Consider the following 576,716-nt stretch of genomic DNA (forward strand, 5'->3'; position numbering starts at 1 on the left):
TTTCATTCACAGCCCACACATCATGCCTGGCACTGGTATTCCAGGCATGGCAATTAAGCTAATCTTCCAGAGAGAAGGTTTCCCTCTTAGTGACTTTCAGTCATCTGGTCACCCTTCTCCAGGTGTGTGGCGTCTCATGGCTGTGTCTTGTTTCTCTCTCCTCAGTCTACAAGCTCAGCTAAGGAACGCTGACCAAAGCGTGATGACCCAGAGGCAAGAATTCAGGGAAATCCTAGGGTGAGGCTGCGGGTGTGGAGAGACTTGGGCAGGATTCCTCCTCTGCTCATGCCTGCCTTCACTTTCCTCCAGGGGTCAGGAAGAGAAAGGTGACCCAGCCAGCCAGCAGCTTCTGCTGCCCCGGGGAGTCCTGGCCACAGCCAGGGAGGGAAGAGGAGAAAGGACAGGACTCACGGGTTAGGTATTTGAAGGCAGGGTGGGCACCAGAGCCGGTGACTGCGATCTTGCTGAACATGGGAAAAGAGACACTGTAGGTGTGGCGGGCAAAGTTCTCGATCTCCCTGTTGGTGTCTGGTTCCTGTTGGCCAAACTGGTTGCAAGGGAAGGCAAGCACGTTAAAATGGAAGGGACCCAGGTCCCGCTGCAGCTGCTGGAGGGCTCGGTAGTTCTGGTCTGTGAAGCCACATTCGCTAGCTACGTTTACCACCAGGGAAACCTGCATGGCAAAAAACAAACAAAACAGAAGAAAGCTCAGAACCATATACAATCCAGCAAAGAGGCATGCACTTGTGTCTGCTCTGATATGTCCACGTAGGTGATTCCATCTCACATGCAAGAATGCTACGTATATATGTAAATACGTGTATAATGCTCTCACATAATATACCCGCATATGAAATCAAGCATGTAGGGTCCTATACACATGTACACACATACAGGAGAATCTGTGACTGTAAGCACACAATTCACCTAAATTAATATGCACATGCTCTATGATGCAAACCTACATTAGCACTGGTACACGGATCCACAAATGCATATAGCACATTCACAGAGAGGCATGCACACAGAGAGCACGGATCAATAGGTGATGCTAGGGAGGAGAAAGGCACACTTGGGTTCAGTTTGGTTCGGTCAGCTGGGTACTTCCAGGAATTCAGGCGGGCTCCTTCCCAGAAGTCTCTAAAGAAAAAGGAAGCAGAAGAGAAGTGTGCCTCCCTGTGCCTTCCCCTGGATGGGGCTGCCAGTACATGGGTACATAGACAGAATGACCCCCAGGACAATCCTTTTCATCTCCTCCCTTCCAGCAAACAAATACTTTGATCGCTGAGCCCTAATTATATTAAAGGCTTTAGGCAATAAATACAAAGCTAGCTGATGGAACTGAGTTATAATGTAATTCGAATTTTGGCACCAATGCCACATTTCCAGCTTCTAGCTATGCATTACTGAAAGATTACAATCCTTTGCCTGGGCACCCTCGCCATAGCTCCAGGACTGCTTTTGAAACAAGCTGGGATAATATCATCCGGCCACCTAAAGAAGACCATTTCCCAGGGTCAGTCTGGAACACAGGGCACAGATTGCTGAAGCTAGATGGGATTCTCAAATTCAGCACTACTAAAATTACAGGTCTTCGTTGGGGGCACTGTCCTGTTTATTGTAGACTATTTGGCGTCATCCTAGCCTGTACCCACTAGATGTTTAGGCTTGACCACCAAAAAACGTTTCCCCATGGGTTCTGTGGCGCAGACCTGCGCCACAAATTCCTAAATGGTCTTTTTTTTTGGGGGGGGGGGCGTTTCAAGATAAGGTTTCTCTGTGTAGCCTGGAACTAGCTCTGTAGACCAGGCTGGCCTTGAACTCACAGAGATCCTCCTGCCTCCCGAGTGCTGAGATTAAAGGCATGTACTACCACCCGGCCTAAGTGATCTTGTAATAAAAAATCCAGGACCAGATATTGGGGTAAATGCTGAAAGATCAGAAAGATAAAGGAACAAGCCACTGCCACCTCTTACCTCTAGGACTCCTCAGCATGAGAAGGTTCAGTTCCTGTCTCCTCGTGCCTTATATACCTTTCTCCGCCATATCACTTCCTTCCTAGTGCTGGGATTAAAGACTTGTGACTTCCAAGTACTGGGATTAAAGGTGTGCGCCACCACTGCCTGACTGTTTCTCTCCTGGACTGAATCAATCTCATGTAATCCAGGGTGGCTTTGAACTCACAGAGATCCAGACGGATCTCTGCCTCCCAAGTGCTGGGATTAAACGTGTGTGCCACCACTGCCTGGCTCCTATGTTTAATCTAGTGGCTTGTTCTGTCTCTGATCTTCAGGCACATTTTATTCGGGTACACAATGTATCACCACACACACCTGTAATCCCAGCGCTAAGGAAACTGAGACAGTAGAATTGCAAATTGGAAGCCAACCTAAACCACATAGTGAGACCATCTCTTGGCCAAAAATAAACAAACAAACAAATAAATAAATAAAATGGAAAAATATATAAAAAAAAAAATGCTGCATGCCTTTAATCTCTGCACTTAGGAGGCAGAGACAGAGGCAGGAGGATCTCTGAGTTCAAGGCCAACCTGATCTACATAGCAGTTTCCAGGCTAGCTACTGCACAGTGAGGTACTATGTCTCAAAACAAAACAAACTGGAGAGATAGCACTTTGCTGTCACGCCTGATAATCTGAGTTTAATCCCAGGGCCCCACAAAGTAGAAGGAAAGAAATGACTCCCCCAAGTTGTTCTCTGGCATGCACGCGCGCTCGCACCCCCCCCCCCCCACATAATGTAATAATAAAAAAAGGTTTTCTTCTTCTTCCTTTTTTTTTTTTTTTTTTTTTGGTTTTTTGAGACAGGGTTTCTCTGTATAGCTTTGGAGCCTTTCCTGGAACTCACTCTATAGACCAGGCTGTCCTCAAGCTCACAGAGATCCACCTGCCTCTACTTCCCAAGTGCTGGGATTAAAGGGTGTGCCACCACCACCTGGCCTAAAAAAGAATTTTTTTGTTTTGTTTTTTTTGAGACAGGGTTTCTCTGTGTAGCCTTAGCTGTCCTAGAACTTGCTCTGTCTGTAGACCAGGCTGTCCTCAAACTCACGGAGATCTGCCTGCCTCTAACTCCTGAGTGCTGGGATTATAGGCATGCACCACCATCCAGCTAGCAAAAAATCTTTTTCAAATTTTGCCCCAGCCGAGAATCATTGAGCTAATCTGACCCATTGCATACTCTGCCCGGGATGGTAAGAAATCAGGACTCTAAATTTCCTTCTCCAGGTAAGGGTCTCCTACCTTCTCTCCTGCTGGACCTTATTGAATGCATTTTAAGATGCTTCTTTTTCACCTTATCATGTGTATCTCCCTAGTCTTTGTGAAGGGGGGCCTCTTGCTTCTCATTCCACCCATGAAACCGAATAGCTTCTTCACATACACGCATACACATGCACAGGAACAGACTCAGATGTGTAGATAGAAGCCAGCAGATGAACCACACAACCCCCCTCTCTCTTTCTCTCACTCATGCATTCCACCCAGGAAGTCAGCACATTCCCAAGTGATGACCTCAACACTCATGCTGAACCATGGACTAAATGACTGTCATCCTAGTTATCCTTATGACTGTCACTCAGTATCAGGCATGGAGTAGGAGGCAGGAAAGGTTTTGTAATGAACAAATGAAGGTATGCCCCAAGCAGCAGGCCCAGCTTCAGCTAACCAGCCACCCTGGACTGACTGCTCCTCGGTTTCTTTCTGAGTTTAGCAATTAAGGGCAGAGTCTCTAGAGTTGTACTGCGGGGGTTCAAATTCTAACTCTACCTCTTAAAACAAACAAACAAAACAAACCAGGGGGTAGGGTGATCCTACACAGTGTGGTGTGCAGGTACGGAGACCAGAGAGTAACTTCCAGGAAGTGGTTCTCTCCTTCTACCATCTAAGTCCTGGGAATTGAGCTCAGGCAAGTCCTCAGGCGTGGCACACCCACTGACTGAACAATCCCACTGACCCTCTAACTCTACCTTTTTTAATTTTTTTGAGATGGGATCTCATTACCTAATGTAGCCTTGGCTGGCCTGGAACTTGCTATATTGGCCAGGCTGGCTATGAACTCATAGGTAATCTGCTTGCTTCTGCTACCCAAGTGCTGGGATTAAAAGTGTGCATCACCATTTCAGGCTAACTCTATACACTATTCCTTTTAGTAGTTGAAAACATCTTGTCTATTTTTTTTCTTTCATCTCTTATTGCTATTGGGGTTACCTGGTTCAGTTTTTAGTGCCTCATTTATTGTCTTTTCTCCTTATAAGCTTGATTAAAACATAAACTTCTTCTGCTCATCGCTATTCATCTTTAGGGCTTCGGTTTCTAGCTCGTATACAGTAGGTGCTGAGTAATAAACAATGACTCAGTGACTGGAGGAGCTGCTCAGGGTGTATCTGGGGTCTCTGTCCAGCCATACTAGAGGGGAGGAATGGGCCCTGCTCTTTGCTACTCTTTGTCTGGAGTTTGGATGAGGTCACTGACCGAGACCTACAGTACACACAGCAGCGTAAAGCTTACCAAGTACTTCCACGCTGACCTCTCCCTTTGAAACAGTGCACTGGGCAGAGCAAGGACTCCCAGCATAACTGAGAATTTCAAGGCGATCAAAATTAGTTTTGTCCCCACAGATGGCCCTGCACCCAAGAAAAGCATGCTGATAGCCATTCTTTCATGATCCATCCAAATCTGGATGATGGGCTCACGGGTCCATTTATGTCCAACGCCACACACATCTTCACACCAGGGTCTTCATCTCAAGAGGCAGAAGATTCTTTGGAAGACTTTTAAAATTTAATTAATTATTATTATTTTTTTCGAGATAGAATCTCACTAGGTAGCCCTGGCTGTCTCTACTTGGAGACCAAGTTGCCCTCGAGCCCACAGGGATCAGCTTGTCTCTTCCTCCCTAGAGCAGAGCTGGGATTAAAGGCCTGCAACACCAGACCCCGCTCTTGAGAGGATTCTTCATCACGAACAACGTTAGCAACTCTGAACTAAGTTCAGAGACCCTCTGGGCTCTCCTGGGCCCCATCAGCCTCATCTACCACCATTTAGCCCAGGGGTTTGTATCCTTCAGGTACCACTGTTGAAATCCCTGGTCCTCCCCACCCTTCTTACGGTTTTGCTTGTTTCTGGACTTGGCCAGCTCTCTTTGTCGCAATCTGTCTTGAGTTATTATTATTATTATTATTATTATTATTATTATTATTATTATTATTATTAAAAAGACCCAATCCTGATACACTTCCTTACTGTGATTCAGTCTAGCAAGGAGGAGCCTGTCTGACTGGATGGCCAGCAATTCCATCACAACTGCCTCTAAGGGGTGGGCCTTGAGAGGACCAAGGATGGGAAGGGTGTAGCTGGGGTTCTCTTCCAGCTTTTTACTGTTGTGTGGTCCTTTGCCCACGTCTTCGTTCTCAGGGCCTTAAGTGTGCATTCTAAGACTCAAGCAAGGGTCCATCTTAGATGGTCATTCCCTCCGCTGCACATTTATTTGTCTCTCCGCGTTCTCATTGGACCCACTGTTCTAGGCGCAAAAGTCGGACTGGAGGGGCAAAGGCTAGTGTTACTTTTACTCTTAGGAGAGGCAAAGCCCGGGCGGCCCTAGAGAGCGCAGACAGCGCCTGTGCCACGTAGCCGCGGGCCTGAGTAGGCAAGGGCCTGGGGGCGCCAAATGGATGGATCGCGGGGCTGGGATCCCCAGGGTGGTGTCCGAGCTGTGACACACCCGAGGGGAGCATCCCCCGAAGAGCCCCGGCCCGGGTGCCCCATCAAGCCCTGCTCCCGCCCAGCCAGGCCCGCAGGGGACCGTCACTCACCGAGCCGCGGTACTTCTCCAGCGACACCAGCTTGCCCCGGATGTTGACCGCCTTGAAGTCGTAGAAGTCCTGCTCGGATTGCACGCAGGCCGCGGCCCATAGGAGCAGCCACGCCGCCGCCACGGCTGCAATCATGGCTCGCTTCCGAGGTGGCGGCTTGGCGAGAGAAGAGACCGGGAGGGGAGACCCCGCGTTAGGGGCGGAAGGAGGCGGCCCACTGGGCAGGACGCGCCCCCTTCGCGGTCGCCTCTGCAGGCATGGAGTCCTGCCTCTGGACCTCAGTTTCCCCAGCTGTTCTGCGCCGGTCAGCTAAAGATCCAAGGATCCTGTTTTCTTGAGTCTGAGACCAAAATTCGCCTCTATGAATTTGCTCGCTCATGCTCAGGATGCAGAGACTTAATAGGGAAAGAGAGGAGAAAATCTGTGAGATTAGCTTCTACATAGTGCCTGGCCTGGGGGGATCGCTCTACCACTCTGAGCCTCAGTTTCTTCGCGGGAATACACAGTATAGAATTGGGAGTACCGGACTGCAATAGAAAAACGATGGGAAACACTTTGATAGCCGAACGATGTATGCGAGCTTTAGGTTAACGAATGTAGTGTTTTACCCAATTGGAGAGGTCAGAGGAGACAAAGGAGCCTGAGTCTACAGCGGTTTGGATTCCTGCAGCGCAGGAGGTTTGGGGATAATCTTTTGGTTCACCCAGCAGACTCTGAGATAGCAGACCTTTTACACAGTCCTGTCAATCACTGGAATAGTGTCTCCTGGCAGGAGGCGCATCTCGAGAAGGCTCCTTATCTGGAGCAGCTGACAGCTAAAGGCTTTTTGTGAACTAACATGGCTAGCAGCTGGAATCTCAAGTCTTTAGTGACAGGAGATCTGGACAACACACTACAGTGTTTCCCAGGCTCAGAAAACCTCTATGACAACCACGAAGGGCTGAACATCTGTTGGTGACTAAGTATGAGTTAACATACATTTGGAGGACCTGTTCGTGCCACGTTCAGCTCTAGGCGCCTTTTGTGCCATGGTGATGAACAAGATGTGTGGTCCCTATTCAGAGGGAGATGGAGATAGGGCACTAAGTAGCTCACAGTTAACTCTAAAACTACTGTTAGGGCAAAGGTAAGGGTGAGGTGGGGGAGCGACAGGAGGTTTGAACGGACGACCGCTGACAAACGAGTAGACAATATTGAAGTAAAAGCAGGAAGCATGTCCGAAGGTTGCCAGGGAGAGCGGAACATGATACACTGGGCAAGAAAGGCTAGTTTGGCTGGAGTGGAGAGAACACCCAGGGGGTGGCGATGGGGTGGGGTGGGTGAGGGGTGTCACATATCTTGGTGGGCCACAGTAAAGTTTATGGGTTTGCTGGGCATGGTAGCCAATGACTTTAATTCCAGCATTTGGGAAACAGAGGCAGGGAGATCTCCTAGTCAGAGGTCAACCTGCTCTATATAGTTCCAGGCTAGCTGTTATAAAAAAAAAAAAAATACAGGCTTTAAATCCAGAAATGAAGTTTTATTCTTTGTTTCTGCCAGCTTAAGCATCATGGCAAGTCCTACATATTGCAGATAGATTCCTCTGGCTTCTCTGTGGTGAGTAGACAGGAAAAGGCAAGAGCAGATGCTGGAGGAAAGGAAAATGGTGCTTTAAGGCCCAGAGATGGTGACAGCAGAGCCCAGTATTGAACCAGGAAAGGGGCTGTCAAAGTCGGGAAGGCTGAGCAAAGGTGTCAGAGTAGGGAGCTGTGACTAGGAAGGCACCCAGCATGGGGGGGGGGGCGGGTGAGCCTGGAGGAGTCTCCAGGGGCCAGCTGGAGAAGGCCGCATGTGCCACGTCACTCTGTAGGCTGTAGCTAGCAGATCCGAAACTGAGTACAAGGTACACAGTAAGATTTGAAACCCGGGCACTCAGATTTCAGAGTAAGCTGTCTTTCTGTGCCGTCAAGATAGCCTCTCTCTCCAGGAGCAGACCAGTTTGCCCACAGAGGTGGGATACAGGACGACAGAGGTGTTCCAGGCGAGGTAAAGGCCCAATCAAGTGTCCTAGCCCTTCTGCCTCCTTACCCCCATCTTGTGGGAATCTTGAGGCCTGTGATGGGTCTAATTAGCACGAACAGTTGAGCTGACAGTCACTTTGTGTAGTTGTCCACTTCCATGACTGCCTTGCCCATTAGGCTCGGAGCATCTCCAAGGAAGGCCTGCATCTGGATCATCTTTGTGTCCTCTTTCCATATCCTAAGTACTCAAATAATGTTTACTTTAAAAAAAATCTTCTGGTGACTTCTACTACGTGTCCATGCTAGACTCTGATATGAGATGCTGTTGATTTTAGCCAACAGAGTGTAATCTGTCACTTTCTTTTCAGTCCACTACGTATTTCTGATGTTTTTAAAAGAGCACAGTTATTTCCAGGTGGCACATCTAACAACTAGGAGACTGGAAGACAGAGACAAATCACACTGAATCTCAGCTGAGCATTTGAAAGCGTTGGGGACTCACTCTAGGATCCCTAGTCCTCCTCTTTCCTACAATAAGCTCAAAGGCGTTATTCATTAATATTTAAGATGCTCACAATATTTGTTCATCAGACTGTTGAGTGCCTAATATGAGACTATTTAAAGTTTTTAATATAGTAAAAAATAAAAATAAATGTATTGAATTTATATTCCTGTGGAAGAAATAGCTAAAAACTAAAACATACATAGAAAACCTTTAGCACTTTAGATAAGAAGTAGGGTAGAGGGGTAATACGGGAGGAAGAATGATCGCAATATTGTATGGTACCCTGTTCCTCATAGCTTGGGTCCTTGAACCTCAGCTCAGGGTAGCAAGGGAACGAAGTAGACAGACATACAGACACACATACAATGAAGCTGGATGACGGGGTTTTTGTTTGTTTGTTTGGTGGTGGTGTTTGTTTCTGCTCTTTTGGGGGGCCCACCACCCAGCTCCCAAACAAATTACAGACAGAAGCTTATTCTTAATTATAAATGCCTGGCCTTAGCTTGGCTTGTTTCTTGCTAGCTTTTCTTAACTTTAAATTATCCCTGTCTATCTTTTTCCTCTGGGCTTTTTCCTTTTCTTACTTCTGTAATCTTACTTTCATTCTTACTCCATGGCTGGCTGTGTGGCTGGGTGGTTGGTCCCTGATGTCCTCCTCTCCTTGTTCTCTTGTTCCTTCATCATTCCTCTTCCAGATTTCTCCTTCTGTTAATTCTTTCTGCCTGCCAGCCCCACCTATCCTTTCTCCTGCCTTGCTATTGGCCATTCAGCTCATTATTGGACCATCAGGTGTTTTAGACAGGCAAAGTAACAAAGCTTCACAGAGTTAAACAAATGCAACATAAAAAAGGTAACACACCTTAAAATATTGTACAACAGGCTGGGTTTTTTTTTTATGTTGTTGTTGTTTGTTTGTTTTTCGAGACAGGGTTTCTCTGTGTAGCCCTGGCTGTCCTGGAACTCTCTCTGTAGACCAGGCTGGCCTCAAAAATCACAGAGATCCACCTGTCTCTGCCTCCCAAGTGCTGGAATTAGAGGTGACCGCCACCACCACCCAATGATTTTTTTTTTTTTTATAACACTACTGCTATCACTGAAACCTGAAACCTTAGCATGTTTATTAGGTACAGCACAGGGGGAAGGGCTAGTTTAGTCTTCCTAGGAGGTCTCTGTAGGCGAGCAGTCTAAGGCTGTCAGCACCTGGAGGAGGAAGCTGCAGTTGCTAGTCTTTGCACATACTGGTCAGTCGTTCATAAACACTCATACCCAGTCTCCTGAAGAAAACTCTGCCATCCCTCTAAGCCTGGTCCATAGATAATGGCTTTACCAATTTCCCATGGCCAACAGGACTTGCTCATACCAAAATACACCCTCCCTCAGAATTTCACTTACTCAGGGCTTCCTCCATTCCCTACAGTATGTGTTCTTTTTTCTATTGTTAGTGTATATATGTATTAGTCAGAGTTCTCTAGAGGAACAGAATTGATTGAATGAATGTGTGTGTGTGTGTGTGTGTGTGTGTGTGTGTGTGTGTGTGATTTATTATAATGGCTTATAGGCTATGATCCAGCTAGTCCAACAAAGGATGTCTTCCAATGGAAGGTCCAAGAGTCCAGTAGCCAGTATGTGCTGGAATCCTGAAGTAGGTCCTAATGCTGGTAAAGGAATGGACTTGCCAGTGAAAATGAGAGCAAGCAGGCAAAGGGAACAAGCTTTCTTCCTCCATGTCTTTTAATAGAGGTACCAGCAAAAGGTGTGGCCCAGATTAAAGGTGGATCTTCCCACTTCAAAATGTCTGGATTAGGGCTGGAGAGATGGCTCAGAGGTTAAGAGCACTGACTGCTCTTCCAGAGGTCCTGAGTTCAATTCCCAGCAACCACATGGTGGCTCACAACCATCTGTAGTGAGATCTAGTGCCCTCTTCTGTATACATAATAAATAAATAAATCTTAAAAAAATGTCTGGATTAAAAGAGGGTCTTCCCACTTCAAATGATTTAATTAAGAATTAATCCCTCATAGGTGTACCCAGCTGCTTGGCTTTTAGTTAATTCCAGATATAGTCAAGCTGACAACTAAGAATAGCCATCACAAGTCTATACCTTGTCAACCTGACAATCAGATCTCCTTATGTCATGCTTAATTTCCAAATAAAACAATAAGCAGGTCATAATTATGCCTAACATGATATAACTATTCCTTGTATAACTGAAAATACATTAAAATTTTTAGAAAAGATGACAACATCCCTTGAGGGACATTCTTTTGGTATTTCAAAACTTAAATATGATAACCACTGATATTCTCTTAGTTGATGTTACATTACATGATAAATAGAGGAAAGAAAACCAATATCTGTACAAGCATATTCTTAACAAAATAAGACATAAAACTCTTGTCAATTATAATCCTTATTTCTGCAGCCTGGTCACATGGCTTTAGCTGGTATTTATAACTATCATCCTCTATTACCCATTCGGCATATCCTCGACCCTCAGCACGCACTTCATTGGGTCTTGGCTCTTTTCCTGGAGGAGTGACCCATACTTTCATTCCTGAGAAGTCTGTGCCCTTTGTCTTCCTGCCTGGGTCAGGCTGTTGAAGTTTCCCATTGAGTTCAATCACAGGACATGGTAGCACCAAGAGACACCCTAAAGATTCTCCTGCATTCTAGACATAATCGCTCTTATGTCCATTGTGAAAAGGCAATCCAGTTTCCCCTTGGTAATCTGGATCAATCACCCCTTCTAATGCTTCATTTCTTTTCTCAGCCTATTGGTTTAAAGGCATCAGAAGCCCAAAGTGGCCAGTGGGACATCTCAGCTTCCAGTTTAATGGAGTGTTGTGTCTCCTGACAGGAGCACTCCCTACTCTGGAACCAAAACTTCTAGGCCAGAAGAACTTAACATCACTGGAACAGAAAGCAAGAATTTCCCCGGTGAGTCACTAGGAGTGATAGTGTGTGGTGATATTTTGATTGTGCTCTAACAAATAAAGCTTGTGTGGAGATCAGAGTGAGGAGCTAGCCCCTAGTTAACCATAGAGGCCAGGCACTTTAATCCCAGCACTTGGGATCTCATGCTTTTGATCCCAGTACTTGGGAGGCACATGCTTTTAATCCCAGCACTAGGAAGGAGGAAACAGGAAGTGATATATAAGCTCGGCCCCCTGCTATGGGATGTCTTTCTGTATGCTGTTAATATATGTGGCTCCCATTGGATGCCGTCTAAGGAGCAACATGTAATAGGACACAGGTAAAGCCATGGAACACATGGCAATATGTATATTAATAGAAATAGGTTGAATTAAGTTATGAGCTAGCTAGCAAGAAGCCTGAGCCATAGGCTATACAATTTGTAATTAATATTAAGCCTCTGAGTAATTATTTTATAAGTAGCTGCAGGACTGTGGGTGGAGAGATTCATCTGGACCTGCGGGACAATAGGTGGGACTGAAGAGACTTCCAGCTACAGCCGCCCTTTCAGGCTGAGGAGCTGGTGAGGTAAGAAGTAGCTGTGGCTTGCTTGCTTGTCTCTCTGATCTTTCAGCATTTACCCCTATATCTGGCTTTGGGTTTTTATTATTAAGACCAATTAGAATTCGCATTACAATAGAGAGCAGAATCATTCCCTTTTCCACCCCTTGATTCCTGGACCCGTGGATCCTGGCTATGAGAGAAACCGTACCATAATATTGGATGCTGATTCAAAGCATACGCTGCCTAATGGAGAACTCTGCCCCAGCCCTCCAGGCTGCTGCCATTGGTGCTGTAAGTTTGTCTTCAAAGGCTGTCCCACTTTTCTAACATATCAGCTGCTTCAGGATGATGGGGAACATGGTAAGACCAAGTGGATTCCATGGTCGTGGGTACACTGTCACATTTCTCTGGCTGTGAAGTGAGTTCCTTGGTCAGAAGCAATACCATATGGAATACCATGATGATGGATAACACATTCTGTAAGTCCATGGATGGTGGTTTTGGCAGAAGCATTACATGCAGGAAAGGCAAATCCATAACCAGAATAAAGATCCACTCCAGTAAGAACAAAGCGTTGTCCTTTCCAGGGAGGAAGTGGTTCAGTAGAGTCAATCTGCCACCAGGTCACTGGCTGGTCACCGCGGGGAATGATGCCATATCTGGGACTCAGTGTTGGTTTATGCTGTTGGCAGATATGGCACTCAGCAACAGCTGTAGTCAGGTCAGCCTTGGTGAGTGGAAGCTGAAGTTATCAAGCCCATTCATCACCCCCACCTCTGCTGCTCTGGCCATGTTGTTCAAGGGCCCATTGGGCAATGACAGGGATGGCAGGGGAAAGAGATTGACTATACACAGACTGGGCCAGTCTATCTACTTGATTTTCGGACTCCTCCTCAGCTGAAGTCACCTTTGGATGAGCATTTACTCCGGACACAAGTATCTTCACATCCTTTGTCCATTTGGAGAGGTCCATTGACATACTTTCCCCCAGATGTCCTTCTCACCAGTTTCCTAATCATGCTCTTTCCAAGTCCCTGACCATCCAGTCAATCCATGGGCTACAGCCCATGAGCCAGTGAACAATCACATCTCTAGCCATTTCTCCTTCCAAACAAAATGTATGACCATGTGTACTACCCGAAGCTCTGCCCACCATGAAGATTTCCCTACTCTGGTACCTTTCAGGGTTCTAGAAAGGGGTTGTAATGCTGCAGCTGTCCACTTCTGGGTGGTGCCTACATACATGCAGAACTAGCCGTAAACCAGGCTCTAGTCTTCTCTTCTTCAGTCAACCAACCACAAGGCACACACCATGAAGCTATACTTGGCAGTAGACAGCATTGTAACAGGACTAGAAACCATAGGCACCTGGGCAACTTCTATATGTCCCTTGCTTGTTTCTTCAGGACCTGCTCAGACCCGATCACATATATACCACTTCTATTCAATAACAGATAATAGATTGCTGCTGTGCACATCCTACTTTATGGCTTGGTGGGTCAGATAACACCCAGCTCCTGAAGGGCAGCTTAGGTCACATGGTAACTTGGTGACCTGCTGTGGGATGGTTTGTATGTCAAATTGCTCTGATTGGTCAATAAATAAAACACTGATTGGCCAGTGACCAGGCAGGAAGTAGGTGGGACAAGGAGAGAGGAGAATTCTGGGAAGCGGAAGGCTGAGGCGGAAAGACACTGCCAGCCGCAGCCATGACCAGCAGCATGTGAAGACGCCGGTAAGCCACCAGCCACGTGGCAAGGTATAGATTTATGGAAATGGATTAATTTAAGCTATAAGAACAGTTAGCAAGAAGTCTGCCACGGCCATACAGTTTGTAAGCAATATAAGTCTCTGTGTTTACTTGGTTGGGTCTGAGCGGCTGTGGGACTGGTGGGTGACAAAGATTTGTCCTGACTGTGGGCAAGGCAGGAAAACTCAAGCTACAAATGGCGCCCAACGTGTTGGCAAGAGTTTCCACCTAAAACCTGAGAAAAGATTCTAAAACGGAACTAAAAACAGCTTCCTAATTGTCTCTCTCAAATGAGCAGCAGCCTGCCGGTTTGAGTTACTGGTGGTTTCCTAGCGTGTGCGCTTGACCTGCAGTATGGCGGGAATGAGGCCTCTGCAAGTGGCACATTAAGCTGCATGGTGGATTTAGCCTTTGCTAGTACAAAACAAAAAAAGAGGTTTCTGGGCTACACACTGCTTGGATAAAAGCATAGAGCCACGATGGCTCCCAGAGCTGGCGGAAAACATACCACCGCCATGTTGGGAAGCTGAAGTGGGTGGAGCCAGCAGCCACAGCACCGTTTCAGGCTTAAAAGGCTGCAGTTTAAAGCAATAGGCTCAAGGTAATATAAAAAATAAGCCACATACAGATGGCTACCACACAGAGAATCTGGATTATGTTCTTTTTGATATTTGTAACTGAAGAAAAACATTTGATTGCAAAAGCTGTTGAGTTATGCCAAAATGTGTATTTTAAAGGTACCTTAACTTCAAAATTTGGATGTAAGGATATGTTGCTTTGGAAAGGAGACTCTGCTTTTGTTTCTACAGAAAGCCAGAGGCTATGGATTTGTTCCAGATTAAGATACATCAGGTTTGACCAGCCAAGACCACCTGAAAGGTCTCTGATGACACCATGGCCCAGATGATCCAACATCCAGAATCGTTTCAAGGCAACTGGCTCAGACAATACAGTCTCACGGACTACTCCATGATCCTAAAATTTTCTTTGTGTCCCCATAAGATACAGCGCCCCCCTCCAGCAGGAAGTAGTAAGAGAAGCTACGCCCAAATTCCCAAATATACCAAGCTGGCTTTGGAGTTGTATAAAAGCTAAAACCTTCCTTTTTAAAAAAAGAAAAGGGGAAGTGCTGTGGGATGGTTTGTATGTCAAATTGCTCTGATTGGTCAATAAATAAAACACTGATTGGCCAGTGGCCAGGCAGGAAGTAGGTGGGACAAGGAGAGAGGAGAATTCTGGGAAGCGGAAGGCTGAGGCGGAAAGACACTGCCAGCCGCAGCCATGACCAGCAGCATGTGAAGACGCCGGTAAACCACCAGCCACGTGGCAAGGTATAGATTTATGGAAATGGATTAATTTAAGCTATAAGAACAGTTAGCAAGAAGTCTGCCACGGCCATACAGTTTGTATGCAATATAAGTCTCTGTGTTTACTTGGTTGGGTCTGAGCGGCTGTGGGACTGGTGGGTGACAAAGATTTGTCCTGACTGTGGGCAAGGCAGGAAAACTCAAGCTACAGTGACCCATTGTTAAACATTCAGTTTCCACTAGGGCCCAATCGCAGGCCAAGAGCTGTCTCTCAAAGGAAGAATAGCCAGCAAATTAGGATAGAACCTTGTTCCAAAAGCCCAGAGGTCTCTTCTGCGGTTCCCTACAGGGGCCTGCCAAAGGCTAAAAACCGCATCCCTGTCGGGTCTGCAGGATCACATGGTCCAAGCAGTAGCGCAGCCTGCACAGCACCCTGGACCTGTTGAAGCGTCACTCCTGTTCCAGGCCCCACACAAAGCCAGCAGCTTCCCAAGTCGCATGGTATATGGACCGAAGTCACACACTCAAGTGAGGAATGTGCTGTCTTCAGGATCCAAACAGGCCCACGAACTGTTGTGCTTCTTTCTTGGTGGTGGGAGGGGCCAGAGGCAATAACTTATCCTTCACCTTAGAAGGATATCTCTACATGCCCCACACCCCTGGACTCCTAAGAATCTCACTGAGGTAGAGGGCCCTAGAAATTTGGTTGTGTTTATTTCCCATCCTCTGATGTGCATGTGTGTTACCAACGAGTCTAAAATGGTTGCTACCTCCTGCTCATTTGGTCCAGTCAGCACAACGTCATGGATACAATGGACCAATGTGATAGTTTGTGGAAGAGACAGATGATCAAGATCCCTTTGAACTAAGTTATAACACAGAGCAGGAGAGTTAACATATCCTTGCCAACTGAAAGCACATTGCTTCTGGTGGTCTTTATGGACAGGTACTGAGAAAAAGCCATTTGCTAAACCAATAGTTGCAAACCATGTACCAGGAGATGTGTTGATCAGCTCAGGTAAGGACACCGCATCTGGTACAGCAGCTGCAATTGGAGTCATTACTTGATTGAGTTTTTGATAGTCAACTGTCAGTCTCCATGATCCATCCGTCTTCTGCATTAGTGAGAAGAGTTAAAGGGAGATGTGTTGGGAACTACCACCCCTCATCTTTCAAGTCCGTGATGGTGGCACTAATTTCTGCACTTCCTTCAGCATGCGATACTGTTTTTGAGCCATTATTTTCCTTGGCAGAGGCGACTCTAAAGGCTTCTATTTAGCCTTTCCAAACATAATAGCCCTCACTCCATAGGTCAGGGAAGCAATGTGAGAATTCTGCCAACTTCTAACTATATCTCTCCCAATTATACATTCTGGAACTGGGGAAATAACCACAAGATGAGTTCAGGGACCCACTGGATCTACCATGAGTCAGACTTCAGCCCAAATTCCATTAATCACCTGATCTCCATAAGCCCCTGTTTTAGCTGGATGGCTGAAATGTTTCTTCAGGTCTCCTGGAATCTGTCAATTCAGAATCAGTATCCGACAGACCGACCCAGAATATCTGATTGTTTCCTTTCCCCCAGTGGACATTTACCCCTGTAAACCGTCATAGGTCCCTCCAGGGAAGGACCGGAGAAAGGCTAATAGTACAACTATTAGGGATTTTATCAAGGTCCTGCCTCAGGGGAACCTGGCAATCCCTTGTTAAAAGGGTTCTGGGTCTGCAAACTCTCTTAAGTCTGGGAATTGGTTCACGGGCCAAGATTCCCTTTTGCCTGGATCTCACGCAGCCTTTCTTTCATTTGATTGAGAAGTTTTCCACTTATACAGATCCAACAAAAATACAGTAGCCTTCTTATCTATTTCATATCTAGAAACACCATTATTGATTAGCCAGTGCCAAATGTCACCATAAAATTCACTTTGTGCCAGGTGGTAGAGGCACATCCTTTAATCCCAGTACTTGGGAGGCAGAGACAGGTGGATCTTTGTGAGTTCGAGGCCAGCCTGGTCTACAGAGTGAGATCCAGGACAGGCTTCAAACTCACACAGAGAAACCCTGTCTCAAAAAACACCAAAAAAAAAAAAAAGGGGTGAGCTTCCATATTAAACCTAGAAACTCCACTCAGATGGCCAGTATCAACGAACTCAGCCTGATCTAGTTTCCTGTTCCTTACATCATTATCCCACACTCTTAAAAACCATTCCCACACTGGTCCCCCAGACTTCTGCTTGAATGAATTAGCAAACCTAGTTAGCTCTTTAGTAGTGTAGTGTACTTCCTCAGGGACTATATTTTCTACCTCCTCCCGAGGAGCCTGCCTAGCCTAGTGTGTTATAGGTCTAGAGGCAACTATTGATGGGCCCTGAGAAATGTCAGGAGTGTTTTGCCTGGCGTCTCCTTCAGGATAAATCCACTGCTAGATTAGCAGACAATGAAGGGTTAAGTTCCTCAGTCAAAGGTGGGAAAGGTAATATTTCAGGGCATGAGAGTATATCTTCTGCTGTGGGTGGAAAGGCTACTTCCTCAGCTGAGATAAACTCTTGAAAATCTGTGGGTTCAAAGTTCTCAGCCTCAATAGGATCCTTCCCAGATTACAGGATCCCATTCTTTACCAATTAATGCCTTTACTTGGTTATCAAGTTGATAATGAAGGCTATCCATCTGTCATAGTTAGAGTTTCCATTGTTGTGAAGAGACACCATGACCACGGCATCTCTTATAAAGGAAAATGTTTAATTGGGTGGCTTATAGTTCAGAAGTTCAGTCCATTATCATCATGGTGGGACATGGGAGCATGCAGGCAGACATGGTGCTGGAGAGTTGGCCGAGAGTCCTGTATCTTGATATGCAGGAAACAGGAAGTGAACTGAACTACTGGGCATGGCTTGAGCGTATATGAGCCTCAGAGCCTGCTTTCACAGTGACACACTTCCTCCAACGAGGCCACTCCTACTCCAATAAAGCCACACCTCCCAACAGTGCCACTCTCTATGAGCTTATGGGGGCCACTAACATTCAAACTACCACACCATCACAATATGTTCGTACAAAAGAATGAGTTTTATTGTGACATTTGCATACCTATAGACAGTGTGTGTTGATCCTCAGTTCCCTTCACCCTGTCTTGTTTCCTCTCTGCCCCCACTGGTCACTTCATCTTAGAGGGAGTCTCTCTTTCAAGCTGAAGAGATGGCTAGCATAGGAGATGAGTTCTGTTTCCAGCACCCAGGCAAAGACTGGGAGCAGCAGAACACACTTGTAATCTCACTGCCGGGGAATCAGGAGGTAGATCTCCTGGGCTTGTTGGCCAGCCTGGCTTAATCACTGAGCTCCAGGTTCAGTGAGGACTCTTATCTGTAACACAAATCTTAAATGGTCTTATAATATAAATCCAGGACCAGATATTTGGGTAAATGCTGAAAGATCAGAAAGACAAAGGAACAAGCCACTGCCACCTCTTACCTCTAGGACTCCTCAGCCTGAAAAGCCTCCGCCGATAGGGCCTCTAACCGAATAAGCTTCCTCTGCTGAAAGGCTTCAGCTGAAAAAGCCTCTAGCTGAAAGGGATGCTTCTGCCGAAAAGCCTTTAGTTCCTGTCTCCTCACACCTTGTACACCTTTCTCCACCAAGCCATTACTTCCTGGGATTAAAGGTGTGTGTGCTTCCCAGTACTCGGATTAAAGGTGTGTGCCACCACTGCCTGGCTCTGTTTCTCTCCAAGATTGAGTCAATCTCATGTAGTCCAGGGTGGCTTTGAACTCAGAGATCTAGACAGATCTCTGCCTCCTGAGTGCTAGCATTAAAGGTGTGTGCCATCACTGCCTGGCCTATGTTTAATCTAGTGGCTTATTCTGTTCTCTGATCTTCAGGCAAAGTTTATTAGGGTACACAATATAATCACCACACTTGTCTCAAAAATTAAGGTAGAGAGGCTGGCTGTGGTGGTGTACATATTTAATCCCAGCACTTGGGTGGCAAATGAATCTCTATGAGTTTGAGGCCAGCTTGGTCCAAGTAGTGAATCCCAGGCCAGTCAAGGTTGTATTAGTGAGACCTTCTCTAAAAATAAAAGAAGTAAAAGTAAAGAATGATTGAGGAATGCGCATGTTCACACACTTAGTAACTAAAAAATTAAGAAGTCTCCCTTTTAATTTCATGTCTTTTTGGGGATTACAGTTTTATGTCGATTCATCAGGAAGCCTCATTGAGAAAGCGGCACTTGAGCAAAGACCTGAAGAGTGTACAAGAGAAACGGAAAGTGGAGAAGAATATTTCAGCTAGTCGAGACAGCAGGTGCAAAGGCCCTGAGGTGAGAGCATGCGTGATGTAGTTGAAGGACAGCTAAGAGGCCACCAGTTAGCAGGAGTGAAGTGAGGGACACCAGGGGAGTAAGGGAACGGGCAGGCGGACACTGTGGCTTCATATGAGCCACTGTGGAGACTTTGCCTTTGACTCTAAGGGAGACCAGAAGCCATTAAAGGGTTTTTGGTTGGTTTTTTGTTTGTTTGTTTTGTTTTGTTTTTTGAGACAGGGTTTCTTTGTGTAACTGCCCTGGCTATCCTGGAACTCAATTTGTAGACCAGGTTGACCTCAAACTCACACAGATTCACCTGCCTCTGCCTCCCAAGTGCTGGGATAAAAGGCGTGCACCACCATGCCTAGCCCAGTCAACGGTTTTTAAAGAGGGAATTGACATTATTCTTTTTGCGTATGCTAGGTGCTATGGTTTGTACCCAGAGCTGGGTGTGGTAGACAGCTCACTCGTTCCTAATGTTCCAACAGAATCACTTGGCGTTCTGAGGAGGCCAGTTAAGAGGCCATGCAGCTCTCCATGTGCAGGGTCTCGTGGAGTGGCAGAATGCAATCAGAGTCTGAATTTATTTTGAGAATTGAGGGAAAGAATTTTTTTTCTTTTTCTTTTCTTTTTGGTTTTCCGGACAGGGTTTCTCTGTGTAGCTCTTGCTGTCCTGGAACTCACTCTGTAGACTCGGCTGGCTCGAACTCAGAGATCCGCCTGTCCCTCTGCCTCCTGAGTGCTGGGATTACAAGCATACAGCACCACCACCCAGCTTGGGCAAGTATCTCTTAGAGATTGGATACAGTCTGAAAGAGAAGAGTCAGAGAGGACATTGAAGTTTTTGGGTGGAGCAACGTGAGGCTATAGACCTTTTAATTGAGATGAAGAATGTCTACAGAGGCACCTGGTGAGGAGTGGACAGTCAGACGTCAGTTCTGGTCAGTTTTGGACAAGCAAAGTTCAACTTACCTATTAGCAGTGGAATGCTTGTAAATGTTTAACAGCTAACCGCAGACGGAAAAGAATGGTGTCTGTGTTCGTGGGGGGTGGGGGGCGTGCATGTGTGCATATGTAAGTTTACTGATAGTGAGATATGTTACACAAATAATAAAATGTACAGTAATCCTTATTGAAGATTTGTGTGTGTGTGTGTCTATTACTGAACTGTATCCCTAACTTAGGCTTTGAATATTATCTTTGTTCCATTTATATAATTTAATTTTAGTAATGGCTATGGTTAACAAGAGGTTTACAAAAGTCCTTGAAAAATAACATATGATGTCGGAAGCCGGCTCAAGACACCATTCTTGTGTGTCATGAGGCTGGAGACAGGAGTGTTGAACTGGAAGAGGTCTAAGTCAGAGCCATAAATCTGGGTATGGACAGCATGCAGATTATTTACTGTCTGGAGACTGGAAGAAGATGCAGAGCTGGTACAGACAGACAAACTAAGGAAGAGCCTCTGGGATTTCAACATTCAGCCTCAGGAAGATGAAGACATCAGGGGCATGAGAAGGAACCAGAAGAGGCTGAGAAATTTAGCCAGAAGAGAGCAAAACAGCTCAGAGTTCATCGTCATGGAAGCCAAGGGAAGAATTTGTTCCGGGGTGGAGAGCAATGAGCTAGTCAGATGCCGCTGATAAATCCAGGAAGAGTAAGGCCGAGAACTGAAGAGGCCGGTGGTGACGGTGGCACATATCTTTAATCTTAGCACTCAGGGGGCACAGGCAGGCGGATCTCTGTGAGTTCGAGGCCAGCCTGGTCTGTAGAGTGAGCTCCAGGACTGCAAGGGCTACACAGAAAAACTCTTGTCTTGAAAAACCAAAAAAGTGCCACCTCTTCCTCCCTAATTGCAGGCTTTATTAGTCAGAACCTAGATAGGAAGCTCATCGGATAGAGGTTTATTTACGAAGGGTCCTGTTTTCAAATGTCTAGGTAGAGAGCAGGGATCATTCGGGAAACTTTCTGAACTGTTAACACCTCTTGACCTAAAATTGGTGCAGTTAGTTACCAGAAAGGAGACTGACAGCCAGCCATGGGCTAACTTGCAGGGATGTAATCGGGGAATGAATTTTCCAGCTTACCCTCTCCCGTCTCCAATCACCTTCAAGACTGCTCTGGCTTGAACCGAAACTCAGGATAAAGAAATGGTTAACTGCGGTGCCTATTAGCATCCGACAGTGTCTGCCTGGCCTCACTCAGTACCTGTGACTTCTCTCAGCACTTCTTGCCCCACCCCAAGGGGCTTCACTTCCCCTCCCCCAGCTAGATTCCTATAGAAACTCACCATTTTGGCCACACTCTCTGTTCTCTTGGTTACCTTGGCTCTCTCTTGGTCCTCGTGGCTCTCTCTCCTCTCCACTTCTCTTCCTTTCTCGCTCTCCCGCCCTCTCTCTCCTGGTTCAGTCTGGACCCTTCCAGATGGCTCTGGCTCTACTCTCCCTCATATTTAAAGTTTAAAAACCTTCCCTTCAGCCCAGTGGTGGTTGTGGTGCATTCTTTTAATCCCGACACTTGGGAGGCAGAGGCAGGTGGATCTCTGTGAGTTCCAGGACAGCCTGGTCTACAAAATGAGTTCCAGGACAGCCAGGAATGTTCCACAAAGAAACCCCGTTTGGAAAACAAACAAAACAAAAAACCTAACTTCTCCTCAACCATACCTTGGAGCAGTCATATCCTGATTTTCATTCATATAGGTGGTGAGATAGACAAACACAGGGTACCCAGCACAAGGATCTTACTCTGAAAAACAACCTCTGGCCAAAGTGTAGGTCAATGCTAAAACACTTGCCTGGTGCACATCAAGTTTTGGTTCCAGCTCCAGCTCTGCAAATAAATGCAAGGCCAAGAGTGGTGGCATATGCCTGTAATCTCTGCACCTGGGAGTTGGATGTGGGAGTTCAAGGCCCATCTGGGCTAAATATTGAGTTCAAGGCCAGGCTAAGTTGCAGAAGGCCCTGTCTCTCTGGAACCCCATTGTAGTTGTTTGAGAAGAAAATGGCCTGTAAAGGGATTAGCCTTTTTGTTTTGTTTTGTTTTGTTTTTGTTTTTTGTTTTTTGTTTTGTTTTGTTTTTTTTTTTTTGGAAATCTGGCTTTGTTGGAGTAGTTAAGGCCTTGTTGGAGGAAGTGTGTCACTGTGGGGGTAGACTTGAGGTCTTATATATGCTCAAGCCCCACAAGATGTAGATCTCTCAGCTGTCTCTCCAGCATCATGTCTGCCTGCACGCAGCCATGTGTGAAGAGACACCATAACCACATCAAGAGACCCCATAACCACAGCAACTTTCATAAAGGAAAACATTTAATTGGGGCTGGCTTACAGTTCAGAGGTTTAGTCCATCATCACCACGGTGGGAAACATGGCAGTATACAGGCAGACATGGTGCTGGAGAGGTAGCTGAGAGTTCTATGTCTTGATCACAGGCAGCAGAAGGAGGCTGGATGCCACATTAGGTGTAGCTTGAGCATATGAGACCTCAAAGACTGCCCCCATAGTGACACACTTCCTCCAACAAAGCCACACCTACTCCAACAAGGCCACACCTTCTAACACTGCCACTCCCTATGGGCCAAGCCATCAAACACTTGAGTCTATGGGGGCCGCACCTATTCAGACCACCACAGATGCTCTACAGTGAGTTTGAAGTCAACTTGGGGGGCCACACAGACTCTGTATTTAAACACCAAATACATACATACATACATACATACCAACAACAACAACAACAAAAAACCAAAAGTTAAACACCAAATTCTCTCTGAACCTCTTTTAAGTAGTCCTCTGCTCCATGCTTTCCTAGAATAAAGCACTTAACACATAATCATCAGTCTTGCCTGCATCACAGACTCACCCAGGAGTTTTTAAAAAAATGCTCACATCTAGGCTTCACCCTAGACCAGTCAAATCTGGATGTCGGGGCACAGGGTCACAGTGTCATGTTTTGAAAATCTTCCAGGCGATTCTAAGGTGCCGCCATGATTGAGACTCTATCACTGCCTGTGTGGCTGCGCACCGCAGCACAGGACACAATACGGAAGAGTCGGGATGTGAACGTTCACATTAAAGGGTGGGTTATGATGTAGGAGCTAGGGAAGTAGTGGTGGAGAGCTTGTCTAACATGCACATTGGGTTCAATTCTCAGTACCACATAGACAACAAAGTATTAGGATGTGGAATTTCATTATAGTTTTGGTGTGTATTTGGTGTATATAACATCTAGGGAATTATTTTTCCAATGGTAAGTAACAACCCATTTAGGTCATGGAATTAATTTAGTAGTTCAAGCTATCACGGGGGGGGGGGGGGTTGGGGGGGAAATAGTTAAATAGAAAATATGGGGCTGGCAAGATGGTTCAGTGAGCAAAAGTGCTTGCTACCAAGCCTGGCCACCTGAGTTTGATTCCGGGGATCTGCAAGGTGGAAAGGAAGGACTGACTCCCATACGTTGTCCTCGGACATCCATATATGCTTGCATATTCACACACACGCACGCACGCACGCACGCACGCTAATAGAAAAGGGAAAATTTCAGGGTGTTTCATAAAGTCAGGCTTAGTACATGGCTGTAAAATACCATGAAACTATTTTGTTGTTGTTTGGTTTTGGGTTTTTTTTTGTGTGTGTGTGGTTTCATTTAAAATGCTTGAAACCCACTGACCTAAGATAAGAACTATAATTGTGCTTCTGTCTACTTATTTTTAAAATGTGAATAATACTAGTAGCTCCTGCCTCCTGGGATTTTAATAAAGATTAAGCGAGTTAGCATATATGAAATGCTTGGTGTCTACCAGAGAGTAGATAATCAACAGTAGCTGCTCACATTGTATAATAACAAATACATTTTCACAGAGGAGAATATAAAGTTTTATTGATGGGGTGGTTACTGCATGATATCATGCATGAGCACAGATAAGAGCGGTGCTTACTCTATCAGGTCCATCAGATGCAGTAAACATTATAGCAATAGACAATCTTCTGCAAATAAAAAGGAGTAGGCCTGTCTGGCCTTTCTTATCTTGAGGCCAAGCGTGGTGGTGGAGGTATTGTGTTACCTTCTAACAGAAATCATTCCTATTAACATCTTTACTGCATCTGACCAGTACCCTGCAGGCTGTCCATGCACCTGCTCTCGGGAATTAACACAGCTCTGTCTAGAGGCCCCATGGGAAGGACTCAGCAGGTTCAGTTATTTAAATACCTAAAGCACTTAGCACCATGCCTGGCGCTCAATAAATATGGACCAACTTGAACTCAACTGCTGATAACTGGCCTTGATCAAGTCGCTCCCACTCTCTGAACCAAAATTTCCTGTGTGGAAATAAGGGAAACTGCAGGGAAGATTCGAGATAGAAGCATTTCTGATTCTCAAAATGGGGAAGCTGAGACCCAAATAGAGGAAGGGATTTGCCCAAGTTCAAACCACAAATTAATAGACAAACTGAGGTTGTGGCTGAAGTCTCCATTGCACGCCAGAACACTTTCTGCGAATGATGTGTTGCCGATCCAATTTTATAATCCCCGGGAACAGTTGGAAACAGCAAACCGAAGCTCTACCTAGCAGCAGGAATAGGCCTTGGAAACTAGTGTGGGGTTAAAAGTAAAGGAGATAAACATTTATACCTATGAGCACATGTCATGGTTTAAATCTGAATGGTTCCCAACAGGCTCATGTTTTGAATCTTGGTCCCAAGCTCGTGATGCTATTTGGAGGGCCATGGAGCCTGGAGCAGGTAGGACCCGTCTTGTGGAGTAGGTCATTAGAGGCAGGCCTTTGTAGCAGATTCTGGCTCTGGCACTTGCTCTCTCTGTTTCCTTTGTTAGCATCATGCCTTCCCTGCTGTTGTGGATTGAAATCCTAAGAAAATGGTGAGCCAAAAAGCCTTTCTCCCTTGAAGCTGCTTCTTCTGTCAGGTGTTGTTCACAGTGACGAGAAAAGCAGCTAACACATGCGCGTGCGCGCGCGCGCACACACACACACACACAAAAGAGCTCACAACTAAACACATAAGATGTGTTTGCACGTCTACTCCAAGTATGAGGCCAGCCTGAGTTACATAATGAGTTCCAGGCCATCCTGGGATAAAGTAAGACCCTGTCCAAAAAAAAATTGAAACAAAACCAATAAACTATCTGGTCATGGTATGCCTTGTTCAAATACCCATCCGTGATGTAGTCGCTGACCAAAAAGCCTGGGTAGTGTGTGGCAGTGTTTAAACAGACTGGGGTTGGTAGCTTATATGTGTAGCACAGTTCTGCCAATTTCTGTGGGCTTTTTAAGCAAGTTAATTGATTCCACTGTGCCTCTGTGTCCTAATCTGTAAAATGGGGATAATAATAGCATTGTGGGGTTGGTGGGTTAAATACATGGATGCTTAATAAATGAAATATTTTGCATTGCCGGTCAGAACAAAGTCATTATTCATGTATCCAAGTCTCTTCACAGTTTAGAATCTATGAAAACTTCCAGCCTTGTTCCCACCCCCACCCCCATGTTTCTGATGCCCAGTAAGCCCTGCTTCCCATTTCCTAGTAGACTCCCACTTGATTGAAACATCTCACCTTCTGGGAAACCTTGCTTCGGACCCCTTGCCATAAGCAGGGCATGCTTCTTTGCTTCCAAGTCCCTGTGGACCTATCATGCTGCCTTGTACATTGCTCTCTAAATGTTTGTTCAACAGACAGTGCTGGGCTGCTGGTAGGTACTCACAAAGATTTTACTCAACACTTTGTGTTGACATACAGGAGAGTTAAGATCCCAAGTTTACATCCTAGATAGACTTTTGAAAACTGAACATACCATGTAACCTGTAGTGAGTCTTTCTTTGTACTGCCAACTCCCAAATAATGACACAGAGACTTATTATTAATTATGAAAGCTTGGTCTTAGCTTAGGCTTTTTCACAACTAGCTTTTATAATGTAAATTTATCTGTCTCTATTAATGTACACTCTGCCACGTGGCTGGCTCGGCTACCTCTGCTCTGTACAATGTGTCCATCTTCTTCAGTGTCTCCCTAGCATCTCTCTACCTTTCTTCTTCCCAGCATTCTTCATCTCCCCAGAAATCCTGCCTATTCTCTCCTGTCTAGCTACTGGCCATTCAGCTCTTTACCAAACCAATCAGAAGGCCCCTTAGGCAGAGGCACATCTTTATAGTATACACAAATATTCTGCAACATTTCCTCCTTTTTGTCTAAATAAAAAGGAAAGGATTTAACTCTAACATAGTAAAACTATATATAATAAGAACAATTATCGGGCTGGAGAGACAGCTGAGTGGTTAAGAGTACTGACTGCTCTTCCAGAGGATCTGGGTTCAATTCCCAGCACCCACATGGCAGCTCACAACTGTAACTCCAGGATCCAACATCCTTATATAGACATGCATACAGATAAAACACTAGTAAAATAAATAAATAATAAATAAATAAATGAATGAATAAATAAATAAATAAATAAATAAAATTAGAACAATTATCAGGTAAAAATACATTCACAATGTCCAGTCCATTTATATTTGATAATCCTAAGAAAATATTATATTGTCTAGCCTATCTTAGTGAGTCCAAATTTTTATACCTAAACCATTTTCTATCATAACTTGTGTTATCTTCCTAAATATATCTTTTTAGACCTTAAAACATTTTCTTAGATAAACAACTTAAGTTTTTATGTCTCTGAAACCTTTATAAACTTTATATCTCTTTTGCAAGGTTCTTTTTGGAATTTGATAACAAAGAAAAATGGTGTAAGCCACATGGCAGTGGTGCACGCTGTTAAACCCAGCACTCGGGAGGCAGAGCCAGAAGGATCTCTGTTAGTTCCAGGCCAGCCTGGTCTATAGAGCAAGTTCTAGGAGAGCCAGGGCTACACAGAGAAATCCTGTCTCAGAAAACAAACAAACAAAGAAAGAGAAAAAGAAAGAAAAGAAAAAAGAAAAATGGTGTAACTATCTAGTCTTCAACCCCCATCAGAGGCCCAAGAAAGATAAAATATTACCTAAGTAAACAGGAAGTGCAGAGCAAACTACTTCTAAAACTATAGAAATGACAAAGATGGCTGGCTACCTGGACATTCACCCAAGTTTCCTCTGCAATGTTGGGGCATCCATCTTTGGTCTATAGGCCTAGAATATCTGACAGACTTTTCTGTGAAGCAGGAATTCTGAAGGACTGTCCTACCTTGTCTTGGAGAAGTTTGGCAATCACCTTTCTTTGTGTCCTGCTTGTCCAAATTGGACAGCATACCGTCAGCAGTCGAGACAAGTGCAATTTCTTTGCCCAGTGGCTAAATTTGCCACAAAGAAAGCAAACTCCATATGGAGGTTCTTGGATGCCTATCATCCTTTTCTGAAGTAGATTGGTGCTGCTAGGAGCAGATATGTCTCACTATTATGAGAAGTCTTATATTATAAAAGCATCTTAAATGCTATATTCTGTAGGTCTCTAAAGTGTTTGAAGACCATTTATCTATCTAAACTGTATCTGTTTGACCTTGAAAACATACCTAACATGACAATAATTTGATTGTTAGCTCTAACTACTAACCTGTATTTCTTAATTATTCTAAATAGTTTTCAAAGACTAGAACTTTACATTACATTTTTAAATGAGCTGCATAGGTACAATACCTTAAACAAGAGTAGAAACATATATATAGTATGTTCTAACAAAAATAACCTTAAATTTGTATCAGTATACTATATCTTACTTTTTTCTTTTCAGAAAGAGATTTTTGAATCCAACCTGCTTTGTTTAATTCTTTTTTTAATACAATGACCAGTAACAACTTGCAACTAGCCCCCCCTAAACAACGACAAAAATTCACTGAATGACCAGAAACCCACCCCATCTCTTGGGAACATGGGTGTCATATTCTCTAGATTACTTCCTGTTGTCTGAGGGTGATGGCATCTTAAGGGGACCCTGAGAAAATTGGGACAATGGTCAAGTCTTGGGAAAACTAGTTGTATTATTTTTTGTTTAGTCTTTGTGTGATGGGAAAGTGCAGAGCTTATCTGAAGTCCTGGCTGGAGCAGTCTGTGAGGCTAGACCATCTCAGCTAGCAGCTTTGAAGCTCTTCTGGATGCAGAATTTTGTGTGTGTGTAAGGTACATGTGTATGCAGGCTAGAAGTCAACCTTGGATATTATTCCTTGGAAGCTGTCCACCTTGTTTTTTGAGACAGGGTCTTTTATTGGCCTGATGCTTGCTATGTGGGTTAGGCTGGTCAGCTGGCCACTAAGTCCCAGGGACCCTGCTTGTCTCTGTCTCCTCAGTGATGGGAATATTAGTGTACACCACCATGCCTGGCTTTTTTACAAGGGTTCTGGGAATGAAACTCAGATTCCCGTGTTTGAAAGGCAAGCACTCTACTGAATGAAGTATCTCCTCAGCCCCCAGCCAAATATTTTCTTTCTTTTCTTCTCTGCCCCACCCCCATCATGCTAGAGATTGAACCTAGGGCCTAATGCTATATCCCCAGCCCTCAAACATTTCTTAAATCAATGAAAAAAAAAAAATCTGTCCAGTCCACTACACTGGGAATTTCTTGAGGAAACAGGAAAGGTTTTATTCATCTCTAAATCACCAGTACCTACAGTTGGGCCTGGTTCTTGGTGAGAGCCCAGGATTTGAGGAATGAGCTGATGTAGGATCCTCCTGAGCCTTTGTAATTACACTGGTCATTTCCCCATCCTTGGAGGGGCCCCAGCTTCAGATCCCTGGGTGATGCAGGTGAGTTGCTAGGCAACAGCATGAGGTTGGCGCTGGGGTCACAGAAGAGGGTGTGCTGTGGGGCCAGCTTGCCGGTAATTGGAAACACTTCTATTCAGCAGTCTCTTAAACTGCCTCGGCTTTCCCCTCTCCAGCCCATCCCCCATTGGGCTGCAGGAGGGATTGTTCTAAAGCAAGCAGGGGATCGTCGCACTCCCCCTCCCCCAAACCTCCTGTCTCTGAGGGGGGAACCAAGGTTGAGGAGCTGTTTGAAGTCCATGTAACAAGCACAAGGTCACACCTAGGTTTTGTGGTTGCAACACCCAAGCTCTGGACAATATTTTGGCTCTGGGCAAGTTGAATTTAAGGTGCCCACTGGAGGAGCGACGCAAGCTGGATTCCGCGGTGGTCACATTGCTATCCTCTTTGTCAAAACTCAGGGAGTAGGTGCTCCAGCAGCAAACAGGTGCTGAGAGGCTAGGACACCCGTAACTCCCTGGGAGAGGAAATGACCTGAGAATCTGGAGGGATGGCTCAGCAGTTAAGAGCACTGGCTAAACCGGGCGTTGGAAAGCCGGGCACTGGTGGCGCACGCCTTTAATCCCAGCACTCGGGAGGCAGAGCCAGGCGGATCTCTGTGAGTTCGAGGCCAGCCTGGGCTACCGAGTGAGCTCCAGGAAAGGCGCAAAGCTACACAGAGAAACCCTGTCTCGAAAAACCAGAAAAAAATAAAATAAAAATAAAAGAGCACTGGCTACTCTTCCAGAGGACCAGGGTTCAATTCCCAGCACCTACATGGCAGCTCACAACTGTCTGTAACTCCAGTTCCAGAGGATCCAACACCCTCACACAGACATACATGCATGCACATAAAAATAAACATAAAGAAAGAAATGACCCTAGAGGTCCTTCAAAGTCTGAGTTTGAGTCTTGGGGTCTGGGGTTCTAGCTGGTGGGCTTTGATCTGAGCCTGTCTGCCTGGCCTCATCGGTCCCAGAAAGGCATAACAGAGTGGGAAGTACTGGACCTAGACTGTAAGAGCGGCGGAGGTGTGAGATTCAGAATAGGAGGACATGTTGAATAATGAGTAGGAGATAGCTAGGGAGAGATAAAGAAAACGTGGCTGCTGCTGTTGATTTGGGAGAGAGTTAGTTATTTTTAAAGATGGCCCTTTAGATCTTTCTGCCTTTATTTAGCTGATATTTGTTTTGAGAGCTTTTGTGTGTGTGTGCAAGAACGGATCCCAGAGCATTGTGCTTCTGTACATTCTATCACTGAGGTATATCCCCAGACCTTGGGTGGTTTTTGTTTGTTTGTTTGTTTGTATTTTGTTTTTTTTGGTGGTGGTTGAGGGGTCAACAGGATCTTATTAATGTAGCCCAGACTGGCCTCAAATATAACCTTCGAGCAGTTCACCCATGTGCTGGGGTTTACAGGCGTGTGCAACCACACCCACCTAGGAGATCTGGTTGTACCCTGTTTGCTAGGTGAGATTACAACTCTTTCAAACATTCATCCATTCACTCAGTCATTTATTCTGTGTGTGTGTGTGTGTATGTGTGTGTGTGTGTGAATCAGTGTACTCTGTGCTTTAGCCACAGTTATCTCCTCTTTCAATAAACAAAATCCCTATTTCCCTGTACCCAAAGAGGTATCAGCATATGCTATTTATTTGTGTACTTGTCACAACAGCTAAGATATTAGAATCAAACTAGATGCCCATCAGTGGATACATAGATAAGTAAAATGTGGTAGATACATGCAGTGGGATATCACTCAGTCATAAAAGGATGATATACTGTCGTTTGCAGTTGGTATATCATCTGGGGGTGCAACTGGGGGACGTTATAGTAAATGAAATGAATCAGAAACAGAAGGACAAATACCACATATTCTCTCTTGTATGTGGATGCTTTAAAAAAATACTATGTGAATTTAGGAAAAGAAGGATGCTGAATGAGGAATGGGCAATTCTCCTCTATCCTTAAATAGGAAGAGTATTTCCTTTATCAAAAGACTAAAGAGCTTCTTCTCCCATTAGGGACCCAACACTGACTGGGTGCTGTGTGCTCAGTCCCTGTAGGACTTTATCTTTTTTTACATCCTTAACACCACCCGTGAGTATTGGTTTATTTCCTCTTTAGCTTAAAAGCTCTAGGAGAGCAAGGATCAGAAAGGATTCTCAGCCCCGGAGGCGCGGTGCCTGGAACATGAGGAGCAGTTCTCACCAGCGACAAGCCAAGGAGAAATAGAAGGAATAATTAATTTGAGTAATACATCCAGGGTGAATATGGGCTAATTTCTACCCAGAGACTTTGAGTTTTAAAACAACAAAGTCTTCTTTCCTGGTAGCCATTTTCTAGTTGGAGCCAGTGACTTGATTTATTTGAAAGGCCTTAAAGTGCTGTTGAGCTGAGCAGAGGAAAAGTTGGGAAAGGCTTTTCTTGTCAGGGACTCAAGCCTTTCTTTCTATTATGTCAGTTTCTTTAAACAAAAAAGGATTTAAACAATCTTTTTCAATTGATTCTCTTGTAAACACTCAAAGAAAGAATGTCTATCCCACTCTGAGAATAAAGTGGAGGTCTCCTAATTGTAAAGACATGAAATGCCTGAACTCCCCGCCTACATAGTTGGAGTAATTGGCAATAACTTCTCCCTTCCCCTCCCCCCATCGGGAGACAGCTCACATCTTATTAGAAGAAAACCAGATCTCTAACCTGGGAACCTGAGTCTTGGAAGGAGTTTATTTTACCAGCACAGGCTTCCAGAGGGAGTGGAAGGCAGGAAGCCTGTGTTTTCTCTCTGCTCCAGTCCACCTGGTACCTGGACTGATCACCATGCTTGTGACTGGCCTCTGCTTCCCCCACTCCCTCGTGGGACACTTTGCAGCCTTCGAAATATCCAGGCAGATGTTTCCTGTGGAAAATATTCCATAGGGCAACTCTCTGTTATTTGGGTTTCTGGTAGAAGTATCAAAGGTTTGAGGCTGGACCCAGATGGAGATCCTAGGAGGTATATTGTGCTTTTAAGGGATCTGTGGTTAAATTATAAATTCCTTTCTTTTCTTTCTCTCTTTTTTTTAAAGCAATTTCTTTGCATTATCAACAGCTAAACCTTCTATTTAAGTAAACAGATTTTGGTCCTACCCTTTATTAATATTATGGCTTTGTGTGTGTGTGTGTGTGTGTGTGTGTGTGAGTGAGTGTGTGTGTGTGTGTGTGTGCATGTTTACCTGTGTGTTGCACATCCATGTGTGGGTACATATGTGTGGATGGATGTGGAGGCTGGAGGTTGATATCAGATGTCTTTCTTCATTGCCCTCTACCACATATATTTAGACAGGGTCTCTTGCTGCCCCCAGAGCTGGTCATTTGGCTAGTCTGGTTAGCCAGCTTGCTCCAGGATTTCCTGTTTCTGGCTACTGCTCACCAGGACTACCGGAAGCTGCCATTCCCGACTGGATTTTACATGGGTTCTGGGCAGCTGCACTCTGGTCCTCACACTTATAGGGCAAGAGCTTTACAACTGAGCCCTCTCCCCAGCCTAACACTATGGTTTTGAAAAAGTAGTATAACTTCTCTGGACATCAATTTCCTGTTGTTGTTTTGAGACCAGGTTTCATGTACTTCAGGCTGGCCTAGAACTCACTATGTGAATGAGGTTGATCTTGAACTCTTTTATATTTTTTTTTTTTTTTTGTGCATTGGTGTTCTGCCTGCCTGCGTGTCTGTGTGAGTGTGTCAGATCCCTTGGAACTGGAATTATAAACAGGGGTGAGCTGCCATGCGGGTCCTTTGGAAGAGCTGCCACTGCTCTCAACCAACGAGCCATCTCATCAGCCCTGATCTTGAACTCTTAACCCCCTGGCTCCACTTCCTGAGTGCTGGGATTGAAGGCTTGTACACCACGGCATGCTGTCAATTTCCTTTTGTTGTTTTTGTGTTTGGAGACAGAGTTTCCCTGGCTGTCCTGGAACTCACTCCGTAGACCAGGCTGGCCTCGAACTCAGAAAGATCTACTTGCCTCTGCCTCCCAACAGCTGGGATTAAAGGTGTGTGCTCCCAGGCCTGGCTTCAATTTCCATTTTTAAAGCAAATTTTTACTTTTAGTTTTAGAAACAATAGTTTCCTGTGGTGATATTTTATTTGTGCACCCCAATAGAGCTTATCTGGGAATCAGAGGAAAAAGTCAGCCACTATATTAAACATAGAAGTCAGGCAGTGGTAGCATACATCTGTAGCGGGCAGCCATTCCAGCTTTGGTCTGGAAGTTCCAACCCCCATTGAGGCTTCAGTAACTATCATGCCTACAAGGTGGGGCCAAGGGAGGACCCTGAAGACCTGAGATCCAGATGTGCCGCCTTTTCTTGGTTCCCGGACCCTGGACGCTGGAGGTAGACGGAACAGAGTTCTCCAGAGAACACCGCCGGACTGTGCTACGTCTTCCCCAGACCCTGTAAACTATCCCTTCACTTGTGAGTTACCCCACAAAATAAACCTCCTTTTTAACTTCGTGGAGTGGCCTTAATAATTTCACCAATACATACCCTTAATCCTAGCATTGGCAGGCAGAGATTCATCTGGATCTCTGTGAGTTCAAGACCACACTGGGCACAGAGCCAGACATGGTGGTACACACCTTTAACCCAGCAGTAGTTAACCATAGAGGTCTGGAGGTTTGGACAGACAGACAGGAAGTGATAGAGCTGGGTGGAGAGAGGAAGTAAGATGGCAGGGCACAGAAAGGTATATAAGGCGTGAGTATACAGGAAGTAGCTCTCTCTGGAGGCTGAGGAGTGGGTAAGGTGAGGTTGGCTGTGACTTGTTCTATTCCCCTGATCTCTCAGTTTTCACCCCAATATCTGGCTCCAGATTTTTTATTAACAAAACTGTATAGCGATTCGTCTTACAGTTTCCCTTCTCCAAAAGTTGTGATGAGGCTGTATGAAAATCTTAGCACAAAGTATTCATGGATACATTATAGTAATTATTATTATTATTATTAGTGTTATGCCCTTGTATCAAAGGCTCAGCTCTTCCCAGTGTCTGAGCCAATCCAGGCTATCATAGGAGCAGACTTCCTCACTTCTAATAGCAGCTGGGTCCAAGAATTAGACCTGATCTTAGATATGTCAGATGTGAACTCTGATTCAATTTATACAACTGGTTTTCAGCTGAAACACTCCACTTAATACACCTGTCTCGTGGCTGTCAGCCTGCCCAAATCCTACCCATCCTAATTTAGGAAGGGAGTGGAGGGGATCCTGTTCCTTAGGCCACTAGACTGCATATAGCTGAGCACAGAATAATAACCCAGAACCATGACGCCTCTTTCACCACGTGATGCCGAGACGCTGGCTTCATGCCACCACAACCACTCATCCAGAATATGTCTGAACTCACCATACTCTTTGGACATTGTGTGTTTGTCCAAGAAAGTCGTTAGTCTTCTCCCTAGGTTGTCACCTGCCCTCTCTAACCCTAGGCAAAAAAAAAAAAAAAAAAAAAAAAGGAATTGACATCTGATGCTAGGTAGCTCTGTATATGTGTTCTTACTTAATGAAGCCCTATGACATCAGTATTTGTTTTTGTTTCTGATTTTTCGAGACAGGGTTTCTCTGTGTAGTTTTGGTGCCTGTCGTGGATCTCACTCTGTAGAACAGGCTGGCCTCAAACTCACAGAGATCTGCCTGACTCTGCCTCCTGAGTGCTGGGATTAAAGGCATGCACTGCCACTACCGCCCAGCTCAGTATTAGCTTTTTAATCTTTGTTTTACAGATAGGAAACTTCATGAAGGGGCTGGACAGATGGGTCAGTAGGTAAAAGTACTTACTGTGCAAGCATGAAGACCTGAGTTTGAATCCCCTGCACCCAACTCAAAAAGCTAGGCATGTGCCTGTAACCCCAGTGGTTGGGGAGGGGGGAGATGGAGACAGGGGAGCTGGCTAGCCAGCCAGCCCAGATGAAACGGTAAGCTTCTGGTTCAATAAAGGACAATAAGGCAATAAAGAGTGATGGCCTCCAGATGTGTGCACATGGGTATGTACACCTACACACTCAAATGCATTCACAACACACACACACACACACACACACACACACACACACACAAAAACAGACACATCATATGTCTTAGTCAGAGTTACTATTGCTTTGATTAAACACCATGACCGAAGGAAAATCTTTTTTTTTTTTTTTTTTTTTTTTTTTTGGCCTACACTTCCACATCATAGTCCATCATTGAAGGAAGCTAGGGCAGGGATTTAAGCAAGACAGGAACCTGGATGCAGGCGCTAATATAGAGGCCATGGAAGGGTGCCACTTGCTGGCTTGCTCCTCATGGCTTGTTCAGCCTGCTTTCTTACAGAATCCAGGAAACACCAGGCCAGGGCTGACACCACCCACAACGGGCTGGTGTGATCTTCCCACATCAATTACTAATTAAGAAAATCCCTTGTGGGCTTGCTTACAGTCTGATCCTATGGAAGCATTTTCTCAGTTGAGGCCCCCTCTCTCTGATGACTCTAGCTTGTGTCAAGTTGACATAAAACCAGCCAGCATACCATACCCACCCACCCACTCTCCCACCCCCACAGTGAAAACTTCATGAAACAGAAACAAAAAAAAAAGAAAGAAAGAAAGAAAGAAAAAGTTAAGCTATTTTCTAGAATTACACATTGAGCAAGTGACAGGTTAAGATTTTTGAACCCAGATCTCTGCTGCTAATGTCCATGATCGCCCTCCATGATAGCCTTTGTATACATATAAAACTCTTGTTTGTTTGTTTGCTTGTTTGTTTTTCGAGACAGGGTTTCTCTGTGTAGCCTTGGCTGTCCTGGAACTCGCTCTATAGATCAGGCTGGCAATCCAACTGCCTCTGCCTCCCAAGTGCTGGGACCTGGAATATTTAAGACTCTTAATTTTGGGACCTCTATAAACATTCCTAGAGCTATGGGAATGCCGAAGGGTTCCCTCCCTACTCTGCTTTGCGTGCTTTCCAGGGCCCGGCAGTAGCTGCACACCTTGGCTCTTCCTTCTTTTCTTACCCTTCTTTCATGCGGTGCTCTGGTTCCCACACCTACTTTGACAAGGAAATTATCTATCCACTGATTCAATCTCTAAGTGCGGTCTGGGTATTAGTCCCCTTGGACTGCCATACCAACAGGCCTGGGGGTCTAAACCACAGCGATTTATTTTCTTCTGCGTCTCAAGGCTCAAGGTGCCAGCAGGTTGGTTTCTTCTTTGTTCTTAATTTTCAGATTTTTAGATTTTATTTTACATGTATGACTGTTTTGCCTGCATGTGTATCTGTGAATTACTTGTGTGCTTGGTGCCTAGAGAGGCCAGAAGAGGCTGATGGATTTCCTGGGACTGGAGTTGCCTTGTGGATGCTAGGGATTGAACTTGGCTCCTCTAGAAGAGCAGCCAATGCTCTTAACCACTGAGCCATCTCTCCAGCCCCAGCTTTGGCGTTTCCTGAGGCCTTTGTTCTGGACCGGAAACGGTCTTCTGGATGCCTCTTTACATGGTACCCTGTCTGGGAATGAGTGCTCCTGATGTCTCTTTGTGTGTCCAGATTTCCTTTTTGTCTAAGGATATCATAAAACTGTATTAAGGCCTATCCTCCCAGCCCCCACATAACTGGACCAGCTCTTTAAGGCCCCATCTTCAGATGATGTCACATTCTGAGATACCAGGGCTTCAACATGTAAACTTTGTTTGGAGTGGGGTATCATACAGAGTTCTAAGTATTTCAGGAAAGGAGATCTAAGAGGGCACTAACGATTTCACAGAGTCACGGGGAAATTTGGAAAACAGACTGGCACAAGAAAGTCAAGGGAGGAAGAACCCAAGCCCTCTGCTGACATGGCGGCTGACACTGCCCCTCTGGATCCTCTGTGATGCTCATTTCCAGAAATGCATGCCCGCTGCTATCCTATCCTCACTGTGTTGCAAGAATGCATTCTCCATGCTCTGTGTTCCTCTGGGTTACCAGCTCCTGATTTAAAGTTTGAGTGGATAGATCTGCTTGGAGCATTCGTGTTTTCTATTAGGTATTAGGTATATTAGGCATTCTTTTTATCATGACTCATGAGGAGCCTCTCAACATAGGGAGGAAGGAGGATGGAGAGATGGCTCAGGACCCTGGTTCCATTCCCTGTACCCACACAGAGGCTCACAATTGTCTGTAAGTCCAGTTCCAGAGGATCTGACTGTCTCTTTTGGTCACGGGCACTGCTCACCTGTGGCGCACAGAAACACCCAGGCAAAACACCCATTCACTTTATTTATTTATTTATTTATTTATTTATTTATTTATTTATTTATTTATTTATTTTTGAGGCAGGATTTCTCTGTGTAGCACTGGCTGTTCTGGGACCAGGCTAGCCTCTGCCTCCCAGCTGCTGGGATTAAAGGCATGTACCACCACTACCCGGCCATAACTTTTTTAAATTTTAAAAATAAAAAATAGAGAGGAGGTTCAGACATGGGTCATTAAGAATTACAAGTTAGCTGGGCAGTGGTGGCGCAGGCCTTTAATCCTAGCACTCAGGAGGCAGAGGCAGGCGGATCTTTGTGAGTTTCAGGCCAGCCTGGTCTACAAAGAGAGTTCCAGGATAGCCAGAGCTGTTACACAGAGAAACCATGTCTTGGAAAAACAAAAAAAAGAATTACAAGTTATACTCACCAGATAGTCATTGCACTGGTAATATCATCCATTACAAGTATGAAGATAACCAGGATACAGTAGGAGCCTCCACTGTTTCCAAGTCTGGTGTGGTTGGAGAGAGATGAGTGAGTGGGCAGCTTGAGTGGACTGTTGTGATAATGACCTTGACAGAGGAATGCAGAGAGGGCAGTGCGGTCACAGAGAAGAGGAACTTGCTAGCCTTGGTGGTGATGTGTAAGAGGTGTTAGGGGAAATCAGGGGAAGGATTCTGTAAAGATAACAGCTGAGATCTCAAGGAGGAAGGAGTGCTCACTAACCAAAAGTTATACTCCCGTCTTCTCCATCCCAGGCACCTGCTTTCAAAACTGCCAACATGAAGGCAAGGAGGAGAGAGAGTGAGACGGCAAAAGAGATCAAGAACGAGAGAGCAAGAATGGGAGATCAAGAATGAGAGAGCAAGAATGGGAGATCAAGAATGAGAGATCAAGAATGGGAGATCAAGAATGAGAGAGCAAGAATGAGAGATCAAGAATGAGAGAGCAAGAACGAGAGAGCAAGAACGAGAGAGCAAGAACGAGAGAGCAAGAACGAGAGAGCAAGAACGAGAGAGCAAGAATGAGAGAGCAAGAATGGGAGATCAAGAATGAGAGAGCAAGAATGGGAGATCAAGAATGAGAGAGCAAGAATGAGAGATCAAGAACGAGAGAGCAAGAACGAGAGAGCAAGAATGAGAGAGCAAGAATGAGAGAGCAAGAATGGGAGATCAAGAATGGGAGAGCAAGAACGAGAGAACAAGAACGAGAGAACAAGAATGAGGGTGAAGGGCGGGCAGAGGTCTTTTTAAGGAACTCACAATCAGGCTGTTGAGATAAAAAGGCATACAGTGGGGCTAAGAATGTGTTTCTGGGGACAGCCAGCTGGCCACCTGGACCCTTTCCAAGGCTTGAGATCACCATGATCCAATGTCTGACAGACACTGAACCTTGATTTCGTGCACATGAACAGTGGCTGCATCTCTCAGAAAAGACCTATCTTTTATTGGTAAGCTCATTATGACTGGTACATAAACCAGAAGCTCATTTGTTAATGTTTAAAATGAAAGTATCATCTGCAAAGCCTCTCTGATTTGCAAAGCAGACTGGAACGATCACCTCAGACTATCTGTACATTTTCTCCTTTCTCCTGAGCATGTGACATATGGGAAGCCAACTATCAGAAGGTGGCATGGTAGTAGGTCTGGCATGAGAGCAAGGGGTGTGTGAGCCAATATCAAAACAAAAGCTGCCAGGGAGTTTGGACTCTATGCATTCTATCTCTGTGACTCAGCCCGACTGCCCAACAGAATCACTTGAGAAGATTTTTGAAGTACTTAATCCTGGGACCCGCCCTCTGACATTGCAGTTAAATGGGCCTAAATATAGTAAAAGCCCCAGAAGGAATCTCATTTTCAGAGCCACTGAGGCCGTTCTATTGTGCAGCATGGACTTCTCTCTGAACCTTGACAAATAAGATGTCTGCATTCACCAGGTCATCTCACTTTGGGACACTGCCTGAAAAGATGCCTCTGTGGCTTTCCCTCAGGGCTTGATGGCTGGTAGCCCTCTTATTCTATTTCCACAGATGATATATAGTATGGGATGCTCACACATTAAGTTTCAGTTGGCCTCTAGGACTAGTTTTGAGATGAGTCCCAGACCATCTTGACTAAAGTTGGAGTGCTCCAAGACTTCTAAGACAAAATTTCATAAATCGACTTTCACTTTCCTACAGATGGTTGATTTCACTTATGGAAGATTTTTATTTCAGGTATATTCTAATTCTTTGGAGATTTTTTTCCTGTTTTCTATGTAATTATCCAGAGAATAATTCAAACTTGTTGGTCCTCAGATAGTGTAACTTTCTATGAACATAGCAGTGATTCAGTGGGAAGAATCAGAGAGGTCTAATTTCACAACTTTTTTTTTTCTTATGATAAGGTTTCATATAGCCTATTCTTATTTTATTTATTTATTTATTTATTTATTTATTTATTTATTTATTTATTTATTTATTTAGGAGCTGAGGACCAAACCCAGGGCCCTACCACTGAGCTAAATCCCCAACCCTATAATTTCTTGTTACTGTTTTGTTGTTGCTGTTTTTTTTGGTTTTTTGTTTTGTTTTGTTTTGTTTTCCGAAACAGGGTTTCTCTGTGTAGCTTTGCACCTTTCCTGGATCTTGCTCTGTAGACCAGGCTGGCCTCGAACTCACAGAGATCCACCTGGCTCTGCCTCCCAAGTGCTGGGATTAAAGGTGTTCGCCACCACTGCCCTCATGTAGCCCATTCTTGTATCAAATTTACCATGCAGCCCAGGCTGATCTTGATCTCCTGATCCTCCTGTGCCCCCATACCTGGCTTAAGTTCACTTCTGATTGAGATTTCTAGGTATTGACTTTGGGTAAAGGGCTATTTATAATCTTCACATCTTTTAGAGTTGTGGTGATGTTACTAGATGAAAAATCCTCAGCACTTGGTGAAAGTAAGTATTCATCTTGTTGAGGAAATATGTCTGTCAAAAGTCAGGAGATACTTCCTCAGAACAAAACTAGCTCTCTATCTTATTTTTTAAAGTAAATAACTTTATTTTACTCTAAAATTATGATACATGCTCATAAAAATTAAAGTAGTACATAAACACACGTATATACGATGATAACATCACTCTTAAATCTAACATGGAAAATAACAGCTTTGACATATAATGAAAATAGTTCTGTATATATCTATATATGTACTGATAGAGCATCACTGACAGACCATAAGTAAGATATTGTTAATAAGATAAAAGATTGAATTTAATAAACTAAAAACCAAAGATACAGATTTAATGATAAAATATTAAAAAGATAATAAAGGTTGGTTTGGGTGGTGTGTTCCCTATAATCCCATTGTCAGGGAGATGGAGGAAGGAGCTAACCCTGTCTCAAAACAAAACCAGAACCGAATCAACCAAAACACAAGATGATGGAAGGCATCAAAGCTGTCCCTTTTAACTACCGAGCTTCACGTTAGACAATATTGACTGAGTGTTGTCGATTGTGCTGAGGTGATTCATTCTGTTATGCTTCTCCTGTCTTCCTACTCACCTCCTAACTCCTGTTATTCACTTTTTAAAAAACTCTGCCAAAGATTCATGGTATCTGTGTTTTGTTTTGCAATTAAAATCCTGTTAGTCATTAAGGCTTACTTCGACATTTAAATGGATTCAATCTTCGGCACTGTAATAATATGGGGGTGGGAGGAACCAATCTTTTAAATCTCTCTCTTTCCTTCTCACCCCATGCCCCTGTGTGTAGAAGCAGATTTGTGGAGATCAGAGGATAACTTGCAGGATTTCATTCTCTGTTCCAGCATGTGGGTTCCAGGGATTGAACTCAGGACATCAGGTTCATCAGCAAGCACTTTTACCCACTGAGCCGGATCACCAGACCCAATAGTTTGGTTGGCATGAATGTCTTTGTGCGTGTACATGTGTGTGTGTGGGTGGGTGGGGGGTTGTACATGCCTGTGGAGGCCAGAGGTTACCATAAGGTGTCTTCTCAATCCTCCTCTACCTTATTATTATTTTGTGAGACAGGGTCTCTCACAGAACCTGGAACTCACCGACTGGTTAAACTGGCTAGCAAGCCAGCTCCAAAGATCCTGATGTCCCTACCTCTCCAGTGGTGCTAGGATTACAGGTGTGCAATGCTACAACCAGTTTGGTGCTTTGACTTGAACACTAAGGTGAAAGGACAGAGCCAACTCCACAAAGCTGTCCTCTGACCCCGCACATACAGTAGCAGATGCGTGCTCCCTCACAAGAAAAAAACTTTAAAGCTTACAGAGACTGAGGTATAGTTCAATGATAGAACACCTGCCTAATGGATGAGAGACAGCCCCCGGCAGCACTATCCTGGGGTCTGTAGCCATGCTTCAAGTTATTGAGGGAGAGTGGACTAAAATAACCACCCTCAATTCTAGGGGGTTTTTCTTCCCTATTACAGAAGTGACTCTAGGACAATTATGTTTTGGTATGTTCTGTAATTGAGGACTGAGTTAGTTTTTGGTCAGCTTGATACAGCTCCTATAAGATTACTCTGTAGGCAATCCTGAGGGGCGTTTGGCATTTTCATTTGGCACCTTCCTGGGTAGGTGGTCCTGGAGTGGATAAGAAAGCAAGCTGAGCAAGTCAGGAGGAGTAAGCCAGTGGCAGCATTCCTTTCCTTCACGGCTTCTGCTTCAGTTTCTGCCTCCAGGTTCCAGCTTTGAGTTCCTGCCCTGACTTCCCTCAGTGATGGACCTGAGACTTGTAAATAAAATAAACCCTTTCCTTCCCAGATTGCTTTTGATCATGGAGTTTACCACAGCAGTAAAGCAGACTAACAGAAGGACACTACTGGCTAAAACCAAGTATTCCATAAAAGTTTAGAGAATAAATCCTTCCAAGCTAGAGATACTACTGTGCGGTTAATGATGGACACTCAGACCTGAGACACAATGTATTCAAGCTCACAAAAGGATGAGAATTCAGATTTTCTTTCTCTCTCTCTCTTTCTTTCTTTCTCTCCCTCTCTCTTTCTTTCTTTCTTTCTTTCTTTCTTTCTTTCTTTCTTTCTTTCTTTCTTTCTTTCTTTCTTTCTTTCTTTCTCTCTTTCTCTCTCTTTCTTCCTTCCTTCCTTCCTTTTTTTCTTTCTTTCTTTCCTTGTTTTTTTGAGACAGAGTTTTGCTGTGTGTAGCCCTAGCTGTCCTGGAACTTGCTCTGTAGACCAGGCTGGCCTTGAACTCACAGAGCTCCGCCTGCCTCTGCCTCCCGAGTGCTGGGATTAAAGGCAAGCGCCACCACCACCCAGCCGGGAATTCAGATTTTCTAATTTTCACTCTACAACCAGAATAACAAGACTGAAACCACAGCTGTAAAACTGAGCTGAGTCCACTGACACAGCCCTGCTGTGTCGTCTACCTTTTTAGTGAGAGCATCTCTGAGCATTTCAAGCAGGAGTGGAGGGAAAGAGTAAAGTGAATTCCTATCCATAAACTGACAATCCGCTTCTGTGTTCTCTATGAAGACCTTTTTCCCAAAAGTGTATTTCATTTCATTCTGTATATGTGGGGTGGGGGTGGGGGGCTGTCGGTGGGTATGCAGGGAAGCATGCAGTGCTCAGGGAACAACTTTATGGAGTCAGTTCTCTCCTTCCACCTTAAATGTGGCTTCCAGGGATTTTATTTAGGTCATCAGGGTTTCACAGCAAGTGCCTTGACCTGCTGAGTCTGCTTCATCCTATGAAGCCCTGATATCAGAATGTAAAGTGATCCTATACTTCTCTGCATCCATCCACCCACCCACCCATCCATCCATTCAACTATCCATCCACCCATCCATCCATCCATTCAACCATCCATCCATCCACTCATCCATCCATCCATCCATCCATCCATCATTTAATATCTAATGGGCATCTTCTTTGTGAATTGTTAATATATATCAGGTGTCCATTTCCATAGAGCTCCAGTGTGGAAATAAAGGCAATTATAGTACAGTGTGACAAACAACCAATAAGACCCTCAAAAAGCTATCCGAAGCTGGGTGGGGGTGTCGCACGCCTTTAGTCCCAGCACTCAGGAGGCAGAGTCTCTGTGAGTTCGAGGCCAGCCTGGTCTACAGAGTGAGTTCTAAGATAGCCAGGGCTAAAACCTTGTCTAAAAGAAAGAAAGAAAGAAAGAAAGAAAGAAAGAAAGAAAGAAAGAAAGAAAGAAAGAAAGAAAGAAAGAGAGAGAAAGAAAGAAAAAACTCTTTCTCTTCCTTTCCTCTCCTCCCCCCTCAACCCCTCCCTCTCAAGACAGAGTCTCATTATGTAGCCCTGGCAAATCTGGAGCTCACAGAGGTTGGCCTGCTTCTGCCTCCAGAGTGTCAGATTAAAAGCATATGATACCATGCCCAACTTGGCTTTCTAGTTTGAAGCTTTTTGCATTTACATACCTTAACTTTGATAATGACTAATTTTTAGTTAGAACTAGGTGCTAAATTCTTGCATAAATAACTAAATGGCAAAGTATAAGATAGAGTAGAACTGTATAATTATAGCACCCAAATTTCTGCTAGAATTTTTAAAAACAATCCTAGAGTTGTTTCAACCAAATGATTTCTCAAATAACATCTAAATTCAGTCAAGCAGGGCCCGCAAGTTGGTTCAGCAGGTGAGGGCACTTACCATCAAGTCTGATGACCTGAGTTTAATTCCAGGGTCCCACATAGTGGAAGAAGAAAACCAACTCTGGTAAATTGTTCTCGATCTCCACACAAACACCTCTTTCCCTTGGACAGGAGGACACAGTCTTCCTGATTGTGCCTTCAGATGAAGTCACACCATTAGAACTCACTCTGCTCATTCTGAAGCCTTTGAACTCAAACTAGATTGGACCACTTTGTCTTCCTGAATCCCCAGAACACAGATGGAAGCATGGAATATCTCTGCCTCCATAACTTCATAAGACAATTCTCATTACACACACATGCACACGCACACACGCACACTCGCGCGCGCACGCACACATGCATGCACACACAAAAAATAAATGAATAAATGTAATAACAATTATATTCAGACAATTTAGACTCAATTCGAAAAGCAAGTCTTGTTTTTTCAAATGGCAAACGAAACTGGAGACTACAAAATACAATACAATGAAAAAAATAGATTACAAATAGTCCCAAAGGTGATTCCAAAGGATGACCACCATCACGCAGACTGGTGATGAAATATGAAACTGGAGTAAGGAAACAAAGAAGTGATAGTTCACCATGTTCATTCAGCTACACAACGTGCAAGTTTCATCCCCAAAGAACTGCACAGGCCGGTTGGTCAGGCAACAAAACCCTCCTACTGTGTTCTTCAAAAGACAGAGTACCCATGTGACTGTGACAGTCACACCATCCCTAGGGTGAGAAGTGGGCCATCAACTTTCCTTTTTCTTTAGGATACTGCCTACTACATATAATTACTACAAATGACTAACAGGAAATTTGGTAGTGTTTAAAATAATACAGAGCATGAGTCACAAAAAAAAGTCTACTATTAAGACAATTTTCAAATGAACAGACCAGAATCTTCTGTATCAATATGGTTAAATCTCAAAAACAAACACCAGGAGCTGGGGAGGTGGCTCAGAGGGTAAACACACTTGCCACACAAACCTCATGACCTGAGTATGATCCCTGGACCCACATCAGAAAGCTGGACGTGATCGCACGGATTTGTAATCCTAGCACTCCTGCTGGGAAACAGAAGGCCGAGACACGAGAGTCACCCGGAAGCTGGTGGGTCAGCTACCCCGGAGCTGGTGGGTCAGCTACCCCAGAGGATGCAGCAGGGCATAAACAACCGAAAGACCGGCTCAACAAGGTGGAGAAAGAGAGCCGACTCTCCAAAGCTGTCCTCTGATCTCCACACACTCACTGTGGTACCAGTGCAGCTACATGCACACACACACATCATGCACTCATGCATACACCATGCACACACACAAACACTTCATGCACATACATATGCCATACACACACACTTACATCATGCACACACATCCACACACAATAATAAATAAATAATTTATACTTAAAAGAAAACACCAAACAAAAAGTCTAAGGCTGCAGAAACATAGTCGTAGTGTGAAACGATGCAGAATACAGTTAGGAAACACGAAGAATGTTAGCATCCCCCCCCCCCCTTTTTAATGCAGCACTTTCTTTTGTCTGTCATCCCAGCCTGTACAAGTAAGCAATGCATATCCTGTCCTCTCGTTCTGCAGATACAGAAAAAGGCACTGAAAATGTTTAGCCAGTCAGTGATTTAGTGGCTAAATACACATATACATATATGTATATATTACAGGATTCAAAGAACTTTTCTGGGCCTGATTGTGCTTAGGGTTTGGGGCCAACAGAGGATCAAAACAAACAATAAAGTCCTGTAAAGCAAAGCCTCTGGTAGCTCACAAATAAGTGGCATCGAGACATTTTGAAAATGGTAGTGGAGCATAATCACTAGGATATCCATAAAGGAGGAAGGGGAGGAGAGAAGGGGAGAGGGAGGGAGGGAGAAGTGGGAAGACCATGCCACAGTGTATATGGAGAGGTCAGATAACAACTTTTGGGAGTCAGTTTTTCCTTTTAGGGACTGAACCCAGGTCAGTCGACTTTCACAGCAAGCATTTATGAATTTTTGGCTTTTTGAGAGAGAGTCTCATTTAGATAGGTCAGGTTGGCCTTGCAGTTCTTAACTCTTCTGCCTTCACCCCCAAGAGCTGGAATTACAGGGAGTGTTGGGGACTATTATTTTAAGGTATGTTACTTTTATTTATGTTGCATTTGTTTAACTCTGTGACGCTGTGATACTGTGCCTGTCTAAAACACTTGACTGGTCTAATAAAGAACTGAATAGCCAATAGCAAGGCAGGAGAGAGAGAAAGAGGTGCTGGAAGGCAGAGAGAATATATAGAAGGAGAAATCTGGGAGGAGAAAGAAGAAAAGAGATGGAGGAGTGAAGGAGGAGGACTCCAGGGACCAGCCACCCAGCTACACAGCAAGCCACAGAGTAAGAGTAAGATTTACAGAAGTAAGAGAATGGGAAGAGCCCAGAGGCAAAAGGTACATGGAATAAGTTAAGGAAAGCTGGCAAGAAACTAAACCAAGCTAAGGTCAGGAATTCATAATTAAGAATAAGTCGCCGTCGGTGGCGGCTGCTGCTGCTGCTGCTGCTGCTGCTGCTGCGGCGGCGGCGGCGGCGGCGGCGGCGGCGGCGGCGGCGGCGCACACCTTTAATCCCAGCACTCCGGAGGCAGAGCCAGGTGGATCTCTATGAGTTCAAGGCCAGCCTGGTCTACAGGGCAAGACCTACACAGAGTCTACAGGCACCAAAAGTACACAGAGAAACCCTGTCCCAAAAAAACAAAAACAAAAAAGAATAATCCTCAATGTGTGATTTATTTGGTAGCTGGGTGAAGGGCCCCTCAAAAGAGCAAAAGAGGCCAAAACTAACAACAGCATAGTGACTGTGTCTTGCTCATTCTTTAACATGTATCTACCAATGACCTAATATGTGTTAGGCATCAGACAAGCTGCTACATGTTTAATGATAACTGAAAAAGACATTGTGTGTGTGTGTGTGTGTGTGTGTGTGTGTGTGTGTGTGTGTGTGTGTGTGTGTGTTTGGGGAGACAGGGTATCACTATGTATCCTTGGGTGGGTTGGAACTCACTATGTAGATTAGTCTGGCCTCAAACCCACAGAGATCCGCCTGCCTCTGTCTCCTGAGTGCCGGGATGAAAGGCCTGCGCTGCCAAACCAGGTCTGAGACATAATTCTTGCTCTCATAGAGTTTGCAGCCTAGTGCAAAAGACAGATGAGTCAATGGGAAAGAGGAGTAAGTCTGACCAAGAAGGTATAAAACGTCACAGGAATCCTGGGAAAGGGACACCCAGCTACCTCAGGGGGATGACGAAGGCTCTCAGAAGGGTGGAGTTTTAGTTGAGAATTGAAGGAAAGCCACAAATTAGCCATGCAATGTGGCCTTCATGAGTCGGAAAGAGAGAGAGAGGGATAGAGAGAGGGAGACAGATAGGGAGGGAGAGAGAGAGAGACAGAGACAGAGCCAGAGAGCACAAAAACACGGGGTAGGGGTTGGGTGTCATAGAGCAGCAGGGACAACAGTTACTGTGTTGATGTACACACACAAATCCTTAGGTAGGATTCATCAAAGGAAGGAAGGAAGGAAGGAAGGAAGGAAGGAAGGAAGGAAGGAAGGAAGGAAGGAAGGAAGGAAGGAAGGGCAAGAATAAGACTATAAGGAAGGAGGGAGGGAGGGAGGAAAGGAAGAAACAAGAATAGAAGTCCATTTCCTGCTTTTTGTTTTATTTTTATTTTTTTTTTTTTATTTTTTTTTTTTTTTTGGTTTTTCGAGACAGGGTTTCTCTGTGTAGCTTTGCGCCTTTCCTGGAACTCGCTTTGGAGACCAGGCTGGCCTCGAACTCACAGAGATCCGCCTGGCTCTGCCTCCCGAGTGCTGGGATTAAAGGCGTGCGCCACCACCGCCCGGCTTTGTTTTATTTTTTTAGACAGGGTTTCTCTGTGTTAGCCCTGGCTGTCTGGGAACTCGATTTGCAGACCAGGCTGGTCTGCCTCCCGAGTGCTGGAATTAAAGGTATGCACATTCACTGCTTTGGATAGTGGACTTGTGCCCAATGTTAGCGCAGTGTGTAAAAGTACCTACTCTACACCTAATAGCCTGAGTTCAATCCCCAGGATCTACCGGATGAAAGGAGAAAATCAACTCTTGCAATTTGTCTTTTTTTTTTTTTTTTTTACAATTATTAATTTATTTTATTGGTGTTTTACTTGCATTCATGTCTGTGTGAGTGTTGGATCCCCTGGAATTGGAGTTACAGACAGTTGTGAGCTGCCATGTGGGTGCTGGGAATTGAACCCTGGTCCTCTGGAAGAGCAGCCTGTGCTCCCAATCATTGAGCCATCTGTCCAGTCCCCTCTGACTTTTATATGCACCACGGTCCATAACCTGGCCCATGCACACAAATAAATAAAATGCAACAAAAATAGGTTTAAAAAAGAATAGAAGGAAGGAAAGGAATATAAGGGAAGAAAAAAACTGAGCCTGGTGAGGCATGCCTTTAATCCCAGAATTTGGGAGGCAGAGGTGGGTTATATTCCTGTGAATTCAAGGCCAACCAGGGCTACAAATTGAGACTTTGTCTTAACAAAAAAAGAGAATGGAAAATAAAATTGGAAGAAAGAAGGAAGGGCCGGGCGGTGGTGGTGCATGCCTTTAATCCCAGGGGAGGCAGAGGCAGGCAGAGCTCTGGGAGTTCATGGCCAGCCTGGGCTACAGAGTGAGTTCCAGGACAGGCATAAAGCTACACAGAGAAACCCTGTCTTGAAAACCCACCCCCACCCCCCAAAAGAAGGAGGAGGAGGAGGAGGAGGAGGAGGAGGAGGAGGAGGAGGAGGAGGAGGAGAAGAAGAAGAAGAAGAAGAAGAAGAAGAAGAAGAAGAAGAAGAAGAAGAAGAAGAAGAAGAAGAAGAAGAAAAGGAGGAGGAAGAAGAAGAAAGGAAGGTGCTCGTTTACAGAATTTGCTATCTGGGAAGAGGGCTGAAGAGATGGCTCAATGGTCATGAGATTGGACTGATCTTCCATTTTGTCCCCAGTACCCACACTGGTTGGTTCACAACGGTTTGTAACACCAGCTCCAGTGAATCCAGTGACTTTTTATGGTCTTCTTGGACACTTACACACACATGACAGACATTCACTTAGATACATACACATAAAAAAAAATAATTAAAGGTTTTGAGACGGGCCCAGTTTGTTTGGGATTGCTCTCTTCTGCACTGGGAGGTATTATAGCCGTAAGGGCTTGCAGAGCCTGGACTCTGACACCAACTGCGTGGGTGGAATTCTGGCTTTGACAAGTTAGCAGCTGAGTGACCTCAGACAAATCATGTAATCTCACTGAGTCTTTTTCCTCATCTGTAGGTTAAAAGTGGCAGGAACTCACAGAATTTTTATGAGGATTAAACAAGCTAACATTTGTAAAACATTTGAAACAATGCCTAGAACTAGGTAGTTTTAAGTGTTTGCTTTATCATCCCTTCATTTATCAGAATATTTGTTGAGGGCCAAGTGCTGTGCTAGATGCTGTGAAAATAAGATATGGCTTTAGTCGTGGGGAAGGATCATCAGGTGATGGAGACTTGTAAATAAAAAAAAAATGATAACACATTACAATCAAGTGAGGTGGTAGCTGGTAAGTGCTGCAGAATCCTAGGGTAAGTGACTCATTCTCTCTCTGAGGCTTCAGAGGGGTGGATGCATTTGAGTTTCCTGATGCACAATGAGCAGTTTAGCAGCAGAAGAAAACAGGAGGGCTTCTCAGGTTAGGGAAGCACTGTGCTGTTCAGGCTTAGTAGGATACAATTCTAAGGTTTGTTTATAAATGGCAAAGCAGCCAGCTATGTTAGCCTGTACTGATAGTCACAAGTACTCAGATGTTAGAGGTGGGTGTATATTTGAACTCACAAGTTAGAGGCCAGCCTGGATGACATAGTAATACTTCAAGATTCTGTACTAAAGGAAGATAAGAAAAAAGGAAAAGGAAATTACAAGGCACTCTTTTTTAGGGATCTTATTTAGGGTCTCTAATAGGCACTTTTTTAAAAATCTGTAGCCATGACTAGCCTGGAATTCAACTGTATAGACCAGGCTGGCCTCAGACTCACAGACCTGCACTTACCTCTGCCTCCCGAGTGCTGGGATGGAAGGCGTGTGCCTGTAATAGGCACTTGCTATTCCTTTATTCCTGTTACTCTCTGTGTGTCTACATGTCAGTGTGTGCACATGTGTATGAAGGCCAGAGGTTAACCTTGAGTTCTTTCTTCAGGAACTATCCACCTGGGCTTTGAGACAAGGCCTCTTATTGGTTAGCCTGGAACTTGCTGATTAGGTTAGGCTGGCTAGCCAGTGAACCTCAAGGATATTCCTCTTTCAGTGCCCCCAGTGCCGGGATTCTAAGCATCCACCATGCCTGGTTTTTTCAGTAGGTTGTGGTGATCAAACTCGGGTCCTCATGCTTGTATAGCAGGCACTTTACTGCGTCTCCTCAGCCCTGCTCCTTTGGCTCTCATAAGAATTTAGGAGGTAGCTGGGAGGTAGTGGTGCACATCGTTAATCCGAACACTCAGGAGGCAGAGGCAGGAAGATCTCTGTGAGTTTGAGGCCAGCCTCAACTACAGAATGACTTACAGGACAGCCAGAGCTACACAGACAAATCTTGTCTCAAACAAAAACAAAACAAACAACAACAACAAAAAAAAAGAACAGAAAAAAGAAAATAATTTTAGAGGTGTGAACTATTATCTGCATTTTACTTATTTATTCATTTATTAATTTGAGAAAGGGTCTCTCTATGCAGCCCTGGATATGTAGATCAGGCTGGCCTCAAACTCACAGAGATTTACCTGACTCTGCCTTCCAGGTGTGTGCTACCACTGTCAGATTTCTGCTATGGCTTGCTATTAGCTCTGACCCCCAGGCAACTTTATTTATTAACATACAAATAAAATCACATTTCAGTACAAATAAAATATCACCATATTCAAAAGGAGGCACCACCTAGCCACCTAACTAGATCACTAGAATCATAAGCCTACCCTGCACCGACTGGGAACAGATAAGCTCCCATCTCCGGACCAGCAGATCAGGTTCCTAGCCCCTAGGCCCTACCTATTGGAGTCCCAGGGACCAGACAGCTACCTTTCCCTGCTCCCCCACTAAACAAACAAACAAACAAACAAACAAACAAAACAAAACAAAACAAAACAAAACAAAAACAAAAACAACAAAAAACCCACTGGAACCATAAGCACACCCTGCACCAATTGGGAACAACTGCTCCCTGAGACAGAACCCACTAACACTGATTGGCCTAAGCTGCTCCCGAAGAAACAGAGCCCAACAGCACCGATTTAACCAAGAACTCCTAGTGGACCAAGATTAACAATTAGAACAAGAAAGGCACCTTCAGACACAGACACCGCCTACTCTGAGCAGAGGAAGAGATGAGTAGATGCCAGTGCAAAAATACAGGGAACAACATAAAGATCTATATGACAACATCAGAACCTAGCGATTCTACACCTGCAAGACCTGAACATACCAAGGAAGAAGAAACAGAAGAAATCAATCCTAAAAAATGACTTTAAGAAGATGATAGAGACCCTTAAAGAGGAAATGAAAAACTCCCTTAAAGAGGAAATAAAAAATTCCCTTAAAGAAATGGAAGAAGCAGGGTGGCGGTGGCGGTGGCGGTGGCGGTGGCGTCAGTGGCGGTGGTGGCGGCAGCGGCAGAGGCAGTGGCAGCAGCAGCAGCAGCAGCAGCAGCAGCAGCAGCAGCAGCAGCACACGCCTTTAATCCCAGCACTCGGGAGGCAGGGCCAGGTGGATATCTGTGAGTTTGAGGCCAGCCTGGGCTACAGAGTGAGTTCTAGGAAAGGCGCAAAGCTACACAGAGAAACCCTGTCTGGGTGAAAAAAATAGAAGAAAAAAACAAACAAAAAACTGGAAAAAATCAAAGAAAGCCAAGAAAAAGTAATTAAACAGATGAAGAAAACAGTTCAAGATTTGGGCAGAGCACTGGTGGCACACGCCTTTAATCCCAGCACTTGGGAGGCAGAGCCAGGTGGATCTCTGTGAGTTTGAGGCCAGCCTGGTCTACAGATCGAGATCCAGGACAGGCACCAAACTACACAGAGAAACTCTGTCAAAAATAAATAAATAAATAAATAAATAAATAAATAAATAAATAAATAAATAATTATAAATAAATAAATAAATAAATAACAAAAACAAAACTGAAAAAAAAAAGAAACAGTTCAAGATTTGAAAATTGAGATTGAGACAATAAAGAAAACACAAACTGAGGGAATGCTGGAAATAGAAATCCTTACTAAACAAACATGAACTACAGAAGCAAGCATAACCAACTGAATGCAAGAGATAGAACAGAAAATCTCTGACATTGAAGACACAATAGAGAAAATAGATTCATCAGTCAAAGAAAACACTAAAGACAAAAAAGTCGTAACACAAAATGTCCAAGAAATTTGGGACACCATGAAAAGACCAAACCTAAGAATAATAGGGATAGAAGAAGGAGAAGAATACCAACTCAAAGGCACAGAAAATATATTCAACAAAATTATAGAAGAAAATTTTCCTAACTTAAAGAAAGAAATACCTACGAAGATACAAGAAGCTTACAGAATACCGAATAGGCTGGATCCAAAAAAAAAAAAAGTCCCCTCACCACATAATAATCAAAACACTAGGCCAGGTGGTGGTGGCATATGCCTTTAATCCCAGCACTTGGGAGGCAAAGGTAGGTGGATCTCTGTGAGTTTGAGGCCAGCCTGAACTACAGAGGGAGTTCCAGGAAAGGTGCAAAGCTACACAGAGAAACCCTGTCTCAAACAAACAAACAAACAACAAAAAAAAGCAAAAAACCCAACAACAACAACAACAAAAACACCAACCCCCCCCCCCACTAAACATACAGAACAAAGAAAAAATATTAAGAGCTGCAAAGGAAAAAGACCAAGTAACATATAAAGGCAGACCCATAAGAATAACACCAGACTTCTCAATATAGACTATGAAAGCCAGAAGGTCCTGGACAAATGTTATGCAGACACTAAGAGACCACAGATACCAACCCAGACTATTATACCCAGCAAAACTCTCAATCACCATAGACGGAGTAAACAAAAATATTCCATGATAAAACCAGATGTAAACAATACCTATCCACAAATTCAGCCCTACAAAAAGCACTAGAAGGAAAAATCCAACCTAACAAAGGTAAACACACCCATGAAAACTCAGGCAACAAATAATCCCATACCAACAAATACCAAAGAAGGAAAATGCAACACTACCACAAAAAAATAACAGGAATTAACAATCACTGGTCATTAATATCCATCGATATCAATGGTCTCAACTCACCTATAAAAAGACACAGACTAACAGAATAGATAAGAAAACAGGATCCATCCTTCTGTTGCATACAAGAAATACAGCTTAACTTCAAAGACAGACACTACCTCAGAGTAAAGGGCTGGGAAAAGGCTTTCCAATCAAATGGACCTAGGAAGCAAGCTGGTGTAACTATCCTAATATCTATTAAAATGGACTTCAAACTAAAATCAATCAAAAGAGATCAGGATGGACATTACATATATATCACAGGAAAAATCCACCAAGATGAAGTCTCAATTCTGAACATTTATGCCCCAAATACTAAGGTACTCACATTCATAAAAGAAACATTACTAATGCTTAAATTGCACATCAAACCCCACACATTAGTAGTGGGAGATTTCAACACACCACTCTCACCAAAAGACAGATCTACCAGACTGAAACTTAATAAAGAAATAAAGGATCTAACAGATGTTATGACTCAAATGGACTTAATAGATATCTACAGAACATTCCATCCTAACACAAAAGAATATACCTTCTTCTCAGCACCCCATGGAACCTTCTCAAAAATTGACCACATGCTTGTTCACAAAGCAAATCTCAACAGATACAAAAACATTGGAATAACCTCCTGTATCTTATTGGACCACCATGCCTTAAAGTTAGATTTGAACAACAACAAAAATTATAGAAAGCCTACAATCTCATGGAAACTGAATAATGCCCACCTGAAACACCAATGGGTCAAGGAAAGAAATAAAAAGATTTCCTAGAATTCAGTGAAAATGAAAGTACAACATACCCAAACTTATGGGACACTATGAAAGCAGTGCTAAGAGGAAAATTCATAGCTCTAAATGCACACATAAAGAAGATGGAGAAATCTCATACCAATGACTTAACAGCACAACTGAAAGCTCTAGAACAAAAAGAAACAAACTCACCCAGGAGAAATAGACGCCAGGAAATAATTAAATTGAGGGCTGAAATCAATGAAGTAGAAACCAAGAGAACAATACAAAGAATCAATGAAACAAAGGGTTGGTTCTTTGAAAAAAATCCATAAGATAGACAACCCCCTAGCCAAATTAACCAAAAGGCAAAGAGAGAGCACCCAAATTAACAAAATCAGAAATGAAAAGGGAGACATAACAACAAACAACGAGGAAATCCAGAGAATCATCAGGTCATACTTCAAAAACCTGTACTCCACAAAATTGGAAAATCTGGAAGAAATGGCCAATTTTCTGGATAGACACCACATACCAAAGTTAAATCAAGACCAGATAAACTATTTAAATAGACCAATAACCTCTAAAGAAATAGAAACAATCATCAAAAGTCTTCCAACCAAAAAAAAAAAAAAAAAGGTTAGGACCAGATGGTTTCAATGCAGAATTCTACCAGATTTTCAAAGAAGAACTAATTCCAATACTCTTCAAATTGTTCCACACAATAGAAACAGAGGAACATTACCAAACTCTTTTTATGAGGCTATAATTACCCTGATATCCAAACCACACAAAGATGCAACAAAGAAAGAAAATTACAGACCAATCTCCCTCATGACCATTGATGCAAAAATACTCAACAAAATACTGGTAAACTGAATCCAAGAACACATCAAAAAAAATTATCCCTCATGACCAAGTAGGTTTCATCCCAGGGATGCAAGGATGGTTCAACATATGAAAATCTGTCAATGTAATACATCATATAAACAAACTGAAAGAAAAAAACCACATGATCATCTCATTAGATGCTGAAAAGGCCTTTGACAAAATCCAACACCCCTTCATGATAAAGGTATTAGAGAGATCAGGAATACAAGGAACATTCCTAAACACAATAATGTTGCTGGAGAGCTTCTCTCCAGGTTCCACCAAGCCCCGCAGTCCCACAATCCACGTATAAAATAATCACTCAGACACATATATTACTTATAAACTGTATGGCCGTGGCAGGCTTCTTGCTAACTGTTCTTTTATCTTAAATTAACCCATTTCTATAAATCTATACCTTGCCATATAAACTGTATGGCTGGTGGCTTACCGGCATCTTTACATGCTGCTTGTTCTGGCGGTGGCTGCAGTGTCTCTCCCTCCTTCTTCCTGTTTCCACAATTCTCCTCTCTCCTTGTCCCCCCTATACTTTCTGTCTGGTCACTGGCCATCAGTGTTTTATTTATATAGAGCGATATCCACAGCACAATAAAGACAATTTACAGCAAGCCAATGGTGCTGGCATAACTGGGTGTCAACATGTAAAAGATTACAAATAGACCATATCTGTTACCATGCACAAAACTCAAGTCCAAGTGGATCAAAGACCTCAACATAAATCCAGTTACACTAAACTTAATAGAAGAGAAAGTAGGAAGTACTCTTGAATGCATTGGCACCGGAGAACATTTCCTAAATAAAACACCAACAGCACAGACCCTGAGCACAACAATTAATAAATGGGACCTCTTGAAATGGAGAAGCTTTTGTAGGGCAAAAGACATGGTTAATAAGACAAAAAGACAGCCTACAGAATGGGAAAAGACCTTCACCAAGCCCACATCTGACAGAGAACTGATCTCCACAGTATATAAATAACTCAAGAAACTAGACATCAAAATACTGAATAATCCAATTAAAAAATGGGCTAAAGAGCTAAACATAGAATTCTCAAAAGAAGAATCACAAATGGCTGAAAGACATATAAAGAAATGTTCAACGTCCTTAATCAAGAGAAGTGCAAATCAAAACGACTCTGAGATACCACCTTACACCTGTCAGAATGGCTATGATGAAAAATACTAATGACAGTCTATGTTGGAGAGGATGTGGAGCAAAGGGAACACTCCTCCACTGTTGGTGGGATTGCAGACTTGTACAATCACTGTGGAAATCAGTATGGTGGTGTAGATGTAACCAACTGTCTTATTAAATAAGAAACACAGAAACAATGTAAAAGAGAAAGCCAAGAGGTCAGAACTCAGAGCTAAAATCTCACCCTTCCTTCTGCTGTCCCAGCTTCCCGAAAGAGAGCTATATCCTGTCTGTACGTCTTTTTTATAGTATTATTGTTCTGCCTTCTCATTGGTTGTAAACCCAAACACGTGACTGCCTCATCACTGTCTGAATGTACAGCCCCCTAGGTCTTAAAGGCATATGTCTCCAATGCTGGCTGTATCCCTGAACACACAGAGATCTATGGGATTTAAGGCGTGTGCCACCACCCCCACACTCTGTCTATGGCTCTAATAGCTCTGACCCCCGGGCAACTTTATTTATTAACATACAATCAAAATCACATTTCAGTACAATTAGAATACCACCACATGGTGGTTTCTCAGAAAATTGGGAATCGATCTAACTCAAGACCCAGCCATACCACTCTTGGGCATATACCCAAGGAATGCTCAATCATACCACAAAAAAACAAGCTCAACTATGTTCATAGTAGCACTATTTGTAATAGCCAGAACCTGGAAACAACCTAGATGCCTGTCAACTGAAGAATGGATTAAGAAAATGTGGTACATATACACAATGGAGTACTCACTCAGCAGAGAAAAACAATGAAAGCATGAAATTTGCAGGCAAATGGATGGAACTAGAAAATATCATCCTGAGTGAGGTAACCCAAACCCAGAAGGACAAACATGGTATGTACTCACTCATAAGTGGATTCTAGATATAAAGCAAAGAACAACCAGACTGCAACCCACAGAATCAGAGGGCTATATATCAGGAGGGACCTTAGGATGATTGTGGCTTATAATAAGTTTTGGTTTTACTCAATTACTGGGCAAGCTTCAGTGAAACATTTCACTATTAGGATAAGAATTTATACTGTATCAAGGTTAGTTAAATAAATAAATAAATGAAAAAAAGAAAATAAAAAAGTAATAAAACTCTCAGTCACTACTAGGGAGATCTGTAATGGTGAACTAGGATACCAAGTAGGTCAAATAATAACTAAATTTTCATAAAGCACATCTAAGAAGCAAACAATAAGGACATACCTATGACTGTAGATTGGAATACATAGGTTTCATTCCCCCAACAGTGGAGGCTGATAGTACCAAATTAGTCAGAGATATAAAGCAGTACCCAACAGAGATGAGGAACAGAGTCACCAGGACAATCAGCAGGCATTTTCTGGAAATGTTCGGAGACTGTTTTGTTTTGTTTCCTTTTAACACGTCTTATCAGATGTGTGCAAGATAACGTTTAGTGTGGGGAATGAAGGATCTGATTTGATATTCACTGTTTTTGTTTTTTTTGAGACAGGGTTTCTCTGTAACAGCTCTGGCTGTCCTGGCACTCACTCTGTACACCAGGTCTAGAACTGGCTGGCCGTGAACTCAGAGATCCACCTGCCTCTGCCTCCTGAGTGCTGGGATTAAAGGCGTGTGCCAACACTGCCCAGCTATATTCACTTTTATTATTATTGTTATTATCTTTTTATTTATTTATTTACTTAGTTTTTCGAGACAGTGTTTCTCTGTGTAGCCCTGCCTGTTCTGGAATTCTGTAGACCAGGCTGGCATGGAACTCAGGAGATCCTCCTGCCTCTGCCTCCAGAGTGCTGGGATTAAAGGAGTGTGCCACGACCGCCTGGCTTCTATATTCACTCTTTAAAAAAAAAAAGATTTATTTCATGTGTATGGGTGTTTGCCCAAATGTAAGTCTGTGCATCACAGTGCTCATGGAGGCTAGAAGAGGGATCCCCCTGGAACTGGAGTCACAAATAGTTGTTAGTCGTTGTGTGGGTGCTGGGAATATTCTATGGAAGCGCAACCAGTGTGCTAACCAGTGAGCCATCTCTCCAGACTCAATAAATGTTCACTCTTATGGCAGTTTGAATCCCTCCGGTTGCCTGACCACCAGCAATGCTTCATCAGCCACGTGAGGTGAAAATAACCTCGGTCAATCGTTCAAAATCTCAAGGTCAGGTTTTGGCTTCGCCACTCTTTCATTCCTGATGGTGGGCAGGCTTCCCTTTTCTACCTATAAAAATGAGAAACTGACCAGGCAGTGGTGACACACGCCTTTAATCCCAGCACTCAGGAGGCAGAGCCAGGCGGATCTCTGTGAGTCTGAGGCCAGCCTGGTCTACAGAGGGAGATTCAGGACAGGCACCAAAACTACACAGAGAAAACCTGTCTTGAAAAAAATCCCCCCCCCCCCGCCCGAAAAAAGAAAGAATTCCTCTATGTATTTGTGGTAATATATTGTGTCCCCCAATATATTGTGCATCCTAATAAATTTATTTGGGGTCAGAGAACAGAACAGCCACTGGACAGACATAGAGGCCAGGAAATGGTGGCACTCACACCTTAAATCCTATCACTTGGGAGACAGAGATCCATCCAGATCCCTGAATTCAAAGCCACACTGGAAACAGCCAGGCATGGTGACTCACGCCTTTAATCCCAGGAAGTGATGACAGAAAGCAGAAAGGTATATAAGGTGTGAAAACCAGGAACTAGGGCCAGTTAAGTTTTCAGGCTCAGCAGTTCAGCTGAGATCCATTCAGATGAGGACACGGAGGCTTCCAGTGGCTTCCAGTGTGAGGAAACAGGATCAGCTGAGGAATTGGCAATGTGAGGTGGCTGTGGCTTGTTCTCTTCTCTGATCTTCCAACATTCACCCCAATAACTGGCACTGGGCTTGTTTGTATTGATAAGACCTTCTAACAGTTTGTACTACATGTATTCATATGAGCTGTTTTAGTATGCATTGTTAGCATATGTAGTTGTTGAAGTCAACGCTATATATGATTTATAAATAGTAATTTGGGTGTCAAAATTCTCACACTTAGAGAGGGCAAGTTGGGGGGTAGGGGAGTCCTCTCTTTGGATTGAGCAATATATAGAACCTAAACTTCCCAGGAACTCAAAGTTCAGGTTTCTTCCTGTGATTCTGCTTAAGAGCTGGAATCTGGACAGGTGGAATTTATAGCAACATTATGTCCTAGATTTTTGAGGACAGACCCAGATTTCAAATATTTTATCCTGTTTGTAACTACAGTAGGCTTAAAGTTGTATTCTCCTGTATCCTAATTTGGATAGAGAAGAAAATATAGGCATAAAAGTGTCCTTTTCTTGGCATGTAAGATAATAAATACCCAGAGGAAGTCCTGGATGAGAATGAGTTTAGAGAGATAACAATACTCTACTGAGAATATTCATTGGGATGCAAAATAACTGTCTGTGGTGAGAGGCAGGCAAGGAGAACGCCCTGTAAAAATGTGATTGGTGTGTGTGTCATTTGGTTAGAAGAGAGCAGTTTAATAAGAGACAGGAGTTTAGGGATAAAAGAGAGAGGGAATGAGCCTGAAGACAAAGAAAGAACTTAATGAGATCGAGGTCGGGAGGATGAGTGTCAGGGAGCAAGGACAGAAAAGCCTGGTATGAAAAGAGGAACTTAGAGACAGACTCAGGAGGGCAGGCACATTGATGGAGAAGAGAAGGCACTTTGGAGGGGTGGGAGAGGGTAGGGAGAACATGAACAGAAGAGAGAATGAGCATGGACTCAGGCAGTTAGGACAAACAAATAGGCAGCCATGCACGGATGAGAGACACACAAAGAAGTTGGAGGGTTCCTTCAAACTGTGGGTATCTGGAGCATCCCCGGGGAGTGTTGGGGGAGACGAAGACTGTGGGAAGGAGCAAGAAACTAGACCAAAGACAACGCTGCAAGCTCCATTTGCTAGAACTGTCACCCCTTCAGGAACCCCTTAAGAGTGGACTGTAGACCTGCTGTGTGCCGAAGGCTGGCTTTCTGCTTCAAAGCGCCTTTTGCCGAATCTTCTGTTTGTTTTTGTTTGTTTGGTTTGGGTTTTTTTTGTTTTTCGAAACAGGGTTTCTCTGTGTAGCTTTGGAGCCTGTCCTGGAACTCACTCTGTAGCCCAGGCTGGCCTCGAACTCACAGAGATCCATCTGCCTCTGCCTCCGAGTGCTGGGATTAAAGGCGTGCGCCACCACTGCCTGGCATGTTTTGTTTTTTTGAGACAGGGTTTCTTTGTGTAACAGTCCTGGCTGTCCTGGAACTAACTCTGTAGACCAGGCTGAACTCAAACTGGGAGATCCACCTGCCTCTGCCTCCCAAGTGCTTGGATTAAAAGGGTATGTCACCACCACCTGGCTTGCTGAATCTTCATATGAAAGAAGGCCAGGATAGTGTCATTTAATTTCTTTCTATAAAGACATAATTCCATTTATAATTCATGATTTAATCACTTATCAAAAGGCCTCAGCTCTTAATAAACATCTCATTGGGTATTAAGTTCCAACATAGGGATTTTGCAGGGACACAAATATTCAGACTGTAGCACATTTTAATACAGCCATCCTTTATTCTCTTGCGCTTTGATGCATAGTTGTTTGGTTTTATTGAGACGAGGTCTTGCTGTATAGCCCACAGAGTCTGGAAGTCACTATTTACCCCAGACTAGCCTGGCCCTTGGCATCGTCTTGCCTGCACCTTCCACTGGCTTCCTTGTTTCTGACAGGTTTCTGACTTGGCTTTTACTTAAATTCTTCCTTGCTTGCCAAAACACACTTAGTGACTACCTTTGGCTATGACTTTCCAGAGCGGATTTAGCTCATGTTACTCTCCTAACATCACAGGCTGGCTTCCTTGCCTCATCTGGAAGATGAAGCAAGACTAAAGTAAGATTAAAAAAAAAAATAAAACATACTAAAATATGAATAGGACTGTGGCTGGATCATGGTTAGTTTAATGCCTTTTTTTTTTTCCCAAAAGTTTTTTTGTTTTTGTTTTTGTTTTTGTTTTTTGTTTGTTTGTTTTTTTTTCGAGACAGGGTTTCTCTATGTTGCTTTGGAACCTTTACTGGAACTCACTCTGTAGCTCAGGCTGGCCTCTAACTCACAGAGATCTGCCTGGCTCTGCCTCCCGATTGCCAGGATTAAAGGTGTGCACCACCAGTGCCCGGCTTTCCAAAAGTTTTAGAAAATTTTATAAGCCACACAGTGATGGCTCATGCCTTTAACTCCAGATCTCAGGTGGATCTCCGAGTTCGAGGCCAGCCTGGTCTATAGAGTGACTTCCAGGACAGCCAGGGCTGTTACACAGAGAAATCCTGTCTAAAAAACAAAACAAAAAAAAAAAAAAATCAAACAAAACCCAAAAACAAACAAACAAACAAAAAACAAAAAATCAAACAAACAAACAAACAAAAACCCAAACCAAACCAAAATTATGATATGGTTATATTAGGTATATAAATAAAAAATATTTAAGTTTGGGCCAGTGTCGTTTCCTGCTTTGGGAGAAGTGTAGATGTAACCAACCATCTTATTAAATAAGAAACAGAACCAATGGAAAGAAGAAAGCCAAGAGATCAGAGCTAAGAGCCTTACCGTCTGCTGCAGCTAGCCTCTTCAGCCAAGAGACCTCTCTGAAAGAGACCTACTTCCTGTGTGTTTGTCTTTCTATAGTCTTTCTGTTCTGCCTTCTCATTGGTTGTAAACCCAAACACATGACTACTTCGTCACTGCCTGTCTGCAGAGACTTCCAGGTCTTCTATTAAAGGCGTGTGTCTCCAATGCTGGCTGTATCCTTGAACACACAGAGATCTACCTAGCTCTGCCTACCAAGTGCTGGGATTAAAGGCGTGTGCCACGAACGCTCAGCTCTGCTATGGCTTGCTATTAGCTCTGACCCCCAGGCAACTTTATTTATTAACATACAAATAAAATCACATTTCAGTACAAATAAAATATCACCATATTTCCCCTTTTCTATTTTAATAAAAAGAAAAAAGGAAAAATCTTATAACTAACATAAGAAAAACTATATGCAGAAGTACAATAGCTATATACAATATATACAAATAATAAATACCTAAACAATGTCTAGTCCATTTGTATTTGACAAATTCAGAGAAAATAATTCCATTATCTATCCTATTTTGGTAAGTCCAAAATGTACCTAATTCACTTTCTATCCTAATTAGTCTTCAACTATAACTAACTAATCTTCAACTATAACTAACTAATCTTAGAGACCCAAGAAGGAAATAATATTACCTAATAAAAATAAAGAGGCTGGAAAGATGGCTCAGAGGTTAAGAGCACTGACTGCTCTTCCAGAGGTTCTGAGTTCAATTCCCAGCAACCACATGGTGGCTCACAACCATTGTAATGAGATCTGATGCCCTCTTCTGGTCTGCAGTCACATATGCTGTATACATAATAAATAAATACATTTTTTTAAAAAATAAATAAAATAAAAACAGGAAGTACATGCAAGCAACTTCCAAAAAATTGTGAGTTGACAGAAACAGGTGCCTGGACAGTCACCTGAGGTTTCTCCACAGTGTTGGGGCATCATCTTCAGCCAATAGGTTTAGCGTATCTGACAGACTCATTTGTGAAGTAAGTTTGAATCAAAATTGCTCACCAAGTGAACTACTGAATTCCCCTCCCCTTCATGATTTTGAAAGAATAATAAAATTAGTATCTCTTTGGCCAAGCAGCTGTAGCACCTGAGATCCTATCTGGATCAGAGAAACCTATTTTCTATCTTCTCCCTCCAACTGACTTTGCACTGTCCTCTAGAATTTACTTTCCAAAGCAGAAATGTGAGCACAAACATTTCCTACTTAAACTTTGAATGTTTCTCAACAGTACCCGCAGGATCAAGTCTAGTCTTTTTAATATGGCTTTTCACAACCTATTGCCACTCTACCTTTCTAGCTTCATTTAGCAAGTTACCATGTTAGCTGCCTTTTCTCTGCGGTGACCCAATGCCTGACCAAAGTGACTTAAGAGAGGAAGGGTTTGGGGGCTGGAGAGATGGCTCAGAGAGTAAGAGAACTGACTGCGCTTCCAGAGGACGTGGGTTCAATTCCCAGCACCCACATGGCAGCTCACAACTGTCTTGTAACTCCAGTTCCAGGGGATCTGGCACCTTCACAGACACACATGCAGGCAGAACACCAATGTACATAAAATAAAAATAAATGGATCTTTAAAAAAAGAGTGGGAGGGCTTATTTTAGCTCCCATTTACTTTCGCTCACAGTATTATATATTATAGCAGGGAGGCATGCTGGCGGGAGGGGGAGGTGGTTAGTCACATGGTGTTCTTGGTCAGGAAGCAGAGACACGTCAATGCTGGTACTCACGTTTTCTCCTTTGCATTCAGTCTGGACCCTAGACGGTGGAGTAGTGCTGCCCACATCCAAGTGGCTCTTTCCACTGCCGTTACACCTCTTTGGAAACCCCAAAGTGACATAGAGGTTTGTTTCCAGGGGATTCTAAATCCCATTAAGTTGATGATTGAGATTTAATCATCACATCTGCTAAGATTCTTTTTTCTTTACCCTATGTTAAATCAGACCACTTGCCATTTTTAAATTACAGAATAAGAGCACAAGATTTAAGTTTATCACTCACTGAGTGTTTACATTTGTGTACAACTGTGGGACCATGACTACTGATCTTATTTTTGTTTTTTTCTTTAATACTAGCCTAAATAATGAAATAGTATCTCACCAAAGTTTTGACTTGCATTTCCCTAATGATTTGCTTTTCAGTGTCTTTTCCTTTGCTTACTGGCCATTTGAATATTTTCTTTGGAAAAACCGTTCAGATCCTATGTGTGCTTTGAATGACACTATTCCCCTGTTCTGGAGTTAGAAGAGTCTTCTGCACGTTGCAGTTATTTGTCCCTCGCCAGATAAGTAATTTGTAAATATTTTCTTTCTTTCTCTGTGTTACCTTTGTACTCTGTTGATAGTGTCTTTGCAAAAGTCAGGTTTATAGGTCAGGGAGGTGGCTCAGCAGGTAAAAGCGATTACTGCTAAGCCTGACAACCCAAGTTTCATCCCCAGAATCCACAATCCACACGGCAGAAGGGAAGAACTGACTCCCCAAAGTTGTCCTTTGACCTTCACTTGTATGCCGTAGCCTATGCATGCCACACACACAGAGCTTAAAAAGAAAGAAAAAAAAAATAAATTGACTGTGATCAAGAAAAACAGGAGTCGGGAGGTGGTGGCCCACACCTTTTAATCCCAGCAGGCAGAGAGGCAGGTGGATCTCTGTGAGTTTGAGGCCAGCCTGGTCTACAGAGCGAGATCCAGGACAGCCAGGGCTACACAGAGAAACCCTGTCTCAAAACAAAACAAAACAAAACAAAAAAGGAATAAACATTTACAGTTTTCTTGTAGTTTAATTTCTCTTAGTCATTGCTTATCCCTTTGGTGTCATAGTCAAGAAGTCCTTGTCCAAACTAATGCCATCAAGGTCCTCCTCTACGTCTTCCTCTAAGAGTTTTACAGTTTTAGATCCTACATCTAGTTCATGGATCCATTTTGAGTGGCTTTTGTCTATGGTTTAAGGTCAAGGTCTAACTTCACTCTTGGCATTTGGAGGATCCAGTTTCTCTAGCATTATTTACTAAAAAACCTGACTCTTCCGTTGCATACCTCAGTATCCTTGTTGAAATCACTTGACCATATATGCAAGGATTTATTTCTGGATAGAGGGCATGGCATTTTATAGGACACAAAGATGAATCAGAGTACAGATTGTCCTAACACATTAGAATTGGTTGCAGGGACACCGTTGAATGAAATTGGATCTCATTTTGTTTTAAAGGGCAAAGGAGAAAACAATTTGATTTAGAGGGAGGTAGAACAGCTGACTTAAGAGTTCATCACAACTGTAGGATTTCGGAGCCTCTTCCCACCTTAGTCTATCTAGTCCACCCTCATTTTTACATATGAGAAAAAGAAGAGTGGTGTTATTCTTGAAGCCAGAATTACTAGCAAATAAACTAAAAGGAGGATTTCTGGGTTGGAGAAGTGGCTCAGAGTTTGATTTCTTAGTACTGAATAAAAACTGGGGTAATTTCAACATTCTGGAGGTTGAGGCAGGAGAATTAGAAGTTCAAGGTCTTCCTCACCTAGTAAGTTGAAGACCAGCTTGGGCTACACAATATTCTTGTCTCATTGGAAGGAAGGAAGGAAGGGAGGGAGGGAGGGAGGGAGGGAGGGAGGGGGGAGAGGGGGAAGGAGGGAGGGAGGGAGGGAGGGAGGGAGGGAGGGAGGGAGGAAGGAAGGAAGGAAAGAAGGAAGGAAGGAAGGACTTCAACAGAATGAAGGAAGAACTTGTGTCATCTAGAACAGGTAGATTTAGGAAGGAATGAGATCTCTGTTAAATATACAAACATTCAAGTTGAAGTTTAATGACTACCTGTATGTTGTTATTGTTTTGTTTTTGAGACAGGGTGTTACTATGTATCCTTGGCTGGCCTGGACTCTATGTAGATGTGGTTGGTTTCAAACTCACAGAGACCCATCTGAATGCTGAGATTAAAGACCTGCACTATGACTCCCAGGCACCTGCAAGTTTTGCTGAACAAAACAGCTTTATCTTTCAGGCTTACAGATTTTCCAAAACTGTCCTATAAATTTAGGATAAAGAAACTTTTTTTTTTTTTTTTTGAGACAGGATTTCTCTGTGTAGCCCTAGGTGTCCTGTAGACCAGGATGGCCTCAAACTCAGAGATCCACCTGCCTCTGCCTCCCAAGTGCTGGGATTAAAGGCGTTTACAACCACGGCCTGGCAAGAAAGGCTCTTTAACCCCCTCCCCCCTCCAGATAGGGTTTCTCTGTGTAGCAGTGGCCACCCTGGAACTTGGTCTGTAAACCAGGCTGGCCTCCAGCTCAAAGATTCACCTGCCCCTGCCTCCTGAGTGCTGGGATAAAAGGCATGTGCCACTGCTGCCCAGCAAAAGTTTTTAAAAACTTATTTTTAGTTATGTATCTATTTGTATGTAAGGGTATGGGTATGTGCACAGGAATGCAGGTGCCTGTGGAGTCAGATTCCCTTGGAGCTGCGGTTATATATAGACCATCATAAGCCACCAGATAGGGTGTTGGGAAGTGATCGCAGGTATTTCAGAAGAGCAGTATGCATGCACTCTCTTTTTTCCCTTGAGACAGGGTTTCTCTGTATAGTTTTGGTGCCTGTCCTGGAGCTTGCTCTGTAGACTAGGCTGGCCTTGAACTCACAGTGTTGGATTAAAGGTGTTTGCCACCATCACCCAGCCTTAATGTGTTTTTTTTTTTGTTTGTTTTTTTTTTTTTTTTTTTTTTTTTTTTTATGCATGCACTCTTAACTACTGAGCCATCTCCTCAGTCCCTAAAGGATCTTTTTTAAAAGAAATGTGTATTTTATGGGCTTTGTATGGTGGTGTACACCTTTAATCCCTTCACTTGGGAGGCAAAAGCAGGTGACTCTCTGTGAGTTTGAGGCCAGCCTAGTCTACATACTGATTCAAAAAACCAAATATCAAAGACAAAATATATTTTTATAATATTTATTCATCTTATTTTATGTGTGAGTGTTTTGCCTGCATGTATTTATGTGTAGCAGATGAGTGTTTTCTGCCCTCAGAGATCAGGAGAAGGCATTGGATCTCTTGGAACTGGAGTTATGGATGATTGTGAGCCACCATGGGAATGCTGGGAATCAAACTCAGGTCATCTGGAAGAACAATATGTACTCTTGACTGCTGAGTTGTCTCTCACAATCAGTATATAGGGAGCAAACTAGGCAAGCAGTCTGATTCTGAGCTACACTTCAAGCCCTAAACTTTTCTTAATAACTAACCTACTCCTGGTGTGTCATTTTAGTAACAAAAGCTGAATAATATAGTTCTATTATCCAAGAAGAGAACAAATACAAGTGTTGATCCATTAGGCAATTGTATTTCTCATTTGGTAGGACGGAATAAGACTTCTGCTGCAAGTAATTGTCATCTGGTAGGATGAAGTGGATGGAGTTCCTGGACCATCTAAATTGGAAGTCTAAAATTAAAACCTTACCTATATCCATGGGACTGTTCTTGAAAGTATTACAGAGAGGGTCACTTGAGTATTTTCACAGAGCAGCTAGAGATTTGTAATTTTTTCAGTAATCTATAGTTCAAAGCAAAGAACACAAAACTGGCATTCTAGTTGTGTCTGTAATTTATTTATGAACTTTGGCATTAATTAAGTCCTATATTTGCTCATTCATCTTGTCAGAATACCGGAATTATTTTTTTGTAATGATAAACAGGAGTATGAATGCCAAAATGTTCAACTCAATAAGTATGTAGGTACTGCAATACAAATACAAGTAGGTGTTTTTAAGATTATAATCTATTGGTATTGGACAGGTAATATAATTAGGATTCAGAGATTGGAGAGAGAGCATCCAGTGGAATGCTTATGTGTTCAGATTCAGCAAGTTACGAGGGTAAAGGGTTATAGTAGTGCATGCCTGGAATCCTAAGATTTGGGAGGAGGTGCAGGAGTTCAAGCTATCTTCATCTACATGTTTGAGATCCTGTCTCAAACAACAACGAAGAGTTGGGTTGGGTCTTGAGAAATAGGGAAGGGTGTTATCTGGAGGCACAGGACTCTCCCATCTGGCTGCAGCTTTGGTTTAGACTCAATATCTTCACACTCTAGACTAAATGCTGTCTTCTGAATCATAAACATGTATTTGGCACAAAACAGGTAATCCCTGGAGGTCTACCTCTGCCATTGAAGCCTCACTCATCTGGAATTTATCACATTCCCCTCTGTATCTGCCCAACCCTTTGTCCATATGATCTGTTGACTATAGGTTAATAAAACTACCTTCCTTGCTCTACAGTGAGCTTTCTGAGCAGCAGTCTGTGTGGTTTGTCTAGGCACTGAACTATGTTTTGCTTATACTAAGTAATCAGGAAATGTTTTTTCAATTGAATTTGGTCCAAGGACATTAATATTAGTGAGAAGCATGTTGGTAATCATTTTAAATGTGTCTATCAGCTTTAAGTTTTCATTATTTCTTTTTTCCAGCACTGAGGACAAAACTCAGAGCCCTTTGCACACTAGGCAAGCACTCTTTTTTTTTTTTTTTTTTTTTGTTGTTGTTTTGTTTTTTGAAACAAGGTTTCTCTTTGTAGTTTTGGTACCAGCCTGGATCTCCCAGGCTGGCCTCGAACTCACAGAGATTTGCCTAGCTCTGCCTCCCAAGTGCTGGGATTAAAGGTATGTGCCACCGCTGCCCAGCTTTAGGCAAGTACTCTTACAATGAACTGCTATATTCCTGATCCCCACCTCCTCCACCTTTTTGAGACAAGGTCTCAAGTACGAGGCTATCCTGGAGTTCCCTCCCAGATTGGCCTCAAACTCAAAGATCCACCTACCCTGCCTTTCTAACCCTCCTGGGATTAAAAGTGTGCTCTCCACCACACAGGGCATTTTTATTTTTAAAGAGCTCTTGCTATGCTGGCTTTGAACTGGTGATCCTCCTGCCTCAGCTTCCAGAGTGCTGAGATATAAGCCACCACACCTAATACTAGGGTTTCACTTTTATTTCCTCTCCTGCCTGTTCCTTACCTTATCTCTCTGAAGTATGGACTCATTTAAAAAGGTTTCAGATGAGAAAAGTCTGGATTCGTATTAGTTTGAAGTCATCCAGTTGATAACTGCCCAAACCTCGAAGGGTTGACTTGAAATCCAGGACTCTACCCAACGCTTGCGTGTCTGGAAGAGTCACAGACCGGGAGATGCACTTTCAGAGCATATTTTTCTCATCTGCAAATGGAAGCAATGATATCTATTGTCCCAAGATCATTATGAAGGTAAGTGTATGAAGCCCCTAGCTCAGTGCCTAGTACTAAGTTGGCAATGCCTGGTCCCTTCTCACTAAGCTCATTAGCTTTTGGGATTCAGATGGACAAATCAAGTAAGAGGCATTCAGTTCTGAGATGTAGTGGGAAGTCGATGAACTAGGCAGAGACAATTGCCTCTCTGTAACCTTTTAGCTGTTCTGGACTCTGAGTCATTAGAAAATTTGTCATTGCCTTGTAAATATTTAAGATTTAGCTGCTTCCCTTTATAAATCCCTACATTTAGGGTGTCGTACACTTTTTCTGCCTAGTAAATATCCAACTCAAGGATTGCAGTTTTGTGATTTGTCCAGCTCTGAGTGAAGTAGGAGCTTGGTCAAATAATCTCGAGGCTTGGGGTCATTAAATTAAACTAACAAAGCCTTCAAGTCTTCCATAAGTGTACATTTAGATGAGAGGGACCTAACACATTTTTTTTTTTTTTAACAAAAAGGAAGAGGGAAGCCGTTCGTGGTAGTTGTTTTCTATGCCCACCCTGAAACTAAAGGAACGGTTTTCGGAATGTTTCTCAAGATCTCCGTGCTTTGTTATTCCTGAGGTGACGCAAAGCAGGACCGGAGGCAAGGGTGAAGGGGTGGGGTGGGGGGGGCTTTCTCTCATAGCTCCCTGACGGTGCTCAGAGGCCGGGGATGATTGCGAAGGGTTCAAAAAAAGAAAGGCACGGGCCGTCGGGCGGTGACAAGCCCGAGCCTGCTCATCTCCCGCCTCCCCGCCTCGGGAACAGCTAGGAGACCTGCCGGCCCCTTTTCCCGCCCGCCCGGGGGCCTCAGCCCAGCCGCCCGCAGCCCGGGAGCCTGACGTGAGCGGCGCGACGGCGGCGCACGCGACCCTGAGCTCGCTGGCGTCCTCGCGCCGCTCCCTGGCGTCGGCGTGCCGGCCCGCAGGACCCTCTCCCTGCAGGCCAGCTCCGGCCCGCGGCGGGCCGCGCCGACCCCTTCCCTCCTCGGGGGTGGGGTGGGGTGCCCGGCCCGCCCCCCAGCTCCGGGCGCGCGCCCGCCCGCCCTCCTCAGCGCGGGTGTGTGCGCGCCGTCCTCCCACCGCGATCCCCCTCCCCATTGTTTCCGGGCGACCGCCACGAGCCCCGGAGCGTAGCCCCTCCCCCGCCCCCCCTCCCCGGGCCCCCACTCCCGGCCCACCCCATCCCCCCCCCCGCCCAGGTTTGACGGGTGCCTGGTGAGGCGGGGAGGTGGGGGGACACACGATGATCCCCACAACTGAAGGGGAGGGCGCCCCCCACCCCCCTGAACCCGGGCCCTGCCAGCCCGCCTCCTCCTCCACCCCTGCGGGGACCCCAGGCCGGGGCGCGTCTCCGGCTCCCCTCCCCCCCCCTCCTCCCGGCGCCGCCGCCACTCTCCCTCAGCCCCCTCCCCTCAGCGGGTCCTCCTCTTTCTCTCTCTCGCTCCCTCCTCCTCCTCCTCCCCCCCTCCCCGTCCCTTCCCCCCCACAATGCAGTTCGCGGCGCGGCGGACATGGCGGTGGAGTCCTGAGCTCGTCGTGTCCTGGCCTCCATCGGCGGCGGCGGCGGCGGCGGCGGCGGCGGGGGCGGCAGCAGCGGCGGCGGCGGCGGCGGGAGGCGGAGGGGGGAAGCCGGAGCCTCTGAGATGAGGAGGCGTCGCGCGCGCCTGTAGCTCGCGGGCCTCGCAGGTACGGAGCTTCGGGCCGCCGCCGCCGCGCTGCGCGGGCTGCCGAGGGGGTGTGCTCGGCCGAGCCTCGGGGGGGGGAGCGCCCCGCTGGTCCCCCCTTCTTCCTCCCCACCCTCCCCGCTTCAGGTGCGGCGCCTCCCGCAGGTGTCGGGGCCGCGGGAGCGCGTCTCCGCCGCCCCCTTGGGGCCTGCCTGGCTCTGCCTTCTCGGGCTGGAACGGGCTCCGAGTGTCCCAGGGGGAAAGCCGAGGCAAGGAGGGAAGGGGAGGCGGCGGCCTGGGCAGCCCGAGGAGGGTTCTGGGGGGGTCCGCCCGGGCCACCGAAACCTGTTGTGGACGGGCGGGCTAGGAGGCTCTGAGTTAACGGGATCGGTCTAGCCTTCTCTTCGATCCCGTGTGGGTCTCTGTAATGTGCGCCTTTTCTTTCACCCTGTATAGATAGATGTCTGTCCGCACATGTAAACACACACACACACACACACACACACACACACACACACATACACACATACACACATCCCAACACACACACGCGCGCGCACACATACACACACACACACCAGTTGGGGTGTTTTTTTTTTTTTTTCCTTCTTTTTTTCTTTTCTTTCTGGGCTCGTCCTTGTAGGGAGAAGGCAGAGGTAGGTTGGTGTGGATTTCGTTTCCTGCTCGCCCGCCGTCTCGGTCGTCGCCCCCCCCCCTCCCCGCCGCCGCCCCCCGCCCTCCAGTCGAATGGTGGTAATGCGCGCTTTTGACGTGGGTAACTGTGAGATTCGTATTTGTAAACAGACTGCACTTCCCCAGTGTGTCGCACGCCTCCGCAAGTGGTTTCTGATCCTTTTGATATCAGGATTACAAAAGAATGAGGTGGTTAGACCTCAAAGAAGCAGCGGGATTTCTAGTCAGTACCTGAATGGGATTAATTACTGTTATTTTAACGTTGGTTAAACATTTTTTTTTAGAAGAATATCAAACTTTAAATCAGACGATTCTTGTACTTTGTGGGAGATCTTAATTTCAGTATAACATGTTTCTTCGTTTTGATACAAAAGTAATTCCTTAAAACATTTGGCATTCTGCGATCTTTTGTAATCTTAGTGTCTAGAAATGCAATTTGAATTGTGTATTGTTGGCATGCATTTAGTAATTAGCTCGCTTAGGTCATATAACCTTTCATATCTGTAGATTTACCTCGCTCCCTTCGCGTCCTTGTAGCAGGAACATGTTTAAAACACTTGGTGAAACAGCATACCTTGTTCGTTTTAAAAGGAATAACTACTAGCTAATAAAATTGGATAATCCCAAATGGATCTGATAATTTAGAGAAAATGCCATTCCCAATTGTTGAATTGTGGGAAGGTTTAAAAAAATGTGTTGTCTGTATGCATTAACATTTTCTTTACTCAGAGCCCATGTGTATCCCCTTAGAAATATAGTGCACACTGCATCTTACTACTTAGTCACAACTTGTAAAACAATATCAAATATTGTTTTATATAGCTTTACTTAAGACAACTCACTAGAGTACAGTGTGCCCTGTGATGCCTTTATAAGCATTATACAGAGGATTTAAAAACCATATATATTGGGGAAGATAAGTTTAAGTGTTTCTTGTTTTAAAAAATTAATATAAACAAAAGAAAGTTACCCCAAACTCTTAGATAAAATGTTCTTTTTGCATAGTTTCATTTGGCTAGTGTAGAAAATGAAAAAAAAAAGCAAGGCTTCCTTAAAAGAATCTAAAAGTGGAAGTGAAAGTGAACGACATTTCATGTTTTAAATATTGTGAACATGTAACCACAAAGAAAGTCAACAGGTATTATCAGAAACATAAACATGCTTCAGATTGTAAACTCTAATCCCTAGAATTACATCTGATTTTGTTAATTTAGTTAGAATAGTACTTTGCCTTTTAAATTTAGGCTTTAAAATGAAATTTTATGACTGCAATTATAAATATTCCTATTTTATAAGACAGTGCTTAATGATTTTTTTTTTTTTGTTTTTGTTTTTTTTTGTTTTTCAAGACAGGGTTTCTCTGTGTAGCTTTGTGCCTTTCCTGGATCTCATACTGTAGACCGGGCTGACTTTGAACTCACAAAGATCCGCCTGTCTCTGCCTCCCGAGTGCTGGGATTAAAGGCATGTACCACCACTGCCCGGCCATTTAAAGATGATTTTTATTTACTCTGATAGTTCATTTTAGTAAAGGTAACTAGAGAACTTTGTTTTTTTAACCTCAAAATTAACCTTGACATACATAAGTGTTGATTATATTGTGTTCTTTATAGAGTCAAGTAAGGATCTGTGGATAGAAAAAAGTGTTTGCTTTTATTGACTAGGAAAAGATTTGGTTTCAGGGAAACAAAACATTCAAGACTTAATCTGTAAACATTGATGCTAATAAATTTTGTTATCACCATTTTTAGCTGACTTAATTCCAGTGCTTGGAGGCAGAGGCAGGTGGATCTCTGTGGGTTTGAGAGCATCCTGGTTTACATAGTGAGTTCCAGGCTAGCCAGGGAGGCATAGTGAGATTCAATTTAAAAGACAAACAAACAAACAAAAATTCCAAGTCACAGAAACCCACAAACAAACAAACAAATGGATATTTGGATGTAACAGAATTAAGTTAGATGTGTTCTTTTCCAGATAAAATTGCAAATGTTTGATTAATAAAACGTTAAGAAAATTGGTGTCATCTGTAGGTAGAAGTATGTTTTTTAAAAACAAAAACTAGAATTCAGGATCTAGCTTAGTGGTAGAGCACTTGTCAAGTATGTATGAAGTCCTATGTTAATCTCCAGCATAACACCCAAACTACACAGAAAGACCAGACAGTTTTGTGAAGACCTAAAGCACGTAACGCAAGGGGCACTGTAGTTTATAGTTCCCAGTAGGATATGTGGATTAAAAAAAGACAAAACAGTAATGTAGAGGACTTAGGAAAGCTTACATACTTCTAAATTAATTGTTTTAGGTCTAGAATCCTAGGGAAGTTTAAAAACCAGCATGTCCCAAGTGCTTCTTCAATCCTAAAAAAAAAAAAAAAAAAAAAAAAAAATTAACAATTTAAACTTTTTCATTGAATTAATAGTTTCAACATTATATTCATATAAAAATTTCTTATTGTATGTCAATCTGTGTATTGAAGGAGAGGAAAACATTTATCAGACTGCTTATTTTCTTTCTAGGCACTGTACTAAGGCTTTATGTATTTTTTTTTACTTGATTACCTAAAACCTATGAAAACTGTTTATAATGAGGAATCTGACTCACAGAAGTTATTTGCTGAAGAACATGGAGTAACAAATTTCAAAGCAGATCTCTATTCCATATATATCATATATATGTGATAGGTCATTTGCTTATCAGATCTAGTGAATATTTTTTCAGTTTTATAAAAGAGAAAACCGCGTAAGGTTGGTATTTATTTGTTCAGTCATTTACTTTAACAAACATTTCCATTTGTGCTCTATACTAAGACAAGTTTTGAAAAAAACTTTAAATCTTTAATTGAGATCACCATGTGAGGCAATGTTTTGAGCTGTGATTAGAAATGTTTTGTGACTTCTACTCCAGTGTTTTTTTTTCCCACTTGGCTTCCTTACTAATAGAGTCAGTCTATGACCTGTAAGGAAGTTTTTCATTCTTTTGACTTGGATAACTTACAATTTTCTAGTTTAGCATTAGAAAGCAGGAGGTTAGGGCGTTGGAAACTGTGAGTTAGTTGCAAGAGGAAAACTATGCAAGCTTAGTGTTCACCTGTAAATATGAGTAGAGACTAACTCTGTACAAAGCATCTTGTACTTAAAAAAGTTTAGGGAAGGCTGGTGGGATGGCTCAGTGGGTAAAGGTGTTTACTGCCAATTCTGATAACCTGAGTATGATCCCTGGGATACATGTGATACAGGAGAGAATCAAGTCCTGAAAGTTGTCCTCTGCGCTCCATTCTTGTGCTGTGGCACATGCATGTATACACACACACACACACACACACACACACACACACACACACACACGTAATTTTAAGAAACCAGGGAGAAGTTAGTGTAAAACATAGGTAAGAATCTGGGTTTAGTCCCTTCATTAAAGGAAAACACAAATGATATTTTCTATTATTAATTATACAAGTCTCATAATTTTAAATTGATACTTGATATATAGAGAAAGAGAGTTCATAGTACTTTGTACATGTTACTATTTCAGTATCTTAGAAAATTAACTCAGTCCTCACAACCCATCTTTTATATTACTCTCATTTACAGGTGAGGAAAGGAGATATAGAAGAGTTAAGTTCAAAATCTCACATCTAGTTTGCAGCAGAGTTGGGATTTGATCTGAGACTGTCCTAGAGCCAGAGTGCCTCACCAGTACGCCATGTTATGAATGTCACATGTAGTGTGTAAAGTGTATTTTGTATAGTCACAAGGTGTCAAAAATATTTTGTAAGAACAGAAAGTATAAATTATACAGAATAAATAAACCTAATTGAATTTTGTTAGTCACTGTAATTTAAATGATTTTGATTATTCAAATCAGCTGCTCATTAACTATTAAGTGCAAGTCATGTGTAGATTTTTAGAGTACTCAATGGTAATCAAACTATGGACACACACACACAAAAAGGATTTCTTTGTTTTCTTTCTTTCTTTCCTTCCTTCCTTCCTTCCTTCCTTCCTTCCTTCCTTCCTTCCTTCCTTCCTTCTTTCTTTCTTCTTTCTTTCTTTCTTTTTTAAAGACGGGATCTCACTGTGTAGCCCAGCCTCAGACTCAGATCCACCTGTCTCTGCCTCCAGAGTGCTGGAATTAAAGGCGTGTACTATCATACTCAGCTGGTTTATTTTATTTTTAACTTACATGCATCTGTGTAGGTATGTGCACAGAAATGTGGTACCTGAGGATGCCACAAGAGGGCTTCAGATTCCCTGGACCTCAAGTTACAAGCAGTTAAAGCTACTTGGCATAGACGCTGGGAACTGAGCTATCACTTCAGCCCACATTTTTTTTTTCAATAGCTTGCATTTTAAAAATTTATATAGCCTCCATGCCTGGCTAGCTTTCAGTTTTTTAAAGAATTTCTCTTTGTGGATGTGTGTATGTCGTATAGGTTAGAGGACAATTTGTGGAAATCAGTTCTTGCCTTCCACTATGTGGGTTCTAGGGATTGAAGTCAGGTTGTCAGGCTTGGTGGCAAGCACCTTGACCTGCTGAGCCATCATCCTGTTCCTATGGACACATCTTGTGAAGAGTCTTAGAGTCAAACTGTTCTAAAAAGTAATTTATGTATTTATTGTGTCTATCTGCTATAATGCATGTGTGGAGGTCAGAGGACAACTTGTGGGAGTTGGTGGTCTACTTCCATTGTGTGGGCTCAAGGGGCTGAACTGAGGCCTTTGGCTGGGCAGCAAACACCTTGACCATTTAAGTCATCTCGCCTACCCTCAAAACTGATTTTGTAATAATATTGATACAGTATCTTTTCCTCCCTTTTTCTACTGTACGTGATATGTGAAATTCTATGCTCTGATGGCTAACAGAATGTGTCCCCCCTTCTTGATATATTTATAGTACATTTATATAGTACATATATATAGTACATATATATAACATTTACCTTTTAAAAACCCAATTCAACCGGGTGATGGTGGTGCAAATCTTTAATCCCAGCTCTCGGGAGGCAAAGGCAGGTGGATCTCTGAGTTCGAGGCCAACCTGGTCACCAGAGGGTGTTCCACAACAGCCAGGGCTACACAGACAAACCCTGTCTTGAGAAAAAAACAAATAAATGAGTAAATATCCAATTCGTGGGATTGAAGAGATGGCTCAGTGAATAAGAGAGTTTGCTGTTCTGGGGGACTCAAGTTCAGTTCCAATCACCCATATCAGTGGGCTCACAACCACCTGTAATTCCAGGTCCGTGGGATCAGTGCCCTCTTCTGGCCCCCTCTAGTACTGCACTCATGTGTCATGTGTATACACACACCTCTAGTATTGCACTCCTGTCATGTGTACACACACACACATACACACACACACACACACACACACACACACACACAAAACAAAGCAAACCCCAAAACACTACAGGTTAATGATATACACAATTTAGTATAGTCATAAGGTTGTATAACCATTGCAAGCATTTTTTTCCCTAATATTTTCATTATCCCAGAAAGAAACTCTACTCATTAACAGTTCTCATTTCTGCCTCTTACTCCTTTGTCGACCACTAAACTTTCTCTGGAGATTTGCCTGTTGTGGACATTTTATATAACTACAGTCACATTGTATATGTCTGTTCTCTTCCACCAAGCTTAATGTTTTTAAGGTTTGCCCATACAGTATTATGTAGGCGGCTCCTTCATCCCTCTTTATTCAGAAATAGTATTTCAGTCTATGAAGGCATCAAATTGTATTTTATCTATTCATCATTTGATGGACCTTTGCGTGGTTTCCAGGGTTTTTTGTTGTTGTTGTTACTGTTGTTTTAAAATCAATGTAGGCTTGGTTTCTCTTGCCTGTATGTTTAAGAATGAAGTTTCTGAAAGTTTTGATATATTTGTTTTGATATATTTAAATTTTGATATATTTATAGAACTGCTGGTTTTCCAAATTGGTTAGACTTACATTAAGTTGAGTGGAGCAATGTGTGTGGAGTTTTAGATTCTCCACATCCTTATTGTCACTTGATATTGTGCTTGCTCACGCCTTCCTCCCTCCCTCCCTCCCTTCCTCCCTCCCTTCCTCCCTCTCCCTCCATTCCCTCTTTCCTTCCTTGGCTTTTGGAGTAAGAGTTTATCTCGTAGACCTAGCTGTCCTAGAACTTGCTTTGTAGACCAGGCTGGCCACTAACTCATAGAGATCTGCTTGCCTCTCCCTCCAGTGCTGGGATTAAAGGTGAGTGTGGCCACACCCACTATAGACTTACATTTTAAAAGATATATTTTATTATTTGTATATGTATGTTTGTGTGTTTGTGTGCCTGTCTATCCAGAAAAGAGCGTTGGATCCCCTGTAGTTGGAGTTGGCATTTCCATACATGGGTAATGGGAACTGAATTTAGATCCTCTGAAAGAAATGCAAGTGCTCTTAGCAGCTAAGCCATATCTCTCTGCAGCCCGTTATAGACTTTATAGTGGCATGTAGGAGCCTGTGGAGGCCAGAAGGACACATTGGATTCCCTGAAGCTAGAGCTACTATGTGGGTTCTGGGAACTTGACCTGGGTCCTTTGTAAGAACAGCAAGGGTCTCATTAAATCCAGCCTCTGTATGGTAAACTTTTTTTTAAAAGATATGTGATTTTTCAGCCTTTTTTTTTCTTTTAAAAAATTGGGGTAAACCAACTGTACAGCTTAAAAAATTTTAAGATGGTAATAAAACAGTCATAAAATTTGAGTTCTTTGTAAAATTACTTTTTAAAAAAAATACGGGATCTCATGTAGCCCTGGCTGGCTCAGACATACTGTATAGTTGAGGATGACCTGAGTTTAAGTTAATAGTTTATGGTATTCTGTTAGTGAAGTTAATTCTGACAGGGATAAATTCTGTATTTAGTCATCAATAGTATGGTACCATCATTACCATGTCTATCTTTAGAATATTTTTCATTCTATAAAATGGGAAGTTCTATGCTCATTAGAAAATTACTTCAGCTGGGTGGTGGTGGCCTACAACTTTAATCCCAGCACTTAGGAGGCAGAGGCAGGTGGATCTCTGAGTTTGAGGCCAGCCTCCTCTACAGATTTAGTTCCAGGACAGCCAAGGCTACTCAGAGAAACCCTGTCTTGAAAAAATCCACTCCCCAAAACAAGAAAATTACTTCATTTTTTCTCCTTCTTTTACCCCTGATAAGCACCATTTTATGTTCTTTTTTTTTTTTTTTAAACTACTTCATAGGAGTGGAATCATAAAGTATATGTGTGTTTGTGACTGGCTTATTTTCCTTAGCACAAAGTGGTTAAAGTTAATCCACATTATAGGATATTACAGAGTTTCCTTGTTTTTACATTGGTTTAGTGTTGTATATGTGTATGGGTCCTGTGCATGCCTGGTATGTAGAGGTCAGAGGATGCCTTGCAGGAGTCTCTTCTCTCCTCCTACCATGTGGGTCCTAAGGATTGAACTCAAGATCATCATCAGCTTGGAGCAAGGACCTTTACCTGCTGCATTGTCTCACTTGCCTCAGCCTTTGTTTTTCAGACTGAATTACATACCATTACACAGGCATTACACATTTTCCTTTCCCTGTTTCTTTCCCTCCTTGTTTCCCTCCCTCCCTGTCTCCCCGTCTCCCTCCCTCCCTTCCTTTCTTTCCTTTTATTTTTCAAGACAGAGTTTCTCTGTGTAGTCCTGGCTGCCCTGGAACTTGCTCTGAAGACTAAGCTGGCCTTGATCTCACAGAGACCCTCCTGCCTCTGCCTCCTCAGTGCTGTGATTAAAGGTGTGGGCCACCACTGCTCATGTTTTCCTTTCAATTCACTTGTGTTGCTTTCATGTTTTAGCTTTTATGAATAATGCAACATGGGAGTACAGATGTATCTTCTAGAGACCTTTCTTTGCTGGTTCTTTTGAGTATATACCCAAAAGTGAAATTGCTAGATTTGTATAGTGTTAGTCATTTCTCTGTATTGGAACAAATACATGAGATAATTAATTTAGAAGAAGGAATATTTTAGTTCACAGTTTTAGAGTTTCAGTTCTTGATCTGTTGCTTCTGAGCCTATGGGGAGACAGCATACTGTATCAACAATATGCTGTAAAACTTCATAGTAAGAGAAGGAAGGTGCTGGTATCTTACCTTTTCTTTAAGAACCATATCATCAGCCGGGCTGTGGTGGCACACGCCTTTATTCCCAGCACTGCTCCGTTAGCCACGTGAGGTGAAAATAACCTCGGTCAATTGTTCAAAATCTCAAGGTCAGGCTTTGGCTTTGCCACTCTTTCACTCCTGATGGTGGGCAGGCTTCCCTTTTCTACCTATAAAAATGAGAAACTGACCAGGCGGTGGTGACACACGCCTTTAATCCCAGCACTCAGGAGGCAGAGCCAGGCGGATCTCTGTGAGTCTGAGGCCAGCCTGGTCTACAGAGCGAGATTCAGGACAGGCAGTAAAACCACACAGAGAAACCTTGTCTCGAACAACCACAAAAAAATAAAAAAAAATAAAACAAACAAAAAAAACCCACCAAAAACCAAAAAACAAGCATGTCTTCACTGATAGAAGACTTCTCATTAGGTTCTGCCTGTTAAAATTGTTTCTACTACTCTCAATAATATTTAGGTAGGAAGTAACACTACTTTAACATACAGGCCTTTAGAGGAAGTTTCAACTGTAGCATTGTGTTCCAGGGTTAGAAAGATTTATATCCTCCAGGCATGGTGGCACACGCCTTTAATACTAGCATTTGGGAGGCAGAGGCAGGTGGATCTCTGAATTTGAGGCTAGCCTGGTCTACAGTGCAAGTTCCAGGACAGCCAGGGCTACAGAGAGAAACCTTGCCTTGAAAAATAAAACAAACAAGAAAGGCTTATATCCATCTCAAAATGCCAAATATCTTTTTTCTCAAATCCCTAGTCCTAAATATCCCATCATTAAAAATCCAAGTCTGAGGAACTGGAGAGATGGCTCAGCAGTTAAAAGCATTTGCTTTTCTTGCAGAGGACCTGGGTTCAGTTGCCAGCACCAACATGGTGACTCAGTGTGGTCTGGAACTTCAGTTCCAGAGCACCTGATGTCTTCTTCTGTCTTCCTGTGGTACCAGGCATGCATGTGGTGCACATACATATATATAGGCAAACACTCATAGATATAAAAATAAGAAATATATCTAAGAATTTTTGTTGTTTTCCAATACAGGGTTTCTTTGTGTGGCCCTGGCTGTCTTGAAAGTCTCTGTAGACCAGGCTGGCCTCGAACTCAGTGATCCACGTGCCCGTTTCCAAGTGCTAGAAATAAAAGCATGTGCCACCACTGCTCAGCAAGAAAAACTATTTTTGAAAACATCCAATTTCAGGTCTGATGATGTAACTCAGTGGTAGGATACTTGCTTAACTTGTTCAAGGTGCAGGATTTGCCACCCCCCCCCCCAGCATTACAGAAAAGAAAAAGTCCAAAATCTTTGAGATTCAAGGCAAAATAAGTTACAAACTTCCTAGATACAGTGGCACAGGTTAAATATCCCCATTCCAAAAGGGTAGAGAAGGAAAATAGCAAGGAGGGTTGAGGACCAAAGCAAGACTAAAACTTGTAGGGTAAACAACAAATCCTGATGTGTGGCACCCTAGGCATTGTGAAGGGTTTCAAGGATTGGGCCATCCATTCCTGCCTACAGCCTTGTAGTCCACATGGCAGCTTTCTTGGGTTGGCTCTCAGTACTGTCTGTAGCTTCCCTTGGCAGGCAGTTTATGTGTCTTGGCATCTCTTAACTTTTTTGGGTTTCCATTGCAGCTTTAGTTTTCACAAACAGCTCCATGGTTGTCCTGTCAGGTGCTGCTTACAGTGACTCTGAGCCTGCCATACATTGCCTGGGCTTTTACACTTTCCTTTGAAATCTCAGTGGCAGCCTCCATAATCCCAAAAACTTGCAAAAGACTCTGTTATTGAAAGCCTGTTTCCTAGCTGGTGGTGAGAGGTGGTTGGATCATGAGGGACCTAGTTTCATCATTGGGTTAATTCATTGTTGAGTGAATACTAAATGGGTAGTTGGGAGATGGGGCATGATTAGGAAGTATGTCATTTGGAACACGTCTTTTAAAGGGGTGTCTTGCCTTAGTTTCCTTCTGCCCTTTTCTGCTTGGCACCTCAGTTCTACAACATCCTTTCCTGTGTGATACTATGCTTTATCTCAGCCTACAGTAATAGAATCAAAATGACTATAGAACGAAATTTCTGAAGCTGTCAAAATAAATCTATTCCCTTTAAACCATTTCCTATGGAAGTTTGACAGATTCTAATCTATTTAGCAATTGTACCTTTCATGGCTTCACCTTTAACCCCTCCCCTTTTTTCCCCCCAAACTCACGTTCCCCAAATCATTCTGCTCTGTTTCTCTTTGTTCTCAATTCTCACTGTAAATTTCAGCTAAAAACATGGGCCACTGTCTTTGAGTGCTTTGCTACCTAAAAATTTCTGTCTAGGTAAACTTAATCTGTCATCTTTAAGAGAACTTGAATAAAAGCCAGCCATCTTCTTTGCCACTGTTTAACAAGGGTAGCCTGTAATTCAATTGTCAGCATAGTACCTTCCATTTGAAACCTCGTCAGCATAGCTTTTACTGGCCCATATTCCTGTCAGCATTCTAGTCTTGAACCCCCATTAAAATGGCCTGTGAATTATTGGCTCCTTTCAACATTCCTGGTTTATCTAGCTTTCCTTCAAACTTCCCCAAACTCCTCCTGCAAACCAGTTGCAAAGACTGACATTATTTCAAGTAGAGCAGCAAATCAGGGTCTCAGGTAACATAGGCTGTCCTCAGATTTGCACTGTTGTTGAGGCTGGCCTTAAATGTCTCATCCTCCTGCCTCCACCTCCCAAGCTAAAACTAAACAAAAACAAACTAAAACAAAAACAAATGAACAAAAAACCCAAATAACCAAACCAAAACCCAAGAAAATCAACTTACAAAGTGAAAAAGTTTATTTTGGTGCACAGTTTTGGAGGTTTCATTCTTACTGACTGACCTTGTTGCTTTTGGGTATCTAGTAAGGTTATCATATTATGGACAGGGTTTCTCTCTGAAACAACCCTGGCTGTCTTGAAACTCACTCTGTAGACCAGACTGGCCTAGAGTTCACAGAGATCCACTTACCTCTGCCTCCTGAGTGCTGGCTTTAAAGACATGTGCCAAGAAATTAAGTCTCATTGGTTCCCCTTTAGTAAGGGCATGCTTCTAAAGATTAATATTTTAAATTTAATTTTAGAATTGTAAGTTTGTATTTGTAAACTGTAAAATTGTGTTTATTTACTCTGTGTGTGTCTGTCTGTCTGTGTGTGTCTGTGTGTGTCTCAGGACGGACAGCCTTCAGGAGTTCTTTTCTTGTTCTACCATGTGGGATCTGGTGGTCAAACTTAGGTCTTTAGGCTTGGTGGCTAGTGTCTTTAACCACTGAGCCATCCCACTAAACCTAGTCCATGACTTGACTTTCTACTAGGCCCTATGTTTATAAGTTGCTACCACTTCAGTTATTGAGGACTAAGCAGGGGCCTTTTGTGAAAAATAAGATCCAAATTATGTAGCATAGGTTATTCTGGTTTTAAAATATTGAGGAGCCTTTATAAAACCACAATGACTTTATGATTTGTGCATTCCCACCAACAGTTCACAAATGTTACACTATATTAAATTTTGTTTTTTGTTTGTTTGTTTTTCAAGACAGGGTTTCTCTGTGTAGTTTTGCGCCTCTCCTGGAACTCACTTGGTAGCCTCGAACTCACAGAGATCTGCCTGGCTCTGCCTCCCGAGTGCTGGGATTAAAGGCATGTGCCACCACCACCCGGCAAATTTTGTTTTTTTTTTTGACCGCAGTTCCTAGTTCAAAACTCTTTCCCGAAGGCAGGCTTGACTGGCCATAAGCCCCTGGGATCTGCCTTTTCCTCTCCATTTGCCACTGCTAGGGTTACAGATGTGCACACTGGGCTGGGCTTTATGTAAAGGTGGTTGGGACCTGAAGTCAGGTTTTCATGCTTTTGCAGCATATTTATTCATTTAGCTATCTCTTCGGGCCACTTTTTTGTTTGTTTTGGAGGCAGGATTTCTCAGTGTAGCCCTGGCTATCCTGGAACTCATTCTGTAGACCAGGCTGGCTTCGAACGCACAGAGATCCACCTGCCTCTACATCCCGAGTGTTGGGATTAAGGTTATGCCCCATCATGGCCTCGTCTCCTCAGGCCACTTTATCTATATCTCTTAACCTCACTTATTATGAATACAGTGTTCTGCCTGCATGTATCCCTGCAGACCAGAAGAGGGCACCAGATCTCATTACAGATGGTTGTGAGCCACCATGTGGTTGCTGGGAATTGAACTAAGGTCTTCTAGAAGAACAGCCAGTGTTCTTAACTTCTGAGCCATCTCTTCAGCTCTTGTCTTTTATGAATGTCCACAAATAGTATCTTACATTTTAGTCCATATTTATATCTGTTGCCTGAAAATGAATGCTATGTAATTTTTTGTGAAAGGGCCTAAATCAAAATGAAAAGATAGAGCCTCTTGTTTAAAAAGTAGGAATAAATACCTTTGAAGCTGGATAGTTTGTTTTGGGACCCACTGAGTTTAACCACTTTGTGTGAGCATGGATTTGTAGCTATCCATTGGAGCTCAGCAGTGGGCACACAACTGGAGAGGATTATTCCTCCTCCCAGAATTGTCTCAGTAGCCTGTAGTTCAGTAGTAGAGGATCAGCCCCAGCAGGCTTCTTACCCTTCTGTGGCTGATTATTGACAGAGCCATATGTCATCAGTTTAACTCAATATGACTAAGAAAAAATAGTAGCATTCCTTGGTCATTCTTGTTCCTCCTCTCCCCCACTCACCGAAACAGGAGTACTTATTTTTTTCAATCTATCCATTGTGGATGGAATGTCTATATTCTGCTGTTGGGTAATATTTTCTGGAAACATCTGTTAGGTCTAATTGATATTTAGTGTTGTTCAAGTCCTCTGTTTCCTTATTCTCTTGACCAGCCTATCCACTATTAACAAGTGGCATATCGAGGTTTCCAAATATCACTATAGAACTGTCTTTTCTATTTTCTGTTCTGCTTACTTTTGCTTTATTAGAGGCTCATTTATTAGATGTGTGTGTTTTAATTGTTGCACATCTTACCTTAGATCAGTATATTATGTCCTGTTAGTAACCTTTTTGATTTGGTGTATTTTATTTGATACTATAACCACTCCAGTTTTCTTTTGGTTACTGTTGGCACCTATTTCCATTTCTCTGTTTTACTTTTTTTGTTTTTTGAGACAGGGTTTCTCTGTGTAGCTTTGGAGCCTTCCCTGGAACTCACTCTGTAGCCCAGGTTAGCCTCAAACTCATGGTGACCCACCTGCCTCTGCCTCTGCCTCTGGAGTGCTGGGATTAAAGGTGTGAGCCACCACTGCCCAGCCTGTTTTACTTTTTTATATCCAAAGTGAAGCTTAGGGGTTGATGATGGGTCATATAGCCTTTTAGTTGATTTATCAATCTCTCCGTTTAACTAGAAAGTTTATTTACATTTTGAGTAATTAGTAGTCAGGGAGGATTAATGTATGACATTTAGCTGTTTCTTTTCTGTATGTCTTGTGCATACTAGGCACAATTTTTTACTGTTGAGTTATATCCCCAGTTTTAGTTGATTATTTATGAAGGTTGGTTGGTTGTTTTGTTTTCCCTTTTTTGAGACAGGGTCTCACTTTGTAGTCCTGCTGTCCTGGAACTTACTATGTAGATAGACCAGGCTGTTGTGGAACTCAGAGAGCTGCCTGCCTCTGGAGTGTTAGGATTAAAGGTATGAGTCACCATGCCTGGTCATGCTTTTTTGTTTGTTTGTTTGTTTTTATTTAATATTTTCATTCATTTTGCTTCTTTTTCAGTAATTACCTTGGCAATAATAATAATTAACACTCTTAAATTTATTATAAACTAGTTTGTATAATGTCAGCACAGTTTCATTTGTGTATGAACACCACACTTCTATACCTATTTCCTTCAAGTGTTTTATAGTGATAGGGACGTGATGTGTCTTTAAGCAGTTTTCTTGTTTCATAAACATCTGAGTATGCTTACATAAACCAAGGTGTCTGCTGCCACTAGTTTATATTTAGTCTTTTAAAAATTCTTCCACCGTTTCATATTTTTATAATGACGCTTAGTTGTTTTCACCCCTCCATACCCTTTGATTTCCCATACTTTTGCTGAAACTCTCCTCAACAAGTACCAGTCCCACTTTCATGACTTTTTGTGAGTAACCCACTTGTTTGTTTGTTTGTTTGTTTGTTTTTCGAGACAGGGCTTCTCTGCGTAGCTTTGCGCCTTTCCTGGAGCTCACTTGGTAGCCCAGGCTGGCCTCGAACTCACAGAGATCTGCCTGCCTCTGCCTCCAGAGTGCTGGGATTAAAGGCGTGCGCCACCACCGCCCGGCGAGTAACCCACTTGTATTTGTTTGTTTCTGCTCTTTTGGAGGCCTGCCACCCAGCTCCCAAATAAATCACACGTGGAGGCTTATTTTTAGTTATAAATGATTGGCCTTAGCTTGGCTTGTTTCTAGCCAGCTTTTCTGAACTTTAAATTATCCCATCTATCTTGTCTCTGGGCTTTTATCTTTTGCTATTTCCATATACCTTTCTTTGTTTCTTACTCCATGGCTTGCTGTGTAGCTGGGTGGCTGGCCCCTGATTTCCTGCTTCTCTCACTCCCTGATCTTTTTCCTTTCCCAGATTTCTCCTATATATTCTCTCTGCTGCCAGCCCCGTCTGTCCTTTCTCCTGCCTTGCTATTGTCTGTTCATCTCTTGATTAGACCATCAGGTGTTTTAGACAGGCAAAGTAACACAGCTTCACAGAGTTAAACAAATGCAACATAAACAAAAACAGCACACTTTAAAATAATATTCCCCAACACCCACTGAGTTTAATTAGAGTTGCTTATATGAGCTTGGGTTATTCATATGGGCTTGGGCAGCTTATTAGTGGCTATGCTACTAAAGAAAAAGATTGTTTCCACCACCATCAACCATTAATTTCAGTAGTTCCTCTTGGCTGGTTGAGGCCGCAGAGGTCCTTCCCTATCCATGATGAAATGTTGATATACTCATAGATCATGTTATCTTGAAACTACTGTTATACATGTAGACTGTTGTTGACTTAATGTTACAACTGTATAATATATTGTGTCTATTACCATAGGTTAATAATTATGTTTTGGTGTGTATATATATGTGTGTGCAGGTGCATATTTGAAGCACATAGGAGTATGCTGTTCTATTACTGTCCACCTTATTTCTTTGAGACAGGGTCTCTCACTGAACCTGGAGCTAGGCTGGTAGCTAGCAAGCCACAGCTATCCTGTCTCCACCCTCTACAATGTTGATTGTTACAGGAGTAGTCATCACGCTTGACCTTTTAAAAACATTAAACATTTTTTTATTGTGTATGTTTGTATACATAAAACACGTGTGTGGGGCTCATATGCCATAGAGTATATACAGAGGTCAAAAAGACATTGTGTGGAGTGGATTTTCTCCTTTTACATTTATGTTAGTTTCAGGGATCCAATTGACATCATCAGTGCAGCAGTCACCTTTACCTACTGAGCCATCTCCTTGCTTTTAAAAAAATTAATTTTATTTATATGAATGTTTTGTCTTTGATATGTGTCCATGTTCCATATGTGTGCTTGGTGCCTATGGAGGCCAAAAGAGGGAGCTGGATCCCCTGGGACTGGAGTTATAGTCAGTTGTGCGCTACTATGTGGGTACTGAAATTGAATCTGAGTCTTCTGAAAGAGCAGTCTATGCTTTTAATGGCTGAGCCATCTCTTACATCCTGTTCCCCTCACCTGAGCACCCATGGTGGGGGTGTGCTTTTTAAATTAAGGCTGAGAATTGGGAGTCAGGTTCTCATCTTGGGCAGCAGTTGCTTTTACCCACTGAGCCACCTCCTTTTCCCCAGTGTTTGTCTTTTTAATCATGTAAAAGGAATCAACCCTACAGGTGCAAAACAAAAACAAAAATAATGTCTTTTATATTTACCTATGTAGTTACATCCATTAATATTTTAATTTCTTTTTTAACAAAGATTTTTTTTTTTTCTTTTTTGGTTTTTCGAGACAGGGTTTCTCTGTGTAGCTTTGCGCCTTTCCTGGAGCTCACTTGGTAGCCCAGGCCGGCCTCGAACTCACAGAGATCCGCCTGGCTCTGCCTCCTGAGTGCTGGGACTAAAGGCGTGCGCCACCACCGCCCGGCTAATTTTTGTTTTATGTGTATGAGTACTTGCCTCCATTCTGTATGTGCACCTTGTGCATGCTTGGTGCTTGGGGAGACCAGAGATGGATGATGAGCCCCTGGAGCTGGAATTATAAGTAGTTATGGGCTGCTGTGAGTGCTTGGAACCAGACTGGCTTCCTCTTCTTTTAACTACTGTGCCATCATCTCTAGCCCCTGTTACTGACTTTTTGAACAATTTATAATTTACTTAAGTTTGGACATGTGTGGTAGTATATTCCTATAATCCTAACACTCTGGATGCTGTAGTTAGAAAGATTGGGGGTTTGAGAGATGAATGTGGGCTATATAGTGAGTGATTATGGCCCAAGAACACGGATTTAGGTTTTTTAAAACTATTTTCCAGTGTGGTAACAGCTGAATGAGATCTTTGCATTTATTTAGTTAGTTAGCATGTGCTTATTTAGCAGAACAAAGAAAGTCATAAACCAACACACCTTTTTTTTTTTGTCGGAAACAGCAGATCAGGTGGATTACAGTAAAGCAGGGAACTTGTGCTATAGCCATCAGATGCTCTCTGATGATATTTAGCCTGTTGGTGGTAGCAGTAAGCTTGGGATCTCTGTACATTCTGATAGTCATAAGGCTGTTAGGTCAAACAGAGCTGGGCTATTAAGGGGACTAAAAGTAGTCAGAAATTTGGCTCTCTCAAGTCGTGAACTTCTAATTCAGTTTGTCTTGGAGAATCTTTAACACAGGTGCAACTTTTTTTTTTTTCCTGGAAATTTCAGTTCTTATCAATAGGATGCCATCTACAAATCATTAAAGACTAATAGAATACCACTAGAAAACTTTTTGGTTATTAGATGACGTAAAATAAAACTTTAAAAATATAGCCTATTTTGCTTATTTTCATTTTTTCACATGTATTTTGTGTGTCAATCTTTGTGTGGGGGGGGCATGCATGAGCATGTGGAGGTCAGAGAGTATACCTTCTACTGTGTGAGCACTAGGGCCTGAACTCAAGTCATTGGACTTTGCAGCAAACTCCCTAATCAGCTGTGCCACCTCATTGGCTCCTTATTTTTCTTTGTAAAATAAGACATGCCAGTTTTTGTAAGATTTTAGGAAGAGCCATTTATTTAGGCAACTTAAAAAATTTTATTTTTGTATGTGTGTGGTAGGTGGGTATGTGCATGCGAATATGGGTGCCCACAGGTGCCAGAGCTTTTGGATCCTTTGGCACTGGAATTTTAGGTGATTGTGAGCCAGCTGACTTAGGTTCTGGGAATTGAAGTTTGGTCCTCTTCATGGACAGTACATTCTCTTAATCTCTGAGTCATGTCTCCAGCCCTTGGCAACCTTTTTTTTTTTTTTTTTTAACAGTTGTATAGAACATCAAGAATAGGAAAAGCAAAATGTGTTTATGAAACAAATGCAAAAACATAAAACCCAGGAATAAAAGCATTTTTTTACAATTGTAAATTATTGTAGATTTGCCAGAAAATATTAAAAAAGAAGTTGAAGAGCTGGCGAAATGGTTCAAAGGGTAAACGTACTTGCCATGTAAGCCTAGTGAACTGAGTTTGATCCTTGGAATTCACATACAGAGGAAGAGAAAGGTTTGACTCCATAGAGTTGTCCTCTGACCTCCACCTGCACACCTGCATGGGTGTCCCCCCAACACACAAATACAAATATATTTAAGGAGATTTATTAATTTTTTTTGTGTATGAGTCTTTTGCCTGCGTGTGTGTGTGTATGTGTGTGTGTGTGTGTGTGTGTGTGTGTGTGTGTGTGTGTGTGTGTGATGTGTGTGTGCCATGTGTGTGTGTGTCTGGTGTGCCCAGTGTGCCTAGAGGCCAGGAGTGGGTGATGGATCCTCAGGGATTGGAGTTACAGACAGTTGTGAGCCACCATGTGAGTTCTGGGAATTCATTCTGGGTCTTCTGAAAAGCAGCTTGTTGTTGTTGTTTTTTGTTTTATTTATTTATTTATTTATTTATTTATTTATTTATTTATTTATTTAATTTATTTATTTAATTAATTTATTTATTTCTGAGACAGGGTCTCATGTATCTGTCCAGGAACTCATTCTGGAAGCCAGGCTGGCCTTGATCTCATAGATACATCTGCCTCTGTCCCCCTAGCACTGGGTACAGCTAGTGCTCTTAACAGCTGAGCCCTCTCTCTAGTTCCAGAACCTAATACATTTAAAAACAAAGGTAGGTGTTTTTATTCAGCTGGTGGACAAAGGCTTGAAAGACAGGTGCAAAAATAAAGCATCTTGTGTAACCAATAACTCATTTTTTAGTATGAGTTTTGGCACGTACAAGAGGAAATATGATCACTTAGAATGATGGTGATGATAACGAGGCTTATCTTGAACATGAGTTATGGAGTTGAAGTCTTATAGTGAATGGATGTTCATTTCAATGTAGTATTGGCATATTCTACAGAGCCATAGTATTCCTAACTGTGATATTTTAGGAAGGAGTATAATCTGAATTTATTCTTGTTAAGAGAAGCATGAGGTGTCAGTAAATGAGAAGCAGATCTATTCTAAAACAGTTCCTAACGTAAATTGTTACAAGACATTGGATGTCAAAGATCTCTAGTGAAGAACTTGGAGGTTGTAATTGTGTCTGTCCTTAATTCATGAAAAGATAAAAGAAGAAGAATAATTATGGGTATTGATAGTATAATTGGATCAAGCATTAGTTCTTTGAGAAAGGGCTTTCTTGAGACTTGAACTTAAGCCTCTTTAGTGGACAGTGAATTAATTAATGACATGAGAAGTTTCTTAAAGAAAAACTTGACTTTACAATAAAAATTAAATGACAATAATAGTAGTTTAGACTGAAATCAAAGCAGAACATATAGAGGACTTTTCTTTTTTTTATTTTCTCGAGACAGGGTCTCTCTGTGTAACCACTGTGGCTGTCCTGGAACTCGCTCATGTAGTCCAGACTAGCCTCGAACTCACAGAGATCCACCTGCCTCTGCCTCCCAAGAGCTGGGATTAAAAGCGTGCGCCACTACTGCCCAGTCATATATAGAGAGGACTTTGCTACAAATTAGAAGTCCAGTTCTGGGTGGGTAGGATGCTTTAATGTAAACATACCTACACTAAAGTTTTATTTTTTGTGTACATAGTTTTGCATATATACAGTTGCAAATAAATTGACTCATGTTCTGAGCTTTTTGTTTTAGATAATACTTTTGTGTTTTATGATGAATTCTTATATGAATAGACATGCATGTCCTGGTTTAATAATTTAGTAAGTCCTGATTTAATAATTTAGTAATATTACCTAGTAAAAATCAAAGATAATACATTTTAATTCCCAGTAATTTGCCTTTGTTGATAGAAGGCTCTAGTTTTTATTCATATATTAATCTTTGCCAAGCATATTGAGCAAGGTGAAGGGGTTTTGTTTTTTTTTTTTTTTTAAAAAAACAATTTCTAGCCAGGCGGTGGTGGCCCATGCCTTTAATCCCAGCACTCAGGAGGCAGAGGCAGGAGAATCTCTGTGAGTTCCAGGCCAGCCTGGGCACAGAGCTACATAGAAAAACCCTGTCTTGAAAAACCCAAAACCAAAACAAAACAAAAAACAAAAAACACCCAAGCAAACAATTTCTATATAAAGTATTTCTGATATACAAATACTATAACAGAATGTAACACTTTTTACCATGTATATAGTTTTGTAAATTTAATGTTTCTTCATCAGTGTAATTGTTCCTGTTAATATTTTTTAAAGAGAAAAATGGGCTCTTAATGTTTTTAGTATTTTTTTTTTACTGTCACTTTCTTGGGTTCACAGCAAAACTGAGCAGAAAACAGAGTTCCTACATATTCCTTGTCCTCACATGTTCATAGCCTCCCCTTACCATTAGCACTGGGCACTAGGGCGATAAATTTATTACAACTGATGACTCGACACCAACACTATCATCTCCCAAAGTCCATAGTTTTAAGCAGCTTTTGTACTTGTGGTGTTCATTATTTAGGTTTTAGGAAATCTATAATAACAATTTAAAGGTTATTTACTTGAATTCGTTTATACTTCTTTTTACTTCAGGGATGAGTCTCATGTTTAGAGAATTGAGTAGGTTGTGGTATAAACAGGCGTGTTCAGGATGAAATCATGTGGGTGTAAGACTTTAAATGCTGAGGATTTTATAACTTTCCTTATAGTGCATAGAGATCGAAATTCTGCAGCTCTTCAGTTTTCCATTTCCTTATAATGATGGAGGCATATTATTTCAGGCTTGCTCTTTCTTTCTCTCAATCTGTCTCTCTCCTTCCTTCCTTCCTTCCTTCCTTCCTTCCTTCCTTCCTTCCTTCCTTCCTTCCTTCCTTCCTTCCTTCCTTCCTTCCTTCCTTCCTTCCTTCCTTCCTTCCTTCCTTCCCCCCCCCCCCCTCTTCCTGGAACTTGCTCTGTAAACCAGGCTGGTCTCAAACTCTAAGAGATCCCACCTGCCTCTGCCTCAGGAGTGCTGGGATTAAAAGTGTGTGCCACCATTGCCTGGCCAGGTTTTTTGTGTGTGTATGTGCAAATATTTACTCATTTATTATTGGAAATTCTCATTAAGCAATGGAAAGTAACTTTGTTTTTGTAAAAAGTCCCTTTGTGTGTGTGTGTGTGGGGGGGGGTGTTTTGTTTTTTGGGACAGACTGATTCTTGGGCGGCTTTGAACTAGGTGTGTACCTAGGCTGGCCTGAAGCTCACAGAGATCTGCCTACCTCTGACTTTTGATAAATGAGGATTTAAGCCCTTTCCATATAGCTTTCTGAAAAATGTTTCTTTAGTTTTGAGAACAAATTTTGAATTTTTTAAATTGACTAATGACTAAAAGTGTTTCTGCATTTTAAATAACAAATTTTCGTTTTTATTTTTAAACCCTATAGTTTGCTTGCCTAAACTAGATTTGGAGCAGTTCATATACCTGAGATCTGCCATTTTACAGTATCACAATTGGAAAGAACCAGATTTTCAAATAATGGAAGAGCCCAAGACTTCTAAAAGCGAAAATCATGAACCAAAGAAGAATATTATTTGTGAAGAAAGCAAAGCAGTTAAAATTATAACTAATCAAACCTTGAAGCCTAGAAATGATAAGTCCGTGACCGAAATTGGGACCAGCTCTTTGAATAGAAATAGTAGTAAAAAAACCAAGCAAAATGATATTTGTATAGAAAAAACAGAAGTTAAATCATGTAAAGTAAATGCTGCCAGTGTTCCAGGCCCTAAAGATTTGGGGTTAGTACTTCGAGATCAAAGTCATTGCAAAGTGAAAAAGATACCAAATTCACCCATGAAAGCCCAGAAGGGATGTTCACAGGCAAAAGTAGAAAAAGCACCTAGTTTACAGGCAAAGGTAGAAAAATCACCAAAGTCACCTAATTTACCAGTAAAGGCAGAAAAAATACCCTGTACAACAGCAGCAGCAACAACAGAAAAAGCACTTAATTCACAGAAGAAAGAAGAAAATATACCCACTTCTCAGATGAAATTACCAACGACACCCAGCTCACCTTTAGAACCAGAAAATGCACCTAGTTTACTGTTGAAAGAAAACATGAAACAGACAGAGTCCCAAGAGACTGGGGAAAAACTTGCAAGCTCCTTTGTTTCTGTGGACAAAAGGAATAGTGAAGGTCTACAGGGAGAAAAATCCACCCTGGAAAACTTAGTGCCATCTCAGAAGCAGCAGGCACGGACAGATAATGTTGGTGATTCTGATGATAGTGCTTCAGGAATTGAAGATACATCAGATGATTTGAGTAAGTAGAAATACATATGGTGTTTTCCACAAGTTAACTTTTGGGCAGGATTTTCTTGTTAATGTTCTGTAGGTTATTTCTGGTTTAGCTACATTAATTTCAAAAAGCTGAAAACAAAAAACCTTTATTATTTATTTATTTTGTGGTAAAAGTCTGTGCACATATGAGTTTAGTGGATGTTTGTGAATACACATACTCTTACTTATTTACTAGTAGGGCTCTGTCTTACCCTCATGTATACTGGACAAGGACAAGTGTTCTATCACTGGGCTACACCTTTGGCGTTGGACACTTACTTAGTTTTTTTTAAATGGTCTCAGGCTGGCTTTGAACTATGTAACTCAAACTTGCCTGGAACTCTTGTTTCACAATTTTTAAAATTTTTATTATTATTTTGCTTTGTTTTGTTCTCTATGTAGTCCTGGCTGTCATGGAAACTCATTATGTAGAGTAGGCTTTGAACACAACAGAGATCTACCTGCCTCTACCTCCCAAGTGCTGGGATTAAAGGTGTGCACCACCATCACCTGGCTTTTAAAATTATTTTTAATTATGTGCATGTATGTATGTAGGTGTGTGTAGGGGTATGTGTGATCATGTGTTTGTGTGTTTGTTCAGAGGACAATGGTGTTGGATGTCCTGGAGCTAGACTTACAGATGGTTGTGAATCACTTGATGTGGGTACTGGGATTTGAACCTGGTTTCTCTGGAAGAGCATTATGTGATCTTAACTGCTGAGCCATCTTTCTAACCTTCTCTTTGAACTCTTTTTTTTTTTTAAATAATTTATTCATTTGGATTTTATGTACATTGGTGTTTTGCCCACATGTATGTCTATGTGAGGGTGTTGGATCCTCCAGAACAGGGGTTACAGACAGTTGTGAGCTGCCATGTGGTTGGGAATTGAACCTGGGTCCTTTGGAAGAGCAGCCAGGGCTCTTAACTGCTGAGCCATCTCTCCAGACCCTCACCTTGAACTCTTACTCCTCCTATCTCAGATAGTCTCAGAAGTGCTGGGGTTACATGAACTTACCACTATACCTAGCACCCCAGTCTTTAAAAAATGATTTTGGTAATATATTCTCATTTATTCAATAAATAGGTATATATTGGGTTCCTATTTGTGGTCCAGTCATGTGTTTACAGTTGAAAACCCAAACCAAATCTAACTCCAGATCTCAAGAAAGCTTCCTATTTGATGTTACAGAACTGATTTTCAGTGGCAAAAACTTGAGTTGAGAATGTACATGATTTAATTTTGTTATTTGTCTTTTAGATTGGGTAACTACATTATTAAGTGTGGGCTGATTATGAATGAGATACAGTATTGATTAGAGCAGAAATTTGAGGGCATGATAAAATTGAGGGCATAAAATGAAGTGGCTTTTTAGAAGACATTCAAGAGATCAAAGATAGTTCTATGATAAGGTTTTCTATTTTATTTCTTTTTAAAAATATTTTTGGCTTCAGTGTACCAGATTTTTTGTTAGGAGTTAAAGTGGAAGCAGAGATTGATTAAGATATATACTGTTAACATGTTTACTTGAACTACTACTGTAAAATTTTTGTTCATTGTGCTCTTGAGTTTTATTTGTATATGTGTGTGTACACTCATTCATTCATTCATTCATTCTTTTTTTTTTTTTTTTTTTTTTTGGTTTTTTTTGGTTTTTCAAGACAGGGTTTCTCTGTGTAGCTTTGCGCCTTTCCTGGAACTCACTTGGTAGACCAGGCTGGCCTCGAACTCACAGAGATCCGCCTGCCTCTGCCTCCCGAGTGCTGGGATTAAAGGCGAGTGCCACCACCGCCCGGCGTTCATTCATTCATTTTTAAAGAGAATGTTCTGTGATGCTCAGGAACTTGCTTTGTAGACAAGGCTACCTCTCATCTCCTGAGTGCTGGGATTTTAGGCATGGTCACCACATCCAAGTTTTACTTATTTCTATTTAAAAAAATGTTTTGTCTGGCTGTGGTGGTCATTTTTTTTCAATACCAGCACTAAGGAGAAAGAGGCAGATGGATCACTAAGTTTGAGGCCAGCCTGATTTAAAATAGAGTTCCAGGACAGCCAGAGCTACATAATAAGACCTTGTCTCAAAAATATTTTTTTTTTTTTTTTTTGGTTTTTCGAGACAGGGTTTCTCTGTGTAGCTTTGCGCCTTTCCTGGAGCTCACTTGGTAGCCCAGGCTGGCCTCGAACTCACAGAGATCCGCCTGGCTCTGCCTCCCGAGTGCTGGGATTAAAGGCGTGCGCCACCACCGCCCGGCCTCAAAAATATTTTTTAAATTATATTTTATCTATAGGCATAAGCTACCATGCTTAGCTTTGTTTTACTTTCATTTAATTGTCCAAGTATATGCATGGTAGGATGCACAGCTCTCTCGTCTTTTTTTTTTTTTTTCTTTAATTTTATTTTGTTTAAATTAGTGATTTGTGAGGAGGCAGTCTTATTTTCTGTTGTTTCCATGGCTGGAGAATAAAGTTTACCTTGATATAAAGATAAAAATAAACTGATTGGGGCCGGGAATGTAACTTACCTGGTAGAACAGTTGTCTAGCATACATAAAGCCCTGGATTTGGTCACTAGCAACTCCTCAAAAAGAAAATTAATGTTTTCTTGTCATAGTTTATGAAACATTGGTTAAAATGTTCTGAAATAAGGCTGGCAAGTTGTTTCAGCAGTTAATGGCACTTGCCACTAAGTCTGATGACCTGAATTTGATCCCTGGAACTCCCATGAGGGAGGGAGAGAACTAACTCCCTGAAGTTGTCCTTTGACCTGCACACACTTGCCCCCCCCCATTTCTTTTTCAGAAATCACCACCTTTTCATAGGATACAGGTGATGGTTTATGTCTTAGTCATTGTTCTGTTGCTGTAAAGAGATACCATGACCAAGGTAATTCTTACAAAAGAAAGCATTTAATTGGACCTTGCTTATAGTTTCACAGGTTTAGTACATTGTCATGAAGGGGAGCATGGTGGCACACAGACAGGCATGGTGCTGAAGAAGTAACTTAGAGTTCCACATATGGATCCACAGGCAGCAGAAAAGACAGACTCTGAGCTTAGAATGGGATTTTTGAAACCTCAAAGCCCACCCCCTAGTGACACACTTCCTCCAACAAGGCCACACCTCCTAATCCTTTAAAGTAGTGCCATTCCCTGGTGACCAAGTATTCAAGTCTTTGAGCCTATGGGCACATACTGATCCAAACCACTGCAGTTTAGAAATAGACATTTTTTTTGTTTTTGTTTTTTTTTGGTTTTCCAAGACAGGGTTTCTCTGTGTAGCTTTGCGCCTTTTCCTGGAACTCACTTGGTAGCCCAGGCTGGCCTCGAACTCACAGAGATCTGCCTGCCTCTGCCTCCCGAATGCTGGGATTAAAGGCGTGCGCCACCACTGCCCGGCCGAAATAGACTTTAAAAAAATAAAAAAAGGTTTGTTTATTTGTTTGTTTGTTTATTTATTATACAGTGTTCTGTCTGCACGCCAGAAGAGGGCACCAGATCTCATTACAGATGGTTGTGAGCCACCATGTGATTGCTGGGAATTGAACTCGGGACCTCTGGAAGAGCAGTCAGTGCTCTTATCAGCTGTGCCATCTTTCCAGCCCCTAGAAATAGACTTTTAAAACATTAATAGAATTGTCTTTTTGTATATGGGAGCAAATAGTTGAAGCAAACAGGTGAATGAGCCAAGTGATTATTTGGGGGAGAATGTTCTTGATCTGAGCTTATCAAACTTAATATTCAAGATGAGGATATAGCTCAGTGGTAGAGAATTTTTGTAGCATGAGGGGTGCTCTGGATTCAATCTCAAACACCAGGCCCACCTCCAAAAACAAAAAACAAAACAGAGCTTTACTCTAGATATACAGGTAGCTTACACCTGTAATATCAACATTTGGGAAGATGAGGTAGGAGGATTGTTGTTGAGTTCTATGCCAGCCTAGACAACAGAGTAAGACTCTCCTTTACAATAACAATCATATTGTCCCCTCCTCCCAAAGCCACTAACAAACAAAAGTTAAATTTCAGTATGCATGCAAGTCTCCTGGGAATCATTAGAATGGAGTTTTTTAGGCTCATTCTCAGAGTTTTGATTTAGAATATGTAGGGAGTGGCCTAAGATACTGAACTTCTAACAGGTTTCTGGATGCTGCTGCTGGCATGGGGTTTGGGGTGGGGATGGGGGTGGGTGGGTGGTTAGGACCAATCTTTTGACTATCATACTTGAAGTCAATCATTTAAAGAAAAATGCACATCCATATCACCTTTCATTGTGTTTGCAGTGTAATGACTAGGAGTCAGACAATGTCATTCACATGTTTTAGTGGTTAACCACACATTACAGTAAAAACTAGTGTTAGAGTAAGTGGTAGGGTGCTATATGATATGACACTCCTACTTCTGCCCTCATTCATTTTCTTGTTAACTTTTCTCTCTCTCTGTTCTAGTTATGTAGTTTTCTTGCCTTTTCTCTAAAGGCAAAGGGCCACCTAAGGAAGGACCTTTGCATTTGCTTTTCCCTCTATGAATACTTGTCCCCTAGATAACCATATAGCTGGCTCTTCTAACCTTTTTTTTTCCCAAAAACTCATTCTTTTTTTTTTTTAAAAGATTTATTTATTATGTATACAGTGCGGAACACCAGGAGAGGGCACAAGATCTCATTACAGATGGTTGTGAGCCACCATGTGATTGCTGGGGATTGAACTCAGGACCTCTGGAAGAGCAACCAGTGATTTTAACCTCTGAGCCATCTTGCCAGCCCCCCTGTTTTTTATTTAAATTTATTATAGTATATGTATGATATGTGTATATATGTGGAGGTGTATCACATGGTATGTATGTAGCAATCAGAGGACAACTTTATGGATTCCCTCTTTCTAACTTTAGGTGGGTTTTGAGGATGGAACTCATGTTGCTAGGCATGCATGGCAAGTACTTGATCCTCACTGATCCTTCCTTTTCTTTCTTCTTCTTTTTTTTTTTTCCAAGACAGGTTTTCTCTGTATAACAGCCCTGGCTGTCCTGGAACTCGCTTTATAGACCAGGCTGGCCTTGAACTCACAGAGAGTGCTAGGATTAAAGGCATATATCACCACAAGACCAGAAGTTACCCTTTTTAGTATATTTAGAGTCACACAGATATCACCATTATTTAATTCCTTCTTTTCTTTTTTCTTTTTTTTGGTGGGTGGTGTTTTTTTGAAACAGAGTTTCTCTGTGTATCTCTGGCTGTCCTGAAACTCACTCTGTAGACTAGGCTGGCCTCAAACTCACAGAGATTTGCTTACCTCTGCCTGCCTCCCAAGTGCTGGTATTAAAGACTTACACCACCTTATTTTCAATCATGCCTCCAGGAAACACTGTATATATTGGTATTCATTGTTTATTACCATCTTCTATTCACTGCCAACTATTAATCATATAAACATTCATATACAAGACTTTATATGGATAGGCATTTTCTATACTTCTTGTTTATAAGTGTAGTCACATTTATCAAATTCTTGCAATCTGTGGGGCAGTTTGCCTAGTATTTATTTTAATGTCGATTCTAGAAAATGAAATTATTTATTTATTTAGTGTATGGATGTGTGCCTGCTTGAGTTTTTGTGCACCATGTGCCTGAAGGTACCTGTGGAGTTCAGAGGGTATCAGATCCCTTGGAAATTGAGTAAGCTGGTATGGGTGCTGGTAACCAAACCTGAGTTTTCTGCAAGAGCTGTTAAGTGCTCTTAACCATCGAGCCATTTTTCCACCCCTATTTTATGTTTAGTTTTATATATGTCTGTGTGCATATGAGTGTGGGTACCTAAGGAAGTCAGAGGCCTTTGATCTCTTTAAACTGGCATTATAGGTGGTTGTGAGTTGCCCAGTGTGGGTATTGGGAATTAAAACCTGGTCCTCTGGAAGAGCAGTACATGCCCTGTTTTTGACTTAGGGTCTCACTACGTAGCCTTGGCTCTCTTGGAATTTGCTATGTAGACCTACCTAGCTGTCCTTGAACTTGTAGAGATCCACCTGTTTCTTCCTCTTGAACTCTGTTATTAAATGTGTGCTCCACCAGGCCCTGTCCTATTTCCTTCTTTTAAAAAGTGCTATATAGCCAGGAATTGTGGCAATGCCTTTCTTTGCAGCACTTGAGAGGCAGAGGTAGGTGAATCTCTCAGTTTGAGGCCAGCCTGATCTACAGAGGAGTTCCAGGATAGCTAGGGCTACACAGAGAAACCCTGTCTAGGTTAAAAAAAAAAAAAAAAGTACTATGTAGTCTTTTTCAATTATTGTGATAGAAATGATAATTTTATGGGATTTGCTATTGTTAGTTGATAGTCATGTAGGGGAAGTTATACATTTTTTTTAAAAAGGGGTTGTGTTGTTACATTGTCTTGTTACTGATCTTTTTCATGAACTATAGAAATAAACTAGATTTTGTTTTTCATAGTTCCATAATAAAAGTCACTAAAAATTTCCCAAATATTAAGAGATAATTCCACATACCACATAGTGCATCAGTGTTTGCCTGCCACTTAGCTCTAACTATGCAAGTGCTGATGTTGTACTCAGAGGGCAGAAGCAGGTGGGTCTCTGCATTCAAGCAGCCTGGGGCTAAATAGTGTGAGCTTTCCTTATTCTCTTTTAAAATAAAAATAGTTTTATATGTGTGGGTGTTTTGTCTGCGTGTATGGCTGTGCATCACATGTGTGCCTGGTGCCTGTGGAGGCTGGAAAAAAGGGTGTCAGATCCTTAGGAACTGGAATTACAGGCAGTGTGAGCTGCCATGTGGGTGCTGGAAATTGATCCTGAGACCTCTAGAAGAGCAGCCAGTTTTTGTTTTTTTTTTTAACTGATAAGCCCTCTCTTTAGTCCCAAGAGACCATTTCTTAGGGAAAAACCAAGGTACTTTTCTTACCTAGTAACATTTGAATATTTGTGTTTTTATAGCAGTCTTTAAAAAAAAGATGTATTGCCGGGCGGTGGTGGTGCACGCCTTTAATCCCAGCACTCGGTAGGCAGAGGCAGGTGGATCTCTGTGAGTTCGAGGCCAGCCTGGTCTACAGAGTGAGTTTCAGGAAAGGCACAAAACTACACAGAGAAACCCTGTCTCAAAAAACCAAAAAAAAAAAAAAAAAAAAAAAATTTATTGAGCCTGGTAGTGGCTCAACCAAGCAGATCTCTGAGTTTGAGGCTAGCTAGGTCTACAAAATGAGTTCCAGGACAAGGGGCTAGGTAGAGACATTGTCTCAAAAACAAACAAATACATAAATAAACAAACAGATTTATTGTAATTTTATGTGTATGTATCTTTTGCCTGTGTGTATGTCTGTGCACCATGTATGTGCATTGCCCCCAAAGACTAGCATCCTCTGCAGCTCAAGTTGCAGACTGTTAGTTGCCATGTGGGTGCTTGGGAACTAAACCTGAGTCTACAAGAGTAACAATTCCTCTTAACCACTGAGCTCTCTCCACGCCCCTTCTTATAACATTCTTATTTAAGAGTTTGCTTTTTATTCTAGATAGTCCTATGCCCTTTGGTAGGAAATGTACCACTTCTAAATACAATTTCTTCTTTGTTTAGAAAATTAGAGCTTTAATATTTTAAAACACACATGCATGCATGCAAGCTCTCTCTGTCCCTACCTCCCTGAAAATCAACTAACCAAAGGTGGGATTGACTGTCAGGACTTCTCTATAAATTAAGTATTTGACTTTCGAATATGATTGAGGTATTTTACTGATTGACCATGCACTGTTTAAAATTTTAAAAAATTATTTTGTGTTTATGTGTGTTTGCCTGCGTGTACGTCTGTGTATCTTTTTTTATTTTTTATTTTTGTTTATTTATTTATTTGCCTGATGTGGATGGAGGCGAGAAGGCATTAGATCCCCTTGGGACAGGAGTTACAGATAGTTGTAAACTGTCATGTAGGTGTTGATACTTTTTCTTTTTCTTTTTCCTTTGTGACAGAGTCTTTATCTGTAGCCCTGTCTATACAGACTCACTGTGTAGACCAAGTTGGCCTTGAACTCAGCTCTACCTGTCTCTGCCTACCTATTGCTGAGATTGAAGAGGTATACCATCATGCCCACCTACCACCAATGCACTTAATTGCTAAGCCATCTGTCTCTTCAGTCCCTTAGCACTGCTTTCTAAAAAATGTTACATTTATTCATTTATTGTATGTTTGGGTGTGCACATGGCATTTGTGGAGACCAGAGGACAATTTGTGGGAGTATATTTTCTTTTGCCATATGAATCCTGGGGATTGAACTCAGGTCATCAGGCTTAGTGTCAATTATCCTTACTCGCTAAGTTATCTCATGAGCTCACCATGCATATATCTTATATATATATTTTAACATACTCTAATAACTTGTACAACCAAGTTAATATAAGGAAAGAATTCCCCCATAGTTAAATGTTTTTTAAATTTAAAATTTTTAGTGATAATAACTGATATTTGTTCTTGTTTTGTTTTTTGAGACAAGATTTCTCTGTGTAGCCCTGGCTGTCCTGGAACTCACTCTGTAGACCAGGCTGGCTTTGAACTCAGAGATCTGCCTGTATCTGCCTCCTGAGTGCTGGGATTAAAGGTATGCTCCACCACTGCCAACATGATGATAACTGATTTAATGATTGCTTCTTTTGTAGGTAAAATGAAGAGTGAAGAATCTAATAAAGAAAATTCTTCTGAGATGGACTATTTAGAAAATGCCACTGTGATAGATGAATCCACATTGACACCTGAGCAGAGGCTAGGCTTGAAACAAGCAGAAGAACGCCTAGAAAGAGATCACATCTTTCGACTTGAAAAAGTATGCTACGTTATGTTAGTTATCGAGGGAGGAGTTGTATGCTTTATAACTTTTTCCAGAGTGTAACAGTTCATGTTTCTTTTGGAGACAGGTATTACTATGTAGTCTTAGCTGGCCTAGAACTTACTATGTAGACCAGGCAGGCCACATGAGATCTACCCACCTCTGCCTTCTTAGTGCTAAGATGAAAAGCATGCCACCACACCTGATATAAGTTGACTTTTAGTTATTGTAGGCATTAGCAACCTATGACCGGCCCCCTTCTGTAGTTGGAGTTTTCTCCAGTCCCGCTCAGACCCTCAGCCACTCAGACCCAAATAAATACACAGATGCTTATATTATTTAAACTGTTTGGCCTAGTGGCTCAGGCTTCTTGCTAATTAGTTCTTATTTCTTAAATTAACCCATTCCTATTAATCTATAAGTTGCCACGTGGCTTGTGGCTTCCTGGTATCTTACATCTCACTTGTCATGGTGGTGGATTTTGTCAGCGTCTCCTAACTCAGCCTTCTACCTCCCAGAATTCTCTCTCCTTATCCTGCCTACACTGTACTTCCTGCCTGGCTACTGGCCAATCAGCATTTTATTTATCAACCAAATCAGAGCAACACACATTTACATCATACAGAAAGGCAATTCCAGCACTTCCCCTTTTCATTTTTTCAAAAAGGTTTTGACTTTAACATAGTAAAATTACATATAACAGAACAATTACCAAGCAAGAATTATAGTTACAATATCTAGTTTATTTATACTATCTAATCTATTTGTATTTGGCAAAATTAAGAGATAATTCTATCCTATATTTGTGAGTCTAAGGTTTTATATCTAACTTATTTTTTTATCATAGCTAAAATTATTATAACTATCTAGTTTTCAACTACATCAAAGACCTCAGAAGGATATAATATTACCTGAGAAACAGGAGAAGGACATAAGCAACTTTTGGGAGTCTTGCAAGAGTAGACAGAGATAGCTGGCAGCCTGGACAGTCATCCAAAGTTCCTCTATAAAGTTGGGGATCTGTCTTCAGCCCACAGGCCTAGAGTCTCTCAGTAACTTCTCTCTGTGTCCTGTAGAATGTCTGGCAGTTTCCTCTGTGAAGCAGAAACCTGAAGGACCATTTTGCCAAGCAAAGTTCACTGGTCACCTTCCTATGGGTCCTGCATGTCCAGTCGATGCAATCAGTCCAGGCAAGAACAGTTTCTTGCCCAAATGGCTATTTTATGCCAAGAAGAAGATGAACTCCATATGGAGTATCTTCACTGCCCATCCTCCTCTCTGAAGTAAATTGGTACTGCCAGGAGCACCCTTCCCCTTGTTTTGTTTGAATATGGCAAAATACATATAACCTCCCCCTTTTTTATAAACAGTTACTAGGATACAGCTGTGCTCATTTTCTTAATATAGTCTATGGCTTCTTCCATGCTGTGATGACAGAGTTGACTAGATACCAGAGAGATGACATGGCCTGCATAAAATATTTCTATTTTCTTTCCTTTCCCCTTCCCTTGCCTTTTATTTTTCCTTTCTTATTTCTACACATGTTCCATCTACTAACATTTTATATCATTGATTTCATTTCTCTCTTGGTGACCTCATCAGTAGTGTTCATGGTTTTATTAGATATTAGCTATATATATTTTCAGTTCCTAAATCCAGCTTTTACTACCCTGCCACTTTTGTTACCTCTTTTCTCTATTATTGCAATATGGTAATGATTATGAATGAGTCTTTTCTCTCTTATGCTTAGAAAACAAATGATTCTTTTAAAATGCAGATTAGATCTGTATATGATGGTGAATGCCTTTAATTTTTTTTTTTTTTTCCATTATGGTTTGTGTACATGAGTACAGTACATGTGGGAGGCCAGTAGAGGGAATTGGAGTCCCTGGAGCTGGAGTTACAGGTACTTGTGAGCCATCTGTCTTAGATGCTAGGAACCCATCCCAGGTCCTCTGAAAGAGCAGCTGGCACTCTTAATTACTGAGCCGCTTTCCCAGCCCTGTGTGGTGGTTCATGCCTTTAATCCCATCTCTCAGGAGTTGAAAGTAGTAAAGTCAGGAGTTTATGATCATCCACAGCTACATAATAAGTTGGAGGACAACCTGAGGCACCTGCGACTTTGTATTAAAAAAAAAAAAGCCACCATACTTTTAATCCAAGGAGGCAGGTACAGGAGGATCTCTGAGTTCAAGGCCAGCCTGTTCTGTATAGTGAGTTCTAGACCAGCCAGGACACACAGTGAAACCCTGTCTCAACAAGAACAAAAATATTAGGTGGGAGGTGGGAGCATGTTTTTTTTGTTTTTTGTTTTTTTTTTCTATTTTATTTTTGAAATGGAGTCTTATTTTTATAGCTCTGGCTGGCCTGGAACTCACCATATAGACTGTGCTGGCCTCAGATTCATAGAGGTCTATTGCCTCAGCCTCCCATTCACTAGGATTAAAGGCTTGTGCTTCCATGCCCAATTTAACATAAATATTTTTAGATAGTTAAGCTTTCCCTTACATGTTCTATAGGCTTTCTCTTATACTTAGAGTGAAAACAGGAATCCTTAGGACTTTGTGATCTGGCCCAGTTACTAGTCATACTAGTGTTTTTATAATGTATTAATCAAAAATTTTGTTCTCGTGACAGTACCCAAGAAAAAGGGGAAAAACATATATTTTAGCTTAAAATTTCAGAGGTTACAGTTCTTTATCACAGAGAGGATGTGGTGAAGGAGAGCAGCTCACATTGTAGAAGCCCCCACTCCTCAACCCATTCAGTTTACTTCATCTTTTGGGTGCTTCCCAATAAGTCAAGTTGACAACATTAACAGTCACAAGTTTACTCCTTATGACTTGACATTGAAATATGTCTTGAACTGTACTATGTAGTTTCATAAATATTTTAGTTATATTCTTGGCTCAGGACCTTAGTTTCTTTCTTTGCATGAAGTCTAGTACATGGCTCAGATATCTTAGAAGAGCCAATCCTATACTGCCTTTCAGTCGCTGTATAAAAAGGACTTTAAGTAGTGACCATGTTTTAAAAATAACTCCTCTCTCATCTATATTCCTATTTATTTATATCTTACCTTATTATTAATCTTCATGTACTAGAATGTAAATTCTTATTGACAGGAATTTGTCTTGTTCACTGTTCAACTCCATGAAAAATGTTTCACATACAAGAATTTAAAAAATGCTCAGTAAAGGAATAGTTGTAGTTGGAAATGTAAGAAAAAATTTTAATGGCTTAACTGATCTCAAAGAATTTTCATGTGATCAAAATTAGAATAACTAGATTGTGTGTCATGTATATGCTGTTGCTTCTAGGAAATTATTTAATACTTGAGATTTAAATCCTTTATCAGTAAAATAGAGAACCCTGACAGTTAAAAGTTAGTAAATAGTACTTTGTAAATGTTGAGTTTGTTTTCTGTAATCTGTGGTAGGACTGTTGTTAAATTTGATGCAAGTTTCTTATTTAAAGAACATCATTTATTGAGTTTAGAGAGATGGCTCAGTGTTTAAGAACACTTACTCTCCTTACAAAGGACCTGAGTTTGGTTCCTAGCACCTACATTGTGGCTCACAACTTCCTTTAGCTCTAGTTCTAGAGGATCTTGACCCCCTTTTCTGGGGCCACATGAGGCACACTTAAATACTTATAAGCAAAATGCTCACACACATAAAATACAAATAAATAAAAATATTCCCAGGTGAGAGAACCCTTTTGTCAGGAGTTGCACTGAACATTGAAAATGAATCTGAAACAAAATACTAAGTATTACTGAAGTTTTAATGTAAGGCAATAGAGACAGTGCTTTGAAACCAGCATCTATTGATTCTGTTGATTGTTTTTATTAATTTTTTATTGTAAAAGATTGTTGGCTTTGGATTAGATATGCATGAACTGAAATTCATTATCTCCTGCTCAGTATTATTGAAGCCCTGTGAAGTCCCAAGCTCCATGGTTTTCAAATCTATAAAATGAAAATATTAATCTTCCTGGATTATTAAGAATTAAAATGACAATTTACATATGATGCATCTAGCATAGTGTCTGGTACCTAGCGAGCACTTAGTAATTATTGTTTTATTATTTTGAGAAAACACATATGTAGCTGAAGTTTTCCTGGTTCTGCCTGGCCCATGGCCAGGACAATTCTCTCTCACCTACCAGTCCCGCAGCCAAATAAACACACAGAGATTTATATTACTTATAAACTGTATGGCCATGGCAGACTTCTTGTTATCTAGTTCTTCTATCTTAAATTAACTCATTTCTATTAATCTATACCTTGTTTAGGTACTGGTTACTTACTAAGCACATGAAAAAGTCAGCTGTCTCTTGAGTGTTTAGGTACTGGTCACTTACTAAGCACATGAAAAAGTCAGCTATCTCTTGAGTTTTAGGTACTGGTCACTTACTAAGCACATGAAAAAGTCAGCTGTCTCTTGAGTTTTAGGTACTGGTTACTTACTAAACACATATTCTTCAGTGCTTGTTTGTTTCCTTTGTTGTGGTGTTGGGGTGTTTGACCTGAGCCTAGCACATGGTAGGTATATGTTCTACCACTCAGCTATGTCAGCAGCTCCTCAGGACCTATTTTGGCCTGTTACAGTTAGTCAGATTATTCACTTATATAGTCTGTCATTTATTTGTTTACTGAGAAAGTGTATTTTTAAATTTGTTTCTTCAGCGATCACCAGAATATACCAATTGCCGTTATCTATGCAAACTTTGCTTAATTCACATTGAGAACATCCAAGGAGCACATAAACATATAAAAGAAAAGCGACATAAGAAAAATATTTTGGTAAGTTATCTCTTTTAAAAATCTTGACTCTTTGAACCGTAAAAGTGTATTAGGTAATTTTTAAACTTATAAATCTAATAATGAGGCATGAAGTAACTGAAATGATAGCCTTGAAAAAATGTGATTAACTTCCTTATCTCCAGTGGTTAGAAGGAACCTTCTAGGACCAGTTTGATGATGCTAAGGAAAATTGATTCATAAAATAAAAACTGTCAGGTACAGTTTGTCCATCTTGCAGCAGCAGCAGTGAGCAGGCACGGCTCCATACTGCCACCTACAGTAGCCTGAGTCCCCTTAATCTTTTAAGGGACATCTTGCTCAGGTGAAACTGGATCCTTGGCTTCAACTCAGAAAGAAATTCCAGGACAGTCAGTGTAAAGCAGAGTTGTGATTTATTAAAAGACACTCTGTGCACGCACGTCTCTGTGTGTAGGGGGGTGAACGTGCTTGCACTTGTACCGAGGCCTTGGGAAAACTGGGTGTCTGTCATGCTTTATCAGTCTCTACCCTATTCCTTTGAGATAAAGTCTCTCACTGAAACTGGAGTTATTCCTGCAAGCCAAGAAGTCTTAACATTCTTCCTGTCTCCATTGGTGTGCTCAACTATGCTTAGCTTTTTACATCGGTGTTGGGAGCTGAACTTTCTGAACTTAGGTCTTCATGCTTACCAAGTTTTCTTACCCACTAAGCTATCTTTCTAGCCCCCAAATGTGGTGGTATTCTAATTGTACTGAAATGTGATTTTGATTGTATGTTAATAAATAAAGTTGCCCGGGGGTCAGAGCTATTAGAGCCATAGACAGAGTGTGGCGGTGGTGGCACACGCCTTTAATCCCATAGATCTCTGTGTGTTCAGGGATACAGCCAGCATTGGAAACATGCCTTTAAGACCTAGGGGGCTGTACATTCAGACAGTGACGAGGCAGTCACGTGTTTGGGTTTACAACCAATGAGAAGGCAGAACAAAATACTATAAATAGACGAACAGACAGGAAATAGGTCTCTTTCGGGAAGCTGGGAAGGCGGAAGGGTGAGATTTTAGCTCTGAGCTCTGACCTCTCAGCTTTCTCTTTTACATTGTTTCTGTGTTTCTTATTTAATAAGACGGTTAGTTACATCTACACCCAAAGACATTTTTATTTTGAGAATTCTTTCACGTCTACTATTATTTGTTTTGTGTACATGGGCACACATGCCATAGTACACTTGTGTACTTGCTATTTTAACGTAAAATAGCTATATATGAGAGAAATATTATCTCTGCAGTCTTCACAGCAAACATTTAATGTGCTGGAATTTTGACTTCTCACTAAGACGCTTCAACTAGACTCTGTGATGAGGTACTTTTTCCACCTCCCATATCCCCATCATTTTCCCTGTCTTTCTACCTTAACTCACATACAGGGTATTTATTGTCCGATTGCTAGATGTAGGTAGTGGTGAATAAGGTAGTCATGGTTCCTGTTCTTAGAGTTCCTAATAATTGATGAATAGGGGTTTAAGTACAATAAGTCTTATTAGAGGGAGAAATTTGCTAAGGAAATAAACAAGGATATTTTACTTGGTCTAGAACAGGGAAGTTTCTCTGGAAAGTGACCTTTGAGCTGAACTTTGAAATAGTAGTTTAAAAGGCTAAAAGTGAGTGTGGTACATTAAAACCTCATAAAGAAAGGTTTCTAGACAAGAGTGGACAAGGTGTGTAAAGACGTGAGTGAATCTAGTAAGAGGGAAGGAAAGAACTAGAAAGAAAATGGCATGACATGAAGCTGGAGAAGTACAGAACATGGAATTTCTAAGTATATTGATATAGTAACTATTTAATTTTTTCTCAAAAATTGTAATACTACTAATATATAGTCTTAAGTCTTGGCTCAGATAATGTCTCTGAGAAGAATCCTCTCACCTGATCTTCCATAGTCCTCTGGGTTGTAGTCCTTCTCTGTTTCCATAGAGGTTTTGCATGGTTTGATTGTTTAAAAAAAGTATATAAATATTCTATATACTTTGTGTATGTGTTAGGGAGTATTCTTATGACCATTTTGCTTGATGCTGCCTGTGTTGATTAGCTACGACTGATGGCTTTTCTGGTTTACCTTAGATAGCTGTCTTTGCTGCTACAGAATTGTGAGCCAACTGTTGAACCTCTGTGTTAGCTTAGATATAGATTTTCACAATTTATACCAATAGTACAGTAGAAAAATTTTTAAAATGTTATGTTCTTCTTGTAAAATGGTTATCTATTTATTTAATTATAAGTGAGTAAGTAAGTGTATAATGGGTCCCTGTGGGAGCTAGCAGAGACCAGGAGAGGGCTTCAGGTCCCCTGGAGCTTGAGTTATGTAGGTAGTTGTGAGCCACTGGATGTGGGGGCTGGGAACTGAAATGGGATCCTTCACAAAAGCAGTCCACACTCTTAACTTCTTAGTTCTCTCTCCAGTTCCAGTAGAGCAGATTTTAAAAAATTAATCACATGATTTAATTATAATTTCAGAAAATTCCTATTAATTATTAAGAAAAAAACCTTACTAGTAAACTCCCTTGCTGTACCTTTTATTCCTTGAATCCTGTGTCCTAAAAGCAGAAGTATTTCTTTGCTTCACTTATTACATGTTTTATTTATCATGTTTAGAAGGTGAATATTTGTTACTTCTATTCTTCTTTCTTAAATATTAAGGACATTAAAATTGAAACTTTTGTTATTGTTGTGAAACATTCTATTAACAGGAAAAACAGGAAGAAAGTGAACTGCGATCTCTTCCATCTCCTTCCCCTGCTCACCTGGCTGCTTTAAGTATTGCAGTTGTTGAATTAGCAAAAGAACAAGGAATAACAGATGATGACCTCAGAGTCCGCCAGGACATTGTGGAGGAAATGTCAAAGGTTATAATGACATACTTACCAGGTACAGAACCATTTTACATACTTAATTATTAGAGTCACAGAGTTTTCCCTTACTTTCTCTTGAACTAGGGTAAATTTCTTAATGTATATCTTTTTGTTTGGTTGTTTGATTTCTCTCTGTAATAGCCCTGGCTGTCCTGGAATTTACATTAGAGACAAGGCTGGCCTCCAGCTCAGAGATACACCTGCTTCTGCCTCCCAAGAGCCACCACTGCTCAGCTCTTTTTTTGCTTCTTAAACGTAGACAGATTTGATTGTCTTAGGAATGACCTTTTTTTTGTACACTAATTTTTTGTTTGTGTGTGTTTGTGAATATGTACGCCCTGGCATGTAAGTGCGGAATCAGAGGACAACTTCTTCCATGTGTGATTTGGGATCCACTTTAGTTCCTCAGGCAGCAAGCATCTTTAGCATCTCACTCTCTAGGAATTGCTTTTATTAAAGTATCCCCTTTTAAGAAAAAAAGAAAATTGTATAATTTTGTGGTATGAGAACAAGATTTTTAAAATGCCAAGCATAGGTAATTTCTTATTGGTCAGGTATATCTTATATTGGTTTATGAGTATCATTTTTGTTTTGTTTTTAGAGATTGAGTTTTATTATAAAAATATTTATATGTGTATGTATGCCATACATATGTCAGGTGCCTGCAGAGGCCAGAAGAAGTTGTTAAGAGCTGGAGTTACAGGTGGTTGTGAGTCTCCTGATGGAGTTGCTGGGAAACTGAAGTGGGATCCACTGTAAGAGCAGCAAATAGTATTAACTGCTGAGCCATCTCTTTAGCCCCTGAGTATCACTGATAAAATTAGTTTATGTAAAGACTTTAGAGAAAATTTAATTTTGGGTTCAAGGTATTATGAATTCAGGTTTATTGCATACATTTACACACGTATAGGATGCTGTCCATCTTTTTTTTTTTTTTTTTTTTTTAGTGTTTAGGTAAATGTATCTTAAATAAGACTTAACTTTTTACCATCCAAAGAGATGTTGGAAATTTGAAGTGGAAAAATAGAATTTCATTTCCTATTATTTCTCTCATATTTTTGTACCTGAGTTGAATACTGATTAGAATGGTTGAAAAGTAATTCAGTATTATTGTAAAAACAGGACTTACATTTTTATGATTTTAATGATACTGATAATGTTTAGATATTTTTAAGTTCGAAAAGTATACAACTGAAGCTGAATGTTAATTTTTTAAGAACTGGCCTTACTTGGTCAGTACCAACTTCACATGTTACTTCTTGCTCTTTGGTGTGATCTTTTGGAAGTACACCTTGTTTTTGAAATAGTCTGAGAAAGATCAGAACAAAGTTTTTCTGTGTGTTAAGTTTGCATTATCAGTTAATTTGGAGTCACTTTGTATTTTGAAAAAGCATATGAAAAAAAAGAAAAAGCATATGTACTGAATGTCTGATCTTTTTTTTAAAAGTTGATTCTTACATAAGCTTCTAAAATAATACATTTTGTGACAATAGCATTGCTAGATGAGTACATTTGCTAAATAGTCTTAGATTGGTTTCTAAATGAACTGTTTGAATTTGAACACGGAACTTTTCTAGTGGTTTTTTTTTTCTTTCTTTGTTCTTGTACCCATAATTTTTGTACCCATAATACCCATTCAGTTAGAAAGGATGTCAATTTTGTGAAAATTATTATGCTAGAATTATGTGATTGAAGTAATGTATAGTTTTCCTGAATTTTTTTATTTATTTGTTTTGATGTATGTGTGTGGGGTTTTATGTGTAGTATGTATATGTGAATGCCTGATAGGTTGGAAGAGGCTACTAGATACCCCAGAACTGGAGTTACAGATGGTTATGAGCTGCCATTTAGGTACTGGAAACTGGTATTCTGCAAGAACAGCAAGTGCTCTTAACTACTGAGTCATCTTTCTAGTTTCCCCATTAAAACAAAAATGCTTTTGTGATTTTCCTTTATTCCAGAATGTTCACTGAGGTTGTATGGTTCATCTCTGACAAAGTTTGCCCTGAAAAGCAGTGATGTTAATATAGATATAAAATTTCCTCCCAAGGTAAGTAATTAAAAAAGAACCTTCTCTCTATGGTACTTAACTAGTACTTGATAATTTTAATGGGTTACCTTTTAGAACGTGGTAGGAGGAAAGAAACCTTTGGCTTATTGAGTATTACCATGAAGACTAAACAGTGTTTTAATTTAAAAGTTAATCTTACATTTCAAATAGGGAGGGTAAAAATATGCAGGTGGGAGAGAAAAGCCAACAGAGGAAAGTAATAAAAGGGAAAAGTGCATATATTTAAGCTTCTTGACTAGTTACTACTTCTGGTAAGCAGTATTGAAAAGTGGAAATTTTCAATACTGCTGAATTAAAACTTGACCGGAAGTTTGAACATTGTTTTTCTCAATTTCGAAATGACTAATAAATTTTTTGTTGTTTTTGGTTATTTGAGACAAGATTTCCCCATTTATCCTGGGCTGGAACTCAGCGTATAGTCCAGGCTGTCCTTGAACTTGGGGCAATTCTCATGCTTCTGCCTCTTGAATGCTGCAGTTAAAGACATGCACCACCACATTGGGCCATAATATGATGTTTCTAAGAGCCTGGGCCACATGCTACTAGAGTATTTCATCTCTAGCTTCCAGATGAGGGATAATGTTTGTTTTTGAGGCATGGTCTCACTATGTAGCCCAAGTTGGTCCTGGATTCTTTGTGTAGATTAGGTTGGCCATAAACTCAGAGAGATCCTTTGCTTCTGTCTGCCAAGTGCTGGGATTAAAAATGCTCCATCACACCTGGCCCAGTTTTTATGTTAAATGAGATGAACATGTACATACAGCCTGGTAAAATGATAAGAACTATTAGTGAGGTACTGTTATTAGCAACAATGTCAATATTTGGCATTAACATTGCTAATTTTTATCAAATCAGATATTTAAAACTGTCAGTCAAGATCTGGCAAGATGTCTCAGTGGGTAAAAAGCACATACCAAGCAAGCCTGGTGATCCAAGTTCAAGCCTTGGAACCCACATCAAATTAAAAAGAGAACTGATTCTACCTATTTTCTTCTGGCCTTATATGTGGTCTGTGGCATTCACTCCACCCTGTCACAAACAGTAATACAATATTTTAAAAGTTACCAGTCAAAATTTCCTGCTTGTCTTAGGGTTTCTGTTTCTGTGATAAAACACCATGACCTAAAGCAACTTGGGAAGGAAATGGTTTATTTCATTTTAACAGCTTGTAGTCCATCATCAATGGAAATCATGGCAGGAACTCAAGGCAGGCAGGAACTGAAGCAAAGGCCATGAAGGGAGTGCTGTTTAATGGCTTACACCTTGTGGCTTGCTCTGCCTACTTTCTTCTTATAGTACATATCCAGGACCACCAGCCCAGGGGTGCCACCATATCAGTTAAGTTGGAGAGGGGAGAAAGCCCCACAGGCTTTGACTACAGGCCAGTCTAGTGATAATATTTTCTTTCTTTTCTTTTCTTTTCTTTTTTGTTTTTTTGAGACAAGGTTTCTCTGTGTAGTCTTGGCTGTCCTGGAACTCTGTAGACCAGGCTGGCCTTGAACTCAACAGAGATCCCTCTGCCTCTGCCTCTCGAGTACTGTGGGATTAAAAGTTTGTGCCACCACCGCCCAGCTGATATATTTCTAAGGTTCCCTCTTCCCAAATTATGAGCTTATGTCAAGTTGGCATGAAACTAGCCAGAACAATGTTTAAAGTTTTTTTTCTTTTAAATACTTTTCTTTTTTTGTTTTTGTTTTTACTCAAAGATATTTGATTTGAGTGAAAGTTTGTCATTTAAATTTCTAGTCTATGTAATAGTCATTTGGTAAACTTGTTTCTATTTTTCTCTAATAGTAAATAGTTCTGCATTTGCTATATTCTACTTCTCTGAACAAGATTTGTTGACAAAGTAAAAAATACTACTCTGATTATATTATTTTAAAATATAGAGCATGATTTTTGTTTAAATGTTACTATTTAATCAAATTGAGTTCTCACTAATGCCCTGCTAATTGTTCTTTGTTTCAATGAAACTTTTTAGATGAATCATCCAGATCTTCTGATACAAGTGCTTGGAATTTTGAAAAAAAGTCGTAAGTTCCTTGCTTTTCTTCTTTTATAAAAAGTTTTCTAAAAGTATTTGCACTGTGTTGCTTCCATATGGCTAACCATGTTATAATTGCTACAGTATATGAATGTATGTATATATACATATCCATGTGTGTTCATTTAGTAGATGTACCTGGAAATGTAACCTGTTGATTAAGTCAGATATACTGTATCAAAGTTGATAATTACAAAGTGTTATAGTATTTGGATAATTAGAAAATAGCTTTCAATACAATAATCTCTCCTTATCTGCAGGATTTACTTTTGTATATGTTTATTTCTGTGCTGGGAAGATGGAACCCAGGGCTTTGCACTAGACTAATGTTCTGTCAGTGAGCTACAGTCCAGTCACTATCCTAGTTTTGCTTTCTGTGGTTTCAGTTAACCTGAATTCAACTACAATCTGAAAATCAGGTAGAACGTTCTATAAACAAGGAATTCCTCAGTTAAAAAAAACAAAAACAAAAACAAAAAACTACTTATTTTATGTGTGTGGTGTTTTACCTGCATGTATACGTGTACACCATGTGTGTGCCTTGTGCCTGCAGAGGTCAGAAGAGAGTGTCTGATCCCCTGGAACTAGAGTTAAGGATGGATGTGAGCCAGTATGTGGATGTTGTGAACTGAACCCAGGTCCTTGTTAAGAACAAGTGCTCTTAACCACTCAGCTATCTCTCTAGCCCTTCCGTATTCCATTCTCAGTGGCTCCATCAATTTATCTTTTAGTGGCTGTCTAGTTACCAAGTTATTACATTTCCTACAGTATCATGTACAGAAGAAGGTCCATATTCATATAACTGATTATGTTGTAATTTCTCTGTTCTACTTAGTATTCCTGCTAATCTTTTACAATGCCTAATTTATTTATTAAACTTTTTCAAATGCATGTATGATTAAGAAAAAATGAGTATTTACAGTGTTTGATACCACTTCAGGTTGCAGATATTTACTGGTGTTTTAGAAAGTATTTCTTTTAGTTAAAAGGGAACAACTATGTTATGAGCATTTCATGTGTAAATGAAGATAAATAGTCTTCATCTTATTGAAAAGTCACTCATGAAGGAAAATTAGGGAGAGATGCAGAATAAAGATTCGGTTATGCATTGTGTATACACACTCCGTTTCCACTTGATTTGTTTGTTCTTTTTGTTTGTTTGTTTTGTTCTTGTTGTTGTTGGTTTTTCAAGACAGGCTTTCTCTTTGTAGCCCTAGCTGTCCTGGAACTTGCTTTGTAGACCAGACTGGCCTCGAACTCACAGAGATACACCTGCCACTGTCCCCTGCATGCTGGGATTAAAGATATGTGCCACCAATCCTGGCTATGTTCTTTACATTTGAAACAATAGTCCACCTGAATTTGTGATAGTAGCCTAATGTAATCATTTATGTTACATCAGCTGAGTCATACCAAGTAGCTTTTCCATGTTACTTGTCTGGAATGCTTTTGTAAGAAAGGATATTTACATAGATAAAAATAAAAAGAGTATGGTGTTTCAAATCAACCCCCAGTACATATATTTAAAGACTGGTAAACTAGCTGGCTCATTCTTCTCTGCCTGCCTTTTTTTTGTTATAATTATTTAGGGGTGTGTATGTGCGTGGCATTTGTGACATTTTTGGTGTACATGATAGTTGTTCTTTCCTTACCATGTAGGTTTCTGGAATTGAACTCAGGTTGTCAGGCTTGGAAGCACGGGCCTTTGTTAGCTGAGTTATCTTATTAGTTCATTATTTATGAACTTCTTGTTGACGTTGTTGTACTGGGAAATTAGTTTATAAGGAATGATGTAGGGATATTTTAGTAGAGTTGCTTTTGTTAATAAATACTTGTTTCTAATTACATAAAAACTTTAAAACATTATAGGTAAACATACAAGGTAGGCATAATGGCTTTGACCTCTTAAGAGTTATTGAGAAGTGTCAGCCCATTATAAATATATATTCACATGAGAGATCATCTTAAGTCATAAAATGTAGGTTTAAAATTTTTTTTTTTTCTGAGACAGGGTTTCTCTGTGTAGCTTTGGAGCCTGTCCTGGAACTCACTTTGTAGACCAGTCTGGCCTTGAACTCACCTGGCTCTGCCTCCCAAGAGCTGGGATTAAGGCATGCGCCACCACCACTGCTAAAATTAAATTTTACTTAATGTCTTCATCTTATCCTCTAGAAATCTGTCATCTACAAGATCTGTTTTCATATTTGCATTCCAAACCCCTCATTGAGCTTTTTGGGTCTTAAGTTACTGCCATATTCACTGTGTGTAATGGTATTTCTGACATAATGGGTTTCCAGTACATAATTCTAAATTATTAATCATCCCATCAAATACTACTAGAGATTTTCATTGAGGTTTTTTTCCCCCCAAATGAAAGGTCAATCCATTTATCTTTACTTAAAGTATTTTATTTATTTATTTGTTTGTTTGTTTACTTTTTGGTTTTTCAAGACAAAGTTTCTCTGTACACAGAGAAATGAATACAGGTTTTGGTACCTGTCCTGGATCTGCCTTCCTCTGCCTCCCAAGTGCTGGGATTAAGGGCGTGCACCACAACCGCCCCGCCTATTTTTAATTTTTAAGTTAAATTTGTATTATATACCTGTGAATGTTTGTGGGTGGGTAGGTGCTTGCATGCATTTGGAAGTCAGAGGACAACTTGTAGGAATTGGTTCTCTTCTTCCATCACAAGGGTGCTGGGGACTGAACTTTTCCTCTGGGGCCATCTCCCCATACCCTGAAATGATATTTATGACTTGAGATCTACTTTAGTGATAGACTATGTCCCATCTCACCCCCCCCACCCCACCCCCACCCCCCCCCCCCGCCACACACACACACACACATTAATTCTTCCTAAGAAGCTTTCATTAGGTAAATTTTGGAAAAATTAATTGGGTGAGGCCAAGAGTTGTACTTGAATGGCAAAGCATAAGTTCTCCTATGGCTGTAGCCCTCAGAAGTAAGTGATGTCCCCTCTTTGCTGTGTATCTGTAAAGTTTGTCTACTTACTTGGAAATATTCAAACTTTTAGGGATGTTAAAAGCCCTTTGTTCTTAAGGTGCTTCTAATTTCCAAACAGTATTTAAGACTATACTCATGGTTTGTAGTATAAACAGATGATTCCGGGAAAGGTAAGAGATTCTTTTGATTCTTAATATTTTCATAATAAGAAGAGTGGGTTATTCCACAGAAATGAGAATGATTTTTAGAATGAAATTGTTACTGGGTTATCCCACAGAGGTAGTGAGAGTTATTTTTAGAATGGAACTGTTATTTACTGTTTACTAATTAATACTTAGAGATGTTGACATTAACTTACTTCCCCCTCCCTCTTATTAGCATTATATGTAGATGTGGAATCTGATTTTCATGCTAAAGTTCCTGTTGTGGTGTGCAAAGATCGGAAAAGGTTGGTAATGAAGAAAATAAGGTATTTATGAAAACAAACCTTGGGCAGAGAAGATGGCGCAGTGGGTAAAGTGTTTGCTGCACAGTGTGAGACATAAGGACTTGAGTTTGGGTCCCTAGTGATGAGATAACAAGCTGGACAAACCTACTTCTGGAAAAGACAGGGAGCCCCTAGAGGCTTGCTGGGCAGCCAGCCTATCCAAAATGTCGGGCTTCAGGTTCAGTGAGGGACCTGTTTTAAACAAGAAGGGGAGCAATAGTCAAAGATACTCAACGTGAACCTCTGGCCACCACACACATTTGTGAATGTACCCATGCATGTTTGTGTACACACACGCGCACGCACGCACACACGCCAACAAGATGGCTCATTTACCACATAAAAGTTCCATTCCTTGTATCCCATGTAAGCCATTGTTCATACACTCACACCCATCATTAAAACAATGAAAAAACTACAGAGAACCAAATTTGTGGCGAACATTTCCAAGAGAAGAAATTGTGTGTCTTAGATTTCTCATTAGGTTAATATGACCATACTAGTTGTCATTTATTAAAGCATACCAAATGCATGTGAACAAGAAATTGAGCTAGCAGAGTTAAAACACTCTAGGTCAAACTTTCTTTTTATTTCTTTCCCTTCCTTTTCTCCTCTCCTTCCCTTTCCTTCCCTTTCCTCCCCTCCCCTCTCCCCCTCTCCTCTCCCCTCCTCTTCCCTTTCCTCCCCTTCTCTTCTTTTCTGCCTAAACTCAATTACTCAACCATCAATACCAACAGCATTTACTTTTGTGTAAGTACTGTATTGCTGTGGAGATACAAAAATTGAAGAAGTAGCCAGTCGTGATAAGGTTTTACTGCCTGTTATAATCTAGGGGCTGGCAAGATGCTTATTAGGTAAGAGAACTTGCTGCCAAGCCTGAAGAACTGAGCTTTCCTTGAGACATACGTGGTAAAAAGAGACAACTGACTCCTGAAGGTTGTCTCCTGCCCTTCTTTAAGTATGTGCGTGCATGTGTACACACACATACACAAGATAAATAATTAAGAAATACTTTATTTACAATCTATTTTTCATTTAATGAGCATGATTCATTGCCCTTCTAGTCAGATGTCTGTAGGACTGAAAGGGTAGAAGTACCTTTGAAAATGGAGAAATAACTGGGTGTGGTGGTGCACTTGTGAGGCAGAGGCAGAGGATCTCTGATTTTGAGGCCAGCCTTGTGTACAGAGCAAGTCACAGACCAGCCAAGGCTACATAGTGAGTCCTTGTCTCAAAAAAATGAAAAAAAGAAAGGAAGGGAGGAAGAAAAGGAACTAAATACTACTTGAGATCAACATGGGAAAAAATACAAGGTCAAACATTCTTCTGTTGATTATTAAGTTGTTTTTCTTGTAGTCTAAGATTTTGTGTTTTATTTAAATTCAAAAGTTTTTGTGGAGATCTAGTTCAAATTCCTTATTTTGGATTTTAAAATATTTTATTATTGTATGTGTTTGTTTGCATCCCATGAGTGTGAAGGTCAGAAGACAACTTTATAGTGTTGGTTTTCTCCTTCAAAGCATTGCATGGGTTCTGGGATTGGTTCTAAAGATTGAACTGAGGTCTTCAGGCTTACTTGGCTAGTTAAGCCATCTTGCCAGCCCAACTTCCTTATTTTCCAAATCAGAAAATTGAGACTGGGAGAGGGTAAGCATTTGTCCAAATTTATATCATTTAAGACAAAATCAATAATGGAATGTAGGCATTTGACTTCTAATAGGTCAAATCAAAACAGGAAACAGTATTTTTCATATTGTATCAAATTGCCTGTGTGTTGACAGAGAGCTTCAGATTAATTTTTCTTTTTGCTACTCCACCTCCCTTCCCCGGGATAGTCTCCACTGTATTCTTCTCATTCCTGTTTTCACTATTCAAAAGCATGAGTCATGGATTAATAGGTAAATTCACTTGAAAGTAACAACAAAATTATGAAAGCTTGATTAAGAAATTAGAGTTGAGAATTATAGCTAGTAAATTAATTTTTAAATTTTGTCATGTACAAAGCCAAGAGAAGTATGCTATCTTAATTGACATTGAAGATGTTAGTGTCATTGGTGGCTTAAGCTTGTAATCTTAGCTTGGGCTTTATAGCAAGAGTCTGTCCTTACATCTTCCAAACATGTGGGCTGATAAGATGGCTCCATGGGTAAAATTGCTTGTCTCAAAACCTGCCCATCTGAAAAAAACAAACAAACAAACAAACAAAAAAACCCTGCCCATCTGAGCTTGTTCTGTGAGACCCATATGAAAGAAGCAGAGAACAACTTCCACCAATTTTCCTTTGACTTCCGTGTGCATGCCATGGCAACATATGTTTATATACAATAAGTAAAGGAGCAGAAGAAATGTTTCACTGTGACTTAAAACAGTTATTATATGTGTATCTTTGTGGATACTAGAAACAGATCTGAAGTCTTCTGCAAGAACAGCACAGGCTCTTAACTGCTGCACCATTTCTCCAGTCTCAATAATAACTTTTCTGGTTATTAAAGTATGGTGACTGAAAAGGATAGCCTCTGGGTTTTTGAAGCTATTAAAGGTATTAATTAAAGCAGAGGTATTAATACAAGCAAACTTTGTTTCTCATTCACAGTGGTTTACTATGTAGAGTGAGTGCAGGAAATGATATGGCATGTCTCACTACTGACTTACTTGCTGCTCTTGGCAAAGTGGAACCTGTCTTCACTCCCTTAGTGTTAGCCTTTCGCTATTGGGCTAAGGTAAGTAGAACAGAAGAAAATAAGTCAAGCTTTTTCTTGTTCTGACATATAAATTATAACATGGAGTAGGAAATAGTTGTCTGTTGCATACAGAAAACCATGTGTCTGGTTCCATCATGGACATCAAAATAAGGTCTCCTAGGCATGTAGGTTCCTTTTTCCAGCCCTCACTGGATGCTTGAAACTGTAGATGATAATGAGCCATTATATATATTATTTTTTCCTTTATTCACATCTGTGGTAAGATAAGATAATAAAATAGGACATTTATGACAGTGCAATGCATTAAGTTATTTGAAACTTGTAAATTATTTGCTTTTGGAATTTTCCATTTAATTTATATACATTTTTTCCCCCAAACTTACTTACTTTATGTGTACAAGTATTTTGCTCCCATATATGTCTTGGATGCCTGGAATCTGGGGAGGTCAGAAGAGGATGTTGAAACCCCTGGTACCGGAGTTATAGAAAATGGTGAGCTGTCATGTGGGTGCTGGGAATTAAACCCAGGTCCTCTACGAGAACAGCAAGTGTTCTTAACCATCCAAATCATCTCTAGCCATTATTTTTTAAAACACTTTATTTTTTACTTACGTCAGTTTTAAAGAATGAATTCTCATTCATCCTAGGCAAGGGCTCTGCCACGGATCTACAGTCTGAACCCTCTCTTCAATGTTTTTGAATCACAGTTGACTAAGGGGAACTGCAAGTTTAGAAAGTAGAGCTATGAATAATGGCCACTATGATACAGAATTACTGTGTTGCATTGGGATTTTTAATTGTCATTCCTTTTTTATACTACAGAAATGTGCTCTTGCTGGGTGGTGGTGGTGCACACCTTTAATTCCAACACTTGGGAGGCAGAGGCAGGTCGATCTCTGTGAACCCGAGGCCAGCCCAGTGTAGAGTGAGTTCCAGGACAGCCAGGACTACACAGAGAAACCCTGTCTTGAAAAACTAAAAAATGAAAGAGATAGAAAAGAAATGTTCTCTTTTTGTCTTTTCTATTTATGTGTACTGATAACAATTGTTTGTGATTGTGGGTGCACAGATGACATGGCATGTGTATAGAAGTTACCAGTCAACTTTCCCCTCCTCCACTGTGGGTTCCAAGCTTTGAACTCGGGCCATCAGATTGTGGCAAGTGCTTTTATCTGCTGAGCCATTTCTCCTTTATTTTTAATGCAGGTTGAGAGGTTTATTTTATTTATTTTTTTAAAATTTATTGGAAATAATAAACTGTGGCCTAGGGTCTTTTGTTTGTTTGGTTGGTTTTTTTTTGGGGGGGGGGGTTGAGACAGGGTTTCTCTGTAGCTTTGGAGCTCGTCCTGGACTATCTCTGTAGACCAGGCTGGCCTCGAACTCACAGAGATCCGCCTGCCTCTGCCTCCCGAGTGCTGGGATTACAGGTGTGAGCCACCACCGCTCGGCTTGTTTTTTTTTTAATAATTTATTTGACTTTATTTTATGTGCATTGTTGTAAAGGTGTTCGATCCCCTAGAACTGGAGTTACAGACAGTTATGAGCTGCCATGTGGGTGCTTGGAATTGAACCCAGATCCTCTGGAAGAGCAGCCAGTGCTCCTTAGCCCTGAGCCATCTCTCCAGCCCCTTGTTTTTATGAGAGCTAAAATAGTAATATTTTTCATACAGAGCTTTTCTCTTTTTTGTTATGTATCCCTGACTGATCTGGAATTTGGACAAGCTTGTCTCAAACTTGGGACAGTCTTCCTGCCTCTGCCTCCTAAGTGGTGCGATCACAAACCACCATATCCAGTTGCCTTACAGGCATTCTTTTACTCAATAAAACAAGTAAACTGTGTTTAAAAATATATATAAATGATACTTTTTTTTTCCCCCCATATAGGGCCTAGCTGGTTAGCCAATGCTAGTCTTAAGCTTGCTATATATCCCATGCCCGTGCTGGCCTTGAATTTGAAATCCTCCTCACTCAGCTTCTTGAGTGATGGGATTATAGGTGTGTGCCACTACTTCTCATTTCTTAAATAAGGTATTCTGAATTAAAAACAACAAAAAAAGTAATCTTACAAGCTTTGTTTCTAAAGTGGCTTTTAGCATGGTTTATTGTCTTGGTACTTGATACATAATTGTGTCTCAACATACCAGTCATTCTAGAGCACTGGAACAGTGAGCTGCAGAATGGTCCATTCCTGTTTTGACACAATAATGTTCTTCATTTGGGGCAGTTGTGTTTTCATGTACTTCATTTTCCTAATTTACTATAAGAAACCTAGACATAATTGCTGGTATATTTTTTACAAGTTTCTTTTAATTTAAGGTTTTGGAACATTTTTGTTTCTCTTGAAACTTTATAGTCACATTTGCTTATTGAAAAATAGGTTATGATTTGGGGTTTAAAAAAAATTTAGCATATAATAAATTTTTCTCATATCACGGATAAGAAATGATAGTTGATTGTTTCCTTACTTATTAATTACTATTTTATATATGTTACTGAATATTATACTGTAATTCTAGTATCTTTATTTTATTTTATTTATTTTTTTCATTTTCAAGACAGAGTTTCTCTGTGTAACTGCCCTGGTTGTTCTAGAACTCAGTCTGTAGACCAGGCTGGCCTCAGCAGAGATCTGTCTGCCTCTGCCTCCCAAGTGCTGGTATTAAAGGCGTGCGCCACCACGCCCAGCTTATAAAATCATGTCTAATTCCAGAGGAGAAAGTTAGTAGGGAAGCAGATGGCTCAATACATGCAAATATTATAAAATGTTACTATAATAAATAAAATCATCTTAAGTAGAAGACTACTAACTAGTTGGGGAGGGATTTGGAGGTGGCTTTGGCTGCTTTCTTGGTGAGGGAAATTTAAGCAATTTTCTCCATTGGGAGAAACTCCCATCACCAGATACTGACTGACCCTCACAGTTTAGGCAAAATAGTCTATAGAAACCAGTTCTTTATGGCACATGATATTCCCAGAGGTAAGAGTTGAGCAGGGCCAATACACTACTTAATTCTAGCACTTGGAGATCTACGGTAAGAGAATTGCTAGTTTAGGGCCGGCCTGGGTTATATAGTGAGTGTCTTATCTCAGATATAACCAGAGTTGGACAGGGAAGATAGTTAGCACCTCCCCCCACAAACCCTGCAAATATATCATAGGAATCCTAAGAAGCATTCCATCCGAACACTGAGCTTGTACACTGAGGACCTGCTTCACCCTGGCATCTGGAATAGTTAATGCATTTTGGAATATGGGAAGGAAGGGAACTGGATTTACTTCAGGATCTCCCAGGTTCACACAGCACAGATGCCTCCCTTTAACATCTGTGTTGGGCAGACATTTGTCACTCAGGTAGAGATGTGACTAAAGATGAGCAGTGGGTTATGTTGGGGTTTGGGGTGGTTAAAACACCCTGACCTCAAAGATAGGGAATCATAATCTTGCAAACCCGATGTCTATGCTGTTTCTGCTCCTGTTCCTTCTGCTGGTATATTCATTAGGATTGGGTCTTGTCTTTGACCAGAAGGGCAACAGGCTGAGGTAGGGTCCCTTTGAGTTACCAGGGGTCTAGGTGCAGCAGGGAAGGCAGAGGATGAAAGCAGAAGTTCTCTAAGTGATGGTGTGGAGCAGGAGGGCAAGAAAGAATGTGAGAACATGGACCTGCAAGGTCTGGTGCTGATGGGTAAGGTTCAATGGCCTTTTGGCAGAGCAGGAAAGAAAGCTCATGTTTTGATGCAGCACATGGAGGGTGGCTATAATAGCCAGGTCTTTGTTGGGGTTGTGGATGAAATGGCACTTCAAGGTCATAGGCATAATAGTCCTGGAAAGGAGATCTTGTGGTAGAGTTTCATCCTGTACTTGGGAGTGGCAATTGGCTGGTGTTGCTCACCTAGACTATGAACCAACTGGCACTCAGGACCATAGTAACAGCATTCACTCTTAGAGATAGTCAGAGCTCAGTCTTGTAGTGAGAGGAGCTAAGTGAGGATACAAAGTGCCTGCTAAGGGATGAGGGTATCTAGCTATAGCTTTGGCTCTCTAATAGGCTGGTAGAGTGGCTAGTTAGGTAGGAAGTGACCCCAGACAAGATGGAATAAGAAGAATTTGTGCTTCAAAGTACTGAGGCCTTAATTCTTTGGGGTCAGATGGCAGATCAGAATGCAGTAACAGAGACCCTCATAGATAGTAGAGATCCATGGTGGCATCACTTGTCATGTAGTTTAGGTTGAAAGTATGAGCACTAAGGTCAGTCTCTGTCCTTTTCTTTTTTGTCCTTTTAAGTAGTTAATAATACATTCTTTGAGTTCTGGTGATAGGTAGTGTTATAGATAAAACCTTTTAAATCAAAACCTTTTAAATCAAGGTAACAAAACTTTAGTTTTATCATTAGTCAGTTCTAGTCAAGTTACCTGATTTTGTTAATTTTTTATTAAAGAATTATGTTTAAAATTTAAATCTTTAGATTTTAAGTTTTTTATTTTTAATTTTGACTTCTTTGGGATGGGGTCTCTCTGTTATATATCTCTTGGAACTCACTCATATATTTGTCTTGGAACTCACTATGTAGACCTTGAGCTAGCAGAGATCTACCTCCGTATACCTCTCAAGTAATGGGATTAAAGGTGTATGCCGCTGTGCCCGGCCTTATTTGTATTTTCTAACCAGTGTTTGACATCTAAAAAGAGGTCATTGGATTTTAAAAGGTTTTTCTTCCCTGATGTGATAGTATACACCGGTAATTGCATTATTTGGGGGTGGGGGGTGGGTGAGTATGGTAAGATGCTTGGAATTTCAAGGATAGACTACACAGTAAAACCCTGTATCAAATAAAGTGGGGTGTATGTGCAGTGAACTAGTAACATGAGGTAATATATTCTGGATGGTGAGATTTCAGATTATTTCTTAAGTTTCATTGTTGTTTGGACAAGCTACTTGTACTATGAAAATTGAAGAAAGCTAAATACTAGGACTTTTTCCTTTTGATTTTGCAGTTGTGCTATATTGACTCCCAAACTGATGGTGGAATCCCTTCTTACTGCTTTGCTTTAATGGTGATGTTTTTTCTTCAACAAAGAAAACCCCCTCTTCTTCCTTGCTTACTTGGAAGTTGGGTAAGCATGAATTTGTGGTGTATATGTGCATGTATATATTTATATATATGTATGTATATATATAGTTCTTGCTGAGTGTTGTGCTCAAACATTTTAAGGTGGAATTCTGGTTTCTCTATCTTTTTCTTTTCTCTTTCTCTCTCTCTCTCTCTCTCTCTCTCTCTCTCTCTCTCTCTCTCTCTCTCTCTTTTTTTTTTTAATAATTTTTCTACTACCAATTTGGAATGCCTTTTCATATAGATTGAAGGCTTTGACCCAAAAAGAATGGATGACTTTCAGCTGAAGGGCATAGTAGAAGAGAAGTTTGTGAAGTGGGAATATAATTCAAGTAGTGCAACTGAGAAAAACTTAATTGCTGATGAAAACAAAGCTAAGGCAGACCAACCAAAAGATGATACCAAGAAGACAGAAACAGACAACCAAAGTAATGCCATGAAGGAAAAACATGGCAAAGTAAGCTTTTTGTTTTTTATTTTTGACTTTTCTATCTGTAGAATTTATGATACCTTCAAGTGAAACTATTTGACTAGTAGTAGATTGACCTCTTGGCCTCATTTTCCTCATCTATAAAGTGAGGGGTTGATCTGGTTTAGTTTTTGGTACTGAGATTTGTTGAATCTTATGAATTGTTTGAATTATATCAAGGTAATTCTGTTTTCTTTTTCATTTAAACCAGCAAAATTCCTTTTATGAGTTAGGTTTTCATTAAGATTTAAGGATAGTGTAAATTATGTGGCCAGATTGGATAGAGAAATAAATTTTTTGCTCTATGAGGAGATGGCTTTCTTAATCAATTCAGCATGCATTTATTAAAGACCTGCTGTGTTTCAGACATTTTCCTGAGTGCTAGACAACCAGAGGCAAGGAGACATGGTAGTCCAAGAATATAGATGCACTGTTGTTTGAAATGGTTGCTCTACTTAACACTGAATTGTTGTAGTTCCCTGGATTCACTTTATTATTTTAGAGAGGTATCTTTCTCTTTCTTCAACAATCATCTACTCTTTTCTCAAAGCATCAATACTCCCAGTTAATGATCTTGCTTTTTAGTTTACTGAGAACACTGAAACAATAAAAAGAGGACTTACACACTCACCATCATCTCTGTCATTTATATTCATATTCTGCCTTGCTACCTCTTTTCCTAAAGGAACTTCCCATGTCGTAGTCTAAATGCATCTTTCCCATTGCCTTTTGAATTATTTCAGAATATATTTCTTTAGCAGTTTTCTTTCTTTCCTGAATTGTCAGTTTTTAATCTTTCATCAAGCATTCTTCTGTTTCTCCCATTTTACAGACGAATGTTAAGTACCTTCCCTCTCAACTATTGCCTGTTTTCCCTTTGTAGTAAAACTAGAACTGTTTATAGTTCCTACTTCCCATGTTTCTGTGTCTCCTTAATTCACATTATTACTCTGCCCAAACTTAAATCGTTAGCTTCTATTTTGTTAAATTTCATTGTTACTTAAAATTCTGTCTTTGACATGGCAACATTTTCCAGTTGATTATTTCCTTGGAATAATTTCAGTATACCACACCTGTAGCTGCTTAGTCCTCGTCAGTTTCCTTTGCTAATTACTCAGTTAACATTGAAGTGTTATGAACCTGGTTTATGATCTCTCTTTTTCTTTTTTCTTTGAAGATTTTGTTATTATTATGTTTTATATGTATTGGTATTTCGCCTGCATGTATGTCTGTGTGAGAAAGCCAATCTGCTGGCTCTGGAGTTACAAACAGTTGTAAGCTGCCATGTGGGTGCTGGGAATTGAACCTGAGTCCTCTGGAAAGAGCAGCCAGTGCTTTTTACTGCTGAGCCCTCTCTCCAGCCCAATTTCTTTTTCTGGTTTATCTACTTTCTTGCGGTAGGTGATCCTGTCCAGTCCATTTGATTTTAAGTGCCATTTGTTGGATGACAAAGTCTTCTTTCTTGAACTATGTAATTATATCTAGCTGCCTATTTAGTGTCATCTTAAGTATCTTGCTATGTCTAAACTGAACTTTGGATGTTACTCTCAAACTTGAAATTTTTCATGTTTCATCAGTTGATGGTACTTTGTCTTTTCAAGTATTTTGTTTAAAACTTTAGAGACATCCTTTATTCCTTTCTTTCATGAATACCCTATATCAAGTATGTCACAAAATCTTGAATCCTGTTATTTTTACTTCAAAATATATCCAGAATTCCTCACCTTTAACTGTATACTGTTACCATCCTGGTCCTAGCCACTATTATCCTGGCCTGGATTTTTGCCACTGTCTTCTAACATTCCTACATGTACTTTCACCCTTTATCTGTACTCAGCAACGTAATAATCTGAGTGGTTGTTAAAAATTTAAGTCAGACTGGGCAGTGGTGGCGTACACCTTTAATCCCATCGCTCGGGAGGCAGTGTCTGGTGGATCTCTGAGTTCCAGGCCAGCCTGGTCTACAAAGTGAGTTCTAGGACAGCAAGGACTAAACAGAGAAACCTTGTTTTGAAAAACATAAAAGAAGTTGTCAGATATTGCACTTGTCCTTACACAAAAATGTTTCAGTTGTTTTCTCATTTCATTTAGATTGAAAAAGCAAATAGTTATTGGATTCTTCCTTGCTTCTTCTTCTACTACGCTAACTTTTAGTGTTTTCCTCCTTCCTCCTCCTCTACTTTCTTTCCTTCCTGTGATGCTGAAAATCACATGGTTTTCTTTTTAAAGCTGGTCACTCTTTTGTGTTATATATGTTTATCTGTTCCCCATTCCTACAACACATTTCTCTTTTCATCAGGTCAGGATTTCTTGACAAAACTGATCAGACACTCAGTTTAACACTGTTAATTTTCCTCTTCTTGTATCCCCACCCCTTTTGTTATGTTCAACTTTTCCCCCCATGGTACTTAGCTGCTTCTAACTTAATTATTTAGTCTTCCTATCAAGTATGTTTGTTTTCTTTTATTGGTCCATGAAGGCAATGACCTTGGCTTCTTCCTTCCCAAAGATCATCCCAAATCCCACCTTAGCATTTAATTTTTAATGCAATTGTCAAAATCATCTCTCTGTCCTAACAGTCTATAGTTGGACCTCTCCTCCTTTGGGTGGCAGTATTGTGTAGGGTTTCACAACACAGACACAGTAGCCAGGATGTCTTCAGTCAGATCCTTCCTCTGTAGTGTGTGCTTCATAGAATTGTTAATGTAGGTTTAGGTTTTAGAAGTGTGAATAAGGATGGTAGGTATTCTGTGAAATCACACATAAATGTGAGTTTTCTTTATTATGATATCCCTAGCACAAATCCAGGAACATAGTAGGTTCTAAAGAAATGTTTGCTGAATGACAGAATTTTTTTTTTTTTTTAATTTTGAAAGTAAATTTTGCAACACGAATTGTAATAGCTATCCAGTAGTTTACAACCTTGACTGTGCATGAGGTTCACTGCAAAGAGCTTTAAAACATTTTAAAGGATAGCCGGGCGGTGGTGGCGCACGCCTTTAATCTCAGCACTCGGGAGGCAGAGGCAGGCGGATCTCTGTGAGTTCGAGGCCAGCCTGGTCTCCAAAGCGAGTTCCAGGAAAGGCGCAAAGCTACACAGAGAAACCCTGTCTCGAAAAACAAAAAACAAACAAACAAACAAAAATTTTAAAGGATAAGTGCCTCAGGAGGTTGTATCTTGAGCTAGAATCTAGCATGCATTACAGGATGAAACCCTGTCTCAAGCTCATATACCTACTTTAAAAAGAAAAAAGAAAAAAAGAAAAAAAAGCCCTACAAGGATTGGAGATGCTACTCAGTGGCACAGCATTTGCTTAACATTGTGCAAGCCCACACACTTACACATACAGAAACCCTAATCATCAGTCCAGACATCACAGATCAGTTAAATTAGATTCTTAGTGGTATGGAATTTCATGCTCACCTGGTGATTGTTATGTGCAGTCAAACTTGATAGTCACTGGCTTAATGAAAAAACACAGAATTCCTTGAATTTCTGTAATTCAAACTGACTTTTTTTTTGCTTTTGCTTTTGGAAATGCTTTCTTTATGCCTGTTTTTGAAAATATACATTTAAATTTTTTTCTAATTAACAACTTACTGATTTTATAACTTTGAGAAACTTTAATGAAAAGTATTTTCTCTTCCAGTCTCCTTTAACATTGGAATCACCAAATCAGGTACCCTTGGGACAGTTGTGGTTGGAGTTGCTAAAATTTTACACACTGGATTTTGCTTTGGAGGAATATGTCATATGTGTACGGATACAGGATATTCTAACAAGGGAGAACAAGAACTGGCCTAAAAGACGAATAGCCATTGAAGGTGAGATGATATGTTTGTTGTACATGTGTGAGCTGTTTTGTGTGTGTGCTCCTTACCATCTAACACTGTATTCAAAATGACAATTGATATTGCCTGGGTTCCCCATCAAATTCCAAGCACATAATTATGCTATGACAGAAAGCCAGATGTAGTTGTTTATTCCTGCAATCACAGCACTTGGGGGGCTTAGGCGAGGGAATTGCCATATTGAGTTTAGTTCAGCTTGGGCTAAGAGTAAGATCATGGTTTTAAAAGACACTGTGACAAGAAATGAAGTTGTTACTATGGGCCCTGGAAGTTGAAGTGTTCATTCGGTGGCAGTGTATAGGGAAGCAGAGTGGCACAGCTTCTAGTAATAGGATTGACACTAATTACTGAGTGGACTAGAGCTATTCTCTTATAAATCAATTTTTCCCTTCTAGATTTTCATTTTATGGAAGAAACAAAAGATACCACATTTGTCTTTCTTCTGCTCTGTTTTCTAGAACTCATTAGGATCCTAGGTTAGAAAACTTATAAACTCTGTTTATATTGTAGCTATTAAAACCTGTTTGTGTAAGCGTGGAAATGTAATTTGCTAGTAGAAATTTAGCCATTGATCATTTTCTTTTTCACTAGATCCATTTTCAGTCAAGAGGAATGTTGCACGGAGTTTAAACAGCCAGCTTGTTTACGAATATGTTGTGGAGAGATTCAGGGCAGCTTATCGGTATTTTGCTTGTCCTCAAAGGAAGGGCGGAAATAAATCTTCAGTGGATTTCAAGAAAAAAGAGAAGGGGAAAATAAGCAATAAGAAACCAGTGAAATCTGATTGTATGGCGACCAACTGTTGCATTCATCTTGGAGAAAGTGCAGAAAAAGTAAATGCAGAAAGAGGTCAACCTGTTAAGGATGATGAAATGGAGTTTACATCACAGAGATGTATTGTTGACAAAGACAATTTGTTGGTAAATGAACTAGGTTTGGCTGACCATGGACAAGATTCTTCATCTCTTTCTACTGCCAGTGAAGGTAGTGAATTAGAGCAAAAATCAGTTGAGAAACAAGGTGATTTTACACCTTCAGAAACTTCTTTAAAGAAGGAACTCATCCAGTGTAATTACATTGGGTCCCCTGATGGAGCTGAATCTGCGGGAACAGACTGCAGATCAAATTCAGAAATGGAAAGTTCACATCAGATTGTGTGCAACAACGTATCTGCTACCTCTTGCAACTGCAAAGCTACAGAAGTTGCTTCTGACTTTATTGATGATGATAACCTCCCTTCCCAGGAATTGTATTATGTGTTTGATAAGTTTATTTTAACCTCTGGCAAGGTAGGATACAGTAAACAATTGGTAAAACTTTGTCGTTACTATATGCCTATTGATAGTTTTTAGATTTATTAATAGTAACATAAAATAGCTTCTATGGTAGTGACTTGTTTTGGAATGATACTTTGATGTGTATTTGTCTTTTATTCTTTATATTTCCCCTGTAGTTTCAGTTAAATAGAGCATATAAAGTATAAGAATGCATCAAAAATCTACTAGTATTTGGTTTTCTTCTCTTTTTTAAATATGTGAAATGATTTATCTGATATTATGAAAATCAGATTAGCAAAGCAGTATATATTTTAAAGTTCTCATTTATATATATAAAATTATTTTTCTCTTTAAAAAGAAAGCAAAGTTTTAAATTTCAATAATTTTTTCTTTTTATTTTTGGTGGGAATGTATAACTATACTGTTAAGTTGTAGTTAAAACTAAGAACAAGTGTCAAAAAAAATGGAGAATCTAGATTCTATTCTGACACTGAACGTTCCTGGCCTTTTTAATATCCTTTGTGAATTACAGGAGTCCTGTCCTTCTAAGTGAAAGAATCTGAACTTAAACTCTTGAGAGTGTACAAAGTACTATGGGGACTAGAAAATGAGTAATAAGTTAATAAAAGAGTTTTAGCTAAATTGCATTCCTTCAGGTACGGTGTATATTACTAAAATATCTGCATCTAGATGACAAAATGATTATTTATACTTAATTGTAAGCATAGTACATTATTGAGGGAAAAATGAACTTGAAAATCACTTATTATTTTATCAGTAATTACTTGTTGACAAGCTTTAAGCTTGTTAACCTATTTACTGAGCAATATTTCTTTTTTAAAAAATCTGTTTTGTTGATACTGGAGAGATGACTAGGTGGTTAAGAAGATCCACTTGTTGGCTTACCTCTCATCTGTCCAGTTCTATGGAACGACTTCCTCTCCTGACCTCTGTGGGCACAGGAAGCGCGCGCGCGCGCACAAACACACACACACACACATACACACACACACACACACACACACACACACACACACACACGTGCATACACATGCACATAATATGGGATTTTAAAAAATACTATTAAGATAAGATTAGATTTTTAAAAACTATTCTTATTTAATGTGTATTGGTATTTTGCCTACATGTATGTTTTTGTACACTTGCCTGCCAGATGCCCTGAGAGGCCAGAAGAGGATATTGGATCCATGGGAACTGTAGTTAACAAAGATAGTTGTAAGTTGCTATGTGGGTGCTAGGAATTGAATCCAGGATTCTCTGCAAGAGCAGCCAGTGCTCTGAACTGCTAAGCAATCTCTCCAGCCCAGATTAATATCTTAAAAGGCTATAGATATTATACATGCACAACTTTTGATGTGTTAGAGATAAGTCAACACCTACGAAATCATGACCACTGCAAATGCCACAAATATATCCATCATCTCAAAAAGTCCTTTCTCTGCCTTTTTTTTGTTTTGTTTTGTTTTGTTTTGTGGTAACTTTAATCTCTCTCTAGCAAGTTTTTAACATTGTAAAACAGTATTAATCATAGGCCTACACAACTGTGGCTTCCCAGAACCTGTATATTTTGTATAAATGAAGTTTTGTATCTTTGGCTCTACACTTCTCCTTTTTTTTCCTCCTCTACCCAGGTGGTATTTCTTTATTTTGTATAAGGATACATATGTTGCATATTATCCAGGTCACAGTATTTAGTTGTATAGACTGTTGAAAAGTCTAACTAAATGACAGATTGTTAGAAAAACCTCTTAAAGAATTATAGTTTACATTCCTAATAACTCCCTCCCCCAAATTTATACTAAGGTAAGTACCATATCTTATATTTTTACTTTACTAGTAATCTGTAACATAAAAAAATCCATTGTGCCTAGGTGTGCCTGTAATTCCAGCACTTGGAAGAGTAAAACAGGGAAATTGTCAGTTTGAGACCCACTTGGATTGAATAGCCAGTAAGACTGTCTCAAAAAACAGAAGAGAAAAACAGATAGCAGTTTCTGTAGTACTCTTAATTGCATAGCCACATAACTTTTTTTTCCCTTCGAGACAGGGTTTCTCTGTGTAGTTTTGTTGCTATCCTAGATCTCACTCTGTAGCCCAGGCTGGCCTCCAACTCACAGAGATCCGCCTGGCTCTGCCTCCCGAGTGCTGGGATTAAAGGCTTGCACCACCACCATAAAACCATAATGTTTTATGACATTATTTCTCTAGAAGTTATGTATATAATCTGATGTTTACTTTTTTTAACTTTACGTGTATGAGTATTTTGCCTATATGTGTGTATGTGCACCACATATGTGTTTGGTGCCTAATGAGGCCAGAAGAGGTTGTCTGTCCCCCTGGAACTAAAGTTAAAGATAGTTGTGAGTCGACTTGTGAGTTTTAGGAATCAAATCCAGGTCCTCTGCAAGAACAGCCAGTGATCTTAAATGTTGAGCCACCTCTCCGGTCCCCTTAGAATTTGAATCAAGAGTTTATGGCTATATAAATGTCCAGGCTAACATTGGAGGAAATCTTTTAAGTATACATAATAACAATGTGGTATAGCAATCTTCCTTAACCATGTGTGCTTTTTTTTTTTTTAAACTAGTTGGCATAAGTATTTACTATTTGATCCACCTGTCTTGGTGTTCTGCTAGAAAATATTTAAAATGATGTCATAGAATTTGGAAATTCAGATAGTAGCTATTAACTACTTCATTATATGGACCTAAGTTTTAGAATCAGTCTCCAGAGAACAAACCATAATACAGTTTTACACACTAGCTTGATTGATTCTGAAGACAGACAATATTTGGAGTAAAATGAAAGATGCAGTTTAAAATTTCTTTATGAATAACTTTATTAGATCTCAGTTAATTAAAAATGCAAGGTAGGAACTGTGGAATGTAGCTTTATTGGTAGAATACTGATATGCATGAGGCCCAGAGTTTTATTTCCAGCACTATATAAACAAAGTGTGGTAGTTCATACCAGTAATACCAGCGCTCGGGAAACAGAGGCAGGGGGATCAGAAGTTCTTGGTTACCAGTTTGAAGCCGACTTGGGCTACTGAAACCCTGTCTTACAAACCAGATACATGGGGGCTAGAGAGATGGCTCAGCAGTACACTGGCTGCTTTTTCAGAGGACCCTGGTTCTAGTACCACCCTCGGCATGGTAGCTCACTATCATGTGTAACTCCAGTTCCTGGGAATCCGATGCCACCAGAGATGCCAGTGGTGCACAGATACACGTGTAGGCAAAACACCAGTACACTATAAAATAAAGATAAATGTTGTGGGGAAAAACCCAGAGAAATAAATACAAGGTATATGTTTCCTTTGGGAGTTGATCAGGCTGTTTGAATTAATACAAACCTTTTGTATTGCCTGCTAATTCCTGTATCTTATATTTCCAGCTGAATTGTTTTTTATGTAATTTTGGTGGGATAGGAAAGTAGTTAAAATGTTTTTATATTAATTGGACTTCATAACAGCTTGTTACAAGAATCTCCTGAATGAATAGGTTGTCCGAACTAAGTTAACTGCATAGTGTTTGTTGCTGCTATATTTTTGGATCTGTTTTCTAAGTATTGAAATACCTTAAATGTTCATTGGATTTTTTTTTTTAAACCATTATTTAGCCGCCAACAATAGTATGCAGCATCTGCAAAAAGGATGGCCATTCAAAAAACGATTGCCCAGAGGATTTCAGGAAAATTGATCTAAAACCTCTACCACCAATGACAAACCGATTTCGAGAAATACTTGATTTAGTATGTAAAAGATGTTTTGGTAAGTATTTGGTACTAAAACTACTGGAAGTAGATTGTTAGGTACTGAAATTTTTAAATTCAAAAACAATTTTCAGTTTTGACTGGGCAGAGGTTCCTTTATTAATAAAGATCAAGCATAGTTATTTACTAAATGCTGAACATATTCAGGGTACTGTGTTAAATGCTAAGGAAAATACAATTGAGTCCACTTTAAGACACTTAGACTGGATAATTGAGTTATCTAATATTATAGTTATTAATTTTTTGTGCTTATTGAATTAGGATCAGTTAAAACTAAGTAAAGTTAAAAATTCAACTGGCATATCTCAAGCTTTCAGTAACTATATGAAGTTAGTGTATAGGTACTGCAAGTGTAGGGCCTGTGTGTGATTCACCTTGGTGTCCCTGGCACACAGCACAGGGTCCGCCTGTGCCATTGCATGCTTGCTGAGCCAAGCTGTTGTGACCTCTGCTGCTTACTTCTCTTCCATCGCATCCTCAACGCTCTTTCCTACCTCTTTGGTTGTTTTGTTGTTGTTGTTTTTCTATGTGTAACAGTCCTGGCTTTCCTGGAACTCACTCTGTAGACCTTCTGGCCTTGAACTCACCGAGATCCACCTGCCTCTGCCTCCCTAGCACTGGGATTAAAGGTGTGCACCAGCACTGCCCAGCTGTTTTTGGTTTATTTTTGAAGCAGGGTTTCTGTAGCCGTGGAACTCACTAGAAGGCTTACATTCATTTTCAAAATTACTTAGGTTCTTTACCTTTGTCCTACTCCCTTGAGTGAAGGCTTTTCATATATTCATAAAATAGATTCCTTTGTCACAGTCTGCATTCCATCCTGAGATCCTTTGATCTCATATCATTTTGTAAAATTTGTATACCTTATAACAGTTTTATTAATTTTTTTAGTTTTAGCCTTCAAAATAGTGGGTTTCCATGGAATCATTATAAATATATATCATTATACTTTGTTCTCATTCACTTTGGTTTACTCTTGGTTCCATGATTTTTGTGTTAGAATTTAATCATGTTAGACTAAATTTCAGAGGGATCAACTTAAAAGAAAAATAGTTTTATTTTGGCTTAGTATTTGAGGGGATTTAGTTTAGGGCCTATTCGTTCTTTCACTTTGTGCCTATGTTGAGGTGGTTGGTCCATTGTAGAAGTGAGTGGTATAACAAAACCATTCCTCTCAAAGTTGCTATGCAGAAGAGAAGAGGAAGCATGTAGGATTCCAATATTTCTCCTCTTCAAGGATGTGTTCCCTATGATTGGAAGACTTCATACTATTGTTATGCCTCTTAAAGGTTCTATCTCAATAGCATCCTGGTCTAGGACCAAATCTCTTTTTAACACATGTACATAAATATAATCAATAAATAGTAAATGCTATTAACACATGAAGAGAGTATCGCTGGGCGGTGGTGGCCCACACCTTTAATCTCAGCACTCAGAAGGCAGAGCCAAGTGGATCTCTGTGAGTTCGAGGCCAGCCTGGTCTACAGAGCGAGATCCAGGACAGGCACCAAAACTACACAGGGAAACCCTGTCTCAAGGAGGGGAAAAAAAAAAAAAAAAGAGTATCAGATTCCCTAGAACTGGAGTTACAGACAGTTATGAGCCATCTTCTGGGTGCTGGGGATTGGACCTGGGTTCTATGGAATAGCACCTAGTGCTCAGAACCATCCCTCCAGCCTAATATATTTCCTTTATAAAGGTAAATATTAATTGTAAAGGTGATTATTAATCATAACAAATTTTTAAGTAAGTTCTTATGTTATTTCTGTTACTATATAGAGTTTTGGGTGTGAGTCTTTGGAGAAGATGGGGTGAGGGAGACTGTTATTAAGATATTTGTGTGATCTTGTTGAGAATCAAACAGCAAACATTAGAAAATCATATGATAGTCTGTGGCAGGCAATTTGAAATAGTATAAAATTTAAATCAAGGTGAGATATCAAAGCTGCAAGGAGGTTGAGTAGTTCATAGGAAAAATAGGAATCTTGACAAGATATTTAAATGAATGCTTTGGAAACTGAACACAGTGAGATAGAGGGAAATATGATTGTGGGAAAGGGTTAAATATCTGAAGAAGACAGTATTAATTAGTTTCAAAAGGTAAATGTATTTGTAGATTATAAGGAAAATTATCATGTATAACATAAATATATTTAAAATCTTTTTTCTTTTTTGTCCCCTTGCCCTTTGTCTAATATCATTTATGGTTTTAAAGACATAAGTAGTGAAAACGTTGAATAAAAATTTTTAGGTTAAAGACCTGAAGGAATTTTTATATTCTATTTTCACTTTTCTTTCTCTTTTTCATATAGATGAATTATCACCACCTTGCTCTGAGCAGCACAACAGGGAGCAAATTTTAATTGGCTTGGAAAAGTTTATTCAAAAAGAATATGATGGTATGTCATAGGCTAAAAGTTGGTTGTTGTTGTTGTTGTTGTTACTATAATCACATGGTTTTGATTTTGATTGACTTAAAAATGTTTAACTGTTACATGTTAAGTACTATTCTAGTTTCTGTGGCTGTATTACTTATAAAAGAGAAACTGCTCTCATGAGTATATTTAAGAGGGTATAGCAGTCAAGTTAAATAAATATAATCAATAAATAGTAAATGCTATTAAAAGTGTGATGATAAAAGAAGTGATAGATGGTGTAGTAAATCTCTCATGAGGTAGCATTTGAGTTGAGTCTGAATAATATGAAGGAACACATTATATGAATTTCCAAGGAGAGAACATTATAGGAAAGAAAGGGTGGGTACCGAGTCTTAGATTATGTCTGACATTTTTAAAGACTGATTGGAGGTTCAGTGTGTTTGGAGTGGGATGTGTAAGATATGTTGTAATAGAAAGATGAGGTCATAGAGGTATCCTAAAGATTAGATCATTAGAACCCTTTGGACATTGGTACAAGGACTTTTTGTTTAATGAAAGCTATGTAGAATTTTTAGCATTAAGTGATATCATCTCAGAAAACAGATTATAGCACTCTAAGAGTACAAGCAAGAACATTGCAGAGAACTGTGACATAAGTGTAAATGAAGCACAGGAGTGGAGAAGGTAAGAGGTCAGAATTGGGTTACATTTGAGGGTAACAGGAATTGCTAGTGCATGTGTGGTGTAAAAGAAAGAAAAACTAAGCATGATCTGAAGGCTTTTGCTCCAGAATAGCAGAGCAAATTTTTAGTGTGAGCATAAAGAATCAAGAGGTCTATGATCACATATTTTAGAAAAGGATATTTATAGTAATTTATTTAGAGCATCGGAGATGGCTTACTTGTAAATGTGGTAAGCATGAGGACCTGAGTTTTATTCTCAGAACCAATGTAAAAACATAGAGTGCAGGGGCTGAGATGGCTCAGTGAATGAGAACACTTCCAGAGAACCTGAGTTCAGTTCTCAGTGTCCAGTGGACTGTCCGTAATTCTAGAGACTCAACACTCTTTTGGTCTGTACCAGAACTTGCATGCATGTGTGCATACACGCCCACACATACATGCCCACGAATACACATTTGTACACATTTGTAAACTCAGTACTGAGGAGGCAAAGACAGGCCTTCTGTCCCTGGTGCTCCCTGGCCACCTATCCCATGTGATGAGGTCCAGACCAATCTGAAGTCCCCCTTCTCTTTTAGATAAAGCTCATACTCAATTCTATTTGATCATCATTGCCTCTTTTTATGAATATATTGTATATTTGAGAAACAGTCTCATACCTTGAAATATTTTATATTGAGAATACTTTAAAGGATATTTTACTTTAGTAGAATTCAAAGTAAAACTCATAAAAATATAGAACACTTGGACTAGTGAGATGACTCATTGGGTAAAGGTTCTCAGCCTAGTGACCTGAATTTGATTCTTTAGATGGAGGGAGACAACCAACTTCCATGAATTGTTTTCTGATCTCCACGCATGTGTTGTGGTACACACACACGTGCACAAATAAAGTTTTAAAAATATTTGGAATGCATCACAAGTTTATATGCCATCTTTGCAGAGAGGCCTTGCTAATCTCTATATTGTCCCAGTCTTGGTATATGTGCTGCTGAAGTGAGCACTATAGGTTCTTTTATCCCCTTAGTTATCATTGAAATTTAATCAGTATTACGTGGACAGATTTTTTTTTCTTCCCAAAATATAGGATTTGTTGTCTATGTAATTAAGGGACAAGGAAATGGCTCAGCAGATAAAGTCACTTGCCAACAAGTCTGACAATCTGAGTTCAGTCTCTGGGACTCACTCAGTGAAAAGAGAGATCCAACCCACACAAGTTTTCCTCTGTCCACATGTGCATGGTGGCATGCTCCAACTAATAAACAAATTAATATAAATGTGTAATTAAACCCTTAAGTTACAACTTGTTTGAAAAGTGTTATAGAACTCTTAAATGACAAGGCATAACTCTAACATGATTTATATCTAGTGAATTAGAGTGATTATGGGAGGAAAATTGACCCTATATATTGAGGTGATAATTTAAAAGTACTTAAAATTGTACATTGAAAGAACTAGTTTACTTTTGAGAATCAAGTTATAGGCTATTGAGCTTAACCTTTGGTACTGGTGTTGAAAATCTAGTGAATTAGAGTGATTATGGGAGGAAAATTGACCCTATATATTGAGGTGATAATTTAAAAGTACTTAAAATTGTACATTGAAAGAACTAGTTTACTTTTGAGAATCAAGTTATAGGCTATTGAGCTTAACCTTTGGTACTGGTGTTGAAAATCTAGTGAATTAGAGTGATTATGGGAGGAAAATTGACCCTATATATTGAGGTGATAATTTAAAAGTACTTAAAATTGTACATTGAAAGAACTAGTTTACTTTTGAGAGTCAAGTTATAGGCTATTGAGCTTAACCTTTGGTACTGGTGTTGAAGAACAACAGTAAGTGGTAGGTAGTTCAGTTGGAAGAAGCTAAAGGTCTTGGTGATTGGCTTATGTAGGTTGAGCAAGGTATTAAGGACCTTATATATTTCTGGTGAGCATCTTAAATAGATTGCTGAGAGTTGGTGTTTTAATTACTTGTCTCATTGCTTTGACAAAATACCCGAGAAAAGTAATTTATGGAAGGATTTATTTTGGCTTATAGTTTCCAGGACTAGGATCCATCATGGTAGCAGGAACAGGAGACAGCTGGTCACAATGTATCCAGTTAGGAAGCAGGAAATAATGAATGCTTGTGTTCACCTCAATTTCTCCTTTTTATTTAGCCCATGGAATCATATCATCCACATTAAGGGTGGATCTTGCCACTTCAGTTAACATAATCTAGATAATCTCTCATAAACATGTCTAGAGATTCCCCCCATAAAACTGACAATGAACTTTACCAATCACAGTTGGGATTATAGGAATAATAGAAGGTTTGAATGTGGTAGTTTAGGCATGTTCGGTTTATGACATGTTAAAAAGAAAATGCAGTTAGCTACTTGGGCATAAGAACCTAAGCAAGCCTTTAATCCCAGTACTTGGGAGGCAGAGTCAGGCTGATCTTTGTGAGTTTGAGGCCAGCCTGGTCCACAGATTGAGTTCTAGGACAGCCAGTGCTGCATAGAGAAACCCCGTCTCAAAAAACCAAGGGGAAAAAAAGAACCTAAGCAAAAGATCCTAGCTAGGGTTGGATGTTTTGGAATTTCTCAGTGTATCACTTTGTGTTAAGCTATTTGTAGATGTTGGGTTACTCCTCTAATCTGCTCATTGACTTGTTTTCTTGAGCTTAGAAAAGGCAAGATTGTGTTTATTTGGTTCTTCAAAGAATGGATTTGGATTCCGTGATAGTGATCTGGATATTTGTATGACTCTGGAAGGCCATGAAAATGCAGAGGTAAGAGTTAATATTTGAAGGGATTTGAAAGTTTGTTTTTGTCTAATGGTTAATGTGTTAATTTTGTACATGATACTAATTATACATATTACCATTTTTTGTATCAGTGTGTTAGTAGTAGTGTTTGAGATGTAGAAGCATTAGCGTTACGGATTTAGAAGATATTCAAACTGTTGAAATCTGTTAAAAATATTCAGACTTAAAACAAGTTAATTTACTATTCATCCTTTTTTTTATCTTTTATTGATTTTTTTTTTGTGTATTCATATCATGCATTCTGATCCTACTTATCTCCACGTCTCCTCACATTTGCCCTCTGCACTTAGAACCTCCCTGCCAAATCAAAACCAAATTTAAAATAAAACCCAAAAACCAAACAAAACAAAGAAACAAAAAAGAAGAAGAATCTTGTGGAAGCTGTAGTGTGGCTCTTTGAGTCACACAGTTTACCCTTGATCCATTTGTCTTTGCTTGCAAGTGTTCATTGTCACAAGTCATTGGTCAGGCTTGAGGCCTTTGGTTTCTGTTACACCACCTATAATGGGCTCTCTCTGGGGCTCCTCTTGGACATCCTGTTGTGGTTCTGTGTCATGAGATCCTGCTATTTTGGATCTGTTGGTTTGTGGTTATTAGTTTTGGGTCTTTTGGGCGGGGGGGGGGGGGGGGGGGGGGGGGCGCCACCCAACTCCCAAACAAATCAGACATGGAAGCTTATTCTTCTTACTTATAAGTACCTGGCCTTAGCTTGGCTTAGTTTCTTGCCAGCTTTAACTTATTTTGACTACCTTTTGCCTCTGGGTTTTTCCTGTTCTCTAACTTCTGTAAATCTTACTCTTTCTCCGGGGCTTGCTGTTTAGCTGGGTGGCTGGCCCCTGGAGTCCTCTTCCTTCTCTGGCTCCTCTCTCCCTTCTCCCAGATTTCTCCCTCTATATATTCTCTCTGCCTGCCAGCCCCTCCTGTCCTTTCTCCTGCCTTGACAGGCACAGTAATGCAGCTTCACAGAGTTAAACAAATGCAATGTAAGCAAAAGGAACACATCTGATACTCTACTACAGTTCATCCCTTTCACATGCTTCAGAAGTTCATAGATTTGATGGAGGTTGGGGTGGGCAAACTCATAACCCTGGGTCTGCACCTGGTGGTATCTGGGTTGGTCAGCCCACCAACCTCTTCTCATGATCACTACCCAGGTGAGCTCTCCAGAACTGCTTCGGCTAGCTCATCCAGTGCAGCCTACAGCTAGGAGTTGGGCCAGTTCTCCTCTCTGGTCCTTAGATCCAGGTCCCCCACATTCACATCACCAGAGCCAGCTCTACTGTTTTGTCCAGTCAAGGTTCAAGGCCCTCTGTCCTGATTGCTGTAGGGGGAATATGAGGGTAGGGCGTGCAAGGAGGTTAGTTCTCCTGCTCTCATGCCCTTAGGGCTAGCTCATTTTCTTGTCCATCCTTGCCCCATTCCCCCTAACAGGGTCAGCTCTAGTGTGCTGCCCAGGCAGGGTGCAGGGCCCACTCTCCTTTGTACTGCAGCTAGTTTTCTCACTCTAGGACCTCAGTGCCAGCTTTCTTGCCTGCCACCGATAAGGGCCCCAGTGGGGAGGGCATCTTTCCTTCACCCATGCCACTGAATGGCAGATGAGGTGGGGCAGGGTCAGTTCTAGTGTGCTGCCCAGGTGAGGTGCATGCCTGTGGTGAGGGGTGGGGCCATCTTTTCCTAGTGCTGGCAAGCTCTCCCCTGAGGAGTAGGGACAGCTTACCTGCTGCAGTATCCACAAGGGTCAGGGCCAGTGAAGGGCAGTGATGGTGCAGCACAGCATAGTTCCAATGACCTCCATGCTAACACAGTCCATGGATATCACCACAGACCCCAGTTGCAGTATGATCTGGACCCAGACATGGCCCTCTGCAGCAGCTTAGGTCCAGATACCACCACGGCCCTGGTGGCAGCACAGTCCATCCAGATTAGCACAGCCGCTGTGGCGCCTTGGCCTTCGGGTACCAGACCCCAGGCATCTACAGAGCCTTTGCTGGCAACATGAGCCACGCTCACCACCTTAGACACCAGCCACCATGGGGCCATGGACCCAGACATGGATATTCATCCTGTTTGAATATAACAGCTAGGTCTTTGAAACTTTCAAGAGTCTGATAATGAATTGGAGGAGCTAACCACAAGTTGGAATTCTTCCATTAGACCCAATGAGAAGCTGTTACTTCTATTTGGTTGTAAGCATTGATCTTGGTTACTCTGTTTCTTTTTTACACTCTCTCTCACTCTGTTATGTATTCTGTAAGTAGAAAATACAGGCAGTAGTCTAATTTATAAATGGATTACATTCTAAAAATTAATTGTAATTTTAGGGTGGTGGCATCTTTTCCATAGAACCAATGTTAAAATGACTGAAGGTTAGAAATTTTACTTTGGATGGGAGGGGAAACTAACATTTATTCAGTTGCTGTATACACTTACACATGCTTTATTCTTTTTCATTCTTAACCCATTTTGAGGTAGTTATTAATTACCCCATTTTCAAAATGAGAAGATTGACGCTTCGAAAGATAAGCCAGGGTCTGTAGAGATAGTACAGTAGGTAAAGATGGTTGTTTCCAAGCCTGATAACCTAAGTTTGATCCTGGGATCCACGTGGTGGAAGGAGAGAGAACTAGCTTCAGCAAGTTGTCCTCTGACCTCCCTGTGTGCTGTGGTGCTCCCTCTTCCTTCATACAAGTAAATAAACAAACAAACAAACAAATAAATAAATAAATGGTACCCCTTCCCCCCAAAAAAGACAAATTGACTTATTTAACCACACCTCACTCACCTTGTACATGTTGAAGCCAGCATTTCTGTCTAGGGTTGTGTGGTTCCTGCTCTTCATATTGTATCTCACTGCCGCTCTGTAATTATTTTCTTAGCCCATAATGTAGCCGACTATAGTATTAATGATAATGTAGAATCAAACCTCTATTTATGAAGTTGAAAGTTCTCTAAATAATCTTGATATATAAGGAGACATTTTTCCCAGTACAGTCTCAGCAGTGGGGTTATGGGCATGCTTTTCTTTGTGTTCCCAACTTTGTTCATGTGAATGAGTGTGTCCCAACTCTAGTGAAGGAGACTGACTGGGTAGGGGAGAAGTGTTTCAGTCCATTGTTAGAGCATAGAGGAGGAGTGGATGGACCCTTGTAGAGATCTTTCACCAGTGTATCTATTGGTTTTATTTTATTTTTTTTTATCAATAATCATGTATGTCTCAGATAAAACTCATTGGCTCCATCTATTTATTTTAGTTTTGTTTTTATCTGTGTTGTGCAGTGATGTTCTGTGCTGTATATACTGTGCTGTGCTACATTATCACAGGGTGTCATGTAGCCCAGTCTGGCCTAGAGCGTCTCACTCTCTTGACTCCGAATCCCAAGTGTTCCTATAGATTGAACCCAGAGCCTTGTGTATGCTAGTCAAGCATTCTGTAACTGAGCCATATTCCCAACCCTGCTGTAAGTATTTATGTTTCAAAGTCAGGTACCATTTGTAAGGTTGGAACAAGGTCAAGCTTTTGGGCACCTGTAGTTCTACCAGTGTATCTTCTGTTAGAAAATAATTCACAAGCTGGAGAAATGACTCATCACTTAAAAGTGTATTACTTACTCATCCAGAGGACCCAAGTTTGATTCTCAGCACCCAAGTCAGGCAGCTCAAAAGCTACCTGTAATTCCAGTTCCAGAGGATTGGAGGTCTTGAGCCTCCTTGGGCACCCACACATGTAGTGCATGCACACATACATTTCCATATACACATGGTTAATTTTTTTTTTTTTCAAGACAGGGTTTCTCTGTGTAGCTTTGCCTTTCCTGGAACCAGAAACACCACATTATCATTAAAAAAAAAATAGCTCAAAAACTTCAAGTGCATTTCTTGTATCAGACTTGATGGTGCTTTTGGGGTTTTGTTTTTGTTTGGTTTTTGGAGACAGGGTTTTTCTGTGTAACAGTCCTGGATGTCCTAGAACTATCTGAAGACCAGGCTGGCCTCAAACTCATAGAGATCTGCCTGCCTTTGCCTCCTGAGTGCTGGGATTAAAGGCATGTGCCTTCACCTCTGGGCTGCTGAATGCTTTTTAATAGGTTTTATGTAATTCTCCAGTAACTCTGTAGGTCAGAAACTTATGATTATTTTGACTTTATAGAATAGTAGTATGATGCTTGGAGGTGTTAAGAATCAGTCATGAAAACAGTTAATACTTTAAAATTTGAGTCTGGGTCTTTCTAACTTGCGTGCCTGTGTTCTTTATCATTACAGTGTTTTGCCCTCACTAAACCTATCTTTAATTTCATTCAGTAAGTTTTAGCAGAAATGGCATCTTATAGCTCTTGCAACTGCACCAGTTGTGTTTTATATAGATAATGATCTACAATAGCTGTACTTTTTTCTTTTTTTTTTTTTAAATGAGCTAGTTTATTGAATATATAGTACCAGGACTAAAACAGTAAAACAGTAAGTAAACTGACTAAATGTTCTGCTTGAGATCCTCTTGTTCAAAGGGTCTTGCTGTTTTGTTACCTGGGCTTCTCTCTTATTAATGTTTTAGTGCTTACTGTTTTATTCTTTTATTCCCACTTACTGCATTCTTAATAAATTCCCCCATTCAAAACCAAAAGAATGGATATCATAGATAATTTTCTATAAAAACAGATTCACATATTGAAAACCATTCTGCTTTCTTCATGCTTTTCAGACTTCAGTCAATGTGTGAATACCCTTGGGATCTTCCTAGAATACTTAATAGAAAGGCCTGAGAGTCTGCATTTCTACCAGGTTCCAGGTTTATGTTGGTGATGGGGTCTTTGAACTGTTATTTGGTAAACAAGGTTATACAACTCATGATTAGAAATTTTAAGTACCAGTATTAAATGCTATGGTTACGGTAGAATTTACAGTAGGTCAAATTGAACCATACTTTCTCATTTATTTTTCCAGAAATTAAACTGTAAGGAAATAATTGAAAATTTGGCAAAAATTCTTAAGAGGCATCCAGGTAAAATTTCATAACTTATCTTTATGACAAAAAGTACTTTGTAGCATTATAGAAAGTATTTAACTTGATTAAATTTTTTTGTTCCCTTACCCTCAGGTTTAAGAAACATTCTGCCTATAACTACTGCCAAAGTGCCTATTGTAAAATTTGAACACCGACGAAGTGGACTAGAAGGTGATATCAGTCTATATAACACATTGGTAAGATTTCCTTTATAGGCTCGGCAATCATTGTACTTTTTACTTCTATATTTTAAATATATTTTTGATATGAAAATAAAACTACATCCCTTTCTCTCTTCCCTTTCCTCCCATCCTTCCCATGCACCCTCATGTTCTTTCCACAAATTGATGGCATCTATTTCTTTAATTATTATGTATGTGTATGTTTGTATATATGTATGATGTATATATGTATGTATATTCCTAATATATAAATATAACCTGCTCGGTTTATATAAAGTTACTTACTTGCATGTATATGATTTCAGAGCTGATCACTTGGTATTAGATAACCAATTTGGGTGCTCTTCCCTGGGGAAGACTATTTCTCTTGCTCTTAGCATTCCTTAGTTGTCCTTATTTTTTTTCTAGGATAGGTCCTGTGAGATTTCCTCTTTCATTTTAGGGTGTCTATTGGTGTAGTTCTTGTTTTCAGGTCTTGTTTAGACAGCCATGTTGTTGGGATTTCATAGGTTTCGCTTCTTTGAAATTTCTAGCAAATGTCCTGCTCCTGTGGCTCTTAAAATCTTCCTGTCTCCTCTTCTGCTATGATTTCTGAGCCTTAAGTTCAGGAGTTGTGTTTAGGTGGATCAGTTAGGGCTGGGCTTCATTCACTTAGTTACTTGTTCTTTGCATTTGATTGGTGGAGATTTTCTGGAATGATTTCCATTTGTTACACAGAGACATTTCTTTGATGCGTGAGTCTTATACCTTCTCTGAGTAGAATAATATTTAGCATGTAGATCCGTGAATTCACTGTTGTTGACCAAGTTTCCAGTACCAGGCATGATTTCCTTCTTGTTGAGCTGGCCTTGAGTCTAATTAGAGAGACATTGCTTACTGCCAAGGTATGTGCACCATAATTGCACCTTTGCTATGTCTTCATGCTTGCCATTGCTTTAGTTCATCGGCATCATAACTGAATAGGAATATTGATTACTTCTCTCTCTTGGAAGCTTGCATGGAGTCTTCTCGTATGAAAGCTTGTCCTCAGTGAAGAGGCTTTCAGATTAGAACTAGATTGGATTCTTTAGGTCATGTTTCAGAAGAATATGATGTCTAGCTTTTTGTTTTTGATTTTGGAGACTGGGTTTCTCTGTGTAACAGTCCTGGCTGTCCTGGAACTCACTTTGTAGACCAAGCTGGCGTGGAACTCAGAGTTCTTTCTGCTTCTGCCTCTTGAGTGCTGGGATTAAAGGTGTGTGCTACCCCCAGCCCCTCCAGCCCTGGCAGAACATATCTTAAGCTATAGGAAGTTACTGTCGAACTTTGGGAGGCAACCCAGGGCAACAATAGCCTGTATTTTGGAAGTCTCTGGATAACCCTGACCAATGACTCAATAAGGAGCTTTTCATGTCTAGTGTAGGTTTTTTTCTTAAGTCTGTGGCTTTTGAAGGGAACATTTTCAGCCCAATAGGGAAATTTTATTTAACTATATATGTATATGTATTATATGTAATTTTAGATAATAACATGATTCCTTATGACTTTTTTAGGCATCCTGAATGTTAGTTTATTTTCCTCCCTCCTTCTGAAATAATGTCCTTCCCATTCTGTAATTAAAATTCCTTCATCAATTTTTTTTTCAAAATCACTCGTACCCTATTATTCCTCTCTATTGCTCCTCTCTTTTTCTCCATAGTCCCTTTTACTTTTCTGGCTTCTTTATTCACTTCAGATTATATACTCACATCTGAAGATTTGTGCCTAGGAAACTTCAGATGGGAGAGAACACGATGTGTTTATCTTTGTGGATCTGAGTTACTTCACTCAGTGTGAATTTTTTTTCTTCCCAGTTCCATCCATTTACCTGCATATTCATGATTTCATTTTTCCTTACAGCCGAATAGTAGTCCCTCATGTATGTACCACATGATCCATTCATCAGTTGAAGGGCGTTTTTGTAGCTTCTATGTCCCATCTTGTATGCATAGAGTGGCAGTTGAGACAGCTGAGCAAGTTTTGGTAGATTGGGATGTTGAGTCTTTGGACATATGTCAAGAAGTGGTATAGCTGGCTCATATGGTAGATTTATTTGTAACTTTTTCAGAGTTCTCCACACTGATTTCCAGAGTAGCTGCAGCAATTTGCAATCCTGCCCTTAGAAGATGAGAGTTCACCACATCTTCTCCAGCATTTATTGTTGGTTTTGTTTTGTTTTAGGGTAAGATGAAATCTCCAAGTTGTTTTAGTTTGTGTTTTCCTAATTGTTAGGGATGGTGAACATTTTTTGGAGAGCGATTTCTCAGCCATTTTTATTTATTTATTTTTTAAAAGAACTCCCTGAGCCGGGTGTGGTGGTGCACACCTTTAAGCTGGGAGGCAGAGGCAGGTGGATCTCTGAGTTTGAGGCCAACCTGCTCTACAGAGTGAATTCCAGGACAGCCAGGGCTACACAGAGAAACCCTGTCTTGAAAAGCATAACAAACAAAAAGAACTCCTTGTTCATATCCCAAGCCCATTTCTGAATGGATTGTTTTTTTTTTCCCCCTTTAACTGTATTTTGAATTCTTTTTTTTTTCTTTTCAGAGCTGAGGACCGAACCCAGGGCCTTGTGCTTGCTAGGCAAGCGCTCTACCACTGAGCTAAATCCCCAACCCCTGAATTCTTTATATTTCCCGAATATCAATCAATCCTTTTGTCATATTTACAGATGGTAAAGATTCTCTACCATTCTGTGGGCTTTCTCTTTACTCGACTCTTTCTTTCTTTCTTTCTTTCCTTCTTTCTTTCTTTCTTTCTTTCTTTCTTTCTTTCTTTCTTTCTTTCTTTCTTTCTTTCTTTCTTTCTTTCTTTCTTTCTCTCTCTCTCTCTCTCTCTCTCTCTCTCTCTCTCTCTCTCTCTCTCTCTCTCTCTCTCTTTCTTCCCTCCCCTTCCTCTTTTCTTTTCTTTTTTTTTTTCTTTTTATTTTTGGTTTTCCAAGACAAGTTTCTCTGTGTAATAGTCCTTGCTAACCTGGAACTTGCTTTGTACACCAGGCTGGCCTCAAACTCACTAAGATTTGACTGCCTCTGCCTTCCGAGTACTGGGATCGAAGACATGCACCACCACCTCCTGGCCACTAGGTTATTTCTTAGCAATACAGAAGCTCTTTAGTTTTATGACGTCCTCAATTGTTGACTCAATTCCTGGGCAAGTGTAGTCTTAATTCAGAAAGTCCTCCCTTACACCTATACCAAATAAAGTGCTGCCTGTGCTTTCTTGTAGTAGTTGCAGTGTTTGAGCATTCAGATTTAGATCTTTGATCCATTTGGAGTTAGTTTTTATGCAAGGTGATAGAAACTGGTATAATTTCATTCTTTTGCATACGGACATCCAGTTTCCCAGGACCATTTTTTGAAGATGTTGTCTCTTCTCCAGTTTATGTTATTGGCATCTTTGTCAAATATTAGATGGCTGTAGCTAGGCATACTCGTGTTTGGGTGTTTAATTTTTTTCCATTGATCTACATGTCTTTTTATGTGCCAGTCCTGTATTGTTTTTATTATATGGCTCTGTAATATACCTTAAGATCTGGAATTGTAATCTCTCCAATGTGACTCTTTGTTCAGGTTTTTTCTTTTTTCTTTTTTTTTTTGCTACCCATGGTCTTTAGTGTTTCCATATGAATTTTAGGATAGTTTTTTCTATTTCTGTGAAGAATGAGGTGATTTTTATTGGGTTGCATTGAATCTTTAAAGATTTTTTGGCAGAAAGTTATTTTCACAATATTGATTCTACTAGTCCATGAGCATGGTGTGTCTAGTGTCTTATCTTTTTCTTTTTGATTGAAAGTTTACATGGTAGAAATCTTTCACCTCTTTGTTTAGGTGTACTCCTAAATAACTTTATTTTCTTTGAGGCTGTTGTGAATGGGAATGTCTGTGATCTCCTTCTTAGTATGTTTGTTATTGGTTTATACTTCAAATTTTAAAAGTTGACAGATAGACTTCCCTGGCAGGGAAGACTGACTGACCCCTGCAGGTGTGGGAAACTTGATAGTATAATTGGTGATAGTGGGGGCACTGCATTCCCACTTTTTCTTATTAAATAATAAAAAAAAAAAGGTTGACAGATTATTGGTGTGTGTAAATTCTCAACTGTGAGCAGTGTAAAAAAAAGTATTTTCATTTTGATACTAATTTCAGAGTCAAGTTGACTTGTTTGACTAATTGTTAGGCATTTTGAAATCTCAATATACTATTTACAATATATTGTATCTTTTTACCTGATTTATAAGTTTATTAGTTCATATTTAATGATTTCTAATACGTAATTTCTTTTCAGGCTCAACACAACACAAGAATGCTAGCTACTTATGCAGCTATTGACCCTAGAGTCCAATACTTGGGATATACTATGAAAGTGTTTGCTAAGGTACTTAGGAAGAAGTGAAATCTTCTGTTTTGTTATAATACTTATGATAGCCAAAGTGAAACATACTGGTGTTAGACTTGTAACAAATATTGTCTCAATTTTATTTATATAGGTTTTTTTTTCTTCATTTTCTTTTAAGATAGGGTCTTGCTCTGTTTCTTGGACTCAGGTGATCTCCCTGTTTTAATCTCCTGAGTTGTACCTGAGCTTTTTGTACATATTAATTTAATTTATTTACTTAAGTTTTTTAATTTATTTTTGTTACAAGGTCTCACTATGTACCCTCAGCTGGCCTGGAACTTGCTATTTAGACTAGACTGGCCTCAAACTCAGAGATCCTTCTGCCTCTGTCTTCGAAGTGCTAGGATTAAAAGTGTATACTACCATGCCTGTTTGGTCCCTGAGCTTTTAAAAAAAGATAGCTGATCCACAAGCTCCCACGATTTTTTTCTCTGCCCTTGGTGCTGAGTTCACAGGCACATGAAGCATTTCGGAGCTTTTATGTGGGAATTGGGGGTTTGAACTTGGCCCCTCTTGTTTTTCACAGCAATTGCTTTATTCCACTGAGCCATTTTCCAAACCCTCATTTTTCTTTTTTAATTTAACTTAAAATTTTTTTAGAAGACATGTACTACGACTTTGTATAGATAGCTCCAGTACTTTTATCCTGAATTTTACCGATAAACTAATTTTTTCCTAATGTTTTGATAATATAACTATTCCAATTTTAAAATCAAATTTCTTAATTATTTTATAAATTTTTGAAGATAATTTTTGGAATGCAAATACTTGGTCACTAAATTTGTTTTGCTTTTCTTATTTTGATAGTGCTTGTTTTTCATAGCATTTGTATTAAACTGATTTTTAAAGAGTTGCTAGGCATGGTAATACACGCCTTTAATCCCAGTACTTGGGAGGCAGAGGCAGGTGGGTCTCTGTGAGTTCAAGGCCAGCCTGGTCTATATAGTAAGTTCCCAAACAGCCAGGACTCCATATAGAGTTACTTTTCATAAATAAATGAATGAATGAATGAATGAATGAATGAATGAATGAATAAAAAAGAATGGCATATCAGAGTAGTCAATGGTTTGTGGAATGAGAATATTAATTTTTATTTGTATTCATTCTATTTTCTAGCGCTGTGACATTGGAGATGCATCTCGAGGAAGTTTATCTTCATATGCGTATATCCTTATGGTGCTGTACTTTCTGCAGCAAAGAAAGCCACCAGTTATCCCAGTCCTGCAAGAGGTTAGTGTTAAACAGTACTGTAAAGCCCAGAGCATAGGGGCTGATGCCTATAGTCCTAACACTTGGACTACAGAGAAATAGGATTTTGAGTTCAAGGCCAGCCTGTGTTACGTAGTGTGTTTCAGGGCACCCTAAGCAACTGAGTGATACCTTATCTAAAATAGAACTGTTACAGGTGTTTTTAAGGAAATCATGGATTTAAACAGGAGAGCTTGCTGAGTTCATGACCTTATGAGGGATTTTTCTGTCATGAATATTCTGTTTCCTATTAAAATTAATGCTATAATTAAATAGTGAACCTTTAGGAAAATTTATTATAGGAGAATATTGAATACCAAAGGGATATGAGGTAACTGGAACTATTGAGTATCTTTTATAGTATTTTAAAATGTTATAGTCTTAGAATATTTGCAGATGAGCTAAGTGGTGATGGCATACGCCTTTAATCCCAGCACTCAGGAGGCAGAGGTAGGTAGGTCTCTGAGTTCGAGGCCAACCTGTTCTACAGAGTGAGTTCCAGGATAGCCAGGGCTACACAGAGAAACACTGTCTCACCCTCACCTACTCCCCTAAAAAAAAGAATATTGTGGTTGTGTATCAAGTTCCTGTAGCAAACTCATAATATTATAGACTCTCACATGGAAATAAGAAGTTTCTTCTCTCTGGAGTACTTGCCCTCCTCCTCCTTCCTTATATAGTCCTATGTATGCTTTGACAACCTTGAAAAGTCTTGTCAAGAATAAGTAGGAAAGCTGGGCACTAGTGGCTCATACCTTTAATCCCAGCACTTTGGAGACAGAGGCAGGCAGATTTCTGTGAGTTTGAGGTCAGCCTGGTCTACAAAGTGAGTTCCAGGACAGCCAGGGTTACACAAAGAAACCTTGTCTGGAAAAAACAAAAACAAACAAAAAAAAGTAGGAAAAATTTCCTCATTTCTTTTAAAGTCATACTAACTAAGCAGAAGAGTGCACTTGAAAGAAGGAGCTTATTATGTTCATATTTACCAAGAATTGGTGACTTAGTGTCAATTGATGTAGCCAGTTTATGCTCTCTGAAATAGGTGTAAAATAGTTCTTAATCTTCCATTTGTTCTTCCCAATTTTGGGCACAAGAGGGGATTTGTGGGCATTAGAGAAGGTCCAGTTCTGTCTTCTTAGAAGTATAACTGTTTAGAGATAGGAGAAAAATACCAGAAGTATTTGGAAAGCCACATATTCTTTTTGTTGTTGTTTGTTTGTTTGAGACAGGGTTTCTCTGTGTAACAGTCCTGGCTGTTTTGGAACTTTTTTTGTAGACCAGGCTGGCCTCGAATTCACAGATCTCTGCTTGCTTCTGCCTCCCGAGTGCTGGGATTAAAGGTGTGCACCACCATGCCTAGCTGGAAAACCAAGTATCTGTTCTCACATAAATTATAATATGTTGGCAAAGAAGAAAATGACAAAATATCTAGCCACGTGATATAAATATCTTACAGCTAGTCCTAAATTTTTAAATAGTCTCATGAATGATAGGGTTTTGGCAGTGCCTCCTTCCCGTTTTACAGTCAGTACCTGGGAAATAAAAATTTTAATTATTTTTCCCCCCCAGGAAAAAAATTTCTAACTAAGTACTATGTTTTTGGTATTAAAAAAGTCTTTGTGGTGCTGTGAATCAAGCCTCATACATGCATGGTAGGTGAGCACTACACTACTGAGACATATTTCCAGTCAAACCAGTCTGTATTTTTTTGTTAATTTTAAGATCACAGCAAAACTGAGGATTATGTAGAGATTTCTCATGTAACCCCTATTTGGGTAGGCATTTCTCCATTATCAACCTAATACTTTGTTAAAATTTGTGAATCTACAGTGACATGTCATAGTCATACCAAATCCATAGTTTGCATTTGTGATTCATGCTTGGTGTTGTATATCATGTAGATTTGGATAAATATATAATTATGTGCATATTGTTATACAATACAGTTTTTTTTCTTAACTTTGTCTTTGCTTTATCTAGTCATCCTCCATCCTGCCAACTCTTGGTAATCACTGATCTTTTTAGTATCTCCATAGTTTTGTCTTTGTGTAGAATATCAGATAGTTGGAATCACTTATACCCAGTATCTACCCTTTATGTTTGGCTTCTTTTTTACCCATTGTATGAGTCAGCTTCACGTTAGTACAATGAACTAGGACAGTTAGCCTATAATAAATGCTATATTTGGGCTTATGATTCCAACAAGTAGAGTTTAAGGTTAGTTGGCCCTTTTCTCTATTAGCATATCATATTTCATGTATGTGGTGGAGCAGGTTGCATATATTATGAGCTGGGACACAGAGACACTGAAACTGGGGTCTTACAATCCACTTATTGGACCTGCCCTCAATAACATAATAATTTCCCAGAAAAACCTAATAAGATCTTCATAGCATCATCTTGATGACCAAGCCTTTAACAGATTGTCCCAGTTTCATTTCTGTACTATGATAAAATATTCTGACAAAAAAGTAGCTTAGGGGAGGAAAGAGTTTATTTGGCTTAAACAGCTTCAACCTTGGTCCATAATTTCAGGGAATTCAAAACAGCAGGAGCTTGAGCTAGTTGGTCATGTCACATCCACAGTCAAGAGCAGTGAGAAATGAATACATCCATGCGCACTGCTTGCTTTCTGGTAATTGTCTCCTGTCTCTTCCCTCCAAACACCTTGGTAATGGTGTTTCCCATAATGTGGTGGGTCCTTCTATATGAGCTAACAATTAAGACAGCTCTCTACAGACATGTGTACAGCTCAACTTAATCTAGGCAATCCTTCATTCTTACTCTATCAGAGGTGATGCTAAGTTATAGCAAGTTGATACTCTCTGAGAGTTGGAGAATGGTACAGCAGCTTAAGAGCACCGACTGCTCTTGCAGAGCACCCAAATTCAGTTCCTAGCACCCACGTGGCAGCTCACAACCATGTGCAACTGAAATTCCTCTTCCAGAGGATCTGCTGTCCTCTTTTGGCTTCCCTGGGTACCAGGCACAAACATGGTACACAGACATAGGTGCAGGCAAAACATCCATACACATACAATAAAAATAAATAAATGGTTTACAATTACTCACACACATGGACTTTGGGGGAGAAGGGACTTAAATATTCAAATTAAGTAATATGCCTTTACATTTTCCTCATGTCTTTACATTGGATGTGTCAATTTCTTTATTTAGTCACCTACTGAAAAACATCTTGATTGCTCTTTTTTTTTTTCTCGAGACAGGGTTTCTCTGTGTAGTTTTGGTTCCTGTCCTGGATCTCACTCTGTAGACCAGGCTGGCCTCGAATTCGTAGAGATCCACCTGGCTCTCCCTCCTGAGTGCTAGGATTAAAGGCGTGCACCACCACTGCCCGGCCCTTGATTGCTCTTAAGTTTTGACAATTATCATACAGATGATATAAAGATCCACATAAATGAATTTGGCTTGATGTATTCATGTAATCCCAGCAGTTTGGAGGCTGAGGCAGAAAGATTGAAAGTCCAAGGCCAGCTCTGACTGTGGAGCAAGACATTGTGTCAAAATCAAACAAACAAACAAAAAAATCAAGCCGGCCAGTGGTGATGCACGCCTTTTAATTCCAGCACTCAGGAGGCAGAGGCAGGCGAATCTCTGTGAGTTTGAGGCCAGCCTGGACTACCAAGTGAGTTCCAGGAAAGGCGCAGAGCTACACAGAGAAACCCTGTCTCAAAAAACCAAAAGGAAAAAAAAAAGGCTGGGGAAGTAGTTGTGTTTGTAAAGTGTTTGCCTAACATGCATGAGACCTTGGATTTGATTCCCAGTCCTAAATAAAGGAGCTCTAAAGGTGCCTGTCATACTTGCTTTTGGAGATGGAAGTAGAAGGCTCAGGAGGAGATCAAGGTTATTCTCAGCTACATACTGACTGTAGCTAGAGTTTTCCTGCCTTGCCCACAGTCAGGACAAATCTTTGTCACCCACCAGTCCCACAGCCGCTCAGACCCAACCAAGTAAACACAGAGACTCATATTGCTTACAAACTGTATGGCCGTGGCAGGCTTCTTGCTAACTGTTCTTATAGCTTAAATTAATCCATTTCCATACATCTATACCTTGCCACGTGGCTGGTGGCTTACCGGCGTCTTCACATGCTGCTGGTCATGGCGGTGGCTGCAGTGTCTCTCTGCCTCAGCCTTCCGCTTCCCAGAATTCTCCTCTCTCCTTGTCCCACCTACTTCCTGCCTGGCCACTGGCCAATCAGTGTTTTATTTATTGACCAATCAGAGCAATTTGACATACAGACCGTCCCACAGCAACTGACTTTGAGGCCAGTGTGACTACATGAGACCCTGTCTCAAACTGACAAAAAGATCCAATTTTTGATTTTCATGTGGGTGTAATTTTTAAGTCTTCCAAGTAAACACTATTAAGCAGGATTGCTGAACAATGTGCGTATTTAGTTTGTTAAAGTGAAACTGCTGAACTCCAAAGTGGCTGTACCTTTTTTATTCTCTCCAGAAATGAGGGAAAGTTCCTCTTGATCCACGCCCTTACTAGAATTTGTGTTATATCTGTGTTCTGTACTTTGGCCGTTCTATTAGATGTGCTGTGGCGTTTCATTGTTTCAGTCAGTATTTACCCATTACTTATGTTAGAGAGCATCTTTCTATATGCTTACCTGTTAGGTTTAGGTTCGTAGTATGGTGTATGTTAAAGTCTGACCAATATCTTTTATTGTTTATATGTGTGTGTCTATCTAAGGGAATACCATGTGGGTGCAAATTCCCCAGCGTGTGCTGGGAACCAAACTTTGGTCCTCTCTGAGAGCAGCAAGTGATTTTAATCAGTGAGCCATCTCTCCACCATGATCTTTGGCAAAATTTTTAAAGTGGACAGCACAAGGAGAAGACTGAATTCAGGGAGGAGTCAAGTCTGAGGGTCAGGCAAGGACTGGAAAGAAAAATACAAATTGGCTCCAAGGAGAAGCAGAGAAAGATGTTTCATGACTATGCAGATATTTCATGACACACAGTGCCAGTGCCTAGCTTAGCACTGCCAGAGGGAAAAGAGGCCTGTAGATTTTTTTTCTTGTCAAGTTAAAACAATTTTCTACAAGGTTATGGAAGTCTTTTGTTTTTATTGTAGTTTTAATTTTGTTTTTTAAATTTTGTTTAAATTTTATAAAGGTTTTGTGTGTAGCACTTGGTTGGTCTAGAGCTTGGTATGTATCTGTACCAGACTGGTCTTGGTGACCCTTATACTTCTGCTTACTTAATGCCAGGATTGTAGTCTTGTAACACCATGCCTAGCTATTTTTGTCCTTTTGGAGATACAGTTTTTTTTCTGTGTTTCCCAAGCTTTTCATAAACTCTGAGTTTATTTGATTTTCTTGAATTTGGAAGTAGTTGTGTGTCACTGTGTTTGGTTTTACTTTCCTTTTCATGAATGAGTATTGAGTTTTGTCAGTTTGTCAGTTGCTTTTTCTGAGTCTATTGATAATGGTAATATTTAATTTTGCTTGCTAATGTGATAGATTAGTTTGAATTTAATTAGTTTATTTATTTATTCATTTTTGGTTTTTCGAGACAGGGTTTCTCAGTGTAGTTTTGGTGCCTGTCCTGGATCTCTCTCTGTAGACCAGGCTGGCCTCAAACTCACAGAGATCTGCCTGGCTCTGCCTCCCCAGTGCTGGGATTAAAGGCATGTGCCACTGCCACCCGGCCTGAATTTTATATTTTGAACCAGTCTTGAATACTTGGGATGTATCTCAATTGGTCTTGATTTACAAATTTTTTTGATATATTGTTGGATTGTGTCTTGAATGTTACTAGGTATTGATTTAGTTTCTTTCACTGATACATTCCTATTCAGATTGTTGTTTTTCCTTGTGTGCATTTTGGCAAAATGTGTATTTTAAGAAATTGGTCTAGTTAGGTGTAATTGGTCTAGTTGGGTATAGTCTCATACTTGTAATTGAAGCTCTTTGGGATGCTGAGGCAGAAAGATTGTGACATCAATGCCAGCCTAGACTACAGAGTGAAATGTCTCAAAAAATAAACAGATAAACATAAAGGCTAGGGATTTAGCTCATTTGGTAGAGTGCTGGCCTAATATGCATGAAGCCCAGTGTTTGATTCTACAGTACCACATCCACCAGATGAGGTGTGTGCCTGTAGGCCCAAAACCTGGGGAGATGAGGGCAGAAGGATCAGGAGTTTAATGTCATTCTGAGCTATATACTGAGTTTGAGAGTATCTTGGACTACCATGAAACTAAGCAAGTAAGAAAGAAAACAAAAGAAAAAGCAAAGAAAGAAGAGTCTAGTTTATATAGGTTATTATATTTGGGAATAGAGAGTTCAAAATATTGCCTTTTATTATTTATGGGATCTATTGTTCTGGTTTCTTATTTTATTTTATGTTAATTTATGTTCCTGTTTTCCCCCCTTATTGCTGGTTATAATTTTTTTTTATTTTTATTTTGTTGTCGTTTTGTTTAACGAAAAGATGCCGATTAACTTTGAGGTTTGAGTTCTTGGACTTTAGCCTCATTTGCCTTCCCTCCAGACATGGAACTCTGCTACCTTGAAGCTGGAGAGCAGGGTAATGGGCCACAGAGGGTGAGCATCCAGGTTCTTATTTTAACACTACCATTCCAGAGAAATATTTTATTTACCTGTTTTGTCTGGAGCCACGTTGGGAAATTAACAGTAGTTTTTCTTATTCCAGAAGACACAATCTCCATGGGTCCATTGCTGTCCGTGTTAACTTTCTTCCCTCTCATCTAAACCCACTCCATGATATTTTTTCCTCTATACACATTGAGCAGGTTTTGAATCTATATACTCTGTGTCTCTCTGCCCCCCATGAGTATTACAGCTTTCATTTCTTCTTCTTCTTCTTCTTTTTTTTTTTTGAGACAGGGTTGCTTTACATAGCTTTCCTGGAACTCAAGGTAGACCAGGATGGCCTTGAACTCACAGAGATCTGTCTGCCTTTGCCTCCTAAGTGCCAGGATTAAAGGTGTGTGCCACTATGCCCAGCTCTCACTTCTATAAGTTTTTAAATTTATCATTAATTAATTAATTAGGCCTGCCAAAGCCAATTTTATCACTTTCTATGTTTGTCTGATTATTGAAGCTTTGAATTTGGGGAGCTGTGGTATTATTCACATATTATTTATACTTTGTTCTTTTGACAGCATATGATTAACATGAGTGGGCCACAGATTTTGTTTTCACAGTATTCTTTCTCTGATCTCCCATGGATTAATAATCATTGGGGTAGCATGGGCTAATATATGCAGGTATGTTATTTGGGCTCAGAATTTAGTCAGACTCATAATTCTGATAGTATGGACTTCAACAAGCTGCCTAACCTCCATGATTTTGAGTTTCATTATCAATAAAAATGTAATACCGATGGCAGATGTAAAGTGGGAAGATTTCAAGTTTAGGTTACATAGTTAGATCCTGTCTTAACAGACAAAACCAAACAAAATGTAATAGACTAGTTTTCCAGTGGTGTCTTGCATAGCATAGACACTGAAGTGGTGCATGGGTGGGTGCATGTCTGTAATTAGCAGGAGAATCGGCCTCCAGTTTAAGACTGGGATATAGCAGTTCCAAAAACCACTAACTGATACATAGTAACACACTTTTCTTCAAAGTTAGAAAACAAGGGCAAACTGGGCAGGCACTCTTCCTTTCAGAAGGCAGAGGCAGGGGACCTCTGTGAGTTCAAGGACAGCCTGGTCTACATAGGGAGCTCCAGGCCCACCAAGGCTACATAATGAGAACCTCTCAAGCAACCTAATAAATACAACCGAGAAACGGAATGCCTTTTTACAATAGATATAAAAGTAGGTGTTCATAGTGTGATTGTTTTAATTATTCTTTTACCATTATTTTTTGATTATTATAATTACCAAAATTATTGTTACTGTTGGGAAAATATAATAAAATCTTTTATTAAACTTAAGAAAACTTTCCCATTATCTATTTTTAAAATATTTCTTCTAGTTTTTGAGATTATAATATAATTACATCATTTCCCTCTTTGCTTTTCTCCCTCCACACCCTCTCATATACCCTTCTTGCTTCATGAATTTGCTGTTATTCTTATGCGTAGTCCATGCTGATCTTCTCTGTGTCCCTTCAGTTTTAGTATATGTACTGTTGAAAGAGAATACCCCATTATCTGGTTAACATATTATAATTGTTAAAATGACAGTCAATTAATGGACCCAGTATTGTGGGTCGACACTGATAACTCCAGACTGATACGTACATTTTTGCTTCCAGCTCTTTCTGGTTGTCATAAGGTTTTTGTTGTCTGGTATTATTTAAGTACTGGCTATTGGCACGGATCTTTTTTTAATGTTAAGGATATATTTAGTAACGTTACTTATCTCTGGCTTCATTTGCAATTGAAGCTGACTTTAAATATCTGGTTATTAAGGTTTAGTCTGGGTTTTGTTTTCTGGTGCTGTGTATTGATCCCAGAGCCTTATTCATGCTAGGCAAATGCTGTATCAATGAGGTATATCTCAAGTTCCCTTACAATTTTAAATATTTTATAAGCTTATAATTTTTACGTTATATTACAGATTATATCTTATGACATCTTGTTAAATTGCTAAGGCTGACCTGATAGTTGGTATTATTCTGCCTATCTCCTGAGTAGTTGGGGTTTCAGGTATAAACCATACTATGTGTTGGCTCTTGGAGTGTTTTGTTTTTGTAGTACTGGGATTGAACCTCTAGGCTAAGGCTCCACCACCAAACTGAGTTCCTAACCCTTGGAGGTTTTTTTTTGTTTGTTTGTTTTGTTGTTGATCAATAATACGTTCAGGTTAAAAGGAACTTTCTTAAGCAGAGTTTTTTTTTCTGTTCTAGCAAATCATAAGTCCAAGAAAATTCTTTACATAAAAATTAACAGTAAAAGAGATTTAGGAGTATTGTTCTTAGTTGATTACATGAAAATTTATGCTTTCTTAAACTATATCAACTGGAAAATTAAATTAATCAAAGAACCTTGAGGACATTATGCCAAATGAGGTAAGCCAGTTAATAAAGAGATATAGTATTTGATTCCAATTAGGTACTTAGAATAATCAAATTTCATAGTTACACAAAATAGAATGGTGAATTGTAGTTGCCAGCAGCTGGGAGAGGGATGCATGGAAAATAACAATTGAACACATACAGAGTTGTAGTTTTACAAGAAAAAGAAAAAAAGACTAAACGGCTGGTGGTAGCTCAGTACTGTGAATGTACTTAATGACAACAAACAAAATGTTTAAGATAGTAAATTTTGCCTTAACGCAACTAAAAAAAAAAGTATAATTTTGGTATAGGAGTAGATTGTGAACATTATAACAATAAAGTAGACAAGTTTCTTAAACATGACTTTTGAGTTTTTGGTACTTGGGATTGAAATTGGGTCTCCTACATGCTAAGCAAGCTGTACCAACCATTGAACTACATCCCTAGCCCTAACATCTAAATCTTTAATGCTAGCTTTCACTTTTTCGAGAGCATGAACCCAGGGCCTTGCACATGTTAGGCAAATACTCAACCACTGGTCTACAACTCCAGTTCCAGACTCCCTGTTCTATCTGTATCCTGTCCTAACGTCTCTAGGACTGCAGGGGTATAGACAGCATCATGGCCAGCTTTTATGTGGGCTCTGAGAAGCAGGTGCTTCACCAACTGAAACATCTCTCCAGCTCCCACGTCTTTTGCTTCTTTGTTGTTTTGTGAAGTGCTAGAAAACACACTAAACAATTTTGGGTGACTGTAGTTTTCTAAATTATAGGTAAGTATTCCAAAGCTACTTACTTAGCTTAATCTTTGTAAACTTGATGTTTAACACACATACTGGATTCAGTCAACAATTTGTATATGTAAGCTTTGGTTTATTGAGGTTTTGTGCTTCACACACAGGCTGTAACTCTTTTGACCATAAGGAATTTAAACCTGAGAATGAAATCTTAAAGGCCAGACAGATAGGAGTGCAAGCAAGTTGCCTAAGGGCCACAGGATTTACTTATCAAGTGATTGGAAGCACTCTTCGGGTTCATTGTATTTGGGGCTCATTGCTGTCTGTCTGTATGTTGGGAGACGTGAAGACAGAGAAAGAAAAGCTGTGCCATGTTTAAAACACTTCTGCACCTGGACTGGTGGCAGAGGTGGTAGCACACACCTTTAATCCTAGCAGTAGAAGGCAGAGGCAGGCAGATCTCCAAATCAAGTTCAGCCTGGTCTAAATAGTGAGTTCCAGCTCGTACTGAGCTACATAGGTAGATCCTATCTGGGGGGAAAGAACATAAACATATGTAAGTAAATAAAAACAAACAAATATTAAATTAATAAGACACTTCTGCTTGTTATTTATTTCACATGTCAGTTTTCAAGAAGGTTACTTATATTTTATGGAGCCCCGCAGGACGGCTTAGCGGGTGAAGGCCCTTGTCCTCAAACCTGATGACTTGAGTTTTGTCTCTGGGATTCAATGTGGTGGAAGAAGAGAACTGACCTCTATGAGCAAGTTTTCTTCTGACCACCTGTGTGATGTGTGTCATGGCACATGCTCTTGAGTGTGTGTGTGAACACACGTACACGATAGATAAATGTAGTTATTTTTTAAAGTAAAAAAAAAATTTTTTTTTTTTGCACCTTTCTTGGAACTTGCTTTGGAGACCAGCCTGGCCTCGAACTCACAGAGATCTGCCTGCCTCTGCCTTCCGAGTGCTGGGATTCAAGGCGTGCAAAATTTTTTTGGGGGGTGGAGGGTGGAAATATGACTCAGTGGTTAAGAGCTCTGGTTGCCCTTCCAGAGGATCTGGTTTCAATTTCCAGTACCTATGTGACACCTAACAATCATCTATAACTCCAGTTTTAGGGGATCAGACATCTTCCTGGTCCCTTTGGGTACTGGGCACACAGATGGTGCACAGAAACATGTAAGCAAGACACACGTAAAATAAAAATAAATAAATAAATTTTAAGTAAATTGGGGACTATAGAGATGGCTCAGGCAGTTAAGAGTACTTTCTGCTCTTGCAGAAAACCCAGATTTAATTCTCAGCACCCTTGTGGACAGTTTACAATCTCCTGTCACTCCAGCTACAGGAGATCTGATGCCTCTAGCTTCCTTGGGTACCCGCACTCACACATATCCACATTAGTAATTAGAAAATAAATACTTTTTTAAAAAGTTAATTTATAAACTACTTGTGTAGTTAATGTAATCTTTTATCTTTACTGGGTTAATTGGAGGTTATGGGGATAATTATATTGACCAGAATCTATATATAGGCCTGAGACTAGTAATTAGTTTTTGCTGACTCTGAAGATTGTATAACTTTCTAATTTGTTGAGTTATTTTATTAAACCTCTTTTAGAGAAGCAAGTCACATGGCCTGGATGTGTAGCCCAGTTGGTCAATTGGTAACATTGTTTAGCATACATAAAGCCCTAAGTTTGATCCCTAGTATTATATAAACTAGCCATTGTGCCATATGCCTATAATTTCAGTACTCAGAAGCCAGAGGCAAGAAGATCAGAAGTTCAGTTTCATCCTTGGCTACATAACAGATTCAAGGCCAGGTTGGACCGTGTTTCAAAAAAGAAAAGCAAATCATAAAATTACTTGTGGAATTCAATTATATCTAAAAGGACCATTTTCTATTGGATGCTTTTTTTTCTTACAGAATAGTGTTTCTTAGTCAGACATAGTGACACATTATCAGCTGCTCTGGTGGCTCAGGCAGGAGGATTTCAAGTTTGAGGCCAGACTGAACAAATTAATATAAACTTAAAAAAATTCAAAGTTAGTTGTTTTATATGGATTTTTACTCACTTTTCAGACATGATACTAACGTGCCCCTCAGCTGTTGAGCAAGCATTTATAGCTTGTGTATTTGGCAGAATGGGCCAAAAGCTGATGTTGTGACCCATTTTGAAAATAAACGATCTTGAAATAAAAAAAAAAATTCATAATTTGTTTATAAAGATGTCGTGGAAAGCTACCTAATTTTCCATTAAACATAATCTGGTATCTAAGTTTACTGTCTTATCAGATATTAGTAACTGATAAAATGTACTAGGGAACAGTGATACTGATTTCCTTTGGGTATAAAATCAATATTATCTATTGATAACTACATTTATAATCCTTTACTCACGCACATTTTTCTTTACTTTGATTTTACTATATCTTGGGCTGGATGTATTTAGATAGGCCAAACAGGTAGCATCAAATATTATTAATATCAAATAGTAATCGGAGAGTCTGATACTCTTAAAATAGACTTTCTCAGCTTGGTTTTAGGTATATTCTCATTAATTAGTTACTTGGTATCAAGTTATCACATCCTAGTGTTTTTCCTTGGGAAGTAATTCATTAATGTCTCCTGTAGGTAAATTCTGAAATGATAATGAAGGCTGGTAGGCCTATGGTTTGGATAACTGAAATCTAACTATAATATTTTTTATACAGATCTTTGATGGAAAACAGATTCCACAGAGAATGGTTGATGGATGGAATGCTTTTTTCTTTGATAAAACAGAAGAACTGGTAATTTTTGTTTAATTTTATATTGTAGAATGCTTACTGATGTTAGGATTTCATGGTTTAATAATTTTTACTTGCTTTTAATTTTTATATTTTTAATAATATGCCTATTTCTATCTTCTTTTCCCTTGCCCTTTTCTTCCATCTTTCTCTTTTCCTTCCCTTTTCCTTACCTGAAGAAAAAGCGTTTGCCTTCCCTTGGAAAGAACACAGAATCACTAGGAGAGCTTTGGTTAGGACTACTTCGCTTCTACACTGAAGAGTTTGATTTTAAGGAGTATGTAATCAGTATTCGGCAGAAAAAGCTGTTGACCACTTTTGAAAAGCAGTGGACATCTAAATGCATTGCAATTGAAGGTGATTGTTTATATTAGTGTTAATTCAAGAACCACAAGAAAAATTAGCAGGGAAAGCTTCTCTGAAAGTGTCAGCCTCTTGTTTTCTGTCACTTAATACTTTAAAAGAATAATTCACAGCCGGGCAGTGATAGTGCACGCTTTTAATCCCAGCACTTGGGAGGCAGAGACAGGTGGATCTCTGTGAATTTGAAGCTAGCCTGGGGAGTGAGTTCCAGGAAAGGTGCCAAAGCTACACAGAGAAATAAATAAATGAATGAATGAATAAATAAATGGGTGGATGGGCGGGTAAATAAATAAATAAATAAATAAATAAATAAATAAATGAATAGAAATAAAAGATAAAATAAAATTCACTGGGTTGAATAGTTTGAAAATATATAGAATTAGACTCCTCTTCCTGCAAAGTCCACTTTATGGTGTAGTACTTATTAATTAACAAATATGTCTTTTCTAGATCCTTTTGACTTGAATCATAATCTTGGTGCTGGTGTTTCTAGAAAAAGTAAGTTTTAAATATAGAAAATGTTCCTTTAACACTTTCGACATAGGAGCTGGGTGGTGGTGGCACACACCTTTAATCCCAGCACTCGGGAGGCAGAGCCAGGTGGTCTCTGTGAGTTTGAGGCTAGCCTGGTCTAATGAGTGAGATCCAGGAAAGGCACCAAAACTACACAGAGAAACCCTGTCTCAAAAAAAAGGAAGTTCTGACATAGTAATGTCTGCATCTTTTATCATCTTCTTTCTTCACAGTGACCAATTTCATTATGAAGGCATTTATCAATGGAAGGAAACTTTTTGGTACCCCCTTTTATCCACTCATTGGCAGAGAAGCTGTAAGTTTACATTATTTGGAACTTTCATCCTTTTCTTCTTTTCTTATAGAACTTCATTGTCATTGAGGTTTTTACAGATGGCAAAGTGAAAGGGAGCAAAACTTCAGATGTAGATTTCCCAATCCTGAAATAACAGAAAAGACAGATCCGAAGTACTTGCTTACCGTGGCTCCTCTCAGCCTCTGCTGTAGCTGTGGTGCGCAGGGTTAGACTGCAGGAAGGGCTTCCTCCTGACCTGGCTTGTGTTTGTCACCTACTGTTGTCTCACTCAGCTTTTGCTTGCTTCCTATTGGTTAGGAGGCCAGAGGAGGTTTCAGGTTTAGAGGAAGAGACTTTTAAGAGAAAAAAAATGTGGAGTGAGTAAAACCATGTATTTTATTATCACATAATGAATGTCCTTGAAAACTTGTTCAGTCTAGTTTTAAAACTCTTCTTTTTATGGTGGAGTAAAAGCAGAATCTTTTGTCCTCGGAACACTGGTTCTCATGTATGTTTATTTTTGTTAGCCTCTTTGCAGGCAATAATTATATTGGAGATAATTAAGTAGGAAATTTTAAAACACAAAAATTATGAAAAAAATTATTTACTAAAAATAACATTTTTATTAATGCATTAATTGACATAGCAATACACATTGAGTGATATTTTACCTGTAAATTGTGGAATACTATTTGTGTGCATGTTCAGTGGGAACCTAGTAGTGGAAGTACACAGTGCTGTACCAGAGACCTCAATTAAAAATGTTAGTAATCCTTTTATAATCCAGTACATTGCAACTAGTCCCTACTTATATGTAGATTTATATTTAGTTTTGTTTAATTCATTTAGTATTAAAACCAAATGTTATTTTGATGTCTAGAAAGAGGACCCTTTGAGCCTCTAATCATCTTTTTAATCTTCTTACTTATTCTATTTAAATTTTTAGTGTATGGTATTTTATAGCTTACAGCCCTTTTTTTAGACATTTGTCTTTATTATATCAGTATTGTAACTTATGGGAACTATTCGTTGTCTTTTATGTTTACAATTAATTTCTTTTTCACTGCTAAATATGCTGGATACTTAGAGGATGTTCCGAAAGATTAAAGTATGCTGGGCTTGGTGACTCAACAGTTGTAATTTCAGCCATTGTGAGGTGGAAACGGGATCAAGGCCAGCTGTGATGAGGCCAGTGTAGGAGACATCATGAGATCCCATCTCAAAAAGCCAAAACACACACATATATACACGCACACATGTGCACATAACCACGCACACGCAGACACAACACTGTGCACAGATAAAAGTATACATTCTACTTTTTCATCCTTCTTATTTACTCAGATATTCCCACTTTATTTTTTCTACTATTTGGTCCTCTAATATATATTAACCTACTTTCTTATCTATCAGTTGTCTTCTGTCTCTCTTTTCTTTTCCCATTTGACCCTGTCTACTTTCTGGTTTATACTTTTCCTCATTCTATAGTAACTACTGTCCATGTATGTTCAACCTTACACTAACTCCAGCTATCATCTATCTGTCTGCTTTGAATAGCACCAATGAGAAAAAAGTTATAAAACCTAGGCAATTTTTTTTTTCTTAAGAGACAAGGTTTTCTCTCTGTCCTGGAACTCACTTTGTAGACCAGACTGCCTTTGCACTCACAGAGATCTTCCTGCCTCTGCCTCCCAAGTGTTGGGATTAAAGGTGTGCATTACCACCACCCAGCTAACCTAGACAATTTCTAATGTATAGTACAGCTACAAATTAATACTCGCCACCCTTCACTGGACTTTTAGTATCGTTTGACTGTAGCTGGAAGTTTCTTGGTCCTGCCCGGCCCGTATCAGGACGAATCTCTCTTACCAGTGTCCCACAGCAGCTTGGTCCTAAGCAAACACATAAAGGCTTATATTATTTACAAACTGTATGGCCTATGGGTCAGGCTTCTTGTTTGCTAGCTCTTAACTCAACCCATTTCTATTAATCTATATGTTGCCACGTGGCCATGGCATTACCACCTGTCTGCTGGCATCTTGTTGCTCCTTGGGTGGAGAGCTGTTATCTGTCCCCACTCCATCCTTCTCTGTCTCACCTTTAGTTTGAATGTACCGCCTAACCTTATCCTGCCCTGCCATAGGCTAATGCATTTTATTTATCAACCAATCAGCATCACATATTTACAGCGTACAGAAACACATCCCACAGCATTTGATAGTCTTACTGTATCTTTAGTTACTTGTAATCTCTCATTCTATAAAATGTATTTCAAGTGGCTAATAGCTCCTGTAAAGGACCTGAGTTCAGATCCAGCATCCATATTAGCTTCCAAATATCTGTAAGTACAGTTCCAAGGGACCTGACCCCTCTTCTGGGCTCCATGCCCACCAGGCATATATATATATGCATGGTGTACATACATCAATGCAGGTACTCACACATACACGTAAAAGAATAAATCTTTTGTTGTTGTTAAAGCATTTTAAATTTTGTTTTACTCATAATTCACTAAGTCCTATACTTTGTCCCACTTTGTTATTTCTTAGTTCTTTTATTTTCCTCCCTTCCTCCCTCCTTCCTTCCTCCCCTCCTTCCCTCCCTCCCTCCTTCCCTCCCTCCCTCCCTTCCTTCCTTCTTTCTTTCCTTCCTTACTTCTTCCTTTCTGTTCTTGTTGTAAGAGATGAATTACAGGTGAATATTTGTCATGGATTTTGATAGGGAACACTTATCTTTTCATCTCAATTAACTGAATTACTCTCTTCACATGCATACTCATAAAATTATGGTTTTCTTAATTAGTAAACTTAAATTGTATAAATTATATTCATTACTGACATTCTGAATGTCTTAAGTTTATAGTTTTGCATAATTTTGCTTTTCATTATGTAAGTTCTTATATTTCATGTTTGACCACCACCTAATCTCCTTAAAGTATTTGAGTTTTACAAATCTCAAAAGCAGGTCACTTTAAGTGATGGTGAGGTAGAGGAACATAAAGAAATTCAGGAATAGAATGGTCACTGCTTGACGATTACTTAGAAGTGATGGATAAGAAAAACAGAATGATGGATGGTGCCTGTTTCTGCCTTAAGCCACTGGTGAACTGAGGAAGGACTTTGTTGTTGCTCTTGTTTTGATAGGAAATCGAATTGTAGCTATACGTAGTAGACCATGCCTGTAATCCCAGCGCCTGGGTGTAGCAAAGGCTTATAGGCCTCAGTCATGTGACTTCTTAAGTCTGTCTGAGTTTATTTCTATGTCCATTCTGTGCATGTTTGGACTTCTTTACTCGTTTTCTGAAGATTTCCTCCCTGCCATATGGCTACCTGCTTCCATGTACCATACTAGCTTAAACAGTTTTGTTGAGGTGTAATTCTGATAAAGTATAAATCAGAGCTTTGAGTTATTCAGAATATTTGGTAACCATACCACCAAAATTTCATTATTTTTAATTTCTGAGGGTTGATTTTTTGTTTTTTAAGATTTATTTTGTGTTTTAATTATTTGCATGTGGGTTGGTGCCTGGGTGTGTGCAACTGAGTTCGTAGAAGCACCAGATCTACTTGTAGCTAGAGATACAGACAATTGTGAGTTGCTCAATGTGGGTGCTTGGGATTGAGTTTGGGTCCTCTGCAAGAGCAGTAATTGCTCTCAACTGCAGAGCTGTCTTTCTAATCCTTACCCACACCTCTTTTACAGAGACATATACACACTTGTTTTTGTTTTTAACGAAGAGGAAGCATAGGAGGTTTATTAAGGAAGTCAGAAAGAACTCCTGAGAACATGCAGGGCTCCAAGAGTGTTTCTCTTTCCCATTCTTAATCGACTAGCATTCTTTTTTAGATTTTACTCTTTCTTGTTCATTTAGAATCATATAATATGTAGTTCTTTGGTCCTGGTTTCTTTCGCTGAACATATTTTTAAGTTTCATCTGTGATGGAGGATGTGTCAGTTCTTTATTTCTTTTATGGCTGAATGTAATATTCTATATAAATATACCATATTTTATTCATCCATTTGTTTAATTGTGTTGCTTCTATGTCTTAGCTATTATGAGCAGTGCTTTTATGAATATATGTATAAGGTTGTTTTGCTGCAGGAATGTATGTTTTTATTAGATTACACCAAGAAGTGGAATTACTGATTTGGTTGAATATTCATGTGCATGTGTGTGTGCGTGTGTATTTTTAATGTAGCTGTGCTATTTTATAATATAATGCTGAAATATGTATGGTTTTCAGTTTTTCTACACTGACCTTTGTTTGTAATTATTTTTATTACCATTCTATTGGGGTATTTATCCCAGATTTTTACATGGACTTATATAGGCAGCAAAAAAGCTCTCTTGGCTTCCAGAAGTATGGCTACTGTTAGGATAAACTCTACTGTTAGGGTAAGCTAGTGTTCCTGAAAAATCAAGCACTAAAAGAAGGATGAGCAAGGTAGGAGGATAGAAGAGAAATGAACTTAGTTCTAAGACTTGGAAAATGTTTTCTGGCCTTCTCAGGTACATTCTATGTTATATAGTAAATGTCACTTCTTTAAAAGCTGTTTGCAGAGCTAGAGAGATGGCTCCAGGGTTGAGAGCACTTTTAGTCTTAGCATCCACATGAGCAGCTTGCATCCATCTATAACTCCAGTTTCAGCAGATCTGATGTCCTCTTCTGGGCTCCTGGGCTCCTGCATGGTCTATGTAAACTCACAGCCAAATACCCATATACTTTTTTTTTCCTTTTAAATTGCAAATCCAATTGCATTTTAAATAATCATAATGATTTCTTTCCATAAAACCATTTGGAAAGATGAGCAATTCCTTTGTAGAAGTAGCCTGGTGTAACAGAAAGCTTGAGTTTTGTAGTCACTACAGATAAAACTTTAAATCTTTTATATGAGATTTAGCTAACTTCATTACCATGTGTAAACAATTTGAATCATCTGAGCTGCAATTTCTTTGTCTATAAATTGAAATTGAAAATAGTATTTACTTTTGAGATTTCACTTATCTGTAGCCTCTTTACATTGTACTGTATAATTTGGACGTCAAGTATTTAGTACTTTACCACCTATGATGTTGACAATAATTCTGAACTTTATTTTCTTACAGTTGTTAACCTTCGTATTTTTTTTACCTTGATCTCCTGTGCATTTGGGAAGTTTTATATTGATTTTTTTTTAAAGTAGTATAATTATTTTTTTCAGGAGTACTTCTTTGATTCAAGAGTATTAACAGATGGAGAACTGGCTCCTAATGATCGTTGTTGCCGTGTATGTGGAAAAATAGGTCACTACATGAAAGATTGTCCCAAAAGGAAAAGGTTGGCAAACAATTTTCTATCAACTTTATAGAGAAAATAAATATAAGACTAATTTGTATTTATACTTTTACTCAGAAATGATTTAAGTATGAAAGTTAAAATTTTAAGTTCAAGGGTTTTAATTGGATCATAAGTAAATAAATGTTCATTTGAATGGAATTTTGTAACATGGAATTTATGTTCAGTGATGCCTTATAACATTTGTTTTTTTATTCATTCAGTTTTTAGTTTTTTAATAGAAATGTTTATTGACACATTATGTGTTTGGAACAGCTGTGAACAAGAAGAAGGGGAGGACTTCATAGTCCTCAAATAAGGACAAGCTCGCAGTAAAAGTAGGATAAACTGAATCCTGGAAATAGCATGTTGAGCTGGATCTGTGTATTATGTAAATTGAGAAATACATGCTCTCTGAACTGCCTCAAGATCTGTCTGTGGGTCTAGGTATGGTTGCACACACTTTTAATTCCAGTTCCTGAGGCAGAGGCAGGAGGAGGGTCTCTGTGAGTTTGAGGTTAGCCAGTTAGGGACAACCAGAGCTAATGTAATAGACCCTGTCTCAGACAGCAACAACAATTAAAAAAAAAAAAAAAGAAAAGAAAAGAAAGGAAGAAAAGATATATATGTGTTCATGCTCTCCCAAATTCACATGCATATTCAGTAGACGGGTTGAGCACCTTTCATTTTCAAATCTGGCTTAATAAAACATCCGCAAGTTTTTTAATGAATAAGCTTTAGTTTCTGTCACTGTTATTTAATAAATTTAGGCAAGATGCTTATTTTTCCTAATCCTGTTTCTTCTTAGACTTAAGTAAGTATCAATCTCTAAGGATATTAGAAGTTTAAAAATTGATACTGAATTTTTTAGTGTGGCTGGGCATGGTAGAACAATCCTTTAATCCCAGCACTTGAAAGATAGGGGCAGGAAGATCTTTGACATTGAGGCCAATGGATTCTACATAATGAGTTCCAGACCAGCAAGGACTATATAGTGATACCCTGTCTCAAAAATAAACAAATACTCTTATGAAATGACTATGATACTTAATTTTTGAAGTATGATTTAGGTATGTTATAGATGGAAGTGTGTTTCTTTAAAAAAAACAACATAAAACTGTGTGTGTTAGTCCATTTGTCATTGTGTATGGTTTAGTTTGTTTTGTGAATCATCAGTTTATAAGTTCCTGGCTCCACATTATTGGTATCAGCAGTTTACTGTTTAGACTAAAGAAGAAAGACAGTGAAGAAGAGAAGGAAGGCAATGAAGAAGAAAAAGACCCCCGAGACCTGGACTCCCGAGACCTTCGGTGTTTCATCTGTGGAGATGCAGGACACGTGCGCCGGGAGTGCCCAGAGGTCAAACTGGCCCGCCAGAGGAACAGCAGTGTGGCCGGTAAGTTTAAATCCCGGACGCCGTTGAGAGGGAGCAGACCAAGGCTGTTGTTGTGCATGCTAAACACATGGTTTACTACTGAGCTACAGCCCCAGTACTAGTGTACTTTGTTTTGGGGACAGAGTTTTGCTATATAGTGCAGGCTGGCCTCAAACCTATGATCTTCCTGCACCAACTTCCCTGGAATTGCCCATATATATATGACCTGACTTCAGGTATTCTTTTTTAGTTGATCTGGCCTAGGGGTTTAGCTCAGTGAGAGTGAAAATTTGCTATGTACAAGGCCCTGGGTTTGATGCCCTACAGCATGAGATTTAAAAAAAACAAACAAACAAAACAAACAAACCACAAATTCAGAAAAAAGAAAAAAAATCAATTTATATAAGATTGAAAAGTGTCTTTTAAGCCCAACATTCCTGAGATGGAAACGAGACTGCTTGAGCTATATAACATTTATAGACTGTTTCAAAAAACCAGAGTTGAGGGTCCTGGAGAGATGGCTCAGCTATGAGCACTTGCTGCTCTACTAGGAACCTAAGTTTATTTCTCAGCATCCACACTAGGCAATGGACAACTACCTATAACTGCAACTACAGGGGGTTTAGTGCTCTCTTCTGACCTCCATGTACACACACACACACACACACACACACACACACACACACACACACACACACCTTAAAAACAAATAAATGGGCTGGAGAGGTAGTTCAGCAGTTAGCATTGACTGTTCTTCCAGAGTATTCTATTCCCAGCCCTCACCTGGCAGCTCAAAAATTTGAACTCCAGTTCTAGGGGATCTAGTGGCTTCTTCTTGCCTACATGCATGTGGGTGCATAGACATACATGTAGGCAAAACACTTATACACATGAAATAAATTATAATGAAAGTAAAAATTTTAAAACAAAAACCCAAGAGGAAAGGATACAGCTCAGTATGCAAGGCCCTGGCTTTGATCTCAGCTTGGAGTTGGGGTAGAGAGCAGTGGCACATATCTTTCCCTAAAATAATCATTTAAAAGTTCACTTTAGTCCAGTCTTTTGAGAATTCTTTGTCTGCTGCTTATGTGTTTATTACTCTACTTTCAATAATCAACATCAACCTTATTTCAAAAAATATAGCTTGATAAAATCAACAAACTTGAAATTTTATGACACTGGAGTTTAGGGTTGTAGCTCAGGGTAGTGCTTGCCTAACATGTGAAATCCTGTGTTCAACCTCTACTGCCACAAAAATAATCACCATTAAAATAATCTTTAGTTCATTGATTTGTATTTATTCACTACTTTTTCCTGTGTTGTTTGTTTGTTTGTTTGTTTGTTTGTTTGTTTGTTTGAGGCAGGGTCTCATAATGTAACTCAAGCTGGCCTGGAACTCACTGTGCAGTTCAGATCTTGCATTCATAGAAACCCTTCCACCTTGGTGCTCCAGGCCTTGAGATTTTAGATGTAAAACAACATGCCTCCCAGCTTTTTCTGTATGTTTTGACCTTTTTTTTCTGTGATGTCTTCTCTCAGCAGCCCAGCTGGTCCGTAACCTTGTCAATGCTCAGCAGGTGGCTGGTTCAGCCCAGCAACAGGGTGACCAGTCCATAAGAACTAGACAGTCTTCAGAATGTGTAAGTACTGTGCCTTTGAATGAGTTTGACAAGAAGAGAGCCATTGTATCTGACTCTTCACAACTTTAATTTTGAACCCCTTTTCACATCTTTTCCTAGCTATGTAAGTGCACCAGAAGCCAGGCACCATGTAGTACACTGACTGGTAGTCCCTAATGTCTGGAGGCTGAGGCAGTCTGATGGTTTGAACCTAGGACAACCCTCATCTCCCACCCCCAGGACAGGTTTTGTCTGTGTGGCCCTGGCTTTTTTTAGAACACTCTTGTAGACCAGGTTGGCCTCCAAACTCACAGAGATCCACCTGTCTCTGCCTTCCGAGTCCTGGGATTCCACTACTGGCTAGCTTTCCTAGGAACTTCTTAAAGAGGGAGGGAAAAGATCCTGAATTTGTTGTTCATATTTCCCATGTGCATTGTTTAATTTCAATAGAAACATGAGACAGTTTACATTATTATTAGTTAAATGAATGAAGATTTAATTTCTTGCCTAAGATCTACTAATGGATAACTAATAACTTGAAATCAACTTGAACCCACATGTTTGTATAAGACTTATGCTCTAATTATTTTTTTGTGTTACTCCTAATTTTCTTTGTCATTTGCCTTTTTCTTGCCTGACTTTTCTTTAAGAATCTAATGGACATTATTTTTCTGGTGTCTAACAAAGCAACTCAGATCTAATTGTGTCTAGAATGCAGTTTATGTTTCTTTCCTGTACTATAGATTTGCTTCTTCGTCCAGTGTTTATAGCCTTAATGTCTGTCTCTCAAAGTCTACTTTTCTCTCACATTTCTTTAAATTCTATATCCAGTTAGTCACCAAGCTCTATTGCTTCAGTTTTTCAAAAATAACTCATAAATTGGGGCTGGGGTTGTAGGTCAATTGGGAGAGTGCTTGCTTGCCTAGCATGCACAAGGCCCTGGGTTTGATCCTAGAGCACTGTATAAACCAAGCATGGTGGCACACCCCTGTAATCCTAGTACTTGGAAGTTGGAGGAAGTAGGAGGATCAGAAGTTCAAGGTCATCCTGTGTGTTACATAGTGAATTTGAGGCCAACCTGTGCAATATGAGCTTAGAAAAACAAAACAAAATAAAATCCTTGTTTGGGTGTTGTGATTCCCAACCTTAGTGTACTACCACTCACTTGAGAGGCTGAGGTGAGCAGATCTGTGTGAATTCCATGCCAGCCTTGTCTACATGGTGAATTCTAGGCTGAGTAGGGCTATATAGTGAGACTTTTAAATAAGTAATAAGTAACTAATCCTTACAGTTCTTTGCTTCCCTCTATCCCTGTATTGTAGTCTCAGGACTGCTGAAGCACAGTTAGCTCTTTTTTTGTTCTGTTTTGTTTTTTGAGACAAGGTTTCTCTGTGTAGCCCTGACTGTCCAGGAATTTGCTCTGTAAACAAGGCCAGCCTGGAACTCAGAGATCCATCTGCCCCTGCCTCCTGAGTGCTAGGATTAGAGTCATGTGCCACCATGCTGGGCTTTATTGCACCCTTTTAATTAATCTCATCAGGGTTTGTTTTTTTTTTTTTTTTTTAAGTTTTTTAAAAATTTTATTTAGTTTTTCATTATTAAATCAGAATAACTGTTATAAATTGCAGATTGATTATATTTCTGGTTTGGTTCAAATTTTCAGCAGGTTTGCACTGCTCTTGTATAAATTATATAAACTATGGGATAGAAAAGACACAGGAGCCCTCATTGCCTTGTTTCTGTTTAGTTCTTAAGCCTCAGATATGTGTAGGCAGATTTTTGTTTGGGCTGACAGCTCACAAAAAAAATGACATGGAGATTTATTATTAATTATGAGAGCTCAGCCTATAGCTTAGGCTTGTTCCACTAGTGTGGCTGGAGTTGTCCTGCCTGGCCCACAGTCAGGACAAATCTGTCACCCGCCAGTCCTACAGCCGCTCAGACCCAACCAAGTAAACACAGAGACTTATATTGCTTACTGACTGTATGGCTGTGCCAGGCTTCTTGCTAACTGTTCTTATATCTTAAATTAATCCATTTCTATAAATCTATACCACGTGGCTCGTGGCTTACTGACATCTTCACATGCTGCTTGTCATGGCGGCGCCTGGCAATGATTCCTGCCTTCCTGTTCTCTCAATTCTCCTCTCTGTTAGTCCCGCCTATACTTCCTGTCTGGCTACTGGCCAATCAGTGTTTTATTTATTGACCAGTCAGCAACACATTTGCCATTCAGAACATCCCACAGAACACTAGCTCTGTTAACTTAAATTAACTTACTTATATTAACCTATGTTTTGTCTTGTACCTCTCTTCTGTCTTGCACCTCCTGCTTCCTCTCCTCTGGTGTCTCTCCTGTGCCTAGACTCATCTCCTCTTCATCTCCCTATGCCTGGAATGCCTGCCTAACCTGTTTCTGCCTAGCGATTGGCCATTCAGCTCATCATTAAACCAATCAGAAGGCTCCTTGGCAAAAACACATCTTCACAGTGTACAGAAAGATTATTCCACAACAGATATGTTATCCCCTTACCTGTGTATTCTACTACTAAACTTTGAAATTGCAGTTATCTTAAACAGTTCAGTGTTTTCGTGCTCTTAGACCGTCAGGCATGTTTTTCCTGGTGCTAAATACTCTTCTCTGTATCCTCTGACTTACTAGATTTGCTTCTGTTTACCTTTTAGTCTCAGTTTAAAGGTTATGTCCTCTGGAAAACTCCTTGATCTCTACATTTCTTGAAAAGTGGAAGTTAGTTTTTCCTATTTATCATTGTATACTATAAATCACTTTTTTTTTTTCTTTTGGGATAGTCTCAATTTGTAGCCCAGGCTGGCTGGCAGGGACACAGGATCTTCTGACTTTATCCTCCTGTCTGCTCAGACTACAGATATTACACACTACTGTACCTACTTGTACAATCATAGTAATAATCATACTCTGTAGTGATTACTTGTATAATCTCTTTCTGTTCCCTGATTTCCCTGCCAAGTAAATTTTTAAGCTTCATGAAGGCATACACGTTAGCGTTATATTTTAAGTACTTAGTAATAATGCCTAGTACACACAGTTGTTCAGGGAATTGAATGAAAGTGGCTGTGAGTCATTTATATATTCATTTCTGGTTTACAAAGAAAATATTTTGTTCATGATGGGAATGATGCCTCTCTCAATCTCTCTCTCTCCCCCTCTCCCTTCCCCTCTCCCTCCCTCCCTCCCTCCCTCCCTCCCTCCCTCCCTCCCTCCCTCCCTTCCTTCCTTCCTCCTCCCCCCCCCCCCAATAAAAGAGAATTTGAGCACCTTGGGAAAAATTTAACCTTCATATAATAGATTTTATTATTTGTTATTATGTATCATATAGTTCTGTATATGCTGTTTAAATGAAATAACTGCTCTTATGTTTTAATCTTCATTTTAGGAAATTAGTAATCTTGATTTTTAGGAAATTAAGATGTTCGTAATTAATTTTTAAATTGTCTTTCCTTTTTCCTGCAGTCTGATTCACCATCTTATTCTCCTCAGCCCCAGCCATTTCCACAGAATTCTCCCCAACCACCTGCTATTCCCCAGCCTCCTCCATCCCAGCCCGGATCCCAGCCTAAGCTTGGCCCACCCCAGCAGGGAGGCCAGCCCCCTCATCAAGTTCAGATGCCCTTGTATAACTTTCCTCAATCACCACCAGCTCAGTATTCTCCCATGCACGGTATGGGATTATTGCCAATGCACCCCCTCCAGATCCCTGCCCCATCCTGGCCCATCCATGGCCCAATGCTCCACTCTGCACCTGGCAGTACCCCCAGCAATATTGGCTTGAATGATCCCAGCATCATCTTTGCACAGCCTGCTGCCAGACCGATGGCAATTCCTAGCTCTTCTCATGATGGACACTGGCCTCGTACCGTGGCTCCAAATTCCCTGGTGAACAATGGTGCAGTGGGTAATTCAGGTAATTTTCCTTTTTTCTTCTTTTATATTTGGCTGTGGAAAGGTTGAGTGGTTGGTATTATTGTTTGAACCTTAGGTAACAATAGAAGCAAGATAATAGTTGTATTTATCGAGAATATAGAATTTAGAATATAGAATTTAGATAAAAGTAAACAGTGTATATTTTAGATACTGTCAAGATTGAAATCTTGTCTGCCATTTATTACAAGGTCTTGACATCTCTATTCATTTGTTTCATCTCTACAATAAGGATATAAATAGCATCTAACAAGAATCTTAAGAATATTAAATGAGCTAATACTTGTAAATATTGCTTTTTCTTATTGTTTTCCTTTTTGCATTCACGTTATTTGGTGTAGGTATTATTGGCACTCATTTTATAAATGATAAAATTGAGAGCCTGCTGGGTGTGGTATTGTAAACTTGGCAATCCCAGCACTCAGGATGATCAAGACCAGACTGGGCTAAATGAAACCCTGTCTCAAAGAACAAAAGAAAGACAGAAAGCCAGGTGTGGTAATGCATTTGAGGCCAGCTTGAGATATATGAGATGTCTCCCCTCCCCCACCTCTAGGGTGAGTGGAATGAAATTGAAGAAATAACTTAGCTGTCATCAGTTAATTGTTGTAGATTCAAGATTTAAACTAATGAGGTCTGTTTGGTTTGGTTTTTACTAATCCTGTGCTCTACAGTGAGGAGCAGTCCATTATTTTGGTCCCTCCCTTCTCTTCCTCTTTCTTTCTTTTTTTTTTAATTAATTAATTTATTTATTATGTATACAGTATTCTGTCTGCATGTATCCCTGCAGGTCAGAAGAGGGCACCAGATCTCATTACAGATGGTTATGAGCCACCATGTGGTTGCTGGGAAATGAACTCAGGACCTCTGGAAGAGCAGTCAGTGCTCTTAACCTCTGAGCCATCTCTCCAGCCCCCTCCTCTTTCTTTTAATTGGGAGAGGCGTAATAAAAATGTTTTAATGTACACTTATGCACAAAGGTTAGGAGAAAGAAAGACATTCAGAGCAAAGTAACACACACCTAACATGGGTATGATAACACTGCCTGTGGGGAACCAGCCTCAAGGCAGCACAGTGTTGGAGAGGAACCCATGGTGTTGGTGAAGCTAAGACTTTTCTACCTGAGGGGTTTTAGGGAAAGAAAACACATGTTCTTTTAAACGGTTCCTTTCTTTATTCTCTCATGTCTTTTTACAGCTTATATATCCCAACAAAGCTCTTACAGGCAATGCAGGAGTCATAAAAAAGTTGCATTCCTAGATAAAGACATGACTAAAAACAGACATCCTGACAACTCTCATGCAGTATATCATGAGCAAACAAGGAACATATTTTCTCAGCCTACTCTTTTTAATTGACAGGCAGGCTGTAAATTGTAGTTATAAAGAATCAATTACTTTATTATCTATCTTGAGAGGTAATCTTACTAGGAATTTTAAAAAACTCATAAACCTAAACTATTGAACAGCCCAGAAAACAAGAAAATTGTGTCTTTATACCCTATACTTTTGAGTGTAATAGCTGCTTTTGACCTGATACCCTAAATATTCCCAGGCAGTGAAAAAGCAATTCAACTAACTCATGACTATGTAAACATTTGTAACTAACACTCTATAATCAGGAATCATAAATTCTGAATTCTCTTTAGGTCTCTAAGATGCCTGGTGAGTGCTGGGTTTTTGGACAAAGAGAGCTAAGCCAGAGAGCTAAGGGTGCTGCAGATTCAGGCTAGGCTACTGTATATATTCTAATATCAGTTCAGCTGGCACTTTCCATGATACTGTTACCAAAATGCCCAAAATTTAAAGTATATTTTCCGTCCAGTGTGTAACCTCTGATTATCCAAGAACATCTGCAGCCCTCATTTGGGGCTACAGAGTCAAATTATTTTCTGTAGCCTTGAATAGTCAGAATTTATTTTCATAAATTGAGGTCAGATATGGGTGCAAGGAATTAATCATTTGCCAGCTAGCAATAATTGTGCTGTTTTTGTATTTGCAACTTAGCTAGACAGTACAGTTGTGTGTCCTTGTGAACTAAAGATTGGGAATGTTTATCTTAAAAACCATTAGTAGGCATCTGGTCTAATCTGAAGTTATTTTGAAGCTTTGTATCAGCTAGTGTACTCAGCAATAAAATTAAAGGAATTTGAGCCATTTTGGCTCCTGGACTCAAATGTTTTCCTAAATCAAAATTCTGAGCTGTGATCTAAAGCAGATCAGAAGTGACTCACAGGCCTTGTGGAACAATAGGCCTTAGCTATGAAACATATCCCAGTATTTATTTTTATTCATCTAAACTCTGTCAGTTAGACAATGTAGCTTTAGGAGGAAATCATCTTACTGGCAATCCACAGGTACAAATGCCCAGTAGAGCAGGATGTTTATGGGATAAACACATTACAATACAGGAAATAGGTATTCCCCCACACCCAATTCAACTAGTGTCAGATACCAGAGAAAGATAGCAGTAGCGAGTGTGCAAAGGCACACACAGCAGAAGCAAAAGACATTGTGGGGTCTGTATTCTCGCAAGCCTTGCTTAAACTAGATATACCCGTCAGAGTTGTTCTTCTGGTGGGCTGACACCTGGACTTCAATTACCACCTGCTGTTCCTCTGACAAGGCCACAGGCAGTGTGGGCTTCTCAAAGCAAAGCTGTAGAAAGGGAGACATACCCAAGTGTGGGCATGGGCTCCTCTAGGGAATGTCACCCCCTTCCCCCGTCTTTTTGTTCATCCTCTTTCCTTTCTTTCCCTTTCTACTCCCTTCCCCCCTTCTACCTCTTCCTTCTGTGTTACCAGGTGGCCTTGAACTCATGGCAGTCCTCTTAGCTCGGCCTCATTTCTGCTGCCCCATTGCTTGGATTACAAAAATGTGCCACCATGGCTAAGGGGCAATACATTCAAAAAGCAAAAGATAACTGCATTTAGTAGAATTAATAAACAGTAGTTGTTTCTGATATCTGAATAAATACACAGATTTGAGACATACAATAATAAACAATTTTAAAGGTTACCTACTATATTACTAAAATGTTATAATAATTCTTGCCTATTTAAAGTATTTATTTAAAGTAGTGTATTTGCTGTATCTGCTAATTTTTTTTTTAAAGTATTTATTTATTTATTATGTAGAGTGTTCTGTCTGCATGAATGTCTACAGGCCAGAAGAGGGCGCCAGATCTCACTACAGATGGTTGTGAGCCACCATGTGGGTGCTGGGAATTGAACTCAGGACCTCTGGAAGAGCAGCTGGTGCCCTTAACCGCTGAGCCATCTCTCCAGCCCCATGCTAATTTTATATCCAGCTTTGTAGTGATAACTATCTTCACCTTAAATACTAAGTGGGAAATTTCAAACGTACAAAATAAGAGAGTGAAATACCACCAGTGAACTTAACAGTTACCAGTAATTTGCTCCTTTTTTTTTTCCTTTTTCTTTTTAATCTGACCCCTTAACCACAATTTTAAAATAAAATCTCAGTGGATTAAAATTGCTTTTAAACTTCAATTTGGGGAGGTGTGGTGACTAAGGCAGTAAACATTCTGCCACCTAAGCCAGATAGACCTGAGTTTGGTTTCCAAGATCCACATGGTAGAAATGGGAACCAGGGCAAGCTGTCTTTATCACCTCCTCCACACGTATACTGCGCTGTGGGTACTGATGCACACAGTTAATACAGCCTGAGCTACAGTGAGGCTCTGTCTCAAGACACACACACACACACACACACACACACACACACACACACACACACACACATTTTCCTCTTGTTCCCTCACCCCCCCCCCACTCACAGATACTCTTACCCAACACCTACATATATACAAAGTTAGATGGGACCAACTTGTTTCCTCATTGATTTTTTTTTTAATTTAATGGTGTTTGTTATTATTTGTAATTATTGTTTTCTTTTTCTTCTTTTTTCAAGATTTATTTATTAGGTATACAGAAGAGGGTGCCAGATCTCATTACAGATGGTTGTGAGCCATCATGTGGTTGCTGGGAATTGAACTCAGGACCTCTGGAAGAGCAGTCAGTGCTCTTAACCTCTAAGCCATCTCTCCAGCCCTATTTGTAATTATTGTTAAGGCCCACAATTTCACTACTAGTTATAGAGTCTTTGTGATTTTTCTACTAGGAACTTTTTCCTATTAGCTGCTTAATTATTCTTTTTTTTTTTTTTTAAAGATTTATTTGTTTATTATGTTTACAGCATGTATGTCAGCAGGCCAGAATAACGCACCAGATCTCATTACAGATGGTTGTGAACCACCATGTGGTTGCTGGGAATTGAACTCAGGACCTCTGGAAGAGCAGTCACTGCTCTTATCCTCTGAGCCATCTCTCCAGCCCTCTGCTTAATTATTCTAAAGTATAGTTTGCATAGACAAGAACTTTTAGATGAGGTCAGTCGTTTTTGTTTGAGTTTTATTTGATTGTTTTTGAGACAGGGTGTTACTGTATAACATTGGCTGGCCTAGAATTTATTGTGTAGATGAGGATGGCTTCTAATTTGAAGTGATCCTCTTGCTTCTTTTGGGATTAAATAGGTGTACCACCACATGTGGCTCAGTTCTTTCCATTTATTAATTTTTTTTTTCAAGACAGGGTTTTTCTGGGTAACACTGTCTGTCCTGGAACTCACTTTATAGACTAGGCTGGCCTTCAGCTAAGAGATTGACCTGCCTCTGCTCCTTGAGTTCTAGGATTAAAGGCATGCACCACCACATCTGGCTCCTTTTATTAATTTTCAAAGGAACATTAGAGATATTTCCAGTGAAAAGTTTTGTTTGGATTTTCCTTCTGGTGGTTTTAAGAATTGAACCTACATGGCTTGGGCATGGTGGCACACACCTTTAATCCCAGTATTCAGGAGGCAGAGGCAGACGGATCTCTGTGAGTTTAAGGACAAGCCTCTACAAAGGGAGTCCTAGGACAGGACAGGCAGGGTGGTTATACAGACAAACCCTGTATTTGGGGGTGGGGGGCGGGGATCGAACGTAGAGTGCATGCATGCTAGGCAATTACTGTACTATAGTTCTATCTCCAACCCAAAAGTATGTTATCCAACCCAAAAGTATGATACAATGTAGCTGGAAGTTTTCCTGTGTCCTGCAGCTGCTTGGTTCCAAATAAACATACATGGCTCAGGCTTATTGCTAATAAGCTCTTTTATCTTAAATTAACCCATTTCTATTAATCTGTGTATTGCCATGTGTCTCGTGGCTTTACCTATGTTCCATTACATCTTGCTCTCCCAGCAGCCCCCAGCATCTGCCCTGCCTCCACCTTTCTTCTTCCTGTATCTTTGTTTGGATTTCCTGCCTGGCTCTAACCTGTCTTGCTATATGCCAAAGCAACTTCTTTATTAACCAATGGCAGCAACACATATTGACAGCATACAGAAAGACCATCCCACAACAGTAACTCTAACCTGTTTGGAATAAAGTAAATGGAACTCTGGTTTCTAAGACCAAAGACATTTATTACATGTATGCTATGACTGTCAATGAGTTATAAAGACAAAACCTGTATTTTGTCCTTTGGTAGATTAGTTCACTTTTTTTACAAGTACTTTTTCCAGAGGCTGGAGAGATGGCTCAAAGGTTAAGAGCACCGACTGCTCTTCCAGAGGTCCTGAGTTCAATTCCCAGCAACCACATGATGGCTCACAGCCATCTGTAATGAGATCTGGCACTCCTCTTCTGTATACTAAATAAATAAATAAATAAATCTTTAAAAAAAAAAAAAAACAAGTACTTTCTCCAACCTGCCATTGGTGTATCTTTGTTTCAATAATAATGAACTAATTTACAAAACATCTTGGAAATCTACCGTATTGTCTCTTACCCAGGTTATAAAAGTGGTTGCTTCTACCTGGGATGTCTTCCATAACTTCTAATATCCATTTTCATACCTCTTGCCTTGCCCTAAAGGTTTCTTAATTTATATCACTGTCTTCAAGAAGACTTTGAATCTTGCCGATCTTGTCCTCCAGTTGAATTTCATCTTTTGTCTGCTTGTTTTCTTGTTTATATCACAGCACTTTTCTAATTGTGTTAAAAATCATACTTGTGTGCTTAACCCATTAGACTGAACTTGCTAGTGCTGTGACCGTTTAACACAGTCCTCCTGTTGTGGTGATCCCCAACCATAAAATTGTTTCATTGCTACTTCATAACTGTAATTTTGCTACTGTTATGAATCATAAATGTCTGATATGCAGGATATCTGATATGCAACCCCTTTGAAAGGGTCATTCAGCTCCCAAAGATGTTGTGACCCACAGGTCGAGAACCACTATCTAAGCCTTGTTATTCGACTAAGCCTCTGCAGTATCTAGATTAGTGCCTGAAAATATTAGATGCACTATTTATGTTCTATATGAATACTACATGAAAACTCAAGTGTTTGGTTTATAGGAATACAACTCTATATTAAAGGTAAAAATATTACTGTGTTAAAGTAGAAGGACTGAGTGGGACTATATTAAATTGAAAGTTAGGAGATCACAAATGCAATTGCCCACCAATACAATTATGTAGTCAAGCTTCGAAAATTTAGGGAAATTGCAGAGGTCAGTGTATCCCAAGTGCAGTGGATGAGCCTGAAAATTAGGATTTTATTAGAGTGGAAGATTATGTAATATTTTTGTTGTTGTTGTTGTCTGAAATGAGGTCTATGTGTAGTCCTGTTTCTTCTGGAACTCACAGAGATCCACCTGCCTCTGCCTCTAGACGCCTGGGATTAAAGGCTTGCTCTTCATTTTTAAAAATATCTTTGGTGAGATATTAATGTTACATATTTGGCTCTGAAAACTGAGCAAGGGAAATTGAAGTATGTCCTTAAAAATATCTTATTTTGCTAAAATACCATTTCTCAGTTGGCCATGATGATATTTAATTCTCATTTATTTTGCAAATTCTGCTCCCTTAACTTTAGCTCTGTTAATTGTAATGTGACTTTTTAAACTTGTAAACCAGCCTTTTCTGATTGCTTCCCAAAAAGACTTGATTGTGACAATATAGCAAATACAGGCTTTTCCATTCTCTGTGTCCTAACAGGAGTCTAAGGTTAGAAATGTCTTTCAGTTACTTTCTGACATATTGTTACCTGAGGGAGAAAAACAATTAGAAACACCCAGTTTTGGTGGGTACTGTACTTTGAAAAAAAAAAAAAAATGTACCTTTAACACACAAACCAGACTTGGTTGAGACTGGCCACATACCTGTGCAAGTTTACACACATTATACCTCATGTCTGGGGTTCAGAGGACAACTTTCCGTTTTCTCTTTCACCGAGAATTTCTGGACTCAAGTTCAGGCTGTTGGGGAAAGTACTTTTATCCACTTTGCTTGGATCCAGAGAAAGAGAGAGTATGTGTGTGTGTCTTCTTGTTTATTTTCCAGAGCTTGTGTTAACTTAAGTTTTCTTTTCGATCATCTTTTACAACCTGAAGTTCAAAAAGGAGCCATCGTAATTTCCAGAACTGTGATTTGAACCTATATATGTTTGGTTCCAAAACCCAAGTTTTCAACCACAGTACCTTAACGTTTTTGTACAAGCTTCTTCCAGTCCTGAGATTCTGGCCTAATTGATATTATCATAATGGTAAAAACATAAATTTTGTAGCATGATGTATTAAGATTCTTTCAGATGTGTATCCCAATCTACCTGACCCATTTCTTCATCTTCCTGTTTGTTGGGGTTGTTGTGTGTGTGTTGTTTTTGCTTTTTGAGACAGGGTCTCTCTGTGTAGCTCTGGCTGTCCTGGACTCACAGTGATCTACCTGCCTCTGCCTCAAGTGTTGGGAGTAAAGGTGTGTGCCACCATGCTCAGCTTGACCTTTTCTCCTTTGACCTCTTGTTCCTGAATGTTTCTAGTCCCAAACTTTCTTGCCTTTTATACATTCTTCTCTCTAAAATGCCCATTCTGCCACTTTTGTCTCTTTGTTAAAATTCTGGTTAGTCTTTGTAAGAAAACCTCTCCCCTTCAAATTCTGCATTAGCCCTATTTGGTATAACTGACGTATTATTGTATACATCATGTACAAAAGTAACTTGAACAAATAATAATGCTTGCTTCTTTAAAAGAACTTTGATATCTGAATTTAGCATAATACACAGTTGATGGTAGTTATTCAGTATGTCTCTGGAATGAAGGAATATTTGGATTAGTTAACTAGTATTTTAAATGTGGTTTTCTTTTTTTGTTGGAATGCAGAACCACGCTTTCGAGGACTGACTCCTCCAATTCCATGGGAACATGCACCACGTCCCCATTTCCCCCTTGTCCCAGCTTCGTGGCCTTATGGTTTGCATCAAAACTTCATGCATCAGGGAAATCCAAGATTTCAGCCCAAGCCCTTCTACGCTCAAGGTACCAGTGCTTACAAATCAGTTATCAAGCCGGGTGGCTATTATTCTAAGCTGGGAATCTCAGTGGAGACCAGAATCTAGGAGTAACATTCATGCATTCAGTAAATATTTAACACAGATATTACATTATGATTCATAATAGTAGCAAAAGTACAGTCGTGAAGTAACAATGAAAATAATTTTACAGTTGGGGGTCACCACAACACAAGGACTGTATTAAAGGATTGCAGTATTAGGAAGGTTGAGAACCACTGTTAAAGAGTGAATGGCAGTACCTTGACTATGGTTGGGTCTCTTGAGTAGAGATCTAGAGTTGAGGAAGCTCTGTCCATTATAGAAGAATTTGCAGGTTTTCTGTGTGGGGTTTCTTTCCCTGGTTTCTTGTGTGTTTTTGTTTCCTCTCTTCATACACTTAGATTTGCCTCCTCCCTCCAAATGTTTTGTCATGCTGCTTTTATTACATGGATGTTTTAAGTGCTGTATGACTAGTTACAAATTTACTTTAAGGGGTTGTTAGGTAAGTAGGCACAAGTCTTTGAGTCTACTGTCTATGTTATTTCCAGCAGACAGATGTGCTGCCCGTCGATGTAGAGAGCGTTGTCCCCACCCACCAAGAGGAAACGTGTCGGAGTAATGCCAGCCCACAGCAACCAACCAATCCTGCTGTCTCAAGGGTATCCGTACCTCAGTGTCAGTTACACTCAGCAGAAAAAGTGACATTTAAGGAAAGCAAAACAAATCAGGTCCTGATTTAAAATTTTAACACACGTTTAGATAGCTTATTTAAATTCTAAGACTGTTTTTAAACACTGTATTATTTGTATATAAATATGAACTATAGTTTTTACTGGTATCACTAAAATGAGTGATACAAATTTCATCTATTTTATTACCCTATTTTTAAGGGAATTTTATGTTTTGTTTAATCTTGATGAATTGTATAAAGAGAGAATTTAAAAAATTACATTCTTTATTTTCTATTAGCTGTATTCATACTTTGGTTGCTTCAGACTTTATATATATTGTTCTTAAGGATTAGGAAAGGATTTCATGTGTTTTAAATTTGTCACTTCTATTCTTTACAGAACCTTGTAGTGCCAAAAACTTTTTAAAAGGTAAAAAAAATAAATAAATAAAATTACAACATAAAGATTCAAAAAAAATTTTCTTTTACATACTTGTATGTTGAATATATTCAAACTTGAATGGAAAGTTGCTTTTGTCTGTATTTGAAGTTCTATTTTAAGTTAATAAATCTTTTTGACAAGAGTCAAATTTGGTTAATTCATCTGGTTTAGATGATAGGAATACACTGTAATAATGGAAGTATTTTACTCCCAGTGACTATTCCAAATCAGACTTAGTTGTAGAGATTGAAAGGTCTTTTCCTTCATTTTATTGGATTTTTACAACTACCATACGGAGGTGATAGGAGCAGATACTATGTCCATTTTATCACTGAAAATGAAAACTGGAAAACAGAACAGTGATGTGAAATACAAAGGTACAATGACATGCTACAGTTTGACTTAAAGTACATCTTTTGAGGGCTGGCTGTAGTTGAGTTGCAGAGAGCTTTCCTATCTTGTACAAGACACTGAGTTCAGTCCCTAGCAATACCTTCCCTCCAGCCCATTCCTGCCTCCTGCCCCTCCTCCAAAATCTTTTAAAAGGAAAGTAGAGGAAAAACAATTTCTTAGTGAAGAACTAGTATGTGCCAGACTGTCCATTCAGAGCCCTGTGCTGCTACCTGGGAAGACATTTGCCAGGATGGTGCCTGTTTATCAATACTTGTGATCAGTCATGAGCCCTGTAGCTGCTGAGATGTATTCTGAAAAATACATCATGGGGTGATGTCATTATTGATCAAACATCGCCATTTGCTTAAACTTAGATACTGTCAATCAGTTTATTTGGCTTCTTGTTGCAATTAGCAGACACAGTAAACATGAGATGTGTGAGGCTGGCTGCTGGCAGAATATATTATACCCTTATAATAGTAGAAATGCTCTAACTATATAAAACATACTATTATGAACTATACAGAATTGTGGGTGCTGTACCTTTTTACAACTGGCAGTACAATAGGTTTGATACACCAGCTTTACCCTAAACCTGTCCTGTACAGGTAGTTCTGAGATCGCAACACCCGTTGTAGGAATTTTCAGCCATGAAGTTAGTCATTAAGCAAGATGTTACCATAAAGTGTATGGTATATTGAAATTCAGACTTGAGAGAGTAGTGGCATATTTTGTTAGCTATTCCTTTTACAGTGAGCTATTTTTTTCTATTATTTCCTTCAATTAGATTTGCCAACTGAAACTACAGATGTTTGCAAAAACTAATAGTAGATTGAAGTTTATTTTTAAGGATAGGGTATTATTTTTGTTCTGCTTCCTCACGTGTATATTACTTAAATAAGAGACTGTTTGGGCTCTTGCCATATTTTCTACTTGACATTTGTAATATCCCTGAAATGCAGGTGGTTGAGGTATCCCTGCCATATTTACAGGCCCAAGTTAAGAACAGGTATATTTACTATTGCTTTTCTTTCTTTCTTTCTTTTCTTTTCTTTTTTTTTTCTTTTTTTTTTTTTTTTGGTTTTCTGAGACAGGGTTTCTCGGTAGCTTTGGAGTCTGTCCTGGACTAGCTCTGTAGACCAGGCTGGCCTCGAACTCACAGAGATCCACCTGCCTCTGCCTCCCGAGTGCTGGGATTATAGGCGTGCGCTACCACTGCCCAGCTACTGTTGCTTTTCTACATTACAGAATCAGTATCATTCAGAACCTTAAAATGGAGTCAGTTCTTTTGTTAGTAATATACCTGATCCCCTGTACTTTTGTGTTAAAAAACAACTTGGAGCATCCTGCAATCCCAGCATTCTGGAGATGGAGGCAGGAGGATCAAGAAAATTAAGGTCTGTCAGGCATGATGGCATACAACTTTAATCCTAGTGCATGGGAGGCAGAGACAGGCAGATTTTGAGTTTGAAGTCAGCCTGATCTACATAGCAAGTTTCAGGCTAGTTGGGGTTACATAGTGAGAGCTTGTCTCACACAGTCAGCAAGAAATTAAAAGTCATCCTCAATTACAGAGATTTCCGTGCCAGCCTGAGCTACAAAAGCCTGTCTAAAAAAATAATTAATCAATTAAATAGTAAATGAATAGAAGTTAAGTCATCCTCAATTACAGAGATTCTATGCCAGCCTGAGCTACAAAAGCCTGCCTAAAAAATAATTAATTAAATAGTAAATAAATAGAAATTAAGTCATCCTCAATTACACAGATTTCCATGCCAGCCTGAGCTACAAAAGCTTGCCTAAAAAATAATTAATTAAATAATAAATAAATAGATGTTTTGTGAGCATTCAAGTATTCAACCTGGAGATGAAGAGGATGATACTCTTTTCACTGTTCTTTCTGCTTTTGTGTATAATTGAAGTTTTTATTGGAAAAAAACATTTAAAAACTCCAACAAGGCAGTGTGCTGGGAGCGCAGACCCCCCTTTCCTGAAGGCAACACACTTTTAACCCACATTTCACTGCTTTGACAGTGTTCCATTCACTAATTCTGAACATATCTGCCCTTCCTTCAGAGTTTGCAAAACTGTGTTCTAAGCTGAGGAATAGAATATAATTTGCACAACAGCTCAGTTTTGCTTGAAAAAGCAGTTAATAGTACAAAAAATGATCAGTCATAGAGAACACATACACACTCTTAAAATCATAATTATTTTTAGATACCATTTGCGTGCCATTTGATGTGGAGGCAATTTTACCAATACCCATGAAGATTATTGAAAATCAGCCAGAAGGTGGTGGTACACACCTTTGGTCCCAGCACTTAGGAGGCAGAGGCAGGGGGTGTTAGTGAATTTGAGGTCAGCCTGGTCTACAAAGTGAGTTCCAGGACAGTCAGGACTACACAGATAAACTCTGTCTTGAAAAACTAAAACAAAACAATTAAAAATCACACTAATAGCTGCATGTGGTGGCACATACCTTTAAACCCAGTACTTGGGAGGCATAGGCAAGTAGATCTCTTTCACAGCTAGCCTGGTCTATACATCCAGTTCCAACCTAGCCAAGGCTATATATGAGGCCGTCTCAAAACACTTAAAAAAAAAAAGGTAAAGTGTGTAATTTGTTCAGTCCTCTTCATGCACACAATTTTGCTATCTGTAAGTTTTCTCCTGTAGATAAAATACATGCTCTTTATGCTCTGTTTGTAGATTACTCTGCTAGGGATTGAGTAAAAGGATGAAAAGTTCTTAAAATTTTTAATGATGCCTCTATGTTGGGAGCACAGATGCCCTGAGTCTAAGAGGGTGTTCAATCCCCTGAAGCTGGAGTTCCAGATGATTGTGAGCCCCTTGAAGGGCTAGGAACTAAACTGAGAGCCTCTGCAAGAGCAGTATTCACTCTTGACTGAGCCATCTCTCCAGGCCAAAAGGATAAAAGTTCAGTTTCTACCTGATTGCCTTCCATAAAAAATGGTTCCCAGATAAAATTTTATAAACTTCCAACTTACTTTTCCTTGTAAATGATAATGTGGATGTGTTTACTGAGAGAAAGGGTGTTAAAGGTTAGGGCTTGCATGATGGCTAAGCAGCCAAAGTGCTTGCCTTTCCTGATGAAGAAGATAGGAGGCCACTGTTTATTTCATGTATTACTTGTGTGTGCACACAAGACGAATAAAATATAAAACAGTAAAATCCACCAATTAAGAATTCTATTATTATCTGGTGAACTTCAATCATCCTAGCAAATTATCATACATGTATATGTACAAGACTTTATAAAAGTGTGCTTATGTGCTATTTTAACAACTACAGCAAGTTGGGGAACCGATGCCTATCTCCTGGGCTAGTGAGGAGGCACTTAATTATATATAGGAAATTGATTTCACTAGACTTAGAAGACGACTAGGAAATTGAAACAGCAACTGTTTTCTATACAAGAAAGCCTAATTTCAAGATTACTCACAAAGCTAAGAAGAGTTATGTAAAGCACCGAAGAGGCAACTTTCATTATCCTAGCTTCATGGTTCTCTTCGAAGTCAGTATGCTTAATATAAAAAGAAATGAACAAAACCTTTTCTTTTCATTTGTATTATTGTATATGTGGATGCATGATGCATGTGATAAAGATCCAAGGAGTGGCATGACTTCTCTTTCCTTCATATAGTACCCAGGAATCAAATTCAGGTCATTAGGCTTGGTGCCATTTTCTGATCTTTGTTTAAAACTCATATTACACTACTGAAGAGTAACAGAAAGAGGTTAATGAGGTTACATTGGGTTGCTCTATTACAAGCCACTAACCAAGTCTGCCACTTATTTCTCTCTGAAAACATATCTTCCTTAATTTCTTTAAAAAAAATTATTTATTTATTATGTATACAGCATGTATGACTGCAGGCAAGAAGAGGGCACCAGATCTCATTACAGATGGTTGTGAGCCACCATGTGGTTGCTGGGAATTAAACTCAGGAACTCTGGAAGAGCAGTCAGTAATCTTAACATCTGAGCCATCTTTTTAGCCCCAACATCTTCCTTAATTTCTTAATGTTAAGATCATTGTGTTCTTTGTAAGCTTTTAAGGAACTGGATTTCAATTTGTGGAAAGTGAAATCCATTTAGTGGTTTAAAAATGTTAATTACAGGAACCCGAACAGCATGAGTTTGGACCCCAGCACTCATGTCAGGTTACTCACAAATGTCTGTAACTGCCAGGTTTAAGAACCCAACACCTTTTTCTGGCCCCTGTCGGCACCTGCACATACACTTGCAACTACACTAAGAGACATGCACATACACACAAATCTTTCCTTCTTTTTTTTTTTTTTTTGGTTTTTCGAGACAGGGTTTTTCTGTGTAGCTTTGTGCCTTTCCTGGAACTCACTTGGTAGCCCAGGCTGGCCTCAAACTCACATAGATCCACCTGGTTCTGCCTCCTGAGTGTTGGGCGCCACCACCACCCGGCCACAAATCTTTCTTTTTTTTTTTTTTTTAGGTTTTTCGAGACAGGGTTTCTCTGTGTAGCTTTGCACCTTTCCTGGAACTCACTTGGTAGCCCAGGCTGGCCTCGAACTCACAGAGATCCGCCTGGCTCTGCCTCCCAAGTGCTGGGATTAAAGGCGTGCGCCACCACCGCCCGGCCCACAAATCTTTCTTAAAAAAATCTTAATAATAAAACTAATATGAATGCATTTTTCACAATTTGTTTTGTTTGGTTTTCCAAGACAGGATTTTTCTGTGTAGCTCTGGCTGTCTCGGAACTGATTCTGTAGACCAGGCTGATCTAGAACTTAGAGATCCACCTGCCTCTGCTTCCTGAGTTCTGCGATTAAAGGCATGTGCTACTACCGCATGATCTGCATATTTTTTTCTTAAAGCCTGTTTCAGTACAAAGAATATATGCATGTGTATAATGAGATGTAAAACATATTTCTAAGACTACCTTGTAAAGCTACCATTCAAAGGCCTCATGAAATAATAGAAGAAACAGATGACAGAAATCTTTCCTTTAAAATGTCATCTCTGTAATTCTGTGGTTTGTCAAAATGGTCTCTAATATTCAACATGTCCTACTCACCCTTATCTCCTTTGTTCTAATTAAGTAGTAGGTTTATTATGCTTCTTGCTGCCCTTGATCCAGATTCCACCACATCTAACGTATACTTTAAAATTTGGAAAAGTTTCTCTTAAAATATTGTTGGGGGCTTTTTGTTATAGGTTGTTACTTAAATCTACCTTAATATTAAATTGTTTTTCAACTGATGATACTTGGTTGGCCCATGGATCATGTAGCCTGAGGCATCTCTTTCCACCTAAATCACCTCAGTAAAAAACAACTTTTAGGGATCTCTACCAAACCTGAGTTGGAAATGCTTGTATTTAATTTTAACAGCCAAAATATATAGTTGTATCCATAAGCTATAATAGGTCATAAAACTTTATTAGTTTAAGTATTATGGTTAGGAGAATCATTAAAAAATATGAAAGTGTAAATTGATAAAAACTGCTTTTAATATTGCTACAACAGTCCCCCAGGCAACAGCAAGCAATAGAAATGTTTATTCTAGGACCAGATATTACTTCCTGAGAAGCTGGTTCCTATAAGGCAGCTGGTCTTTACAATTCTTCTTAGGATTAGAGTTACAAGAAGTAAATCATTTCTACCCCCTTAAAGGAGGAAAGGTAAGTGCAGGCAGAAGGAACTGTTTTAGCTAAGTTTGTAATACTCTCTAGTGTCAGAGCCTACGGACTTAGTAAAGCTTTTACTTTGCTTTGATATCTTCAGACCCTTTGGTATCCTTGACTTACTGATTCTTCTACCTTTGTGAACGGCTCATTCCAGTATCTACTAGGTGACCTGTATTACTAGTCCCAAATGTGGGCATTGCCTGTGGTGCTTCTGTTTGACCTTACATCGATTCACACTCCCTTGGGCCTCTAAACGTCTTTGACAATTCTTAGTTCTGGCCTAGATGACTATGCTGAGCCCCACTAGTCCCCATTTCCATCCATGTAGAAATACCCTGGGATGTCTTCAGCTTGCTAAACTGAATGTGTCATTTTCATTAGCACAGCCCTCTCACTCCCATCACCTCTAAAAGCAGTCTCTAATGTTATCTAGCAACTTAGATCAAAACTACAAACCGTATTCTGCTTCAGCCTGTGTTGAGATTACAGGTGTGAATCACCATACCTGGCTTGTATAAAGGATGTTAAATGCAATCATGTTGAATTGTTTAATGAAACTGAATTAAAAAGAAATCCAGAAAAACCTTTACGTTTGAACGTATTTTGTTCTTACAAAACTGCTAACTGGTAACTTTGCATGTTTAATGTACTACTGCTGTCTGTAGTTAATGAGAAGTTAGGAATTACTATGCTTTACTAGCTGGGTCGCAGCAGCATCAACCACAGAACTCGCAGGTTTTCATAGAGAAAGCAGAAACTAAAGAAAAATGACAACTGTGTTCGGTTTAATTACAAATAAGAAAAGAATCACCGTGTGGCTACATCTCTTCATTCTCATGAATCTCCCCAACTCCCAGATCCTCTTGACCCCTTTTAAGTATGAATAACCATAGTTGGTTAGGTCAAAACCTGACCTTGATTTGGTCAAAAACACCCTTCAAAGATGTTGATTATAATTCAAAGAGATACAAAACTTAGCACCTCTGTAATATTAAAATAAAAACAAAACAAAAACCAACCAAACGACTTGATTTTTTAAAAAACCCAAAATACGTATAGCTGCCTGAAGAGGAGATCTTGATCCTTTCACTAAACATATTCTTCTCATATCCAGAGGGGGCCATCTGGACAAAAGTCAAAATGAATCCATTACTCATTTCCTCTCCGGCTCTTCTTGTGGCTTTTCTTAGACCTGAAATGGGATATAAATCATGAAGTTGAGGAGCAAATAAGGAAGGCAATCATAGTATGCTGACACTGATGCACAGAGATGATGTAACCATTAGATGCACTGCATATGTCTTGTTGACAGTCTCTCACTTGTGCCTCCCCAGGGCTGGGATTACAGGTGTGCATCACCATACCCAGCAGTTTTATTTGTGTGTGCTGCATGCCTGTATACGTGTGCACATGCACTTGAGTGTATATGCATGTAAAGACTGGGAATTGGCCGGGCGGTGGTGGCGCATGCCTTTAATCCCAGCACTCGGGAGGCAGAGGCAGGCGGATCTTTGTGAGTTCGAGGCCAGCCTGGGCTACCAAGTGAGTTCCAGGAAAGGCGCAAAGCTACACAGAGAAACCCTGTCTCGAAAAAACCAAAAAAAAAAAAAAAAAAAAAAAAGACTGGGAATTGTGGCCCTTGTGTCTTCCTTGAGTGCTCTTTTGAGGCAGGATGTGCTGGTTTTTATTGTCAACTTGACACAACCCAGTGACCTAGGAAAAAGGACTCTCAGTTGAGGATTTGTCTACATTAGACTGGCTGGCTTTTCCCCAGTCGGTGAGGGACTGTCTTCTATGATGTAGGAGGGCCCAGCCTACTGAGCGCAGCACCATCACAAGATAGTTGGGCCTAGGCTCTGTAAAACTAACCAGAGAGTGAGAAAGCAGCTTTCCTCCTTGGTTCTTACTTGAGTGCCTACCCCGACTTCCCTCAATCACAGACTGTTACCTGGAAGTATAATCTGAAATAAACCCGTTGCTTTGGGTCATGCTGTTTATCTAAGTAACAGAAATCAAATGGATCCCTCAACTGAAACTAGAGCTCAAAATGAAGCTAGTCTTCTTGTCTTGAGGATCCTATCCAGAGTGCTGTGATTCAAGGCAGTAAATCACCTGCCTGGCTTTATAAGTTGTTTCTGAGGATTTAGACCCCTTTGCCTAGCAAGTATTTTTTCCTTCAAGCCACTGAGATACTATCAGGAGTTTTTTTGGTTTTGTTTCTGTTTGTTTTCTATGGTTCTGAACAGCACTCTGAGCCAAGCATTATTACCTAGAATTTGCACTAAACAACTACTTCATAGTGTAAGAATATACCTATGGATATATTCTAGGGTACGTGTCCCACAGGGTTCTAATGAAGATCAATTAAAAATGACTTGTCCAAGGATGCAACTGTTGTTTTCAAATTTAGTTCTTGGGCTAGAGAAACAGCTCAGTGGTTAAGAGCAGGCTGTTATAGAGGACGTAAGTTCAGTTCTCAGCACCCACACTGGGTGGCTCACAGTAACTGCAGTTCCTGGGGATTCCATACCTTTGGCCTCCACTGGCATCTGCAAAGCGTATGCAGATAAACACATATACACAATTAAAAGTAAAAAAAAAAGCCCAGAACCACTGAGACTATATCTCCCTCACTGTTCAAAGCTTTAATTCTAAAAAGGAGAAGAAGGTGCAAAAGAAATAGAATGCTAGGAATTCTCAATGCAAAAAAAGGCCGGGCAGTGGTGGCACACGCTTTTAATCCCAGCACTCGGGAGGCAGAGGCAGGCAGATCTCTGTGAGATCCAGGAAAGGTGCAAAGCTACACAGAGAAACCCTAGCTTATTTGTCTTGTAATGAACTATCAGTACCCATACGAAAACAAAATTTCCCATCTTGGTTATATTTGAAACTTTAGCTTCTAAATAAAGACTTAAATGTGTACATGTGCATGTGCACATGTAGAAGCCAGAGGTAAACATCAAGTGTCTTCCTAGCTCACTCTCCCCGCTTTTTCTTTTGGAGACAAGGTCTCTCACTCAATGTGAAGCTGGCTGATTGGCTCACCGGGTCTTCCTATCTCCAGCACTAAGATTTCAGGTGGACCTGGCTTTTAGCATAGATGCTGCGGGTTGAATTCCAGTCCTCATGCTTGCATGAGAAGCACTGTACCTAATGAGCCACCTTCCCAGCCCAGTATTAACTTCTTAAAATAGAGGTTTAACCCATACCTTTCAGGAGACTTTGAGTGGCTCCTATGTCTGTGACTACGGTGGTGACCTAGGGAAGAAAAGGTCATCGGTAAGTTTCTGTTCTCCCACCTGCGGGCTATCATCCTCACCTCCTCCAATGCCTCTCATTCACATACGACCTTACTGGCCTACTTTGAGGACACCACTTCCTATCACAACTCTCTGGTTGGTTGGTAGTTGTGGCAGGGAATGCAGCAAAAAAAAAAAAATCATATCCAGAGTATTACGGCTAACTTCACGAAACAGGCTTTGACCAATATTATACTAGACATTATTTCTGCAATTTGGATAAAAATGCAATCCCATCACCAGAGTCCAATGAGTAGTCTCACTTTTGAATTCCATGTCCATTTCTTTTCCTGATAGGTAGTAGTGCAGTTAGGTGTTTGTATTGCAAGAGTCTTAATGCTGCTTTTAGATTTCTTTACTAAGACAAGCAGGAAAGAGCCCAAATACTATACCTGGGGATTTAGAGCGGGATCTGTGTCGTCTGTCTCGTGACCTGCTTCGATGGCGTCGTGGACTCTTGCTCCTATGCCTTTCTCGGCGTGGGGAAGGGCTGTGGAGAAAACAGCTAGCTCAGCACGTTTTGCAATAAACACCACCACTTCCCTTTCAAACCCACTTCTTGTCAGAAATGACTCAGGACTCACCTCCTTCTCTTGGGGGATCTACTTCGCCTGTGGCAAGAGGAAGAGCAGGTTAGTGCACTGGACATTATGAATTGCAAAAATAAATAAATACGTAAATAAAGTTCACACGCCCTTTTTTTAAGAGGGGAGGAGTGCTGGGAACTGAACACTGGCTCCTGATTCTTATCTGTATCTATGTCGTAAATATTTTAGTACGCTTCTAACACTCTGGCCAGGCAACTTATTTTGACCAGTGGGATAATAGCAAATATGATGCAGATACAAGAAAAACACTTGCAGGAAGGACCTGTTGTCTCTTGAATTCTGTCACCTCCTTCAGAACATAACCAACTTAAGCTGCTGGAGGATGGGAAATACAGAGAAACTGCTCTAGCCATCTTTATTAAGGTTACTCTCTACTATCTGGGAAATGCATAATCACAGCAGGTGAGCAAACAACTATAGCCAAGCCCAGCTTTATTCACTGACCACAAACTACGTAAATTAAAGAAATGCGGTTTTATGGTGATGGTTCAGTAATAATAGGGAAACGGATACACTGGCAAACATTATAGGAAACATTTTTCCTTCCCTGAAAGGCTGTAGTGGTCCAGCCCTACCTCCTGGGAGACCGACTCCGACTCCTCCTGTAGCGCAGTGCAGGAGAACGTCGTGGCTTGTCCAAGTCTCGGTAGCTTCTTCGTCGATGGTCAGGTGATGGTACTCTTTCCAGCTTGAAACAAGATAGATGAATACTGGCTTTTACTAAAGGCAGCCATGCAAGAACATAGTTATTGTCCCCTTCCAATGTACATCTTTTAAGTCACTTTATAACAGTGATTTGACTATATAGAGGGGTAGCCCAGTGACAAAGAATTACCAGTACCAGCAGCCAGTGACTGTGAGTAGTAAGAAAAATAATGTAGTTATGTGGCACACACTTTTAATTCCAGCATTTGGGAGGCAGATCTACAAAACAAACCTGGTCTATAAAACAAGTTCTAGGACAGTCAGGGCTATACAAAGAAACGGGGGTGGGGGTGGGGGTAAGAATCCTTATTTTCTTAGGCTGAATTTCCAATGTGAAAGAAAGAAATAGATTTAAGATCAGTAATGTTAAATGCAAAATCACGGTGGATTTTAATCTTTAAAATAATTTCCTCGAGCCAGGCATGGTGACTTTAATATCAGGATGGTGCCTTTAATATCAGCAGTAGGAAGGCTGAGACAGGTGGATCTCCATGAGTCTGAGGCCATTCTGGTCTGTATAGTTGCAGGACAGACAGACAGAGCAACAAAGACCTTGTCTAGGGAAGAAAAAAAGACAAAGTGTAGCATCACACAGATTGTTACCTACTTCCTGGACAGATGGGTACTTTCACATTTGGAGTACACAAGAGGCTAGATGTGTGTGGAAGCTAGAACATACCACCATCATATAAAAGCAGGGAAGCTATCAAAGCTGTGAAGGTACCAAGAAATCTCAGAAGTGGTTGGATAAGAGGTCTCTGCTGGCCAAAGGTTTAAGTATCTACATGGATTAACACACCAGATTTGCTTAAACTATGGTGTTACCCATGGCAAAAAAGCATCACCTTGAGAGGATACTATAGAACCAACGTATGATTTTGTGTGCCTATCTTACTTCATAAGAAATTCACCTTTTTTTGCAGGGAGGGAAACAGTATCTCTGGCCTGTAGCCTTTAAACTATTATTATGAAAACTTAATATGCTGATTTGGAAGTTTTCCTCTCCTTACGAATATTCTAGATAAAAAAATGAAGATATAAAAGAAGTAGAATAGCTCACCATTTTATAACACACCTAAGCATTGACTGGCAGTGGATCTTAACATTACAAGTGAGACAAGACCAGTGGGATGGCTCAGTGCCCACACCCACAAGAGAAAGAGAACATGAGAAATGAGAGGAGAATATGTCAGCCAAACATAGTGTCTCACACCTAGCACTTTGGAAACCAAGGCAGGAAGACCAGGAGTTTGAAGTCATCTTAAGCTATGCAGCATGTTAAAGGCCTGCCTGGGTTACATGAGACCCTGCCTTAAAAGATAAAACAACTACAAAAAGCCTATATTGGTTCATTTCCCAGAGAAGAGTACATCGACTTTGCATGACTTCTCATCAATGGAGTTGACAAACTCCATTTGAATTGTCCCAGGATCCATGGCAACATCTGTATTCTTTTCTTGTTTTAAGTATTTTAAATTATTTTTATGTTTGTATGTATTTTGCCTTGCATGCATGATTTGAGCACTCTGTATATGCAGTACTAGCAGAGGCCAGAAGTGGGTGTCACATTTCTTGGAACTAGAATTACAAAAGTGAGCTGCCATGTGGGTGCTCAGAATCAAACCTCTGTCCTCTGGAAAGGCACCCATGCTCTTAACTGCTGCACCATCTGTCCAGACTCTGTATATTTTTAATTCTCTGAGGTCACTTCAGCAAACTGCCAGTCTAGACTGCCACTTCCTAAGACACCAATTACTGCTTTTGGTACAAAGTTGCATAGGTCAGAGAACATTTTTTTTTCCTTCTTATAAACCCTATTAACTTTAGTATGTGCTGTTTTAGGACATGAAGTTTTCCCCGCATCACACACAGGGTCTTGCTAAAGGTGGTCTGTAGCTTCCAATGTATCCCAGGCTAGATTTCAAACTCTTAGTCTGTCTTTATCTCCTAGTGCTGGGATTACAGACCTGTACAACCACACCCAGGTCTTAATGTCTATTTTTTAGAAATTGTTCCTATAGTATGGCTATTTAAGCTCCTATATTTTCTTTTTTAAAGATTCATTTATTTACTATGTATACAGTGTTCGGCCTGCATGTATACCTGCAAGCCAGAAGAAGGTGCCAGATCTCATTACAGATGATGGAATGGCTGGGAATTGAACTCAGGACCTCTGGAAGAGCAGCCAATGCTCTTAACCTCTGAGCCATCTCTCCAGCCCCTAAGCCTCTATATTTTCTAAACTGCAAATGAAAATCATGAATTCTCTCTCTCTCTCTCTCTCTCTCTCTCTCTCTCTCTCTCTCTCTCTCTCTCTGTGTGTGTGTGTGTGTGTGTGTGTGTGCGTGTGTGTATGTGTGTGTATGGGGGGGGGCGCAGGCTGGTCTATATAGTAAAACTCTTCGCCCCACCACAAAAAGAAAAAAAATGGAAAACAAAAGCCTTTATTATAGCAACAAATAAACCAAAAGGAATTTAGGGATAAATTAAAAGGAGTAAACCTACAAAGACTGAATGTAGGTAAATTGTATAAGATTACATATAAACTTCTTTAAAACCTTTAAAGGTATAGATACCATGTTTATGGATATAGATGCCATTATCATCTCTGTTTCCCATGATTCTGTTACAAATTCAATGTAGTTTTTTTTTAATATTTGAAAATATTGGTATTTACGTTGGATGTGCATGTGAGAGTGCACAGACATACTTGCATGTGTGGGTGTCCTGGGAGACTAGAGGGTGTTAGATTCTCCTGGAGCTGGCGTTCAAAGCTTTTGTGAGCCATGTCACATGGGTGCTGTAGTCCAGCCAGTACTTTTCCAGATGAACTATCTCTCTAGCCCCCAATGTAACCCTACTTATAATCTCAGTAGATTTTATCATTTTCATCAAGATGGACCTGAGGCTGAAGAGATGGCTCAGTGGTTTAGAGTACTTGTTGCTGTTGCCGAGGACCTGGGTTCAGATTCCAGCTCTGCCAGGTGGCTTACAATAACCTGTACCTTCAGTTCCGGGGGAGTCTAACGCCTGGTCTCGAGGGCCCCTGCATTCATGTGCACATACCCAGACACACACAGAACTATAACCAAGCCGGGAGGGAGAACAAACAGTGGGGCACAAGCAGCAAAGCTGCTACTGAAGAAGGGTGCAGAGGCGCTCGCTGTCCTAAGTCTTGAGATTTCCTATGAGGCTACACAGTGCGGCAATGTCCCAACTGCGCACATTTGCCTGCAGAAGAAAGTGATTATAGACGGACGATCATCTACAACTGTGACAAAGTTTGTCACAAAGATGGCAATGCGGTAAATAGAGAAGAAAGAAGGTCAAAAAAAAAAAAATAGCACAAGGGATAGGAATAGATAATTCCACGTTGAGGAAAAATAGATTCCTGTTTCACCAATATAAAACTTAATCTGAGGTTAACTTCTTAGTTTTGGGGATGGTCTCACTGTGCAACTCTGGCTAGTCTGAGACTCAGAGGGCTTTATCTGTTTCTGCCTCTTTGGAGAGCTAGAATGAAAGGTGTATGCCACCATGCCCAGCAAGGTTACCATTTCTTATATCTCCTTCTGGACCTTTCTATGCATAATGTTTTCTAGAATTTAATTACAAATGCTTTAGAGCTATTTTACTATAAGCACTTTCGCATTATCATTTTTAATGCCTGCTTAATAATCATATTAATAATCTACCTGACTTCCTCAGTCATTGACACCTGGGGAGCATGACTGTTTTCAAGCTTTTCAGCACTAAAGTTATTAGTTCTGACAAAACTTGACTATGCAGTAGTTAACTTCCCTCCTTAGAGTGTTTTCAAGCATGACAAATGTTTTATCCAAGTTTTTAATAGCTACCATTCATTAACCAACTATGTGAAGCTATACTAAGACCTTCATGAACACAACAATCTTCAGAGAAAAGTACTATTAGCCTGAGACTGTGGATTCAATCCCTCACACAAAGGGAGAAAAATCAGGACTATTAAGATCATACTACTGCTAGGACAGGGCTGAGGCATTCAAGCCAAGGGGTATTTGACCCTAACAGTCATTTTAATTAGAAATAAGCTCTTCTTTATTAGGCTAGCATCCCTGAGGCAGATCTGAAATGTCTATATAGTCTGATCCACATAATAGGACCCTCCTTGTCCAAAAAGACCCCAAAAGTAATTAATTAATTCCCAAAGGATTTAAAGAGGCTGGTGGTGGTAGCACACGCCTTTCATCCTAGCACTTGGGAGGCAGAGGCAGGTGGACCTCTGTGAGTTTGAGGACAGCCTGGTCTACAGAGTGAGTTCCAGGATAGCCAGGGCTACATAAAGAAACCCTGTCTGGAAAAAAAACAAAACAAAAAAAGAGTAAAAAGAAAAGATCGTCATCAATTTAAAAACGAAAACTTGAAAAACAAGGGCTATTTTCTTCCTTCCTACCCCTTAAAGCTTTCATATGCCTTACCTTCTCATCTTCCTCTTCCTCCTCTTCACTGGATTCCACGTCATCCATGTCCTCTTCTAGAGCACTAACTCGGGGTTCCAGTTGTTCAGCTTCCTCCAGCACATAGCGTTTCTAGAGAACAGAGGAAAAAGTTAAGTCATTGCTATTTCCTCCTGGTCCTGATCCTAACACTGAAAAGCTGTGGAGCAACAGCTCCCTATATTATTTCTACACTTCAAGACTTTCCTAAGAAGTCAGTATACCTGGAATATGTATGTCTTTTAGGTTCCACAAACATAAACAGAATGCTGAACAGAACAAGTTCATTTTCAATCGGTTCTGTTTACTGTGGTCTTACACTATAAGATCACTGGACTGTCAATCGGTTTGTGTGTAGTCAAAAATGTTAACCTCAGGGCTGGAGAGATGATTCAGCAATTAAGAACACTTGCTGCACTTGGAGAGGACCTGAGTTCTGTCCCCAATATCCACATGGTGGCTCACCAGTTCCAGAGGATCCAATGACCTCTTCTGGCATTCTCTGGTTGAGGGTAAGAACTGATCCTTAAAAGCTGTCCTCTGGCCCTTACATGCCTTGGCATGCACAAGCGTGCACACACACACTCCACAAATAATGATTAGTAAATAATAAAATTAAAAAGCAAATGTTTTAATTTTATACAGACAAATAGGTTAATTTGTGATACATGTGATGAATGTATAAATATATGTACCCATGCTTATTCATGGAAGGCCTACCAGGACCTTGGGTGTCTTCTGTTTCTCCCCATCCTACTCATGGAGACAGTCTTTCCCTCAACTGGAAGCCTGTCATTTTGGCGATGCTATTTCGCTAGCAAGTTCTAAGGATCTGTCTACCAAGCTTGGGTTACAGGCACTTAGAAACCATGCTTTGTACATGGGTGATGGGGATTTGAACTCAGGTCCTCATGTGTGCAGAACAAGCACCCTTATCCACTGAGCCACTTCCCCAGCATGAGGTGGTTTTGTTTTTTGTTTGTTTGTTTGTTTTTTGAGACAGGGTCTCACTATGAAGGCTTTGTTGTCCTAGAACTAGACCAGGATGGCCTCAAATTCAGAGACTGCCTCCCAAGTTCTGGGATGAAAGGCCTGTGCCACAATATCCTTTCAGTAGAGGCTTTTCTCTCTCAATATTTAAAAGTCCTATCTGTGAGTGTGAGCACGTGTATAAATACACACTGGAAATTTCCACTACCATCAAGACAGTAAATCTCTTCCATCCCTTTAAACTGTCCTGCAGGTCTCCTTTAGAGATGTACGGGAAGAACTAGTGGAGAATGTCACAAATACCATGATTCACCTGGCTGCTTTTCCTCCAGTTACATACTGAGCAGAATGACTGCGTGATTCCTTCCTTCCTTTTTTGTCTCACTGTGTAACCCCGGCTAGCCTCAAAATTGCAATGTAGACCCGGCTGGCCTTAAACTCATAGAAAATTGCCTGTCTCTGCCCCCTAAATCCTGGGACTAAAAGCATGCATCACCATACCTGGCACAATTTCCTTTGAGCCAAGCCTCCCCTCCCCTTTTATTCTTTTCAACAGGAATTTACCACTTTCCAGATAGGGTTTTATAATCATACAGGAACTTAGGTTAAATCCTTATCCAGTCAACTCTCCACTATAGCACATTCCATTTCTCTTTAGGTTATCAACCATATCTTTCTTCTCTTTGTATTTTGCAACAGTAGTTTTAAAACTAGAAATCGCAATCTTAACCAGGCATGGTGGTACAAGCTTATAATCCCAGCACCTGAAGAGAGAGGCAAGAGGACAGCCAGGTTTATAGGGTCAGTTTCAGGCCAGTTACTGCTCTATGGTCAAGAGTATCAAAAAACACAACAAAACAAAAAACAAAACACCACCAACCACCCCACAACCTTGAAGAATGCTTTGTGGATAACCATCACTCGGGATGTGAGGCAGGATGATAAACAAGAAGTTTAAGGGACTGAGTGCTCACTTTCTCATTCCAAGTTTCTTTTTTTCTGTTTCATAGCCTAGCTCACCATTTAAAAAAAAAAGACAGCAGCTACAATGCCTGTGAGAATACATCCTGAAGAAGAAACCTTTTCTCTTAACTTTCACTTCCAAAGCCCTACCCTTGAACCATTACCTGCTTCTATCTCATTCCCTGTCCTGTATCAAGTTTGACATAAGGACTTATGAAGAAATCCTTAAGACTTCAGTGTTTCAATATGTATTTGTGTTTGTGTGGGAGGTAAAAGGTGACTCTGATAATAGACCCTTGTCTCATACCTGTAGCCGGGGCAAAATGATATCACAGACTCTCTCACTGTGCAGAAGTTCATCAATGAACTCATCTACATGCATCAGTTCAAACTCTGGAAGAGAAAATGATTACTTCAAGCAACCTGGAAATGATAGACTTAGTTAACCAAAAAGTCAAAGAATCATGAAATTTTATATGAAGGTCCCTACATGCCACGCCTCTGTATTTATTTATTTTGGAGATGGGGACTGAACCTGGGGCCTTGTCTTTGCCTAGCTAGCGCTCTGCCACTGAGCTAAATCCCTAACCTCTTTAAAATTTTTAATTACAAATTTTTATTTATTTATTTATTGCATATGCACATGCAAACAAGTGTGCATGCTCTTGCCACAGTACATGTGCAGACGTTAGAGGAAAACTGAATGTGTTCTATCCCTCCATCATCTGGATCCCAGGCTTAAGTCAGACTTGACAGGAAGTATCAGCCCAATCAAGCCTTTTCAGAAACAAGGGACTAAGAAATGAATGAGCCTGTTCCAAGTAACAAAAAATGGGCTGTGGGCATAGTGCAATGGTAGAGCACTTGCCTTGTATGTATGAAGTGCTAGGTTCAATTCTTATCAACACCACAAAACAAAAAACAGGAGACATAAACACAAAAGTAAACACAAATAGTCTTGAATTATGTAGGATAATACTGGGTAGTTAACTCAAGATTATAAATTCTAGTAGGTCACTTAATTGTAATTTCTCACATTAGCCAATAATGTCCCTAAATATACAATTCTTTCTCTTTTAGGGGCCCATGGTGAGGTAAACCAGTAGGTAAAAGCACTTGCCACCCAAGCCTGATGATCTGCATTTGATCCCAGGAGCCCACAAGTGGAAAAAGTGGGCCAATTCTTAGATTTGTCTTTTGACTTCTACATATGCACCAGAGCACACATGTGCTTACTTACGATCACAATCACAAACATAAGATACACACAAGAAATAAAATATTAAAACAAAGACTATTATTTTTTTTATAGCACAAAAATGATGTTTTTTTAGAATCTCCTTCCTAATATTATCTTGTAGTCCTAATTACAAGTGACTTTGTATACCTCTATTACCTTACTTACAAGAAGTGCTAGGTGTGTCCATTAGGGAGTGTACAGGGATGCTGCTAAACATACTGCCATGTACAGGACTACTACAGAGCAAAGAATTACCTAGCCTAAATGGTCAACATCTGAGAAATCCCTTCTTAGTTTACTACAATATAAGGAACGCATTCAAAAAAATGACAACAGTCACATCCATCTGTTCACCATGTTGACTCCAGTCCCTGGCATAACACTGAGGATATCAATTCTCAATACATATTAGTTCAGTGAAGAAATACATTAATAAAAGTTTATAGTACAATACAGATTGAGAATGTCTAAGACAAAAAATCCTGAATTCGAAATGATATCAAATCTGAAACTTTTTGAACATGGACATGATACTCATTATGTTTTGGATTTTGAAGTATTAGAGGTTTCTGGATAGAGACACTATCTAATGGTTTATACAACCATTCCAAAATCTAAAATGCTGAAATCTACAACACTCTGGTTCTAAGCCATTGTGAATAAGGAATATTCAACTTATATTAAATCTTCTATATTCCAAAGAAGAAAGGTGTCTCTCTCCAATTGAGAGGTTCTAGTTGTATTATCACAAAGCCTTCCTTAACATAGAAGGTGTATCTCTGAGGGCAAGGTCTGGAACTCAGTGGCAGGACACTTCTCATATGCATGATGCCCTAGATTCAGTTCTCCAATACTGCTCCTTCCTCCCCTTCCCCCCAAAAAGACAGGCATAGTCATGCACACCTGTAATTCCCATAGTGAGGAGGCAGAGGCCAGAGAATCAGAAGTCTGAAGTCCTCCTTAGCTACACAGTGTTGAAGGTCAGCTTCAACATGCCCCATGCCCTCAAAACAAGACAAAACAAAAACAAGGTGTATGTATAAAACGTATAGAGCAGCCGGGCAGTGGTGGCGCACGCCTTTAATCCCAGCACTCGGGAGGCAGAGGCAGGCGGATCTCTGTGAGTTCAAGGCCATCCTGGGCTACCAAGTGAGTTCCAGGAAAGTGGCAAAGCTACATAGAGAAACACTGTCTCGAAAAAACCAAAACAAAAAACAAAAACAAAACAAAAAAAAAAAAAAAAAAAAAAAAAAACATATAGAGCTGTCTCCTTGGATATGCTTAGCATTTTCAGTGGAATCCCGCATGAATAACATAGGTCCACTTAGTCTAAAAGTATAGCATGGAATAGCCTGCAGGGAAGGAAAAGTAAGGATGTAGTATTTGGAAAGTGACTTTGGGCAGGCTAAGTCAGGTTTTGTAGAGAAGCCATTTTGAAGCATCTAGATCTTGTGGATGGAGCAGGTATGGAAGATATAGCTCATCTAAATCAGTTGTTTACCATAAAATGCAGCAGGAAAGGGAGGCAGCCAAGTGCCAAAAGGGTTAAGGCCAACCAGAAGCTAATGCATCCAGTGAGGGAGATGGAAAATTTGGATGAAGACAGTAATAAGGCAGATGGAGAGGAACATTTCGTGTATGTGAAAATGAGTAGAGATCCAGGTAGAATACAACTGGCCGACGACTAACAGTCTAGAGACTTGGTATCATACTCACCCCCATTCCGGTTCTGGCTCTTGATTTTTCGATAGTCATTGTACAAAGGCTCCAAGTACTTGTAGCAATCAATTGCAGTTCCTGTCAGCCTCATATAAAGTGCCCCCAACATCCGGACATACCTAACACAGAGAGGACATTGAAACAACAGGCCATCCTAAGAGTTCCTGATTTTTATAGATGTCTTTTCTCATGACAATAGTAGATAAAAAGTATTTTGTTTTGTTTTTCTTGTTATCAGATAAGAAAGCCATAATTTTGAAGATACCATAGAACAGATGATGGCTAAAATATGAACTTCCCAATTGATTACTGTCTATGGGAGCTTGGTACATGTTGCTCAACTTTCATATATATCATCTATGAAACAGAATTAGCCTAAGATTCCAAAAAGATAATAAACTTAACATAAGGCATTATATACATTTTATAACAATGCTAGAACAAGCATACATAGTCACAAACATATCTTCTGGAAAAAGGTCAAAGTCATACAGGTTAAAATTCTGATCTTGCCAGGTGGTGGCGCACGCCTTTAATCACAGCACTCGGGAGGTAAAGGCAGGTGGATCTCTGTGAGTTCTAGGCCAGCCTGGCCTACAGAGTGAGTTCCAGGATAGCCAGTGATACACAGAGAAACCCTGTCTCGAAAAATAAAAATAAATAAATAAATGAAAATTTCTGATCTCATACATTACTAACTTTGATAGCAGACATGGAATTTGTTTTCTCTACCTCTAAAATGGAGAAGCTGCAACCTAATTTACTGCCTTGGTGCCATAAATAAATGCAAGGAAAACTGTTAGAAGGACAGGAACATGTATTAAGTCCTTACAAATTGAGCTGTTTCTCTAGTTCATTTTTTGTAATAGTCTTCTTTTTCTTTATCTCATGTATCCAATTCCTTATTCAAATCTCCATTTGAAATCCAGGCTTCCTCGTATGAGAAGAGAATGCATATTCTGACGTGAGTCATAGCTGAGGCCCTGCACTCAGGAAGCAGAGGACAGAGAACTGCCACAAACACAAGGCCAGTCAGGACTACACTGTGAGGTACTATCTCAATCAAAAAACAAAACAAAACTCACAAAAAGGAAGTGTACTCTGAAGCCAGCTTTGCCTCTCCAGTTCATAGCAGGGATCACACCCAGATGCCTGCATTCGCGCTACTTCCAAGCTTTATCTCAGCCCCAGACCTGCCACTTGCCTGTCTGACCTTAGGCAAACACCTTACACCTGCTCTGTTTCTTCCCATGTAAAACAGGCATTCTATTTTTAAAGCAGTGGTGTAACAACAAAATGAATCACTATATATAAAGCCCTTAAAACACATTGTGGTACTCGGTCAGCTATTATACCTACTCTGAACTGCTAGAGAGTGGATAATATGAAGCAGCTGATTATGTTTACCATGCATTGGTAAGCTGAAAAAATTAAAGACCACAGTCAATAGGGGTGTGTGTGTGTGTGTACATATATTTGTGTATATTTATTGTGTATAGTTATTTAATTCATGAAATACTCTTGAGGAAGGGGGAAGTTACCAAGATGGATATACATAACCACAACAGCCAGAATACAAGTTCAAGGGCAAAAGCCTGTGGAAATGAGACACATAACACTCAGTCCTACTAACAAAGCCCAATTTGAACCCCACTAAAATTTTTGTACTAGTCAAAATTGTACTCACTTGAAATCTTCATTTTTTATGAACTCAACAATGATATCCTTCTCAGGTTGAATCTGAAGCATCTTCAAGGTTAAACACAGAAAAGGAGTTGGCTTTATGTTTCCACCGTAGACACCACCCACAAACCTTAACTCCATGGCTTTGTCGACTACAAGTTCAGCTGAAATAACCGAACACAAATAGTGACATCTTAGACATAGTAAAGGCTTAGCTTCTCTTGGTTAGTAGGGGAAACAGTTGAAGGTTTAGAGCTCCTAGACAGTCAACAAGAATTTAGCATTAGGAGAACAAGAGCTTATTAACAATAGTAATAAAAATGAGTGCCTGGAACTACCCCATGGAAGAAAGAAATACCCCTTAGCCCAGTCTCCATTAGTTGTCTGTAGTCCGCCAAAGAAGGGCGGGACTCGTGAGTCCTCAATCTTCACACAACAAATCGTGGAGGGAAAAGTCCTGTCACTACCACCAGATGCTGGGCATTGGTGGCGCACGCCTTTAACGCCAACACTCGGGAGGCAGAGGTAGGCGGACCTCTGAGTTCGAGGGCAGCCTGGAACGGCTCAAAGAACCAAAAGAAATCCTTCAGCACCGAAGCAGACCCCGTCAGATTTGTCTGCGTCCTATGCAGTACAAGGCTAGGCACAGAGCAGTTTATATGAATGGCTGACACACTATTCCAGAACCAGCACCCGAGGGTCTGTCCTTCCTCACTGAGTCACAAGAAACCAGCCGCAGGCGCGGGTGGCGCGCAGTCACTCACCCGTGAGTCCAAAGCACTCTTCTTTCCAGTACTTTGATTCATAGATCCGAGTCCGAATGATCTTCTCCACCAGATACTGGGGGTTGGTGCCATGGATGCTGTGAGCATCCTTGACCGTACGGTTCGCCATCTTAGAACGCTTTCGAGTCTATTTCCGTCGGCTTCTTCAATACGTCACATCCAGGTTTTTTTTAAAAAAAAAAAAAAAAAAAAAAAAGACGTCCAGAGGCGGAGGAAACCCTTCTAAAGAGCCGCCAGCCGCCAGCTTGGAACCGGAAATGGCGGCGCCGAACCCTTTCCCGGGACGGCCTCAGAGATGGCGGAAGCACGTCAGGAGCCCTCGGTGGGCGTGGCGAGGCGGTTGGGAACGCCAATCGGAACCGAGCTGTGGGCGGGGTCACGGCTGGTGGCGCGAAAAGTTTTCTCCTCTGACTTCTGGTCCTGCTCGGGCGCGTGCTGGCTGTCCCGTCGGTCCGCGGTGTGGCTGGCGGTCCCGTCGGTCCGCGGTGTGGCTGGCGGTCCCGTCGGTCCGCGGTGTGGCTGGCGGACCCGGGAGGGGTCTAGCTCGGGCCGGCGAGCGCTGTGCAGCTGCCCCCCGAGGGCCTGGACTGGAAGCGGTGGGAAGCGCGGGGGGATCGGCCAGCCCTGGCAATCTTCGGCGTGGTGAGTGCGGCTCCGCGCCGGGCGTTCTCCCCAGACTCACGGGTTTCGTTCCACACACGTGCACCCAGAGCCTGATCAGTGGCGGGCGGGCGGGCACTGCTCTCAGCGAGCAAACGGACCCTCCCTGCCTCCAGCGAGGTCCTGGAATACCTCCTGCTCTGCTGGAGCCAGTGTTGGCTGCGCGGTCCGAACCGGAAGCCCACCTCGGAGAAGTGGGTGCAGCCTGCCCCCGGGAGCCTAAGGCTTTGCCTTCCCACGTGCACCGCCACTGAGAGACGCTGGCGTCCTTTTCTCTGGAACGGCGGAGCTAATGCTGTTAGCCGCTTTAACAGCTAGTGATTGCGCCCAGAGAGAGACTTGCTCTAAGTCACCTCCTGTGACTTTGACGTCCTCGCCTCCTCTGGACTCTGGTTGTTCTCCGGTGGCCTTTCACCCCCAGTCACAGAAGAGAACGTCTAAGGGCCCGCTCTCTGCTGTCCAGGGTCTAGCCCCGACCAGCATGGCCTCTCGTAACAGCTGGGGGAAGCGCGCGTCTTAAGGCAGGAGATGCGAGATTCCTGCCCAGGGTTAGTACAGGTGAAACTGCAATGATAAGGCCATTTTAGTTTCCCACAGAAGTCGAATAATCGTACTTTCTTTTCCACAGTATTGTTTTTTCGAGACAGCGTTTCACTGTGTAGCCCTGGCTGTCCTGGAATTCGCTCTGAACCCGGCCGGCGGCGAACTCGGACTCGGGATTAAAGGTGTGGACCACCATGCCCGGCTTTTTCAGAACTACTATGTATTTATTTGTTTATTTATTTTGGTTTTTGGAGACGGTTTCACTGTGTAGCTCTGCCTGACCTGGAACTCACTCTGTAGCCCAGGCTGGCCTCCTCTGCCTCCTGAGTGCTTAAGGCTTGCACCACCATCGCCCGGACAGAATTACAGTTTTTTCTTAAAAGCTGTATTAGAGGGCAATATTTGGATCCTGGGAGGTTTCTGAATTCTGTGAAATTGAGTTCAGTGTTTTGTGTTGACTTGTGAATTACATACTGTCGTGTTGTTGAACGAATGTGGGTTCACGCAGATCCGTGGAAAGAAGACACATCCCACTTTAAGGATGTGTTAGCCTTTCCAGCTGCAGGGGGACTCAGCCTCCCTAGGACTGAGACACCCTCCTTTAGCCAAGGGCATTTTTCTCATTCTTCAAATTTACACTTTGAGCGAGTTGATTTCCATATCTCCTAAACATCTTGACTAAGGTTCCAAAGGGGTAATGACAAATGCAAATTCTCCACTAAAGAATATCACAATGTGTCGTTTTGTACCCTTGGGAAACTCCCAGACAGGATTCTGGTAGAGAGGGCAACAAGAGAAACAAAGGGTGGATTAAGGCTAGGGCCTAATACCCTGGAGCTAGACCAGTGTAGCTCAGTGGGAATTCTCATCAACATCAAGTTGTACTTAAATAAGATGCTGACCTTTGTATTTGAATGAAGAAAGTAGAAGAAAGTATAGGATTTAGGATCACAGCCTGTGCCCTAACAAGCCAAGTTCTGCTACATGTCCTCAATATTCCAATTAAAAGAGCCAAATCGGGACCTGCAAAATACACAACCAATATTGGTTGTGATATATTGTTTGTAATCTAGAAAATAAAACTTGCCGAAGATCAGAGGACAGAGTTACCCTAGAAGCTGGGGTCAAGTGGTAGTGCCACTTGATCCCAGCACTTGGGAGGTAGAGACAGATCCGTCAGGATTTCTGTGAGTTCAGGGCCACACTGAGATTAATCCAGTCTAAAAGAGAACAGAGCCAGGCAGTGATAGCACACATCTTTAATCCCAGCACTAGGAATGTTGAGACAGGAAGTGATATGGCTGGGCAGAGAAAGGACTATAAGGCAGGAGGAGGCGGAGACAGAAACTAGCTCTCTTTTGGGCTGAGGAGTTGGTGAGGTAAGAGGTGGTGGCTGTGGCTTGCTCTGCTTCTCTGATCTTTCAGCTTTCACCCTGATATCTGGCTCCGGGTTTTATTAAGACCAACTGGGCCTTTAATCCCAGCACTCGGGAGGCAGAGCCAGGAGGATCTCTGTGAGTTCGAGGCCAGCCTGGGCTACCAAGTGAGTCCCAGGAAAGACGCAAAGCTACACAGAGAAACCCTGTCTCAAAAAAACAAAAAAAGAAAGAAAGAAAAAAAAAAGACCAATTGGGATTTGTGCAACAGTTGGCCCTTGACATTAAACTAGAACCCAGGAACTCACAAGTTAGAAAGAGAACCTGTTTCCACAAATTGTCCTCTGCCTCCACATGTTTGCTGTGGCACTTGGTACACACACACACACACACACACAATTTAAGAAATATATTTTTTCTTTTCTCTTGAGACAGTATGTCTCTGTGTAACAGCCCTAGGTGACCTGGAACTCATTTTGTAGACCAGGCTGGCCTAGAAGAGATTGACCTGTCTCTGACCTGAGTGCTGGGATTAAAGGTGTGTGCTACCACCACTTAGCAAAATAAATTCCACCTATCCCCATCCACCCACCCACCCACACACACACATGGTTTCTCTGTGTAAGAGAGTCCTGGCTGTCCTGGAGCTAGCTTTGTAGACCAGGCTGGCCTTGAAGATCCGCCTGCCTCTGCCTCACAAGTGCTGGGATCAAAGGCGTGCGCCACCACACCTGGCTCAAAATAAATGTTTTTTTTTTTTTTTTTTTTTTCGAGACAGGGTTTCTCTGTGTAGCTTTGCGCCTTTCCTGGAGCTCACTTGGTAGCCCAGGCTGGCCTCGAACTCACAGCGATCCGCCTGGCTCTGCCTCCCGAGTGCTGGGATTAAAGGCGTGCGCCACCACCGCCCGGCTCAAAATAAATGTTTTTTAAAGGCCAAATTAATAGTGAAAAGTAGAAAAAAGATTTCTTCAGTATTGCCACATTGGGAAGAAAGAGAGATCCAGTGACCCTGGCCCTGCCTCATTGCATATTCTCAGTCCTGATGTGAGAGTAAGGTTTAAATAAAAGTCAGGAGATGTGCCTTAACTAAGCAGTCTGCCAGAGGGGCCCTCACCACCACTGTCTCAGACAAGTTCCTGCCCTGGCTTCCTCTAGCTTCAGCTTTCTTCAGAATGAAATTCCTGGAGCAACTCAAATTTCTTGGGGTCCATTGTTTCTATAGTTGGTTACAGTTGGGTGGACAGGACATGAGTTTGTCATACAGTGTTTTCCCACCTTATTACTGATACCTTAGAATAGTGTTTAGCACATGGGCATAGAGTAAATAATGATTTAATAGAAAAGATACTATTGTCTCCATTTTGTGGATTAGGAAACTGAAGCCTGGTGGACTTGTCATTTTATGATTGGGAAGCCTGACTTACTACAATAAGCTGGCAGAAGTAAATGCTCTAACATAATGCTGTCTAGTTTCACACTATATATGAAGTGAGATAGTTTAGGGACAGCCATTGACATCTGGCTGTTCAATTAGATTTAAGGCTGTGTTCTGTGAAATTCAGCCTGTTGTTTCCAAGATAACACCTACCTTTCATTAGCAAATTCTTATTGAGTGTCTACTATGAACTTGTGTGTATTGTTCTGCAATTGTTTTTAAGAATTACGTGAGATACATATGTCAAGAGTTTTGGCTCAGCTTTTAGTAAGGTTCCTTTATGAATTTGTCTTGGGTGTGGCTTCTGTACTAGGTGCTATGCATATTTCAGATTTCTGGTATCTGTGACATCAAGACCTTGTAGCCGGTATCTCTAGAAGTCAAACACTTCTTTGGACCAAGCCCGGCCTGGCTCTCCAGTCCCTTCACCATTCCCTTGCTGATAGTGCATAAGATGATGTGTGGAGGGTGAAGAAGAGCAGTTCATTGAATTGTGTATTGCCACTTCGGTTCTCGTCTATACATGTGTCATTCTTTAGTGAAAAGTTGAAAAATAATTAGGCGTTCTGAAAAGAGACAACCGTAAACGCAGCAGGTATCAGGCCTTTTGTTCTTTAGGCATCTAATTTGGTATCTTTTCATTTTGTGAGATTTCCTATATTTTGTGTGTGCATGTGCTTGTCAACTTTCTGTTGCTATGACAAAAGATTTTTTTAAAACAAATAAAAAAACCCTAAAACAAGGGAAGATTTATTTTGGCTCACAATTTCAGACATTTCTGGCTAGGGTCACTTACATCCAAACAGAGAAGTCCAAGACAAGACAAAAGTCCCTAAAGACTTGCCCCTAAGGACCTACTCCTTTTACCTAAGTCCTCTTTTATACCTCCTGTTTTTGTTGTTGTTTATTTTAATGTGTATAAGTGCTTGCCTATTTGTGTGTCTGTGTACCACGTGTGTACCTGGTGTCTGTCTGCAGAGGCCAGAAGAGGGTGTCTGATCCTTTTAAACTAGAGTTAAGGTGGTTTTAAGCTGACCTGTGTGTGCTGGGAACTGAACTCAGGTTCTCTATAGGAGAAACAGGTGCTCTTACCACGGAGCAATCTCTCCATCCCCCCATTTCCTGGATTTTAAAAGACTTCTGAGTTTCTGTCACCTCCGAAATAGCCTATCAGATCATGAACCTGTCAAGAGTTAATCCATTGAAGAGGTCAGATACTCTGTGAGGCAGTCGGTTTTCAAAATATCAGGTGACCTCTGGGAAAATTTTACTTCCAAGCCACACTAGTGAAGTTGTATTAAAAGTGACTCTATAGAGTTTTTGTTGTTATTGTTTTGTTTTTGAGACAGGGTCTCAATATGTCACCCTGGCTGCGCTGGGACTCTATATATATCAGGCTGGCCTTGAACTCAGAAATTTGCCTACCTCTGCTTCCCAACTGCTGGGATTAAAGGGCCATCAAGCCTAGCAGCTGCACCAGTGTAACTGTCATTCATCTTAAAGTTAGATCATTTGAGGATTATATAACTTCTGATGGAAAACAGTAATTTACTACAAATAAGTGATATTCCCATTTATTGAAACGAGTACTTGGTGAGTACTGCAATTTACTGGAGTCTTTGCTTTGTTTCAGAGGCATTTGCGTGACTTTGTTGTGGAAAGCTGGGAGAAGCTGCAAGATTATTTCTGACATTTGTGTGTTGCGTCATCCTGGAAAGTAAGTGTTGAGATTTTCCTTAAACATTTGTATAGATTCCAGCACTTTCACTAATTTTTACCAAAAGGTTATTGAACAGTACAAATGCAATTTCATTCTTCACTTGAGCAAGTCTCATATGTTTGCTCATCCTCTCCCCGAAAGTACTGGGGATTGACTCTAGAGCTACAAACATATAGTTATTATGCAAGTGAATGCCCCTGCGACCCACATCCCCAGCCTTTTTTTACAGTTAGAGATATCATCCTTGAACTTGGTGATCCTCCTGCCTCAGACTCCTGAATAGTTAGAATTATGTCCTTATGCTACCCAGCCTGGCATCTTTGCTCTTTGCTTGTGTGTACCTTGTATTCAGTTGAAATCGATTTTAGTAGTACAGCCAGAGCGGTGTCCTGTAGACCAGGCTGGACTGGAACTCAACAGAAATCCATTTGCTTCTGCCTCACAAATGTTGAAGTGAAAGGCCATCATTCATCTGAGACTTCTCCCTGCCCCTCTCCTGAGGCTTTTGCAAAGCTAATTTTTATTCAAAGTATAAGTAAGGGAGAAAGCAGTCTCCTTGCAACAAGAAGGGATCCAGAGCCAGAGTCCCTCTCGAATCTTATGTCAGTGGTTTATTTACTAATGACCCAGTGTCTTCATTTCACTATTGGTGTTTCTTAAATTTGTTTTCTTTTTTCTTTTCTTTCTTTCTTTCTTTTTTTTTTTTTAAGCAGCCAGTTGTTGGTGATACATGTCTTTAATCCCAGTATTTGGGAGGCAGAGGCTGGTAGATTTTTGATGAGTTTGAAGCCATCTTGGTCTACAGAGTGAGTTCCAGGGCAGCCAAGACTACACTGAGAAGCCCTGTCTCAAAAAAACAAAAAGGGCAGAGATATTTTAGGGGTTAAATGTTCCTAGATAGAATATAGGCTACAATGCCACAGAACTCGAGGAAACCAATTTGTTTAATTTGGATGTCTATCTGCTTTTATAATTCTCCCCCTCACCCCACGAGACTTTGTTCTCATCAATAATTCAGAGACATTTTAAATCCCAGTTTTCCCATATGTTAGCCCTATAAGAGCTATAAGAGAAGCATGCAATCTTAACTAAAGGTTTAGTACTAAATACTTAATTCTGAGATGCTGGGTTGCTATTTTTTATTACAGCTGATAGCAGAGGATTTTATCTTTTCTTTTCTTTCTTTTTTTTTTTTTTTTTGTCACTAAAATTGTCCTTTTGAGATTTATTCAATGTAAACCGCTTTGCCTGCGAGTGTCTAAGTGAACCTACATCACTAGCTGTAGAGGCTAGACGAGAGCATGAAATCCCCTGGAGCTGGAGTCGCAGACAGTTGGGAGCCACCATGTGGGTGCTGGGAACTGACCTTGGTCCTCTGCAAGAGCAGCAGGTCCTCCTAACTGCTGAGCCTGCTCTTCAGCCCTCCTCCAGCCTACACTTTAACATCAGCGTTTCTTTTCACCATTCACAATGTTCTGGGCCTATCAGATGTAAAGAAAAACACCCTGCCAAGCAGTGTGTTAGTTACTGGTTTTGTGTGGGTGTGTGGAGGCCAGAAGCCAGCCTTGGAGATCACACCTCAGGAGCTATAACCTAATTTGTTTTCTTTTTAAAGATTAACTTGCCAAGTAGGTTAGCCTGGCTTGCCCTCGAGTCCCAGGGATCACCTGTCTTTGTTTCCCCTGCAGTGGAATCACATCCCACTATGCTTATTTTTTAGTGTGGTTTCTCAGAAATAAACCTAGGTCCTCATACTTACATGACAAGCACTTCACCAACTGAGCCAGGTCTCTGTCTCCTGTTTGTTTGTTTGAGAGAGACAGGGTTTCTCCATGTAGTTTTGGTGCCTGTTCTGGATCTTGCTCTGTAGACCAGGCTGGCCTCGAACTCAGAGATCTTTGCCAATAACTGAGATAGTTAAGATTGTAGGAAGACATCTAAATCAGTCATTTATTATGGTAAAACAGTTCATTGAACCCATTTTGTGTACTTTCACTGGGTACATTCATAATTGGAGAGTGTAGAGAAACCGTTTAGAGGAATTTCCAGTTTAATTATTTTTAGAAATTTATTTTTTTTTTATGTGCATTGGTGTTTTACCTGCATGTTTGTGTGTATTGGACACACACCACACACACACACACACACACACACACACACACACACACACACACACACACACACACCGCCCCAAGTGCTGGGATTAAAGGCGTGTGCCACCACTGCCCGGCCTTTTGTATGTAAGTGGATGACACACTTGATAAAAATCCATCTCTGTCCCCTCATGCTGCTTTTGCACAGTTATTCCTCTATCCCTGGTAAGCGCTCGTTCCAGTCCATTTTATCTGTGTCTCCTGATTATTCAATATTCAATTATTCAGTTCAGCTCAGAAATCCTTACGAAGACCTTTCTCCCTGAATCACAAGACCTGGCCCTCTAACTTCCAGGGCTTCCTTTAGGCTGTTTGCACAATTGGTTGTCGATTACTCCATCTGAATTTGAAGACATTTCACTTCGATATTTGTTCACACCTGTTGTGCTTTGTTCAAAGTAAGTATTTTTTCTTTTTGGTTTTTCAAGACAGGGTTTCTCTTGTGGCCTTGGCTGTCCTAACTCGGTAACATTCGTTTTGTGGAGAAAAAAAAAGTCAATCTTGTTGGAAATTAATACAGGCAGTTTAGTATATTTTATGTAGATATTGCATACTATGCATTAATTAATTTCACCCAGGGAAACTGGGGGCCCAGTATTCAAGAAAATAAATTATAAATGCTTGCAAGTACTTACTATTAGCCAGGTGGTGGCTGGTGACACACACTTTTAATCCCATCACTTGAAAGGCAGAAGCAGGCAAATATCTTATGAGTTTGAGACCAGCCTGGTCTACATTTTGAGTTCCAGGACTGTCAGGGCTGTATAAAGAGACTCTGTCTTGAAAACCAAAAAAAGATAAAAAGAGAAATGTTATCAGTTTAAATAAAATCTGTGGTAGTGAGATAGGAGTATTAAGAAAAAAGGCTGAACTCAGTGAAAGCAGGGACTGACTGTATTTTACAACCCATCAGAGCCATGCCGTCCTATCTCACAAGGCAGAAGACCCGAAAAACTTTCTCATGGGTTGGCAGGCCATTGCCAGATCGAAAACAGTACTACCAACTCTACAAGTAAGTGATGAAGCTCTTTGATTGGACTGCAAAATAAAGCTTTTCAGGCTAAACTGTTAAGCTTGTATTTAAACTGTTCTGCTCAATGCAGATTGAGGTTTGAGGGGCAGTAGAAATAAACTTTTAAGGAAGTTTTTGTGCGATGCAAAAAGATCTGTTGTGGCTGGTTAGTAAAATTTGAGATGCACCATAATGTCATCTACGTAAGGTGGATTCTTTGAAACATAAAAGATAAAAAGAGATGTTGGTACTGTGTCCTTCCCAACTTGTTTGTGCGTTCATGTGTGGTGTGTGTACATATGTGGGGGGGCAAGTGTGCATGCTCATTGCAGGCCTGAAGTTGGTGTGGAGTGCTTCCTGGTTGCCCTTTTATTTATTGCAGTACTGTTGTTCTTTGAGAATTTCTTCATACTGTGTGTTTTGAACACATCATCCTCTCCCCACTCACCCGTCACCACTCCATCCCAGCCCTTTCTACTCAGCTTTGAGATGTCTTCTTCTTTTCTTTACCAAATGAGTTAAGTTTGTGTTGTACAGCTAGCCTTGGGATTGGGCCTGCCCTATAGGGATCACATTATCATTAAAGTAAACTGACTCTTCCTCTCCCAGCAGCTATCAAATGCCAGTAGCTTCTTAGCTACTGGTGGGATTTTTGTGCCTACCTTCTCTCCTCTACGCTAGGATTTTGTCTGGCTGGAGCTTGTAAAAGTCTTGTGCATTCTGTCACAATTGCTGAGTTCGTATGTGTGCCTGCCCTGTTGTAGCTGAAAAACCTTAATGTGTTATCAGCCGCCTTTGGCTCTTAGGATCTTTCTGTCTCCTCTTCCATGAAGATCCCTGCACCTTATGGAGACCTTCTATTTTTTTACTGGTGCAGGTTCTTTTTGCTGAACCCAGAACTCACCAATTTCCGCTAATCCAGCTAGTGAGTTTGCCCTGGGAATTCTGCTTCCCAAATGCTGTGTTCCAGGGGGTTGCCATACCTACCTGGCTTTTTCCAGGAGTGCTGGGAAACTGAACTCAGCCCTTGAGCTTGCTCATTCGGCAAATGCTTCAACCCCCGAGCCTTCCCTCCACTCCTTAGCAGTTTTGATAACATTATTTGTAGCTGGAGTTTTCTCTCCGGGTCTGGCAGTCCCAACAGCCCACTTATAAAATAAACACACAGACGCTTATATTATTTACAAACTGTATGGCTGTGGCAGGCTTCTTGCTAACTGTTCTTATATCTTAAATTAACCTATTTCTATTAATCTATAAGTTGCCACATGGCTCGTGGCTTACCGGTATCTTAACATCTGCTTCTCATCGTGGTGGCTGGCAACATCTCTCTGCCTCAGCCTTCCACTTCCCAGAATTCTCCTCTCTCCTTGTCCCACCTATACTTCCTTCCTGGCTACTGGCCAATCAGTGTTTTATTTATTAACCAATCAGAGCAACAAATTTAACATACAGAACATCCCACAGCTGCTATTATTATTATTATTATTATTATGTAGCTTTCCGGCCTCCTGAAACTTTTATTGTTCATTGCCAATAACTGAAGTAGTTAAGATTGTAGGAAGGCATCTAAATCAGTCATTTATTATGTTAAAACAATTCATTGAACCCATTTTGTGTACTTTCACAGGGTACATTGTTTTCCCAGCAAGATAATTAGAGAGTGTAGAGAAACCGTTTAGAGGAATTTCCAGTTTAATTATTTTTAGAAATTTATTTATTTTTATTTTATGTGCATTGGTGTTTTACCTGCATGTTTGTCTGTGAGTGTGTTGGATCCCCAGAACTGGAGTTACAGACAGTTCTGATCTGCAAGTGGTTGTTGGAAATTAAACCCGGGTCCTCTGGAAGAGCAGCCAGTGCTCTTAACCACTAAGCCATCTCTCCAGCCCTTAAGAATGTTTTTGAGCTTAATTCTCAGTGGTTATGGGCACTGGCTGCTCTTCCAGAGGACTCATGTTTGATTATCTCACTTACATGGTAACTGGCTTACAACTCTCTCAGGGGATCCAGTGCCCTCTTCTGGCCTCCATGGCACTGCACATGCATGTATTGGCACAGGCAACACCCACACATGGAGTATAAATTAAATCTCAAAAGAGATAGCTGGACAAGCATATCCTTTAAAAGAATGTTGTCTTTTGTGCCAAATTCTACAACACTTTTTCCATTTTGATGATCATGTTTCTTTGTTGCTTTCCAGAGAAATGTGTATAAAAATCAATGACTGTTCCTCTGAGATTCGCATCAAGGTTGGACAGTTCGTGTTGATTAAAGGCGATGATAATAAAAAACCCTACGTTGCTAAACTGATTGAATTATTTGAAGATGGTGAGTTTGGGCCTGAAATGGGAACCTTCTCTTACTGGGCACGATTGCGAAGTATGCAGGGGGGTGGGTGGGGTGGGGGGCTGCTGTGTTCTCTACTCACAGGCGCTGCCAGAGCAGCATGGACTATGAGGTGGGTCACATAAGTATTAGCTGTTCCTTTCCCCATCTAGACTTCATAGACTCAGCGGTGCAGTGTGGGGTAAAGTGGAATTTAGCCTTCCCGTTATTTTTAGGGGTAAGAATGAATGTCAAGTGCAGGATTTGGGGACAGGGAGTTTGGGAGACGGAAGGAAAATTGGGGGTTTGCACTGCTAGGGGTGTTGGTGTGTTTTGTTTTATTCTTCTGCTCTTTGCTGTTTGGGGCCTGCCAACCAGCTCCCAAATAAATACACACACACAGACTTAGTCTTACTTATGAATGCTAGCCTTAGCTTGGCTTGTTTCTAGAATTATCTGGTCTGCCTTTTGCCTCTGGGCTTTTATCTTTCTCTAGTCTTTCCCCCCCACCAACCCTCCCACAAGACAGGGTTTTTCTGTGTAATAGTCCTAGCTGTCCTGGAATTCTTTGTAGACCAGGCTGGCCTTGAACTCACAGATCTGCCTGACTCTGCCTCCCAACCACTGCCTGGCGTATCTTTCTCTATTCTATATCCCTTTCTTTACTTCTTATTCTGTGGCTTGCTGTGTAGCTGGGTGGCTGGCCCCTTATGTCCTCTCTCCTTTTCTCGTTCCATGATCTTCTCTTCTCAGATTTCTCCTATTTATTCTCTCTGCCTGCCAGCCCTTCCTATCCTTTCTTCTGCCTTGCTATTGGCCGTTCAGCTTTTTATTAAGCTAATCAGGGGTTTTAAACAGGCAAAGTAACACAGCTTCACAGAGTTAAACAAATGCAACATAAAAGAATGCAACACATCTTTATCTTTGCATCATTAAACAAATATTCCACAGCATAAACAAATAGCACATCTTAAAATAATATTCCATAATAGCTGGGTACACTTTTTTTGGTTTCGACATAGGGAAGTTACTATGAAATTTTGTAAGTATGATTTCTTTACAAAGTCTTTTATACCCCAAAGTGGCCTTAAACACTATTCATGACCTTAAACTTAGGATGCTCCTGCCCTTGTCTCCCAAGTACTGGGGTTACAGGTATGAACCATCATCCCTAACTGGTGGCCTTCCTCAGCATTAATTTGTACAATTTTTCCATTGATAAATTAAGTGCCTATGATTATAGTAACTTGTTTTCCATCCTTTTTGGAAATTTCTTTTTAACTTGATAAACACTATTAAAAGTAGAACTGGAAAAATGGCTCAGCACTTCAAAGCACTCACTATTTCAGAAGATTCAGGGTTAGTTCATAGTACCCCCTGTCTGTAACTTCAGTTCCAGAGAAGCTGATGCTCCTTTCTGGCCTCCATGGATACTGCACACAAGTGGTGTACATACATATATGTAGGCAATACATTTATACACATAAAATAAATCTTTTTATAGAAAGTGGAGCACTGTAAAGTGTGTATTTGTGAAGTGGAGTCATTTTTCTGCTGATTGGTCCTTTGATCATTGTCAAATTATGTAAGATTCTTGAAACTTGGTTTCTTGGCCTATAAATGGGGGGATAGGTATAGTACCTGTTTTGTAGAATTATGGAGAGTAAATGTTTATATTGTGTAGTGTTTGGCATATAGGCTGTATTCAGTAATGCATTGTATTGTTTCCCTTCCTTACCACCTGATCCTCTTAGCATCTACATTTCCTTCCAAGAAATGTGCTCGAGTGCAGTGGTTTGTCCGATTCTCTGAGATCCCTATCTCTAAAAGGCATTTATTGGGCCGGCAGCCTGCAGCACAGGAGATATTCTGGTATGACTATTCTGACTGTGATAACCAAATTTATGTGGAGACCATCATTGGCCCTGTTCAGGTAGGAGGAGTGCCTTAAATCCTGGGTTCTAAAGTGCCTATACTGCATGACCTCAGAAATAGTACTGGTTCTAATTTGAATTTTTTTTCTCATCTTCTCTGGCTGCTTGAGAAGCAGCCCCCCCACCCCCATCCCACAGATACTGAGAGCATAGTGAATGTGTTCTGGGCCTTTTAGAGGAAGTGACATTTGGGTTATGACCTGAAGGAAGAGCAGGAATTAGAAAATGTGTCTCAGAGAACAAGCATACGTAGCTATGATTATGACAGGCACAAGACATTATAAAGCTAAGTGTGCTTTGTAAAATGAGGACTTCTTGAATAACTCGGTACAAAGAGTGCCGGTGCTAAAGCAACCTTGGTTATAGGGTTTTTGTGCTCAGGGGCTGTGCTGTTGAAGTAGTGTTTTGAAAACCTTGTGTGCATGCGTGTACATCTTATTTCTAGAGCTGATTTTATATCCAAAGTAGGATTAGACTCTTCTATGTGACATCTGGCTTTGGGTGATTGAGTAATTGGTTTAACAATTGGCCAGAGAGACTGGTCTGACCTGGCTACAGTGATTTATTTTGTGGTTCAAGGAATGAAGGTTGAAGCAGCAGAGCACGTGGATTTGAAGATGTGCTGGTTGGCTTTCATCAACTTGATGTAACAAGTGGTTAGGAAATACCTCTGACAAATTAGGCTGTAGGCAAGTCTGTGGGGGCATTTTATTGATTAATGATTGATATGGGAGGGCAGCAAGCCAGTAAACAGCATTCTACCATGGCCTCTGCTTCAGTTCCTATCTCCAGTTCCCTCAAGGATGGACTGTGATCAAGACTGTAAACTGTAAAGTGGAGTAAACCTTCTGGAGTTAGTTTTGGTCAGTGTTTTATCCTAGCAACAGCAAGTAACTAGAACAGAAGGGCAGGAGAGAAGAGGTATTAGGAAAATCTCCCTGTTGGGAGTAAACAGGACTAATATTAAAGCCAGGCTCTGCTAGTGATAATTGGCCCTTTAGGGAACACTGAGTGCTCTGGAAGTGAGGTGGGGCCTGATCTTAGAAGACGCCGGAAAACAGTTTAAGTCATCTTACAGCAGTGTGGAGCTACTGCTCACTGTTTAGCGAGTTGAGAAGTTTTGGGGAGTTTATCCTAGGTGGATAGATTAGGGGCGCGGGGGAGAAGGAATGGGATAGTGTGTGATTGAACTGGGATGACAGCAGGAATAAAGAGGAGAAGCCAAGGGCTGTAGAGATGGCTCAGTGGTTAAGAGCACCAACTGCTCTTCCAGAGGTCCTGAGTTCAATTCCCAGCAACCACATGGTGGCTCACAACCACTAGTAATGAGATCTGGTGCCCTCTTCTGGCCTGCAGGGACACATGCAGGCAGAATACTGTATACATAATAAATAAATAAACCTTTAAAAAAAAAAAAAAGAAAAAGAGGAGAAGCCAAGGCAGAGGATGTAGTTCATTTAGTAGAATGCCTGCCTGGCATGCATGAAGCTCTGAATTCAATCACCAGCACCAAATAAACCAGCTGTGGAGATACACACCTGTAATTCATACTCAGGAAGTAGAGTTGGGAGAATCAGAAGTTACAGGAGACCCTGTCCAAAAACAAGTAAGGCAATAAGAGCGGGGTGAAGCAGGAATAATTAATTGGCTGGGTTGTTGGCATATATCTTTAATCCCAGCTCACAGGAGAAACCAATGATCTCTGAGTTTGAGGCCAGTCTGCTCTATATATGAGGACAATTGGGACTGCATAGATAGAAACTGTTTCAAAAAAAAATGAAAAAGGAATAATTTACATTTCATTGACCTCTTCCTCAAACTGTTCATGACTTTGTAAAATGCTCAGTTTCTCAGACAATGTGCTATGCAGTGTCTTTCTCTTTAGTTATAAAGGGTGGCATTTCATATAAAGATATGAGCTTAAATGGGTTTCATTGTAGCTATGATGGTTTTTCTTGGCTGTATATAGTCTTCATCTTTTCTTGTTTATCTCACTTTCAAAATTCAGGTAGTGGCTTTAGCCCCAGATGAAGTGATCCCTATGGATCAGAAAAGTGAGGAGACACTGTTTGTGAAGCTGTCCTGGAATAAAAAGAAGTTCGAACCACTGTCACCAGAAGTACTTGCAGCATTGAAGAAACAAGAAGATAGCCCCGAGTGCCACAAACCTTTAGAGGCCAAGATGAAGAGAGTAAAAAGCCCTTCTTGGAACACAACAGAACAAGTGGTCAAAAGGATTGAATCAAGTCACTCTACCTCTAAATCTTACCAGATGCCTGCTCACCCTGTCTCCCCCAGTGCTAGGAAACTGCTAGAACCCAATGGTAAGTGTGGCTGTAAATTAGTTCTACTTCAGTGGGCTTTTGCTCCTTTGTAATGCACCAGCCCTTCCTCCCCGGCCCCTGCTGCACAGTGATGTGTTTGCTGTCTCTGTGATTGGCATTTTCTGGGATGTCATAAGGTTGGAATCACAGTCTGGCTTTTTTTTTGTCTAGTTCTCTTCTCTTAGTTTCACCCATTTGAGAGTCATCCCTGTCGTTACCCTATTGGTGACTCACTCCTTTTTATGCAGTGTTCTATTGTATCAATAAACACAACTTATTTATTCCCAGTAGAAGACATCTGGCTGGTTCTAGTTTTTGATGATTATGAGTAAAGCCACCCGAATTAATGATTCACACAGACACTAGATGGCTCTTCAAAAAGCCCTGTCTGTACCTGTCTCATACCGTGGGTATGACTGAAGTTGGCTCATCTATGCTTTAAGACTATAGGCATTCCTGCTTGCCATCTCCTTAGTTAGATCAGTGTGTCCATGAGTGCCAGGGCTGAGTCTCATTCACCTTCTGTTTCTTACTAAAAACTAACATACATCTTAGCTTTTTAATAGTTCAGCTATATCTCTCTATGATCCCTGGTTCTCGTAGTCTTGTCAAGAGTAAAGCAGATCTATATGTAATGATTGTCCTCAGGAATTCCTCCTGTATCTTTGCTGATATAATCTGGGTGAAAAAAAACAAACAAACAAAAAACAAACAGAAAAACGTTGGGTCTGGTGTCACTCAGTAGTGTACTATAAATTTTTTCAAATACCTTGCCTTGGGACTGGGTGCCCTGCAGTGTTGCCTTGGGGAAAATTGATTACTGAATATTTACCTACAAAAGCTGACCTAGAAGTCAAATTCTAGATCCTGCAAGCTGTAACTCAGTGGTAGAGCACATGCTTAGTAAGGTCCTGGGTTCAATCCTCAGGGCTGAAATATGAAAACAAACAAAAGTCATGTATGTTTCTAAATAGGAAAATCATACATGAAGTTTAGGAAAGAAGAGGCCACTTGGCCTCGAAGAGAACAATATAGACTAATTCAAAGAAAGTATGAGTAACTTCTGTTGCATTAACATCAGTTACATCATGAGATTAGGGGTGTGTATTTCTAAGTATAACATCCCACATTGTCCTTTATGCTTAGGCTTTCCCAGGAAGCCTAACATGAGGCTATCACAGAAGATCTTGTGTGACTCCTTGGATTCTCAAAAGAATTCTAAACGGAAAACAGCCTTCTCTGAAACAACCTCACCGCCTAAAAGGTCTCAGCCTGGTGAAATCAAGACCTCTTCACCTTTGAAAACTCTAGGAAAAAACGGACAGACTCATTCCTTTTATGCCAAAGGTAGCATGGTTCTGAGAGCCCAAGGCCCAGCTATGATGGCCACAAAGATTAGCGTGGAGAGGGCACTCAGGCCTCTCAGGAGCAGGTCGAGTTCTTCAGCGGTGCCTACTGTGATTCTGACACCAGAGTACATTGGGAGGTAAGCAGGAGCATTGTCCCCTCTCAGAGCAACTTGAGGTACTTCCTTTGATGAGAAATGTGTGTCAGAGAGAGAAACTTCCGAGCTGCGGTTGACTAACCGGAGCTCTGAGGATCTTTTCCAAATAAAGGTTTCCGAGCTTGGATTTAGTAAACTGTGCTCCAGGTCTTGGACCCAGGAATCTGTATTTGAGAGTGCTCTTTCGCATTAGGCGTGGTGACTTAGGCCTGTAATCAGGAGGCTGAGGCAGGACTGGTGTGAGTTCAAGATTATCCCGAAATGCTTTTCTTTTCAGGTGTCATTTGGGAATAGTGGTAGTTATTTCTGAAACTACACTGCTTCACAGTCCTGGATTTCATTTGTTGGCTCTGGCTCTTTGCCACAATATAATGATCCTTTTTGTTTTTCAATTGGGTAGTTTTTTGAACCTGGGATCTACTCTTAAATATAGTAGAATATATAGACAATAGAATATATAGACAAAAGAAGACAATAAATCTAGAGCAAGCTTTGTAGTTTGGTACTTGATAATATGTGTAGATAAAGAGTTGTACCATAAAAGAGTGACAGAGTAGAAATAACATGATAGTCAATATTTTCTAAATAGAAATTCCCAGCACCTGGTCCATAATAGGTTGCTTAATAAATACTGAGTGTATGTGTGTGTGTACTTTTTTTTGTTTGTTTTTGCTTTTGCTTTTTCTTTTTTCTTTTTTTTTTTTTTTTTTTTTTTTTGATTTTTCGAGACAGGGTTTCTCTGTGTAGCTTTGTGCCTTTCCTGGAACTCACTCTGTAGACCAGGCTGGCCTCGAACTCGCAGAGATCCACCTGCCTCTACCTCCCGAGTGCTGGGATTAAAGGCGTGCGCCACCACCGCCCGGCTTTGTTTTTGGTTTTTTGAGACAGGGTTTCTCTATGTAGCTTTGCACCTTTGCTGGAACTTACTCTGTAGCCCAGGCTGGCCTCAAACTCACAGAAATCCGCTTGCCTCTGCCTCCCAAGTGCTGGGATTAAAGGTGTGTGCCACCACCGCCTGGCCTGAGTATATTTTATACTGAGTATATTTCTGTTAACTTTGAGCCTTTGTAAAAGATGACAGAAATAAAAAGGAGGCAGAATCTGTTGGGAGTTTGTCCATTTTGGTCCACAATAGCAATGTGATAAGTATGATTTAAATAATATGTTAAGAAAAACTTGGATATCTTTGGTGAGCTTTTGAGCCAAGTTGATTAACTCTTTCCAAAGTTGCTATAAAAAGAGTAGGAGCTGGTGAGAGCTCACTATCTTCAGTACCCACTGTGGATTCTTGGTGTCTTAAATGCCTTCCTCTAATCCAGATGTGATGTGTTACAGGGACACAAAGGAACAAGAAACTCACAAAGAACCCACCCGTAGTTCCCATCGTGTACATAGAAGGAGTTCTCTCTTGACTTTGAAACGGATTAGGCAACAGCTTTGGTAAGACTGACCATGGACAAGCTGAACAACCTTGCTCCCATCTGTGGCAGCATTTGTCCCTTAATGCCCCTTCTATTTGAACTGAACGGCCAGTGCATTGATACCTTTTCACCCAGCATTTTGTACAAGCATCATAGTTTGAAATGGACAAGAAATGCTGGCCTGGGCTTGTGGTTCCTTGGCCCCATCACTCTGTTTCCAGCAAGTCTGGGAGTATGGGATGCCCGAAAGCATTCACTTTTTGATAGACCTTAGTTTGAATTTGGGCTTCTGAAACTTAAATTGGGAAGATACACAAGCCTTAAAATTGTTGAGTGACTTAGTGGATATGTAATGCCTTCAGCAGAGTGTCTCAGGCAAGTGTCCAAGAGGTGAAACATCCCATATTGCCTGGTGGTGGAAGAGACTAATGCCTCCAATGCACACTTTTATACAGTTCTTATTAAGGCTTGAACACCAAATAATAGAAAATAATTAGTCTCCACCACTCAGGCTTCTAGATGATAAAAGTGACCAAGAAGAGGAAGAGTTCATATCCTCAACAGAGGTGTCAGACTCCACTAGTGAGGAGGAAGATGATTCTATTCCCTCCCTTCCAAAGAGAAATCCCCAACGGCAGTCCAGGAACCGGAGGTTGGCCTCAAAGCCATCATTGCAGACCCCCTCCAAGACACCACAGAAAACTGTAAGGTTCTTTTGGGTTTGTTTTCCAGTGACATGTCCCTCCTATATGCTAAAGAATGCTAATTCCAAGACCAAACAGTAACAGCTGGATTCTTAGCACAGGGCTATGATGCTAAAGTAGTGTGTTCCCTGGGGAAGCAGGCCTACATGAACTTGACTGAAAACTAATCTAGTTGAAGATGACTTTTTTTCCTTGTGTTATATTGTTTTGCTTTTGAGACGGTGTATAACTGTACAGCCCAGGCTGGCCCCTGACTCCAAGCTCGTGCTACCACATGTGCCTTGCTCAAGGGCTCAAGTTCCTTTTTAAGGGTCAGAGTCAAATGGCCAAGAGCACAGCCTCCTAAGGGAAGTACAAATGCTGATGAGTCCTAGTGTTTGTGTTTCCCTTGGCACTTAGAGGGGATTGAATTCCAGGCTGCACTAGATGCAGCTGAGAGATCAGGAGTACTGTTTACGTGTGGCAATGAATGTGCAACAGGAAAATGGGAGTTAGTTCCCTGTGGAATTGTAACAGCAGTAAAGGTGTTGGGGTCCTCTCATGCAAAGGTAAATTTGAGAATCACTAGGATTAAACAGCAGAACTCAACAGTCAGTCTGCATATTTTTGGCCAAGGAAAAGGTGGAAAGTTGGCTGTCACTCCATACCAGGAAGAGAAGTGAGAGAAAGCATTGGTCTGCCCCATAGAGTGACCGTCAAGAAAGAGTGAGCCTCTGGGGCTGGAGTGATGGCTTAGTAGTTAAGAACATTTGCTCTTCCAATGGAGCTGAACTGGATTCCCAGCACTCACATGGCAACTCATGACTGCCTAATTACATTATAGGCAAACCGAATGTCCTCTTCTGGCCCCTTTGAGCATCACGCATGCACATCATGCTCAGACATACATGCGTGCAGAACACTCATGCACATGAAATAAAATTTAAAGAAAAGAAGAAGAATGGGCCTGTGAGTGGGAGCAGTGACCCAGGGATTTAGAATAAAAAAATCTTGTGGTCCAGTCCCACCCCCAAGTACTAGATTATGGGTTGAAGAATTCCTGAGTCAAAGCTTGACCATATTTTCAAATAAAGATCTCAGGAATCACACACAACCTATGGCTCTTCTTCTTGAAATACATAGTGAAAGGCCAGAGATATAGCTCAGTGGCAGAGCACCTGCATAATATGTATGAAGCTCTGGGATTTTTGTTTGTTTGTTTTTGAGACTTGGCCTGTATCTGTCTTCCAGGGGCTGGGATTGGCATGTGCCACCATGCCTGGCTGAATTTATTTACTTATTTATTCCTCAGATTGACTGTGTTCAAATCCCATTCCCATATAAATATTAAAAAAAAGATCATGTTTGGACTAGGAACAAAACGTTTGATGTGAGGGGTTGGGATGATCATCCTTTCACCAGATCAATTTTCTGTGTTCTGGATGGTTTTTTGTTTTGTTTTATTACAACTTATATTCTCTTTGACTATAGCCTAATCCTCGAACACCTCATCACGCCACTCCTCAGATTCGAGGCAGGAACCTCGCTGTCCAGGAGCCGGCTAGCGTGCTTGAAGAGGCTCGGCTGAGGTGATGCTGCTCGTGGTCCTGCTTGGGTAGATAGGCGTGATAGGGCCTCTTTCTTCCCATGAATTGGAGGTTGGTTGGGCCAGTACTGTGCAGTCAGTGATACATACTGGTGGAAGACAGTAAAACAAGTACTTACAGAAACCTTCAACAGCCAATGTCTGGGCTAGTGCACATGGAAGGAGATGCCTCCCAGGCTGCCGCTGTCATCTTGGTGTTTCTCAGGGTGGTGTTCTTAGCTACAGGGCCCTAAAGTAGGAATTCTTTTAAAATGCAGGATCAGATTAAGGGTTTTAGAAGCTAATAGGTTTCAGCCTACCCAAGTGGTTTTGTTTTGTTGGGAAAAAGGGAAGTTAGGTGAGGCAACATGGAGAGAGATGAGAAGCAAGAATTTCCTTTTATTCATAATAGTTCCTGTATAGAAATAATAGTGTCTTTTCCATTCTGTTGGGTAGATGGTGAAGATTTCTAAAGCCTTCCTTTTCTTCTGTCTACCACCACCTGCAGGCTGCATGTTTCTGCTGTGCCTGACTCTCTTCCCTGTCGAGAACAGGAATTCCAAGACGTCTACAACTTTGTGGAAAGCAAGCTTCTTGATGGGACTGGAGGGTGAGTAATGCTGAGTAGACAGGTAGTTTGAGGAAGAGTTGCTCACACAGGGTCAACAGGGTAAGCAGAACCACTGCTAAGCCTAGAAGAGTGGATTTCTGCCTTTCCGAACTAATGAGACCACTGGGGCTGCTCAGTTGATCAAAGGCTCTGGGTTTTTTCCCCAGTACTACATAAACTGGTGGTGAGGTAGAGGCAGGAGGACCAGGAGGTCAAGGTCATCTTTGGCTACATAGTGAGTTTGAGGCTAGCTTGAGCTATGTGAGGTTTGTCTCAATTTAAAAAGGAGCAGGTGACCTTTGAATAATCAGTTGGAGTGCATTTGCTTTGACTGTAGAATAAGTGTCTAAACAGGTCCAACTCTGACCAGTTTCCTAGGGCAGTCTTCACAGTTCCTACTTCCGTACCTCAAGGATCTTGACCTTTCTTAGTATGATGTGGATGGCATGGACCCAGGCTGAGAGTATTATTTCCTTGCTCTAGGTGTATGTACATTTCTGGGGTTCCTGGGACAGGGAAGACGGCCACCGTACACGAGGTCATACGCTGTCTGCAGCAGGCAGCCCAAACAAATGATGTTCCTCCCTTTGAATATGTTGAGGTCAATGGCATGAAGCTGACAGAGCCTCACCAAGTCTATGTGCAGATTTTACAGGTAGGCCAAGTTGTTGGGGGTTTCTGGGAAACAGTTCTTTAGAAGCACAGGGAGAAAGAAGGCTTACTTAATTTTATTGTCATTTTACACATTTATGCAGAGGTGATAAGGGTGAGAGAGGCAGAATTCCTTAGACTCAAAAACCACGCTAGGAGCTATATGTTGACTGGTTCCATGGCAGCAGCCTCGCTCACCAGTGACGTGCGAGTGTCCTGGAATAGGGTATAAGCATTGTTCTTCCGTTAGCTCTTACCTTGGAACGGGTGGTCTCCCTCTTGGGGAAGGGACTAGAGTATAGGAGACGGAGCTTCTTCCTTTTATAGGCGGCACTCACTTTAAGGTCAGTGGAGTGGAGTCGTCAGCATTTACCCCAGCGACTGCTTTTCCCCCATGCAGAAGCTGACGGGCCAGAAGGCGACAGCTAACCATGCAGCAGAACTGCTGGCAAAGCGCTTCTGCAGCCCAGGGTGCTCGCAGGAAACCACGGTGCTGCTTGTGGATGAGGTAAGAAGCCCTGGAGGACAAGAGGAGGGGTGGCCACACCGCTTTGCAGTCCCTGGAGCAGATGGTGGGTAGGCAGAAGTGCTGCTCCTGCATCCGCTCAGGCTTGTCCATTGACTGGAGGATGGACTGTGGGCAGCACATGGACTAACTCCGTGGAGCAGGCTGTCACTTAGGTGCCCTGGCTTAGTCCCTGAGTGACACTGTATGTATGTCTCCTTTGGCAGCTCGACCTTCTCTGGACTCACAAACAAGATGTCATGTACAACCTCTTTGATTGGCCTACTCACAAGGGAGCCCGGCTGGTGGTCCTGGCCATTGCCAACACCATGGACCTGCCAGAGAGAATCATGATGAACCGCGTGTCTAGCCGACTGGTAAGACCAGGTCATTCTGTAAAAATGAAAATATAGAAGACCAGGAAATATGATTTCTGCCATAATTGTAATTTTTATGATGGAATTAAAAAACACTACCGTTTTCTACAAGTACCATACCCCATGCCTTGGCATTCTGGTCCCTATGCAATTTTAAATCACACAAAACCATAGAGGTTTAATTATTTTAAAAATATCTAAGCATGTATCACCTGCCACCTCTTTGGTACTTGGAGTAAAGCAGACAACCAGGCAGACTACGTCTGCCTTCTTGGACCTTCTATTTTGGCAGGAAACACCACCATCAGACCGTGAAGAACATGGTGAGGGAAGGCAGGAGCTGTGCCGGTCCTTAGAGCACCTGTCTCCTTAAATGACTCTAAGAGAGTACAAGGTTCTCAGATAAAACAACATAGTGTGAGAACTACTGTCCTGCAGGACACCCCAGTCATTGCCAGCACCAGCAGCAACTGCACGGAGAAATGGGAAGAAATAGATTGTTATGTGGGGCTTGAGGATTGGGCTTGGGGACCTGAGTGTTGGGGTTTTTTGTTTTTTTGGTTTTTTCCCCACCTGGACAGTGAAACTTGTTCTTCCGTCGTCTTGGCTCTCCAGGGTCTCACCAGGATGTCCTTCCAGCCCTATTCTCACAGCCAACTGAAACAGATCCTAGTGTCCCGACTCAGGCATTTAAAGGCCTTTGAGGATGATGCCATCCAGTTGGTAGCCAGAAAGGTAAGTCACCATCAGGAAGCTCCTTGCCACAACTCCGAGCTAGTCAGTAAGTCCTTACTGAGCACCTGTGTGTCCTGTGCGCTGTACCCTAAGTGAAGAGAACTTCAGGAAGTGCTATAAAATAAATACCAAGGGCTGAGGGTGCAGTACCTTATTTTATTATATGATTCTCGAGAAGGCCACAGGGATTATGGACTTATGTACAAACTAACCATAGTTATTCAAGGAACGAGCTGTTTTGTGTAATTGAAGACACCATTTAGATCCATGCCAGGCATCTAGGAAGGACCAAAACCCTGAAATAATGAGGTGGACACTAAGTAAAGTCAGCCCTTAGAGACTGGTCAGAGTTTATATGTTTATATGGAACCATTGATTCTGCAGACAGGGCTGTATGCAGGCTCTTCTCACCACAGTAGTCCCAGTCCTCAGAAGAGCCCTGAGGCTCCAGGTGGAACTGCTTGGGGGATTTTTTTGTTCTCAGTGTTTTCTTTCATTGTCTTTAGGCCTCAGCCCAAGCTCTTAAATACATACTGTTCACCACTAGGGTGCTGTTTCTCGGGGTGAGGATGGTGATAGGAAGTAGGAAGTAATGTGGAAGTATTTGGGTGCAGGAGGCTAGTGAAAGGGAAACCGTGATACTCGCGTCTCTGTCTTGTGTTAGAAGAGTGACTTTGGTCTATTCAAAACATGAACAGTTGTGTATAACCCCACTGTACAGAGATGACTTCTGTGTTTGCCTTTTTACAGAGTCTCACTGTGAACCTCTGGCTGGTTTAGTATGCTATATAGATTAGGCTTGTCTCAAACTCAAGAGATCTGCCTGCCTGCTAGGATTAAAAGCAGGCACCACAATGCCTGGCTAAGATGACTACTTTTAATGTCTTACTGTATTATATACATATACTTACATAGTGTTCTTGGTTTATGTGCCATAATTTTGGAGGAATGGATCATTTTAGAGATAATTTGGTGTTGTCCAGTGACAGGTGAATTTCAGGTTGCAATGAGTACTGGGAATATAAGAACTGAGAAAGGTCTTTGTAGACTGCAGTAATTGTGAGAATCAAAATGTAAATGATCTGGGTAGGTATGGCAGTGTATCCCTATAAGCACTTGGGAAGGTGAGGCAGGATGATTGCAAGGTCAAGGCCAACCTGGACTACATTGGGATATCCTGTCAAAACTAGCAAGAAGGTAACAAAGCACTCAAGTATTTTTCTAAGCCAGCGTCGGAGAGAGTGGAGGGTTCCCTGAGAGTCAGCGTCAGAGAGAGTGGAGGGTTCCCTGAGAGTCGGGCCTGGGAACTCAAAACTTCTAAGTATATGGGAAGCCATGAGAGTGCTGGAGCTGTTGGCATTGTGCAGTGGCCTCATTGACTGTCTCAGCACAGGGTTCCCCCGGTGATGTCTTCCTTCCCTCCCCCATCTTGATTTTAATTCTTTTAGGCATTGGTTGGGCTGTTCTCCCAAGTTGGCTACATACTCTGTTAGGTCTTACCTCCAAATGTTCTCTCTGGCCTTAAGTGGCTGCTTCTGGGCCACACAGAATGAGAACCCAGGAATGAGAACTCTTGTGAGGTTTTTGTTTTGTTTTGTTTTTCGAGAGAGGGTCTCCAGGGTCTTCCCGGCTATCCTGGAACTCGCTCTGTAGACCAGCCTGGCCTTCTCTACCACCATTCCCAAATACCTCAGACATCAGAATTGAACTTTGGGTACCTAGAACCTGGAGTTACGGGTGTTTGTCAACTACCATGTGTTCACCAACAAGTACTCTTAACCAATAATCATCTTTTCTAGCCCCTCCTTAAAAACAAAAAACAACACCAACAACAAACCTCACTTATTTCCTGAATACTAAAACTGGGGATTTCTGCCCTTTCCACTGGAGTTATTTATAATATCATGGGACTGTGGTTTGGTATGAAGTAATAGTGTTCCATATATGATATAAGGTTCCCTGGATGTCAACTTTGGCACAAGACCATTCCCAGAACCACCTTATCATTTAGCTTGGCCTAGATCCCTTGGTTATTCACCTAGGTTCAGATGGCAAGTGGACATTAGAAATAAAGTGTTCCCTCTTGTAGGTAGCAGCCCTCTCCGGAGATGCCCGGCGCTGCCTAGACATCTGCAGGCGTGCCACCGAGATCTGCGAGCTTTCCTATCAGCATGGTGACTCTCAGGGCATGGTGACTGTGACACACTTAATGGAGGCTATAGATGAAATGTTCTCCTCATCCTACATCACCGCCATCAAGTAAGATGCTCTGCTGCTGGGCTTTGGAAATGTGCTCCTGTTTCTCAGAGTTAACTCAGTCTATCCACATTTAGCTAGAGAAAGTTCTTAGGGGCAATCAGGAAGGCAAAAACAAAATCCTTGGGTAATAGATGAATGCTTATTATTAACATTTATTAAGTATAAATACTACAGGAACAGGCTCTGTGTGGTTGTTCTCATACCTCTCATCCCAGCATTGCCATAAGTTTAAAACTAGCCCAGGCTGCATAGTGAGTTCTAGGCTAGTCTGGGCTATACAGTGTCTCTGTCTGAAAAAAGAAAGAAACACATTTGATAGGTAGGAAGATGAGTCAGTGGTTAAAAGCACTTGCTGCTCTTACAGCTCACAACTGACTGTAACTTCAGTTCTCGGGATCTGACACTCTCTTCTGCTCTCTGCATGTGCATGCACATACACACACAACCCTTTGTTTGTTTGTTTAAGTTATATGAACGTGAACAGTCTGGGCAGTGGTGGCACACACCTTTAATCCCAGCACTTGGGAGGCAGAGGCAGGCAGATCTCTGAGTTTGAGGCCAGCTAGGGCTACATAGAGAAATCCTGTCTCACAAAACAAAACAAAAAACATTACATGAGCAGGAAGTAGCTGTGTACTGAAGCATACTCTACTTCCAAAATTTGGAAATGAGGCTTTTTTGGCTGGTTGGTTCATCATTCATTCATTCATTTATTATTTGGGGTGCAGGTATAATTCCACAAGTAGTTGCTGTGTTCCCCATTTCCAAAAGAACATTTTCTATGTCAGCTTGAGACTTTGTCAGGTGATGCAGAAAATGTTTCCTCGTGTTTTCTCCTTGAAACCAATGGTGCTGACAGCCTCTTAGAATTCACATCTCTTGGTTTCATTTAAGGAACTGTTCCCTCCTGGAGCAGGGCTTTCTGAGAGCCATTATTGCAGAATTCCGCCGATCTGGACTAGAGGAAGCAACGTTTCAACAGGTAATTGTTTGAGAACTGGTTTTTGTTGTTGTTGCTTGTTCTTCTGATCCTTCTAGATATGGGTCCAAGACACAAGAGTTATTGGTAGGGGAAACCCCAAGAGGGTGACTGTCCCTACTGGGGTTAGAAGCAGCAGAGAACTGGGCAGAACACGGGTTTAGATTGGGTTTCTGGGAGAGCAGGGGGAGCTTTCTAGGGTGGCCTGGGATTGGAGATATTTATGTGGCCTGATCTTGGTGCAAGCTTGGGGGTTGGGATTCTTTCTTTTTCTTTCTCTCTCTCCCCCTCCCTTTTTTTCTTTTCTTTTCTTTTCTTCTCTTCCTTTCCCTCCCTCTCCTCCCCTTCCCTTCTTTTTTTTTTCCCTGTAGGGCAGGGCCTGGCCAATCTCTAGCCTCCTGGTTAGGGCTATTAGGGAAGTCTGGCGCTGGGCCTATCCAATAGAGATGGGGGAGGGACTTTTGTCGGTTCTATGTTCCAAATATTGCTCAATTGTGGGCAATACCATCTTCTAAGTAAAACTGAAGCTTTGCTTAAAAATATGAATTAGGCACATGGTGACTCATACCTGTAATCTCAGCACTTGAAAATGAGGCAGGAGGATTGCCAATAGTTTGTGGCCAGATTGAACTACATAGTGAGTTCTAAACCAGCTTGAGCTACAAAGTAACTTGCCCAGTGTTACATACGTAAATTATAGAAAAGCAGAGTTCAGATGTGCTGTGTCCTGTTCTATAGCTTGTTTCCACTCTTGGCAGTTGCCCAAGGGCATCTACTGATGAAGCATTTGGTGTCTAAGGTACCATCTGTCTGGTTTGTTGTTTTGAGACTAGGTCTTATTATGTAACTTTGGTTGTCCTGGAACTCACAGAGATTTGCCTGCCTCTACCTCCCAAGTGCTTGAACTAAAGATGAGACCCACCCTGCCCCAGGCACCCAATTTTTGGAAAAGATGATCAGATACAAACCGAGGATTGTTCCTCTTAACCTTTGCTTTTCTTTTGATGTCTAGATATACAGTCAGCACGTGGCTCTGTGCAGGATGGAAGGACTGCCTTACCCTACCATGTCAGAGACCATGGCTGTGTGCTCACGCCTGGGTGCTTGCCGCCTCCTCCTGGTGGAGCCCAGCAGGAATGACCTGCTCCTTCGAGTGAGGCTCAACGTGAGCCAGGATGATGTGCTGTACGCTCTGAAAGAAGAGTGAAGGACTCCACAGAAAAAGCCTTACTGTTTCCTTCAGAACGTGGAATCGTACCAAATACACGGAATGGAAATGGTTGTTGTAGACTGTCATTTTATGTTATTTAGTTTGCTTTCTCCAGAGTGAGTTTATGATAACATACTATGTATATAAAGATATATTTATATATATGTACAGTATACTTGTATCTATGTAAAGTAGTTCTGGGAGAATTTATATGAAATTGGCTACACTGGTTGCCTCTGGGAAATACCTGGTGGTTTGTCAGGGGTGAGAGGAAGACTTTATTCTATGCCATGATGTATTTGATTGTGAATGATGTAAAGTAAAATTGATTTTATAGGCAAGACCTGGTAGGGTTCTGTGTGCGTCACAGTGATAGTGCTCCTTGTGTGCACGAGGCCCTGGGTCATTTCCCACTGCTGAATGCAAACCAGAGCTTGTGCCCTGGTGCCTTGTGCCCTGCATGGTGGTACATACCTGAAATCCCAGAATTTGGGAGACTGAAGCAGGAGGATTACTACAGGTTTGATGCTAGCCCGGGCTACATAGTAAATTCAAGACCAGCCTGAAAAAAAAACAAAAAACAAATAAGAATTGCTAGAAATACTAGGTATAAAGTTTTAAAAGGAATCCCTCCCAGAGCTAGAAAGATGCCTGAGTGGTTAAGGGGACTTGCTCTTGCAGAGAATCTAGGTTCAGTTTCCAGCATCCAATGGCAGCTCACAACCGTCTATAACTCTGGTTATAGGGTATCTGAAACCTTCCTCTTGTCTTCCAAGGCACCAAGAGTACACATGGTACATATACATGTGTACATGCAGGCAAACACTCAAATCTTTAAAACGAAATTTTGTCTGCATCAATGTGTATATACCACCTGTGTGCCATCAGGAGAGGCCATCTCAAACTAATTACAAATCGTTGTGAGTAGCCATGTGGGTGCCGGGAACCAAATCTGTGTCCTCTGCTGAGCCACCTCCCCAACCACTATCAGATTATGTTTTTAATTTCCATGACTAACTAAAAAGAAGACTGAAGATGTCATTTACAGAAGAAAAATGAATGACTAACAAAATGAAGCAGTTTGAAATGGATCAAAGACATGACTCTAAAAGCTAAAATGGGAGCTCTTTCAGAGGATCTGAACTGCGTTCCTAAACTAAAGTCAGACAGCTTGCAACTCTAGCTCCAGAGGATTTGACACTCGCCTGTCTTCCATGGATATCTCCATGAACACTTACAAACAACACATTTTAATTGCCAGAAAAAAATCAAGCTGAAGAGACAGCTCAGTGGTGAAGAGCATACACTGCGCTTGCAGAGAATCTGAATTCCTCTTGAACCTGTTATCTGGCAGCTCACAACTGCCTGTATCTCCAGCTCCAGGGTATCTGACACCCTCTTCTCGACTCTGAGAGCATGTGCACCTGTATGCATGTGCCTACACACAGATCCACACAAATACATTAATCAAAACCTTTTTGAATTTTTAAAAATCTTTAAAAATCTGGAACTTGACTGGGGAGAGGGTTCGGTGGGTGCAGTGTTCCCTGTGTGAGCCTGAGAACCTCACCAACACACACAAAAGCTGGGCACAGTGGAAAGCATATGTAACTCCAGCATTGGGGGTTAGGAGCCAGGTGAATCCCTGAAGACTTGATGGCCAGCTGAAACTGCTCTGGGGTTGCTGAGAGTCCCTGTCTCAAAAAATAAGGAGGAAAGCAATAGAGGAAGACACCAGTATGAACCTTTGACTTCCACTTTGCACGTATGTGTTCAGCTTATGCACAGACACATAGGCAAGTGCACCTAAATGCACACACCTGGTAGGCAAGAAATTCTCCACAAGAAATAGCCCCAACGAGTAACAAATGGGACACCGGCATGAGATTAAAAAGATTTTGCGCCGTAAAGTGCAAACAGCCTATAGAGTGGAAAAGAAACCTTTACCAGTTATGCTTCAGTGCCTAAAATATATAAAAAGACTACAAAAATTAAAACACTAGCTAGGCATGGTGGTGCACGCCTTTAATCCCAGCACTTCAGAGGCAGGGGGATTTCTGTGCGTTTGGCTAGTTTGAGCTTCATGGCGCCTGCCAGGGCTGCATGGTGTCTCCAAAAGAAAACAAAACATCGGAACATCTGGCTCTCCTCTCAAAGGGAGTAACTAAGAAATAGTTTGTTTTGGAGCCAAATATGAGTGGCGATGGCCCAAGAACACAGATTTAGGGTGTCCCAAATACCACATTCAAACACGGTCGCAGTTTTATGGAGTTTTTATAGAAACACAAGGAAAGTAAAAAAAATGAAAACCAGGTGCCTTTTATGTGGGTGCTAGGAAATGAACTCGGGTCCTCTGAAAGAGAAGCAAGTTTTTTTTAACCACTGAACCCATTTCTCCAGTTCCAAAGAAAAACTTCAAATACGTTGGTGGAAGCTTCAGTTGGGTGGGTTACAGCAAGGTGGAGACATCCTTGCTATGGGCCTCTGATGTTACCTGATGGCATTCTTAGCTTTTGGCTTCGAAGCTAGAGATCCATTCACACATTCCAAAAGGATTTAACTGATAATAGTGGACAATATAAATGGCTAATTAGGCACCTAAGGTAGACCAAGATAATTTGACTCCAGACCTGCAACATTTCACCTCTCCATAGTAATTGAAATTATAGTTACTAATCTGCTTTCTAGAATGTTAAATGTAGGCACAACTTTTTGGTAACCTCCATTAACAGAAGTTTCTAAAATAACTATAATAGAACTGCCACATGACCCAACTGTATTACTCCTGGGTATACTTAGAAATAACTATATCCTACTGCGGGCCGCGGGAATATCATAAGAACTCAGCTGGTTATGGCAAAGTCACTACCTGGAGGAATCAGGGAATTTCTCCAGAGGAAGCCAAATCCCAAGGAGTTTTTGGTGTTGCCTTGTTATATATCAGCTGTATTCTGTTACGAAATGTGTGCCTTCATAGTTTTTCCAATTGACTTTCCCCTAAGAAGGACTAACAGTGTAGACTGATCACTCTCGGGACATACACATTCCAGGTATTTGGAGAACAGCCTCAGGAAAGGCTTTCTCTGGAATCAGATTATCTCCCTTAGCCACTTTCAAGGACTACAGGAACCACCACCCAGGTGGGCGCCCAACTTCAGAGGACTAACAATGATAACAGCCCATGTGCAAGTCTCCTGACTTACGGTAAATTCCACAAGGAGACACCGCCTAGAAGAGGTGGACATTAAGTAATAGCTTTACACAATTTAGCTTGGACCCTCCCTTTATATACTGGGACTTCCAGGGCAAAAAGCGGAGAAGAGAAAAGAGAATGGAAGAACTAGATGGGTAAGAACTTGAGATGGGGAAGAACTAGATTGAAGGGCTAAAAGAGAGGACTAGAGGAACGAGATGGAAGATGAGGAAGAGCCAGATGGGGAAGAACAAGATAAGGGAGAGCCAGATGAGAGAGAAGGAGATGGGAGAGGAGCTGATAGGGGAAAGAACTAGATAGATGAGAACCTAGAAGGGACAGAACTAGATGAAGGAATTAAGATAGAACCTAGAGGGGACAGTAGATAAATATAGAGAAATCAGGCAAGAGAGGAGCTAGCCATGAGAACAGAACTGAAGCTGTGTATAAAGGATGTTATGCCAAAGGAATTAAAGCAAGTGGACTATAGAACTCGGTGTGCTGAGATTTTGTTTCCTGAAAATAGTCCTTGCTGTTAGTAGTTCTCTCTCCTGAGCCCCTGGGATGTATAATATTGAGGCTGGTTCCTCTAATATTATACAAGATCCTACCATATAAATACTTACACATGAATCATGTCCATTGCTGTTCTATTCACAATAGCAAGGAAATGTGATTGGCCTAGATGTCCATCAATGGATGCAATGTGATGCCTATATGTACACAAGGGAATTTTACTCACCTGTAAAGAAAAATGAAATTAGGAAATTAGTAGGAAGATGAAGTGATAATACTACATGTTGTGTCGTGTGAATGCTAGCTTTTAAATATTTATATTACATAGTAAAACCATTATCTCACAACAAACCCAAAAAAACTCCCACACAAAGAACTCTGGACAGCAAAACAGCCCATTACTGGGGAGGTTGCTCCTTGAGTAGGAGAGTGGTTCTATCAGCATAAGGACGAGAGTCTGGCCCTCAGAACTAAAAAGCTGGGCCTGCGGGGGCTGCGGAGATGGCTCAGTGGTTAGAGACACTTGGCAGCTCTCACAGAGGACCCAGGTTCAATTGCCAGAACCCACCTGGCAGCTCAACCATTTCTAACTCTGGTTCCAGGGTATCTAATGCCTTCTGGCCTCCGTGGGCACTGCACATATGTGGTACACTTACATAAATGCGGCAGAACACTCATACACATTTATTAAAAAAAAAATCTGGGCATGGTTGCATGAGTTTGTAATCTCAGCACTGGGGGATGAGGGATCCTAGAAGCTCACTAATCAGCAAGCCTAGCTGAAACAGCTTCCAGTTCAGTGAGAGACTTTGTCTCAAGGAAATAAGGTGGAGAATGGAAAGCTGTAGAGGAAGCTAGGAGGTGCTTCATGAGCATGTGATAGCCACCATATATATACAACATACACACAACTCCAAATGCACTTTTCTATCACCTGGACAGGACAATAGCCCCTAGGAAAACTACATGTAGAGGCTTGGAAAACAGTGTTAAGTTTATCTTTACATGTAAGTTGGCACAAAGGTGATTCTTTACCATTATCCACTTAGATACATTAGATGAGAAGTTTTCTTCTTCACTGGTCCCTCTGGCCATTGCCCACTCTTAGCCCTCCATGCTCTGTTATACACTATCTTCTACATTAACTTCTGAGTCTCATCTCAGTTCATTACGTGGAGAATACAAGGATTTACGAGTCCGGGGTGGGCCAGAGTGAGATTCCTGAAAGACAATTGAAAAGGAAGTATTTCAGTGGCCTTGTCTTGTGTTAATTTACATACACAGGCAGGTGTCACTAGGGCTGGGAGGTAGCTTGTCTAACATGAATAAATCCCTGGGTTCCATCCCTAAAACCTCACAAATCCCATAGGTGTAATGCTTGCACTGGGAGATTTAGACAGGGTCACAAGTTCAAGGTCATCCTTGACTACAAATCAAACTGAAGGTCAGGTTGGACTCCATGAGACCGTTTCCAAACAAACAAACCTGTGGGAATGAACAAACGTGTGTCATGCTCTGCTTTGGAAGCTAGAGATATCAAAATGGGGCAGCAATAATGTCTGCTTTTGTGGATGAAACTGAAATGATATTTTTGTTTTGTTTTTGTTTGTTTCATTTTGTTTTGTTTTTCGAGACAGGGTTTCTGTGTAGCCCTAGCTGTCCTGGAACTCACTCTGTAGACCAGGCTGGCCTCGAACTCAGTGATCTCCTGACTCTGCCTCCTGAGTGCTTGTATTAAAGGCATGCACCGCCACTGCCCAGCAGTAAATGTGAAATGTTGTACTAGTGAGAATTCTAATTGGTCTTAATAAAGTCAGATTATCAGGGTGAAAGCTGAGAGATCAGAGAAGCAGTACAGCCAGCCACTAGAAAAACTTTTTCTTAAGATTTATTTATTAGGTATACAGTATTCTGCCTTCATGTATGCCTGCAGGCCAGAAGACGGTACCAGAGCCACCATGTAGTTGCTGGGAATTCAACTCAGGACCTTTTGAAGAGGAGCCAGTGCTCTTAACCTCTAGAAATCCTTAGACTGAAAAGGCAGAGCTCCTGTCTCTGCCTTATCACTTATTCTCTCTCTCCCTCCCTCCCCCTTCTCTCTCTCCAGCCATATCACTTCCTGTTTCCTCCTCCCAAGTGCTGGGATTAAAGGTGTGTGTCACCACTGCCTGGCCTCTAGTGGCTAGCTCCGCACTCTGATCTCCAGATAAGCTTTATTTGTTAAAGCACAAACAAAATATCACCATGGTCGTATGTCTTTGTATATACCTTAAACATTTTATTATAAAAAAATGTTAAAATAACTTTAAGAGGATTAGCGTGTGTACCACCCCGTGGCTACAGAACTGTTCCTTCAATCTGAACTGACGCCTGCCGTTCCTCCATGAAGTGAGGCTGCACATGTGGTGTGGGTCACGGGGTCTTATAGGACAGAAAAAAAGGGGAACTTTGGGCATGGAATAGTCCATCTGCATGCAGGTCAGTTCCATCAATCCCGATCTAAGAGGGCTCCTTATGAGTCAGAGGCGGCCTTTCAGTTTGCAGCGATCCTCCTATCTCAGTCTACCGAGTGCTTTGGCTCCTCTAATCTGGTTTCGTCCCGTCCTCTGGCTGCAAAGGAGCCCCATTTCCGGAGAGTCCGGTTTTCAGCGCCTGGGGGTGGGCTGCGAGGAAGCCCCATCCTCTGGCCATCCTCCAGAACCCAACCGAGGGACTGGGAGAGGAGCGCAGGACCCGAACCCCACACCAGTCTCGCTGTCAACTGCTCGGCGATGCCTGCGCACTGCCAGCCCCGCCCCCAGCGTCACCTGCTCGGCGATGCCTGCGCACTGCCAGCCCCGCCCCCAGCGTCACCTGCCTGCGCGCCCCGCCCGCTTGCCCCGCGCACATGCGCACTGCGAGCCGCTGGCTGTGGTGTCACGTGCCGGGCGCGAGCCGCCGCCTCCTGGGCGGGTGCTTCCTGTGGGGCCGTCTCCGCCGCCGCCGCCCGGGGGCCGCGGGAAGCCTGGCGGTTCCGGGCTGTAGGAGGCCCGGTTTTGGTTCGGATCGGCCGCGAGGTATGCCACGTGCCCGCCTCCCGGCGTGTGGAGTCTGGGGGACGGCCGGGGAGATGGAGGTAGCTGGAGCCGGGGCGGGCCGGGCCTGGCCGTGGGAGGACGCGCGGGTGTTGGGGAGCCCGGCGTCGCCCCTCGACGCGGACGAGCCTCTCCTGAGCCCCGACCGAGGTTCCCCCGGCACCGGAGTGGCTGGGGAGCGCCTCACTCTCCCGAGCGCCTTCACTCCCGCAGCCCTCCCCGGCTGACACTACGCCGTTTCCCCGAGTCGAAATCTGACACTTGGGAGTGCCGAGCGCTTGGGTGCTCACACCCAGGGAAGCTCGCAGCCCTATTGACTCCAGCTGCAGGCGTGGGACCCCGTCTGTGTCTCAGTCCCCAGGCCAACCCACGCTCCTTCATAGACTTGGAAGATGCTCAAAGCCGAGGTTTCCCGCCCGATGTGATCTCCCACTTGCCCATGCACCTTTTGCAGCCCATGATGCTTCCCACTGCTGTCAGGATAACGCCCAAATTTAGAACCTTAAAGGTGTTTCTGTGTCGCCCCTGGTTCATGTCTCCATTCTAGTCTCACGGTTTGGTTTATGCCTCAGTGATCCCGGGCCTGCCTTTTCCTTGTGTAGGCCAAGCCATTTCTCACTTTAGAACTGATATCAGTTTGTTTGATTTGCTTGGGATTCTGCTCTTCCCCCGTCTCTAAACTTTTATGACTCAGCACAGGCATCATCCTTTCTAAGATGCCTTTTTTGATGTCCTAGACAAGGGGCCACCTCTGGCATCCATGGCCTTCGATGGTTGTCTGCCCATGGGTCTGTTTCCTTGGAGACTGGGATGGGAGCAGACGAGTTTCTGCACTTCCAGTGCGGGGTGGGTTTGTGCCACAGTACCCGTTGATCACTTGTGACATTTTTCAGAGGATCTGAATGCTGAGTCAGGTGCGGAGTGTCCAAGGAAACTGTGATGATAAAAACGATCTGTGTCTCTGTTGGCTAGTGGTACCCATTAGCCACATACAGCTACTGCACTTGGACCTAGTGTTGCTCCCATGCCCATCAGACAGTTCAGTAACTATTGTGTACAGACTCTCCATATCACTCTGTTGACAGTGGTACCCAGCCTTTCATCCACTGCCTTCTCTTGCCTCCGTGCTTTAATTACAAAGTGGCGTTTTACCACTGGGACCCCTGTTGGGTCATATCTCACCATCAACACCAGTCTAAGCCTTCAACTTTACACCCAATAGGTATCTAGCCCGCCAAGATGCCAGGGCCGAGACCTCGGAAGGGCCCTAAGACCAGAGGCCAGGGTGCCGAAACTGCAAAGCAGGTATGGACCTGCCTGGTCTCCCCCCACCCCCACCCCACACCTTGGAGTGGGGATCTTTCGTCACCTGTGTGGTGTCTTGTTGGTTCATAGAGGATAGGCAGTGCCTGTAGGGGTAAAGTCCTTTGAGTTCAGTGACCAGCACCTGACATCTCTTGGGTTTCAGCTCTGCCGTTGTCCTGTGGTGGCCAAACCTGAGTGTCAGGAGCCTCTAGGCGTGGATTGTTCTGAGACCTAAGTGTTCTCACGGTTTTTTTTGGGGGGTGGGGGGTGACAACTCTGCTGTCTAGCTCTAGGATGCCAGGACTTGAGGGCTGTAGTCAGCGGCAGTCAGCTACTGCCCACAGACAAAGGGACAGACTCTAGGGAGGGAGTCTGAAGAAGGCAGGTCTTCTACGTTTTCTTCCTTCGTTTCTTCTGGACCTTAGGCTATTGTTTGTGTTGTCTTCTGGAAGCATGTAGGCTGGGCTTGGTGGTCCCCATCCAAAATCCTTGTACCGTGGAGGCAGAAGTAGGAAGGTCGTGAGTTTAAGGCCAGTGTGGGATACATAGCAGTTTCCAGTCAGCATGGACTGCGTAGCGAGCATGATTCACACAGCAGGACAGATGGCTTGAGAAATGACTCAGTGGTTAAGAGTGCTGCTGCTGCTGCTGCTGCTGCTGCTGCTGCTGCTGAAGAATGGAATTGAGTTCCCTGCACCCACTTGGTGGCTTACAACCATGTGTAACTCCAGTTCTAGGGGATTTGAAACCCTCTTTTGGCTTCCATGGGCACTGCAGCCACACAGTGCACATGCATACATGTGGGCAAAATCATACATATTAAAAAAAACCTTAACAAATCAGAACAGACAAATAAAAAATCAGGTAAGGGATGAGTTGGGGTAAAGGTTATAGATGTCATTTAAACCTTATTTTAAATTATTTTAGTTTGTCGTTCAGAAAGTTTAAGCTATTACTGAACACTGGGGTAAACTAATACCTATATCTGCCTAGAATATTCAAAATAATGGACACAGAAAATAAGATGGAGAGGGGAAGATGGGTTAGTGTTTAATAGGCACAGAGTCAGTTTTGCACATGAATTCTGTGAATGGATAGTAGTGATGGTTGTATACCAATGGGAATGTATAATATCACTTAGCTTCACACTTGAAAATAGGTAAGATGGCAGATTTCATGCTATGTTTATGACAGTTGAAAAATAAATGTGGTGCACATGCATATAATCCTAGCACCTAGGAAGGCTGAAACAGGAAGATTGTGAGTTCAAGGCCAGCCTAGGTTATGCAATGAAAGCATGTCTCAAGTTACCCCCTCTCCCTAAAAAAGATTAGGGTGTGTGTGTGTGTGTGTGTGTGTGTGTGTGTGTGTGTGTGTATGTGTAATAGGATCTCTCAAGATGGTGAGAATTAACTAATAAGTCATGAATAATGCTAAGTCTCGTGACCAGCAGCTGCTGCTGTTATTGTTAATTATAATAGTGGCCCTGTTGTTTTCTTGGTTTCTTTAAAAATTCTCCATGTTTTAGACCTGTTTACCTGTCTACAAATTGGGTCTCAGAGTGAATAGGGATGAACTCAGGGTCTTGAGCAAGTGCTCTTCTATTGAGCTGTAATCCCAGCCCTGTTTTTCTTTTAATTTTGACACAAGTTCTTTCTCAAGTGGACTAGGCTGACTTTGAACTACCTTGTATCCCAGGCAGGTTTTGAACATATAGTCTTCCTGTTTCACCTCCTCCAGTGCTGGGATCATAAGCATGTGCCGCCACATGTAATTTTGTGATTTTTTTTTTTTTTAAAGAAAGGGTCTCATGTATAGCCCAGGTTATCCTTAAACCCTCGATCATCCTGTGTTCACCTCCCAAGTGCTGGAATTGCATGCGTGTGCCGCCATACCAGGCTTCGTCATGTGATTCTTTTTTGCTGTTTATTTTGTGAGATGGTCTTGAGTTCTAGCCTGGAACTCACTATGTAGTGAACTCACAAGATTGGCCTTGGACTTGGGATGTTTTCCTGTCTTAATTCTTATGTTCTGGTTCATTATGTGATTAAGAAAAATGATTTAGGTGTATGTATGTGTGAATGTATGCCACATGTGTGGGTGTCCATAGGCCAGAAGAGAGCATCAGATCCCCTGGAGCTGGAGTTACAGGCAATTTGGCTTTTCTATTAAGAGCACTTGGGTGTGGTTCCCAGCTCCCACATGGTAGTTTAAAACAGTCCATAACTTCAATTTCAGGGGATCTGGCTTCTGACCTCGAGGGTACCAGGTACACATGGTATCCATTCATACATGCAGACAAAACATTCTTATACATAAAATTATAAAATCTCTATGCCAGATGGTAGTGACCCATGCCTTTAATCCCAGCACTTGGGAGGCAGAGGCAGACAGATCTCTGAGTTTGAGGCCAGCCTGGGCTACAGAGCGAGTTCTGGGACAGTCTGCAGTAGTTCCTGGGCTACATGAGAAACTGTCTCGAAAAACCAAAATAAATAAATAAACTCTAAAAAGAATCTCTCTGTGTTCTTAGCTGGGTCTTTTCGTGGAGTTCAACACTGAGGACATGCTCCTGGGGATGGATGAGACTGAAGAGGAGGGCGACCTGGAGGCTGAGCTGTTGGCGCTCACTGGGGAAGCGGGGAGCACAAGCAGGAAGCCAGCACCCAAAGGCCGTGGTGAGTTCTCACCCCTGGGCTGGTGTAGGCCCATGGCGGAGAGAGGGTCCCTTGCCTTACAGCCTGGAGGACTCAGTCAGCCTGCTCCCCTAGTTGTTTTGATAGTTCTACCCTTCCTGTAGTTCAGCCACAAAGAGGTCAGTTATGGACAAATCTGATTGTTTGCCTTACTCAGGTGATTAGCATTAGTCATGCATGGGTAGGGTTTCATATACAGTACGGCCATCAGCACTGACAGGTTATGTGCACAGTAAATAGAAGTCATGTCAGATGAGTAAGCGAAATCTCCCTGTAGGTATCAGAATAAAGAGGCTGAATATTCCTCTTAGCAGGAACCATCAGAGGCAGCCTGTTTATCTTTGAGCTAAAATCAGTGACATGACTGGGAAGGCCTCACTACCCTAGCCCTGCTTTGGACTTAGACAAGCCTGGGCTTGAATATTGCCACTTACTAAGATTGTGAATTTGGGGAAATGGGTGTTGGTGCATCTTAGTTTATTCAGTATAGAAAATGAGGATAATATGGGCCAGTTGGTGGTGGTGCACGCCTTTAATCCCAGCACTCAGGAGGCAGAGGCAGGTGGATCTCTGTGAGTTCAAGGCCTGGTTTACAAATCGAGATCCAGGACAGAGAAATCTTGTCTCAAAAAAAAAAAAAAAAAAAAGGTGGGGGGATAAACAGTGTTACCCATCTTATAGAATTGTAAGTAGTAAGACATTGAGTAGATGTTAAAAGCATTTACAGATGTGAAAGGCAGTGTGGGGCAGTGTGTCAGTACACTAGCCTACAAGCAGAAACGCAGGCAAGGAGCGGCTTGGTACTTGTCGGGGAGCCCAGGAAGGCGTCCATAGCACGGGTCTTTTGAACTGGGTCGTGAAAAAAGCGTGGGACCTTTCTGAGTGGGGCTGTGCTGTGGAAGGGATGGGGGTTCTGCCTGGGGAGCTGCCAATAGAGTGGATTAAAGCCCCTCCTTTCCTGTCCAGCACCTTACCTGAGTCCTCTCTCCTCAGCCCCCCTGCCCATGGCCCACATTGAGAAGTTGGCAGCAGACTGTATGCGAGATGTGGAGGAGGAGGAGGAAGAGGAAGGGCTGGAGGAGGATGCAGACCTGCTGGTGTGTTTGCCAGGCTGGTGTCCAGGGGTCGAGCTCTGAAGTGTTGGAGGAGAGAGCTCTTGAGGGGCTGGGGTTTGTTCCTCTTTGTCCGACCAAGTGAGCACCTTCCCTTTCCTGGCCTTGACTTCTGGTCTGAGATCTGTCTGCAGTTTGGAATTCTCAGATTCTCTTATTTTTATCAAGGTCTCCCTTGATTAGATTAAAGAACTCTTGGTAAAGGGGACTAAGCTCAGGATTTGACATTGGCAGATGCTGCTGGGGATGCCGGTCCTTTAAACATTTTCTCCAGGCATGAGTGCAGCCACCAGGCGCCCAAAGTTCTTGGACTGTGTTTCCTCAGACAGAGCTGCAGGAGGTCCTGGGCGTGGATGAAGAAACTGGACTGCGCGATGATGGCAGTGTGGCAGCAAGCCCAGACTTGTCTGAGGAGACGACACAGGACGACACTGAACAACCTGGCGTGCAGACAGCCTCCCAACAGGCTTTACCTGCAGCGCCTCAGGTAGGTTTTGCAGAAGGGCCCTAATGTGTCTTTGATGCTCCTGTGTGTTCATGAATAGTGTGCATGAAGCATGGCTTATACAGCAGAGTTGCCAAGTAACTCGAACCCCCACACAGAGAGCAGGCATGAGAAACTTCCATAGCTGACAGACTTCAAGGGCCTTCCTGTTCCGGCCACTCCTGGACGCCTCTACTGATTGGGGCGGGGGCTCTGCTTGCCTGATATAATGTCTGGCCTCTCTTGTGGGCTTTGCCTCATACTCTGGGGGTTTAGGCACCTCTTTCTCCTGGAGTCCCAGAGATCCGTCTTCTGGGGTAGCTTCCTCACAGGGAGAGAATGGCAAGGGCCTAGCTGGCTGTGGAGTGGCCCAGCCCTGAGCTGAAGTATCTGCAGGCTGGAGGGCCTCGGGGGCTGCAGGCTTTGCTGGAGGAACGGATCCGTAACTACCAGGAGGCCGCAGCCAGTGCCAAGGAGGCTGGTGAAGCTGCCAAAGCCCGGCGCTGTGAGCGAGGCCTGAAGGTGAGTCAGGCTGCTGTGAGGCAGACTTGGAGAGCGGGGCTGTGGATAAGGTGGGGGCACAGGGAATGCCACTCACAGGTGGGGTAAACATGGTGGATCACTAGCCTGACTTCCAGCAAGGCCCAGGCCGCTACCTGGGTTACTAGTCTAATTCTTTCCTTCAGACTTTGGAGTCCCAGCTTGCCACTGTGAGGAAAGGCGGGAAGATCAGTGAGGATGAGATTCCACTTCCAGTGGCCTTGGGCAAAAGGCCCCTACCCCACCAGGAGATAGCCAATAGGAACTCTGAGACAGACTCTTCAGCTTCCTGTGCCATGGAACCAGGTATCTGAAGACATCCTTTTCTGGTTCCTCTAGCCTGCCTACCCCAGCTGCCTGCCTGTCGTTGTTCCAAGAATTCCTAGACCAGCAGGACTTGGGTTTTGGGGGGTTCTGGAACTCCCTCCTTTGACTCTGTAGCCATGTTCTCTGGGGGTTCTTTTGTTTTATGTAGACAACCTTTTCCAGCCTGAGACCAGCCTCCCAGGCAGCTCTGCCATAGCCCCCCTGCCTGATGCAGACCCAGACCCACAGGCCCTGTTGTTAGCCCGACAGAGAGAGTACAAAGTAGCTGCTCTCAATGCCAAGCGGGCTGGAGATCTAGATCGTGCCCGGGAGCTCATGAGGATTGGGAAGGTATGACACCCTGCTTTCCTACTGTAGATGGGGAAGCAGAGGCTCAGAGAGGGAGCCAGATAGCACCTAGGGGAGAGTGGCCTGGTGGAGTTGTTTCAGGCCAGGTTCTTGGGGTGCGCTGGCTAATGCCTGTAACTGCTCTTCTTCTGCAGAGATTTGGTACTGTCCTGGAGGCCCTGGAGAAGGGGCAGCCTGTGGACCTGAGTGGCATGCCCCCAGCACCTGAGGGTCAGTCAGATAATGGGGGTATCTGCTTGGGCTGGGACTAGGAGGACTGTGAGGTGTGGGGTTGGCCAGACACTCTGCCTACCTTGCTACTCTGGATCCCCAGATCTGAAGACCCTCACACAGGCTTCTAAGGCCCCCACAGCAACTGGAGCCCTGTCCCCAGCAGTGGAGCAAATGCAGCCAGTGATGGCCTCTGACCTCCCAGCCACCCCAGGTAGGACTTAACAGTGGGGCAGTGGAGTGGGGGCCTGGGAAGAGGCAGGGTGAACTGATAGTTTCTTTTTACTGCCTTTACAGTGACCCCTGCAGAGCCAAAAACAGTGCTGGATGCTTTACAGCAGAGGTTGAACAGGTACCGGGAGGCAGGCATCCAGGCCCGGGCCAATGGGGATGAGCGCAAGGCCAGGATGCATGATCGAATTGCCAAGGTGAGCCCGTTGCTGTCCAGCCCTATCCTATGCTGGCCTGTCCTGGCTGTGCCTTTCCTACCCGCTTCCCTACATGCCCTGGTCTTCTCGGGGTCATTGTCTGTTTACGGAGCTCTTGGTGCCTCGGGACCCCTTTTCTTCTAGGGCTGCAGCCTTTCCCTGTCTTCTCTCTCTGCCTCTCTGCAATGAGGGCATAGAGCCTGCAGGGTGCAGGGTGTGAGAAATCCCTTCCTTCCCATGTAGCAATATCAGGATGCTGTTCGAGCTCATCAAGCAGGGCAGAAAGTTGACTTTGCTGAGTTACCTGTTCCTCCAGGTGGGTAAGGCTTGGCCTATGGAACTTAGGAGGTTTCTGAGCAAGAAAGGAGGGAGAAAGAAGTTTCTCATATGTGTGCCTCCACCTTGTGCAAGTTACCCACCCCAGAGCCGGGCAAGACCCACAGCAGCCTCACGAGTCCTTACTGCTGCTGCCTTGTTCCCTCTCTGCTCGGTCTCTTCTCAGGATTTCCTCCCATCCCTGGCCTGGAGACCAGGAAAGGTATCCAGGAGGATTCAATGGCAGCAACTTTAGCAACTGCCCAGAAACTGGCCTCAGAAGATGCAGACCTGGTAGATGAAGATGAGGAGGTTTGGCTATGGGTCCAGGACTTCAGGGTTTAGTCAGGGGGACAGCAGATAAGGAATAAACCCAGACCCTGCTGTAGTATATTAACCTCATAAAATAGAGATCTTTTCCTCTGGTTTAGAGAAAAACTTTGTCAGAGGCAGAACTAGAATTCAGACATGGGTATTTCTGACCCCCAAACCCAAGTCTCTTTTTAGTCCTGTGATGCTTCCTGTTGGGGAAGTTAGGCTAGAAAGCTTTTGAAGTTTCCGCCTCTGAGTTCTATAGCTCTGGAGGCAAAGCCACTCCACTGAGGTCGCAGAGTGAATGGGTGCAGCATTGGGTGGGTAGCCAAAGTCTAGGCCAGGGTGGGAATGATAACTTTGATAGCCTCCTAACTGGGTGCTACCTGCAGAGGGACACCCCAACACAGGCCCCAGTGGCCAAGAAGCCAGCACAGCCTCTGGCTCCTTCATCTCGTCTTCCGACAGAGCCCAAGGCCTCGGGTTCTAAGGAACCACTGAGTCCATCCGGTGAGTCAGGGACAAACAGGACTGAGGAGTGGAGGTCCGGAGAGAGGCAGGGCCCTAACCATTGGCCCTCTTCTTTTAGCTCGGGAGCAGCTGGCGCTGCTGGAGGCTCGGAAACTACAATACCAACGAGCAGCTCTGCAAGCCAAGCGCAGGCGGGAGCTGGAGCAGGCCAAGTCCCACTTACGAGTGGCTAAAAGTCTCGAGGCCCAGATCATCCAGGTCCGAGCAGGTCAACCCATTGACCTCTCCAAGGTGAGTCCCACCTACTGAAGCAGAGGGCTGCCTCAAAAACAGAGGTGGGGCTGGTTGATGGGTTGAGGTGGCTTCAGGGCGGAGCGAGGACTTGTGTCAAGTGGTGTCACCCTTTTGTAACCCTGAGATAGACCATTGGGGAGATAGAAGGGGAAAGGAATATGGGTCACCTGTGGTCAGAGGTGACGTGCAGGGCCAGTCTAGGAGAAGCGGTGCTCTAATAGCCAGGGACAGAATGAGGCCTAAGTGTCACTGGAAGTTAATGGCAGTTGGGGAGGAAAAGTATAGCATGGATTTCTGTGTTTGTTTGGCTCAGTAGAGGTGTAATCTTACTCTTGGGCCCGAGGGGCCTTATGATCTGGGCAGGTGCCTTCACCCTTGACGGATGAAGAGGGCGACTTCATCCTCATTCACCATGAGGATCTGCGACTCTCCCAGAAGGCTGAGGAGGTGTATGTCCAGCTACAGAAAATACTTCTGGAGCAGCATGAGGTCAGCAGCCCATATATCTCTGCCTTCTCTGTGTGCTAGCATGGGTTCAGAGGCTGACTTTTCTCACTGGCCTAAGGTCGGACCCAGGACAAGCCGTTTTCCTCATTTGCAAAATGAAGCTACCCTTTTTTATTTACTTATTTATTTATTTATTTGCTTATTTATTTTTGGTTTTTCGAGACAGGGTTTCTTTGTGTAGCTTCGCGCCTTTCCTGGAACTCGCTCTGTAGACCAGGCTGGCCTCTAACTCACAAAGATCCGCCTGCCTCTGCCTCCCAAGTGCTAGGATTAAAGGTGTGCGCCACCACCGCCTGGCCTTTCCTTCCTTCCCTCCTTCCTTCCTCCCTTCCTCCCTTCCTCCCTCCCTCCCTCCCTCCCTCCCTCCCTCCCTCCCTCCCTCCCTCCCTCCCTCCTTCCCTCCTTCCTTCCTTCCTTCCTTCCTTCCTTCCTTCCTTCCTTCCTTCCTTCGAGCTGAGGATCGAACCCAGGGCCTTGCGCTTGCTAGGCAAGTGCTCTACCACTGAGCTAAATCCCCAACCCTATTTAATTTTTTTTAATATGTATGTTTTGCCTACATGTGTGTATACATATATCATATATGTGCCTTGTGCCCGTGGAGGTCCGAAGACATTGGATTCCTTGAAACTGGAGTTACAGGTGCCTGTGAGCCACTGTGTAGGTGCTGGGCACCAGATTCAGGTCCTCTGCAAGAGCAAGTGCTCTTAACCAGTGAGCCATCTCTCCAGCCCCCTTTTTTCATGTAGTTATGAAGCGGAATGGGTTTTGTGAAAGGGAATTGACCTGAAGTGCTGGCTTTTCTGGGAAGACTGTTCTGAGGTGTATGCTTGAATTTATTTTCTGATGCTGCTGATCTTTGAGACAGGATCTTGCTGTGTACCATGCATGCTGTCCTAGAACTCATCATGGACCCTAGACTGACTTCAAACTCAAAGTCCTTCTGCCTCAGCTACCCAAATGCTGGAATTAGAGACAAGTGTCACCACACACACACACATAAATTAAGTTTTGAAAGAATTGGGAAATGGCTATCCTGAGAGGAAGCACCCAAGTGTAGTAGAGCCACGCATGGTGGGTGATACATACCTGCAAGACCAGCACTTGGTAGGGTGAGGCAGGAGGACTGCCATGAGTTCCAGTGTGGGCTGTATAACTGAGTTTCTGTCTCAAATTGATAAACACGCGTTAAGCAGGAAAGTGTGTTAGGAAGAGTGCCCTAGGAATATGTTCTGTAGGAGAGGTGAACGAAAGAGGACTGTTAGAAGCTTTGAGAGGTTAGCCTTGAATGCTAGCCTTGGCAAGCCCTGCTCTGGCTGTGGAGTCACTCTGGGCTCCTGTTTCTAGAAGTGCCTGCTGTTCTCCAAGCAGTTCATGCACCAGGGCAATGTGGCTGAGACTACCCGGTAAGTGTCAGGGTGTGCTGGCTTGTTGGGTTAGGGACCAGATAACAAATCCTACCTTGCTGACTTGGTTACCCGTCCCTGGCAGGTTTGAGAAGCTTGCTCAGGACCGAAAGAAACAGCTTGAGATCCTGCAGCTAGCCCAGGCCCAGGGCCTTGACCCTCCCAGCCACCACTTTGAGTTGAAGACATTCCAGACTGTGAGGTGCCAAAGCCTGAGGGAGACTGGCTCTGTGCGGGGATAGGGCAGGTTTGGGGCAGAGCCTGAGTCTCTTCAGTACCGTGGGTATTGGAGTGTGTGGAGGGGGCGGGGTGGATGTGCTGCCTTCCGAGAGAAGCTCAGAGCTGCTGTGCCCTAGAAGTGGCTCAGAGCAGGAGTCGGGGCACGGACCCAGCCCTGATCCACCCTGGACCGCTGTGCCGGCTTGTCCCGCTGCTGTCCTTCACTCGGCACCCCTTCCTTCTCATCTGTAGGATCTTCTCAGAACTCAACAGCACAGAAATGCATCTGATCATCGTCCGGGGCATGAACCTCCCAGCCCCACCAGGTAACCCAAGGTCACCTTCCTGAAGGATGTGGTTCCCGTAGCCGGTCTGCTGCCTGGGCACCAGGCTCTGACTGCGCTTTCCAACCTGACTCCTTTTTTCTTTATAGGAGTGACTCCCGATGACTTGGATGCTTTTGTGCGCTTTGAGTTTCACTACCCTAACTCGGTGAGGTTCTGCTAGGGTTAGGGCCCTCTGAACCCCAGTGCTGTTGAGTGTCTCGCCGTCTGGGAGAGGCATGGCCATAGGGATGGGTTGACGGCACTCTGGCCCGTCTGCAGGGGTTGCTGTCCTTACTGCTGACCCAGCCAAAGCGTTGTGCCTGTAGACCTGGTTTGTTCTTTATCTGTCTTAACTTCTTCCATCTCACTGCTGTAGGACCAGGCCCAAAAAAGCAAAACAGCTGTGGTAAAGAATACAAACTCTCCAGGTGAGTTACATATAAGACCCATTTCTGCTCTCACTTCCTGTGTGACAGCCCAACTTCTCATGTTTTTAGAGCTGCTGTCTTACTTGGCCCCACCCAACTCAAAAATAAAGGCAGGTATTATTAACAGTTCTCTTACATAGTTGTGAAAACAGGCCGAGTGCTGGAGAGGGATCAGTGGTTAAGACGTACTGCTCAGCCCGGCAGTGGTAGCGCACACCTTTAATCCCAGCACTCGGCTGGGGAGGCAGAGCCAGGTGGTCTCTGTGAGTTCGAGGCTAGCCTGATCTATAGAGTGAGATCCAGGGCAGGCGCCAAAACTACACAGAGAAACCCTGTCTCGAAAAGGGGGGAAAAAAAAAGAATGTACTGCTCTTGGGCTGGAGGGATGGCTCAGTGATTAAGAGCACTGGCTGCTTTTCCAGAGAACCACAGTTCAATTCCCAGCACCCACATGGCAGCTCAAAACTGTAACTCCAGTTCCAGGAAATCCAATATTCTCACACCCTCACACAGATGTACATAAAATTAAAAAAAAAAGAAAAAAGAATGTACTGCTCTTGTAGAAGACCTGCTTCTGCTTCCCAGCACCCACATCAAGGAGTACACACCCTCCTGTAACTAGCTCGAGAGAGATATGACGTCTCTGGCAATCTTGGTCACTTGCACACACACGTGCATACATACACACATAAAACTAATAAAGGTCTTTTTAAATTTCTATGAGACAGGATCTCAGTATGTAGCTTGTAGCTCTGCCTGGCCTGGAACTCAGAGATCCACCTACCTCTGCTTTCTGAGTGCTGGGATTAAAGGTGTGCACCACCACACCTGCAGAAAAAAATTAATGAAAATCTTAAGAAAAAGCAATACAAAAACTGAGCCTTGAGGTTAGTTGAGTAAAGGGATTTGTCTGGGAGCTCACAGCAAGGAAGTGTTAAAAATGGACTTGAAGGCTGGGGTGTGGTGGCTCACACCTGTAACCCCTGCTCTTGGGAGGCAGAGGCAGAATCACAGCAGCGTTAATGCCCTGTGGTCAATATAGTGAGTTACAGGCCAGCCAGGGCTACACAGTGAAACCCTGTCACAGGCAAGGGTCAGGGTGGGGGTGATGGTACTTGAATCCAGGAATTCTCACTCCAGATTCCAAATGCTTTCCGTTATATAATCTGTATCTCTAGGCACCAAAGTGTTTACAAGGCCAGAACCTACATGGTCTGCCTTTCTCTGGTGGCTGACACCCTGAATCGCAGGCAATGAGCTCCAGAGAGGAAGCCTGCCCTGGGCTTCCTTTTCTACTTCCCTAAGAAGTCCAATCCTCTCCTTGCAGAATTTGAACAAGTTTTCAAACTAAACATCAACCGAAATCACCGGGGCTTTAAGAGGGTGATCCAGAGCAAAGGAATCAAATTTGAGATCTTCCACAAAGGGTAAGAGTTCTGTCAGTCCCACTGGCAAAGCAGAAGGGGAGAAATGGCAGATCTGTTCCCGCTGTTCCTATACTGTGGTTTGCTTGCATTGAACGTGACCAGTTCATTCCTGCCCGCTCTGCCCAGGCCAATCCTCTGTTGCCTCTTGTCTTCCCAGATCCTTTTTTAGAAGTGACAAGCTGGTTGGCACAGCACACCTGAAATTGGAAAGGCTGGAGAATGAGTGTGAGATCAGAGAGATCATGGAGGTAGGCCCAGGATGAGCTGATATTCTTGGAACTCTATTGAGGGTTCTGTGCACATTTTCAATTTGTCTGTAGTGTGCTTTTGGAATGAGTTGTATCCCCATGTTATATATAGATGGAAGAAGTAAAGAAAGTCTGAGCAACTTTCAAAGGCAGCCAGATGGGCAGTAGCCATACTCTTTCCATAGTCTGAGACTACTTAAGTTCCTAGGAGGGACAGTTGAGAGAAGACTCTTGAGGATTCTGACCAATGCTCAGTGTGGTCTAGATTTCTGTTTGTAGGGCTGTGTTGTGCTTGGGGCAGTGGGCAAGTAGCAGGAGGCCAAGAACGAGCTCCCAACAGGAAGTGGATGTAGTATTTCTAGATCATATGCAAATTGTGATTGAAAACCGGGCAGGAAGCTCCTTAAGCTTCCATGACCTTACAGAGTTACACAAGCTGAGGAGCGTGAAGAACCGGCCTTTGACAAATGGGGAGCAAGCCAGTGAAGAAGGGACTCGTTAGTTCCTAGTTTGTGCTTGGTAGAGCCAGGTCCGGACAGATCCTTACTGATGCTTCTAGAGGCTGGAGCTTGCCTCTCCCCACCTGGAGCTGTCCTAACGTGGGGCCTAGTCTGAATTGCCTAAGGGTGGTCGAATTTCTCAAGCTTCTTGCTGTACTTTGTACTCAGTCATTCCCTTATCTGCCTTAGAAGAGGGCATGGCCTGAGTTCTACTTGTGACTGCTACCCAACCGTCCATTTTTCTGTGGCCATGTGTGAGGGGTAGGCTCTGGCTTCAGACTGCTCCTTGAAGCCAGTGCTAATTCTAGGAGTTAGGAAGATCAAGAGGAAAAACAGAATAGAGCTATAGGTTTCTCATCCTCAGCCAGAGCACTGACACCTTGATTTCTTGGTTATTTATACGATCTTCTGAGAGTAAGCAGTCCACCACTTCCCATATTGCAGAAGGCAGGCAGGGCTGTCCTGATGCATACACCCAGGATGCCTTATTTGCTTGGGACCTATCTGCCCTACCTGCCCTCAATTACTGTCCATTTCTCTGTGGTTGTCACAGGTTCTGGACGGAAGAAAGCCCACTGGGGGGAAGCTGGAGGTGAAGGTGAGGCTTCGGGAGCCTCTGAGCAGCCAGGATGTGCAGATGGTCACTGAGAACTGGCTGATCCTGGAGCCTAGGGGCTTGTGAGGTGGGTAGTTCTCTGAGCCACCAGATCTGTCTCCCTGCTAAAACAAATTGTTCAGCCATTTCTAGGGAGAAAGCCTTTGATTTTTTTCTTCTCTGAAGGAGACCAAAGGCAAAACTGTTGGGAAGTGCTTGTGGGTTGTTTCTGAAGTTCCACAATAGACTTGGGGCAAGAAGAGAGCTTCTCATTATTAACTGTTTTCAGAAACCTTTTAAAAATTGGATGGTTTTCTTTGTGCTTTTGCCTTGTGAGGTGGTCAGCCCTGGGAGATAATCGGCCAGCACTGGTACCAGCTCACTGACCCAGCTTTGCTGGCTGCAAGAGCCTCTGTACGTGAGAGATGCTGCTACCCAAGCACCAAAGACCCGAGAACTAACCGCTGCCTGGGCTTTCCTCATGCTGCTTCTCCTGGGCCTCCATGGAAGCAGATCCTAGGGGCTTCTCATACAGCCTCCCACCCCGCAGATGTGGGTGAAGACAAGGATTCCCCCATTGCTCTGTGCCATAGAGTCCTATTGCCCCTTAACCTCTGCATAGTAACAATGGACAGTTTACTCCAGCCCCCAGTCGCTCCATTTCTGGATGTGCCTTTCAAAGATGTAACTCTTAAGGGATGGGAGACTTGAGGGTGATCGGAAACCTTCCCTGCTTAGGGGAGGGGCAGAATTCCGTGACTCCAGCTGGTCAGTGGCAGCCTGTCCCGCCCAGCTGTTTTCCCCTCTGCCTGTGCCTTTGGTCCTGACACCTGCTGCACTAGCCTTCCTGCTTCTCAGGGGACTCAGGACAGGAAGTTACTTTGGTACTATTGGTGGGAAGGGGAAGGGTTTCTTGGTTTTGGTCCATGTACCTAAGATGTTAACTGGGAAGAAAAGAAAAAAAAAAAAAAAAAAAAAAAAAAGATCAGTTCTGTGTAGCCATTTTTATTTTAAAACTAGGTCTAATGCCCTGTAAGGACTTTATGTTCTAAACTGTTCACTTACTCTCAAAGTCTACAAATGCCCTGTTTCCGGTCCCTTTAAAAGCCAAAGCAGCAGTATCGTGTGTACACTGTACCTGTGCATTCCTCTTATGAGAAGGCCTGTCCTTGAGCTGATCACTGGCTACCCCCAAGTTCTATAGCTTTTGTGGTGAATGGGTGGAAATGAAGGGACAGGCAGTTGCAGCAGAGTTAATATTCACACATTATTCTAGATTCCTCAGAAATCAGCACCTCAACTCTTCCCATTTTAAAGCATTAACCTCAACAAAGTCTTCCTTCAGATTTACTTTATATTTTTATTTATTTATTTTGGTTGTATAAGGCAGGGTCTCTGTAGTTCAGGCTGGTCTTGAACTCACAGCAATCCTCCTGCCTCAGCCTCCCTAGTGCTGGGATTACAGGCACGAGCCACCATGCCCGGCTTCCTCAAGATCATTTGTGAAGGCTCTACGTGAAAGAAGTACATTCAGCTGCTGGTCACTAGTGTTGCATAAACACAGCTCAGGGGTGAGCTTTTGTGTGTCTGTTGGAGATAACAGGCTGGACCATGCTTCCCTGCCCTTAAGAACTTATCAGAATGATTAGTGGGTAACAAGGGAGAAACTGCGGACGAGTGATCTTCCCCAGAGCCCTCTGGCCAGTCACCTAGCAGATGTGAGCCCCCAATCTTTCTTATGTAAGAGATTTCACAATTATAGTCGTCACATTGTGTGCCCAGCAGTGATTTGGAATGAAAGGGTCTCTGCCTTCCTTCATGAAGGAACCCAGAGCAGAGAGGGGTGGCCTGAAGAGTGTACTTTCCTTACAGTTTGCATCTGACTCAGCGCTTGCTACGATGAAGAACCCCTGGGGTTATTCTCCAAGATCCCCATCCGCCCTTGGCATTTCTCACTTTGCCCCTCTGCTGGAACTGCTCTAGTGTTCTGAGACTTCAAGGATTCCTTTATGACTTGTTCACTTTCAGTCCGCTTTATCGCTCTGCTTAGTGAAAACAACCCCAGGCTGAGGGTGGCCTGACAGCCACCCACTGGACTTGGAGCCTGAGGTTCTTAAAAGGTCTTTGTTGGAGCCAAGGAATGCATGAGTAGGGGGAGGGGCCTGCATAAAGCCTCAGTTATGTAAGATTTGTTCAACCACAGTAACCAAACATTGTTCCTGGATATAACTGAGAACCAGCCACAACCGAAATCATTTCTAAGTATCTCACTGCGTGTCCTCTGAGTGACTTAACTGAATAAAATACGGAATTTGAGAGTCAGGAAATTTTGCTCATGAAAGGCAAAGATTTCTAGGATTTTGCCTTTGTGTGGCACCACTCTAAAACCTGTGTGGTTGCTGGCCTAGTCCTTAAGGCTCCTCACCACCAAATATGTGTGGAATTCCCTAAAAGATCTCGGTGCTACATGAGGTCAGCTGTTTTGAGTTGGAGACAACAGGACGGGCTGGTAGTCCCAGGAAGCGTGTACCTGCGCCATTCCTAATGTGTTAAGGATCACATAGATGATTGTCCCCTTCTCCGGGCCTTAGGTGCCTGGCCCCTAAAATGGGCATCAGCAGTCCTGCTTTATTCCTAGGTCCTATGTATATGACTCTTAAAAATCCCATTACCATTATTTAATTTTAGCATTAGTAAAATAGAAGCTACTGTTAGAAATACACTAAACGCATAATTATCTTTCAGATGGTCAGAGAAGTCTGATTGGAGTTTGGAGGCCACCAGCAGGGCCCAGTGTAGATGGAGAAGAGACCTTAGACAGTCCTATCATTCTGTCACCGGAGTGCAGGAGGTATTGAGAGCGCTGAAAAAATGCAGAGTACCAGGTATATATTACAGGCATTTCCTGTAATCCCAGCACTTGGGAGGAGGAGCAGGAACATCAGGAATTAAATAGTATCTCTGACTAGATTGTGAGTTTGAGGCCAGCCTGGGCTACAAGATCATCTCAAAAAAAACCAGTAAATATATTATACAATATATGCTTACAAATACACTTGGTAAGCATACAACAATTTTTTAAAAACAATGTTACCAGGATGCAATTCTGTTCTTCTATGTAGAAGCTCTGTATTTATCTTTTAGGTTTAAACCTAGAAATCCTCGCCTAGTTAGGAATGTGATGCTTCAGCATTTCACTCTATAATATAAATTACAGTACACATTATATAAAACCAAAGTTAAAAGGAGAAAAAAGTATCCTTGATGGCTTAGCCCAATTTTCCAAGATGATTTTACTACACGTGAAGGATATTTTATGAATTGAGAACGGACCTGTATTTATGGCTCCAGAATTTGTTCTTTGTGGGATGGTTAGAAACCTTGTATGTTCTAGAAGATCCAAGTCCAACAACAGTAAGGTGCAGTTAGCTGGGCAGGGGGATGAAGCAGCTGCTGTGGAAGCTCCCGTCTTTTGAGGTATATTCAGACTAAGCTCATATTAACACCTAATATGCCTCTCTTGTTAAGAGCTTCCTGTCATTGTAGATGGCTCAAAGGCTCTTTTCTTACAAATTAGTGCTGTTTGGGGCCAAAAGGCACCTCTGAGGCTTTGTATCTCAATCTTAGAGAAAGGTCGTGATCCTATTTCTGTAGCTTCTATCAGCAAAACCTTTGGAGAATCGGGTGTAGAGTGTGATCTTCACCCAGCAAAGAGATAGTCACAGTCAGGCACATTGGCCAGGCCAGGCCTTTGGGCCTTTAGAAAACAGCTACTTACCCAAACAGGTCTACAGCCAAGGGCCAGGCTCGGCCTTAACCACAGGAGAAGGGTGGCAGCAGGCTCCCGCTGTCCCAGAGGCCTGCATTTGAACCCAGGGCATGTGAGAACTCTGCTTTTGCTTAATGGAACTAGATCCTGGGTGGTCCGGGCTTTAGAAGATGCCGTGGACACTAGCATCAGTTGCCCTAGAGTATATTTCAAACTAAGCAATGCATTTGGCCTTGGGTGAACCAGACCTTGGTTTCCTGTACTATTCCAGTTAAAGGGCTGCTTAGAGATCAAGCCTGGCAGGTAAGTGCAAGATTAGCCTGGGACATCTTGTTAGGCTAGACAGAAAGGAGTAAAAAGAAATGTGTCACGAAAGGATGCAGGACCCAGCTTGGAGGTGTTGTACTTAGCCAAAGATGAACTCACCTGAGTACCAAACTAAGAAAGTGGAACTCCACAAGACTAACATGAGAACTGAATAACGGATGAAGGGAGGTTTTACTTGTTTGAGATGATTAAGTCCAGCTGGTAAAGAAAGGGCATGCTGGAACTACAGTAAAAGATCAGTGCAGGCCAGAAACGTCAGTGGTGCTAAAGCTAAGGGAAAATCTGAGGAGCAAGACATCTGCACAGTCTGAAAAGTGCTCTACACATACTGGTTACTGTTTAAAGGGAAATACACAGTAGGGAAACTAGACGTGCTGAGCAAGTGATGATGAAATCGGCTACCATCTCTGAGAGGTAGAAGGACATCGAGTGCTTCCGGCTGAGAATGTAATAAACTGATGATCACCGTCCGACAGCAGACTCAAATGACATGTGTTCTGCTAAAACAAAACCAGATCCGGGATGTGAGGGCCTATACTCAAAAACACCCATGCCACAGAGAAACAAAGCCCGGCTAAGAGCTATGTGCGGTGTCTGATCCTCAGCTGGAAAATGTTCACCATTGAGCAAAGGTTCCCAAAGGACATCACTGGGCGGCAGGTGGGAGGGTAAAGCCATCAGTCACAGTGACCTTGACTGAAGTCCTATTTGGGCAGGGAGCAAACATTTACTGTATGCACCTTAATCTGAAATACTTCAATTTTATAGAGGAAGGAGAGAGAGAACACTGACAGATCATGTGGGGAGTGGATAGTGTGAACAGGAGTAAGTGAGGCTGTATAAAATTGTATGATTTCTTAGTAAAATGTTCTTCAAACTATTTCTAGTAGACAGGAAATGAAAATGCCTTGGGTGTCCCTTGCCCATTGTCACACAAGGCCCATCTCACTCCCTGCCATTCACTGCGGCAGACTGAATGACCCAGCACTCAACTCTGCCATCCAAATGGCCTGCTCTATGCCGAGTTATCCTTCCATGGCTAACAGACGAGAAGCCCCTTTGGTTTGATTCAGTCGGTAGTCTGAACAAATAAACACAAATCTAAACGTGACTCCCTGGCAAGCAGCCGGAGTGTAACAGGGTGGTAAGTGTAGCAGTGAAGCATTCTTTTTATGCCAGTTCTGTACAGGAAGTGCAAAAGTGACGCTTCATTGTTTATTTCCTTTCTGCCCCCCACCCTGACCTTGGTGATGGTTGTACCCATATGATCATTTCTGAGCACATGACCATAAGAGGAGCAGAATTCGTGTCTAGACGGTAACAGAAGGGGGTTAGCTGCGAAGATAGCATAACTGTGGTGCAGTAAGAAGCTGCCCGGGTCTTCTTGGAGAATGCATAGAAGACTTCAAATGATGGAACATCTGTTCCCCACCACCCTCCCCACCCCTTTTCCCCTAAACCCTACTCCCACCCTGAACCCTCCCTACCAATAGTGTTAACAAAAGCTTAATCTTCCAGTTTTAAAGTGCAAATGATTTGGATATGACTGCTGTTGCAACAGGTCTGAACAGAAAAACGAAGTCCTCATCTATGCGATGTTTTCCAGAATATAAAAGATGAGTTCCATGACGACAGGGCCCTCACTGAGCTGGCAGGCTCCTCCATGGATAACAGGCACCAAGGCGCTGTCCAGATCGTTCATGTACTGCGAGGGAAGGGGCTGGCCATTGCTCCCTGCTTGATAGCCAACCTACCACAGAGAGAAGGGGATGACAGGTTACTGGACAGGAAAGATCTCTCCACAGGGCTGAGCCGAAGAGGCCAAGCAAGAAATACCATGTCCTTTGCCATGAGCTAGACACATGACAGTGCATACAAATTCCTCCCCTTTTAACTGTGGTTTATCATTCTGACATCTACTATTCACCTTGGCCACCTGATAGCTATGAGACCTTAATCTGCTAATGTCTATTTCCTGGGAAGAGAAAACTGACTCAGATAACACTCTAGTCTCTGGTTGTAAAATCTAAAGTGAGGAATGTAACATGGCATTTGCTCTGCAGCCCATGCAGTGACCAACACACCATTTTTCTAAGCAACTGAAAACAGAAATTCAAAGATAAAGGGCCTTTCCCTCAAGAAAGCCACAAACTCAGCAGAAAAATGCTTGCTATCCAATTGTTCCATGTGAGGGAGCCTCTAGATCTGTATCAGGACACGTGAGATGGAAGCATGATGCTTCTTCACTAGGATTACACAGATAAACTTTTCTAAATTGCATTTAATTTATATGTACGGGTATATGCATGCACCATGGAGCATGTGCCATGATATGCAGGCAGAGATCAGAAGACAACTTGTAGGAGTCAGATCTCTCCTTCTTCTGAATACATGGGTTACGGGGATTGAACTCAGGCTGTCAAGCTTGGTAGATGTTGAGCTTGTTTTTTGTTATTGCTGTTTTATTTGGTTTTGTTGTTGTTGTTGTTTTGAGATGGGGTCTTATATAACTCAGACTGGTCTTAAGCTTGCTATGTAGCCAAGGATGTCCTTAAGTCTTTGATTCTCTAAGTCTCCACCTCAGATACGCTAAGATACAAGTGTACATCACTATGCTCAGCTTATTTGGTGCTGAGGATCGACTCCAGGGCTTTATGCATGTTAGGTAGACACTCTAAGCTACATCTTCTTCCCAGATGTGCTTTTTTTTTTCTTCACCATAAGTGAAAATAAACACTGGCTGATGATGCCCACTGAAGAAATGAAGCCAGACACAGAACTTTTCACCCTGCCCTGATAATCTATTTGATTAAATTCTGCACTGAAAAGTCAGATTTCTCCCATGTAAGCACCAAGATAGAAGCAGCTTTGGGGCGGAATTAATTGCTGGCTCAGGGGGAATATCAGCCTGAGAGCCCACACTCATTTTTTCTTTAAAAATAAACTTTTCTTTCAATGTGTGTGACTGTTTTGCCTGTATGTATGGATGTGAAACGTGTGTGCCTGGTGCCCAAGAAGGTCAGAAGAGGTCCAGTCAGATCCCCTAGAACTATAGTTAAGGATGGTTATAAACCACTACGTGGGTGCTGGGAACTGAACCATGGTCCTCTGCAAGAGCAGTAAGTACTCTTTATCCATGAGCCATCTCTCCAGTCCCTACCCCACTCATTTTTAATAACTCAATGCTAAGGACTGAGGGTGAAAATGATAGATAGCAAATTACAGGCATTCAATGCAGGACCAATGAGACCTGCTATGGAGAGAGGTACAAGGCACTGGGGGTTGGGAGGTGAGGACTGGATTGATCATACAATGAGAACATAAAAACATCAAGCCAGGCATGGTGGTGCACAGCTCTAATGTCAGTACTCAGGAGGCAGACAGGCAAGCAGATGGATCTCTGGAATTTCAAGGCCAACCAGGGCAACATAGTCTCAAAAAACAAACCAAAAAGTAAACAAAAATAAAAAACAGGGCTGGAGAGATTGCTCAGCGATTAGGAGCACTGGCTGCCCTTCCAAAGGTCCTGAGTTCAATTCCCAGCACCCACATGGTGGCTCACAACCATCTGTAATGGGATCTGGTGCCCTCTTCTGGCATTCAACCATATATGCAGGCAGAACACTGTATACACAATAAATAAATAAATCTTTTCAAAAATAATAAAAATTAAAAAAATAAAATAAAAAACAAGCAAACACCTATCGAGTAAGTCCCAGTGACAAGAGAGCTGTTGCGGAGACGGTACAAACCTAGCCGCTGACCACGTGCAGATATTGGCTGCAAGAAAACCTTCCTAGGCCGTGGTAACTGCAGATGCCAGTCAGGGGAGCTCGGTCCCGCTGAGTGAGAAAGGTGACAGTGCTCATCACAGGTGGCAGGGCCTCCCTGTGTCTTCCATACCCTATGGGCCTCGGGGTGCATGCAGGGGAGAAGGCAGGCCGCTGTGCAAATGATTCTGACCAGGAAGCACAGCCTTGTGTTCTTGGGGGATGTGAGATCATTTATGCGCTGGGGTGACTCAGAAAAAAGAAAACAAACAGACACTTCTCAAGGCAGCTCCAAAAGCTGCCCCAGGCGCGGCTTACCTGGTCTGAGTCCAGTGTCACACGGAGGCCCAGCTTGGTCATTCCATCCTCCTTCAGAAGCTTCAGGTGGGGGCAAAGGGCAAGGCAGAAGGCCTTGGCAACATGCTCAGTCAGTCTGCTGTGGTCCGCAGGGTCACTCAGGCAGCTGTGCTGGTCGTCGCTTTCCAGGAAAAACACCTGTCCCCAAACAAAAGAGGCTTTTCACCGTGTGCCCAGGATGTGGAACAAGCAGACTAACCCACTGCGTTTGAGCATCCAGTTCTCTAAGACCTGACAGGAAGAGCACACAATAGAGTCCTTGGGGCCAGAAAGAGTTCTGCACCAGCCCTGGAGGACGCCTTAGTAGAGGCACACGCTGCACAAGTCTGAGTTCAAGCCCGGAAAGAACCCATTCTGTAAAGCGGTCACCTGACCTTCACATGTGTGATCAGCATGTGTGCCTGCCACATCGTGTACACACAGACACAATCCAATCTTTAAAAAGAAAAGGGTAGCTCCCAAGACAATCTGTTTGCCAGTCTCTGCCTCCACACACTGGCAGTAGCAGCAGCCTGCCTGCTCTATGCAAACATATGCCATGATCTAATAGCACTTTCTACATAGAATCTAAAAGGCTCTCATTTTGCACTGTATACTTTTTTTTTTGAGACAGGGCTTCATGTAGTCCAGGCTGGCCTCCAACTTATCATGTAGTCAAGGCTAACCCCTGATCTTCTGATCTTCGCACCATGCACCACCATGTGCAGATGAACCGTGTATTTCTAAAAGGCAATATAGCATGGACAGTTTTATTAGGAAGTGATATGAAGTCTAAAAGAACAGTCATTGTAGACTGGAGGATCCAGCTCTTCACAGATTATTCCAAGTGTGTAAAGACAGAGGCCAGGGGCTGGTGTAGTGGCACATGCCTTTAATCCCAGCACTGGAGAGGCCTTGGGTGGGAGATCTCTGTGAGTTCCAGGCCAGCCAGCACTACATAGTTAAGACTGTGTCAAAAGGGAAAAAAACACGAGTTGGGCATAGTGGCGTGGAGCATGCTTTAGGAGACAGAAGTGGGTGGGTATCTCTGAGTTCAAGGCCAGTCTGGTCTACATAGTGAGTTCCAGAACAGTCAGAGCTATGTATAGAGATCCCCCATTCCCCAGTTAAAAAAAAAAAAAACCAAAACAAAAAAACAAGACAATGATGATGACAGAGGCCAAGATCCAAGTCTTCTGGAGGCCGGAGCTCTGCCTCCCCCTCATCCTAACATTGGACTCCTACTGTGTTGACCAGGCTAATTTCTTGTTGGCTCAAGCAATCCTCCTGCCTCAGTTTTCCAAGTCATTGTGTACAGGGTCATACTACCATGCCAGCTTTCAAGGACTTAGCATTTCCTGGGTTTGGGAGATGGCTCAGTTGGTGACGTTCTTACCTCATATGATGAAGGACTGAGTTTGTCCCCAGAACCCCATATGATAAAAATGCTGCATATGTGGTGGCTCTTGCAGTACCAGTCCTGGGGGGTGGGGACTGGGGGTCCCTGGGCTCACAGTCTAGCCTAATCGGGGAGCTCTAGACCAAAGGGGAGAGAGGATATTCCTGACGGTGACACCTGAGGCTGTACGTGTATGCACGTGACCCGGTGTGCCTGTGGAGGCAGAGGACAACTCTGGAGTCAGTTCTCTCCTTCCATCTTTTCATGCATCCTGGATATCACGCAGACTGTCAGACACTGTGGCAAGGGCTTTCAACCACTGAGCCATCCCACCCGCTGACAGATGAGTTCTGATTCTCAAAGAACCTCTCCCCCTCCCTCCCTCCCTCCCTCCCTCCCTCCCTCCCTCCCTCCCTCCCTCCCTTCTCTCCTCTGTCTACGTAGCCCAGGCTGGCCTGGAACACACTGTGTGGGTTAGGCTGGCCTTGGACTGGCAGCAATCCTCCTTCTCTGTCTCCTGAGGACTGGGATGACAAGCATGCCCCACTACACTTGACTTTCAAAAGATTCCATAAAGCCTACTCTGCCTCTGTGCACACAGAAAGCAACCGCCTGTCTTCTCTATATGGTAATAAAGCATAAATAACATAAAGACAAAAATACATATAAATATACAACGTTTACATGTTGTTATATACACCTCCTGCATTCTGGTCAAAGGGACATAAGCCGGGCATGTAGCTCAGTGGAAAAGCACTTGCTTAGCACATATGAGGGTCACCCTTCAGGACCCCCACCCCCCCATACACACACCCTGCTGAGTCCATTTGGACTCATATGTGTATGTGTTTAGGGCTGACCACTTGAGATTGGACTGATTCTCCCTCACTCAGCATCCATTAACTGCCCATCTAAAGTGCAGCCTCGTGAAGTTTCCCAGTCCACTTTGTCATGTCAACTGATGTCATCATGAGGGTCCTGCTTAGGGGGCCATATTGTTGAGCTTTCCTGTCACACACAGAAGACGCTACCTGGCAATGGACGTGCTGGTTGTCTGACTCTTACAATCCTGCCACTCTTCTGAGATTTTCCCAAGCCTTGTGGATAGGGGTTGTGTTGTAGGACTTCAAAAAAAATTAATTGATGCAGGATATTGGTAGCCCAGGCTGGCCTCAAATTTGTGATCTCCCTGCGTGAGCCTCCCAAGTACTGGGATTGCAGATGTGTGGGCACATCTGGCTAGCCACTTAAGATCTGGCTAGATCTGGCTTTGAGCCTGAACCAGGAACTTACCATTACTTGTTTGCTTTGTAATTAATTAATCAATTAATTAATTAATTAACTTTGGTTTTTCGAGACAGGGTTTCTCTGTGTAGCTTTGCACTTGTCCTGGATCTCGATCTGTAGACCAGGCTGGCCTTGAACTCACAGAGATCTGCCTGCCTCTGCCTCCTGAGTGCTGGGATTAAAGGGGTGAGCCACCACTGCCCGGCTTGTAATTTTGACAAATCTTACTGTGAATCGTCCGTCTTTTGAAGACCATGTTATTCAGTGGTCTTTGAATGCAGCATGGCACACTCAACTTTCTGAAGAACATAGCACAGAAGGAGTGTCCCACTCAGAGACGCAGCCTTCTTGCCTTCCAAAGCAAATACATCTGAAAGGGAGTTCATCAGAAGATACACCAGAGTACATAAGCTGCACTTTCGGACTTTCTTTCCCAGTAAGCTAAGACAGATCAGAGGGAATGAAATACAGTAGATAAATGAAAAGATTTTTTTCCTCAGAGAAACTTTGTGTATTTGTCCACAAGTGTCATGGAGAGTGTGAGGAAGTCAGAGGTCAGTTTGTGGGAGCTGGTTCTTTCCTCCCACCGTATGGGTCCCGAGGACTGAATTCAGACCTTCAGGATTAGTGACAAACCCACTGACCCATCTCGCTGGCTCAACTTCCCTTCCAAATCAGCCCAGAATGGGGCTTTTGGCTTAGCAAATGGCTGTTGAAAGTAGGACAAGCGCACCAATGTTCATTTCTCACCTCTGTCCATCTGATGACTTTTCCATTTGCTTTATGCTCGGACCCGTGGAATATCTTCACATTTGTTATGGATTCCATGGACTTCCCGTCTATAGGGCTCACCACACTACAAGGGAGGAAAGGGAAGGAGATATCCCGTCACATTTTACTACCAAATACCAACCATGCCCTGCTGAAGACATCTGCAGCATATCATGGCAAGATGCAGAGTGCTCATGGGAAGGCTTATGCCCAGAAACTAACCAAGCACACATCCCGAGAGGTGGACAATTTGCAAGGAGCCATTTTCCAAAGTCGCCGTCCTATCAACAGGCTGTTCACTCCCCCCCTGCTCTTCCCCAGCATTTCCCTTTAATAAATACCCGGCTGCTTACCCGGCCTGGTTCCCACTCTACTCCTGCTCCGTAACAACACTCACCGTGCTCTCTTTGCTCACCTGCCTTCGAAAGGCAGTTCTGAAGGGGAAGAGCCTGACATGTCAGCCCTGGGTGCCGATTTCAGGTGCCAACCACCGCCTGGAGCGTTTGCTAAGAACTATGTAAAGCTGGGGACTTGGCTCAGTGCTAAGGGATCTTGTTCACAGGGCAGAAGCCCCGAGTTCTTAATAACAGAAAACAAACAACAAACGGCTCCGGTGCTGGCGTGAAGCCACAGCCGTGCCTAACGCCACAGGCTCCCCTCAGCGCTGTTCTCACTCAGACTCCGCCACAGAAGCTACGTCCAACAGTTCTGTCTCCCTTAAAATACAGTAAGGAAATGAAATACACAGAGATCCACAGTTCCTCTGCAAAGAACACACGATGATCGACACAAAGATTCTAGTCTCTTTTAAACAATGTTTAAACTGATTCATGTTCTTGGGTCTTTTTAGTTTGTTTGAGACAACGTCTTATTACATAGGCTGGCCTCGAACTCACAGAGATCCACCTGCCTCTGCCTCCTGAGTGCTGGGATGAAAGGCCTGCGCCACCGTGCCTGGCCCTGTTCTGAGTTCTCTATACATCAAAAGGTAAATCAGGGGCTAGAAGACGGCTCAGCAGGGAAAGGAACTGTGTCCCTAGAACCTATGTAAGGTGAAGGAAAGACCCAACCGCACAGCCGTCACGTGTGCCGTGGCACGCCTCTCACCCCCCAATAAAGAAGTGCAATCAAACTCTAAAAGAGAATACTGGAGGGTAATGGGAAATACTGGGAGCTTTGCTGTATATGAAGAGAGACATGTACAACAGGGTTAGAACACAGACAGTGGCCAGAGAAGACCTCTGGAGACAGTGGCATAGGGAACCACGTGAGGACGGGGATGGAGCTGTTCACAGGGCGTCCTGAGGAGGAGGGCAGGCTAAGAGCATGTGTGCATAGGTCAGGGCAGAGGCACAGCTGTGCTCAAATAAGGAGGCCAGTGTCATGCTGAGCACCTGGGAGGCTAAGGAAGGAAGGCTGCCTTGAGTCTGAGTTCAGCCAGAACTACATAGTGAACTCCAGGCCAGCCTGGGCTACAGAGTGAGACCCTGTCTCAAAACAGCAAGAAATGTAGGCCCTTAAGAGGGAACAAGTGTGGCGCACGCCTTTAATCCCAGCACTCGGGAGGCAGAGCCAGGTGGATCTCTGTGAGTTCAAGGCCAGCCTGGGCTACCAAGTGAGCTCCAGGAAAGGCGCAAAGCTACGCAGAGAAACCCTGTCTCGAAAAACCAAAAAAAAAAAAAAAAAAAAAAAAAAGAGGGAACAAGTGGGCCGGGCAGCAGTGGCGCACGCCTTTAATCCCAGCACTCAGGAGGCAGAGTCAGGCGAATCTCTGTGAGTTCGAGGCCAGCCTGGTCTACAGAGTGAGATCCAGGAAAGGCGCAAAGCTACACAGAGAAACCCTGTCTCGAAAAACAAAACAAAATAAACAAACAAACAAAAAAAAGGGAACAAGTGACTTCCAACTTTATCTTGGAAGCCACTAGAAGCCACTGGTGGTTTGAACAGGAAGGTGGCATGACGCTGGCAGCTGTGTTAGAACGGGACTCATTCAGATCAGAGAGAGAGAGGAACATCAGTGTGCGACACCTCGGCTGCTGCGACTGTCCTACGGTGGTTTGAACTGGCTGGGCCGCTTTTAAACTAGGAGGTGGCATGGAGGTGATAAGAGCCACGAGACGGGCCATATTCTGAAGCACAGCAAACCGGATTTACCGCTGGAGTGATTGTGGGGTAGGAGAGAAAAAGAACCATCGAGAATGAATCCGAGGTGTGAATTTGGTGTGAAGCATTAGCACAGTTGCCATAAGCCAGGGAGAGTCTGGATCTGAAGCCCAGGAAGATGGTTTTAAATCAGTCTTGCCATGTCTTAGCTTTATGGTGCTGAGGAGTCATCAGCCTTAGGTACCCGCTTATCCAAATGAAGGTGCCCGTTGTATCAGATGGAATTTATCAGTAGAGGTGCTGATACCCAAAAGGTGTGGGTCTTTCTATTCAAGCAACTTTTGTTTACTGACTCATCTTTCCCTAAAAATGTATACACAAACCCTTCAGAAATCAAGTCCAGAGGGCTGAGGAGGTTGCTCAGTGGTTAGGAGCATGCACTGCCTGCTGAGGAACGGGGTTTGGTTCTCACTAGCCAGGACAGATGGCTCCCAACCACCTGTCGTTCCAGATGCAGGGGAGTTTGAGGCCTGTGTCCATGGGCACCCACAGTCATGTGCACAGGCACACACACAGACACAGAACTTCAAAAAAGGCTAAACATAAATCCTTTTTTTTTTTAAGAAATTAAGATTAAAAACATAGAAATTAAAAATTCTGTTATACATTCCTTTGTTTGTTTGTCTGTAGACAGGCCTTTAGTGAAACTCTAAAGCACCAGTGCACACAGCAGACAAAGCCTGGAGCTATTCCCTGACTGGCTCCGAGGGGATCCACTTACCCTTTGTTAACTTTCTTGTCATCGTCCACCCACTGAATGTGGATCTGCTCCTGGGGGTCCTCTGCATCCGCCTTCCCACAAGTGATGGTAAAGTCCTTCATCTCTCGAAGTGCCTGCCTCAAGGAGTCCATGTTCTCTGCAGTGATCTGGACCATAACGCCATCTGAGAACATCAGCATGAAGATAATACAGATGGAGGCAGGTGCAAAGCTAGGGAGGGAGGCGGCTGAGACACAGTGCCTCGGTCCAGCAGATCCTCCGATACCAAATATAGGCTTAGCAAAGCCGACAGACACAAAGAGGTGTTCTCTCTGAGCTAAAACACTACTGAAGAGCTGTGAGCGAACGCACAGGCTCACCCGGCTTTACCACTGTTCCCTTCCTTTCAGAACCACTGAATGGTTCTTCTGAGACCGCTCAGAGGAAATCTTACACGTGACCACACTGCTCCTCTTCAGGCTCCGGCAGCATTTTAATCCATTTACCCTCTTGCAATCACCACACCTTACAGTGTGTATTGGCTTCTCTCTCTTAACTTCTTACTAGGATTGCCTGGCATATGAATGCCCGCCATATAAATGTTTGTTTTAAAATTACTAAACAACAACAACAATAAAACAAAACCAAATTTGACTAGGTGTGGTGGTACAGACCTTTCATACCAGAACTTGGGCAGTAGAGACAGGAGGATCTAGTTTGAAGCTAGCCTGGTCTACATACATAGAAAGTTCCAGGTTAGCCATGGTTACATAATGAGACCCTGCCTCAAAACAAAATGAAAGAAAACAAAAAACAAAAACAAAACAATCAAACAAAAATTACTGTGGTAGATTGAATAAGAATGGCCCCATCTGCTGAGTGGTGGTGGTGCATGCCTATCCCCACATTTGAGAGGCAGAGGCAGGCAGATCTCTGAGTTCAAGGCTAGCCTGATCTTCAGATCAAGTTCTAGGACAGCCAGGGCTACACAGAGAAACCCTGTCTCAAAAACAAAAACAAACACAAAACCATTAAAAAAAATGGCCCCATTGGCTCTTTTTTTTTTTTTTTTTTGGTTTTTCGAGACAGGGTTTCTCTGTGTAGATTTGTGCCTTTCCTGGAACTCACTTGGTAGCCCAGGCTGGCCTCGAACTCACAGACAGAGATCCGCCTGCCTCTGCCTCCCGAGTGGGATTAAAGGAGTGCACCACCACTGCCGGACCCCATTGGCTCTTATATTTGTATGCTCAGCCCCCAATGATGAGCTATTTAGAAGAATTAGGAGGTATGTCCTCGTTGAGGAAGTGCGTCACACAGAGTGGACTTTGAGGTTCCAAAAGCCCATGTCAGGCCCAGGCCCAGGCCCAGGCCCAGGCCCAGGCCCAGGCCCCGATCCCGTTCTGCTGCCCTCAAATCAGCATGTAAGCTCTCTGCTCCATGCTTCTCACCATGATGGAAATGGGCTAACTGTGGTGGCTGAGTAAGAATGGATCACAGGTCAGACACCTGAATGCTTAGTCATAGGGAGTGGCACTGCTGGAGAAGGATCAGGAGGTGTGGCTTTGCTGGGGTGGGCATGGCCTTGCTAGAAGTGTGTCATAGGGGTGGGCTCTGAGGTCTCAAAAACCCAAGCCAGGTCCACTGTCTGTCTGTCTATCTCTCTGCTTGAAGATCAGGATGCAGCTCTCAGCAACTGTTCCAGCACCTGTCTGCATGCTGCCATGTTCCACACCATGATGAGAACGGACCAAATCTCTGAAACTGTAAGCAAGGCCCCAGTTAAAGGCTCTATTTGGTAAGAGTTGCCTTGGACTTGGTGTCTCTTCACAGCAATAGAACACTGACTAAGACAGAAGATGGTACCAGGGAGCAGGGTACTGCTGTGATAGGCCAGACCATGCTGCTTGTGGCAGAATAACGGGCCATGCTAGTAGGGGCGTGGCAGACAGTGGTGCTGAGAGCGATGTATTATAGACTATGGGGACTTTTGAAGGTGGACTGAATGCATTTTGCATTATGATGTGGCTACAAGCCTATGGGGTCAGGGAGTGGAAGAGGAGAATTTGGAGCGGAATGGCCCCCACGGCTCACAAATTTGAATGCTCTGTCACCAGAGAGTGGCACTATTAGAAGTTGTCCTCTGACCTCATGTGCACTGTGCCATTTACACACACCCTCAAATAAACAATGTGATTAATAGCATTCTTTTTAAGTATTTTAAAAACATACTGGTTAATAATTCCATACACATATACAGTGCATTTTGAATATATCCATTTCCAGCTCTCCCCAGACCCCTCCCCCAACTTCAGTCTTTTGGGACAGGGTCTCAGGTAGCTTAGGCTGGTCTTGAGCTCAATTTGTAACTGAGAATATCCTTGAACTCCCAATCTTTCTTTGTCTAAGTAAAATAATTCCTTTTGAAATATGGATTTCCAATAGACATCCATAGATAATCTTACATATATCTCTACATACTAGCTTTGATCTTTTTCGATGAGTAGAACAGTGAGTGAAGTGCAGCATATCTTACAACCAAGTCTCACACTTCCAACTATAAAGAAAAATGATATTTAGAAATTGTTGGGGCAGGGCTGGAAAACTCGTAACTGAAGATCCTGGGGATCCAGTACCTCTGGCCACTGTGGGCACCTGGACTCATAGTCACATGCACAGTACCCACCCAATACACACACATACACATACCCAACACACCCATACACACAGACACACACACACACACACACACACACACACACACGATAGAAATAAATTAAGTTTTTAAAAAGGAAATTGCTGGAGAGATGTCTCAGCAGTTTAGAGCCCTGGCTTTTCTTGCAGAGGACCAAGGATCACTTCCCAGCACCTGTATGGCGACTCACGATCATCCTTAACTCCAGTCTGGAGTTGGGGGATCTGATGAGCTGTTCTAGCTCTATGGACACCAGACACATCTATGATGCCCAGACTCACCATGTAGACCAGAGGTTTCTGTTTGTTTGCTTTGTTTTTCGAGATAGGGTTTCTTGTATGGCCCTGGCTGTTCTGTAACTAGCCTGTAGACCAGCGGGTGTTAATTAGCTGCTGTCAGGGTGTGTGCCATGTCTAATTACAGCCACCACAGCAAGCACACTTCATTCTGCATTTCGGCAACAGGGCAAGGTTTCTGGGGTAGGAGGGAGTGGCATCACCTGTACTCTTGCCCATCTGCAATATGGTGTCTGACTCTGTATTATAACCGCTCGCTCGCTCACTCGCTCGGCACCCTATGTCAAAAACGGGAATAGCCACCTCTGACATTTCACCAGTGCCTGTGGTACCTGCACTTATCCCTTCTTTGGAGAACTAGGCACTCCACGATAGGTTTTGTTTGCTCGACTGTCTATTGCTATGTTAGTTAGACTGGTCTGGAACTCCTGGGTTCCAGTGAGTTCCAGTTACTTCCTGCCTCGGCCTCCTGAGTAGCTGGCAGTAAAAAAAAATACAGGTCATACACTGTGGTCTGAATGAAAATGGCCCCCACAGATTCATAGGAAGTGGCACTATTGGAGGTGTGGCCTTGTTGGAGGAAGTGTGTGACTGGGGGTGGGCTTTGAGGTTTTAGAAACTTAAGCAAGGCCTAGTGCCTCACTGTCTCTTCTTGTTGCTTACAGATTCAGATATAGACCTCTCAGCTACCTCTCCAGCACCATGTCTGCCTGCATGCCACCATGACTTCCCACCATGACGATAATGGACTAAACTCTGAACTAGTCCAATTCAACGTTTTCCTTCATAAGAGTTGCTGTGGTCATGGTGTTTCTTCACAACAGTAACACCCTAAGACAGACATCTACAGAAGTGTCAGGCCCCACCCCCACCGTGTCATGTGGTCCAGGCCGGTCTTGAACTCTCTAGGATGAGCTTGTACTCCTGTCTCCACCTCTCCAGTACTGGGGTCACAGACCTGTCCTACCACATCTGGTTTGTGCAGCAAGTTTAGAGGCAAATTTACTCCAACACCTGAGTCGCATCCGCAGCCCTCGGTGCACTCAATATCGCTTACTTTTCAGCTGTATAATCAGGACCGAACTGAGGCTCAAAGAATAAATAATTCATCCTTTACCTTCCACAATACTGGACTTGGCAAGGTATCCTGAAGAGGACTTCAGAGCGCCACTGAACACAAAGAAACTGGCACCAGTCACTGTAACAGACACAGAAACAGATTAGTGAAGACAGATCACTGAGATGGGCATTGGGAACAATAGTGAGGTATAAGTTGGGAATTCCAGAAATCATCACACAGACAACAAAACACTACCATGTGCAACTAACCAATTAGTTCAAATGCTTACCATATGTTTGTGAAAAAAGTTTTAAGATACAACCAATCCTACATTCTGTTGTACTCTTCCTCAATCAAGAATCGAAGAATTTTGCAAATACACAAAACCTTAATGGCCAGGTTCTAGGGTTAGCTTGGCTTGTAGCATATTTCTGAAATAAATGTTTACTGGAACATGTCAGTTTCATTCATTTACATATTCTCGAAGGCAGTCCAGTGCTAGAACTCTAAATGGAGCAGCTAGTGATGAACACTGTCAAGTCTAAACTAGGAATCATTTGGCTCTTCACAGAAAAGATTTATACTCTTTATCTACTGATTTCTAGAATTTTTTTTTTCTTTCATTTTTCAAGACAGGCTTTCTCTGTGTAGTCCTGGCTGTCCTGGAACTCACTCTGTAGACCAGGCTGACCTAGAACTCACAGAGATTCGCCTGCCTCTACCTGAGTGCTGGGATTAAAGGTGTGCACCAACACTGCCCATCTACTAGAGTTATTTTTAAAGGCCTATTTAGGATGAATATTTAGGGCTGGGAGATACCTTAGCCAGTACGCTACCTGCTATATAACCATGAGGACCAGAGTCTGGCTCTTCGGCACCCATGAAAACTGGAGGTGTAACAGTGTCCATCTGTAATTCCAGCTAGGGGTGGGGACAAGTGGCTCCCAGGAGCTCACTGACCAGTGAGCTCCAGATTCAGTGAGAGATCCTATTTCAAACAATAAGTTGGGGGTCACGGGTTGGGGTGGGGGAGGGGGCTGGCTAGATGATTCAGTAAGTAAAGGCACCTGCCACCAAACTGGTGACTTGATTTCTATCCCTGGAACCCATATGTTGGGAGGAGAAAAACCTATTCTCTCAAATTGTTCTCTGACCTACACACAAACACAATAAATAAATGTTAGAAAAATACACAACAAGAAAGCAAAACAACACAGTGAGCAAGTAACTAAAGAGGATACCTAATGCTGACTTCTGGTTTCCATATGGAAATGTGCCAAGTGAGTGCATATACATCTGCATGCATGTATACATGCATATATATGAACGCACGTGTGTACATGCATGCATATGCATACCACACTACCACTATTTCTCAGGAAAGGAAAGGATACGCAATCAAAACTTACACTGCTCTTATTTCCTACACCTGTTTTTGTTTGCTTGCTTTTTGAGACAGGGTTTCTCTGTGTAGCCCTGGCTGTCCTGGAACTCACTCTGTAGACCAGGCTGGCCTTGAACTTGGAGATCCACCTACCTCTGCCTCCTGAGTGCTGGGATTAAAGGTGTGTGCCACTACCGCCTAGCTATTTTCCTACATCTTAAACTGGACCCAACTAATCCAATTTCCCACTGATTGTTCTTATAATACATCTAACAGACAGCAATCCAGTCTTTGTCAGGCACTTCTGGTGACAGGGAGGCCAAGGCAGGCAAGCATCCTACCTCTGGACAACTCAGAATTACAGAGCATGCTTCAAAAAAAACAGAATGAATGAATGAATGAATGAATGAATGAATGGAAGGAAGGAAATAAGTAAATAAATAAATGAATGAATGAATAAATAGGGGTGAAAGAGATGACTCAATGGTGAAGAGCACTAGCTGCTCTTCTAGAGGACCCACATGGTGGCTTACCACTGCCTGTAACTCTAGGCCCAGGGGAGCCAATGCCCTCTTCTGGACTTTGCTAGATGTAGTCAAAACACCCATACGTGTATAAATAATAATAAAACAAATAAATAAAACTCCCCCAGCGGTCGAGCTGCTTGCCTTTCCTGGGCTGATTGTGAATACTGATGGCCTGGGTCTGGTAGTTTCCATCATCGTTCTGCACACACACGAGATGAGAATCTGCCTTTTCATTGAAGCAGGCACCTCCTGCCAGGACATGCTCATTGGACTTGTTCATGGCTTTCATCATCTGCAATCAAAGAACAGGGTTAGCCTTATTCTGCAAGAATGAGCCAGTTTTCCCTCCAACACGGTAAACATCACTTCTCAATGACAGCAAGTCAGTCACAGGTAGTTTAGGAACACGAAAGTTCCCTGTGCCTTAGCCATATGACCCACGCACATTCTGCACTCATTTGCTTTGTCTTTTCTTCGTTGTCGTTATTGTTTGAGACAGGGTCACACTATGCAGAAGGCCGAGAACTCCTGTAGACCAGGTTGGCCTTGACTTCATAGACTTCCACTGCCTCTGCCTCCGGACTGCTGGGATTAAAGGCTGCGCCACCATGCCCAACTTTTTCGTCTTTTTCTAGTTGCCCTGAATTCAATTAACACAAAGTAGTTAAGTGTAGTAGTTCTGCTACTCACTGCATTCTCTGGGGACACACACCCGGAAATTCTAACACTAAAAGAATGTCAGGCCAGCCAGCGGTGGTGGCCCACACCTTTAACCTCAGCACTTGAGAGGCAGAGGCAGGAGGATCTCTGTGAGCTCAAGGCCAGTCTGGTCTACAGAGTGAGTTTCAGGACAGCCAGAAACTTTCTCTTGGGAAACAAAAACAAACAAACAAAAGAATGTCCTAATTTAAGTGCCTTTTTCCTCAATATTAAACATGAGGCTTTTCTCTAGAAAGTTATGAAATTTGTTGTTAATTTTACTAATTTACCTGTGAGTTCTTTAATGAGTATTAATGTTCTGCTGTGTTCTTTCCAAAACAGTAAAGACGGTGGTTATATATGTATTTTTTTCAAGACACGGTTTCTCTGTGTACCTGGCTGTCCTGGAACTCATTCTGTTTATTAATAAGTTCTAATTTAAACTATAAATTTAACATGGAAAAGCACATGGGGAGCTAGAGAGGTACTTCAATGGTAAGAGCACTCACGGGGGAAAACAGGAATAGACCCCAGCACTCACATAAAAAGGCAAGTATGGCCATGACTGCCTGTAACTCCAGTGTAGGAGGGGCAGAGGCAGGAGGATTGCTGGGACTTGGTGGCCACTAGGTTCAGTGAAAGACCCCATTTCAAAGGAAAAAGGTGGAGAGTGACAGAGGACAGCAGACCTGTTCTGGTGTCTGCATGGACACAGGCACGTGTAGACACGAGAAAAAGGAAGTTCACGGGCCATTTATAAACAAACCAGAACCTCCCTTGATGTCAAACTCCACTGGATCAAGTTAAAGATAATGTGCCTCTCTAGTCCCCATTTTTCCTTTAGGTTTCGCATCTGTTTAACGTACTGGTCTCTTGTTTTAAACGCCCATCTTCCGGACAGTTCATCTGAAACAGCAGCAACACCAGTTCCTTCCTGTACTCACCCATCTGCTTTCTGTTTCCACATACTCGTCTATCCCGAGTGTTTCATGTAAATGGAACCACACCATACACTAGAACCATCAGATCTAGCTATGCTCACTGAGCCTAAAGGGTTCTGTTGTTGTTTGCTTAGATTTATTTTATTTTTATGTATATGGGTGCTTTGTCTGTGTGTATGTATGTGCATCATGTGTGTGCTTTTCTCAGAAGAGAAAGCCAGACCCTCTGGAACTGGAGTTATGGACAGTTGTGAGTTGCTATGTGGGTGCTGAGAACTGACCTTGGTCCTTTGCAAAGCAGCAAGTACTCATAACCACTGAGCCACCTCTCCAGCTGCCAACAGTGGAACTCTTTGGAAGAATTAAAGGATTAAGTGTTGTGGCTTTTTTTGCAGGAAGTGTGTTCTGGAGCTTTGAGGTTTCAAATGCCCATTCCAAACCCAGAGTGAGTGAGTGAGTGAGTGAGTGAGTGAGTGAGTGAGTGAGTGAGTGTGTGTGCGTGCGCGCGCACGCGCATGCCTGTGGATATAATGTAGCTTCTGTTCCAGGGCCTGCCTGCATGCTACCATGCTACCCACCATGATGAAAATGGACTGAACCTCTGAAACTCTAAGTAAGCCCTCAATTAAATGCTTCCTTTTATTAGAGTTGCCTTGGTCATGGTGTCCCCTCACAGCAATAGACAGCGACCAGGACAAAGTCCTTCGCTTGTTTTGTAACTGTATTGTTTCTTCTGTTGTTGAGTTATATGCCTGTTTTCCTTTCCTTTTTTTTTCTTTTCTTTTTCTTTTGGTATGGGCAGGGGTTATGAGACATGGCCTCATACAGTTCAGGCTGGCTTCGAACTCACCACGTAACCACATAGTGGAGAACTGTTTTGCTCTCCCAGCCCTCTTGTCCCTGTCTCCCAGTGCTGGGATTACAGTGGGTAACTTTATGGCTTTGTTGCTTTTATTCAGCTTGCTGGTCCATCTTGTCCTGTCTCCAATTAAGCAAAACTCCCTTGCTTTTCACATCCTTGCTTGAGACATCTTTAGCAAATACACCTTGGCTTTATTCGATGTACTGAAGTTCCTTCACTCCCAGTCTCGAGGAGAGGGAAACTACATCTCAGGGGCTTCTTCCCTTCCCATATCCTTTCTACCCTATGTCAGTAAGGTGAGTCAGCAGGAGAGGCATAAGATATACAAGATGTACAAACGAGTGAGCGTGAGAGTCAGGTAACAGACAGAAGAGAAGGATGAAGATATAAGGGGTGACAAAGTTCCAGCATTTGACATTGCGAATCACAACTCTTCGCCACCTTTTCACCTTCATTTTTATGATTCTCACTGGTGTTATGGGAGTCTCTTTATGCCTCTTCCTTTGGGTATTTTGTGTGGGCTTTGGTGAGGAATGACAATGTATACAATGGCAGTCTCTTTAAACAAAATAATTCTTTGGAAAAAATTCCCGCCACCGTGGGACTATATAGCATAACTCTGCCTACTCCCCACACAGGACTCCCCATTGTATTCCCAACCCATTACACCAAGAATAGAGAAGTTAAGATTTATTAACTAGGCATACCTGGTCCCACGGATGAACAACACACAATTGAGAGATATAATGGGCCCAGAGCCAGAGCAGAGTCTGAGGCCATTTAGGGCAAGAGTTCAGTTAATAAGTATGGAATGGTGCCTAGGATTAGTGGCTTACAGATAAAATGCAAGATCCGGTCTGCCCAATGGGGAGCAGATTCTGTTAAGAAGTTAGACTGGTTTGATCCCCCTCTGCTACATACAGAAGCATACACTGAAGGAATCAGAATGGTATGGCATAATGGAAAAAGATTAAGACATCGGCACCTTCCCTTTGGGGAGCTTAGGAGGGGAGCAAGCCCACATTCTAAGACAAAGGCACAAAAGGATGCAGCCAGGAAAGAGCTCAGTTTGTTGTGCTAACGGGTACAAACATTGCTTCACGCCCCTTGAAGAAAGAAAATCGCTCTCAGGGGTCTGTTTCTCAGGACTCAGACCTGACACCTCCTAACCATAAAGGCGGAGACCACGCAGGTGGGGTTACTGAACCTTAGAGGACAATAGGCACTTAGATTGTTGCTAAACTTACTGTTTTTTGCTTCAAGAAAAATGCTGTAATGGAGCTGATGGCTGCTTTCACGCCAGGATCCCTAAGACTGCTTTCACTATTGCCTGTGGTTAAACTAGAATGCAATCACAGAGTATATAAGGTGGGGCCTATTTCTAACAAACGGGCGGGGGGGGGCGCTCTGATTCCCCCTCAGATGACGGCAGTCTCCTTTTCTCCCCAACTCCCCTCCACACCTCCTCTTTGAGACCTGAAGCCCCTGGAACTGGACTCGGGCAGTTTACAAAAAATGCTGTGATTATTTTGCAAAACCAAAAGACCATTTATTCTTGGAGTGTTCAAAGCTTCCAGGTTTCATCAACAACTCAACAAGTGTGGGAATTGAAAACTTATTTTCCTGATGCTCTTAGCTTGAGGTGAAACGAGACTTATATAATAACTATTACCTCCAGTGTGGAGAGAGGTTTCAAACCAGTGCTTGCCCGTCCATTTGAGTTGGTTTTTTACAGAGTTTGAGAGAGGCTGGGTACAAACTCATTTTTTTTTTTTGTTTCTGTTTTTGTTTTTTTTTTGAGACAGGGTTTCTCTGTTTAACAATCCTGACTGTCCTAGAACTCACTCTGTAGCTCAGGCTGGCCTCGAACTCACAGAGATCCACCTGCCTCTGCCTCCCAAGTGCTGGGATTAAAGGTGTTGCCACCACCACCCGGTTATAATCTCATTCTTTTATGTGTGGAAATTCAGCTCTTCTAGTGCCATTTGTTGAAATATTTCTCTTGCCATTTAGTGCCCACAACACCCCTGTTTAAACCAATTGGCCACAAATGTAAGCATTTGTTTCTCAATCCTAAATTCTATTCTATGCCAGCACAACATTGTACTGTAGCCTTGTAATATGTTTTAAAGCTTTATTCCAACTTTATTCTCCTTTTCTAAAATTATTTCTGAGTTGCTATTTAAGACTCTAATGGTCACTGAATGTCAAGTATTGGCTTTTTCATTTCTCACAGAAAGGCTGTGAGAATTTGAGGGTTCTACGAAATCTGGAGAGTACGCTGAGTTGTGATGACCTTGTCAGTATTGAGGTTCTGGATCCAGGCACACGGAGGTCATGCCACATATCTAGGGATTCTTCCGTTTCTTTCATAGTTTTCACAGTATAAATCTCTACCTCCCCAATCAAGTTTATTGTAGGGATAATACAACTTTAACTCACCATTATCTCACAGCTTTGTTTGTAACTTTTGAAAAGTGGGTATTTGCTGGCTTCAAATTGGTATGCAGCCAGATGATCTTAAACTTTTTTTTATTTTAATTTTTTTAAACATTTACTTATGTATACAGTGTTCTATATGCCTGCATGCCAGAAGAGGGCACCAGATCTCATTACAGGTGGTTGTGAGCCACCATGTGGTTGCTGGGAATTGAACTCAGGACCTCTGGAAGAGCAGCCAATGCTCTTAACCTCTGGGCCATCTCTCCAGCCTGATCTTAAATTTCTAATCTTCCTGCTTCACCTTCTGAGCACTGGGATTACAGATGTATACTACCATGCCTGCTTTACGTGCTGCTGGGGACTGAACTCTGATCTCATATGCTAGGAAAACATTTTAGGAAGCCCTCAAAGGTTAATTTTATATTCTAATTTTAAAATTTTAATTATGTGTAGGTGTGTGTCTGCATTGTCTGTGTGTCTGTCTGTGTGAGAGGGAAGGTGCTTTTAGAGGCCAACTTATGGGTGGCTGGGAATTGAACTCGGGTCCTCTGCAAAAGCAGCAAGTGTTCTTAATTGCTAAGTCATCTCTCCAGCCCTTTCAAAGGCTTATTTTTTCTATTATTTTTTTCATGTGTATAAGCATATTACCTGCATGTATGTATGCACACTTTCTGCATGCCTGGTGGATGAAGAGGTCAGAGGAGGGCATCAGGAACTTGAATTACAGATGGTTTTGAGTCACCATGTAGGTGCTGGGAACCAAACCCAGGTCCTCTATGAGAGCAGCAAGTGTTCTTAACTGCTAAGTCTGTGGGAAATGGAGGAAGCCCTGAGTATGTGAGGTCCTGAGTGAATGCGTGCTTTTCATACAGGCAGGGCCACATCAAGGATTCCAAAGCCTCAGACTAATGGAAAAATGGCAAAGTCTTCCCCAGGCTAGCCTCAGGGAAATAGCAGACTACCCTTCTGGCCCAAGTGTGAATGGTGAGTGTGCAGAAAATGTCCACAAAGCTGTGCCTACTGAGATCCAGCTTGATCCTGCTGGATACCATAAACCCTGCATCTGTTTCTCTGGATGCAGTAACCCCACCTCCCAGTCTGACTGTAGACAATGAACAGTCTCAGCTTCCAGGGTGGTGAAGTTTCTTATCCAAGAGCCCGGACGGCCTGATCCAGCTTTTGTGTGTTTCCGTTCTTCATTCCCCTGCCACCCCAGTCAGGTCCATCCCTGGGGGCTGTGAAGGGTGCAGCATGAGCCATCTCTCTAGCCCCTAATTATCTTTAAAAATTTAAATTAAGTTTATTTATTTAGTGAGTGTGTGTGCGCGCGCGCGTGCGTGCGTGCGTGCGTGCGTGCGTGTGTGTGTGTGTGTGTGTGTGTGTGTGTGTGTGTATGTATGTCTCTGTGTGTGAATGTGTGTGCCAGTCAGAGGACAACTTGGTGGACTTGGTTCTCTCCTTTTACCCTGTGGGTCCCAGGGGATCGAATGCAGCTGCTTAGTCTTGGCAGCAAAGGCCTTTGCTGGACCAGAGGCTCCACTTTTCATTTTGTTGAGGTTCTACATTTGAAGGCAAGCAATGTGAATCAGTAGGCTTATGCTTAGCCAGAGTCAACTGAGAGACTAATTTGTCATTTGCAATTTACATTTCTATCACGTGAAAGGGAGATGATTGCATGTAGCAATTTAAAGAATGTCACATCCATCATTTCCTCCAAAGCATTAAGCTAAAGTGGTTTCTAATTGTGTCTACACTACGCAAACTAAGAAACATGTCCAATTCAAACACTGAATAAATTATCTGGCACTGAAGGAAATCATTTCCTTGATTTATCTGGTGCTCGTTTCAAGTCCAACATGGTAAACTTAAATTCCTTTAGAGCAGAATTGGCATATTTTATTTCCCTTTAAAATTATGTTCATTTGCAAAAGGAGATTTTCCCAGATAGATTTTTACTAACCATGAAGTACACTTAGGCTTACCACCTGATGATGTAAATACTTGACTCTCTTAGTTATTTCTACCCTCCATCAATTCAAATTCTATTTATCTTCTATCTTTCTCCACAGTAATGTATGTACTTTTTCCATAGTAATCTCCTGATTACATTTTTTTTCTAGACATGCCTGGATTTCATATAATCTTAATCAATCCGATTAGTCCCATATAATATTCCAAGGCCAGCTCTGATGTCCCACTTTATCTTGTCTTCCACTTAGAATCATATGGTTGCTTTTCTGTCTTGCTATACCCAATAGTTTCCTAATACCCATAGCTTCCTAACTATACCCAAATCCGCTTCTTACATGCAAGAAAGCTACCACTCCCTCACACACACTTTCTCTTTCTTTCTTTTTCTGGGACAAAGACTCACACAGGTTCTCTTATTTGTTTGGCTTAGTTCCAGGCCTTTAGACGTTAAGTACATAACCTAGAATAATCAGATACCAGGTGCGGTGTTTCGAATGAGATGTCCCCATAGTCTTGGACATTTGAATATCTGGTCCCCAGTTTGTGGCACTGTGGGTAGGATTGGGAGGTGTGGCCTTGATGGAAGAGGTGTGTCACTGGGGGCAGACAGGCTTCATCTTTCTGTTTGCTCTTTGTTTCCTGGTTGCTGTTCGAAGTGGAAACTCTCAGCTCTGTTTCTGCCAACAAGCCTGGTGCTTGCTGCCAGCTTCCTAGCCATGATGGTGATGGAACTCTTATCCTGGAGTAAGCTCAAAGTAAACCTTTCCTTCTAGGAGTTGCCTTGGTCATGGCGTTTATCACAGCAGCAGAAAAGTGACCAGGAAAGTGAAAAAGGCCATGGAGCAGGAGGAGCTCTACAGGCTTTCTGAAGGGAAAACCAGGAGTGTGGGGGACCTGCCTGGAGTGGAGGGTGTGAGGGGCCTGCCTGGAGAGTGGAGGAGGGTGTGAGGGACCTGCCTGGAGAGTGGAGGAGGGTGTGAGGGACCTGCCTGGAGAGTGGAGGAGGGTGTGAGGGGCCTGCCTGGAGAGTGGAAGGGGGTGTGAGGGACCTGCCTGGAGAGTGGAGGAGGGTGTGAGGGGCCTGCCTGGAGAGTGGAGGAGGGTGTGAGGACCTGTCTGGAGAGTGGAGGGGGGTGTGAGGACCTGCCTGGAGTGGAGGGTGTGAGGGACCTGCCTGGAGTGGAGGGTGTGAGGGACCTGCCTGGAGAGTGGAGGAGGAGGTGAGGGACCTGCCTGGAGAGTGGAGGAGGTGAGGGACCTGCCTGGAGGGTGGAGGGTGTGAGGGGCCTGCCTGGAGAGTGGAGGAGGGTGTGAGGGACCTGCCTGGAGAGTGGAGGAGGGTGTGAGGGACCTGCCTGGAGAGTGGAGGGTGTGAGGGACCTGCCTGGAGAGTGGAGGGGGGTGTGAGGGACCTGCCTGAAGAGTGGAGGGGGGTGTGAGGGACCTGCCTGGAGAGTGGAGGGGGGTGTGAGGGACCTGCCTGGAGAGTGGAGGGTGTGGGGGACCTGCCTGGAGAGTGGAGGGGGGTTTGAGGGACCTGCCTGGAGAGTGGAGGGGTGTGTGGGGGACCTGCCTGGAGAGTGGAGGGGGGTGTGAGGGACCTGCCTGGAGAGTGGAGGAGGGGGTGGGGGACCTGCCTGGAGAGTGGAGGAGGGGGTGAGGGACCTGCCTGGAGAGTGGAGGAGGGGGTGGGGGACCTGCCTGGAGAGTGGAGGAGGGGGTGAGGGACCTGCCTGGAGAGTGGAGGAGGAGGTGATGGACCTGCCTGGAGAGTGGAGGGTGTGAGGGACCTGCTTGGAGAGTGGAGAAGGTGAGGGACCTGCCTGGAGAGTGGAGGGTGTGAGGGACCAGCCTGGAGAGTGGAGGAGGTGAGGGACCTGCCTGGAGTGGAGGGTGTGGGGACCTGCCTGGAGAGTGGAGGGGGGTGTGGGGGACCTGCCTGGAGTGGAGGGTGTGGGGACCTGCCTGGAGAGTGGAGGGGGGTGTGGGGGACCTGCCTGGAGTGGAGGGTGTGGGGACCTGCCTGGAGAGTGGAGGGGGGTGTGGGGGACCTGCCTGGAGAGTGGATGGAGGACACAGAGGAAGATGGAGGGAGGGTAAATAATTCTAAGGATGTCTGAAAACGCCAAGGGGAATCCTATTGTTTTATGTTTACTTACAATTACATATATGTAAAGAATCCCCCCCCCCAATGAAGTTACACCACTTGGGGTGACAGTGCTCCTTCAAAAGCCACAGACTAACAAAAACCCCAGTGCCAAGAATGAGGAACCTCGACAGGAGGTGGTAGCACACGCCTTTAATCCCAGCACTCGGGAGGCAGAGGCAGGTGGATCTCTGAGTTTGAGGCCAGCCTGGACTACAGAATGAGTTCCAGGACAGCCAGGGCTTTTACACAGAGAAACCCTGTCTTGAAAAAACAAAAAACAAAACAAAACAAACAAACAAAAGTCGGAGGAACCTCCTTTTGAGTGGAGGTCAGGGGAGACCAAGAGGCCCCCAAACAATATAAACTATTCCCATGATCCTTGAGTGCCTACTAAAATCAAAGGTAAGACCCTATTGCTGAAGTCACCACACACTTTGGGCAGAGGTCTTGGAGGAATCGAGTTGGAACCGACCTGGAAGATGCCTTACTAAGGAATAGCTCTCCTAGTATCAGAAACAACTATGAAAGCTGCCAATGGAGAAAAGCAATCAATAATGCCTACCAGCTGTAACATCTGCGAACTGCAACAATGACCAGAAGGCACTGCAAGGCATTCTGAAAGGTGCAGTAGTGGTACCAACAGATGCCTAACTGGACTTCAGACCCACTCAGTAGAAAGGAATTCCTGTCTGACACGGTAAACCTGGCCCATTACCTATGGCAGTGACGCTCATGAACCTACAGAGATTCTACCGTGCCCCTTCCCCAGTCCCTACTGCATACTATCCTCGCGCTCACAGACAAGTATAGATAGCGCTCACCCCTCATCCAAAGAATCTTCTTTTTGCAGCAGCAGAACCGGTCAAAAATGCAGAGAACAATGACTGTGGGGTGCCCAACACCAATTGATACATCTACAACATAAACTCCACACCCGAGGCACAGGGGACCGCTCAGAAGAGGGGTGGCAGAATTGTAAGAGTCAGAGGATGATGACGCCCTGCTGTAAAATACTGTCTTCGATCTAGGGAAGCGGCACCCATGAAACCTCAACATTATGACCTGATAAAGACAACAGGACCTGATAAATGAGACCACCAGATGATATGTCAATACATATAGGGGAAATATCAGATGGCCTCAGCCCTAGAACAAAAACTACAGGCAATTAAAATGGCTGCCGAGAGGGAGATCATCTGGCTCCAAGGATGAGCCCAACAGGTGATTCAATCCCATGCAGTCTGTTCCAAAGACATATACATATGAGCAACACTAAGTGAACCCAGCAGGTTATATTTATAAAGCCATATGCATTATGTATGTGCAAAAATAGTAACTAAAGAAGTAGAGGCCAGGAATCTGAGGAGTGGGGGAAGACATAGGAGGATTGGAGAAAGGAAAGGGAGAGAGGAGAGAAATGATGTAGATACAGCACTCACATATGAAATTCTCAAAAATAAACAAAAAAAAGTTAAAACGTAGCTGGGCATGGCACCTGGTTACACTCACAGTACCCAGAAGGTAGAGCAGGAGAATCAGGAGGTCAAGGACAGCCTTGGCTACATATTGAGTTTGAGGTCAAGCTGGGGTACATGAGACTTGGCCTCAAACACAAACACCACTAGATAGTTCTGTACCTAGGGCCACACAAACGGCCCTAGTTAAACTTAATGAGTTACAAAACAAAGCAGAAAGCTGTGAACATGGAAAGGACTTGCAGGAGGGAGTGGGGGGTGATGGAATGGGAGGGAGACAAGAGAGGGCAGGTGAGCTGAGAGTAACTAGAACGTATTATATGTATGTATGAATTGCCAAAGTACGAACTTCATTAACTTTCTCATAGGTATGAGCTGCATGAATCAGTACTTAGAACAGCACCAAACATAAGCACTTGAAGTATTTGTTTCAAAAGATTTTAAGGCTATAAGAACTGAGCCCTTGTGTTCTCCAAGGTAAGAAAGGGGACATACTTACATATAATTAATTTGTGAGCTGAGGGATGCCACAGGAGTCTAGGGCATCTTGTGACAATTGGAATCAAGTGGAATAAAAACAAAGAGATCAGAGGTCAGAAGACTAAAAGTGGCAGCCACACTGAGCTCTGAGAGGCAGGGCATGGCACAGGTTGGCTTCCACCAGTGTTTGAGAACCACCGGCCATTCTTGATGACTGGCATGCACAAACAGGGAGAAGACGATGCTCTTCTGGTACACAGAGCTCAGCAGCGGTTCCCTGTGGCAGACACCAGAAGGAGAGCATGGGGCTCGTTCTTGGGGAATCCTTTTTGGTTTTGTTTCCCTTTTCACTTTTTTTATTAAAAATTTTTTCATTCAATATATTTTGCTTGCATTTTTCCTTTCTCTCAACTTTTCCCAGATCCTCCCCATCCTACTCAATTTTTTTCTCTTTAAAAAACAAAGAAACAAACAACCCCCCCCACAAAAATGAAAATAAAAATAAGCAATTATCAGTAAGACAAAAAAATGCCAAAAAACCCAAAATGAAACCAAAAGTCTATAAAACACCACTGAGTTCATGCTGTGTTGGTTAACTACTCCTAGGCACTGGGTTTGCCTTCAAGTGTGGAGGATACGCCCAGTGAGACTGCACTGGGGAAAACTGGTTTTCTCCTCGCTGCCAGAGGGCTCCAACTGCAGGTAGCTTCTTGCTTATTGGTAGAAGTCCATACCTATTTCTCCCTCTCAGTTCTGGGAACTGAAATAACGATAAGGATAATAAAAACAATAAATAAATAAATGAAGCTGTCAGTGGGAAAATCAGTCTTTTTGGCCTGTCTACCTTCTTTTTCTTGTTGGTGAACATGCCTGTCCTGTTACCCAACTGCTGCCAAGCTATTAATATTAAAATCTAGTTTCTTTGTCTTTCAAACCTGGATTGAAGAGTAGCAACTCCTGGAACCTTTCAGACCTTCCAGCGCCATGCTGGGACTGCTGGAGCATCGGGCTTCATAGACTGAGAAGCTGCCGGGTTCTCAGCCACTCAGCATATGGATGGATAGTCACTGTCGGACTACACACCCCCATCACATGAGCCAATCCAGTAAATCTGCTTCCAATATATGTATATCGGTTCTGTTCTTTAGAGAACCCTTATTAATACAAGGCTTATGGTTATACTAACATGCGGCATAAACTAGGCAGAGCCTGTCAGTCATCAGGAACTACTGCTGTCCTCGTCTGCACTATTCTCTACAATGCCTTGGACTAACTCATTCCATTTCTTCCAGAACAGAACTATCAACTCCTCCTTCCCTGAAAGGAATGCATTCCTTGAAGACCAGAAAACAAAACATTCCTCAGGTTCCGGGGCCATATGTTCTCACTAGTGATACAAAGAACTTCTGAAATTATGATTTTGTAATTTCACACTTCCCTGAAGAATATGAAATAACTGAAATAACCCAAAATTCTTATTTTAAAGTCAGAGTGGGAAAGAATCTCAAGAGGCCATTCAGCTTACCTTGTTCAGTCTAAATTACTCAAGATGGGGGACTATATAAGTATCTGATTCATTTCTCTTTTTCTCTCTTTTTACTTTTGAGCAAAAGTTACCAAAACTTTGATCCCAGCTTGCCTTTTCTTTTTTGAGACAGGGTCTCATTGGGTTTCCCCCCTTTCTTTTTATTTATTCTATGTGTCTTTTACACCCTATATCTCCTCAATCCCATTCATTTACCCATCCCTTCACATCCACCCTCTGCCCCTGGACCACCCCCCAATTAAACAAAATTTAAGAGAAAAAACGTGGGAGTGGGAAAAAATTAAAAATCTCACTACGGAAGCTGCAGTGTGACACAGTGAGTCACAGCAAACCCTTTGTCCATATATCGTCACTTCAAGTGTTCATTGCAAAGAGTCATTGGTCTGGTTTGAGGCCTCTGGTTTCTACTACACTATTGATGCTGGGCCCTCACTGGGGCTCTTCTTGGATATCCTGTTGTTGTCCTATGTTGTGCCTGTGGCTTTGGGTCTGCAGGTCAGGTCCCTTCACTTGCTCCAGCAGATCATAGTTGGGGTGCATGTTAGGGCGGGTCAAGTCATAACCCTGGTTCTGGGCCAGGGCAGCTGCAGGGTTGGTCCACCTGCCAGTTCTCCCCTTTCCTCACCACCAAGGTGAGCTCTCCAGCATTGCCCAGGCTAATCCACCTCTTGTAGCAATGAGTGAGGGGTGGGGCCAATTCTCTTGCTTTTATGCCCTCAAGGTTGGCTCTCTCACCCTTACACCATCAGGGCCAGCTCTACTGTGTTGCCCAGGTGAGGTACAGGGGCCCACTCTCCCGAGTGCTGCAGCTGGCGAGGGGCAGGGACAGCCCTCCCTCTCTTATGACCCCAGGGCCAGCTGAGGGGCAGGGACAGCCCTCCCTCTCTTATGACCCCAGGGCCAGCTCCTCCACCTGTCTCAGGTGTTGATGGGTGGGGGTGGGGTGGAGAGGAGGGCGATTTTCCTCTGCCCAAGCTGCCACATGTCAGATGAATAATGGGGACGGCTCTCCCTTGCTCACATGGGGCTGGGTCACCCTCACCTCCAACCACTGACAGCTCTGCTGTGCTGCCCAGGTGAGGGGCAGAGCTCACTTTCCTGAGTGCTGCAGGTGGTAAGGGGGGAGGGGTAAGAGGGCATCTCTCCCCCTCCCACACCACCACACGACTGACGAGTAGTGGGGACAGCTCTTCCTTTCTCACTACTTCAGACCTGGCTCACCCACACCTGTGCCAACAGGGCTGGCTCCATTGTGCTGCCCGGGAGAGGTGCAGGGTCTGCTCTCCCAAGTGTTGAAGCTGGTAGGGGTCAGGGCCAGCTCTCCCATTCTTTTTGGTTTTTTTCTAAGTCACAGAAACTTTTATTGGAAAGGAATGAACTGCAGCAAAGTGACACTCAGTGCATGTGGCCCACCTGGTAAGGTGGGGGGCAAAAGTGGGCACCAGGGGCTGGTCCAAGACCAGACCCCATAAAACACTGCGCACCGCGTACTGGGCTTCAAGTCACTGGCCCTTAGAGCTGGACCAGCTCTCCCATTCTTATGACCACAAGGCCAGCTCTCCCACCTGGCTCAGGTGTTGATGGGCTTGAGGAGTGGGTAGGGTCTTATTCTTTAGCTCAGGTTGGCCTGAACCTTAATATGTAGCTCAGACTGGCCTCAAAAGTTCTCCTGCCTCAGACTCCCAAGTGCTAGGATTAGTCATGAGTCACCACAACCAGCCTGTCAACCTCCTGCTTTTGCATACTCCTTACAAAGATTTTTTAAATTTAAGCTTTAGTTTTAACCTTTTAAAGTCTATGGACCATTTTAAGTTCATTTTTGTATATGGTATTGAGGTAAAAGGTTATAGCCAGTTTTTAAAAAAAAAAAAAAAATTGAATGCACAACTGTAAAATTACCAGTTTTGTTTAAAAGATTATTCTGTCCTAATGAACTGTCTTGCATCTTTATGGAATATCAACTGACTATATGTGAGGATCTATTTTTCTCTCTCTATTCTGTTTCAGCATCTTTTTGTATGTTTGTTTAAAGCAATGACGGCAGTTGAGTGTGTGGCATACGCCTGTAACCCAGCATTCACAAGGCAGAGACACAAGCGTAGCTGCAAACACGAGGCCACTGTGGTCTACACAGCCACGTTCCAGGCCAGCCAGGGCCACATAGCAAAACCCTGTCAAAAAAATTAAAGTAAGTCAGGGGGCTGTAAGTCCTTGGATTATGCTCCCTCTCAAAGTTCTTCTGGTTATTCCTGGTTCCTTTTTCCCCCAGACAGGGTTTCTCTGTGTAGCCCTGGCTGGCCTTGAACTCACAGAGATCTGCCTGCCTCTGCCTCCCACGTGCTGGGACTAAAGGCATCTACCACCAACGCCACCCATCCTATTCCTGGTTCTTTACATTCCCACATGAGTTTTAGAATATCAATATCTAAAAAACAAGCAAACAAACAAACCAACAAACAAAAAACAAAAATCTGTTGGTATTTTGAATGGGATTATGTTAAAACCACAATTCAACCGGGGGAAACTTACCAACATTATTAAGTCTTTGAGTCTATAAACGCAGTTTTCATCTGTGGAGTCTTTTTCTTAGCAATCTTTTTAGTTTTCAAGTGTTAGGTCATGCCATCATCTGTCAACTTTACCCATGAGCATGTCATCTTTTCTTTTGAGACAGGATCTCATGTAGTCCAGGCTACAGAAGTAGATTATCTCACAGTCCTGGAAGTCACCAGGGGCCGTCAGAAGATCTGTTCCTTAAAAACAGCTCTTTCCCCATCCACATCTCTATTATCTTCCCTCTATACGCATCTGTAGCTATATTTCTCTTCATGATATTAAGTCACGTGGGAGTATGACTTCCCTAATTATTTCATCTAAACTTTGTTATTGTTGAACATGGACCCTATCTCCAAATGAGATCAACCCACTAACAACCAATCTCTGTTACTCCGTTATGACCAGAAATAAAGGATGATCAACTAGATTGGAGTATAGAGAACACTACCATTACCACTAGACAGAACTACGCATTTCCAGCTGTTGACGCCTGTAAGGCAGGGCAGTTCCTGCAGCTGTCTGATGCAAGTCTTTGTCTTCTTGCATTTCAGCAAATCTGCGTTTGTGGGTCTCTGACATGGGTGCTGGAAACTCAACCCATGTCCTCTGCCAGAGCAGCAGTGCTCTTAACCACAAGCCATCTCTCTGGCCGCATTCTTCTGACCTTAACAAACATACAGGATCTGCTTGGGTTTGGCTGTAGCTCAACTACTTGCTGGATATGAGAACAAGTTCTCTGTGCCCCAGTTCCCTCATGTACAAAATGAACATTCCATACTCATTTTATTAAGCACTCACACGTTTTCTTAAACTGCCTGGTATATAAGTACATCCAAGGGCTTGACACACAGCCTGTTGACCTGCGTTTCTTCCCTGGAGACCAAGGCAGAAGGGAAGAACTAACTCCTCAAAGTTGATCTCCATATGCATGCTAATCACACACACATTAAATTTCAAGTTTCTTCAGCTGGGTTTTGACGGTCTTGGACAAGCCAATACAGCACAACTTTACTTCCCACTAACCTATTAGTCTGCTTTAGTCTCTTCACTATGCAGTTTATGGTCTTCCATGGGGAGACACCCCACTTCAGTTTCCATGTAGCATGTAATAGAGGATGACCTTGAACTCCTGATACTCCTGTCTACTCTTCCTGAGTGCTGGGATTACAGATTTGAATCCCCACGCTGTTCTGTCTCTCTTCTATTTCAGTTATTTTGAATGTGTAAGCATCATTCATTATCCATAATATCTGTCTTTTTTTATTTATCTAATGATAACTTATAAACGTTTTCTACATGCAAAGTGCTGTTTTTGCTGGGTACTCAAACCAGTAAAAAATAAGAAACATTGGATAATTCCATGTTCTATTTTTGTTACAAGGCCTCACTATGTAGTCCTGGCTAGCATGGAACTCTCTATGTAGGCCAGGCTTGCCTCAAATTCAGAGATTCACTTGCCTCTGTCTCAGAGTGCTAGGATTAAAAATGTGCCACCATGCCCAGCCATGTGATATTTTGATTTCATTCTAAAAATAAAGCTTGCTTGGAGTCAGAGGTCAGAGCTAGCCTCTAGCTGACCAAAATTAACCACAGAGGTTTGGGGGACTGTGGACAGATAGGAGACAGGAAGTAGTAAAGTGGGGCTGAGAGAGAATCTTAGCCCTTTTGGAGGAAGGAACAGAAGAGGTAGGAAGTTACTGGCGGCTGCTCCCCTGCTTCTCTGATCTTCTAGGTTCCTACCCTGATATCTGACTCCTGATTTTTTAATGATAAAGTGTTAGATAAACGCTTCACAGCCATGTCTTTTATTTAAAATGTCGGTTCCAGGGATTGGACTCGAGTAGTCAGGCATGACTAGTGCTTGTTTCCACTGGGCATCTCTCTGGCCAGCTTCATGTTTTACTCAACACATTTCTTGGACACCTACTACGAATGAGGCAGTTCACTTCTGATCCCAGTATAAATAGGACTAAAAGTCTCAGAAAAAAATAGACATTGACCATGGTACAACAAATATAGGATTATCAATAATGTGTACAGAATTCTAGAAATGTGCTGTTCATGGTAGTACATGCAAAGGAAGGTGGATCTTTATGAGTCTCAGGCCAGACTGGTCTATACAGCAAGTTCTAAGCCAGCTGGGGCTTACAAAGTGAGACTATGTCTCAAAGAGGTAAGCTTTTTTCCAAACTGTACTGAACTTAAATATGCTTCAATAGGGCTGGAGAGATGGCTCAGAGGTTAAGAGCATTGGCTGCTCTTCCGGAAGTCCTGAGTTCAATTTCCAGCAACCACATGGTGGCTCACAACTATCTACAGTGAGATCTGGTGCCCTCCCCTGGCCTGCAGGCATACATGCAGACAGAACACTGTATACATAATAAGTACATCTTAATAAAAAATGCTTACAATAAACTGCTCAGGGTCAGACTAGAAGTTTGAACCAGCAACTACTAAGTTGTGGAATTGCATTTCCTTTTTGATGTTTGTGGATCATTCTTCTGTGGCTGCACTGTTCGCAGGGACATCCCCACCAGGAATTAAAATCCATTAGAGAAAATACCCTTAAACTGACACTTGAAAAGTAAGTAGGCTTAGGCAAGTCAAGAGTGAGGTGAGTGTATGTCAATAAGGAAGCAGGCTATGGAAGAGCAGCGAAGCAAAAGCAGATCAAGGGTAGGTGAGGCTAAGAAAGGAGATGCACAGGGCAGAGACAGGGCTCAGTGGTAACGAAACGGCTTGCTGTACAAGCCTGAGAACCCGAGTCTGGATCCCAACACCCAGTAAAAAAAGGTAGGCTGTGACAGTGTATATGCCCAACGAGACATCTCTCATCACTAAATGAAACCTCCAATTCTAGGAATGAGTTACAGCTAATCAAGCTGTTGGCCAAAGGGGACCCAGGGACACTCCCAAACAGCCCAGGTTATTGCCAAGGTTATCGGTTGCTCACTACGAATGGGTGGTAAGGCCCTATTGCTGAAGACAATGCCTAAACAACCTGACGAACATGGAGAAATCGAGCTGGTGCCTACCCGGAGTCTTCACCCCCCTGACTAGTGTTCATGGTCCTAAGAATGACACCACAGGAGAAAGGTAAACATCAAGCCAGCCATAAACCCTGATCCACAATGGTGAGCTGCCCGAGAGATACGCCAGTGCAGTGCTGGCACAATGTCTGTGGCAGTCATCAACCAGTGTCCGATCCGACGTCAGGCCACTCCATGGGACAGAGCCCATGTTCAACACTGCTTAGGTGGTCAAGAACCTGAGGCCAGATGGGCCAGGAACTTAGGGGAAATCCAAACACTACCGTTTTGCTAAAAGAATTTAGCAACAAAATGACTCATAACGCTGTCTATATTCATAGATGAGTGCACTGCTCAGCCATCATCAGAGAAGCTTCCTTCTGCAGTAGATGGGAACAAAAACAGAGGTCCCTCAATGGAACCCAGTACAGGGAGTGAGAGCTCTTGGGACACTCAGTCCTAAATGGGATCTCTCTGTCAAATTCCTCCCCTCAGGGCTCAGGGAATCCTATGAAGAGGAAATGAAAATATTTTAAGCTGGTAAGATGGCTCAGCAGTTAATAGGTCCTGAGTTCAATTCCCAGCAACCACATGGTGGTGCACAACCATCTATAATGGAATCTGAAGCCCTCTTCTGGAATAAAGGTATACATGCAGATAGAACACTCATATACATAAAATAAATACAATCATTGCTGGGCAGTGGTGGCGCACGCCTTTAATCCCAGCAATTTGGGAGGCAGAGGCAGGAGGATCTCTGTGAGTTCGAGGCCAGTCTGGGCTACAGAGTGAGTTCTAGGACAGCCAAGGCTGTTACACAGAGAAACCCTGTCTTGAGAAAAAAGAAAAGAAAAAGAAAATATTTTAAGAGCCAGTGGGGATGGAGACCACAAGGGAAACAAGGCTTTCTAGCACAGCAGGATGGATATACATATGAACCCACAGAGAATGCGGCAGCATGTGTACTGCATGGGTCTAAGCCAGATGGGGTCCTAGTCCTGAGAGGGGAGGTGGACACAAGCTCCTATCCCTAATCCAGAAGCTATCTCCAACTGATAACTGCTAGCAAAGAAAAAATTACTTTTCTGGATAAATAAACCAACCACCCTTTAGGACAGACCCCGACGCCCAGCAGCAGACGGCCAGCACAAAACAAACTCGATGGCGTTTTGGAGGTTCCTTGTCTCATCATGCTTTACTTGGCGTTACTTCATTATTTTTCCCCTTGTGGCTCTTCTGCATACAGATCATGATTCCCAGTTTTGTGTTTTTCTGGGATTTCGCTCTGTGTGACTATGTATGTCTCTGTGTCTGTGTTTCCTGTATTTTTTCCCTGGTAGTCTGTTGCTTCCTCCTATTCCAGTTTGTTTTTATTTTATGCTATTATATTACTTTATTATTATTATTTTTTTGATTCCTGTTTGCATTCTAATGAGAGAGAAAGGATATGATTTGAGTGAGCGGGGAGTCAGGAAGGATCTGGAAGAAGTTGGGGGAGAGGAACCAAAATCAAAACATATGTAGAAAAAAGAAATCTATTTTCATTATAAAAAAAAGAACACCAAGCATTTAGTGTATGAGGGAAAAAGGGGAAAAAAACCATACTACTACAAATTTTATAGACATGCTATAGCTAACTTTATACTTTTTAATAAAATGCAAGTCTGTCACAATATTGAAAAATAAAATGACATGAAAGTCTGTTATTTATCACTATACCTTTGTATGAGGAAATTTTATATAAACGAACCAAGACAAGTACTAATATAAACTGAGTTTACTATCAGCTGAAGATAGAATTTACATGTAATCACGCACTTCTTATTTTTATTAGCATTTTCAATTATAAAAAGTGTCCCTGGTGGTAAAGTCTTACCTCATTGTATCTGTTGCTGGGGATTTTGATGCTTGTTTTCCGAACTTCCATATCAACCACCAAACCTTGAACAACCGGCAAAGTATACTGGTAATTTCGGAAGTCCTGGGCAAAGTAGATTCAAGTAGAATAAATAAAGCATGATAAAAAGGGCAGGGTTTGATTTATAGTAATAAAGTAGCACAAACAGAAACAATGCCAATACTGAATGACAGTGAGAGGATGTTCAATGGAGTCCCTGCGGACTGCATCCTCGTTCCCACTAAGCCACAGGCGGTAAACCAGATGGCTTCTTACACTCCTGACATATAACACTAACAAATGATCACTCTGCTTTATCGCCACTTCACATTTTCTGTATTCATTTTTAATTGTCTGTCTTCTTGTAATCTGCAGGAAGGGATAGATAGACTCAAACTTGTATTTCTAGTGCCTAGAACATTTTAGTTACTCACTAAGTATCTGTAGGTACACGCACACTGTCCAGTGTGTCTAAAGCTAAATAAGCTCAAGTCAAGTCTAGAGTGATGGTATATATGGCTGGATGTTACAGGTTCTTACCTGTAACCACTAAAGGGTTTGATGTTTTTTCTTTTTATTTCTTTTTTCCTTTTTCCCTTTTTTTGACAGGGTTTTGTTACATAGCCAAGGTTGACTTAGAACTTATTATGTAGGGCAGGCTACTCTTGATTTCAAAATTCTTTGGCCTTAACCTTTTCAATGCTGAGATTACAGTCACCACACTTGAGATCACAAAGATTTCTGATTTTTATTCTGAGGAGGTTTCTGGCCTGTTTTGACAGATCTTTATGAAGATCAGGTGGTGAGAAAGTGAGAGGGGATGAGATAAGCTAATAAAAATAATGCAGGGAAGAGACAGTGATTATGTAAAGTGTTAACAGTTCAAAAGAGTAAAAAATCTGTCAGATTGAAAGAAAAATTGACAATACTTGCCACTTGATTGGGTACAGAATATGAACAAAGAGTAATAATTTTAAAATGACTCTGAATTTTATTGTTAGGCCTAAGAAGCTGAAACCCTCAACCACAGAGCTATAGATGAGGATGGGAAGAGAAGAGTATTTCTAAGTACTTAAACAGTGTTACTTGCCATAGATCACAAGCCCCACACATTGAAATCACAGTGCCTAGTCCAAGCGCATGATGATTCTTCTGCCTTAGCTTTGTTACTGGTAAGGACCACAGGCCTAAGTCACAAAACCTGGCTTTTCACATGTTTTAAAAAGATAGCTAGATTAAAAAAAAAAATGAGCGTGATGGTTAATACTGTCAACTTGACAGGATCTAAAGTCACCTAGGAGACACACTTCTGGGCACACCTGTAAGGGTTATTTAGATTAGGTTAGCCTCTGGGTGTGCCTGTAAGGGATTATCTAGATTAGGTTAACTGAGATGGGAAGACCCAACTCTGGGAGGCATCCTTCAATGGTTGCGGTCCTGGACTCACTAACAAGGAGAGAGCAGGCTGAGCAACAGCACTGGTCACAGTCTGCTTCCCGACTGCAGGTGCCACGTAACCAGCTGCCTCAAGTACTGGTCACAGTCTGCTTCCCGACTGCAGGTGCCACGTGACCAGCTGTGACTTCCCCCACTGTGATGTACACAAATCCTTTCTCTCTTAAACAGGAACTTCAGCGTGAAGGGAGGGCATCATCAAATCCACTTCATAACGAGCAGTTACAGGGCTGGAGAGAAGGCTCAGTGGTTAAGAGTATGCATCACTCTTCTAGAGGACCTAACCTCAATTCCCAGCACCCGTGAATGGGGGCTCACAACTGCCAGAAACTCTTGCTACAGGGGAACCAACACCCACACTCACACAAACACACATAAACACAGACACACACACAAGATTAAAAATAAAATAAATCTAAAAAGAAATTAAGTGCTAGTCATGTTTGTACATGCTTATAATCCCAGCACTTGGAAGGATGAGGCAGGAGGGTACAGAGTCAAGGGTAGCCTGGGCTACACAAAGCAAGGATTCTCAAACAAACAAACAAATCAACAAAATAAGGAAAGATAATTAAAAGTCAAGTAAATCATTTACAAAAATAATCATTTCAGTGTTGTAAAATTAGACCAAAGACATCTACCACACTCAGAAGTGACTTTCATGAAAACTGAACTCAAGTAAGAACAAGAGCTGAGGTAGTGATTGCCTGACTAGCTGTGTCCCAAATACCTGTTAGGGTGTTCAGCCAGGGAGAGGCACCACGAAAAGCAATCAGCTTGAGAACTGAAACAGCTCACTGTTCTGGAGCACTGTCAGACAGTAGCTACCAGAGGGCTAGCGGGTGGCTCAGCTGGGAGAGTGTGAAGACCTGAGTTCAGCTCCCAAACCCACTTAAAAAGCCAGGTGTGATGAAGCCCGCTTGTAACCCCAATATTAGGGAGGTAGGACAATGAGGATCGCTGGGCCTCACTTGCCAGACAGCCTAGCCTAATTAATGGACTAGGGCAGTGTCTGAAAATGAGGTGGATGGTGTCCTTGAAGAATGAACTCAAGGTTGTCCTCTGGCCTCTACACACACATACACACATACAAACATACACACACAGTTTAAAACAAAAAGTGGTTCATGCCTGTAATCTCAGCTACTCTGGAGGCTAAGGCCAGAGGATCACAAGTTTGAAGCCGGCATGAACAATTAAACGAAACTGTCTCAAAATAAAAACTGAATAGGGCTAGGGTTGTAGATCTAAGTCAGCGGTCATGTTTGCCTAGCCCTGAGTTCAATGCAAATATCGGGGGGAAAAGAGCAATAATCTTAGTGGCTAATAAAAAGGGACATTGGGGCTGGGCCCATGGCTCAGTGGGTAAAACTGCTTCTAAAAGCATGAAGGCTTGGGTTTGAATTTCAAGAACCCATGTAAAGTTAGACTCACAGCCCAAGCATTTGAAATCCCAATACCTGTACATGGAGACATGAGGCAAAGGCTAGAGAAACCCTGGAAACTCAAGGGCCAGCAAGTCTGTGTGCAACGGTGAATTCTCAAGAGACCCTGCCTCACAAAAGGTGAAAGGCAAAGGCAGGCATCCGTGGTTGTCTTCTGACACATGCTGTGGCATGTGAATGTTCACATTCACACATGTGCGCACACACACAAAGGGAGGGCCAATAGCTATGTTCGACTCAGGTTGCCAGCTTGTTGGGGTAAGTTACTCATGCAGACTAGTTAGAGTTTAACAAGGAGTTCTGGGAGGTGGAATAGGAAACGTTATAAACACTCAAACCAAGATTCATCTTAGTCTGTGAAATATGTAGTAGAAACTTTAATCCACCAACATTCTGTTCAAAATAATCAGCCTGTATACACAGAGCAGAGACATGACAGAAGCCAACAAACAGAAAAATAAAATGTAAACCCTAGTCCACACAGAGATCCATGAGCAGAAGAAGCCTTACTGGCATGTATCTGAGCATAACCTTGGACCAATTTTTGGCTAATAGTGAACCACACAGAGATGGCAGATGTCATTCTTACAATGAAAACAAGACAAAATGCTAGGTCTTTATTTATACAGTGTTCTGGTTCTTACGAGAATCCTGTAAGGTCACTGCCTAGAAAGTATATAATCAGGGCTGGAATCCTGTACTATTTCGCACAAGAGCTCCACTGTTTTTAAAAGCATATATATGTTCTCTTCTCCAGCACAGAGCTTCACTTACCTAAAGCAGCTAGGGCACAGCTGTCAACAAAATAATGAAATCTTTCCCATCACCTGCACAAGCACAAGAAATATAAGAGGCAAATCCCCAACTTACTGCTAGAAGATTCATGATGGTATGCCCAGTCTCTCCGAACAATGGCTTCCGAAATCTGACACTGAACAGTGGGCAGGGGTAAACTACAGAAATGAGAAATTATCAGATTAAATTTGGCATCTCAAATTTCTAGGGAAACAGATATCATTGTTAAAATAATTTAAATATAATTGTAATAGCTCATTATGAAATTTCAAATGTTGGCCTCAAAAGAACTTAGTATGGTTACAACTTCTGAGCCAGACTTAGTCTTCCGACGAACAGAAGTCTTTTGATGCAGTTTCTAAAGGGACCTGACATGTCCTATGAAACAACTGGATTGGTATGATCCAGAAAAACAAGTGTCTCCCCAGTCCCCTGTGCTCAAGAAGTCTATGAGCTCACTCTTCTACACCAAGACCCTCCCTGGCAAGGCCAAACACCAGGGAACACGCCTAGATGACTCATTAATCGAGTTTTTCTGTTTGAAATGACAATACAAGACAAAGAAACTTGTTGCTTTCTCTGGAGGCAATCTTGTTGCTTTCTGCTGATCATTTGTCTTTGGAGTTCCATCCAAGGGTATCTTCACCTAAGAAGTGTTTCTTATCCAACTCCTTCATTCTTGATCAAGGTAAAGTTTATCTTGGAGCTCCCAAAGAATTCAACGATAAGCATGGGTTTGCAACACAACATACCACTGTAGTCATAATTTCTGTTTTTTCCTTAAATAGATTCCCAAGATTCCATAATTCCTATCTTAGCTATTTTTGAATTTCTAGGATTCAAAATACTTTATAGGACTTGATTAAATGTTGTTATTTTGTTCCTGGTTTTTTGAGACAGGGTTTCACTATGTAGCTCTGGCTGGCCTAGAATGAACTCTGTTGACCAGGCTGGCCTTGAACTAACAGAGATCCGCCTGCCTCTGCCATCTCAGTGCTGAGATTAAAGGTGTAAATCACCATGTTCAACCCTTGATTAAATTATTTTTCTTTTAATTTGATTATTTATTTTAATGTGCATGAGTGCTTTGCCTACATGTGAGTCAATGTATCATATGTGTGCCTGGTAGCCCCTTAGATCAGATGAAGGCATCAGACCCCTTGGAATTAGATTTTTGGGTAGTTGTAAGCCATCGTGTGGGTGCTGGGAAATGAACCTGGTCTTCTGTAAAACAAGAAGCACTCTTAACTGCTGAGCCATCTCTCCAGGCCCCCTTGATTAAATTCTTAATCAATGAATAACACATAAATAAAAATATATAGGTGTGATAGTTAATCTTAGTTGTCAACGTGACATGCTTAGGAAGAGGAAACCTCAACTGAAGAACTGTCTCCATGAGATTGGCCTGTGGACATATGTGTCGTGGTATTTTCTTGATTGCTAATTGATGTGGGAGGGCCCAGGACACTGAAGGCAAAGACATTCCTAGGTAGGTGAGCCTGGGCTATATAATAAAGGTAGCTGAAGATAAGCCTGGGAGCAAGCCAGTAAGGAGCATTCCTCCCTGGTCTCTGCTTCAGTTCCTGCCTCCAGGTTCTTTCTTTGAGCTCCTGTCCTGTATTTCTTCAGTGATGAACTGTAACCTATAAGCTGAAATAACTCCTCCACAAGTTGCTTTTGGTCATGGTATTTATCACAGTAACATAAGTAAACTAGTAAAAAAGGTGACTGGTTGGAAACATTATTTTCTGGTTTATAAAATAACGTTTCATTTATTACTTTATTCCTTTAAGGATATAGTATAACATGAGGCAAGCATTAAGATCATCAGTTTATAAAACAAAACAAAACTCAGACAATTTGAGAAGCTAACAATCAGAAAATCTGAGTTATTTTCCTAAACAATAGGGCTAGAGCTAGTCAATGGTGGAGCTGAGAACCTTATTCAAGGGTTCTGATTCCTAGACTAGGGCACTTTTAAGTAGGTGAAATATAAAATTTAAAGTAAAGTTTGCATCTAGTCTTTCATGTCCTAAAAATGCGCACGCATGCGCGCACACACACATAGCTGAACTGCTTACAACCATGGGCAAAGAAGACCTGTCAGTCAGTTTACCAAGTGACAGTCACTGCCAAACCACTAGTTTTTATTATCAGTCAGAGTCAAGTAAAATAAAATTTTATAAATGTTTCTAACCAAGCAGTAACAACACAGATATACTACAAAAAATATCTACTTGTTCAATTGTTTTAAAGATGTTTTTATCAGTGAACCATAAAAGAATAAACTCACAAAGAAATAATACCACCAACTTCCTCATTTGATATTTTCAGTTCTTTCCATTACAGCAAATAATTGGTCATATTTAGCATATCTATTTTCAAAAAGTTATTTTTACTGAATTGTATCACCAGAGGGGGATGAAAATATTTCAAGTCTTAGTTGTATGGCTTACAAGAAGACATTTGTACTTACGTCGATATTCAGCTCCAAGTCTTAACATTAGCCGAATGGGAAATACTTTGGCCCAAGGGGTTTCCCATTTCTGGATGAGAATCCCAAACAGGTATGGTGGGGTTGGAAGTACTAGGTCTTGCAGTGATTGGTAGGTAGATGACACATATAAGAATCCACCATGTTCTTTACTGCCCAGGAAACTTTGACTGAAGAAAGAATGTCCCAAGTTGCCCACAACATTCCCTAAAACAAAAAGTTCATTAATTATTTTCTATGAAGGTATCTGGAGGAAAAAGGGGCCAGCTAAAGAAACCTACCCTGACCCTGAAACCCAGAACCAGTGAAAGAAACACAGCCTGGATCTGAGACCCGAGCCAGTGAAAGAAACACTTTTATCCCTGAACCCAGAACCAAAGAAACATGCCCTGACTCTGAAGCCAGTACCAAAGAAACACACTTTGTCCCTAGAATCGGAGCCAATGAAAGAAATATGCCCTGGCCTTAGAATTAGAGCCAAAAAAACTGAAATCAGAGCCATCTCTGCCCCTGACCAACGAAACTAACCAATCCTTGAGTAGGAAAAACTAGCTAATCCCTGACCAGAAAAATCTTCTACCTGGACAAACTCCACCCCTAAGAAACCCTATATAAACCACCCTGCCTGTTCAGTTGTGGGCTGTTCTTTCCCACTCTGGTAGAGGCAGCCACTCTCCTGGACTCCTTCCCAAATAAATCTCTTTCTCAAAAGAGTCTTGAGTGAAGATCTTCATTAGCTGGCACAGAGAAGAAGAACCTTACTAAGACATCCCTTGGGGGACTGAGTAGAAAAAAACCTTGCAGAGACATCCCTTAGGGGACTGAGCAAAGTGGAGCAGAAAAAGGAACAAATTTTCGATGGAGCCGGAGGAGACTGCTACATTTCTGCAGGGGTTTCCCCTTTAGCAGAGTGAAGCAGCAGAGCTCTGCTGGGAAGCCCCTTTGTGGGGGGGGGGGGAGTAAAGCTCAGCTGTAGCTGCTCTCCAGGAGAGGAGCAGGATTGCTATATCCTGTGGGGGAAACCATCCCCCACTGCAGCTCCAGGCATAGCCTGACTTCCCAAGCAGTCAGGATACCTTCCTTCCGCCGCCGCCCCCCCCCCCCCCCCCCCCCCCCCCGAGCTGAGTTATCCACTGCAGCTCCAGCTGCCAGAACTGTCTCATTGCAGCTCCAGGTACAGCCTGACTTCCCAAGCAGTCAGGATACCTTTCCCCCAGAGTTGCAATACTTACAGTATCAAGCCTATCTTAAGTAATTATAATTATCCACAACTGAGCTTGACACAGCCAACAAGAATTCCCAATCTTTCCCTATGAAAAATCCATATTTACAGAAGTTTCATTTTGTGTATGTTTGAATTTTCGCATGTGTGCACATTTGTGTGGAGGCTAGAGGTCAATCTTGGATGTCATTCCTCAGGAGCAATCCACCTTGTATTTTTGAGATAACCTCTTTCACTGGATCTAGGGATTGCTAATTGGTCTAAGGTGCTGGCTAGTAATCCCCCCAGAAACCCACCTGTGTTTGCCTCCCTAGTACTGGGATTATGAGCACATGTTACCATACTTGGCTTTGACATGGGTGCTGGGGATTAATTTCAGGTCTTCATACTTGCACAGAAATCACTCAATGGACTAGCTATCTCTCTAGCCTGAGAAGGTTACTTTTTAAGTTTGTTCAATGACAATTTCTTTTCTAATTTTCTAATTTTTATTAGGGCTTCCTGTGAGCATAAAATAAGAAGAATGGAGAGGGAGAGTGCTCACTAGAGACTGCAAAGGACAGCAAGTAGAGCTAGGAGAAAGAAGTCAGTAAGAGACCAGCACAGAGGGGCCCGTTCTGTGTTTCTGCAGCACAAGAGAGAATTTATTAAGAATCTACAATGTATTTAACTAGAAAAGTTCCCAACACAGAAGTAATATTGGAGGAGATGGAAGTGCTTACTGCCTTGATTTAATCATTACATATTACATACATGTATTAAACTATTGTACCACACTCTATTAATATTAGATACTTAAAGTATTTAGACAAAATTTTATAATGCAAAACCATTTATACAAAACATATTCCAATGACTCAATGCTGTTATATCCCTAGATCTGTCTACAGCCTCGTCACTTCACACTGGCCTATCCTATTCAAAATTCTAATTTCAACTATATGTGAAAGCTATGTCTCCTAAATTTAAACTAGATTTATCTCTTAAGAGTCACATCACATATTCATCTACTATTTACATATTCCATCTGAATAGTTCAGAATTTGTTAGTCATTAGTTCTAATTCAGCAGACTGAACCAATTACTCATCTCTTGCTCTTCTGTCAATGTTTCTACTGGATATTTGAATACTTGAGACCAACTCACTCTGGTGCCGAGCCAGAAACCTGAAGCTAACCTTCTCTTGTTCACCTACAACACCTCACACTATCCTACTTAATTGATTCACTACTTTCTTTCATCTCTTTTTCCCACTGTTATTATTAAGCTTAAGCATTGCAATTTCTTAATTTATTACTCAATTTCTACAATAGCCTGTTAAAATAATATCTGAAGCACAATTCATATATGATAAAACTCACAATTTTGTTGTTGTTGTTGTTGTTTTTCGAGACAGGGTCTCTTTCTGTAGCCCTGGCTGCCCTGGGCTCTGTAGACCAGGCTGGCCTCAAACTCAGAGATCTGCCTGCCTCTGCCTCCTAAGTGCTAGGATTAAAGGCATGTGCCACTAATGCCTGGCTCTATAAACTCACGCATTTTAAATATCTAGTTCCATGACTTTGTTTTATTTTTGATATAGGGTCTCACATAGCTGCAAACTGCTTTCCATCCACCAAACATTGAGTACAGGCATGCCGCCATACTGGCTAAGTTTCATAAGTTTTAATAAATGTATATGCTCATGTAACTGCTATTCATTCCAGTCAGAAGTAAAACATAAACCCTAATAACTGGACCCTTACCTCACTTCAGGCAAGCACTGATCTGATTTCTATCACCACACATTAATTTTGCTTGCTCTAGAAACTAATTTTAAAAACAACAAACATCAACAACAACCAATATGTATTTTAGGAGCCTGGCTTCTGTGGCTCCACATGGATGTGGGAGAGTCATCTATGTTCTTGAAGATATTAGCAGTATGTTCATTTTTATATTGAGCGATATTGCTGCCTATGAACATACCACATTTGCTTAAGTATAGCAGATTCATGGAGACTGATTCCTTGTTGTTTTGAGACAGGCTCTCATACATAGCTCTGGCTGTCCTGGAACTCACTATATAGACGAGGTTGGCCTCAAACTTACAGAGATCCACCTACCTGTCTCCCAAGTGCAGGTTTTAAAGATGTGAGCTACCACATCCAACCATCTAAATATTTATTTTATATGTATATGTATATGTATAAGCCTGAGTATATGCACATGTTGTTGTGTGATATTTTGATCGCATTCTGATGCACCTGAGACTGCCAATAAAATTTGCTTTGAATAAGAGGGCAGAGCTAGCTACTAGCTGACCAAAATTAACCATAGAGGTTTTGGAGGACCAAGGACAGAGAGACACAGGAGGTAGTAGGGTGAGGCTTGGGGAAAGTTTCATCCTTTTTGGATGGAGGACAAGAAAGAGGGAGGGAGGTCACTGGTTACTTCTCTGCTGCGCCTCTGATCATTCAGGTTCTTACCCCAGTATCTGATTCCTGAGTTTTTATTGATAAAGAATAATCAGATAAATGCTTCACATGTGCCATACGTGCACAGGAACCCAAGGAGGTCAGAAGAGGGCATCAGATCCCCTGGAACTGGAGTTGGCATGACTGCGAGCCACTATATAGGTGCTAAGAACTGAACCTGGACCCTCTGTAAAAGCAAAAAGTACTCACAATCACTGAGCCATCATAATTAAGCTCCCTATTATATAAATTTTAGCTATTACTAGAAGTTCTTAAAAAGAAGCATACACATAATAAATATAACAGTTAAAGTTTTTACCTATGCCTGGGTATTTTCATTGTTTCTAATTTTTGTGTAAAATTTAGGCAGTGTTTAAAAAAATTTTTCACATCCAAAGGCGTATTTTACATTTTAGATAACATCTTTGGCTCCAAATCTCACAAAGGGAATTGCAAAGTTGAGACCGTATGGCAGGGGATAGTCCGGGGGTAGAGTGCCTGCCGCTCAAGCCTGATGGCCCAAGTTTGGTCCTCAGGACCCATATACAAAAGTGAAAGGAGAGAATCGGATCCACAACGGTGTCCTTTGACCTCCATAAGCAGGCCTCGGCACATGCACACCCACACTCACACATTATATATTATATTATATTATATTATATTATATTATATTATATTATATTATATTATATTATATTATATTATATTATATTATATTATATTATATTATATTATATTATATTATATTATATTATATTATATTATATTATATTATATTATATTATATTATATTATATTATATTATATTATATTATATTATAATATATATAATAAGAAATTGAAAAAGAAAGCATGAATACTTCATGGCTTCATATCTTTATGAAATTCTATCAGATAATACATGAAAATAGTTTTATATTGGCCACTCTCACTTCCCTCTCCAACTCCTGTTCCTCAGGACAATCTCTCTTTTCTATTTTTTTATTTGAGATGGGAGTCTCACTATGTATCCTAGGCTAGTCTGGAACTCACCATCCTCCTGCCTTAGCCTACTGAGGGCTGGGATTAACGGGAAGTGTGCAACCACATTTGCCTTAAGGATCCTTTTTTGGGGCTGGAGAGATGGCTCAGCCATTAAAGGCTAGGCTCACAACCAAAAATATAAGAATCCTCTTTGGGGAAAAAAAAAAGACTCTTTTAGAGCTGGAGATGGCTCAGTGATAAAGCACACCTGCTGTTCTTCCAGAGGACCCACATCAGGCAGCTCACAACCGCCTGTAACTCCAGCTCCAAGGGATCCGATGACCTCACTTGGCCTCCACAGGTGCCTGCTCCCATTTTCACCAACATACATGCATACACAGAATAAAAACAAAAATAAACCCTTTAAAAAAAAATCTCATCCCAGTACTCAGGAAGCAGAGGCAGAAGGATTTCTGTGAGATCAAAGTCTACATGGTATACATAGTAAGTTCCAGGTCAGTATGGCTACATAATGAGACCTTGTCTCAAAACAACAAAAACCTCTTACTATTTGTTTTGGTCTGTACATTTATAGTATTGGTTCTCTATCAACTGTAGATATTATTTACTGACTTTCAGTTATTATAAATAAAAATTAGTTCAGATTGGTCTTGAACTCACAATCCTCCTGCATCAGCCTTCCAAATGCTAGAACTACAGGCATAAACCATCACTCTGGGTCAAATAAAATTATTTCTCTCTCAATTTTAGTATTTCCTTTAATTAACATCCTTAGCCTTGTCTAGTTTTTAGAAGTGTGCCTCTACTTGTACACTGCATAGTTAATAATACAACTTTTTCCAAACCACATAAGCTAATTGATTTTAAAAATATAAATATTCAAGTGTTTATACTGTGACTGTATAAATACTGATAACTGGAGGTTATAATGATTGAGTTATTATTATGCTTCCTTCTACTAGATACCAATGTTATGACCCACAGTATCATAACAACATTCTTCATCATAACAACATTCTTCACCCAATGTCAACAGACTTTTTATAATTCTAAGTCTATCCTTTGTGAAATAAAGAGAACCACAGTTAAGTAATAAAATCCATAATTTTCTCAAACTATGACAAGTGCTAGCTTGCCACTAATATCAAAGTCCGAGGGCTGGGATGTAGTTCAGTGGTAGTGTTTGCCTAGCACAGCTAAGGACCTGGGGTCAGTTCCCAGCACTGTTAGAAAATATCAAAGTTCAATGCCAGGTTCCCAAATCTAATACAACTGTTATACATCTAAGTTCAAAAATTTTTATTTATTTATTTTTTGTTCGGTTTTTCGAGACAAGGTTTCTTTGTGTAGCTTTGGCCCCTTTCCTGGAACTTACTCTATAGCCCAGGCTGTCCTCGAACTCAGATATCCACCTGCCTCTGCCTCCCAAGTGCTGGGATTAAAGGCGTGCGCCACCACCGCCCAGCCCAAAAAATGGTGCAAAATTCTATAGCATTCTTACCTGCCAACGCATCCCGATAAAGTTGTACAAAGTGATTAAAGATGTCCTTCGGCAAACACTTTTCATCTGGAAGACACTGTAGCAAAATTACTATCTCAGACTGACCCACAGCATGCATTCCCTTGGTTGTGAAACACCAGCACTTCCTGTTCACATCTATAGGTGGAATAAAAATATAGACATTCTTCTCAGTCATTGATCTCAAAAAGATGATCAGAAATTTGTTATAATACAGCAAAAAATGAAAGATCACAAAAACCCATATAATTCAACTTTAAATGGTCACTACATGAGCCAAAGAATCATTGTAGAAAATAAAACATGTCAATGCCTTGTTTATTTTTTGTTATTTTCTCAACACTTAGAAAAATAATTGGAAGGAAGTTAAAAGAAATAACAGAAAAAGAAAATACATTTAAGACTTAAATAGACAGCAAAGATAGAGTCCTCCATGTCACTATTTTTAAAAAACTGTTTTCCCAGGGGCTGGGGAAGGATCATCGAGTAAAGAGCTTGCTGCACAGCAGGAGGACCTGAGTTCAGATCCCCAGCACGCACATAAAAGCTGGCCACGACAGCACTTGCCTGTAACCTCAGTACAGAAGGACCCCAGAGGCTCACTGGTGAGCGGTCTAGCCCCTTAGTGAGCTCCAGGCTTAGTGAGCGGCCTTCTCTCAAAAACTACGGTGAACAGCAATACAGAGAAATGCCTTACATTGACCTCTGCCATCCATAGGTACAGGCATGGGTGTGTTCACCTACATGCACACCATACCCACACACAATCACTTTTCATTATTTATATAGGACTAGGAACAAAAAGAATAAAATCCAGTATTTTAGCTTTGACTTCAGGTTGTGGCCAAAAGAAAACACATTTTAATGTACTAGCTAGTTTAATTATAGTCCTTTCTGAGAGAAAATACTAGATAATCAGAAGAAGACTTTATCTGGTTTTACACAATACAAAGTGTGACTTATCTAGACTACTTTTATTTCTTCACTTTAGGTTAGAAAGGGTCCAAAAAAGCCACAAGCCATATGCAGCAAAAAAAATCCCATCCTTGACGCATTATCATTTGCACCCTAATAATAGGATTCCCAAATGAATTCAAATAAAATGATTAATACATACCACTATGTGTATCAAAACTAGTAAGAAATCTCTTTCTTTTTGTATGAAAATTACTACTTTGTGTACCTAATTAGGAAGTACTAAGTCCTATTCATGTGTGTGCACACATGTTCATGTGCCACAGAGGGATGCTGGGTGTCTTCAAATGTTTTCCACCTTATTTCTGAGATAGGTTCCCTCAGTAAACACAAAGCTTGCCAATTCAGCTGGACTGGACTGACAGAAAGCCCTAGAGGTTCCCGTAATCTGCTTCTCCAGTGCTGGGGATTGCAGACACAGGATGCTGCACCTGGCTCCTTCTCCTCTTCCTGTGTGTGTGTGTGTGTGTGTGTGTGTGTGCGTGTGTGTGTGTGCGTGTGTGTGTGTGTGTGTGTGTGTGTGTGTGTGCGCACACGCGTGCGCGCATATATGCTGGGATCAAACTCAAGCTCTCATGCTTTCACATTTCACTTTAAGTAAGATAGCTCCCCAGCCCTCCAATTAATCCACTGTTTTAAGGTGTTTCAGGAATTGTAAGCTAGCTAATCTCTGTCTGTCTGTCTGTCTGTCTGTTTCTCTCTGTGTCTCGTTCTCTCTTCATCTCATAATCATTTAATGGGTAACTTCTGTGGGCAAGATACTGTACTAGATAAAAGTGCAGGATGGCTTCTGCCCTCAGATGGAGAGTTAGCTAATCTCTAATTGTAATTTATAAACTGATGTGGTAAACTGAAATTTCAAGCAACATTATACTTAAATGTGATTCTGGAAGGAAAAGTGGATGACATTAACAATGGGCCAAACATATAAAGGTATAATTATCAGCTAAGCCAGAAACCTCCATTTCATCAATGGAGAACGTCTAAGGAAGCAGTACAAAGGTGTTTCCAGTTTCTAAGGTCAACTTAAAACTGGTACTTTTGTGTAAAGAAGACGAAAGCTTTAAAAGTTATGTGTTTAAATTATTTTTAGTTAAAAAAATTCTAACTTACAATTTACAATTTTAACCATTGACAATAAATTTGCATTTAAAACAAAGACAAGTGGGTCAGGGCCACCATCCTCCAGCTGCTGCATGACTGAAATCTGTGATGGTTTCTCTTCCACAGCATAGTCTGTAAGAGAGAAAACATTGTAGTGGATTGGTTAGGGGGACAAATTGAGAAAGAAATCTAGTGGAGAATGGGCTAATTAGTCACAGGAGAGAGACAAGCATTTGATTTATAACAGGTGACACAGGTCATGGTTGGTACCCATGGTCTCACTGCTTCCTTTCACTCTGGCTGGAATGAAAATATGGCTGTCCTACGCATAAACCTTCCCCCCAAAATGGTTTGTTTCCAGTCTGCCCCACCTCTTTATCTAACAAAAATGCTCAACTATTATAATGAAAATTTCACAAAAAAACAAATATTTTAAGATCAACATTTAAAATAATCCAAAACACTTTAAGAGATAATTATAAAGTATTAGTTCCTATGGAAAGAATGTCAAGGAATTGGTACAGAGGGAGCCTGATTATTTTACTCTATATTCTGTTTTATACTATTTTATATTTTTGACCCTTACAAAGCATTACTTTTTTTTAATGCACCAAAAACTAAAACTATCATAGGTAATTGGTTTCTTGAAATAATTCCTCTAAATCTATGAGCACTCAGTACACGCAGCATGAAAACCATTAATTAGTAAGCCACACATCAGACCGTAGCACAGACAAGTCAGTGGCTGACTGACTCTGTTCCTCCTCTAATCCTGCAAGCACATACTGTGTTCTTGACCACTTTGTACTGGATGGTGTTCATCTCAGTGTAAAGTCAAAACTATGAACAAAAATCACTGAGAACCTAACCTGAAGACAAAGGAAAGGAATTAAGAATGAATTTTCAGTGCTGTTCTCATAAAGTATATCACTAAAGGACAGCCACAATGAAAAAGTGAACCCTATTTTCACTGATCAAAAGAAATATAAACTGTTTTTTTGGGGGGATATAGTAGAAAATACTTACCTTCCTAGCAATGAAAATATGTATTTGAAAGAAAAATAGTAAGTGATTTAAATTTGTTATTAAGTTATTCCAGTAAAATAAAAAATTGCAAAATTCTAGTGGAGAGAATATTTGTAATATCAATGTAATGATATTACAAAGAGATATTTGTAATATCAAAACAGAGCCCAGCAATACAATTTCTTTTAATAATAAATTAAACTATTACAATCTTTCTTTAAGATATAAAAATAACCTAGCCGGGTGTGGTGGCACACATTCTTAATCCCAGCAGATCAGGAGGGAGAGACAGGTGGATCTTTTTGAGTTCAAGGCCACCCTAGTCTGTGTAGTGAGTTACAGGTTACCCAGAGCTACATAGTGAGACCCTGTCTCAAAATAAACAAACAAAATAAATGAGGCAAAATTTCACTTACAGAGCAACCTTCTTATTAACAAAACCATGTTCTAGGGAGTCCTGGTAAAGAAGCAAAGGATCGTGACAACCAAACAGTGCTGAGCTAGCTGGATCAGCTGCACTTGATGGCACAGCACACACACAAAACTTCCACAGGACGAGCCCCATTGAGGAGCAGCGTTTACAAGCATGAGTCAAGACTAATGACTTCATGGTCTAAGTGAAACAATCAGACTTAGTTTATCTCCAGTAAGTGAGAAAAGTGTTTATAGAGAAACGTCTAAAAGAATAACAGAATAGAGAAAACACCAAGGTGTTACTTTGCAGGCATCCTAGAATAATACTGACACAGTTGAAAGGCTGAAGTCTTTCAAACAGAGGAAAGAGGAAGTAATAATTAATGCCAACTTGATTGCTGTCAGGCTCTTGCTATAGACAAAAGGTATGTAAACTGACTTAATGGCCACAATGACTCTTAAACAGGCCTAGTTACCTCACTTTGAAAAAATAGACCAGAGTAGCCAGGCAGTGGTGGCCTTTAATCTCAGCATTTGGGAGGCAGAGGCAGGCAGATCTCTGGGTTCAAGGCCAGCCTGGTCTATAGCATGAGTTCCAGGACAGCCAGGGCTACACAGAGAAACACTGTCTCAAAAAACAAACATAACAAACAAAAAGTAGACCAGAATTTAGTTAAAAATAGTTCAAAGGGGATGAATGTTTTGCCCACTATAAAGTTCATTTTCCTCCCATTACTCCATAACAAAGGAAAAGCACAGACGTATAAAAAATAACCTGTAAATAACATGTAATATATTAGAAGTGAAGTTACAAGAGGAAATGAAAGATGGTTATAAGGATCTGTGTATGTTAAGATAAATGACTAAGGCCAGAGAGACAGCTCAGAGTTCAAGTGCACCTGTAACTCTTGCAGAAGACCTGGGTTCGGCTCCCAGCATCCACACGGCAGCTCACAACTGAAGTAACTCCACTTCCAGCAGACCCTCTTGGCTTCTGTGAGCACCAGGCAGGCACATGGTACATATAAACACATGCAGGCAACAGTGCAAAAGATAAAAGACAGCTGAGAGGTGGTGGCACACACCTTTAATCCCAGCACTCGGGAGGCAGAGGCAGGTGAATCTCTGTGAGTTCAAGGCCAGCCTGATCTCCAGAACAAGTTCCAGGACAGCCAGGGCAACACAGAGAAACCCTGTCTCAAAAAAACAACAAACAAACAAATATTAAAGATAGGAAGTATGAGGTTGCAAAAATCAGAAAAAAGAGCAAAGAAACTATTGTTAGCAGTCCTTGGCCTGGAAAGGGAATGCTGACCGGATGCTGATGTGATGTACGGAATGCCACTGTCCCGGCTCAGCACAGCATTCTTCAGCTGTGTTACACCTTTGCTCCCTTACCAAGATTCCCTACAACACGTTTTTGTTAAGATGGTTGCTGTGTTAAGCACAAATTTGGGTTATTTTAATAAATTTTAGTTTAATAAGAAATTATGGGCTGGAGAGATGGCTCAGAGGTTAAGAGCACTGGCTGCTCTTCCAAAGGTTCTGAATTCAATTCCCAGCAACCACATGGTGGCTCACTACCATCTGTAATGAGATCTGGAGCCCTCTTCTGGCCTGCAGGGATGTGTGCAGGCAGAACATTGTATACATAATAAGTAAATAAATAAATCTTTTTTTTTAAAAAAAAAAAAAAAAGTTTTACGGGGAAATTAAAAAAAAAAGAAAGAAAGAAATTATAGTGGTTTGTTTTATTAATAAAGAAAGTCAGATACTAGGTTCTGTTTTGATAAAGCTTGTATCTGTTAACTTCAGTTGGCTATACCGTCTTCTACCAAGAATGAAAACTGCTTTTGTATATTTATCTAATTAAAACATATTACAAGTCTGTGCTACCACACCCAGTTAAAGATACTTTTAACAGCAAACTGCTACTTAAGTCCTCGTGTATCTTCCTGAAGGTATCATCACACTTCAAAAACAAAGCTAAATTAACATCCTGAGTGTACCAGGTTGTACTCTAGAACCACAAGCAACTCTTGAGTATGATGACCTTTGAAATCCCCTTCCAGAGACTGAAAATGACCTTATATCAAAAACATAAACAGCTACACAAGAGCAAACAGTCACAGCTGCAACTGCTTTCATGGCACTGAGGGTTGCATTTGTTGTTAGACAGAAGGATGACCATCACTCAGTCATCCTTTCCTTAAACAGAAGCAACATGGGCATACATAACTCTTCTGTTTCTGCACAGAAGTCTCCTTACCTCCTTTCACACCAGTGGAGATGAGGATGGGGGGAAGGCCATCTTCAGGAATAAGGTTCATTGCACTTCCAACAGGACTTCCAACCTGAGTTATGCTCCCAGAGAATAGAGAAATATCAGCCTAGAAGAAGCAATCATCATTGTGAACATTAGTGTGTATAAGTCTTTAGTTAAATATAATTAAAATGTAAGTAAGAATTTGGGCAAAAAATTTGAAATTTACTCTTTTTTTGAGACATTGGTCTATGTAGCCCTGGCTGTCCTGGAACTCGCTATGTAGACAAGGCTGGCCTCAAACTCATAAAGGTCTACCTGCCTCTGCCTCCCAAGTGCTGGTATTAAAGGAGTGTACCACCATACTCAGCTGCCTCTTGTATTTCTGAGATAGGATCGCTAGCCCAGGCTGTCCTCAAACTCACTAATAGCTAAGGATGACTTTAACTCCTGATCCTTCTACCTCTTCAAACCAAGTGCTGGGAACACAAGTATTCAATACAATGCTCAGTTTATGTAGTGGTGGGAATTGAACCCAGGGCTTTATGCATGAGAGGCAAGCATTTTACCAACTGTGCTACAGCCCCAGACCCAGCTCAGTCAATCTTAACAACATGCAATTACAATTATTACGAAGTCTACAGATAATATAGAAATAAATATCTGAACAAGTTCTTCTGAATATAAATATAAATCAGTAACAATTTTCTGGAAACTTTGTAAGTACAAACTTTATCCAACCCTAATGTTAACTGTGGTCTCTGGGTGATCATGATGCAGGCTCACCAAATGTACCAACTGTTTCATTATGGGAGAGACACTCATAATGATGGATAGCATATGAGGACAGGGGGAATGTGAGAAATCTCTGTATTTTCCTGTTTTGTTGTTTGTTTGTTTTGAAACAGTCTTACTATGTAGCTCTGGCTATCCTGGAACTCACTATGTAGACAGCTCATTTCGAACTCTGACTCCCGAGTGCTGGAATTAAAGGCATGTATTACTATGCCCAGTTTAGTATTCTGTCCAGTTTGCTATGAATGGGAAACTACTCTAAAAGGTTTCATAAAAAATGCATTCAGACTCTTATCCTCTAATTAAATATGAAAAAGCCAGGGCTGCTGGCACAGGAATGTAATCCCAAATATTCAGGAAGCTGAGGCAGGAAGATGGAAAGTTCAAGGTCTGCCTGGGCTGAGAGTGAGATCAAGTCCGGCCTGGGCAACTTAGCAAGCTCCATTCCAGAATAAGGATTTCAAAAGAACTGGGTAGATCACTCAGTGGTAGAACTTTTTTGTCTGTCATTTACAAGGTCCTAGAGCCAATCTTCTATACCTCAACAACAACAAATAAATAAATAAAAAGGGCCGGGCGGTGGTGGCGCACGCCTTTAATCCCAGCACTCGGGAGGCAGAGGCAGGCGGATCTCTGTGAGTTCGAGGCCAGCCTGGACTACCAAGTGAGTCCCAGGAAAGGCGCAAAGCTACACAGAGAAACCCTGTCTCGAAAAACCAAAAAAAAAAAAAAAAAAAAAAAAAAAAAAAAAAAAAAAAAAAAAATAAATAAAAAGGAGCTGGTGTTTCTATGCTTCTGAATATTAGGTCTTAAGGGAAAAAAAATCCCATTAGTTCCAAAACTGTAACTGGCTTCTACAGATATGAAAGTGAAGACACAGTAATAATAGTTAGTATCTCCAGGTAAGCTATTGAGGAGGCAAATGACTTATCAGTTTATTTAAACTTTAATCATTTAGAAAATCTTAAGTGGAAACAACAGGTTAAAAAAGGAGAGACGCTTGAAGACAAACTGGGTAGTTCCTTAGCTATTTCACCTGCTCCACCCTTCCTCCAAATACTCCAGAGGGGCCACTACAGAACCCAGGAACATGATCTGAAAACCAACGTATCTAGGGATCTTGACAACTTTTAAGTTTGGCCTCTCCCTACAGCAGCAGCCTGAGCACATCTGAAAATCTTGCCCCTGAAAAAAACTTCTAAATATAAAGCAAACAAGAGCAGCTAATTTTGCCATGTTTATTTTACTTGCACACAGACACAAATGAACACAGGGTTTCCCAAGAAGTCATTCAACTTCAGATAGGAGACAGACAGCACCACGCTGAGCAGAGCAGTGTGACTTTCAGTGCCCTCCTGGTTTCTTACCTCTGCTGGCAGAGGGCTGGTGGTTACAGGCTTGACTGGGTCGTGTGACACAGCCAGAGTTCCTGCAGAGGAAGTTCCATTCATGGTTAATTTGGCTGCATCAGCAACTTCTCCGTTGGGCAAGATCCCATCAGCAAACCAAACTCTCCTCTGCTCTCGGGGCTGAGGCACTTGAGGGGCCAGGAAAATAAAACAGGCATCAATGTGACACTGAGTGTGTTTCTAATGGCAACGAAGAAGAGGTCACCAACGTCAGAGGTTCAAGGAGGGCCCTACTTATCATCATCTTCCATTACAGACGGGAGAACTGTGCCTGAATGACAACAGTTATGATTAACAAAAATTCCTCTTTAAATATTCTTTACTTCTACTGGCAAAAGTTTAAAATGTTCTGCTTTAAAATACAGTAATTCTTAGACACTTCTATGATTATGTTACATAGTCTGTTCTGCATTGCTGACAGAAACCATGGAAAGCGTTTTAAATAACCAGAAAATGGATTTATAGCAGGAAAAAAAAATCTAGCAAAATAAATCCCTAGCTCCTAAAAATATGAGATCCACAGAAATTAAATACTTGCAAAATGATATGGTACTTCTAACGGGCAAAGATGCTCTGAAGAATACTAAGAACCACGATTAATAAAGGAAGAATTGGCACAGACATGTAAGAATTGAGGCTCAAACTGACCAGATCTTTGGCTCACTGTAACCGAAGAGGAAAAAGACTGATCTGGTGCTGGTCTGCACTTAGTGGAAGGACAGGGAAAAGCTGGGAAATAGCATTTGATGAAACAATGTCCTTAAGCCCAGGTTTGAAAATCAGCCTGAACGGTTAAAACAAAGAGACTGACTGGGAAAGAACAACAAAATGACAAATGAAGCAAAGAGAATAAGGGTTTTAAGAAAGCCTGAACTCACAAAAATAAAAGGCTTTTCCACTGAGGGATGATCTGAAAGAGGAGACGCGGGAAGAGCGATAATCTCAATAGAGGCCTGATCTTCAAAAGGGAAGGAACACTTAACAAGGGAAAGGGAATACACTATGTGAACAGACATCAAATTAGAAGATAGATTGATCTTGACAAGGTCATTTTAAAGAAATATGTAATTGTTATTTTTATTATTCATATTCTTTCAAATTTATAGTGTACCTTTCATCTGACACTATCATAATCATAAGGAAGTAACAACTCCCAAAAGTTGAGACTATATGATATAATCATATGATATAGTCAGAATTAAAGTCCTGGATTTAAAGATCTATATATGAGATAATATTTTCATATTTTATAATGGATAAATTACTCACAAAAAGAGAATATGGCAATGTCTATTCCTGAAAGCAGTACCAGAATGGTTTGGTCAGCAGGAAGAAGGCTCATTTTCACCACCTGGCAAACTCTTACCAAGAACATTTAAGTAGCCTGAATCTAGGACTTTCTAGGATGGTTTCAAAGTCTACAACTCTTGTCAGGTATAGGGTGTGTAATTAGTCATTCTCAAGGTGGCAGGGAAATGGACATGCTTTCAGAGGTCCCTCCAAAATATCAGGCAATACGGTATTTTTTTAACTTGCTCACATATACTCTTGACATATTTCTCATCTCGGTCTTCTATTTTAATAACCACCCAAAGAGACTTAGCTGTGGAGATTTAAAGAGTGGTGCTATAAAGCCACATCAGCACCTTTCAGAGGAGCTTGGTGAAGAAAAGGAGAGAAGAGCACATGATCCCCTACCTTCTGTTCCAGGGTGCTTTAAAACTCCCACAGGTACCATCACAGTGGGAGGTGGAGAGCTCAGAGCTCCCGAGGCCTGAGCTTGCTGCAAGGGAGGGATAGTAGAACAGTACTCAGCAGGGTTGTTAGGGTTAGGGCTCTGGCTCGAGGTACTCATCATGTTCTCCCAGGCTTGAGCTAAAGCAAATACAGACACAATCAATGTGAATGGATTGCAAAATATGGACATCAAGACCTTGACAATATTGGATAATAATGCAGCTTGTCCTCATTAACATTCCCAGTACGTCTCTCTTCCAGCTAGTGAAGGTATTCAGGAGATAGATGGTTTTATTCAACAGGAGAGACCATTTAGCTAAGCAAACTATTTGATTGGATTAAAAAAAAGATACAATATTTAAAAATAATAACTCCAGGAATATTGGTACAGATTGCTAGTTAAGGACTAGACCTATAGGTTTATTTGCCTTATTTATTTATTTATTTTTTTTAAGGAGACCATGTATTCCTTAAGATGGAGGAATACAACGTCAGATAGCCTTTAGGCATTTTCTGGTTTAATGCAGGGACTAAAAAAATATAATTCCATTGTATGACTGTTTTAGTCTTATTTTTAGATCTTCAGGCTCTTTTTAGCTGAGATAAAAATCTCATTTGAAAAATTCAGATGCCTAAAGCTTAGGAGTATACATCTCAGTATTGCTGTGATTTATCTTTAATACAGCCATCACCTGTATAAAAGTGTCCAACAGTAAACCACTGTACATTCTTCATGTGTCTCAAAAGCACAGGACCTACTTGAACATAAAAATGTGCCAATAGCATATAAGTGATCAACCAGTATGATCACAAATACATTAAGAGCCTATGTACCTGTAATCTTATTAACTGACATATATCAACACTGTCTCTAAAAGTAAATAGGATGGATGGAGCTACAGAAACCAAAGACATCAAAATTTTATTTTTGAGTTGCAGGTAATATATACCCAGGAATAGAAACTACCCAATTTTTAATAAAATACCTTTAAAACAAAGACAAAAACAAAAACAAAACACCCTCATTCAACATCAAAGAATGATCCAAAAGACTTGGAATATTTATGTTGAATACTTCTCTCCTCTAAGGCTAGTAACAAAAGCTACGCTCATTCGAAAGCTCTTGCAGGAAGAGGGAGGAAGAGAACAGGAGAAAGGGAAAAGAGGAACATTGAAAAGCATCAAATTAAATACTCAGAAAGAGACCAGGCTAAGCCATGCAAGAGGAAAGACACTGGCAAAACTAGGGGCCTCCTGGGCTTAATAAAAAGGAAGTGATTCCATATGAATCCTCTGCCATTTCCTTCATCTTTAGCTATGCCAAGTTAAAAAAATGCTATCAAGTTGGAAGACCTCATCAAATAAAAGAGGTATTAAGCATTGCAATTAAGCTGTATATTCTTATCTGTGTGTCCAAAAATGAAAGCAGTAGCATAAAAACCATCAATTGAGCAACTCAGTGAAGTAACCACCAAACAGTGATCCTTAAGAGTAGAGAGAATGATTCATGTTTCATCAAAATTCTAAGAATTCAGAAATGGGAGGAAACTGGGTAGATCATAGGATATTAGAACAGATCAGATTAACTGACATGCAATAGGTTAACAAGCCAGCAACAGGAAAACATCACTATGAGCAATGCAGACAGACAGAGCAGGAAGATCTAAGAGCAGATAAATTCCAGTCTCCAGGACGCCACTACTGGGACACAGGCAGCAACGGTGTCCAGTTTCAACACCGTCTACTTGGAATTGTTCTGGCAACTGTACAAAGACACATTCAAAGAGAAAATACTATCACCTGGTAAGTTTTACTGTATTTTTTTCACAAGAATACTCAAGGATTTTGGTTTTGGTATTTTTGTTTTTTTAACTAAAATGTCCATGGATTTATTTCTAGTCCCATAAAAGATGAACAATGATTAAGTTTTATCTTTCTTCCCTTGGCTATATTCTCCTCTCCACATAAAAAGTGTTTTGAAGAAGCAACTGGCAAAAAAACTACAAATTTCTACTTGATACTAAATACTAATATTTCTATTTGATACTAAATTTCTACTTGGTGCTAAAACATTTATTTCTAACAAAATGAATGAAGTAAGGTATTATTAAAAATGTATTCTAAAGTACTGTGAAAGTTCTGGGAAGGAGAACCTTGTCTCAATTTTAGTATCTTATAGCCATGTAGTCAAAGGCACCCCAGCCCACACCTCTCCAATCATCTGACAGGGACACCATCTTCTCAAAGGACTTCATTCTTCCCACAGAACTTATCCAGCTTTAGTATTCACTCACTAAATTTAACATGGGAAACCTGAAATGCTAACATACTTTCAAAACATGGAGATTAAGCTCAAGATTTTCAGTTATAGTTACGGCATTTGAGAAGGTGAACCAATAGTAAAGAAAGGCGGGGAAGGGAGACTCTTCATAGGAATTCTTACTCTGTCGCAGTGACTGCATCAATCTGTTTCAATACTTACCATTCATTAGCACTGAATGACAGATTACACACACTCTAGCTTCCTTTCGGTCCATGTATAGCAGTTTGCATTTCAGGCTACAGCAGGAAGCACAGAAAACCTGGGAGGAAAAAGAATATACTGAACTTACCAGCTGGGACTACAGGTATGAACCATCATATTCAGCTAAGAAGCTGGGTTTTAAAGGTGTGTTTGCTAAATTTTCATCACTGAGACAAAACAGCTGGGAAAAATAATTTAAGGGAAGGAAGATTTCTTTGGTTGAGTTTTGGAGGTTTGGGTCAATGAACCTGGAGGGCATGTATCCCTATCAAGGTGGCCTGGAACTAGAGACAGGGAGAATACCTGAGTTACTGGCTTTCTCTTTACCCCCTTTAAAATCAGCCTACCACCCGATGAAACAATGCCACCCAAACTGGGAGGGTTATCGCCCACTTAGTTAATCCTCTATGGAAATGCCCTCAAATTTATACCTAGAGCACCACAGACAGTTGGCATACTAAAGTCCATAGTAAACGGTAAGAATACTCAGCACTTTACATACGTTTTGTGGCTCATTTCACCTAAAAATGTCTACCAAGACAGTCCTTTACACACAACAGTTAGGTAGCACACAGGTATTATGGTCTTAAAGATCTCTGTCTCTTCAAACACATGTTAAAATCCTAATACCCCAAGTGATGGTGCTCTGAGATAGAACCTTTGGAGGTGCTTAGGTCATGAGCCCTCAGGAGTGTGATTGCTACCCTGGTGAGGGAGGCCCAAGACTCTGTCTTAGACTCTTTCTTAGGAGGTTGAGAGTGACATTGTGCAACTCCCTCCAAATAAAACCACTATGGTTTAAATATGAATTAAAGAAATTAAATAATAAATATGAATTAAATAAATGCATCCCTATTGTCTATTCATTTAAATAGTTGGTTTCCAATTGGTGATAGTGGTGAGCATAGAACTTTTGGGCATAAGAGGAGGACAGCTAAGCCCTGTAGGTCTAAAGCTGAGTTCCAGTTTGGGTCCAAGTTCTCTGCTTTCTCACTGCACTCAGAGTAAGGAGACTGCTGTTCCTGTTGTTACAGATGTGAGTCACTTCTCTGCCTTCCCTGTCACTGACAGACGGTATTCCCTGAACCAGAGCCAGAGCAACTCCTTCCTTCTGTAACATCTGCCAAGAATGCACTAGTCTAAAGCGACACCTCTGTCTGTCCTGCTTTTCACTACTGAAAAAAAAAATAGTCCCCCTCAAACTGGAATTTCCCCAGGAATCTCATAGCAGAAGGAAAAGGCTAAAGTCAGAGGAAGAACTGGTCTCTGAGGAAGAGATCCGACATCGTTCTGGCAACTCGTCACCTTGCAGATGAGACGGAGTAAAGACAGAGATGGGCCGACGACCAGTGAGAATACAGACTGACCTCAGCTGTGCAAACGCCTGCCTCCTATTTAAACCAAACTTCATGACAGGACCTAGAAGATGGACTTTCGGGAGCTGAGGAAGCTGCCTCTGGATCTCTTTGTTTCTCTTCCCAATGTAGCCATAGTGAATAAATCTCCTTTCTTGGTTTGTCACTATTATTTGTATTAATTCACCTACTGAAGAGGGTGGCTGAACCTAGGGTCCTAGGTTTGCAGGGTCCCAGGCCTGACCCTAACTTCACTGGCAACATTCCCTTAAGCCGTTTCCTTCAGGCATTCTGGTAGAGGATGTGTAACAAATACAGAAAAATGGCATCAGAACAGCACCCTTGCTGTCACAAGCCTGACTACGTGGTTTGTGGGCCTTTGGAACTTTGCAGGAGGTGTGTGGCGGAGGGTGGAGTTGGTGAGTCCCAGAAGGCTGTAAGCAAAGCTTGATGATTATTCTAGTGGGATTGTGGAAGACCTGGATGCTGATAAATACAGACAGGAGGGCTGGAGAGAGGGCTCAGTGGTTAAAGTGCTTGCTGCACAAGTGTGGATGACCAGAGTTTGGATCCCAGAACCCAAATAAAATCTAGGTGGGCATTACAGCTCCCCTGTAGTCTCAGTAGGAGAAACAGAATGTAATTTTCTTTCTTTTTTTTGGTTTTTCGAGACAAGGTTTCTCTGTGTAGCCCTGGCTGTCCGCGAACTCAAGCGATCCACCTGCCTCTGCCTTCCAAGTGCTGGCATTAAAGGCATACATTGCCACTGCCCAGCAGGATTTCTTTCTTGAGTAACCTGACAAGCAAGACTAGACAAAAATGGCAAGATCTGGGCTTGAGACACTCCCTCCCACGAAGTAGAGGGCTAGAGGAGATGGCTCAGCTGGTAAAGGCACTTGCCACCAGCCCTAGCAACCTGAGTTTGAATCCCCAGAACCCACATGGGGGTCGGGGCTGGGGTGGGGGAAGGAACAGACTCCATAAGTTGTCCTCTGATCTTCAGATGTGCACATATTCCCCCTTGCTGTGGAATAATCCTCTGCACACTGTAAAGATTTGTCACTCAAATTGGTTTAATAAAACACTGATTAGCCAGCAGCTGGGTAGGAAGTACAGGCGGGGAGACCAAACTAAGGATGATGGGAAGGAGAAGGGTGGAGTCAAGAGTCGCCAGCCAGATGCAGAGGAAGCAAGATGAGACTGTTGTACTGAAAAAAGGTACCAAGCCATGTGGCTAAACATAGAGAAGAATTATGGGTTTATTTAAGTGTAAGAGCTAGTTAATAATAAGCCAGAGCTACTAGCTGAGCATTTATAAGTAATATTAAGCCTCCCAGTCAATTATTTGGGAAGTGGCTGCTGGGTACTTAGGAGCTGCTGGTGGGACAAAAACTTCTGTTTACACCCCTCCCCCTCCCAACAATATTAATATTTTTTAAAAACATAAAGTGAAATGATTGAGAGAGGCACTTGATATCTACCTCAAGTCTACAAAACCATATGCACACATGGGCTCCTGCACACACACAGCCATACACTTGTGAATGTGAAAAATGAACATGCACACATAGCACACACATATACACTAAACGAACAAGAAAATAGAAAGAGCAATAGAGGAAGACACCTAGCATTATCCTCTGGTCTCCATATGTGCACACACAGGGGAGTACACCTAAACACATATATTTCCATATATGTATATGCACATACAAATTCACCAATAAATTTTTTTTAAATTAAAAATGCAGACAGTAATGGAAGTTTCTTGTCTATGTACCCTGCATAACGGGCGTTAACAGCTTAGATGCAAGATTGTAAAACATCTGTAGCAAACTTCTGCCCTTCAGGTTTTTCCCATTGTGCTGTAAGCCTGTATTCAAGACCTTCTCCCTCCTTCAATAAATGGCATTTGGCATTAAAAAATAAATAAATAAAATTAAAAATGCAGACAGTAAAGTAATGTTTCAGAAGGAAGAACTCCATCAGGAATTGGAGAAGCCATTCACACTTCATTCTGGCGAAGTAACTGGGCACATTCTGCCCATGTCTTCAAAATCCGGTGAGGCTGACTATTTGGCATAGTAAGTCACAAAATACTGTACGATTCCAGCAGTGGTACAGTTATAACTCACTGCTTAATTTACACAGACCTAAAGTGGAAGAGTAGATCTGTGTGGTGGCGCACGCCTTTGATCCCGGCACTTGGAGGCAGGGGCAGGTGGATCTCTGAGTTCAAGGCCAGCCTGGTCTACAAAGCGAGTTCCAGGACAGCCAGAACTACATAGAGAAACCCTGTCTTGGAAAAATAAAAATAAAATAAAGTGAGAGAGTATAGAGAGTGAAGCAGAAAATATGAAAAATGTGCATCTTGCTGAGGAACAGGTGCACTGTAGCTAAAGCCTCCCCCAGGGCAGAAAGGCGGATGCAAACAAAGCTGGTGTGGCTGTGAGAGAAGCACACCTTTAGAAAAGCCCCAGATTTTGCTCTGAGGCATCAGCAATGGCTGCCTGAGGAAGCGACTACACTCAAGCAAGGCTCCAGGGCCTAACACCGAAAGCTCATTTGAAAACTATTAATTTGAAAGGCGGGTGTTTGGAAGCATGGAGCTTCCAGGATGGAGAACAGAGGCGAAAGTGTTTTCCTGGGCTCAGCTGTAAAAGCACACAGAGGCCACTGCGTCTGCAGTCTACAAGAGCCAGGCCTGTCTTGAGTGCACAGCAGAATTTAGTATCGTCAGCATGATGACAGTTTTGCAGGCAAGCGGAATGCCACAGTTACAGGGCTTGTGCTAAGGAGCCAAGCAAAAAGTCCCTTAGACCATGTATAGTGTGGTCAGGCTTTCTGCACAGAGCTCTTGAGTGCACTGTGTGAAGCTAAGAAGTCTACATTGCAATGGAAAACCTAGAACATCCAAATTCCAAATGTTGGTGAGCTAAGATGTAGGAACTGAATGGAGCCAACCAAAAAGAGAGACTACGTGCTGTGTATTTACCATATGCATGCAGGTACCCATGTAAGCCAGAAGAGGGCACTAGATTCCTTGGAACTGGAGTTAACAGACAGTTGTGAGCTACCAAGTGGCTCAATAAATCTTAGCCATTTGTAAGTGTGCAAGTTATTATCCCCTCCACTTACAGATGAACAAAGTGCCTTGCCTAAAATAAAGAAGCAGGTAAGTAGCTATAAGGTTATTCTAAACCTAGATCACATTAGTTCTAAATAAAGTTCAAGGAAGGATGGCTAATCTATGTTGTCAACTAGTATATTTCTAATGTTTAAAAAAATACTGATCCCATGGGGCTGGTGAAACGGCTTAGTGGATCATGGTGCTTGCTACACAGGCTTGGTGACCCGAGTTTGAGCCCAGAATCCATAAAAGGTAGAAAGTGGAAGGAGAGGACTCCACAAAGTTGTCCTCTAATCTCTACATACAAGACCTCATACCTGTGCACACACCATATGTACACACAACGAACAAAGAGACACTGATGATCTCTTTTGACCTTCACAATGACCTTAGCATCATACTTAACCGACTTTTAATATCAGAATTTACTATCTTTTGCTTTTTAAGGGGAAACCAGTGACCTTGTTTTAACATTCAAGGACAAAAGTGAGTCTTAAAATCATCACTGAAGGTATAAACCAAAACATAATCTATCTTAATGTTCTAACAATGCAGATCTTATGAAAATTATTCTGTAGTCACTGCCCGAATTCTCAAACATAAAACAGAAATGACTATAACTTAACAACAATTCAACATGCAATTTTATTTAAAATAAGAAATCACAGCTGGGCAGTAGTGGCAGCTGTCTTTAATCCCAGCACTCCCAAGGCAGAGGCAGAGGGATCTCTCTGAGTTCAAGGCCAGCCTGGTCTAGAGTAAGTTCCAGGACAGCCAGGACTACACAGAGAAATCCTGTCTCAAAAAAGCAAGCAACCAACCAACCAACCAAATAAATAAAATAAAGAATCACATCTAAAATAAAATTTAAAACCAGGTATTTTTTACTTTTCTTTTTTGAAGTATATTTACATTTTTTTCTTTGAAAATCATGGCATGTCCACTATGGAAATCAATGTGGTGTTTCCTTGGGAATCTGGGAATAGATATACCTCAAAATCCAGCTATACCACTCTTCAGCATATACCCAAAGGACTCTATATCCTACTGCAGAGACACTTGCTCATACATGTTCATTGCTGCTCTGTTCATAACATGCAGAAACTGGAAACAGCCTAGATGTGTATCAATGGATGAAAGGAAGAATAAAATGTACATTTATGCAAAGGAATGTTATTCTAGGGTTAAATACAATCCTTAACACAACCTGCAAAGTACTACCTGACTTTTTCTCTGATTTCCTCTATAACTTCTTTATGGATTTTTTTCCCCCTCAATCACTATACTTTACCATACTGGGTTCCTTTTCTTGAATAGATGCTATCTTGCCTCAGAGTCTTCATTCAAGCTGTTCTCTTTGGAATATCAAACGCTGCTTCTCACAGGCCTTCCCAGAATGGCCTACACACACCACAAGTTTTTACATTAACTTTCTTATTTCCTTCATAGTCCTTACCATAACTTACACATGCTTGGCTTTGGTCAATGGTATAATATTTACATACATGTGGGGTTAGGGACAGCAGTTATTATCAGTATAAACTCAATACTCAATGCAGAGACTGATGAGTAATTGACACAATAAATCAGCCATTGTGACTTGTTTATTCACTAATTAACAATGTTTGTTGAGCACTTTGAAGTTGCAGGTACTGTGTTGGATACTGGGAATGCAAATCAAACCCAGAATAAATGCCAAGGTTCAATACAGTAGGGAATAAAGACAAGGCTGTGTGATAATTGCTCTTGTCATAGGTCAGGGTTACTTTTAACCAACATAATCTTCCAGTGTTTGTAATGGGAGGCATTTCCCTAACTTCATTCGTACCACACTGGATCTAACTGTTGGTCCTATTTGATGCCAGGTGGTTCAAATCATAACAGTTATAGGGCAAGAGGACAGGTTTTCAGGTGGAGTATAAAGGAAACTGAACTGCATGCAATATTCTATTTATAGAAGGCAGTTATTGCTTTCATATCTGTTGATTCCTGTCAGCATATAAATAAGAAACGGCGAAGGTTTGAATGAGTATGGCCCCCACAGGCGCCTATATTTGTATGCTTAGTCCCCAGTGGCGAACTGTCGAGGATTAGGAGGTGTGTCCTTGTTGGAGTAGGTGTGTCCTTGTTGGAGATGTGTCTGTCACTGGGGGTTTCAAAAGCTCGCTCTACCTGTGGATCAGGATGTTAAACTCTCAGCTACTGCCACGGTGCCCTGCCTGTCTGCTTCCCACCATGATAATAATGGTCCCTTTGAAATTGTAAGCAAGGCCCCACTTAAATGCCTTCTTTTTATACGAGTTGCCTTGGTTGTGGTATATCCTTACAACAATAGAACAGTAACTAAGACAGAAACTAAGACAAGAAACCTGTCATTGTTTCAATCTGTTCTTAAATAAGAAATCCAAGAAAAATACAACTAATTTAAAGAAGTTCCTGGGCTGGGGGTGTAACTCAGTTGGTAGAATACTTGCCTAGTCCAGCACCACATAAATGGGGCATGCAGTACAGGTCTGTAATCCAGGCATTACAGTAATTCAGAATGCCAAAGTAGAGACAAAAAGGTCAGGGTTGCCTTCAACTACACAGCTAGTTTGAGGTCAGTCAGGGCTATATGAGGTCCTATCTCAAGCAAACAAAAAGTATCAGGTGTACACACTTGCAATCCTATCATTTAGGAGGTACAGGTAAGAGGATCAGAAGTTCCAAGTCACACTTTGTTATATAACAAGATTCAGGCTTAGATACAAAAGACCCTGTCTCAGACAAACAAAAAAGTGAAGGTGTGGCATCACATACTTATAATTCCAGCATTTGGAAGGCAGGGGCAGGAGAATTAACCATGAATGTGAGGACAGTGTGGTTCACATGGTAAGTTCTAGGCCAGCCAGGGATATACAGCAAGACCCCCATCTCAAAAAATTGAACAAAAAAGAAAACTATCTCTCAAGTTCTGCCATTTATTATATCTAAATTTGATACCATTATCTAAAGATTGAAGGTGTTATGTAAAAAAAGTACTATTGTAATAAGAAACTGTTTATTTACTTTTTAGTTTAATAAATATCAACTAATCATCTCTACATGCTAGAGCTGAGAGAATGCAGCAGCAACCAAAGCAGAGAAGATCTGTACCTTCAAGGAGCTTGGAATAGATACGGAGGACAAAAGTAAACAAGTAAATACATAAGGAAATCGCAATCAGAAAGACAACAGATGAAAAAAACATCAAAGTATTTAGGTTGGTGCAAAAGAGTCGTGGTTTTGGATTGTGAATTTTAAATCATAGCTAAGCTCTAACACATCTTTATTAACTAACATAGGAACTATTACAATCAACATATATTTTTCAAAAGATGAGTTTGTTAACATAAAAATTCATGCTCCTGGATTCTAACAAAGTTTTCCTGGAAAGTATTTTCTGCATCCTGCTGTTTGTGCAAGTGTTTTCTCTGCAAAAACTTGTGAGATGCTAGAAGAAGACCACTGGCAAGCCACCAGGTGAACGGTAGAGAAGGAGAAAGCTTCACAGCCCAATGGTCTGGCTTTTGAAATGCCAATCGTGTGCCACGGGGTTGAGCTTTGCCATGGAGAAGAACTGAGCAGAACTGTTGACACAAAGCAGCTGCAGACAATGTAACTTTCAGTGCACCTCACTGATTTGCTTGGCAGATTCCTGGGATGTAATGGTTTTGTAGGGAGGCAGAACGCTGTAGTGGTTCAGATCAACAGCAGGCCACAAAACAGTGGCCATGACCTTTTTTGAGTGTATTAAAATGTACTGTAAGTTTTCTCTTTTGGTTCAACTACTGAGCTCTTGTATACAATCCACTTTTTGTTAACAACTTGCAATTTGACCAAGAAATGGTTCCTTGTTGCAAAGAATAAGAGATGACAACAACTCAAAACAGTTTTGGGTGTTTTTTTCAATTTTGGTCAGTTCATGAGGTACCTACTTATCAAGCTCTTTCAACCTTTCCAATTTGCTTCAAACGCCAAATCAGACCACTGAACAGTCCACATTTAGTTCTTTGGCAATTCTTGTGCAGTTGTGAGATAATCAGCTGAAACGATTGCTCTCAAATGGTCAGACACTAAAGTTCTTCAAGGCTCTCATCTTACAAACCCTCCTGAACACCCCCCCCCCCCCACTGGACATTAATTAGCAGTTCTTGGCAAAATGTGTTGATGTTGCATGTTGTCACTGTTGCTTTTCAATCCTGAACGTGTGAAATGGCTCAAATTTGCTTTTTAACATATTTCCAAAGCATGAAATATAAAATAGACAGCAAGTAATAAACCATCAGTAAAAGAGTGCGAAATGTGAAATAAAATGATGTAGAACATAACCACATTCATTTAAGAATGTATTCCACGGGGCTGGAGAGATGGCCCAGTGCTTAAGAACACTGGCTCTCTTTAGAAGACCTGGGCTTAATTTATAATTGCAGAAGGCTAGTTCTATAGCTCAGTGACACAGGTTTGCCAGATAACCCTGATTCATCCCCAGGACAGCAAAAACCAAAACAACAACAACAACAAAACCCAACAGTAACAAAAACAAAATGTAACTATAATTGCTCCCAAAATGAGACAACCAAGTTGTTCTGTAACTAATAACTTTAATGGGCAAACTGTAGCATACTCATAAAACAGAATCTTACTCAGCAATAAAAAGAAATTTGTTATTAAGACATGAAAAGACATGATAAAGCCTGAATGCATTTGAACTAGGGTCTTGCAGGATCGAGGCAAGTGCTATATCACTGAATTATATCCAGTCTGTTGATGCATGTTTCTGAGTTAAATCAACATACTGTATGATTTCAACAAGATATTCTGCAGAAAGTAAACTTAGGAAGCAATAGTAACACCAGTGGTGGGGACAAGGAGCTCAGGCAGATGAATAAACAGGGGGGTATGGGGGGTTTTCAGAACATAACTGTGCTGGAGGACACTGTGATAGAATACATAATACACATGTATTAAAGCCTGCTACAAAGAAAACAGCAATATAAACTCTATCCCTACATATTTCTTTCATAAAATTTCAGCAAAAAATAATGTTTTGATTTTGAAATGTACTACATTAATGAAAGTTGTTAATGAGCTAAACCATGGAGAGGTAGTATTTGTGAAATGTAGTTTGTGCTCATTTTTTCTGTTCTGAAAAAAACGTCTATTAATGTTTTTAAAATGGTGATGTCTATTGAAATGGCCTGGGGATATGTAGAGGTAGGCAAGATATACTTATCTATGTTTATTTTATTTACTGTTTTTTTTTCCAGATGGTTTCTCTGTGTAGCACTGGCTGTCCTGGAACTCACTCTGTAGACCAGGCTGGCCTTGAGATCACAGATTCTCCTGCCTCTGCCTCCCAGGTGCTGGGATTACAGGTGTGCACCACCACCACTCTCCACTTGTTTTTTCTTTTCTTTTTTTTTTAACATCAAGGGTGTGTGTGTGTGTGTGTGTGTGTGTGTGTGTGTGTGTGTGTGTAAAGTACATGCCACACAAATATGAGGACCTGAGTTCCAAGCCGCAGTACCCACATAAAAGACCAGGCACGCCAGTGTAGATTTGTGCTCCCAGTACTGGGGAAGCAGTGGCAGGTGGCCTGGCAGTTGTACTGAACTGATGAGCTCCAGGTTCAGATACCTTGTCTCAAAAACTAAGTGACAAGTGAAAGACATTGATCTTTTGCCTCCATATGCACATGCACACACATGCATGTGTGACTGCACACACACATAGACATACACACATGAGCATACATACAATACACACACACACACACACACACACACACACACACACACACACACACACACACGGATCAGATGGGCTGAGGAGATAGCAAAGTAAGTGCTTCCCACATAACCAGGAGAACCTGATTCAGATCCTTAGCACCTACATTAAGAGAAAAAAAGGTGTCAGTTAGTAGTCCCAGCACTCAGGAGGCTGATGCAGGCAGATCTCTAGGTTCAAGGCCAGCCTGATCTACACAGTGAGTTCCAGGACAGCCAGGGCTACATGGTAAGATTGTGTGTTAAAAAGGGAAGGGGAGGTGGGCAGGCATGGTGATGCAGGCCTGTAATCCCAGTGCAAGGGAGGATCCCTAGGGCTTCTGGCTAGATACTTTTATCAAACTGGTACACTCTGGGGTTAGCAAGACACAGTGTCTCAAAAAAATAATGTGGAAAGCAACTGGAAAAGACACTCTAGACCTCTGCCTCCATAAGCATCTACCTAACTCCTGACATGTATAGACACACACATATGAAATGCACACACACAAATGTCCTTCATTTTATCTCAAAATACATAGTTTAATTTCAATTTTTAATTTAGATAATTATTTGTGATGATGATGAATATTGTTTTTTTTGCTTTGAGAGTGGTCTTGTATAACTCAAGATGGTCCAGAATTCATGATATAGATAAAGATGATCTTGAGCTTTTAATTTTCCTGCCTCTGCCTTCACTTCTCTTGGCGATGAGATTATAGGGTTACATCACCTTGCCTTGTTTATGTAGTGCTAAAGATCAAAGCCAGAGTTCTATGTTAGCAGACACCATCAAATGAGCTACACCGAGAGCCAGATATTTAACACCTTTGCAGTACTTTTTCACAAAATATAGTATAATAATGTAAACATGTTGTTCTATAGTTCTTTAATATATTTTACAATTTAAATGTATTATTATTATTATTGTGTATGTATGTGAATGTAGGCAAACATGTGGAAGTAGAGGACAATTTTTATGGGTCTGTTTTCTCCTTCTACCATGGGTTCTAGACATTGAATTTGGGCTGTCATGCTTTTGCAGGGCAAATGCTTCTACCCAGTGAGGTATCTCACCTGCCCTTCAATATACTTTATTACAAAATATTAATTCAAATTAAATACATATAGTCAGTCTTCTGCCTCTGCTGTTGCCATGGCACCTGTGAAAAAGCTTGTGGCAGTCAGGTGGTGATGGACCACACCTTTAATCCCAGCACTTGGGAGGCAGAGGCAGGCAGATCTCTGTGAGTTCCAGGATAGCCTGGGCTACATACAGAGATTCTGTCTCAAAATAACAACAGGAATTAGATAGATAGATAGATAGATAGATAGATAGATAGATAGATAGATAGATAGATAGATAGATAGATAGATATAGAGATATAGAGATAGATACAGATACAGATATAGATTTAGCAGACAGATAAAGATAAAATATTTTGGCAATGATGAATAATTTACATGACTGGTTAGCAAAGAAAGTTGTAAATTACATAACTTCAAGATTAACCAGGATGAAGAGGAGGAAGAAAGGTTTAAAACACATTGATGACCAGGCGGTGCTGGTACATGCCTTTAATTCCAGCACTCAGGAGGAAGAGGCTATCATACAGAGAAACCCTGTCTCAAAAAACCAAACCAACCAACCAACCAAAACCCACACTGATGTTGTATATGAATTCATAAATAAAATTTAGGAACAATAAATGCACAAAATAAAAAACTGGCTGTTTTCCATTTTAGACACATACAGAAGATATGACAATTTATAGCTATATTTATAAATGCTCAATCTTTCAAGTATCTATAAATTCAAATGTCTGAGAAGGAAACCTGTCTAGAATCATATTAAACATTAATCCAGATCATGTTTCAATATGCCACTTTGATATTATATGTGTCACCAAGCTATTTTTTAATATAAGTGATGAGATTATAAATGCCTTAAATGAACCCTGATGAAGAAGCTAGTATGACAAATTAATCAGAAATGGAAACGTATTGCAAAATAAAACCTAAAGTATAGACCTCTTAACTGACACCTTGAAAAATAGCATTTCTGTTACCTCGATGACTTCCAGAAAATACACTCAACTCAAACTATTTAGTGGCTATTCTTCCCACAGAGTGACCTCAGCTAATCTGTAAGCTCTGTGGCCACCATACAGGGTAAATGAGTACTAGCACAAATCTCTGTTCCCTTTCCTTTTTTTATTTATACATTTACTTAATCTTACTTTATGATGAGGAGAGGGCATGGGCATGCAGAGTGCAAGAGGGCAACTGTAGGGGTGTGTTCTCTCCACCATGAGTTTTGGGGATCAAACTCAGGTTATCAGGTTGGCGGCAAACACCTTCACCTGCTGAGCCTTCTCACCTGTCCTGACCACCTACCCCCAAAGCAGAGGTTCACACAAGCTCTTTCAGAGCAGACAGCGAGTTTATAAAGAAAAAGCAACAGGAGGCCCAGAGCTCTTCATATGCAACCTAGTGTGACCTCACTGCAGCTCTCTGTTCTGTCTAGTCAGGCTACCAATAAATGCACTAAAAATCCATTTATTGAGTTATATTTTACATTTTAAAAATTATTTTATGTGTATGGGTATTTTGCTTGCATGTATGATTGTGTAACATGTATATTCCTGGTGCTGAAGAGGCCAGAAGAGGGCACTGGATCCCTTGGAACTAGAATTACCGATGGTGTGAGCTGCTATATGGGTACTGGGAATCAAAACCTGGTCCTCTACGAGAACAGCCAGTGCTCTTAACCACTGAGCAGTCTCTCCAGCCCTGAGTTATACCTTCTAAAAATCAATCAGAGCAGAAAAAAAGTGAGCACACTGAAGTGAAGTGCCAGATGTAATTGTCGTTAAATTGCTCTTCTTTCAATGATCTGGTGTCTTGGATAGTTTATTGCCAACTTGACAATAAGCTGGAGTGATTTAAGAGGGAACCTCAGCTGGGCATGCTGGCACACACCAGCACTCAGGAGACTGAGGCAGGTAAATTTCTGAGTTCAAGGCCAGCCAGGTCTATAGAGAAAGTTCCAGGACAGCCAGGGCTACACACAGAAACCCTGTTGTGAAAAACACACAAACAAAAAAGAATACTGAAGAAGAGGGAACCTCAACTGAGAAAATGTCTCCATAACATTTGCCTATAGGCAAACCTGTGGTACATTTTCTTGACTGATGATAAATGTGGGAGAGCCCAGCTCACTGGGTGGTGCATCCCTGGGCTGGGGGTCCATGGTGCTATAAGGAAGCAGGCAGAGCAAACCATGAGGAGTAAGCCAGTAACCAGGATTCTTCCATGGCCTCTCTCTGTGTGAGTTCCTGCCTCCAGGTTCCTGTCCTGTTTGAGTTCCTGTACTGACTTCTCTGGATGAGGGACTGTGATGTAGAAGTGTAAAGTAAAAGAAACTCTTTCTTCCCCAAGTTGCTTATGGTCATGGTGTTTCATTTACAGCAACAGAAGTCCCAAGACACTTGGTATCCATACTGTGGTGTTTGAATGATAATTTCCCCAATAGTCTTGGGCAGTTGAATGGTTGGTCCTCAGTTAATGGCCCTATTTGGGAGGTTCAGGAGTTGTGGCCTTGCTGAAGGAAGTCTAGTCTCTGCTTCCTGTCTGTGGTTTGAGATGTGTGCTCTCAGCTGCTGCTCCAGCCACCTGTCTGTCTCCTGTTGCCTCCACTCTGCCGTCACCGCTCTTATCCCTCTGGAACCATAAGCCAAATAAATCTTTTCTTCTTTAAGTTGCCTTGGTCACAGTGTTTTATCACAGCAACAGAAAAGTGACTAAGACACTCTCTATTTTTTTTCTACTTTGTAATTCAAAAGAAGTAAAGTAAAATCTAAAATTCTGCTGCCTTTGCCAGCCTCTCCCATCACCTGATAACACCCATAATTTCCTGTCTTCTCTAAAAATAGAATACTCAAATTCCCAACTCTTAATCAAAAATTTCATTATCATGATCTCCTAGAACCAGCAATTTCCCAAGGAAATCTATATAGATTTGTAATGATGATGATGATTTTAATTTACAGGGGGCCATCTGGGAAAGGCAATCTTGGTATTCTTTCTATTCTGCAATTTATTGCTTGTCAAAGAGGAGAAGTAGGGGTTAGTTGTTATATAGAACAATGACCTAAATTTAAAATTTGTTAAGTATAAAGCATATTTGTTAAGCATTTGAGAGTGTGACTGCTTTTTCAAGCAACTATAAAGGCAAAAGTGGAACCTATATGTCAGCCTCTGGATTACAGAAACACAGAAACAAACTGCTAGCTGTTGTGGTTTAAATGTTCCCCCCCCCCCAGGAGCATGCGCTGAATGTCTGTCCCCAGATGATAGCACAGTTTTGAGAGGTAGCAGAAACTTGAGTAGACAGAGCCTAGCTGGAGGAAGTACATCACTGGGAAAGCCTTGAACACGACACCTGTCCCTCTGGCCTTCAAGTTCTGCTTCCAATCTGCCATGACATCAAGAGCCTTCTCCATATGCTCCTGCCACCGTGATGCTCAACCTTGCCTCAGGCTCAAAGTAATAGAGCCAGCCAACATGGCTGAAGCCCTCTGAAATCATGAACCAAAGTAAATCCTTCCTCCTTCAAACTGTTTCTCTCAAATACCTGGTCACTTAACCAAGATGAAGATCATAATAATTATCTACTTAGAAAAAGCTGATGTAAGTCCCACACTGTACTGAGTAACTTCTCACAATTTTCTACTAACTCATTCTATATTCTATATTTTTAATCCTGACCCATTCTTCTGATAAATTTATTTTACTTTACTACTGTTCCTTCTTCCAGACAATGCTTTTTCTTATATAATTTATAATTTTACCCCATAAATTATATATACTGTGTGTATCTCTGCGTTTTGTGTGTTGCACTCATGTGAGTATGCAAATATGGACACAGAGGCCCAAAGGAAGGCTTCTGGTGTCTTCTTTTATCAATCTCTACTTTATTGTCTAGAGATAGGGCCTCTTAAAGTGGAAGCTTGCCATTTTGGCTAGGCTGGCTTCCCAGGAAGCTCTCAGAACCTACTTGTCCCTACCTCCCCAACACTAGGTAACAGGCATGAGCAGCCTGTTGGTCATGATGTGGTTGCTGGGGATTTGAATGCTGTTCTCATGCTTATAAAGTAAGCACTGTTACCCACTGAACCACTTGCCCAGCCCAAATGTCTGCCTTTCTCTATCTCCTTAAGTTGACACTTTAGTTTAGGACTTTCATGATTCACTCTCTATTCGTGTAGAAGTTAATGTCTTTCTCTTCAATGTCCCTAAAGTCCTTTCTTCACATTGCTGCTATCAATGAGGGCACATGTCTAGGGAAGAAGAAGGAAAGAAAGAAAGAAGACTAGCTTTGATGATCAGCAGGGCACTCATAAGCTGTGTACTCTTGGGCATATTCTTTGACGTCTCTGAACTTCAGATTTTCGGCCCATCAATATGGAAAATTAATATCCACTCTCCAAGATTCTATGAGACTGAATGTGAATAAACATGAATAAAGCACATATAACCTGAACAGTCTGACTATTCAGTTCAGTGATTTCACAACTTCTGTGTTTTGTTTTGTTTTGTTTTGTTTTGTTTACATAGGGTCTCACTATGTATCTCTGGCTGGCCTTGAACTCACTAAGTAGACCAGACTGGCCTGAAATTCAAAGACATGCCTGCCTCTGCCTCCTGAATGTTGGGATTACAAGAATGTGTCACCATGTTTGGACACAATTTAGTTTTCTGATCCTTAGAAAACACCAGGAAATCTAGAATGATATTCTCTCCCTCACTCACTGAAAGAGAGCCCTTGATTATTAATTCTATGAGATAACCATTTCCAATGTATGACGTTCTAAATCCCTAGCACCTAATATAGACTCTTTCTAGTTACAAAAATTACATGTTTAATATACACTTGTCTGAAAAAATAACTTTGTAATATATGGAACTAGAAAAACTACTGGGGATATTTAAATTCTATTGGAATTGAACAAATAAAGTTGCATTATTGATAGATAAAATTATTTTACAACATCATATTGTTCAGGGTATTTTTCTAGCTGCCTTCCCAGGATAATCTGATTAATATGTAGAAAAACTATATTGATGTTTACAAGGTATAAACCTTTTCTTCTAAGAAGTGCATGAATTTTGTCACCAATCATTGTAAGCATCTCAGAGGTAAAAGAACAGAAGGAAAAAAATGGAACTGTGGATCAAGAATCCATATACCTCCATAAATTCTCCAAATTACACTAAGGAAAAATTCCATCTACTCTCTCAATTTACGTTTTTATCACAATTTTCTTTATGAGTCCACCTATAGCCCCAGTTTACTACTCAAACCAAGACATGGTAGTCTATACCAAACTCTTATTTGCATAACAAAAGGCCACTTTTACTTTTCAGCAGGGTTTCATTAGTCAAGACTGGCCTCACACTTGCTATGGAGCTGAAGATGACCTTGTATTCCTGGATCCTCCTGTCTCTAAGTTCCAAGCACTGAAATTACAGGTATGTGCCACTAAGAGCTGACAAAACCATCCTACTCGCCGGGTGGTAGCACTCAAGAGGCAGAGCCAGGCAGATCTCTGTAAGTTCAAGGCCAGCCTGGTCTACAGAGTGACATCTAGGACAGGCACCAAAACTACACAGAGCAGAGAAACCTTGTATTGAAAAAAGAAAAGAGAAAAACAAAAACCCTCACCCAAACTAGGATAGGAAACAGGTTTAGCTAGCCAATAGAATACACAATACTCAGGCACTGGACACATTATTTTCTTTGAACTTTAACAGTAAGAGAACAAAATCCCAGTCTCAACTTGAACTTCTTTCTGCTCCCATCACTGTTTAATTACCATCTAGTAATCCTTCCTGTTGTGTGTATTCGCTTGTATATGTGTGGATGGGTGTGTACGTGTGTGTACAGAGGCAAGGGATGATGTAGGATGTCTTCCCCACTCACTCACTTTATTCTTTAGAGACAGGGTCTTCTCACTGAGCCTGGAGCTCACAGACAAAGCTAGAATGACTGCCAGCAAGCCTCGGGAATCCTGTCCTGCCTCCCCAGCACTGAGATTACAGGCATGCTCTACCATGCCAGGCTTCTTTTCCTTTCCTTCTTCTTCCTTTGCTCCCCTCCTCCTGGTGCTGAAGGTCACACTCAGGTCCTGATGGCCTGACAGCAAGCGTTTTACTTACTCGGTCACCTCCCCAACCCCAAGTAATTCTTCCTAATAGCCCCTCAGGATCTAGTCTCCCTTCTTATCTGTTAACAAAATTCTATTTTTGTTCAGGCTACACTGTGCTAAGACCCTAAATAAATTATGATTGAGTCACTCATGGCTTAATCCAGTAACCTGTGGCCTAGAACTGGTCAATGAATTGACAGAAGGCGCTAGGATTTTCTCTCCAGTGAGAAACTAGCAAGAAGTCTTGTTTGACCCTCAGTCCCTTTCTTTTCCCTTAGGAAGTCATCCAGTTGGACTTGATGGAGCTCAGCTCCTAACAGGAGACCACAAGAAGATCAAGGGATCTTCCATATTCCCAACTTTGCAGGAGATAAACTGTGTCTTACAGCTTTTATGTGAAATAAAAATTCTATATGTCTAAATCACCGAGGCTCAGATGCTCTTTTTTTTTCTTTCTTTCTTTTTTTTTTTTTTTAATAATTTACTAATTTTTTTTATGTGCATTAGTGTGAGGGTGTCAGATGCCCTGGAACTGGAGTTACAGATAGTTGTGAGCTGCCATGTGGGTGCTGGGAATTGAACCCGGGTCCTCTAGAAGAGCAGCTAGTGCTCTTAACCCCTGAGCCATCTCTCCAGCCCTGCTCTCTTTTTTTTTTTTATGTTAAAAGCATATGAGCAGATAAATTAGATGAGAAAAGAGGTAGAGATAAATTATCAAGACTTACTGTTACTTCTGTAATCTTATGATCTTCACAACAGCCTAATGAAAACTATTTAACTTTGTTATAGATTACAAAACTAAGCATTAGTAAAATTACATAATTAATAGAAACAAAGCTAAAATTTGAATCTAGATCTCACATCAATTTTTACATTCTTTAAAAATATAAAATCCTCTTTTCTCCATATTTATAACTCGTATTAAAAAACAAGTTGTGGAGGCTGGGGGATACTGGTTAAGAATGCTTGTCGCTCTTCCAGAGGACCAAGTTCAGTTGCCAGCACCCACATCAGGCAGCTCACAAACACTTGTAACTCCGTTTCTAGGGAATCCAGTCTCCTCTTCTAGCATCCATGGCCCAGATGCAGGTGTACATACATGGTATACAAACATGCATACCCAGAAATAAAAATAAATATTAAAAAAAACCCAAATTGTGTTATTAACGGAATTTGGAAAGAGCTAAGGAATATTAGTTATTCTTACATCCTTAATAAGATATAAAGCCTTCAAATATTTGCATTAAAGCCATGAGAGAAAATATGTGTAGGTATTTATATAAACCCTCAGAACATTTAGGACATCAAAAAAACTCTATGCAGAAACAAGTATATAAGACTGGGCTTGAAAGATGGCTCAGCAGTTAAGAGCACTCACTGATCTTACAGAGGACATGGGTTCAATTCCCAGCACCCACATGGTGGCTCACAATCACTTATAACTCCAGTTTCATGGAATCTAATGCCTTCTTCTGACCTCTATGGGCACCAGGCACAATGAGGTACACACACATGCAGAGAAAAAACACTCATTAAAAATAACCGTATCTCGTAGCCGGGCGGTGGTGGCGCACGCCTTTAATCCCAGCACTCGGGAGGCAGAGCCAGGTGGATCTCTGTGAGTTCGAGGCCAGCCTGGGCTACCAAGTGAGTTCCAGGAAAGGCGCAAAGCTACACAGAGAAACCCTGTCTCGAAAAACCAAAAAAAAAAAAAAAAAAAAAAAAAAAAAAAAAAAAAAAAATAACCGTATCTGCCGGGTGGTGGTGGCACATGCCTTTAATCCAAGCATTCGGAGGAGGCGGAGGCAGGTGGATCTCTGTGAGTTTGAGGCCAGCCTGGTCTATAAAGCAAGATCCAGAACACAGCCAGAACTGTTACACAGAGAAATACTGTCTCAAAAAAAAAAAAAAAAAAAAAACTAAAAAAAAGAGTATAGGATAGATTCTCAATGTAAGTTAAATTTTTAAGTATTAAAAAATATAAAGACAACCACTGACTACAGTGATAAAAAGAAAAAAAGAAGTGAATCACAAATATGTCCTAAGCTGAAAGAACAACTTCCTTATTTCAAACGATCCCATTAACCAAGTATCTATCAATGTAGAAACCACAAAGAAACACTTCCTTAATTCCCAATTCGCTTTTCTTCACAGAAAACTGAGACAGCATACTTTCCAGCAACAATCAAACAAAACAAAAAAATACAAAACACAATAAGCAAGCTCATGTTTTATACAGAAACTCACTAGAACTGGGCTTTCAAAGGCTATTTATAATGTCATCTCAACTAGAATTAAATTCACTTAATCCCGCTTTAGTTTCTGGTCCTGCCAAGTTCCTGAGAGACTACATGCAGCTTACCTTCCCACAGGCTCTGCAATGATGCCTCCTTTTGGTGAACGTAAACCGAGCTTCACACTTCATGCAGTTTGGAGCCTGGGAATCTGGTACCCAAACTGGTGCCACCTCACCCAAGGTGGTAAATGGCTTTCTTGCAGAAATTCCCAATTGACCAGCTCTGAGATCATTATCTGGGCTGTCTGGAGCTAACGCAAGGCATGGTCTACTGGAGATCTCAGCCTCATAACTTTCTGAATGTTCCCCATTTGTATCAGTCACAGAGATGTTTCCCAAAGATGCACTGCATGCATTGATTGCTGAATTTCCCCCTAGTTTTGTTTTCCCAAGAATATCATTTTTGTTTTTAGTATTATTTCCACTGTTTGAGGGAAGGTCATTTTGTAAGTGGTCTGATAATGGCTTTGGAATCTGAAGTTTAAGATTAGAAGGTTGCTTGGGTCTGGCACCACCAAAAGGAACACTAATAGATTGCAGGTTTGCTATCTTGGGGGAAGACTGCCCGAGTACTGATGGGATCTGACTACAGAAATTATGTAAATAATTTTTCTTCATTATATTTCCAGTGCTATTTAAAAGCAGTCCACTGCCTTCTGCATTCTCATTTCCTCTCTGTTCATAAATATTTGAGTAGCATTCTGACTTGCTCTCTTCTATTTCTTTTTCTTCTGTTACTGAATCTTCTTTGGAAGGTAAAGTCTTTGGAACAAAAGAAACAACTGGGCTCTGTATTCCATAGGAATCACAACCATTAGATAGAGAATTTGCTGCTGGTGCATCATTAACAGTGGAGAAATCACATCCTTCACTTTCAGTCATACAAGTTCCTTTGAAATCTAGATCTGAATCTGCCGTTCCGATACACTCTCCTCCGCTGTTAGTGTCCTCAGGCTGGCTGACCTGTGAAACCACTTGATTTTCTTCATTTGCTTGGCTATCATTCGTCTCATTGAGCTTCATTAATTTCCGATCAGTCACCTGTGAGTCAGAGACACCTTCTGTCACATTAAGAAGTTCTGTGGTGCCAATTCTTTCTCCACGGTCATTACCATTATCTTCATCAGCTCCAGCTTCCCTGGACACAAGGCAATCGGAAGATTGTTCACAACTGTCCTTTCCACACACTGCAGATGTGTCCGGCTTGAGATACAAAGACAAACCAGACGGGAGGGAGTCTCCAGCTGTCCTCTCCTCTGCAGGCTCTTTTTCCGTCATGATCTCCTCGCTTTCGTGGGAAAAGGAGTTTGGGCTCCCTAGATCTGTCCTAGAAGAATTGTTTTTGCCAGCAAGGACTTCATCTGGCATATAATTCTCTTGTTTTTTATCGGCAGACCCTCCACCCATTTCCTGGGATGAATTAATTGTTAAGCTTGTGACTGCACATGTGGAAAGGTCTCTGTCTACACTTTCATCATCCTTTAATTGGGAAGGTGAAGAGACACTGGTTGCACTGTTAGATGAAGCAGCACAGAGATGATTAACAGAAGCCCCCTCTGGTTTTGGTTTAGTCAAAGCATCCATTTGTTTCTCTGAGTTTATACCTTTTTCAGTGGACCCATTCATACTAAAACTAAATTGATCAGTTTGTCTATTTTCATTATCCAGTGAACAGCTAAAAGAGTCCATGAGGGGTTGACTATTATAATTATTACAATCCTGCAAATCACTTTGCAATGTCCTTTTATCACAGTTATGCATGACAGCTACAACAAGAACATTCTTCTCGTCTGGCAGACAAGTGAGGCTTCCACATTTCTCCTCTCCCACTTCAACAGCACTAAATTCATCATCCCGATTATAGTTTCTCTTAATCAGCTGGTCTTCTGCCACAGCATTTTCATCAATCCACATTGTGTCAATCTCTGGATTTAAATGACAGTCTTGTCCGTTAGCACAGGGATCTTCTCCCTCTCTTGTAAGGGGAGCTGAGCTAACCAGAGAGAAGACTTTCAGCTGTGGTACTACCTCATTAGAAACTCCAGGTTCGTTCCCACTGGTCAATGCAGGATTAAAAGACAGTGGGTGAGAAGAGGGATCTAGAATCTTATTCCACTTTGTATCCAATAAAGTAGGAGAAATTGTTTCATCTGAAAAAATAAGAAAAGTAATTACAGTAAGTTTGCTGGCAACAGCAAAAAGCTACTTAGGACTATCTAACCAATGTTTCCAACTATACTCTGAAGATAAAATGTTCTCAGAATATGACAGAATCTAATCTTTAGCTAGACATAAAATACATTTAAGACAATGCCCTATAATTGCCTGTTAACAAATGGTAATGTCTAAGAACATTTCAAACAAAAAAGTTTTATGTCTATTTAATTTTGTTATTAGATTGAGATAAACAATAACACAATTAAATTGACCTGTAGACCCAGGAGTGGGGAAGCACCTTTGAATTGTCTGTGTACAAGACAAGGCACAGATAATGGAAGTGAAGACTGATAATTGAATGAATATTTTTCTGTGAAGTCTAAATGCTCTCTTCTAATCTACAATATGATTGGAGTGTGAGTTACATCCATATCTCCATCTGCTAAACTGTAAAGTCAACCTTTTAGTCCCACCTCTTGGGAGACTGAGGTGAGAGGGTACCCGAGTCAATTAGTTCAAGCCAACTGGGAAACAGTGAGACTCTGTCTTAAAATAGAACAAAAACAAACAAAACCCACTAGCCCTGTGTAGTTAAAATTTAGGCATTTGTCAGGCGGTGATGGCACATGCCTTTAATCCCAGCACTCAGGAGGCAGAAGCAGGTGGATCTCTGTGAGTTCGAGGCCAGCCTGGGCTACAGAGTGAGTTCCAGGAAAGGCACCAAAGCTACACAAAGAAACCCTGTCAAAAAAACAGAACAACAAAAAAAAATTTTTTGAGACATTTTAGTGAACATAGTTTTTTAATTTTTTTTAATGGGCCTAGAGATTTAGCTCAGTTATGAGTGCCTACATGCACTAAGGCTGGTGAATACCCAGTCCTAGGGAGGGGAAGGCAGAAGCAGGAAGCTGGAGGATCACAAGCCCAAGGTCATCTCTAGCTATATCCTGGGTTTGAGGCTAACCTGGGCACTACAGAAGACCCTATTTAAAAAAGAAGTCTGGGGAAATGGCTCAGTGGGCAATGGGGTGGCTGAGCAAGCATGAAGACCTGAGTTTGGATTCCCAGCAGTCACCTAAAAGACTACAGACACAATCAGGGTCATGGTGGCATACAGCTGTGACCCGCCATGGGGAGGAGAGAAAGCAGATCCCAAAGGATTACTGGTAAACCAATCTAGCTGAAAAGAGCAAACAGTGAGACATTTGTTTCAAAAAATAAGGTTAGAGACCACTGAGGAAGTGATACAATGTTGATCCCTGGCCTCCACAAGCATCCATACAGACAAGGACACCTAGGCGCGCGCGCGCACGCGCACACACACACACACACACACACACACACACACACACACACACACACACACACCAACCAAAAAAAAAACCCTCAAAAACATTACAAATGAAACAGAACAAAAATGACAGTGTATTAATCATTGCTGACCATGGGTTATAGCGCACTTAAGTTTATTAGACTATTCTCTTTAATTTGTTGTTTTGAGACAGAGTCCTGGAACTTTCTATGTAGCCCACGCTGGCCTCAAACTCACAGAGATCCACCTGCCTCTGCCTCCCAGGGCTGGGATTAAAGGCGTGCACTACCATGCCCAGTATAACTTGTATATATTTAAATTTTTCCCATTAAGTTTTTTTTTTAAAGTTTGCTACAGCATGTGAAATCCTGCCTGTAATAATGTTACTGATTAAATTTATATTTATATTCTTAGCTGAGGACATTTGGGAAAATGGTATTTGGGAAAATAGATTTATCTATTAAATCAATTTCTAGTGTATCAATAAACATAATTTCATCTAACATTTGTTTCCTTTGTAACAGACCATAACTATATAGCTAAGTTATTCTCTCAAGTTACAGTGGTATTTTGTATCTCTAAATGAGTAAAGGAGATAAAAAACGAATGCACTTAGGGCTCTTTCTTCTTTCTCCCTTCAGTAAATGATAACCATGGTGCTGAAATTATGCAGTTATAATTGTAACACTAATCTTCAATGCACTCATCGACCTTATTACAGTTTTTACTATACTGCAATGCAATAGCTTATTTACCTTCTCTTTCACCCACTGAATGATTTCTGAAGGCAGAAACCATTTCATTCCATCAATGCAAGGCCTACTTTGCATAGGGTCAAGTGGTAGTAGGTAATAAATACACAAAAGTAAACATCAATAAAAGCATTTGGTTTATATAGCATTAAGAGTAATACTCATGCCTCTACAAAGTATATAATCTAGTTGGGAAAATAAGACATAGATACAATATACATGAGTAGCTAATTAGTATATATATTCAAAAATTATTATGTAAGACTATAAAAGAAATTCTAGGATGAGGTAAATGAGCCTGAATTCACTTAAAAAAAGGAACTGGATGAGGTCTCAAGCGTTTTATCAACAGAAAAGGATTTGTAAGTAGGGAAACCAGGAAAAGCATAACACCAAATGTACGATTTAAGAGAACAACAAACACATCAATTTGGTCCAAGGAAATAACCAGCCTGGGAAACTGAAATGAAGCAACCCAGGCAGATAGTGAAAGCCAAGGAACTTCCGATTGCTGCCGGGCAGTGGTGGTGCACGCCTTTAATCCCAGCAGCTGGGAGGCAGAGGCAGGTGGACTTCTGAGTTTGAGGCACTCTTAAGTTTAAATTAAAATTTAGGCTAGCAAGAAATTTAATTTAAACTTAAATTAATTTCAAAATAAGTATTTCCAGAAATAAAAAAAAGATATTTCTTACAAGAATGTTCAGTAATGTTACGGAAATAGGAATGATTGGGTTTTACCTATTATTTGGACATGTTAATTACCTAGTTTAGTTCATCTGTGTGTGTGTGTGTGTGTGTGTGTGTGTGTTTCATCCTGTTGACAAGTCTCATGTAGCCTACACTGGCCTCGAATTTAGTATCCAGCCAAGACTAGCCTTGAACCCCTAATGTCCTGCCAACAGCCATGCATCATACTTGCAGATTTTTGTGGGTGGGAGGAAGGGTACAGATTTTATCTATGTACCCCTAGCTGACCTGGAACTCACTATATGAATCAGGCTAACCTTGAATTTGTGATGATCCTTCTGCCTCTGGCTCCCAAGTACTAGGATTACAGGCCTGGCCATTTGTCATACATTTTCTCCTTAAATAAGGAAATAAAGTAACAGGAAATGAGAAACTAACTTCATAGAACTGTCATAAACATTAAGTTTAAAAAATGTAAGTACATGGTACATAATGCTAAGGAATGCTAATTCCCCCTTTAAAATTTATTTATATTATTGTCATTACATCATCAGACCTATTTTATTCTATTTTTTAAGATTTATTTCATTCTATTTTATGTAGATGGGTGTTTGCCTGCATCTATCTCTGTGCATCATTTGTGTGCCTAGTTCCTGTGGAGGCCAGAGGAGGGCATCAGATCTCGTGGGACTAGAGTTACAGACAGCTGTGAGCCACCACATGGGTGCTGGGAATTGAACCTGGGTCGTCTGTAAGAGCAGCCAGTGCTCTTAACTGCTGAGCCATCTTGATTTTTTTTTTTAAGAACTTCACATTCTTATTCTCACAGTCTCTATATCATAAATCCAAATAGATTTCCCAATGTAAATTCTCACCTTCATTTTGTTCAAATTCATCTAATACCTTGTCCAGGTTGTAAGCTTCTGCTTGGAAGTAATTCTCCATCAGTGAGCAAACACTGCCGAAGAGACTTGTCTAAACCTAAAAAGTAAACAAAAACAAAACAAAACAAACAAACAAAACAACTGAGTTACACTTTGAATTATTAAAATATAATTTTTAGATCTTAGGTATACAAGAACGAAATCTCCAACAAATCCATTTGGGCAATGATAAACAACCTAAGATCCTCAAGTCTAGAAACCTATAAGCTAACAATTATCAAAATGCAGTCAGCCTCTATATCTGTAAGTTCTATGTCTACAGATTAAACCGGTGATGGATGGAAAATATTCAGAAAAAACTGCATATGTTCCAAACGTGCACAAACATTTTTTTCTAGTCATTTTTCCATAAGTAAAACAGTTTAATAGCTATTTCTTTAGCACTTTATCTTAGTAATGTAGCAATGATTTACAGTACACAGAATGGCCTGGACAAGTTATATACAAATACTCCATGGATGCTGGGGCTTGCAATGGTCCTGGGGCCACTCCTCCAGAGATACTAAGGAACAAATGTAGAACTACTACAAACATAGAAGGTAGACTTACTTAATAGCTTATAATGCAAAAGATAAAAGTCCAGGTGTTGGGAAGGGATCATTTTGATTAGGATAAAGTAACATTTCTACTAGAAAAGGGAGTTCATAGCTTCTGTTAAATAGAAAATTAAGAGAAAGTTCAAGTATTGGTAAGGGATATTAGTTTTCATTTTAATGATGACTGATGAATCTTTTTAAACCTCTCATTTTTAAATATAATTTTTAAACTTCCCTTACTATTACTTGACCTAAAAGCATATATACAAGATACCAATGATTTAACAGAATGCCAAGTAACACAATAGGAGGAGTATTAAAAACTGCTACTAGCTATTCCTCTATTACTATTTAAGATTTTTTAGACAGAGTGTCAAAACCCACACTGGAGCCCAGGCTGACCCAGACTCCTGAGAACCGGGATTACAGTTATGAGCCACACCAGGCTTAATGATTATCCCTTTTTTGAGCAGATCAAATTTAGGTTTACTAGAGAAAAGTGGGGGGGAAGCTCCAAAGGCAGGGAAGGGTTCCAAGGGAAGAATACTCTTGATCATCCCTTTAAATTAACTCATCTTTTGTATGTATCTGTGTGTGCATGTGTATGAATACAGGTTCATATGAGTGTGCATGTTTATGTGGCAGGTGCAAGTGGAGGCCGGAGGCCAACACAGGGTACCTTCTTCAATCACTTTTCCATCTTTTGTGTATGTAGGGGTGTGTGTGTGTGTGTGTGTGTGTGTGTGTGTGAGAGAGAGAGAGAGAGAGAGAGAGAGAGAGAGAGAGAGAGAGAGAGAGAGAGAGAGAGAGAGAGAGAGAGAGAGAAAGAAAGAACAGGTATGCAAATGGCATGGCACACATATGGAGGTCAGAGGACAACCTTGGGTGCTGATCTTTGACTCCCACCTTGTTTGAGGCAGGGTCTCTGCTGTTTTTCTTCTGTGCATACAAAGTTAGCTGGCGCAGGAGCTTACAGGGATTTTCTTGTCTCTACCTTCCCACTAAGAGTAGGAGCACTGGGATTATATATGTTTACTACCATGCCTGGCCTCATGTGGGTTCTGGGTATTTGAACTGATACTGGTCTTTGTACACCAAGCACCTCACCCACAGAGCCATCTCCCCAGCCCACTAAAGAGGTAGTACCTGCTAATTTATCATTTGGGATGAGTTGGTATTAAAATTGTTTGCTATTACTTAAATTTTTCTACTTAACATTGTTCACTACTGGCTAAATTGTAAGGTTTTTGGTGTTAGGATTAATAATTAAGGCCTGACTCTCCTGCCTCACACACAGCAGAGGTACAGCAAACACCATTCTGTTAGTCTGATTATTTACTAGTCCCTTTATCCCCCACTTTCTCTAGGGTGCTTTATCCCTGCCATCTCCAGGAAGTGCTTGAGGTCTCCAAGTCTTGGGATGATCCTGGTTTCATTTTCAAAGAAACAGCTGTGGTTTCCTGAAGATTTGGGGTTTGCCATAGAACCATGAAGGCTATATATATAGCATGGAGGTCCCTAGGACGACTGTGGCTTATAATAAATTTCGGTTTTACTCAATTATTGAAAAAAAAAATAGCCAAATGAATGGAAACACATGAACTATGAACCAAAGGCTGAGGGGCCCCCAGCTGGATCAGGCCCTCTGAACAGGTGAGACAGTTGATTGGCTTGATCTGTTTGGGAGGCAACTAGGCAGTGGGACCAAGTCCTGTGCTCATTGCATGAGTTGGCTGTTTGAAACCTGGAGCTTATGCAGGGACACTTGGCTCAGGCTGGGAGGAAGGGACTGGACCTGCCTGGACTGAGTCTACCAGGTTGATCACAGTGTCCTCGGGGGAGAATTTGCCCTGGAGGAGGTGGGAATGGGGGGTGGGCTGGGGGAAAGGGGAGGGGGGGAGAACAGGGGAACCCATGGCTGATATGTAGAACTGAATGGTATTGTAAAATAAAATTAATTAATTAAAATAAAATAAATAAAAATAAAAAAATTAAAAATTAAAAAAAAAAAGATTTGGGGTTTGGCAGTCTTCTTACTGCGTACGTTAGGATTTATGTCAAGATTCTTGGCTTCCTTTCTTATAAAAATGCCCATTCTATGCAAAATAGGAGCTCACTAAATTCACATATATATTTCACAGATGAATATAATTACTTTGGATTTTTTAATATGAGGATTTTTTTTGTCTTTTTACCTCTAGAGTCTTTATTGACCAGCGCTTTTAGAATTTCTGCAGAATTCCAGCACTGAGGTCCCACTTGGAGCACCAACCTGACTGCTGCTTTTATGTCTCCTCCCTTGGCACACACATTCATTTTGTGCCACGGTGAACATGTGGAAATCCAGGCATCACGTATTACTGGTCATCTACTAGGTACCAACCACTGTCACAGTCCCTAGGTTATTTGTCACTATAACCTAGTGACCTAAATCCCTCTGACCTAAAGAAGCCCAAGGTCTCACCGCGGAGATAGATGAATGAGTTAACTTGAAACAGAAAATACTAACTGATATATGCATCAGGTGCTATGAAGCCAAAGAAGAGATGGATCCAAGTCAGAGTAAGGAGAGAGTGCATTATTCAGGGTAGAGTATACTGCTATATAGACTATTTCAAATATATTTCCAAGGTTAAAACAAAAGTTTTTGTTTGTTTTGAGACAGGGTCTCATGTCTCCCAGTCTGGCCTGAAACTCAAAATGTTGCCAAGGATGACTTTGAATTTCTGATCCTCCTGCCTCCATCTAAGTGCTGGAATGATGGGCATACACCACCATGCCTGGTTTTATGTAATGGTTGGGATGGAATTCAGGGCTTCACACATCAATGTCAAGCATTCTACCAATTGAGCTCTAAGTCTAAGCTCTTGGTAAATTTAGTTTTATAACAATTAAGGTCAAATCTTCCACATCTATAAGCAACTCAGTAGAATGCAGGTTCCTCCATCTTGTTCCTTGACCATAGATTAGGAAACTACTATACAAGATGCTTGTCTTCAAGAAAAATATAGACCAACACCAGAAAATGATTTTAATCCCAGCACTCAGGAGGCAGAGGCAGGCAGATCTCCGTCAGTTCTACAGAGCAAGATCCAGGATAGCCAGGCTATTACACAGAAAATCCCTGTCTTGAAAAATGAAAAAAGTCAGCTGAGCTAAACAACATGTTATCTTAGCTTGGACAAATAAACAGCTCAAGAATAGCATCTTCTTGGAGGTTTATGCCAAAACGAGCACTGACCTAGGGTCTAGTTCTTTAACCTACGTCACCAGAATCGGGTGACAGCACATCTAGGCTGAGACAGCAATAAGGTGAAAGGTAAAAGCTGAATGGGCACAATCTATAAAGACAGCCCCGGAAGTAGTACACATCATCTCCTTTACATTCCTTTTGTGAGCTTAGTCACAGCCACACTGAGCTGCAAAAAGGATGCTAGACATTTGTATTTCAGCTGCAGCTCCTTCAGAGAAACAAGAATGGATTCTGGTGGATTTGGATATCCTTTGCTATAATGGTAGAAACTTCCTACAGAGGTGGTACCTGAAGGATAGGATCTTGCCATATGAAGTGCAGAAGGACAAAAAATAGCTTGCTAACTTCGGGTGCAGACATTCTGGTCAAGAAAAATTATTACCAAGTGCCTCTGCGCCATCCTCAACTGAAAAGAAAAAGCTCAATTTCATACTGAACATCCATGACTTTCCTCACAATTCATGTGGAAAACACAACATTGTACTGGTGACTGGCATGATCCGTTTCTGAAACCAGTCTCACCAGCCAGACCTCTTGCCATCCTATACATCCCAAATAATTATACATAATTTTGGGGGAGAAAAAAAATCTACAACTGCCAGTTAGGAAAAGTCAAAGACTCTATAAGATTATAATACTTCCCTTTCTACTGGAAATTACTGCTTTCACAACTAATTTAGAAAAATAAAATAATGCAAATCACATCTATATTTCTGATTCTGTGCCCCTAAAATTTTCTAATTGAATTATGCTCTTGCATAATGAGTAAGAAATAAAGACAGATATGCCAATATTCTTTCCAAACACCATTGCTCAAAATCATGGTCTTTTTCATGCTAAAATTACCTTTCTACGATCGAGGATAACAGTAAGGTGATTCTAAAAGGAAGGAACCAGCACGAGTAGAGAAATCAGGGATGTGACATCTTTAATAGCTATTAACACCCCCCCCCCCAAAAGAACCCAAACAGATCTGGAAAGATGGCTCTGCAGCTAAGAGTGCCTCCGGCCCTTACAGAGGACTCCCAATCCCAGCACCCAGGTCAGGTGACTCACAACTGCCTGCTCCAGAGACTCCAACACCCTTTTCTGGATTAAGCTTGTAATTCCAGTGCTTAGGAAAAAGAGGCAGGAGGATCACAAGATTGATGTGAGTGTTTGAATTACATAGTGAATCCCAGACTAGCACAGGCTACACAGATTGTCTCTAATTAATCAATCAATCGATTGCTGTCTTACTCTTAATTAAAGTAAAATCATTTGAAAAGTTGTACTGTTGGTTTAGTAAGAGACATTAGTAATGAAGCAAACAGCGTATGTCCATCAATCTTGTAGTCACAGATGGAGTCCTTCTCTAGAGTTCAGTATCATAGAGAAATGAGACAATGGTTTCCATACCTGTCCCCTCACGAACATAAAGAGCAGCTTTCTCTGTGCTTGCTCATGATGCCTGCTGTGCCACTAGCCAGTCTTCTGAACCAGAAGGTCCTCTTTGATCCTACGGAAAAACCAGAGTGCTTATTACACTTACTAAAACAATAAGCTCTAGTCTTCAACATATAAACCTACTATAGCCAGACAAATAAAAGTAGCAGGTCTATCAATTTTGGGGATGTGGGGTGGCTTGGGAAAGAGGACTGGGGGGTGGGAGAAGGGAGGAGGGGAGGTCTGTGGATAGCATGTGGAGTGAGTAGAAAATTTCTTAATAAATAAAAATGAAAAAAAGTAGCAGGTTACAACAATAAATTATAATTACATCTTCAGATTCAAAGACCTACTCGGCATGGAAGGCAGCCACACACACACTTTATTGAAGTCAAAAACTGAAGTGTCAGGGAAGAGGTAAGAACTCTGCATGCTCATTTCAGGAGATGATATGTAACACAACAACAGCAAGCAACTTCTCTCCAATGACTTGAACTGCTGATTCATAAAGATACCATTTACTTTGTGTAACAACAGGCCCTCCAGAAATCCAAAGTTAAGAAAACTGCAACCTCACAAGGATGTTCTCAAATATGATTTTCCCCCACTGTGTACACACAGAATTTTTATTTTCTCAAGACAAGGTCTCACTATGTAGTTCTGGTTGTCCTGGTACTCACGATATAGACCAGGTAGACCTTGAACTCAGAGATCCACCTGGCTCTTCCTCCTGAGTGCTGGGATTAAAGGTGTGTGCCAATAGTCGGGCTTCACAGAGAATTATTAAACTGATTTAAAAGTTTCTTGCTGCAGAGGGCATCAGACCCCATTACAGATCCTCATGAGACATCATGTGAGTGCTAGGAGTTGAACTCAGGACCTCCCAGATGGTGCAGCAGTTAAGATCACTGGCTGCTCTTCCAGAGGATCCAGGTTCAATTCCCAGCATGTATGTGACAACTCACACCTGTCTGTAACTCCAGTTCCAGGGCTTCTGACACCCTCACACAGACATACGTGCAGGCAAAACATCAATATAAAAATATATTTTAAAAAAAGTTTCTCGGGCTGGAGAGATGGCTCAGAGGTTAAGAGCACTGACTGCTCTTCCAGAGGTCCTGAATTCAATTCCCAGCAACCACATGGCGGCTCACAACCATCCGTAATGAGATCTGGTGCCCTCTTCTGGCCTGCAGTCATATATGCTGTATACATAATAAATAAATAAATCTTAAAAAAAAAAAAAAGTTTCTCAGGAGGCAGAGCCAGGCGGATCTCCGTGAGTTTGAGGCCAGCCTGCTCTACAGAGAGAGATCCAGGACAGGCACCAAAAACTACACAGAGAAACCCTGTCTCGAAAAAAAACAAAAAATAAAAATAAATATAAATAAATAAATAAAAGTTTCCTGCTGAAGTTTTTGTTGCCAAACAACTGTTTTCCCTCCAAATGGAGTGTATCTGTATCCCAGACATTCCTCAGTGCTTAAAAACAGTGGATCTGTGCTGGAGAGATGGCTCACAGGTTAGGAGCACTGGCTGCTCTTCCAGAGGTCCTGAGTTCAATTCCCAGCACCCCCATGGTAGCTCACAACCATCTATAATGAGATCTGGTGCCCTCTTCTGGCCTGTAGGGATACATGTAGGCAGAACACTGTATGTGTAATAAATAAATCAATTAAAAAACAACAACAACAATGGATCTATTAGTGCAATATACTGAACTTTATTGTTAAAGACAAAACTTCCTCAAATGTGACTTCCTTTCTCTGAAAGAATATCACAATATCCATGAAGTTAAAGTAGTCTAACTTACATGCCTCTATAACTTCTTAGAGATGCTGATTTTTAATTTTCTTAAAGATTTATTCTACCTTTAAATATGTAAGTATACGTGTATATGCACATGAGAGCTAGCATCACTGAAGCCAGAAAAAGGTAGATTCCCTGGTGCTGGAGTTTCAGGTGGTTGAACTCGGGTCCTCTGGGAAAGACAGCAAGCGCTTTTAACTGCTGAACTATCTCTCCAAACCTGTGAAATTTCTTAGGGGCCTAATTTAGCCTTGTACAAGATTGACAGGTAGAACTAATAAAAAACAAAGAACATTATAATCGTGGTATTTTCAGAACAGGTAAGACTTTTAGAGATTATTTAGTAAATACCATATTTAAATAAAAAGATAAAGTAGGTGCCAGAAGAAATTTCCTGACATTATAGATGTTACATTTTCTAATATGAAAATTATGTGTTTAGAAAGAAAAGGTGCAAAAACTCCAGTTCTGGAGACCAAAGAGAATACAGAACGAGGACCACTGGTCAAGGGCTCTGCTGTCTTCAGGAAACTGATACCAGTGGTGTAGATCAGTGGCAGGGCAGTTTGCCTTGCACTCATAAGGCCCTAGGTTTGACTATCTGCAGCGTGCGCACACACCACACACACACACACACACACACACACACACACACACACACACACACACACACTGGGAGGGAGGGAGGGAGGGAAGCTTGTACGTGCTCTTATACACTAAATGAGAAATGGACTTGTATTGCCAAGTAAAGGACTAAATAACACACCAGGAATAATGAAGGTAAACTAGTCAAAGGAATGATGCAAAAGCTACTGGCTAACTGAAGATCTTTTTTTGTTTGTTTGTTTTTCAAGACAGGGTTTCTCTTAGCAGCCCTGGCTGTCCAGGAACTTGCTCTGCATATCAGGCTGGCCTTGAACTCACAGAAATCAGCCTGCCTCTGCCTCCCAGGTGCTGGGATTAAAGGCATGCGCCACCACACTGGGCTTGAAGATTTTCTTAAATAAAATTAATTCTATAAATTTCCTGTCAGATCCTATGTGCATATCTAAGTTTGCTTTTAGTATTTTTTAATGCGTGAGGCAAACACAGTTATGTAATGGTTAATTTTATGTGTTTGTAATGGCTATTGGATGCTCAGACTACTACTTCTGGGTATGTCTGAGGGTGTTGTAGGACAAGATTAACATTTGAGTTGGTAGATTAAGTAAAGCAGACCACCCTCTCACATAACTAGGTCTCCTCTAAGCCACTGAGGACCTGAAGGTGTAGAAATTAAATAGTGAAGGACAGGAGGATTCTTTGTGTGTGTCTAACTTGCTTTGCTGTCTTCTCCTGCCCTTAAACTGGGATTTTCACATTTATTATCCAGTTCCAGAACTATATTACTACCAGCTTTCCTGTGTTTCCAGACTGCAGACATCATACAGCGGAGCTTCTAAGTTTCTAGAATCATATAAACAATTCCTTACTTATATATACATACATACATATCTTTTTTTTTTTTTTTTTTTTTTTGAAATTGGGTCTTACTACATAGCCTAGGCTGGCCTCAAACTTAGTATGTGGCCCGGGGTAGTCTTGAACTCACAATCCCTTATCCCTTAATGATGGGTATACATTTGGAGAAGTGTGTTCCTAGATGATTTTACTGTATGAACACCATAGAGTTCTTAAACTAGTATGGCTTGGCTTACTTGTATATTTTGTTTGTGTTCTGACAAATAAAGCTTGCCTGGAGATCAGAGGGCAGAGCTAGCCACTAGTTAACCATAGAGGCCAGGCCGTGGTGGCACACACCTTTAATCCCAGCACTTGGGAGGAGGAAGCACGAAGATCAGGAGTTCAAGGCCACCCTGGGCTACATGAGATTGAAGCAGTCTAAAAGAGAAACACAGCCAGGCAGTGGCAGTGCACGTCTTTAATCCCAGCACTAGGAAGGTGGAGACAGGAACATAAGGCAGGTGGAGACAGGACCTCACGCCCATTGGGTCTGAGGATTTGTAGAGATAGGAAGCAACTGACAGCTGCTCCCAGTTCTCTAATCTTTCAGGTTCTTACCCCAATATTTGACTCTCAATTTTTCTTATTGATAAAGACTAATTAGGGTCATGCTTCATTGACTCATATTTACCTGGCTTAACTCTCTCAACTCAATCTGAGTTGTTCCTTATTTTCCACTATCTGTAGTACAAAATCAATTCATGCTTACATTCTGTATTTCTCTACTAGTGGCAATACTTACCAAATGAGTTAACACTGTTCATATATGGCTCTCTCTCTCCCACTGGACAGTAAACAAGTCCTGTGCTGGACAGTAGTGGCATGTACCTTTAATCCCAGAACTTGGGAAGCAGAGGCAGGAAGATCTCTGTAAATTACAGGCCAGTTTGGCCTACATTGTGAGTTCTAGGCCAGCCAGAGCTACACAGTGAGACCCTGTCTCAAAAAAACAAAAAACAAACAAACAAAACAAAACAAGTAAACAAAAAAAAGAGCAAGCCCTATGATGTCTTCACTCTTTGTAACCCAGGGTATGACACACAGTGCTTAGCAAATGTCTTATGAATAATCAAATTCAATAAAATTAAAGAATACACACACACACACACACACACACACACACACACACACACACACACACGCTTTTAAAATCAGGACAGGGGAAGAGATGTTTCCTATTAGAAACCAACAGTTTTCATTTGCAGCTAAGAGGACTATTTTTAAAAAGAAGGTCCCACCATGTAGCTCTGGATGCTTAGAACTCACAGAGATTCCCCTGCCTCTGCTCCTCAGGTACAAGAATTAAAGGCAGCCGGGCGGTAGTGGCGCACGCCTTTAATCCCAGCACTCGGGAGGCAGAGGCAGGCAGATCTCTGTGAGATCGAGGTCAGCCTGGTCTCCAAAGCAATTTCCAGGAAAGGCGCAAAGCTACACAGAGAAACCCTGTCTCGAAAAGAAAAAAAGAAAAAAGAAAAGAATTAAAGGCATGCACCACCACACCTAGCTAAGAAGACAAATTTGAAGGCCTCGTTTTGAATAAAAAATTTAAAGTATTAAAAACACATACACATATAGGGAATCTCTTGACAGCTGATGTTTAGGTGACTTAAAAATTTTTAAAGCCTCTATAGTCTTAATTTTTCTTAACTTATATAAAAATCGAAAGGGGAATTGAGGTTACATGAAGTTCAGTTGATAAAATTTCAAGCTACTTATATTTTTACTTTGAAACCTGAAAAGCAATGGGAATAGGACAGGCAAGGGTTTTTAAAAGATTATCTCTCCCTGGGATGTATAAAGGAAGACTAAAATTTCAAATGCAATATGGGAGAGACTTAAAGAATCATCTAACATTAAGAACCAAAATTAATTTTAAAAACAAACTTAGGAAGATGACAGGAATAAAGATGATGTTCAATATATAACTGAACATCTGATGTGGAGATGTTTATAACAGAAGAGAACTTCCAAAATTCTGGCTGGCCAGGCAGTGGTGGTAGTGCATGCCTCTAATCAGAGGCAGGCAGAGCTCTGTGAGTTTGAGGCCAGCCTGGTATACAGAGCTAGTTTCAGGACAGCCAGAGCTACACAGAGAGACCCTGTATCAAAACAAAACAAACTAACAAACAAACAAACACAAACAAAAATTCCATCAAAATCCTGGCTATAAATTTGAAAACAACAGAAAATGAGGAGAATAACACAGAAAATATTCTTAGTTCAGTATGTTTCCTGTCTTGATTTTGATGAATAAAATTCACATAGAACAAATTTAGTATCTTCCCAGTAGCTAAACTTCTTAATATTCCATCAGGAAGTCTGACAAGGCGTTCAAACACTGGCCAAGTGTTCTTTCTTACAACCTTACCCCAGTCTGGGAGCTCAGGTAGGTGTGGCAAATCAAACTTCCAAATGCTGCTACAGAATCAAACCAGTCCACACAATCTTCTCTTCTCTCTCCTGCTTTTTCCCCACCCCCTCCCGTGTGTGTGTGTGTGTGTGTGTGTGTGTGTGTGTGTGTGTGTGTGTGTGTGTGTGTGTGGCCATGGATGACCTTGAACTCCTCATCTTCCTGGCTCCACCTCCCAAGTGCTGGGATTACAGGAATGCACTATCACATATAATTCATACAGTGCTAGGAATCAAACCCACTGGTGCATGCCTTTAATCCCAGCAACTGGAGAGCTGAGACAAAAGGATCATGAGTTTGAGTCTAGTACTGATCAGAAAGCAAGACACTACCTCAAAAAATTATAATAATAAAAGAAAACATTGTACATGGGAAAATATCCAGTAACAAGTATGTGTTTGGTTACATCAGTGTGAAAAGTCCATGTGGGCAAAAGCACAAAAACAAAAAGTAGTACATGTTTGCCAGGTGCAGGGGAGAGGGGATGCCCTGGCTGTCCTGGAACTTACTCTGAAGAACACGCTGGCCCCAAACCCAGAGATCCACCTGCCTGCCTCCCGAGTGCTGGAACTAAAGGTGTGTGCCACCACTGCCTGCCAGGAAAGTAATTATTATTAGCTACAGACTTCCTTTCTGGGGTGATGAAAGTGTTCTGGGATTAATTTAGACAATATGATGGTTGAACAACACTGAATATATTGAAAATATAAAGTATACACATAATGTACCTTTAAAAGCAGTTAATTTTATGTTGTGTAAATTTTATCTAAGTAACCAATTAAATATTTTTTAACAACAATTCACATTACCTTTTAGGCCTAGGTCTGGGATAGGTGCCTATCTTTTTTTCTGTGATTTTACAATATTACAACATTTATCAACCTGGTCATGATTTCTACTAACCATTTATTTTCCTTTCCAGATTCCTAAAGTTTTCCAGGATAGGAGTTGCCCTTCTCGTTTTATGATTGTGGCAGATGATACCATTTATGGCATAGAATACAGACTCACTACCTATCTGTGAAACAAACGGAAAGATTTACTTTCAAAGCACTTTCATCTAGGAAATTTCTGACACAAAAGATCTCAAGAGTTGTACAATGACTACTAAAATTTCAATGCACTTACAATCCAAAGCCTAGTGAGTGCCAACGTAAAGTAACGGTTTGCACATTGAAGCTTGCATCATATTTAATCAAGGTATTGTACCTTCTACCTACAATCACTCACCTCTGAAAAATTTGTATTAGTTTGACTACTTTGAAAAACCAGAAAGTATGATTCAAGAATATGAATACAGTGATCTATATCTGGTAAGAGCAGGACTGGAATTTTTAACCAATCATCACTAACATGTCATATATAAGCTGGATGCTTAAGCTCTGCATGTGAAAACCTGGCCAGTTCAGGCTTTAATCATGCTCTAGTATTTTACAATTGGAGTTACTTCACCAAATCATTGAACTTGGAGCTTCAGTTTCTTTGCACTATGGAAACTAGAGTTTGTAGTATATTCTTAACAATGAAGAACTTTACTTGGTGAAAGAACTTTAAATGTAGTGCCTTGCAAAGACTTTATACATGATGCTCAATAGATGGTAGCTATTATTTAGCAAATTACTATTTAGCAAAAAGTAATTTATGTGAAATATTTAAAACAGAAAGAGTATGATTTGAACCATGAAACCAACCAACAGATTGGTTGTTCATACAATCAATAATCCATTAGAATCCTTAGTCTTAAATTCAAGCCAGAACAATGAAACAGAAAAAACAAAAAGGTAACCTTATTATTCAATTTTCTGAAAAGGCTAAATTTAAATGACACCTTTTTGTATATCAATACTTTCAATCACAGTACTAGGGAAAAATTGAGATCTCTGAGAAGAGTTTTATCCTGTAGATCAAGATCAAAATACATGGAGTAGAATCTGGAAAGCTGACATTGTTGCTGCCCACAGTCTCACAGGGCTTCAATTTCTAGGCTATCAATCTGGCACCATTCACAATCATCAGATTCTCAGTCAAGAGCCACAAAGAACAAGGTGATTGCTTTCAACTAGCACACACTAATACAACCCTAGGCCATTTAAATAAATTAACATACATATAACACAGAGTCAGAAATCACTGAGACATATAACATCCTTGGGATGGTTAATTTTATATGGAAATTTGGCTAAGCCAATGGATGCCTATGCATCTGATTAAAGACTGTTTCTTGTTGTGTCTGTGAGAATGCTTTCAAAAAATTAGCATTTCCATTGGGCTGAATAAACCACCTTGCCCTTCACACAATATATATACACACATGTACATCATGAGATTTTTAGTAAGCCCTTGGCTCACAAATTATGAAGTTCTATGTCCACAATCTGCTGACAGACCTATCCTCTTTACTGGCTCTGTTTCTCTAGAGAATCCTAGCACAAAGTTGTACACAGATTACTTGTTCATAACTGAACAATAATTACCAGTGAGCACATTAGCTCAATTCCATACCTTGAATTTTTAGATAGCATCTAAATTGCCTATCTAAATTGCCTAATTGCCTATCTCTGCCCCATACGTACATTCTCCCCACACCCCGCTGACCCACACAGGATCTTGCACATGCTAAGCAACTACTCCAGTCTATACATTTTTATTCTAAGATAAACGTCATGTTCAAATAAAGTCCATCCATCTAACCTATTAGCATGGTGTGAGCTCCTGATCTAACACAAATTAATTATAGAGATTCTCCATTAACTCTCTACCCTAATGTGGAAGACACAGCTAGAATTGGCAACTCTGAAATCTATGAGATAGCAACATCCTTATACAAATTCCACGCCCTCCCTTTCTCATTAGTTCCAGTAGGTTGCCTTAATTCCAAAAAGTCTTTATTTTAATAGTATAATTAAAATGGAACATCAAAACCATAATTTCAACTTTAACAGTACACTTAAAAATTCAAGATTTGTCACTGACTCTGATGTTCTATGACCTTAAGAAGATAGTGAGGCCGGGCAGTAGCGGCACATGCCTTTAATCCCAGCACTTGGGAGGCAGAGCCAGGCGGATCGTGAATTCAAGGCCAGCCTGGCCTACAGAGTGAGATCCAGGACAGGCTCCAAAACTACACAGAGAAATTCTGTTTCAAAAACCTAAAAAGAAGAAGATAGTGAATGGGAGAAACTCATAGGAAGAGAAGTGAAATGTGTCTTACTTTAGGGAATGTTCTAGCTGACAGTGATGGATTTATAATCTAGACATTGTGTACACAGAGAATCAAAGAATAAACAGTATATAGGGGGAAATATGTCCTGACATAGTTGTACACAACCTGTAATTCTAGCACTCAGAAACAGAGACAAGTAATGATTGCTGCAAGTTCCAGGCCAGCCTGGTTTATACAGCAAAATCTAGGCCAGCAGGGCTACCCATAGCTAGAAAGACTGTAGAGAGCTAGCTAGTCCAAGTACATAAGAAGCTAAACATCATAAAAGAAGCTGGGCCTACAGCAGTCCTAACAGCAGATTAAAATGCCAATCAGACTGAAAATTCAACAACTTTTCTTAGATCCATAAAAGAAGTGAGATCACAAGCAAAATGACTGCTCCCAAATGGAGAAAGTCAGGTGAATATAGAAAATCACAAATTACAAGAGCAGAAACTCATAAGCAGAAAACTTTGCGAGAGGTAACTGCTGGGGCAGGAAAATCTTGGCTGTAATTGATGAATTGCCAGAGGCTTGGTGTGAATATCTCTGAAGAGTCAAGAACTCCACCTCAAAGGAGAGCACCACACTCTTAGCAGTTTTAGCTCTACGGGCTCAAACGGTACTAGTTACAGTCAGTAGCATAGGAAAGTCCCACAGTGCTTCTGGCAGGGAAGGGATAAAAGAACTATTCTGAAACAAGCCAGTTCTTAACAAGGTCTGTCCCTGGGAGAAATTCTTTTACTAAAACACAACCTTCTGGAGTTATATCAGAGCCTAACTGACCTGAGAAAAAGCAAATACCATTTTACCCATTTTGTCCCCTGGAAACAGATGAAAAAATATTAACCAGCGCTTGTGAGGTTAACAGGTCAGAGGAATAGGCATGTTCAAAGACTGACTTAATCACAGGACTACAGAATGTTTCCCTTTCCTACCCCAACTTCATCGTATTACTAAATGTCTATTTTTAGTTGTTTCTTTACCTAGTACACCATGTCCTGCTACCAAGAAAAGATTACAAGGCATACTGAAAGGTAAAAACAAAACCAAACACAATTTAAAGAGAGAGAGCAAGCACAGAAACCAGACTAAATGTGACAGAAATACTGGAATTTTCAGACCAGGAATATAAAACGACTATGATTAATATAAGACCTATAATGGGCAAAACAAAGTGTAAGGGCAGACAGGCAAGGCAAGAAAAGAGAGGGAAATTCAGAAAAACGTACTAGAAGGATGGCTCAGTCAGTCAAGTGCTCATCATTCAAGAATGAGGACTTGAGTTCAATTCCCAGAAGCCACGTGGAAAAGCCAGGTGTGGTGGCACACACCTGTAATTCCAGTGCTTGGTAGGCAGAGACAGGCAGATGCAGCTCGCCAGCGAGTCAGACTAGCCTACTTTGTGGATTCCAGACCAGTAAGACACACTCCCTCAAAAAACAAGGTGGGGGCTAGAGAGATGGCTCAGCAATTAAGGACACTGGCTTCCTTTCCAGAGGTACTGAATTCAATTCCCACCACTCACACGGCAGCTCACAACTGTCTATTATTGGATCCAATGCCCTCTTTCTGGTATGCAGACATACATTCAGACAAAGCATCCATATACATACAATATATAAATAAATCTTAAAACAAAATAAACAAAACCCAAACAGGGGTTGTGGTGCACGCCTTTAATCCCAGAACTTGGGAGGCAGAGGCAGGTGGATCTCTGTGAGTTCAAGGCCAGCCTGGTCTACAGAGTGAGTTCCAGGACAGCCAGGGCTACATAGTGAGATGCTGTCTCAAAAACAAACAAACAAGGTGGCTGGCACCTGAGGAGCGACACTCAAGGTTGACCTCTGGCTTCCATATGCATACATACATGTGTGCACCCACATGCATGTGCACATGCACGTACACGGACACCCAGCCCAGAAGAACCCCCTGAAACTGAAGAAAGAACCAAAAGGCCACACTCAGTGGGGAGCCGTATTGGTTTATCACCCCACCCTCATCAGAGCAGCTTTCTTTCAGTAGATGGTGATTAGCACGGAGACACACAACTGGACAATGTGCAGAGAGCAAAAGACTTTGGAACACTCAGTCCTAGAGGGGACGTTTTTCATCACCCCTCCCCCAAGGCCCAGGAGTCTACCCAGAAGAGGACTTGGAAAGGATGTGAGCCAGAGGTGGTGGATGACTCCAAGGAAACAGTGTTCTGTAGACGACACACATGAGCTCAGAGACTGCAACTGCGCGCACAAGGCCCGCGCAGGTTTAACCCAGACACAGTCCCAGCACGCAGAAGAGGAAGTGGGCACCAAGTCCTCCTCCTAACCAGGAAGCTATTGGCAACTGATACCTGCAGGAGTCGGTGTTCAATGAAGTGACACTGGTCACATACCACACCCTAGGATAGGACTCACGCTCAGGAGCAGTTACCAGTACAATATGGACTCCGCGTGGTTTGTGTGTGTGTGTGTGGGGGGGGGGGAGCGGAGGTTTGGGGGAGATTGTTTTTGGTTTGTTGGTTTTTTAAGAGGGAGAAAAAACAAAGTTGGGTTAGTAGGGAGGTGGGGAGAATCATGGCAGAGTTGGTGAAGGGGAAAGAATATAATCAAAATATATGAAAAATGTTAAAAGTAAAATAAAATTTTAAAAAAATGCTAGAAATCACAGATACTGTATCAGAAATGAAACTGTCTTTGATGGACATATTAAGAGAAGACACAGCTGAGCAAAGACTGTCCTAAACAAGAATTTCTTAGCAGAAACCTGAAAAAAAAAAAAACACAAAAGAATTAAAACACTAGAAGTAGTTACTAAAAAGAATATTTGCTTTATAATGACAGACTCCCTTCTAATTAGTGTCAGATATTAAGTCTACAAGTCCAGGAAGTTCAGAGAACACCAAGCCAGATAAATGAGGAGCAATAGCAGCAGCAGTGTGTGTGAATGTGTGTGTGTGTGTGTGTGTGTGATTGTGTGTGTGATTGTGTGTGTGTGACTGTGTGTGTGTGATTGTGTGTGTGATTGTGTGTGTGTGTGTGTGTGACTGTGTGTGTGACTGTGTGTGTGACTGTGTGTATGTGTGACTGTGTGTGTGACTGTGTGTGTGTGACTGTGTGTGTGTGTGACTGTGTGTGTGACTGTGTGTGTGTGTGTGACTGTGTGTGTGATTGTGTGTGTGACTGTGTGTGTGATTGTGTGTGTGTGTGTGACTGTGTGTGTGTGACTGTGTGTGACTGTGTGTATGTGTGACTGTGTGTGACTGTGTGTGTGTGTGACTGTGTGTGTGACTGTGTGTGTGTGACTGTGTGTGTGTGTGACTGTGTGTGTGACTGTGTGTGAGAGAGAGAGACTGTTATACATACCATATTCAAACTACAGAAATTCAAAGACAAAGAAAAAATGCAGGCCAGGCATGGTACTGCTGAGAGGCAGAGGTGTAAGGATCAGGAGTTTAAGGCAAATTTGAAGTACACCGTAAGTTTGAGACAGCCTGGGCTTCAAGACTCTGAAAACAAACAAACAAAGAGCAGGTGAGAAGGCTCAGCAGGGGAGGACACTGAATCCTTGGAGCCCATAATTGAAGCAGAAAACCAACCTCTGAGAATTGTCCAGTCCTCCACATGTGCATCATGCGTGTGTGTGCATGCCCTGAACTCACATACATCGTAGGCACACATACAAACAGTAATAAATAAAGTTTAAAAACAAAAAAGAAAAAATACAAAAAGAAGCCACAGAGAAGGGGAGGAAACATCTTACAGAAAGCAAAGGTAAGTATTATATCCGACTTTTCCTGAAAAATCATACAAATGAGAAAGAGGAATAGAATAGAGTGCTGATTGTAAGACTTAACATAGAAATCTGTACCCTCCAAGTTTATCCATTGTAAGTGATGGAAATAACATCAATAATCAAATTTAGTTGTCTAAATGCACCAATCCAAAGTCAGCAGTTGGGTCAGGGATGGGTCAGTGGGTAGAGGCACTTGTACACAGATCTGACAACCTGAATTCAACCCCCTGGATTGTGAGAGAACTGAATCCTGAGAGCTGTCCTCTGACCTCTGAAGTACATAACAAGTTTGAGATCATGTGTGCCACAGCATGCACACATACTTGTATACAAAACACAATTACATTTTTAAAAGGTTTCCAGGCCAGGCTTGATAGCACACACTTTTATTCCCAGCACTCAGGAGGCAGAGGCAGGTGGATTTCTGTGAGTTCAAGGCCAGCCTGGCTAGGACTACACAGAGAAACCCTGTCTTGAAAAAATCAAAATAAATAAATAAAATAAAAAATAAAAGGTCTTCAGCCAGGCTAATTAAGAAGGAAAAGAAGATACAAATTTCTAATACCAGAAATGAAAGAAGGGGCACCACTATAGATCCTACAGAAAATAAAAGCATAAAAATGAATACTGTTAACAGCCCTATGTCCACAAACTTGATAACCTAAATGAAAAGGGTCACACGTCAGTGTTCTATAGTAAAGTATCTGAGATAATCAATTTATAAGGAGGAAAGATTTACTGAGATACTTCAGCACGGTTGCTTGACCCCATCCCTTTAACACTGGGGTGATGCAGGTTACCATGGTAGGGGCAAGCTGGTGAAAAAAGCTGCCCATTTCTGGGCCGAAAAGCAAAGAGACAGAAGGGGCATTAAAACTAAAATTTTCTTAGCTGAGTACAGTGGTGCATATGTAAGATCCCAGATGCTTTGGAAACTGAGCAGGATCACTTGAGCCAGGAATTTTAAGTTCGGCCTGGACAACAAAGCGATACTCTCCAAAAGAATCATTTTCCCTGAGAGGGACAAATGATTGAGCAGGGGGATTATGGTTAGCCAATGTTCACTCAAACAGAGTACAGGTCGAAGTAATAATAAACCCTAGTGAGTTCCACAGACCACGATGGACCCATGGTTCATGTTGTAACCCATTAAGCTTCCTAGTGGCTGTACCCAGCAGGACTGCATAAGAGGTTGACTGGACCACGGGCTTTAGTATCAGGTGCTTGTAAGGGCCTGCACTTGACTGTAACTAGCGAGGGGGAGGTCTTTTGCTCCACCCCTTGTTATAAATGGCTTTGGAATAAAGTTCTGGGCCGGTGGATAAGGATCCAGGCCCACTTGAGTCCATCCTGTGTTTCTCTCCCCTCTTTATTTCTAACTCTCTTATCCCTCATTCCTCAAGAGTCCCTGGGGTAAATAAATGTGGGGGCTGGTCTGCCACAGGTTCACAACAACCTAATACATTTATAAGTACCTAGAAAGGAAAAGCTTCAAATATAAAGTAGTGACAAGAAAATATAGTACTAATTAAATCTGGAGAGCTGGCCTAGTAGATAGAGCATTAAGAACCCGTTTGCACTCCCAGAAATCATGTAAAACGAAATGATGCAATAGTGTGCACATGTAATCCAAGCGCTCCTATAGTGAAAAGGATGCTTGCAGGCCAGCTAACCTAGCATACCCAGTGGGGAACATGGAGGGATACAGTTTCAAGCTGGAGAGATGGTTCAGATAGTAAAGGCACATGCCACCAAACCTGACATCTGAGTTAAATCCTGAAAGCCACCTATTGGGAGGAGAGAACTGACTCCTGCAAATTATCCTCCGACTTCCACATGTACACTGTGGCATGCACACAGGCACAAGCATACACACACATAAAAATAAACATTAAAAAAAATTTTAAGTGAGCTCCAGGGCTCCTTCTATCTCTGTTCTTCAATGGAAAGTGAGTCAAAAGCTTAAAAGTGATTTGAATTTACAAATTCTTCCCCTCTCAGTAACTGGTAGAAGGTCCAGCATATTATACTCTGGATGGCCAGCTATGTTGGAACAAACACAGAAATCTTGCTAGGCTACAGACTCCTTAGGACAGTGTCATCCACACCTTGGTATGACTTCTGCAATGCCTCACAGTGCAATTATGCAGAGGAAGCTCCCAAACGTTTTTAATGGACTCAATCGCCATTTCTGAATATGCATGGAAGCAGCTAAAGAAATCAATGTAAAATACACAACCCCTTCCGCATAAAAAGATTACACTCTGACTTGCAGCTCAAGGTAGCTCTGTAGAGTCTGGTGGTGTTTAGGTCTCATTAAACAAATTCATGTTCCTTTCAAGTCTGTATTTTAAAAACTGAAAAGAGGGAGGAAAGAGGCAAAAACCAAACCAAACCAACAAATAAAGCCTGCCCTGAACAATTATGGGCACTCAGCCCACCTGGGTGCTTCTGAGGCCGTGTCCATTAAATCTACTCATGTTTTATTCTCTGGGCTCTCTCCAAGGTGTTTCTTCTCACTACATTATTTAAGGATGAGTTCACTTCAGCACACTAGACACAGCTTTTGGGTCTCCTGACCTTTTGTTTCTCTTTTTAAATGTCTGTTTGTCTAAGTGCTATTAGACTGGTTACTTCCCAGGATATCATTCTTAGTGATCTAGCTTGTAGTTTCATGTGAAACAATGAGGCAATGTGGTGAAATGGAAAAAATGCAGGATCTCTGGGGCCAGGTGACCTGGGTTTGTGTACTGGTTCAGCCATCAGCTAACTATTTGATTGCAAAGTTCCAAAAATCTGTTTTCTTTTTTTCAAATGTGGATATCAATTATATATAACCCACCTGGGTCATAACACTGCATGAGGATAATAAAATTAGATGACAATGTAGAAACACTTTATAAAATATTCTACAAACATGCATCACCACTATATGAACTATGGCTCAAAAACTGTATCAATGAAAGGACAATTCACTTCATGATGACAAGAAGATCCAGTCTGTCTGATGGGATCATGGCTACTTCTCCAAAGCTTGGCACAGCCTTTCCTTCAAATTTTTTATGTGATAGCTGTTTTGTCTGAATGTACTTCTGTGTGCCACATGCATGCCTGGGCCCACAGACCAAAGAGGGTGTTAGATCCCCTAGAATTAGTTACAGTTGTGAGCTGCCATGGAGGTGCTGCTCTCAAACACTGAGCCCCCAAAGTCTGGCACATTTGTTGAATTTTGAAAAAAAACTAAAACAATGAAAGTAAATTAAAAATAGCACTCACTATGGCCCTTACACAAATAAAGAGACATCCACATTTCAACTTCCTTATTCATAAAGGGTGCAACACTAGCACCCATTTAATAAGGTTATGAAGATTAAAAGAGATGATACTCATAGAATAAAATATAATAAATAATTCTCTCCTTGTTTCCTTCTCTTAAGTCATGTTTAGAAATTGATTGAAAAATAAAAAAGTTAAAAAAATAGTTAAAAACCAATGGGTACTAAATCAGATTTTTGTTGTTTTTTGGGTTTTTTTTTTTTTTTTTTTTTTGAGACAGGGTTTCTCTAGTGAAACAGTCTTGGCTGTCCTAGAACTCACTCTGTAGACCAGGCTGATCTCGAACTCACAGAGATCCACCTGCCTCTGCCTCCCTAGTGCTAGGATTAAAGGTGTGGGCCACCACCACCCAGCTGAATCAGATTCTTTTAGGGAAAAAGAACTACCATCTGTATTTTATTTTCAATAAGTTAACAGTTTGCAAGGAATACATGAATCAGGTGAGATTATATGTTAGGCCATAAAATAAGTTACGAAAATTTTAAAGATTTAAAAATTATATAAAATACATGTTTTCTAATCACAGCAGAATGCAATTTGAAATCAGAAAGAAGTCTGGGAAATTCCCAACATTTGGGAATGGGGGGGGAGGGCGGAGACAGGGGTCCTTTGTATCCTAGGTTGGCTTCAAACTCACTATGCAGCTGAGGATGACCTTGAGTTTGTCCCTGTCTCCACCTCCTGAGTGCTGAGATTATAAAGGTGGAGCATTCTGTTCAGTTTATGTGGTGCTGGTGATCAAACCCAGGGCTTCATGCACAGGTAAGGACTCTGCTGACTATGCTAGAATCTCCAGTCCAACATAAGGAAATTAAACAACATACAAATAACCAAAAGGTCAAAGAATAAATTTGGGAGCTAGAGAGACAGCTTAGCAGTTAAGAATACTTGCAGAGGACTTGGATTTGGTTCCCAACACCCACTTGGTGGCTCACAACCATCCTAACTTCGGTTCCAAGGGATCCAATACGTTCTTTTGTCCTCCACAGGTACCAGGCATATATACTTGGTATACATATAGGCAAAGACACACACACATAAAACAAAATAATCTAAAAAAATGTTTTTGAAGAATAAATGACATGGAAAATTAGAAAAGACTTTGAGATAAATAAAAATACAAATGCAGGGGCTGGAGAGATGGCTCAGTGGTTAAGAGCACTGGCTGCTCTTCCAGAGGACCCGGGTTCAATTTCCAGCACCCTCATGGCAGCTCACAACTGTCTGTAACTCCAGTTGCAGGGGAATCTAACACACTCACAAAGACACACATGCAGGGAAAACATCAACGCACATTAAAAAAAATCATTTAAAAATTATTTATGGCTGGGCAGTAGTGGTGTAAATCTTTAATCCCAGCACACGGGAGGCAGAGGCAGGCGGATCTCTGAGTTCGAGGCCAGCCTGGTCTACAGAGCAAGTTCCAGGACAGCCAGGGCTACATGGAGAAGCCCTGTCTCAAAAATAAATAAATAAATAAATAAATAAATAAATAAATAAATAAATAAATAAATAAATAAATAATACAAATGTGGTATCCTAAAACTTATGGATACAACCAAAGCTGTAAAGTTTGGCTAAAAATATCTTAGCAGGGAGTGGGTAGGTTTAACAGTTTTTCTCTGCAGACCAACCTAGGTTGGCCTCAAACTCAGGATACTCCTGCCTGAGCCTATGAAATTCTGGGATTACAGGCATGAACCACAAATGGTTTACTTGGAATTTTAAAAGACTTCAAATAATAATTTAATTTTCCACCGTAAGAAATTATGAAAAGGGAAGGAACCTAAACCAAAGCAAACAAAGTATTAATGAAGATTAAAATAGAATAAAATAAAAATACAGAAAACTGAAAAACAAAATTTAGGTTTTTAAACAGAATTTTAAAAGGAAGGAGCCTTTCTTTACTAAGACTGATAAGAGAGAAGACTCAAGTTAATAAAATCAGAAATGAAAGTAGGAACATTACTAGTAACCTTATGTAAGTAAAAAGAATTGAATAACCTAGGTAAAATGAATAAATTCCCAGAAATACATGACCTTCAAAACTGACTCAAGTGGAAATAGATCATCTGAGTCTGGAGAGATGGCTCGGCTGGTAACACTTGAGACCAAACCTGACAACCTGAGTTCAATCCCTGAGACCCACAGGGAAAAGGAGACTCCTGCAAGTTGCCCTCTGACCTCCACACGCGTGCTACAGTGTGCATGCGTGCATACATACACATAAATAAATATAATATGAAAAAGGAAAAGGAAAATGCCTCAACCTGAAGAGGGCGGCTAATGACAAACCTCCGGCTCCCATCACACTTGCAGTGAAACCGGAGCGCCTTCCTGCTAACACCGGAAGAGTCGACAGCACAGATTCTAACCTCTTCATCAAAACTGCTAACGGCAGTTAACAAAAAAGAAGAAATAAAACATAATTAGACTAGAAAAGGGTAAAACTATCTACTTCTAAAATACATGAACTTGAATATAGAAAATACTTACATATCTACAAAAACCAAAGTACTAAATTCAACAAGGATGAAAGATACAAGAGCAATATACAAAAGTCAATCATATTTCTGTACACTACTAATGAATAATCCAGAAATGAAATTAAGAAAACAACTTTACTGCAATAGTGTCAAAAGGAGGAAATTCAACGAAGGTGCAGTATTTGTACATGGAAAACTATGAAGCATCTTGGAAAGGAGTTAAATAAAAATAAATGGGAAGACTGCCATGTCCATGAGTTGGAAGTCTTTTTTTTTTTTTTTTTTTCAATTTTTATTTTTCAAGACAGGGTTTCTCTGTGTATCCCTGGCTGTCTGAGAAATCAGTCTGTAGACCAGGCTGGCCTCAAATTCACAGAGATCCGCCTGCCTCTGCCTTCCCAGTGCTGGGATTAAAGGCGTGGGCCACCACCTAGCTGAGTTGGAAGTCTTAATGTTAAAATAATTCCCAAATTGAAGTACAGATTCAACAAACTACAGCAAAATCTCAGGTACTCTGTGTTGTCAATATTGTCAAGATAATCCAAAATACATCTTGTAGAATATGGAAATGTAAAGAAATTCACATGGGAGTACTAGCCAAAATCATACTGTAAAATCAAAGCTGAAGGGCTCACATGGCCTAATTAACAAACTTACTACAAAATTAGTTTAATCTAGAAAGTGTGCTTCTACCATAAATTTTACACACACACACACACACACACATGAATCTGTCATGGTGGATAAGTGTGGCAGCAAGACTCAGGTAAAGCGGCCTGAAATGGATGCTGAAAGCTCATATTTTTTTATTTATTTATTTTATTTATTTTTTTGTTTGTTTGTTTTTTTCGAGACAGGGTTTCTCTGTGTAGCTTTGTGCCTTTCCTGGGACTCACTTGGTAGCCCAGGCTGGCCTCGAACTCACAGAGATCCGCCTGGCTCTGCCTCCCGAGTGCTGGAATTAAAGGCGTGCACCACCACCGCCCGGCGAGAGCTCATATCTTTAACTGTAAGCACCAGAGGCATTGAACTTGGTGTAGAGTTAGGCCTTAAGCTCTCAAAGCTCACCCCCTGACATACTTTCTCTAGCAAAACCACACCTCTCAAGCCTCACCAAACAGCACCACAAATTGTTCAAATGTCCAAGACATTCTCATTCAAATCACTACAGGCACTAAAATAATTTAATGAGGAAAAAAATAGTACTGGGACTACTGAATATTCACATCAAGTTATACCTCACACCTGATAGAAAAATTAATTCAAAATTGATTATGTATCTAAATGTAAGAGCTAAAACTCTTAAAAGGAAACACAAGACAAATCTTTATGATCTTGGATTAAGCAATGATTTCCTACACATGACGTCAGGTAGAGGACCAGGAAAGTTGTTGTGAATGTGTTTCCTAGAAATGAGAGGTAAGTTTTATTCATGACACCTCAACACTATGGCTGCCTAAATAAGACCCAAAGAGGTACACCACCAATAGACAGGCTAACATGAAAAGGAAAATCTCAGTGGGCTCCATCCATGGACAAAGAACTACAGGAAACTAAAGAATGCTGAGAGCAGAAGAAACTTTTCCCTGGAGGGAGCCCTTTAAGTTGTTTATCCAGGAACAAGTGGCCAGCCTTGGAATTCTATACATACAAGTAACACGACGACTGAGCAGGCTGCACTGATGTATCTAGGGTCGGTATATGTGGGTTACTAGTAGCAACAACAACTAAAGAAACAGGCCATGGTTTTGAGAGGGAGCAGGATGGGGCATGGGAGAGGTTGGAGGGAGAAAAGAGAAGGGCAGAAAACTACATAATTGTATGATTGGTTTAATAAAGAGCTGAATGGCCAACAGCTAGGCAGGAAGAGGTTAAGTAGAACTTCCGAGGACAGAGAAGTCTCGGGGTAGAAGAAAAGCAGTCACCAGCTAGATTCAGAGGAAGCAGGATGGGCAGGACATAGTAAAAGTAGCCAAGCCACATAAAAGAATTTAAGTTTAAAAAATGAGGATTAATTTAAGTTATAAGGGGCTGGAGAGATGGCTCAGTGGTGAAGAGCAAGCACTGCCTGCTCTTCCAGAGGTCCTGAGTTCAATTCCCAGCAACCACATGGTGGCTCACAACCATCTCTAGTGGGATCTGATGCCCTCTTCTGGCATAAAGTTGTACATGCAGATAAAGCATTCACATGAATAATAAAATCTTTAAAAATTAAGTTATAAGAACTAGTCAGGAACAAGCCTAAGCTAAGGCTGAGCTTTCATAATTAGTAAGTCTCTGTCATTTTTTGTGAGCTGGTTACTAAATTAATCTTTATGAAAATTGAAAGTAATTGTGCTTCAACAGTACCTCCCAGGAAAGGAAAAGACAACCCAGAGTGGGGAAAAATAATTACAAATCATATCCACTGCAGTTTGGCTCTGAATGTTTCCCAAAGGTCCATGTGTCAAAAGGCTGGTATCCAGCTTGGAAATACAGGGAGGTGTAGAACCTCTAAAAGGGCCTAGTAGAGGTCAGGCTAGGTCACTATGCCCTTAGGAGAGAATACTGGGAGTCCAGCCCCTTCCTTTCTCTCTCTGTTTCCTAGTCACCAGGAGGTGAGCAGCTCTGTTCTGCAATGCACTGCTCACCACAGGCTCAAAAATAATAGAGCCAAAGAGAGATTGCAAAACTTGAAACCATGAGCCAAAGTAACTCTTGTCACCTTATCAGCTGATTATCTCAGTGTTTTTTTTTTTTTTTAATTTGTGCAGTGTACAGTGTGAACCTGTGATGGCTATTCTTGGTTGTCAACTTGACTTCATCTGAAATGAACTAAAACCCAAAAATGGAGTCAAACAACCATGAGGGATTTTTGGGATTTTGTTTTGTTTTGTTTTGTTTGTTTGTTTAGGGATTTTTTGCATTAAGCAAAAATCTTCTAATTCAGATCTTTGAAGTGGGAAGACACACCTTTAATCAGATCTTTTGAGCTGGGAAAACCTACCTCCTTTCTGGGCCACACCTTCTGCTGGAAGCCTATATAAGGGCATCAACGAAGGAAACTTTTGTTCTTTGCCTGCTTGGTCTCACCTCACTGACAAACCCATTCCTTCACCGGCATTAGAGTCTACTTCTCTGGGATTCTGGTGTATCCTGGATACCAGATGAGAAATCCAGCCTTGCAGACTAAACAACTACTAGATTCTTGGACCTTCTGTTTATAGGAAGTCATTGGTGGATTAGCTAGACCATGGCCTGTAAGTCATTCTAATAAATCTCCTTTACATATATATGTATGTATCTATGTATGTATGTATATGTATGTCCTGTTATTCTAGAGTACCTTGACTAATTCAGAACCTAAACACAATATCTAAAGTGAGTTCATAGGAAATAAAAAAAATATGTTATATATAAAGACCCTATATTTAAATAGACATTTCTCCAGAGAAGATAAGCAAATAACCAATAAACACATGAAAAGATGTTCAATAGCATTAGTCATCAGGGAACAAAAAACTGAAAGCCATGATAAGCTATTTCTTCACAAGCACTAAAAAGCTGAAATCAAAAGAAAGACAAGTCCCAGTGAGGATGTGAAGAAACTGGAATCCTCCTGCACTGTTGATGTACACTTTCATTGAGGTATAAAAAATGGTCCAAGCGTTTGAAAGACAGTCTGGCAGTTCCTTCAAAGGGGAACACAGAGCCAGAAGTGCAGCTCAATAGTAAAGCACATGCTTGGCATGCATGAGGCCCCGGGTACGACTTCTGGCAGAACAAATAACAACAAACAAGACAAATATACAGTTACCATATGACCAAATAATTCTACTCCTCAGTAAGTACCCAAGAGAACAGTTCCACATAAAAACACATACTCAAAAGTTGGGCATGGTAATGGTTAGCCTGTAAGCCCAGAACTTGAGAGGTGGAAAGAGGAGGATCAGAGGTTCAAGGTCATCCTCTACTACATAGCAAGCTTCAGGTCAGTGAGTTACTTAAGACTCTGTCTCTAAAAACAAAGCTTACAGAAGCATTATTCATATGACTCAAAATGAAAGAACCCCAATGTCTGTTAACTGATTAAACAACAAATAAAATATAGTATAACTGCATATAATTTGCTGATAAAAAATGACATAGTGATTGATACATGTTACCATATGAATGAATCTTGAAAACAGCATGCTAGGTACTAGAGAGATGGCTCAGTATACACATTGCTCTTACAAAGCACCCAATTTCCATCCCCAGAACCTACATGACAGCTCACAACCACCTCCCAACTCTAGCTCCATGGGCCCAAAAGTTTCTGGCCTCTTCAGGTACCTACACTCAAAGTCTTCTGCAGGTACCTGCATACATGTGCACATACCCATACATAGACAAATATAATTAAAAATAAAATAAATCAGAGAGAGAGAGAGAGAGAGAGAGAGAGAGAGAGAGAGAGAGAGAGAGGAGAGAGAGAGAGGGAGAGAGAGAGAGAATATGAGAATAGCATGCTAAGCTGGGTGTCTTGATGTGGTGGCACATGCCTAGAAATCCCATCATAGCAGCAGCAGGAAGATCCTGAATTCAAAGCCATCCTGGGCTATTCAAGATCTGTCTAAAAAAAAGAAAAAGAAAAAATGAAGGAAAGAGAATGGAAAAAGGAAGAAGTAGGAAGGGAAAGAGAAAAAAATGCAAGAAAGCTAGATGCTGGATCCATTTACATGAAGCATACAAGACAGACAATTACATAGAGGAACTGCAGTATAATTAGAAACTGAAAAGCAATGATGAGAAAGGACCGATAACCTGCCAATGAGTACAAGACTTATTTCCTGGATGAAGCTGTTCTAAAATTAGATACTGTAGTGGTGAGCACTGTACAGCTCTGTACATGCAATAAAAACTGTTAAACTGCACACTTTTTAAAATAATTTATTTTTGTTTTATGTGCATTGGTGTATTGCCTACATGTCTGTGTGAGGGTGTCGGATCCCTTGGGACTGGAGTTACAGACAGTTGTGAGATGCCATGTGGGTGCTGGAAATTTAACCCAGGTCCTCTGGAAGAGCAACCAGTGCTCTTAACCACTGTATCATCTCTCCAGCCCTTAAATTGTACACTTTTAAAAGACGCAAATTTTATGGTATATACATAATTCAAGAAAGTTATTGTAGAAACAAGAATTAAAGCTATAAATAACTATAATTTCCACCTGCTTGATAGTAATATGCTTGCTCTGCTATATCCACCCACTTCAACTAATCTTCAGCTACAGGGTGAAGAAAGTAGCCAACAGTCCTCTCACAACCAATGAATCCATTTTGTTTAAAGATTGTGTGAGTGTTTTACCCGAATGTATGTCTGTGCACCACATGTATGCTCTGTGCCCACAGAGATCAGAGAGAGCATACGATCCCCTGGAACTGGAGTTACAGATGATTTGTAAGCCTCATATGGGTGCTGGGAATGGAACCCAGGTCCTTTTGCAAGAATAAGTACTCTTAACCAATGAGCCATCTATCCAGACCACAAATAAATTCATTTTAAGAGCTACAAAACTATGATTTTAAGGAAAATATGTATTTTAAAATATTTATAAAATGCCAGATTAACTGATAAACTAAACGTTTAAAGATGTATTTTTTAGGGGTGTGTGTGTGTGTGTGTGTATGTGTGTGTACATGTGAGTATAGGTGCTCTCAAAAGCCAGAGTAGTAAGGTCCCTGTGGAGATGGAGTTACAGATAGTTGTGAGCTACCTGACATGGGAGCTGGGAACCAAATCTGGGTTCTCTACAATACAAGCTCTTTACCAGGGAGCCATATCTATCTATCTATCTATCTATCTATCTATCTATCTATCTATCTATCTATCTATCTATGTTTCTATCTATCTATCTATCTATCTATCTATCTATCTATCTATCTATCTATCTATCTATCTATGTTTCTATCTATCTTCCTTCCTTCCTTCTTTCTTTCTTTCTTTCATTCTTTCTTGAGACAGGGTCAGGGTTTCTCTGTGTAGTTTTGGAATCTATCCTGGAACTCACTCTGTAGCTCAGGCTGGCCTCGAACTCACAGAGATCCGCCTGCCTCTGCCTCCAGTCTTAAGTGCTGGGATAAAGGCATGCGCCACCACCGCCCAGCAAGACTGTCTCAAAAAAAAAAAAAAATCCAGTCTAGTTATTTTGGAGGCTAAGGGCAAGCAACTCCAATGTATGTGACTGTGGTGCTTCAAATGGGGGAGAGGGAAGGAACGCTTATATACTGAGAAATCAATAAAGTTCATTAAGTCAGACATCAATGAAATTCATCAAGAGCAGCAGTACACCTTCCCCTAGACACTACTACTAAGGTTATGCACAAACAGAAAGAAAACCTCCTCATGTAGTTTATCAGTTTAACCAACCATGTGTCTCCCCAGACATCTATTTAATGATCATCTGTTATACACGCTGAAAAGCTATGGTAAGAGCTTTGAAAACAAGAGACCTGCAGCCCGAAAGGAGGGGCAACAATACAATACAGTTCATAATAGTGGATGCTCAGAGATACAGCGTTTAATTCAGCATGCAAATATGCAATTAGAATATCTTAAAAACTGAATGCTATTGTGTCCAAACAGCATATGTTACAAAAGTCTGATCCTGAAAAAAGGAAATCAAGTAATTAAAACATTTAGTATAATTTAATATAAATAAAACTAATAATGTAAAAAGTCAAACGTACCAAAGTGCAAGTCTAAATTTCCTCATCTAATCAATGTAGAGACTTCACATTTCCAAAAGACTTCTAAAACTGAGTTTGCATGTTCTATTTGTTGGTGGGTGCTATTCAAATAATAAATATACCCTATATATTCACAACTCAGATTACTGTATCTTCCAATACATTAACTAACTCTGAAACAGTCATTTTCCAGCATGCACAGAGTATTGACACTCCTGTGTTCAGCTTCTTCCTTTACAGATTTGTAATTATGTTCACTTATCTTTTGATAACAAACACTCAAATCTTTGCTTCAATCTTATATATCCTAGTTACCTCCCTTTTGAATTTTTTGTTTAGCCAAGCACTTCTTTTTGTTATTTATTTATCTATCCACCCATCCACCCACCCACCCATCCACCTATCCACCCACCCATCCATCCATCCATCCATTCATCCACCCATCCACCCAAACATCCATCCTTCCATCCATCCATTTATTTCAAAACCGGGTTTCTCTGTGTAGCCCTGGCTGTCCTGAAACTCAATGTGTAGACCAGGCTGGCCTCGAGCTCAGAGATCCACCTGCTGGGATTAAAGATGTGCTCTACACCGTGTAGCCAGCCAAGCACTTTTTTAAAAGCATTTTTACTGGGGCTGGAGAGCTGACTCAGTGGTGAAGAGCACTTGGTGCTTTGCAGAGGAACTGAGTTTGATTCTCAGCACCCATGTCACATGGCTCACAACTGCCTGTGACTCCAACTTTTTCTTCTGGCCTCCTCAGGTACTTACACACATGCGGTGTGTGTGTGTGTGTGTGTGTGTGTGTGTGTGTGTGTGTGTGTGTGTGTGTTAGTTCATCTAAAACAAAACAACTAAAATAAAAACATTTTTACTGATCCATCTTCTTATCTCCAATCTACCAGAACTGTTCTAGCCAAGGTCATCAATACTTTCTAACTGCCAAGTCTAACAAACTTTTTCTTTAATTCTTGTTGGTATATTTTATTTATTTATTTACTTACTTACTTTTATTTTATGAACATTAGTGTTTTACCTGCATGCATGTCTGTGTGAAGATATCGGGTACCCTGGAATTGGAGTTACATACAGTTGTGAGCTGCCATGTGGGTGCTGGGAGTTGAACCTGGGTCCTCTGGAAGAGCAGTTGGTGCACTTAATTGCTGAGCCATCTCTCCAGCCCCAGTGTATTTAATTTTTTGAGATGGGCTCTTGCTATATAGCCATGGCTCACCATGAAGCTCAAGGTGGCCTTATTTATGGCAATCTTTTAGCCTCCCTGCTCATAAGATCACAGGCATGCACCTCTGAGACTCTCACTCTAACAGACTTTTTAAATTCTCATCTATCATATCTACATACTATATACCAACACAACTGACCACTCCTTTTTAAAATTCTCCTTTGCTTCTACCAAACTTGATTACTTCTTTGTCTCCCCTCACCCCCACCTCATCTTTGTTTGCTGAGGAATGAACCTAGGACAAGGGCTCCACCACTGAGCTACACACTCCGGTCCCCTTTTTCACTCTTGAGGAATGGTTTAACTAAGTTGCTCAGGCAGACTTGAACTTACAATCTATGGTGGTCAGAATATAAATGGCCCTCCTACAGGGTCCTTTATTTGAATATTTTGTCACCAAGGAGTGGCACTACTTGAGAAGGACTAGGAGATGTGTCCTTGTTGTAGTAGGTGTGGCCTTGCTGGAGGAACTGTGTCAATGGGGGTGGGCTTTGAGGTTTCAAAAGCCCATTCCAGGCCCAGTCACTGCCACCTCAGCCTGTGGACCGAGATAGAGCCTTCAGCTACTCCTCCATTGCCATGAGTGTTATCATGCTCCCTGTCATGATAATGGAATAAAACTCTGAAATTGTTAGGCAAGCACCAATTAAATGCTTTCTTTTGTAAGAATTGCCTTGGCCATGGTGTCTCTTCACAGTAATAGAACAGTTACTAAGACACAATGCTTCTGCCTCAGCCTTGCATGTAGCTGAGATTACAGGTCTGGGGCACTAGGACCAGGTCTCTTTATTTCTTAACTGTGACTGTATACAGTCTCATGCTCTCTCTCAGACTCTGTACTCTTCATCTTTTCATTAGATGGTCTCATCTACTACAGCTTTAACTGCTCCCCTTAAACCTAGTCTATATCTAGTCTATCCTCCTAAAACCTCACATTATCTCATACATCCCTTCCCCAATTTAAACATTTCACTCTACACCCAAATCATCTAGGCCTAGACATCAAACATACACACACACACACACACACACACACACACACACACACACACACACACTGAGTGAGAGAGAGAGGGAGGGAGGGAGGGAGCGCAAGAGAGCGCAGCAGCCGAAGAACAACACCTGAGATGGTCCTCTGGCTTCCACACACATGTGCATATGTACCTTGCACATATGAAAAGGCACACATAGAGAAAACATCACTAATTCTGGTCTGTTTCTATATATCTTCTCATTTTGTTGTAGGGCAGAGGGTATAGCTCAGAGGTAGAGCACATGCCCTGGGATGGATTACCAGCAGTGAAAGAAAAAGGAATTCTTCTACTATTAACAAAAACAGGCTTCCCTGGTTGGCAAACCCACTCAACAGCAGAATAAGGGGTTTCTAGTGTGCCAGGGTACAGATACCTCAGAACAGTAAGTTTTCCAGTCAAATCTCACTACAATGTAATTATGATATGTGATAAAACTACATCTGGGAAGGGTCTGCACTTGGCTGTGCTAGGGGGAGGTCTTTTGCTCCACCCCTTGGCATTCCTATAAATAGCCCTTTAGAAGAGACAGAAGGGGCTGGTGGCTATTATCCAGGCCCTCCTGAGCTATCCTGTGTTTCTATTTCTCTTCCCTCTATCTTTCTATCTAAATATTTCTCACTCCTCCCTCCTCAAGAGAACTCTGGTGAAAAAGTAGGGGCAGGCCTCCCACAACCTACATAAGAACCTGTTTCAAAAACAACTAAAAAAAAAAAACACAATAATTTGTGTTTCAAGAATGTCACAGGATCTAATATCAACAGATCAACTGATACATGTCTTTCTTTTGTTTTTTGTTTTGTTTTGTTTTGTTTTTTCTGTCTTTTTGAAACAGGGTTTCTCTGTGTAACATAACCCTAGCTGTCCTGGAACTTGCTCTGTAGACCAGGCTGGCCTTGAACTCACAGAGATCTGCCTGTCTCTGCCTCCTGAGTGCTGGGATTAAAGGCATGCACCACCACACACAGCTCTGATACATATTTATTAAAGATTTGTTCTGAAGATGGGCAGTGGTGGTGCATGCCTGTAATTCCGGAGGGACTTGGGTGAAACAGAAATCTTGTCTCAAAAAAATAAATAAATAAAACAAACACAACAACAACAACAACAAAAGTTTTGTTCTGAGTAAGGAAGTATTGAATATAAGCCTTAAAACTACATCTGGGGAACGAGGGTCATAGCTCAGTGGTACAGCACATATTAGGCATGCGTTCAGTCCCTATCTCCCCCATCTCAAAAACTATATTTTTTAAAGTTATTAGCATAGAGTTTATATACACACACGCAAGCAGGAACCTATGCATACTAAAAACAACAAAGGTATGTATTAAGAATTGCATTATTGTATTAAGAATTATATTATTAAGCTCACTGGGTAAAGTGCCTACTGTGAAAGCATGAATTGGAATCCCCACCATAAAAAAGCTGTGCAGCTTCTGTAACTGTAGCACTGAGGAGCAAAAAAAAAAAAAAAGGATCCTTGGAGCTCATTGGCTGCCCAGCCAGCCTGGCCAATCAGTGAGCTCCAAACTCAACCAAATGCTTTCCACACGCAAGAATACCCACATGCACATGTGCACACACCCAAAAAGTAGTACTAAAACATTTTCAAACTTGTCTGGAGAGATGGCTCAGCACTTAAGAGCACTGGTTGCTCTTCTGGAAGACCTGGATTTAATTCCCAGTACCCATATGGCAGCTCAGAATCTGTAACTCTAGTTCCAGGGGATCTGATGCATTCGTCTGACTTATTGGGGCACCAGCCACACATGTGGTGCACAGACATGCATGTAGGCAAAACACCATATACATGAAACTAAATTAAATTTTTTAAAATGACTCGAACATTCAACAGAGTTTAACTTAGGTTGTTGAGTTTATAAAAATGTTTAAATAGATTAGGTAATCTTCTAAGATGAAACAACCTTCAGTCTACTAAAAAACATCCAAACACAATGTGATGAGTTTAGATCACATCAGTGGTTCCTAAAGTACAGTCCAAAGCCCCCTGAGGAAAACTACTTTTGCTACTATTATGTCTAATAAGAACACTAGCCGGGCGGTGATGGCGCACGCCTTTAATCCCAGCACTTGGGAGGCAGAACCAGGCGGATCTCTGTGAGTTCGAGGCCAGCCTGGTCTACCAAGTGAGTCCCAGGAAAGGCGAAAAGCTACACAGAGAAACCCTGTCTCGAAAAACCAAAAAGAAAAAAAAAAAAGAACACTATAACAAAATGTCTTGGTATGTCCATCTTAGGGCACACAAAAGTGTAAAAGCAAGAGTGGATACAACTGCTTACACATTAGTACAAATCAAGCAGGCAATACCAAAGCATTCTAGAAGTCCTACCCCTCACTGTCTCTTCACTGTGCTCAGTTAAGGAGGGAGAAGGGGGGGGTCCATTTCCCTTGATTGATGAAGCAATAAAATTATTAAATTTTAACTCTTGGATAAGTGTCTTTTATCATCTTTTGAAATAGTGGAGCCTACTAGCTGTGATCCCAGCTATTCAGAAGGCCAAAGTGAAAGGATCAGAAGTTAAAAGCCTACCTGTCCAGAATGAGTTCAAGGCCAGCTCCAGGAACTTAGTGAAATCTGATTTCAGAATAAAAAGTTTAAAAAGAGAGCTGTAGTAAAGTGCTTGCCTAGCATGTGAAAGACCCTAGGTTCAATCTTAAGCAGTAGAAGGAAAAAAAAGTGTGTGTGTGTGTGTGTGTGTGTGTGTGTGTGTGTGTGTGTGTGTGTGTGTGTTGCTGATCAATGGAACATTGATCATTTCAATCACTGGTTGGTCATTTCAATCAACATTCATTAAGCACTTACTATGTGCCAGACCACATCTGAAATGTCTATTTTCAGTTCCAAGTAGAAAACTCATGTCACACATAGATAAGCATATTCAAGAGAAAGTAATGTGGGGGGGATCAGCCCCCACTTTTACAACCAAGGTACTCTTGAGCAGGGAGAAGTAGAAAATAGTTAGATAGAAATACCTAGACAACGAGAGGAAAGACAGAAACATAGGATAGCCTCAGGAGGGACTGGGTCAAAACCCACCAGGCCAGAACTTTATTCCAAAGGGTTTTTTATAGCAATGCCAGGGGGCGAAGCAAAAGACCTTCCCCTTGCTAGATACAACCAAGTGTAGACCCTTCCAAACACCTGGTACTCAGGCCCATGGTCCAATCAATCATCCTCTTATGTAGTCCTGCTGGGTAAAGCCACTAGGAAACCTCAGTGAGCTCCAACAGTAAAGACAAAATGAGAGTATCTAGAAGAGGTTTTAGTTATTAAATACAAAAGCAACTTAAGGAAATATAATCAGGCAATCATTATAACATTAGTACCTAACAGTTGCTTAGTACTTACATATGGAGGTGTGTCACTTGTATTAACCTTCATGAAAGAACTTGCCAATAAGTACTAGGTGTACCGTCACATGACCCCAGCTGCAGCCCCTTCAGGATCCCCTGCTTTCAAGCTGAGGCCATGCTTTTTCAGGGTGGCCCCAGCCAATGATTGACCAACAGTATGGGCACCAAAGAACTGGCCATTTCTTAATAACACAAAACTCCTCTAAAGGACAGGCTTTGATCATACAGCTTTACTTGGTTAATGGGAAACTCTGTCAGATCTTCTTGGCACTTGTGAGGTCTCCCTACAATCCTACCATCCTTTTCTCAGGAGTCTTCCCCTTCTGCATAAACTTCTCATATTCCTAATTCTGTCTCAGCAGCTACTTCCTAAAAGACTGGAACTGACACAGGTAATAGCAGACAAGAACTGAGAAAACAGGAGGTGAAACAAGGCTTGGAAACCAGATCACTCGTCACCCTACCAGCAACGAGAACCTCATGCCAGGTGGGATACGAGACATGCACAGTCCTTGGCACAGCTGCTGGTCCAAGCAATAACACTTTCACAAGATGTGACTTTAGAGAAGGTTCCCAGAAAGAAATTCTCTGATTGCTGTAAAGACTGAAAAGTGTGAGTTACAAGAACAATAGAATGAGCTTAGCTATTTTGTTACACTGATTCCCCAGAGAGGGCCACTAACAAACGACTGGAAACTAAGGACTGTTTGGTAGCACACAAAGATCCTTATCACTACAGTGGGAAAGCGGTAAACACAGAGTAAAGCCAGGGCAGTTAACACCATCGTTTCAAAGATAACTAAATGTTCAACCATGGGCAAAAATGTTACCGGAAGGTCCAGGATCTTAATTTAGGAAACTAGAAGTCTGAAAGATGGGATAGGTACACCTAAAACAGTGGACCTCAAAGACAGTCCCTTTTTTTTTTTTTTTTTTTTTTTTGGCTTTTCCAGACAGGGTGGTTGTCCTGGAACTCAGTCTTAGACCAAGCTGGCCTCAAACTCTACCTGTGTCTCTGCCTCTGTCTCTGCCTGTGTTGGGATTAAAGGCATGCACCACCACCGACCAGTCATTTTCCTTTGAACCCTCCAAATCTACAGGAATGAGTTCACACTCCCATGGTCTATGGCTACATTTCAGAGGCCCCTGTCCTTGTTGCAGAACACTATCCTAACATAACAGCTGTCAACTTCATCAGAGCAGCTGTTAACTACTTGCAAGAGACTCTCCAGCTTGAGCATTCTGACAGTTGATATTCCCTCCTAGAAGGGAGTCACTGCACCTCACCTGAGAATCCATTCTCTTCCTCTGTACCTCCCAGCCATGTGCATATAATTCTAAAGTAGGTGTATGTTGCCCCATGGTCTCAGGAGGTACTAGAGTATAGAGAGTATGAAAGGAGAACTCTAGGGCTGGAGAGATGGCTCAGAGGTTAAGAGCACTGACTGCCATTCCAGAGGTCCTGAGTTCAATTCCCAGCAACCACATGGTGGCTCACAACCATCTGTAATTGGATCTGGTGCCCTCTTCTGGCCTGTAGTCATACATGCTGTATACATAATAAATAAATAAAATCTTTAAAATAAAAAAAAGAAAGAAAGAAAGAATGGAGAACTCTATGCAGCTATCATTCATGCTGGGGTGAGACTTTCAAGTGTTCTCAGAGGTCACCCATGCTATTGTAAGTAACCTCTCATCCCACACTCCATAAGTAAGCCCCCAAAACTCATTAGTTTAGCAAGTAAGGCTTTGGTTTGTCATTGGGACTTTATAAGGAAATAGACATTTGTTTACATAACTGTTTATATGTCCCCAGAGAAAGCATTCTCACAAGAGTCCTCCTCCAAAGTAACAAGTTCTTCCCCACCCCACCCCACCCCACCCCCGATCTGCTCTCATTTCCACTTCTGGCTGCCATGAAAGTAGTTAATGCCACCCCTGAAAAGAACACATTAAGCCTGAACAAAGAAGAAAATATATATCCCAAAAGAACTGCAAGGACTAACCAGCATAACCCAGCAGGATGCAAGACAGTCACAGGGCTGTATTTTCAATACCATTCATCAAAGCAGAAACATTAACCTGAGGTAAAGTTTATTGGGGAGAGGAGTGGAGTGTAAAGGAGACAATGTCTCAAGATTCAGGAATGAATTCTGACATAGACCCAAGTGACGGTATAACCTAGGGTGGCTCTTAGAAGCCTAGAAAAAAGTGAAATGCCTGAATTGACATGGCAGGATGTAGGATGGGATAAGGAAAGGTTAGTTGAATGGATATATTACAGACGGTCAGACCATTCACTGAGGCCATCAAGAACACAGTGAGACAACAGCATCACTAGGAAGTTAGATGGTGTTTTTCTTCTAAAAGAGGATGTCAGGGTTTGGCTCATTGATAGGAATAGGAACCAGGGCACGGAAGCAATAGCAACCAGGTGGCAACACTAGAAGTGAATCTATCAGAATGACTGACAGGTGGGTAAAAACTAATAAGCTAAATCCTCAGGGACCTGTGCAGATAGTTAATGGGATAGAGTATCATTAGGAGAAAAGTAGACAGTCAATCATAGTGTTGCTAAATATATACACTCAAAACAAGTCAGAGGCTGAGGGTGATTGCCCCAATAAAAATCCAGTAGTCCCTAGCCAATTCCTGGACTTAAGTCAGTTGTCAGATACAGACCCAATGATTCAAATATATCCCTACTGTATGAAGAAATACAGACTCAGAACGCCACATTGGTCTGTAATATCAATTGCATGCCAATCTCCAACATGCTGAATGAACTGAAAGAGAAATACATTCCAAAGGACAGGAGAAAACACTTGTCTCCATATTGATGAGGGATGGTTCTAGCCCTCTATCTCTTTGGGACAACAAAATCCATGGATGCCCAATTTTTGATACTTGTGGGGGCCCACAGAGGCTCTCTAGTAAGACCTTAACTCAGGGTCAGAGAATCGGGGCTTGCTTTACCCAGCAGGGCTGCATAATAGGATGATTTGGCCACTGGCATGGTTACCAGGTGTTTTGAAGGGTCTACAATTGGCTGTATATTGTGCTTTGATCTGGGGTGAGGGGGCTTTTGCTTCACCCCTTGGCATTGTATTATGAGTCCTTTGGAATAAACCTTGAGGTTGCTTGGTATTGACCCAGGGCCCTCCGGAAGCTATACTGTGTCTCCTGTCTTTCTCTCAGTCTCCATCTACATTTCTATCTAATACTTCCTCATTCCTCTCTCCTCCCCACAAGAACCCTTAGACAGGTTGGAGCTGGACTCTGACAGATATTCAAATCTCTTCTATAAAATGGTATAGGATTTGCATACAATCTACATATATCTTGTTAAGTCATCTCTAGATTACTCATAATAGCTAGTGCAATATAAATGATAAGTAAACAGCTACGATACTATGTCATTTGGGGAATAATGGTTAGGAAAGAAGGTCTACACATGCTCAGTGCAGACACGTTTTTTCCTTAATATATTTGATGGGTAGTCAGTTGAATCTATGCATGTAAAGTTCACAGATACATGGGGTGACTGTATTGAGCGTTTTGTCATCTCAGTGAAATTATAAGGATCACACCAATGTACTCACTCCAAATTAAACTGCTACTGCTTGTATCCCTACCGTGACTGGTGGTCTTCTTCAGATTCTGAAGGCAACATGTTTTATATAGGATAGTGCTTTGGCCTATGTGGTAACATGACAGGTTACCAGCTTTGAGTGGAAAATAATTTTGCAGAATTCCAGGCTTTACTGTAAGCAGTCCCTAAGCCAGTGGTTCTCAGTCTTCCGAATGCTGTGACTCTTTAATACAGTTCCTCATATTATGGTGACCTCCCCATAAAATTATTTTCGTTGCTACTTCCTAACTGTAATTTTGCTACTGTTATCAATTGTAATGTAGATCTGTGTTTTCCAATGGTCTTAGGTGACCCATGTGAAAGGGTCATTCGACACCCGCAATGTGGTCACGATCCACAGGTTGAGAACTGCTGCCTAGCTGTTAGGTATACCTGGAGGAAGAACAGTAACCATTCGATAGGAAGCCCCAGTGGTAGAATCACAACGCAGGTGATGGAGTTCTATAGGAAAGCCATACTGATGGAACAACAGCTCCTGGTATCCTGGTAAGAGACAGAATGCTTGATTACTGGGCACCATGTATTCAGAACTTTTCATAATAAGCTAAGTTTACTAAGACCCTCTAAGTCTCAAATGCGTTTCAGCTCAGCAGCAACCCACTCTAAGACGGAAACAGTATACCGAAGACTGAAATAAAACAGAACCAAAGGACACAAGCTACATAAGCAGGCAGCCAGGACTTCCCTGACAGACACCACCATTACCTGAATGCAAGCTGAGAACAAACAGTAGATTCATTATAGCCAAGCTTAAGGGTGACCTTGACACTGGAAATGAAAACTTCCCTAACTCCCTAAAAGAGCTTTAAGTGATGCATTTGGTTATAAAATTTTGTAGGAAGAAAAGTGAGATGAGAACACACACTCATGGACAATGGCAAGTGGACTAGTCAACTGGTCCAGAGAAACACTGTAAGAAAAAGGAACAACTGAATGACCACATAGAATTGAGCACAAAGCATGAAAATCTATTTCTAAAATCTGTGTTATGCTCACCAGAAAGCATCTAATTTCAGCAGAAAAGACACTGAACCACCAAATGTACAAAATGACTCAACTGACATATGCCATCTCAGAACTGGCATTGTGAGGACATGAATGAATAGGTCACTCTGGCAAAAATAGAGATGGGGGGGGAGAAAACATGGTCTCATTTACCACAACCAATTTAAACATCGCCAAGCTCCAATATAGCAGCAAACGTCAAGCAGACAACAAGCTTTTTGGTGGCAAGTTGACTACTCTGCATCCTCCCAACATCAGAAGGGCCAGTGTCTTAGTTTGGTTTCTATTGCTGTGCTAAAGACTTGGAGAGGAGTTTATTTTACCTTTCAGCTTACAGTTCCATCATGAAGGGAAGTCAGGGCAGGAACCTGGAAGCAGGAACTGAAGCAGAGACCACAGAGGAAGGCTGCTCACTGGCTTGCTCCCCACAGCTTTATCAGCCTGCTTTCTTATAAAACCAAAGACCACCAACCCCGGGGTGTACCACCTAAGGTGGGCTGGACCCATCTACATCAATTATTAATCAATAAAATACCCTCAGACATGCCTATGGGCCAGTCTGAGAGATGAATTTTCTTAATTGAGGTTCTATATGACTTGTGTCAAGATGACAAAAAAAACCTAACCATGATAACCAATGGCTGAGTCTCACAGGAACAAACAACTATTACAGGCATAGGTTTTCCTTTCTAGCCAGTAAGAACCCAGACTAGCACCACTGCATAGGGCTTGCACAGTACCTACTCTGGTTTGGATATAGTCTGAGTATGCTTCCCAAGACTCCATGTGTTGAAATTTAATTCTCATCATAAGGAATTGGAGAGCAGAAACTTAATTTGGGAGGCAGAGGCAGAAGCAGACAAATCTACAGAGTGTGCTAGGCTAGCCAGGGCTGCATAGTGAGACCCTGTCTCAAAACAAAACAAAATAAGCAAAGAAACAAAAACATAATCCAAGAGTGTTTGAGGTCCTACTGAAAGCACAGCTGATATGTCAACTTAGAGAGGTAAGATCATGTAAGATCCTCTAGTACAGTGGTTCTTAACCTTCCTAATGCTGTGACCCTTTAATACAGTTCCTTATGTTGTGGTGACCCCCCAACCATAAAATTATTTCATTACTACTTCATAACTGTAATTTTGCTGTTATGAATCATAATGTAAATATCTGGTATGCAAGATATCTGATATGTGACCCTGTGAAAGGGTCATTCAACCCCTCACAGAGGTCATGACCCACAGGTTGAGAGTCACTGCTCTAGTATTCAGTATGTAAACTAACTCAGAGCTATATTCCAACTAGTAGGATAGTCTCATGAAGAGGATCACATGGTCTTAGGTGGAAGAAGAAATGCCCCCACCATCATAATTTCCAGTGAGCCACTAGAAGACTTTGTGCTTTTCATCCATACACTGCTGGGCTCTACAGAATTAGAAGGCCTCCTGCCAAAAGTGGCATTCTTTCCTTGCTATTAGACCATGCTGGTTAGTTTTTTTTGTTGTTGTTGTTTTTTTTTGTTTTGTTTTTGTTTTTTTTTGGTTTTTTTTTTTGGTTTTTTCGAGACAGGGTTTCTCTGTGTAGCTTTGCGCCTTTCCTGGAGCTCACTTGGTAGCCCAGGCTGGCCTCGAACTCACAGAAATCCACCTGGCTCTGCCTCCCGAGTGCTGGGATTAAAGGCGTGCGCCACCAACGCCCGGCTTGTTTTTTTTTTTTTGGTTTTTTTTTTCTTTGGTTTTTCAAGACAGGGTTTCTCTGCGTAGCTTTGCGCCTTTCCTGGAACTCACTTGGTAGCCCAGGCTGGCCTCGAACTCACAGAGATCCTCCTGGCTCTGCCTCCCTAGTGCTGGGATTAAAGGCATGCGCCACCACCGCCCCGCACTTGACACAAGCTAAAGTCATCTGAGAAAAAGGAACCTTAATTTAAAACATGCCCCCAACTGGTCTGTAGGCAAGCATGTGAAGCATTTTCTTGATTGATATGAATGTGGAAGGGTCCAGTCTACTGAGGGTGGTGTCATCTCAGGGCAGGTGGTCCTGGGATGTGTAAGAAAGCAACTGAGCAAGCCAAGAGGAGCAGGCCAGTAAACTATTCCTCACGATCCCTGTTTAGGTTCTTGCCTTAGCTACCCTCAATGACAGACTATAAACTGTAAGTCAAATAACCCTCTTTCTCCCCGTTAGTTTTGGTCAGTGTTTTAACACAGCAATAGAAAGCTAACTAAGAGACACATGGAAGATTACAATGAACTACAACTTACAGCTGGGACTCCCCATAACCAGGATGCAGAAGAGGAGTAACAATCTCTGCAGCCTTAGTTAACCCTCATCTTCAGCAGAAGTACAGCTACAGTTATATAACAGAAACAAGAGGTAGTCACGGAACTTAGACAGCCAGTAGGGTGACAACAGTCTAATCTCCTGCCTAACTATGAATTCACGAGTACAGTAACTCCTGCCTGAGAAGGTATGGCTCTCAGACCCCTCAGATAGGAAAGTGTGGGCCATACTACTGATAAGCAGCCAAGACTAGGAGAAATGACAGCTGAGAGCAAGGATTTTATTTAGACTGAATAGAAGAGGAGGCAGACAATGAAAACTATTGTAGCCTGAGATCAGTTACAGCAATGCGGGCTGAAATCTATCTTAACAACTTCCTTCTATCTTTCCCACTAGGAAGAGAGTCCTTGGTTCCTAGGGCTGCTGCTCTCAGGAAGTGTTTAAATACACAAATCAGTTTAGCACAAGAAACAGACAGTGACATTTATTTGGATCTTCTTTCAAAAAGAGAACTGCCATTTAGGGGAAAGGAGTACAATAGCTAACAGCCTCCAACTCCAACATGTTTGAACTCCAACTTCCCAACTGAGGCCATACTTGTCAAGGGCAACTCCTATCAGTGCCTAACATGATGGGGTAGTAGAGTCTGTCCACTTCTCCCGGGGGTAGTACTCTAGCCAGCAATTTGTGCTCTAGAGTTACCTGTCAGGTGGGCTATGTTTCTTCAGATCTGTGTATCTGGAAGGTCCTTCCCCTTTCCTTTCACGTTCCTCTCTAACCTCTGTAGCTAGAGTTTTCCTGCCTGGCCCACAGTCAGGACAAATCTCTGCCACCTGCCAGTCCCGCAGCGGCTCAGACCCAACCAAGTAAACACACAGAGACTTAGATTGCTTACAAACTGTATGGCCACGGCAGGCTTCTTGCTAACTATTCTTATATCTTAAATTAACCCATTTCTATTAGTCTATAAGTTGCCACGTGGCTCGTGGCTTACCGGTACCTTACATCTTGCTTTTCATGGCGGCGGCTGGCAGCGTCTCTCTGACTCAGCCTTCCACTTCCCAGAATTCTCCTCTCCTTGTCTCACCTATACTTCCTGCCTGGCTACTGGCCAATCAGTGTTTTATTTATTAACCAATCAGAGCAACACATTTAACATACAGAACATCCCACAGCAAACCTCCTCTCCCTAATACCTTTTTATACTACTGAATCCATTTCAGTGCCTGCTTTTTAAGAAACATATCTATCACATAGGGTAACCATCTCCCAACTCACTGAAGTATTACCGCTAGTCCTATTTCACAGACAGGAAAGCACCAGCACAGAAAACTTTAACCTGCCCAACAACATACAATAAAACTAATTGTAGAGGCCCAATCTGAGTTTGCTTTACCTAGCAGGGATGCATTAGAGAATTTCTTGGACATGTACAAGGTTATTAGGTGATTGGAAAGGTCTATACTTGGCTGAGCTAGGGAGAGGTCTTTTGCTCCACCCCTTGGCATTCCTATAAAAATTCCTTTAGAAGAGACAGAAAGGGCTGGTGGATAATGATCCAGGCCCTCCCGATCTATCCTGTGTTTCTGTCTTTCTCCCCTCTCTCCTTCTGTCTAAATATTTCTCTTTTCCCCCTCCTCAAGAGTACCCTGGGGAAAAGTGAAAGGGGGCCTCTCACAGAGAAATGGGTGAGCCCCCCACAGATGGCACCAGGAACAGGGACCAGGGCCTTGGTGAAAGGAGGGTTGAGGGCTCCACAGGAAGCAGTTGGGCATGTCTGGTTATGTAGTAAAATTAAGGCAGGGGTATTCTATTTTTAGGAATATAGATCAAGTAAGGTGGCTGAAAGATGCTGAAGTGAAAAGTTAGGCTGCAGCAAGTTATCTCAATCTAGGTTTCTTTTTTTCTCTCTCTTCTATCTATAAAAATTAAAGAAAAATATGAGATAGAATACAGGAATATAGTGTAGAAAAAAAATAAGCAACAAGACAGAGGAACTATGTCCTTGATTTTCCAACTATGGGACTATGAACACAAACTCCTGGGGAAGAATCAGAGACATGAAAAAAGTACTATGAGAAAAATGGGCAGAAAAAGATTTCTGTGGACCGCTTAGATCTGAGTCCTGTGTGGCAGAAAAAGAATTTTCCCTGAGGCAGATGAGAGTGAAATAAAACTCTTCACTCTGCTGATATTGCCACTGTATGAAAACACTGTACTATCAGAATTAGTTTCCTCTTGGCCATGAAGCCAAGAATAGGGAACAGAAGTCTTGGTGAAAACTTAAGTTATCTTTCTCTTAAAAACCAAAAGCTTTTCAGGTCTGGTCTTCAGATTTTTTTTTTTTTCTTCCTGTAAGGGCAAAATCAGATGCACCTGGAAATAACATCAGAATGGGAAAATCACCTGTAATTGCCCTAGAAAGCTCTCATTCCTTTTCACTGACCTGGTGAGGCGGGGGAGTGAAGCACCAAGAAGTTTTCACTTCTGGCAACAAGCACCTGTCTGAGTGCATGCGGACAGGCACAACCTGTTCTAGGGACAGTGCCAGGCGAAAAGCTTAATCTTGACTTAAAAACCGCCCGTGGTAAAAGAGCAGAAACTTGATTTTGACCATGTGAATGAAACTGGGAGAGTAACGGCCACCACTGACTGCAGGTGAGTTTTCTCCCAGACCCAGAAAGGCAACCTAGGAAATGTGGTTTGTAAGGCAGCTTGAGAAATGTAGTTTGTAACAGCGTGACGATATAGAGAAAGGCAGTTTGGGAAATGTAGTTCATAACAGATACCAGTAACCGCACTGCCCCAAAAAACTCTTGCTTTTTTCAGCTCAAAACATTAATTTTTCCAAGGCGCTGCTAGAAAGCTTAGCTTTACTTCCTGAAAATGAGAAACAGTTGATGTCTGTCAGGAGGCAATTAAAATGCTAATGACACTTCTCAAGTCATTTTGAAATCCTTGACAAACGAGGATAATCAGAGAAGTTCTTTGCCTTTTGAACAGCAGCCTGTAGTGAGTGATTCCTTTGCAAATCTAATGGAGAACAAGGAAGTGTGTATTCAGAAAGGAGTGACTGTTTTGTAGATAGAGATCAAACTCCAGAAAATCTAGCTGTCTTACAAAATAGTCACTTCCTTTGAAAGTTCCCTACAAGAATACAAAGCTAAATTAGAATGCTTGCTTAGTGAATACACTGATGTTTGTGAGGATAGGAAAAATGTGCCAAGTACTGAAGGTTGAAAAGTTACAACTAGCTGGGCGGTGGTGACGCACACCTTTAACCCCAGCACTCAGGAGGCAGAGGCAGATGGATCTCTGTGAGTTCGAGGCCAGCCTGGTCTCCAAAGTGAGTTCCAGGAAAGGCACAAAACTACACAGAGGAACCCTGTCTCAAGGGAAAAAAAAAAGGTATACATAGTCAGGGGTTGGGGATTTAGCTCAGTGGTAGAGCGCTTTAGATCACACTTTATTGGAGCACCTCTTGATTAAGGGAGAGCTGGAGGTGAGGGGCCCCGAGAACTAAATTGCAGCTGCTTATATGAGGATTCAAGCAAACGAGTCAGTCCGTGATTGGATCCTGCCAGAATGCGAGCACGGGGAGCCACGGGATAGGCTGAGGACATAGAGCCAATTACCATATACGCGCACGCGTGCCTCGGGACACGTAGTCCTAGGAGCATAGCCAAATATGAGTTGTTTACAGCTAGGCTACCAGGAAGTCGGCGCCATCTTAGAATGGCGGCTCCCCACAAATAGTAAATCACAAAAATGTTCTTCCTCAGAGTAAGCTAATGAAAGATGTGTTTCATGACAAATAAAACAACACATCTATGTTCTTGACTCCTTTGAACAGTAGCAGTTTCTGTGAACAAATAACCTTGTCAGAAACATTGGGCTAATAAAAATCAAAGACAAGGCATTGCTGAAAGAGCTCATGGCAGTCTAAAAAAGCAGCTTTTAAAAATTAAGAAGAGGGAATTTTACCTTCAGTCAAGCTTAGAGCCACTGATGAATTACGCTCTGACTTCAAACTCAAGAAAACTTTCAAAATGATAACAAAACTGACTATAAACTCTGAATTTTAGAAATGATTTGCATACTTCCTTTGTTAGAAGAAAATGTAATAATTCTGTTAAGAGATTCTTTCTAGTGTAAGTTAAGAGAGTCTTTCTAAATGTTTGCTAAAGTTTGTAAAATAGTTCTATAGAATTTCCTTTTCAGCATAAGTTTAATAGTTATTTTAAGAAATCTCTTCTACATATGTGTTAAAGTTTGTAAAATAGTCATATAGTTTCCTTTTGAATATGTCTATAAAAAGTTTAAATGTTGAATGTAAGTTCATATTAAAATTGTTTTTATTACTCCATCAATATCTGTCTAGTCTGGACAAATAAGGTAACATTAATTTTTAAAGGATAAACTAAATCAATCACATTAGAAGCATCTTGAAGTACTCTGAACACTTTTTATGGTAGCCTAAGATATAATTTTATGGTCTCAGTGGCCCCTGGAAAACTTAAGTGAAGGTGTCATAATTAGGGAAGCTTTTCTGTCTTCTTCCTAGAAGTTTCCACTCCTTCTGTTTCTGTTTAGAAAGGGGTAGGCCTCCCACAATTGAGTTAGTTTGTACAGAAATTCTACTGCTATGGTAGGAACATATGTATATACAGCTAAAAGTATTTTATGAGTTTTTATTTACTTGAGTGGATATTTTGAAGTGTTTTGAAATGACTGCTTTCTCCTGGGACTCAAAATAGTCTCTTGAAAATTTTATTAAACATCTGTTAGGAGAGTTTTGATTTAGAAAAAGGCTTGGTGCAGCTCAGACTGCTATAGTCTTCTTAGACCCATTCCAATAAGGATATTCCATCTTTATTATCTTCTACTCCTTTACTGGGAAGTGTGGCAGCTATGGGGATCGCTGTGGACATTTGCAAACTCTTAGTAGGGATCTGGGTCAAAGCTGAGTTAAGCTCTGTACCCTCTCCTGCCAGAGGCTGGTAGCCAAAGACAGGCAACTTTCTTCTTGATAGCTTCCAACCGAAGCCAGAGTATGCTTGATGGAAAGTGTAGCTCCATGACAGGTAAGATTATTCAAGAAGGACGACCTAATACAGGCACAGTCTATCCAAGGGGCCTGGGGGGGGGGCTTTATTATATCAAGAACAGGGAGTTGTGGAGGCCCACAAAGGTTTCCTAGTGAGATCTGAGCTTGCTTTACCCAGCAGGGATGCATTTAGAGGATTGCTTGACCATGTACAAGGTTATTAGGTGATTGGAAGGGCTACACTTGGGTGAGCTAGGGGGTGGTCTTTTGCTCCATCCCTTGGCATTCCTACAAATAGCCCTTTAGAAGAGACAGAAAGGGCCAGTAGATAATGATCCAGGCCCTCCCAAGGCTATCCTGTGTTTCTGTTTCTCTCCCCTCTATCCTTCTATCTAGATATTTCTCACTTCCCCCTCCTCAAGAGTACCCTGGGGGAAAAGTGAAAGGGGACCTCTCACAGAGAAATGGGTAGGCTTCTCACAACTAATATAACTGGATCTAATTCCAGAGCCTGTGTTTTAAATTACTAATCTAGAAGACAAGATATTATTTTGACATCTCTAGAGGTTAAACGAATAATGATTTGTTCTGCATAGTTTCAGAAAGGAAAAGGATGCACACTAGAGAAAAAGCAGATGTCTGCAAAATATAAAAGAAAACTTTCTAAAAATGAGCAGTAAACAACAAAATGGATTCCTTAAGTAATGAGAGCTTATCAACTGAAAGTTTAAATATTCATAAATGAGGCATTATAAAAACAGGTAAAAGTTGACCTAGATTGGTGAAAGGTATATTAACAACTCTGTTGGGCTATTACGAATGACGTTAGGAATGTTTATGTACAGACTGTTATGTGCACATACACTTTCATTTCCTTTGAGATACACATATAGGAATAGAATTGCTGGGTCAATTAGTAATTCTGTTTAACCTGTTGAGGAGCATCCTGGCTGTTCCACAGCCAAACAAGCTTGGTAATCTGTGTCTGAACAAATTTCAGTTAGTTCATTTCCACTCCTCAGTCTTTGAAATACTAAGGTGATCAATACAGAATGCTGAAAACCCAAACTTATGTGATTAGAGAACATTTCCTTGTTCCCAGGGAATACACTTGAACAATCCTGGCCTGGGATAATTTCTTTCCAAAGTCAATATTCAATTAACCAAGGCATCTAAAATAAGCTAACAAGGAAAGGAAAGTTAACTTTGCAGTCAGCCAAACCATCACCTGTCTATTTCTATCAATATGAGTCTCTCTAATACCTTCAGAGTGGGAAGGCTATATAAATTGTTATTAAAATTTATTTCATCCTTTTTGACTGTAGTACATGCCCTCCTTTCCTTTATAAACAAACTTCGCAGACCTGTAACAACAGGGACACATTTCAATTACTAAATTCTCACATTATAAGCAATATGAAAACTTGCATTATTTCACGCATGCTACTGAATGACCTATTTTCATACAACACAGCTCTAGATGCATTTGTCTCAAACATATGCACACTGTCATAAGCAAAGGCAGAAGAAAGTGACTATGAGTTAAAGACAGAAAAGGCCTTGGCCACAAATGAATGTTCAGAGTTTCAAGATTTTTATTCAGAAACATACTGTCTTTCAATTACAAGAAAAACTTGTAAAAATACAAGATAGCCGGGCGGTGGTGGCGCACGCCTTTAATCCCAGCACTGGGGAGGCAGAGCCAGGTGGATCTTTGTGAGTTTGAGGCCAGCCTGGTCTACAGAGCGAGATCCAGGAAAGGCGCAAAGCTACACAGAGAAACCCTGTCTCAAAAAAAACAAAAAAACAAAAACAAAAAAACAAAAAAAATACAATATAAAATAAAATATAATACAAAATACAATTCCTCTGTTTGGTTCTTGCAGATTTCTCAGTTGCCACCAGCTGCCGACCACTCCTAATTTTTTATCTGTGTCAGTTCATCTCCACAGCCTCGAGTCAAGTCATCTAATGCCATCTATCTTTTCACTCATTTCACCTTTAGAAATACCAAATGGAGCAAGGCCACAGTGGCGCATGCCTTTAATTCCAGCACTTGGGAGGCAGAGCCAGGCAAATCTCTGTGTGTTTGAGGCCAGCCTGGTCTACAGAGCGAGATCCAGGACAGGCACCAAAATTACACGGAGAAACCCTGTCTCAAAAAACCAAACAAAGAGAAAAAAATAAATACCAAATAGAGTATAGAGTATTACAAGTGGAAAGGGCCTTGCTATCGAGTGTACAACTGATTTTCAGAACAGAGAACTGAGGCCTAAACCAGTTATTATACTTATCTAATGACAAGAAAGAATTTATCTATTCAAAAGTACAGAATATGAAATCTGAAATTCCCAAAATACATACAAGGCACACAACATACACACATCTTTTTCTAGCTTGTATAAAGTAATGTCAGTATACTTCAAAGGCAAATATCAACCTATATTAACCAACTATGTGTTTAGTTGGAAATATATTATTATGGAAATTATTAGATAAAACAGACATAGGCAAAAGATAAAAATAGTATCTGATTACAAAGTCAAAAATATATGGGTTTGAATCATGAAACATGAGTTTAGGCTTAGAAAAACCAATAAAACTCTCCAAGCCTCAATCTCCTTGGCTGCAAACATGTACAACACTATGGACATTCTAATAGTTGGAAATAAAATACAATGATACAGCTAACAAAAAGACAGCACACTACAGGGAAATCTTACACATTATACAAAAAAAAAAATACAGGATGTAAAACTTCACAAACTTGTTATTTTGGAAGAATTAAATACAGAAACAGGAATGAGGGATGATCAGGTTGTAATAAATTGTGAAGGGCAGCCTGCCAGGGTTAAGGAATCTCAACTTCTGGCCTGAGATGTAGTTCAATTGGTAGAGTGCTTGCCTAACATGTGTACAGCCCTGGGCTTGATGTCTAGCACCCCATGAGCCAGGTGTCATGCACAGCCCATGCTTACAATCCCAGCACTTTGGAGGTATAGGCAAGAAGATCAAAAGTTCAAGGTTATCTTCAGCTACATTTTGAGTCCAAGGCTATTTGAGACCCTGTATCAAAAACCAAACCAAACCAAAAAAGGGCTGGTGAGATAGCTGGCTGGGTAAAAAGCACCTGCTGCCAAGCCTAAAGACCTGCGTTTTATGACTGGGCCCCACATGGTATAAGGAGAGAACCAACTCCTACAAGTGGCCTCTGACTTCCACACATGCACCATGCTACATATTCACCAACATGCACCTACACATAAATAAATAAATGTTTTAAAAAAAACTGTTAAGGTTATATGAATTTTAGCACAGACTATTATGCTATAATAAAATATTAGTAGAAATAATATATAAAAATTAGAAGAATATAATAAAGTAATAAAAACATACACTTTTACTCCTTATTTTAATAAAACAAATTCTGGCAGAGAAAATGCCACTTCAACCATGAGAAGTTAGATAAGAACCAGAACATATTCCACATAAAAATACAGGTCTATGCCTGGAGTGGTGGCTTACACCTATAATCTGAGCACTCTGGAGGCTGATGAAGGACCAGGAGGGAGTTCAAGGCCACACTGCACTACAGTGTAAGACTCTGCCCCACCCCCCAAAAATGTTTTTTAAATGTTTTTCATGAATCCCATGAAAAAGGCTCTAGAATTGCTGCTTCTTATAACTTTACATGGAAACTGTGGCACACAGCAGCTCAAGAGCAGTCCTCCTCTTTTTGTTGTTAATTCAAATTCAGCATAAAGGTTCCAAAGGGATTTTTCAGTGCTAGGAATCACACCCAGGACCCTGCACATCACTGGGAAAGCACTGTACTGCTGAGCTACCTCTCCAGCCCTTAGCTTCTTGAAATAGGGTCTCACCTGGAAGACCAGAATGTTGTCAAATTTACAATCCTCCTGCATCAGCCTGGGATTACAGACATGTCATTTTAGCAAACTCTCCATGAGTAATCTTAAAATGGGAAAATAGTATGCATGATGCATAATGAAGATCCCAAATGAGTACTATGCGTTAAAACAATGGTGTAACATAAATTGCTAAATGGTGTTATTAATTAAACAATAACAACAACAACAAAAAGCCCAGAGCCAGATATTGGGATAAATGCTGAAAGATCAGAGAGACAAAAGAACAAGCCACAGCTACGTCTTACCTCTAGGCCTCCTCAGCCTGAAAAAGCTTCAGTTCCAGCTGAAAAAGTTCTTGTTCCTGTCTCCTCACGCCTTATACCTTATACCTTTTTCCACCCAGCCATATCACTTCCTTCTTAGTGCTGGCATTAAAGGTGTGTGTGCCTCCAAGTACTGGGAGCAAAGGCATGAAGTCCCAAGTGCTGGGATTAAAGGTGTGTGCCACCACTGCCTGGCTCTGTTTCTCTCCTAGACTGAATCAATCTCATGGAGTCCAGGGTGGCTTTGAACTCACAGAGATCCAGACGGATCTCTGGCCCCCAAGTGCCAGGATTAAAGGTGTGTGCCACCACAATCTAGTGGCTTGTTCTGTCCTCTGATCTTTAGGCAAATTTTATTAGGCTATACAATATTTCACCACACAATGGTTATCTGCAGTATTTCCTAACTTGTTTCAAAAAACAAAACTTTAAAAATATTAGCCAAATCATTATTGTTAATTTGAAATATGTCCCACAAAACATCACAGAAAAGTTTCAATACTTTGAATGCAGAATAAAATATAGAGTAATATTCTAAACATAAGAATTAAGAACAATGACTAATAGGTTTTGCTATTTTGTTTGAGACAATGTCTCACTGCATATCCCAAACTTGCCTTCAATTCACAATTTTCCTGCCTCATTCTCTAAAACGTTAGGATTACAGGTGCCCACCACCATCTCCAGCAATTAATCTATATTTATATAAAAGTATACATCATAGATAGGTAATGATGATCATTAAAAATCTGTCAGACTTGGGTGCTTAGAAATGTTAATATACATACAACTGGGCTGTAAATTTTTAGAAATGTTTTAGCAGAGTTAAGGGAAAATAAGACACAGGGCTTAATTTTGCCTTTTGTTAATAAATGTTCTTTAAGGTAGGCATGGTAGTGCTTGCCCATAATCCAAGTACTTTGGAGGCTGAAGCAAATGAATCCCTGAGGCTTAGCCTGAGCTACATAGTAAGTTCCAAGCCAGCATGGGGGCGGGGGGGTCCCTGTTTCATTTCCATTACCACCCAATATGGTTAATCAGTTCTACTTAATGAGTTCACTAAAAGTACATAGCTTTTATTCTCAAGCCAAAAGCATTTCTTATCATCAAAAAAAATCTGTCAATTTGTCACCAAGCAAAAGCTTCAACAATTTACCTAATGACTGTAAACAAGTTATGAATCTATTCAAATAAAGTCTTACCTTCTCACCTTACATTTACTCAGGTAGTTTTTGTTTGTGTTTGTTTTTGCCGAGACAGAGTTTCTCTGGGTAGTTTTGGTGCCTGTCCTGGAACTCGCTCTGTAGACCAGGCTGACCTCGAACTCACAGGGATCCGCCTGCCTCTGCCCCCCTCCATGGCGTGTGCCATCACCAACCAGCTTTACTTGGGTAGTTATATCAAAAGTCGATAACAAGAGTTGGTAAGGATGTGAAGAAATTAGAACCTTCACACACTTGCTAGTGAGAACATAAAACAATGAGCCACTTAATAAGACAAGCAGGCTGTTCAAAAGGTTAAACAGAGATACTACCCAAGCTAGCAATTCTACTCCTACAAGGTGTAAGGCGTGAGGAGACAGGAACTAGAACCTTTTCAGCTGGAACGGAAGCTGTTTCAGGCTGAGGAGGCCTGGAGGTAAGACACGGCTGTGGCTTGTTCTTTTGTCTCTCTGATCTTTCAGCATTTATCCCAAAGGCAATGAACGTATACATGTACATAACAATTTGCATACAAATTTTCCTAACATTATTCATAACAGCCCAAAAGTAAAAGTACACCCAAATTTATGAATGAATAAATGAAATGTGGTATATCTACACAACAGAATATTATTGAGCAACAGTAAGAAATAAGCTATAGATTCATTATTATTGAGCCCTGAAAATGTAATTATACTAACTGAAATAAACCAATCACACTATATGATTCTACTATATGAAGTGTTCAGAATTGATAGGAATTCTTTAGAACAGAAACCCATTAGTGTTTGCCCAGAGCTGGGTTATTAGGAAGGTACTGGGGTGATTACTAATGAATACCAGTTTGGAGTGATGAAAATGTTCCAAAATGAAAGAGTAATAACATTTACACAGCTCTGCTAAATATAGTAAAAGCCATTAAATTTTATACTTTAGAAGGGTAAAATATGTGTATGTGAACTGTATCTCAAGACATAAATCATTAAAAAAAAAAGACCCTTCCCTAATATTCTCAACTTGGCTGAAATACATGTACTCTTTATTTTCTATTTTAAAGTCTCTACAGCCAAGGTTGTAGAAACTATCTTCACTGCTTCAAAACTCTTATTAATGTGCATTAAATTATTTCTCCCTTGTGTAACAAAAACTCAAAAGACCGTTTCTTGACTTTAATGGATACCCTTAGAGATCTTACCTGCATCTTATTTTCCCTAAAGTTTTGAAAATATACATACTATTTAAATTTTTGTAATAGTTTATAATAGTTCAGTTCTGTAAATTGGACTATTTAAAATAATTTAAGCCAGGCATAGTGATTCACGGCCATAATCCCATCACTTGGGAGGTAGAGATGAGAGGATCAGAAGTTCAAGATCATCTCCTGCTACAGTTGCAAGTTCTAGGCTAGACTGGGCTACATCAGATCCTGTCTCAAAAGAAAAAAAATTTAAAAGACTACCTAATTTATAAAATGGAAACTATTTTATAAATAGTATTTTCAAATAATTTCATTAAATAAAATGTATGATAAAGTATAAGACATTCTATTAACTACATAATCAAAATACTAATTCTGCGAATTTGTCTCACCCTTAATTGGCAATGCTTTACAATCAAGCATGCTAGCTTTATTTCTTAGCAGAAAACTGTATAAATAATTAATGATCTTTTAAACTTTTTCAAAACTCAAAGTTTAAAAAAATATATTTTCTATTTCTAGAGTAATTCTTATTTATCTACAGAAGAGAATTATAGCTCTGATTTATATATTATATCACTTAATCCTTATAATAATCCTACAAAATGTGTACTATTAGCTTCATTTTATAGAATAATAAATTAGGACTTAGAAGAGTGTAAACAGTCAGGCGGTGGTGGTACACGCCTTTAATCCCAGCACTAGGGAGGCAGAGGCAGGCGGATCTCTGTGAATTCGAGGCCAGCCTGGTCTACAAAGTGAGTTCCAGGAAAGGCGCAAAGCTACACAGAGAAACCCTGTCTCAAAAAAAAAGAAAGAAAGAAAGAAGAAAAAGAAAAAGAAATATACAAGATCTGGTTTTTATTTTTATTTTCCCGCAGAAGGAAGAATAGAAATGAACATGTCTCTGCAGTGTCTATGATCACTTGCCTCTCACAGTAACTTTCTACGTCCCTGGGAGGGGTACTATTACTCCAAGAGAATATGAGAAGCTCAGAATCTAAGTGTCACATTGCTCTAAGAGGTGTGGTAAGGATTCCTGTTCATATCTGACTTTATCTCTGCACCACAGCATGCCATGCAATTAATAATCATAAAACACATATGTAGCACCTCCTAGAAACAAAAGAAATTAAAATCTAGGCAATTATCTTTTAATCAAGCTTTGAATCTTGCAACCAGCCAGTCTGTGGCCAGCACATAAAAGGACCCAAATAAACTTTAGCGCATGGAATAAAAGTGACAGCTTAGCAACAGGAAGAAATGGGACCATTTCATGGGAACCAACTCATTCATTGGTTCTTTCTTCACGAAGGAGTTAGCACAAAACTAGTACTTCCCAGGCAATATTTGCCATTATTTCTTTAAAGAAAACACTGAATCAGGAATTGGAAAAGAAAGGAATACTATGTATGAATTTTTTTCTCAATTCTGGGAATTAAACCGAGAGGTTTGTACATTCTAAGCAAGTCCTCTTCCACTGAGTGACCTCCCATCCCTTACCAAAGCTCTTGAAGGGCAAGATACAGCATGAGACACAGAAGCCCTAAGCAGAGATCTAGCTCATTTTACTCAATTACAACACCTTTCTGACCCTGTCTTGTAACAGTTAATTAAACCTGTCCTGCTTCCACAATTAGCTAATTGCTAGCAGAAACCTTGGTCATTTTTGTATTTCCCAGAACACCTGAGACAGAACCTGATATTACTAATAGCTAACATTGTATAAAAATTTTATACATTTCAATACTTTCTTCAGATGCTGTCTCCTAAAGCCTTCCAAATTAAGTATAATACCAACTGCATTTTACAGACAACATTGAAGTTTATTAATTATCAAGATGAATGCCCAGATAGCCTTCCTTAACATTGCCATTACAGGCTCTCAATGTTTGCTGACTGAAAACAGCTGTCCCTCAAAACACAGTTTTTCTATCTGCATTATAAAAACCATTATCTGTTGCTAGGAAAAACATCTGTTAAGCGACTTAAGATAGTTTGGCTAGAGAGCTGATACTTTCGTTCACCTAAGCAAATCTCTTTTAACTTTTATCTGTGATGTTCAAATTCAGTAGTACTAAGAATCAGGATAAAAATCACCATCTTTGAGTTACTGCTATCCCCACAAATCTGACATAGGGGACCAGGAATCACATTTTTAATCAGCACTCCCAACTGATTCTAATATTGGTCTTTAGAGACACACCGAGAAAAGAATTAGACTTTTCAAACCTAAATTAATCAAAATATCTAATCAGGGCAACTTCTTACTGTTAGAAATGCTTACACACGATCTGATAAAGCCAAGGCTGCAACACCTAACACACTGGAGCCTCAAAATTCTTCACCACACTGAACCTCCTTAGACCTCCGGAGACTCCATGTACAGGAAGGTTAAGTCAGGAGTCTTAAATAACTACCCACGTTAACTGATAGCTTTAACTCCGGTAATTAGTAACGTATTTTATAAATTTCAAACAAATGCCTGGCTGGAAAATTGAACCAGTGAGCATTATTAATTTAATACCAATACTACTACTAATAATAATAATTTTACAAGTCACCATCACTACAATCTCACTTTAAACTCTGATCATCAAAATGTACTATGACATTATCAGTGATCTCACTCTGGTTATTAAATACATATTGAAAGCCAATACAGTACCTCCCCGTGCGTCCCAATTTTTTACTATATATACATATTTTCACAAATCCAAGGTCTAGATGTACATATAAGTCCTATGTAATAGAAAAATAAGAATAACCTGTAATCACATCATAAAAAAGTATCACCCTATTACTGACCTGTGGTATCAAATTACAATCACTATTTTTTTTTACATTATTACCAAAACAAAACAAATCATTTTCCTTTTACAATTGAGTCTCTATTCCATTTTCGTCAGGTCCTTGCTATTAGGGTTTTATTGCTCGACTTAAAATTCTCTTGCCATCCGTTCCTTATTTGGGTGGAACATTTCTGTACCAAGGACTGAAGCATTAAAACATTTCCTGTCTCTTTGAAGGTGGGAAAGACATATTCATAAAAGATTTTTTTTTTTTTAACTGAGTGCTTAGCTAGGAAACTTAGCATGGCAAAGACGGGATGGGGCTTTCTCCAAGGCAGACCTCTCTCACAGACAAGACATAACCTAAGGAGGAAAGGATGAGCTAGCTAGCGGCAGGTGATGAAATTTCACCTCAAATAAGACGCAAAAGGCTGTCTCCAGCAGGAAAGGCGTGAATGCGACTCCTGGAGTATCAGGGGCTCCGGGGCCCCCGCACTCTGCACCTCAACACTCCCCACTCCCCACCCAGGGGGTGGCTCTGCAGGACTCAGGACGCGGCGCAGGGAAGCCACCGCTGTTTGCAAACAAGCGTCCTCTGCCTGCCTGCCTGCCTGCCTCCGGGATGTGCACGCAGGGCCCTGGGAAGGCAGGCACGCTCGGCCCCGCCCGGGACAAACGCGAAGGGCACCGGGGTGGCGGCCAGCCCGGTCTTCACGTACCCGGCCGCGCCGGAACCCAGGCCCGGGCAAGGGCTTCTCGGCAGCGCGGGGCCTAGTCGCCCCCCGCGCGCCCCCAGCCTCCCGGGGTGGTGGTGGTGGTGGGGACCCACGGAAAAAAAGGGCCGAGGCCCCAGAGCTGCGGGGCGCCCGCGGCGGCCGCAGTGCCAGGACGCTCCGTCCGCCCCGGCCCGAGAGCTGGCACCGGGGGGCCCCAGAGCGGCGCGAGCCGGGAGCCCCGCACCGCGGCGCGCCACACTCACCGCCTCTCCATGGCCCGGGGGGTTCGTCCCCCAGCCGCAAGCGTCCTCCTCAGCAGGGCTCCGCCGCCGCCGCCGCCGCCGCGAAGCCTCGCACTCCGGAGGGGGCTGCGGTCGCTGCGGCGGAGGCTGAGGCCCGGCGCCCCTCCAGCCGCATCGGCTCCGGGGTCGCCTCCGCCACGCGGGTCCGGGGGAGCGCGGTGGAGCGCGTCCGGGGGCGCAGGCTACGGCGGGACGACCGGGGCGCTGCAGGCTGACGGGCACGGCGAAGCCTCGGGCGCCGCGGTGGCCGCTCCAGCCGCCCGCGCCACTGGGCCACAGCGCCCCCTGGACCCCACGTCCCGCTACGGCGCCGGGACTGCGGCGGCCGCGCCGAGCACGGGCGGCTGGGAACGCGGAGCAGCGCGGCCTAGGGGTGGCGGGGGCCCCCGTGCGCCCGGCGCCGTCCGCCGCCCGCGGCCCGCCCCTGACGCGGCTTCCCGGGAGCCGGAAGCTGTCGGCTCCCCCCACCCCACCCCCGTCAGACCCCAGCACCTTTCTTCCCTCCAGAAGGTATGTGGATGCTCTTGTCACTCGAACCCGCACCCGAGAGAGCGGGAACGTGAGGGAATCTCGGCTCGTTTCTCGTGGAGACAGGGGGTCCCTTTTAATCCCCTCAGTGCGTCGGTATGAAAGGAGAGTGACCCAGAACAAATCGTCCTTTTATCTTCTTTCTAAGCACATGCACAATCCCTTCCCAAAACAGATAAAGGAATCATCTTTAACTTTTTTGGAGCCACTGTGCAGATTCATTACAGAAATTTGCTGCAGGATCCCTTAAGCCCTCACCTTCCCCCCCAAAATAGGGAATAAATAAAACGCTGACCAAGAGAAGAGAATAAGCAACGGGTTGTCCTGAAATTGATAAACAACTTAAAGGTAAGAAGAGAATCATCCTTCTACTAACCTAACCCTGGCCGCCACCACCTCTCTACCACTTCTGCACCAGCCACCCCTTACCCAACCCTAGGGAAGACTCTGAAGGAGGGAAATTGTGGTGTATGGAGGGCTATGCAATAATTCTGTTTACAGATGCCTCCTGTTTGATCTTGCCCAGCCTCTAGGGCGCCAACGTCACAACCAGAAACAAAAGACTGTCAGAAGGGAAATAGGAAAAGAGAACAATTTCTAAACCCCCTAGGCCCCCAAATTCCCAAATACAGTGTTTTTGTTTGCTTGTTATTTTGTTTCTTCTGGGTGCTACACTGGAACGAGCAAGGGCTTTGGTGCCAGGCAGATCCTGGTACCACTGGTCCCAGTTACATCATGTATAGTTTTATGACCCTGACAAGTTATGTAATATTTTGAACCTCTGTTTTCGCCTGCCTGCCTGGCTGATTGTGAAGGTTAGGGATGGAAGGACTGGCCTACGGTTCCAATTTTTGTTAATTCCAGAACACCCTAACACTTAGTCACTTAATCTTGAGATTGTACCCATTTGTTTTTGTCCCACCACACTTCCCTTACCCCGAGTGTGTGTGTGTGTGTGTGTGTGTGTGTGTGTGTGTGTGTTCCTAATCAGAAGGTCATTTTTCATCATCCCTGGTCTAAGTGAAATGTCCCTGAATTTCACCAGTGCATTTATATAATCCTCCACTGAAGAAGAGAGCCTAATATCCTGGGTCCTTTGACATTCTACGGCACAGCAGGTATCAAGATAGAATCACTACGTTTTTCTGCATGAAAATATTATAAACAATCTTGCCTTACCTTAGATTATGGCGTAATAGTAACAAATCATGAGAAAATTACATAAGGACTTCAGGAACTGTTCAAGTAATAATTGAGCAGCCACCCAGAGAAAACATAACCTACCCGTTCCCTTCTCATCAATGAAAGCTGTTCCTGTGCAGTCCCAACTCTTCCTTTGCCACATACTTCTGAGTCACATTGAAAAAAAAAAATCACTATCCCTTTTTTATAACAACAGAAACAGGCTCAGAAGGAAACTGTGATTCATCCTCACAACATCTCTATGAATCCAGTACCTTGGTACCACCTTGTAAAGTACCTCCAACTGAAGGAAAAGCTGGAAGTAGACTGATTCCCCCTGTCTGCTTTCTAATAACAGTCCTTTCTGAAACATTGGAAAACGTTGTTAGAGTAAGTTACTATTGATAAGATTTGCGATCTAGAATTGGGCCCTTTGATTTAGATCAGTTTGGCAACCTGACATCAGCAGTGTCCTTTCCAAGCCTCGCTCACTAACACTGCAGAAAACCTGCACTTGTTTATGAATAATCATGACGTCTAGGGTGTAGCTGCTACATGAGGATGATTCATTTGTTCCCAGGACCAGTTTCTTCTTGCCTCACACTTTCTTTCCTTCTCTTCAGACCCCATTGCTGATGGAGGCTGCTTGGTAGTAGTTTGCTTAACATCTTCTCTTTGTCATATGCTGGCCAGATGACTCAGTGGGTGAAGGGCCAAGCTGGTGATCTGAGCACCATCTCTGGAACCCATATGGTAGGAGGAGAAAACCAGCTACCACAGGAGGCATGCATGCACCCACACAGTCAATCAATCAGCAAATTAAAAAAAAAAAAAAATCCTGTTGTCTGCTCCCATTTCCTTCCATAACTATTTTATTCTCTGCTCCTGGCCTGTCTCTGACCTGCTTCCTTCCTTCTACCAAAGATCTCGTTTTATTCTAATCCATTTGCTTCAGCTTGCTGTCGATTGTTTTGGTTATCCCGCTCTCAATTTTGCAGGGATTTGCACCACTCTCCGGTCACTTTAAAGTATATTACTATTCTAGTAGAATTCCCCATTTTTGTTTTTATACCATAGACATCCTTTAGAAACCCAATATTCTAAGAATGTTTTCAAGGGAGTTTAGGATCATCCCTAATGGAATTTTCTTTGCTCTTTAAACTTTGGGTGAAGTCAGGCATGCTTGCATCTACCCATGTATCTGTTTGTTTCAAAGGCTAAGCAAAAGGATCACTATTGTTCAGGAGTTTGGAGCCAATGTAGGCAACACTATAGTCCCATCTCAAAATTTTCAAGTGGGGGAAGGGAGATACCAATGACATCATCATCCACCAGGGACCTAGTCCAAATTTCTGGGGATCGTATTTAATTGTTATCACTCACTACTGGACACAAAGCCTAACAAATTTTACTTCCTGTTTTTTGTTTTGTTTTGTCTTTATTATGCTCCTCCCCTCCAACTTGGTGCTACCCCTTTGGTCTAGGATAGTTGGTAGATAAACTGTAAGTTTACTGAAGGGAAAAGGGAAGAAAAGAAAGAATAAATTTATATTTGTGTACAAAAGTACTATATAAATTTTGTTGAAAGTGAAGCATAAAACCTCATCTGTGGCCGGGCAGTGGTGGCACATACCTTTAATCCCAGTACTCGGGAGGCAGAGCCAAGCAGATCTCCGTAAGTTCGAGGCCAGCCTGGTCTACTGAGCCAGATCCAGGAAAGGCACAAAGCTACACAGAAAAACCCTGCCTCGGAAAAACCAAAAAAAAAAAAAAAACAAACCAAAACAAAAAAAAACCCCATCTGTGTTTAGCCCTGCACTTTCCCAACTTACAACTCTTCATCAATACAAGGTCAACACATATTTACTTGTATGTCTCCCCTATCAGATTGTGAGCCTGTGGGCCAGGTACAGTGTTTGAATCATCTTTGTATCCCTAGAACTGGTCTCAGCATGGGTACCATTACGCTGAACTCAAGATAGCCTACATTCTACCTGCACAGTGACTTTTTAAGCCTTGCCTTCAATTTTCAGGACCTAAAATAAGAATTCCCATTGAGATGTGTAGCCCAGAACTAAACCTAGCCTACTCCTGACAACTGTGATCTCTCACACCTGAAATTCTTTCTTGTAGAACAGATAAGCCCCAGAGCAGGCCAGAAGTCAGTTAAGCATCCCAAACTGAAGAAGGAACCTGGGGACATCTGGGAGCTTGTTAGGCCACCTTAGTCACTTAAAAATGAACAAAGCAGTCGGGCGGTGGTGGCGCACGCCTTTAATCCCAGCACGAGGCATGCAGATCTCTGTGAGTTTGAGGCCAGCCTGGTCTACACAGAGTTCCAGGACAGGCTCCAAGCTACACAGAGAAACCCTGTCTCAAAAAAAAAATGAACAAAGCAGCCAGCAAGATGGCTCAGTGGGTAAAGCCTGATGGTCTGGGACCCACATGGTAGAAGGGCAGTACTGACTCCTTCGAGTCGTCCCTTGACCTGCACATGTTCTGACCTCCACACACGATATCCTGCATGTGCGCATGTGCATGCACACACACACACACACACACACACACACACACACACACAAAATCATATTTTTAAAACAAAGCAATTTTAGCATAGGAATTGAACACAAAGAAGTAGCCAAAGTATAGATAAAGATATATATAAAATAAGTATATATAAAATGTTTATTTTTATTACATAATAATATAATTATAGATAAGATATATTAAAATGTTGGCATAAAAATATGAGGATAACCTAAAATAAATTAAGTAAATTACATTATCGCCACAAAAATAGTGTTCATCCATTAACCTGTGTTTTAGAATACATATGTGTGTGCCTTGTGAGTTTATGTGCACCACAGGCATACATGTACCCAAGAAGGCCAGAGGGCATCAGATCACCTGACCGTGGAGTTCCAGATGGCTGTGAAACACCTTAAGTAGGTGCTGGGAACTGAACCCTGGTCCCCTGCAAGAGCAGTGAGCATTCTAAACCACTGAGCACCTCTCCAGCTTGCAGTAATTGTTTTCAAATTATTTTAGATGACATTGAAAAATGCTCATGATTCAATTCCAAATTAATAAAAGTATAAAGTAAAAAAGAATATGGTTCCAATTGCCTTTCATATATGTATAAATTAAGTACAGTTGAAGATTAATTTTGTTATTTTTAATGTGTCAGTGTGTGTGCCTGTGTGCCATTCTATACACAGGATTGCAGGTGCCCTCAGAGGTCAGAGGTTTCAGATCCCTTGGGGATGGAATTAGAAATGGCTGTGAGCCAATGGCATTTGTGTTGAAAACCAAATCTAGTCCTCTGCAAGACCAGTACAAACTCTTAACTACGAAGCCATCTCTCGAGTACCAAGGTACATCTATTTAGAGGGGAATAATTGAAATGTTATAAGTTTATGGGGATTTTTTACTTTATAGTTTGGAATGATTTTAGATATAAAAGATCGCAAAAAGTAGTACCCCCAAATCTCATGTATATTTCACCCATACCCACATTTGCTTTGCATACTTCCTCTTATTCTCTATTTTTTCTATCTCAATAAGAGATAGATGTGTATACATACATATAATATATACATCTATTATATATAATGAATATATATGTAGATGTGTATATAATATGTAATATTGCTGTAATTCTTTTAATTTTTTATTTTTTAAATTATAATTATGCCGGGCAGTGGTGGCGCACACCTTTAATCCCAGCACTCTGGAAGTAGAGGCAGGCAGATTTCTGTGAGTTCCAGGCCAGCCTGATCTGCAGAATGAGTTCAAGGACAGCCAGGGTTACAACAGAGAAATCATGTCTCTAAAAACCAAAATTATATATATATATATATATATAAATATATATAAAATCTTTTTTCCTTTGCTTTCTTCTCTCCAGCCCCCTCCACCTAAACCATGACCTCTTTTTCTTTGGTTGTTGTTATATATATGTAAATATATAAATATAATATGTATATGATTTCAGGACTCGCCATTTGGTTTTGAATAACCAGTTAGGAGACCCATCCCTGGGGAACACGATTTCTTCTACTCTTAGCATTCCTCAGTTGCCTGTTGTTCTTTGTGTATGGATGTGGCCCTGTGAGATTTCCCCTTTCAGGGGTAGCATGTCTATTGGTGTGTTTCTGCAGCTCTTGTTTAAGCAGCCATATTGTTGAGGTGAAGCTTCCCTATCATTTCTAAAAGATACAGTCTCACAGCAGTTTACTGGTCCTCTGCTTTTTACAGTCTTTCTGTCTTTCTTCCATGATGTTCCCTGAGCCTTAGGTACAGGAGTCGTGCTGTAGATGGATCAGTGGAGAATGCTTTTTAAAACAGAAATGCTAGCTAGGTCTAGACATGGTGGCACACAACCGTAATCTCAGGTTCTTGTAGGTCTGAGGCAGGAGGGTAGTAAATTTAAGGCCAACCTGGCTAAACAAACAGCTGTAAGTGTAGGTATCATTCCTCGCTGCCTCTATGATGCCATTCCTTGTAGGGTCTTTCCATGAGCAAGACCTGAACATCATTCTAATTAATTAAATTATTGAGTTGCTCAGCAGAGAAAAACAATGAAAGCATGAAATTTACAGGCAAATGGATGGAACTAGAAAAAATCATCCTGAGTGAGGTAACCCAAACCCAGAAAGACAGTCATGGTATGTACTCACTCATAAGTGGATTCTAGATATACAGTAAAGAACAATCAGACCACAACCCATAGAACCATGGAGGCTATATATATAGCATGGAGGTCCCTAGGACAACTGTGGCTTATAATAAATTTCAGTTTTACTCAATTATTGAAAAAAAAAATAGCCAAACGAATGGAAACACGTGAACTATGAACCAAAGGCTGGGGGGCCCCCAGCTGGATCAGGCCCTCTGAATAGGTGAGACAGTTGATTGGCTTAATCAGTTTGGGAGGCAACTAGGCAGTGGGACCAAGCCCTGTGCTCATTGCATGAGTTGGCTGTTTGAAACCTGGAGCTTATGCAGGGACACTTGGCTCAGTCTGGGAGGAGGGGACTGGACCTGCTGGACTGAGTCTACCAGGTTGATCACAGTCCTCGGGGAAGGCTTTGCCCTGGAGGAGGTGGGAATGGGGGGTGGGCTGGGGGTAAGGGGAGGGGGTGGGAGGGAGGAGAACAGGGGAACCAGTGGCTGATATGTAGAACTGAGTGGTATTGTAAAATAAAAGGAAAAAAATTTTTAAAAATTATTGAGTTGCATGTGTACAAATACACACATGAGCATGCACATGTGTGACATGGTGTGTGTTTGTGCAGAGGTGAGTAGACGATTTTCAAGAGTTGGTTCTCAGTCAGGTGGCGGTGGCACACGCCTTTAATTCCAGCACTCAGGAGGCAGAGCCAGGCAGAGCTCTGTGAGTTCGAGGCCAGCCTGGGCTACAGAATGAGATCCAGGACAGGCACCAAAACTACACAGAGAAACCCTGTCTCGAAAAACAAAACAACCCCCCCCCCCAGAAAAAATAGTTGGTTCTCACCTTCGACCTTATTGAGTCAGGGTCTTTTTGTTGTTTGTCCTGCTGCACCATGGACCCCACACTAGCCGTCCTGGAAGCTTCTGGGCAATTTTGTTTCCACCTTTTATCCTCTTATTAAGTAGGAACACTTAATTACAGATGTGCACCACTGTATCTGCTTTTTTACCTAGGTTCCTGGGATTAAACATGTCAATGGCTGGGTGGTGGTGGTAGCAGCTCACGCCTTTAATCCCAGCAGAAGCTGGTAGATCTCTGAGTTTGAAGCCAGCCTGGTCTACAGAGCGAGTTCCAGGGCAGCCAGGGCTACACAGAGAAACCCTGTTTCAAACACCCCCCTCCAAAAAAAGTGTGTCAATCTCAAAGAACCAGTTTCTGAGTCTAGAAGCAATTGTGAGAATCCAACTATCTTGTATTAAGTTTTCTTACTTTAAAGACATTTTCAAAAATGCCAGCAATGATCCAGGCAAGTTAGAGTAGAGCTGTGATGGAAGTTTCTAGAGGTAGCACCATCCAACTCACGATTGGATTGGCATGTGGGAAAAAGAAAAAGGAACTGAATGAAAAAGAGAAGTCAAGGTTGACACTTGAGTTTCTAGCTTGGGAAACTCGGTGAGTTTATTTTAAACACAGAGCAGAGAAGGAGGGGCAGACTTGAAGAGAAGGATGAAGCATGCTGTTTCAACATACCCACGAATTAAGAAACTAAAATTCTCAGAGGTGACGTTATGACATTCTGTGTCCAAGATGACTGGAAGCACAGAGCGGTCTGACTACAGATCTCTGTGCTGCTCGGCACTGCCACACCTCCCCCGACACTCAGAGTGGGAGTGTGTACCCACCTAGGGGTGGGCAGACCACGGGGACCACTTACAGTGTGAGTAACATGCTCTCTGCCAGGTCAGAAGAGAACAACTAGAAACATGAGAATGTTGCCACAAACGTAATTACTGTTATCAGCATTGTGCCTGTTGTGACTCACACCTCCGTCCTCTGGCTCCAGTGTGAAAGCATTAAGATACACCTGATACTGGGGAATGTTTATGATGTGCTTTTCATAAGAATTGTGTATGAAGCAGTATGGCGCGTGTGTGGTACAGTGGAAAGATCTTGGGGCTAGAGACTGGAAATGGAAGTTCTGATGATGTAGGAGGATTGGTTAGTGGAAGAGGTTGTTGGGGAATCTCTGAGCTTTACTTCTGCATATCCAGTTCAGTCAGGACTCCTTTAGCTTATTACCCTATTCTACATTCACACATGTAAAGAGATTGCAGCACAGTGTGGTGGGTAGAACAGTGTGCAGTGTAGTACAGCACTTTGGAGTGAACAGATAGGAGCTCAAATAGCAGCACCAGGCTGCGTGAAGGGAGGACGTCACTTATTCTGAGTCCCGTTTTCCCCCTTATTTGTATGGTTCAAGTTGTAAAGACTATCTAGAAGTTTAAGGCACATAGTAGGCCTTCAGTTAAGACTAATTATATTCTCTTGCCTTTTCCATCCCTTTAACCTTATACATCATTGCTCCTTATCTCTACTTCTAGCAACTCCAAAGTTTACATTTTCTTTTTTTTCCCCTAAGGGCAGGGATTGAACCCAGAGACTCATGCTTGCTAGGCAAGTACACTGTCATGGAGCTACATGCCAGGCATTAACATCTCCTTATACCATTTCCTGTTTTCATGTACGCCTTCATCATCAGAAAACCAAATAAAACAGTTCAGTAGTAAAATATACACCATCCAGATAGTCAGCATCCATTACAGCCTGATGACTCACAAGCTTACCTGATAGTCAAGTAAAAGGCTTGTACTTTAACGCTGCCTCCCTGACATTCAGGAGGTTCCCTCACCCCCCACCCCACGGCAATCCAAAGTGAGTATGGAAAGAGAAGAGGTATAAAATAGTCGTTACCAGATTAGCTAATAAACATGCCCTTCACTCGAGGGTTCTAATAAGTCTGTGAAGGTGAACTCAGTTCAGTTCTACAACAAGAAAGTGCTAACTATGATCTGACACAATAGGAACAGAGAGGAGGGGGAAACAGTGGCTTTGAGTGTGTGTGTGTGTGTGTGTGTGTGTGTGTGTGTGTGTGTGTGTGTGTAAATGTGGTTTGGCTTAAAAAAGGAATCATAAAATAATAAGCCTGAGATCAAAGAAATAGTGGCCTATCCTAAGCTCATGTTGATTCATGAGGTCTGTTTCACTTATTTATTTATTTTTTACATTTATATTATAACGTTCTATCATCCCTTACTCTACTGCAGTGGCTCTCAACCTTCCTAATGCTGTGACCCTTTAATGCTGTTCATGTTGTGATGACTCCCAACCATAAAATTATTTCATTGCTACTTCATAACTGTAATTTTGCTACTGTTATGAACCATAATGTAAACATCTGTGTTTTCTGACAGTCTTAGGCAACACCTATAAAAGGGTCACTTGACCCCTGAAGGGGTCATGACCCACAGGTTGAGAAATACTGCTCTAGAGAGTATTAAATGGTTGCATCTTATTCAGTGATTATTTATCGCATGATAGTAACAAAGCTAAATCAAATTGCAATTCTGCCCACCAACTCTATCTTCAGATTTTAAAAAAATTAATTATTTTAAATTATTTAATTTTATGTGTATGAGTGTTTTGCCTGTATGTGTGTATAAGTACCATATGTGTGCCTCATGTCTATGGAGGTCAGAAGAGGGCATCGGGCTGGGTGGCAGTGGCACACGCCTTTAATCCCAGCACTCGGGAGGCAGAGCCAGACGGATCTCTGTGAGTTCAAGGCCAGCCTGATCTACAGAGCGAGATCCAGGACAGGCACCAAAACTACATAGAGAAACTCTGTCGGGGGGCGGGGGGGGGAGTGCATTAGGTCCCCTGGAACTGGAGTTACAGATGGTTGTGAACCATCATATGGGTGTTGGGAATTAAATCCAGTCCTCTACAAGAGCAGCCAGTGCTCTTAGCTGCTGAGTAATGTTTCCAGCTCCTTTTTGTTTTGTTTTAGATAGGATCTCATGTAGCCCAGGCTGGCTTTGAACTCACTATAGAGCTGAAGCTGTCTGTTCTTGAAGTCCTAATCCTTCTGTGCCTTCCAATGCTGGGATTCCAGGCATGCACCGTTGCTTCTGGCTAAACATGGCCATTTTTAAAAGTTATAGTTTAAGAACATTAACTAAACTATATAAAGAAATGTAACTGAACTATATGAAGAAAGGTAATAAATGCAGATAGTACTTGCTTTGCACAGTTCTGAAATGCATGAATTTTAGTTTCCACAGTTTATCTTAACACCAATCCTCCGCCAACATAATTCAGATTTCATTTCTCATAGTATATTAGTTAAAAGTAGATGCAAAGGTATAAACATTGCTGCTAGCTCTTTAGAATTCACCATGTAAGTCACAGAAGCACGTCATGATTGGTTATGAGGCACCTCACTTTAGTCTGTCAGGGATCAGTCACGGCACATCTGCTATCAGTTCTTGCACAGACAGCAAAGCAGATCTTGTGTTGTCTCTTTTTCTACCTGTAGTACACTATGCCATTCTACAAAAAGAATTGGCAAAAATTAAAAAGTGAAATGAAGCAAAGAAACAAAAAGTGATCAGGCTCAAAGTTAAACTTGAATGTAAAAATAATTATAGGGCTGGAGAGATGGCTCAGAGGTTAAGTGCACTGGCTGCTCTTCCAGAGGTCCTGAGTTCAAGTCCCAGCAACACATGGTGGCTCACAACTATCTGTAATGAGATCTGGTGCCCTCTTCTGGCTTGCAGGCATACATGCAGGAACACTGTATACATAATAAATAAAATAAAGAAATAATAAATAAATAAGAAATAAAATAAATTAAAATAAAATAAAGAAAATATCATTTAAAAAAAAGTGGGCTGGAGAGATGGCTCAGAGGTTAAGTGCACTGACTGTTCTTCCAGAGGTCCTGAGTTCAATTCCCAGCAACCACATGGTGGCTCACAACCATCTGTAATGAGATCTGGTGCCCTCTTCTGGCCTGCAGTCATACATGCTGTATACATAATAAATAAATCTTAAAAAAAAAAAAAAAAAAAAGCAATTACAGAAGAAATAGGAACTGACAGAACAGCCCGTCAGGGAAAAGCCCAGAAAGCCTGATGACCTGAGGCCAATCCCTAGAACCCACATAAAGGTGAAAGGAGAGAACCAACTCTACAAAGTTGTTCTCTGACCTCCACACATGTGATATAGCATGAGTGTGCGTGCACACACACACACACACACACATCATACATACACATACAATAATAAAAATAAAAATACCGCCAGGTGGTGGCACATGCCTTTGGGAGACAGAGGTAGGCGGATCTCTATGAGTTCGAGGCCAGCCTGGTCTACAGAGGGAGTTCCAGGACACACAGAGAAACCCTGCCTCAAAATAACTAAACAAACAAACAAACAAGTAAACAAATACTTGAGTATAGGAATTGGACATTACTTCCATTCGGGAGACTATACATAGTGGCCAGAGGGACTTAGTGAAGACAAACTTACCGACCTAAGTGAAGAAACTGTGACCAAAAGAATGAATGTGTCCTGGAGAAAGAGACCAGAAAACAAAAAAGTTCCATCATATCAGTTCTAAGATTTATTTCAGGTCATGACATTGAAAATACAAAGAAGAAGATGTTGGAAATGGATCCAAGTTCAAAAACAGGCATACTCTTAGCAAGGGAGAGTTGTCCATTCGTGCCGTGCTACACAAAAACAAAGCCATCGATGCACAAATTACTGTCAATCATTTCTAAACAAAGTACTTCAAGTGTTTTGAATTGAGTATTTTCATGTACGGTGTCTGGTATAAGTGGAAAAAGAACAGTCTTTTCAACAATGGTTCCAGGACAACTGTGTTTCTACAGGCAAAACAGTCAGACGTCCACCAAACAACAGACTCAAAATAGACCAAAGACTTCTATGTAAAAGCTAAAACTATAAAATTCCTAGAAGGAACATGGATATAAATCTTTTTTACCTTAAATTAGGCAACAGTTGTCTATGATAACGAAAGTATAGAGCAACCAAAAAAAAATGTAGAACGACTACCAAAATTTAAAACTGTGATGAAATTGGTAATAGCAGAAACCGGCAAATGCTACATATTAGGGCTTGTTTTATTAATCATCTAGACTTAAGATTAAGTGATAGAGTAAATGTTCATTATTTTGTGTCTACTGCTATTATATTATGAAAATCACATACAAAAAGAAGGTCTAGTGGTTAAAACACTTGTCACAAGCCTGATGACCTGAAACCCATATAAAGTCGGATGCAGTAGCTCAACCATGTGTGATTCCAGTGCATGCCTACAGGAAAATGAGATACAGAGACAGAGTCACAGAAGCTGGTAGCCAACTACCCTCCCACAGCAGTGCGCAGCAAGAGAGACCTGTCTCCAGCCAAGATGCGAGGCGAGGACTGACTCCCGAGGTTGTTCTCTGACCTCTCCATTCCCAAACCTTGGCAGACCTGCACCCATACCCACCACGTACATCATACACATGCACACACTATCGAGTAAATAGTTTTACAGTATTTGGAAACAATCATTTTCAACAAACCATTTGTATCATTCATAGATCAATCAAGATTTCAATAGGTGCCTTTGTTGTTTCATTTTATGTTACTTATACTAAAACATTGACCAACATTCATGTCAGAACTACACTAAGAAAGCCAGTAGTTAAGCATTTACCAGTAGTATACCACTAGCTGGAAATGGTAGTGAAGATGCCAGCATCTCTTATCATTTTACATGTTCTATGCTTGATGCTTGCCGAGTCACAAGCAAATAAATGGGTGGTCATATCAGACCATGTGCTGTTCCTGTGTGCTTTAACGCCGCCTGCCTGGATAGTCAGGAAAATGTTTTCATGACATTCCTGAGTAAGGACAGGTAGTGAAGAGGTGTGGAGCCATTTGTTACCAGTTTAGCTAATAAAATGCTCTTTTCTCGGGGCTTCTGGTAAGTCTGTATACCTGGCCTGGGAGGAAGAGCCAAGGGAATTGGGCCCAGGAAAAGACCTGCCAAGCCCTCCTCCATGTGGGCAGACAGGAGAGCAGGGAAATAAGCCATGTCTTGTTTGGGGACTTTTCTCTCCTCTCTTTCACTCAGCTCCCTGAGGCGCAGTGTTTAGCTGGGAATTAAACAGAGACTTGGCCCCATGAGAGTCAGGTCTGAACTTGGCTTCCAGTCCAAAGCTCTCTCCTTGGCTTTAATCACTTGGAACATTACTTCAGCTTTATCTTATTTACCCAGAGTCGTCTTGGGAGGTGAGCCAGGGATTAATAAAAATAGGCCTTTACTTTTACATAAAGCCCTTTCCAACTTACAAGGCCTCGTCCATGCAAGATGCGTGAGCCCCCTAATGGCCTTGTATGGTGAGTAGGAAGGGAATAGTAAATCTATTTATTGATGAGGGAAATGAGGTTCAGAGACATGGGGCCTATTTCAGAGCTGGAACCCAAGATTTTGTTGTCTTCTGTGGAACAAAAGTATTATACCCTAGAACTAGAAATACTCAGAATTATCATAGTTATTTGTAATAACAAGTGCTTCCCATTGGGTTTTTGAAATTGATGCTAAACTATACATTAAATGAATAAGAAACCAAGCTCAGAAAAATCTAAGGAAGTTGTCCTGGATCACACAGCAGGGTTTTAAGCTCAGATCTCAGTTCCCAATATCACACCCATAGCTCTTAAGATAAGTGAATAGCCCCCAACACATAAGACAATATTTTTGTTAGATACAAACTATTTCATTAGTAAAGGAAGGAGAAAGAAAAGAAAATAACTGGTTGAGTTTCCACCATCCAGTTGTTAATGAGTTTCCACCATCCAGTTGTTAATAAATATTCCCTATGAACCACATCTTCAGATTGTACTGGGTACAGAGTAAGACAGATGTAAAACCAATTTGATCTCTATGCTTAAAAGTGCTTATATTTGTGTATGGGATGGTAGTAGTGCATATAAATAATTAAGTGTAAATTGTGTAAATCCTGGAATATTATGAGATCATTAGGAGAAGGAACAATGAGGACAGGGAGATCTTTGAGAAAAAATTACTCAGAAAAGTCTTTTTGAAGAAGTGGTATGTAAGTTGAGACCGGAATCCAAGTCCTAATGAGGCAGAGAACAGTGTGTGCTTGAGCAGAGAAAATGGCAAAGGAGGAGGCCACAGGGAGACAGGCAAGGGTCAGATCGGAAGGACCTGTGCCCATCCGGAGGGATTTGAGTTTTTCAGTGAGCAATCTTGAAGGGCTTTCAATCAAGGGAGAGAGAGGAACTAATCTGTGTTCAAAATATCACTCTGGCTACTGAAAGGAATGACATTGCAGAGGCAAGAATGGAAACATGGTAACAAGAAGTTTTTTGTTTTTGGTTTTCAGAAGCCCAGGTGAGATGGAAGCCTAGACTAGGCCCAAAGCAATGTCAGTGGAAAGGGCAGAGTGTAAGTGGTAATTTTGAAGTAGATACCAGGTATTATCCTGGGTATTCTACGATGTCTTATTTGAACTCACAATCAAGCGATGTAGTTGTTTTACAGACGTTTATAGATGAGGAAGCTGAAACTGAGAGACTCCATGACCATATTTTATGTTTTTCCCTCCTCCAAATAAATAATAGTGATCTCTTGGGTAGAAAAACTCATATTCAAAACCCAGAGTAGGTGTCATGGTGATGTACATGGAAACCCCCATGTGAAAACCTGTCTACCCTCAGATGATAGAGGTCAGTCTATCATCTGTGGTTAGAGATTAGTGTGGTAGAAAACTTTATTTGACCTAGCACACCATCAAGTTATCAGTTCCTCTGGATTCTAGGCAGTAGAAGCTTCTTATAACTGAGAAATCTTTAAAAAAAAAAATCTAACTCGGGCCATAAAAAGATGTAGCTGTAGATTGCCTGAGCTGGAAAGGTTTCTTCCAGATAACTGGACACAGATGTCCCATGTCACAGATGAGAAAATAAAATCTACATCCCAAAGGGTCTGGGGGCTGCCAGAGCTACTTAAATGACAGAGACAGAATGGGGGCTAACACCAGGTCTTTTAGCACCCAGCCATTGGTCCCCACAGCGCTGAGCTGTGTCTTTTGATGAATCCAAAAGTCCTTTTTCTGTATCAAACAAACCCTGGGTGAGGAACAAACCCTGCAGATCTCATTCTGCTCCTGGGTGGTCTCTTGCAGAAATACAAGGTCTGCATCATTTACATAAAGAAGGTATAAATCCCCTAATGTAGCCAGCCTACTCCTGGAAAGCTGGCTAGAGCCGTCTCCAGGATCTGAAGCTCCTTTTCCTGGACCTCTGTGAATTTCCTCTTCCATGTGCTCTCTGTACTTTGGGAAAATATTTTTTTCTGTCCATCACTTTTTACCATGGCATGAATTACAAAGAGTCTATCCCGGTAAGGCATAGACCCCAAATATTGCCATTTGCTGCTGTATGACCCCCCAGACAAATCTTTGCTCTGCCATAGGCCCACCCGTCCCTTTATCTGTTTGATTAGGAGAGTGGCATAACTTCTAAGGGGCTTACTATTTATGATTGAGTGGGATCGGAACTATTAGTTGCACAATTCCAGGTTCCTGGCACAGAGTGGATTCACCAGAACTCTTGGCTGCTGGGCTCTTCCAGAGTCTCAGCTGATGACCAGAGGTGCCCAGGATTCAGAATCATTTCCTTCCTTGCATTCAAGGAAAGATCCCTGGCCCCACCCTTGCTCTTCACATGCCACTGTTTGAGTATAATTTGAGAGAGGCACCTTCCTGTCCTAAAGTGTCTTCTCCACCCACTGGGAGGAAGCGGGTGCTGATGAAGGAGCACGAACTCAGGGTAAACCGGCTTGAGTTGGAACCTCTGCTCTGTCACTTCACCAGCTTTGTGTCCTTGCACGTCTTACCTCCACACTCAGATCCTGACGTCTCCATCTGTAATGCCCTCTGAACACTGAAGATTAGAAGTCATGTTTGCAAAGTGCTTGGGAATAAAAGCACATAAACTCTTTTCCACTTAAAACACATTAGAAATAAAATATTAAGGGCCATCTTGTTACGAATTTTTTAAATGATGCGATTTGTCCAACAGTTTCTTTGTGTGTGTGGGGGGGCAGACTGTGTGTAATGCATGTGGGTGGGCACACATATGCCATAGAGCTTGTGTGGAGGTCAGGGGACCACTGCAGGATTCCGTTTTGTCCATCCATCATGGGCTCTGGGATTGAACTCAGGTCATGAGACTTGGACAACAAACAGTTTTACCCACTGAGCCATCTCACCACCCCCACGGTTTGTTTTCCAAAAACCAAAATGCAATGTAAAAATCTCCCCACATACTTCATTGTAGCAGGCTTTCCTGGACTGCCAGCCACCAAATCATGATGCGGACACCTGTTTGTTATGAATGTTTGACCTTAGCTTAGGCTTGGCCCACTGGCTCTTATAGCTTACTTTAACCAGTTTCTCTTCATATACATTTCACCTTGGGCCTTTTTACCTTTCTTTCATTCTGTATGTCCTACTTTCCTGCTTCCTTCATGTCTGTCTGTCTGGCAGCTGCCTGGCTGGCTGGACCCTGGAGTTTCCCTCTTTCTCCCTCATATTCTCTCTCCCTCCCCCCTCTCCCCTCCTCCCTCCTAGATTCTTCCTCCTACTTATTCTTTCTGTCCACCAGCCCCACCTATCCCTCTACTGCCTAGCTATTGGGCATTCAGCTTTTTATTCGACCAATCAGATGTCTTCGGCAGACAAGATGAAACAAATGTAACACATCTTGACATTGTTAAACAAATGCAGCATAAATAAATGTAACACAGCTTTACATAGTTAAAGTAATAGTCCACAACATAAATGTAACACATCTTTACATCATTAAAGTAATATTCCACAACACTTCATAGGTCAGTGTTCAGCACATCTTTATTGTCGTTATAATTATACTTATTGATTGTGAGCTATGTGAATTAACTCAGCAGGTCTAAATTCTCTCAAAAATAAAACTCTGATTCTAAAGTCTCTCCAGCTGAAGGATCTTCAGTGGCTTCCCAAAGCCTACACTGTATGAAACCCAAATGTAAGGCTGTAATTGAGGGTTCTTAACTCTTAGGGCCCAGCCTATTTTGCAGGCTGAAGTCTCTCATGCAGTTCTTTAAAATATATAGAATTTAATGTCCCACTTCAGCCACTTACCTGAGTTCTTCCTCTGTGACACTATAGTATTCCTACCTCACAGGTAACATAATAGCTTATGATAGCTTCTGATTATTGCAGTTACTAACTGCTGGTTAGTGTGTAAGAACTTGACACTTGAAAAACACTTAATCCTGACAAGAGCCCTGTGAAGTAGGTTTTATTTTAAGATAAAAAAAAATTAAAGAGAGGAAAGTTAAATGAATGTCAAATGCAGCAGTTATCAAACAACGGATTTAGCTCAGTCCACAGTGTTAACATTGTGCTATAAAGAGGGCAGATGTTCAAACAGACTTCGCACACACTAAAGGGCTGTAAACATTGGCTATCAATCACCGCCATCACCTCCTCTTCCTTAGATGCGAAGGTCTGATTACACAGCATCTTACCATTCTCAATGGCACTTCCATCGCTGTGCTTTGACCACATTGTTATTTTCTGTCTCTAGTGTTCTTTTGTTCTTTTCCCCCGTAATTGTGTATTTCTTTCTCAAGATCTGCCCAGTGAGTTTCTGTAACACACTGCATGACCCTCACCTTCTCAAGGACAGGTGTGAAGACTTCTCTTGTCCCCTTGCTCCTCTCCACTTAGTGAATGCTTACTAGATAATGTTTGAACTCTTTTCTCCTAAATAATTTCCGTGAAACCAATCAACAGAGTCCTCTATTGTCCCAAGAGAAACCTTAACAGGATTATGTAGACACAGGACACAAATAGCAGTGTAATTCAAGTCATGTCCAGCAGGTGGCACAGCAGTCATGATCACAACAGCCCCAGACGAGGTAGCTATTAATACCTGATATTTGCACAATACTCACAAAGCCGGTATATTAGTCACAGGCATTCTTATCCACACTTTACAAATGAATGGAAATAGGAAACCTTTTTCTTTCTTTCTTTTTTGTTTGTTTTTCAAGACAAGGTTTCTCTGGCTGCCCTGCAACTCACTTTGTAGACCAGGCTGGCCTCAAATTCACAGAGATCCACCTGCCTCTGCCTCTCAAGTGCTGAAATTCAAGGCATGTACCGCCACCACCCAGCTAATAGACTTTTTCAAACTCCAGAATCTTTTCAGAACAGGGGAGGTGAACTGATTTCATGAGTCCAACAGAAAGCTCTTGGATTTTCCTTTAAATCAGCCCATTCCTTGCAAATGTGTGAACTGTATCATTAGGGACTTCAATTCTTTAAAGCCTTCTAAATTTAAATATTTAGAAGGAGACATATGAAATATCTTATTTCGTTTTACCTTAGTGTAAAAAGTTCCAAATGTGTTCTTTTGGAAGTGGGGGCTTTTGAAACAGTGGCTTACCATTTAGCCCAGGCTTGCCTATAACTTGCAATCCTCATTCCTCTTGCTTCTGGTTGCTGGGGTTACAGGCATGGACCACTATGACAAACCTCAAATATTTAAGACAAGGTCTTACTATGTATCCCTGACTGGCCTGGAATTTGCTATGTAGACCAGGCTGGCCTCAGAGTCACAGAGATCCACTTGCCTCTACCTCCTGAGTGTTAGGATCAATGTGCACCACCATGCCCAGTGATATATTGTTGTTTATTTTTGGTGTTTTCAGACAGGGTTTCATGTATCCCTACATAGCCAAGGATGACCTTGAACTCCTGGTCCTCCTCCAGTTCTCCAATGCTGAGATTACAGGTATGTGCCACTACACCCAATTCATCACGGTGCTAGGGATGGAACCCAGGGCTCCATTCATCCTAGACAAGCATTCAGCAGAACTGCATCTCCACCCCACTGCCAAATGTATAATCTTGAGGCCACTTGACCTTAACAGGCTTGATGGGCACAGTGAGAGTGAATGTGATCACTAGAGATCTGAAGGAGAGCCACAAAGATACCATGTGAAGAAAGGACAGAAGAATGGTAGGAGTTCCTTAGGGACAGTCTGCTTCCCTGTGGCTTCAGGCCATTGCCCAGGGTCTCCATTTATCAAGAGATTGGCTATCAGAGGAATTTGAGAGTACAGTTTATGAGAACATATAAAGCATTATGCTTGAGATATCCTCAAGAAACTCCTACCAGTTGTACTAGGAGATACAAAATTGGGAGCTACATCTGTATAGGAATCCAAACAAGGAATGAAATAATAAAATCTACAATTCCAAATTTGGTAACCAACATTCAGTATTAGAATCTCAGACTTTGGATCCAGGTGTGGAAGTGCACACCTTTAATCCCACAGAAGAGGTGGATCTCTGTGAGTTTGAGGCCAGCCTGGACTACATAGTGAGTTCTTTTTTTTTTTTTTTTTTTTTTTTTTGGTTTTTCGAGACAGGGTTTCTCTGTGTGGCTTTGCGCCTTTCGCCTTTCCTGGAACTCACTTGGTAGCCCAGGCTGGCCTCGAACTCACAGAGATCCGCCTGGCTCTGCCTCCCGAGTGCTGGGGTTAAAGGCGTGCGCCACCACCGCCCGGCTTACATAGTGAGTTCTAGGATAGCCAGGGCTATGTAGAAAGACCCTGTCTCAAAATTCAATACTCAAAAAAAAAAAAAAAAAAAGCCTCACACTTTAATGGCAGGTTTGATGGCACAGATCTACAACCCCAGCACTCGAGAGATTGAGGCAGGAGATCACCTGAGGGTGGGAGATTCAAGACTGGGAAACACAGTAAGACCCTGTCTCACAAACGAGCGCAGAATCTGTATCTCAGGTTAGTATGGGGGTGTTCTAAAGGTAGAGTCTTTGTTTACCATTACTGACAGGCCCGAAGCAGAACCTCTGGCTCTGGTTGTTGAACTGACCAAGAGCTATCTTCCTAATATTAGAATTTCAAACTGCAGCTGACCTCTCATGTGAGGAAACTAACTCGGTGAGTTAAACCTGTGACCAGTGGGAGATTTTAGAACTCAGTAACAATCTCAGGCTTTGAATTTGGAACCTGGACTTCTCATCTCATAGAATTTCAGGTTCTGAGAGCAAAACCTGGGAATCTGACAAGAGACTTTCAGTGTCACAGAAGAACCTGGAGTCGAGTTTGGAGTTACAAGACTAGACTTAGAATGTTCTCATTAGAACCCTGCCTTTTGAGACTGGAACCTCAATTCTAAAAATACAGTATTACAGTATTACAGTTAGAACGTTTACCCTGAAATACAAGTACCGAGTGGGATTCAGAGCACACAACTTTGAGTTCCAGAAAAGGCATTTGGGTTGTCATAGTGGATTCTTGAGACACAATATTAAATTATGCATATTAATACATAATTAGACTAATATTAAGCTTTGTCATCAGTAGCAATAATGCAAACCAGATATGGTGGTGCACGCCTGTAATTCCTTCACTTGGGAGACTGAGGTTGGAGGATCAAAGTTCGAGCCCAGCTTTGGCTACATAGATAATTCAAGACAAGCTTGGGTGGTTGTGGCTCATGCCTTTAATCCCAGCACTTGGGAGGCAGAGGCAGGCAGATCTTTGAGTTTGAAGTCAGCCTGGTCTACAGAGTGAGTTCTAGGACAGCCAGGGCTGCATAGAGAAACCCTGTCTCAGCAAAACAAAATGAAGCAAAAAGGTAATGATGCTAGTCAGGCCTAATGGCACAGATCTGTAATCTGAGTTACCCAGGAGGATCACAAGTTCAAGGCTAGCCTGGGTAACACTGTCTCAAAAAGTAAAAAAGAGCCCTTGCAGTTTCAGGCTGCAGTACTGGGGTGGTGGGCATTAAAATACAGTAATTATGTCAACACCTAACATTTCCTAAGTGCTTTCTCTGTGCCAGACATCATTTGAATTGCTTCACTTGCACTGTTATTACTACTACCTCAGGTGAATCCCATCGTCAGCCCTATTTTATAGATGAGGACACTAAAGTACAGAGAGGTCAAGTAACTTCTCAAGAGTCATACACGGGAGAAGCAGAGGAAGGGGACCCAACCCTAAGCAGTCTGGTTCAGGAGCACAGACTTTTAACCACCATGATAAGTACTTCTTGATTCTTGGATTCCATTAGTAAATGTGGACTGATCAAGTGAAAAAATGGAATTACTATAAAACAAATGAAAACGCAGTAGCAGCATCTTTTTTGATTTTGATTATGTAATTTGGATGTCCCATGAGAGAATGAGAAACTCACATAATAGGAACTGGGACCCTAAAAAAATTATTCATTTGTGAAATTGGAAAAGGTCAATTTAATCTCAATAATTACAATCCCAAGAGTCTATCACTAAGCTTCAGCCTCAACTCTGAAACTTCAGATCTAGTTCCAGTTGTGGAATTAATGTTTTCTAGAGTAGAACCTTGAGTTTTAATAATGGAATTCTGGGGAGTTTAAGGTTTTAACTGTTGAATCTGGAATCATTGACATCCTCAAGCCTCACAATTTAAAGTTGGTATTCCAATAATGAAATATGAAAACGCAATAGTAGAATGTAAACTCCAATAATAGGATCTTGGCTTCAGTGAGCACAGTGTGATGCTACAAAAGTGGAGTGGATCTGTGAGTCCAAGAACAGCACCTGGAGGGCTAACATTAGAACCATGAGCCTGATAACAGAACCGGAAGTTATTAGAAAGTTAAAATCCAGAGTGTAGGTTATAGAATCTTGTAGCACGAATCTTAAAAGGTCTTATTAATAAAAACAAACCTGGAGCTGGGTATTGGGGTGAATGCTGGAAGAACAGAGAAGCAGAACAAGCCACAGCCACCTCACCTTGCCAATTCCTCAGCTGATTCTGTTTCCTCACACTGGAAGCCTCTGAGTCCTCATCCAGAATGAATCTCAGCTGAACTGTTGCTCAAAAGCCTAAAAGCTTAACCAGCTAGTTCCTGGTTTTCACTCCTTTTATACCTTTCTGCTTTCTGCCATCACTTCCTGGGATTAAAGGCTCATGTAGCCATGCCTGGCTGTTTCCAGTGTGGCTTTAAACTCACAGAGATCCAGGGATCTCTGCCTCTGGAATGCTAGGATTAAATGCATGTGTGCCACCATTTTCTGGCCTCTATAACTAGTGGTTGTTCTGTTCTCTGACCCCAGATAAGTTTATTGGGGTGCACAATATATCAACCACAGAATCTGGATTGGAGACAGGTGAGATGGTTAAGAGGGTAAAGAAAGGTCTGACTGCCAGGCATGATGACCTGAGTTTTATCCTTGGGTCCCACAGGGTGGAAGGAGAGAGAGCCAACTCCCAGGTACTTGTCCTCTGACCACATGAATGCTGTGGCACACATGCCCACCCTCCAGTTAATAAATTATGTAATTTAAGTGTTGTTTTTTTTTTTTAAAGAATCTGGATTTGCCAAACTAGAAGTTATGCTTCTGAAAGCAGACTCTTGGCTATAATAGTGGAGCCTGTGGGTAGGACACTGGAGAGATGGCTCAGTGGTTAAGAGCACTGCTCTTTTCCAGTTCCCTGACCCACAAGCATGTGAACTCCAGTTCCATGGTATCAATGCCCTCTTCTGGCCTTCAAATGCACCAGGCAAAAGTGGTGCACATGTACACATACATGCAGACAAAACATATGCATATAAAATATTTTAATTGATATTTCAAGAATAGTGGAATCTGTTCCGTGGGAGAATATAAGACTTCTGGAATAGAATCTGGAGTTTAATCATAAGTGACTATGTTCCCTATAGTGGCATCTATAATCCAACTGAATAAATTGCATAGAATTGTAGCAGAATATGGACCACTGCTAAGAGAATTAGGAATTATCAGAGTAGATGTGGGAATCCAACATTATAATTTGGTGTTACGTTCCAGTAAATAATCCAGAGTTCCATTTGAACTAGAATTTGGAATTATGGGTTGGCAAAGTAGCTCTACAGGTAGCCACCAAGCCTGACTACAAGAGTTTGATCCCTAGGACCCACATGGTAGAAGAAAACCAATTCCAAGTTTTCCTCTGACCGCCACACATGTGTTCTCTGTCTGTCTCTCTCTCTTTCTCTCTCTTGTACTAATAAAATAATGTGTTTTGTTGTTGTTTTTTAAAAAGAACTTATAATAATGACGGTGGACTCTTGTTGTGGTTAGTTTTCTGTCTGTCCAGAGCTAGTAGTGGATTTGTTGTATCTCCTTATTACAAAACAAACAAAAACAAAAACTGGGGCTGGAGAGATGGCTCAGAGGACCTGAGTTCAATTCCCAGTGATCACATGGTGGCTCACAACCATCTATAATGAGATCTGGTGCCCTCTTCTGGTACATGTATACATAATAAATAAATCTAAAACAACAACAACAACAAAAACAAAAAGAAAAAACATTCTGTTCAGTGAGGGAAGATTCTTACTCAGAGAGTAGGATTTGTACTGCCATGTTGAGAAACACGTAGAATCGAATGGAACCTTCCAATATTAGTGAAGGCTGATGAAAGAAGCCTTGCAATCCCCGAGCCCTGTGCTCAGGCCTGTTATATGCCGTGGCACTTCTCCAACAGAAGACCTGCCCTGGCCCTGAAAAGTTAGTCATGAAGTTAGTCATGAGTAAAGCAATACAAGTTTGCCATAGTGAGGAATGTAGTCCAAGGCTAGAATGCGTGGTGTTATTCAGACAAGGAAGAAAGAGATCTGTGTGGGCTGCATAGGGAGGATTCACAGAGGAGGAATTCTGAAGGATGGGGAGAATTTAAATAGAAAGTAGGGCATTGCTGATGGGAAAGTACTCAAATGAAAACATGGAAATAGGATCCAGCATTATGTGCACCAGCAGTTTCTTTCAGCAGAGAAACATATTGAGTGCCTACTATTCACGAGGGTCAAATGGTCCTTATAAACAGAAAACGCAAGTAGTAGTTTCTGTCTCTGAGGAGAGACAGTGCCAGGCGGTGGTGGCGCACGCCTTTAATCCCAGCACTCGGGAGGCAGAGGCAGGTGGATCTCTTTGAGTTCGAGGCCAGCCTGGTCTACAAAGTGAGTTCCAGGAAAGGCGCAAAGCTACACAGAGAAACCCTGTCTCAAAAAACTAAAAAAAAAAAAAAAGAAGAAGAAGAAGAAAGAAAAAACAATTATGGTCTGAGAAAGGGAAGGCAGAGAATGCAGAAGTCATAGGCTCAATGTATAAAACATATGTGTGCAAAAATATCCTGACATAAGCACAATCTTATGTACAATTTTGTTTTGTTTGAGACAGAGTTTCTCTGTTTAGTTGTCCTGGAACTGGCTGGCCTCGAACCCAGATGTCTGTCTGCCTCTGCCTCTGCCTATCAAGTAATGGGATTAAAGGTGTGCACCACTACTGCCTGGTAAAAATTTTAATCTTTATAGGTACACATTTCCAAAAATTTATGATGACTTTGGAGTTATATAGATATGAGCTTGAAAAGTAGGCCCACTAACTACTCTTGTGACTAGGTAAGCTAGTCTATCTATAGGTATATCTTTGAGTTACTAGCCCCTCTTTATACACAGAGGCAAATAATGCCTTCCTTAAAGAGTAGTATGAGCATTCGTGTGTGTGTGTGTGTGTGTGTGTGTGTGTGTGTGTGTGTGTGTGTGTGTGTGTGAAAATAAGCACATGGTAGTTATTCACTCAAATAGACTTACGGACAAAGTGTTTTAATATACAAAGGAAGGGCTAGTGAAATGGCTTAGTGGTTAAGAGTGTTTGCTATTCTTTCAGAGGACCCAAATTTGGTTCTAAGCACCCATGTCAGATAGCCCACAACCACCTATAACTCCAGTTCCAGAGGATCCAACACCCTCTTTTGGTTTCTAACCCGAATGCATATGTACATACTTATACATAGATACACCACATACACAAAAATAAAACAAATCTGAAAATTTTTAAAAGGGGGCTAGAAAGATGTCTCCATGCTTGCTGCTCTTCCAAAGGACCTGAGTTTGGTTCCCAGCACCCATGATGGCCAACTCAACCACATTAACACTAATTTCAGGGTATCTGATAACCCTTTTGACCTCTGTGGGCACACACATAAATTTTAAGAATACATTTTTAAAAGGGAAGAGGGTGAAGAAATGGCATGATAAATAAAAGTAAAAATTATTTTAAGCTGGGTAGTGGTAATGTTCACCTTTAATCTCGGCACTCAGGAGACTGAGGCAGGCAAATCTCTGAGTTCAAGGCCAGCCTGGTTTATAGAGCTAATTTCAGGATGGCCAGGGATACATAGAGAAACCTTGTCTCAAAACAAAACAAAATAATAATAATAATAATAATAATAATAATAATAATAATAATAATTTAAAAAAAGATTGCAGCTGGGGCTGGAGAGATGGCTCAGTGGTTAAGAGCACTGGCTGTTCTTCTAGAGGATCCAGGTTTAATTCCCAGAACCCACATAGCAGCTCACAGCTGTCTGTAACTCCAGTTCCTGGGAATCTAACACCCTAACACAAATACACAGAAAATAAAGTTTTGTTTTTTTTTTTTTTTTTTTTTTTTTTAAAAAAGAATGAAGCTGGTCATGGTGATGCATGCCTTTAATCTTGGCATTTGTGAGGCAGAGACAGGTGGATCCCTGTAAGTTCCAGAATGTTTGGTCTACATAGCCAGTTGTAGGTTTAGCTAAAGTTATGTGATGAGATTCTGTCTCAAAAAACAACAAAAAGAACAACAAAAAAGAATGCACAGGTGCTAACGTCTGGGCTGAGTCCTGAATAGTCCTTGGACAACCAGACAAGTAAAAGAACACTCCAGACAGAAGAAACAGAAATTATGCAAGTACCAGGCAGGTAGGGAAAAGGTACTTTGGAGGGCTTGATGGGGCTCAGCTGGGGCTAGACAACCAATGGGATTCGATGCCATGCTGGTGCCTTTACATAGTGACAAAAACTTGAAGTATTGTTAATAAGGGAGTCATTCAACAAACATATACTAATTGAGGTCAGGTCCTAATGGATAATAGACTAGCATAGGAGGTGGGATAATCAATCTTGATTTAAATTACATTTAGGTTATTTATTGTGTTTATGGGTGTGGAGGTCAAAGAACAACTTGTGGGAATTGTCCCCTATTCTCTACTTCCACTGTACAATCCCAGGAATCACACTCAGGTCATCAGGTTGGTGGCACACTCCTTTATCTGCTGGGCCGTCTCCCTTGGCCATAATCATTAGTCTTGTCAACTTGATCTGATTGAAAAGCACCCAGGAGATTGATAAAGCACACCCCTGTGTGTCTGTGAAGGTGTTTCTGAGAGGATTAACTAAAGGGGGTGAGATTTGTCTTAAATGTGAACAGTGCCATCCAAATATGAGCTGAGGCCCCGATGGGGTAAAGAGAAACAGGAGAAAGCCCAGGAGTGCAGCACCCACCCGCTTTCCTCCCTCTGTCTGCTTCCTGGCCACCATGAGGTGAGCTGCTTTGTTCCCATCCTTTCCCCACCATAATGGACCCATGTATAACCTTGAGCCAAAACATACTTCCTTCCTGGTTTTGCTCAGGACATTTTGCCATGACAACAAAAGTCTGACTAACACAGAGAGATAGTTTTGCTTTCGTATAGCTTGTAAAAGTGTAGGGAAAGGTATTATATACATAACACCCATGACTAACAAGTCAGGGGTCCCTACCATGCTTCACTCATCAAATTTTGTTTATGTGTATGTTTATTTCACCTTCACTTGGCAAAAAGATGTTTTAAAAGTCTTAGATCAGGATTGTGGGGAAAGAAAAGTAGAAAGGAAATGGCCCTAGAAAAGGTTCAAGTCCTAGCTACCACAGGATGTGATTTTTGGCAGGTTAACTCGCCCCTCAGAGACCCAGTTTACAAAGCTACAGAGTGAAAATACCAACCCCTGTTTTTCAAGAAGGGTCAAGATGAGCATGGTGATGCACGCCTTTAATCCTAGTACTCTAGAGGCAGAGGCAGGCTGATCTCAGTGAATTGAAGGCCAGCCTGATCTACATAGTGAGTTCCAGGACAGGCAGGGCTACAAAATAAAGAGACCCTGTCTCAAGGGTTTTAGTTGAGGTTGTGGGAGTGTTAGGAAATTAAGTTATCATACAAAGCATAACTGTGGGACAAAGGAATATCACAGCCAAGCTTGGCTTGGCTGATCAGGAACTTCCAGACAGTGGCTTCAAGTGCCTACTAATGTAGTTTGGAAATTAAGCAGATGGTACGGTATGCCATCCATACACCCATCAAGATTAAAGCAATCCTGTTCCCAGCTGCCAAATCCCTCTCTGAAAACTGCCCAATGCGGTGTAAGCGGCCGCTGCAAGGCTGCGCCTCCTTCCTAGGTGTGTTATGCCTCCCATGACTGGCTGATAGTTGACTCAGTGAGGTGTTGTGGAATATTATTTTAAGACATATTACATTTGTTTATGCTATGGAACATTTGTTATGTTTCATTGGTTTAACTCTGTGAAGCTGTGTTACTTTGCCTTTCTAAAACACCTGATGGTCTAATAAAGAGCTCAATAACCAGTAGCAAGGCATCAGCAAGGATAGGTGGGGCTGAGAGAATAAATATGAGGAGAAATCTGGGGAGAGGAAAGAGAAAGAGCAAGGAGAGGAGGATGCAAGGGGCCAGCCACACAGCCACACAGCCAGCCACGGAACAGTGAAAGAAAAGATATACGGAAATAAAAGTAAAAGCCCAGAGGCAAAAGATAGATGGGATAATTTAAGTTAAGAAAAGCTGACTAGAAACAAGCCAAGCTAAGGTCAGGCATGCATAAGTAATAATAAGTCTACATGAGTGGTTTATTTGAGAACTGGGTGGCAGACCACCCAAAAGAGCCAAAGAGCAGAGTAAAAAACAATCAACCGCAGTGGGGGACATGGAATTCACACCTATTTGCTTCAATTCTAAATAATTCTAAAGGGTTATTTGTTCTTGACTCTCGTAGGAGCATAGAGAATTCTATTTTAACTTTATCACAACCCAGCTTCTTCCTCTGCCCCATCATGTACCCTCTCAGGTATTTATCTTTTCAGTTTTCCTTGTTTGCTTAAAAATGTTATTTTTAATTATGTCTGTATCTGTCTGTCTGCGGGTATGTACATTCACAGGTGCCCACAAAAGCCCAAAGGCATTGAGGGTGCCTGAATTGGAGTGACAGGAGAGTGTGAGCTCCCTGATATGGGTTCAGGGAACTCAACTCCAGTCCTCTGCAAGACCACCAAATACTCTTAGCCACTGAGCCAGCATTCCAACCCCAAAAGGTATGGATCCTAAGTGCCTGCTCTGACTACTTATCTCTGACTCAGGTTGTTTACCAGAGAGCCTGAGTATAGACGGGGAACTGAAAGGCAGGTTCCGATCTGAGGAGGGCTCTACTCCAACAAGTTGTCTCATTAACCACTGGACAGCAGTGGACATTCTTTCCCCTATGGTGGCAATACACTACCACTGTCTGCTTTTCCTGGTTTTGCAGCTACCAATAAAATTTTCTCCTTAATTGCCTTTTTCTGTTTCTTCATGGCTTCTGCTCTCTGCCTTCTCTGTTTATCTGTAAACTCTGATTACTTCATTTAGTAAAATTTTGCTGTTGAGGGCTTCACAATGCAATGAACATTAGTAATGTTCATAGAAAAGGAGGTGGCCCTTCCCCACTAATGGTGACCTCATCCCCACGCCAAGAGTCCAAGTATATGAAACAAGTGAACACACAGCAGAGTCCTTACGTGAGTGTGAATTCCTGTTATGATACGAATTTATACCAAGGAGAGCATGGTTGTGTGTGGCGAACTGGGGACACCAGAACAAGCAGAGTGTTCCAAGGACCGCCGTTTTCCCAGCAGCCTCAGCCGGCTTCCAGTTCACTTACCTTTCCCTGACCTTGCAGCAACACAGGGGAGCATTTCTTTCTGTCCCCTCTGCAGCCACATGCTCCCCCGTTGCTCCCACTTCTCTCATCAGTCTCCCTCTGCTTTGATAATCCCCGTTTCTTCATGTCCTCAAACATTTGACTTTCCTCAGGGTGCGGTTAGGTTTTGGGTTTTGTTGTTTTGTTTTGTCAACTTGATACAACTGAGGTAACCTGGAAAAAGGGAACCCCAATTGAGAAAACATCTCCGTTAGATTGGCCTGTAGGAAAGTAGGTGGGGCATTTTCCTAGTTAGTGATTGATGTACGAGTGCCAACCTGGGCAGATGGCCCTGGGTTTTATAAGAAAGCAGGCTGAGCAGGCCATGAGGAGCAAGCCAGGAAGCAACTCTCCTCCATTGCCTCTGCATCAGCTCCTGCCTCCTGGTTCCTGCCCTGACTCCCCTTCATGATGGACTGAAGGCTGTAAGAATAAATGAAACTTGTAGCTTGAGTTTTCCTGCCTTGCCCACAGTCAGGACAAATCTTTGTCACCCGCCAGTCCCACAGCCGCTCAGACCCAAGCCCCGCAGTCCCACAATCCACATATAAAATAATCACTCAGACGCTTATATCACTTATAAACTGTATGGCCGTGGCAGGCTTCTTGTTAACTGTGCTTATAGCTTAAATTAGTCCATTTCCATAAATCTATACCTTGCCACGTGGCTGGTGGCCCACCGGCATCTTCACATGCTGCTGCTCATGGCGGCATCTGGCAGTCAGTCCTTCTGCCTTCCTGTCCTTTTATTTCTCCTCTCTGTTAGTCCCGCCTATCCTTCCTGCCTAGCCACAGCCGATCAGGTTTTATTTATTGATCAATCAGAACAACTTGACATACAGACCATCCCCCAGTACAGCCAAGTGCAGACCATCTCAGACACCTGCACTCAGGCCCATGGTCCTAATCATCCTCTATGCGGACCTGCTGGGTAACGCCACAAAGAACCCAAGAAGGGCTCCCACAGGACATACAGAACATCCCACAGCAGAAACTCTTACAATTTAAGTTGGTTTTAGTCATGTTTTATCACAGCAACAGAGAAGCAAACTAAGACAGGGTCATTTTTGCCTTCTCTTCTCTCATTCCTCATTATCTGTCTGTGTTTAATTACAATCTTTTGGGCTGAGACGATGGCTCAGTGGGTAAGAGCACCTGCTGTGCAAGCCTGAGGATTTGAGATTGAATGCCTAGAACTCCTTAAAAAAAAACCAACCAACCAACCAACCAAACAAACAAACAAAAACCCCCCAAACCCAAGGGGGCTGGAGAGCTATTTCAGCAATTAAAAGAATGTATCGCTCTTACTGAGGATCCACATGTGGTTCCTAGCACCCACATCAGTAGCTCATAACCATCTGTAACTTCAGCTCTAGGGAATGCGAGCACTTATGTGTACATACCCACACACAGAAATAAAAGCCAGACATGGCCTCACAGTTGGAGTGAAGACAGAGACAGGAAGGTCAGTGGGCTCGCTGGCCACCAGCGTAGGTCCAACCTAACCATCCTAGGTTCAGTGAGAGACCCTGTTTCCAGGCAATGAGGCGGAGAGTGCTAGAACAGGACACCATCATGTCCCACACATGTACATAACCTCGTGTGTGTGTGTGTGTGTGTGTGTGTGTGTGTGTGTGTGTGTGTGTGTTGCTAGGGATCACACACAGTCCAAGCACTCTACCACTGAGCCACATCTCTTTGTTACATTTTTGTTTGTTCTTTCCTTCCTGTTGGGCAGCATCAGAGCTTCTCTCTTTCTAGAGAAACCTGTATCCCACCCCTCTCTGAGCAGACCGATGCTTCTTTCCTCTGGGAAGATTTCTCTGAATCTTCCAGGCAAAACTAGTCACTTTTTTTTTCTGTATGCCTTTCATGTTGTTAAACAAAAGTAGTATTTATGTGTTTTATCCCAAGGGCCCTCTCTGGTAGCACTTAAGGGCATCCTCTCTTCTTGCAGTCAGTGGTCAGAAATAGTTAATTATTAGACAGAATTAAATAGAATATAAGATTGGAAGATGTTAGAAGAGGTTGAATTCCCAGCATAGACAAGTGTCCTCCCCAACTTGGGTCCTAATAGGGAAGAACTGTAGCCCCAAACAATGAGGTGAGGACATATAGGTAGGTGCACTTGAAAAGCTTGAATCTCAAGGTTCCTCTGACTCTTTGGGAACTGTAAAAGTGACCCACTATCTCAAATGGGAAGATAAATGCCCACTCCTCACCCCCAAGTTGGTAACTTAGAAAAACAACATAGATCCCCAGGATCTCCGCTGATCCCTCCTCCTGGCCACCAGATTGATAACTAGTAATTAACTAGCCCAGCTAGGTAAGTACAGGGTCTGCTAAAATGGAGCAGATTGTGTACCAAAGCAGCCATAGGATCTGGTTCACAAGTGCCAATAGAGAGTGCTTGAGGGCTGGGTAAGTGGTGGTAAGGTCTGAAGCTGGATTGGGAAGAGAAGAGTTTGCCAACATTGAAGTACTTTCCTGTATTACAGTGTTTGGCTGGCAAGGGACCCAAAAGATGATTCTGTACAGTACTGGATACCCCTTTTTCGTTACTGTATTGCTGTAAGTTTTGTTTATTAAAAAACAAAGGAAGAAAGAAAGAAACCACAGAGTTTGCATGGATCTGCACTACATCCTCTGCATTTACGTTATGGTTGTTGACTTGGTGTTTTGGGGGGACTCCTGACAGTGGAAATCAGGGTTTCTCTGACTCTTTTGCCTGCTTATGGGACCCTTTTTTTCCTACTGAGTTGCCTAGCCCAGCCTTGATGTGAGGGTTTGTGCCCAGTCTTATTGGATATTGTTGTGCCCTGTTCGACTGATGTCCCTGGGAGGCCTGCCCTTTTCTGGGGGGATACAGGCGTTGCATGGAGGGAAGGGAAGCTGTGGTTGGGATGTATTGTATGAGCGAAGAATAAATAAAAATTTTAAAAAGCTACAGAGAAAGTCCAAGGACAGCCAAGCTTAGGCACAAAAGAAAACCATCAAAAACAGAAAGCTGGTGACGATGTAATTGAACAAGCAAGCAGCAGAACTTGGCAGCTTTGGCCACATGGTTCTGGCTTTAGCGTTAAGGACAGAAGAAAGGGGTTAAGGAATTTTCCTCCATGACTAAGGAAAGCCACTGAGGCCAGGCATATGTCAGGGGTATCCCTGAATGGAGGCCCAGAGAGGCCATTGTGTGAGGCTGTGAAGGAGAAGCCTGGATTGCTTTGGGGCCCCCAACATGTTGGGGATGCCAGACTGTGGCACACCTGCTAAGGAAAGCTGCTAGTAGGGACTAGAACAGCCGAAGAGCACGAAGTGTGCTGCAGTCAACAGAGCTGAGAAAAGTTGGAGACCTGAAGAGCACTTTGACATCAGACATGGAGATGCAGAGTTTGGAGTTTGTCCGGCTGGTTTGCAGTCTTGCTTTGGTCCAGTATTTCCTCACTATGCTCCCTTTCCTATGTTTTTGGAACAGTAATGTATATCCTGTGCCATTATATGTTGGAAGTATGTGATCTCTGTTTTTTTTTTTAACTTTGATTTTATAGGGAATTACAGTTAAGAGATTACATGGATCTCAGAAGAGACTTTGAATTTGGGGCTTTAAAACATTGTTGAGACTGTGATAGACTATGGGGACTTTTGAAGTTGGACTGAATGCATATCTGCATTATGATATGGCTGTAAGCCATTGGGGGGCAGGGAGTGGGATGTGGTGGTTTGGAAGGAAATGGCCCCCAAAGGGAGTGACACTAGTAGAGGTGTGGCCTTGCTGGAGTGGGTGTGGCCTTGTTAGAGGAAGTGTGTCAGTGTGGAGGTGGGCTTTCAGGTCTCATCTATGCTCAAGCCACGCCCACTGAGTTGGTTTACTTCTTGTTGCCTACAAATCAAGATGTAGAATTCTCCAGCACCATGTCTGCCTGCACACCACCATACTCCCAGCTGCCATGTTCCCCGCCATGACAACAATGGACTGAACCTCTCAACTGTGAGCTGCCACCTCAATTAAATGTTTTCCTTTGTAAAAAAAAAAAAATTAAAAAAAGAAAAATCAAGTTTGATGAATAGGAATCTCGCTTACACAACTTAAGTAAAACATAGCTCTCTGAACAGATGAAGATAAGTCTCTTCTGTATCCCAGAATCTAATCAATATTTATATGTATAATTCAGCTATCTTTTGGCTTAAAAGAGCTTATTGGGAAATGTTATCATTTGTACTATTTTCTATAGAGAAAATATTTTACTGTTTAAAATAACCCTGGACTTTTGAATTATAACCTGTTTTATGTTCAGGCTATCTGAGTATTATTTCTCCTTCAGTTGTACATAAAATGTTTTTACATTAAAAAAAAGCACAAACACTATAGAATTGTATTACATGAAATATATAGAATACACAAATTCATAGAGACAGAAAGATTAGACATTATCTCAAGACAGAGAAGGAAGAAAGGATTATAGAGCAATGATTTCCTAAGTACAGAATCTCAGTTTTTTTTAATGTATTTATTTATTATGTATACACTGCTCTATCTGCAGACCAGAAGAGGGTAACCGATCTCACTACAGGTAGTTTTAAGCCACCATGTGGTTGCTGGGAATTGAACTCAGGACCTCTGGAAGAACAAGCAGTACTCTTAACCGCTGAGCCATCTCTCCAGCCCCCCAGAATCTCAGTTTTGTGTGAAGGAAAAATCCCACAAATGGACAGTAGTATCAGGACATAATATCATGAATGTAATAAATCAATACAATTAATGTAAAAAAAGAGAAAAATCAAATTTCATTGCTCGTAAAAAACAAAGAAATAAAAATATGGAGTGTTCTATAAGCCCCTGTGCCAACCTTTCACAGGGGCCACCAGGACCTCCTTATCATTCCAATATCAGTATCTGAGCGATTGAAGCAGAGATTACCATAACTCCATAGGCAACTATGGTGAAAGGAACCAGAAGACTCAGAATATAAACTGAGGGTATAACTCAGACATGCTGTAAGAGAGGCCAAGTGGAAGCCTCTAAAACTGCCCCAACAAGAGCCAGCACACTAAATCAAAACCATGTGGAGTGACAGAATTTAAAGCCTTCTCCAAAATTTTCAGAATGCAAGGATGGATCCAGGTGTGGTAGCACAGGCATGTAACCCCAGTCCTCAGGATGGAAGGAGAATCACAACGTCAAAGCTGCCTGCTCTCCATATAGAGTTCCAAGCCACCCTGGGGATGGGGAAGGAAGGGAGAAAGGTAGGAAATAGAAATAGGGGTGAGGTTGGAATTGAGAATGAATACAATGGTATGTAGCATGAATCTTAAAGAGTCTTATTAATAAAAACAAACCCAGAGCTGGGCGTTGGAGTGAATGCTGGAAGATCAGAGAAGCAGAATGAGCCACAGCCACCTCACCTTGCCAAATTCCTCAGCTGATCCTGTTTCCTCAGACTGGAAGCCTCTGAGTCCTCATCCAGAATGGATCTCAGCTGAACTGCTGCTAGAAAGCCTAAAAGCTTAACCAGGCACTAGTTCCTCATCCTCACGCCTTAAATACCTTTTTACTTCCTGCCATCACTTCCTTGGATTAAAGGCTCTTGTTACCATGCCTAGCTGTTTCCAATGTGGCCTCGAACTCACAGAGATCCATATGGATCTCTGCCTCTGGAATGTTAGAATTAAAGGTGTGTGTGCCACCATTTTCTGGCCTCTATATCTAGTGGCTGTTCTGTTCTCTGACCCCAGATAAGTTTATTAGAGTGCACAATATTTTGGGGAACACATTATCACCTCAATGGTACCTGCCACATTCCCATTTAATTCAGAAGTCTGGATTCTGGTAAACTGATCGATAGGACAGATGACAAGTGACCAAGCTTGGTAAGTAATGGATACAACTATAGCTGCTATTCCACATGCAGTGTCGAGAGACTTAACATAGCTCAGTTGTCGGACATACGGCTAGGGATCTGGCAAATGTGCTCTTTCCACACCCGTAGAGGATGGTAACAGTATACAATCGTAATCTTGTCCTACAATTAATGTTCACATGCCTTCTGTCACTTTTAGCACAGAGGGTCAAACTGCCCTTATGCAGAATATCATATCAGTCTAGTGTTTCAATGCTAGTATGATTATTAACCTAATAAGCAGTAAGTGTTAAGTACTCTGGAGGGCATACTAAGACATGGAGAGAAATCATAGAAAGATTCAGAGACTTGACACACCAGTTTTGAGGGGTTCAATGATCTGGGCACTTCAGGACATTGCCTCCAGAGTGAAGAACAGCCATGTCCACCGCGTAGCACCAGCAAGTATGTTTTCTAGGCTTGTTTGGGTTTTAGAGATGACAGGTTTTCCATTTGGAAGACTTCTATGACCCCTTTGTCAGTCGAGTAGAGTCTAGTACCCTGGGTTGGGGCCAAGAGTAAGAAAGATTCCAGACGGCGTTGTGTGGTCCATTTGACTGGACAGACTTTTACATGAGGCATCTTAGATAGGGAATGACGCTGTCAAACCTCTCTGGCTCAAATACTTAGTTGTTCAGAAACTGCTAAATACAGTTGATCCAAAGTTTACCTGATAGACATTGAATATATTCTAGTCCCTGTGCTGAAAGCTGTAGACAAAGAAATAAAACTGAGTCGTTGTTCCCGAGAAGCCCAGAGTTCAGTTTTACTCTGTTTGCATGTATTTAACTCACCGACTACTTTTCCTCCCTCTCACATTTTTCAAGGATTTGGGGGCAACATAGGGAAGACACTCAAGAACACGTTTCTTAACTAGTATATATTGCAGACCAGGTGTGATAACACAATTTTGAGATTGAGGCTAGGACAGCACCATCACAAATTCAAGCCCAGCCTAGACTACCTAGTGAGATGTCTGAATCAGTAAATATTGCAAATTGGACTAAACCATTACCTGGTATTGATGAAAACATATAGTAGTCATTCTTTACCAATGAAAACCAGTATTTACTGAGTACCCACTATGTGCCACGTTATTTCAACAAACAAATCACTCAAGGCACATAAGGGGGAGTAGAACTAAGATGTAGATATGGGGCCACTGCTGGCACCCCAAATTTGTTTTTCCTCACACTAAACAACTACATGCTAATTCCTCTGTAGTCAGAAACTGCTTTGATCTAGTCCAGCTCCATTTTCATTTGAAGCACTCATGACAATGAGCATTTCAAAGAAGTCTTTTCATCTGTTCAGGAGCAGGACTGGCCTCACACATGCTAGGCAAGTAGCTTTACAACTGTACCACACACCCCCAATCAGGATTTTTTTTTTTGGTAGCCCATGCTGGCTTCGAATTTACAAGGCACATGCCACTATGTCCAGCCCTTCAATAATTCTTGTAGAGGATATTCAAGTGTCCTCCCTCTAGGATCATTAATTGCCAGGAACAGTCTCTCAGGCTCACTTTGACAGTGACAGTGGCAGAAGGAAGTATTTCAAGAAGACAAAAATCAGCTGGTCGGTGGTGGTGGTGGCGGCGGCGGCGGCGGCGGCGGCAGCGGTGGCGCACGACTTTAATCCCAGCACTTGGGAGGCAGAGCCAGGCGGATCTCTGTGAGTTCGAGGCCAGCCTGGGCTACCAAGTGAGTTCCAGGAAAGGCACAAAGCTACACAGAGAAACCCTGTCTTGAAAAAAACAAAAAAAAAAAAAAAAAAAACAAAAAAAAAAAAAAACAGAAAAAAAAAGAAGAAGAAGACAAAAATCCTGTTAATAAGCACCCAGAATCTGAAAAGTACAGCCAGACATCATAGGAAGAAAAACTCCAGTGATTTTCTGAGGCTCTTCCCTCACTAGGGTTGCCTATTATGCTTTATTCTTACCAGCTTCCACAGAGACCAATGTTTGTGCTTCAGTTCAAGGGTATATCATCGTATTCAGTATATTTAAACAAAACCATAAATCCTTAGAAATAAATGGAGTGGTCCAGCTTATTGTACAGATTGGATATTCTGGCCGTAGTCTGATCGTCTATGGCTGAGGTGAAGTTACACTATAGGCATTGCTACCTAAGCATGTGTACGAGGTATACATGCTTACTTTGGATTAAACCTAGGGCATCACAGATCCATGAGTGCTAAGTGTACACTTTACCACTGACCTATGCCCTGGATCCTTATCTAGGCTTGTGCACTATGGATATGAGCTGAACATCTCAATATACTGGCAACAAATCTTGTCTAGAACACATAAAGATAGGATGATGATTCTTTTCTCCTGTGATACTTACTTGGTTATTTTTTCTAGCACTTGTGACACAATGAAGATAGGACTTGATGCCTAGCCATCTGACTCTGCTGAGAACCACTCAAGGCTCTCAAAGTCATGGCCTGGAGAATGGTTTGATTCAAGTGCACTCTCCACAGTCACCAGTGACAATTTTGCTTGTGGTAGGGTGCGCTTACCAACTGCTGGATGATCTATTTATTAGCATTTAAAAGTGCTTGCTTTTAGTTGGGCAGTGGTGGAACATGCCTCACATGCCTCTTTTTTTTTTTTTTTTTAAAGACAGCGTTTCTCTGTGTAGCTTTGTGCCTTTCCTGGAACTCCCTCTATAGTTCATGCTAGCCTCAAACTCACAGAGATCCACCTGCCTCTGCCTCTGCCTCCTGAGTGCTGGGATTAAAGGTGTGCGCCACCACCGCCTAGGACTCGGGAGGCAGAGGCAGGTGGATCTCTGTGAGTTTGAGGTCTGGTCTACAGAGCGAGTTCCAGGATAGCCAGGGCTACAAAGGAGAACCCTGTCTCGAAGAACAAAAAACAACAAACAAACAAAAAAAATGCTTGCTCTTGCAAGACCTAGGTTCTGCTCCTAGCACCCACCCAGCAGCTCACAACTATCCTCACTCCAATCCCCAAGATTCTGATGCCCTCTTCTGATCTCTGTGGGCACTGCACACACATGGTACACAGGCATTCATGCAGGCAAAACACTCATACACATAAAATAAAAAATACAGATATTTAAAATTAATCCTGAACAATCCTTAAGTTTGACCTACAGGCTAAAACTAAATAATCTGAATTTGATATCTGACTAAAGGTTATATGCACACAGTTTCAATACATATTTGGTGGGCTAAGGATAAGTTCAATAGTATAACCCTTGAATAGCATGCCTGAGGCGCTAGGTTTAATCCCCAGTATTTCAAATAAACAAAATAAAGCTTTTGGAAAATATGGAGGGTGTTAAGGGATTGGAGTCTGGAATTACATAGTTCTACACAAGAATCTACACTAGTTCTCCTACATATTAATTTGACCTTTGGCAACTCCTCTCTTCTTTAGTTCCACTTTAAAGCTCAGACAATACCTGCTCTACTAAATTGAGAATAAATGAAATAAGTTTGTAGTCAGCTAATGTTATGCCCTTAAGTAAATGTTGGGCACTATGCTGGATGTTGGAGACAAAGGATGTATGACATGACATCTATCAGTGTGTTTATAATCTGGATGACCATACATAAAAATAACCTTGATACTGTATTATAGCAACAGTGTGGCATGCTGGAAGTGAATACAGGAGTGGGACATACTCAGATATTAAGTTTAGGTTGCTTGGCTTCTGAGTTGATTACTAGGGGGAAATAATCAATAGAAAGACTAATAAGGAGGCTGTATTAACCTAGGTAAGCTGCATGTCAAGGCAACCAATACAGGCAGAGCTGAGAACAGTGTAGAGTAGAATCTTGCTCTGCCTAGTTAACAGAAGTAACTTTCTGCCATGCTTTGGAAGATAATACACATTAACCATCCACCTTCAACTTACTCAGGCGGATTCCAAGACCGCTACTTAAATCTTAAAAATTCATTTTACAGAGGAAACAGAGGCTTAGAAAGTACTATTAACAGGGCATAATTCATATTGTAGTTTGAAAATGGTACCCTCTGAATACAGCAACATAAACCATGGCTCTTGGGGTTGTCCTCTACAGCAGCTCTGTGAAAGATTATCTTAAGACCTGTTTCTTTCTTACTCTATCATACTATCTCTTGTTGCATACTTAGAGCTAAACACTGAATTGAAACAAAGCAATCAAGTATATTCTATATACAGCTTTTCTGCTAGAACCTGGTAGGCTTTTAAAAATGAATTTAATGGAACCCTGTAAGCACTCATTACTTAATAAATTAAGGTGCTTGATTATTAAACCATCATCTGATAGAAAAAAGATATAATAAAATAAATAAATATTAATAGTCCAACTATTTGAGTGTCCCCCAAATAAATAAGAGCTTAAAAATATCTATCTATATATACATATATATGTATATGTAGATTTATAAATATAACTAGTTCATATTTGTGCCAAGAACTATAGATTACTAAAGTTTCACCCATATTTTTACCTTTATTCTATGCCTGTCTACCCTGAAAACATAAATAGTTCCTTGTTGAACAGTTCAATTTATTTTTGTTCAGAAAAGGGAAAGTATAGAAAGAATAAATATTACTTAATTTTTTTTCCAAGCCAGAGTTTTCCTGTGTAGCCCTGGCTGTCTTGGATCTCCCTCTGTAGACCAGGCTGGCCTCGAACTCACAGAGATCCTCCTGCTTCTGCCTCCCAAGTGCTGGGATTAAAGGTGTGTGTCACCACTAAACTTTTAATTTTGAAGTGTGTGTATGTGTATACAAGTGCAGTTGCCAAGGAAGCCAGAAGAGTTAAGTCAGATGCCCTGGAGCTGGAGTTGCAGGCAGTTATAAACCACCTGATGTGGGTGCTAGGAACTAAGCTCAGGTCTTCTACAAGAGCAGTACCCTTAACCACTGAGCCATCTCTCCAGCCACCAGAACAATGGTTCCTTATACAAAAGAAAGGCCATAGTGGAGAGCTGCGGACACAGGATAAAAGGGGACATGGAACAGATTACTCTCAGAAGCAAAGGGAAATAAGTACATAAAGTTTATGAGTACTGGTAAAAATAAAGACATCCCAGGGCTTGAAAGATGGCTCTGAAGTTAAGAACACCGGCTGCTCTTCCAGAAGACCTGTGTTTGACTCCCAGTACCCACATGGTAGCTTACAAATGTCTCCAGTCCCAGAGTATAAGACCCTCTTCTGGCCTCTGTAGGTACCAAAAATGTGCATGGTACACAGACATACATGTGAGCAAACACCCATACACATAAAATAAAACAGTAATTTTAAAAATTAAAGACACCCCTGTGGTGATATTGTATTCCCCGAAATGTATCGTGCACCCTAATAAATTTATCTGGGGTTAGAGAACAGAACAGCCACTAGACAGACATAGAAGCCAGAAAATGGTGGCACTCACACCTTTAATCCTAGCCTTCTGGAGGCAGAGATCCATTAGGATCTCTGTGAGTTCAAAGCCACACTGGAAACAGACAGGCATGGTGACACACGCCTTTAATCCCAGGAAGTGATGGCAGAAAGCAGAAAGGTATATCAGGTGTGAGGACCAGGAACTAGCTGGTTAAGCTTTTAGGCTTTTAGCAGCAGTGTAGCTAGAGTTTTCCTGTCTTGCCCCACAGTCAGGACAAATCTCTGTCACCCGCCAGTCCCACAGCCACTCAGACCCAACCAAGTAAACACAGAGGTTTATATTGCTTACAAACTGTATGGCCGTGGCAGGCTTCTTGCTAACTGTTCTTATAGCTTAAATTAATCCATTTCCATAAATCTATACTTTGCCACGTTGCTTGTGGCTTACCGGCATCTTCATATGCTTCTTGTCTTGGCGGCGGCTGGCAGTGACTCTCTTTCGCCTTCCTGTTCCTCTTCTCCTTTCTGTTAGTCCTGCCTATACTTCCTGCCTAGCCACTGCCAATCAGTGTTTTATTTATTGACCAATCAGAACAACAGATTTGACATACAGACCATCCCACAGCACAGCAGTTCAGTTGAGATTCATTCTGAATGAGGACTCAGAGGCTTCCAGTCTGAGGAAACAGGATCAGCTGAGGAACTGGTCAGGTGAGGAAGCTGTGGCTTGTTCTGCTTTTCTGATCTTCTAGCATTCACCCCAATACCTGGCCCCAGCTTTGTTTTTTATTAATAAGACCTGTTAAGATTCGTGTTACATCTGGCACCCAATGTTCGTAGTACGAATTCATGAAAAAGCTGCCTGCCTGTGGCCTTGTGGGCCCCAGCTCAGGCCTGAGCTACACTCGGTCGGTTGTGGTGGTGCATGCCTGCAGGATTTACTGAAGGAGGCAGAGGCAGGAGGATCCCGAGTTTGAGGCTGGCCTAGGAAGCTTGCTAAGGAGAAGCTTCTGCCAGGGCTAAGCCACAAACGGTGGCGGTGGGACCATGGAGGCAGCGGCTGCTGCTCTGAGTTGCTGGCTGCTTCTCATCACGTTCGTGACTGCGGTGATGCTGCTACCTGGGACGAAGAGTTTACTGCTGCTGGTTCAGAGAAGAATTGCCAGGACCATCACAAGAAAACATCAGCAAAGGTCAGTTTGGAAAAGTTTGGCAAGACAAATGGTGGGGAGAAATTGCTGTGAAGATTTTTCTCTTCTAGGGAAGAACATTCATGGTTCTGAGAGACAGACATTTATCAGACTGGGATTGCTCCAAACCACAGAGGAGACAGACAAAAAAAAAAAAAAATTCTACTGGGAACCATGACCACGCCTAACAGTAACTTTGAAATCTTCAAAAGAATGATGGGACTCCACAATGACTCCACATGGACTGTGGTATAGCCATTAAGTTGATTATCACCATGGAAAGATTGGCTTTGGACCACAAACTGCTCAGGACAATTTTGAAATGGCTAGCTAAGATATCCAGATTCACAGACAACTCAAGCAAGGACTTGAGACAAGCCCTACATTTTCCCATTTATGCAGAGACTGGACAACAAATGATACAGCTACCTCAACCAGGACTTGACAATTAATCCAAAATAATTTCTTTTCAGGATTCCATAAAGATGTCTTCGCCCCCAGAAAGCAGGAAGTAATTTTAAGAAAATGACACCCACATTCCCAAGAGGTGGGATGGGAAGTTTTTGGTTGTTTAATGAGTTATGGATATTGTCATTGTTTATGATGGTTGGTTACAAGTTAATTGTTAATGGTCAGGAAAAAAGCTGAACAAGGAGATTAGATTCAGAGTTTTTGTTTGAAAAGAGAATATAGATATGAGGCAGATCATTGAATCTACTTTAAAAAGAAAAAGGGGAAGATATAAAAATGACAAAAAGTATAGATTATTGAATATTATGAAAAGAAAAAAGAGAATATGGATATGATAAGATAAAAAGGGAGATTATTCAATCTACTTTTAAAAAGGAACTACTTATTTTAAATAGGATAAGTAATGAAAATTTTTGTCTGAGTTTATCAAATGTTACTGGACTGGACATTGTTAATATATATATAATGGAGTTTTTTGTCTGAATCTGTCAAATGTTAATAGACTAGACATTGTTAATGTAATTTTTGACTGTATATGTTGTATATACTTATTGGATATAGTTTTTCTTGTATCAGTTATAAGCTTTTTTAAATTTTAGACAAAAAAGGGGAAATGTAGTGATATTATGTTCCCCAAAATATATCGTGCACCCTAATAAATTTATCTGGGGTCAGAGAACAGAACAACCACTAGACAGACATAGAGGCCAGAAAATGGTGGCACACATGCCTTTAATCCTAGCATTCCAGAGGCAGAGATCCATGTGGATCTCTGTGAGTTTAAAGCCACACTGGAAACAGCCAGGCATGGTGACTCATGCCTTTAATCCCAGGAAGTGATAGCAGAAAGGTATATCAGGTGTGAGGACCAGAAACTAGCTGGTTAAGCTTTTAGGCTTTTGAGTAGCAGTTCAGCTGAGATTCATTCTGGATGAGGACTCAGAGGCTTCCAGTCTGAGGAAACAGGATCAGCTGAGGAACTGGTGAGGTGAGGAAGCTGTGGCTTGTTCTGCTTTTCTGATCTTCTAGCATTCACCCCAATACCTGGCCCCAGCTTTGTTTTTATTAATAAGACCTGTTAAGATTGTGCTACACACCCCTGAACATATGACAAAATCCCTTAGAGAATTCCTAAAGTGAGATTCAGAGAACTGCAAAAGCAGAAGGAATTTTGCACTTAGAAATATCGTACTAGACTGATGATGAAATTTAGAGTAGTTTGGTGATGTGGGGTAGACAAGGCCACATGTCAGAATCTGGACCAGAACACACATTTCCTCACTTCTGGATATACTCTTTTCACCCACTACACTGTCCAGTGCTCTCTGCTTCACAGTGTGTGCCTTTGGACAGTCAGAGGAACAAAATTCCGGAGTAATTAGACCAGGTACAGATACTGACCTAACAGTGGATGAGATTATTTTAAACAATAATGTGAGAAGTCATTTGAGTATGGCAAGTAGAGGAAAAATAGAAAAGAAGGAACTGTAGACAATGATTAACAGAAGCACTAGAGGAAATAGTCTCCTCTTTTGTACTGTGATTTTATTATTGTTATTTATTTTGTTAAGTCCATATATTATATAAAACATAACAGGAAAAAAAATCAACAAATTTATAAAATAAATTGAAAATGTTTGGATGAAAAAACACAGGAGCTTTGCTTCGTGTCTATAGATCTCTCAGTATGCTGTTGGTCTTGCATCTTAAGTATCAAGGGAAGATATCTAGCTTGAAACTAAAGTTGACATGCTGCAAGGTTAAGGAGCAGTTAGTTTGGTGATGGGCCAGGAAATAATATTCTTTAAACCTTATCCTAAAATATTGGCTATAATAAATGCTGATATGCAAAACACAAGCTTTTATCAGACAGCAAGAGGAAAACCTGAGTGAATGAATATAACTTACCTCCAAGTCCTCTTAAAGGAGGTAAGTAAATAAATACTGTGTCTTACCACTGTTCCCCGCAAAGCATTATTCTAAACATGCAGGAGGGTGTTATGAGCAGCTACAATCAATCAGATCTACCCAGAGGTAAGCTCAAGGCCAAGAATAGGAGAGTGGCTGAAGAAATTCTCCTGGGGCCAGTACCATTTCAGAGAATGCCCATCTATGCTAGAAGATAAATCTACAGCCTATGTTCTTCTCATTCAAAAGGACAGTCCCAGTTTCAGCCTTGCTGAAAAGAGGCACTCTCGACCTGCTACTGACAACAGCTGGGAACAGGGTAAGCCTGGCATAACATTATCTAGCAAGCACATGCTAGCTGTTCAGTTTGAAATCTACCAAACTGTAAATGTGAAGGGAAAGAAAACGTTGAAGACGGAGCAGTTCCTCAAGGTGAGGAACAAAAAGAGGGATTAGGCACTCTCTCAACTCTATATGGAGAACTTCTGTCTCAAGCTAGGCAGGAGATAAGAGTATTATCAAAGGCTGACCAGTCCATTTGATGACTAAAATAGGGGGTGGGGGCAACAGGAAGAAAGCTAATAAAAGGAGTATTTCTAGGTTTGATTAGGAAGCAAGCCTAAGGCAGCCACACCAAAAGTACTCGACTTGTGACTCGGGCAGCAATCTGGTGGCCAGAAAATATTTCAAGATATTTTCAATCCAGAGAAGTGGATAAAAAATATTGTTAACTGAGCAAGTTAAAACCAAACTTCCAATAATAGGAATCTCTTCAGATCTGAATCAAAGACACTCACTTTTCATCAATTTTGTGCAGTATTAGGAAAAAAAAAGTAACAAATGTAAAGATTTGTTTTATTTCTACTAGGGGAAGGAAGAGGATAGATATAACTGTTATCCAATTTGCTGTCCGCTGTGTACACACATACCCACACACATACATATACATACACACCAAAAGTTCCCCCCCAAAACCAAAAAACCACCCTCAAACTATACCAATACTTCATATTTTGACCAAAAGAATAGATCCTGGGAAGAAGTGCAAAATGCAAAATCAAATGACCGAGAAATGCTGAACAAACAGCATTATTAATATACAAAATATTTATATTACTGAACTAGTAACAGGTGATGTTCTCCGTGTCTGTAAAACTTTGGAACAACAGAGCTGATTGTTAAATCTAGTCCATGCCAGCTTCCAGAACCCAGAGGATTTTAGTTAGCTTCATTTTTTGATGCTTCATCAAAATTTTCTACAAGATCTGATAAAAAGAAGAAAGGAAAAAATAAATAAAATGCAAATGAGTCAAAATAGTTGCAACTAGAATTAAGCAAAAACCAGAAAAGGCAGAAATGAACTAATGGCATTTTAGTAATAATGACTTTTAAAAACAGTAATCTTGAGGAAATGGCCTTCAAAAATGTATGTAAAACTCCTAGGGGCTGGAGAGATGGCTCAGTGGTTAAAAGCACTGGGTGTTCTTTCAGAGGTCCTGAGTTCAATTCCCAGCAACCACATGGTGGCTCATAACCATCTATAATGAGATCTGGCACCCTCTTCTGTTCTATAGGTGTACATGCAGACAGAATGCTGTATACACAATAAATAAATAAATCTTTGCTGGGCGGTGGTGGCGCATGCCTTTAATCCCAGCACTCGGGGAGGCAGAGGCAGGCAGATCTCTGAGTTCGAGGCCAGCCTGGTCTACAGAGTGAGATCCAGGACAGGCACCAAAACTCCACAGAGAAACCCTGTCTCAAAAAAAACAAAAACCGGGGGCTGGAGAGATGGCTCAGTGGTTAAGAGCACTGGCTGCTCTTCCAGACGTCCTGAGTTCAATTCCCAGCAACCACATGGTGGCTCACAACCACTTGTAATGAGATCTGGACTTCAGGGACACATGTATACATAATAAATAAATAAATAAATCTTTGGGAAAAAAAAGAACAAAACAAAACCAAAAACCAAAACAAACAAACAAACAAAACTCCTAAGGTGAATATTTTTTATGTCAGTTTAATGCCAACAATTTTTAAAAATTATTTTATTGTTTTATGGTATGGGTGTTTGCCTGAATGTATGTTTGTGTACCATATGCATGCAATACCCAAGAAGGCCAAAAGAGGATGTTGGACCCCCTGGAAGTGGGGCAAGGCTGTGATTCACCATGTGAGTGCTGGAAATTGAACCCAGGGCCTCAGGAAGAGAGGCCAGTGCTCTTAATTGCTGAGCTATTTCTCCAGCCCTCCAACAAAAAATTTCAAGAATAACAATGTATACTGGTAATAAGAGTGATTTCAATTTAATACATGCAGGCAATAGAGCTTTGTGGAATATTTTCTGATGCTAAGTTCTGAATGAGGGAACTTCTGTGTTCTTATTCATTATATCCTATTGTTGGGGTATCAGTCTGGACTCTGGTCTTTGTGATCTCTGTCTAAAGGATTTAGACACAGAATACAAATAAACAGCATAAAAGATAGGTAAATGCATTTATAATAGAGTATACACTCAAAGGGTTAAGTGTGGACAATGCTTAAGAGACCATTGACCCAGACTACATCTTAGGCAGGTGGTATATTATTTCTGAAGTCTCCAGAACAAACAGCTTTTTTTTTTGGAGGGGGGGGGTGTTAGTGTTTTTTTTGTTTTTCAAGACAGGGTTTCTCTCTGTAACAGCTCTGGCTGTCCTAGAATTCACTATGTAGACCAGGCTGGTCTCAAACTCACAAGAGATCCACCTGCCTCTGCTTCCCAAGTGCTGGGATTTAAAGGCATGTGCCACCACTGCCCAGCTACAAACAGCTTTTCTTGAGGGACTTTGTTCTGTTCAGGTAGTGACAGACCTGTTTGGTTTGACACTGATAGAAGACAATAGTGTGTCTTTGTTCTTCATCAGATAGCCTTCTACTACACAATAATCTTCTACCAGGTTTAGCATTCTGGAACCAGGCTTAGTATTATATAATGGCAGTTCAGGATAACATGTCTCCTCCCATGGCCAGAGATGGGGCTTAGGGAACATTTTTCTGACCTGAAGTTCCAGTTCTTGGTTTTACGGGCTGCTGATATGAGGGAAGGGTTGATCTCCAGTGTCTTCCAAGCCAACTACTATCTAACTAGAAACCTAACACTATCCATATCACTATAAGTCAAATGAAATTCAGTCACAAAATTCTCTAAGTCATCTATGCAATAAGTGAAAAGAGATAAATAATTTTTTTTTAAGTTTAAAAAAATGACACGATTAATTTATGTGTGTGTATATGTGTGTGTGCATGCGTAGGTCAGAGGACAACTTGTACAAGTTAGTCCTCTCCTTCCACCATGTGGGCCCCAGGGATGAAATTCAAGTTGTCAGGCTTGACATCAATCATCTTTACTAGAATAGTCTTACTGGTCTGGGACAAAATTTAACACTAACAAAATGTCTTTTACCTGGAACATCATCATCCTCTTCATCAATGTCTTCTGGTTTTGGTGCTTTACTATCCAATACTACAAAAAGTTTATGTGAATATTAGTCACTGAGAACAAAGAGCTTCACAGAACACCTCTAATACTTATCTTCTCTCTGTCTAAATATCCTATGGCTATTAAATACAGTCAATCTAAAATTCACTTCTTTTTTTTTTTTAAGTAACACAAAAAACTGGTATTTTAAATCAAATACATATTAACCACACAGTAATTACACTGCGCAGTAAAGGTAAAAGTTACATGCTATGTATGCATGTGACCACTAAACAGGGGGCTTTCTGATGGTTAGAAACAACAAGATTTGCATGAAATTAAGACCAACTTGGAAATTCAGAATTTATGATTACCATACTTAAAATGGTCATCATAGTACCAATGGACAATACTGTATCTAAGTAGTCTATAATACACATTTCAGTAATTAAAAAAGCAAACTGAGTTTTATGAAGCACACAAGTGGCAACATAGAAAGTATAAGAATTATCTACTGAGGCAAATCCTCTCAGTTTAAGTAAGACACTTTTTGTTTTTGAGACAGGGTCTCTGGCACAGGCTAGCCTCAGTTTCCCTAAATTGCTGAGGACAGCCCTAAACGTCCGGTCCTTCTCCGGGAATTACAAGCATGTGCCATCACACCCAGCTTATTTACTGCTAGGGATCAAACCAAAACCTTAAGCACAGTAGGCTAGGACCCTGTCAGCTGAGCTCCACCCTCAGTTTCTGATGGGATGGTTTTAAAATCAGTAGGTTTTTTAAAGCAGGGAAGAGGGGAAAATACTGAACTGAGATGCATACCTTGTCGTGGGAACTGTTCAGCTAACTTTCTAAGGCTTGTTAAGCTGTCAGCACCAAGCTGACTTAATATTCCAGGAAGCATTTCTGTGATTGGTTTGGCTTCTGCATGACCAGTAATTGCAAAGGTGTTAGCGGAGAGGGAAGCTTGGACTTTGGGGTTGTTGAAATGAATAACTGTTCCATCATCTTTAATCATGTTCACCTGTATGGGCACAGAAAACAATGCATTTCACATGCAAGATTCAACTAAAAATACCTTTTAAAGAAGCAGTTTTATCATTATGGCATTTGACACAGTAGCAATCTCATAGTAGTAATTAGCTCAGCCGTGAACATGGCAGAGAAAGATCCTTGCAATGGAGTACAATGGCACTGGGATAGCAGAGATTAATAGAATTGTTAAGAAATAGTCACCCGGCCGGGCGGTGGTGGTACACGCCTTTAATCCCAGCACTCGGGAGGCCGAGGCAGGCAGGCTGATCTCTGTCAAAGCGAGTTCCAGGAAAGGCACAAAGCTACACAGAGAAACACTGTCTTGAAAAACCAAAAAAGGAAATAGTCACCCCCCAGGCCTCAAGGTGGAGGCACTTCATGTCCACTTTTTTTTGGGTTTGGTTTTTTGAGACATGGTTTCTTTGTGTAGCCCTGGCTGTCCTATAACTCAAGAGATTTGCCTGCCTCTGCCACCCAAGTACTGTGATTAAAGGCGTGTGCCACCACCACCTAGCTCCTTTTTTAATTTGTAGTTATTATCTGTATTACTGTATAAGGGCGTGTGGAGGTCAGAGGCAATACTGTGGAGTCACTTCTCTCTCCTCCTACCTTGTGTGCTTTCTTAGGATCTAACTCAGGTCATCAGGCTTCTGAAGAACATCCTGACCACTCTTAATTATTTGTTTTTAAATCAGACACAAAGGGCTTGTGATGTTTTCCTCAAGTAGCTAGGGCTACAGCAGGTGTGTTGCTAGTTTGTTTTGCATTCTCTGGGGTACTCTGGGGCATTCCAGGTGCTAAGCTAAGTCCATCCCCAGCTCTTTACTTTTTATTTTGTGAGATTCTTAGGAAGTTTCCAGGCTGGCCTTGAATTTGTGATCCTCCTGCCTCAGCCTTCTAATTCTAAGTATCTGGGACTACAGATCTGCACTTACAGGCCTGACAATTTTCTCTAATTTCTTAAATATACCTTCTCAATACCTTCACGAATTTCCGTAAACAAAGCTCTCCCACTCACTCACTCACTCACCCTCCAGGACATGCTTTGTTAATAAGCAGAAGTCCTTTCACACATCCTGCCATTTTTTCTTTAGCTTTTACCAATCTGATCGATTTCAGATTAATTTATTTCACTGTCTTGGGATTTACAGAAACATAAGAGTGAATTCATGCTATTTAAGTTATTTCTCTCTCATGTATTTCCTTTCTGCATTTTTTGTTGTTGTTTTGGTTTGGTATGATCTCATTCCACCATGTGGTTAATTCCACTATAAATGTCACCTTGGTAGTAAGTGCTTATTATATGAAGGTCAGGAGAGTTACACTTAACTACTTCAGAGGCACCAAAGCGTGCTTGTCTTCATACAGGCGCCAAGTGCCCTCAGTGTCAGTGGGAAGTGGGTTTCCCTTCTTCAGAGGGACTGCCACCACCGACAGCAGACGGAGACGGAGACGGAGACGGGAGAAAAGGGCTTCTCAAGTTTTTCCAGACAAGGTTTCTCTGTGTAGCCTTGGCTGTCCTGGAACTAGCTCTGTAGACCAGGCTGATCTCGAACTCACAGAGATCCACGTGCCTCTGCCTTCTGAGTGCTGGGATTAAAGACATGCGCTACCATGCCTGGCTCAGACAATACTTTAAACAGAGTACATACAGATATATCCTTGGAAATTACAAAATAACCCTACAAATTATTTCTAATTTTTTTTTTTTTTTTTCAGAGACAGGGACTGGTCTACAGAGTGAATTCCAGGATAGGCTCCAAAGCTACAGAGAAAAACCGTGTGTGTGTGTGTGTGTGTGTGTGTGTGTGTGTGTGTGTGTGTGTGTGTGTGTGTCAAAAAAATCACACTATTTAGCTGGGTGGTGGCACACACCTTTTATCCCAGCACTCGAGAGCCAGAGACAGGAGGATCTCTGTGAGTTCAAGGATAGTCTTGGCCTACAAAGCTACAGAGTTCCAGGACAGCCAGGGCTACACAGATACCCTATCTCTAAAAACAAACAAAACAAAACAAAAATCACTATTTAATTTTATATCGTCCTTTTCTCAGCACTGCAAGGGACTGTATTTAAGGATCTTTTTATGTTGTTTTGTTTGTTTTTAGACAGTTTCACTATTTAGCCCTGCCTGACCTTGACTTACAGAATTCTACCAGCCTCTGCCTCCCAAGTGATGAGATTAAAACCATGTATTACCACGCCCAGTTTATTTTAGTTTGGTTTTTTTTTTTAGTGTATCATATGCATGCAGCAAGCATTTGATACTGCTGCTTTAAACAAATGGCATCTTAACTCAATTTACAGCAACTTTAGAAGATAAATTATATTTATTCTGAAGAAGACTGCAGCTTTGGTAGAAAAGTTAAATGTGAAAGTGGCTAAAAGCCTGGGAGACCTGGGAGGCGACAGTGGATGTGAAGGGAGCTGCCCTGAGTCTACTCTAGAGTCTATGGTTTGCTAAGAGACAAGAATAAAGGAAGAATGGTACAGTAGTCTTTCTCAAATCACATGGTTCAGTAAAGGATTTCTACAAACACTTATGGACAGGGAAAATGGAAGTATTGGAATCTGAGACATTCTTGACTTGCAGACATTAAAGTCATAATTGATTTGAAATTCTTATTGTTTTTATGCTAAAGAAGTAAATACAGAGGACAGTGCTCTTGGTTAAACACTATACTCCAGGACAAACAGCTGGTTAAGTATGAACTAAGTACTTGAAATGAACTAGAGTTTCTCAACTTACTATTTGGTTTCCTTCCTACTAAGTCATCCTCATGCTTAATACATCTGTTTATAAAACTCCAATTCTATGCAAGCTTGTCAAATATTTGTCTCAGAATATAGGTCAAATGGAAAAGAAAAACATTACAGATATGTGGAGAATATATATACACATATACATATACACACTGGATACATAGAGGCTAACAGGATCAAAAACAACTCATTTATGGATTTTCTTTCTGTTCAGGCTTCTCTTCCAGAGGCTGGAGGTTGAGTCATACTGTACACCCTAATACACGTCTTTTCAGTGTAAAATGCTGTTTGAGTGTGACAAGATGAACGCCATTTCAGACTGCGGGTAAATTTATTCCTGATTGTTTTAAATGGGGTGGTGTGAAGGATACAGCTGCGTGAACAGGAAGGTGCAGAAGGGTGGAAAGTTCATCTTAGAGTATAGAGAATGCAATGCTAGGAATTAAAAAGGCCAGAGCACTTCATTTCTGTTGCATTCTCTCTCCATCTCACTAAGCAAATGGCAGTCACGTGAGGCTCCTGGGCACAAGCTGTGAGAAGCAGCCAAGGGATGATTTACAGGGCTAAGCAAGCTCAGCTCTCCAGCTTTTTTAGGCAGAAGAATTCACAAAGCAAGCTGTACACATTTCATATGTGTGTAAGTCATGAAATGTATATACAGACAAAGGGCCATCTTGCTGGCCTCAAACTTGTAATTAATGAATTTTCCTTATTCTAAGACATATCTAGACTCTCCCATCACAGTGTTTCTGAAAATCATTATATAACTTGTTTTGTTCAAATCAAGGTGTCACTATGTAGCCTTGGCTAGCCTGGAACTTACTATGTATACCAGGCTGGCCTCAAACTCACAAAGACCCACCTACCTCTGCCTCGTGCGTGCCCAGATTGAAGGCTGGAAATAAGAAAGTACAACTGAAAAGACCACAAGGGAGCTAACTTAGCACAGTATCAACTTTGGTTTTTAACACTTCTTAGTTCAAATCTAGAATTCCAGTCCAGATCACCAGATCTGTGACACCACAGGCTGGTGGAACTCTGCAAGCATTACCCTTTTCATTTGTAACTAATAACTCATTGGATGCTAGGAAGCTGAAATGGAGTAATACATATTTATATGGCTAGCTGTCTAATAGCTTCCCACAAGATTGTAAGTTAGAAATGACAGAGGCTATGGAAAATACTTTCTGCATCACCTTTGACAAAATGGTTTGTATATAATAGATATGCAGTAAGTGTTGACTATCATTAAACCCTTTGGTGTGACAATTTCAGTTACAACAGACCTATGACCTCAGCATAGTTTGACAGTCTTTTGAAGCGATCCACAGTTACTAGCTAGGGCTGAAGATACAGCTCAGTAAGAGTGCTTGCCTAGCCCTGGGTTGAATTTCCAATACCTCCAAAAAACTTACTGTTATTTCACTATGAAGCAATTATTTTAAAAAACTATAATTTGAAGGGGCCACAGGAGCTGGAAAAGATATTTAGGTAAGTAAGACTACTTGCTGTGCAAGCATGAAGACCTGCGTTCAAATCCCCAAAACCCATATAAAAAGCTGGGATAAGCTTTTTATCAGCCCCCGTGGCTGTAACCCTAACACTTGGAGAAAAGAGGGAGACAGGAGGATTGCTAGGGCTGCTGGCTGCCAGGCAAGCTCCAGGTTCACTGAGATATGCTGTCTCAAAGGAGTAAGGTGGAGAACGACAGAGGAGGATGGCTTCCATGAAGCATGCCATACTGTCGGTTCTGTGTGTCAACTTGACACAAGCTGGAGTCATCAGAGGAAGAAGCCTCAGTTGAGGAAATGCCTTCATGAGATCCAACTGTAAGACATTTTCTCAATTAGTGATCAATGAGGGAGGGTCCAGCCCATTGTAGGTGGTGCCATCCGTGGGCTGGTGGTCCTGGGTTCTAGAAGAAAGCAAGCTGAGCAAGCCATGGGGAGCAAGCCAGTAAGCAGCTCCCTCCATGGCCTCTGCATCAGCTCCTGCTTCTAGGATCCTGCCGTGAGTTCCTGTCCTAACTTTCTTCAGTGATGAACAGCAATGTGGAAGTATAAGCTGAATAAACCCGATCCTCTCAACTTGTTTTTGGTCATGGTGTTTCATCATAGCAATAGAAACCCTAACTGAGACACATGCATACAAGCATGAACCTCCACATATATGTACACACACTACACACACAGCACTCTCAAGGTGAGGCAAGTCAAATAGCCATAAAACTTTCTAAATGTGAACAAAAACAAGCATTTATAAATACATATCCTTGGAAATACTACATAGATAAAGTCAACACCACAAAACGGGGTATGGTGGTCTACACTTACAATCCCAGCTCTCAGGCTGAGGTAGGATTATTGAAAGCTTAAGGCTAGCCTGGGCTACATAATGAGCCCCTGTCTCAAAAAACAAAACACAAATTAATCTATACTACAAAGGAAATATACTTTTTAATCTCTCTAAATAAATGTTTCTCAACCAAGGGTGACTTTTCTTTCTTCCAAAGGACCATCTGACAATATTTAGAAAGAATTTTTTTTATTGTGGCACTGGCTGTTTTTGAGACAGGGTCTTTCTACATTATATAGTCAAAGCTGGCCTGAACTTGTACTGGGCTGTGCTGTGGAATAATCCTTCTGTACACTGTGAAAACACTCTCATTGTTAATAAAAAGCTGATTGGCTGATAGCCAGGCAGGATTTTCAGGGCAGAGAGAATGCTGGGAAGAAGGGCTGAGTCTGAGGAGTCGCCAGCCACAGAGGGAACAGGATGTGTACAAAATGAGGTAACAAGCCGTGTGAGCCACAGGGCAGCACATAGATGAATAGAAATGGGTTAATTTAAGTTGTAAGAGCTGGCTGGAGATGAGCCTAAGCTATCAGCCAAGCATTTATGATTAATAATGAATCTCTGAATAGTTATTTGGGAGCAGCTGCCAAGACACAGAAAACTTCTGCCTATAGGAGTGCAAACTCCCAAGTTCTGGGGTACAGGAGTGGACCAAGACAGCCAGCTCAGAGACATTTTTGACTGTTACCACTGAGGTGGTGGTATGGGGTGTTATAAGTGATTATGGGCAGAGGCCAGGGATGCTGTTAAACATCCCAAGAAGCACAAGAGAACTGACAACAAAGAATTATCTGCTCCAAATTATCAGTAGGGATGAGATTGGATGTATGAATGGGTTGGAGAATAGAAAAGTAGTAGAGCTATAAATTGTGTAAACATTTTCAATTATGTTAGGTTTGGTATTATATAGTTTGTGTCTGCTGTAACTTACTACTAAGTTTTGGATCTTATGAATTTATTTTTGGTGTTGTTAGGATTAAACCCAAGGACTCAGGCATGCTGGCAAGTACTTTACCATTGGGATATATCCTCAAAGAGAAGTCTGAAGGAACTTAGGTTTGGGGGTATCTTTGTTCTCTAATATATCCATGAGTGAGAATATCTGTCTGAATTCTTTTTTCTTTTTTTCTGAGACAGGGCTTCTCTGTATAGTCCTGGTTGTCCTGGGACTTGCTCTGTAGACCAGGTGGGCTTCCAAACTCAGGGATCTGTTTGTCTTTGCCCTCCCCCACCCCACACAGTGCTGAGATTAAAGAAGTGTGTCACCAGACTTGGTCTGTCTGAAATTTTAGGTCAGTGCAGATATATAAAAGCTTTGGGGGCCAGTGAGATGGCTAAGCAGGTAAAGGTGCTTGCTGCTAAGCTTGATGTGATGGTCTGAGTAAGACTCCTTGGTCCCACACATTAGATGATAGCCAACTTTCAAAAATGTTCCTTTGAGCCGGGCGTTGGTGGCGCACGCCTTTAATCCCAGCACTCGGGAGGCAGAGGCAGGCGGATCTCTGTGAGTTCGAGGCCAGCCTGGGCTACCAAGTGAGCTCCAGGAAAGGCGCAAAGCTACACAGAGAAACCCTGTCTCGAAAAACCACAAAAAAAAAAAAAAAAAAAAAAAAAAAAAAAAAAAAAAAAAAAAAAAATGTTCCTTTGATCTCCACACAACACCAGCCCCCACCATGAATAAATAAATATTTAAAAAGACAATATATAAAAGCTTTTAACAGCTCAGAAAAAAACTGAAATCAGACATGCAAATCACAGCCTAATCTTTACCTAAGTAAGAATTCTGTCACCTCAAGCTGAAAAGAGAAAAAAAAAAATGCATGTCTTATATTTTCTATGATTTTATCAGTACTGATTGTGAAAGTAGATTTAAAGGTTAATTTTGCTCATTTGCATGTGTATGCATGGTGAAGCACTCTGACATTTCATGTCTTTTCTCTGGGATTCTTCTTATATTATCAGTATTTACCCATTAAGAACCTCAGTGTACTGGGCAGTGGTGGCACACGCCTTTAATTCCAGCACTTGGGAGGCAGAGAAATCTCTGAGTTCAAAACCAGCCTGGCCTTCATAGTGAGTTCCAGGCCAGCCAGGGCGACCAAGTGAGACCCTGTCTCAAAACAAAGAGAGCAAGCAGGGCAACACCTCACTTCTCTCTGCTTCCCAGCTGTATCCCAGCTCCCTCACGCTCCTGTCAGGCCTTCACCATCAGGATAAACAGCACGCCCAGACTGGGAGCCAAGATGCTCCAAGATCCCTCAAGATGCTTTTGTCAAGTAGTTTGTCACAGCAGTGAAAAAATAATTCATATACTAGACTTTTAGAAGTTACCATTTTTGAAAAATCCCTAATAAATCCAATCAGCTGAGTATAATCAGCTATCCAGTGAGAGAATACTTTAAAAAAATAAAAATAAGGGCTGGAGAGACAGCTCAGTGGTTAAGAGCACTGGCTGTTCTTCCAGAGGACCTGAGTTCAATTCCCACCAACCACATGGCAGCTCACAACTGTCTGTAATTCTAGTTCCAGGGGACTCAACACCCATGCACAGATAAACCAATGCAAATATATAAATCACTAAATCACTAAATAAATAAATAAAAATAAGCCAGGTATAGCGGCACACACCCTTAATCCCAGCACTTGGGAGGCAGAAGCAGAATTTCTGAGTTCACAACTCAGAAGGCCAGTCTGGTCTAGTAGTGAGTCCCAGGACAGCCAGGACTATAAAGATAAAGCCTGTATGGAAAATACCAAAATAAATAAATAATACAAGTAAAAATAAGCAAGAAAGAAAGGGAGGGAATCATCCATATAAAGCTACTGCTAGTAGAAGTTTCTGGATGATGTAATAGAGACTTTGTAGTACAGAAAAGTGAATTTAGGGCACAAGCAAAAGTCTCATTTGAAAAAATACTGGGTTTTACTTCTACATCATTAGAAAAAAATAACTTGTAAGGCATTGGGGCACATACTGTTAAATGCCAATAAAGGAGGCAAGATCACAAGTTAGAGCCCAGTCCAGGATGCAGTGACCCACAGGAAAAAAAAAATAAAACAAAACAGAAAAAGAAACCTTTTTTTACATTAAAGTTCACGAGCAGTTTCATAATTGTCATACATGCAAATACCTTAAGTCTGAAAAGTCTGAAAAAAATCCCTAACTGCCTACTAAAATCATTTTATCCCCAAGCAAATTTAACAATGTTTTTTCAAAGATATGTGCATGAAATACTAAAGATTCTTCTAAGCTAGCATTTTAATTTGAAAAGTCAAAAGAACTGTGCATGTGCCATTTTATTTCCTATAATTTGGGCTTTCAAAGCATGCATACCTCTTCAATACCAGCTATATTGTTCACAGCCAGTTTCTTTAGAGAACTCTGAAGCTTTTTGTCATCAGCAGTAGCTGTCCTATGTACCACCTTCTTCTTTCTGCGAGCTGTACCCTGGAAAATAATCAGACAGCGGTGTCAATATGCATAGTGACTGGCAACAGAATCACATCCTCCTGGTCACAATCTAAAATCCACATTGGAAAAACTAACCCAACAGTAGTGATTAGCGGGACCATGGAGCTGTGATATTCCGCCAACACCTGAAGGGCACTTGTAGTCAGCTGCTATTTCATCATTTCAATACATTATGTTTCTAAATATTACTTGTTAATAGAACACAATTTATAACTCTGAAGACCATCCAGTGTGCTTTATAACAACTTTCAAACATTTTATGCTTTCACAGAATTCCTGTCAGCCCCTGACAATAAAGTCTAAATATGATCCAAAATCTTAGAAACTATTATATATTGAGAATTAAATAATTAAATCCTTACTATGTGAGTACTCCCGAGTCAGAGAATCCAGGAATGGAGTGGGGGGGAACAGACCCAAGATTTTACTTAAGTTCTTATATTGCAATAAAAGGGAAGTGTCTTAAACCAATTAAATCACTTCAAACAGGGTAATGGTATAAAAGAAACAAAACTAGAATGATTAAAGAGCAAAGCACAATTTTACTAGAAATGAGACCCACGACCAAGCAGGAGTGATCCAAGCAGAATGAAACAAGACCGAACTTGTCTTCTAGACAGAGAGGGAGCCAGTGTGGCTAGAGCAGATTGAACAAGGAAGAAGGAAGAGGTAAAGGAGTCAGACAGACACACAAGGGCCACACCATGTCGATTAGAATCTCATGGGCAGGTGCTCGACTTTATCCTGATTGCAATAGGAAACTATTACCAGAGACCTCATCTGACCTGTTTATTCCCATTTAAGGTTGCTACAGGAAGCTGGACCTGGAGGCTATGAGACCAGTCAGGGGCTGGTGCACAAGTGTGGTGAGAGATGAGAGATGGCCACAGGTCAGACTGTCACAAGAGACAAAGTGACTTCTGATGGGTTAGATGTGGGATATGATGATAAGTCTTAGAAAAGGTTTGTTTCTCTATTGGTAATTAGAAATACAGGGGTGGAGGTATGGCTCGGTGGTTAAGAGGAGGCTAGTTCAAATCCTAGCACCCATGTCAGGCAACTCACAACTGCCTGTAACTCCAGCTTCAGGAGATCCAATTCCCTCTCCTGGCTCCTGAAGACACCGGCAGACACAGAGACACATATACACAAATAAAATCTTAAAAAGAATAAGTATTTTTTTCCATTAAAGACTATTTAAAATAATAGGTTAAATTTCTGGGCCAATTTTTAAAAAAATGTAATCAATATCAGAGCTGAAACACTACCAAAAGCCAAGTTCTGAGGTAAGCTCTTTCTGAAATAAGGAGTGGTAGACAAATGGGATGCTTGGTGTCTTAGTGGCTCCTGCATAGGCCTCAGGAACTCAGCCTTACAGAAGGAAGGCTGTGGTTTGTCTCAGCAGTCCCGGGGGAGAACAAGCCCTGGTGCACGGGTTATGATGGCCTCCAGTTGCTAACGGAACCCTTTGCACAGATGGTCATTTATCTGCGAAGTATTCCTAACTCAGGGAGAGTTTAGTTGCTTGCTCTGTTTTGTTTTGAGACAGGGTCTTGCTATCTAGTGAGGCAATCCTGCTTCAGCCACCCCTGTGCTGTGACTACAGAGTGTGCCATTAGGCAGAGCTACTCTATTGAAAGGTCTTCAGGTACTTCGACTAAGCTACTATGTAAGTAGTTTATACACACATGTAATCCCAGCATTCAAAAAGAGAGACAGGAGGATTGCTTAAAAGTTTGAGGCCAGTCTAATCAACATAAGAAAATCCTGGGCAACATGGACTTCAGAGTGAGACTCTGTCTCAAAAAACAAAAACAAAAAATGCAACATATCTACAGACTTATCAGTCCACTAATGTTCCTTCATCTCGTAGATGTTCTAGCTGGTAAAAACCACAGACCCACATTCTAAAATCAAAGCCTGGGGACCACCCTCAATTCTTCTCTCTGCCCTTTATCTCCCCACATCCCATCTGTCATTAAATCATGTCAATCCAACCTCTAAATTTGTGTCCCACGACGTACAACAATAGCTCCAGACTGTTCTCCATTTGATCCCATTTTCCACACTGCCACCAGTTCTAAAACAGTATCATTTCCTCCTTTTTTTTTTTTTTTTTGGTTTTTCGAGACAGGGTTTCTCTGTGTAGCTTTGAGCCTTTCCTAGAGCTCACTTGGTAGCCCAGGCTGGCCTCGAACTCACAGAGATCCACCTGGCTCTGCCTCCCGAGTGCTGGGATTAAAAGCGTGTGCCACCACCACCCGGTCGGCCGTATTTTGTTTTTTTCAAGAAAGGGTTTCTCTGCATAGCCCTGGCTGTCCTGGAACTGGCTCTGTAGACCAGGCTGGCCTTGAACTCACAGAGATTTGCCTGCTTCTGCCTCCCAAGTGCTGGGATTAAAAGCATGCCGCCGCCACCACCACCCTACCTTTTTGTTGCACTTTCAAGACAGGATCTCACTATGTGGTTCTGGCTATGTAGACCAGGCTGGTCTTGAACTCACAGAGATCCATCAGGCTCTGCCTCCCAGGTGCTGGAATTAAAGGCCTGGGCTATCACACCTGGCCATTGCCTTCTTAAAAGCATTTAACAGTTGTCCACTGTGGATGGATAAAATTCTAAGCTCCTTAGAATGGTATATAAAAAGTATGATGGAGCCCAAACTACTTGGTCATCCGATCCCTACCATTTTCTATCCATTGTATACTCTAAACTAGCTGTCCCAAACTAAAGTCAGCCATTATTAAGGTCCATATTTTCTCGGCACCCTGTGGGACTTTGCATATATGCAAATAGCAATCCCCATTTTAGCCTAACCCCCACTAACTCTTCTACCTGCTGGTCTAGTGATAAATTCTTATTTATCCCTTAAATCCCAGCATGACTCTCCTAGGTAAAATACTTTGTTCTTCATTACAATACTTGCTGTTCTTCATTGTAATTGTGAGCATGAGTTTCTTCCATGTTGAGCTATGTCAATGTCAAAAGCAAGAAATCTTGTTTATTTATTATGCCTGGTACAAATTAAGTACTCAGTTAACAGTAGATAAATTAATGCATGTACCAGCCACTACATTAAAAATACATAATTATGGGTCTGGGGATATGACTCAATTGGTCAAGTGCTTGTGTCAAATATAAGGAACTGAGTATGGACAACCAAAATAAAAACTGGGGATGGCAGTGTAACTCCTGGAAGGTAGAGACAGGAAGATTCTGGAGGCTCACTGGCCAGCCAGTCTAGCTGAATCAGCAAGCTTTGGGTTTAGTGAGAAACCATTATCTCAAAATATACAGTGGGGCTGGTAGGATGGCTTAGTAGCTTAAAGTGTTTATGACCAAACCTAATAACCTTAGTTCAATCTCCAGACCCCACGTGGTAGGAGGGAACTGACTCCTGCAAGTTGTCCTCGATCTCCATGTTGTGGTACACATTTGCAGGCATGCATGTATGCATGTGCACATATGTGTATGAAGAGGCCTAACTTAACATTAGTTCAGCCATGACAGGCTGCAAACTAACAATATTAGAACTAGGCCTCACCTACAAAGGTGTCTATTTTCATTGCCATCAGAGAGAAAGTCTTCTAATTACCTGTTTTAGATCTAGACAAATTATTATCAAACAGGAATGTGGTCTGATTTTAATCACTGAAGAGATTTTGGACTCAACGACCACAAATACAAAGTAGTAATACTATCTCACAATCATACGTGCTCCTACCAGTTTGTCTTACACACTCACCTTGCCCCCTATCCGGACCTGAGCTTGAAGTTTGGCTAACTTTTCTTGATTCATGCTGTTGGTAAATCTAGGGGGGAAAATAGATTTGTTAAATTTACTGTTTTATCAAATTTAAAAACTTATTTATACAAACAATACCTTTTGCTTCACTGAGCATTACCGTCAAGATCTTATCAATACTGTCTATATTTGTAATAGTGATAACCTGTTCTAGCTTCATAAATCAATGTTTTTTAAAAAAAGTAAATACCACATGGGAGTCAAATATACAAACAGCAAATGAATGGGATTCAAGTTGCCTATTTAAAGATCCTTTTTTAAAACATGACTCAGTTCTCTGGCATTCAGAAAAACCTAACCAATTATGAAATCTCTGTAGGCAAGCAGGCTTTTTCTTCCAAAGACTTTCAAAGCAGAGAACAATTACCAAATGTCATTAGCAAAACCTTCAAGCAGATTGTTTTCTCTGGAATCACATTCCATTTCTTATAAAGGATAAATATGACACAAAGGGAAAAAGGCTAGGTAAAGAAGAAATCGAACAATAGGCTGTCAGGCTGTCAAAATACAAGCGAGTCACGTCCTCTATTCAAGGTCAGATGTGTTAATAATGGGAAACTACCAGATTTCCAAACACTCCCTGATTCAGCAGCACCCGAGTTCATTCTAGACCTTGCACTGATGGAATACATCACACTTAACAAGATATTATTGCATATAGGGTAAAATGTTTCACTGCACAATTTGACAAAGATGTATCTGGGCTACATTAAGTTGGTGGTGGGGGGGGAGAAAAAAAACAAGCTTTTATAGCAAATCTTGACTTTTGAAGATTCTAAGGACATTATAAAATCATGAATTCTAGTCTGGTCAGAGACACTCTTGGTAAGGAGAACAACATTCCTCAATCTAGAAATAAATAAAAGCTAATTCAACATTCTTGTTTGACTTGTTCTGTGGCTCACCAGATCATTACTGAGATGTGAAGGAGGAAGTAAGGGACTAGGTTATTATTAAACTTTCTTTTTTCTTCTAATTCTCTAACCTTGTAATTGCATCATTCAGATGAGAAGGATACATTTTTCATATTGGGGGGGGAATCAAAGATCATGTAAATTACTAACCATTCTGAACTGGCATTGAAACTTAGGAAACTGACCTGTATATATCATTGCTGTAAGGCTGAATCCATTTCCCAAATAAAAATTAGAACCTATGGCTTCTCAATTTGTTCAACATTCTATCATGATGGTCATGCAGCTACAACTCTTGTACGGGAGGAGTTGTGTGAAGAATTCAAATCGTCTTAGATGTGTGCCAATCTTAGCTGTGCCACAGACTTAAACTTGCTGATATAAACCTCAAAATGTATTCAAATATTCACAAAAAAAAACTAATGTTCATTTTCCTCAAAGGATTACAGCCATGGAGGTATAGTGAAATAACAAAGCACTTAAGGAATTTCTCGCAAAAAGGAAGTCAAGAGAAAATATTAGAACTAAACACAGCACAAGCCCTTTGGGACTATTCTGCATTTTGAGTAACAATCCCAAAGAAGAGAGATGGAGGTTGGAAAGACAAGACAAAGCATCCAGACTTATTTGAAGCAGAAGCAAAACCAAAATTCTTTATGTTGTAGATGAAAGAATGATTCCATTCCAGGTGGCCAGGATAACAGAATTAAGAATTCCTATTCCTAAGGAGTACCTCGGAAAAAGAAGGAAATTTTAGGGAGCCTGGGAACTTAAAGCAGCAGGGGAGGGAGAGATGTGGGCTGTGTCTCTCAGCTGTTGGGCTGTGTAGGATTCAATTAGGAAAGAGACTTAGACTCAGAGACCCCAACAATCACCTGGTTTAATCTCTACTTAGTATCTTTAATGTACCTGTCATTCCTGTTTTGTATGTGAGGTCATCTCAGATACCTGTTAGTACAGCAGGGCATAAATTACAAACAAAACAGCCTTCTTTCTAGTTTAACAGAAAATGAAGGCCTAGAAAGTTCCTTTCTGTGTCCCAGAGGGAGAAGTGACTTCCCAGGGCCACATGATCACTGAGTTGAGTCTCCAAGAATCCTTTTTGCACTTTTCTCAAGGACTTCCGAAAGAGTATGAGATGAATCAATATTTATTGACTGCTCAAGTTCTAAACACCCAGGTACTTTCACATACATCATGTTTATACAAAGATAAAAATAATTTGAACTTTCAGCCCTGACTTTTTATGTGAGGTTTCTCTAATAGTAGCAGAAGCTACTATTAGAATCAGAAAGCCCAAGGTTTTACCACTTAGGGCTTTGGAAAGGTATTTAACTTCTTTGAACTCATTTGTTTCTCTGCATTAAGAGAAGTATACCACCACATACTTTACTGAGTTAAAGGATGAAAGCTTAGATTATCAAGTTAATGTAAGATACCTAATAGTTGGTAACTATTGTTACCAACTCTTCCAGAGGACCACTGATGGTATAATGAAAGAACGTGGGAACGGAAGTTGAAACCGCCATTCACCAACTGTGTTAACACTGTGCCCTGGCGATCAGTCATCAATGTGATGAGGTTATAAGGATGGGCTGTCTCAAAACCAAGGCAGACTTGTAAACAAACCACTGCCACTAAAAAGTGAAGAGCGCCAGCAACCTAGTTCCGGCCCAAGAGGTTGGGGGCCGGGTGCTAACCTCAGTTTCCCTATCCGGAGACTTGGGTCAGGAGCAAATGAGATGGCAACAGCTAACGCTGTACAAAAGCTCAAAGCGTCTGACACTGTGGTTGTGGAGAATGAGTGACGGGACGTGGAGGGTTCTACCCTCCCGGGACTGGATCTGCGAGGCCGGAGCCCGGGGCCCGGCTCCTCCACAGCGGGCGGTGGTGCTGGGGACCTTCCCTCAGGTGCCGACCCCCAGCTGCGCCGCCCGTAACCGACAGGCCGGGCCGGCCGCCTCCGCCCCCACTCGCCGCGCCACGGCGGAAGTGGCAGCCCGAGCGGACGGCGGGTGTCGGAAGGGGAGGGCGGGGGGAGACCGTGCGCAGCGGCCGGAGGCCGTGGGGTGGCGGGCCCGCCGGGGGTCTCACCTGCAGCGGGGAGGGTCCTCCAACACCAGCACGCGGCAAGAGCAAGATGGCTGCCTCGGCGGAGACAGAGAAAGACCGCGGCGGCGGCGGCGGGAGCGGCCCACGTGACGCGCGGCCCCGCCTCGCCCGCGGGAGGCGGGGTTGGCGGGGGGGTGGGCACGGCTGCCGCGCGCGCCCCGCAACTACAAAGCCCAGCCTGCCTCGCGAACCCCAATATTCTGATTGGCGGGCGGGTGCATCCTGGAGGTGGCGGTCCCCCTCGGCGTCCCATTGTGTCCGCGCTTACCTTTTGTCTTGCACCTAACCGAAGGGCGGCCTGGGGTTTCGTTCGAGGGTATACTTTGTTGTTTGGGTGTCGTTCGCTGAGCACTAAGCTCTGATAGACTCTACTAATACCAGGAGGGAAAGTCGAGAAATGTTGGCTTGTTTAGGTAGTAGAAGGGAAAGACATACTTGACCCTTCAAGACAAACCAACAGATTTAACGGGAAAAAGCTTTAGACTTTAAGCGATTGTAGCGACTTATGTCCCGGTTCCCTCGGTCCACCTCGTCAGTTGTGCAATAAGAAGCCCCGAGCGTGGTTTTTTTTTCGAGCTTGCGTCAGTTGATTGCATCATGCCCGAGTGAAAGACGTGCGGATGCACGGGGAGGGAAAGGTCCAGAGCTTCTCCAAAGTGCATGCCTGCAAGACACAGACGCGTGCACAGCAAAACGGGCTTACTGGATCTCTTCGGAATCCCGAGCAGAAGTCTAACAATGAAATGCTGTAGCCTAGTCTTTTTAATGTGTACAGGGGGACGGGAAATTCCAAGCCAACGGGTGACAGGTCCTCTGTCGTGAGACGCAGAATTCACAGATAATAATTTGCATTTTGAATAAATTTAGTGCAGTGGTCCCTGGGAGGGAGGGGCTGGGCTGGAGCTCAGACGCAATTAACAACGGTTCTCCCGAACCTCTCCCCAGCCCCCACCATCTCGGTCCACCTTATCGGGCTGTGCTCCTAGGCTTGGACAAACAGGATTTAGGGAAAGCAAACTCGAGATATACTCCCCTATCCTTCTACGTGAGCTGCACCTTTAAACTTACTCCATTCCAAAGCGGACCCCGGAGGCACCGCCCACATCCGTCTAACATCACTTCCTCCAGTGTTTGGTGAGGGGGGAAAGAAAAAAAAAAGGAAAGAAATCTGGGAACCGGAGGGGTTGGGCTGAGCGGCGATTGGAGAGCGGAGCGGACCCTCTGCTAGGAAGCCTGTGTTCCCTCAGTCCGGTGGCCCTGCAACTACCACCGTGGAAATGTCGCTTCGTTTCGGGGCCACCTGTTTGCTGTGCTTCAGTTTTCTGGTCCTCATCACTTCTTCAGACGGACGCACTGGGCTTGGAAAGGGTCAGACCTTGTTCTTATCGTAATCTTTACCGACCCCGGGTCCCCTTCTTGTCCTAACACTTTTCTTCTCTCGCTGTATCTTAGGCCACACCAGATTCCTTTTTATCGTCCTCAACTGCTCCGGGGGATTTCTCGGGGTAGGGAGAGAATTTAAGAGAGGGAAGTTGTACTTGAGGGCGCTCTTCATTCCTGGGTTTGGGAAGATATGGCTCTTAAATTGGGATGTTTTAAGAGTCCAACATTGTAGTGTTGAGTGTTTGGGAAGCCTTTAGGAACCATCACCTTTCCGCCCGAAGAAACAGGGTCGCTGGTGACCAGTGTTTCAGAGATAGCCGCTTGGGTCTGAAGGTTCCTCACCATTTCCACGACCCCGCTCCTGATTACCCAGGAGATGCAGAAGAAAGAGCCCAATGAAGGCTAGGTCTTCTGCTAGGTCACCAACAGTTGTCATTGGTGTAGCTCAGCTAGTGTGTTGGAAGAAACTGATTCTTTAGATCGAGGGAGCAGTGATTATGAATGAAGGTTAGGAAGTGTGAACACCATACTCCATGTTATTACCTACATCTTTTAAACTTAAATACCTTCTCATCAGTTCTTTTTTGAAAGCTGAAATCGACTAACTGGGTGAGTTGTAAATGGATCCCAATCTCGCTTTGGTTATTTTTGTATACTGACCTTACTGTATGGGTTCCTTCTGCTGCTGCTGGTGGTGGATGTGTATGTCTGTATGTGTTAAGTGTGGTATCTGACCACGTGTATGCTGGTGCATATGGGCACACCTGACTAAGCCAGAAGAGGATGCTGGGTGTTTTCCTCTGCTGCTTGTACTCCACTTTATGAGACAGGGTGTCTCATTGAACCTGAGCTCACCACCATTTAGGCTGGAGGGGCTGACCAGTGAGCTCCTGGGATCCCATCCCCAATGCTGAGAGTTACAAGAATGAGTTGCCATGCCAGATTTTTATATGATTAGTTAAGATTTGAACTCAGACCCACTTGTCTTCATAATTATTCTTATCTGCTGAGCCGTCTCTCCAGGCCCAATCATGCTGTTTTTAATTTTAAAGGATTTATTTTTTGTGTGTATGCATGTGTGTATGTGCAAATATGTGGCCCGTGTAGGTCAGAAGAGGGTGTCAGCTCCCCGGGAGCTGGAGGTACAGGCAATGTGAGCTGCCTGACATGGGTGCTGGGAACCCAACTCTGGAAGAGCAGCGAGTTCTCTTAACTGTTGAGTCATCTCTCCAGCCCATTTGTTTGTTGTTGGTGGTTTGGTTTGGTTTTGGTTTTGGTTTTTTCGAAACAGGGTTTCTCTGTGTAGCCCTGGCTGTCCTGGAACTCGCTCTGTAGACCAGGCTGGCCTCCAGCTCAGAGACTCATCTGCCTCTGTCTCCCAGGTGCTGGGATTAAAGGCGTGCGCCACCACCGCCCAGCGGTTGTTTGCTTTTAATGTTCCATATTTTTGCATTCCTTCCTGGGCAATGCGACTGAGTGGAAATTTAGTGGACGCAGTCACTATGTTAGACTAGACTGAACGCAGTCACCTATGTTAGCATTGATGTTTGGTCACCAATCATATATTGGTCATTGGCTTGGGTACTAGAGACATGGCATTAAAGAGACAAAGTTCTTGCTTTGGATGTATATTCAAGTCAGAAAGAGGGTGAGAATAGGAGAGATTCATGGCAGATTAATAGGAGAATTTCAGCTTTTATCGTATAATGCTGTGGTAGAGTAGGAAGTAAAAAAGCTGAGAAGGACAAGGCAGCTGCCATTTACTTGAGTTAGGAAGGTGAGAAAAAGCTTTTCTAAAGTGAGGTGTAGATTTCCACCTATGAAGGAAGTGATAAACTGCATAGTGAGTCCTATTAGGTCACAATGTCTCAAGTACTGATAATCCTATTGTAAAACAGACTGATTTATGTATTGCTTACATATAGATTCTGTGGACATAAGATGATATCATACTCACCTCACCTCAAAAGAGAAAAAAAGTGCTACCCGAGGCAGGAGTTCCCAAGATGTTGGATGAATATTCTTTCTTCCAGGAAGTTTAGATGGCTCCAGCTCTTTCTAGAAGATACCTTGGCGGTTTGCAGAGAGGAAGGACTGAGTGACCTTTCCTACCCTCCCCCAGCAGTTTTCATTGTGAAGCGCAAACCCAGCAGTTTGGGAGTGTGAACTATACTGGAATTATTAGGCCCAGATTTTAATCTTGGTCAGGCTGTTTAGCCAGTTCTGGTCTTCGAGAGGGTTGGATTAGAAATGTGTCCTGAGGGCCTTGCGGCTCTAACATCTCCAAAAACACTCTCTGTTCTCTGTAGACTAGAAATCTAAAATATATCACCCATGACGAGAAGCATAGTGACTAACATTTACTTTTTGTATGCTGGCTTCCAGGCACTGATCGGTGCAGTTTTTCACACAGTGACTAATTTAATTTCATAGTAACTCTATGAGATGGGTAATATTTCCCTTGTCATCCCCATTTCACAGATGAAGACTCTAAAATGAGGCATTAGGAGTTAACTAGTAAGTGGACAGTACACCACTCAGGCCTCCAGTGCAAGGGAAGAAATGAGACATTTCTGTGCTCATCCCGCCTGTAATAGAAATAGATGACTTCAATCTCCGGAAATAAAAGCGGGCACAGTACCACTCCATGCCCCGTTTACAGGCACAATCCCTCCATGAGACCTGCTTTGGTTAGCTGTATTTAGCACTGTGCAAACAATAGAAGGGCTGAACTCGGATTCCAGCTCAGCTTTCCGACTGCAGACATCACTTGGCCACACTGTCACTCTACCTTTCAGGCACAGTGTCCCTATCTCAGGCCTGGCTGCCGCTCTGACACTCGACCTTTCGTTCTCTGGGTTTCACCAGCTGGAGCGTGGGCTGATGCTTTTCTAATGTCTTTAAAACAATCTTTAGGACCAAGAGCTTGGACACTGACATAAATACTGTGTTTGGCAATGGCTTTTCCTGATTTAAACATCATCTTGGGGGACAAAAAAGAGCTGCGGACATAGGAGCCTTTAGCTTCCTTTGCAGATGACTGGCAGGTGACACCTTAGGAAACTGGAGTGTCCACAGAGGTGCTGCCATGGCCAGGAGTATGGGTGCTTAAGACTGTGCCTGTGCTGGGCGGTGGTGGCACACACCTTTTAATCCCAGCACTCAGGAGGCAGAGCCAGGTGGATCTCTGTGAGTTTGAGGCCAGCCTTGTCTACAGAGTAAGTTCCAGGAAAGGTGCAAAGCTACACAGAGAAACCCTGTCTCGAAAAATAAAAAAAAAAAAAAAAAAGAAAGAAAGAAAAGAAAAAAGGAAAGATATAGCAGAAAATACAGAGTTTGCATATAGGCCCTTTCTCTTTCCCACTTCCTATATTAGCACTGACACATTTGCTAATGAAGATCTCCAGTTGATATTACACTGAACTATTAGTGTGAATTTTGTGCATTTTGACCAATGTAATGACACTATTAGTTTGCCTGGGCTGCTATAAGTACTATAGATTAAGTGGGGCTCTATTATCTTTATTCATGTATGTGTGTGTTCATACATGTGGAGGCCAGAGGTCAGCCTCAGGTATTGTTTTTCAGGTGGCCATCCACATTGTTTTTGAGACAGAATCACTCTTGGGACCAGGGCTGGCTGGCTGGCTAGTGAACTCCAGGGATCCTGGAATCTTTTCGTCCCCAGCACTGGAATTAGAGGCCCAGCTTTGTACATGGATTCAGGACTGAAGTGGGTCTTCCTCCTTGTGTAGCAAGTGCTTTACAGACTGAGCACTAAATTGGATGGTTTAAACAACAGAAATGTATGTGTTTATGATTCTAAAGGCTTGAAAACAAGATCAAGATGTTGGCAGCGTTGGTTTCTGCTTGTTCTGGCTCTTTTCTTTCTCTATTAACATGGTTTTCCCTCTGTGTGTATTTAATCTCTTCTTTCAAGATGTAGGACCAACTTCATTACCTCTTTAAACCGTGTCTTCAAACAGTGTCATATTATAAAGTACTAAGGATTAGAACTTCAACATAGCTAGGGAGAGACATTATGCACAGTTCAGGCTGTAACAACCTTGATCCGACAGTGCACTGTAGTATTACAGAATAGCTTGCTGGCATCACATGCCCACATTAAATGGGTTCTGGGGCTCAAACTTGACTGCCTGAGAGCTCCTCAGCCCCTGCTTTTTTTTTTTTTTTTTTTTTTTGCTTGTGTTTTTGTTGTTTGATTTTGAAACCAAATTGAATGAATCCCAGGCTGGCCTCAAAACTGAAACACTTAGTATGACACCGAGAACAACCTTAAAATTATGATCCTCTTGTCTCTACCTCTTCACTTCTGGGATTGCAAATATATGCCACCTTTTCCTGGTTTAGGTTTGACAGTTTATTTTATGAGTCCATGAGTTATTTCTCTAAACACTTCGTATGTAGTTTTTGTTCTGTTTTGTTTTTAATTCTGTGGTTGATAAACCTAGTACCTAAAGCCCTCGTGGCCTAGCTCTGTTGCTTCTGATGATTTGCTTTCACACACATACACATATCCAATTTGTGGATCTATGGTGGTGAACTCACAATAGTTGTTCATCATTAACTACCTTAGAGTCCTAATGTGGGGAATGTTTCCTTCCAGAAAGGTTTGATATTTACTGAGACTGGGAGTGGGTGGGGATGAACTGGGTTTCAGACCTGGAATCCCTCTAGTTTTCTTTTGTGGTTTAATAGGAGAGTCTCACTCAGGCTCATCTCCAGCTTGCCAGATCATAATAGATGTTTGCTTTTGGGGTGGGTGGCCTCACCTTTGCTTGTTCTTCTGACTTTGGCTTACTCTGTGTTTGCGGAGGGATTTCCATTGTGGCAGTTGAGTCCGTCCTGAAAGTCTGTTTTATCTAGGATGCCATTGTTTTGTGGGTGGGTATCCTTGCAGGCTCTTCAGTCAGGCATGTTGCCAAAACAGGATCCAATTGTCCAGGTTTGAGGCTTGTGAATAGAGTGATGACGAACACCTTCAGCACCTTCCAGTTCTGGGCATCTTCCCAAATTCACTCTCAATGATTCTTTCTTCAGCGTCAAACTTGGGGCCTTAGGCAAATGACACTTCCCTGTCTCCATACTGTTGAGATGGAAAAATGATGGTGGTTAGTTTGGATATTGCTCCTGTGTGTTAACAGGAGTGAGCTTGTGTTTCCCTGTGGTAGAACGCTGATAACAAGTAGATTGTAATTCATTTGGGGGAAATAAATTTCTGAAAGACAAATGTAGTCACTGAAAAGGCACAAGGCTGGATGTTCAATCTCAGGTTGGTTGTTTCGCAGTGAGATAACCTAGTATAATTTACTGCCTTCTCAGAGTCTCAGCTGTAAAGAAAAGCAAAAGCTACTCCATACTGGTGTTCACACTCTGTGTTAACACTTTTATAATTTTGTTTGCTATTCAGAAATAACCTTACGAGAGACCATGATGATACCTATCCGAATCTGGGGAAAACTGAGGTCTAGAGAGGGGAAATAGTGAATGATTGCCAAGGTAACAGAGTCGGCGTGTATAATGTGCTGTCCACGTATGAGGTGGTTAACAGTAGCAGATACAGGGAGCATCCCAGAAGAGAGGCCAAAAGGCCAGAGGACGGGAAGCAACGCTGTGAGCTGTGAAATGCTGTCCTCTGGACAGGACATGGCTGTGGCCCCCTGCACACGGGTCTCACAAGCCCCACTCCCCTGGGAGGAGCTATAGGTGTAAGGACCACAGGAGACACAGGACACACCTACAGAGGAGATTTGCCCCGAGGGACAAAGGGCAGGGAATAAGAGACAAAGACAGGAGATAGAGGACAGGGGTGGGGTGGGGGAGATGTTTGCCCTGGAGGGACAAAGCGCTGCCTCTGGACAGAGAGGAGACAGATATGGCCCATAGGAAAACAACAGTTTTAAGAATTTAACAATTCTCTAACTGATAGAGCCAAAAGGGAGATTTTGATTGCTAGACTTGAGTACTTTGAGAGCTGGACCTTGGTGGTCAGCCTCAGGAGGAGGAAATGGCCAAATAAGGGAATAGACCTTGGTGGCTTCAGGAATGTAATCTATGGTTTGGCCGGGGGGAGAAAGGTGTTAGCCCAGATCGCAGGGACCCTCAAAAGACCACCACAGAGACCGAATCCCGCATGTAAAAGCAAAGAGCCTTTATTTCAAGCTCTGGAGCTTGGTCCCTCTGTCTGTCCAACACAGCGGTGAGAGCAGAGAGCTCTGAGCTCAGGTGGGGCAGAGTTTTTAATCATAGCAGAGGTTGGGGTGAGGGGATGTCCAGGGTCCAGGACCCTGATTGGCTGACAATTGTCTAGGGGTATCTGTAAAACAAAAATAGGTGTGTGCTAGACTCAAGGGCATCTGGCCACCTTATCTAATGGTTAGAATGTTTGGGATGTCAGGTACTTCTTCATCCCTGGGTGGTGTCAGATTAAGGCTTTTCCTGGATCTGGGTGTTGCCTGCCAGTAAGCCTGTCACAGAAACTGTGTCTAGGCCCAGAAGCCTGTCCTGGCTGCTGTGTGGTCAAGCTGTTTTGGGGCCCCTTCACAAAAGGTAAATGATGAAACCTGTCTGAGCCATGTTTGCCATGGGCTTGCTAGAGCCCTTCCAGTAGGTCTGTAACCTAGCGCGCACGCGCGCGCACACACACACACACACACACACACACACACACACACACACACAGGAGGGGGACTTAGCAGGAAGAAGGGCTTTAGTGAGAGGGAAGGATAAAAGAGGATAACATATAAATGAAGTTTTGAAAGAATAAATCAATTTAAATAAATTTGTCTAACATTGTGATCTCTAGTGTTTTCTGGATATAACAGAAGATTTTTAAGAACTCTTTTACGAAGGACTTGCAATAGTCATGTGTACTGCTAAGTGCTAGGGAAACAGGAAAAGATACCAGAAGTTTGGTCCCAGCATTTAGGGAATTCCCCCTTGGAATAAGGGAAATGGACACACAAATGTTTAAAGATTCTGCCTGGGAAATGTAGTGGGACAAGAGCTGAGTGGTTTGTGAGTGCGTCCTATCAAAAGAAATGCCCCTGGACTTGAACCTCAGTGCTGAGTTGGAGGCAAGGGTGGGCAAGAAAGGCAGAGGTAGACCGATTATTAAACAGCTTGGAGGGGAGGGAATACACACAGAGCTGCATGTAAAGAGGCGGAAATAAATACTTCTGTGTCTTGAGTTTTGAGAGAAGTGTAGAGTGAGGTTGCAGAAGTGAGTGGGGTTCTTTTACATGTCTTTCGCTCTTAAGACAGTCTTTCCTGTAGCTTTAGCTGTCCTGGAACTGTATGTAAACCAGGCTGGCCTTGGAATTCAGAGATCCACCTGCCTGCTCTTCTCCCTTAGTGTGCGCCACCACAACCAGCCAGGTGTTTTGTTTTGTTTGGGTTTTTCCAGACAGGGTTTCTCTGTGTGCCCTGGCTGTCCTGGAACTCTCTTTGTAGACCAGGCTGGCCTCAAACTCTTACAGATCCACCCGCTCCGCCTCCCCAGTGCTGGGATTAAAGGCATGGGCCACCATTGCCTAGCCAAGCCTTGTTTTCTTGTTGAAGCCTTTGTAAGCAGTCTTTTGAGAGTTGACCTTTTACTTGGAACATTAGATATCCTCTGGAATTTTTCTTACTAAGCAATGATGTCATTGAAAAAGATCATGGGGGCCAGGGAGGTGCATCAGTGGGTAAAGGTGCTTACCACAAATGTTGCCAACCTGAGCTCAGTCCCTGGGACCCACATGGTGAAAAGAGAGGGCCAATTTTTGAAGGTTGTCCTCGGACTTCCACACGGAGGCTGTGGCATATGCATGCCCACATAAAAATGTAAACAAATGTAGTTTTATTTATTTGTTTGTTTGTTTTGAGACACGGTTTCTCTGTGTAGTTTTGGAGCCTGTCCTAGAACTCACTCTGTAGCCCAGGCTGGCCTCGAACTCACAGAGATCCGCCTGCCTCTGACTCCCAAGTGCTGGGATTAAAGGCGTGTGCCGCCGCCACTGCCACCGCCACCACCACCCCGGCTTTTATTTATTTATTATTTATTTATTTTTTCCAAGACAGGGTTTCTCTGTGTAGCTTTGCGCCTTTCCTGGAACTCGCTTTGTAGACCAGGCTGGCCTTGAACTCACAGAGATCCGCCTGCCTCTAAATGTAGTTTTAAAAAGAAAAAAAAAAGCCAGGTGGATCTCTGTGAGTTCGAGGCCAGCCTGGGCTACCAAGTGAGCTCCAGGAAAGGCGCAAAGCTACACAGAGAAACCCTGTCTCGAAAAAACAAAAAACAAAAAACAAAAAAAAAAAAAAACATTCTGGCTGAATGACAATTAATGCACCTGACCTCATTTTTTAGTTCCTTCTACCAATATTCAGAGGTAGAAATTAGTGTCTTGATTTTACAGATTTTATAGACATTGGGACTTAAATGGCTTCCTTCAAAACCCCACATACTTCATGTGAAGTGGAGGTACAGATCCATGTCTTTGTGACGCCAAAGCTGCACCGTGTGGCACTTCAGGGATACACTTTCTGGTTACAATGCATTCTTATTCACTCACAGTATTGTTGGCATAGTATGTGGTACTTCACATCATTATTTAATCTCCCTAGCAATTATTAACTAGATGGTATTATCTCCATTGAGAGGCATGAAAACAGGCGTGGGAAATGTGACAATATACGAGAAAACAGTGAGCTGGGTGTTGGACGCCAGGCTCTTAGCTTTTTTTTTCTCTTCCTGTTTGTGGCTCTATTATAAACATGTCTCACTTCCTTCTGTGTCTATGATCTTTGTTCATTGTATGGATGTTTATAAGGCTCTTTCCTTCTAGGTTTTGGAGATCATATCCACTGGAGGACTTTAGAAGATGGGAAGAAAGAAGCAGCTGCAAGGTATGAAGCATGGTGTCATGCCATTTATAGTAACAAAACTTTCTGTTACTTCATAGAATCATTAATTTAGCATTGTTTTCAGGTGAAGGGCCATGTCAAGGCCCCACAAGAACTAAAGTTTTGTTACTGATAACAAAAACTCAGCACTTACTGGGTACTGGGTGTTAAATGATCTGAATTACCTCGTTTAGTTTTCACATTTCTATGAAGTATTGCTACTTTCCTTTTTAGCAATGAGAAATTAAGGCACTCACAGTTAATTTGCCCAAGATCCCAAGTTGGTATATAGCAGAGCTGAGTTTCGAACATCTCTTCGGGTTCTTTAACTAAAGAGCCTATGCTCTAAACCCAAAAGTTAAACTGTCTACTAGCCTAAGGCTACAAAACTGTCATATTTCAGGCTTATGTACAACAACCCAGAGCTTAAGGGCTGGGGGAGGAGGCAGAGGCCGGGAACTGCCCATTTTACATGGGTTGGTTTCTTTGGTCTTCACAACTTCTGAGATTGGTATGCCTATGAAATAACTTACGTTTTATAGAAAAGAAACCGAAATACAGAAAAGTGAAGTTACCTTGCAGAATTTAAACTGCTATTAAGTAGCAGAGCCAGGACTCTCACTTCTCTACTGTACTGTGTTGGAGATTTACCCTACCCCAGCATGTGTGTCCTGTGTGATACCACACCGCTGGCGCAGACATGCTCACACTCACACTTCTGCGCCTACCCAACTACTGCCTGCTATTCCAGAACAGAGTCTACAGTCTCAGGACACTGGTGTCTCAAATTTTCTGCAGTAGAATTGCCAGATTTAATAATAGAAATAAAAGATGCCCAGCTAAACTTAAATTTTACATAAAGGAACATAGAATATGTCCGTGCAGCTTAATGCAATTTTAAAAAAATCTTAAATTCAGATTGAATTGGAAAATCTACATTGTATTTGACAACCCTATCCAAGAGGAAAATTCCCATTAGTCTTTCAAGTTAAAAATTAAGTAATTTGCCGGGCGGTGGTGGCGCATGCCTTTAATCCCAGTACTCCGGAGGCAGAGGCAGGCGAATCTTTGTGAATTCGAGGCCAGCCTGGGCCACAGAGTGAGTTCCAGGAAAGGTGCAAAGCTACACAGAGAAACCCTGTCTCGAAAAACAAAAACAAATTAAAGAATTTGACCCGAGGATGTAGCTCAGTGGTAGGGCCTGCATGAGGCCCTAGACCAGCACCCCTCTCCCAAAGAAACAGAAACAAATTAAAATACCAGTCAGTTCTTCAATGAGTTTTCTGGGCAGCTCTCCACTTTTGTTCTTCACACTAATGCACGGCTACCCATAGCATTTTTTACTGTGTCAGGACACTTAATTCTCCCAGTTAAGACCCTTAATTTCCTTAGGGGAACAGTTTTATGTTCATATCATACCATGGAAAGATGTTGACGATTGAAGTAGTTGTTATGAGTGTTATGAGTAAACCTCTACTAAGAGCTACGAGGTGTAAGAGAAGTCCTGAATAGAGAAGCATCCTTTGTAAATTGCTTTCCGTGTGCTAAATCTGGTGCTAGTAATTTTGTAGAATGCCCATTAATTAAATCCTAATTAATAAATAGGCATTTTCTTTGACGGCAGGGCAATCATCCTCTTAGGCCTATAGCATTTGGTGTCAATAACCGATGCCATTCTAATCTCCTTTCTGAGAATTTCGGTCCTTGAACTAGTCGGTTTAGCGTTCCCGTTTCCATAGAAACAAATGCTTGTAGCCACGTGTGTGTGGGGGAAACCAGGACGTCCGGGCTTCACTTCCGGTTCGTGCCGGAAGTTGACGCAGCGTCCGCACATGGGCGGCCCCGGAGAACATGCCGCTCGTGGTGTTCTGCGGGCTGCCGTCGACCGGCAAGAGCCAGCGTACGGAAGAGCTACGCCGGGCGCTGGTCAGCGAGGGCCACACGGTGCACGTGGTGGACGATGCTTCGGTGCTGGTCAATCCGGACGCGGCGGTGTACGGCGACTCCGCCCGTGAGAAGACGCTGCGCGCGGCGCTGCGGGCCGCGGTGGAGCGGCGCCTGAGCCGGCAGGACGTGGTCATCCTGGACTCCATGAACTACATCAAGGGCTTCCGCTACGAGCTGTACTGCCTCGCGCGGGCCGCGCGCACGCCGCTCTGCGTAGTTTACTGCATACGCCCGTTCTGGCCGAGCCGCAGGCCTCAGGTGGCCGGCGCCACGGATGACCGCGGCCCGGCTGTCAGTGTGAGCTGGAGGTCGCGCGCCGGGGAGGGTGAGAGACCTCCGGTGGCCGGCGCTGCCGGGGGACAGCGCGCCGCCAGCCCGGTCGCAAATGGGGCAGGCCTGCCGGCTGTCCCCCGGGAACTGGATCCAGAGGAAGTCCCGCCCCCAAATCTTCCAGCCGGAGTCACTCCGGAGTCGGAGCCATCTGCAGAGCCCGCGTCCAGTGCCTTTCCGCCCGAACTTTTGGAGTCCTTAGCGCAGCGCTTTGAGTCTCCCGACTCCCGGAACCGCTGGGATCGACCTTTGTTCACCGTGGTGGGCTTAGAAGAGCCATTGCCGCTGGCTGAGATCCGGGCTGCTCTGTTTGAGAACCGGGCCCCCCCACCCCATCAGTCGACGCAGTCCCAGCCCCTAGCCTCTGGCGACTTTCTGTACCAGTTGGACCAGGTTACGAGCCAGGTGTTGACTGCTCTGATGGAAGCACAGAAGAGCGCTGTACCCGGAGACGTGTTAACACTGCCTGGCACCACTCAACACCTCCAGTTTACCCGGCCCTTGACCTTGGCGGAACTGAGTAGCCTCCGTCGCCAGTTTATTACCTACACAAAAATGCATCCCAACAACGAGAACCTGCCTCAACTGGCCAACATGTTTCTTCAGTATCTGAGCAAAAGTTTGGACTAATAGCGGTAGTGGGAGGCGGCGATGGCTCCTGTCTTTACTCCACTGTACTCTGTCTAGGAAGAATGGTCCGAAGGTCTACAGAGCGTACTGTAGTACTAGGATTGCTACACTGAGTGACTCGTTTTCTTGACTGCCTCTGTGCGTGTCACATCTGAGTGTATAGCATGAGCTGAGGCATAGGAGCTCCAGAAATCTCAGGTGGGCAGAGTTTTTCTTTGGTTGGGCTCTGCTTGGGGATACCAACTACATCGGGATGGAGGAGAATTGTTTTAGATCAGCTGAGTAGAAAACGAAGACGATACAGTTTTGTATGGCCCTTCTTTCATACAAGTTTTTTTGAGTACACTACTTCTTGCTATCTATCCTGGAGCTTCTTCGAACACAGGTGCATCTTTTGTTCTGGGGAACTGATATTTGTGTAAGACAACCATTAGATATTTCTTCTAATAAAATCTTTTAAAGTTGTCTGCTGGACTCTTAATTTAATGTTATCCCTGCAAGCTAATACTTTTTATATACATGTGTTGTGGCATGTCTTTGGCTGCTAGTATTTTTATATGAGAGGCTCAGTTGTTTGGCCTATACGTTGTGGTACCTCCCATAACGATTGTGCTTCATCGTGTATTCCAAGGCAAACAACATCGTCATCTTAATTTTGTTGGTAACAAACGGTAAGTACTGGATCGCCGTTATCTATATGATTTTTTCAGACTTTTGCCTTGAGAAATTTTTTGTGTGGAGTGCACACATGCTCAATAGGATGAAGGGTAGCTATCACAGAACCTGTGGAGGATTAACTAGCTGCTGGGAGAAGGTGCTTTTGGAAGACTGTAGAAAAGTTAGTATTTGAAATACCGCTGTAGAAAAATGGTATATTTTTATGTATAATAACATTTCTTATCTAGATGGCTCTTTTAAATGAAGGACACTATAATGAACATTGGTTTTGGAATCAGTCTTTTTGTTAGATTATAAATGGCAGAACTTAAACCTTATGTGGTCTGTTAGTTAATCTCTTGGGAGTCTTGATCTTTCTGGGTGGGGCTGGGGATTGAACCCATAACCTTGTACATGCTGGGCATGTGCTTTATATACCATTGAGCTACATCACAGATTAATTTTCTCCTTTCTGTGAGACCATTAATAGTATCCACCCTAGATGAGTGTGTTGGCATATGCTTGTAATTCTAGCACTCAGGAGGCTGAGGCAGGAGGATTGCCATGGGTTTTAGCCCAGTGTAGGTTACATAGAGACCCTGAATCAAAAGTACAAGGACAGATGAGATGGCAGGTGGTGCAAGAGTGCTTGCCTCCAAGCCCAACAGTCCAAGTTCAATCCCTGGGACTTACACCGTGATAGAAAACCTGTGATCTCCAGTGTACATGCTCTCTTCCTTCCTTGCTAGGTCTCCCAGGAGCATGCATGGATGCAAATACACTCAAATATAATTATTACGCCAGGCAGTGGTGGCAGATGTGTTTAATCCCAGCACTCAAGGAGGGAGAGGCAGGCAAATCTCTGAGTTCCAGGACAGCCAGAGCTACACAGAGAAACCTTGTATTGAAAAACCAATAATAAGTAAGTATAATTATTTTTCACACTCAAGTAAATGTAATTATTCATTGAAGTGCAGGTTCTCACTATGTAGCCTTGGCTGGCCTGCAACTCACTATTTAGACCAAGCTAACCTCAGATTCAGAGATCAGCCTCCAGACTGCTGACATTAAAAGCCATGTGTCACAATGCCTGGCCCATAATTACAAGTTTTTAAAGTTTGTACCCTAGTGATATTTGTGGAGCTATCTAGTTTAATACATTTTAGTTATGGTCACCTGCATCCTGCCATCTCCTTACCCTTGTCCTTCTTGTGTGGTTTATAAGCCTTTGCAAATATCAAAGGCCCAAGTCAGTCCATTCAGATTTTTAGTAAGTCTAAGGTGAGGTAGCTAAACAGTTCACCTAACACTTACTAAATGAGCTAATCATGTCGACTAGCACTGGCGTAGAGTGAATGCTGTGTGTTTGAGATCAATAACGATGTATGTGGTGGACATAGCAGATGTAAAGATGCTGACAGTACCGTGTCTGAGACATTCTAAGTGTCATGGAGAGGGTGACGGAATAGTGCTGGACACCTAAGCTCAAGCTGTCACGCTTACACAGCAAGCATTTTACCCACTGGCCCTGTTGATAATTTATATCCTAATTTTTTACTTAGATGCTAATGGAAGGTTTTTATTTACATGTTCAGTTGTGTAATAATCACTTAGAGATACAGTAACATCTAAAATACTATAATTTGATGTTTTTCTTCTATTCCACTTTTTTCTTCCTACTTTTAAAGCCAAATTTGCAGAACTAATGGAAACAGAATTTACAATCGTTTTTCTGATAATAATCTGTTAGTGAAATAGTTGGATTGTTTTACAGTTTCCCAACTGAAGCCATACAGCAGGAACATTTATATGCAGTACTCTGACTCAGTGAACTGCTTGTGGTTTTGTTAGCGTACTTTTGAAGGATTTTACTAGAATATAATTTCTTTGTTTTTTAAGTGGCTTGCCCCTGATGGTGATCATCCATAAGTCTTGGTGTGGAGCTTGCAAAGGTAAGTTCAAATGTTTCACTCTGACATCAGGCTTGCTGGCAGAGCACTGCTGATTTCCTTGAACAATACCAAATCAATTCGACACTTTCTCTCCCTTCGTGAAATTTGCAGTTATTTTTGCAGGAGGCTTGGGGGGGGGGATGGGACAATTAAGATACAGTTCACGTGGTGTATGGAGTTAAGTATTTTAATGTCATGGACAGTACATCTAAGCAGAATCTGGAATTCTGTACAGAGGGACATAAATGGTTTAGGGAAGGAAAGAATCAGTCGGAACCAGAGGATATTTGACTGTGGCGTGTTCTTTCTGCCTGCCATGTTACCAGTCAGGGTTTATCTTTCACTGATACACTACAACTAGTGAAATCCTAGTTGAAAAGAATCCTGTGATCCCTGCACTCAGGAAGCTGAAACAAGCATTGGCACAAGTTCTAGGTCACCCTGGACAACAGAGTGAGTCCTTGTCTCAAAAATCAGATCAATAAGAGGACTGTAAAAGCCAACTACTGTAGTGCATGTCTGTAATCCCAGCACTTGGGAGCCTGAGGCAGGAGGATCAGAAGTTCAAGGATAGCATGAGTTCCATCGAGAGACCCTGCTTTTTCTTTCTTAACTTTTTAAATTTTAGTTTTTCTTTAGTACACATTTGTTTATATTTCATTTTATTTATGAGTGTTTTTTGCCTGCATGTATATATGTGTACCACACTTAGGCTTGGTGCCTTCAGAGGGCAGAAGAAGGTAGATCCCCTAGAACTAAAGTTACAGAGGATTGTAAACCACCCCGTGGATCCTGGGAATCAAACTAAGTCCTCTGCAAGAGCAGTAAGTGTTCTTAACTGCTGACCCATTGCTCCAGCCCAGCATTTTATTTATATTTATTGTATGGGTGTTTTGTGTTGTTTTGTTTTGAGACAGGGTCTCATGTAGCCCAGGCTAACTGTGAACTCACTGTGTAGTGAAAGATGACCTCAAACTTTAGATCTTCCTGTCTCCCCGGAGTCCTGGAATTAAAAGTATGTGCCTCGCCGGGCGTTGGTGGCGCACGCCTTTAATCCCAGCACTCGGGAGGCAGAGGCAGGCGGATCTCTGTGAGTTCGAGGCCAGCCTGGGCTACCAAGTGAGCTCCAGGAAAGGCGCAAAGCTACACAGAGAAACCCTGTCTCGAAAAACCAAAAAAAAAAAAAAAAAAAAAAAAAAAAAAAAAAGTATGTGCCTCTCTACCTGGGTACTGTGGATCTAAGCCAGGGCACTGCATGCTGAACAAACATTTTCCTAACTGAGCTACACCCCCCAGCCCAAGAGACCCCATTATTTAAAAAAAACAAAACAAGGGCTGGAGAGATGGCTCAGCTGTTAAAGGCTAGGCTCACAACCAAAAAAACAAAACAAGAAAACAAACAACCAAACAAAAAAAAAAAACAGCAAAAACAAAACAAACCCCAGAGGTGGTGTTGCGCCTCCTTATCCCAGCACTTGGGAGACTGGGGCATGAGAACTGCAGTGAGGTCCAGGACAGCCTGGGTCATAGTGTGAGGGTCAACACTGCCCCCCTCATCAACTACTAACATTGTGGCTCCTTTTTCTATAGAAATAACATTGAAATATAACTATAAAAAGCAAACTGCCGAGGCCAATGAGATGTCTTATTGAGTAGAGACACTTGCTACACAAGTCTGGCATCATGAATTTGATTCTTGGAACACATGTAAAGGTGGAAGGAGAGAACGAACTCCACATAGTTGTCTTCTGACCTCCATGTGTGCTATATGGCACATGCATACACAGACATTTACAGTGTGGAGGTCAAGGACAACTTGTGGGGGTCCACTCTTTTCCCATGTCCTTACAGGGATTGAACTCAGGTCATCAGGAGTGGCAGCAGGCATCCTTACCCACTGAGCCATCTCTTCTGCCCATAAATAATCTTTTTGTTTTTGGGGGTGCAAGGTCTCACTATGTAACCCTGGCTGTGCCACAACTCACTGCATAGACCAGGCTAGCCTCAACCTGACAGACGTCCTCCTGTTGTGTCCTTGATTAAAGACTTGTGCTACCACACTCAGCTCCCCATTGTCCTTATTCCATAAATGAATCCCAGTTGTGGTCATATCACAATGCAAGTGTTACAAGCAGGGTGAGAAGCTAGGCGCCCAGTTCTTGTTTTATGATTGTATTGAAAAAAAAAAAAATTCTTGTCCTTATTACTTGTTACTGTTGTTTGAGACAGGTCTCACTGTGTGGTTCTGGCTGGCCTGGAACCCACTTTGTAGTCAGGGCTAGCCTGGAACTCAGAGAGATCCACCTGTCTCTTGAGTCCAGAGCTCTGGGAGTAAAAGTGTGCTACACCATGCCTGGCTTTTTTTTTTTTTTTTTTTTTTTTTTTTAAATTGGGACAGGTCTTGCTATGTTGCACAGGTTGGTCTTAAACTCAAGTAGTTCAAGTTACCTTTCTGCCTCTATCTCCGCAATAGCTGGGTCTACAACTGTACCATCGTGTTTTCTGGAGTTCTTTGTTCTAACTGTACATGTTGAGGACATGTACATTTGTGTGCATGTGGAGGCTGGAGATCAACCTTGAATATCTTTTCCAATTGGTTTCTATGTTTCTTTTTCATTTTATTTATTAATCTTGTGTATGTACTCACATGATGTGTGGGTAAATACCGGAGGATAACTTTGTGTATCGGTTTTCTCCTTTTACCTTTTCATAGATTCTGGGGATCAAATTCAGGTTGCCAGGCTTGCAGGGCAATTGCTTTTACCTGCTGAGCCATATTGCTGGTCCCTACTTAGTTTTTTGAGGCAAGGTCTCTCACTGGAACCTGGAGCTACCAGATTAGGTAAGGCTGGCTAGCAAGCCAGTCAGCCCCAGGGATCCTCCTGGATGCTGCAATTACAAGTGCGTGCTACCATGCCCTGTTTTTTTGGTGAGCACTGGGCATTGAACTTAGGTCCTCAGGCTTGCATGCAGCACTTTACAGACTAGACCATCTTCCCAGCCCTCAATTCTAGTTTTTTTAGACTTAAAAGTTTCGGTTGTATGAATTAGTTTAGCAATTACCTGACCCATCAATGGGAATTAGTGATGTTTATACTCACTAGGGTTTAAGTTTGATAATATTTCTGTCATTGCAAAATGTTTTCTTTTTTTTTCTCCCTAGCTTTAAAACCCAAATTTGCAGAATCTACAGAAATTTCAGAACTGTCCCATAATTTTGTTATGGTAAATCTGGAGGTAAGACTTCAAGAGTTACACACACACACACATCTACATCAACCTCTGTGATTTTGAGGTATTGTTTTAGACTTTGTATAAAGTGATACTGGGCAGAACTGGCTACTTGTATATGTTGTTTTTCTCTTGACCTCTGAACCCAGTGAATGGTGGGCAAGTGTGTCCAGGCAGAGCAAGTCCAGAGACCCAAGTTATGAGTGTCTGGTTTGTTGAATGGCAGTAACAATAAGCAGGTTAATGTGGCTAACGATGCCTGAACAAGGTAGAATGTGAAGTTTAAGACGTGCTAGGGGGGCATGAGCAGGTCATATAGAGCCTTTTGGCGGGAGCAAGCCTGGAATCCTCTGGGAGGCTTTGAGAAGAGGAGGAATATGCTCTTATCTAAGGTTTATATTTAATCTTAACAGGATGAAGAGGAACCCAAGGATGAAGATTTCAGCCCTGATGGGGGTTATATTCCACGCATCCTTTTCTTGGGTAAGGCAAAAGAGCCTGTTGCGTGACCCAAGATAAGATGTTGGTAGAGAAATGAATGATAAGCATTGAAATTATACTGGTGACAAACTGAAGTGTCCAAAAACCAAGCAGTCAAGAATGAGGGGCCTGGGGCAAGGTGCTGCATGCATGCCTATAATTCTAGCACTGGAGGATCGTGTGTTTGAGGCTGTCCTGGGCTCCAGAGAGATCTTGAGATAGTGATGGCCAGAAGAATATGAGTGAGAATGAGCAAGCTTCTCCCATTAACTAACCGCTGTTATCGGGAAGCATAAAGAGTGACCTTCCGTTGAGTCACTCAGAGTCATTTGGACATCACCCATGTATCAGACATGGTGTTAGACACTACTAGGAATAGATAAGTAGTTCCCGCCCTTGGGTCTGTATGCAGCTAAACCAATGGAATAGCATAATCAGGCATGTGTCTTTTAACATTTTTTTGTTTTTGTTTTTGTTTTTAAAGACAGGATTTCTCTGTGTAACAGCCTTCACTGTCCTGGAACGTGCTTTGTAGACCAGTCTGGCCTTGAACTCATATAGAGATCCACCTGCTTCCGTCTCCCAAGTGCTAGGAAAGGTGTGCACCACCACGCTTAGCTTTGTCTTTCAACAGTGGTGGCACGCATCTGTGATCCCAGCCCTAGGAGGTAGGAGTTCAAGCCCAGCCTCAGTTGGAAGTATGAGCCAGGTGCACGCCTTTAATCCCAGCACTGGGAGGCAGAAGCAGGGGGATCTCTGGGAGTTTGAGGCCAGCTTGGTCTGAGTTCTAGGACAGCCAGGGCTACACACAGAGAAACCCTGTCTCAAAAAAAAAAAAAAAAAAAAAAAGTTTGAGGCCATCCTAGAAAACATGAAATCCTTTCTCAAAAAACAAAACAAAAAACAAAACAAACAAACAGAAAAAAACCTCAAAAATTAATATACAGAAATTTTTTTGCCAGATTTAATGGGTGATACAAATAAGAAAATGTATACTTCTATCATTATCAAGCAGAAAGGGAATAGCATTTGCCAAGGTACAGGTGGAAGTGATAAGCTATGTTCAAGGAAATACATGGAATTTTTTATGATTATAGCATGAAATTTCAGTGTGGTGACATGATGATCTGCAGAGAAGGGTCTCATCTCCTGAGGGCCTGTCTACCAAATGGTGCTCCAAGTACCTTTCTGTTGTCATTACTGCAGTCCTCATACCATTTGTCTTCAATAGATCCCAGTGGCAAGGTGCGGCCTGAGATCATCAATGAGAGTGGAAACCCCAGCTACAAATATTTCTACGTCAATGCTGAGCAAGGTACAGTCCTGAGAGAAAGGGGGCAGAGGGGTTGATCCCAGGCCAGGTCTGTGACAGGAACCTATCTCTCAGCCTGTTGGCAGAACATCTCCCACATGACTAGGTTTTGGCTACATTCTATATCAGATACAATTAGAAGATAAAACTGAGCCATTGGAAAGCTAGTGACTGGTTAAAAGCTGAAGTGGTTGGTGTGTAAAATGAACAAAAAATTTCTTAATTAAAAAAAAAGCAGAAGGGTTGGAGCTTATGGAGGTGGTTGCTGGCTTCTGGCCTCAGTCAGAGTTGGATTTGATTTGTTTTTCATTGCACCTGTACTGTTCTTAGAAGAATCCAGAGGAAGAGGAATGTGAACTGTTAGCTGAGCAAGGCAAAGCAGTTTCCTAGATAGTAAACTAAATGGACATGCAATCTAAGAATTTGTCTCTGGCCGGGTAGTTGCTTGCCAAGTTGCCACATATCACTTATTGTTAGACTGCCCGGTCACTGGTCACTTTGTAGTTGTCCGTGGAACTCTTATTCCTAGATGGGGAAGGGGAAGAGATAGAGAGGTGTTATGTCTCTGTCCTCCGGGTAAGGAGGATGCACACACCTTAACCAGTGCGAGTACCCGGAAATGGCGTCAGATGCAGACTTCCCACACAGAGAGGGCAGTGGGGCTTTCGGCCCTAAGACTCTGCAGTTGCTCTCGTCGTCCCCACACTACCACAGTCCAAAGGGAAGCACAGGCCTTCCCAGAGTTCTCACAGCTTAATTGGCATGAGACTGGGAACATTCAAACCTGCCTTTACCAAGAGCACAAGTAAAACATGAAGGAAAAAACTAACTATGTTAGCTGCTTTTATGAACATGTGTGGGTTTGCAAGATTCCCAAGACAGGCTGGCTTGGCCCAGCTCCCACCTTGCTGTTGTAGAGCCACCACCCCTAGGCCTGCACGGCCCTCGCTGCCCTCCCGGAAGTGCAAACGGGTACATAGGAGGGGTTCCTGAGAGGCAGGAGACATTCGACTGCCTCGGTCTTTCCCCAAGCTTCTCTTTTTCCCCCCTGAGAACTTAACTTTTCCATTGTATTGATTAATAGTAGAAATGACAAGCCCTTCAGGAAAGGTCATGTCCTCTCGTGGTGTGCACGTGCATGCGTGTGTACTCACACCCATCACCATCTCTACGGGGAATGAGATAAATGCAGCAAAGGCCCAAGGGGGCAGCAGGAAGGTGTCCCCTCTTCCCCGAGTGACAGCTGAGCATGTGCAGCCATGATAGGCGTCAACAAGAACACTACAGGGTTAACCAAAGTAACAGTTAGGATTTCTATAGGTCTTAACAGTTTATGAAACACTTATTATCCGTGCTCTTTGCTTAATTTTCCTAACAGTCTGATATAAGTGGCATTCTCTCGCTTTATAGACTGGGAGGGAAGAGAGATCCATGACACGATAGGCCTGAAATCCAGAAGTAGATCTTGAGTTCGGGTCTCTTCTTACTTCTCTCCTAAAACATTTAAAGTCTATGCTTGTTGTCAGATGCCAGCTGCTAAAGATGACCCATGCTGACCCCACCCCTTACCTCTATTCCAGTCGTTCAGGGAATGAAGGAAGCTCAGGAGAGGCTGACAGGCGATGCCTTCAGAGAGAAACACCTTCAAGATGAGCTGTGACGTGAAGGAGTGTTCTGGAAGAAAAGCAGCAGGAGGGAGTCCCGAGGAATCACCCAGAAGAGTTAACCACCAGGAAACGGAGCTTTTCCCTACACCGCCAGAGGGGTTCTCCCTGGGGAAGAGGCATGCTGACGAAGCTGGGCTGTGCATCCGCAGCATGGCCAACCGTCTTCTGCTCCCTCTCCTAAAATATCCATCCCTTTGAATGGAAAGGATGAAACTCTGATACAAAACTTGAGCCACTCACTCCGTGTCAGTATTTGAGTCTTTACCCACTTCCTCCTACTGTGTTCATGCTGAAGTGAACGGAGATGCGAAGTATCTTTTCTATAGTGTTTTTTAAGAAGACATTCTCCTTTTCTCTTGGTGATAATCCCGGGTTTATTCCTGAATTCCTGTGCCCTTCCTTCTCTGCTCAGGCCTCCCCGTTCGCATGATTGTGTGTCAAGAACGGCGTGTGCTGGGACTCGGCCCAGCTGGAAGCATGCTTTCCCTGGTGCTGTTGGAGACGCTCAGTCCTTCAAGCCCTGTATGAGCCATTTTGTCAGTTCATCAACTCTGTTTTTGTACTGGGGTTAAAACAAAAGCAAAATATAGTAATTATTTCATTAAGCTTTAATAAAATTTTAAACAGAAAGGTGCTGTGGTGGCCTTTCATTATTAGAAAGGGAAGAAGGGCCGGCCAGTGGTGGCCCACACCTTTAATCCCAGCACTCGGGAGGCAGAGGCAGGCGGATCTCTGTGAGTTCGAGGGCAGCCTGGGCTACCAAGTGAGCTCCAGGAAAGGCAAAAAGCTACACAGAGAAACCCTGTCTCGAGAAACTAAAGGAAAAAAAAAAGAAAGAGAAAAAGAAAGGGAAGAAGGGCTAGCTAGCTACAGTAGAGGATGAGGAAGAAAACTGGCCTCTACTGAGAGTCCTAGCCTAGGACCCCTGCTCCTCCACCTACATCCAGGTGAACACCAGGGCGTTTCTTTTGTTATTGTTATCTTACGTTGCTCAGGTGTTCTCAAACTCTTTGGCTCAAGTGATTCCCCCATATCAGCCTCCTGAGCTCTTGGAATATAGATGAGAGCCACCTCTGTACTTTTAAAGCCTGAATTCCCTCTGCCTGTCTGAAATAGTGCAGGCCTTTTCTCTTTCCTGGGCTTATGGTGACAGCTCTGTAACTTGCCTACTTGCCTGTGATACTCTTTCCTGTAGCCCATCCTCCTTGCCTTCTCCAGAGTAATCTTTTCAGGACACTAATCCATGTCATTCCCCTGCTAAAAACCTTTCCTACTACCTTCAAGATTATGGTACTCCCTTAAAAATGTTGGGCTTTGGGCTGCCAGGCATCTCCTAATTGCTTACTGATTGCTCCTGACAGCCATGAGGAAGGTACTGTTGTAGCCTTTATTCTACAGAATACTTGTGGGTTTTGTGTATGTGTGTGCAGGTGCTTACGGAGGCAGAAGGGAGCATCAGAATTCCAGGAGCTAGAGTCACAGGCAGTTGTGAGTCTCATGACGTGGGTGCTGGGAGCTGAACTCTGCTCCTCTGGAAGAGCAGCAAGTGCTCTTTTTTTTCTTTCCAGGACAGGTTTTCTTTGTGTGGTTTTGGTCCCTGTCCTGGATCTCGCTCTGTAGACCAGGCTGGCCTCGAACTCACAGAGATCCACCTGGCTCTGCCTCCAAGTGCTGGGATTAAAGGTGGTGGCGCATGCCCAGCAAGTGCCCTTAACCACCAAGCCACCTCTCCAGCCCTAATTTTTTTTTTTTAACTTTTAAAGACAGGGTTTCACCATATCATCCTGGCTGGTTTGAAACTCAGAAATCCTCTTCTGCCCAAGTACTGTGATTAAAGGTGTGCTCTACCATGCCTAGCAGGTAGGTTCCTTTTATCCGTTCTCTTTAAACACCATCAACCAGTCTCATTTACACAAAAGGAAATGTCAGCGGATGGGGTGATCAGTCCTTAGGTCCTAGACCACATAAACACTGGCTTCTGACCACCAGGATCTGCTCCCCCACTGTGTTACCGCTACATTCTCAGGTGGCTTTGAAACAGTTGGTTTCAATATAGGGCGTAGTAGGACTTTATAAAGGATACATGGGGGCTGGAGAGATGGCTCAAGAGCACTGGCTGCTCTTCCAGAGGTCCTGAGTTCAATTCCCAGCAACCACATGGTGGCTCACAACCATCTGTAATGAGATCTGGTGCCCCCTTCCGGCCTTCAGGGACACATGCAGACAGAACACTGTATACATAATAAATAAATGTTAAATAAATAAAGGATGCATGGGCATGGAGAGGCTTAGTGAATCAATTTCTATATCTTTATGCTCTGAAAAATCATTTCCCCCAAAAAAATGAATTGTAGAATTACCACATGAGCCAGCAAATCCTCTTAGGGAATGTAACAAAAAGATTTAAAAATAGAATTTTTTTTTTTTTTTTTGGTTTTTCGAGACAGGGTTTCTCTGTGTATTTTTGCGCCTTTCCTGGAACTCACTTGGTAGCCCAGGCTGGCCTCGAACTCACAGAGATCCGCCTTCCTCTGCCTCCGGAGTGCTGGGATTAAAGGCGTGCGCCACCGCCGCCACCGCCACCGCCACCGCCACCACCACCACCACCACCCGGCTATAAATAGAATCTTGAGTGGATATCTGTATACCCATTTTCAAAGCAGTATTATTTACAGTAGCCTGAAAATGGAAGCAGCTTATGCCTGTTGATGAGTAGATGAATTAAAAAAAAAAAAAAGGGCAGGTGGGATGGATCCATGAGTCAAGGTGCTGAGTCCCTTCTCCAGGCTCCACATGGTGGGAGGTCCTCTGACCTCCCTCATGACCGTAGCTCCTGCTTCTCAGTGGAGCAGGCCTGGACCTCCAGAACCTGAAAGAGAAAACACTCGTGAAGGCCCTTCTCAGCGTCCCCTCTGTCTGCCAGGTCTTCAGCTGGGTCCTAGGAACACCCCATACTACCAAGTTACCGGTCTCAACCCAAGTTTAATTTGCAGCAGTCAAATGGGGGAGGGGTGGTGGGGCTCACAACCAGGGGATCTGATGATGCTTTTTGCCCTCCAGGTATCTGAACTCATGAACACACACACACACACACACACACACACACACACACACACACACACACACTACACATACTTAAAAATAAGATAAATATAAAGTTACACCAGGGAGCCTGCATGAGACTGACCTAGACGCTCCACATATATGTTACAGTTGTATCGCTTGGTCCTCTTGTGGGACTCCTAACAGTGGGAACAGGCTGTGTCTGACTGACTATTATTGGCTTTTGGGACCCAACTCCTCATACTGGGTCGCCTTGCCCAGTGTTTAAAACATGAGGAGGTGCTTAGTCTTATTGCAACTTGATAATGCCATGTTTTATTGATAGTCATGGGAGACCTGCCCTTTGCTGGATGGAGACAGAAGAGGAGGGAACTGAGAGGGTGGAAGCATTACAAACAATCCATTTGGTGTATTTCAAAGGGTGTAATGTTTCTTCATTTCTCAATGAAAGAGGTTAGAAATTCCCTCGCACCCCAAAGCAGCAAATACAAACATTTCCTTGAGAGTCACCAGCACACATAGGTACATCCTAGAAAAGAGAAGGGTGAGGCAGCTTTGCCCACTTGTATCAGTTTCATCCGAGACCGGATCTCCTAGAGTGTGGAGAAAAAAGCACCTTCCAAAGGGACTGTATTACTCAATAAGGCATTTCCACACGCCTTCCTGAGAACACCAGGTGGGGAGTACATTTGCTAGATGATCTGGGGATTGGAATGTAGCCTCCACCCCAACAGCTGCCGAATGGTTAATGAGTGAGCGTAAATAAATACATGACAGGGCTGGAGAGATGGCTCAGAGGTTAAGAGCACTGCTTGCTCTTCCAGAGGTCCTGAGTTCAATTCCCAGCAACCACATGGTGGCTCACACCATCTGTAATGAGATCTGGTGCCCTCTTCTGGCCTGCAGGGATATGTGCAGACAGAACATTGTATACATAATAAATAAATAAATCTTTAAATAAATAAATGATAAACTTAACTCCCCACCCCTTCAAAAACTGTAGTGGTTGGAAGGGAATCCTAGATTATCCCAGAAACGGAGCAGCTTTAACAGCTGGAATTAACCGAGCCTTGTTTTTAAACCATTAAGTCTTTTTCTTTCAGAAAAGGAAAAACTAGTACTGTTAACTTTTTTGAAAACACAATTACTCAAAATTGCCCAGTACTGGGAGAGCAAAGGGAGGCCGCATACCCAGGCCTTGTTCTCACAGAAGTGCATGGAGTAAGTTCAGGACATTCGTCATTGTAACAGGAATGAATTTTAATTGTTGACCTTTTGTTTGAGTTACACAGTGTTTTTAGTATGAGGTCAACACCAGCTGTGCAGAAAGAGCTCTGTAGAGACGTTCACAGAGGTCCACTCCTGCAGCTCTTGGTCTCCTAGAGGCTTCAGGGCAGCACAGAAGGGTTTGTCAGACACATTCTCCAGGCTTTTCCAGAGAGGGCCACAAACTGACAGCCAGCTCGACAGCAGTTACTTCTGCTGATTCTTGGCAAGTTTCTCAACAGTGAAGAGGTTCTTCTCGTGATCAGTTTGAGTCCCCACAAGCAAGAGAGAAGTCTTCGGATAGTTGTGAGTTTTCTCAAGGTACCTACATGTTTTTTCTTTTTCTTTTCAAATGAGAGCAGAGACCACTGACCTGAACAGACCAGCAGTACATCTGTTTGTAGATACATTGGTGGTCGTAATTTGCCTTAAACATCAAAAAATCCCAGAGTATATAGCTCTCCACCAATCATAACTGTGGCTACATGGTTTTTGAAAAAAATTGGTAGATGTTCCAATGGAAATTAGTTCCATGGGATATCAGCATTGTTCTTCTTTACAATGTGGAAATAGTTCTGTGTCTACTTTTTTGTTTTGTTGTCTTGTTTTATTTGCTTTGAGATGGAATCTCACTATGTAGCCAAGGCTGCCCCTGCTTCAAGACAATCTTCATGCTTGGGCTTCCCAATTGCTAGATTACAGGTGTGAACTACCATGCCTAACTCTGTATCTACTTTAAATACTTCATGTTTGATATTGACTTCTGGTTCTCAGCCAGGGCATCCTCAGTTACTAGATAGGGCATGAATCTCTGACAGTGTTTTCATGGTTTTGATGTTGGAAATTGAACCATGTACTTCAAGCATGCCAAGCATGAGCTCTATCGTGGAGCCACACATACCTCCTAGATAAATATACAGTTATTATGTGAGTGTAGACATGTTAACTATACAGCCATATAGATTATTTGAAACATAGATACACATATATAATCTTGTAAAAAGAACATTCATGACTCAAAGAAGCTGAAATTAAATATCAACAAATGAAGAAATTGTGGTGTATTCATTACAAAAGGTATTACACACAGTAAAAAAGAAGGAACTGCTGTTTTTTGTAACATGAATGAACGCTAAGAGTGAAAAGACAAACTCAAGCCAGAACTTCTTTGTGAAACTTAGGGCACTTAGAATTACATACACTTGAGAAGTAGATCAGTGCTTACCTGGCACTGGAGTAGGGGGTGAGTAGGAAGCAACTGAAAAGGCCAGGAGTGAGAATTGTGTGGCGGTAGAAATGTCGATTGTGGAGCTGGGCATGGTGGTGCACATCTTTAATCCCGGCACTCAGGAGGCAGAGGCAGGGACATTAGAAGTTCCAAGTCATCTTTGACTACATAGCAAGTTCAAGGGCTTGGGTGATGTGAAACCTTGTCACAAAACAAATAAATAAAATTCTGTTCCACAGGGACATCAAGCAAGTGGGTTACAACAGCAGGACAGATCGATGCTGTGGGTCTCAGACACTATCTGATGACATTCTTAGCTTTTGACTTCATTTTGTTTTGTTTTTTTAGTTTTTAGGGTTTTTTTTGTTTGTTTGTTTTGTTTTGTTTTTTCAAGACAGGGTTTCTCTCTGTAGCCTTGGTTGTCTTGGAACTCAACCTGTAGACCAGGCTGGCCTCAAACTCATAGAGATCTGCCTGCCTCTGTCTCCTGAGTGCTGGGATTAAAAGCATGTGCCACCACTGCCCAGCTCATTCTTAGCGTTTGAGTCAGCAGAAGTTAGTGGTCTGTTAGGACAGTACATTCTAAACGATAGTCCTCAAGACGTCCCGTCCGGTCAGACACAGAAGCGGACAGTGAATGGCTGTTCAGGGAATAACGATAGGAGATAATTTGGCTTTGTGTCTGGATCATTCCAGCTCTCAATCTTGAAGTACTGATCAGTCATCCTCACAGAATCCTTAACATGGGGGTGGCTTTTTTCTAGGAACTTCTGTTGTCATGGTTATACAGGTGTGCACATCGGTCAACACCGAAACCAAAACACAAACATTTTGTCACGTGTAACTTGTACCTTCATATATTTAACTTAAACACATTTATCTCGATTCTCCAAAGTAAAATCTTTCTGAAAGTCTAGTTTGACTGACTGACTTAACAGTGACTGCTGTGTGAGCTGACGAGGTAATATATAAGGCCTTCTAAATAAAGTGATTTGAAACCAAGTGTTCGATTAAAATATACTTAAGACACATGATAGGCTACATTAATTGTATCAAGTCACACATACCACCTCCTAAGGTAACTACCTTCCTGTGTAATGCCAGGAAGGAGTCACGTCCCCTCTGCCTGCAGTAAAAATGTTATGGAAGATTTGACAAGCTAAACTGAAGCACAAATAGGTGGCCAGAAAACAGATTTCTGAATTCAAGAATTCAGATGTAGAACAATTTGAGTGACCCAGGGAAACCATTTGAGTGAGCAGCTGAGATACTCTGACCTCTTCAATACCAAAACATTTCATTGATAAATCCACTGGTAATCAAATTTCCGTTCTTCAAAGATGAGGTAAGCAGATGAAAAGTACTTTTAAGGTACATGAGAAAGTCCAACATTTAGTTATTAAGTAATAAGTCTTTGTTGGTATACCTGCCAGACCTTAAGAAAGGGAGTAACTAATCAACAGATAACAAATTCTTTAGCAAATGAGATAGTTTCTCATGTGATATTTTGGATTAAGAGTCTGTGAAGTGGAATCTTTGCTTTACTGGGACAATCAATGCTGGTTAGCTGGGGCCACCCCTGGGCAGGTGTTTCTGGGTTGTCTAAGAAGAGGCTAGGTAACAAGGAGGGCCCAAAGAGGGACAGGCAGGGAGGGATGCATGGATTTCCCTGGGAAGGGGAAATAGAAGAGATCTTCTGGGTAGACTGGGGGCCACTAGGGACAGGAACATGAGGGATTGGGTTGTCAGGGTAGATGGAGGGGGAGAGGTAGGTGGCCATCTCCTGTAATTAGATTGGTAACTACCCCATTGTCTTCAGAGAGCCTTCATCCAGTGACTGATGGAAACAGATGTAGAGATCCACAGCCAAGCATGGGGCGGAGCGAGGGGAATCCTGATGAAGAGAGGGAGGAAGGATTGTACAAGCCAGGGGGGTCATTAACAAGGAAACCTACAGAAACAACTAACCTGGGCTTGTAGGAGCTCACAGACTCTGAACCAACAGGTAAGGAGGCTGCATGGGACCGACCTAGGCCTTCTACATATGTGTGACAGTTGTGTAGCTTGATCTGCTTGTGGGACTCCTAGTGGTGGGAACAGGGTCTGTCCCTAATGCTTTGGCTGGCTTCTAGGAATTCCTCACACTGGGTTGCCTGGCCCAGCCTTAATACAAGGAGAGGAGCTTAGTCCTACCTCACCTTGATATGCCATGCTTTGTGACCCCATTGAGAGGTCTGCCCCTTCCTGAACAGAAAGTGGATTGGGGGGAGGGAGAGGGGATGGGAGAGGAGGAGGGGAAACTGGTGAGGTGTTGTAGAATATTAGTTTAAAATGTGTTACATTCATTTATGCTGTGGAGTATTTGTTTAATGATGTAAAGATGTGTTGCATTCTTTTGTTACATTTGTTTAATTATGTAAAGACATATTACTTTGCCTGCCTAAAACACCTGATTGGTCTAATAAAGAGCTAAATGGCCAATAGCTAGGCAGGAGAGAAAAATAGGAGGGGCTGCCAGGCAGAGGGAATAAATAGGAGGAGAAACCTAGGGAAGACAGTGAGGAGCAAGAAAAGGAGGAGAGGAGGACTCCAGGGGCCAGCCACCCAGTCACACAACCAGCCCCGGAGTAAGAAGGAAAGAAAGAAATATAGAATAAAGAAAGGAGGGGCTGAAGAGATGGCTCAGTGGTTAAGAGCACTAGCTGTTCTTTCAGAGGTCCTGAGTTCAATTCCAAGCACCCACATGGCAGCTCACAACCATCCGTAACTTCAGTTCCAAGGGATCTGACACTCTCACACCAATGCACATAAAATAAATTATTTAAAAAAGAATAAAGATCAGAGGCAAAAATAGTTCAAGAGAAATGGAATACTTTAAGTTAGAAAAGCTTGTAGCTATAATGGTCTTATTAAATAAGAAACACAGAGCCAAATGCAGAGTTAAAAGCCCAAGAGGTCAGAGAGCAGTAGCTGAGAGCTGAGACCAAGACCGCCTTCTTACCACCCGCTGTCACTGCCGTCCTTCCCCTCAGAAAGAGACCTACTTCCTGTGTCTGTTTTTTTATTGACTTTCTGCTCTGCTTTCTCATTGGTTGTAAACCCAACCACATGACCTCCTTTTTGTTTGTTTGTTTGTTTGTTTGTTTTTTTCAGACAGGGTTTCTCCGTGTAGCTTTGCACCTTTCCTGGAACTCACTTTGTAGACCAGGCTGGCCTCGAACTCGCAGAGATCCTCCTGCCTCTGCCCCCCAAGTGCTGGGATTAAAGGCGTGTGCCACCACCGCCCGGCTCTGTCTTGGTTTTTGGGACAAGGTCTTTCTGTGAAACCCCAGCTGACCTCAAACCGCAATCATCCTACCTCAGACTCTCAAGTGCTAGGATTATAGGCAGGGGCCGCCACACCCCTGCTTTCTCTAAATAAATTTTACATTCATTGCTCTCTGTGAAACATCATCCCCCCACCCCCTTTTATCTTTGGCTTGGTAGTCTTCACTGACCGTCTTCCTCCATTCTTGTCAATTTTAAGTCCAAAATCAATGTCGTTGTTTAAATGGTGGCATAACTTGACCCCAATTCTCCAGTTTCATGGTATATTGTTCTCTTAACATGCCGGTCCAGCTGTGTAGCCTGCATGTACTAGAATCTTCCACGCACTGTCCTGCTGTGTGAACAAAGTTCACATAGAACCTTCTTTACTCTCCTGGGAGGAAAGCCTCTACCTGAATAAGGAACATCTGCCAGGGGCAAGATGCGCCCACCTCCCATCATCAGTGCAACCTAGGAGCTCAAGGGCAATGTGCAAGCAGCCCCATTCCTCCCTGAGACCTTCTGTGTCCTGAGAACATCTGGAACATCTGGTGAGAGTGAAGGTAAACACCGTGCGCCTGTGAATGCTCTTTCTGTCCCCGATTTGAGCCCTGAGCTATTTTGGAACAAATGCTTCAGAGAAGCCCAGGTAAGGAGCTCTTGGTCAGTATTTCCCAGAGTCCCCTGGTTCTCTTGAATCTCACATTCCACTTCAATTCCTCAGCACCAGTCACTGGTGAGTAGAGTACAGCCACCCTTGACTTCTTCCTGGTACCCAGAGACCTTGCGGCCTTGACAGGTTTCCATAAGAGAACTGGGGCAAGCCTGCAGAAAAATGTAAGGGAACTCAGCTACTATCACAGAAGCTACTACTTGGAAAGGTCAAGGACTTTTCCAAAGGTCAAGCCATGGCTTAAGAAGTGTTGGTGATATTTTAGCTTTTGTATATAAATTAGCTGGTTCCTACAGTGGTTTTCTTGAGTGCTTCCAAGAACTCCTAACAGTGTATTTATCTAAAATGCCTATCAAGCATCCAAGGCCAAATGATCTCCTGAACTAAGATAAAACCCTTATGGAGGGCTGGAGAGATGGCTCTGAGGTTAAGAGCACCGACTGCTCTTCCAGAGGTCCTGAGTTCAATTCCCAGCAACCACATGGTGGCTCACAACCATCTGTAATGAGATCTGGTGCCCTCTTCTGGCCTGCAGGGATACATGCAGACAGAACCCTGTATACATACATACATACATACATACATACATACATACATAATAAAGAAAGAAAGAAAGAAAGAAAGAAAGAAAGAAAGAAAGAAAGAAAGAAAGAAAGAAAGAAAGAAAGAAAGAAAGAAAGAAAGAAAAAGAAATGGCTGAGCAGTTAAGAGCACTTACTGCTCTTTCAGGGGACCCACTTAGATCTCAAATTCCACATGGCAACTCATCATCCCCTGCTGTGGGATGTTCTGTATGTCCTGTGGGAGCCCTTCTTGGGTTCTTTGTGGCGTTACCCAGCAGGTCCGCATAGAGGATGATTAGGACCATGGGCCTGAGTGCAGGTGTCTGAGATGGTCTGCACTTGGCTGTGCTGGGGGATGGTCTGTATGTCAAGTTGTTCTGATTGATCAATAAATAAAACCTGATCGGCTGTGGCTAGGCAGGAAGGATAGGCGGGACTAACAGAGAGGAGAAATAAAAGGACAGGAAGGCAGAAGGACTGACTGCCAGATGCCGCCATGACCAGCAGCATGTGAAGATGCCGGTGGGCCACCAGCCACGTGGCAAGGTATAGATTTATGGAAATGGACTAATTTAAGCTATAAGCACAGTTAGCAAGAAGCCTGCCACGGCCATACAGTTTGTAAGCAATATAAGTCTCTGTGTTTACTTGGTTGGGTCTGAGCGGCTGTGGGACTGGCGGGTGACAGAGATTTGTCCTGACTGTGGGCAAGGCAGGAAAACTCTAGCAACAATCCCCTATAACTTCAAGGCATCTGACTCCCTCTTCTGGCCACCAGGGGCTCCTGGTGTACATGTGCACGGTGCTCTTAGGCTCATACAGGCTCACATTCACAAATAAGAATGAATGAATGGCCGGGCGGTGGTGGCGCACGCCTTTAATCCCAGCACTCGGGAGGCAGAGGCAGGCGGATCTCTGTGAGTTCGAGGCCAACCTGGGATACCAAGTGAGTTCCAGGAAAGGCGCAAAGCTACACAGAGAAACCCTGTCTCGAAAAACCAAAAAAAAAAAGATTGAATGAATGAATGAATAACTACCCTTATGGAAACAACACCTGTCTCCTAGGTCAGGTGGATAGCTTTTTTTCTTGTGCAATTTAAGCTGAGACCCTCCTTTCTTATATAGCCTTACTAACATTATAGACTCCTAACTTCTTACCTAACCACTTCTAGGAATGTAGTTTGAGCACATAAATTCCCTTTCTGATATATTAACCAATTTTAGCTCTCAGTTGACCTCCTTCTTTACCACTCCCTTTTGGGGTTGTAAAAGAAAGCCTGATGGTCACTGCCTGAGGAAAACTCTTGTCTGCCTTTATGACCCTGTAAGAATTCAAGCCTGGTGACCTTGCTTTGGATAGAGCACTGCTATCACATGGGTATATAACTGTAAACCTCAGAGACTTAGGAGGGATTTTGGCTGGAAAACTAGATGGAGAACTAAAAAAATGAGATGGAAGATGAGGAAGAGCCAGATGGGGAAGAATGGGATGAGAAAGATCAAGATGGGCCAGAACTAAGATGAGAGAATTAAGATAGAATTTAGAGGGAACGGCAGATAAATGTAGAGAGAAATCAGGCAAGAAAGGAGCTAGGCATGAGAACAGAACTGAAGCTGGGTAAATAGCATTTTTATTACAGAGGAATAAAGTAGATGAACTAAGAGCTTGGTGTACTTAGATTCTTTTCTTGAAAATAGTTCTCACCATTTCATAGTTTCTCTTCTGGGCCCCTGGAAAGAATGTTATTAAGGTGGGTCCTTAATAATACTCGATAGCGGACCTCTTTCCCATCCTTCTGCTTCTCCTTCCTCAGAAATCTGTGTAATGTCTCTTTATGAGATCTTCGATGACTGTCCCATTAACATGATCTTTTCTTTATCTAGTCTCTGCTTTCTTTTTCTTCCACCCAAGTCTAGTCCAAGGTGGTACCTCAAGCTTACTGTGCAGCTAGCTGAAGGTGACCTTGAACTTCTGATCCTCCTTCCTTGTCATTATTGAGTCCAATGAAGATTTCCCCAGTGCTTACATTTTTCTTTTTTTTTAATTTTTATTTATTTATATTTATGTATGAGTGCCCTGCATGTATACCTGCACACCAGAAGAGGACATCAGATCTTATTATAGATGTTCATGAGCCACCATGTGGGTGCTGGGAATTGAACTCAGGACCTCTGGAAGAACAGCCAGTGCTCTTAACCCCTGAGCCATCTCTCCAGCCCACCCTTTTTAAAGATGTATTTATTTAAATTTATTATATATACAATGTTCTGTCTGCATGTATGCCTGCACTCCAAAAGAGAGCACCAGATCTCATTATAGATGGTTGTGAGCCACCATGTTGCTGGGAATTGAACTCTTGACCTCTGGAAGAAAAGCCAGTACTCTTAACCTCTGAGCCTTCTCTTCAGCAACCCCCCACCACCACCAGTGCTAACATTAAAGACAAATATCATAATGCCTAGTTTATCTGGTGTTGGGGATCAAACTTTTTAAAAAAAATTTCTAAGACAGTGTTTCTCTGTGTAGCCCTGGCTGTCCTGGAACTCTCTATATAGACCAGGCGGACCTCGAACTCAGAGATCCGCCTGCCTCTGCCTCCCAAGTGCTGAGATTAAAGCATGTGCCATCAAAGCCTGGCTTCAAATCCAGAACTTTGTTCAAGCAAACACACTACCAACTGAATTCATTCCCCAGTTCTCTTGTTACTTCTTCAAAGTAACTCTCTCGGTGATAATTCTGTCGTTGTGATTGTTTATCTAACTGCCTTTCCGGAGTGTGAGTTCTGTGTATGTGGGGGGGGGGGCTGCTTGCTCGTCACTGTCCTTCTACTCCTTGTTTAGTGAGAGATTGGGCAATCGTAATATCTTAGGGTTGAACATTTCACTGTTTCGTCTCCACAAACCAACAGGAAGTCTAAGGTTCAAAACAGCCCAGAAGAGCGAGCAGCGATATTCTCTCCAAGTTAGGACCATGTGCCAGTGAAGCAGGAAGTGACTGTCTAGATAAATGACGGCTGTTGACAATAGCATCTGAGGTTGAGACAAAGGTCTGTGTAAAAACAGTGAGCTGCAACAACTTCTGAGGAGACAAACCATCCCGTGTGGCCAGAGAATAAGGTCCGAGAGGGTTGATGGTTGGCGATAAATCCATAGAGGAAAAGACCTGATGGACTTACCAAAGGTGTTTGATTTTATCCTACAGAGCAATGAACACTCGCCCCCCCACCCCACCAGTTTTCTTTTTGTTTAGGTCTTCTTAATATCCATGAATACTTAGAAAAGTTACTCAATATTGTGAATCTTAGATTTTTGCTTCTGTTGAATAGTTTATGAGCGACAAAAGATGGTATAAAGAAATCACCCCCGTAGGTGCTTATCAAATGTTCCTTTCCTCTGTTCTGCTCTGTATCTAGGCTAATTTCAGCACCATGGCTGCTGGTCAGCCTACAGGTAGTGCAGTTCCCATTTAGGACACAAGAGGGAGTGTGAGATTAAATCTCAGTAGAGGGCCATAGGGCTTCCATATCAGCCTCCCTTAGCAGGCGCCTGACTTACTTGATGTTAATAACTGATCTTCACTTCCATGGAAATGTAGTTGAAGGAAACATCTTTGGTGAACACAATGTATTTAGTTATAAGAGCTGTCAGTGTTTTCTAAGGTTTTTTTTTTTTTTTTTTTTTTTTTTTTTAGACATTCTCACAATGTAGCCATGGCTGACCTGGAATTCATTAAGTAGACCAGACTGGCCTCCAACCCACAGAACTCGTCCTGCCTCTGCCTTCCAGGGTGCTAGGATTAAAGGTGAGAGGTCTCTGTAAGTAGTTGATGTCACTGAATGTCTCTATATGTACCGCTTCCTTATGCAACACCTTTGAATTTTGTTCCCTTAAGGAGCCCACAAGACTATTCAGATGATCATGGTACAGTGAGAAATGCAGTAACATTAACTAGGAAATGGTAAATGTCAGATGTAAACCCAGACCTGTAGCTAGAGTTTTTCTGCCTTGCCCACAGTCAAGACAAATCTCTGTCATCCGCCAGTCCCACAGCCGCTCAGACCCAACCAAGTAAACACAGAGACTTATATTGCTTACAAACTGTATGGCCGTGGCAGGCTTCTTGCTAACTGTGCTTATAGCTTAAATTAGTCCATTTCCATAAATCTATACCTTGCCACGTGGCTGGTGGCCCACCGGCATCTTCACATGCTGCTGGTCATGGCAGCGGCTGCCAGTCAGTCCTTCTGCCTTCCTGTCCTTTTATTTCTCCTCTCTGTTAGTCCCGCCTATCCTTCCTGCCTAGCCACAGCCGATCAGGTTTTATTTATTGATCAATCAGAACAACTTGACATACAGACCATCCCCCAGTACAGCCAAGTGCAGACCATCTCAGACACCTGCACTCAGGCCCATGGTCCTAATCATCCTCTATGAGGACCTGCTGGGTAACGCCACAAAGAACCCAAGAAGGGCTCCCACAGGACATACAGAACATCCCACAGCACAGACCTATTGGGTCTTAGAACTAATTCTACTCATTATATTTATTTTTAGATCAAGTCCCACACTTGACAGAGAGGGTTCACGGATGAGTGGTAGGTGAAAACTCCTGAGCCTGAGAGAGGACTCTGCAGACTGAGATCACAGACCCTGAGGGCTGAGAGCACAGACTGTCGTGCCGAGTCACTGCTGTGCATATACTGCAGGGGACGGAGCCCTTGAGTGTCAGTCAGTTAGCCGTGGTGACCCTGGGAGACTCACTTACCCTTTCCACATTGATTTCCTCAGGCTGCAAATGAGCTGATCCCTTCTGGCCAGTCAGGTCTCAACTGTCTCTCTCTCACAGAGGATTTCCCTGTTTGTCATTCTAAAACAGCCCCCTCTGCTAGTCACTTATTTCTCCTTATCTTTTCCCCCTCCATTTCAGAGACAAGATCCTGTAGCATGCATCTTAAAAGTTCTTATTAATAGAATCAAACCTGAGGCCAGGTATTGGGGTGAATGCTAGAAGATCAGAGAAGCAGAACAAGCCACAGCCACCTCACCTTGCCAGTTCCTCAGCTGATCCTGCTTCCTCAGACTGGATGCCTCTCAGCTGAACTGCTTCTCAAAAGCCTGAAAGCTTAACCAGCTCTAGTTCCTGGCCCTCACACCTGATATACCTTTCTGCTTTCTGCCATTACTTCCTGGGATTAAAGGCTCACTTCCTGGGATTAAAGGCATGAGTCACCATGCCTGGCTGTTTCCAGTGTGGCTTTAAACTCACAAAGATCCAGATGGATCTCTGCCTCCCAAGTGATAGGATTAAAGGTGTGTGTGCCACCATTTTCTGGCTATCTAGTGGCTGTTCTGTTCTCTCACCCCAGATAAGTTTATTAGGGCACACAATATTTTGGGGAGCACAATATCATCACAGGGTCCCATGTAGCCCAGGTTGGCAGGTTTGCACCACCATGCCCCATTTATGTGGTACTGCGGACAGAGATGAGGGCCTCATGCATGTTAGGCAAGCACTCTACCAACCAAGTTACCCTCCCAACTCTATTCTATTATCTTGTGTGACTACAACCTTATGAATGTTTCTCATTATGTGAAAATTCCCTATGCATTTTTTTTATGTTTGTCTTCCTCCTAGGAGTCTAGCTTCTCTTATACAATATCTATGTGCTTTGTGCCTAGAACACTGATTGGCACATACTAAGTGATCAATAAAATCTTAGTGGAATGAATGGATGGATGGATGGGTGGATGAATGCATGATATAATGGCCAAGAAGTAGGAACAGAGGGCTGCAAAGGCTATGTCAGGAAGATTTTTTATTTATTTATTTATTTTATTTATTTTGGTTTTTCGAGACAGGGTTTCTCTGTGTAGCTTTGCGCCTTTCCTGGAACTCACTTGGTAGCCCAGGCTGGCCTCAAACTCACAGAGATCCGCCTGGCTCTGCCTCCTGAGTGCTGGGATTAAAGGCGTGCGCCACCACCGCCCGGCGTCAGGAAGATTTTAATGAAGACAACTTTCCCAACAATGACAATTATCTAAAAGCAAAGCAGCCAGCTCTAAATGAGGTGGCTCCTTCATCTTCAGAAGGGAGCATGTCAAGACTAGAGATCCCATGTTGCTTTAGTTGGGAAAGGCTAACTCAAGTATCCTTTGACTCCTGGATACAATTGCAAATATTGAATTAAAACCTTGATTACAGGATGCATCTACTCTCCATGTTAAATTATAGAACAGGTATTCTCTCTGTTTGGTAGCTGGCAATGAAGAGGCCCTGAGGGTGGGAGAAGCAGAGATAAGGGAGTTGACAATGATGGGTTCTGACTGAAATGATGGTGGAGTTGACGTCACAAAATAAATTAACACGATTATGAATAATCATTTCAGGGTAGTTAGTGCCTTTACCATTGGGGCCTTGCTCTCTTCTTCAGAACCCACTGTCCTTGTGACTTTTCTTCCTTTTTCAAAGGTTGGTCTTAATTTCCTTTCCCCCCATCTACATCAAATTAGTCACCAAATCTTGTCCTTTTCATCACATAGTGTCTCCCAACTCGGGTCTTATCTTTAAAAAACAAAAACAAAACAAACAAACTAACAAAACTACCTCACCAGCTTTTTTTATTGTTTTTCCTACTCCAAATATCTTAGAACATCCAATCCATTCTTACTATATAGGCTAAGATCTTTCAAAACATAAATGTTAACAACCCGTCCCTCAGATAAAACCCTTCAACAGCTGTGTACTTCCCTGGTCATCAAGTACATCACCCTTCGTGCTGACCTCAGGGCCTGGCCTACCTCTCCTGTCTCGTGCATCACCTGTTCCTCCCATGCTTCAGAGGCACAAGGCTCTCTGAGGCTCTCTGAGGCTCTCTCACGGCATCACATCATTTACTGCCTCATGGATCTTTGCTCATACTGCTCCATCCATCCGGGCAGCTTCTCTAAGCACTTAATGCCTACTGCTCCTTAAATTTCAGGTATGCGTCCCAGGATCAAGCACCAGCCAGGCCTAAGAGCTCAGGCTCCTCCCTGCTGACCTGCTTTCCTATGAGAAAACGGCTATGTTTGGCCCAACGCGTTGTCTTAGTTTCTTCTCCTGGTGCTGTGACTAAGTACCCTGACAGAAGCAGCCTAGGGGTCATAAAGTTCATCTTGGCTTACAGTTCGAGGTGCAGTGTGGACGGGAGGTGAAAGCAGCAGGCGCTTAGAGCAGCGGCTCCCACTGCATCCGTAGACACAGAGGGCGAGAAACATGTGTGCTCAGCCTGCCTTCCCTGTTCATACAGGGTAGCACCCCATCCCTGGGAAAGGGTGCCACCTGCACTGGCTGGGTCTTCCTGCTTCAGTTAACCTAACCAAACTAATCTCTCCAGGCATACCCAAAGTCCCATGGTTCTTGGTTCTGCCAAGCTGACAGCTAACACTAACCATCATGTATATTAACGAGCCTTGTTTACACTTTGCTTCCCCTCCTCCCTGTAGCTAAGAGACCACCAACTAGTTACTGCTTGGGCACATCTGAGATGCTGTGGTTTGTTCCCCTCTTCATAGGCTTAGTGCGAAAGTCAATGAGAAGCCAGATGTGAAACTCCTTGTAAATATTTGTGACCATATTTATTTAGCAGATAACCTCTCAGCCCTTCTAAGGATGATCCAGGGGGGTGCTGTTTTGGAGAGGTGTGGCCTTGGCTTTTGTGGAGTGGAGGTTAGCGTGTCTTACAGCCTACTATCCTGCTGCATGAGACACTGAACTTCTTTGGGTCAGGAACCATGTGTTATTTACCTCCACACATACTAAGTGTGTGTTAGTGAACTTTCCACTACTATGTCAACTATTTGAGGCACTCAGTTTACAATACTAAAAGGTTTATTTTGGAAGTCAAAACCATGATAAATTTGGTCCTGTGGCCAGAGTATATAGTAGAATAAAATTGCTTAGCTCATGGCCAGATCACTAAAGAGAGAGGAAGGGCCTAGAGCTCCATTCTCCCCATTGAAAGGTGTCCTAATGATCTGAAGACTTGCCACTAGGCTGGTCTTCCTATGTTAGTTAGTTTAATGTCAACTTGGCACACGCTAGAGTAATTTGGGAAGAGGGATTCTCAACTGAGAAAAAGCCTCCATAAGATTGGCCTATAAGCAAGTCCGTCAGGCGTTGTCTTGATTAATGATGGACATGGGAGGGCCCAGGCCACTGTGGGTGGTGCCAGCCCAGGCAGGTAGGTGATTCTGGGTTGTATAAGTAACAGCATTCCTCCATGGCTTCTGCCCGGCCTCCCTTTGGTGATGGACTGTCATGCAGAAGTAGAAGTGAAATGAACCCTGTCCTCCCCCAGCTGCTTTTGATCGTGGTGTTTATCACAGCAACAGAAACCCTGACTACGACAGTCTCACTGTCTGCCAGCAGCACCGCTGTATGAACCACGCCTTTACTGTATCAATTCCTGAGAAACAGTTTGGGGCTTAGGAGATATTTTCATCAAGTGAGTGACATCCCAGGGAGAGGAAAAGCTGATGTAGACTCATGGAGATGTTACAGAGCATGTCATCATCTGAGCATGCCCAACGGTTTAATGTGGAAACAGGTCTGGACATGAGAGTATATGGCTAGGAAGGGAGGTAAAGGGTGGAAGAGCCATGTGTTCATGTTGAAGAGGTGGGATTTGGAAGATGGCAGTGGAGTTTCTAAATTGGACTTAGGAAGAGACCTTTGCTGCCATGTGGGGTGGGGTGTAGGCAATACTGATGGCTTGATCAGGGGTAGGACAGTAAGGAGGCTTTAGCCACAGAATTGAAAGGAAGGGATGGTTTAAAGCATTCCCAAGAGGTAGAATAGGCTGGCGTAAGTGAAGGATTAGCAGGGCAGGCAGGCAAGAGAGAGCAGTGGGTGTTGGCTGGGGTCTGGTCACTTGAGTATCTGCATGGCAGATGTTTCCTGTGTGTGTCTCACACTTTATCCCTGCTGGCTGTGCTGTTCTGGCGATGGGGCAACGCTCTTGGTGTGCATTTTAACTACGTTTACTTCATACGGAGATGATGCAAATGGGCAGAGTGGACCCTCATGTTCATTCATTCTGAAATGGAGACGCTGAAATGCAGAGACAAAGGACAGAACAATCAGCACAGCGTGGTGTTGGAGATACTTATCATTTGTGTTGTTATCTAAATCTGTTTCCTCTTCTGATGTAGAGTGGTAAAGACCGTCAGTCTTTTGCTCCCCTGTTTATGTGTGACTTAGACTCCGCCCTAATCATAGGTGGAGTTTATTTATCCCCTTTCTTGAATCTGGCTGGGCTTGGGGCTTGTTTTAGCTAATAGCTGCAAATGAGATTTCTGAGACTTAACCTTTATTTTATTTTCTAACGATTTTTTAAAATTTAATTTTATGTGCATTGGCATGAGGGTGTCAAATTCCTTAGAACTGGACAGTTGTGAGCTGCTATGGGGGTGCCGGGAATTGAACCTAGGTCCTCTGGAAGAGCAGCCACTGCTCTCAACCACTGAGCCATCTCTCCAGCCCCTCTGAGACTTAACTTTAGGATATGTCTTCTACCTTTACCCTTTGGAATACCATCATGAGGCTAATATGTGGTTGGTCTAGACTACTGGTGAGTGAGGCCACATGGAGAAGAACTGTGGTACCCAGTCCTCAGCCAGCACCAAGAGCCAGACTTTCCAACTGGATGCATCTTACAAGTGAGCCCATATGACACTAGGAAAGGGGCCATCCAGCCACCCACAGAATTGTGATAAATAATATATGATCACTGTTCCAAGCAATTGAATTTGGGGAGCTGTTCATTATGACTGGAGTAACTTCTATGTTCACTCCAAATGGCGTCTACTTATGCTGCTACCTACTCTGAGCAGCGATTCTCATTTTATGAAAAACATCAGTTTTATGTCTCATGTAAAAACTGTGGCCCTGGAGCACTGATTTCTCTACCCTAGCAATTAGAAGAAATTTAAGGCAGTTTTATTTGTAGAAATCTTAATGTTAATGTTATCCACTGAATAGCCGCAATGACTCTAATAGAAAATGTCCTGAACCTGGATACAGACTAGAAGACCAGATACCTAGTTCTACCATTTACCAAGTGTGTGATTTAAGCTTTTTTTTTGTCTATAAAAGGGCAATTGACTCCCTGGGAGCGATTTGTAGTGTGGGTTTACCTGTACACTGAGTTAAAAAAAAAAAAAAAAAAGGTGTGTCTTAAAAACTAGGGTATGATCAGGTACCTTGCATTGTTATATTGAGGATAAATGTATTTTCGTGATTGTAATTGATAGTCAATTTGATTGAAGGCAAAAGGCAGAATTTTTTTTCTTTCTTCCTGTTTTTCCTTGGGCCTTTGGATCTAGGAATGATGACAATCTAAAGTAATTTGATTTAGTTTGCTCTTTTCTGTGGTGGTCAAGCTCCAGTGAATAGGGACATAGGCTATTGGGGGCATAAATGGCACAACCCAAATGCAGGATCATTTTATTGTTCCTTTAAGAGCCAAGTGTAATGGTCTCATTGTCACATTTCATAAATCTTGTAACTTCAAACTTCCCCACATGATTTCTGTAAATTCCATGATCTTTTTATTGTTACCTCCATCTCCAGTCTCTCTCTCTCTCTCTCTCTCTCTCTCTCTCTCTCTCTCTCTCTCTCTCTCTCTCTCTCTCTCTTAGGGCAGACTGAAACACTGCTCAACTTCCACACTCAAATATCCCCACATCCCCTTCTCAGAAAGCATCCCTGGGTCTTTCCTAAAGCTTCAGGATCACAGGAGGTGTCACATCATCTGCATGACAAGCCACACATCTCCCTTGGCTGTTCCAGCACTTGTTGACCTTCCCAACATGGAGGGGGGTTGGGGGGATGGGGTGTCGGCTGGGCTTCTTGCTGGGCTGGATCTGTGTAGTAGCTACTTTTATACTGACTTTTTTTTTTTAAGTATGAGTGTGTGTGTGTGTGTGTGTGTAAGTGCACTCACGCGCATGTTATGGCACACACAAAGTCAGAGGACAACCTCAGGCGGCAGCCCTCACCTTCCACCCTGCTTTGATAGGTCTCTTGTCTGAGGCTGCATGTGTCAGGAATCCTCTGGTCTCCACCTCTTATCCCACCAGTGCAGCGCTGGGATCACAGACTGGTCCTACTGTGTCTGGCTTTACCGGGGATCTGGGGATCCGAACTCAGGTCCTCATGCTTGCGGGGACCAGTGCTTCCCCGACCCACGGAGCCATCTCAAGCCCTACACTGACTCCTTACTCCACTTCTTTTTCTTCGCCCTCCCCTCTTACTACCTCGTACTTTGCTGAGTGAATTCCAAATTCTTTTCTCCTCTTTGGTTTTTGTTTGTTTGTTTGTTTGTTTTTCGAGACAGGGTTTCTCTGTGTAGCTTTGCACCTTTCCTGGAACTCACTTGGTAGCCCAGGCTGGCCTCGAACTCAAAGAGATCCTCCTGCCTTTGCTGGGATTAAAGGCATGCGCCACCACTGCCCGGCCTTTGTTTGTTTGTTTTTAACACAGCAATTTGGTCACCCAATTTCCCAAACTTACATTCATCAAGGCCGGGCATTGAAGAAAAGGATCTTCTGTGCACTGGGATCCATGCTTCTAAGAAGGCGGCTGTGGTTAAAAATGGCATTTTTTCTGTTATAACCACCACAGCGTTTCATGTTTACTGAGTGCTTGCTGTGTGCCTGGCCTTCTATCAGGTGCTGTCCAGTATCAATTTCTCATTTGATAGTCACAACAACTCCGAGGCAGTTTTTGTTATTGATTTTCCTAAAGATAAGAAAGGGGTGCCTATGCCAGAATAATGAGGGAGCTGACCTAAGATCACTCAGCCAGCAAGTGGTGGAATAAGGACTTAAAAAACCCTACTCTGTGGATCCACGCTTGTGCTCTTCCTCCTATATTTACATGGCCTTTCAGGCGAGAGAGGAGAAAGCAATCAGACCTGAGGCTACATGAAAGCGATGCCATCTGTTCCCATATTGTTTGACAACTTTGAAAGGGTTGTTTTCTGTTGTCTCGTTGTTCCTGTGAAGGACGGCTAGTTGTTATCCATCTTGTCCAGTTTGAAATGAGAAAATCAACCCAGTCCTTGTGGGAGCAAGTTCAGCATAGGGTGTTGTGGTGTGAGGCAATAGAGGCTGTAGGTGGGTAGGAGGGCCAGGTGAGACTGCAGGTGTTACTGGTGTAGTCACGTAAAGAAGAGGCAGAGGGATGGTTAGGAGACCCCGTATGTGACTGAGGTCACCAGGAGGACGGTGAGGCCACAGCTGGTGAAGACCGTGCCCCAGGGACTGAGATCTGCAGTGCATGAGGGGCAATGGAGCGTCCGTGGTAGAGACCGATAAGGCTGGTGGGCCAAAGAGAGCGAATTTTTGTAGGAGGGTGGGCGTGGCTATGCTGCTCCTACCTCCTGGTGTTAGGACACGTGGAGAATAAGAAAACCAAGAGCCTTTCTGCAGAGGGCCCCCGTGGAGGTAGTGTCCCAGAGGAGGAGACGCTTTCAGTAAAGATAAAGAGGTAACCTGAGTACTCCAGAGCCGGAGATGCAGTGGGTAGAACCGGGGTTCTAGAGGAAAGGGGAAAAGATGGAAGCCAGACAGGCAGTGGGGATTGGACTGGAAGGGCTGGTAAGTGGTCCTAACAAACAGTGTAAGGACTGTGATTCTGAAGGAGAGGCGGAGAGGCTGCACATCTAGGCTGCACATCTGGGCTGGTGAGAAAGACCTTAGACAAGTCTTGATGGAACTGAGAAAAATCTGGCTTTGTTACCGGACTTCTACTTCTAAGATCTGGGGTGGGGATGACTTTGGAAAAGGACAATGCTGGGAGATGGTGGGGCACACCTTTAATTCCAGCACTCAGGCGGCAGAGGCAGGCTGAGCTCTGAGTTCGAGGCCAGCTTGGCCTATGGAGTGAGTTCCAAGACAGCCAGGACTACACAGAGAAACTGTGTCTTGAAAAACAAAAGCAAAACCAAAACTAAAAACAAACAAACAAAAAAATGAAAAGAAAAGGACCACGAGGGCCTGGAGGGATGGCTCAGTGGTTAAGAGCACTGGCTGCTCTTCCAGAGAACCCGGGTTCAATTCCCAGCACCCACATGGCAGCTCATAACTGTCTGTAACTCCACTTCCAGGGGATCCAACACCCTCACACAGACATGTGTGCAGGCAAAACACCAATGCACATTAAAAAACAAATCATTTTAAAAAAGAAAAAAGAAAGAAAAGGAAAATTACCCTAGGCCCAAACTGTCAGTCCAGTGACCTCAGGACAATGCGCAGTGAAGTCTGTACTGATTTGAAGGTGAGAACGCTATTTACCTCTTGACCCTCTTACCACACCTGGAAGAGTGGACCCTCCTAAGGCTCAGACATACACCACCCAGGTCGGCAGGCAGCCTCCATGCTACTGCTGGTAATGGGGAAGCAGTGACAGTTCTTTTAAAGGTCGATGACATTTCAAAAGGTTACTCAGGCTACTGCCCCGGGGAGGGGGGTGGTAGGAAGGAGGCAGGAATTGGAAAGCTGCTGCATTAGTCCAGGCCAGAAGCCATGAATCCTGAACCAGGGTACTTGACACAGAGAAAAGGAAACAGAAGCGGAAGGACGGGATATATTCAGATGGCATCATTACCAGACTCAAAAGGACATGGACCATGAAGGGATGGATGTGTGGGGCAGAGGATGACACCCAACTTCCTGTCTTAGCATCCACTTGTAGACAGGCTGTGCTAGCTAAATTAGCAAAACTCGACACCATCATCATCATTTACATCATCATCAAAGCCCTCTGAACACCCTGTAGGTGCAGACTAAACGGAACGTGGACTAAGAATTAGGGCAGATCATAGTAGTCACCCAGATATAGAAGGTCTGGGGCTCCCAAGAAATTGTGGATTCCCTACACCTGCCAGGGACGGAGGGGCGGGGCGAGTCTTACACGGGTTCCGCCCAGGGGCGGGGCCTGAGCCCAGCGGGAACCCAACCCATCTCTAGCCAGAGCCTCAACCCTCCGTAGCCGAGGTGGGAACCAGACCCGCCCCGCTCGCCTCTCGCCCGCCACCGCCAGGTGCGACAGCCCGGGAGCCAGCTCTTGTCCGAGGTAAGGGGCGCGGCCACAACCCAGCTCCAGGCAGCCCAGGAGCAGGGGACCGAGGGCAAGGCAGCTTAGGGGACTCGGAGAGGGGCTGCGGGAGGCCGCCAGGGACCCACCCGCACAGCAGCAGAGCAGGAGCGTTGGCCTCGCACCCCGGATTCCCAGGTCCGCCGGGGAGCAGCGACCGCTGGGGCTGGGGTGCCGATGAACAGCAACTGCAGGCAGTGAGGGGCGCCTGAAGGAGAGGGAGAGGGTGCCAGGCTGCTGAGGGCAGCGGAGGGGTGCTGAGAGGATGGAGGGAAGGCAAGAGAGAGGCGGGTGTACAGGTGGAGAACTGGGGTGGGCCAGAGGGTCTTTGAGACGAGCACACGAGCAAGGGCTGAAAAGAAGGGGCGCTGGGCAGGAGCGGGTGTCTGGTCGGCTTGAGGATTAGGGCTTCTGGGACGTGAGTGTGGTTTAGCTGGGAGTGAAAGGGTGCAGAACCGAGCCCAGCGGGTACCCGTGTGAGGGTCGCGGTGGATGGAGACAGAGGGGTGGGGCTTGGAGGGGACAAGCTTGAAAGAAGGCAAAGGTGGGAAGTCCTCTGGGTCTACCCCGCCTGCAGAGGGAGTGGCTGGAACTAGGTAGGGGGAGGGTTGTGGCCCCATGTGCGGGCCGGGGGCACCTGAGTTCTGGCCAGGATGGAGGAGGTGGCGCTGGAGTGGAATAGGATCTGGCAGCTGGAAGCAGAGGAACCTTGAGGGAACTTGGAGAGTGGGGTTGTGGGGGTGATGGGTCAGGTTAGCGAGGCGGCCACATGTGGGTGTGGTGGGAATGAGGGCTGAGTACAGCCTTGGCAAAGGCACTAGCTGTGCCTTGGCTCCTCACAGAACGAGGACAGCAGGCACTGGACCCGACGACCACAATGCCAACTGGTGTCACGGGCAAGAAGAGCATAGTGGATAGAAAAATTCATCTCACACGCAACTCTGTCCTGGAATCCAAGCATGGAGGAGGCTTTGCGAGGGCAGGATGACGGCCTCCAGAAGCCAACAGAGGTGGAGAGTGGAGAGGGTTTCTCCATCCCTCCCTCCCAGAATCCAGATGAAAAGCTGTAGGCTGCCGGGTGGTGGTGGCGCACGCCTTTAACCCCAGCACTCGGGAGGCAGAGCCAGGCGGATCTCTGTGAGTTCGAGGCCAGCCTGGGCTACCAAGTGAGTCCCAGGAAAGGCGCAAAGCTACACAGAGAAACCCTGTCTCGAAAAACCAAAAAAAAAAAAAAAAAAAAAAAAAGAAAAGAAAAGAAAAGCTGTAGGCTATAAACAGAAAGTATGTGGATGTGTTGGTGTGTGTGTGTGTGCACGAGCAGGTATGTGTGTACCTTCATACAAGCAGAGAGAGCACACTCATTCTGTGCCCCAACACAGAAGAGGAGAGTACTTAGTGCAAGCTTGAGGACCTAAGTTCAAATCCTTAGCATATAAGAGCCTGGTATGATCTCGCTGCCTGAACCCCAGCTGTGGGGACAGAGACCGGGCAGACCCCTGGAGCTTGAAATGTGACCGTCTCAAAAAAAAAAAAATAAAGTGTCAGAGCTGAAAAGATGGCTTATCAGCTAGGAGCACTTGTTGCTCTTGTAGAGGACAAGGGTTCAGTTCTTAGGAACAGCATGTGGCTCCCAACCATCCTAACTCCAGTCCCAGGGGACTCTGACACCCTCTTCTGATCACAACAGGCACTATAGGCAAGACATTCATACACATAAAAAAATTTAAATCTAAAATAATCTAAATTGAAAAGAAGAAAAAAGTAAGGTGAAGAGGAATAGAGGACGATATCAGGGCCCTCCTCTAGCGTCTGGGGTGCAGTGGCACACAGGCACGTGGCGTAAAGGTGCCTCCATCCATAAACCACACACACACACACACACACACACACACACACACACACACACACACACACATACACACACACACATACACACACACACTCACAAACACATACATACACACCGCACAAAATAAAAATAAATAAAAACAAACAGAGGAAGACCATGGAAGTTGGGAAAGGCCACCTGTGGGAGTCAGAAGCCATAGCGTGTTGGGAGCAGAGGGGAGGGATTTGAGGACGGCAGACGGGCCAGTGAAGTCTCTTGGACACAAAGATGTAGCCAGCGCTGGAGTAATGCATGCTCCTGTCAGAAGACGCAGCATGGGGAAAGGTGAGGGACTGCGATGTGAAAGGAAACCTCAGTAATTGAGAATGCGCTCATGAGGTCCCTGCTCCATCTCTGCGGAGTTCACGGAGGGCCTGGCCACGCTGTAGGTGTGCAGTGACTGTGGACTGAGTGAGTAACTGAGCTGGGGTGGTAAGAGCCCAGGAGAATAATGTGAGTTGACAGGAGCTTTGTAAACTGTAAAGCACTGCACCAGAGAAGCCACCGTGGCTACGCAGGTGTGTGTGTCTGTGCAACGGCACCCCTGGTGAGCTCCTTCCAGCCGGAAGAGAGGAAACCAAGATGTATGAAGCTTCGCTTGTGTGGAAGGTAGAGAATGCCTCTGAAGCAACTAGCAGAATGCAGCTTAGCTTTTAGTGAGTCCTCAGTAAGTGGGGGCTGTTCTGAGAGTGTTTCTATGGCTCTAAGAGTCCTGGGAAAGCAGTGAGGCTGGGCTGGGTTGGTGGTGATAGGTTGGCAGGTGGGAATGGTCTAACGAAGGAACAGATTGGGAACGTGTGCTTCGGGGGAAGATGGTGTACAATAGAACAAGATTCACACCTACACCCAACTCCCTTTAAAAGTTTTTTTAATTTGTAAAAATTATTATTATTATTATTATTATTATTATTATTGTTATTGTTATTATGTGTATGTGTACATGATGTGTATAGGGGCTAGTGAGCCACACTGAAGACGTGGAGGTCAGAAGAGAGCTTGACGGAGTCTTTAATAAATGTTCCCTGAGGAGGGCAGAGAGTTACGTTCGCTGAACGTTTAATGTGCTGTGGTAAATGCATCTCCCACAATCTTCCCAACAAAGTTAGTTTCACGAAGGAGGAAGACTGTGTTCGTCTTGTGAGTTCCCTTATTCAGGCAATAACGAATAAACAATAGAACAGGAAACTGAGTCTAATTTGTTTGATTTTGAACCCCAAACTACTTCCATCACTTAGGATGACTTGATTAAAAATACCCACAAAGCTAACAAGAAGTCTCAGCGGGTAAAGGTGCCTGCTGCCATGGCTGAGGACCTGGGTTCAATCCCTGGGACCCACATGGTGGGAGGACCGACTCCTGTAAGTGGTCCTCTGACCTCTTCCACGTGAGCACGGCGACAGGTGTGCACTTGCACACGTACACACAAAACAGATATTTTTTAAATTAAGAGGTTTATAAAGCTAAATGACAGGCCAGCCAGCCCTTCAGAACCTCCCTGTCCCTGCCTCCCCAGTACTGGGATGACAAGCACACGCCACCCTGTTCAGCACTTTTGTCTTGGATCCCAAGTGTCGGACTCACGTCCCCCTGCTTTTGGGGCAAGTGTTTGACCGACTGACTCATCTATCCTCCCAGATCCTGTAAAGCATTCGTTTACATGCTGACTTTAAAGTTGTTCTGGAAAGCCATTTTATTCACTCATTCTGCAGAGCAGAAACCAAGGCTAGGCGTGTGAATTGCCGATAGTTGTATAATTACTGTGAGAGCCGCGCTCAGCCCAGGTCTCTCAGACTTAATGCCATGGCGAGTCCTCTGACTCCCATCAGAAAAGCACATCCATTCCCTCTCCACTGCATTCACTGCATAGTCCATCTCTTCCTGCAGGACCGCAGGATTCTTCCGTTCTTGCGCTCCCCTTTCCTAGCTGAAGTCACCTTCTTCCCTAGGTGTATTTTTTTTTGTTTGTTTGGTTGGTTTTTTTTTGTTTTTGTTTTTTTTTTTTTTTTTTTTTTTTTTGGCTGCCCACGAGACCGAAAGGGTTATTTGTTTTTCATAACAACCCTTGGAAGAGACATCCCCCCCTCCCCCAAGTCTGGGACCAAGAATGGCTTCCCAGATCATTTCTGGGCCTTCATCTGTATTACTTGCCATGGAGACAGTGAGCTTGGTGGCTTTATCATTTTATGAGACTGTCACAAAAGAGGGAAGATTTGATTGATGCTTATCGTACAAATGCGGTTCTGTGTGCACCACTGTGCAGTGACCTGTCTGCTCACATCTGCCTCAGGCGGCTGCCTGCTGGGATGCTTTCTGCTTCTCTACCAAATGTCTATGTCGGCCCTGCCCCCCACCTGAGAAGATGCCCTCGAGGGGGCTTCTGTCTGAACCCGTTCACTCTGCTCTCCGCCTCTCTCTCTTCTCATACAACCTATCAGGAAAGCTATACTGAGTCCAAATAAGCAGACTTGACAATACAGTATGGTAAATGTGGTGTGGTGATGTGACTCTCCATCCTGAGAATGCTATTTTGCTCACCTGAAATTTGTTATGGTTTTATTTTTTTTAGGCCCAGCCAAATTCTGGGAGACATGCGGTAACAGACAGCCTGGCCCGCAACTGGCTTGTCATGTGACCTTAGACAAATCACTATTCTTTATAGAACCTCAGTGTTTCTTACCTGTCAAGTGATGGGATGGGTAGATCAGATAAATCAGGCCAGGGTTTAAAATGTATATTCTTGGGGCTGGAGGATGGCTCAGTGGTTAAGAGCACTTGTTGCTCTTGCTAGGGACCTGGGTTTGATTTCCAGCACCCATGTGGTGGCTCACAACCATCTGTAACTCCAGTTCCAGAGGATCCAGCACCCTCTTCTGGCCCCTGCAGACACTGTACACATGTGGTATACAGACATACAAACAAGCAAAACACCCATATACACAAAATAAAAATAAATCTTTAAAAATTAAAATGAAACTTGTATTCTTCCTATCCCACAGGTTCTATAGGAACACACACACACACACACATACACACACACACACACACACACACACACACGTATGTATGTATGTATGTATGTATGTGTATAGTCAACACAATGAATGAAGCATATTTATATTCATTCTATTACTTAAACTTTACAGCAGCTTTATGGAGTTACTGTTATTCCCAGATGAGCACACTGAGGCTTTGAGCTTGAGTAACTGCCAGGTTCACGCACTGAGCTACTGGGAAAACTGGAACCAGTACCCAGGCTTCCTGTTGTGATAAAAAGAAGCCTCAAGCTTCCCCTTTAAAAACTATTTATTTATTTAAACAAGGTCTTCTATAGCCAAACTTGATATGAAGCTGCGGATGACCTTGAACTCCCGATCCTCCTGTCTCTACCTCCTAAGTGCTAATATTATAAGCCTGTTCCAACATACCCAGTTCCCAGATCCTTTTAATCCTAGCAATTTAAGAATGTAAAATTGCTGAACATGGTGGGACATATCTGTAATTCAAGCATTTGGGAGGATGAGGCAGAAACATTGTAAGTTCAAGACCAGCTATATAGTGAATTCCAAAGCAATATCCTGCTCCTGCCTCCCAAAAAAGTGTAGGGCTGGAGAGATAGCTCAGAGGTTGCAGGACTTACTATTATTATAGATGACCTGTGTGGTGGTATTGTGTTCCCCAAATTTTGTACACTCTAATAAACTAGAAAAGCCACTAGATACTTAGGATAGGCAGTGGTAGCACACGCCTTTAATCCTAGCATTCCAGAGACAGAAATCCATGTGTTCAAGGATACAGCCAAGCATGGTGACTCAAGCCTTTAATCCCAGAAAACGAGCCTTTAATTCCAGGGAGTGGTGGTAGAAAGCAGAAAGGTATATAAGGTGTGAGGAACAGGAACTAGAAGCTTTTAACTGGTTAAGCTTCAGGCTTTCGAGCAGCAGTTCAGCTGAGAGCCATTGGGATGAGGACACAGAAGCTTCCAGTCTGAGGAAACAAGAACAGCTGAGAAGTTGGCCAGGTGAGGTTAGCTGTGGCTTGTTCTGTCTCTCTGATCTTCCAGTGTTCACTCCAATACCTGGCTCAGGTTTGATTTTATTTTATTTTATTTTTTTTATATTTTATTTTACAATACCATTCAGTTCTACATATCAGCCATGGGTTCCCCTATTCTCCCCCCTCCCACGCCCTCCCCTTACCCCCAGCCCACCCTCCATTCCCACCTCCTCCAGGACAAGTCCTCCCCCAAGGACTGCGATCAACCTGGTAGACTCAGTCCAGGGAGGTCCAGTCCCTTCCTCCCAGACTGAGCCAAGTGTCCCTGCATAAGCTCCAGGTTTCAAACAGCCAACTCATGCAATGAGCACAGGACTTGGTCCCACTGCCTAGTTGCCTCCCAAACTGATCAAGCCAATCAACTGTCTCACCTATTCAGAGGGCCTGATCCAGCTGGGGGCCCCTCAACCTTTGGTTCATAGTTCACGTGTTTCCATTCATTTGGCTATTTTTTTTTTCAATAATTGAGTAAAACTGAAATTTATTATAAGCCACAGTCGTCCTAGGGGCCTCCATGCTATATATATAGCCTCTATGGTTCTATGGGTTGTGGTCTGATTGTTCTTTATTTTATATGTAGAATCCACCTATGAGTGAGTACATACCATGACTGTCTTTCTGGGTTTGTGTTACCTCACTCAGGATGATTTTTTCTAGTTCCATCCATTTGCCTGCAAATTTCATGCTTTCATTGTTTTTCTCTGCTGAGTAGTACTCCATTGTGTATATGTACCACATTTTTTTCATCCATTCTTCCATTGATGGGTATCTAGGTTGTTTCCAGGTTCTGGCTATTACAAATAGTGCTGCTATGAACATAACTGAGCATGTATCTTTATGGTATGAATCAGCATTCCTTGGGTATATGCCCAAGAGTGGGATGGCTGGGTCTTGGGGTAGTTCGATTCCTAATTTTCTGAGAAACCGCCATACTGATTTCCACAGTGGTTGTACAAGTTTACATTCCCACCAACAGTGGAGGAGTGTTCCCTTTGCTCCACATCCTCTCCAACATTGGTTGTCATTGGTGTTTTTGATCGTAGCCATTCTAACGGGTGTAAGGTGGTATCTCAGAGTCGTTTTGATTTGCATTTCTCTGATGATTAAGGATATTGAGCATTTCTTTAAGTGTCTTTCAGCCATTTGTAGTTCTTTTTTTTTTTTTTTTTTGATTTTTCGAGACAGGGTTTCTCTGCGTAGCTTTGCGCCTTTCCTGGAGCTCACTTGGTAGCCCAGGCTGGCCTCGAACTCACAGAAATCCGCCTGGCTCTGCCTCCCGAGTGCTGGGATTAAAGGCGTGCGCCACCACCGCCCGGCTCATTTGTAGTTCTTGTTTTGTGAATTCTCTGTTTAGCTCTTTAGCCCATTTTTTTAATTGGACTGTTCAGTACTTTGATGTCTAGTTTCTTGAGTTCTTTATATATTGTGGAGATCAATCCTCTGTCAGATGTGGGGTTGGTGAAGATCTTTTCCCATTCTGTTGGCTGTCTTTTTGTCTTATTGACTGTGTCTTTTGCCCTGCAAAAGCTTCTCAGTTTCGAGAGGTCCCATTTATTAATTGTTGTGCTCAGGGTCTGTGCTGTTGGTGTTTTATTTAGGAAATGGTCTCCGGTGCCAATGCATTCAAGAATGCTTTCTATTTTCTTTTCTATTAAGTTTAGTGTAACTGGATTTATGTTTAGGTCTTTGATCCACTTGGACTTGAGTTTTGTGCATGGTGACAGATATGGATCTATTTGTAATCTTTTACATATTGACATCCAGTTATGCCAGCACCATTTGTTGAAGATACTTTCTTTTTTCCATTGTATAGTTTTGGCTCCTTTGTCAAAAACCAGGTGTTCATATGTGCATGGATTAATGTCAGGGTCTTCAATTCGATTCCATTGGTCCGTATGTCGGTTTTTATACCAGTACCAAGCTGTTTTTATTACTAGAGCTCTATAGTAGAGTTTGAGGTCAGGGATGGTGATGCCTCCAAGGGTTGCTTTATCATATAGGATTCTTTTAGCTATCCTGGGTGTTTTGTTTTTCCATATAAAGTTGAGTATTTTTCTTTCTAAGTCTGTGAAGAATTGTGTTGGGACCCAACATCCTCTTCTAGCCTCCAAGGGCTCATGCATGCAGATGGTGTATAAATTCAAACAAATTCACATACCTACACATAAATAATAATTTTTAAAAAATTTATTTTATGTGTATTGGCGTTTTGCTTGCATATATGGGCTGTGTGAGAGTGTTGGATCCCATGGAACTGGAGTTACAGACAGTTGTGAGCTGCTATGTGGATGCTGGGAATTGAATCTGGGTCCTCTGGAAGAGCAGCCAGTGCCCTTAACCTCTGAGATATCTCTCCAGGCCCCATAAAAAATAATTTAAAAATATTTAAAAAGTGTTAAACTGGCTATATAGTGGAAAACGTAATTGAAATTTATATTTTCAATTCTGATAAATTGGAAAAAATAGATATATGTTTATTGAAAGAGGTAACATCCCCTAAGGAATCACTATAAATGCTGACAGGTGAAAGGTGGCTAAAACTGCCCTGAGTTCAGAAGGGGAGGCAGCCAATTCATTATAAAACAGTCCCAAGTAATAGAGCCCAAGCAAGGAGAAAGATGGTTGAAAGAGTTGACTGCAGAAGTGAATTAAAAGTTGGATATGGCCGGGCAGTGGTGGCACACGACTTTAATCCCAGCACTTGGGAGGCAGAGCCAGGTGGATCTCTGTGAGTTCGAGGCCAGTTTGAGTGAGATCCAGGACAGGCACCAAAACTACACAGAGAAACCCTGTCTCGAAAACAAAAACAAACAAACAAACAAACAAACAAACAAACAAACAAAAACAAATAAAAATTGGACCTGGTGGTGAATGTCTTTAATATCAGCACTCAGGAGGCAGAGGCAGGCAGTTCTCTTTGAGTTTGAGGCCAACCTGGTCTACATAGTGAGTTCCAGGACAGTCAGGTCTATGTGAAAGACCCTGTCTCAGAAAACTGAAGAAGAAGAAGAAGAAGAAGAAGAAGAAGAAGAAGAAGAAGAGGAGGAGGAGGAGGAGGAGGAGGAGGAGGAGGAGGAGGAGGAGGAGGAGGAGGAGGAGGAGGAAGAGAATTAAAAGGGTCAATAAAATAATAAATACTGCATAGCTTCCACAAACCAAAAATCAGCACCAGATTGTTTATATATAGTCCTGCTGATTCTATTTATGCCATAGCTCCAAGTAGGTGATATTTCCCCTGTTTTAGGGCAAACACTCTGGCTTACAGAGTTTATATGACTTGTTCAGGAATTCAGCTGATGGCTAGAGCAGCAGTTTTAAACATCTCCTAACACTGCAGGCTACCACATCTAGTCTCTGCTCTTAGCTCTGAGGCTTTGCCAAATCCCCCTAATTCAAATGGGAAAAATGGTTCCCATCCACCCAACTTTCATTTTTCAGATTTACCTTAAAGGATAAAACAAGATAAAGGACCTGAAATCGAGTTAAGAATCAAATCTATGTTTTAGTAAAGTCCTCTAATCAGCAATTTTATTTCTCAGACTCTGTCCCTAGGAAATATTAGGAAAGTGAATAAAGGTTTCTGTAAAAAATGTCCACTGCAGTGTAATTTATGACAAGAGAGCCGGGCGATGGCTCAGCAGGTGGAGGCACTTGTCAAGTCTAATGACTGAAATCCACATGGTGGAAGGAGAGAACTGATTCCTGAGAGCTGTCCTCAGACCACCCCCATGCATGCCTTGGCATATGCACACCCAAACACACAATAGATAGATAAATAAATAAGCAAATAAGTAAATAAATAAATAAATAAGCAAATAAGTAAATAAATAAGTGTAATGTAATTCTTAAAAGACTAGAAAACAACTTTCAAAACAAAATTAGTCGGTGTGGTGGTGTATGCCTGTAATCCCAGCACTTGGCAGGTGGAGGCAGGTGGATCTCTGTGAGTTCCAGGCCAACTGGAACTGTCTGTTTCAAAAACAGGGACAGGGACCCTGTTTCAAACAAACACACAAAAGCCATAACAACAACAACAAACAAACAGAAAACAACAAACCAAAACAACAAAAAACATTTAAAATTGAAAACACCCTTCTTCCTAGAGAGAAAGATAACACGAGAGGATTGGCCAATAACACAGGGTGGACTGTAGCTGTAAATGTCACTGGAGTAGTATTAATGAAGAATTTTTAAAATATCAGTACTTTTTGAATGTACTTTAAAATCTAAGTACTTTAAAATGACTTTATGTTTATTTATGTATTTGTGTGTGTCTGTCCAAGTATATGCTGTGTGTGTGTGTGTGCGCAGTGGGCATAGGTAAGTGTATGCAGAGGCAGGAGAAGGGCATTAGGTGTACTTCCCTAGCGCTCGTCACCATATTCCTTTGAGGTAGTGTATTTCCCTGAACTGGAGCTTGCCTTCCTGGTTTGTCTAGGTTGGCAAGCTGCCAGGCCCAGTGAGTTCCTGTCTCTACTATGGTAGTGCCAGGGCTGTAGGCATGCGTGAGTTATGCGGGTGCTGGGATCCAAACCCATGTCCTCATGTTTACACAGCAAGTGCTCTTAACTACTGAGTCATCTCTGCAGTCCTGAATCACCCATTCTTGAAGTAGGATGTGTAAACTAAAAGGGAAGGTTTACAAGACCGTTTAAGTAGCCAGTGGTGCCCATCTGTCTCTTCCAACCTCACTGTCTTCCTCCATGGAAATACTATCCAGGGCATGTTCCACACTTGCTCAGGGAACATTTTCCTGGGGCGCAGATTAATTTAAAGATGAAGCTGAGGGTCTCGGATGAAGACTTGAGATGAAGACTTCTTGAAGGCAAAGAACGAGAAGACAGTGAGGAAGTTTTGCTAAAGGGTGGTTCAGAGTCTGATGTATTTATCTGATCTTGAAGAGAGCTTTATTTTGTTTATGCGCTCATCAGCTGCTTGTCCCTAGAGCTTGTCCAGATCTACTCGCTCACTCCTTCCTTCTTTTTACAATTATTTATTTAAAACTTTCTGTGTGTTTGTGTTCTTGCTTGTGTGCCACTTGTGTGGAGGTCAGAGGACAAACTTTCAGGGAAGTCAGTTCTCTCCTCCACCAGCCGGGTTCCCGGGGGTTAGACCTGGTCATCAGGTGCCATCAAGTGCTTTGACCCACTGAGCTACTGACCCTCCTTTTTTTGTTTTTTGTTTTGTTTTCTTTTTCGAGACAGGGTTTCTCTGTGTAGCTTTGCACCTTTCTTGGAACTTACTCTGTAGCCCAGGCTGGCCTCGAACTCACAGAGATCTGCCTGACTCTGCCTCCTGAGTGCTGGGACTAAAGGCGTGTGCCACCACCGCCTGGCTTTGATGCTCACACTCTTATCCTAGCACTTGGGAAGTTGAGGCAAGAGGATTTGCCTCAAGTTCTGGGTCAGAGAGCCTATCTCAAAAAACAAAAAGGCCAGGGCTGATGAGATGACTCAGGGTAAAAGTGCTTGCCACAAAGCTTGACATGAGTTCAATTCCTGTGGTGGTTTGAATAAGAATGGTCCATCTAGGCTCATGTGTTTGCTTGGGAATGGTACCAATTGAAAGGATTAGAAGGATAGGAGGTATGGCCTAGTTGGAGGAAGTGTGTCATTGGGGCTTTGAGGTTTCTAAAGCCCATGCCAGGCCCAGAGTCTTTTTCTCTGCCTACAGATCAGGATGTAGAACTCTCAGCTACTTCTCCAGAACCATGTCTGTCTATGTACTGCCATGCTCCTCACCATGATAATAATGGACTAACCTCTGAAACTGTAAGCAAGACCCCTATTCAATGCTTTTTTGTTGTTGTTGTTTATTTTTCAAGACAGGGTTTCTCTGTGTAGATTTTGAGCTTGTCCTAGAACTCACTCTGTAGACCAGGCTGGCCTCAAACTCACAGAGATCCGCCTGCCTCTGCCTCCCAATTGCTGAGATTAAAGGCGTGTGCCACCACTGCCCACAACTTATAATAGTTGTGTTGGTCATGGTATCTCTTCACAGAATAGAACAGTGACTAAGACAATCTCTGAATCCCACATGGTAGAAGGAGAAAACCAACTACTCCAAGCTGACCTCTGACTTTCACATGTATACAATCACACACACACACACCACACACACACACACACACACACCACACACACATTAATTTTTTTTTAAGAAGATGAATGAAGTCTTAAGCCCAAGTGCTAGATTGTAGGGTTAGATCTGTATTATGGGGTTCAGATTCAGATGTTCTAGGAAAGAAGAGGATGCTGCTAGACTTGACACATAGTATATATTTGCTAACGAATGAATGTGGGAATGAAGAAATGAAGAATCATGCTCTGAAGGATAGAAGTATCAGGAATGTTCACACCTCTGTGAAGTTTGCCAGTTTTTAAAGATGTTCGTGTTAACTGGTTGGCTTTTTGCCATATTAACATAAATCTAAATATATCTGGGAAGAGGGACTCTCAGTTGAGTTCATCAATCTGCCTTCATCAGATTGGCCTGAAGGCAAGTCTTTTGGGGGGGGGGTAGATTTTTTTGATTAATGATTCATGTGGGAAGGTTCCGCTCACTGTGGGCGGTGTCATCCCTTGACAGGTGTTTTGGGTTGTGTAGGAAAACAAGCTGAGCAATCCATGAGGAGGAAGTCAGGAAGCCACATTCTTCCACAGCTTCTGTTTCAGTTCCTTCCTTGAGTTCCTGCCTCAGTTTTCCTCAAAAGACTGTGAATTGAGATGTGTAAGCCAAATAAACCCTTTCCTCCTCAAAAAAAAAAAAAAAAAAAAAAAAAAGCAGACAAATATGATGCCAATCATTTGTTTTGTTTTGTTTTTTTTTCGAGACAGCATTTCTCTGTGTAGTTTTGGTGCCTGTCCTGGATCTCGCTCTGTAGACCAGGCTGGCCTCAAACTCACAGAGATCCGCCTCGCTCTCCCTCCCGAGCACTGGAACTAAAGGTGTGCACCGCCACCACATGACTCTCAATCATTTTTAAAAAAAATCTCTCTCTTCTGAGAAAATGCAAGAAACTGTTCTTCCCATTTTTCCAGACAAAGAGATTGAGGGCTTGAGGGAAGAAAGTGACTTCATTAATCCTTCACACATGTTCAGAGTGTTGTGATAGGCTGGGATTTCAGCTTGAAGCCAGGGATGCAGAAACAGAGGACGTTAGGTTCCAGATGTTCATTCTGAGAGAGGAGGCACAGTAAGCAAGTCTGAAATGATGTAGGTGCCCGCAGGGGAAGTGGGAGCGTAGGAAGAGCAGAGTGTGCCTCTGCCATGCTCAGGGCAAGGGACACTATGAGGATGGGTAGGCACCCAGTAGAGGAAGAGGAGGAAGAAGGGGTGGGGAATAAAGTATATGCATATCTATCTATCTATCTATCTATCTATCTATCTATCTATCTATCTATCTATCTATCTATCTATCTCTCTCTATATATATATATATATTACATACATACACACACACTTTATATGCAGAAAGTGGGGACAAAGGAAAACAAAGTGACATCTTCGGATTACAGTGAAGTCAGTGGCATATTTTGATATGAAGATGGCATAGGCAGATGGGGGAAATGGTTGAGGGAGACAGCTTAAAGAGTTGAGGGTTGAGTTAGCTGGTTCTTTGTGAAGGTGGACAGTTCAGGTTTTCTCCAAAGACCTGTTGGAAGCCAAAACAGTTTTAAAAACAGAGAATGATAATTCACTATCGAGCCTGCCCTCTTATAGGATTCTCTTTGGTCACCAGGTCTCCAGGGTACACCAGGACCTACCAGGCTGCCATTTATCTGCTGTCCCATTGGTCGCATTTTCCTGTTCTTGCATTGTTTTCTGTGGCAACCTGGAGATCAGTCACCATGTCTGATTCATATTTGAACACCCCCACCCCTGTGCTCAGCAGAGGGCTCACCCCAGGGCGAAGTGCTCAACAAATATTTGTTGAAAGAATGAATGGGAGGAGCTGGGTTCCACCCCAATCCTGAGACAACACTTGGGGCACGAACTATGGTGGGGAAGCCCTGAGTAGCGTTTCTTCTGCGATGGTAGGTGACCATTAAAAGATTGGGGACTCAAAGTCACACCCAAGTGATCACAGGCCTCTCTTGCAGATGGCTTCAGTAACTGATGGTAAAACTGGAGTCAAAGATGCCTCTGACCAGAATTTTGACTACATGTTCAAACTGCTCATCATTGGCAACAGCAGCGTCGGTAAGACCTCCTTCCTCTTCCGCTATGCTGACGACACCTTCACCCCGGCCTTTGTCAGCACCGTGGGCATTGACTTCAAAGTGAAGACAGTCTACCGTCATGAGAAGCGTGTGAAGCTGCAGATATGGGTGAGTGCTGGCCAGGCACTGTGGGCAGAATGAGATGTAGCTAGCTATGGGTACAAGGCCTAGGAGGTGGGCCTGGCTTGCAACATCTGGGTCGTACAGCATCGGATATCAATGCCATTTCAGGTCTGGGCCTCCATTGCCCCCATTTTTTAAAACATGTTTATTCTCCTGGGGCAGGGCGGGGGTTCAATTGCTGCTGCTTAACTGTCTGGAAGGTTTTATTCTGGCTTTTATAGCGGAGTGACCAAGAAACTGGGCCTTAGAGTTACAGACTGGATTTCAATTCTGCATCTACCACATCCAAGCCATGGAAACATGACTAAGTTATTTAACCCCTCTTGGCTACCCTTTCCTTGTGGGGGGCGGAGGGATTATAATCTCATCTAGTTACAGATGGTTGCTTAGCGTAGTTCCTGGGACACAGTACACATACCATAGATGTTAGTTAGAAATCAGTTATCTATTGTTGCATAACAAATTATTCAGTGATGTAAAAACAAGAGTAATAATTGATCATCTCACAGTTTCCGTGGGTCTGGCAGTAGGGTTTGCTTGGGGCCTTTCATGAAGTGTAGCCAGATACTGGCTTGAGCTGCAGTCAGCTGAAGGGCTGACGAGGGCTGGAGGATCCACTTCCAAGGTGGCTTACTCTCGTATCTGGTGCTGGCTGTTGGCAGGAGGCTTTCCTTCCTTTCTTCCCATCTGGCTCTCTTAGCACGCTTCACCGTCCTCCCTGTAGGTATGAAAGCTGGTTTTCCCCAGCTGGAGAGCTAAGAAACCAAATTAAAAATGGCAATGTCTGTGATATAGCCTTGGAGTATTCTCTTGGTCACTGATCAAGTGTGGGAAGAAGGTACACAGCCGTCCAGATACTGGGAGGAAAGGATCATGGAGGACGGGTCTTAGAAGTCTTAGAAGTTGGAGACTCAACTACCGTCGCTGTCTGCTGATGGTTCTAAGAAAGCATGCACCATTTGAGAAGCTTGTCAGAGTACTTAGCAATAGCTTGGCACTGCAGTTGGAAATCTTGAAAATTTGTGAAATAGTCAAAATGTGATGCTATGGTCTATTATACTTAATAAATGTATAATAATATATTGTGTATGTATCTTATTGTAAGACTCTACATCTATTTTTACAAATTATTTCTTGTATATTAATATACATAAATGTTATGGGGGTACATAGCATTTTTTTTTTGAGACAGGGTCTCATCTTTTAGCGTTGGCTGGCCTGGAACTCACTATGGGGATTCACCTGTTTCTGCCTCCTGAGTGTTGGGATTGGAGGCAACTTCTATCTATAGGCACATAGTATTTTAATATAGCAGCCCTATTTTACAGAAGAAATCAAAACCTCAGAAATTAACTTGTCTTAGGTCAACCACATAGCCACAAAGTGACATTTTAACTCTGAATTATGTGCTATTTTCCTTACATTGTGCATCTGAAATCTTAGACCACATTTCCATTTAAAATAATGTTAAATATTAATTTCTAGAGGGGTGAGTGTCCATTGACTCCCTATTAAAGGCACTGAAACATCATAAACCATTAGAAATAGGAGAAGCTCTGAAGGTTGTCTAATTTACTGGTTCTCCAATTGTGGTTCAGCCACACCAGCAACACTTGGGGATCTGTTAGAAATTCATTCTTGGGCCTCACCACAGATGCAATGACTCCAAAATGCTGGAGATAAAGCCCAAATCTGTGCTCCCAGGTGGTTTTAAGGCAGGCAAGAACCCCCAAATCTGTGCTAGTGGGCAGTTTTAGGGCAGGCTAGAACTGGAGAACCACTCATGTAGTCTACCTACCTTGTGGTGAGAGTTGATGAATATAGGAAAGCGCCTACTATGTGCCAGGTACTTTCACTAATATTATCTAATGTCAACCCCAGCACTGGAATGTGTGAAAGCACATGTCTATAGGATATGGTGATCAACACTTTGAAACTGGATCAAGGCTGTGAGAGAGAGAGAGAGAGAGAGAGAGAGAGAGAGAGAGAGAGAGAGAGAGAGAGAGAGAGAGAGATCTGCTATAGGCAACTGATGGGGTTGGGGGAACCTTGCATAAAACACAAACAGCTCTTGCCATTTTCATTGACCAGATGGCACACACTTGACAACTCCTTAGAGAACTGAAGAAAATACTAGAACTTGCTTTAAAATCTATTAATGCAGAGTAGATTTATTTTAACTAGTATTTACAATGTAGGTTGGCATGGATTTCCTTCGTGATTCCTATACTAGATGGTTGTGTATCCTACAGCTGAAAAATCTTGAGGCTGGAGGCGTTCTACCTGTCTAAGGGCTGGTGGTGGTGGCTCCCTCACACCTTGGTGTACTGAGAGCATTTGCAGTTTTGATGTGCCTGGCTTAAGTAGATTTATTGATTATGCTATTTAGTTTTAACTAAATGAAACCCCACAATGGGTGTGTGGCTTTTCAAGAGTCCTATAAAGAAGCCTCCTATTGAAGACTATGCTAAGTGTAGTGACCCAAGTGGATATAAGAGAGTAGTTGGCTGACCTGTCTCTAACTTCCTGGCACAAGTTTCTTGTCAGCCATGTTCCCAGGTAAATCTCACTAGATCTGACTTAGTCAATCTCATTGCTTTGCTTAAATTTTTTTTCAAGGATTTCTATGTAGCAGAATTATAACTTCTATACTGTTTATATTAAAATTTAAATATTGTTTCATTTTTGCTGTATTTGTGTGGATGGGGTAAGTCCATGCCCACATGTGTGTTTGCATACCAAAGATCAATTTTCAAAAACTATTTTTAATTATGTGTGCCTGTGTGGGTTTGTTCATGTGAGTGCAGGACCTGGGGAGGCCAAAAGAGGGCGTCTGATTCCCTGGAGCTGGAGTTAGAGGCAGTTTTAAGACATCCCAGGTTGGTGCTGGGAACCAAACTTGAGTCCTCTTGGTTGGTATGTGAGGCCTGTCTCCAGCTCCAGAGTTCTTCATTTACATATGGGGATCGAACTCAGGTCATCAGGCTCCAGTCATTAGAAGGTAAGTGCCTTTACCCACTGACCCATACTGCCACCCCTGGGCTTCTTCCTCTATTGCTCTCCACCTCATTTTTTGAAAGAGGATCTCATTAAACCTGGAGCTCACCAATTTGGCAAGATTAGCTGGCCAGCTAGCACCAGGGACCCTGTCTCAGCTCTCCCAAAGCTAGGATCACAGGGTATACAACCACACCTGTCTTTTACAGAGTGCTGGGAATCTGAGCTCAGGTCCTTGGGCTTGCATAAGAATGCTTTACGGACTAAGTCATCTCTCTAGCTCCTATTTCATTTCATGTATCTCAACATAGTCTGTGCCCAAGAGTATGCATAGGTAAGCTATGTGTATGTTGTGCCTGAACCTTTCTTCCTTAAATGGATATGTTTGGAGACCTTGATGATAAGCACTGGGGGAACCATGGAAGGGTTTTGACAAAGACAGATCTGCATCTTAGAAAAATTCCTGGCTTCAGATGCAGGATAGATGGAAATGAGATAAAGGAACTGTGGTTTAGATCTAAACCCATAAAACTGTATACATTAAGTTCTGTATCAGTTCGACATTGTGAAACCATTTAAAAATAAATAAATAGATATTGACCAAGCCATAAAAGAGAAGGACAATTAAAGTCACCCAGTGGCTTGGATATTTTTTAAGTGTCCAAACTAAAGGACATAGAAGTCATGAAAAAGGATATAAAACTGTTTTTCTAGTGTTCACTCTGTTGTGGATTTTTCAAGGTGTTTTTGTTGTTGTTGTTGTTTTGTTTTTGTTTTTGTTTTTTTTTGTGTGTGTTGGATAGGTGCATAAAAATATAAGTTATAGTAAAAGTGTAAAATGCAACAGCTTCAGAATTCTGATTGCATCAAAATTATTGGGATGTATAGACTTTGGGTCTGGATAATCTTACTGTGTGAATTTTTTTTTTGCGAGTTATTTACAATAAAGTTTTAATACTAGTAGCGATAATAAGGCTTCAAAGCAAGTGTGATGGTTTGGATGAGAATGTCCCCCATAGGCTTGTATGTTTGAATACTAGGTCCCCAGTTGGTGGAACTGTTTGTGAAGGACTAGGAGGTGTGGTCTTGTTGAAGGAGCTGTGTCCATGGGGGTGGACTTTGAGATTTTAAAAGCTCATGACATTCCTTGTTAACTTTCTCTGCCTTGTGCTTGTGGATGAAGATGAGAGCTTTCAGCCACTGCTCCAGCACCATGTCTGTCTGTCTGCTGCCATGTTCCCCACCATGATGGTAGGGGGCTCTATCTTTCTGCAACTGTGAGCCCCTAATTAAATGCTTTTTAAAAGTAAGTTGCCATGGTCATGGTGTTTTGTCGCAGCAATAAAAAGGTCACTAAGGCAGCAAATGTGGCAGTTTACTGGGGCTGCAGTAATAAGTACCACATACTAGGTGGCTTAGCAGCGGAAATGGTTTTCTCATAGTTCTAGAGACAAGTCCAAGATCAGGGTCCAGGCAGGAATGCAAAGGACACCTCTTCCCTTCCATCTGTGTGGCCATGCAGGAGAAACAGAGCATTAAGATTCTTGGTGTCTCTCAGGACACTAATTCTGTTAATCAAGGCCTCGCCCCTATGCCTTAATAATGTTAATAACATCTTAGAGGTCCCGTTTCCAAATGCAGCTGCATTTCAAGCTAAGTTTCAACATATGAATTTCAGGAGGACCCAGAAATTCAGTTTATGATAGTGGCAAAGTGACAAATAGACTAGAAATGAAAGAGACTTAGGAATTTACTAGTTTTGATGATCAATGTATTATGAAGACAGAGAGAGGAAAACACATACTCCTTGTATACTTTTTACACAAAAATTCTGTGATTTTTTTTTTAAAGCTGTGTGACTTCCAGTAGATCACCTTGTGTCTGCAAATACCTAATATTTCCTATTGTAACTCTCCGTAGGGTTGTGGATGAGCATTAGAACAGCAGCAGAACATAGTGCCCGCCACATACAAGACATGTTAGGTTCTATTTCAGGTTCTGGCTCCTGGTCCACAGATAAAGGACTCTTGGGTCATATCCAGTTGCAGGAGTGCTAAACTGGCACCTAGTGACTTACCAGCATGGTATGAAATGTTTACTTAGCTTCTCCAGCCCAGCTCTCCTAGGGCATTTCAGGAAGCTGTTCTCCACGTGGAGAGGGGAGAGGGAGGGGAGGAGCGTCCCTCAGCAGGACCACCCACAACTGGAGCTTTTGTTATCTCTGGGGACAGTGGAGGGTGATGGCATGGGGCACCTTGCTCTTTCCATTCTCTTCTCGCGTAGGTCCTTGAGTATTTCCTGTTTCCTGAGAGGCCAGTAAATGAGGATCAGAGGAGAAAATCTTCCTGGGGAGGTAGGGTTAAGAGTAAAGCCTCATTCATAGGGAGTGTACACACACGTGACTGAGTACCTTCAAAGCCACAGACCCAACTGGAGAGAGGCCATTTGTTGCTGGTTCTGGTTGCCAAGCAACCCCGGGAGACCTGTGGGAAGAGGAGAACAGGGAGGGCTTCTGCCCCCTGTGTGTGTGGCCTGTTGATCTGCTGGTCAGGGGAAGAATCCACGGGTCTGGGGAAGGACCAAGCCCATCTAGGACTCGAGCATCTTGGGTTCTAGTCCCATGTCTGCCCGGCTTGCTGTGTGATGTGGGTGACCCTCTCACCTCCCTGCACTTGTCTCCCCAAATCTGGAGAACTAATTCTTTGCTGTCTTTGCTTCATGGGTTGTTTTCAAGAACAAGTGGGGAAATGGAATTTGTCAAGTGGGAAGTGGGCATTGTCAGCGGTGGGAGTTCATTTCATATGTGCTTAAGGTTATATATATATATATATATATATATATATATATATATATATATATATATTATGATGTATACAGTGTATACAGTGTTCTGTCTGCACATATCCCTGCAGGCCAGAAGAGGGCCCCAGATCTCATTACAGATGGTTGTGAGCCACCATGTGGTTGCTGGGAATTGAACTCAGGACCTTTGGAAGAACAAGCAGTGCTTTTAACCCCTGAGCCATCTCTCCAGCCCATGCTTAAGGTTTTTAAAATGTGTTATTATTTGTGGATGTATCTGGGTGATACAAATGTGAACAATCACAATGGTGGTGTGTGTGTGTGTGTGTGTGTGTGTGTGTGTGTGTGTGTGTGTGTGTGTATCAGAAGACAACTTTATGGAGTCGGTTCTCTCCTTCCACCTTTACATGGGTTTCAGAGATGGAACTCGGGGCATCAGGCTTGCACGGCCTTTACCTAGTGAGCCACCTCTCTGCTCCTTGCGTCTGCTTTCAATAGTTCTTTGTCTCTTTCACACCTTCCAGCTGACCCAGGTAGTCATGTCCCGAAAGAAGGAATTGCCAAGGCTGGCCAGATGACTGACTGGGTAAAAGTGCTTGCCACAAATTCGGATGACCCGAGGTCAATCTCTGGAACCTACACAAAGGTGGACACGAACTTCACAGAATTGTCCTCTGACTTCTGTATGCATTCAGTGGCACAGTATGCCCTGCCTGCCTCTGATATAAATAATAATAATAATTTTTAAAGAAAAAAAGGGGTGGCTGAGGTCAGAGACGTCAGGTTCCCTGTGCGGAGCTCAGTGGCAGCCCTCCTTGTTTGAGGCATTCAGTAGGCTCTATGCAGGACATTGTGCTAGGTTGGGGATGTGTTCTTCCTACTCACGTGAATTTTCACAGTAGTGGGGGAGATGGAAACTAAGCCCAGGATGGAGACGTTTCTCTCATCTGTCCTATGGGTCCTGAAGAAAAGAATAGGCCTGTTTCAACCTCAGGCCTGCGGCTTGGAGCTGGGAAATGTTGAGCTGTGATTTAAGTCTCATCTGTTGACTTGGAGCTGGGATTTAGCCTTTTTTTATATATCCGCAGCTTTTAAAAGCTTTAAAAGGCCAACGGCCTTCATCACACCTATCCTTCCAGGCCTGGTCCACGCCATAGGATGCAGCACTAGTGGCTTCCACTGTGGAAAGACAGAAATGGCGCCTCTGCTGTTCCCACCTGTGAAGCGTTCTTTCATGTCAAGACTTTCTAAACGGGACTGTCTCATCCGTCTGGGGTTACTCATGTCACAACCAGGGAAGGACTGGCTGGCCTCTCCAGCTTGCTTAAAGGATGCACAGACACTTGTCCCTGCTCCCAGGCCTGCTGCTCGCCTGTCTTTCTTTTCAGTCCATTCCTCAGAGTGCTCAGTGATGGTGGCACTTGTGCGTACCTCCATTATGTCACTTACTTTGCTCTGTTGGTGACATTTTGAGAGATAGCGCTGGCCTCAGAGTAAACGCCCAACAAATAGTTCTTATTAAGATCCAAGGGAGATCAATAAATGGTCCTCCCTTTCTTCTTCACCTAAATTTGGAAACAATTTAGAGATAGATGTAGGAGTCAGAGGAATGGGGAGTAATGTGAAAGCCTTATTACTCATAAAAACTAAGATGAAGCATGTGATTAGAGGCTTTAGCAGTCAGGCTTGCTAAAACCTTACTGTGGAGTCAGACAGACAGACAGACAGACAGACAGACAGACAGACACACACACACACACACACACACACACACACACACACACACACACACACAGCCACAAGACCAAATGGCTCTCTCTGCCATCTCAGGGAGGCATCTGATCCTAATCTGGAGACCTATAGGGAAATCGGTGGGCAGCGCAGGAGAGTTGGAGGCTGAGCAGAGACTGGGTGGGGCTCTGACCAGCTCCTATGGCTCTAAGAATGCCAGGCAGCTGCCGAGTGCACTACCCTGTACTCAGCTCTCATGATGATCAAAATCGATTTTTCTAGGCAGCAAGTTCCTCAGTGTGTCTCCAGGGACATGCTGACACTTTCATCCCCTCAAAGCCAGTGGGAGCCAGCTGCTAGAGGAGGTTCAATCTGACTTTACCATCATAGCAAAGGCTGTGGGAAGTCAGGTCACAATTGCATAGTTTACCTTTGGAATTTGTAAACAAATGAACCAGCAAACCCACTTGAGTATTGGAGATAGTCCCCCAAGACAGATTCAGGAGCGGGGAGAGGGGCTTTGATCCTCTTTCATCCACCCTGACTAGTGTGGGGGAAAAAATCAGCTAAACTTCCTTTGAACATTTATTCATTCAGTGAGGGACTCTATCTTAAAGAATAAGAAGTCACACAGCATTGGCATCTGGCTTCCACACACAAGTCTACATATGCATACATACATGAACAAGTACACCCACACATGAAGAACTATTTCTTCCTGGAAAAGTCACTGAAGGCTTCACAGTTGAAGTTTATTTGTACCATATCTTGACAAATGAATACAAGGATCTCAGGATTGTGTCAGGGAGAGAATTTACAGGGAGAAGAAAGGACATTTGCAAGAGCTTTTTTTTAAATGCTTTTAAAAATTTTATTTATTTTCTGTGTATGAGTGTTTTGGTTCATATATGTATGTGTACTATGTACATGCCTGGTGCCCGAGGAGGTCAGAAGGGGAATCAGAACCTCTAGAACTGCAGTTAGGGTGGTTGTGAGCCAGTATGTGGGTGCTGGGAACTGAACTCAGATCTTCTGCAAGAGCAACAAGTGCTCTTAACCACTGAGCCACCTCTCCAGCCCTGCAAAAGCTTCTGAGGACCTCTTATGTGCCTAGCTGTTCTGGGCTCATCAAGGACTGGTGCTATAATGTCCCTACCTACAAATCCACGGGATAACAGTAGGCACACAAACATTGATTATGTCCTGTAGACTCTGGGCAGTGGATTGACATGGTATGACATCTATGTTAAATAAAATTGTAATCTGGATACTTCTAGGTTTAAGAAAAGTTCAAAGATAGAACAGAGAATTCCCATGATCCTTCACATATTTTCTCTAATGTTAACATATCCTAGAACCATGGGACATTTGTCAAAACTATGAGACTGACATTGCTACAATATAATTAACAAATTTATAGACTTTGTTTAGATTTTGGTAGTCTTCCACACTAATGTCCTTTTACTGTTCCAAGATCTTACTATGATGTATTAAATAACATTTTAAATGGCATAATTCATATGCCATAAAACTATGATATTTTCAAGTATATAGTTCAGTGATTTAAAAAAAATTTGATGTAGGGTCTCACTATATAGCTCTCGCTGGCCTTGAACTTACTACATAGATGAGACTGTTCTCAAACTCAGAGTTCTCTGCCTGCTTCTGCCTCCCATGTAGTGGGATTCAAGATGTGTGCTACTATATCTGGTGGTTGTGAACTATCATGTGGGTGCTGGGAAATGAACCCAGGTTGTCTGTAAGAACAAGTGCTCTTAACCACTGATCAATTTTTCCAGCCCTGAAAAAGCATTTGAGGACCCATTCAGTGATTTTGGCATAGTCATAAAACTGTGTAATTATCACTACTAATTCTAGCACACTTTACCTACTTACATCTTCATATTTAACAGGATCCCTCTGAGACAGTATTATGTCTGTTTTAAAAGTGCGTTGGGCTGGGTGGGGATGGCATATGCCTTTAATTCCAGCACTTGGGAGGCAGAGGCAGGCAGATCTATGAGTTCAAGGCCAGCCTGGACTATAGAGTGAGTTCCAGGATAGCCAAGGGCTATACAGAGAAACCCTGTCTTGAAAACAAAACAAAACAAAATAACAACAAAAAAGAGTGAATTAGGATGAGCTATGGACAAAAGCAGGGAGAACTGAGTAGGATTTTCAGTAATGGAAGCCAGAATAATGGTAGCTTGAGGTAGGATGTTGGAGAAGCCTCTGACTTAGCTGGGAAGGCCATAGGAAGATCAGGGTTTGGAGAGACAAGACGGGGCTCAATCTGGTTATATTAAATTGGATTCAACTGTGGATAACCAAGTAGCTCTATGGAATAAGCAGCTGAATTAGTGCATCAGTAGCTTAGGACAGAAGTCCTGGCTGCAGATACAGATGAACAAGTCACTCCCACATAGACAGTACTTGAAACTATAAGACTGGATCCAGTCCCCAGCACCCTGAGTAAATGTTTAAAACTATGAGACAGATGAAAATCAACAAGGGAGTTGGACATTGTGGTGCTCACCTATAAACCCAGCACTCTGATGGGGGCAGGAGGATCAGTTCAAGGTCATCCTCAGCTACATGGTATGCTGGATGCCAGCCTGGATCTTGCTTAAAAAAAAAAAAAACATAATAATAAATAATGCTGGGAAGATGATGAATTGGCAAGAGAGATTTAAAAAGAGAAAATGTAGTGTCCTGGCAGCCAAGAAAGGATAGTTTTAAAGGGGAAGGAACTTCTAACTGTGTGGAATTAAGAGGTTATAGTACGAAAGTAGAGAACTAACCATGGGGCTTAGCAACATGGAGGATATTAGTAACCTCGATACAGCAGTGTTGGTAGTTGGGATGAAAACCTGGTAAGACTGGGAGACAACTCGTGGAAAGAAAAGAAGCAGGAACCTAGGATAGAAAGAAAACGCCTGGAACAGTATCCTTGAGCGGCTGAGAGGGGATGAATTCAGGAAGAGAGGGCGAATTCTCGCTGGGGGCACACACTGTGTCCCCAGCAAGCAGGGAGAAAGCAGAAGGCTTGGACACAGGTGCATTTCAAGGTTGCACATGCTGGTAGAGGTTATTTTGAATAAGGAGGAAACAAGGGCATCGGATCTAAGATTCAGGGTAGAAGAGAGAGATTAGAGATTTGAAGAGAGAGGACACCATCGTGGGGCGGGGAAGGTGAACAGACTAGGGAAGTGCAATTTGATTGCCATTTAGCGTTACGGCTTCACTTGAAATTAATGATAATACATTGGCATTCATGTATTCACGAATCTGAAGCACACTTGTGTTTTCCCCCAGACGTGTCCTTGTTCTGTGGATACAGGCACAGAATAGACAAGGAGTTGGTGCTGAGGAAAGTGTGGTTTTGTTGAGTATGGTAAGCCAGCAAATGGTCCACAGAGCCAGGGGCAGGGATGTGGGCAGAGAAGTTAGGGTTATAACTGACCACAGGATTCCAGACAGAGAGGGAGGAGGGACACAGGGGTGAGGGACAGGGAAGAGGTGGCAGGGGATAAAGATGGTTGAAATAGAACTGATGAGTGGGCAGCAGCAAAGGTCCTAGTGGTTTTAGGGTAGGAGGCTTCAAATTCCTGCTCTTAATGATGAGGTGCAGGTGTGACCTTGAGTGGCTGAGGTGGGGTTAGAGAACAGCATCATTGAAGGAGTCCCAGGAAATGAGAGTCCAAGGTGTTGGAAAGCTGCTGTAGGTGGATTCCAACCACCAAGAATTATGGAGGTAGCCAGGTGAACCCGCCGCTGTTCACTGGCCAGTGGAGCGATCCGTGGGTGGCATAGCCTCCTGATATAAGCTGGGGGTGTGTTTTGCTTTGTGAAGGAGAGAAGCAGAATGATGTGCAAGCAGGAGTGAAAAGCTGGGCAGGAGTGAGAAGCTGGGCAGGAGTGAGAAGCTGCAAGCAGGAGTGAGAAGCTGCAAGCAGGAGTGAGAAGCTGGGCAGGAGTGAGAAGCTGGGCAGGGGTGAGAAGCTGCAAGCAGGAGTGAGAAGCTGGGCAGGAGTGAGAAGCTGCAAGCAGGAGTGAGAAGCTGGGCAGGAGTGAGAAGCTGGGCAGGGGGTGAGAAGCTACAAGCAGGGGTGAGAAGCAACATCTAGGCCACATTCCGACTTAGCCATGCAAGGATGATGAGGAAGGAAGCCACCAGCAATATGGAGTCTTTGGAGGAAGGTGTGTCCTTACAGAGAGCTGGGTTTCGGTTGCGGCAAGGAGGGGAAAGAAACATTCAGATGAGGCTTTTGTTGACAAAATGAGGGGAGGAGATAAGGCTAGAACGGAGGATTTTAAGAGAATATTATGAGCTGTGTGGCAGAGCCCGGTGATAAGAGGTGGCCTGGGACGATTGGGCTTCTTGCCATGACTGACGTGGACAGACAGAGAAGAGGCCAAACAAAACCCATTATAATGCTGACAGATGCCCCAGGACTGCCAGGGGTTGTGTGTGAGTGGCAGAGGGTTTGTTCTCTCTAGACCTGTGCTCTGAGCCCTGGAGACAGTAGAAGTACTCTTCTAAACGCATGCTACCCCTCCCCATGTGACACATCTGTTATCACTGTGGCGGTGCATAGCGGATGCTGTTTATGTAAAATGCCCTCACCTGAAGATGGCTTAATAAAGCCTCCCACAAGGCTGATGGGAGCTGACGCGTGGCTCCATGCCAGCACTGCGCTCAGTGGTTCCATCACCTCACTTCATCCCCCGTCTCTGGAGGCAGGTGCTGTCATTGCTGGAGGAATGGAGGTGTACAGGAGCTCTGTTGCTAACTCGAGTTACTCACCAAAGCAACCGTAAGTTTCAGAGTCCAGCTTTGAACCAATGTCTGTCCGATTCAAAACGATCGTACGCCGCCGTGATACATTCTCTGCCTTGTTGTTTATAGCTTTACGTATTATAGGGAAGGGCTCTGGGAGCTGAGGAGATGGTTCAGTGGGTGGAGGGCCTGAGGTACAAGGGTGGGGACCTGCAGTTGGATCCCGGGACCCTCAAAAAGCCAGCTGCAGTAGTGTGCACCTGTAACCCCAGCATTCCTGTGGGGAGTGGGGAGGTGGAGGCGGGGAGGCAGGTGGAGGGGTGAGCTTAGACGCTCATGGCCAGCTGGCTGGAAGGAGAAGCAAAAATCAAGAGAAAAGCAAGGCCAACACCAAAGCAGTCTCTGTCCCTGTTCTATTGCTGTGATGAGACACCGTGACCAAGGCAGCTTTTATAAAAAGAAAGCATTTAATTGGGGCTTGCTCATAGTTTTAGAGGTTAGTCCATTATCATCACAGCGGAAAGCAGACAGGCATGGAAAGCAGACAGGCATGGTACTAGAGCAGTAGCTGAGAGCTCACATCTGATCTGTGTCGTGCCCAGATCGTGACCCCCAGAGAGACCACCAAGGACGAGCGTACCAGAATGCAAAAGCAAGGTTTATTTCTGCTACAAGTCATGACAGGGAACTCATCTCAAGCACTCACTGGCAGTGAGGCAGGGAAGAGTTACTCTTTCTTGGGGAAGTTAGTTTTTATAGGCAAATCCCACAAAATTTCATAGAGGGGAGGGAGTTAGTACTGGTCCACCCTTGATTGGCCCAGTTTTTCCCGGGCCTGGACTTTGTCTTATTTTAGCTTATCCGTTTGCCCTGTCAGGAGTTTTACAACCCATCTCTGGGGTCTGGTCATGTTATCTCCGGAGAGGGGCATCTCGTGGTTAATCGGTCACCACCAGACATCCTGACTTTGTTCTTTTGAAAACACCTGACTTCACCCTTTCCAGGAAGGGGGAACTGACTCAGTTCTGTTTATTTTTAAGATATCTCTTTCCTCAGCTCTTTTGGGTTTCTGGGGGAACTGTGTCTGGGCCTTTGGTGGGGGTCTTTCAGTCTGCAAGTTGCAGGCAGGCAGAGAGAGAGAAAGAGAGAAAGACAGAGACAGAGACAGAGACAGATGGACAGACAGACTGAGCCTGGCTTGGATTTTTGAAACCTCAGAGCCCACTCCCAGTGACACAATCCCAATCCTTCCCAAACAGTTCTACCAACTGGTAAGCAAGCATTCAGACAAGCACGTGAGTCTGTGGATACCATTCTTATTCAAATCGCCACAGAAGCTGTCCTCTGACCTCCACACACATGCCTGGAATGTACCACAGACACACATACACACACACACACACACACACACACACACACACACACACACACACAAACTAAGGGCTTTAGTAAAGCACTCAGTAAATTATGAAAATATTAAGAATTATATTTATTGGAGGTGGAGCAATTGCTCAGTGTCTAAGAGTTTTTACTGCTCTTGCAGAGGACCTGAGTTTGGTTCCCAGTGCCCACATCAAGCAGCTCACACTAGGCCTGTACTTTTCAGCTCTGAGGGGATCCCTGGACTCTGTGGACACCTGCACTCACATACGCACATAGTTCAAAATTTAAAAAACAATTTAAGAAGGCTTCCACTTACTGTGCAGCCAGTATATAAGTTGTGGGTGCTTTTCTGGCCTTTCATCCTCTGTGTGATCGCCACACGAATGATGCACACGACAGATAAGGAAACAGAGAAGAGCTTTCACCAACTCTTAAAAAATTAATAAATGACACAGCTGGGATTCAAAGTTAGAGCTGTCTACCACCAAAGTCTGTGCTCTTCACACCCAACTCCCTTCCCTGCCCAGTGATACCCCGGGCACCTCACAGGAGGTTGAGAGACACATAGCCATGGCTAAAGTTTGGAACCTCCATGAAAATACTCCCAGGAAAGGACACACTACCCATTCCATCTTATCGTCTGTTATCTCTTTAGGCCCCCTGTCTATCAACCTCCCCGTTCTACAACTTCACAGATGATTCTAGTCAGTACCACAGTGGGCAACCCTGGTGTGTAGGTGTGTAATTAACCAAGTTAGCGCTTGATGCAGGAACCTCAAAGGCAACCTTCCTAAAACTGTGACCTTTTAATACAGTTCCTCATGTTGTGGCGACCCCAGCCATAAAATCATTTCATTGCTACTCCATAACTGTAATTTTGCTATTGTTATGAATTATAATGTAAACATCTGATATGCGGGGTATCTGATATATGACCCCCGTGAAAGGCTCCTTTGGCCCCCAAAGGGGTCACAACCCACTTGTTGAGAACTGCTGCTCTAAGGAGTTGCTGAATGATTGACACAAGATGAGACGGGGCTCAGTCAGTTCAGCTGTGGCCTAAGCAGAAGGGACCCCTGGCACCAGCAGTGTCTAACTTTTAGCTACTTTGGCCATAAGGCAGGACACAAATGCTAACGGCAGCTTCTTGGTATTCAGGAAAGGCCAAATGAGACCCTACAAGGAAAGACATTGGCTTCGTGTCTGTTACAGGTGCTGAGCACTCAAGCATGAACTTACACAGCGAGGGAAGGACCAGAATTAGCGTTGACTGTTCTACTATGCTGTGCTGTGTGACTGGTCTTAAGTGGCCACTTAAGGTCACTTTTAGGATCACAAGCCCTGGGTTTGACAAGGAAGAGTCATCAGCAGAGACATTAGAAGTTAGATGGTAGTCTCACTGCTTTTCCTCTGTGCCAGTGGACGATGGAGACCGTGGCAGTGTTCTGTCCAGCTGCTGTGGAAGGCTGGGGTTCTCAAGCTTTCCTGGATCCTGCCTGATGTGTTGCTAAGGGAGGGGGTGGGAACACTGGAGGCCATTCAACTGAGGAGTTGAAATGCCTGCCTTCTGCAGCTGCCTCCTTCCCTACATCACTGCCCCACACCTGGGTTGCCAGGTGACTGCCGGAAGCTGCTGGAAAAGCTCATCTGTACCCCTGTGCTTCTCACCTTCCTCTGTGAAGTCTGCAGACTGTGAATGACACAGAGGCTCTGAGCTCAGGCCCAGGTGGGTAGGAGGTCAAGTCCAAGGGGATTTCTCTCCTTTCCCCTTGAGCAACAGTTTTTCTCCAGCTCAGAACTAAGGCATGCATTCTACTCATCCAATTGTTAATTTTACATTCAAATTTCAGCCTTCTTCAATTTTGTTCCAGAATCCTTCCCCCACCCCTTTGATCTAGGGTCTTATGTACCCCAGGCTGGCCTTGAACTCTCTCTATAGCTGAGGATGGTCTGATTTCTGACCCTCCTGCCTCAGCCTCCCAAGTGTTGGGAATTACCAGCGTGTGCTACTCCACTTCCATCCATAGCTCTCTTCGGAAGGCCAAGGCCTGGCTGGCTCCTCTTTCCCTTTCCTGTCAGGTTCCTAGTATTTCACCCTTAGACTGCAGCAGTAACCCAAACAGAGCTTCCTGTTCTGAGTCTTGTTCTTTCCAAATGCTCTCTGATCACTCTTGTGCCAGTGGGGTGTGTGTGACTGGGTGGGAAAGGCATGGTTGCCCATCAATACACAGAAAATTCTACTTACCCTCTGGCAGCCCACCAGCTACACCTCCAGTCCCAGCCCACGAGGTACTTAAAAATGAATAAATAAAACAGTCTTAAGCTGGGCATGATGGTACACACCTGTAATCCCAGCACTTGGGAGGAGAAAGGATCAGTTCAAGATCATCCTGAGCTACACAAAGAGGCCACCCTGGGCTATATGAGACCCTGCCTTCAAACACAAAACAGAGTCTTAGAGTTACATAAAAATGTCAAGAATAATACAAGTTCCCATTGCTCCGCATTCACTTTACCCTGTTAGTCCCGGTTTACATTCGCATGGCATGTGGTTAGAGCAATACATTTTGACTAAGTGCTTAATTCATAGCAGTTTTTTCTGCCCCTCCCTCCCCTCTGTGTGTCTCTGTGTGTGGGTGTACACGTGACCAGAAGATAATTTTCCGGAGCCAGTTCCCTCCTCCCATTCTGTTAAGACAATGAGTCTGACTGGTTATTTCTGGCCCTGGGCAGGTTACTGTGTGAATCTCCTCTGCCGCCTCCGTTTCACCACAGGCGTCTTAGGACTCTGGACTCCAGGCATGGAACCTGCTTGTTGGTTTTCTCCTTGTGAGCTCTGGGAATCAAACTCAGGTCACCTGGGTTGTGCGCTAACCTCTTTCCCGCTGAGTCATCTCCCTGACGCTATAGACGTTTCTTTACATTTTTACCCAGTGTCCTTTTTCTCTGCCAGGATCTCATCCAGAATACCACTTATACTTAATTGCCCCTTCTCCTTTGGCTTGTCTTGACTGTGACTTTTTTCCTTCATGTTCTGCCCAGGCTGTCCCCTCCTCCCTCGTGATCAGCCCTCTTCTGTCATCCTCTATCAGAAAACCCTCATTTGACGCTAAAGATTCAGTCCAGGCATCGTCTCTTCTGGGCCTCCAGCCCGAGTTAAAGCCCTCTTAATTTTCCACACCTGCCAGCTGCTCCACAAGTGTCTAGAACACAAGGTCTTCTCCCCAGACTGAAATTCCCCAGGGCAGTGGGTGGGCCCGACTCACGCCTGTATCTCCAGCACCAAGCACTGGACCTTGTCAAGAATAAGGGTTCTAGGGACTGGCAAGATGGCTCAGTGGGTAAAGCACTGTCTGTGCAAGCTTGAGAACCTAAGTTCAGATCCCCGACACCCTGCAAAAAGCCAAGTGCAACGGCATACACCTGTAATCCGGTGCTGAGGATTCAGAGACAGGCAAATTCCTGGAGCTCACTAGCAGCCAGTCTGGCTGGATCAGTGAGTGCCCCCAAATAGAGACCGCAGAGAGAGATCTCAAAAAAAAATTAGGTAGAGAGCAATTGAAGAGGACACTAGGCATCAGTTTCTGCCTTCTACCTTCTTCATTCTAGCCTCCTCTGCAGAAACTGGTTTCTTTGTGTTTTTTGTTTGTTTGTTTTTTGTTTTTTTGTTTTTTCGAGACAGGGTTTCTCTGTGTAGCTTTGCGCCTTTCCTGGGACTCACTTGGTAGCCCAGGCTGGCCTCGAACTCACAGAGATCCGCCTGGCTCTGCCTCCTGAGTGCTGGGATTAAAGGCGTGCGCCGCCGCCGCCGCCGCCGCCGCCGCCGCCGCCGCCGCCGCCGCCGCCGCCGCCGCCCGGCTGGTTTCTTTGTTTTTAATTTATTTTTTTAAGATGAAGTCTTGATATGTTATCCAAGTTGGCCTTGAGTTTCTGGGTTCAAATAATCTTCTCACCTTAACAGCCGAAGTATCTAGGGCTATGCTACTGTGCTGGGCAATGCAGACCATTTATTATTAGTATTTTATGTGTACAGGTGTTTCTGCCTTCGAGTATGTCCATATACCATGTGCATATTTGGTGCCCACAGAGGCCAGAAGAGGGCATCAAATCCTCTGAAACTGGAGTTAGAGATGGTTGTAAGCTATCATGTGGGTACTAGGAACTGAACCCAGATCCTCTCTGGAAGAGCAGCCAGTGCTCTTAACCATGGAGCCATCTTCCCAGCCCCAAAGCTGACAGTTTCTAATAGAGTTCCAAGCTGAACTTTCCAGTTTCTTTTTCTAGCTGTGGGAGGGAAAGGATAAGGAAGGAAAGGGAGAAGAACAAGTGAAGAGAGGAAGCCTGAGGTGACTTGCTCTGAGGATTTGCTCTGCTCAGGCCACTGTGAGGTGTCGCTTTGTAAGAAGAGAGAGATGTCCTCGTTGGACAGAGCTCTCCCTCACCAGTGTGTTGCTGCGTCAAGTGATTAAGCCCAAAGCCTGGCCTGGAAATTTGCCACCAGCGGAGGCATAATCAGCCTTTGAATTTCCTTTTGGTGGAAGTTTGTTTTGCCATTTCTAGCCAGGCGCTCTCCTCCCTCTGCACACGGCCTTGTCCCTCCCACTCCTGAGGGATCGAGGCTGATTGGCTCCTCCGGAAAGAGCAGCCCATTGAGGGCAAACTCTAAGTTGAATGAACTTGACTCACGTTTATACAGAGCTCTCCAGCTGCCAAAGCACCGTCACAACACTCACTTCACCCTCCCAGCAGCGCCCAGAAAAGATCATTACCGATAGCACTACTTTTCAGTTCAGTCTAGTTCTCAGAAAGCCAAATTACGGGTCCAAGGTCACACGCTAGGAAGTGGCAGAGCTGGAGTCTGGACTCGAGTGCACTCAGCCCTCAGATCCCTAGCGTTTCTGCGGCCCCTCGTGGTGCCCTTCCCTGTTAAGGGCTTACGGTGTTTTGGTAAGTAGGGAGGACCTGGAGAGATGGCCCTGTGTGTGAGCTACCGTGCGTGCGAGCGTGAGGACCAAGCTCAGCTCCCCATGTGAAAGCCATTGGCCAGCAAGTCTAGCCAAATCAGTGAGCTCTAAGTTCAGTGAAAGATCCCGTCTCAAGATAAGAGGAGGAGAGTGGTACAGGAAGACTATGTTGTCCTACGGTGTTTACGTTCACCCCCCCCAGCCCCCCACGCACACACAACTAAGGGACTAGTAAGTGCTGCAGAGAGGGAATACTAAAATTAAAAGATAAGAGCAAGGATAATTTTAAGATGGTTCTTGGGTTGGGGGTGGTGGCACATACCTTTAATCCTGACATTTGATCTACAAAGTGAGTTCCTGGACAGTCATGGCTACAAAGAAAAACCATGTTCCAAAAAAAAAAAAGTTTCTTGGCCGAGGTGATTCCATACCTGATATGAAAACAGAAGCGGGTGCCCAGGTGCATAGGGCTAAAAATAAATAAATAAATAAATAAATAAATAAATAAATAAATAAATAAATAAATAAATAAACTTGTGACCTTGTTCCCAAAGAGGTTTAGGATAGCAGAGAAAGAGCCGGAGTTATGGACTCGTCTGATCAGTTCGGTCTTGATTGTAGCCCCATTTGCCCCCCAGGTGTGCTGTTTCCAATGACCTCCCAGGAAGGTGTTCTTTCATTCACAACCAACCAACCAACCAAACCAAGAGTAGGGTTTACAGTCTGGTGAAGGGGACAATGTGACAATTCATTGAGAAGACAGGAGAGGAGCAGGCTGTTAGGAGGGCTGTGTGTGAGGTCAGACCCCCTGGTTAGGGTCTCTACTGCTGTGTGACCTTAGGCGAGGCGTTTAACCTCAGCCCTCTGCATGAGTGTGAAAAAGGAACCCCTCTCAGGAAGTGATGTGTTCGGGAAGAGTGCCCGACACACCGTTTTAACTAGCTGCACCCAGTCCTTACGTCTGCCCGCTGGTATTGGAGAGAGATGGAATCGTCCAGGAGGAGGTGTGTGAGCTGAATTCTGAGTGACAAGCTGAGGACGCCTGGGGCTACAGCTGCTCCAGGCAAGGGAAACAGAGCCGGTTAAGAACACACTGTTGGGGACCTAGGGAGGGTGGCCAGAACTAGGAAGAGGAGACTAGGGAGGGGTGGCATGATCCTCGGGCCCTGAAGTGAGAAAGCCAGAGTGCGGCAGCTTAGCCTTGGGAAGACAGTGTACCACTCTTGAGCCCTGACGCTCAGCTTGGAACACTGGCAAGTACTCTTGAACTTCCTCTTTGATGTACTGCTCAGCTCAGAGTCTGTTTGGGAGGATTGTTGCAACAACACTGCCTGGAAAACACTTGTCATGGTTCCTGATAGTATGGGCTCAATCCATGTTGGCGATCAGTATTTGATTGTAATAGTCACGGTGTCCTATAGCGTGTAGTTCCTTAGATCCAGAAGCAGCTCTAACATTTACCGTCCGGTCTAACATCCTTATTTTAAAGATGGAGAATCCAAAGTCCAGGGAAGAGGGTGTTGATCTTAAATGTACCAAGCAGATGAGCAGTGGGATTAAGTCATACTGGGTCTCCTGGAACCAGCCTGCACCTGCCGTTTCCTAGCTCTTCCCAGGCTGCCTCTGACAGGCTCCTCCCTCCCTCCTTAGATGGTTGTCTCCCTTCCCTTGTAAATACATTTCAAGGCTTTTGCTTCCTGGAGCTGAGTGCTGATCCTATTTTTAGACCTCTCTGGCACCTGTATGCAAATGATCCTCAGGGGATTTGTCTGCCATGGTGACTCTGACCAACTCCCCAAAGAAAGCCAGCGATGCCACCAGAGGGAAAGCACAGCTCAGGGTAGGCTGGAGATCCTGGATGCCTGACTTCTCTTTCTAGTTAAGTCCCAGAGGTCCCGGGAGCTTGTTTGAATCTCTCATCTGCTGTGTATACACCATACGGAAACGGGTTCTGTAGGGTTCCTGGGCCAGACTTGGCTTTGGAACAGCACAGCAGAGGGTATCAGTCATGACGCTGGTGTAGGTTCTGGGGGCATGATCATTGCTTTCAGGACAATGGGAGTAAGAACAGCCCGAGGCAGAAGAGGACTGGGATGACGGGGGGGGGGGGGGGGGGGGGGGGGCTCAAACGCTTCCCCCACAAGTCCATGCCCCCCCATCCTTGATCTAAGCAGTAGCACTCCAACCACACACTTGTTAGCACGCAGTCACCCAACGTCCTCTGGGTGACAGCCCCAAGTCGGGCATCACTGTCCTGGTCTTCTCAGGGCAATGTCCATGTGCCTTGGCCTCAGAACACCAGCTGCAGCATCACTTGCCACTCCCTCCCCACCTTTACATCATATGCTTCAGAGAACATAAGATGCTAGCAATCGTAAGATACATCCCAATTGCAGAGACGCTCAGACGTGGAAAAATGGGCTTTGGAAAATCCATGAAACTGTTTTATACCCCTCCAAAAATGGAACTGCTTGTGCTCTCCCCAGATGTTTCAAGCCTACCTATTTTTGTGGTGTTTCTTTTTTAGCTGTTTATTGCGGAAAAATTCAAATGTACACTCAAGTAGGGGGAATAAATAGTACATGACCATAATAATAAGATAGATAGTGTATACCCACCATCTAGCTATAACACTTAGTAGCTTATGGTTGTCCCTCCATGTTTTTCTCCAAGTTCCTTCTCTCTGGATGTCTACTGATAACAGTAGCAGCTGCCAGTGCTTGCTAGGGATTTTTTTTTCTTTTTTCTTTTCTTTTTTTTTCTTTCTTTTTTTTTTTTTTTTTAAAGATTTACTTATTTATTATGTATACAGAAGAGGGTGCCAGATCTCATTACAGATGGTTGTGAGCCACCATGTGGTTGCTGGGAATTGAACTCAGGACCTCTGGAAGAGCAGTCAGTGCCCTTAACCTCTGAGCCATCTCTCCAGCCCTGGATTTTTTTTTTTTCTTATTTATAAAAGTAACATACACTCATTAAAAATATTTTGCAGGCTAGAGAGATGACTCAATGGGTAAATGCAAATGAAGACTCAAATTCAAACCCTTAGAACCCATGTTCTAAACCAGACATATAGTCTGGGTGTTTATAATCCCAGTGCTGTTACTGGGAGATAAGAGATTGAGTCAGGAGAATCCCTGGAAACTCAAGGGCCAGCTAACTGAAGTATGCAATAAAAAACAACAAAGAGACCCTTTATCAAACAAGGTGGAAGCTAAGGATTAACATCCATTCTGACCATCACACACATGCTGTGGTACACCTATGCCTCAATTACACACACAGATACATGCATGTGTACACTCACATGTAGGTACTCACACACACATACACACATACATACACACATGCACACATTATATACATACAAAATATTTTAAAATTATGGCCAACCTTAAAGAAAATAATACTAATATTTGATTGCATTTTTATTTATTTTGTGTGGAAGAGGCACATGCCATGGCACACTGGTAGAGGCCTGAAAACAACCTGATGAAGTTGATTCTCCCCTCCATGTGGTCCCTGGGCTTGAACGCAGGTTGTTGGACTTGGTGGCAAGCTCCCTTTCCTGCTGAACCATTCCATTGGCCTATTATTAGTATTTCCATTGACATCTTTTCTGTATCCTTCCTCTGAATTTTTAACATAGTTGAGGTCATACTATATATTCAATTTTTATACCTCACCTTTACTTTTATCTGATATTGAGACATGAGCATAGCTAATATTAATAGAAAGTCTTAATGAATATTCATTTAATGATTTCACTTTGCTTTATGGGAAGGATGTACCATAGTCATTCATTAATTCATCACTCAGTAGTATTTGTTGCTCATGTCCAGCACTCTGAACTAATCAAAGAAGGAAGCCCAACCTTTGGCCCCCAAAGCTTAGTGTTGCCCATTTCCTGTCATTTTAACTACTTTCCAACTTGGAGCTGTTGTGAATCATGTTGCAGTGATCACCCCTGCATGCCAAACCTTTGTTACATGTCCCTCCCTTACTCAGTGACGAAATCCCTGTCTTACTTTACCTTTGTGGTCAGCTAATATCTTTTTTTAGTTTAGTGAATTCAGTGGACTGAAACAATCGAAACCCTTCATTTCAAATTGCACTGATCTGATTACTTATTGAACACTCACTATCCCTTTATTAATTAACCATTTCTTTTCTGTGAACATCCGTTTTGACAGAGAGTGCTATTTTTATCACCTGTAATTTCCCAGCACCAGACCTGACTTCCTTCATTTCCTTGTGCTTGCTATGACCTCAGGAGATATTAAGTATAATCTTGTTCTAGGTTTGACTTTTTCCTCCTGGCCCGCCTTCTACCCTGCTCTTCTCCCTGCGTCTTCCTGTCTTGAAGGGGAGTTGGGTGAGTCATAGACAGGAGACAGCAGGTGGCAAATCATGTGAATTCCTCAGAGAGCCTTCTCAGAATGCTGTGAGTGATGCTGTTGTCAATCTGAAGGCAAAGGAGTTGAGAGGAAATGGGCTGGTGGGTCTGAAGCTAAATTTGTCCCTGTGAAGTACTGGGGGTACAAATGGGCGATGGTTTATTCAACACACATCTCTAGAATCCCTGCATTGTGCCCAGACATGTGTGGGTGCTCACGAGGACTTCTTTGATGATGAAGCCACAAACAAAACAGATGATGAAGAGTAGTCAATAACCATGTGCCTGTCGGAAGGGTTGAGACTGAGTGGAGATGTGCAGCAGACAGCTGGAAATTTCCATCTGTAACTGGAAAGTGAGGGACTGGAGAGGATAAGGGGCCAGTATAGGACACAGAGCCAGCACAGGGGAGAGAGAAGGGAAGGACTGGCTGGCTGGGTGGTGGTGGCAGCGGAGGCATCATTAGTCCTAGCACTCGGGAGACAGGGATCTCTGTGAGTCTGAGTTTGAGGCCAGCCTGGTCGACAGAGTGAGTTCCAGGACCGCCAAGGCTACACAGAGAAACCTTGTCTCCAAAAACAAACAAACAAAAAACAAAAAGCAAACAACAAAAAACAAACAACAACAACAAAAAAAAAGGGATGGACCAGCAGCCTGCATGTTACAGAGGCCAAGCAGGAGAGTCTCAGTAAAGGGGTTAGGGTTTGGGGATGCTACTTAGCCGAGGCATCATACTATCTTCCCTTCCCTCATTCATTTGTGGATTTATATTTTTGCTGCCAGGTGCTAAGCATTGCTGTTTAACATTGGAGGTACAGAAATAACAAGGCGCAGCCCCATTTCCTGTCTAAATGAGAAGTAGAGATGGGAGTGGAGGGAGGCAAATCCCTGATATAGGTGCTCGATTGGTTCATTCTACACATATTTCCTGAACAGCTAAGACATACCAGGGGCTTTGATAACAGTGAAAGGAAGCCTGTGACATTCTGTTCAGTTCACCTGCATCAGGTAACATTTGGTGCCTGCGTCTTAATGGGAATCAGCAGTCCCTGTCAGCGTTTTTGAGTTGTAAAAGGACATTGTATCAGAGACCAAGGCTAAAATTAATGCAAGGCGGTCATCTCACTGAACTTTTGATTTTCATCTAAAAAATGATGTTGACCTCTTGTGTACCTATCACAGGGTTTCCGTGCACTGGCAAGTTCCCCTCCTACCCTGTGTGGGTTCTGAGAGTAGGGGAGGTCTTATCCACTAGTATAAACTCAGTAAATGCATAGGGAATTGATGTTCTCACAGGGATCCTCTATCTCTAATAGTCTGTGCTCTGCTGTTGCTAAAATAAAGACCCACGTGCATTCTGTGGATGCCAAAAAGAATGACGATGAGGTCTGGCAAGACGGGACAGCGGGTGAAAGCACTTGCTGCCAAGCCTGAAGACCTGAGTCTGGTTCTTGGGCTCTACATGGGGGAAGGAGGAAATTATTCCTTTCTACAGGTTGTTCTCTGATTTCCACCCAGACCACGTGGCATGTGTGTGCCCCAAACGTAAACTAAATAACAAGAATGGTGAAATATATATTTTGAAACTGAGCCCTTCAGGGTTTCCCAGATAGATACCCTCTGACCTGAACTTCAAACCCTAGATAGGATCCTACTTGTTCACAGAGACCAGGGAAGTGCTTTCTCATACTCAGTCCTGAATCCCAGCAATCCTTCTCCTGCCCTCTGCCCTCAAGGATCTAACCATCACTACCTATGTGTCCTCAAAATCCAACTTCCTTGCCTGTAAATCAGTAGTGGTAATGGAATGTAGTGCTAGGAAAAAAAAAAAACTGGCTGTGGAGTCACTTCTAGATTGCTGTGATAGACACCGTGACCAGAAGCAACTCGGGGAGGAGAGAGTTTGTCTTAACATGTTCAGTTAATCCTCAAGGGAAACCAAGGCAGGAACTGAAGCAGGGCAGAAAACTGGAGGCAGGAACTGAAGCTGACTGAGGAATGCTGCTGACTGGCTTCCTTCCCATGCTTGCTCAGCTTGTTTTCTTATAGAACCCAGGACCACCTGTCCAGGGGTGGAACTGACCACAGCGGGTGGGGCCCTCATGCATCAATTATCAATCAAAAAAGGCCCCCACATGCCTACTGGCCAGTCTGATGGAGGCAATTCTTCAATTGAGATTCCCTCTTCCCAAATAAATCTAGCTTGTGCCAAGTTGACAAAAAACGAACCAGCAGAGTCAGAACATTTGAACCGGAGTACCAGCCAAATCAGGAAGTACATAACGTGGGGGCAGGAACACTGGCTCAGTGGTTAAGAGCACTGGCTGCTCTTCCAGAGGACCTGGGTTTGATTCCCAGCACCCACATGGTGGTTGACATACATCTGCAACTCCAGTCTCAAGGAATCTGATGCTATTTTCTGGCCCCGGAGGGCACTGAAGTGCACTGATAGACATTTAGGCAAACACTCATACACATAAAAATAAATGAAATCCCCAAAACAGTACTTAGTAGCTATGGGATCCTGAGAAGGTTGCTAAATGCCTGGGTCATAGTAGCTATGGGATCCTGAGAAAGTTACTAAACATCGGGGTCTCAGTTTCTCTATCTGTATAATAAAGAACCTGAGTGTGCTCTTGGGTTGGTATCTCCAGGGTCTAAAAGTCTGCTTCATGGGTCACTGTCAGAAGTCAGTGAGAGGAAGCAACAGAAACTCAATAAACTGGAGGGTTTGCTAGGGTGTGTTCCATGCTGCCAAGAGCGGGAGAACACAGCACCAAGCCAAAGGACCTTTTCCTCGACTCGGCCCTTCGCTTCCTCAGGGCTCTGCTAACCCTCTCTCTGCTTCCAACTTCCCTCCAGTCCCCATGGGACATAATGCCTTAGCTCCTAGAAGTTACAAAACTTGAAAGGCTTGGAGCCCAAAGCCACAACTCTCATTACCTGTTCATCATTTCTGCCCACTATACTTGCTTGGAGGGGGTGAATGAGAGAGATAGAGATAGAAAGAGAGAGAGAGAGAGAGAGAGAGAGAGAGAGAGAGAGAGAGAGAAGTTTCTGGTAGGGGAAGCGGGTATACAGCAGGGCAGGATTCAGGGATGGAGGATCCAGAGGTATCCACTCACTAAGCTCAGGAAGGAACTAGTTCTTCCACCATTGTGGAAAAGAATATTTGTTTAACTATGTAAATATGTGTTGCTGTTTACCTTGCCTGCCTAAGGCACCCGATTGGTCTAATAAAAAGCCAAATGGCCAATAGCTAGGCAGAGGAGGGATAGGTAGGCCTGGCGGGCAGAGAGAAAAGAGGAACCAGCCAGCCAGTGGAGTGCCAGTCAGCCAGACATGGAGGAAGTAGGAAAGCAGGATGGACAGTACATAGATGAGGTAAATGAGCCTCGGGGCAGCACAGAGATTAATAGAAATGGGTTCATTTAGGTTTTTTTTTCTTTTTTTTTTTTTTCCGAGACAGGGTTTCTCTGTATAGCTTTGCACCTTTCCTGGAACTCACTTGGTAGCCCAGGCTGGCCTTGAACTCACAGAGATCTGCCTGACTCTGCCTCCTGAGTGCTGGGATTAAAGGTGTGTGCCACCACTGCCCGGCTCATTTAAGTTTTAAAAAGTAGCTAGAAACAAGCCTAAGCTAAGGCGGAACATTTATAATTATAGTAAGTCTCCATGTTATGATTTGGGGGCTGGTGGTCCAAGAAAGCCTGCTACACTCCACTATTTGACCTGCCTCTTTCCTGCCTCTGTCAATAACACTAAAAGGGACCAGGAGGAGGAGGTAGTGTGTATGATGTCACACACTCTTTCAAATGAGTTCTAAATTCGTTTTCTTGTTTGTTTCTTTTGTTTTGTTTTTCATGACAGGGTTTCTCTGTTTAACATTCCTAGCTCTCCTGGAACTCACTTTGTAGAGCAGGCTGGCCTCGAACTCAAAGAGATCCGCTTGCCTCTGCCTTCCAAGTGCTGGGATTAAAAGCATGCACCACCACTGCCTGGCTAAATTAGTTTTCTTAATTCAGTACCTAGCCAGCCCTTAAAGTTCTCACTAGCTTGCTTATTAAATGCCTACTATGTGCCATGAGCCTCAGGGCAGCACATAGATTAATAGAAATGAGTTCATTTAAGGTTTTTTTTTGTTTGTTTGTTTGTTTTTTGTTTTTTGTTTTTTTTTTGGTTTTTTGAGACAGGGTTTCTCTGTGTAGCTTTGTGCCTTTTCTGGAACTCACTTGGTAGCCCAGGCTGGCCTTGAACTCACAGAGATCCGCCTGGGATTTAGCTATGTTTGATTTGACTTCAAGATGCTCATAGCCTGAAACAGAAGACAGATAAATAAACCAGTAACTTGCATAATATAATGTATGCAAGGATATGGTATCAAACTATAAGTGGGCAGAGAACAAAGTCTCTTTGTCGTGTGTGCATGCGTGCGTGTGTGTGTGTGTGTGTGTGTGTGTGTGTGTGTGTGTGTGTGTAACTTAGTGAAAGAACCAGATAAATTTTTGCTTTTCCTCGCCACCCTCCACCCCCCCAGAGACTTTGTAACTCGCTCTATAGATCAGGCTAGCCTCAAACTCAGAGATCTACCTGTCTCTTCCTCTCAAGTGCTGGGATTAAAGGCATGGACCACTACATCTAGCATCACAGAAAACTTTTGCATAAGGTTGTATATAGAAGAGAAGAGACTTGGGGCTGGGGATATAGCTCAGTAGTAGAACACTTGGCTAACATATGTGAGGCCTTGGGTTCAAACTCCAGTACCCTACCACAGAAAGAAAGAAAAGAAACAGATCAGACAAAGATCAGTAGAAGCCCAGGGGTGTGAATAATACACAGCAATCAGGCAAACCTGGAGCTTGTTGTTCTGTCAAGGAGTGAGATGGAAGGAACTAGAAGGGGAAGTCTGAGCTAAATCGTGAAGGGTTTCCATCCTTTGAGAAGCTGTGAGCATTCAGAATCCAGGAAAGGCCTTAGACACAGAGAAAGGTGGTGAGATGTGAGTTTTAAATCCATCTGGCACTCCTGAGTTCCATCCAGAACATTGAGGGCATCCAATAAATCAATCCTTCCAACAGGATTTGTCAGAACACTCCAGCCTATGTGCAAGTGCTGGACCAGACACTGGAGATCCAACAGGAAGCAAAACCAGACATCCTGTTCTTATGGCACTTGCAGCTTGGCAGGGAAGACAGACACTAATCAAGTAATTATACAAATAAATATGAAATTACAGTGGGGACGAGTGCTACAAAGGAGATGCACATGCTCCCAAGAAAGCACGTTCCTGAGCGTTTGGTGGGCCAGGATGGTCAGGACAGCTCCTTTACTGAGCTGAGTGAGCTCTGAGGGAAAAGTGTGAACCTCACAGTACTAGGAAGGCTCCAATTGGATGGGCTTCCCTGACCCCTCTTGCCTCAGAACCCACATCCAATGCAGGCTCATCTACCATGGCAAACAGACACCGTAGACTTAAGCACTGTTTAGCTATCTTGTCACCAAACAACCCACAGCAAAGATTTGAAATTGAAAAGGAGAAAGTCAACTCCTTGACACTTTAGATATTTGAGATAGAAATACTATTTCTTCAGGGTTAAATTAAACATCTTTCTCGGTGGGTTTCATGTTCCCTTCATGGTTCTGATCAATCTGTTAATTGTCAAGGTCCTGTTTCAGGTGACTAAGTCATTGATGTTGCCTTGTGAAAAGAACACTGGTGTCTTGGAGACATAAGACCTAATTTTATTAGGCCCCTGTGATATTATTAATTGTCAACTGGACAGAATCTAGAATCATCTAGAAGACAGGCCTATGGCTGTGCCAGCAGGGGACTATCTTGATTATGTTCATTAAGGCAGGAAGATGGCAGCTTTCCCTGTCTGTGATCCTGGACTGTATAAATGGAGGAGCAGAATATGATGTGACCAGGGCTTCTAGCTCCTATTGCCTTGACTTCTCTGCCACAGTAGACTGTACCTTTGAGCAGTGACCTAGAATGGTGGACTAGATTCCTTGATAGTAATCTAGAACTGGATGGTGATCTAGAATGGTGGACAGGACCCCCTGGGTAGTGATCTAGAACTGGATGGTGATCTAGGATGGTGGACTGGACCCTTGGGTAGTAGTCTAGAATGGTGGACTGAACCCTGGGACAGTTGTATAGAACAGTGGACCAAACTCTTGAATAGTGGTCTAGAATGGTGGACTGAATCCCAGGACAGTGATCTAGAACAGTGGCCCAAACCCTTGAACAGTGATCTAGAATAAACTCTTTCTTACATTGCTTTTGTCAGAGTATTTTACAACAACAGCAAAATAACCTAAAACAGTATCTTCACAATTGTCTGTCTTCTGCTGTGTCAGGCTTCAGCTGTCCATTTAGAGCAGTGGTTCTCAACCTGCATGTCATGACCCCTTTGAGGGTCAAATGATTCTTCCACAGGGCTCATCTAATACCACTGGAAAACATGAATATTTACATTATGATTCATAAGAGTAGAAAGATTACAGTTATGAAGTAGCAACAAAAATAATTTTATGCTTGGGTCATCACAACATGAGGAACTGTATTAAAGGCTCCCAGCATTAGGAAGGTTGAGAACCACTTCTCTAGAGGGGTAGAGATACTGACCCTTTTCTCACAGGGATTTATCTGAGATAATGGCAGGAAACCCAATAAACTCAAAGAGTTAAACAAACACAAGGATCTAAACATTTGGAGAAATAATCCATAAGTGGAGCATTGTGTTTGTTCTGTGTCGCCAGAGAACAGAGTTAAATCAATAGACAGAAAGTTACACACATAGATTTCAGTTCAGCAAGTGGAAAGAAGTGTTTTAATGATCAGAAGTATCCATCCATAGAATGCCTTGAGAGGTGGTGGGGTCCAACATTGGAAATACTCAGTGTAAATGTGCTAGTAAAGTTAATATTTTTTGAGTGAGGGTGTAGATTAAATAACTTTGAATTTTTTTTTAACTTTGGAATCCTACAAAGCTAAGTGGAAAGGCTGGGCGGGCACACGTGGCACTGAGTGGCATGAGCAGAAATATGGAGGACAAATGAGGGTGGCATGTGATGATGACATAGGGAATCACCAAGATATGAAGTCTGTGCTGGAGCAAATATTAGCCAAGGGCCTGTGTATACGATTTCATTTAAGCTTTGTAGGTGATTTCTAACCTTGTGCCCAGGAAGGTAGAAGTGTTGGCCACTGGAAAGCCTGGTACCCAGAACGGGGCTTTATGAAAGCACCTGGCACGTGTAAGTGTTCCCTGACATGGTCCATGTGTGTGTCTTGCACACTGACAGGGATGCTGGGGGGCCAGAGTAGTGGCTAGCTCACGCCGGTGTCTGCTCTCTGGCATAATGCTTTGCTGATGTGGAGAGCTCACAGAACGTCCATTACCTAAAAGTGACTTGATTGTTCTTGATGACATGGTCTCCTTCCTCAAGTAGCCAGTGAGTCATTCATCTTTCTTTCTGCTCCTTCCTGTCTCCTTTTTGGTTCTATTTCTGACTCCCGTCACTGGAAATGAAATCAATGTTTGTCAATGTGATTTTTTAAAAATAAAAGATGGGGGTTGAGGCATGCTTCTCCGGGCGACTTCCCATTCAGCACCGAACGGTGAGAGCCGGCTAGTTGTTCCCAACCTTGTTTTTCTTTACGTGGAATAACAATGGCACTATCAATATTAGTAGCTGCTGCTAGGAGCTTTTTTGAGCATCCTCCATGTCCTCTGTGCTCTGCCAGGCTCTAACATACATCGTTTCGAATCTTCACACAATCACTTTGTTTGTACCATTACCACCACTTTACAGAAAAGGAAATTAACTTTTGGATTTGCTTATTATTTTATTTTGTGTGTGTGAATATGCAAAACGTTCATGTATTTGTGTGCACCGTGTTTGTGTCTGGTGCCTGAGCAGGGCAGAAGAGGGCCTGTTACAGATGGCTGTGAACCAACCTGTAGGTGCTGGGAACTGAACTTGGGTCCTCTAGAAGAGAAACAAGACCTCTTAACCTGCTGAGCCATCTCTCTCTCCAGCCTAAGCAGATGAAGAAATTAAAGGTTAATTACTTATAGAAATGATTTAAAAGTTATGCGGGGGGGGGGGGGGGGTGTGGGGGGGCGGCGGCGGCGGCGGCGGCGGCGGCGGCGGCGGCGGCGGCGGCGGCGGCGGCGCACGCCTTTAATCCCAGCACTCGGGAGGCAGAGGCAGACGGATCTCTGTGAGTTCGAGGCCAGCCTGGTCTCCAAAGCGAGTTCCAGGGAAGGCACAAAGCTACACAGAGAAACCCTGTCTCGAAAAACCAAAAAAAAAAAAAAAAAAAAAAAAAAAGGAAATGATTTAAAAGTTAAATAATAATGACAAATACTCATCTACTCAGTTGCCCATTATGGGCCAGACATTTTATTAAATTACCAAAGCCCTATTCCATATGTGAGGAACAAAGTCTCCAAGAAATTAAATAATCAATCTATCTACAATCACAGGGCTGATGAATGGCGGAGCCGGGAGTCAGACCAAGGCCTGTCATCCATTGTCTTTTCCATTGATGAGACTTTGTCTGGAGTCAGCCTGATAATTCTGAATGGAGAGGGAAGTAACACAGGCCATGAGACATTCACCGGAGCTGGACAGACCCGGGGAAGTGGGTTTGGGAAGTGCAAAAATACTAGCTGGTGTTTGGTATGTACCAGGAACTATTCCCAGAACTTTCTTTCTTTTGAGACAGGGTACCATCCTGCTGGCTGTGCAGTGCTTGGGGCTTGAAGATTGAACTCAGGGCTTCCTCTATGCCAGGCAAACATTCTACCAACTAAACTGCATCTATAACCTTTTTATGTGTAATCTTCATTTTTAAAAAATCCTATGAAAGCCGGGCGTTGGTGGCGCACGCCTTTAATCCCAGCACTCGGGAGGCGGAGGCAGGCGGATCTCTGTGAGTTCGAGGCCATCCTGGGCTACCAAGTGAGCTCCAGGAAAGGCGCAAAGCTACACAGAGAAACCCTGTCTTGAAAAACCAAAAAAAAAAAAAAAATCCTATGAATTGGGTATTATCATTATTATTATTATTCCTGTTTTACAGAGGAAGAAGCTAAGGCCCCACCCAAAGTTTACTCAAGGAGAGAACTACGAAAGGGACAGGAGTTGTTGGAAGTCATCTAAGGGGCTGCCTCATGGTCATATGCTAAACTGGAGAGCAGAGATCTAACTCCAAAGACCACACTTTTGGTGGTCGGGGATATGTCTCAGATGATAGTGTTTGCCTAGCATGCAGGAAGCCCTGGGTTATACCAGGAACTGCATAAAACTGAGCATGATGGCTCATGCCTGAATCTCATCACTCAGGAAGCAGAGGCAGGAGGATCAAAAGTTCAGATACACTGCAGATTTGAGATTACTTTGGGCTACATGAGACACTGTCTCAAAACATCAAAACCCCCATGCTTTGAAAAAAGACTTATTGATTTTTCTTTTATGTACGCAAGTATTTTGCATGTATGTATGTGCACCACATGTGGGCCACAGAAGCCAGAGAGGGGGTTGGATGCCCTGGCACCAGAGTTATGGGCCATCGTAAGCTGGGAACAGAACCAGGGTCCTCTGCAATAGCAGCAAGTACCCTGAACTGCCTAGCCATTTCCCCAGCCCCAGCCCCATCCTTTGTTTGAGGACCAGAAGTTGAAACTCTGCTGTGTTTTTAGCCCTGTGCTACGCATGGGAATACAGAGATGAAGCTGACTCCATGTCCAAGCTCATCTATGACTAAATAATAGGATTTCCAATTAGATGGGCATCAACCGGATCACAAGATTTTTCCATTAAAGAGTTAGGGCACAGGACTGGGCAGACACATGAGACTAAACACTTTTATAGACATAATTCAGGGGTAGCACAGGAACCCAGAGCTGGCTGGATCCCTGGATCAGGAAGGATGGCTTTATTCTAATCCTGTAAGACAGGACTCAGGGACTGAACTTGAGACTACTGGGAGCCTGTGGCGTTGGCTCTAAGAACAGGAAGCAGAGGCAAGAGCATGGGAGAAGCAAACCAAATATTAAAACAGTGTTTACTCAGTATTCACATGCAGAGAGAGGGGAAGGGGGAAGGAGGGAGAGAGAGAGAGAGAGAGAGAGAGAGAGAGAGAGAGAGAGAGAGAGAGAGAGAGAGAGAGAGAACGAGAACACATAGGCTTTGTGTAGATATGGTACACAGCAATTATTTCTCTCACTAGTTCCCAGGTTTCCAGTGCTAGGTGTATATGCACTCATTCATTCATGAGCTTGAGGAGCGTGTGCTTGCCAGACAGCTTAGGGAGAAGTGCTGTATATGGTCAGAAGAAAAATCTGGGGAGCACCTGGAATGAAGAGGAAGATGCCCAAAGACTTCGCTGAGAAGATGCACACACTAACCTCAGGCTCTGTTTTATTAACTCAGGTTGTACAAGTCTGGGCCAGAGCTGAGTGGCTAAGAGCATGGAGAAACAGTCCTGGTGGGAACAGCCATTATCCTTTTTCTTCTTCCTCCTTCTCCTTTCCTTCCTCCTCCTCCTTTCCTTCCTCTTCTTCCTCCTCCTCCACCTCCTCTTCCTCCATCACTTCTTCTTCCTCCTCCTCCACCTCCTTTCCCTCCTCCTCTTCCTGCTCCTCCACCTCTTCTTCTTCTTCCTCCTCTACTTCCTCCTCCTCCACCTCTTCTTCCTCTTTCTCCTCCACCTCTTCTTCCTCCTCTACTTCTTCCTCCTCCTCCACCTCTTCTCCCTCCTCCTCCACCTCTTCTCCCTCTCCACGCCTCCTTCTTTTAAGACAGGACCTTGTGATGGAGTCAGGACTGGTCTTGAGCTCACTAAGTGTGTAGTCCAGGCTGGACTTGGACTCATAATCCTCCTGCTCAGCCTCCCGTATGTTGAGATTATAGGCATGCATGATCACACCTGGCTTGTTATCCTTCATTTTTCATATCTTTGCATCTGATTTGTCATCATATCTTGCAATTTTATTTTTTATTTTTTATATTTTTTAATTTTAATTTTTTATGTGTATGGATGTTTTGCCTGCATGTCTGTTTGTGTGCCAAGTGCATGTCAGGCCAGAAGAGGGCATCGATTCCCTGGAACTGGAGTTACAGGTGTTTGGGAGCTGTCATGTGAGTGCTGGGAATTGAACTTGGATCCTCTAGGAGAGCCCCAGTGCTCTTAACTGCTGACCCAACTCTCTAGCCCCTTGTAATTTTATTTTAGAATATCTTTACCAGATCTTACCTGGACTACTATAAAAATCCTCTAACCAATCTTAGTGTCACACTATTGATCCAATTAGGTTAGTCTCCTGCCTCAAAACATTGACCCTCCGATAAAGCTTCTACTCTGTAGTACAGTACACAAAGTTCCATCTAGCTTTGCCACCTACACATTCCCCACGTCCCACCAGTCTTTAAGTGCCTGGGTACTCGGGGCACGGACTCCTCCGTGGGTTGGTGAGCCGGCTCAGTGGTGAAAGCTGTTGTTATACAAGCCTGACTACCTCAGGTCCATCCCCAGAACCCACACTTGGAAGGAGACCACTGTTGGTCATTTTAACTAGGCAAAGATGTGTTACATTTGTTTATGCTGCAGAATATTACTTTAATTGTGTAAAGCTTGTGTTACTTTCGTTTCTGCTGCATCTGTTTAACGATGTAAGGATGTGCATTTAATTATGTAAAACCATGTTGCATCTGTTTCATCTGGCCTGCCTAAGGTACCTGATTGGTCTAATAAAGAGCTGGAACTAGGCAGAGAAAGGATAGGCGGGGCTAACAGAGACAATAAATAGAAGGAGAAATATAGGCTCAGAAAAAAGAAGAATGAGAAGAACAAGAGAAGGAGGAGAGAAAGAGGGAGATGCTCAGGGCAAGAAGCCAGGCAGCCACTAGCCAGACATCCAGAAGCAGTGAAAATAAGATATACTGAGGTAAGAAAGGTAATAAGCCCCGAGGCAAAAGGTAGATAAAGAGAAGCAGGTTAATTTAAGTTAAAAGAGCTAACCAGAAACATGCCTAAGTTAGGCTGAGCATTCAAAACTAGTAAGTCTCTATGATTTGGGAGCTGGTTGGTGGCTAAAAAGAAAAAGCCTGGTTCAGACAACTCAACAAAGTTATCCTGTGACCCCCACACATACCCTGTGGCATGCACATGCCCCTCCCCCTCACACACAGACGAGATAGATAGACAGACAGATAGATAAAATAAAAAACCTCTTTCTGTTGCTCGTAATTCCTTCACTTCTCTTCTGGGGAAACCTCCCTAGCAAAGTCCCTGGTCCCCTCCTTATGCATGTCTTTAGATGAGGCTCCTGGGCCTGGTGCAGACTCCACCTGTGGGAATCTCATGCTGTTTACTATACATTTTTGTTCGTCTCTTGAGTATCGGATAAGATTGTATTTTCTTCCGCTTTGAAAGCCGTGTCTGGATATTCGATGTGCTTCACCTAATCAAACGGGGAAAACAGAAGCTCTGAGAACTCACACATGATTCCTGCTCCATCTTCCCTCGGGTAGCTGCTCTGTCAGTCTTGATCCTGAACACAGGAAGATGCAAAGCAGAGCACCCCGCCAACCCATGATGGGCAGGTGCCAACGAGGGAAAAAACCAACTGTGTTCAAGCTGCTAAGATTTAGGGGTCCCTTGTTCCCGAAGAGCCCAGCCAACCCAGAGTAAACAACCTCTGCTTTCTGACATGTCCTGTAACTTCAATACTGCTTCTCCCTCCCCTGAATTCAGGTCACCTTTGCTCTGGACCACTTCTGTAGATCTGATGACATACTGTCACCTATTGCTAATTACCAGTTCGGTGATAAGTCTTAGCCTCTCTATGAAGCTCTCCCAAGGCTTCTTGAGAGCAGGGATGGTGTTTAGTCCTATGGGGCCTCGCTTTTCCTCATGGTCCATTGGCACGAATCCACAGGGACAAAGGGAGCAGAGGCAGTGTGCAGGGCTTTGTACGGCTTGTGAATTCAACTGAAAATAGCCTTCTGGGAGTCCGCTTCAGTGTCTCAGCTCAGCTTTATTTGAGAGTGAGGGGAATATATAGGATGGAGACAGCGGTTGCGGTATCATCTAATTTGCATTTGGCAGCACGGTCCTACCATACAGCAGAAGTACAATACCTAATTATCATATGGACAACAGGGCGAGGGGGGGGGCACTTGTAGGAAACTGTGTCAAAGGTCACACTTAAGATAAGTCAGCCATCCAGGCCTAGAGACACTATCCAAATAGGGTATGGAAGGAGTCTGGCTGTGAAGAGAGTCCTCCGTACTACACCGAGCTCAGAGAACTGTCTGGATGTGGTGGACTGCAACCTTAAGCAGCAGAGCCTTCCAACATGCTCCGTTTTTATATCACACAAAGTATGGTCCGTGGTTATGGGAGTGTATTGTATTATGGTCTTGACTTGGATCCCAGGTCTCACTCTTGTTAGACAATCTCTCAAACCGGTTTTGTCATCTGTGGGACTAGAGTGCCCACACATATTCCACAAGGCTTTAGACTTCTGCCTACGTGGTGCAATGGTGGCTCTGTAGAACTCCTGTGGCCCTCAGTGTTGGTTTATGTCATGGTTACAGATGGCACTCAGTAAATGGGTGGAGATAACGCGCTCTTCCGTTGATTGAGGTGTTGTGGTATATGCACTGGGTGTAGCGGTCCTGGACTCAAGGCTGACTTTTGCCGCCACTGTGTTGGCTTTGGGGAAGTCACTTACCCTCTCTGTAATTTTTTTTTTTTGAAGTCTAAATGTTATTGTTATTTTATTGCTATATTGCACTCACTGTGTGCACACATGTGTGCTTCAGTGGAAGTGTACAGGCCAGAGGAGAAGTTTTTGGTTCTTTCCTTGTATCATGTGGGTTCTTGGGATTGAACTCTGTCAGGCTCGGCAGCAGGCACCTTTACCTGCTAAGGCATCTCACCTGACCTGGAAATTCTTGTAGAAAATAAGAAGAAAGAAATTTTGTTCAACTGTAAAGAAAAATGAAATTGTGAAATCTGTAGAAAATGAATAAAACTGGAAAACATTATATTAAGAGAAGTAACCCAAAGCCAGGGAGATGAATAATGCATGTATTCTCTCATATGTGGATCCTACCTGCTAATTGTTAGGTCTGTGCATTGAAGTGGGGATGTGCTAGAAAGAGGCTCAGAAGAAGGGGAGAAAGAGGGTCTTGGGGTGAGGGAAAACACATGTGAAGTAAATAAAGGGAGTGGGGAATACAGGGCAGAGGGTGGTGTTAAATATAGAGAGGGGACAGAGAGATGGGGAAGAAGAGGAGGTGAGGATCAACCTAAACTGAGGATGGATGAGAAAGCCAGAAGGAAAACTGATAATGGGTGAGCTATAAAAAATCAAATCAAGCCTGCTCTGCGCTCATGTACAGCCACCTTTACCACCGGCCTCTTCCTCCGCCTTGCGGGGGGACGCAGGCAGCTTTCTTCCAGAGTCCTCAAACTCGATCTCTTTCTCACGTGCTGCATCAGATCAGGATCCCCGGCATCGAATCAGGATCCTGGCATTGAATCAGGATCCTGGCATTGAATCAGGATCCCCGACATTGAATCAGGATCACTGGCATTGAATCAGGATCACTGGCATTGAATCAGGATCCCAGGCATCGAATCAGGATCCCGGGCATCGAATCAGCATCCCAGGCATCGAATCAGGATCCCCGGCATCGAATCAGGATCCCAGGCATCGAATCAGGATCCCAGGCATCGAATCAGGATCCCCGGCATCGAATCAGGATCCCAGGCATGCCCAACCCTGTCAGATGCGGCCACGGACACCAGCTCCTGCATCACCACCAAGGACCTGAAGCAGAAGCTGTGAAGGAGGCAGAGAATGAAAGAGAAGCAGCTGCCAGTGGGAAAGCTAATGAGGGAAATGGGGAACAGGAGTCTGACCATGAGACAGAAGAAGAAGAGGAAGCTGAGGCTCCCACCGGCAAGCGGGTAGCTGAAGATGATCAGGATGATGATGTTAACACCAAGAAGCAGAAGACTGAGATCGACTGGACAGCAAAAAGGAAAAGCTAAACTTACGGCCACGTGACTATTCATTCACCCTCCACTTCCTGTCTCAGAATTTAAATGCGGTCACCTTGGAGTAGAGCAGCAGGCCCCGCCCACCCGCAGCGAGCAGTGCCACCCACAGATGACATGCTTTCTCCACCACCCCACCAAAACTGCATGGATTTGCAACAGGGGAGGAAAAAAGAACCCAGACTTCCAAGGCCCTGCTTTTTTTTTTTTTCCTTAAGATACTTTATAAGGAAAATTTGTTTGTCTTTTTCATTTACACTTTATATTTTTGTACATATTCTTAGCGGTCAGCCATTTTTAATGATAACGGGTAGCCAAACCAGCCTTCAGAGTGTTCTCTGTCCTAATTCTGTCTTTACTTGTGGTGTGAGTATGTTCATTATATTATAGCCTCAAAGGAGAAAAAAAAAACTTGTTAAAAAAAAACACCAACAAAACAATCTTATTCCAAGCATTCCAGTAACTGTGTATGCATTTTGTATATGCACCTAACTGTGCTATAAGTAGTTTGTTTGTATGAGATGGTCAAAGATAAAGGCCAAAGATAAAGGGTTCTTTTTTTCTTACTCTTTTTGTCTATGAAGTTGCTATCTATCTGTCTATCTATCTGTCTATCTATCTATCTATCTATCTATCTATCTATCTATCTATCTATCATTTTGGGCCTGTTTGATGTCTGTGTGAAACAATGCCCAATAATAAACTGGAACTTGATTTTGCTGAATTGTTCTAAAAAAATTAAATCAAGGAGCTGGAAAGATGGCTAAGCAGTTAAGAGCACTGGCTGCTCTGTGAGAGGACCCCGGTTTGATTTCCAGCACCCACATGGCAGCTCACAACTGTGTGTAACTCCAGTCCCAGAGGATCCAGCCTCCTCTTCTGGCCTCAGGCACCCTTTTCTGACCTCCATAGGTGCCAGGCATGCACATGGTGCATAGACCTACATACAGGCAGAACACCCGTATACATAAAATAAAATTTTAAATAGATAAGTCTATAGAAATTAAATTTTAAAAAATTAAAAAGAATTTAAATGTAAGTTTGCTACATGGTGAATAAAGCTGTTCCCAGAAACTACAAGTTTATTGGGGGAAAATCCTGTAACAGGGCCAGAGGATCCCCTCCCTATGAGCAGTTGGTCAGGAAGATCTCTGAGGTCCCCCGAAACCATACAGGGGTTTTCCACAGCCACTGTTTACTCAACAGAACTAGACCCCCTTGTTCACCTCATGCTTTGGTTCCAAGACTTAAACATCGAGCTTCCCTGAGAGCTCTCATAGTGTCAGGCTGCTAAGCAAGAATTCCCATCAACTCTTACGCAGGTGTGAGCCTGTGCGCTGCACTACCAACCAGCTAGGAGAGAAGTTGTCACTGGTGGCAAGTCGGTAATGGGGTAACCAATGGCTCTCTGGTCAGATGTGAGGCTCATCTTCTCAGGAGGGAGTCCACATTTGGTACTGCAAGCCTGGTCAAAAGCCTGCAGCCAGCAAGGTCATAGGCCCTATGTAGCTGGAGTTTTCTCCAGTCCTGTCCAGCCCCACGGACCCCACAACCGCTTATAAAATAATCCCTCGGAAGCTTATATTAATTAAACCGCTTGGCCATTTGCTCAGGCCTACCATTGACTAGCTCTTACACTTAACTCAGCCCATTTCTGTCAATCTGTATGTCGCCGCGTGTTCTGTGTTCTGTGGCTTTACCTGTTGCTTTTACATGTTGCTCCCTGGACAGCAGGCTGATGTGTCGTCCCCCACCCTCCTCCGGCTTCCACCTCCCAGCCTCTCTTCTCTGTTTGTCCTGCCTATCCTATACTTCCTGTCTGGCTACTGGCCAATCAGTGTTTTATTTATCACTCAATCATAGCAACATATATTCACAGTATACAGGACATCCCACAGCAGCCCTAGCAGAGATGCCACTGCTGATTTTGCTAAATGGACAAGATATGTAAATGGACATCATATTGCTGCCTAAATATGTATGTCTATCCCCAGAGATCAGGGCTACCTACCATCAGCTTTGGTCAGAAAAGTTTCTTTTTGCAATGAGTAGTGGTAACTGTAAAGGCCCATAACTGGCCGAAGTGCTGAGAATGAGGAACTGTTGAATGGGATTTCTGTATTGAGGAAAGAGGAGACCGAGGCAGAATGCTATCTTTGGAATATGACATTGTTGAGGCACCTTTGTTTTTAATTAACGTGTGAGTGTGTTCTCTCTCACTCATGCATTGCACATGTGTGGAGGTCAGGGGACAACTTTCATGCGTCAATCCTTTCCTTCTACCTGCGGGTGCAGGAAATTGAACTTGGGTCATCCGCTTCAGTGATGGGCATCCCTACTCACTGAGCCACCTCACCAGCCCTGCTGTACTTCTGATCCACATCAGCTGAGATGAACAGTATAAGACTTACGCAAGACTGGGTCTGTCAACATCCTGTCGAAAGAGAGAAAAGGGCCCTTGAGCGTCCCCTATGGGCAGAAAATGGTATCTAAGTGTGTGTGGTGGTGGGGGGTAGGGGTCATGAGGCCTCACCCTTCCTTGAGTGTCCATAGGGACTTGATGGTTGCGGGGGGAGGGAGAAACATTTCTTTAGAGGTATAGCCAGTGATAAAGAGCCCATACTTGCAAAAACAATTCCTCTGCCAGGACCCTATAAGTAACCCTGATGGAACTCACTGTTCATCAAAAATAAATAAGAAAGAAGAGAGACCAGTGGGAGGAGAAAGGAAGGCAGCAGAAGTTGGGGGCAGGAAAGGAAATGGGGGTGCATATAACAAAAATGCATGTAAATATGGAAAGGCCATATTGAAGCCTATTATTATGAATAGTCACCACATGCTAATTAAAGTGAGGATATAGGGTTTTTAAATACATAAGGGTTATCCACTTACATGTCTTCTGTGAATTATTCATGCCTCTTGCCCATGTCTCCTTTGGGCTGATAATTATTTTCTTAGTGTTCTTCTAGTTAAGACCACAAAGTAATAAACAGAAAGAATGCTCCTTAAATATGCCTTGGATTGTTAGTTAATGTCCTGGGGACTTTTCAGGATGCCAACAGACTTCCTAGGAGGCTGATTCTTTTCTTTTCTCACCCAGGACACAGCTGGGCAAGAGCGATACCGGACCATCACCACAGCCTACTACCGTGGGGCCATGGGCTTCATTCTGATGTATGACATCACCAATGAGGAGTCCTTCAATGCTGTCCAGGACTGGTACAAACCAAATTCATTCACTAATTCCTTCATCAAATTGTTCATGAAAACCTAGCCTGTGCTATGTGTTAAGGAGACCCAGGTAAATCAGTCTTGGCTCCTGATTTTAAGATGTTCTCACACGAGAGGGAAAAAAAAAAAAATCAAACCAGGAATGGACCATGGAACTGTCAGGTGACAGGTGTTTTTCTATTTTGCTCTTTGTTGTTGTAATGAAACACTGACTAAAAATAACTTGGGGAGGAGGGGGTTTATTTCCTTTTACAAATCCCAGGTCACAATATATCACTGAGGTAAGTCAGGGCAGAAACTGGAGACGGGAACCTGGCGGTAGGAACTGAAGCAGAGGCCATGGAGGAACACTGCTCACTGGCTTCCTCTCACCCCTGTGGCTTCCTCAGCCTGCTTTCTTAAACAACACAGCACCACCTGCCCAGTTATAACACTGCCCACAGTGGGCTGGGCCCTCCCACACTGGTCAGCCATTAATCAAGAAAATGCCCCCATAGACTTGCTCACAGGCCAGTCGGAGGGAGGCAGTTCCTCAACCGAGGTTCCCTCCCTGATGACCCTAGTTTGTGCCAAGTTGATGAAAACTAACCAAGTTCAATACGGTAATGTCAAGGAGAGGCACATGGGTGATGGGAACCCAGAAGAGGGCTCTCTCTGATCCAGCCGCTGGAATCAGGGAAGAAATCTTGGGCTTGAGGACCTGTATGCTAAGTTCTGAGAAATAAACAGTAATTAGTCTGAGGGACAAATGGATAAGAATTTCAAAAAAAAAATACAGATATGCAAAGATGAGGAAGTAGGTGAGAGGTTAAGAAAAATGTAGGTCACGGGAGGTTTTGTGTTTTGGAGTAAAAACTTTGAATTTTACCCTACAGATGATGATATTGGAGTTGGAAATGAAGTAGTTCCAAGTTTTGTTTCAGGATGACCTCTCTGCCTACAGCAGCGAATGAGCCCATATAGCATCTCTCTATCACTGGGCTGGGCTGGGCTCAAGAGTTCCTAGCCAGGTTCCAAAGGGTTCTGTTGGAAATCATCACAGCCCTCTCGAGATACAGCCTCTGAGCCACCAATACCTTTCTTATGCGGCATCCCTCACAGGGAAAAGTGAGACACGAATCAGTGGAGGACGGGAGAAGGTGGGGTGTCTGTGTGGTTACTGTTCTTTGGAAACAGAGAAGCTGAGTGAACCATGTAGCCAGCAACAGCGTTGACCGGCACTAACTTCATCTCTTTTTACACATAACTGCTCTATTAGTCTGTTTTCTGTTACTATAGCAAAATACTGGGGCGGGGGGACTTTATAAAGCAAAGATAGTTGCTTAGCTCACAGATTTGCAGGTCCAAAGTCTACAACATGGGTCTCCTGGCTGAATCATATCCTGGTCATGACAAGTGGCATCATCTTGGGAGCATAAGCAGAAAGATCATCGGGGAATTCAGGAAGCCGGTGGGGGCAGGCTGGTTCTTTTATAGTTCTCATAAGAACTCATCAGGGTCTGTCAAGAATTACACCCATCCCTTCGTGACCTAATTACTTGCCACTGGGTCTCACCTCTTTTGATTGTTTTAGTGGTTTTTGAGACAGGGTATCACTAAAGCTACTTGAATGTCTCCCTCTGTTTCCCCCTCTCTCCTTTCCTCCCACCGTCCCCTTCTCTTTAGTCTCTCCAGTCATGACAGTCTCCCCTCTCCCCTGCCCCTCTCTGTCCACCTTCCCTGTGTCTCACCACACCGCCCGTGGAGCGACCAGCCCTTTCTTTATCACCTCACGGCTCCTTCCCTGTCGCCCATGACCCCTCTCCTCGCCATCAGTCTCTGCTCATTGCCTCAGGAACACGGTGACTTTAACACCTAAACCTGGCGATGGTTTTCTAAGAATAACCTGAACTGGTTGCTAATCTGGGAGCTGAGAGAGGCTGGGGTGAGAGGAGTGGGGGAAGATGAAAGGGGGAGCAGAAGACAGCGATCAGGGGCTGGCTTCAGGTACCTGCCTTGAGTCTGAAGACCGAGTGTCCATCTCTCCCAGACACTGACCTTTGAGTTTGCCTTCCAAAGAACTTGGTCTCAGCCACCCAAGCCCCAGTGCCCAGAGTGGGGCCTGGCTCTTTGTGGACTCACAGCAAGTGCGGGCTGAGGGAATGTTGTCTCTTGAGGGAACGAATGGCCTTTCGCCAGGTGAAATCAGGGGTAGGGTTGGTTGGAGGAGCAAGACTACATCCAAGTTGGAGCTGAGTGTCAATGTCGCGTAGGGCCAGAGTCAAGCTATGCCTCTGGATTAGCCATTCACAGACCAGTCATTCAGCAGACATTCACTGCTACTCCTCTGCTCTATGTTCTGAAAGCTGGCATCCCAAAGATGATGAGGCCTGACGCTGCCCGCCCCCCATCCTCCCCCCACCCGAAAGAATTTAGCCAAAGAGAAGAGATGCCATGGTGGAGGTGCCAAAGGGATCATTTCACCTAATGGGGAATTAGATTGAGAATTAGGCCCATCCCCCCACCCCAAAATGCCTATAGTATAGGGTTCTATTTTATTCTTCTAAAATTTTTCTAATTATAGAAGTTGTGCCTGTCCACTTTAAAAAATGCAAAGAAGAAACATTTGAAAAGTCTTTTTTAAAGGTCTCATGATA

At 42.3% G+C, this 576,716-nt stretch overlaps 10 protein-coding genes and 3 non-coding genes across 41 annotated transcripts in view; 7 read left to right on the forward strand and 6 right to left on the reverse strand.

Moving 5' to 3' along the window:
* Positions 1-6,349, reverse strand: part of Gpx7 (glutathione peroxidase 7) — an 8,253-nt gene extending 1,904 nt beyond the window's left edge. Inside the window, exons 1-2 of the mRNA XM_006977729.4 lie at positions 5,830-6,349; positions 412-673 (exon numbers count right to left, since the gene is read on the reverse strand). Coding sequence (XP_006977791.1) covers positions 412-673; positions 5,830-5,964 — 397 coding nt within the window. The 5' untranslated portion in view covers positions 5,965-6,349. The remainder of the gene's footprint in view (positions 1-411; positions 674-5,829) is intronic.
* A 63,977-nt stretch (positions 6,350-70,326) lies between these two features.
* On the forward strand, positions 70,327-186,810 carry Tut4 (terminal uridylyl transferase 4). 11 transcript variants are annotated; one of them, XM_076564701.1, is made up of 30 exons: positions 70,327-70,469; positions 92,299-93,174; positions 101,837-102,000; positions 106,694-106,810; positions 109,535-109,712; positions 111,658-111,746; positions 113,749-113,800; positions 117,154-117,223; positions 119,856-119,982; positions 124,956-125,075; positions 125,316-125,528; positions 129,191-129,365; positions 129,984-130,681; positions 134,312-134,462; positions 136,777-136,863; positions 140,197-140,300; positions 145,275-145,332; positions 145,429-145,532; positions 149,820-149,909; positions 151,047-151,160; positions 163,643-163,720; positions 163,897-164,074; positions 164,531-164,578; positions 164,827-164,909; positions 170,091-170,206; positions 171,415-171,599; positions 173,118-173,218; positions 176,691-177,141; positions 185,387-185,542; positions 186,105-186,810. In XM_076564701.1, the coding sequence occupies exons 2-30, from the start codon at positions 92,391-92,393 to the stop codon at positions 186,173-186,175; spliced, it is 4,962 nt and encodes a 1,653-aa protein (XP_076420816.1). In that variant the 5' UTR covers positions 70,327-70,469; positions 92,299-92,390; the 3' UTR covers positions 186,176-186,810. The 11 variants fall into 11 exon arrangements, with proteins under 11 accessions (XP_076420816.1, XP_076420817.1, XP_076420818.1 ...); XM_076564702.1 differs by having other exon boundaries at positions 171,430-171,599; XM_076564703.1 differs by having other exon boundaries at positions 171,430-171,599; positions 186,108-186,810.
* LOC121827770 (small nucleolar RNA SNORA40) lies at positions 89,602-89,729 on the forward strand. Its single transcript, XR_006070069.1, has one exon. It is a non-coding gene; the product is annotated as a small nucleolar RNA SNORA40 (small nucleolar RNA).
* On the reverse strand, positions 138,426-138,529 carry LOC121827712 (U6 spliceosomal RNA). The gene has a single exon (XR_006070025.1). It is a non-coding gene; the product is annotated as a U6 spliceosomal RNA (small nuclear RNA).
* On the reverse strand, positions 159,223-159,329 carry LOC121827728 (U6 spliceosomal RNA). The gene has a single exon (XR_006070034.1). It is a non-coding gene; the product is annotated as a U6 spliceosomal RNA (small nuclear RNA).
* A 6,697-nt stretch (positions 186,811-193,507) lies between the features above and the next one.
* Positions 193,508-209,502, reverse strand: Prpf38a (pre-mRNA processing factor 38A). 2 transcript variants are annotated; one of them, XR_013049275.1, is made up of 10 exons: positions 209,196-209,502; positions 208,436-208,595; positions 206,746-206,867; positions 204,097-204,182; positions 201,819-201,929; positions 197,232-197,344; positions 196,633-196,659; positions 196,441-196,538; positions 194,374-196,007; positions 193,508-194,188 (listed from the first exon to the last, which is right to left on the reverse strand). XR_013049275.1 is itself a non-coding variant. In XM_006977736.4 (10 exons), exons 1-10 carry the CDS (start codon positions 209,323-209,325, stop codon positions 193,899-193,901), a joined length of 939 nt encoding a protein of 312 aa, XP_006977798.1. In that variant the 5' UTR covers positions 209,326-209,502; the 3' UTR covers positions 193,508-193,898. The 2 variants fall into 2 exon arrangements, 1 of the variants encoding a protein (XP_006977798.1); XM_006977736.4 differs by having other exon boundaries at positions 193,508-193,941; positions 195,959-196,007.
* A 42-nt stretch (positions 209,503-209,544) lies between these two features.
* On the forward strand, positions 209,545-237,390 carry Orc1 (origin recognition complex subunit 1). 4 transcript variants are annotated; one of them, XM_076564704.1, is made up of 19 exons: positions 209,940-210,424; positions 210,505-210,601; positions 214,864-214,947; positions 218,017-218,115; positions 220,319-220,446; positions 222,198-222,376; positions 224,386-224,701; positions 225,848-226,187; positions 227,541-227,645; positions 228,138-228,330; positions 229,801-229,898; positions 230,403-230,504; positions 230,988-231,159; positions 231,556-231,663; positions 231,888-232,037; positions 232,653-232,772; positions 234,862-235,031; positions 235,926-236,013; positions 237,023-237,390. In XM_076564704.1, exons 4-19 carry the CDS (start codon positions 218,021-218,023, stop codon positions 237,215-237,217), a joined length of 2,559 nt encoding a protein of 852 aa, XP_076420819.1. In that variant the 5' UTR covers positions 209,940-210,424; positions 210,505-210,601; positions 214,864-214,947; positions 218,017-218,020; the 3' UTR covers positions 237,218-237,390. The 4 variants fall into 4 exon arrangements, with proteins under 4 accessions (XP_042127524.1, XP_076420819.1, XP_076420820.1 ...); XM_042271590.2 differs by lacking the exons at positions 209,940-210,424; positions 210,505-210,601 and adding an exon at positions 209,545-209,858; XM_076564705.1 differs by lacking the exon at positions 210,505-210,601 and having other exon boundaries at positions 210,123-210,434.
* A 6,456-nt stretch (positions 237,391-243,846) lies between these two features.
* Positions 243,847-258,970, forward strand: Cc2d1b (coiled-coil and C2 domain containing 1B). Its single transcript, XM_006977741.4, has 25 exons — positions 243,847-243,985; positions 245,226-245,308; positions 247,842-247,986; positions 248,998-249,101; positions 249,442-249,603; positions 249,997-250,122; positions 250,287-250,446; positions 250,616-250,797; positions 250,950-251,025; positions 251,129-251,239; positions 251,323-251,453; positions 251,697-251,769; positions 251,956-252,080; positions 252,473-252,590; positions 252,670-252,842; positions 253,209-253,334; positions 254,697-254,755; positions 254,841-254,957; positions 255,227-255,300; positions 255,408-255,466; positions 255,677-255,728; positions 257,056-257,155; positions 257,313-257,403; positions 258,457-258,586; positions 258,836-258,970. Exons 2-24 carry the CDS (start codon positions 245,243-245,245, stop codon positions 258,583-258,585), a joined length of 2,559 nt encoding a protein of 852 aa, XP_006977803.2. The 5' UTR covers positions 243,847-243,985; positions 245,226-245,242; the 3' UTR covers position 258,586; positions 258,836-258,970.
* A 4,825-nt stretch (positions 258,971-263,795) lies between these two features.
* On the reverse strand, positions 263,796-407,868 carry Zfyve9 (zinc finger FYVE-type containing 9). Of its 9 annotated transcripts, none has more exons than XM_076564711.1 (20): positions 407,726-407,868; positions 354,458-354,557; positions 349,202-349,307; positions 348,644-348,723; positions 343,485-345,568; positions 323,599-323,698; positions 321,078-321,254; positions 319,338-319,507; positions 317,182-317,302; positions 313,482-313,604; positions 311,376-311,531; positions 305,198-305,422; positions 302,797-302,879; positions 299,006-299,110; positions 279,121-279,271; positions 277,126-277,206; positions 273,042-273,204; positions 270,137-270,242; positions 266,683-266,859; positions 263,796-264,344 (listed from the first exon to the last, which is right to left on the reverse strand). In XM_076564711.1, the coding sequence occupies exons 4-20, from the start codon at positions 348,711-348,713 to the stop codon at positions 264,183-264,185; spliced, it is 4,254 nt and encodes a 1,417-aa protein (XP_076420826.1). In that variant the 5' UTR covers positions 348,714-348,723; positions 349,202-349,307; positions 354,458-354,557; positions 407,726-407,868; the 3' UTR covers positions 263,796-264,182. The 9 variants fall into 9 exon arrangements, with proteins under 9 accessions (XP_076420826.1, XP_076420827.1, XP_076420825.1 ...); XM_076564712.1 differs by lacking the exon at positions 348,644-348,723 and adding an exon at positions 353,348-353,465; XM_076564710.1 differs by lacking the exons at positions 348,644-348,723; positions 407,726-407,868 and adding exons at positions 389,406-389,516; positions 393,321-393,378.
* Positions 407,869-452,616: 44,748 nt separating this feature from the next.
* Btf3l4 (basic transcription factor 3 like 4) lies at positions 452,617-472,263 on the reverse strand. Of its 6 annotated transcripts, none has more exons than XM_076564721.1 (6): positions 471,962-472,263; positions 468,608-468,674; positions 464,725-464,838; positions 456,062-456,263; positions 455,225-455,284; positions 452,617-453,047 (listed from the first exon to the last, which is right to left on the reverse strand). In XM_076564721.1, exons 2-6 carry the CDS (start codon positions 468,659-468,661, stop codon positions 453,001-453,003), a joined length of 477 nt encoding a protein of 158 aa, XP_076420836.1. In that variant the 5' UTR covers positions 468,662-468,674; positions 471,962-472,263; the 3' UTR covers positions 452,617-453,000. The 6 variants fall into 6 exon arrangements, with proteins under 6 accessions (XP_076420836.1, XP_076420833.1, XP_076420835.1 ...); XM_076564718.1 differs by lacking the exon at positions 471,962-472,263 and adding an exon at positions 471,676-471,810; XM_076564720.1 differs by lacking the exon at positions 471,962-472,263 and adding an exon at positions 471,282-471,746.
* A 489-nt stretch (positions 472,264-472,752) lies between these two features.
* Positions 472,753-494,816, forward strand: Txndc12 (thioredoxin domain containing 12). The gene is made up of 7 exons (XM_006977745.4): positions 472,753-473,061; positions 481,923-481,983; positions 487,444-487,496; positions 490,660-490,733; positions 491,141-491,210; positions 492,439-492,522; positions 494,100-494,816. Exons 1-7 carry the CDS (start codon positions 472,971-472,973, stop codon positions 494,177-494,179), a joined length of 513 nt encoding a protein of 170 aa, XP_006977807.2. The 5' UTR covers positions 472,753-472,970; the 3' UTR covers positions 494,180-494,816.
* Kti12 (KTI12 chromatin associated homolog) lies at positions 482,011-494,816 on the forward strand. The gene is made up of 6 exons (XM_076564717.1): positions 482,011-485,085; positions 487,444-487,496; positions 490,660-490,733; positions 491,141-491,210; positions 492,439-492,522; positions 494,100-494,816. The coding sequence occupies exon 1, from the start codon at positions 483,832-483,834 to the stop codon at positions 484,885-484,887; it is 1,056 nt and encodes a 351-aa protein (XP_076420832.1). The 5' UTR covers positions 482,011-483,831; the 3' UTR covers positions 484,888-485,085; positions 487,444-487,496; positions 490,660-490,733; positions 491,141-491,210; positions 492,439-492,522; positions 494,100-494,816.
* Positions 494,817-498,815: 3,999 nt separating this feature from the next.
* The window catches only part of Rab3b (RAB3B, member RAS oncogene family), a 91,301-nt gene continuing 13,400 nt past the window's right edge, over positions 498,816-576,716 (forward strand). The window contains exons 1-3 of one of the 2 annotated variants that reach the window (XM_076564737.1): positions 498,816-498,836; positions 532,469-532,696; positions 573,950-574,068. In XM_076564737.1, the coding sequence (XP_076420852.1) occupies positions 532,469-532,696; positions 573,950-574,068 (347 nt within the window). In that variant the 5' untranslated portion in view covers positions 498,816-498,836. Of the gene's footprint in view, positions 498,837-518,268; positions 518,405-532,468; positions 532,697-573,949; positions 574,069-576,716 lie in introns of those variants that run through there. The other variant, XM_006977746.4, reaches the window with a different exon arrangement.

The sequence above is a fragment of the Peromyscus maniculatus genome, chromosome 2, assembly GCF_049852395.1.
Source record: "Peromyscus maniculatus bairdii isolate BWxNUB_F1_BW_parent chromosome 2, HU_Pman_BW_mat_3.1, whole genome shotgun sequence".
In the NCBI taxonomy this organism is placed as follows: domain Eukaryota; kingdom Metazoa; phylum Chordata; class Mammalia; order Rodentia; family Cricetidae; genus Peromyscus; species Peromyscus maniculatus.

Coding starts and splice junctions, on each gene's coding strand:
- Tut4 (XM_076564697.1), top strand. CDS start 71,204: ATGCGCGCTTTTGACGTGGGTAACTGTGAGATTCGTATTTGTAAACAG. Junction 113,801..117,153: donor TGGAATTTTGAAAAAAAGTC/GTAAGTTCCTTG, acceptor CCCTCTTATTAG/CATTATATGTAGATGTGGAA. Junction 164,910..170,090: donor CACTCATTGGCAGAGAAGCT/GTAAGTTTACAT, acceptor TATTTTTTTCAG/GAGTACTTCTTTGATTCAAG.
- Prpf38a (XM_006977736.4), bottom strand. CDS start 209,325: ATGGCGAACCGTACGGTCAAGGATGCTCACAGCATCCATGGCACCAAC. Junction 206,868..208,435: donor ATAAAAAATGAAGATTTCAA/GTGAGTACAATT, acceptor TCTCTGTGTTAG/GTATGTCCGGATGTTGGGGG. Junction 201,930..204,096: donor TCATTTTGCCCCGGCTACAG/GTATGAGACAAG, acceptor TCTGTTCTCTAG/AAACGCTATGTGCTGGAGGA.
- Orc1 (XM_042271590.2), top strand. CDS start 218,021: ATGCCGTCCTATCTCACAAGGCAGAAGACCCGAAAAACTTTCTCATGG. Junction 226,188..227,540: donor ACACCAGAGTACATTGGGAG/GTAAGCAGGAGC, acceptor GATGTGTTACAG/GGACACAAAGGAACAAGAAA. Junction 229,899..230,402: donor CTTGAAGAGGCTCGGCTGAG/GTGATGCTGCTC, acceptor CACCACCTGCAG/GCTGCATGTTTCTGCTGTGC.
- Cc2d1b (XM_006977741.4), top strand. CDS start 245,243: ATGCCAGGGCCGAGACCTCGGAAGGGCCCTAAGACCAGAGGCCAGGGT. Junction 250,123..250,286: donor GCTGTGAGCGAGGCCTGAAG/GTGAGTCAGGCT, acceptor TCTTTCCTTCAG/ACTTTGGAGTCCCAGCTTGC. Junction 257,156..257,312: donor TTTGAGATCTTCCACAAAGG/GTAAGAGTTCTG, acceptor TTGTCTTCCCAG/ATCCTTTTTTAGAAGTGACA.
- Zfyve9 (XM_076564707.1), bottom strand. CDS start 349,271: ATGGAGAATTACTTCCAAGCAGAAGCTTACAACCTGGACAAGGTATTA. Junction 313,605..317,181: donor CTCCACTGGTGTGAAAGGAG/GTAAGGAGACTT, acceptor TCTCTCTTACAG/ACTATGCTGTGGAAGAGAAA. Junction 305,423..311,375: donor TTATCGGGATGCGTTGGCAG/GTAAGAATGCTA, acceptor TTTTTGTTTTAG/GGAATGTTGTGGGCAACTTG.
- Btf3l4 (XM_076564721.1), bottom strand. CDS start 468,661: ATGAATCAAGAAAAGTTAGCCAAACTTCAAGCTCAGGTCCGGATAGGG. Junction 456,264..464,724: donor ATATAGCTGGTATTGAAGAG/GTATGCATGCTT, acceptor GTGCCCATACAG/GTGAACATGATTAAAGATGA. Junction 455,285..456,061: donor TGAACAGTTCCCACGACAAG/GTATGCATCTCA, acceptor AACTTTTTGTAG/TATTGGATAGTAAAGCACCA.
- Txndc12 (XM_006977745.4), top strand. CDS start 472,971: ATGTCGCTTCGTTTCGGGGCCACCTGTTTGCTGTGCTTCAGTTTTCTG. Junction 473,062..481,922: donor ACGCACTGGGCTTGGAAAGG/GTCAGACCTTGT, acceptor CTTTCCTTCTAG/GTTTTGGAGATCATATCCAC. Junction 490,734..491,140: donor TTGTTATGGTAAATCTGGAG/GTAAGACTTCAA, acceptor TAATCTTAACAG/GATGAAGAGGAACCCAAGGA.
- Kti12 (XM_076564717.1), top strand. CDS start 483,832: ATGCCGCTCGTGGTGTTCTGCGGGCTGCCGTCGACCGGCAAGAGCCAG.